This window comes from Leguminivora glycinivorella, chromosome 4, assembly GCF_023078275.1.
Source record: "Leguminivora glycinivorella isolate SPB_JAAS2020 chromosome 4, LegGlyc_1.1, whole genome shotgun sequence".
Lineage (NCBI taxonomy): Eukaryota > Metazoa > Arthropoda > Insecta > Lepidoptera > Tortricidae > Leguminivora > Leguminivora glycinivorella.
In genome coordinates this window covers 21,401,535-21,978,250 of record NC_062974.1, presented here as the reverse complement: position 1 = coordinate 21,978,250, position 576,716 = coordinate 21,401,535, and the positions used below count along the sequence as shown (strand labels likewise).

General features: G+C 36.4%; 8 protein-coding genes, 2 long non-coding RNA genes and 6 other non-coding genes across 33 annotated transcripts; 6 read left to right on the top strand and 10 right to left on the bottom strand.

Moving 5' to 3' along the window:
- Positions 1 to 38,410: 38,410 nt before the first annotated feature.
- On the top strand, positions 38,411 to 56,343 carry LOC125225716 (peptidylglycine alpha-hydroxylating monooxygenase). Its single transcript, XM_048129550.1, has 9 exons — positions 38,411 to 38,697; positions 40,851 to 40,908; positions 42,416 to 42,503; positions 43,184 to 43,259; positions 44,859 to 44,985; positions 48,069 to 48,117; positions 50,797 to 50,942; positions 54,052 to 54,241; positions 55,090 to 56,343. Exons 1-9 carry the CDS (start codon positions 38,590 to 38,592, stop codon positions 55,259 to 55,261), a joined length of 1,014 nt encoding a protein of 337 aa, XP_047985507.1. The 5' UTR covers positions 38,411 to 38,589; the 3' UTR covers positions 55,262 to 56,343.
- Positions 56,344 to 138,249: 81,906 nt separating this feature from the next.
- LOC125225770 lies at positions 138,250 to 139,649 on the top strand. The gene is made up of 2 exons (XM_048129616.1): positions 138,250 to 139,202; positions 139,577 to 139,649. The coding sequence occupies exons 1-2, from the start codon at positions 138,252 to 138,254 to the stop codon at positions 139,580 to 139,582; spliced, it is 957 nt and encodes a 318-aa protein (XP_047985573.1). The 5' UTR covers positions 138,250 to 138,251; the 3' UTR covers positions 139,583 to 139,649.
- A 29,908-nt stretch (positions 139,650 to 169,557) lies between these two features.
- LOC125225250 lies at positions 169,558 to 184,122 on the bottom strand. The gene is made up of 3 exons (XM_048128858.1): positions 183,939 to 184,122; positions 182,948 to 183,808; positions 169,558 to 169,730 (listed from the first exon to the last, which is right to left on the bottom strand). Exons 1-3 carry the CDS (start codon positions 184,120 to 184,122, stop codon positions 169,558 to 169,560), a joined length of 1,218 nt encoding a protein of 405 aa, XP_047984815.1.
- Positions 184,123 to 210,045: 25,923 nt separating this feature from the next.
- On the bottom strand, positions 210,046 to 212,817 carry LOC125225708 (venom carboxylesterase-6-like). The gene is made up of 3 exons (XM_048129538.1): positions 212,591 to 212,817; positions 210,938 to 212,193; positions 210,046 to 210,760 (listed from the first exon to the last, which is right to left on the bottom strand). The coding sequence occupies exons 1-3, from the start codon at positions 212,768 to 212,770 to the stop codon at positions 210,316 to 210,318; spliced, it is 1,881 nt and encodes a 626-aa protein (XP_047985495.1). The 5' UTR covers positions 212,771 to 212,817; the 3' UTR covers positions 210,046 to 210,315.
- Positions 212,818 to 240,158: 27,341 nt separating this feature from the next.
- Positions 240,159 to 323,105, top strand: LOC125225041 (myocyte-specific enhancer factor 2). Of its 11 annotated transcripts, XM_048128533.1 has the most exons (10): positions 240,166 to 240,308; positions 258,830 to 258,973; positions 302,168 to 302,297; positions 304,559 to 304,696; positions 309,705 to 309,770; positions 310,448 to 310,751; positions 311,194 to 311,432; positions 312,039 to 312,163; positions 318,237 to 318,427; positions 319,025 to 323,105. In XM_048128533.1, the coding sequence occupies exons 3-10, from the start codon at positions 302,244 to 302,246 to the stop codon at positions 319,153 to 319,155; spliced, it is 1,248 nt and encodes a 415-aa protein (XP_047984490.1). In that variant the 5' UTR covers positions 240,166 to 240,308; positions 258,830 to 258,973; positions 302,168 to 302,243; the 3' UTR covers positions 319,156 to 323,105. The 11 variants fall into 11 exon arrangements, with proteins under 11 accessions (XP_047984493.1, XP_047984491.1, XP_047984494.1 ...); XM_048128536.1 differs by lacking the exon at positions 258,830 to 258,973 and having other exon boundaries at positions 240,159 to 240,308; positions 312,039 to 312,157; positions 318,240 to 318,427; XM_048128534.1 differs by lacking the exon at positions 258,830 to 258,973 and having other exon boundaries at positions 240,159 to 240,308; positions 318,240 to 318,427.
- Positions 313,375 to 313,446, bottom strand: Trnah-gug. Its single transcript has one exon. It is a non-coding gene; the product is annotated as a tRNA-His (tRNA).
- On the bottom strand, positions 314,277 to 314,348 carry Trnah-gug. Its single transcript has one exon. It is a non-coding gene; the product is annotated as a tRNA-His (tRNA).
- Trnah-gug lies at positions 314,799 to 314,870 on the bottom strand. The gene has a single exon. It is a non-coding gene; the product is annotated as a tRNA-His (tRNA).
- Positions 315,341 to 315,412, bottom strand: Trnah-gug. The gene has a single exon. It is a non-coding gene; the product is annotated as a tRNA-His (tRNA).
- Trnah-gug lies at positions 315,850 to 315,921 on the bottom strand. The gene has a single exon. It is a non-coding gene; the product is annotated as a tRNA-His (tRNA).
- Trnah-gug lies at positions 317,251 to 317,322 on the bottom strand. Its single transcript has one exon. It is a non-coding gene; the product is annotated as a tRNA-His (tRNA).
- A 163-nt stretch (positions 323,106 to 323,268) lies between the features above and the next one.
- On the bottom strand, positions 323,269 to 331,658 carry LOC125225495 (ionotropic receptor 21a). The gene is made up of 9 exons (XM_048129237.1): positions 330,933 to 331,658; positions 330,280 to 330,476; positions 329,832 to 329,963; positions 329,213 to 329,374; positions 328,740 to 328,981; positions 327,606 to 327,746; positions 326,970 to 327,171; positions 324,879 to 325,077; positions 323,269 to 323,829 (listed from the first exon to the last, which is right to left on the bottom strand). The coding sequence occupies exons 1-9, from the start codon at positions 331,656 to 331,658 to the stop codon at positions 323,269 to 323,271; spliced, it is 2,562 nt and encodes an 853-aa protein (XP_047985194.1).
- A 377-nt stretch (positions 331,659 to 332,035) lies between these two features.
- LOC125225771 (mucin-5AC) lies at positions 332,036 to 513,934 on the bottom strand. Of its 6 annotated transcripts, XM_048129621.1 has the most exons (16): positions 513,794 to 513,934; positions 348,447 to 348,663; positions 347,843 to 348,065; positions 347,104 to 347,387; positions 343,759 to 343,910; positions 341,184 to 341,335; positions 340,893 to 340,939; positions 340,618 to 340,788; positions 338,143 to 340,131; positions 337,387 to 337,485; positions 336,887 to 337,080; positions 335,687 to 335,912; positions 335,127 to 335,419; positions 334,874 to 335,018; positions 334,400 to 334,598; positions 332,036 to 334,063 (listed from the first exon to the last, which is right to left on the bottom strand). In XM_048129621.1, the coding sequence occupies exons 1-16, from the start codon at positions 513,834 to 513,836 to the stop codon at positions 333,905 to 333,907; spliced, it is 4,593 nt and encodes a 1,530-aa protein (XP_047985578.1). In that variant the 5' UTR covers positions 513,837 to 513,934; the 3' UTR covers positions 332,036 to 333,904. The 6 variants fall into 6 exon arrangements, with proteins under 6 accessions (XP_047985578.1, XP_047985576.1, XP_047985577.1 ...); XM_048129619.1 differs by lacking the exons at positions 335,687 to 335,912; positions 347,104 to 347,387; positions 347,843 to 348,065; positions 348,447 to 348,663; positions 513,794 to 513,934 and adding exons at positions 336,197 to 336,422; positions 344,259 to 347,061; XM_048129620.1 differs by lacking the exons at positions 347,104 to 347,387; positions 347,843 to 348,065; positions 348,447 to 348,663; positions 513,794 to 513,934 and adding an exon at positions 344,259 to 347,059 and having other exon boundaries at positions 341,184 to 341,293.
- On the top strand, positions 350,097 to 354,297 carry LOC125225773. Its single transcript, XR_007177013.1, has 2 exons — positions 350,097 to 351,382; positions 351,482 to 354,297. It is a non-coding gene; the product is annotated as an uncharacterized LOC125225773 (long non-coding RNA).
- On the top strand, positions 401,556 to 402,972 carry LOC125225772. The gene is made up of 3 exons (XR_007177012.1): positions 401,556 to 402,003; positions 402,192 to 402,312; positions 402,875 to 402,972. It is a non-coding gene; the product is annotated as an uncharacterized LOC125225772 (long non-coding RNA).
- A 3,686-nt stretch (positions 513,935 to 517,620) lies between the features above and the next one.
- Positions 517,621 to 521,835, top strand: LOC125225036. Of its 3 annotated transcripts, none has more exons than XM_048128523.1 (3): positions 517,621 to 518,065; positions 518,749 to 519,910; positions 521,711 to 521,835. In XM_048128523.1, the coding sequence occupies exons 1-2, from the start codon at positions 517,855 to 517,857 to the stop codon at positions 519,882 to 519,884; spliced, it is 1,347 nt and encodes a 448-aa protein (XP_047984480.1). In that variant the 5' UTR covers positions 517,621 to 517,854; the 3' UTR covers positions 519,885 to 519,910; positions 521,711 to 521,835. The 3 variants fall into 3 exon arrangements, with proteins under 3 accessions (XP_047984480.1, XP_047984481.1, XP_047984479.1); XM_048128524.1 differs by having other exon boundaries at positions 518,749 to 519,914; positions 521,711 to 521,793; XM_048128522.1 differs by lacking the exon at positions 521,711 to 521,835 and having other exon boundaries at positions 518,749 to 520,116.
- Positions 521,836 to 576,716: the final 54,881 nt, after the last annotated feature.

Sequence of the window (576,716 nt, the reverse complement as noted above, 5' to 3'; positions counted from 1 at the left end):
ACCTAAATATGTAGATAACGTTCCTTACTCAGTTGATTGTTTATCTAGGTGTATTTGAAATTACTTTGCACTTCATTTTGCGTTACTTTTCTATACTTAGATTAAAAATCGTCAGCCTGCCTATCCCCGCAAACATTATTCAAAGTCGTGTGTGAAGGCCGATACCTCCAGGCAGACAATTATGGTCGCGTGATAAATGATAAAACATTCAGCCCTAATGCACTATTTGTAAGTGCAATAGGGACGGTCCGATGTTTTATCATTTATCGCGCGACTACACAGAGAACCTCCTATAGAGTGGCAGTCTTGTATATTTGGTTCGCGATCATCGATTTAAACTTCCCTAGATAGGTACACTATCGCCTACAAATTCGACACTCAAAAGTGTCCGATCGCTTAGTTGCAAATGTGTGCGTCTAGTTGACAAACGAAAACTTCGCAATGTAGTAAAAACTACTTTAATTTTTTTTACAAAAACAACGTTATTTCTTAGTACTTAGAGTTCAATTTCAAATGCAAGCAATTGGCGGTTATGACATTAATGAATGTGATCATCGCGAAAGCCATAAAATTTTATGACCGCAGATCGCAGGTGTGCATATTTTTAAACAAATCTACGTCTTATTGCAACCAACATAAGTTTAATTTCGTTCGCGCTGCAACAATCTAAACGCCATTTTTAAATTGGGAACGAGGATGGACAGAGGCATCATGGGAGTCGCGCTATGAGATGAAAGGCGAGAATGAGGATATTTGCGGTATTTTTGCGAAAAACTGTTAAAAATATATATATATATATATACATATATATATATATATATATATATATATATATATGTGTGTGTGTGTGTGTGCGTGTAGTGAGTGTATGTGTAGCGATTATGTGAAGGTAAACAGTTGAGGGATTGTATGTGGTGTGTGTGAGGGATGGTGCACTTGGAGAATATGAATTAAGTAGCTATTAAAACAAAGAAGAATTGAATGATGACATTAATTTATTATTCTACGTAATTTCTTTCAAAGCTTTGTGTGGGTAAATCTTCTCTCCGCTCCCCAGCTATAATCTTGCGCCATTTTTCCCTTTCAACGTCTTGTTTTGGGAATCTGGAATAAAAACCTTTTTTATTACTTAAAAACGAATTTGCTATTCCCGGGTTGTTTCTTTTTATAATTAAAGTAATTTATAAGATATGTATTAATATTATTGAATTGAAATCATTTATTTCAGACTTATTGGTCCATAATAATAAATAAATACATACACTAATAATATGAAATAGGCTTCTTTTACAAAAAAATATAAATAAGCGACTCCATCATTCCATTTTTAACTATGTTCCACTTCATCCATCTTTTGTCGCCGTCCGCTCATTACTAGTATAGCGCGAGAGAAAGAGACAAACTGCGTAAGACCAAATCAAGGAATTTACTTTAATTATTCTAGAAAATAAATGTTTTTAGTAAGTTAGGAAGTCATTTTGGCCACAAATGCATAACATTATAAAATTATTAACAATTACTTACCGGAAATACGATACGTCATCCTTTTTTAACGTATATAAGGTGTTATTTTTGCACTTTTTTACGGAGCACTTAGGCATGTTGCCGACACGGCGGATGAAGCGCTACTGACCGCCCAATTGTGCTTAGAACATTTTCAAGCACAATTTGCTGCGGACACATTCTAAGCCATGATGGTGCATCTAGGTAGTTTAGATCGATGTTCGCGATACGAGTCACCACTGTTTGGGGTGCGAGGAGCGGGCGGGGAATGTGTTAAGCGCGCTGTGATTGGCCGTTTCAAGGACGGCGGGCAGTCGCGCCAGATGAAAAGGGACAGAAGTATGACTGTCCCTCTACTGACGCGTAAGTGGCCAATGTAAGTTGACCTATGCCGGCTCTGAATAAATTATAAATATGACTTATTTGTGGAATGTAATGCCGTCTGTTTTTAAATTTGAGCTTCTTGTTACCTTTCCACACCATTTCACACTACAGGTGGACATCTTTAAGGCATCAAAATACCCTTTTCCAATTTTTTTGTGCGAAAAACACGCGCTGCTTTCGGGTCTGTTACTTGGTCGATACTGATCGGGCACGGCGAGCGCCCGCGCTTATATCAGTGCAAATACTAGGAAGGCTGGCCACCGCGAGTCGTCTTGTAATAGAATGATGTCTATAGGGGTTGGTCTGTGCGCGACTATGATTGCCCTGCAGGTCTTCAGTGGCCTGTGCTGTGCATTACGTATATGCGGGTTGTATTAAAGACTATAAGATATTTTCTTTATTCTTTTTGGTCGTTAGGTTTTTTTATCATTTAGTTTGATACAAAATAAAGTATGTGTATAAAATAAAAACCTAATGAATAGAGTACAGCTAGCAGCAGTCAAGTCAGAGACACAAAGAAAGACAGGGAATATCGACGCATATCTTATCTATCCCAATACCGCCATCGCCATCTTCATCAGACTCTTTATCTTACCCAATTTCCGAGTCTCCTCTAAATTTCAGTTTCTTGAGTTGAAAATGTTGAAACTCATACTTGGTAATAAATAAAACACAAAAAAACATATAAAAATCACAATATAATTTTAAATTATAGCTTAGGCCCTGTACCAGTTGCAGTCGCCACGTCTGTAAAGACCCTTGTAGTTTCTTTTAAATGGCTAAATACCTAGATGTTATGTCATAAACATCTGTGACGTGACTGAAAATTAAAAAACATCGCTCAGAGATAAGGTTCAAATTAGCATGGCAAAAAATACAACAGTGCAGTCAAAATACGAAAAAGCAAATGTCAATGTCAATATCACTGCCGTATTTCAGGCAATAAGGGCTGTTTTGGGCTGTTTTCTCAAATATGAAAAAATCTCAAAAGCAGGACTTTATAAAGACTTTCTAGGAAAATTATTTTGAACTTGATAGGTAGACCAATTTAATAAAAGTTGTACGAAAAAAAATTCTGAACTAAATTTGTAACTATATATGAAAAGCATTTTTATCTTAGATTGCATAATTATTTTAGTATCGTAACATCGTAACGATTTTTCTTTCAAAAAAAAAGAGAATTATTAGAATAGATTCACGGTGTCTACCGTAAACTGGGGTTACATTGACCAATTTGGGAATTTAAACTTCTCTAGCTTCTACATGTAATGGGTAGCTATAGCTAGCTTCTACATTTAATGGGTATTTTTATCCATTAAATGTAAAGAATGAAAAAAAATGGGACCATCAACTTTTTTAGTCTTTTCCTGCTAAAAATCTAGAAAAGTAACAAAATAATGTACGCAGAAAAATAACTATGAGATCAAACTTAAACTGACATTGGGGTTACTTTGATACCCTATGTTTTTTTAAATGGTAATCGAATGTAACCCCTTGCAAAAGTATTTTATCTCAAGAAAAGATGAAAAAACGGTTCGCACAGTCAAATATTACAACTCTTTAACGCTTTTTTCGGGTTACTTTGATCAAAAATAAAAATTACCTACCATCTTCGAAAAACCAACTTTATTTGCAATTGTTTCAATATTTATCACACGAAGAGATTAAATTATCTGCCTCAACTTAACAAGTACCGTGACATAATCAGACAATAATCAACTATGTGTCATTATGGTCAATGTTACCCCATGCAAGTGATCAAAGGCACCCCACAGAGTAAATCATTAGTAATAAATGCCTAGTTTGACTTTATGATACAAAACTCAATACTTACAATTGTAGGTATAGCTAAGCAGAAACACATTTCTGGCAAGCTACTTAATATTCACTGTGAACCGTTTACTTGAATACCACTACGTTAGTTTAGAAGTTATTTAAACATGAAAAATAGCAACAAACTATGCTTATATTTTAACACGTTATCCGCACTGCCCACGACCATACTTACTTGTTCACTGCGTCAGAGCACCATTTATAAAGGTTGGTTTAAGGTTATCATATGTGTAGATTTCGATAAATTTATTTTATTAATACATAACCGACTACTCATAACCAGGCCTCGGATTATTTTTCGCATGGTAAGATGAAAGAAAACTATGGAGTCGATATTAAAACTAAACTTTAATTCATATTCATACTCATACTCACTAATTTTCTTAGTCCCGTAATACTTTTATCCCTTGTGCAGGTTGACAGATCGAAAATGTTAATCGAAAATTAATCTTACTGAATGTAATTAAAATTATTTATGTGGTGTGATTTGGGAAGCCTTTTGCTTGGTAAAGGGTTACATTTACCCTGTAACTATATCAAATTAAGTTACTATTTTGTTTGGTTCAGACTACTTTGTTGCGGTAAACGTAATGCTTGTACTATCTCTATTTATCAAAAATCATTTGCATGTCAATCATTCACGACGCGATGTGTCACTTAATTATTTATTGCAGTCGGTGCGTGCAATAATTACGTAAACAATTATGTCTGATCCGCAAGTTTCTGCAATTTTATACTGGATAGAACCTTACAAAGATCTAAAATACGATCATGAGAAATGTGTTACTAGTACTTAGCATTACGTATACCGCAACAAAGTAGTCTGAACCAAACAAAATAGTAACTAATTTGATATAGTAACAGGGTAAATGTAACCCTTTACCAAGCAAAAGGCTTCCCAAATCACACCACATAAATAATTTTAATTACATTCAGTAAGATTAATTTTCGATTAACATTTTCGATCTGTCAACCTGCACAAGGGACAAAAGTATTACGGGACTAAGAAAATTAGTGAGTATGAGTATGAATATGAATTAAAGTTTAGTTTTAATATCGACTCCATAGTTTTCTTTCATCTTACCATGCGAAAAATAATCCGAGGCCTGCTCATAACATATTAGTTAGTCAGGTTTTGTTCGTAGTCCAAAAGGGTCAACCCTAGCACTTTTCCCTATTCACCCCAACGTTAGGGTGAGCGAAAATTACTAAATAAAACGACATATTTTCAAAGACAAACCGAAGTTCTCACCGCTGGAAGATTTTTTGTGTAAAAAATTAGCATGGAACATATAAAAAAAGTGCTATCGACGTTCAAAAGTCGGTTTTGGTCCTATTCAGCACAAATTACGGTAGTTCATAACTGTTCCGACCCCATGAACCCAAAATCTTCAGAAAACGATGTACTAAGTAGCCCAAAGTGCAGCGCCGTCTCTAGGTGAATTGGGTTACTAATTTATGCAAACTACTTAAGTCGCAATAGATGTCATTTCATTTAGTATTTTAGAGGTAACTAGTAAAGATAATTTAGTTTTACAATTGTGCGAAAAAAGATTCTCATTTGGCCAGATTTTTTAACCGACTTCCAAAATTCAAAAGGTTATAAATGTATAGTTTTTCTTTAATATCACTTCTGGTCCAATTTCAAACCCCAAAAATATTAACGGCAAACTGATAATGACATTAAGTTTTCTTGAAATAAATTTGTGACATATGTGGGTAGTTTAGTAATTATAGGCACCGACTGATTGTGGGTAGGTTTATATTTTCGCTCTCTGCTAATAAATATTGTATGGAACGGACGTGTTTTCTTTGGTGCCTCTTCATCAGCGCTGATCTTCGGCTGGGAGCATACCTTACAAAATTAAATGCCAAAAAAAAAAGTTTATCAGTAAAAATTACTTATTTGAAAATAAAGTCATAACCATTAAATAATTAAATAAATGTCATATACAAAGAAAAAGTGACCAAGGCCTCCAAGTGTTCCGAGCTGGAATCGAATCAGCGTACTCCGTTAACCGGACGGATGCCTGTAAAACCACTCGGCCATCGGATCACGAAAGCAAGGGTCGAAATTTCCAAGTATATGACACAATTACCGAAGGCTTGGCGCCCCCCCGCCATCTTTGAAAGTCATAACCGTTTTCATGCTTATATATTGAAATAGATATCACGCACGAAAGTAAGAACGACAAGGCCCCCTGGTGGCTGAGCCGGGAATCGAACCCGCCATGTCTCTCGCTATACCGTAATCCTCTAAGTACCACTTGCACCAACGAAGATGGAGGATTAACCTGAGGGTTAACCCACTATTTTACATGGAATTTGACAGTTGACAGCCCACTAACCCTGAGTTAAGTGGTTGGTGCAAATGGGCCTTATAAGATTCATATACGAGGTGGTCAAAATGTGCCTATCAGAGATAACATACACTAGAGAAATTTCGTTGGGTACCACACGGCGGGCGGGTGGCCTAGTGGTAATGACGTTAGCTGCGTAAGCTGAAGACCCGGGTTCGATTCCCGGCTCGGCCATCAGTAGGCCTTGTCGTTTTTTCTTTCATGTATGATATCTATTTCAATTTATGTATGTATGTATGTGAACACTTTATTGTACATAAGACAAGTTAGGACATATAAATACAGTATAGTTATGGTGTACAAAGGCGAACTTATCCCTATAAATTGAAAATTTATTATTTATATAAACTTGAAAAAGAACAAATCAAAAATTATTCAATAAAATAATTTTATTTCTTCTCTAGTTGTATAGTTTCATATTTATGATTTTTATTTTAAAGTAATCCATTTATATTATATCAATCATGGGTGGAACGTGGGGGTTGACAGAAGTGTAATTAACATTTCTAAATGTTGATTTCTTGTATCTAGTCTAACTACGAATCAATACATTGACGTATAAATTGCGTCCATATACAGAGAAGTCATTCATAAAAACATCACTTTAGGTAAGTTATATATCTTTTATACAATTTGACAACCATTGACCACACATCCCAATTCACCCCTCTTCCGACCCTAATCACCCCCTTCGTAAACCTATTCACCCCCTTTGCGACCCGATTCCCCCATTCCTGATCCTATTCACCCCTCAGGCCGCGGATATTTATCCATCAAATTGAAATTGAAAATTGAAATTGAAATCGTCTGTCAATGAAAAGAAAATTGTAGTAAGTATGTATGGAACATAAACTTTAGAAGTGTAGGTATACACTACATTCAAAAGGATAACGAACAAATTCTGAGCAAAATTTCACACAAAAATAAAGTTAAAATGAGTAAATAATACAATAAATTTAAATGCCAACTTTGACAGACATTTTCATGCCCCTAAATATATTATTTTCCCTGGAACTACGGAACCCTACACTGACCGTGACCCGACGCGCTCTTGGCCGGTTTTTCTTCTCAATGAAATGCAGAGATAATAAAAAATTACACCTCCCAATTTATAATAAAAATTTTTTGCAAAAATTTCCTTTTTGGCACAAGCTTTACCTTAGCCGACTGTACCTTTCTTTCAACAATCATCTATTGCTCTCCGAGATGTTTCTAAAAACCCCTTACTCAATGGGGATACGACGTTTCATAACAGAGTTCCTCTGACCACCTTTCTGCTCCATCATCAGATCACCTCCATGATACCATAATATTGCATTGTCACGTGATTTACATATGTGTGCAAAATTTCAGCTCAATCGGAAACCGGAAAGTGGGTTAAATTTAGCTTCTACGTTTTGACCCAAACTAACAAGGCAAGTTGAATAAAAGCTTGTAAAAAGGCTTCTGATATCAGATTTGTAATAAGTTTAGTTGTCATAGTTTAAGAACAGATGAGACAGACATATGCAATGACAATATAATACTGCACGTGTTTCGTGAGATGTCAAATCACCTCATACAATTTACCGCTCTAAGGCAACTAAGGTAGGGTTTGTTATTGCACTTTAATTACATATTAATGATTTCTAGCCCGTAAGATATATATTTGCTTTAACAATGGATAGATAATTATGCGAGTGAGAGTGTAATTTAGATTTTTATAAGGAAACAAATATTTTTAAGTGACCCGATCAGATATTTATACGAATAAGGACCCTCCCACATCTACCGTCTCGCGATCGTAGCGTCGGGCCAACTGTATGGCTAAGCCGCGCCGACGCGACGCGGCGTCTTTTTCCATACAGTTGGCCCGACGCTACGCTCGCGAGCCGCTAGAAAGAGAGACTATGTTTTTGCCGGTCACGAAGCATCACAATTTTTTGCCGGGAATATGTCGTCATATACTTATGGCCCCTATAGAGAATCGGATATGTTGTCACGGCCGCTCATAGTCATATACGTATGCTGGTGACTGTTCCATGAACATCTGGTCTAGTTGAATGGAGAAGTGCCATTCAAAACGAGCGTTACTTTCTAAACAACGATGAACTTACGGTTACTTACGTGTTCGTGGTATGCACAGGGTAATCTTTAATGAAATTGAAACATTTTTTTATATAAAAATTTGAACCAGAAGCACACCATACGGAATAGTGTATTTAATAAATAGGTACTTATATACCCGCCCGCATTTCCCTTCTAAGTAAGAATCGATTAATAAGTATCTAAATATGTAAAAATAAATTAAATTATAATTGTTTACATTATACTTTTTAAATACTTTTTATATTTTACTTAAAGGAAAATGCATGAGAAAAATTAACATGTACAGATAGAAAAAAAAAGATCCCGACGAATTAAGAATCTCCTCCTTTTTTGAAGTCGGTTAAAGTGTTAAAACATACAAAAACAAGACAAATTATTCAGTTTCTGTCATCCCTGACCTGACATCAACGCAATTTTCGTATGAAAAATATTATTTAAATTAAGTGATTGAATATGATTTATTCACTTTTAATAATATATTCCATTTAGGCCCACTCGCACCAAACACTTAACTCTGGGTTAGTGGGCTGTCATTTGTCAAATTCTATATAAAATGCTTAATTCAACATTTTCGTTGCACACACCCTCGGGTTAACCCACCATTTCGTTGGTGCAAGTGTCCTTTAGAAGATATCTTCAAAAGGCGCATTTACCCCACCAGCCGCAAAAATCCCGGCTGCCATTGATGTATTTTAATGTACAATTGTATTATCATACGAGTACGTTAATTATGATAGTATTAATTGCACATGCGACCTTGATTAGATTAACGCTAAATTAGTATAACAAATTGGATAAATGGGTATTATGATTTTTTACTGATTCATTACAATTGTATAAATTAAATATGGAACAAATACGTTTATATGTGCCAGTCGATGTGTATTCAGTTGGATTTAAAATGAAAAATATTTTTTGCTAAGTAAAAACACAGTGCTGAACAAACATTGGGATTTTAAATAAGTATACGAACATACGAAGATTTATTACTTACTACTGTTCATGGAATCTAATGACGAAGAAGCTAAGAACAAAGAATTATCTTAATATGGTTTCTTATACCTTCAAAATCAGTTCGGATATTTTGAACAAAGGAATGAATAACACAGTTGATAATGTTTTTAACGGAGACAACCAAACAATTGACTATGATTATGAGAATCCAACATCTGATGAAGACGTTCTATGGACTACGTATATAGGAAATTTTAACATTTCATTGGCCATGAAAATGCTGGATATGTTCACTTATTTAGTAAATGTGGCTGCTTCGTTATGTACAGTGACAGTTATATTTGGAGCGATATCTTGGATAATATTACCAAAATGGCGACAATTCAAGAACTTTGCGTTTTTGAACTTTTTCCTAGCTTTTGGAATATATTCGTTATTCTACAGCAGTTTTCTTGGTGATGGTTATACAAATTCAATAACGGAATTTTTAGTTACTGTGAGTGCTGTGTCTATTCCGATTTGGCAAATTGCAATTGCTTATTCTTTTTACGTGAATATAGTTAAAATATTTAGTTTTCATTCAACACTTATATACCTCTACGCAGTTTTCTGCGCATGGGTAATTCCCGCTTTCACCACTGTGCTGATCTTTTTGTACACAAACAGCTTTGATAATTCAGATTATATCGAATATGTGGATATAGCGGTTAGCATTTTGAACTTACTGTTGTATTTAAGAGTTCTTGGTGTTTTAGTGTTGTCCAAGAAAATTCAGAGCAATGCTAGAAGTACTTTTTGCTACAGAATAAGGATCGCAACAATAATTTTCGTGATAAGTGGAATAGCAAATTACGTTCCCTTGTTTGTAGGAATGGTGGTCGAGGGGAAACCAGAACTGAGTTCTTTGCCTCTATTTTTATGCTTACTTCAAACGACTCTTATTAATGTGTTGTTTTTGATGCTCAAAGTTCACAGAGATTTGTGGATGGAGTTTATAAGAAGCCGGCGCAGAAAATTGATTCTCTTACGAACGTAACGCCTTTATAGTATCAAAAAAATAAAACCGCCTTCAAAAAAAAAGCGAGTTACAAAACACGGAGAAACTAAAAAGCCAAAAATAATAAACCTTCGAATTCAGATTTCTTATCGGATTGCAATAATCTAAACATCCAAATTATAAACAAATCAATTATTTTTGTAGTCGGTACCAGACCTGTTCGTCGCCTTGCTATTTCTTGTTTGCCCTACCCTACCATACGCAGGCTGGTCCCGACTCCAAAAATAATTGATTTGTTTATAATTTGGATGTTTAGATTATTGCAATCCGATAAGAAATCTGAATTCGAAGGTTTATTATTTTTGGCTTTTTAGTTTCTCCGTGTTTTGTAACTCGCTTTTTTTTTGAAGGCGGTTTTATTTTTTGTTAAAAAGTTAATTTATTTGTTGATTTTTAGTAGTTCCTAGTGATATTATATGTATCAGTCCGAATATATGTACAGTAGTGAAAGAATTGTCCTTTAACTCCTAACCATTGAAGAGTTGACCTTCCATCATCAGCTCAGCCACATAAAATTATTACCATCAGGCGCAAATACTGGTGCACCTTTGAAAAATACACAAAAAACATTACATGTGCCTTTAACATTTGAAGAGTTCCCTCGATTTCTCCAAGATCCCATCATCAGACCACGACTTAGTGCCAATGGGACCATCTCGGGGTTATACCCGTTCGATCAAAAAAAAATTTTGAAAATCGGTCTACGATTCTCGGAGATATCGAGTAACATACATACAAAAAAAAAAAACATTCAGTCGAATTGAGAACCTCCTCCTTTTTTGAAGTCGGTTAAAAATCGAGATTATCCTTCGTAAACATTGTATGCTACAGTCTGGACACTGGCACACAATCCAAATGTTTTAATATGGGAATAATTCTGTTTCCGATTAAATTAGGTAGATATAATACGAACTCTATTGCTTCAAATTTTCATCAACTAGTTATGGTTTCCTTTCAATATCCTATTTCAGAGTCCTGGGGCCTATTGTATAAAAATTTACAACTTGTACTACAAGTAGAACTCTCCTTCTTATAAAAGGAATTGGAAGAATGGGGACTAGCGCTTGTATAATGAGTTGTAAATAGTTATGCAATAGGCCTCTGAATGTATTTGTTTTGTTTCACAATTTGAAACCATTTTGCTACTCAAAAAAAATCCTAAAAGAATTTTGAAATATGTACATACAGAAATTTGTACACTAAGATTGAGGAGGATTTTCCTTATTTTTTAATAATAAATTTTTTAATATAGAAAGTTTATGTTTATGAATTTTGTTAACTCAATTATCCATGGCTAAAATAGTTGATGCAATGATGAAATCTACGCAGAGATTGCCATGTTAATTAATAAATAGGTATACTCTATATGTATATTGCTTCGATCATTTAATTACAGTTTTTTTTTTATGTGAATACTGTTTTCGTAAACTGCTATACCAACTTTACCTCTGTTATTTCAACATCTTAATAATTAAGTTATACATACAATATATGTAATTTTTAATAAAGAATATTAAACAAAAATCGCATAGTAGATTTATGTACAGAAAAGAGGAAATCGACACGAGTGACGATACATTAAAACACGAGCGATTTAAATCGAAACGAGTTACCTCCCTCCTCGCACGTGTACCTATCGCAAGACATTTTTCAGTACATATTATGCCCCTTAGAAGTTTCGACCTGAAATGTACCTACTACTTTGTGAAGTAGTCCCAAAAACACCATAATTATATACTGTAAACTCGTTATTCTTATTATTAAAAAACGTTCTTCGTTGATTGGGGTAAGCTCATCTCTGAGGGGCATCATCGCGTATACTTCATCAGTAATTACTCATGTTTACCGTTTTTAATTTGATTTTACCCAATTAATACCTAATTATAATGGTAAAAGCTACCGTAAAATAAGTTTACAGAAATATCAAACACGTGATTTCATTTAAAAAATGGCTTTCATTAAATCGTCGAGAACCTGGCATTGGTAATTATATCTATGTAAAATATATGCTTTCCCGATAGCTCTTCGAACAGCGGTATTTTTATGCTCTTTTCTTTTTAAGGGCACATTGTTTTTTAGTTTTTAGTAGAAACAGATGTAGTGACAGACATCTAACCTTTGTGGGCTATCTCAGCACTGCATTGTCACTTGTCACTGACAATTCTGTGCCTATTTCTGGGCTGATAAGTTAAAGCGTGAATACGTATTTCCTTGTTGAATAGGCCAATGCCTTGCCACGGCGAGGTGTCACTGGTCACTGTCGGGTGACAATTTTATTGTCACTGGTGTGAAATAGGCCACTGGTCTGACCAATCGCCAACACTGAAAATGTCTCAAAACTCTCAAATGCAAGAGCGATAAGGATGGAAAAAATTGATTTTTTATTTGCTACTACACTTTTCATACTACATTCGACCTGTCGATCATTCACATGGAGTTAGATACATGTTCCATCCAAGCTAAACTCGGTCACTCAGATATTAACAAATATAAACTAATCACTCGTATAAACCTGTGTGGTGACGGGTTACGAATTTCACCACCCCCTTTCTTCCCGTGGGTGTCGTAGAAGTCGACTGTGGGATACCTACGGGTTAAATTGTGGCGTAGGCGAGGGGCTGGCAATTAACCTGTCACTGCAGTGTCACAACTTGTGAGACAGAGACAATCTTGGCTTGTGACTCACAAGCCAAGATTGTCTCTGTCTACCCCTTTATGGGATACAGGCGTGATTGTATGTATGTATGCATGTATGTATGTATGTATGCATGTATGTATGTATGTATGTATGTGCAAAGAGAATCGAGTATTAGAGAGTTACTGTCAAAGTAAAATATGTAATCACAGTGCATAGACTGCCATCTCTCGACGCAGGCCTAAAACTTTTGAACTTCAGTTTTGACAATTTGGGCCATATTGTTAGCTTGATATGTATGAAAATGTCAAATATTAATATTAGCGCCATCTAGCCGAGCGTTCCCCAAAGGTGTAACACCATCTAGGCCATCGTACCTTTTTCTCTATGGATTTGAGGTACGTTACGGAGTCTATACGGAGTTACATAATTATGTCTTTGGTATGTGTAAACTAATCATCCTAATGTCAACAAAACAGACCCATGAAGCCTATTCCCAAAAGTTCAAAACAATACACAAGTCAATCAGGCGGGAACACAAACAAATTTCAAATTAGGAAACCAACTGGTTTCCGGTAGAAGGCACAGTATGGAAAATCTACCCAGCCGGAAGGGATCGCTCTCTGTCGACGGATATTCAATAACCGACTCCTAACTTTGAAACAAATCAAAATAAACTGGGCCCCGTTCATAACAAGGCCCATATTAGTACTACTTTGGAACGAGGACAGACTTATCATGAAGTACCAAAGCCGTAGTTAAGGTTAAGAGAGAGGAATGGAGCTATATAACTGCTATAGCTGTGTCTCTTTCTCTCGACATAAAACGAAGGGTAGTACTTCATGGTGAGCCCCCTGAGCTGAGCTGTTTATTTTTTTAATGGTACATTTAACTTTGAAATAACCTTGACGCATATATGCGTCAATGTTTAGATATGGATTGGATCGTGCCTGGAATTCGTTACGGGAAATTATAATTACTTTATGTAATGGATTGTTTGTGTGCTAATTGACTTTAGGAGTGCTTTAATGGTCTACCAATATACGCTTCTGCAATCGTTTATGTCATGAACTATTATTGTATTAGTATCAATAGTTTAATAACCTTTCAGTATCATCATAAGGCTTTTAACATCTTGACAGTTAATTTCAGTGTTACCCTCCCTCGGCTTCAGTAGTACTTTTTCTTCTGAAAAAAAAAGTAAAGGTGATTTCTCTCATACTTGGGACACTTGGCTATCACGTACAGATAGACCTGTTCGAAAAAACGTATAAAATAATAAAGAACTGTGGGGTATTGCATTGTCTTATTTATATATGGTGTCCTATTGCCTGATAAAATTTAAAAAAAAATGCCTTTTTGTCATTAATTCGGTTGCGTATAGTTCCAGATCACTGAAAAACATCCATCAATTTGATTAACCAGATTTATCATAGGTATGTTTTTCCTAACTCTTTAGACTGCTCGGCTTAACACATTCACTACCTACCAGACAAAAAAAGGCGCAATAATACGTCAGAAACCGGTCGTAATTTATAACCGCCCGCTTGTGAGGCGAGAACTCGCATAGCGGGGTCTTCGGCTTCTGAGAAAAGATTACGAGTGCCCACCAGGCGGGTTCTTGGTGTCAAACCTGCTGGTATAACCCTGACGATACATAACCTACAACAAGGTGCAAGATATTCCCGAAATAAAGCAGTTAACCCACTAACCTGCGCGCCAGTTAAGTCACATGACAGATGTTTTCAAAAATGGCGGTCTGACACGCAAACCTACCGTAAATTTTATCCGCCGTACATTATCACAGAATAAATAATAGCAGTAGTGTGCAGAAAGGACACTTCCTATGAAAACGAAGTTTGACAGTAATTAAGGGGTTGAATCATGATATTCTTCGGAATATCAAAATTCTTAGGATTAGGAATATCTATGGTAGCGCACGCAAAGGGACGTCAATTATAAATAAATAAATAAATAAATATATTATAGGACTTTTTTTTACACAGATTGACTTTGAATTTGTGCCAACCCTAATAATTGCTACGTAGCAATGAAAGCCGAACGGTGATCCATATCGGGACAATGTCTGACCACTGCTGATGACTAATGTGACAACTGACTATGCCGTAAATGGCGAGGCAAAAAGTAGATACTGGATTCAGGCCCCGTAGCCGAATGGCATTTCTCCGACGCCAAACGAAAGCGATTAGGTAAATTTTGGTTTTCAATGTAATTTACACTCGGGCGGTTGTAGTTGTAATTACCTCGATACATGCTACGCGAGTAACGATTACCCCGGTGCATGTGTCCTCGATAGAGCGGGCGCCCGCGGCTGCCCGTACTATAAGTCGCAGTCGAATCATTTCGAGTTGCGTGTGAGTAGGCGTGTTGACCCCTACTACTTTGGTTGTACCATGTGTTCCTGCCTCGGCCTGTAAATGGACGGGTGTTATACTCACCTGAGGGTCTTCCTCGGGATCCCGTAAACATCTCCTCTTGCGACTGCTGCTCCCTTGAAGAAAGTTCTTCGTCTTTAGCAGCTCTTATGACGTCCTTTAAGGATTTGTAGTCACGCGCTGTTAATATAATGCTTAAGTTACGTGATCTCAGGCCGTCAGTGAAATTTCTAATTGCTAATTTTTCATTAATCGGTTTTAACACGTCGAATGCTTTTTGTCACCGTCGGCCTGCGATATCGTTAAGTCTACGAAAAGTTTTTCTAATCTTTTACCATACTCATCGATAGTGCTAGTGCCTTGTTTTTCTTGAATTAGTTGAGCGTGAAGCGCGGTAGGGGATTTTTTTGTTAATAAATGCAATTTTAGGTCGTCTATCAGGTTTTTACAGGACGTATAAGAAGATGATAGGCGTAATTTTGCGCTTTCTGTCAACCTAGTTTTTAAAATAAATTTTATTAAATTCGGTTGACTGTCCGAGTCAATCATGTCACTGTACAATTCTATGGCGTCAATCAATTTCTTGACGCTGTCTTCATCGCTCGTTATTTCAGGTAATAAAGACACCGCCGTTTTAAGGTTAAACTTTTCCATGGTGTTTTTGCTTTCAATGCCCTGTGCCGTACAAAATTCTTGTAACTGTACGTACAAGTTTTCTATTCGAATACAAATTTCTTTAATAGGAATTATGTCACTACCCTTAATAAGATTTTTTGATATATCTGCATCTAATGTCTCTGAACACTTTAGGTATTGTGTATACAATTGAGTAGCTTTTAACAAGGTATTTTGCAACACATTAGGAGTTCTTTTAATTTTTGCAAATTTTTGTGTATTGTCTTTAAGTTTTTTTAAACTGTCGAAGACACTAGAAAGTTCTTCCACCATTACATACTATAACTAGGACACATTGCACTATGTAGCACACTGTTTTTTTTTTCTTACGTGAATTTAACACTCACTATTACGACACCGTTGTTTAACACTGCTCCTGCATTTCCTCCTGCACTAGACGTCGTCGTCTGCTGGCCGCTTATCCCTTCTAAACGATCTTTTGAACATGACGTGATGGTTGATTTCTCGTTGAATCCGCTTCTTGTGGCACTTATGGTATATTTTATATATTCCGTAAAGTATCGTCAGCAAAACAATGAATAATATAATGGCTAGGATGATGTTGGTGGTGGAGGCATGAAATTTCAATTGTTGCAAGTCGACATTGTTGCTGCCCCCTGCTGCAGTTTGCGCGATTATCACTTCTTCTTTTTTCTCAGTGGAAGTTGAAGAACCCATTTGGAATTTTCGTTGCACTGGTGTTATTAGACACTAAAACTTTTCCTGCTAACGGTTGGACTGCGATGATGCAAATTATCGGCTGGAATACTGTCTGTTCTAGTAAGGCCGCAAACAGTCTCGGTTTCGAATCACTCGCGACGCACATATTTGGTCTGATCACTGACTTATTAGGCAAACACGCGCGGCGCGTGGCGACTGGCCAAGGGTCGCCATGTACGGTTGGCGGAATATCAATAAAATACGGAGCTCGATTACATGTGTTTATTGTTCAAACTCAACTTACAGACTACTCAATACATGGATGATACATGACATATATAACTATAGATACACATACACCACACGCCGCTGGCTCTGTCGCGCCAATACGCAAGCGCGATAGAGATAGATATCTACTAGCGCTTCGTTTCGTGAGCGTTTCGTGAGCGATTGTGCCATTCGGCTAGCCACCCTGAGCTTTAGGGTTTTCTCAAATCTATAGACGCAGAATCGGCTCTGGCCGACCAAAGATCACTCGTTAGTATGAAGACACGTAATCCGCTTGACTGTCAATTTGACACAAAAGTCGTCATGGGTGTCGTCAAATAGGTTTTCAGGGGTGCTGATTTCAAAATCAATGACTAATATCCTTAATTTTTTTCCGTTTTCACATTATCCGATCTGAATATCGGAAGGATTTTAATCGGTAAAAACCAAAATGGCGCCTGTAATGTATGGGATATCGGTCCTACATCCGATATCGGATCGGATGTGAAAACGCACTTAAGCGTCGTCGTCGCTGAATGCATGCGTATGGCCTGTACGGCTTTGCCTTCAGCATTTGTGTTTCCACCATTATGAAAAGTTTCAAAAAACTTAATCGACTAAAACCTCAGTTATTATACAAGGTGCGGTCCAAAACTTTTCGGCCTAATAAAGAAAGGGCTTACATATCGTTACAACTTTATTTTTTATTTTTCGGTATGGTCTTCCTCTGTTACAACGCACTTTTCAAATCTCTTTAAAAGCTTCTCCATCACCTAATAAAAATAATAAAGATTTTTGTCCTCAAAATCGGCCTAAACCGCGTGGGTCACTTCGTCAACCGAAGATTTTTTTTGGCTCCTTCGGTCTACCTTAAGTTTTTAGAACACATAATAGTCACTTGGGGTCTCAACGGTTTACAAATTATGCCGTATGCGGCGTGTAGAGGAGAATGACGAGATATACGAAAAAGTTTTGCCTAAAGAGACCTTCCCTTTAAAATCTCATAAGTAATATTTTATTATAAAAAAAAGTAATTATTATAAATTATAGCATACCATTAGGTACCTTTAAGTTGTACTAAAAAACATAAATAGTAAAAATTTATCAGTCAATTTCAACCACAGCTTTCCCAATCGCATGGAATTACATTACATTACATTACAACTCCGCATATCCTACGAGTTCTATTTATCGGGGGATTTTCCCCAAAATAGCCTTGACCTTTCCCTAAACGACCAGAAAATGGGTTGTTTATTTGTGTGACAGGCTTTATTTACCTAGTACATTAAGAGACAGTTGGCAATGACATTGAAAAAAAAAAAGCAAGCCATTCGCAAAATATACCTATGTCTGCAGTCGAAATTCCAGGATCCATAAATATTTTTTCAAATCAAAGTAAAGAAACTGTCGTAACAATTGATTTAAGGGCATTTTCAAAATTTGGGACCCCCCAATTAGCCGAACTGGGGGGTTACCATGACGTGCTAAAGCCGTTCAGTTTAGGTTTAGAGAGAGGGACAGAGCTATGTAACTGCTATAGCTGTGTCCGTTTCTCTCAACCTAAACTGAACGTCTTTAGTACGTCATGGTACCCCCCCTGAGCTAACAATAACCTAACCATAAAATTAAAATTTTGAAAAAACCCCCGACCGCGACATAGTAGACCGATTTTCATGAAACATGGCTAAGAACACTCCTGACTAACTCAGCTTTCAGACGAAAAAAAACTAAATCTAAATCGGTTCATCCGTCCGGGAGCTACGATGGCATCATGCCACAGACAGACACACACAGACAGACGGACAAACAGACAGACAAACAAACAGACAGACAGACACGTCAAACTTATAACACCCCGTCGTTTTTGTGTCGGGGCCCCGACTCGGGGGTTAAAAATTGACTCATTGTCAGTTTTGTGACGATAATTAAGCAAGAAATTTCAATGAAAATATTGTTTTTGTGTTAAGCGATAATTTACATTCAGAATGTAAAAAAAAGTAAATTTTTAGACAGATTCTGAAAATGCCCTTAAGCATCAACGCAGGAATATTCTCAGAGAATTTACCAAAAGAGCACTTAGGTGTTCATCGGATTATTAGAGTTCCATGCCGATAATGCATGACATCATTTAACCATAAATTAAATATAACAAGATCATACCATCCCATACATTAAAATGCGACCGCCTACGAACGCGCTTACACTCCACCACACATAGATGGCGCCACAAAAAAATGCCTTGTTGCCACCGATTATTTGTAGATTGGCATTAAGTGTCAATTCCGAGCCGTAAATCTATGTCAAAAGTGACACTTAACGCCATCTACAAGTATAATAGAAAGCTACAAGACATTTTTTTGTGGCGCCATCTATGTGTGGTGGAGTGTAAGCGCGTTCGTAGGCGATCGCATTTTAATGTATGGGATGGTATGATCTTGTTATATTTAATTTATGATTAAACTAACTAACTAATTATTTTGGCTCAGTGATCCAAAGTGAATCTTGGCCTCTGAAACGAGAGATCGCCACCTGTCCCGATCCTGCGCAGCCTCTTGCCGGTAACTGACTTGAAGCCGACGCAGATCCGCCACCACACTGTCCTCCCAGCGATACCTGGGTCGACCCGCCGGACGGCCACCAGGCGGTCCACCCAAAAACGCTCTCTTGACAGCCCGATCGTTTCCCATTCTAAGTAAGTTACCGAACCAGCGAAGTCTGTGGGCTTTCATTTCGTCGATGACATTGGGTTCGGCCACTAACTCCTCGATCTCGTTATTTTTCCGGATCCTCCAGGTGCCATCGTCTCTCTAAATAGGTCCCAGGATCTTGCGAAAAATCTTCTCTCCCCTACCAGGGGCTGACTGCATGACATCATTAGGATGTCAAAATGAAATAACAGAGGACACCAATTTAAATTGATTCAACTGGTGTTCTGTAGCTAGATAATTTTTAAGAAAAAAAACCGCCGCCGTTGGGGTCCTGGTGAAAACTACTTGCGAATGTTGGAGTACATAGAAATGTGTAGGTATTTTTTAAAACTGCCTTTAATACTTTAATTATTTGATGGCAACACAAATGAATATACGTATACCGTTAAGGTTTGAGGAGTTTCCTCAATTCCTCATGAATTCGATTATAAGAAATCGAAGCTTGGCCAAATTTAACTTGAAAACTCAATATAATATTCATAACAAACATAACTAAATAAATGTCACTGTTCTGAACTTGAAAACTCAATATTCATAACAAACATAACTAAATAAATGTCACTGTTCTGAACTTAAATGCATGCTATTCTTATAAAAATACCAAAGTTACTATAAGTGTGCCGTTCAGATTTGAGGAGTTCGGTTCTGACCGTCATCAGCAGTTCCACTGCATCAAAATGTCACTGTTCTGGACGTAAGTGCATGCTGTTCTTATAAAAATACCAAAGTCACTGTAAGTGTGCCGTTCAAGTTTGAGGAGTTCGCTTCTGACCGTCATCAGCAGTTACACTGCACGTAATGTCACTGTTCTGACCGTAAGTGCATGCCGTTCTTATAAAAATACCAAAGTCACTATAAGCGTGCCGTTCAGATTTGAGGAGTTCCGTTCTGACCATCATCAGCAGTTCCACTGCACCAAATGTCACTGTTCCGTACGTAAATGCATGCTGTTCCTGAAAAAACACAAAAATCACCATATGTGTGCCTTTCAGATTTGAGGAGTTCCCTCGATTCCTCCAGGATCCCATCACCAGAACTGGGTTCTGAGAAAAATGGGACCAATCTGTATGCATATACATTCAATCAAAAAAAAATAATTTTAAAATCGGTCCAGTAACGACGGAGATAACGAGGAAGAAACATTAAAAAAAAAATACAGACGAATTGAGAACCACCTTCCTTTGAGATATTTGAGGCGGCGGTTAAAAAACTGCTTCATCACTTTATATAATAGGCGACGCTAGGCGGTATGGTGCGCTGACTATTATCTAGTTTGGCAGATTAATTTGTTATGAGTATGAGCATTTTGCTTCCTTGTTCAGCGTCAGTAACCATACTAATATTATAAATGGGAAAGTGTGTGTGTCTGTTTGTTTGTCTGTCATTCACGGCAAAACAAAGCGACTAATTGTCATGACTTTTTAAGTGGAGATACGTGAAGGGATGGAGACTGACATAGGCTACTTTTTGTCTCTTTCTAACGCGAGCGAAGCCGCGGGCAACAGCTAGTGTAGTAATAAAGCTACATGTGGCCCTAGTGGTGTGTTCACCTGAAATATACCCGGAAAGCGGAAACCTTGCCGCCCTAAACCGACTTGGCGACGCTCGATTCAGCAAGAGCTCAGGGTGGGAGGAGGTTACCCAAACTGCCCAAGACCGGAGTAAATGGAGAAATATGATTCGAGCCCTGCACCCTAGCAGAAGGTAACAAGATGTAAAGAAGAGAAGAAGATGAGAGATGGCAAGATGTATGGTGAAGGCAAGAGGAGAGATGGCGGACCCACCGCAAGGTGGTCGGACGACCTATGCCAAATAGCCACCGACTGTGGCAAAAACCAGAGACAGATTTCATTTCATTTCATTTCATTTATTATGAACCAACTTACACTAACAGATAAACCAAACATGTAAGTTATAGGTTACAGGTAAAGATTACAACACAGGACTATACAACTATACATAAAATTGAATTTACAATCTAGACAGTACTACGGAACATAATACACTGCTTGGCTAGAGCTGAAGGAGGCCTTTACCTGAAAGGGGCCAAACCAAACTAGTATTGAAGCATTTTTAGTTTTTTATTTGACCAATGAGTTTTTCGGAACTTATGTGCGAAATTTCATTTGATATTTGCCACTCGTTTTTCGGTGAAGGAAAACATCATGAGGAAACCGGATTATTTCCAGTAAGGTCTAGTTACCTACCCTTCGAATTGGAATGGAAGGTCGTCAAAATGGCAATCACTTTCGTAAAACTACTGCTTACGCCAAATCTTGGGATTCGTTGTCAAAGCCATGACAATATACCGAGATAACGCAAGGCGGATTTAAGGCATATAATTATACTTTGGTTTGGAAGCGTTGAAAAAATCGGAAAAAATCAAATGTTTTTTTCAGAAATTTATGAAATTTTGGTTTTTTTCGGTTTTTTTCGGGTTTTTTTTTTGGAAAAAAACGAGCACATTATTAAAATAAGTATTTATTTAGTCACTCAAATCACTGTCACTCTCATCATATACTTCAGTCATTTCTTCTTCCATGTGGTCGGTGTAGTCCGTTTGTAGGTGCAAATTCGCCCGAATAAAGATTAATTTATTAAGACGCTCTGGCAATAGCCGATTTCGGCGATTTCTATCTCTGGTATGTGTCCGTCCAAACAATCACCAATTCCTCTCAGCTGCGGCGGACGATGGAGGAATACTGAGCAATCTAACCGCAATATTTGTGAGCGTCAGAATGGCGGGTGTACATCAAGCAATCCTGGTGTGGTATACGTCAGGAGTTAGGCAGTACTTTCACCCTCGAGTAAGCAGCCATTAGCTAGAACTGGAAGTACACCCGCCAACCTGACGTCAGAATGGCGGGTGTCATTAATTTCTTAAATATCTCTGGAGTTCAAAGAGCACATTGCTCGAATTTTGGCGCACATTTGGCACATTGCTAGCACTAACTCCTGACGTATACCACACCAGGATTGCTTGATGTACACCCACCATTCTGACGCTCACCAATATTTGCCAGCAGTTTGGTAGAACATAACCCTTTCCACCAACTCAGTGGGGTTATGATCATGACAGGCCGCCAAATAACTTCATTTGCCCAAAAACCTTCTTTTGCAAGCAATGTGTAAAGGTTTCAAAACCATTAAAAAGTCAAGTACGTATACTTTTTACTTGAAATTTTTAAATTGAAAACTACATTAGCTTTTTTCAATTCGTTTTTTTCGGTTTAAATAGTTTTTTTCCGAAAAATACGAGCCGAAAGTTTCGCGGTTTCTTTCTATAAATTTCTGAAAAAAACAAGTGAAATGGAAAAAAACCGGGAATTTTCCGGCTTTTTTCATCGCTAGTTCGGAATAAACAGGCTTTTTTTTAGTTTTATTTATTTTACTGTCTGTATTTAGGTAATCTATGTCTATGGTGACGTCATCAAGTCTATGGGATCAGCTCGCGTGACAAGAAAGTGTAAAGCGTCTCCAAAACGGCTTAATTAAAAGGTAACTAAATAGGGCTGCGGTTATGGCGGCGAGTGCCGAGTTTACTATTTGCTAACCACTTGCTAACCTTTATAGTTTTGGGCTTTTCAAAACTATTTTACCACAGAACATAAGGGTCCTTATTATAGTTATGCTTAAGTGAACTAGCGACGTATTTGCCTGAAATTACCAGCGAAACACATACGTTGCTACTGTAAAGATAGCGCTACTGTATATAAGCGGAGCTGACTGTTTCCTAGTAGTTTTATAGGCACCGCATGTTCATGGTACATGGTCTTAAAAAGTACACTAAGTACAGACAACTAATCTGAATCCTAGGCCACTGTAGGACCCTTTCACAGTAAAAGTCAAACTGACTTCTATAGCAAATAAAGCACTACGACAGTGTTCTAGAGTGGCCTAGGATTTTAATGAAAATGAAATGAAAATGAAAATGAAATATTTATTTTTCAAGTAGGCATATTACAATGCGCATATGAACGTCAAAGAAAGCTACGCCGGCACTAACCCTACACCTCAGCCTCGAGAAGATTTCAGTCCCCCCTCAGTTGGGAGGGGGGTATCCACTATGGGACCGGCAAGAAACTCGGCGGGCAACTTCTTTTCAAAACATTACATCTTATAATTAACATGCATTAAATAACAAGATACAATTTAACATGCAAAAGTATTCATCAAAGAATATGAACAGACTAGGTACTCTATGGAAATTAATTTCAATAAATTATATTATTGCTTAATAATACGTCGTTCTTCTTCAGAGAAAACATATCAAATTGTCACAGAAGAAAAAAGATAATATGAATCTCAATATCATTAAATATGTAATTTACCTACACATTACACAACATAAAATATAAAATATTTGATGTGCTTTCTCATCTGAACTGTGTCCTCTATACATAATTGGTTGACTCTACATCCGTGGACCCTATTATAGCGTACATGCATTTAGTAACAGAAGGTAGTATTACCTACTTTTTAACCGACTTCAAAAAAGGAGGAGGTTCTCAATTCGACTGAATTATTATTTTTTGGGGCCAGCCTGCGTATGGTTGGGTGGGGCAAACAGGTAATAGCAAGGCGACGAACAGGTCTGGTACCGACTACAAAAATAATTGATTTGTTTATAATTTGGATGTTTAGATTATTGCAATCCGATAAGAAATCGGAATTCGAAGGTTTATTATTTTTGGCTTTTTAGTTTCTCCGTGTTTTGTAACACGCTTTTTTTGAAGGCGGTTTTATTTTTTGTTAAAAAGTTATACTTTTGGCGCTCTCGTTCGTCGTCGTCGTCGTCGATTTTTAACTTTTATCATTTTATGTCTCATTTACTTTATCTGCCTCTCTATCTACCTACGCAAGAATGATAGAGAAACAGATATATTTCGATTTTCCCGGAAACTTTTCACTGAAATCCAAATTGCCAAATGGTGTTTTATTTCTTATCTCGTTGTTTCGAAGCAAGGCTAGAACCACCAAGCACCGTAAGAACGCGTTGTGACTATCGTAAAGACCTTCCCGTATCATAAAACATCACACATACACATCCCTCCAACTTTTCACTACAAGAAATAAAAGAAAACCAATATCGTGACAGATAACGCCGCCCTTTACGGGCTAAAAACACGAACGAAAAACGTCACAAGTCACTAACACACTCAAACATTTAAGCCAGTATTATACGCAGAAATGCTTAGATATGTGAGGGTCCGGTGCAACGATTGCAAGTTGCCGATAAAATGTATGTATCGGTTGGTATTTTGATTTCTTTTCACTTGAGTTGAAGGGGAGACGGCTTAGGCGCAAGTTATGGGAAGACGCGGGATGGTAAAGTTCAATAGTTATTTGTTTTACAAGGGGGCAAAGTTGTTATTTAACCGCACGTGCCAATATTGATACCCGAGCAAGCGGAAGATTCCAATATTGAACCGCAAGCGTAGCGAGTGGTTCAAAAAGTGGAATCAGGAGCGTTGCGAGGGTTTTAAGGCACGAAGGTTAAACAAACTGCCACCTGCCATCAAGTTAAACACAATATTTTTCAGCCAGCTTAAGACATCAAGTTAAAATTTGTATGAAATTACTCTGCACTCTTGTGGATAAAATTCAATTTTGTTACTTATCTGTTTTCGAATAGCAAAGTAAGCCTTTACCAGTTGGTGTGGTGAAAATATATTTAATTTTGCATTAACTAGTTTTCCTGACTGATAAATTCAGTGAATAATATTTTATTGTATCTGATGAAAAAAATGTGACGGATATAATACAGCGTTAAAATTTTAATGTGACATACATAGGTCATTGCTATCTAGATAAAATACCAAAAATATTTTATTGGGAAAACAGCGGTACAAAATATGCAATTAAAAGCTTACTCAAAATATAACATTTAGACTCAAAAGAAATTGTTTTGACACAACTTAATTTATTGGCAACATTATGTTTATGAATTTCTCAGCTCAATCAATGAACACTAATGCCAGATAAAAATAAAACCGGCCAAGAGCGTGTCGGGCCACGCTCAGTGTAGGGTTCCGTAGTTTTCCGTATTTTTCTCAAAAACTACTGAACCTATCAAGTTAAAAACAATTTTCCTAGAAATTCTTTATAAAGTTCTACTTTTGTGATTTTTTTCATATTTTTTAAACATATGGTTCAAAAGTTAGAAGGGGGGACGCACTTTTTTTTCCTTTAGGAGCGATTATTTCCGAAAATATTAATATTATCAAAAAACGATCTGAGTAAACCCTTATTCATTTTTAAATACCTATCCAACAATATATCACACGTTGGGGTTGGAATGAAAAAAAATATCAGCCCCCACTTTACATGTAGGGGGGGTACCCTAATAAAACATTTTTTCCATTTTTTATTTTTGCACTTTGTTGGCGTGATTGATATACATATTGGTACCAAATTTCAGCTTTCTAGTGCTTACGGTTACTGAGATTATCTGCGGACGGACGGACGGACGGACGGACAGACAGACATGGCGAAACTATAAGGGTTCCTAGTTGACTACGGAACCCTAATTATGATGTAGGTACTCGTACCTACACGCATTGTACGCCCGTCGCTTATAACTCATACCACCCACAGCATTTTCATAGTCAGAAGGGAAACGAACAAGAATTCTGTGTTCAATTCGAGTCCAATAAATACCTTGTTAGGCACCGTCCCGTCCTGTTTATCGAGGGATGAAAATATTTGAGAGAAAAAATTGAAATTGGCTGAATATTTTGTAATGCTTATTACAAGTGGAAATTGCGGGACGCAGAACGATATATTTCGGGTGAAATATTTTCGAATTTAATGAAGCAGTTATGTATTTTTAAATGTTTTAACCCCCGACGCAAAAACGACGGGGTGTTATAAGTTGGACGTGTCTGTCTGCCTGTCTGTCTGTCTGTTTGTCTGTCTGTCTGCGTGTGTGTCTGACTGTGGCATCGTAGCTCCCGAACGGATGAACCGATTTAGATTTAGTTTATTTTGTCTGAAAGCTGAGTTAGTCGGGAGTGTTCTTCGGGAGTGTTCTTAGCCATGTTTCATGAAAATCGGTCTACTATGTCGCGGTCGGGGGTTTTTTCAAAATTTTAATTTTGTTATTCAGATGGTTGGTCTGGTTTATTTTAACACTAATGCCTGGACGCCTCTGCCACTCGCGCTGAACGCCGCGTCATACGCCACTACCAACGCCAGGACGCCAGGACAGTAACGCTCAGCTACGCTGCGATCCATTTGCCATCACCACCGTAGGCCTACGACCCACGTCCCTAAATAGACCTAATAAATAGATTTAACATTTTGTAGTGTTTATGAACGGACAAGAGGGGGCAAAATAGAAATACAAAAAATCTGTCAAGGTGGTCAAAGACATGCACTAACCTTCTCTCCGGGAGTCAGGAACTGCAGGCAGGATTGGCTGGCGGGGTCCACAATTCATCACGGAAGCACAACCGTTTTCGCACATGTCTTATAACAGTCTGTCATAGGTGTCAACCACTAATTAGAGGGCCGCGCGGGCGGAGCGAGGCGCGAGGGGAGGGGAAACATATCTTTTAAATATATATGGTTAGGTAGGTAGAATTATAGGTAGAATTTTGAACATGTAGCCTGGACTTCTTTCTCAGAACTGCCCTAGATACCTATCGCTACAAGTGGTTTATTTTAATATCATTTAACAGAATTGTTGGAGTGCTCGAATCTATATATATTAATGGAGGCAACATTCGGAGGTTTGCATAGATGGCGCCATGATAGCTTGCCCCTATCTCTAGCTTTGTTCTATGAGATTTTTAACCCCCGACGCAAAAACGACGGAGTATTATAAGTTCGACGTGTCTGTCTGTCTGTCTGCTTGTGTGTGTGTCTATCTGTGGTGGCATCGTAGCTCCCGAATGGATAAACCAATTTAGATTTATTTTTTATTTTAAAGACATGAATTGAAACAAAGACCCACAATCCATAACATCTCCAATATCAATAAAGGGGAGATCAAATGGCCCATTCACCTATAAAAGTAGATGTGTTCCCAACGCCTTATCACTTATCTTTGAACCAGTGAAAACCTGAGACATTATTCACCTGTATACAGGGTGTAATAATTTTTATAACAAGCATTATTTAAGGAGGTGATCAATGATGGTATGGGTGAAACAAAACCCAAATTAACAAAAAGTGCAGCTTTCTTTTAATCAATATTTTCAAAATTTCGATAAATTCAATTTTTTTATTAGCACCAAGCGCTGTGCGGTGCAATAAACTAGATATAAAATCACCCGAACCGCTCGATCAACTCGCCTAGCACGTACTGTTTGGCGTTTATGACTCGGGAATAAAAGTGGTAAAGTCTATGTAAAATTAAACAACATAATTATGACACTTCATGAACTTTTATTTTTTTTACAGCTATCCCATCATATCCAAAAAATATTGCTGGTTATAAAAATTACACACTGTTTTTTTTACTACGCGGCAGTTGTCATGGGCTGTGTTGCCAGCACAACAACGCCTGCTAGGAAACGTGGCCACGTAAATCTACGTCAAGGTCGGACGTGATTCCTTGACGCATCGATACATGGCACGTGATTTGTGTACTAACCCTAGTGGAACGAAAACTGAAGTTTTTTTGTGTTTTATGGCATTTCAGCCAGTTGTTATGGAACGTTAGAGTGGTTTCCCAATATCCGATCCGGTATCGGATGTCAAAGGCACCCCTATGTCAATATTGGCGCCTTTAATACATAATTACACAGGATATCGGTCCTACTCCTACGACATCTAATATCGGATCGGATAGTGTGAAAACGCACTTATGGAAAAATCCCAACAGGAGTAGGCAGAGTTGATGAAACTGCAAAAAAGTAACGGGGAGAACAATTTTGAAAAAAAAAATGGCCCATAAGTCTGCCCAGCCCATGTCTGTCTGTTTGTCTGTGTAGCATCGTAGCTCCCGCGCGACTGGATGAACCGATTTAGATTTAGTTTTTTTTTTGAAAGCTGGATTAATCGGGAGTGTTCTTAGCCAATGTTTCATGAAAATTGGTCCACTATGTCGGTTATTTTTTCCTAAATTTTAATTTTGTGGTTAGCTTATTAACCTCCAACGAAAAAACGACGGGCTTTTATAAGTTTGACGTGCCTGTCTGTCTGTGACATCGTAGCTCCCGAATGGATGAACCGATTTAGATTTCGTTATTTTTTTGTTTGAAAGCTGAATTAGTCAGGAGTTCTTAGACATGTTTTATGAAAATCGGTCCAATATACTTATGTCAGTTTTTTTTTTCAAAATTTAAATTATGTTTATTTATTGAGGTTGAGATGCACACGGTTGGAGTAAATTAGACCTTAAACTAAAAAAAAAACCGGCCAAGAGCGTGTCGGGCCACGCTCAGTGTAGGGTTCCGTAGTTTTCCGTATTTTTCTCAAAAACTACTGAACCTATAAAGTTCAAAAAAAATTTCCTAGAAAGTCTTTATAAAGTTCTACTTTTGTGATTTTTTTCATATTTTTTAAACATATGGTTCAAAAGTTAGAGGGGGGGGGACGCACTTTTTTTTCCTTTAGGAGCGATTATTTCCGAAAATATAAATATTATCAAAAAACGATCTTAGTAAACCCTTATTCATTTTTGAATACCTATCCAACAATATATCAGACGTTGGGGTTGGAATGAAAAAAAAATATCAGCCCCCACTTTACATGTAGGGGGGGTACCCTAATAAAACATTTTTTTCCATTTTTTATTTTTGCACTTTGTTGGCGTGATTGATATACATATTGGTACCAAATTTCAGCTTTCTAGTGCTTACGGTTACTGAGATTATCCGCGGACGGACGGACGGACGGACGGACGGACAGACAGACATGGCGAAACTATAAGGGTTCTTAGTTGACTACGGAACCCTAAAAATCGAAAAACTCCCGACCGACATAATAGAGGACCGATTTTCATGAAACATGGCTTAGAACACTCCCGACTAACTAAGTCCAAATCGGTTCATCCGTTCGGGAGCTAAGATGCCACAGACAGACACACACACAGTCAGATAGACAAACAGACAGACAGACACGTCAAACGTCGTTTTGTCGTGGGGGTTAATAAGTATGAGCTAAATAACATCTTGTTACCAACTACTTTCCCCTAAATAGGCACGTACAGTCAGCCAAGAAAGTGGTTTACCACTTTTCGACTCTTTTTTAAACACATAAGGTCGAAAAGTGGTAAACCACTTTTCTGGCTGACTGTACTAACAAGCAATATTCGACCGTCAACAAAACGTCCATCCGTGCCCCAGGCTAATATTTCACGACCCTTGGGCAAACTACATTCTTCTAAAATCAAATTTCGCGTCTCTGTCACACTAGCATAGAGCGATAGAGATAGCGATAGAGTTTCCAATATCGAAATACGGTCACCCCCATGCTAACTGCAGTAACGCCGTTAGCATGTAATGTCAAATGTTGCAGAAAATTATCAGTTTGATTTGATTTTATGGGCAGCGTAAGCAATTTTAGACGTAAAAGTGGGAACATTAAAAATATGCCTTGTGTGTATCTTATTTATTACTTACAGCTACACTGGCTACATTGAATATTAGGCTGGCTATTTCGTGCACGCAACAATATTACTGTAATACGCGCGACCAGCATATGTGCATTCGAGGCACACGCCACCGCTTCAAGGCCATCACCCGATGGCTCGGCTTCGACGACGGTGCTGCCCTTCCACATAGGTATACACTATACTCTGTCAACCAAGTCTGTCAGTACCTAAATAAGAACAAAGAAAACTATATGCATCCTTTTCTTTAGGGTGCTAGAGAAAAGGATGCCTATAGTTTTCTTAGTTCTTATTTACTGACAGACTTGTTTGACAGAATATAAAACAAATATTTTATAGATATTTATGTTAATATAAGTTTCTGTGTAACTTGGTCCTATAATAAATTATGGTTACTGGCTACACTGAATCGTATATCGAGAGTTTAGCAAACTGGCTTTTGAAATTCGAACTATGTGCAATTTCCACAATGTTCTTATTTCAAAGAAAAATTCAAAAAAATTATCTCGATTTATCGGGTTTCACCTATAAACCCTCGATATTTGAAAACGCTGTGGAGATATCTATAGGGGAAAGAAATTAGACCTATGGGCTATTTTATAGCTATGATTAAAATATGTAGGTACCTAGTTGCCGTCACCTGCTGTAACAACCTACATACATACATCACGCATGCATCCCATAAAAGGGTAGGCAGAGCACATGAAACCACTCAACTTTCAGTGCCAATCTTAGCAAATAAGAAAATTCTGACATTGCAGTGACAGGTTACCAGCCTCTTGCCACACCTGGGACACTGGCGATCAAAAATATATGGAAGAGGCGCGTTCCTAGCACACATTCTAAGCTCGTGTAGCTGATGACAGGTCGACTGTTCGCGTTTTTGACATGCGGTAACTGTGAGGTTACCGAGAGCGGGTGGGCGGAACTTTCAGCGGGGAGCGGGAGTGGCCATGCTGTACGATACGAATAGTACTCTTATTATACTGTGTTCTCGCCTAAGCACGCCACAATCTCACCCATATATACTACATTCGACCTCTACGACACCCGCAAAATATAATTATATTTAAAAAATACCTATGTTACCAACTCTTCAAAAACCGCAAAAATATGTGACATGCTCATTAACATATTTTGCTGCCTATGTTTTGTAACATATTTTTGCAGGTGCACTTGACTGCCTACTTCCGGTTTGGGAAGGATGAACGGGAATCGTAATACAGATGTTATCATGTTGATTTGTTATCCTGCTAAACTGAATAGGGAACTTGACTGTAGTTAAGCATCTGATAATTATAAGGAAAATATGGACAGAAGTTATTTTTAAAATCCAATTTCTATTCAATAAGTCAGGTAATAATACAAAGTAACTGAATTGATCGTGCCGTCACTCATTCGATATCATATTACAGATGTAGTGCGTAATGTAAAATACCCTATAATGGACGGCGATGCAATTGTGGACAAAAAAACACAAATCCTCAAAAATAAGTATATAAAACCTAGTTTAGTTTTCTTTCAAAACCTTATTTGCCAAGAGTGGCACTGAAGCTTTAGTAGTTTCATGTGCTCTGCCTACCCCTTTATGGGATACAGGCGTGACTGTATGTATGTATGTGTATAAGTATATAAAATTAGTTTCTAAAAACTGACGGCAATGTACCATAAACTAGAGTTATAGAGCTGTTTAATTTTGAAGTTTCAATTAATTCGGTTATTTCTGAAGGATTTGGCGGCAAGGTAAAATTCACCAGTTTACTGAAAAAAATATCAAGATGAATTCTTAGTAATGTTGCTAAGAGAGTTGAGTTCATGTACTTATAAAATATTAAATAAATAATACTCGGTGTAAACTTGAATGAGTTTTACTTACTGCATTAAGCATGAGATCAGGTATAAAACATACTAATTTGTTGCTCCAAAGATATAAAGAAATAGCGTTATTTAGCGATTGTCCATTACTGGAACCGGAAAACTGCGTACCTCCTATGTTGGACAAGGAACAATTCGCTCCTTGAAAAACATAGTGTCATTAAATGAAAAACGTCTTTTTTGGGTACAACGGTTTAAAGTTTTGAAATTTTTGAATTGTCAAAAATTGCCATTTTTACAACAAACTTGTAATTTTTTGGCAGATCTTGTTAGTTTTGTGACTAAACCTGATAGATATAATAGTAAATTGTATTTTTTTTATTTTGTTTCTAAGATAATTAAGCTTAAACAAAATGGTAGTGACACTTTTCCATTTATTTTTGTTTAGGGACACATGACAACTTTATATCTTCGTTTTACTTTGTGGAAAAATGACACTATAGCCATTTTTTTATGAAATTTACCTTTTATTTCAATGAATAATTAGCAATTAAACCACGTTTTATGTATATACATTAAAATTTATTGAATTAAATGACATTCGGTCTCAAACCCTGTAAAAAAACTAGTGTAAACACTCCTGGCTTGCCCTCTTAAACAATAAAATATAACTAAAAAAATATTAGAAACAAAAATCACTTTCAGTCTTGACATTTGCGTTAGTAATACAACATTTATTTTAATATGCATAAAATTCATAACATTTTATACAAAAAATTAAAATTGTCAGGAAAAAGTAACCTTGAAGTGCATTCAGGTTAAAATTAAAAAAAAATCAAACGCAATAAAATCAATAAATATCGAAAAAAATGACTTAAAATTAACCTTAAAACCCAGTGTTCCTCCCTCTGGCCCTTCTGGCTTCCATGCGATCAGTTATGGACCTGATCAGTGTTACGATCAGTTTTTGAGGAATATTTTCCCATTCCTCAATAACTACGGCTTCCAGCTCTTTGAGGGTGGCTGGAGCAGGATCCCGTGACCAAACAAGCCGTTTTAACTCATCCCAGAGATGTTCGATGGGGTTCAGGTCGGGGCTCGTTGCTGCCACTCCATTACGGTGCATTCCGACCTCATGCATCAGGGAGTCCCGCACTATCAAGGCAGTAGGGCAACGGGCGTAGACGTGCATGAATTGGAAATCAGGTCCAAAAACTCAGCGTACGAGACCATACGTTCTTCTAAGATCTCCATAATGTAACTGCCTGCAGTTAAGGATCCGTTTTGCCGTCGATGGAAATGCCGCCCCAGAACATGCACGAGCCGCTCCCGTAACTGACTGTTTCTTCGGTGAAGGCTGGTGTAAACTGCTCTCCTTGACTCCTGTACACCCTTTTGCGTCTATAGTTGGTGTAAATGATCTCCTTCGTCTCGTTGGGGAACAAAACTTTCCTCTATTTCTGCAACGTCCAATCCTCAAGCCTTATAGCAATTCGATTGGGGTATTGGCTCTGGCTTCAATTTATAGCCTCTGTCAGCTCTTCGGGGTAACATTTTCTTCTCCCTCAATCTTCTTCTGATCATGGATGTCTCCATTTCTCACTACATTTCTTCGAGCTGTTCTAAGCAGTATCTGCAGCTCAGGAGCGATAAGAAAGCGGTTCCGCAAAGAGGCCGATACAATGTACCGGTCGTCTCTAGCGGTGGTGCAGCGTCTTCTCTCAGATCCTGGCCCCGTAGCCGAATGGCATTTCTCCGACGCCAAACGAAAGCGATACGCCGCTGGCTCTGTCGCGCCAATACGCAAGCGCGATAGAGATAGATATCTACTAGCGCTTCGTTTCGTGAGCGTTTCGTGAGCGATTGTGCCATTCGGCTAGCCACCCAGGCCTCCTGATGTAGCTACTGGTCTCCAGAAACCGCAACAAGACTCGTCGCACCCGGAAACGGATTATGCTTAGGCGTTCAGCAACTTGCTACTGCCGTAGTCCGTTTAGGAGCAGTACCACCACTTGAGCTGCTTTTTCTGGTGTTTTACCCCTATTGCCTTCAAGGTTTTTTTTCTGCAGGCGTTCGTCCTCGGTGACTTTTGGAGTGCAAAAGATCCACATGACACCTTTACAGCTCCTTCTAAAACCGTCTGGGGTAGCACACCAAGAGTCCCATTAAAATAGCATCAATACCTTTTTTTTAAACCACGGCAGATTGGCGATTATTGGTTTTAAGAAAGTTGTACACCTTTTCTCTTAAAGGGCTTTAATTTTACTTTGAAATGATACAAATATTGATAGATTACAGTCAATAAGATTAGATATATTTTTGCCTGAAACGATTTTGCGCGAGGTGCGATTTTTTTTGACGACGTGGTATACCCTAACTTATGCGAAGTTTAGTCGGCCGCTTGAAATGTGCATGCTCGTGGCGATGTAGCAAATAGGTGATCTGTAGATGCTGGTGTGTTTATACTATTGATGATTGCTTTGAATTTTTGAGCCTTGAATATCGTTGAGCCATTTTTAGGGTTCCGTAGCCAAAATGGCAAAAACGGAACCCTTATAGTTTCGTCATGTCCGTCTGTCCGTCTGTCCGTCTGTCCGTCTGTCCGTCTGTCACAGCCGATTTACTCGGAAACTATAAGTACTACAGTGATGAAATTTGATGGGAATATGTGTTGTATGAACCGCTACAAAATTATGACACTAAATAGTAAAAAAAAGAATTGGGGGTGGGGCCCCCCATACATGTAACTGAGGGATGAAAATTTTTTTTTCGATGTACATACCCGTGTGGGGTATCAATGGAAAGGTCTTTTAAAATGATATAAAGTTTTCTAAAAAACATTTTTCTTAAAGTGAACGGTTTTTGAGATATCAGCTCTCAAAGTCGTAAAAAGTATGTCCCCCCCCCCTCTATTTTTATAACTACGGGGTATAAAATTCTAAAAAAAATAGAGGTGATGCATGCTAATTAACTCTTTCAACGATTTTTGGTTTGATCAAAGTATCTCTTATAGTTTTTGAGATAGGTTGATTTAACTGTAATTTTGATTTGCTGCTACGGAACCCTTTGTGCGCGAGCCCGACTCGCACTTGGCCGGTTTTTTTACTGTAACAAACAAATATACTTATTTATGGCTAATAATTTTGTTATATTAATGTACAAGAAATTTATCCAATAACAATCATAGTTTTTATATTGTATCTTAAATTAGTAATTGTGTCTTGTAGATCACAAAAATAGCAATTACTTCGTAAAAAATAATTATACAAAAAATAACCTTAATTTTTATTAGCGCTGTTTATAGGTATTTTACAAAAAAATAGAGTAAAATTTCATAGAATTTCATCAAAATTGTGTAGGTTTATGTGCTAAACTTAAATGGAACAATGGTATTAAACGTAATATGTCTAGAAGGTAATTAATCATTAACTGTTCTGTAATTTTAATTACCGCAAAACATGACATAAAACTTAAAGTGACAATAATCAGTCAAAGCGCTTAAAGCTACCATTACCAGTTAAAGTGGCTTTAAACTCATAACAGCGGTATTCCATTTATTTGCAAGCGTAATTATGGTAATTCATACAATCAAAAATGACACTAAACAGATAATGACGATTCATTCATGCAAATTCTTTTTAGGGAGTTAAGACCATAACGTCATTTTAAGTAAAAGTACAGTACAACTTTATTTTTAACCTGCATTAAGCCTAATAGTTTAAAGCCAAACCGTCATTACGTGCACAGTGTCACTATACCTATCTAAACACGTTTAGAATTGTTAAAGTACTAGTGTCATTATAGCAAAAATGACACTGTTACTTTAAAATGAAACTCAATATTGAATAGTTATTACAAGTTCAAAGTGACACTTTAAGGATTGATACAATGTTCCAAAAGAAAAATGTCATACTTACCATTCAATCTCGCGGAACACCGTCACTAAACACAAAATGACAACTTTCGTCTTAGAGTTCACAACATTTTGATCGGCGTCCAGGTCATTAATGCAAACATGACATTGTTCCCGTCCCCCACGCGTCTATTCCTACTATTCGCCATAGTGACATTAGCGCCCCCTGTCGCTACTAAGCGAGCTAAATCGATAGGTGTCTTTGCATTACGTTCGTTATGAACGCGCGACCTAGATGGCGTTATTAACTAAAAATCTATGTTTTTTGGATAGTGTCACTATGTTTTTCAAGGAGCGAATTTAAAAAACCAAAATTTACAAGAAACAATCCTATTTTAAGATTAGTAAACTAATTTTATTTATGGTATATAAAATTGACTCATTGAGTATCAGTTGGCTTTAAAAGTAAAATTTTAAATTTATTTCACTGTCCATAGTGGACGGGGGGGATCCATTACTACACTAAAAATACCTAGTTTTAATTTGTTAACTATGAAGACACCAGTAGGAGTATCTATTTTGCAATACGCTTGAAATGTAAAAGAAGGATAGGACGTACAATATTTAACACGCTTAGCGGTAGAATTTTTACATTTATCAGTGAAATGTCAAAAACAAACAACTTTTTTTCTTAAACTGTCCATGATTGGGTTCGTTACCTTTAACGGGCAAGACTCAAAAAAAATCGTGAGTTCAAACCTCATCGCCATCCCGTAGTCCTAAAAATTCTGTACAGGTAAAAATACAAAAAGATAGTCATACAGGGTGGTCTTTTTTGAGACCAGTGCCCTATAAAGGGTTAAAGCCTAAAGGGGTTTCGTCGGAAACGTTCGTATTTGTCATGCTAGTTGAAATAGCATGACACGTTCGTACGTTTCCGTAAAAATTCGAAGGCAAATCTTTTCACTGCATCTGTAATTTTATTAATTCTAAATTAGCAAGTCGTTCAAATTCGTTTTGACAGTTCTCAAAAGGAAGCTGATTTGACTAGGAGGCAAGTAGCTTATTGTCTAAGTTAGCCAACAAATTTTCTTGCTAAATTTTATAAGATTAGGTACCTACCCAAGTAATTTTCTTTCTAGAATTTTCTCTAAACCCAGTGTCGTCCAAGTGAACGCTTCACTTACTCAATTTCAAGTTGTCGTCTCCAATTTCGCTAAACGAAATAGCATTTTTCAAAGGGGAGCGGTAGTTTTGAAACTTGACAGATCACATTATTACTACAAGACAACTCCATTACGGTGCTCCGTGGGTTAGTTTATTATAAAGTATTGAAAATAATGGTGCAAAGTAACATAAATAGGTATTAGTTACCTACCTATTTATGTATAAGTTCGAGTAACAATAGCGTCCTCATTTAGGCCCCGCGCACACGGAGGCAACAGTTGCTCGGCGACTTTCGTATTTGTATGAAAAGTTGCGTCGCCTCGTGTGCGCACCTTCATACTAGCCCATAGACCGAGCGACGGAGACAAAACAGTTTTGTCTCCCGTCTGTGGGGGCCCATAGGTAAGTAAGTATCTTAAGAATGAAGAGGCACAGGCACACTCAAAGGTTATGACAGATGGCGCCACCTCATTAGGCCCCGCGCACACGGAGGCAACAGTTGCTCGGCGACTTTCGTATTTGTATGAAAAGTTGCGTCGCCTCGTGTGCGCACCTTCATACTAGCCCATAGACCGAGCGACGGAGACAAAACAGTTTCGTCTCCCGTCTGTGGGGGCCCTTAATCCATTACACAGATAAAGAATTTCATACGTGAGAGCGAGAAGAAGATATTATTTTCTTTATATGAATGACAGTGACATGCCTAGACACACGGCCTAGACCTAGACACTTGCACAGGCGCCGCCTGGCGGGATAAAAATGTCAGTGTGCTTCCTCATTGAAACGGAAATGAATGGTGCTGAATCATAAACAGATACAAAAGTGTATTTTTTCTTGAATTAAATTATTGGTGATGTTAGCATAAAACTTGCATTTTGCAACTTATAAAACAAAAATTAAAATGAGCTGAATAGCGCCATCTGGTTTCCTACATATACGTCACCTCACCAACATGGCGATGAACGCGTCTGAATTTATACAACAGTGACATCTATTATCTTTCATAGTAACAAGTAGACGTTTTGCTTCCGTTCAGTAATATAAAATGAAAAAAAATTGAAACCACCTACAATGAAAGTAGAATCATATGGTTTTATACTAGGAAGGAAGGATTTTTAAAAAGGGTTTATAGGCGTGCTTTAAATAAAATATTTTATTATTTATGTATTTTTTATAATTGTATTTTTTTGTTAAACATACTTCTTCCATTTCTGAACGAAAAAGTGCTGCCAGTACATATTCTATGAAATCTTGTAAAATGCTTATTCAAACTGTGTTGACGTAATTAGTAAAGTATTAAAATACATTATATAATATGTTCTGATAAGTGTTATATGGATAAGCTTTCCGGTATTTGTCAAATTCATACTTTTTTGTCCTCCCTCAAAAATTTACGATTAATTGATAATAATGATATCGATATCTCCGCAATTGTGCGGAGACTGGCAATACACAAATGACGTTCGCAGCAATTATCGATCGCGAATAAAAATAGTTCCATATAAACACTTGTAGCTTTTGCCGTGTGGACACGATTCGCTGACCAAACAACGCGCATCAAACAAAATTATCATAACAACGTTTCGCTATACACGCTTCCAATTAGTCTCAGACACACGGCGCGGCCAGCACGGCGTCCAACTTGCTTGTTTGGTTTTTAAATTACTTTTAAAATGATTAAATTAGTTGTTCTGTTATGTGCGCTTGGAAATTGCGGTAAAGTTTTCGGTCTCGAAACCACAACGTACGAGTTGTTAATGCCTAATGTCTATCCACACAGGGTAAGTTATTAAACTTATTCCTTATTTTAATAGCCAATTTTCAACAAGTTTGCATCAAGGTCGCATTAAAATTCGCATCTGCTGTTGTTAGTTTTGAATTCTCCGAAAATTGACATATTTACATACTTTTGTAATGAGTGTAAAATGTTATAATTTATTTATTATTTTATTTTAGAACTTACACACCTATACACTCAAGAAAACTTAATATCTAGCATGGTTAGGGCTTAGTAGGGCCTTAGTTTTTGAACATTACCAAAAATTAATCTAATTTCTTGCACTTGCATTCTTTGGTATAGTTTCACATTAGACTTGCTTCAATATTGTTCCGGCAATTATTATAAATTATATTTGTCCCTGCATACAGACATATACTACAATTTAAAAGTAACTTAAAATAAATATTTACAAATAAACAAACTATTAAACCCCGCTCTTTATTGTTTCTGGTGCAAAAGTACCCTTAATACTTATGGTGTTACCCCTTTGGATGGTTATGAATAACTTTAGCACCAAAAATGAAAATATCCTGACTGTGACCTATTCTTATTTATTTATTTTATTTATTTGGGTCATCAACAGCAATACAAAAACAAATTTATAACATAAGAAACCTATATAATTTTATCAATCAAATTCCACATGTTTTGACTTGCCCATCAAATCTTTAATGTATAGCAGCTTTATTAAAACCATCAACCATTATATTAGGTAGATAATGTGTGGGTGGTTATGTTATGCCACTAGCCTTGAAATGCGTGGGTGTATTGATTCAGAGTACTTGTATGACGTATTGTGACTGTCATGCTAATCTATGAAATATAGGGTAAATATACATGTATGTAGGATGATGTTTATAGTTGGTTAGTTGTTAGTACATAGAAATTTGGGAAAATACCTAAGATTTATTGTTGTGGTAACTACAATCAACTTGTAGTAATAGTAGTAATACCTTCTTATTTAGTCATTCCCTCAATGCTGAGGATCGTGACGTCATGTCATTCGGTTGAAGACTAGGTCCCTCCATAGGCGTCTGTTCCTCGCCAAGCGCATGGCCTCGTGCAGTTTTAATCGCATGCCTAATTTATTTAGTAATACCTAATTTACGTGTGATCATCTATGCTTGTAACCGATCCAAAGTTTTCCCGCGTTGACACATTTGACACAGAAAATCCGCCACTCTATGTTTTATAGGTGAAAAACTTGAGAAAGTCACCTGTTGTATGTGTGAGTGACGTGTTCGAATAGAGAACACATATTTAAAATTAGTAACACAAACAAAACAAACGCCTATTCGAACACGTCACTCACACATACAACAGGTAACTTAAGTTTTTCACCTGTAACCCATTATAGCCTAGCGGTGCCATATGGCACCCAATTTTGTACGGACAAGTAAAAATATGATAAAGCTTCAAATGAACTAAAATCCCTTCAAGAACAATATACTTGACTCTTTTCCAAATCCGAGACCTAAAAAAATTCGGGTTATAATGTGTTAATATACCAGTGGAATAAAAGTAACGTTGAGAGACCTAATAAAAAATTAAAAACTATGAAACTTTACTTTAATAAACTAATTAAAAAATACTTTTACAAAATAAAAAAACCTTTCTAGTATTGTAAAGTAAACAAGTATTTTTCAGCTTAGTGAAATCTAATTAATCTTTGTAAGAATGTCCCAGTTTCAATTCTCAAGCACTTATTAACAGCAAAGTTGCAATCAAACCCGCATCAATTTATCCACGATTATGAAACTTTACTTTTTAGTAAACAAGAACCTACTTGAGATATCGGTTCTGCACACATTTTATTAACTTATTGACTATGAGTCATATTTATGTGTGAAACATCTGTAAAATGATGCGCAATATAATTATAGGGTTTCGTACGTGAAAATGGAAAAACAAAACCGTTATCCGGTTCACTTGTAGATACGTCTGTCCACAGCCTAAAGTTTTTTGTTCAAGCACACAGTTTTCCTACAACTATGTCATGATCTACAAATAGTAGGTATTAGGTTATATATTATATAATAAAACTCAGAGAAATCGTTAGGTTCAACTCGATTATTGTCATGGATAAATAAAAAAAAATTGGTACCCACTGAAGCCCTATATGTTTGAATCCTAATTGATATTGAATGCTTACAGGATGAGCTGTACCTCTGCACTCCCATCCGGATTTCCCCGGACAGAAGCTATTACATAGGTGAGTTTTCATTTATCACACCAGAGGGCTAGCATATGATTGGCGCGATAGGCTGACCTTAAGTCATTAATATGATTAGAAAAAGATGTGTGGTCTATCTATGTGGCGGCGAGATACTGTCGCGTCAACCAATCATGTACCGTCAACCAATTAAAACCCTAGGCCACGTTATAAATCAGATTGTAAGAAATCTCTTACTGCTTGTCATTTTGATATGGTTGTAGAGTGGCCTAGAGTTCCAATTGGGTAACTGTACACTAGCAGTCAGTATTAGCTGTATTGAACCTATAGTTTGCTAGATTTTTCATCTCAATGCGATGGACAGACCAGGCTCTCGCCGGGTCACCGGGTAGTAGAAAGCCATAACAATTTAATAAGTGATTTTAATAACAACACTACCGTGAGACACTGACAACGGCATCGCGCGAGTTCAATGAAAATGCTCCTCGTTACGGAGCGAAACATGTCGAGCGTTTTTCGTTTTTTTAGACGTGAGTAGCCCGGTTTAATTTAATGAGTGGTCAACGTGTAGTAATGTACCGTACATTGCATTACGAGAAAATTGATTAATTAGGAATTTGCGGTTCAAGTTTCAAGTACATTTGGTTGACACACACTTATGCTAAGACCTGTCAAATGTAAAGGGAACCGATAACTGTTAAAGAATCAATTTCCTCGACCATTCTAATTACGCTTGCGCGATAAATTATCGTAGAAGAGTCGAATGTCATTACGCATGGAGATTCCCCATTCTGGGGAATTCCCTTAATGTTTAAACGTATTTATCTAAAATCACCCAATAAATGATAGTGGATCATTCACCGTCGCGTGTATTAAGTTAAATAATGACAAGGATTTCCTGCTTTTAACTTTTTTGCTATGGACAAATATAATTATTTACAATCAGGGTCCTCTCAGTAGGTACCTATTTTTTTTAATCATTGAAGGTCTCTTTAACTGTTGTGACAGAACTGCTATTATGAATAACTAAAAACTCATAACTGGATGTTAAAGAAAAGGATCAATCCTCAAAAACAAGGTTTATATTATATGTACTTAATATGTTTTGCAATAAATGTCTTTGTCTTTAAAAAACGCAATTGTAATGAAGGACTATTGAAAGAAAGTTATATCGACAGATTTTTGTGGATTGGATCCTTTAGCGGAGCGTCAGCGGAGCGCAATGATAGCGGTGCGCCGGACGAACGCTGGCGTTGCGCCCAGCGGACGCCGGCGGAAACTAACGAGCGCGGATTGCAAGCGGAATGCGCGCGGATTGCAAGCGGAATGCCAGCGTTCATCCGGCGCACCGCTATCATTGCGCTCCGCTAACGCTACGCCATCAAAACGCTTTATATGTGGCGGAGGCTTTAAAGTAGTTTAAGGCCCAATTGACTGTGATACGATGTTTCGAAAGACCTTAAAAACACATGCATGTTCGATCAAAACGTAGCCTTATTGACTATACTTCAATCAGTATTCTCAACAAATGGTTTTTTGCTTGTAGTGGGATTCCAACCCAACGCAAGCATGCACACAGCTCATCACATGCTTCTGTATGGCTGCTCAGAACCAGGCTCCAATGACAGCGTTTGGTAAGTCCTCTTCTTACTAGAACGTCAAGAATGTGTCTTATCTTATTTAGGCACTAGCTTTTTCCCGCGGCTTCGCCTACGTACCTACTAAAAGTAATCTTATTCAAACGTTGAACTTTGAACGCCCATTTCACCCCCTTAGGATCTGAATTTTGAAAAGTCCTTTCTTAGTGCACCTCAACACCTTATAAGGAACCTACGTGCCACATTTAGAATCTCTAGAATCAGCGGTTTCGGCTGTGCGTTGATATGTCAGTCAGTCAGCTTATTCTTCTTTTATATATTTAGATAACTATTACAATACTAAGACAAAGACAAAGAATGAAGAACTTTGGAGCAGGTTACCTGGTACTAAAGAAATTCAGAGAGCTACCCATGAGCCTCATCATCCGATACGTGGAGATGGTCGAGAAGCTCCTGAATAGCTGAAGGATCTTAGAATCGTAAGGGGTAATTGCACAAAAGATCCCGATGCGTCGAAGTGTATCCGTAAGGGCCCCCGCAGATTTAAGATAAGGTTTAAGATACCTATTACAATAGGTACCGATAACCTAAAGATACTTATTTTAATAGGTTTCCTAGTATTGTTCAATAAATCCCAAAATATAGGTCTCAAATATAGAAAGACTAATAGCAATTCCATTGTTACTTATTTACCTAATAAAATTGTATTTTTATAGGAGTTGCGGTGAGATGTCAAGTAATGAAATCGACGCTCAGTACAATACTGCAAGTCCATGCGGCTCAGGATCTCAGGTATTCTTTCAAATATATCTCTTCCTTCCTTCTTCTTTCGCTGGCTCAGTGACTTGAAGTGGATTTTGGCCTTGGAATTATAGCCTGCCAAAAAAGAGTAGAACATAATATGGGCGCCGTCACCGTTTTGCATGATGCAACTTTTCTGACACTTTTGTATGAGAACATTTAAGTGTTGCTATGGAAAAAAAGTTCAATTTCTACTCTTTTTCGCCAAGCTATAGATGTCTATACCATTTCTCGAAGTTCGTACCGATCTCACGGGGCATCATCGATCCATCGTTCAAATAGCTCTTTTTTGATAAACAAAAACTTCGGCGGAAATCGTAGGGATAGAATAAATTTAAAAGTGGAAAAATTACCGTCTTGAGTGAGACTTGAACTCTCAGTATTTTTTCCACTTAATTTTATTAGGTATTTTAAAATCGCGGTGATATCAGTTGAATTGTCAAATTTTGCAATTCAAGATCGAAGTGCCAGAAGGTTATCTCGCTACTATATCCACTATTCGTGTGATACCTAAATGTTGACTTAAGTAGCATCACGTATTTCTTTTCTCTGCTTTACTAAAGTTCAGAAATGTAGTTTAAAAATGGGACAAACTAAAATCATAAAATTAACAGTTACATAGTTAAATAATAAACGCATACCTAGTACAGTTAGCCAAGAAAGTGGTTTACCACTTTTCGACTCTATTTCAAACATAATAATGTTGAAAACTGGGAAACCACTTTTTTGGCTGACTGTACCTAAATGGGCAAATCTCGACTATAATTTAATTTAAAAGGGAAAGACAACTATTTTGTAAATAAAGTCCCTCAAGCAATTTCCAACTTCTAATACAAAAAAAAAGCGTTAAATAAAAAAAATAGCCTCGAGCAAAACTGATTATCGTCCCACAGAAAATTTTAATTTCACGCCCTTTTCTAGTGCTTACTCATTTGACCGTCTATAATAACCTTTTTTCAGTCTTTATTACATTATAATAGGGATGACGACTACATAAAAAAATGGCATTCGGTTTAGTCCATCAGTTAGATTGTCCAAAAATACTGAACTTATATTTTTCGCTCTTTCTAATTAATGAAAAAATATGAACATATAGAGCGTCAAAGTTCCGGAGTGTGGGCTTGTGACGTCACTTCTAAGTAAACATTGTACCTAGGCGTGACGTCACGCGAAACTTCAACGCACTGTACCGTCGTCATTTTTCGTTTACGAGAAAAAATAAAAAAATACAATCAATCAATCAATTATTTATTCGTGATAACTACAAAATACACAAGTAAGAAAACAGAAACAGCAAATAAAAGAAATTAAACATATAAGTTAACACGAAATGGTCCCGACTCAGCATAAAATGCTAACCCGAGGGTCAGCGCTGGTCTTCCGTCGGGACCATTTTGTTGGTCACGAACGCAGCTGTACGACGCGGACCTGTGACACAGTGAACGCAGCGCAAAGATAAAACTAAACGCAGCGGCGAGCGCCATCTTGTAGGTACGTAATACGTGTCTAAAATTCTTTGATAATCTAACTGACGGACTAATTAGTTTTTTTTGGTCGTCTCACCTATTAATTATTTTTATCATATTTCAGATCGTCTACGCATGGGCTCGTGACGCTCCGAGCCTGACGCTTCCCGAAGGCGTCGGGTTCCTAATCGGCAAAAACTCGCCCATCAAGTACTTGGTACTACAAGTGCATTACATGTCCAAGTTCCCAGGTTAGTACTAGTTATTCTTTTTTATTTTTAATATTCAAAAATTACACAGCATGACAGGTAAACTAAAGCACTGTGGAATTATACTGTAGCACACCCAGTTTGTCAGTATAAATACTTTAGAATCATGTAAGCATGAAAGACGCTTAGTAGTTTGACGCTCCCCAAGGAAGCCGGATTCCTAATCGGAAAGAACTCTCCCATCAAGTGGGTACTTGGTATTGCAAGTGCATTACATGTCCAAGTTCCCAGGTTAATACTAGTTGATATACTCTAGCACACCCAGTTTGTCAGTACAAACTTTTCGATCGTGTACGCATTAGAGACGCTTCGAGCTTTGAAAACTGGCTATAATTAAAAATTTCTATTGAAACACCCCACACAAAATTACCGCATTTTTTACTGACAAACTGAGTTAATAGAGGGACTAATGTGACGGGTTAGCGCGATAGGCTATATCTTGCGACCGTGCTGATACCGCAAGTTACCGCTAGTTCTATACCCTGGCACACCCAGTCAGTATAAAAAAGCACGTTTAAAGTTTTCTATGGGGAAACAGCCGCATGCGCCTGCATTTGTTTTCAATTTACCTCTTTTTAGTACTGACGAGTGGTTCCCCCAAACCTACCGACGTGGAATCGGCTCTAGCTGACCAAAAATCACTTGTTGCGTCGCTGATCGCATTCGTCCGTACGCGTACTAACGAGCGGTTTTTGGTCGGCATCGATAGGTTTAGGGACTTTAGGGAGACCCCAACTAGATGTCTGTTCGGATCGTGTACGCATGGTAAAAATATCGTTTTTTTATATAGTTACTTAAAACAATTTCACGGTTAATCTCAGTACGGTCATTAAAATGTATACAATACATAATCAACTTTTATGGCATACACGTCATGCGCCTTATCAAAACACGTTTAGAACATAAATCGAATTTTATTCAAACATGGTACTTAGATTAGAAAAATATGTACAAGTTGAAATTTTTCTAAGAGACTTGCTAAGATAATCAAATAAATGTCATTCATTTCAATAATGGTACATGTAGATGCGAAATGTTTTTACTTTGTACTTTTATTGAAACTCACGAACTTGTCATGTTATTTCAGACTTAGGGCCAGTTGCATCAACCACATTTGACAAACACAATCGTCACGCAGCAGATATCTAAGGAACTTCCCATACAATAAAACATTAACGAACGCTTGGTGACAGGCGCTTTGATGCAACCGGCCCTTAGTGTAAAAAGTACTAACGTTAATCGAACTAGCATAACAAATTTGTGATTTGCCATGAAAACACAAGGAAAAACTTTTCGAGCTTAAATACATCTGTTCATAGATGTTACAATAATGGTCTCATTGAAAGTCCAGCGTTGGAAATTCTATGTCAAATAAAGTACGATGTGGATAGGACAGGGTTCTAGAGTGGCCTAGGATTCAAATTGATTGACTGTACCTGGGTTAAAGTGTGGCGTAGGCGAGAGGCTGGCAACCTGTCACCTCAATGTCACACTTTCGTTTTCTATCGACCCCTTATTTGCCAAAAGTGGCACTGAAACTTGAGTAGTTTCATGTGCAATGCCTACCCCTTCATGGTATACAGGCGTGATTGTATGTATGTATGTATGACTGTACCTTATTCTGTGTGGACTATAATTCGTACAAATATACACAGTCGAAATTGAAATATTCTACAGTTATGTTGGCCTACAATTTTCACAGTATTTACCGTTGACTATGTTAAACCATTTATCATACAAATGATAATTAGTTTCCTAGAGTACAGATGAAAAGATATGCATGACAATGGTTTTGTACCTTTAATGTGCTCTGCCACCACTGATCTATAGGTATATGGGCAGTGGGCATGTTTGTAAATGGCATTATAACTCTTAATCTAATAGATAGTAACACCAATATCCCGCGTAGTGAAATTTGTACTTGGGTGGCTGACGATACAGTACAATATTCTACAGCCAAGATAATAAATATAGATGCGGACAATGTGCCAAATATATGTATCCACAACCTTACCTCATAAGCAATAAAGTCGTGTATACATGTTCTTGGCAATTTGTTTGCAACTATATTTATTATCTTGGCTGTATAATATGTGTTTACTCTATGAGCACCGTTTAGAGTTTCCTGTCATTGTTAGTGTAAACAATTTGAGCAAAATGTAAATTGTTCCCTGTCAATACAGTTTGGATCTTCTTGCATGGGTGTTGAAGTCGATATTTTGACGGCTTATCTTATACTTTTAAGCGAGCTACTCTTGTATATCATACTACCTGTTTTCCGCGGTGTCTCCCGCGTACTAATATAATCTCGTTTTCCCACACAAACTTTGCACCCCCATTTCACCCCCTTAGGAGGTGAATTTTGAAAAATCCTTTCTTAGTGCTCCTCTACACCTTCTAAGGAACCTACGTGCCAAATTTGGAATTTCTAAGACCGAGTGAAACACAAAAGTTGAAAGTGTGAAACACCACACCAACACGATCAAAATACTGACTATAAAATATCAAACTAAAACAAATCCATCAATCTATTGAATATTTATGATTCAAAATCATCAACTTTGCCCCCTTGTAAAACAAATAACTATTATCTACTTAAAAACCATGACATTTTCATTAAGGTCCACTAAGGTCATTCGCTTTATGTGACAGCTAATGAAATGTCCTATTACGCCTTTTTTGTTTTAGCGTTGGTTTTAGGGACACCCGGTAATCAAGCGCGGATCCAGCATCGTGCCCAGGGGGGGGTCACGTGGTAAAGGCCCGGGGCCCCAGGGGGGAGTCACGTGGTCTATTTGTATGGCCAACTTAGGCGCCAGGGGGGGGTCATGACCCCCATGACCACTCCTGGATCCGCGCATGCCGGTAATGTCGTGTGCGCTATTATTCTGTAATTTGATATATGTTTGTTATTGACAATGGTTACATTGTTGAAAGTCTTGCTGTTTGTTTATATCGATAGCTATGTTTAATCGTAATAAATAAGCATACGAATCACATAGGGATGCGATTGTTTTGGTCAAACAATGTAGAGTGTTGTTTACATAATTGTTTATTGTTTACAGAAGGCAAAACCGATAACTCGGGTGTCTTCCTGAAGTATACACAGGAGCAGTAAGTATTCATATTTTATAAATAATAAATACATATACGTAAGTAAGTCAGTTTTCTAAACCTGCAAGAAATACTTGTGTAGTTGAAGAAAGGGCCTACCGTGGACCACGATCGACGTGGTGCCTCCATGTTATACGTACATTGAACTGCAAAAGTGCATGGCTACGAATTTATCAATGATACATACAATTTCGCTGCCCACTGTACCCGCGTGTAGCGACAGACGGGCGCGTCAAACATGGTTCGTGATAGGCCCCCCCTCATAATGTGCTAGGCTAGAGCATACGTCCCCAAATTGTTTTGCGTCAAGGCCAGTATTATTGCCCCTCGGAAAATTTCACGTGGGCCACTATCCATTGCGCTGGCCAAATTCCTTCGCTCTAAAAACCGTGGACCGTATTGAGACGTCAAGCTGGGGTTTGGAGACCTCTGTGCTGGCCCTTTACGCAGACTTTTGCTTTATATTACGGTTAAAGATTATTTATTCCCATAAGAATTACAAATTCACTTACATGAAAATATCTTACTACTTAACTTAATTCTAGTTCAACGCACAGTGCTTAATTAAGTTATTCCTTAAATAACAATTCAATATTTAATATAAAATCGACACATATGTAGGTAATTTTAAAAAGCGACATGCGAACAAGTTTAGTTGTGCAGCGGCTCAGCGCCGAGCGCTCGGCGATAAGGCGCCGGCGTACATTAACGTATCAATCCAAGCTTATCAGTCGCATCAAGCTCACCAGGAAAAAACTGACCTAGTGCAACGCATCCAAGACCTACAGAGGACGATTGAGGAATCCAGCCGACCAGCCCCTGGACCAGTTTCATTTGCCGATGCCCTGAAGAAATCTGGAACGAGGTATGTCCAACCGTCTAATATTAGCTCAGTCGCAATATACCCTGTGGACAAATTGAAGTCGAGCGAGGAGACAAAATCCCTCGTTCAAAAGATTATTCGGCCCGACGAAATGAAACTGCACGTGAGAGGGTTACGCAAAGTAAGAAACGGCGGTGTAGTGATAAGCACTGATTCTAAAGAGGACATTGTAAAACTGAAACAATCATCACAGTTCACTACCTCTGGACTCACTGTTGACGAGCCACTAAAACGCAAGCCCAGAATTGTCATAATTGGAGTTCCCGCGGAAATGCATGAAAATGATGTCCTGAAGTGCATTTATAAACAAAACTTGGACGATAAGATACAGGACTGGACGCTCGAGAAATTTTTGACCGCTACGAGACTTAGTCACAAATCCGGGAAAAAGGATGCTGAGTCCTGTAATTACATAATTGAGGTTCCTGGAGTGATCCGCAAGGCCCTAATTAAGAATGACAGGATTTTTGTGAACTGGTCGTCGTGCCCAGTGAGAGATTTCACCCTAGTCACACGTTGCTTCAAATGCCAGCTCTACAATCATGCTGCAAAGACCTGCAAAATGGAGTGCAACATCTGCGGACATTGCGGGGAAGCGGGTCACACTTTCAAAGAATGTCCAAAAAAGGACAAACCTCCGAAGTGTGCAATCAAACAGGCGACCCCGACTGCCCAGCGAGACAAATGGCTGAGAAAAGATTCATAAATTCTGTAGACTATGAAGGCGCTTAGGAGCGCCTCTTAACATATTTTCATAGTACTTTTTATTCCCATTAGATTATCCTTCTTATGTATAATATGATCTTGCTCCACCTAGACAATTTTCTGTGTCAGAGTCTAAAGTATACGATGTCGCGGCTCTCACACAAATTTCTGGCTCTGCCGGAACCCACTGACAATTTTAGCAATTTAAATAACTCTACAGAACCTTATTTTAACATACTTAAGTCACGTAATGCATGCAATTTGTCACTAATGAAGCATAAACAAACTTGGAAATGATTTACGTAAATTTGACTTTGACCCTGTTTATTAAAATTCTGCTGATATAGGAAATATCATGTTATACTTTATTAAAAATGTGTATCAAGCTAAATTACTTAACACAAGAAAAACACGTATTACTCATATACACCTATGTAGCTATGTTTATTGTATGACGTAGGTACGATGATACAGAAATTTTGCTTATGGTTTTAAATTAATTAATTACCTAGTTGAGAATCTGCTGTAATATGTTTTTTGTTTATTTATAATTAAAATAATTAGCTTTATTATAGTGAATAATTAATAATAATTTACCAATTAAGTCCTTGTTATTGCCTGAAACACAGGAACTATCCTAGCTCAGGCATTTGTATAAATCATCCCTTGTAAAATTCTTAGTCTTTAAGAAAAACCAATGTACACTTATGTTATTCATAATAAATTATTTCTATTTCTATTTCTATTTCTATTGTGATGGATGCGGCATCGGCAGAGTGAGCGTACAAACTTTTAATTTTTTGGTTACTTATTTTAAATTGATTATGGTTACATATAAAGGTTCATTTAAAGTTTTACTTCAATTACTTATTCTGTATTGTATTAGTGTCTCCTGGGGGATACCATGAAGTACCAAAATTCGGTTTAGGTCTAGAGAAAGGGACACAGCTATACCAGTTATATAGCTGCGTCTCTCTCTCTCTCTCAACCTAAAATGAACGGCTTTAGTACTTCATAGTAACCCCACTGAATCACAATGCTGTTCTCAATTCACCCTTATTCTTCGACTTACTGCTCATTTCCTATTGCAGCATGCCCCGCCAAGCCGGCGTGTTTCTGCTCGGTACCGGCGGCGTGATTCCTCCGAAGAAGGTGGAACATATGGAGACAGCTTGCACTATGACGGAGGATAAGGTCATCCATCCTTTCGCGTTCAGAACTCACACCCACGCTCTTGGTAAGTACCTATTGTCTATGAGCAGGGCCCGTAACTTTCATACCGATGATATAAATTTGACGTCACGCTGCATATAGTATTCAAGAGTTTTATTTAATAATTAATCATTATTCATCAATCATTTTAATCATTTTTTGGGGTAAAGTGTGGTGTAGGCGAGAGGCTGGCAACCTGTCACTGCAATGCTACAGTTTTCGATTGCTTTTAACCCCTTATTTGCCAAGAGTGGCCCTGAAGCTTTAGTAGTTTCATGTGCTCTGCCTACCCCTTTATGGGATACAGGCGTGATTGTATGTATGTATGTATTTTAATCATCACTTCAAAACTAATATAATTATTCATACGTGAAACAATTAATACTTACTTGATACGTGAAAAGTAAATTAAATTATTTGTTTATTTTTTACATTCATTTTATTAATTATGTTTGTTACTATATTTTAATAAATTATTAAAACAAAACAAATTGTTTCCTTTTCGTTTCACGTATCAAGTAGGTATTAATTACTCCACGTATGAATAGCTTACTTTTGAAGTCATTTGTACATGATAAAAATTGATTAATGAATAATGATTAATTATTACAATAAAACTATTTGAATCATCCTATAAGCAGCGTGACGTCAAATTGATGTCATCGGCATGAAAGTTACGGGCCCTGTCTATGAGGCTGGTTTTAGTGTCACGCGGACCGCACGACCAATTTGTTTGAAGTTGATGTAGTCGTCCGCGCAGACCCGTCCGCGTCACTCTAAAACGCTCCCTGACTTGATACATATTACGGCTCAGCCACGACATTGGTCTAAGCGCGACAGCGGTGAGCGGCGGCCATACATTGGAGCGAGACACAGCGATGGGACTTTTCATTCGCACGTATGGCGGCCGCTCACCGCTGTCGCGCTTAGACCAATGTCGTGGCTGGGCCGTTTGTCCGGTGCGGATCGCTCCGCGCGGTCGATCCGCGTGATAATAAAACCAGCCTGAGGAACATGAGACTAGAACCTTTAAAGGTTTCGGTGGCTCGACTGTAAACCGACCGAAGGAACAGCGTTAAAGGCTGTGAAAAGAGCCTACAAGGGAAAATGTTCGGTACTGGTGGAGTGATTCCTCCAAAGAAGGTGGAACATATGGAGAAGGCCAGTACTCTCATGCTCTTGGTAAGTACTGTTTACCTATGTGTCTAGAATCTTTAAGTACCAAGAATTTTAGGCTTAAACTTTAAGGCTGTTTTAAAAAAAAACGTCAAAAAAATGTAAAATTGATAGTTTTAGTCGGTGAAATACTACACTTTCCGTTATCCAATAGATTTATTTAATTCAAGTTCCAGTTAGAGCAACTTATTATCTTGATTTTTATAAGACTGGATTTTTGAAAACTAACTTATTAAATTAATTATGAATTTTTCTCTAATGCACGTTTAGAAAAACGCACGTATAGAGCTGAATCAGTCGATCTTATTTGCAAAATTTGGACAATTTAGAATATTAATTTGATTTTTATTTTAAGTTTTTGAAAAAGAGTAAACTAGCCTAAGGCGAATTCAATTTTTTTCAGAAATTACCTAAAATTAAGTGACAATTTCTTTGAAAATCTACATCACATCGAAGTAAATTTTGTACTAAATTAATCTGCAACGTTTACTTAAATTGCTGTTATGCCTTAGTGATTATAAATTGCTATTATTGATTTTTGCCAATTTTTTGAAAACGAGCCTTCACCGGTACAATTATTACCACTTTTGGACATTTTCTCATATTTTGTTAGACCAAGTAGAAAAAGTCCTATAATGTGATATATATTTATAAACTACTCGCAAAGCCCTTTAATTTGATATCACACACGGTATGATCGAGCGCTCGGTTGCGATTTCACTATTTTTAACACGAAAGCCCTCTTAAAGGATTCAACTCTTATCTAAAGCAAGAAGGGAGCGTTTGAGCGGTGATAAAAGCCTAAAATTCTTGGCACTTGGGAGGCGTGATTCTTCTCAAGAAGGTGAAACATATGGATACGGCCTGCACTATGACGGAGGATAACGTCATCCATCCTTTCGCGTTCCGAACACACACTCATGCTCTTGGTAAGTATTATATGACTAAAAGCTTTAAAGGTTACGGTGGCTCGGCCTTATACAGTGGATTGGGCGGTAGCAAGAACCTGGGTTTCCTTCCGACATAATAGGGAACTAGACCATTCTTAAAATAAAATATTTTATACCATGCATGAAATAAAGCCTCAGATAAATATAAGAAAAACATTTTTTTATTTAAAAATACAATTTATATTTAATAAGTCAGGTAGAAATATATAAAGTAACTGAATTGATCGTGACGTCATTCAATTGGATTTCATATTAATTCCATATTAGCAAGTCGTCAAATTCGTTTTGACAGTTCTTAAAAAGAAGCTGATTTGACTAGAAGGCAAGTAGCCTATACATGTCGGTATTTAGGATATCGATCGTCGGAGGTTGTGGACGTGATAGACATGACTCATGAGTTTCACGTTGTATACGGCCAGAAACTACTTAGGGCCGGTTGCATCAAACCGTCTGTCACCGTTAAAGCGTTCGTAAAATTTTATTGGAAATTCCATAGACGTATGCTGCGTGACGATGATGTGTCTGTCAAATGTGGTTGATGCAACTGGCGCTTAGAATTGGAATCAGTGGCGAGTAGTCATCTTGGACGCGACTGTTTAGGGACGTTGCTCCAGAGAAGACAAGTCTTAGATATTGCCTACAAATATGAACTTTCACTTTTCGACTTCCAGAAAAATCCAATTGCTGTCAGTCGTGTTGTGGCAACTGCTTCGAGACCGAGATAAAAATAAATTAAATACATGATGATATATTTTAAGTATTATAACACATCTCGGACACTGGCGATCAAATATATGAAAGAGGCGCGTTCCTAGCACACATTCTAAGCTCGTGTAGGTAAACGCGTACCATGCTTGTATGAGTGAGATATGACAGGTTGACAGTTCGCGTTTTTGACAGGCGGTAACAGTGAGGTAACCGAGAGGGGGTGGGCGGCACTTTTAGCGGGGAGCGGGAGTGGCCATACTGTGGCAATAGTCATACTAATCAAATCATGTCCGTTTCCAGGGAAAGTGGTCACCGGCTACGTAGTCCGCAAGAACCAACAGGGCGACGAATGGAACCTGATCGGCGAGAAGAACCCGCAACTGCCACAGATGTTCTACCCCATACAAGACTCTTCGCCTATTGGCAAGGGAGACATCTTGGCCGCTAAGTGCGTGATGAACAATACTAACGAACACATTGTCAGGATTGGGTGAGTCTCATACAATCATTATCTTGTAGAGAAAGCTAGCTGCCTCTAATGTTCTACCCCACACAAGACTCTTCGCCTATTGGCAAAGGAGACACCTTGGCTGCTAAGCGTCTGATGAATAATACTAACGACCTAGAAGAGTTTCTTTCAGTCCATATCTGGAGAAATAATCTAAAGTTGACTCAAATGTGCTACTGCTACCCCTTATACTCTTCGCTTATTAACAAGGGAGCTCTCAATAGTTATCTTCATACAATCATTGGAGTCTGCGCGAAAAGAGAGAGAGAGAGAGAGAGAGAGAGAGAGAGGATTTCGATACGAAATAATTATTCCGCTGCCACTGTTTCTAGTGCCACAATAACAGCGGAAAAAAAGTAATGACATAGTTGGCCGCCTATTTTTAACCCCCGACGCAAAAACGAAGGGGTGTTATAAGTTTGACGTGTCTGTCTGTCTGTCTGTCCGTCTGTCTGTCTGTCTGTCTGTCTGTCTGTCTGTCTGTCTGTCTGTCTGTTTGTCTGTCTGTCTGTGTGTGTGTCTGTCTGTGGCATCGTAGTTACCGAATGGATGAACCGATTAGGATTTAGTTTTTTTTTGTCTGAAAGCTGAGTTAGTCGGGAGTGTTCTTAGCCATGTTTCATAAAAATCGGTCAACTATGTCGCAGTCGGGGTTTTTTCAAAATTTTAATTTTGTGGTTAGGTTATACCAACTAACAACTTGGCTCAATGATCCAAACGGAATCTTAGCCACCGAAACAAAAGCAAGCTACCTATCTCGATCCTGCGCAGTTTCCTATCAATTACTGCCTCTTTTGCGATTGTTTAAAATTAACTTTTACCTATTCCAGAGCGACCAACAAGGACGAGATGTGCAACTTCTACCTAATGTACTGGGTGAACAACGACACGCCTCTAGAACAGAAATATTGCTTCTCGGCCGGCCCTCCCTACTACTACTGGTCGCGCGCTCCGCAGAACTTCAATCGCATTCCCGTCAGTGACAACTCCAAATACGCGTAAACTGTTTTATTGTCTTTCTCATATTTTGCTACAAAAACTTGGAAAGTAAGTAACTTACTTGCAGCGACAGAATACCAGCCGGCGTATCATGCTTCCAATTTTATCACTTATCCACGTGGATGAAGCATCCGTCACACTTTGGCAAGTATGTCAGTGTGAGAGTTACAGTTGTCTTATCCACGTGGACAAGTGATAAAATTAGAAGCATGATACGCCGGCTGGAGCTCTTAGCACATTTTCGACGACACTTACGTAACACGTATACTGAGAGTTTCCCCATAAATCAACCCCATACGCACTTTTGAAATTAACCTATGCATACTTAGTCAGTTCTAAAGTTCTGTCACAAAGGTTTTAAGTGATAAAAACTTTATTGACAGATATTTCTTACTATGCATATGCATGGTTTGAAAGCTCGTTTCATACTGAATAAATTGCAATATTACTTAAAGTACTTTGCTGTCGCAGTTTCGCGTGGTTCCTTGTAACATCTGAAAATTTGGTAAAAAAAACAAGTCAAGAAACACGCGACCTCTTCCGGACGTTTTTATTTTTTATTTATTTTTGGTTGGCTTAATATGCTTTAATGATACTTATTATAAACGCTGGGTCTTTTATGTTTAAGTTTGTATATGATTTTTGTGAATTAAATGGACAATATTGCTACTGTACAACGTTTTGTTGCACATTCCCGTTGATGATTGTGAAATCTAAGCGTTTTACTGAAAAGTACCCAAGTTCTAAAGGTTACTAGCAGACTTAAAGATTTCTAGGAAAATGAAATACCAGTAATTCAATATGCCCAAATTCAGAGAACTCATACTAAAAAAATAATTATTTTATTTGGCTAATGTAACAATGTTTTTTTCTTCCTTTTGCGAAGTCTATTTTTCCGCGTGCTGACGTCTATCGACAAACTCAAAGTAATCAAGGATTCTTAAAAATCACGATCTACATTTTCGATCGTTTATATCACATTTTAATAAGTATAAAACAGGTTTTGATATCATGTATTTTTTATTGAATAAAAACCTTTATATACAATTTTATCAGTTAAAACATTTGTGACAGAACTTTAGGACCGACTAAGTAATATCAGGCTAGTAGCTCAGAAAGTTTTCGACACGTTACGTTCGTGGCCGTTCCTAGAGTATTATGTTAACAGAGATTAATCGCTACGTTAAATAGCTTTAGTCTGTCCCATTGAATTCCATATTCAGTTTTAAAAATAACCAATACTGGATATCCCTCTACTAAAGCTTACCCTGCCGAAAGTTTGCTAAGCGTTGCGCTCGTAGCCTATCCCAGGGTTTTCCTATTTGGAGAGAAAAGCGACTACGAAAAGAATAACACTCAAAATATGTTAAATAGCAGTTACCTACTAAAATCCACCTAACAGCCAAGAAGTCACATTATTACACACAAAATTGCACCAAATACAACTAAGTGCTGAAAAACAGATCACAATAGGCCATTTGCCTCCTAGTCAAATCAGCTTTTTAAGAACTGTCTGTGAAAATATGGAATTTATATGAAATCGAATTGAATGACGTCGCGGTCAACTCAGTTACTTTATATATTTCTAACTGACTTATTAAATAGAAATTGGATTTTAAAAATAACTTCTCTCCATGTTTTTATTTTAAGTCAAGTTCCCTATTCTATGAATAAGTTATTACTTAACCCTCTTACTGCGTAGCATAATGTGAGAAAGACTTAAAGAGCTTAACACTGCCGATTTCGGTAACAATAATACTAAAGCCATTGTCGTGTTTATGTCTTAAAAACAATCTAATGAATTTGAAAATATAAAAATGACGAGCATAGAAAATTTGTTGGAATACGGCCGATTTCAATTGCTCTTCATTTAGATTGAACATATTATTATACAATATGTAAAATCCAAGCTTTATACTTTTCGATCCTTAATTTTTTACACCTGAATATGAAATTTGGGTCTCGGTGGCTTTGGAAACTATCACAGAATTGTATACTTACATCGGTAGGTGGGCCATTTTTTTTCAAAGTTGTCCACCCCACCTTTTTTGTAACATGGGTATTTTTTACACGATTCATACTCAGAATCGCGAGCTCTTTCGATTCTGATAGGAGAAAAAAAAGTCCCAAGATTTCCATACATTTTTCAAACCTTCCGTTCCGTTACCGCCATACAAAATGTATGAAAAAATGGTAACGGAATAAGGTTTGAAAGACCTCGCGGTTCTGAGTGGAAATCACATAAAAAATTCCAAATCCAAAAAAAGTGGGGTGGACAACTTTGAAAAAAATGGCCCAGGTATATCAAAAACGTGGTGCATGAAACTTAGTTTTTAACTTTTTATATATTGCATAATGTGTTCTCTTCTATCTGTTATGTTTGTAAACTGATACAACAATTTACATGACCATTTGTATGTAAACAACATTTTCTTCAAAAAATATGTCAGAGTTTAGAAAAAGATATTGGTTGGCATCATTTTTAGTCACTGACATATTTTAGGGACGGAAAAATATCACCTAATTGTACAGTCAGCTGCAGAGAAAAGTAGACCCCCTGGCATACAAATTTGTTTTTTTTTTTTTATACTACGTCGGTGGCAAACAAGTATACGGTCCGCCTGATGTAAAGCGGTCACCGTAACCTATGGACGCCTGCAACTCAAACAGTGTCACATGCGCGTTGCCACCCCATTAGAAACTTGTACACTCCCTTTTGCTGTGTTAAGTACACAGCAAAAAGGAGTGTACAAGTTCTAAGGAGGGTTCGGGTTGCCGACGACTCAAAGGACAATAGACGGAACAAGTTAGTTCCGTAAGTCCTCCCGTCATCAGCACACCGCACCCTCGTTGAGCTCTGGCAGCCTTACTCACCGGCAGGAACACAACACTATGAGTAGGGTCTAGTGCTATTTGGCTGCGGTCTTCTGTAAGGCGGAGGTACTTCCCCAGTTGGGCTCTGCTCTAGATTCGAGCGAGACGATATCCGGTGTGCTGTGCCCTACCACACAAAGCGGAATATCATTCGCTATGCCCTACCTCCTACTAATGGCAGGGGGTCTCCTTTTCTCTGCAGCTGACTGTACGCATCGTTTCACTTAGGGTCTCTAGCACCACCATTTTATATGGAATTTGACAGAAGACAGCCTGACTAACCCTGATTTAAGTGGTTGGTGCAAGTGGGCCTTAGTGAGTTTAATTTAAAAAAAAAATCTAAAACTTCACAAATAAATGCGCCGTCCTGAATCTTGTAGGAAACATAAAATGGGCACAAACATGTTTGCCTTTAACTTATTTGCGCCCACAAATACTATTTTGATTAAAATAACAGTTGGACGTATTTATGCAAAATGGAACCAATTCACAGATGAATAATTTTGAAAATCGATCTTTATTGTTTAAACAAAGAAGTAAACATTTTAATGAAGACTGCATGTGGGTTCCATTTTGCATAAATACGTCCCGTTTAGAATACAATTTATTGAATAGGCCACTGGCTATATTTTTTTTGTGCTTAAATTTCTTGTAGTACAGTCAACAACACAGCTGTGTATACAAAGTGCCAAAAATATGTATACACACCTTTATGTACAGGTAATAAAGTTCTGTATACATATTTTTGGCACTTTGTCTGTATACACAGCTGTGTTGTTGACTGTACCTACGGAGAGACTGCCATTGAATGGTAAACTACGTCTCTTAGAATCGTTGCAAGTATGCTTTAGTGTCATAAGTATACTCTTATAAAAAGCCTAAGGTTTAAAACCAGCTATTCATAAATCTGTCGTCATCATGAGATCAGTCAGCGGGCCAGGACTTTAATAGAAATCTGAGCACAGTATTCTCTTTTATACATCATTATGAACTCCTGGTCCTCTTAAAAGCCTAATCATTTAGCATTTTCGTTGTAATATTCACAATGCATTTGTAATCATTTTTAAAAACATACGACTTCGTGAGAAAACCGGACTAATCTCAATAAGGCCTTCGGGTTGGAAGGTCAGATGGATGGCAGTCGCTTTCATAAAAACTAGTGCCTACGCCAAATCTTGAGATTAGTTGTCAGAACGGAGCCCAGGCTCCCATGAGTCGTGGGGATTGCCGAGATAACGCAAAGCGGATGATGATGATAATTTAATTAATACATTCCAATTGCAATGACCAAGAAAGAAAAGTAATCATTCCTTTGTTTGAGCTTATTTTTTAAATATAACTTATATTTTAAAACTGAATAAAGATCTGAAAAAAAAGCATATACATATAAATTAATATTTTAGCATAATAATTATATTCAGTATTTACTAACATGTCACTTAAGTCTACTTCTAGTCATTTATGAAAGACTTAACTATGCTTATTGAAAATGTATTAAAATTATTGTATCTTTTTTTAATAAGCGCACATGTTTTCTTTTAAATATATATGAATGGATATAAATAAGGTCAGTAACTCCTTAATCATATACCTACATAATACGAGTACCTACTTAAAAGTTTGACCAGAAATATAATGACTACACTACGCGCCATATTGCGGAATTTCGTTAGAAATATTTTCTTCATATTACTCGTATACTGAGCTGTCAGCGCAAACGTCAGATTAACAGCGCCCTCTTGACAGTTAATCATGTATTACTGGCCAGACTTTATTGTAGGTATTATTTAATAATGATCTGAAGTGCAAATAATCGATCTATTACTTGAAAAAAAAAGACTAAGATCGTAATTTATTATTATATTATTTTAGTGCTGTTTATTAAAATTCCATCGATAAAAATATATACCAGATGATCTACCTATTTTGTTTGGTTTCGATGTTACAAAATAAATTATCTATTATTAAATCACTATTAATTTTAGCTGATTATTAGTGTTTTAAGTGGTTATGTAAACCCTTGTAATATCTTTATAATATATGTAACTGTAAAATATGACCAACATCATTTATATGTATATTATATATAACTATAAAATCAATTTAAATAAAATTTCTCAAGCATGGAACAGTATTACATCTTAATTAATAACAAAATTTATATATACACGGTGAAATTTAATCGATAATCAGGAACCAATTTTTCATGTTCAGTGATCGATGGCGATTACATTTATATGGCACTTACACGAATTTAAGTTATTTTTATCATACCTAATTTAAAAAAGTTAAATTAATTCTTATTTGAATTTTATTGTCACCCTACCAGCGGTGTAAGTTAAATAAGTTCAAAACCTCTTTCGCAAGTAAGTCATAGCAAAAAAATGTAAACATTAATGGCTGAAAACTGACAATTTGTCATTGTCAACTTCATAAATCACACACGTCTGGTCTGTCAAATTCCCCGCCATCGCGTAGTACGCGTAAATGTAGGATGTCCAACTGTTAATGTGTCCAGTGGCTATTACCTAATTTCAATGATATCATTAACTGTTATTAATTAGATAGTGAAGTAAATTTGATGAGACCTCGCGTATTGAATTCCAATTATGTTAATAATTAATATTGTTCGACTCCTGATTACCTATTAAATTTCACCGTGTATATGACGTTATTTGGGTAAAGGGACCTTATTGTTGATGGCGCTTACGGCGTTATGAGCGATGTTCGTGTACAAATACGACGCCGCGGGACGTAAGCGCCACCGACAACAAGGTCCCTTTACCTAGATAACGCCAGTCGGCACATATTTATACCGCTTATAATTTTGTCCTTATGACTTTTGAAATAATAACTATAATAAATCTGTATGGAACTCTAAGAATGACGTCGCCTAGATATAGTCTTAATATTATAAATCATTTTATTAATTTAAAGTGGTAAAGAAACATCTCATAGTTTCTATGTTTGAGAAATTTTATTTCCCTAATTTGTACCTTTAACAGACGACTTTGGCTTGCAATCTGGACTTTGAAAATGTGTGTACATTATGTATATTTAAGTATATTAAACTTAACGCTTATTCAGGGACTTTTGGACTTTATATGTTTACGTATTTTGATTTTTCAGAAGTGTCTGAATGATTCGCTTGAAATTTGGGTTGTATATTAGTTTTGATAGGGCCTTGCAGTGACTGGGAAATACATAATCATATATTTTGCTCTGATCTGACGTTAAAAAAAAAGATAATGACAAGTTAAGTACGTTCTGGGCGAGCTCGCTGCATTGTAGGCCACGTCTTCGCCACGGCCAGTCTGTGATCATAAATAAACCCATTAAAATAAAAAAAAGATTTAATGAAGGTCTATGTCACACTTTCCTTAAATCTTATTGATTGAGCCCCGTTCACCTGTGGCAAAGGCTTCGAAAAAAGTATTACTAACATTTTAATTTTTTGTGTTATTAGAGAGTAGATAAGTGGATTTTCCTATACAAAAGTGCACGTTTTATTGTAAAATGAACTTAAAAATGTAGGGGTACGTTCAATATCGTAAAACAACAAGACTTGATACAATGTATCTGATTTTCAGTAGAGGCAGAAGAATAGTACATTACGATACAAGTGCGTAAAAAAGGAAGTTCGAAACGAGTGGCGATAAATTAAACACGACCGAAGGGAGTGTTTTAAATCGACACGAGTTTCGAATTTCCTTTTCGCACGTGTACCGTACGACGTTTTTCAGTACAGATGGCACTCCGAAGTTTTGACCTGGCATATAATGAACCACTTCTCGCACTAGTGCGTAAAAAAAACAACATCTGTACTGAAATAGTACATTACGTGTATCGTACGACGTTTTTCAGTACAGATGAGCCTCCGAAGTTTCGACCTGGCATATAATGAACCACTTCTCGCACTAGTGCGTAAAAAAAACACCATCTGTACTGAAAAGAATATTTTAACACAGGAAAAACGACTATAACGGTACTTTAAAACCTATACAAGTTAATTTGCGGAAGAATCATTCCTTTAAATCTGTATCTTAAGTATAATTTCACAATATAACGCCTGAATTTATCAATTACATGAACTGGGTAGTCAATTTCTATGACTTCATGTACGGTCTCTATTATTACGTTAACTATTATACACTAAAAGTATTTATAAGAAATGTATAGTAAAATGCTAGAGTAAGTAAATCATATTTATGCGATAACTAATATATGTATATCATTTATAATATATTTTATTCCATGGATGTTAAACTAGTATAAACGTTAGCTTTAATGTTAATGTTTTGATCATATCGATGTGCTAAGCTAAAAGCGAAACTTGTTATAAATTAGTACGTCATAATAAGTGAGTGGCAAATATGGGTAACCCATGAAAAATTATAAAAAAATGTTATATTTTCTCTAAAACTATTTTATACCACCTATCACTAACTGTATATGATTTAGCTACTGGTAACTTTGAATGCTTAGGTAACATGTTCGAATCGTTCTAGATCTAGGAAATATTAAAAATTTTGTTTTTTAGAAATTTCGCTACCTATTTTAGAAACATTCTCACGTTATATTTAAGAGCTATACGATCTTTTCTTGAAGTACATTTCATTATTGCCAAATAAAAAAATAACTCTTTAGTTTATGGTTTAAATAAAAATAATTAAATTCAATCATTGCTGAGCATACAAAGTTACCAGTATTTAATATTTAAAAAATTTAGTTCAAAAATCTAACATTCCTACCACAAATCTCATGTATGAATCGGGGAAGTGCAAAATAAATATACTATGTCTATATTTTACTGATTGTTTTATTAATTCATTATTTAGAACTACCTACCTCACCTACATCTAGAATTTTTAGTAACGCAATTTCGGTTATAAAAATAATCATTTCGGACAAAACAATCCATAGTTTGTTAGTTACATATATAAGACTATGGAAAATGTTCTAGTCCATATGAGAAGTTTAGTTTAAAACTTTTTTTTCTACTTCCGAACTGTTATATTCGTCATTTAGGTCGTGTATAGATCTTTAAACCCCTATATAAAAGTCTATTCCCCAAAGTCAGCGTCCGCCGGCTTCCGCGCATGCGCGCAGTATCGAAAAAACTGAAAACGCATTGTTTGGCTCTGTAACCATGGCAATGCATTGTTATAACGATACGGCGCGCGTGCGCGGGAAGTCTTTGGGCAGCTGAGCTGACAGTGCAAACCTTTGCGTCAGAATACGGGAACCATTGTGAATTTCACGAAAGATATTCAAGAAAACTATTAAACTAAGTGCATGGTCGTATAAAAGTATTGTATGCAACAGTGTTTAACTGAGTCAAAAAATACTCGTGGCGTCCTAATAACAATTTTCGGCTTCGCCTCAAAATTGTTACCCACGCCACTCGTCTTTTTTGACCTCCTTTAAACGCCTGTTGCATAAAATACTTTTCTTTTACTCAAGCTATAACTACTACTTCTTTTACTAACTCATTGGTTCTAGCGCGGCTATTGGCCTGCTAGTACAAATGATATAAATGTCAAACTTCAAAATTAAATCAGTGTCATCCAAGTCTATTTAGGCAACAGCCAAATACTAAATAATTTAATAAGTTAATAACAGTGTAAACCAGAAATGCAGAGCCCAAATCAGCAGAAGAAGCACCAACGCAGAGGCCTCAGCCAGCAAGCAGAGCTCATGAAAATGAAAATGAAATATTAATTTTTCAAGTAACTAGACATATTACAATGCGCATATGAACGTCAAATAAAACGACGCCGGCTCTAACCCTACGCTTCAGCCTCGAGAAGATTTCAGCTCGCTGAACCCGGGTAAGGCAACGTAGAACCTTTCATGTAGTAAAGCCTCTCTTCATACTTATTGTATTCCTACAGTCCGCTCCTTCTGGAAGCGCTGGTGGCCTTGCGGTAAGAGCGCTGGCTCGCACCAATGAGTTTTTCGGAACTTATGTGCGAAATGTCATTTCATTTTTGCCAGTCGCTTTTCAGTGAAGGAAAATATCTTGAGGAAACCGGACTAATTCCAATAAGGCCTATTTACCCTTCGGGTTGGAAGGTCAGATGGCAGTCGCTTTCGTAAAACTAGTGACTACGCCAAATGTTGGGATTAGTTGTCAAAGGGGACCCCAGGCTGATGAGTCCGCTCCTTCTGGCTTTTTGCCATATGAGAATTGTGCTACTACACCCGATGTAGCGACAAGTGTCATAGAGACAGCACAGAAGAGGTAAAGAAGTAAGAAAATATCCTTCATACAAAACAGAATTTTGGCGCCTGTTCAGGGTTGAATAAATAATTTCTGGTGTATAATCACCATTTCGAAATATTAGGTCAGTTCGGTTAAAGTTTACGATATTAACTGATTCTTTCGGAAAATAAATGGAAGAATCTAATGTACTTATACGCACTACATAATATCATTAGATGGAATCAATAGAATCTCCTCACTTCGGGCGAATCTCGCTCGCTTTGCTACCTGGAAAATATTACGGCTCAGCCACGACATTGGTCTAAGCGCGACAGTGGTGAGCGGCAGCCACAGTCCCATCGCTGTGTCTCGCTCCAATGTATGGCCGCCGCTCCCCGCTGTCGCGTTTAGACCAATGTCGTGGCTGAGCCGTAATATTTTCCAGGTAGCAAAGCGAGCGAGATTCGCCCGAAGTGAGGAGATTCTATTGATTCCATGTAGTGCGTATAAGTACATTAGATTCTTCCATTTATTTTCCGAAAGAATCAGTTAATATCGTAAACTTTAACCGAACTGACCTAAGATTTTGTTATGTACCTACTTAAAGGCCCAAGCTCGGGACCGTAGGTTCGTATCCTACCGACTTCGCCAATGTTATGTACCTACTTATAGGGTGATATAACGAAACACGATGTTACTCAATTAGCGTTTTATTCAGAACTAAAAACATGGTCAAGCGCGAGCGGCTTACAGATGTAGTGCGAAAAGATTTGCCTTCGTTTTATATTATTAAATTAAAACGGGACTTAATCGCGTAAAACTTACGTTTTATATTTAACCCGACGTTTCGGACATGACATTACGTCCGTGGTCACGGGTAGACTGGCTGGGAGTTGTATCAACATCTTCTAGCTGTACGAGTTTTTCGAACTACCCGCACTTGATTGTCATCAGTCACTTTTACGCTAGGGTTGCCACTCTGCCTACATACAACACTCACGACATCCGATGGTATGAGACGGGAAGTTTTCTCACGTTTACACTTGCTAATCACTGGATTCCACGAAGATGAAATCCCTTGCCCTTCATTTTGATTGAAATTACGATGTTTCCTGATTTCAATCGCTTCACGTAACCACGGACGTAATGTCATGTCCGAAACGTCGGGTTAAATATAAAACGTAAGTTTTACGCGATTAAGTCCCGTTTTAATTTAATAATATTAGTGAAGATCGTGTTAGTTTAAATCAATGCCTTCGTTTTGTTACGGAAACGTACGAACGTGTCATGCTATTTCAGTCAGTCTCAGTAAAAGATGTACTCACATTGCCCGAAGGAAACTCTTTTTTATACAACGTCGGTGGCAAACAAGTATACGGTCCGCCTGATGTAAAGCGGTCACCGTAACCTTATGGACGCCTGCAACTCAAACAGTGTCACATGCGCGTTGCCACCCCATTAGAAACTTGTACACTCCCTCTTGCTGTGTTAAGTACAATGTGTGTTGTGTTAAGGACACAGCAAAAAGGAGTGTACAAGTTCCAAGGAGGGTTCGGGTTGCCGACGACTCAAAGGACAATAGACGGAACAAGTTAGTTCCGTAAGTCCTCCCGTCATCAGCACACCGCACCCTCGTTGAGCTCTGGCAGCCTTACTCACCGGCAGGAACACAACACTCTTTTCGCACTACATCTGTATCCACATATTTATACTTATGATGAATTGAGCATTTCTTTTTCTTTTGCCACTTTTATGAAGTGTGATATTTTTGGAAAAAAATACGCTATTTCTACTCAGAATTACTAGCTTTTTCAATCCTAATAGTTAAAAAAATTGTCCCATACGATTTTTTCTTATTTTGTTACCATTTTCCGTACATGTTGTATGGGGTAACAAAAGAGGAAAGTAACAAAAATGTATGGAAATTCTGGGACACTTTTTGTCTCCCAGTGAGATTGAAAGTACTCGTGATTCTGAGTACAATTGACCTAAAATTCCCTAAAACAATCAAAATTTTTTTTATTGGCAAAAAAAAAGAAATGCTGAATTATGAACTATACCTACATGACTGTATTTTAATATACTTGCAGTATTGATAACAACTTAATAAAACATTAAAAATGTCCCCTTCAATACGCAGTGATTGCTAAGCATTGATGAGGAGTTATTTCTCGCACGGCGGTAGGGGGTGGGAGGGCACGTTTTCTCCAGCTGCGTTTGTCCCCCACTTTGCCCTTGCGTGGGTGCTCCGTTGGTGTTGTGTAAGTAGGGAGACGGACTTTATTGTGCCTGAGCTGTAAGTTCACATTTTTGACACATTTGTTTTGAAGTATGGTTGCGATGTGGCTAAGACGTATCGTTTGCCAAATCTAGCGATTATTTACGAATTGGTTGAATCTATTAGGCCCTATGTACAAGAGGCGCTTAAACAAATATAATATACGATTTCTATCAATTAATTGCACTAGTTTAAAAATAAAAATGAATGATAAATGACATTATAAGTAAATCCTGCGTGATAAATTAATATCGTAAAATACTCACTAACGAAGAACTGCAAAAATGTAACATATTGTGTTAGATTATGTTTAAAGTAAGCGATATATTGTTTTTAAGTACTTGATTTTTTTTTAATACTATTAAAGGATTTTATTTAAAATTTCATTAGGTCGCGCCAGTTTACGTTTTGTGGACGCTGTCATGTGTCAAAAATGTCAATTTACAGCTCCGGGACAATAGTGTTTATTCTTGCGCTGGTGTTTATTTTCACCGAAAGTGCTTGAAAATATGTTGGAGAAAAGACATAGTGGTAAACAGTTAGAGCGGTTTTGCACTACGTGTGATCCGAATCCGATCTTAGAACTATCTCTATGATAATTTACGCAGTAGATGCGATCTCCGTCATTCTTCGGACCTATTGCGTATACCTAAATAGGCTACTAGACTCTTATCGAATTTGGCACAAGAAATGATTGTTTCCTGTAGTATTTGACATAAGAAACCAATTTCTATAGATTTTGGGTATTAAAAGTGTATGGTGACTACGTATTTTCGATTAAAAATGTGTGTAATATTTTTTTTAACTTTGGCCACCGAAAACGCTGTCAGACATGTAGTGACGTCATAGAACCTAACTTAACTTCATGACGAGTCAATCACTGACATGATGAACTTTATGCCTCATACTTAAATATCAGAAATTTTTGTGTTCAATTCGATTTACGTCATGCACAGACAACATATAGATTGTCATGGCTAATGTTGTATTTCCCTGATTAAGTGAAAGTATACTTTATAAATGTTTTTTGCGATTTTCAAGTCATAATAAAATATGGTAGTATTTTTTTTTCGGTTAATTGGACAGTAATTAATAATATAAGACAGACTTTAAAAAAGGGTCAAGTAGCCTATTACCATAGAAATAGTTCTATGGTTACCTACTACGGACCATATTTTCCCAGGTACGGATTACCGAACATAATGCCAATCGCTCTCACGCTATAGTTACGAGTATATCTGGCAGGCAAGTATGGTCGCGCGATAAATGATAAGATAAAACATCCCTATCGCACTATTTGTAATTTCGATAGGGACGGCATGATGTTTTTTATCATTTATCGCGCGACCATGCTTGCCTGTCTGATTACGGTAAAATACGTAGTGCGTTTTCACATAATCCGATCCGATATCGGATGTAGGACCGATATCCCATACATTTAAGCCGCCATCTTTGATTTTTGCCTTTGAAATTCTTCCTACATCCGATATCGGATCGGATAATGTGAAAACGCACTTAGTGTAAATAATATCCAGTATGGCGATAACATATGTTAAAAGCGTTATCACATTCGGCGAGTTGCGAGCAAGAAAGAAAGGATCCGACTCCACACTAACGTAGCTCTTTCAGAGGCCGTATTGACGTACAATACAATAATTACCTGTGTATGAACCCGCCTGGCATACCGTGAAATTAATGATGTGCTACCTACGCTTTATATATACGTACAAGTAGTATTAATTAATTCAAAAATGAGCCTGAGAACTTTATCAAGTATGATTGTTTATTAAATACCTACCTTGGGAAACGATATCCAATTCCGATTTTTCAAAGGTCAAGCTAGCAACTGTTAGTGTTACACATTATGTAGGTACCTATAGTTGCCTACCTACCTATAAATGGTTCCATAAGGGGTTCGTAGCCGATCCGAATGGCACAAATGCTCACGAAACGCTAGTAGATATCTCTATCGCTTTTGCGTATTGGCGCGACAGAGCTCTACCTCTACCTTTCGCGGCGTTTCGTTTCCGTTTCGCGTCGCAGAAATGCCATTCGGCTACGGCACCAGGGGGTAACACTGCGTTTTCATCAAGGAATAGATGGGAGAAGACGTGGGAACCCAAATGCATACATAAACTTGTAACCAGCTTCGTTGGGCCTACGAGACTGCGACGTCACTACTTAATCCCTCAAGCGCCTTGTTCCAGTTCTGTCCCAGGCAATTTAAACTGTAGAGGTAATTAACAGATTGAAAGTTATTAATTCAGTAGCAAATTTTTGACAACGGCGTTCCAGGTTAAATTACTTAAATCTACGTCAAATATTAGATCTACAATCTACAGACGACATAGAACGAATAAGCAAGTGTCAAGAACGACGTGTGTTTGTCAATTTTGACATTGACAAATCGGTATCATGTCGCATTCATTTTAGAGAATGCTATACCTATTTGTTTGTTCTCGCACATTTCTTTTCGGTATTGTTACTGTTACAATACTTTTAATTAATTTATATACAAACATATATTATAATAATTAAATAAAATTATTTTGTTTTTTTTTTCTTAACCGAGGTTAGGTGTACCGTCTTTTCTACCTCGAGTAATAAATGTAAATACTTCACTATTCCGATACAGTATTTTGTTTAGGTAACGCCAATAAGTATTAGCAAGTAATAATCTATAATTAAGTATACAAATAACAATATGCGTAGGTAGCTATTAAGTGGGTAGATGTCTAGTGATTACTCGTCGGTATAATCTTCGTTCTTTCCCACTAAATTCTAACAATAAGTTTCATAGTAGGTAATTTCTAAATAAATTGATGTAACCTTCATAAATTATAACTTTTTATATATTTTTTATACCTAATATTATTAATACTTTCGAGATGTCTGAAGTGAACCTGCAGACGTGAACACGTGGCTCAAGAGCTTTGTTTACTTGAGTGTAGCTTGAGACTACTGTAGGTAATTAGTCTAAGAATGAAATCAGAGCAACACAGGACATTAACATTTAAAATAGAATGTAAATCAATCTAATGGAGATTTCAAGATAAAGTTATAGTAAATATTTTTTTATATCTTTACAAATATGACTTTGACACAGGTACTTAGGTATAAATACTATAAATTAAATAATATAATACTCACCGTACTAAATAAGTATATTTGTAATATTTAGGTAGGTAAGTAAGTAGGTTGCCATATTGAAGCTGCCACAGCTCTCACAAATATTTTTAATCCCCAACGCAAAAACGACGGTGTGTTATAAGTTTGACGTGTCTGTCTGTCTGTCTCTCTGTCTGTCTGTCTGTCTGTCGGTGTGTGTGTCTGTCTGTGGTATCGTAGCTCCCGAACGGATGAACCGATTTAAATTTAGTTTTTTTTTGTCTGAAAGCTGAGTTAGTCAGGACTGTCAGGAGTTCTTAGCCATGTTTCATGAAAATCGGTCTACTATGTCGCGGTCGGGGGTTTTTCCAAAATTTTAATTTTGTGGTTAGGTTATAGAACACGCACTCGAACGTCTGCTTGCTTATGATATGATGCTTTGATGCTTCCAATTTTATCACTTATCTACGTGGATAAAACATCCGTCACGTTCTGGCAAGTATGTCAGCGTGAGAATGATAGATGTCTTTATTTATGTCGGTTCGGGAGTAGAAAAAAATATTACAACAAGTTAAAATATTTTCTATGAAAGTAATTTAATTTGTTCTTAGAGAGAAAAAATATTTTTCACCACACCAACTGGTTAGGCTTTCTTTGCTATTCGAAAACAGATAGCAAAATTGCATTTTATCCACAAGGGGGCAAAGTAATTTCATAACAATTTTAACTCGATGTCTTAATCTGGCTGCTAGATTTTACCTATAAATGATGATTTTGGATCATGAATATTGAATAAATTGATGGATTTCATTTATTTTGATGTTTTATGTCAGTATTTTGTTCGTGTTGGTGTGGTGAAAAATTTTGTGTTTCACTCGGTGGCAAAGTTTGTTTAACCTTCGTGCCTTGATACCCTCGCAACGCTCAAGATTCCACTTTTTGAACCACTCGCTACGCTCGCGGTTCAATATTGGAATCTTTCGCTTGCTCGGATATCAATATAGGCACGTGCGGTTAAACAACTACTTTGCCCCCTTGTAAAACAAATAACTATTATTTTAACTACAGCCAAGTTCCCTATAGATACGTGTTCCGATATTTGTGAGATATTTAGCAGCTCCGATATATGTCTGATGGCAAGTAGATACTTTTGATAGAAAAAAGCAAGACGCGTGAATTAAGTGACACTGACGAATGGCACCCCTGACACCACGCTCGAATTTTACTCGGATCACTATGATTTATACTTGTGTAGCTTAACTTAAAACTTGCTTTAGGGTTGATTGTATCCTGTAGCCACGTATAGTCCGACTGCTTTGTCCGACTAGTCGCCTTACTCACCGGCAGGAACACAACACTATGAGTAGGGTCTAGTGCTATTATATATCTGTGGTCTTCTGTTGTGCTATGCCCTACCACTGTGCTACAACCTAACACAATTTTGTCAAAACCCGCTTTTGAAATCGAAATTACTTAGTAGTCTGTATTTACTATTTATTTCTAAGAAACCGTTTCTAAATGGGAGCCTTTATTATATAATTGTCACTATGAGCAAAATTATCACAGACACACCCACAGGAGCCCATAAATAGGTCTTACGCGACGTAGTAAGCCTATTTCTTGTATAACCCCCGTAAAGTACGTGTAAGTGTTTACATGAGTGTTAGCTTACCGTGACAAGGATCTATGAAGATTAACTGAAAGAAGTTACATACTCGTATTCATTTGAACTGAAATATATCATACTTATATGAATGTTAAAGGAAAAGTGATGGATGGTGAAGGCCTGACTATAACTGGGTGGCTAGCCGAATGGCACAATCGCTCACGAAACGCTCACGAAACGAAGCGCTAGTAGATATCTATCTCTATCGCGCTTGCGTATTGGCGCGACAGAGCCAGCGGCGTATCGCTTTCGTTTGGCGTCGGAGAAATGCCATTCGGCTACGGGGCCTGGCGTGTTTAGCAACCCACCCTAGTTCAACCTAAACCGGCCGGCCGGCCACTGTTGACCTAGCCGAAATGATAATATCGTAGGATTCGTAGGCGCTAGACACTGAACCGATAACCGTTGGGGTAAACGAGTTCTTGAGTGTAGACCGCGTCTCGGCAAGCGTAGTGTAGGACTAGGGTGTGCAAACCGGTTAACCGGTTAACCGAAAAACCGGTTAACCGAGACTTTTTGGCCTCTGTTAAAAACCGGTTTTTATAGTCGCTAACCGGTTAATAACCGAAACTGTACTTCTTTCTCAAAATTTGGAAAATTAGGCATTAAAAGGTTAAAAAATACGTAATTATTTAATGTTTTGTAATAATAAAGATTTATTCATTACTTTTCAACGACAACATTATTATCTGTAATGATTTTATTTTAAAAATTAGTCCCGAGTCTACTCAATTATACATTTTATACAATACAGTAGAGTCCGGTTAGTATATTACGACTCCGCATAGACCTAACGTCCAACCTCTTACAACGACATAAGCACAGGTATTTATTTGGTTTTCGTATGTGATAGTATGAAAGTACATCTGTTTATTACGACTCCGATTTTAACGGCCAGCCGCTTTTTATGACACATTTTACACAGAATCCGTCCGTCAAGTCCGGTTGCAACGACGAGCGACACGTTTTTAGTTTTACTAGTAAATTGAGGAAACAAAGCTACTTCCACCCGAGCACGGCCCCCTGTCTTGCCTACAACAAGTAGCAAGATTACATTGTGGCCATGTAACTTTTTGAAGTATTGCTTATAAGCTAAATAGAACCCAATTTGTATTTTTCGATTGCGTATAAACTAGCTTTACTTACAAATGATGAGCAAGCACGCATACTAAAAGGATTTTTCTAACTAAACAAGTCACAATAAAATAAGGTATTAATACTATGATAATAATATTATAATACCCTTTAATAAACCTATTGATTGAAATGTTGTAGTAATAGAGATGAAGATATTACTTTTAATTAAAAGAAATTAAATTCGTTTTGTACGACATCCGGTTAGTACGACGTAGGGTTTCTGATTTCTCGACCTATTAGAAGTCTCGAGTTTCGAGAAATCTCGAGCCCAAAGTCTCGAGTCTCGAGTCTTTTTTTATAAATGGTAAAATTTTGATAAAACAATAAACAACAATATGATTAGTAGTTTTTATTGCACCACACTATCATAAAAAATGCGTAAGAGCAATAAAAATCTTATTTGAAATAAACATAAATCAAATTTTTACAAGAAAACTACAATTATAGTCTTGAAAATAATACCTAATCCTTTAACTTCCCCGCCCGTGCACGGGTTAAGTAAATTAAAATGTCATGTATTAAATCATAATGTCATTCAAATTAAACGTTTAAAATAACTTCTTCTTCTTCCTCGTTTCCTCATTGCCGAGGTTCGCGACCACAAGTAGCGTGTCTCCATCTCCATTGAACGCGGTCATAAGCCATGTGGACTGCACAGTATACGCTGTCGCCACACGATTTATTCACACAGTCAGACCATCTCTTACGAGCCCCACCCCAAGAATGTTTACCATTAATTCGCCATATTATGCATTGGTGCTCTCATAATGTGTCCGAAAAATCTGAGGGTCGCTCTTGGCATATTTTAGAGAGCCGTGTGGTGATATTCAGTTCTTGCAAAATAGAGATGTTTGTTAGTTCTTCTAGCTTTTCAAGTTATACTCGTAGCAGTCTTCGCCAGCACCACATCTCAATAGCGTCAATACAATACAATACAATACAATACTCTTTATTGCACACCTCACATAGTTTACAAGTAATACACAAGAAACAAAACAAATTAAACAGAGGTAACAACAGGCGGTCTTGTCAATCTTAGCCACATCAAAACTTTTCGGGGTCCAAGTCCATAAGTACGTATAGTCCATTTCAAATACGAAGGCCCGATTGCACTCGAAACATAACAATAGGGCTCATAATGTTTGCCTTTTGTTATCTAATTAGGCCCACTTCAAATTGGCACGCGTCGGTGCAATCTTTTTGTCGGTGCAATCAGGTATCTTTTGTTATCACTAATCCTATTGTTAACGCTAATTGACCGTCTCAAGTGCAATCGGGCCTTCGTATTTGAAATGGACTATAAATATCGAGATTATTGAAATAATCGCACTTTATTTTGACGTCGGATTCCTCTGTTCTTCCAAATCTTGTCGAAGTTAGCCATAAGCACTCTTCGCAGGTTATCAATGACCCAAGATACATAAACGCGCTGACTTTTTTGTAATGACGAATTGCTTTTAAATAACATGAGGCTGTCAAAACTAGCCAAAGTCGCTGCCAGCTTACGTTGGAATGAGAGCTAGAGGTTAGATCGCTTTATCTCGTTATAATTTATGACCGCCGTTCGACACCGTCCCCACCGCCTCGCGATGAGACCGGGCAGAAGGTAAAAAGTTGCATTTCACTTCAGGTCGTACTTTACATTCGGGCCTCGAGACGTCTCGAGTACCTGTCATTTTTTTTCTCGTCTCGAATGAAGCCGAAAGTCTCGAGAAGTCTCGAGTTCGAGACTCTCGAGCAGAAACCCTAGTACGACGTAATATCAGCGGTCCCTCGAGCGTCGTTGTAACTGGAGTCTACCGTATATTTCAAATATTTTAGAAAAGAAAGGTAAAATGGAGATCTTGGTTTTCTTACATCAATTGCTTGTATTACTAGGGGGTCTGGGAGCGGTAGACCTTCGCGACATGCCTAGAAAACGCAAAACTGACGAATCACATTCAAACCACACAAGCCTTTTATAGTAATTTCCGCATTTACCAAATTTCCAAAAACTGGATAAAAATAATCTTCATCGTGCAAGTAATACCGCTCCTACGATATCATCAACATCAGAATTCTTAAAGGTAATGGTAATTAATGCGTAGTACGGCCATTTACTAAAAATCCTCAAAACCGGTTAATAACCGGTTAACCGGTTTTGAAGGAAAAGTCTCGGTTATTAACCGGTTTTTTAAGTTAACCGGTTTTTGCATACCCTATGTAGGACGCCCTCAGGCAAGGTGGAGCGACGATTTGCACAGGATGGCTGGATGCGAGCAGCCGAAGATCGGAAACGGTGGCGTGAATTGGGGAGGCCTATGTCCAGCAGTGGACTGCGATACGCTGATGATGATGATGAGACGCTGATCGAAACGCAGCCTGGCGCTGTCGATTCAGTACGGAAATAATGATATTATTATCGTAAGCGTTTGCGCCGTTGGTACGTACCCTGGTACCAATTTCTCTACCTACTTAATGTATTGGCTTTTTCCACGCTCTGATACGAAGAAAAGTAAATTAACGGATTAAATTTGAAAAACAAATAAAGTATTGGTATCTGAATGAAATCCTTCCTACACATAAATTAAAATTGAATTTCAAAGCAAAGACAGGCTATCAATTTTCAACTTTGTCTCTGAAGTCACAGTACAATACGACCGTCTATGAATATACATACCACTATATTCATTTGCGACTTTTGTTTTGCGTATTTGGTCTCTTAATCCTGTAGACAGACTGCTGACGTTGTGCCTGGGAATGTTCAGGTTCATTAACCTTCTCTTGTGTTTATTCATTTGTTTACAAAATACGTACAATATCCATAATAGGGTTATAGGTATCTTCTTCTGGAGACCTACATCAAATCTAATTTGTGACACCAATATACATGATTAAGTTTAAATAGGACACAAAGTTTTTTTCTGTGAGGTTTCATGTTCCTTGAAATGGTTAGTTATTAGGAGGCATTATTCATCTCAAAATTATTAAAACCCGATTACTGAGAGAGGCACCATAATATATTTATTAAGGACAAAGAGGATCGAGTATTATAGAGAGTTACTGTCGAAGTAAAATGTGTTAATTACACAGACTGCCATCTCATGACACAGGCTTAAAACTTTTGAACCTGAGTTTTGACAATTTGGCCCATATTCTTAGCTTGATATGTGTTAAAAAGTCAAATATTAATATTAGCGCCATCTAGTTGAGCGTACCGCAAAGGTGTAATGCCATCTAGATCACCGTACCTTTTTCTGTATGGTACTGAGGTACGTTTTTTTCTTAGACTTAATCTGTCTATACTGAGTTATATATGTCTTTGGATGACTCTTTTAAGGATGACTTGTTGTCAGAACGTCCCATACAAAATATAAAGTCGCCATGCCATCCTTTATCATCCTCCTTGCGTTATCTCGGCATTTGGTACGGCTGACAACCTATTCCGGCGTAGGCACTAGTTTTGTGAACTTCCATCTGACCTTCCAGCCCGAAGGGTAACTAAGGCCCTATTGGGATTAGTCCGGTTTCTTCACGGCGTTTTCAAAGCGACTGGTAAATATCAAAATGAAATTTCGCACATAAGTCCCGAAGAACTCATTGTTACGAGCCAGGGTTCAAACCCGCGACCTCCGGATTAAAAGTCGCACACTCTTACCGCTAGGCAACTTCCTTTTTCTGAATCATCTTTTATGTGTATTATAGGGGTAGGTACGTTGGCACTCAATGTTATCTAATCTAAAATTTTCATTGTGAATTTAACAAGTTCGACTTGTTGCGGTTTATCCGTTTGAATCAGCCAAACGTATGTTTAAAACAATATGTGTCAGGTTGTTTTTATAAAATCGACTTGTTGATTCAAATATATTGCCGATTCAAATGACAAGTAGCTTGTTGTTTGAACCAAAGAGCACGTAGGCGCTATTTTAACCAAAAAACTTGTTTAACGAACATGAAAACTGGTTGTATTTTCTCTCAGTGTAGTCTCCACTTAGTTTACTAACTCCAGGATATAAAAACGTATTGCGTGTACGCGTGTTGCACTGCGGCAGCCTTATTGGCTTAGGTGTGAAACTGTGAACTGCTGTTGTGTTGACGATTTATACAATAAACATTATGAAACCTTTCTGAGACGCATTATGCGACATTATCTACGGTGTTCTTATGGCCTCGGCTATGGGTTAGATAAGTACCTATAAATAGAGCACACCCATACATATTTTTTCACCACATCAACTGGTAAAGGCTTTCTTTGCTATTCGAAAACTGATAGCAAAATTGCATTTTATGCACAAGGGGGCAAAGTAATTTCATACAAATTTTAACTCGATGTCTTAATCTGGCTGCTAGATTTTACCTATAAATGATGATTTTGAATCATAAATATTGAATAAATTGATGGATTTTATTTATTTTGATGTTTTATAGTCAGTATTTTGTTCGTGTTGGTCTAGTGAAAAATTTTGTGTTTCACTCGGTGGCAAAGTTTGTTTAACCTTCGTGCCTTGATACCCTCGCAACGCTCAAGATTCCACTTTTTGAACCACTCGCTATGCTCGCGGTTCAATATTGGAATCTTTCGCTTGCTCAGGTATCAATATTGGTTAATTTTTAGGTAATAATTAATCGTTTTGGAGGCCAAGGCCAAGATCAACTTTGGATCACAGAGCCATACTCAGTTAGGTTTTTTAGTTAAATGTTTTAGACCGTTTTAACGGCATATTTTATGTACCTACCTATTCATATCAAAGAGGAGAGGATCGACTATTAGAATTACTGTAGTTACAGTGCATAGACTGCTATCTCGACACAGGATTAAAACTTTTAGACAATTTAGATCCTATTGTTAACTTGAATTGTGTTAAAATTGTCAAATATTAATTACCATTCAGACGACCAAACAGTTTTCTTGATGATTCCGAGGTAAGTAGGTACATTTTTAAATCCTAGACTTCGAACCCCGGCTCGTACCAATGAGTTTTCGGAACTTATGTGCGAAATGTCATTTGATATTTGCCAGTCGCTTTTCGGTGAAGGAAAACATCGTGAGGAAACCGGACTAATTCCAATAAGGCATAGTTACCCTTCGGGTTGAAAGGTCAGATGGCAATCGCTTTCGATTTTAGATTTGTTTTCGCTTTAGATTTGTCGTAGGCACTAGTTTTAGTGCCTACGACAAATCTTGGGATTAGTTGTCGAAGCGGACGCCAGGCTCCCATGAGCCGTGGCAAATGCCGGGATAACGCAAGGAAGATGAAGATGATGAGACTTTATCTGTCTATACAGAGTTATGTCTTTGATTCATATCTTTACTACATACTTCACTACATGTTATATAAAACGTCCACACTAAATAAAAGGCCCCCTATGTTACTCAATGTACCTAATACTATGAATCATAGAATTAGTAAGCTCACCTGGAAAGTTGTCTTCGAGAATCATGACTAAAGCCCCATTTAGATGGTACGAGTTTCTCTCCTCGAACGTACGATTATCGAAGTACGAGAAAAAATATCGTATCATGTAAACTATGCGTACGATATCGCGCGGGAGGAGGCGATAATCGCCTCGCCTTTGATGTTTGTATGTCTCCGTGTAAACAAAACACGTATGCGAGAATCGTATACGAGTTTATGCGCTACTCAGTCGAAATAAATTTTCTTTACCTAGAAACAGGAATCATGTAAATCATGGTATTTTTATATTTATAGCTAAGTCTCAGTAACTGCTAAGACCAAAAATAAATTAGGGTTATCATTATCAATATTATAGAGTAGATCTTATCTAGGTATATTCTATGTTCAATTATTCCTAAACCTAATCGCAAGTATCGCAACCAAGATCTTACTAGATAGGTAACGCTATACGGTCGAATTCATTATTTTCCCTATTATACAATTATTATTTCAACCGTCATAAATAATTTATAGTGTTTTTAAAGTTATTGGGTACTATTCAACTTAAATTCAAATAAATCCAAAGTAAATTGTATCCAATATTATAAAAAAGCATATAGTATATGTGTTTATAATTAATTAATTAGCAAGTAAGCACGCAAGTTGACAGGCAAAACTCGCATGAAAATCGGTTCGCTCCGATTCGTGCGATAATCGCACGTTCGAGAAGAAATGTCTTACGAGAACCGGTTTAGACGAGTCGAGAAATGTTATGGAAATATCTCCTGAAAATTCAACTCTCCGTCTAAACTATTTCGCCTGGCGATAATCGCCTGGCGAGTATCGCATACGATACTCGTATGCGAGTTTTTATTTCTCGCACGAGTGTAAACGTTTTCGTACGATAATCGCCAGGCGATTATCGCATACGATAATGTCATACGAGTTTCTCGACCAAAACGGGCGAGAAACTCGTACCATCTAAATGGGGCTTAACGTACTTAAAATACCAAGAAAATGGATGTGTTTGGATGGAACTTTACATAAATTCTAGTTCATACGAGTAGGTCCATATAGGTTGTCTCTAAAACCAACGCCGAAACCACACTGCTAGCTGTCACATTATGCGAATTTGACCGTAATGAAAATGTCATGGTTTTCGATATATTGAAACTTTGTTTTTACATTTATAAATTTAACGGCCAATATCTGAAAAACCATAACATTTTAATTTCGGTTTCGAGGTTCTTGTGTCACTTTTTCCTTGGGAATTTCCATAAAGTCTACAATGTACTTTCCAGTAATACGTATCTCGTAACAACTATACATTCCATGGCAAACACAACACAAGGTGCTTTACGAAGCCTCTGCCTCGCAAGTGATGTTTCGATCATTACAAATCTGTCAGCTCCAGAGGAAACAATCTCCTGGCCAGATCTTTGGTGTTACGTTTTCGGCTGCTTTTTTGATCTTATGTCAGCTAGATTCTGATTATCATTTCGGTGTGGTTTTCACCCTGTGTTTATGTCGCTCGTGTGGTGGCGGGTTAAGAATTTCACCACCACATTTCTTCCCGTGAGTGGCGTATAGGTATGGTACGTATAGGTTTCCTAATATATTGCGAATTATTCTTCTTCTTCCTCGGTCCCCCATGGCTGCGGTTCGCGACCACATCTTATTTTGAAAGTAAAAATAAAAAAAATTGTAGACTTCATAATTTTAAAAGTTGCTGAACAAATGTTGATCAGTTTAAGGAGTATAGTCCATCGTACAATTTAATTTTTTGCTTTTGTTTCAGGGCCCTCCCTTTATGTAATTATAATATATCGTAAGTAATACGAGACATCGCTCGCAATTATTACTACATAACTACCCGTGAGATGCCTAACGACGATTGCGTTGCGTCAAACTCGTCGTTTTTGCGTCGGGGTTTAAAAACCACAGGATATAGGATTAAGATACAGAATGAATACTTTTGCATGTTAAATTGTATCTTGTTATTCAATGCATGTTAATTATAAGATCTAATGTTTTGAAAAGAAGTGAGCCGCCGAGTTTCTTGCCGGTCCCATAGTGGATACCCCCCTCTAATTGAGGGGGGACTGAAATCTTCTCGAGGCTGAGGGAGCCAGCGTAGCTTTATTTGACGTTATGCGCATTGTAATAAGTTAGAAATATCCGTGGACACAGTAAATAAAATACTAGATAGTTTTCCAATGTATATTTGTCCGGCCCCCGACGGCACAGGCAAACGAACTGAACCAATTCAACTGACATGTTTACATTATGTGACATTGTTTACGCCGTGGCTTGCGTGGGCGACGGTCGCGCGATGGTCGCGCGACGGCGATGCGACGCATACGAAATCAAACCTTATCGATACGGAAGTATGAGACGCGACGGCGACGGTCGCGCGACCGTCGCCCACGCAAGACACGGCGTTAGAAGAGTTTATAGTGGTACACATACGAACTTCATAGTTAATAAACTTATAAGCTTGCGTAAATAAATATTTCGTTTTCATTTCATTTTCATTTAAGGAGACCGGACATTCCGGGCGATTTGTATAGAACACCTCTGACGCAAGTTCTTGAACCCACAAACACTTGGGGACGCCCCTGTGTTGGGCTATTGCGCAATACCACAGAATATATAATAGTACAAGTACAGAAGGCTCACTCCTTTGACAACCGGTCTGGCGCAGTCGGTAGTGACTAGGGTATGCAAAAACCGGTTAACTTAAAAAACCGGTTATTAACCGAGACTTTTCCTTCAAAACCGGTTAACCGGTTATTAACCGGTTTTGAGGATTTTTAGTAAATGGCCGTACTACGCAATAATTACCAGTACCTTTGAAAATTCTGATGTTTATGATATCATAGCAGGTATTACTTGCACGATGAAGATCATTTTTATCCAGTTTGTGATGGTCGTCGCCGAGGGTGAGCCACACATATCCTTCAGCCTGAGGGGCTTTGTGAAGGTTTCCAAGCTAACTCAGGGTAGGGAGGATGAGCATAACAAACACTGTTTTATAATAACCAAATGGCGTCTTACGCGCCCTTTATTATAAACACCACTTACAGACTAGGTACAATCGTCTCACTCCAGAAGGGAGCGAGCTAAATATCGATATGACTACGTATATGCGGTTTGGCAACGTGCCCTGGAAGATGCGGGATATCGAAATGTTCCCCGGGGAACAGGGTCGGGATTAAACCGTCCTGGCTAACAACGCGTGGCCCGGGTAGGTAGAAGGGTGCACTGGGGATAACTTGCCCTGGCTAACTACGCGTGACTCCGCGCGGTCCGTGAAGCTATACTACTGGGGTAAGGGGGGGAGAGTCTCCTGGCTAACTACGCGAGATCCACGCGGCCCGGAGACTTATACCTAGGGGACACCTGGGGCGAACGCGAGGTTCCACGCCGCCACACCAGGCAGAGCAGCCGTTGTGCCTTGCTCGGGCTCAGCACACCGACTGCCGGTCGGTCCGCGCTCCGCGCGGTTATATGGGCGCGCGGCGCCGGCGGGCCGCGGTGGTGTGTGTAGCCGGAGTAGTCTGTGCTCGTCGCGCGTCGCGCTACACCGCTCCGGATGCTGTCCGTTGTGACGATGTAGGGTCGTCACAAGTTTTTAGAAATTTTGTAAAATGCGGAAATTACTAAATAAGGCTTGTGTGGTTTGACTGTGATTCGTCAGTTTTGCGTTTTCTAGGCATGTCGCGAAGATCTACAGCTCCCAGAGCCCCTAGTAATACAAGCAATTGATGTAAGAAAACCAAGATCTCCATTTTACCTTTCTTTTATTTATTTATTTATTGGAAAACCAACAGCACATGAAACATGTTAACAGAAACAATAGAAAAAATATAGTTTGAAATATACGGTAGACTCCGGTTACAACGACGCTCAAGGGACCGCTGATATTACGTCGTACTAACCGGATGTCGTACAAAACGAATTTCATTTCTTTTAATTAAAAGTAATATCAACATCTCTATTACTAAAACATTTCAATCAATAGGTATATTTACAGGGTATTATTATCATAGTATTAATACCTTATTTTATTGTGAAAAAGTCATTTTTAGTATGCGTGCTTGCTCATCATTTGTAAGTAAAGCTAGTTTATACGCAAGCGAAACATACAAATTGTGTTCTATTTAGCTTATAAGATTAGACCCGAGGCGTAGTAGCTTTGTTTCCTCAATTTACTAGTAAAACTAAAAACGTTGTCGCTCGTCGTTGCAACCAGACTTGATGGATGGATTCTGTGTAAAATGTGTCGTAAAAAGCGGCTGGTCGTTAAAATCGGAGTCGTAATAAACGGATGTACTTTCATACTATCACATACGAAAACCAAATAAATACCTGTACTTATGTCATTGTAAGAGGTTGGACGTTAGGTCTATGCGGAGTCGTAATATACTAACCGGACTCTACTGTATTGTATAAATGTATACTCGATAGTATACTCGGGACTAATTTTTAAAATAAAATCATTACAGATAATAATTTTGTCAATGAAAAGTAATCAATAAATCTTTATTATTACAAAAAAATAAATAATTACGTATTTTGGAACCTTTTTATGCTTAATTTTCCAAATTTTGAGAAATAAATACAGTTTCGGTTATTAACCGGTTAGAGACTATAAAAACCGGTTTTTAACAGAGGCCAAAAAGTCTCGGTTAACCGGTTTTTCGGTTAACCGGTTAACCGGTTTGCACACCCTAGTAGTGACCCTGCCTGCTACGGCGCGGTCCCGGGTTCGAATCTCGGTAAGGGCATTTATTTGTGTGATGATTTATTTGTGTGATGATATTTGTTCCTGAGTCATGGATGTTTTCTATGTATATAAGTATTTATATATTATATATATCGTTGTCTGAGTACCCACAACACAAGCCTTCTTGAGCTTACCGTGGGCCTCAGTCAATCTGTGTAAGAATGTCCTATAATATTTATTTAATATTTATTTTATTTATTTATTTATTCACAAAATGCCGCCATTCTAAATTCTTACCTACATTAACAAAGGAACCGCACGCATGCAGCCGACATTGAATTCTATTGTGCCGCGCGAAGGTCGTCGCCACTGAATGGGCCGCGAACTCGCGGCCGCCGGCATGTACTTGTAGCGCGGCGATAGGATCGCGGAGTGAGCCGCCCCTGGCAATACACGATTACACGCACAATATTCTCATGTCAGTGTACCTGCGAACAACCTGCCGCTGAAGCGCTGGTAGCCTAGCGGTAAGTACGTGCGACTTTCGTTCCGGGGGTCGCGGGTTCGAACCCCGGCTCGCACCAATGAGTTTTTCGGAATTTATGTGCGAAATGTCATTTGATATTTGCCAGTCGCTTTTCGGTGAAGGAAAACATCGTGAGGAAACCGGACTAATTCCAATAAGGTCTAGTTTACCCTTCGGGTTGAAAGGTCAGATGGCAGGCGCTTTCGTAAAAACTAGTGCCTACGCCAAATCTTGGGATTAGTTGTCAAAGCTGACCCCAGGCTCCCATCAGCCGTGGCAGATACCGGGATAACGCAAGAAGCATGATGATGTACCTGCGAACAACCAGGGAATCGTGTCATCACGCACGCACACAACGACAACTGTGTCTCAATGAGTTAACAACTGCGACACGTACGCCGGCGGCGCGTCCGCTCTCTAGCATTTTTAATTTGGGAACTTTAGTTAAATAATAATAGTGTTATAAACTACATTTATCGAAAAAAAATTGTCCATTCAGAACAACCCAGTTAAAAGATATTGCGAAAAAATCTTTAAAATCGAGGTTCCGCTCTCGACTGTTTCCTCCTTCAAATTTTAATCAGTCGGAACGAAATTTGAGAATCTGAATAACAATGAAATAATCTGTGTGGGACTGTTTAGTATTTTTGGCTAATTGTTATCAATCTTGAGTATCACACCTTTTTTTGCGCCATAATCAATAAGGCCGTTTTTGGAAATTTTTGATGGGCTCTAGCGTCTTTAAAAACAAAAATATCAAAAAAACCAAAACGGTCCGACACAGATAAAAATAATAATCTGTGTTGAAAAAATCATTGTTCTATCTTCAAAAACCAGGGAGAAAATAGTCGAGAGCGTTTGTATGGAGAATTGACCCCTCCTGTATCGTCTTAACAACTGCGTCACGTAGGTACGCCGACGGCGCGTCCGCTCTCTAGTATTATATGCTCTACGGTTAAAATATAAATTTAGGTATGTGGAGCCCTTGTTAACCCGTTACCGTTGATGGGAAAGAATTATTCAACATACGCAAGAATGTCTAATAAGGATTACGTACTAGACCGTATGCAACTGATTTAAAGTCACGCGAATACCTTAATCAGTATAAATACGGAGTATTAATACCTTAATCAGTATAAATACGGAGTATTTTAGAACGGAAGCGAAAGAACGGTAGCCTATAATTAATTTGTCATTATAAATGTTTTATGTGGGTGCAAAGTAACGTGGGACGTGTGGTAAATGAGCTACTAAAATATGAATGAATGCCTTGTCCTTTTGTTTAAGTTTTTAATGGAGGAACTATTTCATTATTGTACTCAAAGAAAATACCCAGGAGATCCTCTGGACTTACATAAACTAAGTAAATACGCAGCCAACTGGGCGAAGAACTTAGATATTAACTTGTAAAGCGACAAAAAAAATCCAATTGATGCCATACGACTAAATAAATTATTGTAGTTACATAAGTTTAGTTCATGTTATGAATGGCGGTAGAGATCCTAAGTTTAGAATTACTGTAAATAAGCTTAAAATATAAAAAAAAATAGCTATATACATAATTACAATACATGGAACAAAAATAAACTTGCAGTGCGCCGCATACGATTGGCCAAAGTGAGGAAGTCGTTTATAGGCCAATCGATACATTTTTACAATAAGATACCTAGTCACAACACTTACCAGACCATACGTTCAAAAAAGTTGTAAAAGCACGATTAACTGAAAGACCTTATGTGTAAGACTATTTTAAGGACAAACTTGTTTGGGTGAATTTGCTAAATTGTAACTTTAGAATAAATAGGTATAAGCATTAGTGTAGGTACTAGTAATAAGTGTAGTAGATTATTAGTAAGTAATAACAGTTGTTTTAGTTATAGGGAAAAACTGACGGACATAAGTGTATCTTGCACACCTATATGGGAAATAAATAAATATATAAAGATAAGTTATAGGTAAGGGAGCGTTCAAGTATTACGTAACGCAATTTGGGGGGAGGGGGTCTCGTAAAACGTTACGATGCGTTACAGGGGCGGGAGGGGGTCTTTCTTACAACACGTTACGTAACATTGTTTTTTTTTTAATTAGGAAATTAAAACTCCCAAATTGGCAACCCTTTCCATTTTCGTTTTACGAGGAATCCCTCGATTGTATTTTAGTCTGGTCGTCACTTTTAATTTGTTCACGCAAGTTGGAAAACCTTTTCGTTTCAGTATTATTACTGTAAATGCAATTAAAACTATACCAAGGATAAAAACAATAATATAACTTTTTGCGACTTTTGGGTAAAAATGGTCACTAGAATGTTACGTAACGTTTAGAGGGGGGGGGGGGGTACAGTAACGCTCCCTTATTTAGGAACATACAATAGGGTTTACTGGTGAAACCCGATAAGTTGAGCAAACTGGTTTTTGAAATTCGAACTATGTGCAATTTCCGCAATGTTGTTATTTCAAGGACAAATTATCTCGATTTATCGAGTTTCACAAGTAAACCCTCGATATACTTAAAAAGAAAATCTTTATCGCAGCCAAACTATTCTTAAAATATACTTACTTAATGTTCATAATATAAATTTCTTGATAAAATAGTGGTACTTATGAAATCATTTTGATTCTGATCGTACTTCTAATAAGGCCAATGCGGGTAAGTGTGCCATACGGGTTTAAGTGTGTCTGGGTACGTAGCCGAATGGTAGGTACAAACGCTCACGAAACGCTCACGAAACGAAACGCTCGTAACTATCTATCTCTATCACTCTTGCGTATTGGCGCGACACAGCCAGACTACCTTTCGCGGCGTTTCTTTTTCGTATCGCGTCGCAGAAATGCCTGTAGATCTGTGGATTAACCCTGCCGGGTTGTTGCCGATATCTATGTTATCTATGTGACAATATTTCCGTCGGCCAAGAACAAAGTAAATGTATGAAAAAAGGTATGTAGCTAGCCGTTTTTTTTTTGAGTTGATACTTTCTTCAGAAACTTCCCGTCTCGCATAGGTAAAGTGCCAAAGTCAGACTTTGGAGTTACGGGTGTCCATAGTTGGCCCAATGGTCTAGTCGATTGACTCCACATAGTGTTATATGGAAGCCAAAAAAGTGACACCCCCTTTTTATTGCAAATTACTGTACTTTAGATCATTATAAATGCGAGACTAAAACTCCCACGTTTCTAATTTGTGTAGTTTTTGAGAAATAAATTTTTGAAAATCGCGTTTCAAATACCCGGATATTACGAAAAAAAATCATACACTGCAAATTATTTAACAAACTGTTCTGTGACGCGATTTTCAAAAAAATATTTCTCAAAAACTACACAAATTAGAAACGTGGGAGTTTTAGTCTCGCGTTTATATGATCTAAAGTACAGTAATTTGCAATAAAAAGGGGATGTCACTTTTTTGGCTTCCATAAAACACTGTGCTCCATAAAAAGTTGATAAAAAGCGGTCATATACTTCTAAGTAAGGCTAGGGTTGAAGGAAAATTGTTGAACTGTTACAAAATCGCAAAGTCCCATAAATGTAGACATTTATTCTTCTGGAAGTTTCAATTTCTGTGGGTTCTTCAGGAGTTTCATTGAGATTCAGTCTCGTAATGTTGTTCCGCAATATTTATAAATATCCCTTATAAACTTATTTCTGCTTTTTATTTTTAGCTGAAACTTTTCACGTTATTGAAATTTTCGTCACTGCTTTCGTCAGATGGTTTTGCAAGTAAATTATTGGTTCATCGAGTTTTCGTAAGGCATTGAACTAATAAACATAATTATTTACTTTTGTTACGAAAGAAGAATTCTCTTTGTGATTTAGTTTTCACATTATTGACAGAAATAAAACGTCTTTAGATAAAACTATCATTTCACTAGCTCTTACTCTGCTCACTGACTCCTTATATGCAATATTTTTTAAGAATAAACCGCCACTTTGTACGTCCTGGATTTTTCATAAAAATACATAAAATACTATAAGTGTGCCGTTCAGATTTGAGAGAACTCGAGCTGGCCCAAAATGTGACATGAAAACTAATACTAAACGAACATAACGAAGAGAACAAATTTCCTAACATGAGCTATGCGTCGTTGAGGAGTTCCGTTCTGATCATCATCAGCAGTTCCACTGCACCAAATGTCACTGTTCTGAACGTAAATGCATGTTGTTTATTAAAAGCTTTTATAAAAACACAAAAACTATATGTATGCCCTTAAGATTTGAGGAGTTCCCTCGATTTCTCCAGGATCCTAATATCATCAGAATAGGGTTTTGATAAAAATAGGACCAATCTGTATGTTCTTCGATTCGATTCGATTAAAAAAAATTCAAAATCGGTCCAGTGATAAGGGAGATATCGAATAACAGACATTAAAAAAAAAGAATACAGACGAATTGAGAACGCCCTTCCTTGAGATTTGAACGTCGGTTAAAAAGTACAGTTTAGGGCATAATCATAGCGATTTAGAGCAAATTTTTTTTCAATAATTTTATTTAAAGCGTATAAACATTAAATGCAAAAACTACAACTTAGCAATAGCTTAATATTATTTAATGTAAGATAAATATTCAATACCGAATGAATATTTAATTTTAATTACAATTCAATACAATTTTCTTTTCGTATAATTACTATACCTAGATATTTTTCTGGCACGAACGAAGTGAAACTAGTGACTTCCTTCCGACATTTAGTTCATCGATAACTTACATTATAATAAATGTCATTAATTATTATAATTATAATTATGCCATTAATTATTGCCATGGCACTGAATCTTGAGTAGTTTCATGTGCTCTGTCTGCCCCGTTTAGGAAATATAGGCTTGAATTCATGTGTATATAACATTAATGTTTTATACAAATGTAATGTTTGAAACTAAATGGACAATAATAATAAAACGAACTATAAAAATAAATAAATAAATATTATAAGACATTATTACACAGATTGACAGCGTCCCACGGTAAGCCCAAGAAGGCTTGTGTTGTGGGTACTCAGACAACGATATATATAATATACATATACTTATATACATAGAAAACATCCATGACTCAGGAACAAATATCTGAGCTCATCACACAAATAAATGCCCTTACCGGGATTCGAACCCGGGACCGCGGCTCAGCAGGCAGGGTCACTACCGACTGAGCCAGACCGGTCGTCATAATTTTAATAGTTTACATAATTTCTTACATGATCATTCATGAGCAATTCCCGAAAAGTTTGTACATTTCGATCACGTCTCCGATTTTGATAAAAATTGGTAGGCTGATAGAGTCCATGATGCTGAGCAAGATCCACTAGGTTTCCCAAAATGTCCTAGGTTGTTTGTATGAAACCTTCCTTTTTTGTTACCAGATTTCTATACATTTTCGGTAACAAAAAAGCAAAGTTTCATACAAACAACCTAGGACATTTTGGGAAACCTAGTGGATCTTGCTCAGCATCATCGACTCTATCAGCCTACCAATTTTTATCAAAATCGGAGACGTGATCCAAATGTACAAACTTTTCGGGAATTGCTGTCATGATTCTAGAGATTATTATTAGGGATAATTAATAACCTTATGTAAGACTATTTATCGATAAAAGGATTGTCAATGTTTTTATTTTGTCAAGCACTAACAACTTGACGTTCCTGCCAGAAAAATATCTAGGTAGGTATAATAATTACACTTCATGTTTTCTTAATGTTGTAAGTGGGCATGGTCAAACATAATAATAGCTTTGAATAACCACAATGTAATTAATCATCGATAACATTGTTTCCGTATTCTATTAATAGAAATTCAATTTATGTTGAGGTGAAGGTTGACAGCTCTCCTTAGTCTTAGAACAAGTTCAAGGAGGGAATATTTAAGATAAAAATATACATATAACATAATATAGTATATAGTAATATCGTATATTTAACCCTTTTAAACCGGAGAAATCGAGGTTTGCTAAATAAATTTTGAATTTCAATGACATGTGTTAAAATTGACAATTAAGTATATGTTTCGTTCAACCCGCTAACAACCTCACGATCGTTTCAGCTCGGGTGTAAAGGGGTATGAGTACTTAGTAGTTAACAGTTTTTACAATACACTTAAAACTTGCAACGTGACTTACGCAATTTTGAAGTAAACATTAAACTTTTCTACCCTTAACAAACCTTATATTTAAACTAGATAAAGTACTCAATTATTCTTTAAATATTGTCTTCGGTTAGCGCGATAGTTTCTAATGAAAACTATGATAAAAAAACCGTCATATTTTACCGATTTTCATGAAACATAGCTAAGACACTCCCGACTAAATCAGCTTTAAAAAAAACGAAATCTAAATCAGTCCATCCTTTCGGGAGCGACAATGCCACATACAGACACACACACACAGACAGATAGACAGACACGTCAAACTTATAACACCGTTTCCACCGTCACCGTTTTTGCGTCGTGGTTTAAAAACAGATTATAAGTATGACTACCGGTCGAGTCACCCGTTGGCCACGACCGCTGTAAAGAGTTCGAAACCGAACGTCGGGATGTACCTATTATAAATTCATTACACGCGATATAATCCGTTTTCATAGTTTTATTTCATGAGTACTCAAATCCCGAACACTACACAGCAGGAAAAAACTTTCAGCTCAAGCGAAGCTGTCAACCCCAATATATGGTTCCACTCAACCCCTACACACCTGCCAGAACAAAACTGTAACAACCCTACTTCACGTGCCATTCACGGAGACGCGCGCCTCGAGTCTTAACGCCAACTGGAGCGAAAATGCTAAAAAAGGAAAGGAGTTCCCCTTTCAATTTGGGAATTTTTGTTAAATATTAACCCCCTTATTCTACCTAAATACTCTACTCTAAAGTTATCAGGCCGATAAAGTTCGTTTGTCCTTTTCTATCACACCAATACGTCGGAAAGGGACAAATTTTATCGGCTTGATAACTTTAGAGCACGATTATGAATAAGGGGGTAAGTATATTTATCTAACTAGATTTGTAGAAAAATTATGCGTTAAGGACAACTCAGGTGAGAATATTGCGAAACAATCTTTAAAATCGAGGTGCCGCTCTCGACCGTTTCCTCCTCAAAAACATAACCAATCAGGGGGCCGATTTTTGAGTCTCACTGTCACTAAAATACCGGTTGAAAACGGTGACTTGCCTATTATTTTCAGTGACAATTTTCTGAATTCGAACGCGTGAGACTCAAAAATCGGCCCGCAGAACGGAGAATCTGAATAACAATAAAATATTATAGTCTGTGTCGGACACTTTAGTTTTTTTGGCTAATGGTGTTCAATTTTGAATATCGCACCTTTTTTCCGGCATAATTAACGTTCACCTTTTTTCCAGGAACGTTCCTGGAACATTTTGGTGGGCTAAAGCGTCTTTGGAAATAAAAAAATAAATTTAAGCAACACGGTCCGACATAGATAAAAAAATAATAATCTGTGTAAAAAAAATCATTGCTCTAGCTTTAAAAATCAGGGAGGAAATAGTTGAGAGCGTTTTGCAAGGAGAATTGACCCCTCCTTTAGCATCTTAAAGGTTGAGTTGATAAATCTACGCGCCATCACGAATGGAACACACTACACCCAATATGGAAGATAGGCCCTTTTAAAGTCCCGGCAGTGTAGGTGATGACGTCACTCGTGCGTCACGGCCCACCCACGTCAGTTGCACCTGCGTTTCTATTTTCGCTTCACGTGTTGATAAAAATTAAGTTCTTTGCGGTTAATCAAACATGTGCTACTTTTTAAAATGGAATGTCAGTCAGGAAGGTTATGTTTCAGATTTATTTTAGAATAGTCTTTTTTTTATTATTATAAATGGGTTTACTCTTGGCCACAGACTAGCCGAAGGCAAAGACGTGGCCTACGATGGAGTGAGCTCGCCCAGAAGATGCCTGTTCACTCTTGATTTGAAGGTCTATTATAATATCATTCGATTAAAGAAATAGTTATGAAATAAAAAAATCGAAACAAATTATATTGCGTATAATGAATTATGTTCTATAATATGCCAACGTTTTGAACCTTAATCAGTGTATGTGTCAAAGGGTGACTGCAAAAACAATACAATGTGGAAGACCACAAAAAAAATAACGAATCTTCTAAACTATGGAGGTTAATAAATTTTTTACCTACGTAGTAATCCGTTTTCAAGCTTTTATTTAATTAAGCCAGGAAAATGAAAAAAAAAATCATTGCAAGTCTAGCAAAGAGAAAGTTAACTTTCTGACATACATTTTAACGATAAATATATACATGAACAACCCGCTTATTTTTTTAAATGTACAACAAAATGGCGCATGATATTGTATAAAAGGTTGTATCTCCGTCGTAGCGTATTGCGTAGCTCGTAGCTGCCTACGGCGGTTTCGTAGCGGCTCGATGCTACACCCAGCTACATGAAGGTAGGGAAATTGACTTGCTATGTAGGCAGGGGCGGCTCACTCCGCGATTCTATCGCCACGCTACAAGTACATGTCGGCGGCCGCGAGTTCGCGGCCCGTTCAGTGGTGACGATTTTCGCGCAGTGCAATAGAATTCAATGACGGCTGATCGCGTGCGGGCCGTTTGTTAATGTAGCTAAGAATTTAGAATAGCGGCATTTTGTGAACATCAAAGGAGTGAGCTCTCTGTACTTGTAGGTAGGTAGATACCTACTATTATAATATTCTGTGATGAAGGTTAAAGAAAATACTATACAAGGTTAAAGTAATACAAAATTAACAACCTATTTATATGAAAGTTAAATAAAATCTATTAAGAAGTCGAGATCATTCTTAAATAATTTTGCAATGAAATGAGCTGAACTTCACATACTTAAATATATAGGGAACTTGACTGTACTTAAAATAAAATATTTTTTACCATGCACAAAATAAAGCATCACGTAAATATAAGAAAAACATGCATAGAAGTTATTTTTAAATCCAATTTCTATTTAATAAGTCACGTATAAATATATAAAGTAACTGAGTTGACTATGACGTCACTCAATTCGATTTAATATTAATTCCATATTAGCAAGACGTTGAAATTCGTTTTGACAGTTCTTAGAAAGAAGCTGATTTGACTAGGAGGCAAGTAGCCTATTATCAAAGACATAATTATGTAACTCCGTATAGACGGATAAGAAAGAAAAAAACATACCTCAAAGCCATAGAGAAAAAGGCACGGTGGCCTAGATGGCGTGACACCTTTGGGGAATGCTCGGCTAGATGGGGCTAATATTAATATTTGACATTTTAACACATATCAAGATAACAATATGGGCCAAATTGTCAAAACTGAGGTTCAAAAGGTTTAAGCTTGTATCGAGAGATGGCAGTCTATGCATGTGATTACACATTTTACTTTGACAGTAACTCTCTATAATACTCGATCTTCTTTGCTATTAATATAACGATATGAGCGAATGGTAACCGATTTTTTTTACTTGAAAGTATCGAATATCATCATATAACTTACACTTTAACATTGACTGTCGCATTTCCGCCTCTCAGAAGAATTTTTCCTTCCTGTAGTCTGTCACCGAAACCTCTCACCCCTTATACCGGTACCGGGCACGCGTGCCGATCAGCTGAGCGGGGTCAAGGCCTGCCGGGTCGCGGGCGTGGGCGCGTTGCCATGGCGACGCCCGTGCCGGCACCCCGGCCGTTCGGTTATGTGCAGTACAGTCAACACAGCTGTGAATTCAAAGTGGGAAATATGTATACACACCTTAATGTACAAACGATAAATTTCTGTATACATAGTTTTGGCACTTTGTATTCACAGCTGTGTTGTTAACTGTATCCATGCACAGCTAAAAGATTACCACAATGTGGGCTTTTATTAAAACTGATAATAATATGATCCATTAGCGTTTGCAAATCATAGTTATTTAAATAACCTGCAAAATTAATTTGACGAAGTCCGACGCATTCAATGTACTGCATGCACTTCGTAATTGTTATAAGTCGGAACAGTAATACATACATTGTCCTTACTTGACAAGTGTCCGTGTTGTACAATGTACATTGCTAGCACAATATGTATTGTTACAAATTATTTTTTTATTTATAAAATTAAAGTAGGGACATGGTTAAGTTAAATAACTGTGTTAGATAATACTAGACCCCAGTCTAGATGCCCACATTAGGGTGGGTCACTCCTGTATGGAGAAAAAAAAGTATTATATTTTTCATCACATTTGCTGTTCTCTCTCAAGTCTCATTGCGTCTACGTGTACTGAAGAATAATGTACTATTTTATTCCCAAGGGAGTAATGGATTTAGTTTTAAAAATTAATACAATCCGTACAATACTTCAGGCAAAGGATGTTTCAATCAGCCAAGGATTTTTTTGCACAACTAAAATTTGACTAATTAAGTTTGTTTTTTATCATGCAGCAACGTCTGCGAACGTTATTACATATTTTTTTAAATTAAAGGAAAAATTCACACCTCCGGCAGGACTCGAACCTGCGACCTCTGGTCTTGCCGGGGCCTTCGCGCTTCCAACTGCACCACGGAGGCCTGCTGGATGTGTGCGAATTTATCCATGCCTTCCCTCAATTCCCAACCGCCTTAGGGTGGCGTTATAGCAAACATCTACCCGTAAGAATAGATCTTAATAGGCAGGATTAACAGCCGGCTTAGGATTTTTCCTTTAATTAAAAAAAATGACTATTAAGCTATAAAAAATATTACACGGTATGAAAAATGCATTTTATTTATGTTTTACAATTATTTCAGTGTGTTTTACATTTATTTTGTAAATTTCACGTAGATAAATCGTTATAATTTAGCAACCTGGCAGGAAATTGTGACGGCCATCTCGATTTGCGCTTGACCGCGTTGCCATATCAACGGGCAGTACATGTAACAGAAAATGTCGACAAATATTTTGACGGACACGTAAAATGAGTTCAATTGTATGCTTCTTTGAACATTGCATTTAATTTATATGCGGTATTTTAGTGTTTGTTTGTACTCAAAAAGCGTTTGTCATCATGAACAATGGATATATATGAAGAATCCGAAATAGGTGAAGATAGGTTACTGGTCGCAGCGCCGCCGCCATAATATTGAAGGTTTTGCCTTATGATTTTTTTTCCTCTCAAATGTAATGAAAAATATTGTGAGTAACGCAGGAGGTAAGGATTTTGTAAACTCGTGTCTATAACTCTCTCCAGCCTACGGCTGTCGCGAGTTATAACACTCGTTGGCAAAATCCCCCTTACCTCCCTGGTTGCACATTATACTATTCATTGGGCAGTGGGCACAGTTACAAAAACTTGCAAACTGATGCAAATAAACAGTATTACAAATTATTTTGCAATTGGAATTCATCTTCTGCCTCCGGATCCACTTTGAAGTTTTCATATATACATTTTGTGTGGTGTATGGAGTGTATCTATGTATTGTCTTCCAGTTTAAAATTTTGCTAAAAAGATATATTATACTTACCATTTTGTTACATATCACAAATTATTTTTGAGTTAAAATAATACCTACACTTGTCATAATTATTTTTTTAATACAGTTGCTAAAAAAGTGCCCGTTTTTTGGCTGTTTAGCGTGCGAGAAGTTGTATTTTACGAACTAGTGCGTAAAAAGTATATACGTTCCATTTTACGACTACTTACCGAGCTGTTTTCATATTAGTCTAGTTTACTAAGACAGAATAAAACTATAAACATACTATTAAGTGATTAATATTTAAAACGTTAATATTTCATATGTAATTGTTTACTTTTAGTCATACTAAACATAATTTATAAAATGGTTTATACTTTGAAAAATCGGTCATAATGAGTCGTGTAAACAGAACATGATTGGAACGAAACGCGTCTTCTACTGTCAAAGTAGAGGCGTCTACCATGTTTTAACTTAATGCACGTTCAAAAAACCTCAATATGTTACGCGATTTGTCATAATTATTTTACGTTATTTGCAATACGTCGGGGCATAAATGGATCGATTAAATTAAAATGTAGTTGTACATTAAACAATCGTCCCAAATCGTAAATGTTTATGTTTTTATGGCACCCAATGAAATAAATTATGTTAGATGAATAGCAAACTCGAAAATATGCACGCAAGTTTAAAAGCTTCAAAAATACGCCTTTGAATTGTCAAATAATCCGTCAATGTCCATGGGAAAATTGATAGTTCGGATTGTTTTATTTCGTTGTAAGTAAGTAGTAGTGTTTTTTCGAAACTGTATTAAAAAACGTCGTTCGTCACACGTTCGAGAATGTCATTCTTCACTCCGGGACTCGTGAAATAATGACATACTTCTCGCACTTATAACGAAATGTATGTACTATTCAATCAGATATCGAATTCACAGCAAAATTTAAGCGGTGAATTGATAAATTAATTCGATGTATAGTTTATCGTGACGCATGAAATTTCTACCATTTTGCAGCTTAAATTATACCTTGTCTTTGTATTATCAGTGCTTCGCCAAAATTAATAAAATATTTGGCAATTTAATTTACGTTAGCGAATATAAAAGGATTCATACATTTAATTATTATGCCCGATTTAAGCAGTTCAAAAATATTTACGTAAGATTTCATGATATACATATTTTGTACCAATAAATTGAGTCGATATATTGATCAATAATACATATACATACAGGGTTTGTCTATAATTGGGTAGCTAAAGTTTTTTGAAGATAGGCAAATTATATATTTTTCTGATAGAATTCGTTATAAAGATCACGAAACAGTGGCTATTTTATTTTTATTTCGTATAATTTATTTGCTATCTTTTTTTGAGTGACCGTATTTGTGAAATTTAATAGCAGACGTGACAATGCTTTTGCGCGTGCTGATTTGTAATCAATCAGAAAAAAAACACCAATGACAGCTAAGTGACACTGACAGTTGACATCGCTTTTTTTCTATTTTCATATATTCATCACGCGAAATGCATTGTCACTGCATCTGCTATTAAATTTCAAGATTGTACTTTCGATTCCAGGCCAGGGTACGTAGCCGAATGGCACAATTGGCACAAATGCTCACAAATGAGCATTTCGTAAGCATTTGTGCCATTCGGCTACCAATAATGCACCGAAGAAAAGTATCCTAAATTGCTAAAGTTCTCATGGAAAGTTCTAGGTATTGTTCTTCACGCATATTTTATTGCCAAGCTTTTAGGTCAATTTCTATGGCCTTTGATGAATCTAAATATATATAACCAATACCACGTATGTTCTCAGTGGGATATGTTTAAGGAAACATCTTAATCTATTTCGTACTAGATACGTATATTTTTTCATATTTACATTCTTCACTTGTATGTTTCTGTTTTATCTCCTTGTAATAAAATAAAAAAATAAAAAGAAGAAACTGACTGACTGACTGACTTACACATCAACGCACAGCCGAAACCACTGGTCCTAGAGATTCCAAATTTGGCACGTAGGTTCCTTATAAGGTGTAGAGGAGCACTAAGAAAGGATTTTTCAAAATTCCCCTCCTAAGGGGGTGAAATGGGGGTCCAAAGTTCAACGTTTGAATAAGATTAGGTACTTTTAGTACGCGGGCGAAGCTGCGGGAAAAAGCTAGTTAATAATAAACGCCAGTGCGTAACTCAAACATCAAATGAAGCGATCGTCAACTGTTGAGAACGTTGCGCAATACATCCTAATCTTAAAGATAATGTTCTCAATGGTAACTTACCTGACAATTTTCTCTTTTTTTTTCCTTTTTCTTAACAAACATATATAAATACAAAAATACACCGATTACACACTTATAAACTAACACAAAACTACATAAACCAAAAAAAAACCCTAGTCTACTCATATAGGCCTAGTAACTTTGCGCGAGGCATTGTTCCCAGGACACTGGCCGCATTGCCTCTTTGCAGGGCTATACTTAACCTTTGGGCAAAGAACGCTCCTGCCCGGAGGTCGCCAGACGAACAAATAAGTTTTACGGACAGCTCTTTTACTATTTTTTTGGTGTCTGACGACCATTTCTCTTAGAAATTAAAGGAAATTTTTAATAACGTTCTGTAACTGGGCATGTTTTTATTTTTTGTCAATTTCACTTTTTTTTTATTTCTGAAATTTTTTGCACCTTTTCTACTCAGAATCATGAGTTTTTTCGATTTTAATAGAAGACAAAAAATGTCCCCAAATTTCCATATTTTTTTGTCTTCCTCTGAGTTTGGTACGAATGTTACGATCAAAGAAGTTGTATGAGAAATTGTAACTCAGTGGAAAAAAAATTGTGAGACTGTTTTTTCTCCTGCGGTACTGTAGAAAAAGTACAAAAAATCCCGCATTTGGGAGAAAAAGTCAAACAGACAAGAAAATAAAAATACCTATGCCCAACTAGTACATTGCTAGGCCCAGGCGTCATACAAAATATCGTGTCGCCTCAGCTCGGTCTAGTCTTGCACAAGCCATCCTTAATCCTCCAGAGTCTTCACGAAAAATTAGGGGAAGGTTGCTATCATTGGACCACTTAACTTCGCTGCTCTATAGTTCATAGATTTTATGTCAAGAAATGAAACTAGTTTAAGAAGTTTTAATTCTTGACATACCCTTATGGATTACCTTATGCAGAATAAAAAAATATAATTTAGAGAAAAATCGTGAAAAGGTTTTCATAAGCTGTTGCCTTCCTTGGACCAGAGTCACCTTCATTGGACCTCAAAGTCGCCATCGACTTAGGAAATTCAGACCAATGGTCCAATCAAGGAAACTTATTGAAATCGACAAAAACATTTTTTTTAATGAAATATTGTTTATACAAATTTTATAACTAAAAATATATATTATACTTATTGTTTTCATATGTACTAGACTTATATTGACCGGGATATAGACCGTGATTACCTTTTTGATTTTTGTCGAGCTCCCGATATTTCGACGCAGTTGCATGCATCATGATCACGGAAAACATGCAACTGCGTCGAAATATCGGGAGCTCGACAAAAATCAAAAAGGTAATCACGGTCTATATCCCGGTCAATATAAGTCTAATGAAAATAACCGTGAATCATTCAAAACTTTCATATGTACTAGTTTTTGCTTACGTATTGTCTATTTGCGCACGGGTGAGTAATTATAAAAAAAAGTTGCCATGATTGGACCGGTTCGATGATAGAACCCACAGGTGGTCCATTGATAGCAACTAGGTATCACATCACAAATAAAAATATTAAAAAATAAAGTAAACAAATGCCTGGAAACTGTTGTTTTGAATTTGATCAGTAATAAATGTTTAAGCATTATACGTCAACACACAAATTCAATTGCAAATGTATTTATACTTTCGTGATATTGTAATTATAATTTCGAAGGAATAAACTTCGCGTAATTTAACTTCAATAGCGTTCGAAACACACTTGGACGCGTCACTATTTTCCGGGAAGCGAGGCGCGACTGAGGTTACGGGGTGGCCCAAGGTGAGGCCTAAGGTCACCTTGTACCTTACTGGATTCCATCTAGCACGATTAGATTTTGAAATATTTAAGTGGTCCAATCAAAGCGCTGGTCCAATGTTCGCAACCTTCCCCTACATTTCAGCGCAGCGCAACAATTTAATTTAGGGAAGTAATGTAACACTTACTCGTTACAAATATTTCAGAGTTCTTTTATAACATTTATTTTTGTACAAGACTTACAAGAGCTACGTGGGCGAGGAACGCGGAGGAAGTGTTCCAGCGACCTGGGAGGTAGCTGAGGCCATAAGGGTACATTGATCGAACAAACGAAGAGGATTTGGGTAAACTTGAGTTTTTGAGAATATTGAGTAACTTTTTAAATTTAATAAAATAAGAGAATCGCGTTGCAGATGTAGGTATTAAATGCTAGTGTATAGCGCTTAACTGGAACTGGGTTGGACATGTCTGCCGTATTACAGTATAATAAAGAGTACTATCGTACAGTATGACCACTCCCGCTACCCGCTGAAAGTGCCGCCCACCCCTCTTAGTTACCTCAACGTTATCGCCTGTCAACAACGCGAACAGGGACCTGTCATATTTCACTCATGCAAGCATAGTACGCGTTCACCTACACGAGCTTTGACTGTATGCTATTAGGAACGCGCCTCTTTCATATATTTGATCGCTAGTGTCAGAGGTATGGCCGTATGCATCCTGAACGGTGGGCTACAATATTCACTGACTAGGGCCGCGGTTCAGGCTAACCAAAAAAAAAGATGGCGGATACAATCATATGATCAAGGTTTCGTGCCCGCCTTTATAAACCTTCACGTATAACCTGCGAGTCTTTGAGACATATTTGACTTTATTTTTGTAAAAACGTGACAAGTCTTAATAAAATATTACTCATTCTACACTTAGCTAGCCCCGTAGCCGAATGGCATTTCTGCGACGCGAAACGCCACCGAAACGCCGCAGAAATGTAGTCTGGCTCTGTCGCGCCAATACGCAAGGGCGATAGAGATAGATAGCTAAGAAAGAGATATTATCGTGAGCGTTTCGTGAGCGTTTGTGCATTCGGCTACGCACACAGGTTAGAACACCTACGACCGGGGCCCATTTCTCGAACATTATTAGGCTATAATATTAGTCCACGAACTGTCAAATCGTATGGGTCGCCATGACAACACACAAATATTATGACTAATAACAGTAATAACTTTCGAGAAATGGGCCCCAGCTTCCTCAGAGCAACCCGTTTTAAAACGCTTGTAAATTTTCGCTAAAGCCTATAAAATCAATCTTCGCTCAACCCATGCACGGCATGAAAGGCCGCATGGGTCAGTGCGTGTGCTCACTGCACGTGAGCAGCCCACGCCTGACCACGTGCGCACCCAGCTCTATTGTGTTACAAGGGTTTCAAGTTTTTATATTGTGGCTGTGTGGAATTTTGATAAAAGTGGACCGATTTTTGAATTTCGAATGCACGAATTCGCCGGCAGTCTCTGGAACAACTTAAGCACAAAATTTAAAGTTTAAAAAAAATCTCGACCGATTTTCATGAAACATGGCTAAATTGGCTAAGAACACTCCCGACAAAATCAGCTTTCAAACAACAAAAAAAACTAAGTCTAAATCGGTTAATCCGTTCGGGAGCTACGATGCCACAGACAGACACACACAAACAGACATAGACAGATAGACAGACAGACAGATAGACAGATAAACAGACAGACAGAGACGTCAAACTTATAACACCCCGTTGTTTTTGCGTCGGGGATTAAAAAGACGAAATGCTATTTTTGAAAAAGGACGGCTAGTAATTTTAAATTTTTACCACTAGGTAATGACCACTCGTTACTCGAAATTGAGATCCTCAGAGCCTGTATTTTGAGTTTTTTACTACATTACTACTCGTAGATAGCGACGTAGCAGAAACGGCAAATGACATTGCACAATAAAAAAATACAGTTAGTTACTAAAACTGGACTTAATGCTACATGGCATTCTCTATCAGTCAACCGTTAGGCCAAACAGAGAAGACCAAAAACATTCATCGTATGGAGCAATGAACAGCGCCCCTTCACGGATACTTAATAGAACTAAAAAACATATGCATTTTCGGTCACTTATATTTTTATTTCACCACTTTGTCGGCGGCGTGATTGATATTGGAACCTACTACCTACCAAATTTCAGCTTTCTAGTGCTACTGTTCACATTATCCGCGAACGGACAGACAGGGCGAAAGTATAAGGGTTCCTAGTGACTACGGAACCCTAAAAATGAGTTTAAGACCTTATACATCTCTAATCAACTGTAGTAGAGTTATACTTTAGTTAGAACTTAGAATTAGTATTATCAATTGCAACTTCAATTCTATTTTAAATATTTTGTAAATATGTACGTGACGTGTAAAAGTGCCCTTGTGGCCGATTTGCTGAATAAAGTTTTTATCACCACACCAACTGTTAAAGGCTTACTTTGCTATTCGAATATAGATAGCAAAATTGCATTTTATCCACAAGGGGGCAAAGTAATTTCATACAAATTTTAACTCGATGTCTTAATCTGGCTGCTAGATTTTACCTATAAATGATGATTTTCAATCATAAATATTGAATAAATTGATGGATTTGATTTATTTTGATGTTTTATAGTCAGTATTTTGTTCGTGTTGGTGTGGTGAAAAATTTTGTGTTTCACTCGGTGGCAAAGTTTGTTTAACCTTCGTGCCTATACCCTCGCAACGCTCAAGATTCCACTTTTTGGAATCTTTCGCTTGCTCAGGTATCAATATTGGCACGTGCGGTTAAACAACTACTTTGCCCCCTTGTAAAACAAATAACTATTGATTTTGAGACTGCATTTCTGTCGGCGTCTGGCCTCAACGATTGCCATTCGGATACGCCGGCTGTGCCGCCACTAGAAAGCCAGTAATACAGTAACTGAGAAGCTCATAAACGTAATGCGCACTTGACCACTTGAAGCACTCTGGCGGCGTCACAAAGCCGGCGGCGCCTGCGCAAGCTGCTCTTTAGCGTACTAATCCAACGTCACACAATCGCTTAGCGTATCGTAGCTAGTTCTCCTCATCGTTCTTTAAGTTCAGTTCAGTTTGGCGGAATTGAGTCTTGTGAAATAGTTGTAAGTTTCTTGTTATAAAAAAATTAAAAAAAAAAAAGTGAAGCGACGTAGTCAGACTTCTTTTCGATCGCCAGTTTCGCCACGTAACGTCAAAAAATATCACCTCGGTTAGGCCGGTAGATCATTGCTGTGTATCTCAGTTATCTGTTACTTTGAGAGATATTATTTAAGTATCTTATGAGAGGTAACTATGGCGTAGAACTTCTCTAGAATTTAGTATGCACTAGATAGCTGAAAGAGTATCCTCAATATTGAGCTAGAGATAATATACATTTTTAATTCGTTGACAATGGGAAATATTGTTTTTTTTTTTTAATACTACGTCGGTGGCAAATAATACATTTTTAATTCGTTGGAGATAATATACATTTTTAATTCGTTGACAATGGAAAATATTGTTTTTTTTAATACTACCACAGAATATATAATAGTACAAGTACAGAAGGCCCACTGCTTTGAAGTTCACGAAATGCCGCCTTTTTAAATGCCTACAGAATGATTACAAAGAAACGAGCCGCACGTGCGCAGCGTCGGACGCTAGGGTTGCCTATGGATTAAAAAAATTAATACTCAGATAAAATGTTATACTATTATATTCAAGTCTTGGGTACTTTCTAGGTATTTATATATACAATATTTATATATTTTTGTTTAAGTCCAACGTCTCAAGCTTGACTGAACCTTTCCGTGGGGCATAAATGACATAATCAATAGTAGATCTGTGTAAGATTGTCCTATTTCATTCATGATGTTTATTTAACTAAGCATTATTAGCCATTCCACACGCGGATATCCCATATGAACCTTTAAAAAAACTCGCGACGTATAGTAACAATAGAAAGTGCGAACGTGCGTTCCGTGAGAATGCGAGCCACCCCTGGGTGGCTAGCCGAATGGCACAATCGCTCACGAAACGCTCACGAAACGAAGCGCTAGTAGATATCTATCTCTATCGCGCTTGCGTATTGGCGCGACAGAGCCAGCGGCGTATCGCTTTCGTTTGGCGTCGGAGAAATGCCATTCGGCTACGGGGCCAGATTAGGCCGCGAACTCGCGGCCGCCCGCATGTACTTGTAGCGCGGCGATGGAATCGCGGAGTGAGCCGCCCCTGATACTACGTCGGTGGCAAACAAGCATACGGCCCGCCTGATGTAAAGCGGTGTCTGGTGTTTCACAATTATGTTCCTTTTTTATGCCGCGATTACTTTGGTGTATAGAACAAAGTTTTTTTTCACCACCCCAACTGGTAAAGGCTTTCTTTGCTATTCGAAAACAGATAGCAAAATTGCATTTTATCCACAAGAGTACAAAGTAATTTCATACAAATTTTAACTTCAAAAAATAAAATGATGATTTTGAATCATAAATATTGAATTATTTGATGGATTTGATTTACAATAGTCAGTATTTTGTTCGTGTTGGTGTGGTGAAAAAGTTTGTGTTTCACTCGGTGGCAAAGTTTGTTTAACCTTCGTGCCTTGAAACCCTCGCAACGCTAAAAGTTCCACTTTTTGAACGTTCAATATTGGAATCTTTCGCTTGCTCAGGTATCAATATTGGCACGTGCGGTTAAACAACTACTTTGCCCCTTGTAAAACAAATAACTATTAGTATTAACCCTCATGCCGTGAAACTTTACAAGATTACACTTTTCCAAACATTCGCTTCGCTCGATTTTAGTGTAATTTACTTGCTCGAGTATTATCAGTATCTGTATCACTAACACATGGATTTAGCTAGTATGTGATGATAAGGTAGAATGAAAATTAAAGACATTTTGCATACCTACAAGGTTTGTTTACATTCTCGCAAATTCTATCGACGGCAAACTTTAACTACCACTATGTATTTAATAATAAATACCTAAACTACCTACAGGGATTCGGGTTATATTAATGGCCCGTAAAAGCGAAACTTACCTTATGTACTGACCTCGTCGAGTTCCACGTGTTGAGAAGTCGAAAGTTTTATAGGTATTAAGCTCAAACTTGTGTATCTTAGTTACCTTAAAATTGGGGTTGATTAAGTACTTAGTTAATAATTAGTTTATTGGGCGTTTTACGCAAGTTAATCAATTTGACTATTTTCATCTGTGTGCGTGTTACAACGAGGCAGCTCAGGCCCCGTAGCCGAATGGCATTTCTGCGATGCGAAACGCCGCAGAAATGTAGTCTGGCTCTGTCGCGCCAATACGCAAGAGCGATAGAGATAGATTGCATTTCTGCGGGGTTTCGCATCGCAAAAATGTCACTCGGCTACGGGGCCTGCTCTCCTCAAGCCATCCTGGCTCCTCTGCATAATCTAGCCGTATTTTTAGGTTGCCAAATATCTCTTTTAGTATGTATATCTAATAGTGCGGTATCATTTATAGTGTTTAAGGTAACTATTCTGTTATAATGTACCTATATTTCGGTTTTAAAAATACAAATTGGGATCAAAATGGTATACCTCTAATTTATACGTGTTTCCTAACGAGACTCAATTGCCTAAGTGTAAGTATGCAATATGCATAATTATTATTTGGGTCAAGTTGTGTAAGATTTTTACAAGTTCTACAACATACTTATTGATTTATCTTATTACTTGCTTGGTAATTCCCATTTCAATATGAAACAAACATAGAAAGAATTTTTTAAAACAGTAATATTATAAAAATAAAGATGTTTACATATTTTCAGGGATAATTGGGGTATTTTTGTCCTCCGTAGAAGGACGGTGAGACGCCACGAAAGTAAATACTATCGTAATGTAGAGAAAATAGGTTTATTTTTCTTTAAGTTTGAAAGCGAGTAATGACTCTGTGTGGGCGATACTTATAACCATTTCAAGCTGAGTATTATGTTACTCGCAGAGGCCACTGATGCTGGTGCTTAATTTCAATCTCAAGTTTTGAAACAGGCAGTGAGTTGAGTTTAATTGAAAGTAACGGAATTCATTTTTTCAAAATGACTACCTTTTTAGGGTTCCGTAGTCAACTAGGAACCCTTATAGTTTCGCCATGTCTGTATGTCCGTCCGTCCGTCCGCGGATACTCTCAGTAACCGTAAGCACTAGGAAGCTGAAATTTGGTACCAATATGTGTATCAATCACGCCAACAAAGTGCAAAAATAAAAAATGGAAAAAATGTTTCATTAGGGTACCCCCCCTACATGTAAAGAGGGGGCTGATTTTTTTTTTCATTCCAACCCCAAACGTGTGATATATTTTTGGATAGTTATTTACAAATGAACAAAGGTTTACTAAGATCGTTTTTTGATAATATTAATATTTTCGGAAATAAGGAAAATTGTTTTGAACTTGATAGGTTCAGTAGTTTTTGAGAAAAATACGGAAAACTACGGAACCCTACACTGAGCGTGGCCCGACACGCTCTTGGCCGGTTTTTTACTTTTAGATAAGCAGCAGAATTTGCAATTTAGCAAGGTTTGCCCATATTAACTACGAATCCTTTAATTAAACAGAAACGTTTTCTAATGATTCTCCACATTTTTATATTAAAGAAAACATTGACTTTCCAATATAGTTCCCATTTAAGAAATGTAATAATTTTACGGTGTAGAAGTCACTACAGATCCCATCGACCTATATGATGGAAAATTTCGCTGACTATGGTTGACGATAGTTACCTACTCTTTATTATACTGTGGTTGGGGTCTTGGTGGCTCAGAAATGGCAGAGCACTGTATCGATCCAAAGGCCGTAAGTTCAAACAAAGGCAGTAGGTACTTTTCCTTTTTTAAATTTGACTTCCTTATAAGTAGCATTTTTGTGCCTAATAACAAAAAAAAACATATTCCATCACAGAACTATATTTAGATAGAAGAAACAAGTTCATCTATTTGTATAGGGGCCGAGCGTGTCAAATTTTGTACTGAAGTTGTTTCTTGCCTGTAATTTTAAATATGTCTCAGGCTCTTGATTGTTCATAATTTTTGTGTTGTTGCAATCACTTTATTGTGTGTACAACAGATTTATATACAGTTTACAGGAACAGAGGTACAAAGGCGAACTTATCCCTATAAAGGATCTCTTGCAGCTAACCTTAGATTATATCAGAGGCATTAAAGTAGGTAAGATTTTTCTTGTAAAAACCTGGGAATGAGAGAAATATCAAAAAATGTTAGGTAGCAATCTACCAATGATTTTACACTTTACTCCCACGTACGCTTGACCTATACCCAATCATGATTTGTAGATATTTCCTTGTCTGTTTTAATATGAAAATGATGTGGCATTTTACTAGTTGTCTTTGAAGCGGGTGCATGTCATTTATAATTCCGCATTTGTAAAGAATCCAAGCAAGAAATAACACGAGGTTCGGTGAAAATGGTTGCAATTATTTTAATAAAGCTATTATAGCTGAAGTTGTTTACAAAATTAGCGATATTTGATTAGAAAAGAGAATATTTATACAAATATTGATCAAGTTTGTTTCTATTTTCCAGTTTCTCTTTAGTGTTTGAACTTCGTAACTTGTCGTTTATTGCTTCACTCCAATGATTCTCATTCACTGACTGCTCATGAATAGAAAGAGTTGAATTTTTCATCCTAGAAACGGTTTTTTTTTAAATTACTGGTTGATTTTTATTTCGATATTAGGCTCTCTGACACTATTGGTCGATCGAGTGAGACTTGCATGTTCTTGGTATTTTTATTATGAAGTTCATATAGAACTCTAATTTGCGTCTCATACTCGTACCTATATGTACCTACAGTATAAACATTTATATTTGACCGAAGTGACATCGTACGTATCGTCGATTTGATTTTCGTATGTCCGGATGTTCTCGTCTACGGGTCACAATTCTCAACTGATTCTCGTAAAAAAATAATTCCAAGGTCATAATGGACTTATGTCACAGTATGATAAAGAGTACTATCGTACAGTATGGCCACTCCCGCTCCCCGCTGAAAGTGCCGCCTACCCGTCTCGGTTACCTCACAGTTACCGCCTGTCAAAAACGCGAACAGTCGACCTTTCATACTTCACTCATACAAGCATAGTACGCGTTCACCTACATAACACGAGCATAGACTGCGTGCTAGGAACGCGCCTCTTTCATATATTTGATCGCCAGTGTCCGAGGTGTGCTTATGACTGTGCCAATAGCGTTTACAGCGTATGAGACTACCTTGAATTGACTGTGATAATGACATCGATAACTACTCTCATTCTCATTCATTCATTCATTCCTGTGTCTACCACTCAACTTCAGTGCCACTCTTGAAAATTAAGGGGTAGAAAGAAAACAAAATTGTGACATTGCAGTGAAAAGTTGCAAGTTTCTCGCCTACTTCACAATTTAGTCCATATCCCACAGTCGACTTCTACGACACCTACGGGAAGAAAAGGGGTGGCAAAATTCTTAACCTGTCACCACACGGGCAATTGGAAGGAAACCTGAGTATCCATACTGGTATTATAAATGGGAAAGTGTGTGTATCTGTTTGTTTGTTCGTTTTTCACGGCAAAACGGAATGATCGTCGATACCGCTTGCGCAAGGTAGTCCTGTTATCGAGTGCTCCTTAGAAAATAATTCATAAAGTGGTTTAAAAGTGTCTTTCCGCGGAAAAAAACATTACGTTATGTTAGCTGAAGGACCAAGTTATATAAGTGTGATAACAAAATGACTAAAAGTTATAAATCAAAGTATAAATAAGTGAAAACAATAATAAGTGAACGTTAAATTATTTTAAACGGCCATCACGCATATCTGGTTCGTGAGTGCTGAGTGTCAACTTCGGCAATCTTCGGAGTAGATAACATAATGACATTAATGCGAACGCTATAACTGGCGCATATTTTCGTTGCATGACGTACGTGCCGCGATAGCGCAGGCGATCATAGAGTTGATCTTGCGCAGCGTCTTCATACGAGTCGTGAGTTCGAACCCCACCTAGTGAAAAACTTTTTTGTTTTTTATTTTATTTTTTTAGACTTTTTTATTGGTTTCACAGTATGCCTCCTAAAGTGAAAAAACCTACCTGCAATAAATGTGAAAAAAACATTATAACTAAACATTATTTAAAATGTCAGACTTGTTCAAAAATATTTCACTTAGCGTGCGTTAGTGTCACCCACAAACGTTACGATTTAATGGAAAACAAAGCTAAGTGGAAGTGTAAAGACTGCAACAAGCCAAAAAAACCTTCTAAACCGAGCAGGAGCGACTTACCCAGTACATCTAGAGCCTCAACCGATGCCTATAGTACTCCTGCTAAAACTGCCAGACCCCAAGTAGAGAAGGAAAAAACTATACAAAACCAACTTCATCATACAGCACAGGAACTTTCGGACACAGATTTCTCAACAGATGTCTCCTTAGAGTCAACGCCATCTGAAATATGTAATTTGAATAGAAGCTGTCCCGATCTTCGGACTGTCGACGAAGAAACATTAAAGGAATATGAAAATAGAATTAATAACTTAGAAATAAAGTTACAATCGTCCGAAAATGAGATCCAGGAACTACTTATGCAAAATAGTGCGTTAAAGAAGCGAATCGATGAACACGAACAAACGATTAAGAAGCTTACCCGTATATGTTCATCAACTCCGAAAAAAGTAGGCGGAAAAACGCCACGTAAAAGCTCTATCAGAACATTGAACCAATTGGAACGTGTAGAAACCCAAAATACGGCTCCGGTAATCGCACAGAAATCAACGAGTGAAAATGAAGAACTCTCTGTCCCGAGTGAGAATGATAGTAGCATGTTGACATCAGACAAGTTTGAACTATCGCTACATGAGCCAGTAGAATTGCATAAAAATAGCTCAAATACAAGTAAGCTATGTATTTTCAGCACTAAGAGCAGCCGAAAAAACAAAAAAATATTAAACATGATGTTACAATGTTACGACCAATGGGAATGTTTTCACTTCTCAACCCCTGGGGGAAGAATTCAGGAGCTTATGAAAAACCTACCTAAAACCCTTCAAGATTATTCGAGAAATGATTTTTGCCTCATCTTGATAGGGGAGGAGGATTTTAAAATTAGAGAAGACTACGATCACCGCACGCTCGTACAAGAGATAAACACAATGTTATCAACAATATCACACACCAATATAATTGTATGCACACCAACCTACATTTGCGGGGCTCCGATATACAATTACCGAGTGGAATTATTTAATACACTGCTCAATCAAGATATAAATACACACAAGTACGCACACTTCTTCGACTCGAACCTCGATTTATCCTTCGAAATGTTTTCCTATAGCTCGGGAAAATTGACACATTTTGGGCTTAAAACCATTTTACAAAACTTAAAACTCTTCATGGAGAGCTTCGAGATACCACCTGATAAAGAAATCGCAGAAGAAAATGATACGATGCATTCCTTTCGTGAATAAAGTTCAAAAACTAACTATATTCCACCAAAATATAGCCGGAATGCTTGGTAAAAGGGATATAATAGAGACTGCAATTTGTGATTTACAGAAGTGTGTAGGAAACATAGACGTATTGTGTATGTGTGAAACTTTCATTAAAGCTGGATCAATAAAAAATTTAAATCTAAATAATTATAACGTTGCTACTTCTTATTGTAGAGATGGAGAAAAAAGAGGAGGCACATGTATTCTTGTAAAAACTGATATTGAATTTGTACCATTAACCTATGTCAACTCATGGTCTCAGAAATATGATTTCGAGGCATGTGGCCTAGAAATTCCTATGTACAATTTAATTATCTTATGTGTTTACAGAACACCAACCTCAGATATTAAAAACTTTTTTTATTTACTAAATCAATTATTGCAAAAAGTTACCTCTAGAAAAGACAAGCACATAGTGATTTGCGGAGACTGGAATATTGACTATTTGAAAGAAAACTATATTAAAAAAGAATTAGTATGTACACTGTCTAACTATAACCTTCAAAATCACATAACTTCTCCGACAAGAAAAAAGTCCTGCATAGATTTAATTGCAAGCAATATAAGTGACTGTATGCCTCAAACTCATTTCTTAGCTTTGTCTGATCACGAAACTTGTCAAACATTAACATTCCATATAAAAGTAAAAAAACTGGTTAAAAGAAAGCCGCAAGTATGGTACGAAACAATCAGAGACTACAGTCAGGACAATTTGAAAAAGTTTGCAGAGTGTATGTCAGCGTTAACATTTACACAAGTACTTTGCGAAAGCGACACGAATGTAGCTTTTAATGAATTTCATGATTTGGTCACTATGTTTTATGATTTATGTTTTCCTTTAATTAGAGTGAAAAAAATAAGTAAACCTATTTTGAACAAATGGCTGTCCAAAGGTATAAAAATCTCTTGTAAAAAGAAGAGAAGAATGTTTAAAATGACAATACAATGCACAGAAAACACAGAGCATTTAAGAAAATATAAAATGTATACAAAACTTTTAAAAAAATGTTTATGTAATGCTAGACAAATATCAAATAGTCGTTTTATCAAAAGTTCTAGAAATCCAGGTAGAGCGGCTTGGCAAGTAATAAAAAATAACTGCGACGTTCAGCTCAATACTAATGAAATCACTAAAATTATGGCGGATGGCAAAGTGATAGACGATCCTAAAAGTATAGCTGAAAAATTTAATGACTTTTTTATTAATATTACCAACAGAGCTCAAAAACAGAAGAAACGATGTTATAGTATCGATCAATGTAGAGATAGTATATTCTTATATTCAGTTAGTCCAGTAGATGTAGTCACAGCAATAAAGGCTCTAAACAACACGAGAGCCACTGGGTACGATGGAATATCAACTAAGGTCCTAAAATTATCAGCTATTTCATTATCAATACCTCTTAGTCACATAATAAATTTGTCTTTTTTGCAAGGTGTTTTTCCTGAACGTCTAAAATTATCATTAGTTAAACCACTTTACAAAAAGGGGCCAAAAACGGATTTAAATAATTACCGTCCTGTCACGCTAATACCGGTCATATCCAAGATACTAGAGAAAATTATGTATGATAGACTAACAAGTTTTATAAATAAACACAAAATTTTAAGTGAATATCAATTCGGTTTTAGGAAAAATAGTTCAACGGCCTTAGCATGTTTTCACTTAATAAAAGCCGTAACTGAAAGTCTGGACTGTAAAACTCCTATAGTAGCTATATTACTAGATATGAGCAAGGCTTTTGATTTTGTGGAACATGAATTATTAAAGAGCAAGCTCTATAGATATGGCATAAGAGGCCCAGCTTTAGAGTGGCTAGGTAGTTACCTTAAAGACAGAAAACAGTGTGTGGAAACTATAAATTTTGATGATAGAGTTAGAGTCACCAACAGATCGAGCTACCAAACTAATTTTTACGGTGTACCACAGGGTAGTATATTAGGCCCATTGATGTTTCTGATATATATAAATGACCTTCCAAAGGTCATTAAACATAGGTGTTTACTTTTTGCAGACGATGTCACAATACTCGTAAAATGTGATAATGTCGAGTCATTTGAAGAAAATATTAATAGCGCAATTAGGGATGTTGTAAATTGGCTTGATAGTAATAATTTGAATATCAATCTAAGTAAAACTAAAATGATTCAATTTCAGACATACAAAAGTAATCATATAGCGATGGACATTAACTATCAGGAGTCTCATATAGAGGAAGTAAAGTCAACAGTATTTTTAGGTTTGACCATTGATTGTTTTTGTAATTGGAAGGCTCACGTCGACGTTCTACGGCTTAAATTAGACCGTTTTGTATATGTTTTGCATCGTCTTCACAATGTAGTTTCGGAATCCACAGCGATGACAGCCTATCACGGCTATGTTGCATCGCAATTAAGATATTGTATCATTTTGTGGGGGAATTCTGTGGATTCAGACATTATTTTTAAGGTCCAAAAAAAATGTATAAGAGCAGCATGTGGTGCCGACTTTCGCGAACCTTGTAGACCATTGTTCAAAAAGAAAAACGTATTGACATTACCTGCTATGTACATATACGAAATCTGTATTTTTGTTCGGAAAAACCTGTCTTGCTTTAGAACAATTACTATGACATCAAAGCGAAGTGATTATAGAAACAAACTTTTTATGCCGCTGACAAATATATCTCTTCCTAAGAAGAATGTTTATGGAATGGCAATACAAATATTTAATTGTCTCACTGATCATTTTAAGGAACTCCCATTTAATTTATTTAAAAGAAAATTGTATAGACATTTAATGGAATGTACCTATTATTCTGTTAATGAGTTTTTAGAAAAGTGTGATTTATAATTAGGGAATTAGCCATTGATTATAGTATTTAAAATGTATTATTAAATTAATTAATTTGAATATAATTGCAAAATCATTTATATTGTATTTAATTTATTTTGATAATTTTTAGTTATTAGTGCTAGACATTTAATTAATTTGTGCCATTTAAATTATACCTAAGAGCGCATGCTTGTACATATTAATGTACCTATGTATAAAAGCTAAGTTAGTTATAAGAATTAAATATTTGAACGCCAAACTGTGGTAAAATAAGGATTGAAATGAAAATGTATTGCCCATCTATTATGTACCCTTATTTATACAAATAAATATTTTTGATTGATTGATTGATTGATTGATTGATGAATTGACGTGATTTTTTAAGTAGATATAGTTGAAGGGATGGAGAGTGACAGGGATGGAGATGGAGAGAGGCTACTTTTTGTCTCTTTCTAACCCCCCACTTCCCTAAAATGGGGGGAGGACGTTTGTGTGGATCATTCTGCAATTTACGAATTTAACACGAGCGAAGCCACGGAAAAAAGCTAGTTACCTATAAGAGTATCGTCAAAGAGCCATCAACGGCGTCATTACTTCAGCTTATATATATTTCATTTCATATTCATTTATTTGTATTAATTATACATCGTCAGTCTTACAATTAGGTACATAGGTATATTATTTACAAAGGAATAATACAAAATGTCAAAAATGATGGGTGTCATAATAAATATAGCAATGACTAAATTAGCATTTGATCTCAATTAAAACATTGAAACAATTTTTGTGTTCTATTGTTCTATTCATCCAAGAATTCAGCTACTGAATAATAGGCCTTTTGGATTAAATGGGATTTTAGTTTTAGAACAAACCCTAAGTTGGTGCGTGCAGCTTTAATACATTCCCTGAATAAGCGATGGATGAATTATTAGTCAGTGTTTACACGAACGATCGATACTGGTACTTAACTTTTTGTCCTATGTTTACAAGGAAAAAACTCAGAGGTTTTAACGGTTTAAAGCAATGTTTTCATATCACCAAAATTTTAGATAAAGGGACTTTTTCTCCCGCTAACTGAGAGGGATCAAAGTGACCTTCCCTGAAAGCAGGGAAGTAATTTATTTATTAGTAAAACTCGTTTACATGACATAATAGTAAAGCTAATGCGTCACAAAACTAAGACTGACATAACAAAAAAAAATAAAGAGCAAAATATGCATAAAATGAATGTAATATGCATCTTTTCTATTCTGTGATACATTTTTTAATACAAAATTTAGTGCACGCAAGATAATCTCCACCGTGGGCGTCATACTTTGGTTCGTTCAGCATATGCCGTAATTCTGCCTCCTGTTTATTCTTCTATATTTATTTAAATAAAAGTAAAAAAGTGTATAAATCATATTATTATTAATAGCCTACACGGTGTCCCACAGCTGGGAAAAGGCCTCCCCCATGGATCTCCATCCGTCACGGTCTTGAGCAATCTCTGGCCAGTCGCTAAGACATATCTTACGCACGCATACGTCTAGGTCATCCCGCCATCGCCGCCATCCATGGCGTACATACATGGCGGTTTTTTAATATTATTGCGTCGTATAAATAATAATATAAAAAAAAAACGGTCAAGTGCGAGTCGGACTCGCTCACCGAGGGTTCCGTACAAACTTTCAATAGTTGAATCATCAAAATGTTATTCATAGAACTCTACAGATTTTACTAAATCCCTCAAGACTCAATTTCCCACATAACAAGTAATATTTTAATATACAATTTTATTGGTAGACAACGTCCAAATAAAATCAAGACTATTAGGCTTCAATAGTTTACGACTTACGACATGTCGCAACGACGCTCCTGAACCAACCTCATTATATCAGGAAAAACGCGATGTAGGAAATGAGCGTTTAACGTACAGCGACATCTATCGGCAAATTGAGTAAACTAATGCGCGCGAGCTAGTATGGAAGATGATTTTTATGAAATAATTGTTTATTGCGTGAACCGATTTTAACCATTTTGCCTCTATTTGAAAGCAGGTAATTTCATTGTTATTTTGTTAAAAAATACAGGTAGGGTAAGGTGGTTGACAGTGGATCGCTGGTGCACAATAGGTCACGCACACTACGACGAATTCAAATACACTATTATTAATTTATTACGCGCCGTGGATACCTCTGGCCAACACGTACCTACTAGCTCAGTGCCCAGGGGACCGCGCGAACAGAACGTTGTGTGCAGGTGTGAACGTGATATCATTCCGCGGGTAGCATATTTACGTAAGTTGGAATTTATCGTATAATTTCGAATTATATGCCATTGAATGTCTTGTTATCGTTTTTATTACTACCTTGATTAAAAAGCTATTGTGTGTTTTAACATTTTCCGCTATAAATATTTTTTTTGTATTTGTTTTTAATTATTTAATTTTTTTGGCGTGTAGGTTGACATTGGGTCATATGGGTCAAGTACACAGTGGGTCAGATTTAGTACACATTCCTATGTTACAGACTGCCTCGAAAAAGGGTCACACCTGTAGAAATGAAGGAGGAATACCAAACGAACGAGTGGAAAAAGCATAGGCTGCCATAAAAAAATCTTGGAAGACTATTTTTATGTGGCTCTTACTTATGTTGTATGGTCAGAAATGTTCATTTCAGAAATATTGATCCCATAAAAGCATTTTGAGTAGTTAATTATTTATATACGCATAATAATTATTGTTCTAATTTTCTTACATTATAAAGTTTAAGTTAGATAACAAGAAATATTTATTTTTGTTTTATTGTATGGCTGTTTACTAAGCTTGTATAGCCGAAAGTGGAAATTCTTACAAATTGGATCTTTTAGTTACATGATCAGTACACCTATGTTACTAGGTTTTGATATTTAGTATTGAATATTTTAATAAAAATTAATACATGTTCTGTTTCATTCTTTTTCCCCTTATCTTTCTGATATGATTCTCTTTGGTTCACTGTGGACCACTGGTATATCCATTGTTCACACCCCCTGTTGCACAGTGGATCAAATTCCATTTTTTTTTAAAAGCCCCATACAACCATTTCAGTCGCAAAATCTTCAAATCAGTAACTAACTGTCAAATGTGACATAACGCGTGGTAACGTCATGCAAACAATGCGACCGTATTGATACAATAACAAAATGTAGTCGTCGTGTGCACTCGTTACGTTAACAAAATGTGTAATAATTTGTGGCTGTCAATGTCACTGTCAGAATGACTTTTAACGACACTTTATTAGTCGACGTTTGCACACATAATGGTAACAACATGTGGACGAATTTGTGGCTGTCATTGTCACTGTCAGAACGGTTTCTGACAGTGACATTGACAGAATTTGTACACACATGTCGCTCCTTGAAAAACATAGTGACACTATCCAAAAAACATAGGTTTTTAGTTAACAACGCCATCTAGGTCGCGCGTTCATAACGAACGCAATGCAAAGACACCTATCGATTTAGCTCGCTTAGAAGCGACAGGGGGCGCTAATGTCACTATGGCGAATAGTGGGAATAGACGCGTGGCGGACGGGAACAATGTCATGTTTGCATTAATGACCTGGACGCCGATCAAAATGTAGTGAACTCTAAGACGAAAGTTGTCATTTTGTGTTTAGTGACGGTGTTCCGCGAGATTGAATGGTAAGTATGACAATTTTCTTATGGAACATTGTATCAATCCTTAAAGTGTCACTTTGAACTTGTAAAAACTATTCAATATTGAGTTTCATTTTAAAGTAACAGTGTCATTTTTGCTATAATGACACTAATACTTTAACAATTCTAAACGTTTTGAGATAGGTATAGTGACACTGTGCACGTAATGACGGTTTGGCTTTAAACTATTAGGCTTAATGCAGGTTAAAAATAAAGTTGTACTGTACTTTTACTTAAAATGACGTTATGGTCTTAACTCGCTAAAAAGAATTTGCATGAATGAATCGTCATTATCTGTTTAGTGTCATTTTTGATTGTATGAATTACCATAATTACGCTTGTAAAGAAATGGAATACCGCTGTTATGAGTTTAAAGCCACTTTAACTGGTAATGGTAGCTTTAAGCGCGTTGACTGATTATTGTCACTTTAAGTTTTATGTCATGCTTTGCGGTAATTAAAATTACAAAACAGTTAATGATGAATTACCTTCTAGACATATTACGTTTAATACCATTGTTCCATTTAAGTTTAACACATAAACCTACACAATTTTGATGAAATTCTATGAAAAAGACATTTTACTCTATTTTTTTGTAAAATAGTTTTAAAAACAGCGCTAATAAAAATGAAGGTTATTTTTTGTATAATTATTTTTTACGAAGTAATTGCTATTTTTGTGATCTACAAGACAGAATTACTAATTTAAGATACCTATACAATATAAAAACTATGATTGCTAGTGGATAAATTTCTTGTGCATTAATATAACTAAATTATTAGCCATAAATAAGTATATTTGTTTGTTACAGTAAAAAATGGCTCAACGATATTCAAGGCTCAAAAATTCAAAGCAATCATCAATAGTATAAACACACCAGCATCTACAGATCACCTATTTGCTACATCGCCACGAGCATGCACATTTCAAGCGGCCGACTAAACTTCGTATAAGTTAGGGTATACCACGTCGTCAAAAAAAAATCGCACCTCGCGCAAAATCGTTTCAAGCAAAAATATCTCTAATCTTATTGACTGTAATCTATCAATATTTGTATCATTTCAAAGTACAATTAAAGCCCTTTAAGAAATAAAAAGTTGTACAACTTTCTTAAAAACAATAATCGCCAATCCGCCGTGGTTTAAAACAAAAGGTATTGATGCGATTTTAATGGGACTCTAGGTGTGCTACCCCAGACGGTTTTAGAAGGAGCTGAAAAGGTGTCATGTGGATCTTTTGCACTCCAAAAGTCACCGAGGACGAACGCCTGCAGAAAAAAAGCCTTGAAGGCAATAGGGGTAAAACACCAGAAAAAGCAGCTCAAGTGGTGGTACTGCTCCTAAACGGACTACGGCAGTAGCAAGTTGCTGAACGCCTAAGCATAATCCGTTTCCGGGTGCGACGAGTCTTGTTGTGGTTTCTGGAAACCAGTAGCTACATCAGGAGGCCAGGATCTGAGAGAAGACGCTACACCACCGCTAGAGACGACCGGTACATTGTATCTGCCTCTTTGCGGAACCGCTTTCTTATCGCTCCTGAGCTGCAGATACTGCTTAGAACAGCTCGAAGAACTGTAGTGAGTGTCTCCATGATCAGAAGAAGATTGAGGGAGAAGAAAATGTTACCCCGAAGAGCTGACAGAGGCTACCAATTGAAGCCAGAGCCAATACCCCAATCGAATTGCTATAAGGCTTAAGGATTGGACGTTGCAGCAATAGAGGAAAGTCTTGTTCCCCAACGAGACGAAGGAGATCATTTACACCATCTATAGACGCAAAAGGGTTCCTGTACACCCTTTGGCTTTGGCTCAAGGAGAGCAGTTTACACCAGTCTTCACCGAAGAAACAGTCAGTTACGGGAGCGGCTCGTGCATGTTCTGGGGCGGCATTTCTATCGACGGCAAAACGGATCCTTAACTGCAGGCAGTTATATTATGGAGATCTTAGAAGAACGTATGGTCTCGTACGCTGAGTTTTTTGGACCTGATTTCCAATTCATGCACGTCTACGCCCGTTGCCATACTGCCTTGATAGTGCGGGACTCCCTGATGCATGAGATCGGAATGCACCGTAATGGAGTGGCCAGCAACAAGCCCTGACCCCATCGAACATCTCTGGGATGAGTTAAAACGGCTTGTTTGGTCACGGGATCCTGTTCCAGCCACCCTCAACGAGCTGGAAGCCGTAGTTATTGAGGAATGGGAAAATATTCCTCAAAAACTGATCGTAACACTGATCAGGTCCATAACTGATCGCGTGGAAGCTACAGGAAGGGCCAGAGGGAGGAACACTGGGTTTTAAGGTTAATTATAAGTCATTTTTTTCGATATTTGTTGATTTTATTGCGTTTGTTTTTTTTTTTTAATTTTAACCTGAATGCACTTTGGTTACTTTTTCCTGACAATTTTAATTTTTTGTATAAAATGTCATGAATTTTGTGGATATTAAAATAAATGTTGTATTACTAACGCAAATGTAAAGACTGAAAGTGATTTGTGTTTCTAATATATTTTTATTTATATTTTTTTGTTTAAGAGGGCAAGCCAGGAGTGTTTACACTAGTTTTTAAGGGCAGTAATGCTAAATAGATACAGGGTTTGAGACCGAATGTCATTTAATTCAATAAATTTTAATGTATATACATAAAATGAGGTTTGATTGCTAATTATTCATTGAAATAAAAGGTAAATTTCATAAAAAAATGGCTATAGTGTCATTTTTCCACAAAGTAAAACGAAAATATAAAATTGTCATGTGTCCCTAAACAAAAATAAATGGAAAAGTGTCACTACCATTTTGTTTAAGCTTAATTATCTTAGAAACAAAATAAAAAAAATACAATTTACTATTATATCTATCAGGTTTAGTCACAAAACTAACAAGATCTGCCAAAAAATTACAAGTTTGTTGTAAAAATGGCAATTTTTGACAATTCAAAAATTTCAAAACTTTAAACCACTGTACCCAAAAAAGACGTTTTTCATTTAATGACACTATGTTTTTCAAGGAGCGATGTGTAGGTCTGATTACCGAACTGCTCCTAAACCACTGTATCCGCAAATGACAATCTGAAATACGAAGGTTTCTCAAACTGTCTTGTGAAGTTGTGGACTGGTTGCTTTGAATCATTTAAATATGAGCGAATTAAATAATAATAAACGACGACGACCATTTAAGCACTCTTCGACATTTTATAGAAATGTGGGAAAGTTAAGGAAAGTGCAGAATGATAATACAAATAGATAAGCACTTTATAGTTACTTAATGTACTAAATATATATTTTTTAATTCTTATTGATAAAAATGAAGTGTAGTGTTGCTTTACACAATAAAAGTAGGAATCAAATGAAATAGAGTATTTACTGTGATATTAATAGAATTTCTGTTGCGCAATGATAGTTTTTTTTTCAGTACAGATGCTGCTTTTTCTAACGCAGTAGTGCGAGCAAATCAAGCAATGATTCATTTCTTGTCTGGTCGAAACTCTTAGCTTAGATTTAGGTACTGAAAATCGTCGTACGATACACGTGCGAAAAGGACATTCACAACTCGTGTCGAAGTAAAACACTCCCTTCGTTCGTGTATTAATTTATCGCTACTCGTATCGATTTTCCTCTTTTCCGCACTCGTATCTACAAGTATTTTGTTTGGGTTACAAAAAAATAGTTATTTGTTATACAAGGGGGCAAAGTTGTATTTTAACGCCGAGTGTGGAATTGAAAAACGAGCAAGTGAAAGGATTCTATAGTTGAACCACGAGCGAAGCGAGTGGTTCGAGAATAGAATCCTGAACTTGCGAGTTTTTCAACACACGAGAAGTAAAATACATTTGCACCCGAGTGTAACACAAAACTTTTCGCCTCACTATAGCGAGGAAACTACAATGCAAAAAAATGCGTTTATCACTGCTTCCAGTAGTTCCACAGGTGGTAAATCATCTTTTTCAGTAGATTCACCTACTTTTATCAATTTTAAAGCAGTTAATTTGATTATATTCAAGGTCAAATTACTTTACCCACTAGTGGATAAAATGCGTTTTTACCCGCTGGTATTAAAGGGCAAAACACGTGTTTCCGAGCTAGTGAGGGGAAAAACACATTATTTACTCTACTACGTTTTATTTATGTCTCTTTAACATTACAAATTTGTAGACACTTATCTATACAAAAATCTTGACTTAAGAAGTACAGATCGCTGAAATTAATGTTGATAGTAATATTAATGACGACTACTTCAACAAGTGTCAATTGTGAAATGCCGCAAAATACTAGTTGCTCTATAGAAGACCATAATGATATGATCCCCGATCCTTTACAACCCAGCAGCTCGATACGCACGTTACAATTTTTTTTTAATCTTCTTTAGTGAGGGCAACTGAGTACGACGGCATATTTAATTGTTTATAAAGTTTGAGGATACCTGGAAAAAATTAATACATGAAGCCATTTTGAAAATATAATAAATATTCACTGCTTTCGGTCACGCGTGTACGCTGCGACCATTTTGCGACCGTTTGTCGACCGTTTGGTGACCGTTTGGCGACTGTTTTTTACATGGAATATTACCGTCTTAATCCATATTTTAACAACTTTATTGGTTTTCTAGGCATTATTTTTATTATTTCAGTATAGTATATGCACCGGAGCACTAAAACTTCACCAATCAATATACATAACACGCAAACACCGAGTAGTCAATAATATTATTACTGGTTAAACTGAGGTAAATTGATGGCGCGTTGATAAATTTAGACTTATTTTATGAAATCACTCGAGCAATTTAATTGGCCATGGTAATTAGCCCACATTATATTACAAATGCAAACAATATTTTATCTTTAACAAATTCTTACGCCATTACATTTTAATGTCAAATGATTTTATTTCTTTTTTACTTTGACGTCTCTGACAGTCGCCATTTGAAAAGAATGAAATGAACGAATGATTTTGGGAAAGTAGTCGCCAAACGGTAACAATGTGTGCACGCGTAGTGCACACTTCTGTCACTTCTGTGACCATTCGTGCCTGTTACCAATCGTCCCCATTTGGGTCGCCGCGACTAAACGTCGACCGTACTGCGACTAAGCATTGAGACCCGAAGACCTGTGTGTACACAAAATAGGAGGTTTTGCGTAGGAACGGCGACCGATTATGGTTATATGGGGCGTTAGTGACCATACATGTCTCATAATATAGCTTTTAAACCACAACACAATAAATCTTAAATAAATGATGTATATAAGAGTCCAAACAAAATGTAAATATGTCAAACCTTTCCTGAGATATGGCCTCCGAAAAATTTAGTGATCCACTGTCAACCATCTTACCCTACAATAAACATCCGCAAGGGTGTTGAAATTGAAAATGTAAATCTGAAAGGTTTTTTATAAATAAATAAAAAAGTTTTCAAGATACGCGTACGATTTTATTTTTCCTGTAATATTTATTATAATACCCATGTTTGGTGAAAATTTCATACATTTATGTTGGTAAACTTCGGAGATAAGGGGGGGAACGGTATTTTTTTTTACATTTTCCTTCAAAAAACATTATTTTTCCACAATCAAAAAATTATAAAAAATAGTTTTGATATGTACAATTTGAGCTCTTTCTAACGATACCCCACTTGACCTAGTTACTTGAAATTTTCAGTTTGCCCCCCTTTCATTTTGGCCATTTTCTATCATTTATATTAATTAATTTAAAAAAGAAATACTTTCAACTTGTAGAGGTTCACAATGTTTATAACTATTCCAAATTTCATATTGATAGCATAAGTAGTTCTCGAGATATTTAACAATGTGACAGACGGACAGACAGACGGACAGAGTCGCACCATAAGGGTTCCTGTTGTACCTTTTTGGTACGGAACCCTAAAAACCACCATGTATGTACTATGTTCAATATGTACCCCAAAAAATATGATTAAAAGTTGTGAATGGATGAGTGAAACTTTATAAATAACACTAAAAGCAAACCTAATATGTTCTACCTACCTACGGAATAAGCGTAGCCATGTTAGTAAAACTTTCCATTCACCAACAGGACAATTCACATACGCAGACATCAGAACAATATCTAAAAGATGTCATTCAGTGTTCATACGTCTCGCTCGCGCCAGTACAACTAAGAGCAAGCGCGAGCAAAATGCACGATAAGTATTTTATTTATATCGTTTAGTCCTAAAGATATTAGCGTAAGTTAGAATTGGCTGAAACTCACTGTGACCTGTACAACCTTCAAGAGTCCTCACTAATATAATCTCAAACAAGACCCAAACATAATAAACCCTCTGACCTTCCTTATCTTAAATATTACTGAATACAAAAGCTAGGAAGCAAAACGAGTACGGTATTCAATATTTCGATTTGTGTTTTAGTGCTAATTTAATAATGCTAAAATATTTACAGCGTCAGAGTTCCGACTAGGTAATTACGTTAACTATAGATGTAGGTACAAAACGAAGAAATAGATATCATTTAATATAACTATTTACTTAATAATTTTTCCTCGTGTGGTGACGGGTTAAGAATTTCACCACCCCCTTTCTTCCCGTGGGTGTCGTAGAAATGGACTGTGGGATATGGGTTAAATTATTGCGTAGGCGAGAGGCTGGCAACCTGTCACTGCAATGTCACAATTTGGATTTCTTTCAACCCCTTTTTGCCAAGAGTGGCACTGAAACGTAGTATTTCATGTGCTCTGCCTACCCCTTTATGGGATACAGGCGTGATTATATGTATATGTATGTATGTACTTAATAACTGACTTACAGTCTGACCAAAATGAATAGAAATTAGAAAGTGGCAACATCGTATTGTCGTCCCGTTTTACCACACAAATTGATTTGAAATCCACTTTTTCATTTCTACTTCTTTTGGTCAGACGTACGGTTTGATTCGAACAAAAATTACAAAATATCACGTCGGGGAGTATAAATCTGTCAGTGACAGCAACGTAATTTTTTAACAAAAAATGTTACCTACTTTTTTTTTCTATTTTAGTCATTGTTGAGAGTCAATCGGTCCTCGCTAGAGATACGGGCGGCCGGTTGCTCTTTCATTGATAACGGCTGGTTTTATTGTGTTTTGTAGTGGTGTTTTATATAAGTTAGATCTGATAAGGTGGTCAGGTCAGGTAGGTAATAAGGGATTTGGTTATGAGACACTGAAAGATCAGTATAGTATCGCTGAGACGTTTTATGAGCACAGTATTGATGTGTGAGAGGCTGGCAACCTGTCACTGCAATGCCACAGTTTCGTTTTCTTTCAACCCCTTATTTGCCCAGAGTGGCACTGAAGCTTTAGTAGTTTCATGTGCTCTGCCTACCCCTTTATAGGACACAGGTGTGATTGTATGTATGTATGTATATAGTATTGATGTTCTCATCTCAGTTTTACGTAGGTACAGGGGCGGCTCACTCCGCAATTCTATCGCCGCGCTGCAAGTACATGTCGGCGGCCGCGAGTTCGCGGCCCATTCAGTGGTGACGACTTTCGCGCGGCGCAATAAAATTCAATGTCGGCTGCTCGCGTGCGGCCCGTTTGTTAATGTAGGTAAGAATTTAGAATGGCGGCATTTTGTGAACATCAAAGGAGTGAGCCTTCTGTACTTGTACTATATATTATATTATTCTGTGGTAGGTATATATAAATGATTTGCCATGTATAGTGAAAAACTTTTGTGAAATAGTACTTTTTGCTGATGATACATCACTGCTTTTTAATGTTGACCGAAAATCTACGGATTACAATGTAATTAATAGCACGTTAGCTGATGTACTGCAGTGGTTTACTGTCAACAATTTACTTCTTAATTCTAAGAAAACCAAATGTATTCGATTTTCTCTGCCGAATGTTAAACCAATCGATACAAAAATACTTTTGAATGATGAATGCTTAGAGATGGTAGATACAACACTGTTTCTTGGTTTAACATTGGACAAAAATCTACAATGGAGTCCTCATATAAAGAAACTAGCAAGCAAATTAAGTTCAGCCGCATACGCCGTTAGGAGAATCAGGCAACTGACTAATGTTGAGACAGCTCGCCTAGTGTATCATAGTTATTTTCACAGTGTAATGTCATACGGTATTCTGGTTTGGGGCAAAGCAGCTGACATACAGACTATCTTTGTATTACAAAAGAGAGCCATTCGTTCTATTTACAACTTAGGAACACGTGAATCAGTAAGAGAACTCTTCAAAGAAATTAATATCTTAACTGTAGCTTCCCAATACATTTATGATAGTATAATTTATGTTGTTAAGAATTTAGACTGTTTCACTAAGAATTCTGATATCCATAATTATAACACTAGAAACAAAAATAAGCTTGCCATAAAGAAGTTTCGTGTCCGTAAAGTACAGAAGTCATTTGTTGGGCAATGCATTCATTTTTATAATAAGTTACCTGACACTGCTTTGAGATTACCCCTCCCAGCTCTTAAGAACTACTTAAAAAAATCATTGATGTTAAAGGCTTATTACAGAGTCGAGGACTATTTGACAGACAAACATGCATGGCCCGAACCAGAAACTACAAAAAACGAATAGCAATTAAAATAATGGTATTATGTATAGAGGACACAGTTCAGATAAGAAAGCACATCAAATATTTTATATTTTATGTTGTGTAGGTAAATTACATATTTAATGATATTGAGATCCATATTATCTTTTTCTTCTATGACAATTTGATATGTTTTCTCTGAAGAAGAACGACGTATTATTAAGCAATAATATAATTTATTGAAATTGATTTCCATAGAGTACCTAGTCTGTTCATATTCTTTGATGAATATTTTTGCATGTTAAATTGTATGTTGTTATTTAATGCATGTTAATTATAAGATGTAATGTTTTGAAAAGAAGTTGCCCGCCGAGTTTCTTGCCGGTCCCATAGTGGATACCCCCCTCCCAACTGAGGGGGGACTGAAATCTTCTCGAGGCTGAGGCGTAGGGTTAGAGCCGGCGTAGCTTTATTTGACGTTCATATGCGCATTGTAATATGCCTACTTGAAAAATAAATATTTCATTTTCATTTCATTTTCATTTATAAGAATACTTCATTCACCGCCCGGCTTACTCAACAAGTGGTTTATCCTGGACACGTGTCCGACCCTCGCTACTTTCTCAAGGACGAAAGTAAATTATACAAACCTTTATAGAGGACCTCTTTTATTTTCATCATCCCTTTATTAGTTAGTAAATAGTACATAGGCCCCCCACAAGGTGGACTGATGACCTGGTGAAGGTCGCAGGAGTCCGCTGGATGCGGGTGGCGCAGGACAGGTCATTGTGGCAATCTTTGGGGGAGGCCTATGTCCTGCAGTGGACGTCTTTCGGCTGATATGATGATGATGATGATGAAATAGAACATGAAGTATGGCGCCAAAGATGGCATTTCTTAACCCCCGACGCAAAAACGACGGGGTGTAATAAGTTTGACGTATCTGTCTGTCTGTCTGTCTGTGTGTGTGTGTGTGTGTCTGTCTGTGGCATCGTAGCTCCCGAACGGATGAACCGATTTAGATTTAGTTTTTTTTTGTTTGAAAGCTTAGTCTCCCGACTAGGGGGTGTTATTAGCCATGTTTCACTGTGTCAGAGGTTTTTTCAAATTTAGTGGTTGGGTTATCTTAAGCTTACTCACTTTCAAATACCATACAAAGTGTTTTTATTGATTTCCGCTAACTTTCGGGGAAGGTTCTTCACATGATTTTTTTTTTTTAATTTCTCTAAGAAACTAGTGTCTTAACTCCATCTGATATTGAGTTATTCAAAAAATAAATTTAACGGCTCAATAAGTGTAGTAGGTAAGGCCTTTATAACTTCTTAGTATTTTTCTTCTTAGTATTATGATAATATTATGTGACGTCAATTAAGTACTTGACATCAACTTTAATGTTATTTATTATGTATGAAATAGATTAAAACATTTTTTTTCGAATTTTATATGTACCGGGTGCTTCCTGATAAGTAACCTAACGAATTGACGAATTTAACGGATGAAAAAAAAAAAACACGGTGTATTTTTTATTTCCAGAACATAGCATTACGCAATAGGCCGTGTACAAAATGATTATCCTATCAATCTATATACTCACAATTAGCTCCTAGTAAATCTAGGCATAATGAACATGCTCCACAATCATTAAACACCGCTGGGCGGGCCTTGCTCTGATTGGTCGGCGGCGCCCATTACCACCGTATAAGGAATGCGCGTGCGCGTATCATGTTTCTCGGCGTTAGATCATTCGACGCGGCGTGGTCACGCGCGAGTGAGACAAAAATCAGGCACCGTAAACTGCACAACCTATAGTCCAATACTACAACTATGGTCCTTCAATCTTTTATCTCTATTCGTAAGAGCCATATTTAAAAAAAAAACTTGTTTTTATGATTTTTTTAAACATGGGCAAAAAAACACTTATCGGAATTTGATTATAGTGAAGGAACGCCCTTGACTATCGTTACCAATGGCTTACTTATTATGTTCATCAAAAAGGCAGATCAACTAAATATTTATAGAATAGAATTCAATGTCGGCTGCTCGCGTGTGGTTCCTTCATTAATTTAGGTGTTGTAGGTAAGAATTTAGAATGGCGGCATTTTGTGAACATAAAAGGAGTGAGCCTTCAGTACTTGTACTATTATATATTCTGTGCTTCTACCTAAATGATTTCAGTTTGTTCTCATTCGCCATGACTAAATTAAGCTATCGTTTATGTCAATAAGTGACCGTTCAAATTGGCCCCATACAAACTTAACCTTTACTAGTAAACGCTCATTACAATCATATTTACATGATTACATAAACTGTTTGTTTTAGCTGACCACCCACGGTCACGTGGTGCAGTTAACGATGTTTGGTAAACCCGATAATGGTCGGGTTGCTTCCGCTGCGTTACTTTATCCGATTACCTTATATTGGGTAAACTGGGTTCAGATGGCTTTTAACCTGCTATCGCAGGAAGGTTAGAATGTAACCCTAATTTAAAAAAAAGGTTTCTAAATTTCAGTATGAGATATAAACTGCCGTGAAATATTGTTCGTATACAATGTAGGTAAAGGCACGAAAGGCAACGTATACACGAAATATTATTATTTCCTTCTAACTTTTGTGCCTTTCAAATGATGAAAATACGGTGAAGAAAACTTGGATAAAAATTAAATAGCAAATATATACTTATGTGAAAATTTCGCCCCAAATTGAGGAATAATGCTTAATATTAAGGTTTGACTGAAACTCGTACGCTACGAAGCGCAAGTAATAGGCATCTTGATCAGATATAAATTTAAAATGTTCAAATTTTTTATTTTATTGAGTATCTATTTATAATTCTACATTTAGATAGGTACTATAAATATCTGATTACTTAAAATAGCTGTATGCTGTAGTAACAATTCATATTATACGAGTATATTTTAATTCCGTTTTCTGCAGGAATCAACAACGAATGAATGAATGACAGCCGCATGCTCTTACGCCGTGGCTTGCGTGGGCGATGGTCGCGTGATGGTCGCGCGACGGCGATGCGACGCATACGAAATCAAACCTTATCGATATGGAAGTAGACGATGCGATGAGACGCGACGGCGACGGTCGCGCGACGGTCGCGTGACCGTCGCCCACGCAAGACACGGCGTTACCGCCATGATGAGTGTGCTAGTATATATTAAATATAAGAAGATTATAGTTACCATCCCATACATTAAAATGCGACCGCCTAAGAACGCGCATACACTACACCACACAGATGGCGCCACAAAAAAATGTTTGTAGCTTTTGATCTTACTTGTGGATGGCGTTAAGTGTCACTTTTGACATAGATTTGGCTCGAAAGTGACATTTAACGCCAATCTACAAATAATCGATGGCAACAAGGCATTTTTTGTGGCGCCATCTATGTGTGGTGTGGTGTATGCGCGTTCTCAGGCGGTCGCATTTTAATGTATGGGATGGTATGATTTTCTTATATTTTATCTATGGTGCTAGGAACGCGTCTCTTTCATATATTTGATCGCCAGTGTCACGAGATGTGGTACGGTACACACATTTTGTAAATGTTTGAAGCGCTGATGGCCATGCAGTGTACTTTCCAAAATGGACGAAGTTGCCAATGATGTTAATGATCTTAGAACAAATTAAATTATTCTCATTTGAAAATATTTTAATTTGTATTTTTTTTAAAGTAGTAACACTACTATTATACTATAAACATTAAATAAATGTCATATACAAAGACGCGCGTATAGGGGGCGCTAAGCCTTCGGTAATTGTGTCATATACTTGGAAATTTCGACCCTTGCTTTCGTGATCCGATGGCCGAGTGGTTTTACAGGCATAATAATAATAATAATAATAATAAAATACTTTATTGCACTACTACAACGACAACAGCTAAACAAACAAATAAAGAACTTAAATAGTAGGTAACAACAGGCGGTCTTAGGCATCCGTCCGGTTAACGGAGTACGCTGGTTCGATTCCAGCTCGGAACACTTGGAGGCCTTGGTCACTTTTTCTTTGTATATAACATTTATTTAATGATGTTAATGATGTAAAAAATTCCAAATATCAAGCGTAACCTTTAGCCGGCTGGCCACCAGTGACTAATCTGGCACCGCGCCAGTAGCTCGACCTATTTACTGTCTTCCTACTAGGATCGCGACTGTCGCACTAATTAGGTTGATTGTCAATGTGCCTAGAATCATTATTTAAGATGACAATTTTTAGGGTTCCGTAGTCAACTAGGAACCCTTATAGTTTCGCCATGTCTGTCTGTCCGTCCGTCCGTCCGTCCGCGGATAATCTCAGTAACTGTAAGTACTAGAAAGCTGAAATTTGGTACCAATATGTATATCAATCACGCCAACAAAGTGCAAAAATAAAAAATGGAAAAAAATGTTTTATTAGGGTACCCCCCCTACATGTAAAGTGGGGGCTGATTTTTTTTTTCATTTCAACCCCAACGTGTGATATATTGTTGGATAGGTATTTAAAAATGAATAAGGGTTTACTAAGATCGTTTTTTGATAATATTAATATTTTCGGAAATAATCGCTCCTAAAGGAAAAAAAGTGCGTCCCCCCTCTAACTTTTGAACCATATGTTTAAAAATATGAAAAAAATCACAAAAGTAGAACTTTATAAAGACTTTCTAGGAAAATTGTTTTGAACTTGATAGGTTCAGTAGTTTTTGAGAAAAATACGAAAAACTACGGAACCCTACACTGAGCGTGGCCCGACACGCTCTTGGCCGGTTTTTTAATTATTACTTTGACACTGGTGACGAAAAAAGTATGCTCTTACAACCTCTTTTAGATGTTTTGAATAAGTGCGTGTAAGTTTATTTGACGTAGATGTGTGTCCGACTTTTCTTATAAATTGTGTAAAGAATTGGACATAATTATGCTGGCTACGTTTCGTAGTTTCATTTTGGCATTATGACTGACTGAATAGGCACAGTAAAAACTGTACATACGTCACCTCTTAGTGCAAACGGGTAATACAGAACATATCATTAGTTATACGAATTAATAAAAGTGATTTTCATTTCAAACAACACGTTCGATGCAGACCAAATGGGCCATTTTTTTTCAAGTTGTCCACCCCACTTTTTTTGTAACATGGGTAGTTTTTACGCGATTTATACTTAGAATCGCGAAGTCTTTCAATCCTGAAAGGAGAAAAAACATGTCCCAAGATTTCCATACATTTTCCATTCCGTTACCGCCATACAAAATTTGTGAAAAAATGGTAGCGGAATGGGAAAAAAAACCTTGGGACACTTTTTTTCTCCTATTAGGATTGAAAGAGCTCACGATTCTGAGTGGAAACCACATAAAATTTCCAAATCCAAAAATAAGTGGGGTGGACAACTTTAAAAAAAATAACCCAAATGATTCTCTACAAGTGTAGGTACCGATCTTGATCAATATAGCCTATGAATAATATTTTTAAAATATACCTATAGTTTATTTCTAGTCATTCGATTTTGAACTGTAGGTAATTCTGATGGAAAACATTTTTCCGCTACCCATTAAAGTGTTCATATTTGTGTGGGTATGAGTTTGCCTCTTTCAATTTATCCGTTTCGAAAATTGACAGATAATTTTTTATGGATAGCTCAAGCTGCGGTCTTCTGTAAGGCGGAGGTACTTCCCCAGTTGGGCTCTGCTCTAGATTCGAGCGAGATGATATCCACTGTGCTGTGCCCTGCCACACAAAGCGGAATATCATTCGCTATGCCCTACAAATTAACAATGAGCCTCACGAGTTTAAGGCCAGATATAGGCTATTATTTACTTTAAAAAATCTTCCATAGTACAGTGATGCGTATGCGTCCGCGCGCCATATACGTGCATAAGAGTATGCGCGCACGCCGCCCGCCCTCCGCGCGTTTGGCTCACGTTTCGGCAAAGACTAACGAGAGTGGCTACCGCAGAGTGGATACTTTACTAAACGTGTCCCTCGGTGCGGCAAGTATTTCAATATTAATGCCAGCTGCTGTATGCGCGGAGGATAATACTTATGTTTATTTATTTTACACTTCTCCTGAGTGAATTTATTGGGATTCTCGACCTTAAATATTAAAAATAGTGTAAAAAAATATCTTGTTACTTATCCGGATACACACTAAAACACACTAAAAACTGTTAGTGTCTTCCGTTCAATTATTTTAGAGTTGTTTAAAATAATATAGGAATAAACAATACCTTGTGTAATAAAACTATGGAAATGGATTATATCGTGTTTTATTAATTTACAATCCACCCCGAAGTTTCTTTGTAAATCCAATATGTTCGCGATATTATCCGTTTCCATAGTTAGACATATTAAATACCTCGTGCGTTTAAACAAAACTAAATGGTCTTCAAGGATAGTGTAACGTTATTTTCATTTCTTTTATTATGTTATAATTGATAACGACACTGATTTATAACAATTTCAGATCAATTTGTAAGCATTAGAATAAAATCATAAATGATTTTAGGTACACCCTTTGAATTCGAATATGAAGTGACCAGTCTACGAGGCGGCATAGTCGCTGATCTCACCTGCGTCAGTGTTTGCTTACACAGGCGTCCGTGATGCATTTGTTTTTTTCTCAACGCATGCTGTACGTACTTACTCATACGGCGCGGCGCTGATTTCTGGCTCACTCTGAAACAGATGGACTGCAAGACAACTGCACATTTAAGGACTGCCCGGCGTGCAGTGCAATTTGCAATTTGGTCTTTAGACTCAAGTTTCATAAAATATTGTGTATGTCTCTCGAATTTTAGTTTATTATCTTAACCGTCTTTTAATCTACAACAACAAAGCTCTTTCTCTCTATCTATTCTATCGTACTTATATGGATTGGACAGGTTTGTTGTCATAATGCAAACGATTGACACCTTGGCTTGCCCCGCTGGTGTTTATTTACTTCAACTCCTACAGTATTTCTTATACAATGTCCCATTAGGCATTGATATTTCTAAAATTAAATTATCAAAATTTTGTGATGTAAAACGGCAACTTAAAATCCTGAAGTGTTTTGATATTGTAGGTAGATTGAATTTAAGCGCCTGTTTTAATAATCCAGAAACCTAACTGTCGGTACCTAGAAACTAACTTTTTTTAGTAGGTCCAAAATGGTTAGTGTATCAAATATTTCTGTCGAACTAGAAACTATAAGGGAACATTTAAAAGTAGGGAGTCAAACTTGGATTCGATAATGTTTTGTTAGAATATTGGCAAACTTGGTTTAAATTAATTAGTTGAAATTTGAAGACCGTTTGCGTTCTGCTTTCGTATACCTGTTTCCTACCGACGTGATATAAAAAAAAAAGGATCAACGACAGAAGAGAGAATAATTAATAGAAGAGAGAATTTGCATTAAATTTAAATTAATTATAACTATAGAATTATTTTTTATTATTCGATAGTGAAAGATACTTTCGTAAGACATTTGACGTTTCGAATACCTTACGAAGATAAAATAGAATAGAATATTTTTTATATAACATCAGTTTGGACAAATATAACAAAGATAAATACAACACAATCTAGATGTTAAATTGGGAGCCCACTCAGCATATTGCCACGGCATGCCGAAGCGCAAGATACCTACTTCAGGTTTTATAGAACGTAGCGACTGTTGCAAACTAGTTAATGATGGTTTGTAACTGATTTTTATTTCGAAAAACATATTCACCATATAGGTATGTATACTTACCTACACGTGTGTGTTTTCAACCACATCCTTGAGCAGACATGTCGCCACCGCCGGCCGATATTTCACGTCTCCGAGACATTTAGTTGCATATTAATTTTCTTTCGCTTTTGCCTATGTCTGCTTTCGTCAGACAGTAGTGTGTCCATGGAGTCGGGAATATGGGGAAGTCTAAATTTTGCTTTAGATTGTTCTTATGGAAACTTCCAACTTTCTGGCCTACGAGATAGGAAACGGTACTTAACATATTCACAACCAGACAAAAAGTGGCGCGCTACATTAGAAAACGGTCGTAATCTAGAACCGCGCGCTCGCTTGTATGGACGCAACCCGCCCAGCGGGTTGTCCGGCACCGAGTAAAGTTCACGAGTGCCCACCAGGCGGGTTCTTGTTAAATGTTCATTCGGATTCAGACATTTGAGACTTAACCAACGTTACTGAAATACTGATGAAGCTGTGCTTTTTTATACCACACGGTGGAAAACTGTCCTCCTAGTGGTAAGCACGTCATCGTCACCATAACCCATTGACACCTAGAAGTGGAACATGCGCATGATTGAATCTAGAAGTGGTACATGCGCCTTGACGGCCGTTTAGGAACTCGTACCTACACGCATTTTTTAAAGAACGCCATACTGTTGATTGTATACTCTAAGAAAAGCCTTATTCCAAAGTTGGAGCGTTGGCGGGAGGAAATTGCTCTTAAACCTGCAAAAAAAATAAGTAAGACTATGAATAATGTTATAACCGGGTAAGCTAAGAAAAAAAAAAATCTTCGTAGAAAACTGCATAAAATAATGGTTTTCTTTGAGAAAAAAAATCAAGAAGAAGAAAAGTTCTTCATAGAAAACTGCAAAAAATAATGGTTTTCTACGAGGAAAGAAAATCCCATTTCATAACCGGGTAAGCAAAGAAGAAAAAATATTCTTCGTAGAAAACTGCATAAATAATGGTTTTCTATGAAGAAAAAAAATCCTATTTCATAACCCAGTTAGCTAAGAAGAATTATTTTTCCTCACACAAAACCAGTTATCAAACTTGGTTATCTACGAGGAACAAGGGGAATTGTCGAACTAATAAAGTTAAGGATGTGTGAGAATTTGACTCATGTAAAAAAAAAAAAAAACATTCTCCCCGTTAACCAAAATCATAGAAACCCTATCGGACCGCCTACTAGTATCTTGGCAGAGGAAACATAAATATTGTTGATACTCCGATAGGTGTTCAGATTATTGGCTTACAGTATTGTTGCAATAAAACTGATGTTATAGTAGGCAGCAATTTGGCTGAAACTGAAGTTTTATAGTAACATTCACAGCTTGTAACCGACAAAATAACAGTTTCTTCTTTCGGCTGTAAAATATTTTTGATTCGTACTTTGGATACCAAACTTACCTACATTTTTACCTGTCAGCTGCTTCTATTTTCCCATAGTGGATACCCAACTGAGGGGGCTCTTCTCGAGGCTGAGGCGTAGGGTTAGCGCCGGCGTAGGTATATTTTCACGCTGAGATATTCACCCATTTGACGTTCATATGCGCATTGTAATATGCCTACTTGAAAAATAAATATTTCATTTTCATTTTTATTTAGATTCTATCTTATCTAAAAAACCTTGTTTGTGTTTGTAATGATTTATGTTCACCATATCACTAATATTTAGTGTTATACAAAACGCGAGAGTTTCCTTAGGTCCCTATCTAGCGAGTAGTGTGTCCATATAAATACTTAACTAGTTTTAATACGTTCTTAGTTAAATCAGTTTTTTGTTACCAGCGTGGAGATACTGGTACGAGTAACACGTATATAGTCTAGACGTTTTATAGTAGACTAACACTTTATTACCACACACAAATGAACAGAAAATCAAATAAACTAAAATACTTAGTTCTTAAGGCCATGCATCGATAAATATTAGGATTTTAGATTCACTGGTGTGCTTAGCCCCGGAAACCTAGAGATCTGATTTTTGGATATGTATATCTTGACTATATGATTGAAATTTTTGTACAGCTCGAAACACGAATGTTTACAATTTTCTCGATAGAAATTTAATCCAAAGTAAGGCCTTAATTTTTCGTTTAACTAACATTGTGAAAAAAATATGCAACTTTAATAAGTCTAACCTACTTTAAAGTGAAGGTTTCCAAATTATCTAGTCTCTCGTAGAAGGAAATATTTTTTATTATCGTATATACAAAGATTTATCATCATTTACGATATCATGAATTCAACAGAAAACGGCCATTTTATGCGGTTTCGTTTCTCTTTCTTTCATACGTCAATCGTATACATGTGTCCTTATTGTCAAAAATGTCAGACGGCCGGCGGGCCTTGAGGAGGCAAGACCTATGTCAAATCGCGCAGCGTTTTTGACAATTTATAATTACGAAAATTTGGACGTAGTTTAGCGAAAAGGATTTATCTCCATAAAATTGCCATTGAAATGAATGACTATTGTTATTGTCAGAAAGTTTAAATTCTATTGGCAATGTTTGTGGGTTAGATCCTTTTCCATAAACTACGTTCATTTTGTATATTTATTATATATACGCATGTGTGCGTATTGCCAAAGCTACGTCAAACTCTATACTATTTGAGTTACAAGATGCTATGAAATTTCGACAGGAACGATAATGTGTCCGTGGCCCTGTGGTACCAGCCATCAGCTAAATATGCTAACTTCTAGGTGATTTTTTTCCATTTTATTTCGAAATTTCTACTTTTTGTTTTTTTTTTCTTTCTTATTATACCAAATAAATTATAAAATAAAGAAGTTAATATTAATTCATCTTCAAAAGAAGAAAAACTTTTCTAAGGGAGCCTAACCTAATGTATACAATGTTGTTTTGTGTGTTGTACATAATTTACACAATTATAAGTGAAATAAAATAAAACAAAAATAAAAAAATACATTCATTGAAAAATAAGAATAGATATTGCAATAAAAAAAATTACAATGTTTAAGTTGGTTGGCCACGCAACGGGATTTGAACCCACAACTCTGGAGTGAAATCCTTGTACATATTGGATTGGACTGGCCCTGCCGGCCTGCTAAAGCTGATGTCCCTTGTTCGAATCCCGCCAAGGGTATTTATTAGTGTGAGGAGTACTTACAGATATTTATTTGGCTCATTTTCTCATTTCATCATCTCCAAGGCCATTTACATAAACGACTCATGGTTTTATACGTACTGATAAGTTGGATGTGTTTCAGTACAATTTTAAAATGTTAAATCTGCCGTTTCGGCTTGGCTATTAAAACATAAGTAATTATGTCGTTCTCTGCTATAATTCTTTGATATTTTCTACTTAGTACGTACTTCGCTATCAAACAACCTGTATGGTCTGTGCAGTGATCTTTCTGTTATGCGGTTGTCTGTGATTAAAACTCGTTGACGTTGGTATGTCAAAATATTTTCTGTAGCTTATGCTAAAAATACAAAAGATACAAAAACAATGGTATAAGAAAGGGAAAAGACAGACTCCAGGTACATGGTTATTTTTTAAATACATCCAGCAGCGGGGCAGGCAGGGCCCAAGGTGACCGACCTACGCGCCGTGTACAGGAGTACCGCCTTCTGCATCTCACCCCTAGCGAGTGTCGCTCACTTTTGCCTATGAGATCGTTCGCCGAAACGACGATGATCGTCGAATCAACCAAGTATCTCGACCATTTTCGAGAACTGGCGCAGGTAAGTACCTACTTGTAGTACGGTACTTCGCGGTCCACAAGATTGTATGGAAAATACTAACTGCTGGTGAATTATCCTAGTTATGAGGTCATGTCTGTGCAATGTGCCCGAGTGACTCACCGGGATAGTGTCCGACAAATGTTATTATTATTTTGTTTATATATAGCTAAACTCAAGCTTAATCCAGAACTGTAAAATAAACCTAAGAATTGGCTTTCTCTTTTTTAGGGTTTCATACCAAACATAGGCACAAAAGGAACCTTTCTGGTGCGGTTCGGCCCGTCTATTTTCTGCGTGTTCGGCAAAATACTCGATGACTCTATGTCTCTTACATAGTTTCTCTTAGTGCGTTTTCACATCATCCGTTCCGATATCGGATGTCGGACCCATCCCATGTCCCGTATATTTACGCCACCATCTTTGATTTTTTTATTTTGAAATCTTTCCTACATCCGATATCGGATCGGATAATGTGAAAACGCACTTACACACTACTTTACTTTTTAAGTAAGTAAATAAGTTAATCTTCTTTATTGCCCCACAAAGATAACAGGTTTACAAATTTAATAACAGAATTACATTGAAAATAAAAGCAGCAACAGGCGGTCTTATCGATGTATGCGATCACTACCAGAATTCCTTATTAGGGTAGCACAAAATAAAGCATAGTTTTGGTATTTCCGATGAACTACAGTATGGATTCTTCAAAAAAGGAGTGTACTTAGTTTCTATTGGGTCGGCAACGCGCATGTGACACCCCTTGAGTTGCAGGTGTCCATAGTTTCCGGTGACCTCTTTTCCTCTTACCTGCCGCCGACGTGGTATAAAAAAAATTGTAAAAGGTAATTTAAATAATATAAGGTACCTAGTTTTAATTATCAATTTTAAAAACTTGTGTTTTTAACCAACTTCCAAATTTCGAGGAGGTTATCATTTATCAATTCGTGTGTAATGTTTGATGTTTGTTACTAAGTAGACAGGTTTCGATTTTTTTTTAGTGTATGTACATATTATTGAAAGCCAGTTCTGATAATTGGATTCTGGAGAAATCGAGAAAACTCCTAAAGTCTGAAAGGCGCATAATATATAGTGATTTTTGTGTTTTATTAGAACATCATGCATTTTCATTCAAAACAGTCACATATGGTGAAGTGGAACAGTTTATGATGATCAGAGCGGAACTCTTCAACGACGAATTTAACGAGTTAAGTTTTTTAAGCACTTTGAGGTTTCAAGTCAGATTTCGATCATGCTGGAGTTTTGGTGATCTCTTTTGGATACCAATCCATGAAAGATCAAGGGAACTTCTCAAATTTGAACGGCACACTTGTAGTGACTTTTGTATTATCACCAAAGTCTCTCTAATGTTTTGGATTATGAATAAGGACAAGGACTTACATTTGACGAAGTGGAACTGATGATGATCAGAACGGAACTCCTCAAAAACGCATAGCTCGTGTTAAGAGATTGATGAAAGAACTGCTGATGATGATCCGATTAGGAGCCCTTCAGTGACACATAGCTCATGTTAGGGATTTGCTCATTTATGCGTTTGTGTGTATGTAAATAAATAAATAAATAATAAATATTGGGGGATACCTTACACAGATCAACCTGGCCCCAAACTAAGCAAAGCTTGTACTATGGGTGCTAGGCGACGACGATATACTTAATTATATAAATATATACATAGAAAACATCCATGACTCAGGAACAAATATCTGTGTTCATTACACAAATAAATGCCCTTATCGGGATTCGAACCCGGGACCGCGGCGTAGCAGGGTCACTACGCGCTAGGCCAGACCGGTCGTCATCATTTCATGTGTCTCTAAACAACACTTTCGCTACCAAGAACCCGACTGTCGGGCACACCGCTCGTAGAAGCGTAGCCGATTACATGGGTTTCCCCGTATGTAGCGAAAATGTCGTAGCGCCGCGTAGAGCCCGGTTTCGAAAGTGTTAAAGTTTATTATTTCTTCAGTATCGATCGCAGTCGCATGTGCGTTTCGTGTATGAGGTGCCTGGCTCGCTTTTCTGTAGTGTTATATAAATCCGGATTTGTGGCTAGGTCCGTGTTATCAAGGTCCGGGTACCCAAGTTTAATATGTCCGGATTCACGGATTCTAAGTACAGTCCAGTTTGCTTTCTACGTACAGTAGAATGGATGCGTTTTTAATTTTATAACAGTGAGGAATGTAAATCATTCTGTAAAGGACGGGTTCGGTACCTCGGCAACTTAGCACTGCCGGGACTACACGAATACACAAGCAGAGATTTAGAACGGGTACCTTTTTCTTTTGACAGAGAACAGGTCTTGGTAATCATAACTATCTAGGAGGCAAACGTTAATTAGTTTTCTTACTTTCATTTGATAATCCGGTAATTTTTTTTTGCAAGGTTCAGGTGTTCCGAAATAGAATATTCATTTATTTTCGAACAATACTATAAGGCCCAGAAACTTCAAGGTACTACGTCTTTTAATATACACATAGTTTTAAGTAGAGGAGTTGAGTAGTTTTATGTGCTCTGCCTACCCCTTCATGGGATACAGGCGTGATTGTATGTATGTTGTATGTGTTATGTGGGTACTCATAATATTGTAGATATACCTTCAGTCTGGAATAAAGCATCAGCTGTGTTAACGTACTCCCGTTGTTTTAATCAAATATCTCATTGGCGACGAGGATGAACAAGTGAAAAGGCTATTTATCGCAATAATAGCTAGTGAAACGCGTGCAAAACAATATAAAATATGTCTATCGGCAAAATTCGCGAGTTCGACATTGAGAATGGCAATTGGGACTTGTACTGTGAACGACTCGAAATGTACTTTAAAGCTAATTCTGTGGACAGTGATAAACAATTATCGACGTTAATTGCTGTGGTTGGTGATCGGTGTTACGAGTTAATGACAAATTTAGCGAGTCCTAAAAAACCGTCGGAGTTATCTTTCACGGAGTTAGTAGCGTTAGTGCAAGGTCATTTAAAACCGAAGCCGTCCATAATGGCGGAGCGATATCGTTTTCGGCTTAGAAGGCAGGCGGCGGGCGAGTCTATATCGCAATATATGGCGGAGCTGAAGAAGTTGGCGCGAACTTGTGATTTTAAAGACAATTTAGCGGACAACCTTAGGGACCAATTTGTATGCGGCGTGAGTGGGGACGTTATACGGCAACGGCTGTTTGCGGAAGAAGATTTAACGTATGCCAAGGCGGTGACCTTGGCGTGTTCGTTGGAGGCGGCAGAGCGTGATGCTGCAATCATGACGGGCGGCGGCGGCGGTCGAGCCTCCGGGGAGCCCGCGGGAGCGGTGCATCGCGTGGCCAGCGCGGGGGGCGGCGCGGGGCGCGGGGCCGGCCGGCGGCCGCCAGCGCAGCGCCAGCAGAAGGAAACAGGTTTTAGTGCGCGGGAAACATCTGGAAGTATAGGCGGTGCAACGCATTGTACTGCCTGTGGCGCCACAGATCATTGTTTTTCTACGTGCAAATTTAAGGAATACATATGTAGTATGTGTCGGGTGCAGGGGCATTTGCGCCGGGTGTGCCCCAAAAGGCTGTCTTACAATGAAAAAGCGGCCCGAGGGCGCAATGGCGGCCGACCACGGGCCTATTTTGTTACCGGAGGAAATAGCGAAGAGGAAACAGACGAGTCAGAGGAAGAGGAGGAAGCGTTATACAGAGTTTCGTTAAGCCAGTACAAGCCGGTGAGTGTACCTATTTGTGTTAATGGACAACAATTAATGATGGAAATTGATACGGGCGCGGCTGGCTCATTTATTAGTAAAGAAACGTACGATTTATATTTTAAAAATGAGACATTAAAAAAACCTAAAAGTGTATTTAGATTTCTGGACCGTACTAAAATGAAAACATATGGTGTAATAACAGTTTCCGTAGCCTATGGTACAATAACAAAGAATTTAGATTTATATGTTGTAAAAAATGGCGAAACCAGTTTACTAGGCAGAGAGTGGTTAGCCGAGTTACGGGTGGAGATACCTATAATGAAGCGTAGCCCTGTCAGCAATGTCAATTCCGTTAGCAGTATTAATAGCGATTTAAATGTAATTCTCGACAGATATAAAGAAGTTTTCGATGGGGGGCTCGGGTGCTACAACGGTGGGACGGCGACGCTGCGCGTGCGCGAGGGGGTAACAATCACGTGACGCTAACTTGTGACGCCAGCCCGCGCGGGGTCGCTGGCGTGCTCAGCCAGCCCGACGGGCGGGGGCGGGAGCGGCCAGTGGCATATATATCAAGGAAACTCAATGCCGCTGAACAAAATTATTCGCAGATACATCGAGAGGCGCTCGCGATTGTTTATTCGACTCAAAAATTTCATCAGTATTTATATGGCAAGAGGTTTACCTTAGTAACTGACCATAAGCCCTTAATAAGTATTTTTGGTCCGCAAACTGGCGTACCCAGCATGACTTCGAGTCGAATGCAGCGATGGGCATTATTGTTAATGGCTTATGATTTTGACATTCAGTATGTAAACTCAGCGGAAAATTGCGCAGACGCGCTGTCGCGTCTACCAATAGGGCAAAGTAGGGAATTCGATCCCCCGGAGCAGTCTTACTTGCATTTTGCGTCCGATATGTTCTTTTTAGACTGTAATGATATTCGTTTGAAGACAGCAAAAGATCCATTGTTAGGTAGAGTAGTCAATTACATAAAAAACGGTTGGCCGGACAGTTCGGACATTAAGGAAATGCAACCTTATTTCAATAGGCAGAAAGAACTATATTTAGAACTCGATTGTGTCATGTGGGGTCATCGTGTTGTAATTCCGGAAGCGTGCCGCGAGATAGTGGTGCGGGAGCTACACGAGCCTCACATGGGCGTCGTGAAGACCAAGGCCATGGCGCGGAGCTACGTGTGGTGGCCCGGAGTGGACGAGGCCGTGGAGGCGCGGTGTCGCGCGTGCGAGGCGTGCGCGGCGGTGGCCGCGGCGCCGCCGGCGAGCGCGCCGGTGCCATGGCATTGGCCGTCGCGGGCTTATGAAAGAGTTCACATTGACTTTTTAGGTCCTTTAGATGGTCGTACCTACATGGTATCAATTGATGCACGATCAAAATGGATTGAGGTGTCGTGCATGGCACGTACGACCGCCGATAGTGTAATAAACAAGCTATTGGAATCTTGGTCAAGGTGGGGTATTCCAAAACAAATAGTCTCTGATAATGGCCCGCCATTTTCCAGTAAGCAATTTAATGACTTTTTAGAAAAAAATTGTGTACGTCATACCTTTTCGGCTCCTTATCATCCAGCGTCTAATGGGGCGGTGGAGGGGCGGTAAAATTGATAAAACGTGTAATTAAAAAAGCCAAGCACGAGAGGGTTAACATTGACAAAGCCATACTGAAATTTCTATTGCACTATCATAATACTCCTCATTGTACCACCGGTGAGACGCCAGCTCGGTTGTTGCAGGGTCGCGACTTACGTATTCGTTTAGATGCCATTAAGCCAGATAGATCCGCTAAAGTCATCAACGAACAATCGAAAGTGGTAGAAAAATCACATAGACCATCTAGGCATTTAGAAATAGGTGAGCCCGTGCAGTACCGAACATTCGGACAGGATGCAAAATGGGCGGATGGTTACGTAGCCAATAGGTTTGGGAAGTCTGATTATACGGTTGCGACAGGTGACGGAACTACACACCATCGACATATAGATCAAATGAAGCGCCGATACTTAAGAAACTCGAACGCTTGTCCTCCATCCAAGAGTGAAACCGAACCAGGGTGTGTCGTGCAGAACGGCCGGCCAGCTAGTGTTGATGGCGCCGTGCCCAGCGTTGACATTATGGCGAAGAGCTCTGGCGTCGACGTAAGGTCTACCGCGGGGCAACCGGCGTCGCCGCCAGCGCCCGCGACGCCTGCGGGGGTCTCGCAGCACGCGGGGGACGGGGAGCTCAAGGTAGTCGAGGGGGGTGATCCTACACGAGTAAAACGTGTCGACCCACCGTTACCAGTATTAGAAAAAAGAATACCTAAACAAGTTAAACGCTACGGATTTGAAATTGATTAAAATGTAATAATAGTCAACAGGTACATCCGTAATGTCATGAATCGTGTCATCATTACCTGAATTGTTCCCTGCCTAATTGTTAATTATTATGTAAATACCTAAACCTATTAAACTAGGTAAGTCCTGGCTTGTCACACATTAGTAGTAGATATTAAAATTTGTTGTTATTTTCTGTTAACCACATAACTCTTTACCCAATGTAATATGCGTTCTAATGTAGGAGCATTACGGTGCATGATATTGTTATGTGCATAACTGTTTACTACTTTTAACTAGCCTAGCCTTGTTACGAACACCGATAATGTGAATATGATTAGGGCACACAACAATGTACAATTTCATACACCTACCTAGCTTAAGTTATTTTTATCATTAGTAAAAAACTAGCGCCGTTTAGACTTAGTGTATGTAGTCGCATTTTTTTAAATGTATAATCTTACTATGTAATATTAGAATAAGTGTTGGGGTGTTATGTGGGTACTCATAATATTGTAGATATACCTTCAGTCTGGAATAAAGCATCAGCTGTGTTAACGTACTCCCGTTGTTTTAATCAAATATCTCAGTATGTATGTATGTATAGTTTTAAGTTTATAGTTTTAAGCACAATGTTAAAAGCATGGAGTAGAAGAAGCTCATGTGTTAAAGAATGGTACTTATGTGGTAGCTTTTACATGTGATTAGAAGACTGTAATCAGGTCCGACTAAACAGGTTCGTCCTTGCCACTAAAAAGCGCCGTGATGTCATCGGATAGTGACGGATGAGAGAGTGTTTAGAAAAATGCAATAAAAAGTGTAGAGACTTGAATATCGACCTGTGGTATACTGACGTATGTGATATCTGCTGATTCCCGAACCGTTACCACTTTTTATTTATTTGTTAGGTAGATAAGCGACCAATTATATATACCTACTCCATTTTTTTCTATATAGAGGTATATAGAAATAGGAATCGAAGATGGTATGGAAAATATCCTTGTACTGCATTAACCGTCATCTTCATAACTAAAACATAAATCATGTCTGTAAAAGTAAGTAAGTAAGTACAAGGAATCTCTGGGCAACTTGCCCGGTGAAAAACCAAAAAGCTATTTATTCTATAGTGCGTTTTTAAATAGTTAAGAGACAAATATTTACATGTTAATAAATATTTTTAAGAAATTTCACAAACAACGAATGGGTTTGTTTCTACAGGACGACGTGTAACCATCATCATTTCTTAGCATAAGGAGTATACGATAAGGCATAACATCGCTTCTGGTATTTGATAGGTACTAGTACTACTTAGAAGGATTGATCATTACTAATATGTAGTAGACTGGACTGGTATGGTGAAGTTAGAGAGTTACTTCAGATAATATATAAAGAAGGTCCTCTTCGATAGTACTAGGAAACCCTAGGCTTGGTCCATTCCTTGGCCAAAGAATTTAGCGAGTAATATTGATGTAATAGGCATAGTTGACTAATTACTCGTACTTCCCGTGGGAATTCATTTTGGTGGATTATTTGGTTATTTTTAAGTTAGTCTATATTTACTGTGTACCTAAGTTTTTATTTCAGATACCATCAGTTAAAGGATTTTATACAAATAATGCATAATATTTATTAGTTCATTATATCCAGTACACGACATGCTAAACGAGCATAAGGTACAAAGTAAGCGTAGGTATATACCTAAGTCTGTATTATGATAAACTTTTATTTCATATATTAATTTCCACTAATTTTTAGCCACTATTTATAAAACTGAACAGTGTAGTTCCTCTAGGTTATGATACACATCTCACAATATAAAAAAAAACTAAACAAAATTTGTACCTTGGTTATCAATTTAACTAAATAATTTAGGTTTTTTTATTTATTTTTTTATACTATGTCGGTGGCAAACAAGCATACGGTCCGCCTGATGGAAAGCGGTTACCGTAACCTATGGACGCCTGCAACTCAAAGAGTGTCACATGCGCGTTGCCACCCCATTACAAACTTGTACACTCCCCTAAATCATACTATACTAAAGATTAAAAAATAACTTTGCTAAAAAAACCTTAGTTAACGTTCTATATTTCAAAAACTTTAATTTTGTTTTATATTACATCAGTTTTATTCTAAATATGATGGTTTTGTTAGGTTGTTTTTACAGCTTCAGGTTTTTAACTGATCTATCACATAAAACTTGTCAGTAAATAAGTTCGAATTTTGTACTTTTTTAATGAATTGTGCAATAAAGTTTACATAAAATAATATTTACAAATATACATACAATCAGCCTGTATCCCATAAAGAGGTAGGCAGAGCGCATGAAACTACTCATGTTTCTATGCCAGACTTGGCAAATAAGGGGTTGAAAGGAAACGAAACTCTGACAAAATGTAAAATAAAATAATCATCAGTTGATTTACCTTGTACGTTAGTTTGAGCTAGCCAGTGCGTTTATGTTTAATTTACAGTTTTAAATTAGTCTTGACTAAACTGAGCTTGGCTTAAAATAATAAATAAAATTAATACCTTTCTGATGGATTGGACTTTGACTAAGGGGATTCTAATGTCAGCAGAGATAGGTACTCTATACGTACTAGATAGGTACTACCTAGCTGTGAAAATTGATGAAGATAATATGTTAATGACTAAGGATCTGTCTACAGCTTCAACTACGGACAGTTTTTGAGTAAAAGGGTTCCTAATACCTAGATTTTTTACTATGTTTATGGGACAACATACGTATTGTCTGAAACCAGTTCTGGTAACAATTAGCATTCATAAGTCATAAATACTTATTATTAATTTGGGCCTCAATCCTCTGTTCTTGAAATTATCGTCCAGTCGTATCGAATTCCTCAATAATTTCACACCCTATTTTTGTTGTTATAAAGCCTCTCTCTCTTTCAGTTCGATTAAAGAGATTTTTTTATGTTCAGCTGTTTACCTGATTTGACATCTTTGTTTTAAAAACGTTATTTTACTACCTACTAAATTTCTTTAAACTTTCAGTTAAATGTCAACAATCAGGACAAGGTTTCGCTTTCATCTTGGCTGCAGAAAGAGGAACCGCCGGACTACCCGAGACGTGTTGAAGATCCACCTTCTGAGTGAGAAAAACTGAGAGAGATACAGATTCTCTAAAGACATATGAATATTCTACACGGTGTTTTCTTAGTTACGTTAATTTTAAGGATGCATTCCTATTATTCCTAATCTTATAATATCATTTACTTGGCACCCGAGCTTGCCTACGATTTTAATTGGATTCCAGACCATTGAGGTCAAATGGATTCTTGCAATTAAAAATCATCAAAAAAGAAATTTGCACATAGCATACCTGTATTCTTCATCTCCTTGAATACATATAAAATAAAACAACATAACTACCAAATTGTTTATTTCAATCACTTATTTTCAGAATTACATCCTTATTTGGTTATGCTTGGCATAGTTTGTATTATACATTATACACAGTAGTATATTTTATCTTATACAGGTACTGTATGTATACCTCCAACGACTGAGACCATACCGCCATTTAATCGTTATTCTTTATTTAAAATGTATATTGATTCACGGTGTCCTCATAAGTGTACACAATCAAGATACTTAGCCCCATTGAGTGAGTGTTTTTTGTTAAATCCAATGTTTGTAGTTCTTTTAATATATCTATGGTTTATTTGACTAAAGGTAACAATATTTGAGTAAAAAAATGTGTGACCTTCGGTTTTTGGAATGATTGCTGGTACCATATGAGACCGCTAGCCTCGCACAGAGGTAAAAGCACAGAATATAATTATAATAGTACAAGTACAGAAGGCTCACTCCTTTGATGTCCACAAAATGCCGCCATTCTAATTTTTTACCTACATTAACAAACGGACCGCACGCGAGCAGGCGACATTGAATTTTATTGCGCGGCGCGAAAGTCGTCACCACTGAATGGGCCGCGAATTCGCGGCCGCCGACATGTACTTGTAGCGCGGCGATAAAAGCGCGGAGTGAGCCGCCCCTGGTAAAAGTAAGAAAATACTATAAAAATCTGTTATAATTATTTATTAACAAACAGACCTTTTCAACATAATAATATGTAATAGGTAGACATGTTAGACTACATTTAATAAAAACCGGCCAAGAGCGTGTCGGGCCACGCTCAGTGTAGGGTTCCGTAGTTTTTCGTATTTTTCTCAAAAACTACTGAACCTATCAAGTTCAAAATAATTTTCCTAGAAAGTCTTTATAAAGTTGTACTTTTGTGATTTTTTTCATATTTTTTAAACATATGGTTCAAAAGTTAGAGGGGGGGGGGACGCACTTTTTTTTCCTTTAGGAGCGATTATTTCCGAAAATATTAATATTTTCAAAAAACGATCTTAGTAAACCCTAATTTATTTTTAAATACCTATCCAACAATATATCACACGTTGGGGTTGGAATGAAAAAAATATCAGCCCCCACTTTACATGTAGGGGGGGTACCCTAATAAAACATTTTTTTTCCATTTTTTATTTTTGCACTTTGTTGGCGTGATTGATATACACATTGGTACCAAATTTCAGCTTTCTAGTGCTAACGGTTGCTGAGATTATCCGCGGACGGACGGACGGACGGACGGACAGACAGACATGGCGAAACTATAAGGGTTCCTAGTTGACTACGGAACCCTAAAAAGTAGGTTAGGGGAGACCGGGGATAGTTGACTAACTTTTGGCTTCAGCTCATGTATCTTTGATGTTTGAATCAATTTAATGAAAATAATTGTTGTTACAGATAGAAGAACTATTCGGGTCTCTAAACCCTTTATTTTTGACGCAAGTATTTATTTGCAATTATAACACGTATCTATTCGATTTTCTAAACTCCAGACTCTTAGTTAACCTACCCCATCTTCGGAGTAAATTGGCTAGGCGATAATTAATGTGGTCTAGTGGTAAGGACGTTAGCCGCGTAAGCTGAAGACCCGGGTTCGATTCCCGGCTCAGCCACCAGTGGCCCCTGGTGGTCCCTGTCGTTTTTTCTTTCGTGTATGATATCTATTGAAATTTATAATTTATATATAGTAGTGTGAACTAGTGTGACTACCTGAAAAAAAAAAAAACAAATCGAAAAATATTCAATAAAATAATTTGATTTGTTCCCTAATTGTAATGTAAATACAGAAAATTAATAATTTACAATAAAACAAAGTGTACGTAATGTTAGTAGCTTTTATCGAATTACAAGACACACAAACTTCAATCAATTCAATCAAATGAATTTACGTGATACCATACGGGACCGCTAGTCTAAAATGGGTATATCTGTTATAATCATAGTACCAGGTAAGGTACAGAGAGGCAAATCTTGACTGGGGGAAATTGTAACTGATCCATTTTATATTATGATAAAAAAAAACCTGTTTATTTCTAAGAAACGTTTATTTATTACATACATGATGATGAGTTCTACATAGATCCACTGCACACGCCTACCATATATAAGCAGCGGGCCGGCTTTTGAGTCTCACGGGTTCGAATTCAGAAAATTTTTATTTTCAACCGGTATTTTAGTGACAAAATCCCGTATCGCCCCCAGTGGACACTCTAATTAATAATTCAAGCATTGTAAAACATGAAAAAAATGGACCAGTTACATTTGCCCCCAGTCGAGATTTGCCCCGCTGTACCTTACATTAAAAAATCATAACAATAAGCGCATGATTGCATAATTAATTAATTATACAAGCTACTTCTTCTTCCTGCCAAGTTCCATCCCTGCCATATTTATTGTTAATAATAAGCAATTATCATCTTTTTTTTTTTTTAATATTACAGCAATTTATTGTTGTGATTAGCAATATTCATTTCAAAATTAAATTCCATGAATTTGGACATACGACGTAACACGGGTACACGGACGTTCATTACATGGACCCTAATTCGGATCCGTGTAACAATGAAGGGACCGCAAACTCAACGTTCTTTCTAAGAATGAAAAGAGATTAAATCGCGTATAATTAATTTACTTATAAATATATCCTGATGTTTTCCGACGACGACATTAAAAGCTAGTTTTATTTCATGAGTAATAAATAACTATCGTCCTAACCGAAGACAATATAATTATAATCTAATGTAAGTCTATGTTGATTGGTCTTCGCGTAGTATCTGAGGTGCCAGTGAGTTGAGGTGGTGTCCAGCCAGAAGTTGAATTTCTGAAATGTTGCATTTGCAAAAAAAAGTATTTGCAGCATGTTGTGTTAAAATGACGAATTTGCATACCTAAAGATGAATTTTCTTAAATTTCAATTGGCATGAAGTGGAATTTGCAGCATGTTGAATTTGCAAAAAAAACTTAATTTTTCCCACTTCGTTACCATTTTTCAAACACTTTGTGCTGCGGTTACAAAGTGAAAAGTATGCGAAATAACAGAAAATTTCGGGACCATTTTTTTATCTCTTGTTTTTTGCCCCAGATCGAAAGGGCTCGTGATTCTGAGTAGGAAAACCATAAATTTTACCTACCTTAGAAAAAATATTTTTGGTGATTATTCTCGCGAAAATGCCAAATGTTAATAATGTACCTACTATTTCAGTTCTTACATGTATGGTGTTTTTCAGAACAAGTTCGCATACCAGGCTATTCCTGTCAGGTCGAAATTTCAAAGGGTCATATGTAGGGTAGGCACTGAAAAACATCGTACGATACACGTGCGAAGAGGAAATCCTAAACAAGCTGTCAAAAAATCGACACGAGTTTCTGCACTTGTATCGTAATGTAGGTACTATATACCATTCAGAAATAAAACATAAGGGACAACTGTTCGAGAAACATGAACATTTTGAATTAAAATTTTATTAAGTCTGATAAAAATATGTAAAGTAAATAAATGAGTTGGCCGTGGCGTCAGTAGCTACTCAGTTGCTTTTGGCAACTCTAGTTACTAGCTGTCACCTTTAATTTAACAATAGAGTCCATTGATCATTTTAGAACAATTGAGTGAGACTCAATTTCATATTAATTCCGTATCAGCAAAAAGTTCAGAAAATTAATTTTGACAGTTATTAAAATGAAGTGTTTTTTTCTTGCAAAATCTGTAAATTACGCCAATTTTCATTAATTTCAAATCTAGAGGTTTCCTTAGACCGTTTCCGTATAGCATCACCTGTATTCGCATAGTGGCATAGCAAGATCTGGTAGCTGCTGCGCCACGGGTGTGAAAAATAGAACTAAAAAATGGTGAAGAGGCCGGCTGTGCAATTCCCATTAAGTTTGTACAGTTGGATCACGTCTCCGATTTGGATAAAAATTGGTAGGCTGATAGAGTCCATGATGCTGAGCAAGAACCTTCCTTTGTTGTTACCAGATTTCTATGCATTTTCGGTAAAAAAAAAGGAAAGTTTCATACAATCAATCTAGGACATTTTGGGAAACCTAGTGAATCTTGCTCAGCATCATGGACTATCAGCCTATCAATTTTTATCCAAATCAGAGACGTGATCCAAAATGTACAAACTAAACGGGAATTGCGGGGCTAGTGACTCGCTGTAGGTACGTAGTGCGTTTTCACATTATCCAATCTGACATCGGATATATGTAGGAAAGAAGTACAAGGAAAAATTTAAAGATGACGGCGTAAATATATGGGATATCGGTCCTACATGTGATATCGGATAGGATAATGTGAAAACGCACTTACCTACATCACGGGGCTAGCAGTGTTGCAGAACGTATGGTATATTCCAAAGGGTAAGTAAAGTAAGTATTGCAAAACAATAAAAAAATACAACGCGATTTAGATACCTAGGTAGCAAGGAAATGTTATTTGTAAGAGGGGTTAAATAAACTACTTAAACCTATACCCAAGAATAATTCGTTAATATAGATATTATAGCTGTCTCTATAAATCTCCTAAGGCGCATAATATGGAGTGTAGAAAAAACTCCATAAGCTATAGTAACGTATAGTAGCTTTGATAGAAACATTAAGAACCATTCGTTTTGTTATTTGACATTGGGCGAATGAATTGAATACAATATTAGTTACAACGCCATCTGTGAAGCGTGAAATTGTCAATGTCATTTTGCCGAAATATTTTTCTTTGGCTGACTGCCGATAGTTGTAGTTTACATTTATGAAGCTAGATGGAGCTTTAGCTGGGCTATTGCTCCGCGGAACGCATTTCGGCGCTTCTATGTGTGCGTGCTTGCGGGGGCTGAGGAAATTGACAAGCGTGGCCTATGAGCTGTCAGTCGCTCCTTTAGTAGCCCCTTAATTGTTTGTGTGCAGCAGTATCCCAATCTTTTACTCGTAATTGCCTGTAACTTCACACAAAATCTACACAAGCTTTTAGGTACTTATAGTTATCAGTATTCTAAGCTTTTAATTGTCTGTAACTTCACACAAAATCTACACAAACTGTTAGGTATACCTAAGCATCGTGACCTAGAAATGTGTAAAATGCTAGCACGCGACACGGAAGCTCTTGGCAATGCTTTTCAGCGCACACATGTTTATTATCTTTCGCGTTGGCCTAGTTAATGAACAGATTGCTATGGTAGAATTTTTGTGTATGCACAATGGGCTAGATAGCCAGTATATCTATGTACGGAAACCCGTGACGTCTCCCCAAAAGGTAAAAAAAATTACCACCCCATTTCTAAACGTGGGTATCGTATAATCAAAGACATATATTATGTAACTCCATCCATATAGACTGATAAATTCTAAGAAAGAACGTACCTACCTCGGAAGCTCGGAACCATAGAGAAAAAGGTACGGTGGCCTAGATGGCATTACACCTTTGGGGGACTCTCGGCTAGATGGCGCTAATATTCATATTTGACATTTTAACACATATCAAGCTAAGAGTATAGGCCAAATTAGATGGCAGTCTACGCACTGTGACTACACATTTTTCTTTGACGTAACTCTCTAGAAACTATATCCTCTTTGGTAGAATACAACCGAGGGATATAATTTTCTTTCAATCCCTTAATTGCTAAGAGCGGCAATGAAACTTGAAAAGTTTCATGTACTCTGTTTATTCTTTACGCGGTTATTATGAACAATATAATTTAAATGCACTTCATCCGCTAACATTACTCGTCTATTACATACCTATTGTAGATGCAAATTGTAGATAGAAATCTTGTTTATCTGAGACGCACCGCCAACATTTGGCTAGACGTCCAGTCGAGGTCATCGCCACATAGCATCTACGTCGCTGTACACTCAATTATATAAACATATGTATATTAACTATCCAAGTCGTCCCTAGACAATGAGACATGAAGGGAAATTATTTTAAATATCGTAGGATATTTTTAAGAAAGGAAACTTTATGTTATTTTGGAATAGGTACCTACAAGTACATAATACTGCATTTAAAGACATTCTCAAAATTACTTTCTTCATCGGGGAGTTGAACCAACAAATGTGAAAATTAAACCGTACTATTTTTTTGTTGACTGACTAATTGTTAAAGGGCCTCAAAGTGACAAACAGTTAATAAAGATACCCTTTCACTGACAACTACCCGCTAGACGGGTTTTCCTTTTGTAGGTGATATTCGCTAGGTCTAAATCTATGCGATTTGTAACGGTTTTTCATCAGCTACCCTCGTAGTGCGTCAACTCGCGCTGCCATTGAAACTGGTAACATCATTATTTTCGTCTAAAGTCACAAAAATAAAATAGATACTCATTGATAACATTTGTTAATTACTAACACCTGACAAAAACAAAATAAAAACAACAGATAAACCTAAATCATCAAACGAATATTTACTAAGTCATTATTGAAGTGGAGAATTGAATTCTCCCCGCACCTGCCAAATGATTAACAATAATGTCGTCGACTGTATCTGTGTGCACGCATCTTTCTAGAATAATCAAACTAGAATGTCTTAAAATCATTGTACTAGTCGAACCGTTTCAGTTCTTATGCCAACTTCGGTAAGGTTGAAAGAGGGTTAAAGGCATTTTGGACTAAATATTTTTTAATTTGAAGATACAAAATGGCGAGTACTTTGGCTTGCTTCCAGCTCTGCAATAACGGCGGATTACTTGGATGGTGATAAGCAATAATGTGTCAACCCACACGCCAACCATTTTGAGAAAATGGCGTCTAAAGATTTTTTCTCATTTTTTTGTGTTTCTCTTAAAAAAAATTGTTTTTATATAGATTGTTGTGTTTTTCAGCTATAATACGTTCAGTAGTAGTGATTATTGTAGCTTAATTTCAAAACAAACTTCAATTTGACGAAATAATGCCCTTTTCTTTTATTGCGAATTGTTCGACGACGTCAAACTTTTTCAAGACTGTGTTATGATACTTAACCCACTTTTGCTAATTGTTTAAAAATATCTATGAGTCTTAAATAAACATGTTAAAGCACATAAATTGTTATTGTAAAATACTCTACCTATGCATATTTTTAACTTTATAAGTGTTAAGTAACATATCAGTCATGGTCACTTATGTTATTAGGTATAAATAATAAAATAATAATAAATATTATAGGACATTCTTACACAGATTGACTGAGACCCACGGTAAGCTCAAGAAGGCTTGTGTTGTGGGTACTTAGGCAACGATATATATAATATATAAATACTTATATACATAGAAAACATCCATGACTCAGGAACAAATATCTGTGCTCATCACACAAATAAATGCCCTTACCGGGATTCGAACCCGGGACCGCGGCGTAGCAGGCAGGGTCACTACCGACTGCGCCAGACCGGTCGTCATGTAGGAATCAATACATTATTTATTAATCAAACCTTTTAATGATTTTTCTACTCCCGAACTGTTATTCGTCATTTACAGGATTGTGCGTATCGAAAAAACTGAAAACGCATTGTTTGGTTCTGTAATCATGGCAACGCATTGCATTAACGATACTGCGTGCGTGCGCGGGAAGGCTTTGGGCAGCTGAGCTGACAGTGCAAACCTTTGCAATACAGGAAACAGTGTGAATTTCGCGAGAATTATTTAAAAAAACTATTAAAAACTAAGTGCATGGTCGTTGTAAAAGTATTGTATGCAATGGTGTTTAACTGACTCCAAAATACTCGTGGAAAGTACGCCACTCATATTTCTTGACCTCCTTTAAACGCCTGTTGAATAAAATACTATAAATTAACTATTAGAGTAATGATCATTTCTAGACACATATTTAAATTATCTGTGCTTTTTCAACAAAAAATCGTTACAAAAACCAAATAATCATCTTTAAAAAAAACAATAAACAATAAACAAACTTATCTAAAATATACAACAAAATATTTTTTTACGCTAAGAAATAGACTAAGTCATTTAAATTATGAATAACTCATGACTTGTACAAGAACAAAACATAAAATATCTTTAACAAAATAATAAACTACCATTCAGTAAGTATTCAAAAATCAAACAATATTTTTATGCATACATTAACACGTCTTAATGTAATTAGTAATTATAAAAAAATAGTAGCTTATATTAGATTTTTATATAAACACGTACTTGTAAAAAATGTTTGCAAATTATAATAACGAATATGTATATTCATGACTTAAAATGTTCAATTTCGTACTGAATTTACCATTCATGTGCAAAAATATACTAATGGACTAAGTCATAACTTATTCAAACATAAATTAATATGAACAGTTATATTTTACAATATAGTGTCATGGTACTTACACCAAAAACGAACAATTTATGACCCGAATATAATTTAACAATAATGACTTATGTTTTATAACACGGGTCGTAGCATAAAACAACGAATAAAATATCATTTTGCAATAATCATTCAAGTCTCATAGTGGGTAACTATGTCATTTTTTGCGTTTTGCAAGAATGAGTCAAGTGTAAAAAAATCGTTGAGTCAACCCTCATAACACATTATTGTAATTTAAATATGTCTTCTGCCAATTACTATAATAAGTTAAGGTTCTTGACACATTAATGCAAAACAGGCAACACACGATATAGGATTTGTGTTAACCTATTTTTTTACTTTTGGGATAGTAAATATTTTCAAAATAAAAAGGTCATTTTTGCAAATAGAAGTTTAAAAATCCAGCTATAACATGGCATTAAAATCTCATTTTTTTAGTTTTTGTGGGTTGACACATTATTGCTTATCACCATCCACTTACGAAATTCGCTTGTTATTAGGATTAATTAACCATAAATCAGATTGAATAATTTTTATTCAATATTAGGAGGCACAATAAATGTATTTCAGACGATTTTTGTAGTCAAAAAGAGACCGAAATACTTGAAAACGCCAATAAAGTGCCTTTAACGGATTAACTAAGAGCAAGATGTATGTAGGTACGAAACGACCAACGACCAAGAAACCAAGATATACACGACGAAAGACTTCTTTATATTGTAGGTACATCCATATCCATACTAATATTATAAATGGGAAAGTGTGTCTGTTTGTTTGTCCGTCTTTCACGGCAAAACGGAGCGACGAATTTTCTGGTCTGGAATGGAAGAATCTGGTCAAATTTTTTGAGCATTGCACGATCCAATCTAAACTTTAAGTACCTACTTATAACGTTTTCACACAGTTATCGTGGGCAGATGACAACATTTGATTACTCATTGACAAAGCTATAAATAATAAAGTTTACCGCTTTTCTAGTTTTGTTATGAAAATTCTTTATTCATTTACCTCGGAGCCGTTATTTCTCATTAAAATTGCAATATTTCATTTAAATTCCTAGTGGACTATATTATTGCTTTTCTGTGTATTCTTTTTTTTTTTCGTTTTATAATAAACATACGTCGCTTAGACACAGTAAGAAAATATGAGATTAACTTTTTCTTATCTTTCAACCATCACTAGACCCACGACCGGTGCTGCCCTCCATTTAGCGTATACTTTTCTACACTTTCTTAGACATGATAACGCAAATTATGAAGTAAATTCGTAGTACTAGTTGTAGACTTATCCAATCTTACTACGCTTACGTATTCAATGAAGAAGTAAAAAATATTAGTAGAACTTGTAGACTTTTCCGCGCTTATTGACTCGTAACTACGCTGACGCATGTTATTAACTAGAATTACCTACTTCAAAAGGCTGTCGCTAGCAGGAATTTGCTACATTTCATAAAATTACGTGTGTTTGTGATCATCAGTCATCACCAGTTCTTCCACCTCGCCCCTTGCCAATACCAAACACATGTAAGGAAATAATCCCCCAGCGATCGAGTATCTCTAGCGTCATTCGGCAATAAAGCGTAGACGCCTGTTGCTCGCTGGCCAAGAGCGCAAACGCTGACGCTGTTTAGCGTAGTCCACTCTATCACTCTTCCATATTGGTGCGACAAAGACAGTGGTGCATCTTTCGCCGAGGAGATTCAATGATTGTACGTTTGGCTAGAGGCCCTGTTGCTCGCTGGACCGATGCCAGCACTCTGACTGCGGTTGGATTTTCATAACAATATCGAGTGTTCGAAAATCAACGCCGTAAATTGTGGGCAAATGTTAGTGATGCAAGATTGAGATAGGTGCGAGGATTTTTTTTTTAAACTATGATGTTGTTTTTAAGATTGCGTCCGTTTGACACTGGTTTGCTCCTGATAACATGAATAAGAAAGGCTACGCGCCCCGCATCAAATAAGGCAAAACTTATTCAGATCTACGTTTTATGTACTGTCACATCAGACACATTACATACATACATACATACAATCACGCCTGTGTCCCATAAAGGGGTAGGCAGAGCACATGAAACTACTAAAGCTTCAGTGCCACTCTTGGCAAATAAGGGGTTGAAAGAAAACGAAACACATTAGTTTCTTTTAATTTAAGTTTAATTTGTTTGGTTTCTACTCAGTAGCCATAACACATAATATTGGATTCTATATTAAATTAAACAAGAAAACACATATACTTTACTTATTCGCTCTTTATGTTTTTGATTAATATTTTACTTCTCTGATATTCAAAGATTATAATTTATTGAATTATAATATGTGTGTTGCCAAAATGTGGCTTTGACGTCATGACGACACGTTCGTCATGAAATGGAAAACATGGAAAACATTTTGGCTATCAACATTTTCATTTTCATTCAACGACAGTCGGTAAAGATTTTTATAGGTAAAATCATGAAGACTAAATACATAACAAACATAAAAGAATTAAAATACATACATTTAGATGATTCCAATTTCTGAAAAATCTCAATTATCTGAATTAAATATAGAAAACTTACATAATAAGTTTCATCAGTAAGCAGATAAGCTAACGTTTTATACATAGTTTTCCATGCTCATACCACCATAATTAAGACTAATAAAATTTACAGAAACTCCCCCTAAATTTGTCAATAATAATCGATATTTTTGAGTCATGTTGCATTGTTGAAAAATGTATGTTTGTATATCAATTAAAGGTTGATAATTTGTCCACTACAAAGCTAACCAAGAAAATTTCACTAAAATCTACAATAGAAAACCTGTCCATCTATCTCATCTAACAAAAAAACTACTTAACAGAAAAAAATGTTTCTCCGATGGTTGCGCGCGCGCCTCTGACGCATATCAAAGATGCGCGACGCCCGTTTTTTTTCAATGCGCGCTCCCGATTTGGCCGCTCGCCAGAGACGCCGTTTGGCACGCGGCCAACCCACCAAATCACCCCCTCTTTGGGCTGAGCGGGTTCTCGAAACGCCTTGAAAACGATAGTCGAACGTTGGGCAGAGATTTTGAGATTAGTCAACGGCTTGACTCATAAATTGTAAACCAAACCAATATGAGGAAATTGGTAATAGTAATGAAGATTATCATTATACCTAGCCAGTAAACCTTTACATATTTTAAAACAAAATCCCCCTCCACATTTGCCTCCATGCATGGTTGTACGATGAAGTCCTAGCTACTGAATTGATTCTTGCGGTGTCACCCATCGGTAGTACCTATGATATTCTTGAGACAGACGCATTGAGGGACTTTGTAATACTTATAATATTGTCTTCTTGAATTATTGTACCTTAAGAAAGGACATGGTTAAAATAAAATAGCATAATAAGGAAAATACATATCAACTATAGAGATAAGTGAACTTATAAATAATAAGCTAGTTTAGGAAATTGAATTATAAAATTAAACTTTAGGCCAATGCAAACACAATTTTGCCTGCCTTCACATTTATCACAAGCCCTGGGAATTGACATGTATCGATATTGCCAACCTCATTCGACATTCACCCCGCTAAGCCCAAAGCTTACACGATCAACGAACTAAGGACATAGTCGAAACGCATTCTTAGCTTATTGCCGTAGATACGATTGAGATCAACTACACTATCGACTAACTTCAATTATCATAACCGATTTTATTACTAACCAATCGATTGTACAAACCTATCGATTTTAGCTGCATTCTCTATGTAAATAAGGTTGAATTTTGGACGAGAGATGTGAATTTATTTGTTGGTTGGTTAAGCGATTTCGGACTTTATGTTGTGAAAGAGCTACCTGTTGCATTTGGAGAGTTTTCAAGTACGTCTGTTTAACAAGTGGGTATCAGTTATCACTTGTAGGATTGCGATTTTATTTAGTTCATGTCAGTAGCTATGCAGTACCACATCTCGGACACTGGCGATCAAATATATGAAAGAGGAGCGTTCCCAGCACACAGTCTATGCTCATGTAGGTGAACGCGTACCATGCTTGTGTGAGTGAGATATGACAGGTCGACTGTTCGCGTTTTTGACAGGCGGTAACTGTGAGGTAACCGAGAGGGGGTGGGCGGCACTTTCAGTGGGGAGCGGGAGTGGTCATACTGTACGATAGTACTCTTTATTATACTGTGGCAGTACCGTACCATGCGTAAAGTAAAGGTACTAAAAGTACCAGTGTTCGAGTGTACCAGTAGATGCCTTTAATCTTCAGTCACTGTCAATGAGTGCGATAAATCTCTATTGGGTTCTATTCTAGTGTGTCGATCACTATTAAATAACTTTACCAAATATATTTAAACTCACTCTGAGACCAAATTAAATTATTTCATAGGAGGCGCCGTAAACCTTCGGTAATTGTGTCATATACTTGAAAATTTCGACCCTTGCCGCCGTGACCAGTTGGCCGAGTGGTTCAGGCATCCGTGGCTATAACGGAGTACGCTGGTTCGAATCTAGCATTGGACACTTGGAGGCCTTGGTCATTTATTCTTTGTATATGACATTTATTTCAGTTTATATTTAAACTCATACCTCTATTCCCGAAAGGGGTTGGCAGGGGACATTAAACTGTACACAATTCAGTGTCCCTTCTAGCAAGTAAGGGAATAAGAAATTGTGATATTGCGATACGGTAAAACTTTGATAAGTAATTCAGTTTTCGAACCATACCTACTATAATTGAATGCGGGATTTTATGTACTAATGTTTAGTAATCTAACTAGTTACACAAACAGTTTTAGTAAATAATGTATAATGGTTTTGCAATTTCGTTTTCTTTTAACCGCTTAGTTGCCAGGAGTGGCACTGAAACTAGAGTAGTTTCATGTGCTCTGCCTACCATAGGATACAGGCATGATTGTACGTTTGTATGTATGTATAACCGTAAATCGAAATATTCCTAAAGTCACCCTGGTTTACGGTACAGTCACCGGCATAAATATGTGATGATTTCTGTACCTTGTCACATTACTAACGTCTTGTTCGAAATGCCGTACGAAATTGTCAAACTGTTAAAAGCGACAAGGTACAGAAATCACCACTTACTTATGCCGGTGACTGTACAGGGCTTCTGATTGAATCGTGTCCTACAGTAAATTGAAATCAAATATTTGATCAAGTTTGAGGATGAAACCTGTAAGGACTAAGTCTGTCTGATTTTCTGATCTGGTAAAATTTCGTTTCAGCTGTAATATCGACTTGGCTAAAGATTCAGCCCTACAACAATATTTTTCTGTGAGTACCTACACCAACAAACATAATACATGAATTTTTGGTTAATTTCACAAGATGTGCATATAGTCTTAGTCATACTAGTTATGAAAAAAAAGCTGCACTTTTAGATGGAAGCAAGCCGCTTTGCATGGTGATAGTAGACATCATAGTAAACGATTTTTTCCGAGGATATCGAAATTTCATCCCTTAGGAAGCCGAGCGCAGCGAGGTGTTTTATGAAAATGAAAAAAATTCTATCTTTTTATCATATGGTCCGATTTTGACAAATCGTATCTCAAATGAAAGATATTGACTAGTGCAACTTAAAAAAAATTAAAAAAAAAATATTGTTCAGAAAAAGAAACAAAAAAATTGAAAAATGTAAATTTACGTATCGCATTAAACAACTTCAAAGAATGAATGACAAAATGTAGAATATCGATATACGAGTTTTTTTATATCAAAGACAGATAAATTCATAATTGAAAACTAAAAACCGCATCGAAATCGGATCAGTAGTTTTTAAGGTACATGTTGCCAAAGTTGGAAAAGTTTAGTTTATATGATCACTTTGCAATTCCTTTGCCATAAAGTCAGAAATAATCTATTTTTCTTAGACATAAAAGTACACAGTGACAGTACACATCAAAATAAAAGTTTTTTTCCTGAGGATATCATAATTTAAGCCCTTGGAAGGACGAGCGTAGTGAGGACTATTAAAAACTGTTAAAAAAAATTCTATTATTTTTGTGCTTTGTCTGATTTTGACAAAAATGTGTCAATTGAAAGGTATTGTTTAATGTAATCGAAAAAAAAATAAAAAAAAAATTGCTAAAAACGTGTAAGAAAAAATTAAAAAAAAAACTTAAATTTTCGTATCACGCTGAATAACTGCTAAGAACGACAGATATGATATACAATGTCGATACATGAGTTTTTAAAATCAAAGACAAATAAATTCATAATTATAAACTGAAAACCGAATCGAAATCGGATCAGTAGTTTTTAAGAGACAAGTTGCCAAAGTTGGCTTAGTTTGTTTATATGGTCGCTTTTAAATTATTCAGCCAAAAAGTCAGAAATAATATATTTTTCTTACAGCTAAGAGTATGCATTGATAGAAGACATAATAAATGATTTTCGCTGAGAATATAAAAATTTCATCCCTTAGGAATCCGAGCGTAGCGAGGTCTGCAACAAAAAACTAACAAAAAAACAAAGTTTTTTTTTTGGTGGTCTGATTTTTACAAAACGTGTGTCAGTTGAAAGAAATTAATTTATGTAACATAAAAAAAAAACTTGGTTTTTTGTTGTTTTTCGTTGCAGACCTCGCTACGCTCGGATTCCTAAGGGATGAAATTTTTATATCCTCAGCGAAAATCATTTATTATGATGTTTTCTATCAATGCATACTCTTAGCTGTAAGAAAAATATATTATTTCTGACTTTTTGGCTGAATAATTTAAAAGCGACCATATAAACAAACTAAGCCAACTTTGGCAACTTGTATCTTAAAAACTACTGATCCGATTTCGATTCGGTTTTCAGTTTATAATTATGAATTTATTTGTCTTTGATTTTAAAAACTCATATATCGACATTGTATATCTTATCTGTCGTTCTTAGCAGTTATTCAGCGTGATACGAAAATTTAAGGTTTTTTTAATTTTTTCTTACACGTTTTTAGCAATTTTTTTTTTATTTTTTTTTTCGATTACATTTAACAATACCTTTCAATTGACACATTTTTTGTCAAAATCGGACAAAGCATAATCATAATAATAATCATAATATCGTTTATTGCACCATGGTAAAAAGTTGACACAAAAAATTATAAAGCATCTCATGGACCCCAGTAGGGTGTTGCAAACAAGTTCCCAGACTTACGCTAAGGATAATCAAATTTACTTACATGCTATAATTGAAAAATAACTGTAATAATTATCTTTTAACAAAGTTATGGTTACTTAAAATTATCTTCAAAGAATTCTGTAACTGAGTAAAATAATAGAATTTTTTTTAACAGTTTTTAATAGTCCTCACTACGCTCGTCCTTCTAAGGGCTTAAATTATGACATCATCGAGAAAAAACTTTTATTTTGATGTGTACTGTCACTGTGTACTTTTATGTCTAAGAAAAATAGATTATTTCTGACTTTCTGGCAAAACTAAACTTTTCCAACTTTGGCAACTTGTACCTTAAAAACTACTGATGCGATTTCGATGCCGGATGCGGTTTTTAGTTTTCAATTATTATTATTATTATTATTATTTATTTATTTCGTGTAACAGAGACACATATTTTGTTAGTACATACATGAATGAAAGTGACAATTAATTAAGGGTTAGTAGGAGCCTAAATCTAAAATATTTACATATAAAGTTAACCTACAGAGCTACCACTGTATGGTGGTCCAAGTATTAGTAGTATTATGTATTTATCTGTCTTTGATATAAAAAAACTCGTATATCGATATTCTACATTTTGTCATTCATTCTTTGAAGTTGTTTAATGCGATACGTAAATTTACATTTTTCAATTTTTTGTTACTTTTTCTGAACAATATTTTTTTTTAAATTTTTTTTAAGTTGCACTAATCAATATCTTTCATTTGAGATACGATTTGTCAAAATCGGACGATATGATAAAAAGATAGAATTTTTTTCATTTTCATAAAACATCTCGCTGCGCTCGGCTTCCTAAGGGATGAAATTTCGATATCCTCGGAAAAAATTGTTTACTATGATGTTTACTATCACCATGCAAAGCGGCTTGCTTCCATCTAAAAGTGCAGCTTTTGGTCAAAAATTCTCCATAACAAGTATGACTAATAGGCACATTTTATAATATTCTTAAGAATTTCGTTAAGATAATGAAATATTCTAACAATCTTCAGAGTCTCTAGATATATAAACTCATTTAAAAACTTTGAACTAAAGGTTAGTAACATGAGACACTAAAAATAAGTTTGATAGTCCGTCGTATCATTCAGCTATGTAGGTAAACTTTTATACAGAGATAGACATTTCAATATACAGAAATAATGTTAAATAGGTATAAGCTTCATTGCCCTCATTGCAACCAACATGCAAATGTTTGAAATTTCTTTTTTCCATGCTTGTATCGTAATGTACTATCACAGAATATATAATAGTACAAGTACAGAAGGCTCACTCCTTTGATATTCAAAAAATGCCGCCATTCTAAATTCTTACCTTCATTAAGAAACGGACCACACGCGAGCAGCCGACATGAATTCTATTGCGTCGCGAGAAGGTCGTCACCACTGAATGGGCCGTGAACTCGCGGCCCCCGGCATGTACTTTTAGCGCGGCGATAGAGTCGCGGAGTGAGCCACCCCTGGTACTATATTAGCATACCATACCATCCGCCACGCCGTGCCACGTTTCCTGCAAAGCTTCGCCGCAGTTTACCCGAATACGTACAGGAACTGACTCAGCCGAGGCGTCATAATCACACCGCAGCTGCCAAACGGGCTCAGTTTACTTTGCGCACGGCCGCACGTGTCGTTCCCAAACAAAACAACACAGAACGACTTAAAAACCCCATTTTAACCACCCCAATCTCACCCATAGTAAACATACTAATAAGAAGCTTATTGGAAAACGGAAAAAGTCGGTTTCCGATTTCTTCAAGGATTGTAGTTAATGTTTTGGTTAGATTTTGTTTTCGTTCTTGGTTTAAAGGACTTAATTTTTGATGGGTGTTTTGAACGCTAATGTTTTTTTTATTAGTTGAAAATTTCCGTGATGGAATTTTCGCATACATATAAATAAAGGCAATATACTTACTTAAACTTAAACCCAGAACCAAGGGAATTTAAGATTAAAATGCCAAAAGGGTTGTTTCCACCATCGATGTACAGAATAATCATAAAGATACATACAAACACGCCTGTATCCCATAAAGGGGTAGGCAGAGCACATGAAACTACTCAATTTTAAGTTCAGTACACTAAAACTTGATCACAGAATGTACAATCATTAGTTAGATTATGAATACCGCCACCTAAAGGTTGTCTGGAAGAGATCGCTCTTATTGACCGCAGCGACCACGTAGGTCTTTGATTTAATTGTGTATGAGTATGTCCGGATGTTCTCCTCTACAGGTATCAATTCTCAACCGATTCTCATGAAATTTCGTAACCAAATTCTATGACTAACCAAAACTTTTTGTCGATCCAGTTTTTGGAAATTTTGTCGAGTGCGGAAATTGCCATAAAGGGCTCAAATGCCAATAGCGTCTATGGCGTTTAAGACTAACGTGACTTGACTATGATAATGACTTAATGAGATAAGTATTTTTCACTTTTGTGTGTGATTTTTTTTTTAATTCATTTATTACAGAAAACACATAACACAAATCACGATTTAAATCTTCGCCAAACTGCACAGCAGTTTGTTGGCGTTATTTTAGATGCATGTTGCGAAGCTCCCAGAGCCACTAGTGACTCCTTGATTTATCTTTCTTTAGCCACTTCACTCGTTTTCCACACAGAAAGCATCGATTTCCTTATACAAAATTTCCCGAGGCATGCCATATTGTTTATCCCTCGACGTCCATCACAAGCCGCCCACGCTCAACGGCCATGAGACTTGTGATTCGTCATACGTGATTTGATCACTCCATTCATTGTTAGTTCAAAGTTATTGGATTTCAGATAATAATCACGGACAGAAGACGCTTACCGCAATTTAAATGCCTAATTAATGAAAATATGTAGGAATTTTCACAGCAGCAATCATAGCAATTCATTGTAGTTCGGCATTTTTTGATACTTGTGGTCGTTTGTATGTGTAAGTGCTCACTCCTAAATTAAGTTGTTATGCGAAGTTTAATTTATAATTGCATATTTTAAGACATAGCAGAAATATTAAGCAAAGCTCAAAAAGAAATTGTGCCAATGCTTTCAGGCCATTATAACTAAGGGAAATTAAAGTATAATTACCACAAAATTAAAATTTGAAAAAACCCCCGACTGCGACATAGTAGACCGATTTTCATGAAACATGGCTAAGAACACTCCCGACTAACTCAGCTTTCAGACAAAAAAAAACTAAATCTAAATCGGTTTATCCGTTCGGGAGCTACGATGCCGCAGACAGACACACACACACACACAGACAGACAGACAAACAGACAGACAGACAGATAAACAGATAGACAGATAGACAGACACGTCAAACTTATAACACCCCTTCGTTTTTGCGTCGGGGGTTAAAACAATTGTGAGGACACCTTATAAAGATCAACCTAGCCCTAAACCAAATAAGTATATGCCACGACTAGTGTTTAGGATCAGGTGGGCTGTATCTTTGTTAACTACCAACGTAAGTAAGTACATGTACAAAATATCCCCAATATTTACAAAATACCTACCATTTTATACGACGACATGTGTCATCATACAAATAATATAGTAGGTACCTATTAGCTCTGTGCCAATTCCCAAGGTGAACGTCGAAAAAAAAACATTAATTCCCTCACCGAGTAAAATATTTGTTGCCTTGCCTCAACCAGCTGCATGTCGTCTGTCTCGCTCGCTCGTGACAGCTGCTTTCACCTTTCAAGGAAGCTTTCAAAAAAAAGGAAATTAAATTGGTCTCGGTTTTCAATACTTATCCGTATTCTACAGAGGGGAATGACGAGCTACGAGAAGATTTCAAAAGGGAATGTACAAGTTTCTAATGGGGTGGCAACGCGCATGTGACACTGTTTGAGTTGCAGGCGTCCATAGGTTACGGTGACCGCTTTACATCAGGCGGGCCGTATACTTGTTTGCCACCGACGTAGTATAAAAAAAAAAAAAAAAAGATTTAGTATTTTATTTCGTATAAGTACAATTTCTTTATTTTTACCTATGTTTATGACAAACATTTTTGGTTCAGTTTTTTTCCAACAGATATCAATTCGTAGTACATAGATAGGACATTGACTGATATATATTTTATTTATTTATTTGATTTTATTTATTCGGGGCATCAACAGCAATACAAAAAGAAATGGAAAACACAAGAAACCATAAACATAGACATTAACAGATGTCCACAAATATACAACAAACATGCAAAAACTAAGTGGTAACAAAAGAAATAGAAATTCAGAAGGGAATAAAAACAAAAATAATGATGCTTATGAATTAGGTAAGTAAGTAATTAAGTATGTATGTAGGTATGGCTAGCATAATGTAATAAATATAAAATACATCCATTCATCCATCCCACCATCATCATCTATTCAGCCAGTGTGTGTTAAGTGTATGTGCGGTTGTGTATATATAATATAATTTAATATGCCCTATGCTTCTCTCCTAACTGGTGATCACGTACGTAATCGGTGACTGAAAAGTTAGCGACTTGGAACCAAGACCTATTAATTTTTATTTTATTTTAGCCAGCTAATAAGTTGTATGCTCATTTCTAGTTTTGATATGTACATTTTCTAATGCAAATAAATGATTATTACCACGTACCTACCTCATCAATTTGGATATCAATTGATATTCAATTGCTCAATGAGATTAGACGACTGGGGTTGCAAAATTGGCTAGATTTTCTCAATACGAGTAATACGCAACGTCGCCATTTCAATTGCAAAGGTCAAAATAATTTTCAATCAACATCTCTTTTATTCTGTTAATTTTTTTAAATATTAAATAAATATATTACAGGACATTTTTTACATTTTAAGAAGGTAGTAAGGGTATAAGAAAATTAAATTAAATTATTTGTCAATCTTTTTCATGAAGGAAAATATCGTTTAATAATTGTTTGTAATCTTGTAGGAATAAATTGACAACGAATAAATTCAAAAGTGAAACTTTTCGATCAATAAATCCAGCACAGCAGATCATAATATAATATATTTGTATTCATTTAACTGACAACAGAAAAGTCAGCAACATCCATTGAAAAAAAAATGGAAGTGCTCACTTTATTTCTGCATGATTCCTAACTATGCAAACTCTACCCTGTTTTCAAGACTTCAAGTGTTCTTGGTAGGTACAAAGCATAGAAAAACAATAATGTAGAATGTTGGAAATCTCCAGCCGTCTCGAGCTCGCCGGGAGGCGGCTAAATATAGTTGCGCTCGCGCCGCTACCCGCGCATGCGTGTGTGCGTGAACCGTACCTGCCGGCGTAGCCGTATGGCAATCGTTGACGCTAAACGCCGAGCGTAACGCAGTCTGGCTCTGTCGCGCCAATACGGAGGAGCGATAGAGAAAGCTAGCTACGAAACAGATATTATCGTGAGCGTTTGTGCATCTGTCTACGTACCCTGAGGCTGAAGAGATCACTGAACTTACTGAAATCTAATGCTAGTTGAGTGCGGTAGATAAGGGACGGTGCGAGGTGTGTTGAGGTATGAGTGTAGGCAGCGTTATAATATGTTCAACTTGTAGCGGTAAACTTATGTTGGCAGGGAGGGTATTCGATGTTTAGCATGTCACTCATGAAATGCATGTAGCTAACTCGTCGAAATATTAGGTGCTCGATAATCAAAAAGGTAATCATGGTTTCTATTCCCGGACATATAAGTCTAGTGATACTAGAGTAACCGTGAATCATTAAAAATTCAAACTAACTGCGAACTGTAGAGGAATGTTGAGACTTGCTTTCCTCTAGACCATATGTGTTTAAGTAGTATGTAGATATTCATATGACGATATAATTATGTAATAATTAATAAAATACCGATCATTACTGTTTTACAGTCGAATCAAATTTAGTTATGTCTTATGTCGTAGTTGAAATCAGTTATGCCGTAGTGTAAATGAAATAAAATTTCATTCAAGCTAACATATTATATTGATTTAAACTAACATGATCTTCACTCATATTATTAAATTAAAATGGGTCTTAATCGCGTAAAACTTACGTTTATATTTAAGATATTATACTTAAGGTGTTTAAGGTAGACTTTACTAATAATATAAATATAAGCTAACATATTTCTTTTAAATTGTCTGAAGATTCAATCTCTTGTTTATTCGTGTTTTTCTACAACGCCTAAACAGTCGAGAGTATTCTTTTAGGCATCCACAGACATTTTTTTGCTTCAGTTACCTACAAAAAAAAATTTTTTACATTTAGCAAAAAATATTAAATATGATCTAAAAAATTAACCTTTTTGTATAAATAAACTCCCAAACACACCCTTTGACTTTTACTGTCTGGATCTAAATATATTTGCCTGACTAATCTCAACTAGACGAGTCTACAGCGCAACGGAAATAATAACTAGACAAAAATGTTCCCTTTGATCGGCACTTTTTATTCTTCCAACGTTTTTCGTGAATCACCATTTTCCAGTAACTGACAACAAATGTCTGGGAGAGTGCCCCACATGTGACTTGGAATCCGGAACACCTTCAGTAAAAATTATTTCAGATATAATTCGCAAAAAATATCTATTAAATTTTGGATCTTCATTACTAAACTTTAAGAGCGGTATTCAGAGTACATGTCTTAGCTTGATGCATCATCTCAGATAATTTCAATAATAATTATACGGTATTAAAACAGCTTAAGTTTGTAACAATCTATATTGTATATAATCTTTTTTAAATTAAGACAGTTGATTCATTCTTTAGAAGATTAATTCTCCGCACATGGCGATGTTGAATGATTCGTCATTAATGAAGGTATACTTAAGTTACTTCAGTAGCTCTAAGATAGTCTCAAGTGTTGCCACTTATAAAAGGGCTACTGTAAAACTTATCTTAAGCTCAGGTGGCTTCACTGTTCCTTTTAAGTTTTATGCCCGGATTAAGAAAGTTTTCCTTGCTCTGCTATTCATATAATGTGTTATTGTGTCATGAAAAATAATTACCGTAAACATAAAAATTCAAACGTATATAATACTGGTTTGCTGTCTCTAGGCCGCAACGTTCGCACACTTATTTCTAAGTCATTTCTAGCAGGAGTGAAAAAAAATAATAACTAATAAAAATAAAAATAATAAAAATAAAATTTTCACAATAAATTGTATAAACTACTGCATGACCTGATTGAATAGCTAATATTTACACAGCTTTACAACTTATATGTAGGTAAACACGCGATTGTATTAGCCGTATTGGAACCTATCTGCCTATCTGTTTCACGCCAACGTGGTATGTTCAAATGTCCGGCATCCTCTAATCTCTATCGCAGGTCAATTTGAACGTACACTGACATAGTAATAATATATCATTCATTGATATATTATTATTATGTCAGTCATTAAAATATTAAAATCATGTCATTTGTCACAGAAAAGTATGAGCGAAGTACAAGATAACTAAATGACATCAGTTGAATGTACTAGTATCAAAAAAATAGATGTGGAGTAGCATGTCAATTGAATTATGGTATGTAATTCAGAGAAAGTCTGTTAATGAGGTGGTAATGTAACTACTTGCCAAAGTACTTAGGTGTCATCGGGTCATCACTCTTAGACATATTTAGGACACAACACACTCCTTGCGGTCTTCTTACATAATGCTAGAAAAATACAGTGGAGTTTCTGAATTTTGTTGAAGAGTTGTCGATTTTTCGGCATTCAGCTACAAACGCCAGATTACTTGGTTAGATTAGTCAGTGTTGTTAACTTCACCTGCCATGGTTCTCGCACTCAGGTAAGTCAATAATAGGTAATCGAAATTTTAACCATGAACCAACATAAAAACGTAAAAAGTACAAAGAGAATAAATTCAAGATTGATTCAAAGTAAATAATTATAATTTTCGCTGATCTCCTCATTAAAACAAGTGAAAAACATGATCTTGACTCTGACGACGAAATTGAGGAAATGCTAAAAGGAAAGAAATTTAGAATGGGATAAATAAACGAAATCGGTTACTACCAATTTTCTACTTACCCAATATTGCAATCAATTAGTTCTACAATTTTCTTAAGCTTTCGTCCATCAACCACTACATTCTTAATGTCGCAGGCCAACATACAACAAACAATTCAAACGAGCCAATCACGACCGCCTATACGTACCACAATTACGTAGATATCAATTACACTCACACAAGCAAACGAAACTATAATGTACACTCACACAAGATCATGACGTGCATGTACCTAGAAACGAGCTATCGTATTCTCTTATAAGGTGTACCCGTGTAAGATTGGATAAAGGTTAAAATACATAGGTACGCAATTGTTACAAAATTTAATTGTTATTGTACATCACTAGCAACCACATATGGTATGGTGCCAATATTGCCCCTAATACCTAGCAACCGATTGAGAACATTTACAAAAGTTGGGGAAAAGTTCACTTTTCATGAAAAAGAAAAAAATATTTTCAACTGCACACGTTGAAAATATATTGTAAGCTTTTATAAGCGAAAGATTTTTTTTTTTTGTTTTTGAAGTTTCAGAAAGATGAAATTAATTATTGTAGTCCGATCTTAGTCCAAGAAGGTTTTTGATTTGATCTCTGGAAAAAAATTATGAATCTTACACTACCTTATTACAGGACAGCAAGTAGATTGGTAATTACAGTTCGTCTTCGTTTTTTTTATTTGCATCAAACATATATTCCATCTTGGCACACATCGTCCAGCCTTACCCTGCTACACCGCATGTTGTTAGTACTCATACACGCGTGCGCTTGTACTCGTGCAAACACTTGGGCGCGAAAGTTTGCAGATTTAGTGCCCATTTAGACGATACGAGAACTCGCATACGAGTTTTATTACATTGCGGTATTTGATGGCTGTGCAAAATTGTAGGTTACCTTAACAGCCCGCAATGTAGCTAAAATCGCATGCGAGTTCGCACGCCGTCTAAATCAGGCCTTAATCTCTCTAAGAAAAAATATATTAACACTATATTTTGTAAAAAAAAAAAACAGTAAGTGTATTGAGATTTTTTTATTTTATTTGCATTAAACATTCCATCCTCGCACAGTCCAGTCTTACCCGCACATACCCTAATGGTCTTAGTACTCAGTTACACACACGCGTGCGCATGTGCTCATGCACACATGATTTTGCTAAATGCCAGCAAATGGATTGATAATTAAAGTGAAATTTTGTTGTTTTTTATTGGCATCAAACATTCCATTCTCTCACACATATTCCAGTACCTTGCTACACGACACCACTGCTACACCTTATGTTGTTGGTACTCACACACGCGTGCGCATGTACTCGTGCGCACACTCGGGCGGCCGCCATCTTGGCTGCGCGTGGGCAGCCGGCGGCGAGCGGCACGTGCGAGCTATTTTGGGCGGCGCCCGCCCTGCCCTGCGCCCCTCCGGGCCGCGCGCACAATGATCTGGGAGGTAGAAGCGACTTTGTACTGAATTTTAAAGTGTATTAAGTAAATTTAATTTTTGATTACATCGGATTTATAATTGATCTCGTATCTTTTAAGCGCACACTTATAAAAGTACCAATTAAATTACAAACGAACATTACGTCGTTTAGGTACTCTACAGGTACATGGGCAAAGAAAAAGTCATAAATATTATATATTATTGACAGATAGGTACTTTTTTCTCCTATAAACTCCTATTTAAGCTTCAGAAACACATGTAGTGTACACATTCATATACATGTACAAGTAATTGGACTGCACCTGAGCAAAATTTACTAAAGCATTCTTTATTATCATTACTAAAGCAAGCAAAGCATGATTTTAGCTATAAATATGTAGGGAGCATGTAGGTAATTACGAAGCTATAGAATTATTTTCTAGCAATGATCATGTAAATTTTCACTTACACTTAGGAACTAGCCAGATCATATTTTTTTAGATATTTACATGCTTCGCCCGTTGTAAACATTTCTTCAAGGAAAACCGTCGTCTTTCTTTAATAAAAACAGTTTATGTGTATCTTCTATCTGATAAATGTTAAAAATGAAGCAAGAAGAATAGTACTGTAGAGATACATATCTGCGTTACATACTCCTTATGTACTTCCATACTCTTTGGCAGCCCCGATCGCCGGCGACCCGCCACATTTCCCATTTTGATGGCGTCTTTAATGACCCGTTTACTACGACGAGAGATTAGTCGCGCCGGTGTGCACGGCTTTTTTCTTCGTTCTGTCAGGTCCTTTATAAACAACCATAATTATACACTGCGGGCCTGAATAACCCGATAGATTTAAACCACGTTTTTTGATGTAAAAAAAAAAGCAAAAACTGTTACCTAAGTAAATGACTTTCAGATATTTTTTGTTTTTATTTTATTTTTGAATAGTTTTTACATTACATGGCCTTTAATTAGTCAGTTTATTTTTCATTATTTTTTTGAGCAGTTTGAGTTTTTTTGTATTTTTTTTTCAGTATCAGTTAACCATTATGACAAGACTAGAAATACATAATGGTATTCAGTCAAAAATGCGTTTTTGCCAGAGTTATGATGAAAAACCGTTTTAGAGAAAGATGTAATTATAATTATCTCTAAATCTAAGCCAAATTCAGATGTTTTATAATGACATTACTTATAGTCTCTAAATGTGGTTAGGAATACACTGTTAAAATCTTTCGGGTTGTTCAGGCCCACGGTGTATGTGCACGGCTGATAAGTATCTGCTTTTAAATGATCTTAAATGTACCTTGTGGAAGGATAAAGTTGAAAATGCTTTGCAACTAGGGAATATTTATTAGGCATATTAACCGTGATATCTATGGTTATAACTGTTGTAATAAATGGCCTTACAGAAAGATAAATCAACGTAATGTGTTATATACTACTACAGTAAGTATTTTGAATAAGCTATATTTAAAAATATGATAAAATTGAATCCACAAAAAGTAGAAGAGAACTATTCGAATAGACTTATATGATAGGTAAAACATACCAAATAAACATCACAAATATCACAAAATTTTACGATTAGGTACCGTTTTTTTTGTATGTTTCTGTGTGTCGTCCTTATTATTGACTCAATTTTATAATAAATTCTTAACGCCATTAACTATTTTTGCTTTATCCATAAGGTACAGCGGTGCAAATCTCGACTGGGGGGCAATTGTAACTGATCCATTTTTTTTTTTCAATTTTTACACTATTGAGTTCTACATGTATCCACTGAACACGCCTACCATATATGACCGGTGGACAATCTATTTAATAATGCAAACATTGTAAAACATGGAAAAAATGGACCAGTTACATATGCCCCCAGTCGAGATTTGCCCCGCTGTACATTACTAATATTATAAATTGCGCAATTTATAGAATCTGGGTCCCCTCAATTAACATAAGTTGTTAACAAAAATTAACTCGCTGTCAGTTTTGTGATAGCTAATTAAACTAATAATACATAGGTCTCTTAAAGTAAACGTATCTACTCTCACGTAATTATAGGTAAGTTATTAATTACTATCCCTTAACATATCACTATCAACCACCCAGTTCACAACAGCTATGGATTTATCAGTAACGTATTGGCATATTAAATTAATATATTTAGACACATTTGTACAAAATTAAACAAAAGTGATTACCTATACAAAGCTTTGTGATCTCATGGTCTGACAAATAAACACAACAGCAACAACAACTATTTGTGGACATCTGTTATTGGTTATGTTTATGGTTCTATATGTTCTACATTTCTTTTTCTACTTGTCAACAGTAATCTGTCAATTAGGACACCACAGACTAAACTATAAGTGCTAACTTTTCAGTGTTGGATACTCTATGGCAGTTCCGACTCAATTATAATAAGCTCATTATAGTTGACTTTAGTTAACTGTAATAATTTCAAAATTAGAACTTCATACAATTTCTATACTAATTTGCGATACCTGGCAAATTTTCCTGCATCTGAAACATATTTTTTTTATCTGTCGCGTTATCGGCCAATCAGAGACGGTTATTACAAACAATTGGTTGCTAGGTAATTCGATGTTGATACAACGGTGAACGACTCTATTAACATTAATTTTTAACTTGCATGAATGATGATATTTCCGTCCATTGATGATGAAGATGATGACTCGTAGAAAAAGTATTGTATACAATAGTGATATAATTAAGCTTTTCACTCTCGTACCGTACTATTAGGCCACTCAGCAAGCTTCGTGGCCTAAACATGGTACTCGACTGAAAAGCTTTGTATTATATCACGATTGTATAAAATACTATTTTGTATTGCTGTATATGTATTATAAAACAGCAAAGTTTAAGTACTTACCTAACAAATCCAATAAAATATCATCCAACGTTCGAAAATCAAAAACACAGAGTATCAAAACAGAGAGAACACGAGCCGACACTCGTTCGGCGGCAGACAGCACTCGGCATGAATAACTGATGCCGCTGTTCTTAGTCTGGAGACAGGGACGCTTTGACAGCTGCGAGAAGTTGTAGTTTAAATTTTGAACGATTATGGGAGTGGGCTTTCTGTTTGCGATGTGCGGTGTGTAGTTTTGATGCTTTGTTTTAAGACGTAAAGCTACAACGATGCTTTTTTATACAAACAAATAAATATTGGGGATACCTTAAACAAATCAACCTAGCCCCAAACTTATCAAAGACTGTATTTTGGGTGCTAGGACGAAATACAAACTCGTACGTAGATAAGTACAGTATTCATTTTTTATCTGGATGTTGATTTTTATTTTTACACCATTGGGTATGATATTAATCATATGTACACTTTGATCATTGTTGATGTGGACTTAGAATGATTTTTTCAACACATACAACACACACGATTTTTTTGATATTCTTATTTTTAAAGACGCTAAGAGCCCATCAAAAATTTATAAAACAGGCCTTATTGATTATGGCGCAAAAAAAGGTGTGGTATTCAAAATTGGTAACAATTAGCCAAAAAACCTAAACGTTCCGTCACAAATTATTTCATTGTTATTCAGATTCTTAAATTTCGTTACGATTGATTAAGTTTTGAAGGAGGAAACAGTCGAGAGCGGAACCTCGATTTTAAAGGTTTTTTCGCAATAAGTATCTTTTAACCGAGTTGTTCTGAATGGACAATTTTTTCGATAAATCTAGTTAATAACACTAGTATATTTAAATATAATTCCCTAATTGAAGGGGGGGTTCCTTTGCATTTTAGCATTTTCGCTCCTGTAGCGTCTTAAAGTTTTTAAAGTTTTAGTTTTCTACTGCTGCAGGTAATCGATCATTTATAGTAAGACTTTTTTAACAAAATGTGTTGGTTTTTTTGCGTAATTACTTCAGTAATTTCACTTTCAGACAAAATTATACTACACATTTACTTTTTAGTTAAGATTTTACCTTCTCAATACCATTTCTAAGGCAAGGGATAAACTAATAAGGTATCTGTACATTAATTTTACAAACTTATTTACCTCCTAAATATAAATCTAAGTTTAGTACACTGTACAAGTACTAAATAATTCCTTACACTCAAACTGAATGTTACATATAAGACTCCCTTTCTTAAATAGGCTTATTCTTACACGGTTTTCATATAAAAATAAGCCCTTTTTAAGACACCTGCTCATCCATAATAATAAATGGGAAAATGTTGGTTTTTTCGTCTTTCACGGCAAAACGGAGCTACGAATCGACGTGATTTTTTTAAGTGGAGATAGTTGAAGAGATGGAGGGACATAGGCTACTTTTTTCTAACTAACCACTTCCCTAAAATAGGGGGTGGAAGTTTGTAGGGCGCATTCCGCAATTTTCAAATTTAACGCGAGTGAAGACGTGGGCTAAATCTAGTATATTTTAAATACGAGGAGTATATTTTCAAATTGGCTTATTTTAGCATGATTTTCATAGACATATAAGCCCTTTTTTTAATAGATTCACCTCAGTTCTCATACATATATTATACATAAAGGCGTAATTTCGGAACCTTCACGAAGCAAATTCAGTCGACGGTTCTAATTTACTTACGAGACATGAGGAACGTATTGTTGTCAATACCGGCTTGAGGCACCCTTGAACTTGGGAGGAAACACAATTTCCCCGTTAATTGCCTCTTAACCTTTTGTAAATATGCCCAGTTTTGATTTTATTTAAGTGGGAACTTCATGGAAAATTCTTGATACATATTTAAAGGCACTTGTTACTTATTAAAGTTACGGGTTTAAGCGATTAACCACTCGCATGTGGCCTCTCAATTTGATCATTGAAATAGTGACCTTGACATTTAAAAAATATATTCAAATTCCCACGCACGGATTCGTGTCTAAGCATACGAGGGGTTAAGTAACGATTTCGTTAAGAAAATAATTTTTAGTCGATTAGAAACTTGTTGTCTGTATTGAAGCTCTTTGTAGGCTAGCTGTTTTTCCAATGCCTAAAAATAAATCCAGTTCTGTAAGAACAAAACATATCATAAACATAGCTTTCCATAACTAAATTTGATTTATCAACTCTCAACTAGCAACACCTTAAGTTACTTGGCATGATTTCCGGGTAGTCGTACTACAACATGCACTCAACTTATCCCGCCAATAGCAAGTTATAAATATAATCCTGCAAACAAAGACAACATCAGTAGACAAAAATAATACGTCAGCTAACTCAAGCCTGTCCCCGTAGCCGAATGGCATTTCTCCGGCGCGAAACGAAAACTAAACGCCGCTAAAGGTAGTCTGGCTCAGTTACGCATCGCAATAGCGATAGAGATGGATATCTACGAGCGTTTCGTTTCGTGAGCGTTTGTGCCATTCGGCTACGGCAAGAAAGAGTAGAAATTAAAAAGTGGCAACATCGATTTTATCGCCGAACAAAGGGTAGGTCAATTTACAAATTCTGTTTTTACTGGTCAACAAGAGCCCTCAAAAACCCTTTGATTTGCCGCCTCATTTCATTTTCCGGGGACGAATATTCGAAACTCAATAGGGCCTGAAAATTCCTGAAGCGCTTGAGCCTTGCCTTGACGTGGAATGAGATCCCTTTTATGTAACATTATCGAAAAAAAACAGCTCATTAATTTTTACATACAAAAGTATGCGTCCATGGACACATCGGCCACGTGTATAAGTTACTTTAAATCGATATTTTAAAGAAACCATAGCTAACTATAGGTAATTATATAAATGTATATAGAAGCAAAACAAATCCATACGTTAAAAAATATGTTTAGTATTATTTTACTAGCAAAGTCTGCGCTAAGCGGTTTTCAATCAACTCAAAAGTGTCAAAGATAATCAGGCACACGGCGTTAATTTTCCCTTAAGTCAATTTTCCTAATTTTATAGATTAATTAAGACATCACAGGCATGATAGAAATGGCATATACGCTGACAAATCTGACATGATTTAGTAGTAGTGCATGGCCGATCGGTGATCTCATAGTGAACACTGCGCATGCAGTCATAATCGCATTAGCGCGAAGGCAACGATCGCGTACGCAAAATACCCTGGCAAGACCGCTATGTCACCTGGGCCATACCGAGGAATGTCACAAGATTGGCAGTTACTGAGGCTCGTCACCGTGGCTGGCGCAGTGAATGGACGCGAACAGCGTCATCACCAGCAGACGCCGTCTCGGAGACTCAGCACTAATTTTACATACTATCTGGCTCACACGCACCACTAAGTTTAGCCTCCCCAAGATAGCAGCGGTCCACGACCCATCGCGCATAAACTTTTCACAATTAGACTATTATTTTTGGTAGCAAAGTCAGTCGGTCGATTATTAATAGAGGCTTTTCCGAGTTTATATTCGTTACGTGTGTTGTGGTGTTAACTTTTAGTGAATTTATACATAGACGCTTATAAATAGGATGTGCTGAAGTTGCGTCTGACGAACGGGGGAATACCTTCCTGAAATATCGTACTACGGCCGGTGGTTTGCGTGTTTTCGGACGCATTGGTAAACGATTATTTATACTTTGATTACGAGGATTTGACTGTGGACTCGTGGAGGCGCGAGCGCGGCGTTGCAGCGCCATTCAGTACTTATATCCATCTTTACTCAGAACGACCATGGATTTTTCTTTTTGTTGAACTGGTACATTATTTGAGAGTTTAGTTTTCTTTCTAGTATACATTGAAGTCTTGTGCAATGTGCATCTACGCTATTATTATTTCACACCACATCACAGATTCGCCTCAAAAAAGACAGAAAATGTTAAAGAAAAATTCCCTCAGTAGGTACATTAAACTGAAGTAAAGCTAAGTCGTCATTGATGTACCTGTCGTAACAATATCGCGGCCGCTAAGTTGGCACATTCACATTACTTATGTGCGAACTCATACTGGATTGATTAGGTAAGGGAAATATTGATCGAGTGTAATGGTGGCTATAAATAGTGTTGATCGATGGCCGCTTCAGAAAGGATAAAGCTTTGATTTGTACAAGTAACATAAAAAACACACTTTATTGCAATATGGATATCATCATCATCATCATTTCAGCCATTAAATGCCCACTGCTGAGCATAGGCCTCCCTTCGATATACTTATATAAAAGTTATAGTTAGTTTAGAAGTTAAAAAATAAAAATGATCAGTAAGAGTACGTACTTGTTTGTAGCCCTCGTTAAAAAAATCAGAACTTTTAAATACCTTTTCCAAAATGATATATATTTTTAACTTATTTTTTTTATAGTTACTTTTTTAGTTGATAGTTTTCGAAAAAAATCTAATTTGAGCAGTTTTTTTTTATAAAACCTTTGACATAATGTATTTACTATTTGCAATAATTATTCTAATATTTTTCGTTATTTTAGGGACTCCTTTTATTTAGCGTGTCATTTCAAAATGCTTTATTATATGGCGATAATATTTCTATATCTCCATCAGTTTAACGAGTGCATTTGAAAATTATTAAATCACGTCTTAATTTGAAGTAAGTACGGATACTACACATTCCCACTTTAGTTACGTACATTCGTTTTTAGAGAAAAAAAATAATGAACTATTTGTTATGCAGCAATTTTACTCCAACAATCATCTCAAAAATATCACAAAACTGCAACAACATTTAAAAATGTACGAGTTGTATGAGTTTCCTACTGTCAAAAAGCATTATGACGACAGTTCGCCGAAGGGGCCGCCCCCACCGCCAGACGGGGTATTTCGGTCTGGCCTGATGTGTCAATTTGAATTAGCGGATGCAGAATGGGTAATCGCGACATGGCGAAGCGACCGGGCGGCCATTGTGGTAGGTCGGTAAGTTCTATTGGTATATATTTAGTATGAAGACGAGGAATTTCTTTTGGATTTTTACTTGAATGATGTTCGTCTATTATGCCAAAATTTCTTGGTTTTTTTTTCAGATGTTCCTTCGTTTGGTGGATTGATGTAGAAGTTTTAATTAGCGGATCGAATGCAGAATAGGGTCCGTGCACAGATACGTAATACACAGCTCTCCTCCACCCAAAGATTACATTTTTTAAAGCCCCTTTTGCTTTAAATGTGGTATTCCTAACAATATCATATTTTCGGTACCATTGATTGTTTCCAATTTAATTTTCTTTTTACATAACGTACTGTCAAATTAATTTAAAAATAATGACAGCAAACTTCAATGGTAACAAATGTATTTATGTACCTACCAATACTTATAAACAGCAAGAAGACAAGATACTTCCCAAATTACTAGTTATAATAGAATTAAGAAGTAAAGAACATTTTAGATCAACAATGTAACGAGAAATTTACCCTTGAGTAGTCATCTAATTCATTTCAAATATATTACTTTCTTTTTAATCCACATCTCTTATTTTCAGTTACATAATTATTTAGTACTTAATCAATTAAACATGGCACATAAGAAGTAGCACCGTACAATTCCTTAATGAAATGAAATGAAATGATTTATTTATGCATGTGGAGAATGGGTTATATATTAGGTTCTATTTGCTACTCAAGTAGTCTCACCAAACTCTACCTTAACAGGCGTACATACATACATTTTAAGACGATACACAAAATTCACACTATAATTATAATTATAATTATATGAACCACCTTTTCACAAAATATAATCGCAAAGTTTTGTGTTCATAACTGTATTATTTTACTCTATTTAATAAAGATTACTAATTGTTGTGAAGATTACTAAATGAGTATGCAATTTAACAAACGAACATCAAACTCTCGAAGGTAATCGCGTCACGACTGAAATATGTAGCCATCATTCGAATCTGCTGAACATATTATTCAGGCCAACTGAAACTAACAAAAACATTCATCATTAGCTCACACACGTTAACGGATAACAAAAAAACAATTCCTGCTCACAAAAACAGACAAATTGTCACAGGAAGTACCTTCTTTTAAACACAAAAAGGGCCTATGTGCTACTGACTTGGATATAAAGTTACATCTATTTAAATAAACGTGGTTGAGTGTTCCCAGCCGGTGTTAAAACCGGTCATTGACCTTGTACATATTTAAACGAGATTTTGAGGTACACTAAACCTCAATTAAAGGGTTAATGTGAACGTGCATTTTTTAAATGTGTCCTTCGGTTAATATTGTATGTGGGTAAATGGTCATTTGGGCAGTAGGTTTAATTAGGGTTGAAATGGTAAAAATGGAACCAAAACTTTGCCATCAATCTGTACAAATAATGACATTAAAATGGGCATATTTATGACATCTAAAGTCACACGAGTTTCACTCATAATTAATAGTTAGTGTTTAGTATATAACCTTTTTCTAAGGTACCTACCTCATTAGTTGAGCGCGGCTACTGGTCTGGCTAAGTAGAAATTATATAAATGTCAAACTTAAAATCAGTGTCATCCGAAAGTCTGTTTAAGCAACAGCCAAATACTATTGTGAAGAATTTAATAACAACGTTATCCGAAAATACAGTGCCTAAATCAGCAGAAGAACTACTTACTAAATACCGACGCAGAGGCCTCTGCCAGCAAGCTTAACTCGCAGCACCCGGTAAGCGCGCGAACTTAGAACTTCTGACGTAGTATAGGTACCCTCCCCCTCCCTCCCTCCCTCCCTCATACTTATATATATTTATTTACAATCCACATTTTCTGGCTTTCCGGCTTTAAGGGCATTTTCAGAATTTGGGACCCCCCAATTAGCGTAAGTTCATAACAAAAATTAACTCGCTGTCAGTTTTGTGACGACAATTAAGCATAGAATCTGTCTAAAAATTCACTTTTTTCACATTCCGAATGTAAGTAGATTATCGCTGAGAGTTTATGTAATTAACACAAAAACAATATTTTTATTGAAATTTCATGCTTGATTATCGTCACAAAACAGACAGTGAGTTAATTTTTGTTAACAACTTACGCTAATTGGGGGGTCCCAAATTCTGAAAATGCCCTTAAGATACGTGCGGGTAGGTAGACTGACAATAACATAAATCTGGAGCAGGTCGAATTTGCTGCAATCAGGACGAATCTACTAGATTGAGCAAAATCCCAAAATACAGCAGAACCACTATCATTGTCCCAAAAATAGGCATAACGAATTTATAGGAACATAACTGACATTCAGGAACCTTGAAAAACTTTAGGGGCGTAGCGTAAAATCGAGTTACCGTTACTAAGTTCATTATTTCATCATCCCTTATTGCCCGCGTCTCCCCGCGATGTGACGTATCTTTGGGGAGGAGAAATTGATATATTACGTTTTAAAGAAGCTTGCGTGGGCATTTCTAATGTAGATACGACATCACCTTTACCAAAGAGGATCGAGTATTAAATAATACTCTATAGAGAGTTACTGTCGAAGTAAAATGTGTAATCACAGTGCCATCCTACCATCCTTTGACACAGGCTTAAAACTTTTGAACCTCAGTTTTGACAATTTGGCTCATATTCTTAGCTTGATATGTGTTAAAATGTCAAATATTAATATTAGCGCCATCTAGCTGAGCGTCCCCCAAAGGTGTAACGCCATCTAGGCCACCGTACTTTTTTCTGTATGGTACTGAGGTACGTTTTTTTCTTAGAATTTATCTGTTTATACGAAGTTATATATGTCTTTGCCCTTACGTAACTTAAATTTGAAGATATGTGAAATGTTGTATTTTATGTTTAATACCATTAATAATTATTTTTAAGTATCTTATCTTATCTTATCTTAAATCTGCGGGGGCCCTTACGGATACACTTCGACCCATCGGGATCTTTTGTGCAATTACCCCCTACGATCCTAAGATCCTTCAGCTATTCAGGAGCTTCTCGACCATCTCCACGTATCGGATGATGAGGCTCATGGGTAGCTCTCTGAAGTCCTTCGGTGCCAGGTAGCCTGCTCCAAAGTTCTTCATTCTTTGTCTGGCGAGGGCGTGACATTCACACATTAAATGTCTGACGGTCTCTTCCTCTTCGCCACACATGCGACAATCAGTGTTGTCGGCGTGTCCCATCTTGGCCAAAATTCCTTTGACCCCGTAATGGCCTGTGAACACCCCCGTTATAATTTGGAGTTGTCTTTTGCCTAGCTTCCCTAGCTTTTTGCTCCATCCAGAGTCTACCCTCTGCATAAAGAGCTTTGAATGCTTCAGACCAACCAGGGCATCCCACTCTTTTTGGTGACTAGCCTTTGTTTGGTCTTTCATAGCCATTCTGATGGTTCCTTGTGAAAGGCCCACATAAGGTTCCGGACCTATGAAGTTGTCTTCAGATCCGGCCTTGGCAAGTTCATCAGCGTTTTCATTGCCAATGAAGCCTTCGTGCCCCGGTATCCATACCAGTTGCACCTTGTTTTGCCTTCCAAGCTTGTTAAGAGCTTGGATGCCGTTTAATACCAGTCTAGAGGTAACTCTGGGCGATGTGAAGGCTTTGAGTGCCGCTTGACTGTCGCTGAGTATATAGATAGTCTTACCTTGGATTTGTCTAACTATATTCTCATGTACACAGGCAATTATTGCATATGTCTCGGCTTGGAAGACCGTGGCATAATTGCCCATGCTGATACTACCACTGTAGTCATTTGCATAAATGCCTGCGCCCGTACCAGATGCCATCTTGGACCCGTCTGTATACCAGATGATGGTGTTGTCATCAGGGGTGGGTGTCTCCAGACCCTCCTTCCATTCGGCTCTAGTATGGACTTTGGTTTTGAAGTTTTTGTGGAAGATGAATTTCGGTTGCATTTTGTCGCAGCCCATACTCATCAGCCTTCCCATAGAATTGTTGTATTCCATGCTTGTGTGTTTAGTCTTCGGCATGCTATCGCTCCAGAGGCCTGTTAAAGCCAGCCGGTGTAGCGATTTCAGTGCCTCAGACTGTATCACTAGATGTAGCGGCGGGAGATCCAATAGTACCTCCAATGCTGCTGTTGGCGTCGTTCTGAACGCACCCGTTATAGCCATGCATGCTGTCCTTTGTACCTTCATGAGGACATCCTTGCATGTGCTCAGTAATGTCCTTGGCCACCAGGCCAGGCTTCCGTACAGGATTATAGGTCTCACCATCATGGTGTAGATCCACCTTAGTACCTTTGGGTTTAAACCCCATGTTTTGCCGTAAGCTGACCTACACATTCCAAACACTCTAAGTGCCTTGGCTGTGGTCAGTTCGACGTGTCTTTTCCAGTTCAGTTCTTTGTCTAGTGTTACCCCTAGATATTTCACTTCATTGGAAAGTTCAAGTACCCTTCCATAGAGCCTTAGTTGCTCCATGCCAGTAAGGGCCCTTTTCCTGGTAAACGGTACTACCACTGTTTTGCCTGGATTGATGGAGAGTTGTTGGTGGTTACACCACCTCTCCACTTGCCTCAGTGCTGTATTCATGATTTCTGACACCGTTCCCGGGAATTTCCCCTTTATGAGTATCACTAAATCATCTGCATAACCCACTGTATATACTGGGCCCCTATTTAGTTCTTCCAAAAGTGAGTTCACTACCAGGCTCCATAGAGTCGGAGAGAGAACCCCACCTTGTGGACAACCTTTTGTTGCTGTGGCTAGTAATTCTTCCCCCATGAGGGAGGACTTAATTAGCCGGCTGTTCAACATATTACCTATCCAGCGGCAGATGGTAGGTTCTATGCCATTTTTGAGTGCAGCATTATTGATTGCACCATATGTGGTGCGATCAAAGGCACCTTCGACATCCAGAAATGCAGCAAGACATAGTTCTTTGTTTTCTATGGCCTGCTCCGCTCTAGTTGTCACCAGGTGTAGTGCTGTCTCCGTGGACTTGCCCGGCTGGTATGCACATTGCAAGCGGTGTAGTGGATGTCTCTTGAGCGGACCATCCCTGATGTGTCTGTCCACCAGTTTCTCCAAAGTTTTAAGGAGAAATGATGATAGACTTATGGGCCTATATGATTTGGCTTCTGTGTAATCCTCTTTGCCTGGTTTGGGCAAGTATGTTACCTTTACTAACCTCCATGCACGTGGTACATGTCCGAAGGCAATACACGCTTTGTACAGTCTACTCAAGTGGGGTATAAGTACGTTAGCGCCTTCTCGTAGTAGTATGGGGTAGATTCCATCTGGCCCCGGGGCTTTATATGGCTGAAATGTCGATAATGCCCATTGTATTTTGTTGTGGTCTACTACCTTTTTCGACGTGTCCCAATTATGCCTGGTCGTGCGAGTGCACTGTTCCGTAACACTAATTGGTTCATCGTCTGGTACACTCTGATTTATTATCGAGCCTGGAAAATGTGTGGCACACATCACCTTGAGGGTCTCTAGCCCCGTTTCAGTCATTCCACCATCACTCCTTCTAATAGAGGTGAGTGGGACTGACTTCGTTGTGGCTAGTGCCTTCGTGAGTCTCATGCCTTCCGGAATGGAACCGATTTGATCGCAGTGGTTTTTCCACGCTTTCCTTTTCGCTTTCCTCACTGCCTTGCTATACTCTGTGAGTTTTCGCGCGTAGAGCTCAAAATCATTACTTCTTTTGGCATCGTTGAAGACAGCCCTAGTTTCTTTCCTGAGTTTTTCTATCTCCGGATTCCACCAGGGTACCTTCTTCGCCAGGATTTTCTTTTCCGGGCAGTTATTTGTCCAAGCCGTATGGACGGCTTGCCCTATTTTGTCAGCTTCAAGTTCTATGTCAATAATAGAGTTTAGCTTACCATTGGGGTTTCCCAGGTCCGCCTTAAGGTCATCCTTGAACGATAACCAGTTGGTATTCCTGGGATTCCGTTTTAGTATAACTTCTACTTTGATTTTAGTGGTATACCTAAAGCATATATATCTATGGTCCGATAAAGAAATCTCCCCAGAGACATGCCATGAACTAACTTTATTACTTGCGTTGTTGGACGCTAGCGTTATATCAATGACCTCACCTCGCCTAGCATTGACGAATGTCGGCTCATTGCCTTTATTTAAGAGTTGTAGTGAAGAGCTTACCAGGAATTCCAGTACCTTCTCTCCTCTTCTGTTGACATCCGAGCTTCCCCAGATGACGTGGTGTGCGTTCGCATCGCAGCCGATGATCAGGTCAGTGTTCGCCCGGCTGCCGTAGTCAGCAAGATCCCGCAGTTGTGTGGTGATGGGATCCGCCGCCTCGTAGGGAAGGTAGGCTGATGAGATGACTAGTGCCTTACCCCCCTTTATTCAGGATCTTGACCGTGGTCAGATCCCTGGAACAGAAAGCATTTAGAAGCATAGCATCAATGCCGGTTTTAACATAAATACATGTCCTCATATTACTCTCGGGGCAGATATACAGTATCGTCCCGCCAGTACCATTTAAGCCTCTTATCTCTCCCTTGTAAATATATGGTTCTTGAATAAGAGCAATGTCGAACTTGTCGCTTTTTAGCTGCCTAGCCAGAAGGGCAGTGGCGGCCTTATTGTGTTGTAAGTTTATTTGTACACACCTTAGCCCCTCCATTACGGCGGTTAGTGTTTGGCGGTGCTGAGATCAGCGGCCGCCTCCTGGACCGTGTTGTCGCAGGACATGGGCGAAGTGGTGCCCTCCAGGTAGAGTTCCTCCAGACCGCGCAGGTCCTCCGAGCCCGCCACCGATAGGATCGGTGACGACTCTCGGGTCCAGCGCAGCCCGGCGAAACTCTCCCCGACTAGCACCACTTCCCCCGCCTCTGACCGGTCCCGAGCCACCTCCGCAGGAGCGCCAGGCGGCGCGTCCCGCTCCGGGGCCTCCCCGTCGCCGCCCCCGCGGCGCCCGCAGCCTCATTGGCCACCGAGTCCCCCTCCCCCCGTCCGCGCCGGGCTCCACCCCAGCCTCTTCATGCTCACGCTCCTTCCCCGTCTCCAGGAGCTTGAAGTGGCTGGTGTCGAGCCCCGAGTGAAGAACGTAGCCGGCCTCCCTGATGACGTCAGCTGACACCTGGTCCATCAGAACGATGCGCCTGGTGTTCAGCTCCGACATCACGGTGTCGACCACCTTCCACTCGTCGGTGCGGAGTTTAGGGTTGCGCCTCTGCATCACCCGCAGAGCCACCGACACGTCCTGGCTGCCATCGATCGCCGTACGCCAGGCCATCTTGACCGGCTTCGGCAGATCTTTAGCAGCCACGACTTTCAGGCGCCGCCCGCCGATCTCTCCTCTTCCGATCACCGAGCGGAGCCATCCCACTGCGTCGCTTCCTCCGCAGGTGATGTGAAGCGCACCCCCCGTGACAGCACCTAGTGTGATGTCGGGCATAGGATCGGCCGCCTCGTCCAAAGCTACGAGCAGGACGCTCACTATGGCCGACCTATGCTCCAACATCACCTTTTCCCCAGGAAAGGCCACTGGGACGATAGCCATCTTCTCGCTCACCGCTACCTCAGCAAACGTCCCCCCCACCCTCATTCGCTTGTGGTCGCCAGCGAGCAGAGAAGAGTCGCCACTGGCCCCCAGTGACCTCTTGTTAGGCTGCCTCCCCGCCCCACTAGTGGAGGGTCCGGCCCCCACTTGCGCGTCCCTATTCTCCCGCGCCTTCGCACGCCTCTTCTGCCTCCTGGTTGGGGCTACTCCTCCACCCGACTGCGCATCCGCACCCTGGGGTGCAGTAGCGTCGTCTATGGCGCCCGGAGCCGCCCCACCAGAATTTGGAAGCGGTGCGTCCCTCCCGCAGTTGGCCGTTGCTCCGCGGCCAATCCCCCAGCACCAGCGCTAGTCGGCTCCCCGAGGGGTGCTTGCTTTGCCCCCCACTCTTCAACCCTAAGGGAAGAGACGGGTTGGTGCTGTTGGGATGGCCAGCTCCGCCGTGGCCCCTACGCTTCGCCCCCGTCCTTGCGGACGTCCACGTGTTGCCGCTGCCAACGCTCGTGGATCTGTCACAGACAGCCCCACTATTCGCTGGTGCAGCAACCTTTGCGCTATGCGCCTTCGCCTCATCCCGTACGGGTACGGCGTCCCCTCCCCCCGTCGTTATAGGTACATTAGTATCCATACAAACATTGAAAAATTTCAGCAAACTGGCTCCCCACCCACCACGGAGCCACACATTTGGAATGCATTGAAGCATTAGGGCTACCAAGTCTGCTATAGTAATCCAGGATGCGTTGTCTGTGAATCCGCACGGTGCCAAAACCCTGGTCAGCTCCTCAGCCGACGCAGTGAATCGTGCGTATTTTTAAGTAACTTATTATGTTCTAACCCAACTACGTACGTACCATGGCACGCAAAAACAATGTTTTCGAATATGATATCAAGCCTACCACTTTCATTAGTTATTATTTTTTTACATCCAACATACCGTCTGTTTAGATATCATGGAAAACGATTAAAGTTTAAATGTCTATTTTTTATATATTATAGGACATTTTTACACAGATTGAGCCCCACGGTAAGCTAAGGTACCCAGACAACGATATATATAATATACAGTTATATACATTGAAAATATCCATGACTAAGGAACAAATAAGTATCTGTGCTCATTACACAAATAAATGCCCTTACCGGGACCGCGGCGTCGCAGGCAGGGCTACTACGCACTAAGGAGGCCAGACCGGTCGTCAAATGATTACTCCCTTAAAGGGAACTTATCCCTTAAAGGGATAAGTTCGCCTTTGTACTTGTAATAAGCTCTTTTTCCTGTGTATTGTATTATTTTCTGGTACAATAAAGTGTTTTACTACTACTACTATTACTCTATTTTAATTTGTTTCAACCGAATCCTTAAACACTTTCAAATGGAACCTTTTGAATCATTCCCCGTAACCGTCAAAATAAATAAATAAATAAATAAATATTATAGGACATTCTTACACAGATTGACTGAGGCCCACGGTAAGCTCAAGAAGGCTTGTGTTGTGGGCACTCAGACAACGATGTATATAATATATAAATACTTATATACATAGAAAACATCCATGACTCAGGAACAAATATCTGTGCTCATCACACTAATAAATGCCCTTACCGGGATTCGAACCCGCTAAAATAAGCTTCCCTAATACGGAGGATAGTAAAACATCACGTAACACCATACCCTGAAACATGACGGAAGTAAAGAGGGTGCTCCCCTTTTCCCCTCCCTCCCGCACTTCTCCCCGTTTCAGTATCCGGGCCACCTGCGCATACGCCGCCCTGCCGCGAGTTATTGCTTTTAAATGCACTCAGAAACGGAAAGTAATGAACTTTTTTGTTTCACTGTTGATAGTTTTGAAATATGTGATTTTGACGACCATTTTGTGTTGTGTTGAAAGTTGCGCGTGTAAGCGTAATTAGTCTTTGTGACAAATTCAGTAAAGCGACAAAAAATTAAGTTTAAGACTAATTCGAAACCGATACTCTGTACTTTTAGGTATTTAAAAAATACGTAAACTGTCACTGAGTGACCTGTTTTTAACCTCCTCATTTAATTTTGGTCGTGTAATCTAAAGGACCTTTAAAAGGGTAGATTTTATTCTAAATAAATGTTTTAACATTTATTTAAATAACTAAGATACAGACTATAGCTCAGGACAAAAACTAAATAATTCGCATTTTAAATTAGCAACTTTCATCCAAACGTTAGAAAAAATAGAAAAAAAATACTTCGCCTAAACGTGGACGTTCACTACTTTGAAAAGCGAACAAATTTAACGTACGGTCGGCATTTTATCTTCTAACCTAGATAAAATGCGAAAAAATAGTAATTTATAAGTATGGTTAAGTAAAAATGTTCTTATTTTAACAGTGCTAAGTGCTAAACTTAATTGATCACATACAATCCTGAATCTAGGTTTTATCTCCATTCAGTGCAATGAAAGTCGCGAATAATTTAATTATATATTTAACGGTATTTCACATTGCCTTTATCAATTTGGGGTTCCTTTGCGAATATTTATTTTACACATTAATTTTTTTTAACTATCAAGTGTACTTATACGCGTTAGTGAAACGGTCTCAAATTGTATTCATACAGTTACTGTATTGCGATGAACATATGTAATGTAACATCCTATGGTTAAAAATTATTGCGGTTGCCAATACTAATGACGTCAGCGCCGACCACCATAAGGTAACTTTTCCATTGAACGTCACGTGTAAACCGTACGTTTTGGCTTCAAGTTAGTTATTTTCACTAGTTACCTAAACAATCAAGCGTAGCATTCTCAGCAAATGCCGGATTGTTCTGATTTAAACTACAAAATTTAGGAGTTCGATTGTGTTAACCCTTCACATCTAAGCAAAATGGCTTCACCAGCCATCATAAAACAGCTCTCACGCTAACGAATCCAACAACTCATTAGCCAAAGCTACGCATTTCCCAACTGCATCCGAGACCAGCAAACAATGCGACTGCTCACTGCTGGCGTATACATTATTCAGCCCCCGCTAAGTGGCAGAGCCATCCGCTTCCTCTGTCCATATATTATTCACCTACCGACTTGACACGTCGACGCTGCCACCCCCGGTGGGGGGAGGCGTCAGTCCCACTCCCAATTATGCACACGCTGAAATGTCACCCGCACTTAGGGTAGGATGACCCTCAGACCTATTGGCCTTTTATACCCTTACTGGTAATAGAAAATAAGGAAATCGATAGAGGGCCGATCGATAGTTCATCTTGAACTCGGTGTCAGAAGATTTAGATTTTTTTTTTCTAAAATATCCAGATTTTTACGGTGGAGGATATGGACACCCTACAGAGGTGGTAAGAGCAATGATGAAATTGTAAGTTAATTGAAATATTCAGTCACCTGTTTATCACACGTAATTACTTACACAAACATAACACCGATGATGAATCTCTCAGATGCATAATAGAGACCTTTGAAATCGGGATGCAAATCAACATAAGGTAAAAAAGGTCAGCTAGATAGATACAAAAATATGAACAAAGTAGTAAACGTCAAACAATAAAAAATCAGGCACTATCCAGGCACTGACTTTTAATAAATTCCGCTTCCATTTACATTAATGCAGTTAAAATTCAAAAGGCTAGCAATTATTTTTGGAACCGGCAACACAGAAAACCGCTTAACCCCGTCCAGGAATTAATGAGAATTGAGCGACAATCGCTGTAACCGCTGGCTTGATTTAGCTTACCTGAGCTGGACCGAATCTAGGACAGATATTTTGGTGGCCCGACAGAGTTCTTTGTATTGGTGACGTAATGACCTATCCGGCGTTTTTGGGAATTGTCATTGTAGCCGCTCTTGAAATGCAATTTGAAAGTTTATGTTAAACCTTTTTGCTATTTGTATTTCGAACACTCTGTAACATGTTTTTTTTTTATAATTGTCTATAGTGTCTATTTTTTATATTCAATTGTTCTGTCATTACCTTCCTTGACTTCCTTCATTTCTCAAACTGAACTAGATCAATGAGGTCGCATATTTTCTATAAATATATTTATTTCCTTTACTTTGCATCTTCCTCTACTAAATAACTAAAATAATTATGGCTCTGCGATCCAAAGAGAATCTTGGCCTCCAAAACGAGAGCACGCCACCTATCTCGATCCTGCGCAGCTTCCTGCCACTTTTATTTTCCTCTACTATCTAGAGTTTATATTATAGTATAATTATGTTATTGTGGCTGTTTTAAGATGAAAGGAGTGGCGCCCATTGCACGTTGACCCGTTGATTGGGTGACATTCAGAAGATTGGATAAGATTATCCATTTCTGTACAACATTTCTGTTCATGGCTGAAATTATGTCGTTTGCATAAGAATGTATAACTCACTTTGTTTTGTCCAAATCATTGCCAAATTAATTTGCTAAAAAAATCATTCAGAAAATGGCACCTGTTCAGACGCATATCGATCTATCTTACCGTACTATCAAATCACATGAAGGGCCTTTTGTAGTGAAATTAATAATCGAACTGCAAACTGTCGTTGATTACACTTACAATAAATTACTACCCTCTTTATAGCAATTGTCGGCGTGCAACAAAAGAACACATAATGGCTCATGTGATTCCGTAAAATCGATGTGGTAGTGATGTGACGAATGATTCAATTTAATACACCGGTGTCCCTAAAACCAACTCCAAAACGAAAAGGGTTGATTGATACATCTTATTTATTAGCTATTTACAAACATTCAGCGAATTTAACCTTAATGAAAATGTCATGGATTTCGAGATATTGGCACTTTTTAGGGTTCCTTAGCTCAAAAAGGTAAAACGGTACCCTTATAATAGGATCACTGGTGCGTCTGTCTGTCCGTCTGTCACAGCCAATTTTCTCCAAAACTACTGAACAGATTCACTTAAAATTTGGCACACATATGTTAACCTGTGACCCAAAGACGGACATGTTATTTAAATTAAGAACATTTAATTATAGGGGCCACTTTTGGGGGGTAAAAGTGAAAATTAAATATCAAAGTTTTTTGAACTATATTGTGTTACATTATCAAATGAAAGAGAAATCTACAGTCAAGCGTAAGTCGGACTTAAAAGAAAATAACTCAAATTACAAATTTCACTCACTGCCGCTGCAAGGAGTTACTAAATCTCTTGTAATTATGTGAATGCGTTTGAATATTACATATACATTCATTTTTTTTCGAAATTGTTAAAAATACCCTTCTTGTGGCGTACGGAACCCTTGCAACGCGAGTACAACTCGCACTTGGCCCTTTTATTTTACTTTATATCTTTACGTTTTATTAAACGCCTAATATCTCAAAAATGCTACTGAGATGTCTTAACCCTACGACGAGTATCACCCCTTTTCATTTTGGCATTGGTTTTAGAGACACCCGGTATAAGTACCTTCCACCTGCTTTTTGCCGTTATACGGAGTAATATTTTTCTCTAGGCAGCTTTAATCTTATCTTTGTTCTTTGTCGAGTTTGTCATTTCATTTTTACCAGAATAATCGTGGTCATCATGCGAGATGGTCATGGATTCTTCTCTACCTGCACGAAAGAAGGTTTACCATGTCTAAAGATCGTTATCAAGGTGCACTTTTCGTGGCAAATGGTACGGTTGGCAAAAAAAACAAATACATTTAAATACATATCACTTTGTTCTTAACTACAAAATAAATGCTTTCCTTCTTAGGATTACACCTTCCAACCAACTATTTTTTTTTTAAATATACGTCAAATTATGTCCTAAAAATATATTACGCGAAGTGTATAGGTATTATTTAAATCCAAATAATCAAATGCACTCTAGATACGACTATCTAGAATTGTTATTCAAGTAGTTCAAGTCAAAAGTAATGCACGAAGCCAAATCTGTTGAACAAATTTTAGTTATTTATTCAATGTAATTTAGATAAGTAATTATAAATGTAGGACGGACGGGTGGACAACTTTGAAAAAAATGGTCCATATAATGTTTTAAATACTTGTGTATTTGTTTTTTTGTCAACCATACTCTGCCACCAACACAGCACGCTGATAACGATCTTTAACCATGTCTTTCTTCATTTTTTTCATCCATCGGTCCTTTTTTAAAAGTATTCATGGACAGACCTTTTCTGGCGACATCATTTTTCCGGTCTTTGCATGAAGTACATGAAACATGACTTCTATTAAATACCGAAAAGCAAAGGAAACTAAGTAAACGCGCTAGGAATAATTTAAACAATATTTTATTTAATAAATTGACTCACAAACAGAAGTTTCTCGTAAAATTTTAAATCGGGAATTATTTTATAATGGTACCGACAAGGTACAACACTAGTGTACCGGTATAATCGATGACGTGACAGCGATTTTATTGACAAAAGCATTCTTTCTTCACAAAATTAACGTGAACATTGAAAAAGCGCTGTTTCCAACTGTTTCCTTATAAAATGATTGGTAGCTTGCTCGTTCCAATGTTTGATGTATGAATTTAAAAAAGTAAAAAGGTGAACTTGTAGCTTTCTATCAGAAAATTTATTCTTTAAGGATTACTTAGGTAGTACAGTAAAACAGCATATCAGTTATAAATTATATTGGACAGGAAAAAAATATGTATAGCAACTGGATGGATAAAAAAGGTGGAACAAAAAAGCGGTAAGAGCGTGCGGTCGCGGGTTCGAACCCCGGCTCATAAGGTACCAATGTTTTTTTTCGGAACTTGCGTGCGACATGTCATTTGATAATTGCCAGTCGCTTTTCGGTGAAGGAAAACATCGTGAGGAAACCGGACTAATTCCAATAAGGACTAGTCACCCTTCGGGTTGAAAGGACAGATGGCAGTCGCTTTCGTAAAACTAGTGCCTAAGCCAAATCTTGGGATTAGTTGTCAAAGCGGACCCCAGGCTCCCATAAGCCGTGGGAAATGCCGGGATAACGCAAGGAGGATGATGATGGAGTTAAACCAGCTAAACTTAAACAAATTTTATAAAATCCGCACTCCACACTCAATGAATTATAGAAGCATGGAATCGGGGAGGCTTAAATCAGCTCGTAAAGAAAATTGTTAAAAAGGAAATATTTATATTTTAGCATGCATGTATCATGCCCAAGTAAGACATTGTTATAAATGACTAGCTTTTGCCCGCGCTTTCGCTCGCTTTAGAAAGAGACAAAAAGTAGCCTATGTGTCTCTCCATCCCTTCAACTATCTCGTCTTAAAAAATCACGTCAATTCGTCGCTCCGTTTAGCCGTGAAAGACGGACAAACAAACAGATACACCTCAGAGGAAAAAGATACACACACTTTCCCATTTATAATATTAGTATGGATATTGGATTCCTATTGCTGATAAAATAAAATGAACGCACTTTTTTTAATAAAATGGTACAAGTTTTCCAGACTACCCCGTACTGTTCAGAGAACCTTTAGGTTGGCTAGGTATTTCGTCCTGATATCAAGACTGGCCTACACAAACGTTATAGCACGGTCATTATTTCTATCATCTAATATTCAAACGATCAAACGGCACTTTCATATTTGCATTGATTTCAATTTAATATTTTATTACCTTTGAAACGGATGGCAGAAAAATGCCATTTCCTTTTAACAACAATCTTGGAGACATAGCAGTCTGACTTTTGACCAGAGATAGTACATTACATCAGAGGCCGGGAAAATGAGGATTTCCGGCCAAGTGGGTATATACGGCCGAGCGAGCTTGCGAGCGAGGCCGGATAGGGATACGAGGCCGGAAATCCGTTTTCACGCCGAGGCATGTATAGTGCTTTTCTCAAACATACAATGAAATAAAAAAAAATGCTCTAAAGGACAATATTTTATAAAAAAAAAGTTACTTTGCAGGCGAGTCTCTCGAGTTGTTGCGCCCATAAAGCGATACTTCCCAGCCCATTTTAAGGAACGTAAAGACAATATTTCATTGCATGTTTGAGATAAAATATTTTATTTAATCTATGCTTTTGACGAAATTCAATTCAGATTTTCATTGAGCCATATTTACCTACTACATATATTTTCCGGAGTACTACGCTCTAAACACCTTTAAATAAAAATCAAAATTACCTGGTTATATTTTTTTTATAGCAATCAAGTATTTTACACGACCCGCTGTCAGGTAAGCAGTCACAGTATCCTATAGATGTATTGCCGTACCTCTCTCTCATTGAGCTGTGGCATTCTTATTTTTATTAAAAAAAAACACACACAATTATATTATATGTTAGTATGGTCTAACGTTTTTAATTAGTACTTCGTTGTTACTAAAAAATAGTACGGAAACATTATATTTTTAGGGTTCCGTACCAAAAAGGTATAAAAGGAACCCTTATGGCGACGCTCTGTCCCTCTGTCTGTCACATTTCTAAATATCTTGAGAACTATTATTTATGCTATCGACTTTAAATTTGGAATATTTATGAACATGGTGAACCTCTACAATCTGAAAGAATGTTTTATTTTAATTTATTAATATTAATTATTGAAAGTTCCTAGGTCAAGTGGGGTATCGTTAGAAAGAGTTCAAACTGTACATATCAAAACTATTTTTTATCATTGTTTTTTTGTTGTGAAACAAAATCGTTTTTTGAAGGAAAATAAAAAAAAAATACCGCTTCCCGTCCCCCCTCCTATCTCCGAAGTTTACCAACGAAAATTTATGAATTTTTTACCAAATATGGCTATTATAAAAAAATATTACAGGAAAAATAAAATCGTACACGTATCTTGAAAACTTTTTTTTTAATTTCAAAAAACTTTTCAGATTTTCATCTTCAATTTCACCACCCTTGCGGGTGTTTATTGTACCTGTAATGTTTACAGAATAATAATAAAAGTACCTGCTTTCAAATAGAGGAAAAATGATTAAAATCGGTTCATGCAATAAATAATTATCTCATAAAAATCATCTTCCATACTTTAAGCTCGCGCACAATAGTTTACTTAATTTGCCGGTAGATGTCGCTGTACGTTGAGCGCTAATTTCCTACATCGCGTTTTTCCTGATACATTATAATGGGATTGGGTCAGGATCAGGAGCGTCCTGACGACAATGTTGTAACATAAACTATATTGAAGTCGAATTTTCTTGATTTTCTTTGGACGTTGTTTAGTAATATTCTAAGGTTAAATTGAAATTTAAACTTATATATTAGGAGAGTCAGACCTCGGTGGATTTTCTGGGATCAAATCGTGAAAATAAATATACTATTTAAATAGGAGTACCTAGTTGTTGCCTAAAATTTAACTCAATTCTGTATGTGTCTAGTTCGAAGAAAGATTCTTTTGTTAGTGCTAATTTTAGTATTAAATTAAATTTTGAATCGGTCAAAGTTCAAATCTTTCTTTTCAGAAAAAGAATGTAATTTTAAAGGCTGCGTGGGCCTCATTTTAATAGGCTTTGACGATGGAAATAAAGGAACACAATTTGTCAATTTCTTATTATAAAGTTAAAAGGAAATAGTGTACAGAAATACTTTATGTCACTTTACACAAAACTGACGAACTATGTAGTAACTATGAGCTACGTTTAAAAAAAACTGCACAACAAAATAACCTAAGCATTACCATAGCAAATATAAATATGTAGAATATAGTATGTAGATACAATGTAGGTACAACTGTACATATTACAGTTTCAATAAAATTTAATGATCCTGAGCCCATATACATTTATTTAAGTTAATTCTTATACAACCCAATTTTTAGTTTATCTTAAATAATGTACCCACATTATATAAGATAAACTAAAAACTATTAAGATACCGCCATCTTAAATAATCAAAAATCTCAAAATGGAAGCAAAAGTCCTCCTTGTTCATAATTAATTTCAAACTCGTGTTCAACCATACCATATCTTTTACGCTGCAACTAAGCTACCTGGCTTCAGAGCCTTTACCATGTTTTTGCTTTTGACGTTTTAAAAAACATTGCTCGATAGTGTACGTCACCAAAAATTACATACAATTTCCATGAAAAAAAAAAAAGAATCCTAATGATTTCGTAATCATGCAAATGATTCATATAGGATGTGCAAGCATAAATTGCTCGCCCTTCGAGTTGGTCAAAGCGCCTAGCTTTCAGAGATAACATAAGTACACTAGAGTTTAGAGGTAGCTGGAGACTTGGATTCGATTCCCGGCTTCGCCACCAGTAGGCTTGATCGGTTTGTCTTTAGTGTATGGTATCTATTTCAGCTTATTTTCCATGACATTCACATTGCAGAGTCATTCGTCTGCCCTTATTTCAGTCATTTGGGACGGCACATCATGCGTTCCTCTTCCATACTTCTCTATCTCCCTTAATCTCATCATTCACTTGTTTTGGTTTCGTATCATCTCTCATACATCCACATTTTCCGTCTTCCTTCCAGATGTGTGTAAAGCAGAATTGATTTACCCAAGTTTGATGTTAAGCGACACTTTGATACTGAGTAGTTAACTTATTATTATACACAAAACAGACGTCGTACATTATTCAAGCAATTTTGGTTCAGCGTTGTCGTGTTAGATAAGTATGTATGTCCTAATCTAGCTGGAATGAATCAGATTCGTAACAGTGATATGAACCCTTATATAAACTTAATTTCTACCATGTTCCATCAAAATTGCTAGAAATCATACGATGTTTCATTATAAATCGTCAAAATTTCTACCATGCTGTACAGAAATTGCCAGAAATTTTACAATGTCTGATTACAAATCGTTAAAATTTCTACCGTGGTGCACCAAAATTGCTAGAAATTGTCAATGTCTGATTACAAATCGTCAAAATTTCTACCATGGTGGACTAAAATTGCTAGAAATTGTCAATGTCTGATTACAAATCATCAAAATTTCTACCATGGTGCACCAAAATTGCTACAAAATATACGATGACTACATATCGTCAAAATTTCTACCATGCTGCACCGAAATTGCTAGAAATTTTACAATGTCTGATTACAAATCGGCAAAATTTCTACCATGGTGTACCGAAATTCTCTAAAAAATTACGATGTCAGATTACAAAACATCAAAAACATAGTAGTGGCTAAGGTACTCCCAAAATAGCTGCCATTACTCAGTGCAAGACGATCAGACAGCCCGTTCATTTCTCGGAGAGCTTGTCGAACCAGCTACCAGTTCTATAATTCAGGCCTCCATTTTTCAATTGCATTGTTGCACTGAAGTTGGAGGTAATGGATTGCATTGAATGACGCAAAAAGTTGTGCTGCACGTATGTCTTGTATAAATAGGATTTGATGTCTAGAACATATTAAGGTGGCATATGTCACAATGTAAGGCAATAATTTTAGGAATTGTTAATTACATTTTCACCATACCGACAGGTAAAGGCTCTCTTCGTATGAGAAAATTGCATTTTATCCATAAGAGTGCAAATTTCATACAAATTTTAACTTGATGCCCAAAGCTGACTTGTATAATTGATGATTTTGAATCATGAATGTTAAAAAAAATATAATTTTGATTTAGTTTGATGTTTTACTTAGTTTCATCGATTTGGTGTGGTGAAAAGTTTTGTGTTTCACTCGGTTATCGGCAAAATTTGTTTAGCTTACGTACCTTGAAACCATTCTGAACTACTCCCTACGCTTGCAATATAAGAATCTTTTGCTTGCTCGGGTATCAATTGGCAAGTGCGGTTAAACAACAACTTTGTACCCTTGTAAAACAAATATAACTAAGTACATATTACTAACTATCGTCATAAAGGTTCCAAAAAAATGCGCCACAAATTATTGCTTAAGCAACAAACGCCAGCTTGTTTACCAATAACATCTAATTCTAAAAAAGAAGGTAGGTTAACGGCCTAGACACTGAACGGGTTAATTTTACTTCATACTATTTCAGTACTGTTTTCAATGCAGGATATTTCGGATTGTCGGTCAAGGATTAGAAGCTATTCACAGAAATAAGTGTCTGATCAATAACCGATTGTATAGACACAACTAGCTTTTGCCTGCGGCTTCGCTCGCGTTAAATTCTAAAATTGCGGAATGCTTCATACAAATTTCCACCCCCCATTTTAGGGAAGTGGTGGGTTAGAAAGAGACAAAAAGTAGCCTATGTTACTCTCCATCCCTTCAACTATGTCCACTTAAAAAATCACGTCAATTCGTCGCTCCGTTTTGCCGTGAAAGGCGGACACACAAACAGACACACACTTTCCCATTTATAATATTAGTATGGATGAAACATGCGGTTTTAAAGTTTGTTGATAATACTTGAGTAAACAGTATGTAGCTCGTAGACTGGGAAATACTAAGTTTAATGACTCGATTAGATCAGATACGATATATGTTAAATTGATTATCATTGTTCAAGGCTTGTGTTTAGGGGAATCATTATTTCATAACTGCATGTCAGCTGACCATAGGTACGGCAGGTTAATTCAAACTAAGGTAACAAAATAAACAAAGGGTTTCTTATCATTATAACATGTGTAGATGACGAAACTACCAACCTCCGTGCTACGCGCTTGCTGACGGCCAGTATTTTGTTAATGTATATATTATCCCCTGTATGTATTATCGTCGCCTGTGTGGTGACGGGTTAAGCGCCTGTGTGGTGACGGGTTAAGAATTTCACCACCCCCTTTCTTCCCGTGGGTGTCGTAGAAGGCGACTGTGGGATATGGGTTAAATTGTGGCGTAGGCGAGAGGCTGGCAACCTGTCACTGCAATGTACGATTGACATGTTTAGCTAGGCTGTTAATGTTAATTTAAGGAATAAATAAAGAATAAAGAATGTCACAGTTTCATTTTCTTTCAACCCCTTACTTGCCAAGAGTGGCACTGAAGCTTTAGTAGTTTCATGTGCTCTGCCTACCCCTTTATGGGATACAGGCGTGATTGTATGTATGTATGTATGTATGTATACAGGGTGGCCCATTCAAATCGGTCAGTATGGGAAAGTCTGAAACTATAAGACATACGAAGATTTGTTCTTAGGAACCATGTCACCGATTTTGATAAAAAGAAAAACTGCATTCATACAATTAAAAAAAAAGTGTACCCGGCTGGGGAATCGAACCCGGTTGTTTTGAAAAAATAAACTTACACTATTTCTATTCAGATATCGTTTGTGTAGGTCTTAAGCAGTAAATATCTCTAAGAAACATAATGTCTAAAATGAATAAAATGCATTTTTTTCACATACTTTAATTTATCATAGTAGGTGTTCAAAGTGACCACCGTCTTTTTCAATACAATATTCAACACGTCTAGGTAACGATCTTACTATTGCATTTTGTATCTTCATGTGGTGAATCTGCGTTAAAGTTGACTCTATGGCTACTTTTAGGTCTTCAACGGTGTTATAGCTATTTTTGTACACTGTTGTAAAGATGAAGTGAACTTGCTGAATATTGTAATGGTGGTCACTTTTAACACCTACTATGATAAATTAAAGTATGTGAAAAAAATGCATTTTATTCATTTTAGACATTATGTTTCTTAGAGATATTTACTGCTTAAGACGATATCTGAATAGAAATAGTGTAAGTTTATTTTTTCAAAACAACCGGGTTCGATTCCCCAGCTGGGTACACTTTTTTTTTTAATTGTATGAATGCAGTTTTTCTTTTTATCAAAATCGGTGACATGGTTCCTAAGAACAAATCTTCGTATGTCTTACAGTTTCAGACTTTCCCATACTGACCGATTTGAATGGGCCACCCTGTATATTATACACGGTGCTCGTCATATACACTTTTCTAGATTTCGCCTAGTTTCAGAGTTATGACCAATTGAAAAAAAAAAAAAAAATTCTTATTGTTACTCAGTACAAAAGGTTTTTTTAACGATGTTGATGCCATTATGGAGAATTAGTCTCATCTCACTATCCTCATTGATAGATGTCCAAAAGTACGAAATAAAAGTTTTTCAAAAATGTGGTTTTCAGAAAAAAAAAACGTCAAAATTCATTTGAAGTGCTAGTTTTATGAATAACATTTACTTTTTATGTAAAAATACATTCGAAAACAGTAAAAAATTTTTTTTTTTTGGCAAAATTTCTTTATGTGAATTTAAATCTTTCCTTTAGCCTCAGAAATACGTGGTTAAAATCTCTCGCAATGCTCACGAGCACCGTGTATTTTCATTGTCTAGACCTGTCAATGTTATCAATAGGTGTCGAATGTATGGTTTTGCACAAATCATGTAAATTTGTATTCAATTTACATGTTACCTGACTTAGCGTAGAAAGCAAACCTATGTAACTCGTTTATTATGCGTATGCCAATATATGACATTTGACGCTGATCTTTGGTAATTATAATTAGGTACCTAAGTAATAATGATCGAAAGGTATCAATACGCGGCTTTGCAGTTTTTATTCTCAAGAAAACTAAATTAAGATTACACGAAAAAATTAAATATAGGTTAAAGGCTTAGCTTGACAATCCAGCGAGGAAATGCTGCCAGCGTCTTCGGTACTATGCCACAGGGGCCGTTTTTAGATTTACTTTAGTTTAATTTTAGTTTTATTTAGTTTAATTTAATTTTTATTTTATTTTATTTTAAGTTTAATTTTAGATTTAATAGTTAGTTTTATTGTAAGATAATTTTATGTCCCTAATGTTTTATTATGTTATATATTAAAGTATTAAAGTTCAAATATAGGTTAATATTAAATAAATTACTAGTTTTATGCACTATAAAGCAAGGAAACATATGAGGTAATTTCATTTATTTTATCCTCAAATATAATTTTTGTACCAAATTAAAAAGATCCTTATGAATCCAAAGATGCCACAACTCTCAACATAATTTTGAGCTATTTTTTTTATTTTTTTCATCGAATGTTTTTTCCCAAATTCTGGGAGAGAGCAAATTCTTATTACATTGCATACAAAATCTAATTGTCTTATTATTATTATTTGACAATTCGTTTTAATCAATAAGCTCTAAATATTCCTTCAGCTTAGGTATTTCATTCTAATATGTACGAACAATGATGTTATATAGCACCAGTGTATTCTCATACGGGAAGTTAAATCCATTTTATTTACATGTAAATTAGCCGAGGGAATACCTCCAAACACAATCCTAGTTTTGCAAGGACGAAGGAAAAGTGTGCGGCATCAATGCCAGATATAATTACGTTGATTCCTTTGAGACGAGTGTTTCAGAACCTATGTATACCGTCCGGCCTAGTCAAAATGAGTATCGTTGTCGCTAGGCGCCGATCGAAACGTAGTCTGTCTCCGTCGCACCAATATGAAAGAGCGATAGAAATAGAGCTATGATAACAAAATTATCGAAAGCGTTTGTGTATCTGGATACGTACCCGGATGTGTCTATGACAGGAGTAATAAAATGGAACGGTAGGCTTAATTTATAAAACTGACCAACATTTAAGTGTTTTCTGATAAACACTTTTTTAAAATATACCTCTATATTTTGTTTTATATCTGATCTATTTGAAAAAGTAGTAGAAAAAGCGTATGACTAAATAGTTCATAGAAAACTATGTGAATACTTTTCAAGACTAGAGAAATATGATTAATTGTTATTTCTTACCACAATCGAAGACAAAATTCGTAAAAAACGAATTATAATACGATTCTAATATGATTCCAATAAGTTACAGTTCCAACAAACGACTAAGTTCAGGGCAGCCTTAAATAATTTCTCCAAAACAAATATTTTCAGTAAAAGCTCTTAATAACCCTTCAAAACCAATCAAAGTATTTCCTATAAACAAGGGGTCGAACTCGTCCCAGAGTAAGGTAAGTCCAAATTAAATTCTACCTCTCATTTTGTATCAAACTAACATAAAACTTTAGAATCACTTTCCAAATCAATTGAACTCAGTCTAAACAATAAGTTTATTACTCTAGAAGCTGTAAAGTTTATGTTAGTAACTTTATAAACGTCAAAACTTTAAGGAGGAGTGTTTTATATTGTCATAAAACTAGCTTGGTGTCAAATCGTTAAAATTTAGTTTAGATCGTTAACACATCGTTGAATGAAATCGGTCGTCGTATTTAGGAAACGAACAATGTTGGTTTGAAGGGACTTGTTTCTAACGCCGTGGGCGACGGTCGCGCGATGGTCGCGCGACGGCGATGCGACGCATGCGAAATCAAACCTTATCGATATGGAAGTATGAGACGCGACGGCGACGGTCGCGCGACGGTCGCGCAACCACGCAAGACACAGCGTCAGCGGATGGACAAAACCTAATAGCCTCAGTAGTCATTATTTCAAGTCAAAATTTAGCTAAGGTACCTACAACATAACAGGGAGGATCTCGATTGGGGTGGGTAATTCCAAGTAATCGAAATATATTTAATGTTTTAGATTATTAACGCGTATTTAGTGGACAAATAATGGTACTCTGGTTAAAAATGTAGAATTTATTTCAATAATTTGAAATTATCCGCCGATAGTAAATTGGCCCCCGTATCTTAACATACAGTTCTCATAGGAATATTGCACTGACGTGCAAAGTTTTGTTCCCCTCTTGTGTTTGGTCCAACTTTTTCAGTAGGGATAATTCCTTTTAAAAAGTAAACATAAGCTTTATGAAACATTGAAGTAACATGTAGGAAGCTATGTACCTCATACCAATGGCGTGGAGAATTAATTGTTGTTAGAGACAATATACAAATAATTTCAAAATATACATTTTGTATATTAATAAAACATTGCAATTCAATCAAAACTGACCGAATAGTCCAAATTGTGACAATAAATCGATCATCTCACAACCAAACTTTGTTTTAATACAAGTAACAGTTTGTTTTCGGAATATCCCATTCGAGTAAACTTCAAGTAGATATCATCCCCAGTGTAAATTAACTATAGTTGAGCCCTACTCCATAAGTTTTAAGGTTTTTAAATACTTAAATGTGATAGACGGCGGGCAAAGGTGGCGCAGGCGCGAACAGCGGATGTTGCGCACATGGCCTGCGCACGAGTGCTTCGGCGGATTTATATGGATCAGCTTTTTTTTTTATTACTGAAGTTTGGGCTAGTAGCCCATAACACAAAACTACTTATGTATGCCATCCCTACTATACTATACTATATATTATTATGTATTACACTTATTTCTTCCCGTGGGTGTCGTAGAAGTCGACTGCGGGATATGGATTAAATTGTGGCGTAGGCGAGAGGCTGGCAACCTGTCACTGCAATGTCACAATTTGGATTTCTTTCAACCCCTATTTGCCGTAAATTTAATATTTTATCACTCAAATCTATATCTAATATGTTTACAAAGTGAAAATTCATCCGCAACGCAGGCTTCGTCATGTGGCCACAAATCCAAATCAACAACATGCTTCGTCAAACAAACCAATGATGATATCCGCAACAGGCTTCGTCACACATAAAATATTTACTTTAAGCTAAATAAAACCGTCCCGAATCGTACCCGGTTCAAATGTCCCCATCACACCGGCAGCGTTACCACGCTGAATAGCCAATGAGATCTGTTGGACCAGGTACGATCCGGACCGAGGGTCACATCCCTTGTCCCTTAGCCGCCGGCCCAAATCCCTTATGAACTCCTTCGCCTCCAGAGCCCAAGGTCCCGCAGTTTCGACTGCGACTGGCACAAAGTCGTACATTGGTTCCAGGGCAGAGTATTTGGCATGCTTCATTTTGGCCGCATACTCCGCGGCTGACCCTGCAGACCTAACCGTAAGGTTCAAGTGGGACGGCGCAAACGTGCTGACGCACGTCGCGTCCCATAAGAGACACCGACCCTTCTGCCATGGAACCAATGTCAGACCGTCAGGCCTCTTTCCATCCGTGCGGCACAACCCTGGAGGTTCCAAAACGCAAGGAACGTTGGCCGACACCAAAGCCCGGCGGATTGCATCATTGATAGCATGATGCCTCGAGAAACGTCCCGCGCACTTCAAGCAGCTGAGACCATGGTGACCGTCTTCCTCAACCATGACCCCGCAAACGCACCGATGCGCCTCGCACACCTTACACCCCAATCGCAAGGCCACCGCGATCCTTAAGGAGTCATTGTCCAAAAGCGTGCCCAGTGACGGGGAAGGTAATGCGTGCAGCCACGCCCCTGACTCAACCCTAGAAGCGGCTTTAAGGCGGGCCAAGTTGGATCCCACCGCTCCCTCTAGCATGTTTGCAACAGTCTTCTTGCACAACATGTCGTCCCAGCCCCTCTGCACAATGGGATTTTCGGGCTGATCCCCGCCACCGTAGAAAGTAGTCCACTTGGCTAACGCCTCCGAAGCAAACGGTACCTGGGTAATGTCACCATTGTTAGATAAGATCCGAGCAACAAGACCCAATGTCCCGTGAGCCGAAGCAAGAAATGCCACCACTCCCAACTCTCTACAGCGCCGTATTCCCAACCCACCGTGACGGACTGGAAGGGCTGCTTGACACCACTGCGTTTCATCCAAATGTACATTCAAGATGGATTCAAGCACCCCCTTGATTGTCTCGTCTAACGCTGCGACTTCAGATTGAAACAACCAGGTTGGAGCTGTTCTTAGAATGTACATTATACGCGGTGCAGCAAAACAGTTCCGCAGCAGAATAAGCGCAACATGCGCAGACAAGTTTCCCAGGTGTTCCTTGGCCCGAACCAACGCTAACCTTTTATCTTCAAGTGCAGCACCGACACCCTCAGGAAAAATTGGCGCTCCTAAAAGGCACAAAGAAGATTTCTGAAGGTACCGCAAGCCGGGCAACACCTCTTCAAAATCTGTCCGTACACCAACAGACGAGTCGCAGCAAAAAAGCTCGCACTTAGCAGGGTTCACCTCCAGACCTATCTCCCTCAACGCTGGCACGAGTTTATGAAGGTCATTCAACACTGTCTCTGGACTACCCCCAATAGTCCCATCGTCCAAGTACCAAACATTTAGGGGTGAATCCAGAGAAGAAACAACTTTCTGAATTGCCAAGCAAAATATAAGAGGTCCTAACGGATCACCCTGCTGAGCACCAACCTGCGACGAAATGGTGGTCCCATTAAAAAGTAAGTTGCTCGGTGTCGAATAGCATTGGTGCAGAAATGGAAAGAGGGAGGGCACCTGGTTCGCTACTTCATTTAGAATGACGTCTCTTTCAACGCTGTTGAACGCATTCTTAATATCTACTTTAAGAATAACCGCATCTGACCCTTCATTCGCGAGTGCATATGCCCGAGTGGCATGAATCGCTGCCTCACATCCCCGCGCGGTCCCAAAACCTATCTGAACAGGCCGAAAATAAGTTGCCATTCGGTCCCTAACAGCCCGACAGCAAAGCTTGGCTGCAAGGCGTCGAATTGTGCATCCCACGGCAATGGGCCTGATACCCCCATCCTTTTTCGCAAGGGCACACAGTGACGCGCCATACATATATGGACAAATTATAGGGTTAAGCGAGCCCCTTAACAGAAAGTTGCACAACTTCGTCAACGATTCTAGTAGACGAGGACCGTTGCTGCCCGACGTACAAGACGTTAACTCTTTTAAGTGTTGCGGACGCAAACCGTCTAACCCGGCCGCCGATCCATTATAAAAACCCGCTATTGCCTCCTTTACCTCTGGCACTGTCACTGTTATGGGATCAACCGGAACCTCTGGCGCAGGGGGCACTACGAGTGGTCTAGAAGGTGCTGGATGCTTCTCGCGGAGAGACGTCACAGTTTCCTCATTGGTAGGCGCTTTATTAAATTAGGGTCGTATAATATTTCCTTTTCCTAAACTTTAGTTTTATTCTGAAAAACTGATTTTAAACTCCCATATTAAATCCACATATTATGAATAGTATTTCTCGGGGTTACTAAAGTTGCCTTTGAAGGATTTTCTTTAAAAACTTGGCTACAGAAAAACTTATAAGTTTTGAAGAAGGTTCACACGTGTCAGAAAAGTGTACTTTACTCGACGCGTGTATATCTCAACTCAAGCTTTTTGATAGAGTACCTACCAAATTACCATGACCTATTAATTATACTGATGTTTAAAAACTAATTTCTAATTGGTTATGTAAATACCCGAATTATAGTTACCTATTATGGTATTAAGTAAGTTAAGTACTTAGTTTAGGTATTGCGTTAAATAATATTATGTTAGAGCTAGTTACAATGTTTTATTTTCAAAATTATATATTTTGTATTTAGTTTGCTAAGCCATGTTTCAACGCACTACATAATTATAATTTGAAAAACATGTAAAGTTCAACATGTCTAATGAGATTCTTATAAGAATAAAAAAAGGCATGTCCACACTATTCCCTACACACGAACCTTCAGCATGGTAAAAACGAAGCGGTAAGCACGTGTGCGGCGCCGCCGCGCGAAACACCGTAACTAAACTTTACGTAAATTCAAACCAAGTTTTACAGAAATATTGTCATGCTTTGGGTTCAAAATGAAATGAAAAAGATTTATTTTTGTTTTTTTTTTATGATAAATTTTGCTTTTAAACCAATTACATAAAATTATAGTTAATAAAAATCTTATCACGTCCATATATACTTTTATAAATAAGTAGATATCCTGCAATAATGTCGCATCACTACTACTAGTTACTTCACGCTTCGCATCACTACTGCACGTCAGTATCAGTACATCAGTAGGTACAGTCTGGCCAAAAAGAGTAGAAATTAAAAAGTGGCAAAATTGTAGTGTCATCCCTTTCAAATCAATATGACAAAACGGGACGGCACTACAATGTAGCCACTTTTTAATTCCCACTCCTTTTGGTCAACTGTACAGCTGTCTACCAAATTTGTTAAATAGTTGTCCACGTTTTGATACATATGAGCAAGCTTTTTTAAAATCCTGGTATTAATGCATTATTTTTATTTAGCCAAGGATACATATAAACTCGGGTATATCCCAAGTCAAACTATGGACTTCCAGAATAATATGCCCTACGTGTGCCCCAACATTCTACGGCACATTTATGACCAGCTGCGTTACGCTACGAAACATAAACCGTCGCTGCAAATCTGCACTTTTGCACTCTTTATTGCTTCAGCGAGCTCAGGGTTGACAATCACGAGATATTCTATTGTGTCATTTACTTTGTAGTCATGCGCGGATCCGAGGGGGGGGGGGGTCATGAGGGTCATTTATTTATTTAATCAAAAAGTAACACAGCATTACAGTTTACACCAAGGCACTGTGAAACTACAAAATACAAAACAAGACAAAAGACATACAAAAAATAAACAAATTAAACATTAGATTTGGGCGACGACGTAACAGCGTGGCTCCGTTGCGTCGTCTGACTCGGTGTAGGATTCGGCAGGTTGCCCCGGAACCGCTGAAATACCACACCCTTCGGCCAGAAGTCTGCGCACGCGATGGTGTCCTGAAGCGTGCGCGGCACAAATGAAGTGAAGTGCACGTAGTGGCGCGACTGCATGATCCCCCCCCCCCTTCGCCCCTTGGAGCCTAGTTTGGCCATACAAATCGACCACGTGACCCCCCCCCCGTCCCTCCCTGGGGCCTGGGCTTTTACCACGTAACATCCGCCACCTGGGCACTAAGCTAGATCCGCGCTTGTTTGTAGTGTTAAGGTTAAGGGTTACGCTGCCTACCCACAAGTATTTATAATATATGGTGTGTAGGACTCCATACATTTTGACTGATGCCTTTCATTTAGGAACAGCCATTCTTTTCCACGATTTCAACATTGGTCTCATAATGTTCATTATAACTTTAAAAATCACTATATTCAAAGTTTGGCTGGTACTAAAAAAACATGTATAATAGCTTCTCTAAACATTTTCCTTATTTGCAGAAGATCAAGATGGTAGATGTTAGATGATAATTGATTTTATGTAATTTAAAGTACTATAACTTCGTTGAGGATCATTCCGCCAGTCTCCTGAGCGTAGTTGCTGAGAGATCTGACAGTGGCCTCATCAAGCACTGCTCCTCTCTCCACTTATCTCTAGTACCTAAGTTAGTTATTTAAGATTATTTTTAAGTTAACCATAGTTTTATGTTTTAGGTTAAGTTATACTAACAAAATAATATTTTGTTAGTATAACTTAGTTAGTTATACTAACAACAACTGTTAGTATATTATGGACCTTGTTTGTCTGAAGTAAATGCATTTTTTTAATAATTATATTAAGCAGTGTGATGTGCATATTATTTTTGTACTTTGTGCTAGATTGTTAAATACAATTTGGACAACCCTGTAATACTTAATAGTCCGCTTTGCAGTTTGATAAACATACTTAACGGAAAACCTAATAAAGCTCCGATATTGTTCAAAATACATTTATGTGTGTTTATGGTCATAAAAGTACTTTGCTAATTTTTTGTAGCGGATGCAGGTTTTTTGAAATATTTACATTATTTGACATCTGCTTTTGGTAATATCACAGACTTCTTATTCTGAAACTAAAATATTTTCATTTTTTCTTTAAGTTTTGCCCAAACACATTGTCATGAAATTGACTTTATACTCTCCTTTAGGTATTATATTAATGTACCTACCTAGGTATAAACATGCCTGGGCCCATAACCTAATAAAACACCGTGAATATTCACAACAGACTGATTTATTTGACAAGTAACGGTACTCATTAAGTTTCATACATCGGGAGCATAGAAGGCGTTAGCAGTCAGTAATCAACAATAATTTACATTTTGATATTCATACCAATAGTTTTAATATCATCATTTCGGAAAGGCCCTTCGTTTCCTCTTTCCCTTTGGGGGTTTTGTCCTTCCCTCCTTCCTTGTAGGCGGGATCAAAGTGGTAATTTTCCATTCAAGGACACATTTTTTTCGTTTAAGTAATTTATTACATTCAAATTTCCTCAATGTGAAAAGAATGTGTCACATGGTAGTAAAATTATTTCTAGCTTCAAAAATCTCTAGCTAGAAATATGTCAGTTTGCTACCTTGTGACATTACTTATTTCTGGGCGATTCTCAGAGATGACGTTCGGTGCCTGATTTCGGTGCTGATTTTTATTTTCTACTTTTTTGATAAGTCAAATATAAAAAATATTGGTGGTGGAGGCCTCCATTAGAACCTTATAGTTTGTAAGAAATCTGACATTTTAAAATCACCGAAATTATGTATGGGCACTGTAATCAATTGGCACCACCGAATTCAATTTTTTACACATTATTCCACATTTTCATCTTTATGTATAACTTATTATTCAATTTATTGATATTTTTCATTTTAATTCGATGACAGGTGATGTACAAAGGCTCATAATCGCGCAATTTTACTAATTTTGACATGTTAATAGACTAGTAATTATCGAGTAGTGAATTTTGTACCCATAATATGGCTTAATTTGCTTACAAACATAGTTTTATGTTTTTACAAAGTATATCCTACTATTTAAGTATTAAATGTTAGAAAATAATGCACAATAAACTAGTTTACAACGTGGCAATCGAAGTCGGTGGTCACTTTTTTTGATATCGGTGGTCAAAAAATCCACCGAAACCACGGAAATCAACTCCACTGATATCAAATTTTATCGCTTTTTTGGAGATAACTGCAATAGCATGCATGATACAGAGGAGATGTCATAATGACGTAATAACATACGTTTAAGGATTTATTAGTACCTTACATAACGACAAATGCACTAAAACTGTGGGAGTAAATTGAACCACCGAATCTTAAAAAACATGGGACCAAACCCACCGAATGACTGAGAAACCTTTAAAAAGTCCCCTTTATAAAACGGTACTGCATCTCCTCTACACTGAATGGTTAAAACATAGTTAAAACTTACTATATTTGTGCCACTATGTCCCTGATCTACTAATTTGTAAGAGTACTGTCTTGTTTAGCAAATGACACCGAAATCAGTCACTAGCCCGAGACACATCGTAAATTTGTCTTTACTCGATGAGTTTAGCTAACATATTATTTTTATATAGAAAATATGATAGGTAAACTAATACTTTATGCGTGAATATCTATAACAACTGCGATCAACAACTCCATCTTGAGTTATGATTTTTTGTTTCGCAAATTCTGGGTGCGGGACACGTCCACCGAAGGTCATTTTTCGCATTTAATATTTTATTACTTATATTACACAAATAATAAATAAATAATTTGATAGTGTACCAAACAGAACAGAGGCTAAAGATTATGCCTGAATTAATTCAGATTTTTAGAACAGTCCGTTCTGCCGTTTTTTGCCCCGGACACGTAAAAACGCGCCTCCTGAGAACTGCTCTTCTAAGATAATATGAATTAAAAAACAAGTTGAAACCTACTGACCTGACTTAAACATTTCCCGAGCTAAAATTACAAACAGGTGACATTCAAGCCATAACGCATCCACGAGCATCGCGCTGCATGGCTACCCGCTGACCTTCCGACCCCGTCCACTCACCTACACCTGAACTTATACCATTACTAATCCAGTAAGGGAGTAACTACCACATACACCACTATATCATAAGACTAATGAACTTGTAGCTACTAGGAAAGAAGGGAGCAACCACCATACGCTCTGCTGTGTTATAAGACGTTATTTGGTAAACATGCTTCATCGCGTGACACGTAACGGTACGTCGACTTAAAGAACTTAAGTGCTTGCAGTTTATAACTGATATTACGAAATCCAGTGCTTTTTATAAAAGCAAATGGTACAATTTAATGTATCATATTTTTAGTAAACTGTGGTGTTTCAGAAATTAACCAGTGTCAGATTAACTTGCATTGAGTTAGCACAGAGTACGGAAGTGTTATCATGATTTCATATACACTTTCCTGGGGGGCTACCATGAAGTGCTAATAAAGCCGTTCAGTTTAGGTTGAGAGAGAGGGACGGAGCTATGGAACTGCTGTAGCTTCGTCCCTTTCTCTCAACCTAAAGTGAATGGCTTTAGCACTTCATGGTAACCCCCTTGATCTGTACCGCTGTAGAATTAGCTTGGCCTGACTCTAATCTAGTAGGTAAATATGTTAAAAGTGATCATGAATTAGAATAGAAAACTTTATTAAAATTAACCCAATAGGTCGTACCACGATTGTATGAATTAAGATAAAAATTATGGCTAAGACCTTTTTATTTTGTGTATGTCCTCCGACAGTGATGAAATATCTGAGTCAGAAAACATCTTTAAATAAGGAACGCAAATCTAGACTAATTTATTTATTTAATTCGTCTACGTACAGGGCATCTACTCGTAAACTAAAACTAAGTACTTACACTACTTACTAAAACCTGTGTAAACGTAAAAATGTTATGTTTGTACTTTATTAAAAGCGACATTTCACTAAACTATTACTTAATTGTAAAGATATCACTTAGCGTCGAATTTAAAAAATAAACCCACGAAAGTTCTAGCAAATGTTCAAAAACTAAGTCAATAGCTCACGCTAGTGACACGTTTTTCAAGAGCTAATTCTCATCATATGAAATTTATTCAACAACGCAAATACGGTAATAAACGAAAACGTGTACGCAACTGCTGTGGAAGCTGAATCAGGTTCATCATCATTATCATCATCAGGATCAACATTTACACTTGTATTTTCATCGCTTCCATCTGTTTCGCCACTGTTTCCTTGATTCTCTTTGCTGTCTCCAATATCCTCATTGCTATCTACAACGATAACATCAGGGTCCTGCCTTTCATTAAGGTCGAACTGACCCTCGGCATCCTTAAAGTATCCTTGATAGATACTGTTCCAGAAAGCAAGAGTGACGGGATGAGGGTCTTGCATTTGTACCTCAAGAGTTGAACTCTGCTGGTCAGCATTTAATATGTGGAGGTAGTTGTTGTTCTCCGGTGTGAATGGACTCCAAGTTACTTGGGAAGTGAGGCTAGTCGGGTTTCTGGAAATATTAATATTAATTAATAAGAACACTCATTTTGATTGTTGTATTAAATTATGAACGTTTTTTTTACTCGCAAGTTACGTTACGGTCGATGAAACAAGCTTCCAGACAGATTCTAATTCAAGATTTTGTAAAGATGTTATTTTATGCACAGGTAAATAATATAATTCTTACCCAGTTTTTGCGAAATTGGTCCATCGCTCGATTAGAATGTCGCTCACAGTTAGATCTATTTGAGAAGATTCCTCATTTGTAGTTTCATGGAACAAGTACGCCAGTTCTTCGCTATGAGCCGCTCCGTTAACTTCTACTGGGCCAACAAAGGGATCTCCCAAAGTTCCCTTGTAAGAAAATTGATACAAATATACAGGAGACGTCGATGAAGCCGCTCGTAGCTGTGCCTCTCGGATAGCTGATACTTTTATCATAGTGTCACCGTGGTACATAAAATATTCATCCATGTCTATACCATCATCACCAAAATAGTACTGTTTTATATTATCAACAATACGTTTTTCATCTTCTTCGTTTTCGAATTCTAAATCAGGTTGCAGAAAAGCTTCAAATGATTCATTCATTTTCTCCAACCAACTGTCTTCTATTGCCTCTTCAGCTCTTATAGTGCCTTCTTTATCAACGAAGCCTGTCATAACTGGTATTTGTAAGAATCCTCCATCAGTCAGGACTTGATATGGTGATCGAGTCATAAATGGTAAAGAGGAGACTAACGTTGCTTTCTCAAGACAAGGTGCAAATGCTAATGAATTGTCGTAAAGTTCAAGTTCATTTATGACTGCTGTCAAAGCGGCTACGGTTGTTTTTGTAAATACTTCTGATAGCGTGTTAATATCGCTGACTGTATGTCCCAGAGCTTCAGCTACTTGTATCGCATATTCTAGGTTATCTCTAGTAACTGCCCATGGAGCGATAGCGGAACCACTTTGCGCAATCACTCTGTGAACTAAGCCCTCAGACATTGGAGATAGCGACAATAAATCAACGGCTGCGGCGCCACTTCCATGACCAAAAAGCGTTACAGAATCAGGGTCGCCACCGAAGCTCTCAATGTTCTCTTGAACCCAGCGCAAACCCGCGATAATATCCTTGAGACCAGCATTACCAGGTGCAACTTCGGTTCCCAAGCATAGGAAACCAAATATCGACTCTCGGAAGTTTAATGAGACAACTATGACATCTTTTTCAAGAAAGTTTTTGAAGGATAGTTCGTGTTCATAGACCCTATCGAACTCTCTGCCTTTGATCCAGACCATGACTGGGAGTTTGCGGGTGCTGTCGAGGGTTGTGGTGTAAACGTCTGCTACCAGGCAATCTTCTACTCCCTCGTAGCCCACACCTAACGCTCGAACGCATTTAATCCCTTTTCTGTCGGCGATGAAAGGTTCTTCAAATGGAGGTGCTGGCAAGGGTGCCTACAATTTGAAGAAATATTAAAGAGTTAAGTACACCACTGTGAAACCTTCCTAATATGCAAGTATTTGGTAGCTTCGTTTGATTTTAGATACTTGTCACAGATTATAATGAAAGTTGAAAATATAATTGCTTGTCATTGTTTCTTAATAGATTTATTATTTTATTTTATTTATTATTTTAACCCTTTAAATACGGGCTGATACGACCGTGAGGGTTGTTAACATATAAATGTCAATTTTAACACATGTGACACAAGTCATTAAAATTCGAAATTAAGTTAGCAAATCTCAATTTCTCGTTTTGAAAGGGTTGTTATTTGTTAATGCACAGGCAGCTTAAAACTGATACGTGCACGTCAATGTCCTGATGCACTTGTGATACTATTAATTTACTAACCTTAAACCGGTGACTTCCTGAAGTCGAATCAGCATACGGTATCCCATGAAATTCGTAGACTCCATCATTGAGCGTACCAATAACCGTCCCTTGTTGAGTATCCACACTCGGGTTCACCACGGGTACATTCTGACCCCACACACCAAGTAAAAAACAAAAGCCAATCAATATTAATCTCATTATTGCGTCTCAATATTTAGTGATACACATGCAGTATTCTAGAAGTCCGTATTGGTAATACGTCAATAGCCTCAAATTTATCTCGATTAGATAGATATTCTCGGAAAATCTCAAGTGGTAGATAACATTGAATCTACGCATAGTGGTGTAACTTTTGCGTGGAGGTATCTATACTCACGTGACTTTTTCATACTACATAGGTGGCTAACAAACATACCGCCTGATGATGGGCAGTCACCGTATTAGCTTCTAGGCGCCCATAGGGGAACTAAGTAGGCTCCAACACTCTACACCTCCTTGAGCCCTAGCAACCTTAGTAAATGTCAAAAACACTATAAAAAGAGGATAGTAGGTATTATTTGGCTGCTGATTTTTGTAAGGTGACGGTGCTTCCCCAATTTACCTCTGATCTAGATTTAGATCTGGGATTACCTACATTCGTTGTTCAGTGCTGTACCCTAAGACACAAAGCGAGAAAATAATTATTTTATTTACATGTCATAAAGACTTTCCCCCTTATTCATAAACGTACTCTAAAGTTATCAAGCCGATAAAGTTCGTTTGTCCCTTTCCGACGTATTGGTGTGATAGAAAAGGACAAACGAACTTTATCGGCTTGATTACTTTAGAGTACGTTTATGAATAAGGGGGTTCGAAGACAGAAAGAAGAGGTCAACATTCAAATTTAACATTTAATTTTTTTCTTTAATACATGGCATCTTATTTCGATTCAAATTTAAATTTGAGCTGAGGACTATGAGTAAAATTTTTGAATGCAACTCCTTAAGTGCAGAATCGAGGTCACTGACCTTATAATATCTTTCGCAGAAAAAATGTCCCTTGTAGGAGTCACTAACTGTACTCGAAGGGATGCCACAAAACGGTCCATGTACACTCAATTGTATTGAAAAACGCTAGGGTATCTTTTTGCTTGAGCGGTATGGTACTGGTCCGTTTTTTTCAGCGGTTCCCTTAGCGGGGGTGGTGCGCGGGGGCACAAAATGTGTGCCACATGTGATGCCATCGTTGCGACGTTCGTCTTCACGAGAATTACTGATTCACTGACTTTTTTTCTTAAAAGTGAATAAATATTCTGAGCGCTGGGGGCCGATTTTTGAATCTCGGCCATTCAATTTCGTGAAATTCGTTCAATAATATCTCCACTACTAGCGATTTAAATTCTACTTACAGTAGGCCTAGCACATGATTGCCGCGAGAGTATGTCGCCGCGAGATAGACTACCCGTCCTTATGTCATTAATACAGTTAGAAGAAGACGTGTGATCTATCTCGCGGCGACATACTCCCGCGGCCATCATGTGCTAGGCCTACAGAAGCGATTACGTCGCTTTCCACAGACTTTCGAACCGCGAATGCGTGCGTTCTAAATTCAAAAATCGATCCCCTATAACCATCTAACCGGAATAGGTACTTGTACCTTAAGATGTTTGAATGCGCGTGAGTGCTGATAAATGATAACTTTATGATAAGTAGTAGGATAAGAACGCCGAAGTTTTAGAGAGTGGAAAATATTTATGGTATTGCATTACTTCGTATTTAACTAAAGTAAATGCCTAAATATTATAAGATACAGCGGGGCAATTTCGACTAGGGGGTTTAATGCAACTGGTCCATTATTTTCTATGTTTTACAATGTTTGCATTTTTAATTAGAGTGTCCACTGGTTAAGTCGTCCCAATCGAGACTTGCCCCGCTATACCTTAATATTATTGGAATGCTAAACATATGCATACTTCTAAGTTAAGAAGCAAAAAAGTTACTTAGTGTAATTTCATATTTGCTAATAGCCCCAGCGCAAGGCTGTCATAACTTAAAAATGTGTGCAATATTATTACATATTAGTGAAGACACAAATTTCATTTTTAAATAGCAAGTAATTGAGAGCATAATAATAATCATTGTAAGCTCCGAAACTAAGATCGACATACCTACCTTATAATTACTTCATTAATTATCATCATACTTCTAAGTTTAATGTTTTTTTTTTAATATATTTCAAAGTGTAACGTCTATACTAATGCTAAAGCAAAATTATTATTTGTTACGAACTTATTGTTCCTTTTTATACCGTAAAAATTGTGTTGTCCTAACACTGACCTAATTTTTACCGAACATGTAAAAACTGAAAAAAAAAACTCTCATTTACCGTAAAACCGCTATCTGAGCATCTCCCGGACAGAGCAGCGATGGTCTTTGCCACATGTTGCACTACGTTGGTCCTTATTTACACATCAAAACGTCTTATCTCACGCTACATTATCCCAAAATCATCCTAATGTTTTAAGATTTTAGACTGAAGATCTAATAGTTATATGATGAGTCTTAAGTCGTTTTGAGTAACTAGTTTACCTTGTGGGAGACGATCGGGAAGGCGAAAGGTTAAACGTTATGCGTAGCATATTGTATAATATGCATTCGGACAAAAAAAAGGTCAAGTGTGAGCTGTGTGTTTTGTTCTAGTTCTGCGTGAAACCGTGTTTTTTTTTTTAATTCAGTAGCACAATAAAACATGACCAAGGTTGAAGGGACGAGTCATACGCCGGCACTTCTACCTCAGTTTTAATTTCTGTCGGATTTCCGAGAGTGGATGCGTAATACCTACTATATTATTATATATCTCTTTCCCATCACGGAACAATGCTGTTCCGGACCTTTGGGAGGCGTGCGCGGAGTCGAAGCCAACACGTAGAAGCCCTTTTGACACTTTAATGAACTGCAAGGGGTACACCGAGCGGATGTTGCCTTTGCCCGTTATTACCTATTATCTTTTATTCTATGCAACCTATGTGAAGTGTTGTGACCCAATTCATATTTTCTGATTTTCCAAACAATAATAAAATTGCTAAAATGAATAAAGAGAATAATAAATAGCTAAAATAAATTTATCAATCACACAAATGACGAGAATTTTTAAGACGTAAAATGAATAAAGAGAATCACACAAATGTTATTTATAAGAAAGTGCTTTACGGAACCCCAGTTCAGGGTTTCTTACAAAAAGTCGTTTGCGGCCCACACGGGGATTCGTTTCAGCTTTTTGCGCGTAACGGTCCTATGGTTACCTTGCCAGTGGTTTTATGATGATTTAAGTTTTATACTTATATCCTACTACGAAATTAATGTTCCATATTAGAACAAAGACTCCGTATAGACAGATAACGGAAACGTACTAATAAAACGTACCTCGAAACCACCAAGAACTATGTACTACACATAAGCCCCATTAAAATGTCACTGTTACTGTTTGTCAAATTGACAGTAATTAATTTAAGGTAGCATATTTTGAAATCCAGTCATCAGGAGGTTAGATACATTACAATAATTATTCAAGCTACAAAAAAAATAATTACACTGCACTATATTTTGTAACATTGTTAGAATAGGCGAGACGACTAAAAAAAAACGAATTAATCCGTCAGTTAGATTATCAAAGATTTTTTTTCTCGTAAACGAAAAATGACGACGATACAGTACGTTGAAGTTTCGCGTGACGTCACGCCTAGGTACAAATTTTACTTAGAAGTGACGTCACAAGCCCCTACTCCGGAACTTTGATGCTTGTATTTTTTCATTAATTAGAAAAAGCGAAAAATATGTGTTAAGTATTTTTGGACGATCTAACTGACGGACTAAACAGAATGCCATTTTTTATGTAGTCGTCATCCCTATTGTCTGAAGGCACGAAGGCAAGCATGGTAGCGCGATAAACGATAAAACGTCAGGCCGTCCTTTACACACTATCTGTAAGTGCGAAAAGGACGGCCTGATGTTTTTCGTTTATCGCGCGACCATGCTATCGGTGCTGATTTTATTAAAATACTCGTACTAACACCGTTTTCAGCGGTATTGTACCTATTCTACATTCAACATGTAATTTTGATAGCCCTAACGGCCCAGCCACGACACTGGTCTAAGCGCGACAGCGGTGAGCGGCAGCCATACGTGCGAATGAAAAGTCCCATATGTATGGCCGCCGCTCACCGCTGTCGCGCTTAGACCAATGTTACACATCAATTTACAGTCAGCATCAAAAATAGCGGATCAAACAATGCTTCAGAAGTAATTAATACCATTCTGACACCGACACCGCTAAACACAGAGAGATGTGTCATTTTTTTGCGGTGTAGATATATAATGTAGATATTCTACATTTCGAAAAGTTATTCAGGCTGTCAGATACTTTTGGTACGTTATTTCATCCGCTACCTTACCGCTATCTACATTTCGAAAAGTTATTCAGGCTGTCAGATACTTTTGGTACGTTATTTCATCCGCTACCTTAGGGCCTGGCCACATGGGCGCGTTGCGGCGACGCACCGCAAAAATTCTGCGTTGCGTTGCCGCGCCGCCAGTTTTTGCGGCAGGAAATCTGCGGCGCGGCACCGCGACGCAAGAACTCGCGGTGCGTCGACGCACCGCAAAAACCGCGGCGCGGCACCGCAACGCAGAATTTTTGCGGCGCGTCGCCGCGCCGCCAAAACTGGCGGTGCGTCGCCGCGCCTCGATAACTATACACAGTGCAGAACTTCACGATCAGTCTTTATCCAGACATGGATCCCATTACGCGCATTCTGCTCTTGCTTGTATTACGGAGGCGCTTAAAAAAAAGGAGACGAAAAGAAGATGCTGGGTCAACCCATATATATATATAAAATGAATAATGACGGAACTCATTTTGAAAGGAAATATGCGGCATTAAAGACAAGTGAAGTGAAGTTCAAAGAATATTTCAGAATGACAATAGCAAGTTTCGAAGAACTGGTCTTTAAAATCTCACCTCGAATAAAAAAACAATATATATTTAGAAAACCTGTCGGACCTCTGGAGATGCTGAGATTAACTAAATATGCTGAATACCGAATATTTACCGAATATTCGGCCCATCTCTAATGTGGACAAAGGACGAAAGGACAGCCTTATAGACAGCAGGCAGGCAATTATGGTCGCGCAATAAATGATAAAAATATCAGGCCGTCCCTATCGCACTATTTGTAAGTGCGATAGGGACTAGGGACGGCCCGATGTTTTATCATTTATCGCGCGACCATGATTGCCCTGCAACTTCTTATTGCTATCGGTGTCGAGTACTTATCCAAGTTAGGTATCTATTTTAAATATGACGGTGTAATTGTGTGCAGTACAGTACCTACAAAAAAAATGGTACAGAAATTAAAAATAATTACAGTACGCTGAACCAAAATAATATATTACTTACAATACTATATATCATAACATTTTCCTCAGAGCATTTTTCCTGTCTTTGTGTATACTACCTACGGTTGGCAACCCTACGGCCGTTTTCACATTATCCGACCCGATATCGGATATAGGAAGGATGTAAAATGTAAGATTTATGCGCTTCCAGGTTTTTATTTATGTATTTAATAGATCATTATTACTAAAAAACGATATAAAACGCAAAAATTGCGGATTTAATGCAGATGGCACTCTCCTAGAACCGTTTTTGTCCGAGGCACCACCGAACTGCCGATATCGGCAGGACGCTTCCGACATTTTTGGCATGCCGGACCCCCCGCCAGCTGTCGGCCGATAATATTTGTGTGTGTGCGTATATAATGTAGGTATACGTAGTGATTCAATGCTCTTTGGGTATACGTTTGTAGTGTAGTGTGCGTGACAAAAATGGCGTCTATTAAACAGCTGCTGTTAATGATGAATTTCTGTTGAAAACAAAAAGATTGTAATTCATCGGTCCGAATTGCGGATACTAATTTTTTCATCTTTTAGTAGATATAGTTAAATGTAAAATTATAAGTATTTATTTTACTTGCCGCTCTTGAGTATTTTTATGCTCGTTAATCGTTTTAATTTTACAATAAAATATTTGAAATATAGTGCTTATAATTATTAAATATAAAACTTTTTAAATATATTTTTTGATACAAAATCATACTTCATTGATTTGGAACAATGCGTTTTATCGGACCGACATCCGACACTATCGGAAGCGTTTATCGGATGTAGGATGTCGGTCCGACACCCGATATCGGATCGGATAATGTGAAAACGGCCTACACCGCTCAATGTGTCATTTGCACGATACGGCAACGTGCCGCGGCGGCCGGCCGTGTCGCAGAGTTGTTAGCTAAGCTACCCTTGTGTGCGTGCGTGATGACACGATTCGCTGGTTGTTCTTTTAGGTATTTAAGTACTTTTAGGTGTTTAAGTACTTTTAGGTATTTAAGATGCTATAGGAGCGAAAATAGTGTTATTAACTAGATTTATCGAAAAAAATTGTCCATTCAGAACAACTCAGTTAATAGTCATACTTGTTATGGAGAATTTTTGGCCAAAAGCTGCACTTTTAGATGGAAGCAAGCCGCTTTGCATGGTGATAGTAGACATCATAGTAAATGATTTTTTCCGAGGATATCGAAATTTCATCCCTTAGGAAGCCGAGCGTAGCGAGGTGTTTTATGAAAATGAAAAAAATTATATCTTTTGATCATGTCGTCCGATTTTGACAAAACGTATCTCAAATAAAAGGTATTGCTTTATGAAATTGAAAAAAAAAATTGAAAAAAAAATATTATAAAAAAAGCAAGAAAAATAATAAAAAAAGTAAAGTTTACGTATCGCACTGAATAACTTCAAAAAATTACAGACAAAATGTACAATGTCGATATATGAGTTTTTTAAATCAAAGACAGATAAATTCATAGTTGAAAACTAAAGACCGCATCGAAATCGGATTAGAATTTTTTAAGATACAAGTTGCCAAAGTTGGGAAAGATCGCTTTATATGGCCACTTTGAAATTCCTTTGCCAGAAAGTCAGAAATAATATATTTTTCTGACACAGAAAAATACATAGTAACAGTAAACATCAAAATAAAATAAAAAATTCCGAGGATATCATAATTTCATCCCTTAGAACGACGAGCGTAGCGAGGTCGGTTACGAATCCCCGAAAAAAAAAATCTTATTTTTTTGTGCGTCGTCCGATTTTGACAAAACATATTTTAATTGAAAGGTATTGCTTTATGTAACTTAAAAAAATATTAAAAAAAAAATTGGAAAAAAAATTAACAATTTAAAAAAAACTTAAATTTTCGTATCACACTGAATAACTGCAAAAAACGGTACACATGATGTATAATGTCGATATATGAGTTTTCAAAGTTAAAGACAAATAAATTCATGATTATAAACTAAAAACCAAATCGAAATCGGATCAGTAGTTTTTAAGATACAAGTTACCAAATACCAAAGTTGGCTTAGTTTGTTATATGGTCGCTTATAAATTCCTTAGCTAGAAAGTCAGAAACATTAACATTTCTCTTACAGTTAAAAGTATGCATTAGTAAAAGACATCATAATAAACGATTATTTCTGAGGATATAAAAATTTCATCCCTTAGAAAGCCGAGCGTAGCGAGGTCTGTTACTAAAAACAAAAAAAAAACTGTTTTTTTTATTGGATCGTCATTATAAGGCTTTCTAAGGGATGAAATTTTTATATCCTCAGAAATAATCGTTTATTATGATGTTTTTTACCAATGCATACTTTTAGCTGTAAGAAAAATGTTAATGTTTCTGACTTTCTAGCTAAGGAATTTATAAGCGACCATATAAACAAACTAAGCCAACTTAAGTATCTTATATCTTAAAAACTACTGATCCGATTTCGATTTGGTTTTTATAGTTTCGCCATGTCTGTCTGTCCGTCCGTCCGTCCGTCCGTCCGTCCGTCCGTCCGTCCGTCCGTCCGTCCGTCCGTCCGCGGATAATCTCAGTAACCGTTAGCACTAGAAAGCTGAAATTTGGTACCAATATGTATATCAATCACGCCAACAAAGTGTAAAAATAAAAAATGGAAAAAAATGTTTTATTAAGGTACCCCCCCTACATGTAAAGTGGGGGCTGATATTTTTTTTCATTCCAACCCCAACGTGTGATATATTGTTCGATAGGTATTTAAAAATGAATAAGGGTTTACTAAGATCATTTTCTGATAATATTAATATTTTCGGAAATAATCGCTCCTAAAGGAAAAAAAAGTGCGTCCCCCCCTCTAACTTTTGAACCATTTGTTTAAAAAATATGAAAAAAATCACAAATGTAGAACTTTATAAAGACTTTCTAGGAAAATTGTTTTGAACTTGATAGGTTCAGTAGTTTTTGAGAAAAATACAAAAAACTACGGAACCCTACACTGAGCGTGGCCCGACACGCTCTTGGCCGGTTTTAGTTTATAATCATGAATTGATTTGTCTTTAACTTTAAAAACTCATATATCGACATTATACATCGTGTGTACCGTTTTTTGCACTTATTCAGTGTGATACGAAAATTTAAGTTTTTTTCAAAAAAATTGTTACATTTTTTTTCCATTTTTTTTCTCAATATTTTTTTTAAGTTACATAAAGCAATACCTTTCAACTGAAATATGTTTTGTCAAAATCGGACAACGTACAAAAAAAATTGATTTTTTTTTCGGTTTTCATCACAGAACCAAATCAAGATAGAAGGAAAAAGTGTATCTACTTCGCGTGCGGAAAAGTTAAATAGCGAGCAACATTGTTCGCCGCGCAAGTCAGTCTGCTCCCGACCGCTGCCCGCGAGTGACATACAGTGAAAAATACAAAATGGGTCGGTATTCGATAATTAACTGTTCAAACACCAACAATAAAAGCAAGAGTGTTAAACAGTGTTTCCTATCATCGGTAAGTAACATTTGTCCTAAAATATTTTTTATTAAACAAAAAACACGATTTTCCTATTTTTATCATCAAAACATTAGCTGACGTACGGCCGTCAAACTAGTTTTCCATTGCGGCTTTAATTTGACGAGTCCGACTTGGCGTGCGTTTAAAACAAGCGATATAAAAATAGGCTATTCAAACTGTCGAGACAAAGTGAAGGTAGATTTGTTATTTTGTCCGTCGAACTCACGTCGAACTTAAGAATAGTGGTGCACCACGGAACTGCGATTTCCTTATTCGATTTAAATCGATTTTGCGAAGCAGTGGAAATTATAATTATGTTTTTATTGTTATGAAACTATACATATAAAGTACGAGTGAAAAGTAAATTTAACTTTAAAATAGGTTACAGTTACGGAATTAACGTTGAATTTTTGGTCGGCAGAAAAATAAGTACAAACATAATACGCTCTATATTTATTATGAATAAAAATAACTCTAAAAATGTGTTAATGGTTAATTATATTTATATATTACTACAATATTTATATATTACTGTTATTTATAACAAATAACATGAGGATAATGAAGTGAGTACATGGTCGATTTTCTTAAAAATATTACGAAATATTAACTAGTATTAATACCTACCTACTAAAATCTTTGTTCCTGGCCTTAGGCAAATTATATACCTACTAGTGAATTGTTTGTCATCACACCAATACAGGTATATACTTACTTCATTTCACAACGAAGATGAACATCCGATATTTTTAACTTCGGCGGGCATCCCGCACGCAACCTCCACAATCAATCGAATGGGTTACGCGGCGACAACGTTCCCATCACTAAAGTACACTCGTGACGTCATAGGCTCGACACAAAACGTTACATGCTCGGTTTCGCTGTTAATCGCCGAGCATTTTCCTTCTATCTTGATTTAGTTCTGTGGTTTTCATAACCGACCTCGCTACGCTCGTCGTTCTAAGGGATGAAATTATGAAAATGAAAATGAAAATGAAATGAAAATGAAATATTTATTTTTCAAGTAGGCATATTACAATGCGCATATGAACGTCAAATAAAGCTACGCCGGCTCTAACCCTACGCCTCAGCCTCGAGAAGATTTCAGTCCCCCCTCAGTTGGGAGGGGGGTATCCACTATGGGACCGGCAAGAAACTCGGCGGGCAACTTCTTTTCAAAACATTACATCCTCGGATTTTTTTATTTTATTTTGATGTGTACTGTTACTGTGTATTTTTCTGTATCAGAAAAATATATTATTTCTGACTTTCTGGCAAAGGAATTTCAAAGTAGCCATATAAAGCGATCTTTCCCAACTTTGGCAACTTGTATCTTAAAAAATGCTAATCCGATTTCGATGCGGTCTTTAGTTTTCAACTATGAATTTATCTGTCTTTGATTTAAAAAAACTCATATATCGACATTGTACATTTTGTCTGTCATTTTTTGAAGTTATTCAGTGCGATACGTAAATTTACTTTTTTTATTATTTTTCTTGCTTTTTTTATAATTTTTTTTTTCAATTTTTTTTTCAATTTCATAAAGCAATACCTTTCATTTGAGATACGTTTTGTCAAAATCGGACGACATGATCAAAAGATATAATTTTTTTCATTTTCATAAAACACCTCGCTACGCTCGGCTTCCTAAGGGATGACATTTCGTTATCTTCGGAAAAAATTATTTACTATGATGTCTACTATCACCATGCAAAGCGGCTTGCTTCCATCTAAAAGTGCAGCTTTTTTTTCATAACTAGTATGACTATAAATTAAAGATATTGCGAAAAAATTCTTTAAAATCGAGGTTCCGCTCTCGACTGTTTCCTCCTTCAAAACTTAATGAATCGTAAGTGCGTTTTCACATTATCCGATCCGATATCGGATGTAGGACCGATATCCCATACATTACAGGCGCCATCTTGTATTTTTTCCATTGAAATCCTTATGACATCCGATATCGGATCGGATAATGTGAAAACGGCCTAACGGAATTTAATTACTAACAAAAATAATTGATTAGTCTATAATTTGGATGTTTAGATTATTGCAATACATTAAGACGCTACGGGAGCGAAAATGCTAAAATGGAAAGGAGTCCCCCTTTCAATTTGGGAATTTTAGTTAAATATACTAGTTTTATTAACTAGATTTATCGAAAAAGAAAATTCCATTAAGAACAACTCAGTTAAAAGATATTGCGAAAAAATCTTTGAAATCGAGGTTCCGCTCTCTTTTCCTCCTTCAAAACTTATTTAAACGGAACGAAATTTGAGAATCTGAATAATTTAAAATGAAATAATCTGTGTCGGACCGTTTAGATTTTTTGGACCATTGTTACCGATCTTGAGTATCCCTTTTTCGAGCCATATTGAAAAATGCCGTTTTTAGAAATTTTTGATTGGATCTAGCATCTTTTAAAATAAGAATAGCAAAAAATATCAAAACGGTCCGACTCAGAAAAAATAATAATAATCTGTGTCGAAAAAAATCATTGCTCTATCTTCAAAAACCAAGGAGGAAATAGTCGAGAGCGTTTGTATGGAGAACTGACCTGTATCGTATCGTCTTAAGAAATCTGATTTCAAAGGTTTAGGTAGGAAATCTAATCATCAATATTATTGCAATGTAAAATTATTTTTTTCTTTTTCTCCGTGTTTTCTAACGCGCTTATTTTTAGGAAGCGGTTTTTTTTTCATGGTTTGTTTAAGGTACACACCGACATGTTGTAAACATTTTTTAGTTTTTCGTAAGTTAGACTTGGACGCCTTTATGAGTGACTGCATGGCCGGAAAAATAACACCAGAGGGAGTTGAGGAAATCAAGGGGAGAGGCCTTTGCCCAGCAGTAGGGCACTATAACGGGCTAATTAAAAAAAATCTGTACCAGTTTAATTTTAATCTATTTTTAAGAAAATTTCCTACTAAAATGTAGATTCTAGCGAAAAAACGTACCTAGGTTTTTCCAGTTGAACATTTTTTTTAGCTGCCAGCCACTATTTACGATTTAATCGATTTAAATAAAACTTGCCTACTAAATTATCCATTTGCATATTGATCGTAGTGAAAACACGTACGAAAACGACGTACGTTTTTCTGTTTTACTTTTTTAAAGGCACAGGTCACACGTTTTTCATCAAATTTATATCGTACCGTTTTGGTTTTTTGGCTAATTGTTACCAATCTTGAGTATCACTTTTTTTGCGCCATAATGAAAAAGGCAGTTTTTGGAAATTTTTGATTGACTCGAGCGTCTTTAAAAATAAAAATATCAAAACGTTCCAACACAGATAAGATTAATAATTAATAACAATCTGACTGGGAACAAATCAAATTATTTTATTGAATATTTTTTTGATTTGTTATTTAATAACCTAACAATAAAATTAAAATTTTGAAAAAACTCCCGACCGCGACATAGTGGACCGATTTTCATGAAACATGGCTAAGAACACTCCCGACTAACTCAGCTTTCAGACAAAAAAACTAAATTTAAATCGGTTCATCCGTTCGGGAACTACGATGCCACAGACACACACACACACACAGACAGACAAACAGACAAATAGGCAGACAGACACGTCAAACTTATTACACCCCTTCGTTTTTGCGTCGGGGGTTAAAAATAGTCTTTCGCTATATCGTAATGCTGCAAATGGATTCATATAGGAGGTGCAAGCACTAATTGTTGCCTTGGGCCTTGTCGTTTTTTCTTTCGTGTATGATGTCTATTTCAATTTATAGAATAATCTGTGTTGAAAAAATCAGTCTACCTTCAAAAACCAGGGAGCAAATAGTCGAGAGCGTTGGTATGGAAATTGAACCGTCCTGTATCGTCTTAAAAATATAATCGATTGTCGATTTAGCCCCGATCCCCAGCTGCCAGCTTGCGGACCTGAGGTTGACTATGATAAGAGAAGCATCTTAGCAGGTTGCCTCAAGGGTCTACTCCAAAATCCTGCCAGATTTCCGTCCATAGTCCATAATAGTGCGTAATTTTATTTTCACGAATTTATCGGATTCGGTTCGGTTCGGACGTAGTTCGAAAGCGCTCTATTTTTAACGTAGGTACCTATCGTCATATTCAGATAGAACGAATATTTTCTTTACCTATGTATTTACAAATTGTCAAATCTTTTGGGAATTACATAAAAGTCATAAAATTATTTATTTAATTAAATTTTGAAAAAACCCCCGACCCCGACATAGTGGACCGATTTTCATGAAACATTGCTAAGAACAATCCCGACTAACTCAGCTTTCAGACAAAAAAAATTAATCTAAATCGGTTCATCCGTTTGGGAGCTACGATGCCACAGACAGACACACACACAGACAGACAGACAGACAGACAGACAGACAAACAGACAGACAGACAGACAGACAGATACGTCAAACTTATAACACCCCTTCGTTTTTTGCGTCGGGGGTTAAAAATGTTATTATTTAAATCTACCCATCGATGTACCCATTGCGGAAATATAAATTAGAGAGGCACTCCATTGTCAATAAACCCTTAATTGCATGATTTTACTTTTTTTAACAATTTACAGATATATGACACCATGGTGGTATATATGCTGAGCACTGGAAAAATAATGAAAAAAATCTATCACCATTTTTTTAATATGAAACAACGTAACTAAAAAGATGATTTTTAATAGCATATTGAAAAATTCGAATATTTCTTAGTATTTTATCGTGAAAAACTGTACTAAATCTACTATTGATTCAATTTTCGTGATGCTTGGAAAAAAATCCATCACCAAGTAAAGAAGGGTTAAATATAAACGACACGAAGTTTAATTCGAACACAACAGTTCACAATTGCGAGCAGCGGTAACGCACCGCCAGTTTTGGCGGCGCGGCGACGCGCCGCAAAAATTCTGCGTTGCGGTGCCGCGCCGCGAGTTTTTGCGGTGCGTCGACGCACCGCGAGTTCTTGCGTCGCGGTGCCGCGCCGCAGATTTCGTGCCGCAAAAACTGGCGGCGCGGCAACGCAACGCAGAATTTTTGCGGTGCGTCGCCGCAACGCGCCCATGTGGCCAGGCCCTTACCGCTATCTACATTTCGAAAAGTTATTCAGGCTGTCAGATACTTTTGGTACGTTATTTCATCCGCTACCTTACCGCTATCTACATTTCGAAAAGTTATTCAGGCTGTCAGATACTTTTGGTACGTTATTTCATCCGCTACCTTACCGCTATCTACATTTCGAAAAGTTATTCAGGCTGTCAGATACTTTTGGTACGTTGTTTCATCCGCTACCTTACCTGGGTCTTTATTTTGTATGTCCATGAAACCATAGAATTAGTACCTGTACTTTGCATACATTCTGGCAACCCGATTGAGTCATTAACCCAAATTCATGTTGCAACAAGCGCTGAGCTACGCACGTTGGGTGTTCCAATTAGTCTCAGTTTTCAGCTCAACTTCATACAAGAGCTCCTATCGCTGCGATCTCACGAAATTTATTAACAATATTTCTATGAGCCACATAATGGTTGAAAATGTTGAAGTTAAGACTTGAAAACACGCTAGTTTAAATTGATTCTTAGTATTTATCTGATAACAAGTAAATATTATGTTGGTACGTAAATTAAATTTCAAGGTCGAAAAAATATTGCCGATGCTGACTTGCTGACCCGGACAGTTCAAAGAATGTCCAAAAAACCCCAAAAATTATACTCATCTGCAACAACAAACTCACTTTTTCTGTTTAGATTATTTTCGCTTTCCGCCCGCGTACGATTACGCCGCGAATCGCTTACGATTTGTAAGCTATCGTATTTATAAAAGAAAATAGCTAGTGTCGCGACATAGATAGACTACGTTTCGATCTCCAAGTAGCGTCAAACGATTGTCACTTGGGCCTGCTGGGCCGAGGCTAGAAAAAATATACTAAGGAAAATTCAAACAAAATAAAATTTATCTAGTTCTCGTTGCAGGCAGTTTCTTAATTAAATTCGAAGCCAAGCGAAGGCCGAAGGCCGAGCTCCGCGTAGGGCCGAAGGCCCGGAGCGTCCCTGATCGGCTCGCCGGCGGTCCGGGAAGTTGGAGGTTACACACGACCCAATAGTAAAAGTGTCTTGAGAAGCTCACGACGGGCCTGCGGCCTGTTTATTATATATTTTAAACTAGAGACTAGTGCAACATAATACACAAATGCTACATTATTTACAAAATCGATTATGTTACAATCGTTTCCGACTAGTGGCGGATATTTTTTAAACTGAACGCTAGAGAGCACTCCGAGCACGTTCTTCGATTGTTTGTTTCAATTTGCTCGCTACAAATAATAATCGTACTATTATTGCTACATTTTTGAGAGTGTACTGTATTTTCCGATTAGTTATTTTTTTCATAAAAGGAAATTTTATGCCCATGAAATGAAATTTATGGAAACAGATTATATCGCATTATCGCGTATGACACTAACGCTGTAAGGGTTTGAAAAGTAATGTAGTATTGTAAATCCATTATAGGTACGCGATGCTATCCGTTTGCATTGTTTTATTTATTAATTTGCTACGAAGCTCCATATGCTGCCCTAAAAATATATTGTCTATTGTAAATCTTAAAATTAATAATCAACGCACAAGACACAAAAGAGAAGCTCTGATATTCTTGAAAATTATCATCATGACAAAGACTCCATGTTTCTTGGAAATCTTGGAATCCTGACATCCTACTGTCAATAATCTTTTGGAGACTGAACTGTAGGTAAAATCCATTATTGTTTTAAACACACTATTTTTTTTATTTTATTGTTTATTGAATAAGCATCTTACATAATGAACATAAGAATAAATACAATGTCCCCCAAAACTGTTTACACAGTTTGACTGTGGGATCCACGAGTCTATACAATATATAATTAATTATAACGTTAATATAATATACGGATTTACATATTACTGCTAAGGTAAGTAAAAAGTTGTTAACAAGTAGGGCATCTAAAGTTTATCTATGTAGTATTGGAACAAAGACCTTTTGAACCTATTTTTGTTTTTGATTTTATACTCCTCTTGTTTTACCTACCAAGAGACCTTAAACTGTGAAGCTACCATACGGTTTGATAAATGTACCGATCCATCAAAACACACCCAATCCAAACAGCCTACCTTCGTTCAGCACTGATTGAAACAAAACATTTGAGTCAATGCTCACGTCCAGTACATTAAACCCAGCGCGCGCGCAGGCAGGGAAGCGTTACCGAAATAGAATACTCACGGATTCCTGTCCGCGTTCATAATTTAATGAAACTAGATTGTACGCACGTGCGTTAATGATGCTGGTTTATTGGTAGAAAAACTCGAAATTTCGTCTTAACATAATATAGGTGTGTGCTTATCGCTCGAGTAACGAATCTTGGTTGGGAAATGTGCAGGGTTGAACATCGTGATTGAAAGGATTTCTTTGGGTTAACTGTTTCTCTCTGATGTAGATGGACTGAAACTCAGTTTCAACATCTATACAAAATGGCTTGTAATGCAGTTCACGTGCCTATAATATATGATGAGGTTTCATTTCTAAAGGAAAACTCAAAATTTTCTTAATTATTGGCTTTCAGGACAACTAACGAAATTGATGAAATCTTTTTCCGTAGTCAACTAGGAACCACTATAGTTTTTTTTTTAATGTACTCATAGTTTATAGGTAGATAATAGAGACAATACTGCGGGTGTCATTTCAGAGACGAAAATTAATTAGGGGGGCTACCATGACGTACCAAAGGAAGTTAATTTAGTCTGAGAGAAAATGACAGAACTATCCCTCTCTTTCTTTAATGCCTACTTCATAGTAGCCCCCCAGGTTTTCAACTTATATGTATTGCTCAGCTTTTACAGCACCACAGGGCGTCTTTAGCTTAAGTTCGAATGGGTTTTCCAGCCCATAAGCATTATGAAAGAATATTTAATGTTTTCACTGTTAAAGGGCTTTTATACTTGTGAAAGCTTGAAAGTTAGAATTATTTAGCGTCCTATTACAACATAGATGTTTATTGTCCCAAGCCCTTGTACGGAGCCTCCCGAACGTTGTGGCCGCTTTGCCGATGCGGGAGTCGATCTCCGCGTCAAGCGAAAGATTGCACGACACAAGCGAGCCAAGGTAGCAAAACTTGCTGATCACCTCTAGAGGTGCACCGTTAAGCACGATAGTTGGCTGTTCTGAACATCCTTGCGCTAGTATGACGGTCTTCTTGGCATTAACCGACATGGAAAAGAGGTCGCACGCTTTTTGAAATTTGTCTTTGAAATTTTGAAATCCTGCTGGGAGAGGTTGCAGATGCAAAGAGACCGGTCGGACGGCCAATGCTGCGCTTTAAAGATTGCGTGAAGCGTGACATGGTCACATTTGATATTCCATGCAACCAGTGGCAGCGGCTGGCCGAAGACCGACCCACGTGGCGCCGTGTTGTCCATGACGGTCAATCCAAGCACGACAACGCCTGGTTCTCCTCCTTGAATGATAAACGCATGAGGCGTCACGAGCAGGCCTCTAACCCCCGCCCATCTGGGGGAGCATACACCTGTCGTGTGTGCGGACGAGGGATCCTCTCACGAATTGGGCTATACAGCCACGAACGTAAGTGTCGCAAGGATGCTGCTTGAATCATCTGTTATAGATGCAAAGGCCTGTTAGCCTGTTAGTATTACAACATAGAAATATTCTACGTATAATACCCCTTTGAATATTTATACTAAATATTAAATAATTTTATAGAATTGAAACATAATTGTCCACGTGGGAATAAAGGACCTTTTAGGGGATCGGAACTGGGAACCGAGGAAACGCTAACCATCTACATAAATAGCGTAAAGCGGGACTATAAAGGTTCGATTTTCAATTAAATTATTTTTGATATGAAAATAAAGGATTCTTTTAATTTTCGTAACTATTTCACCATTTTTTATAGTACCTAATTTTGCCAAATAAGGTTATTTCACCATTATGTCAAGTTGTTCTGCATAGTTTATATAAGTACAATGAATTAACTACATTTCTTCCCCACAAACTATTCTTACCTCGGTTGTACTATCGGAACAACTTACCCCTGTTACTTCTAGCCCCACCATCTGCTATAATATCCTCGGAATATCGTCACTACTTTGAAAAAATCTCGTATCTCACGCTGCTCCTCAAAGTAAAAACGCAGTAAGTCTATACATACCATTCCATACATACTTACTACAATTTTCTTCATTCCATTCCATACATACCATACATACTTACTACAATTTTCTTTTCATTGACAGACGAAGATACAAGTTTTTTTAAAAGTAGTGACGATATACTAAATTGCGACATACCTTCAAGGAAAGTAGTATAATTATTATCAATCAAAAGAATTCCTCGTTCCACAAAGGCACTATCGGACGTAATAGCATGCACTTATTCTTACCTGCACTTTTTTTGCCCTATTATAAAGGTGTTGATTATAGTCTTCTTACACGGGTAATTTCGCTCCGATAAAATACCTTTAGCACCTATGTTATAAACGTGTCCCTTCACAAAATGATCAGGTACTTGCGTATTTCATTGTCTACACATTTTCGTTTTAATATTTTATGAAATGTAGTTGGAAAATATTTATTGCCAGCGTCAAAGTTGTAAGATGAGCGGGTGTTGTAAGATGACCGGTCTGTTTCAGCTTATAGGGGCTATATCGTCACTACTTTTAAAAAAACTTGTATCTTCGTCTGTCAATGAAAAGAAAATTGTAGTAAGTATGTATGGGATGCATATATACTTACTGCGTTTTAACTTTGAGAAGCAGCGTGAGGTACGAGATTTTTAACACGCTTTTATTAGGTCGTCGTGTATGTAACTATGTATGTAATGGAATCTAAGGAAGCTAATTTAACCATCTTCCAGGAGTCGTAGCGTAATGAAAATTGGCAGCTATATGTAGTTCCGATGACAATACAATAATATGGTACTGTTGAGCTGATCTGATGATGGAGTCGGAAGATATGAACTGGAACTACATGATGGAACATCGTATCATAGCCGTTTTTGGGTTTCTTAGAAAAGTCTTGTAATGAACTTTGACTACAATTAGGTTTCAAGGTCTGATGATGAAGCCGAAAGATATGAACTGGAACTACATGATGGAACATCGTATCATAGCTTTTTTTTGGGTTTCTTAGAAAAGTCTTGTAATGAACTTTGACTACGATTAGGTTTCAAGGTCTGATGATGGAGCCGGAAGATATGAACTGGAACTACATGATGGAACATCGTATCATAGCCGTTTTTGGGTTTCTTAGAAAAGTCTTGTAATGAACTTTGACTACAATTAGGTTTCAAGGTCTGATGATGAAGCCGAAAGATATGAACTGGAACTACATGATGGAACATCGTATCATAGCTGTTTTTGGGTTTCTTAGAAAAGTCTTGTAATGAACTTTGACTACGATTAGGTTTCAAGGTCTGATGATGGAGCCGGAAGATATGAACTGGAACTACATGATGGAACATCGTATCATAGCTGTTTTTGGGCTTCTTAGGAAAGTCTTGTAATGAACTTTGACTACAATTAGGTTTCAAGGTCTGATGATGGAGCCGGAAGATATGAGCTGGAACTACATGATGGAACATCGTATCATAGCTGTTTTTGGGCTTCTTAGAAAAGTCTTGTAATGAACATTGACTACGATTAGGTTTCAAGGTCTGATGATGGAGCCGGAAGATATGAACTGGAACTACATGATGGAACATCGTATCATAGCTGTTTTTGGGCTTCTTAGAAAAGTCTTGTAATGAACTTTGACTACGATTAGGTTTCAAGGTCTGATGATGGAGCCGGAAGATATGAACTGGAACTACATGATGGAACATCGTATCATAGCTGTTTTTGGGCTTCTTAGAAAAGTCTTGTAATGAACTATGACTACGATTAGGTTTCAAGGCCTGATGATGGTGCCGGAAGATATGAGCTGGAACTACATGATGGAACATCGTATCATAGCTGTTTTTGGGCTTCTTAGAAAAGTCTTGTAATGAACATTGACTACGATTAGGTTTCAAGGTCTGATGATGGAGCCGGAAGATATGAACTGGAACTACATGATGGAACATCGTATCATAGCTGTTTTTGGGCTTCTTAGAAAAGTCTTGTAATGAACTTTGACTACGATTAGGTTTCAAGGTCTGATGATGGAGCCGGAAGATATGAACTGGAACTACATGATGGAACATCGTATCATAGCTGTTTTTGGGCTTCTTAGAAAAGTCTTGTAATGAACTATGACTACGATTAGGTTTCAAGGCCTGATGATGGTGCCGGAAGATAAGAACAGAAAAAAGGGGGGGGGCTTGAGGGGGAAGCATGAAAGAAAGATCAACGTAGTATTTAAAGTTGGGTTAGCGTTTTCTTGTGACCTTTCAGAGCAATCAAAGGGGGGCTCGGGGGGCGAAGCCCCCGCATAAAAGAAAGATCAACGTTGTATTTAAAATAAGTTGGGTTAGCGTTTTCTTGTGACCTTTAAGAGCAAACAAAGGGGGGCTCGGGGGGCGAAGCCCCCCGTATGAAAGAAAGATCAACGTAGTATTTAGAATAAGTTGGGTTAGCGTTTTCTTGTGACCTTTAAGAGCAAACAAAGGGGGCTCGGGGGCGAAGCCCCCCGCATGAAAGAAAGATCAACGTAGTATTTAAGATAAGAAATAAGTTGGGTTAAGGTTTTCTTGTGATCCTTAAGAGTAAAGAAAAGGGGGGCTCGGGGGGCGAAGCCCCCCGCATGAAAGAAAGATCAACGTAGTATTTAGAATAAGTTGGGTTAGCGTTTTCTTGTGACCTTTAAGAGCAAACAAAGGGGGGCTCAGGGGGCGAAGCCCCCCGCATAAAAGAAAGATCAACGTTGTATTTAAAATAAGTTGGGTTAAGATTTTCTTGTGATCCTTAAGAGTAAAGAAAAGGGGGCTCGGGGGGCGAAGCCTCCCGCATCAAAGAAAGATCAACGTAGTATTTAGAATAAGTTGGGTTAGCGTTTTCTTGTGACCTTTAAGAGCAAACAAAGGGGCTCGGGGGCGAAGCCCCCGCATGAAAGAAAGATCAACGTAGTATTTAGAATAAGTTGGGTTAGCGTTTTCTTGTGACCTTCAAGAGCAAACAAAGGGGGCTCGGGGGCGAAGCCCCCGCATGAAAGAAAGATCAACGTAGTATTTAGAATAAGTTGGGTTAGCGTTTTCTTGTGACCTTTAAGAGCAAACAAAGGGGGCTCGGGGGCGAAGCCCCCGCATGAAAGAAAGATCAACGTAGTATTTAAGATAAGTTGGGTTAATGTTTTCTTGTGATCCTTAAGAGTTAAGAAAAGGGGGGCTCGGGGGGCGAAGCCCCCCGCATGAAAGAAAGATCAACGTAGTATTTAAGATAAGTTGGGTTAGCGTTTTCTTGTGACCTTTAAGAGCAAACAAAGGGGGGCTCGGGGGGCGAAGCCCCCGCATGAAAGAAAGATCAACGTAGTATTTAAGATAAGAAATAAGTTGGGTTAAGGTTTTCTTGTGATCCTTAAGAGTAAAGAAAAGGGGGGCTCGGGGGGCGAAGCCCCCGCATGAAAGAAAGATCAACGTAGTATTTAGAATAAGTTGGGTTAGCGTTTTCTTGTGACCTTTAAGAGCAAACAAAGGGGGGCTCGGGGGCGAAGCCCCGCATGAAAGAAAGATCAACGTAGTATTTAGAATAAGTTGGGTTAGCGTTTTCTTGTGACCTTTAAGAGCAAACAAAGGGGGCTCGGGGCGAAGCCCCCGCATGAAAGAAAGATCAACGTAGTATTTAGAATAAGTTGGGTTAGCGTTTTCTTGTGACCTTTAAGAGCAAACAAAGGGGGCTCGGGGGCGAAGCCCCCGCATGAAAGAAAGATCAACGTAGTATTTAAGATAAGTTGGGTTAATGTTTTCTTGTGATCCTTAAGAGTTAAGAAAAGGGGGCTCGGGGGCGAAGCCCCCGCATGAAAGAAAGATCAACGTAGTATTTAGAATAAGTTGGGTTAGCGTTTTCTTGTGACCTTTAAGAGCAAACAAAGGGGGCTCGGGGACGAAGCCCCCGCATGAAACAAAGATCAACGTAGCATTTAGAATAAGTTGGGTTAGCGTTTTCTTGTGACCTTTAAGAGCAAACAAAGGGGGCTCGGGGGCGAAGCCCCCGCATGAAAGAAAGATCAACGTAGTATTTAGAATAAGTTGGGTTAGCGTTTTCTTGTGACCTTTAAGAGCAAACAAAGGGGGGCTCGGGGGCGAAGCCCCCCGCATGAAAGAAAGATCAACGTAGTATTTAAGATAAGTTGGGTTAAGGTTTTCTTGTGATCCTTAAGAGTTAAGAAAAGGGGGGCTCGGGGGGCGAAGCCCCCCGCATGAAAGAAAGATCAACGTAGTATTTAAGATAAGTTGGGTTAGCGTTTTCTTGTGACCTTTAAGAGCAAACAAAGGGGGGCTCGGGGGGCGAAGCCCCCGCATGAAAGAAAGATCAACGTAGTATTTAAGATAAGAAATAAGTTAGGTTAAGGTTTTCTTGTGATCCTTAAGAGTAAAGAAAAGGGGGGCTCGGGGGGCGAAGCCCCCCGCATGAAAGAAAGATCAACGTAGTATTTAGAATAAGTTGGGTTAGCGTTTTCTTGTGACCTTTAAGAGCAAACAAAGGGGGGCTCGGGGGGCGAAGCCTCCCGCCTCCCGCATGAAAGAAAGATCAACGTAGTATTTAGAATAAGTTGGGTTAGCGTTTTCTTGTGACCTTTAAGAGCAAACAAAGGGGGGCTCGGGGGGCGAAGCCCCCGCATGAAACAAAGATCAACGTAACATTTAGAATAAGTTGGGTTAGCGTTTTCTTGTGTCCTTTAAGAGCAAACAAAGGGGCTCGGGGGCGAAGCCCCCGCATGAAAGAAAGATCAACGTAGTATTTAGAATAAGTTGGGTTAGCGTTTTCTTGTGACCTTTAAGAGCAAACAAAGGGGGCTCGGGGGCGAAGCCCCCGCATGAAAGAAAGATCAACGTAGTATTTAAGATAAGTTGGGTTAGCGTTTTCTTGTGACCTTTAAGAGCAAACAAAGGGGTGCTCGGGGGGCGAAGCCCCCCGCATTGAAGAAAAATCAGCGTAGTAATTAAGATAAGTTGGGTTAGCATGAAAGAAAGATCAACGTAGTATTTAGAATAAGTTGGGTTAGCGTTTTCTTGTGACCTTTAAGAGCAAACAAAGGGGGGCTCGGGGGGCGAAGCCCCCCGCATGAAAGAAAGATCAACGTAGTATTTAAGATAAGTTGGGTTAGCGTTTTCTTGTGACCTTTAAGAGCAAACAAAGGGGGGCTCGGGGGGCGAAGCCGGGGGGCTTTTATGCGGGGGCATAAAAGAAAGATAAACGTTGTATTTAAAATAAGTTGGGTTAGGGTTTTCTGTTGGGTTAGGGTTTTCTTGTTACCCTTAAGAGCAACGAAAAGGGGGGCTCGGGGGGCGAAGCCCCCCCATAAAAGAAAGATTAACGTAGTATTTAAAATAAGTTGGGTTAGCGTTTTCTTGTGACCTTTAAGAGCAAACAAAAAGGGGGCTCGGGGGCGAAGCCCCCGCATAAAAGAAAGATCAACGTTGTATTTAAAATAAGTTGGGTAATGGTTTTCCTGTGACCCTTAAGAGCAAATAAAGGGGGCTCGGCAAAAAGAAATACTTAAATTTTGTTTGAATTAGTTGAAAATGACAATATTTTCTAATCGAGTCAAACAAAATCCCACTAGCTGAGAGCTTCAAAACAATGTATGGCGAAAGTATGTCTCTCTAATGTCTTCAAAAAGTCCGCGATGGCACATGTCTATATTGTCTATCTATTACGGATAACTTACTAGGTATAAACATTTTTATGATAATACCGTAATAAGAAGGTAGCCGCTAGTTATTATTAAGTAGCAATTAGCAATAAGTACACGTTAAGCCACAAATGGCATGTAAAATCCGCCTACTTGAAATAAATTTATGTATAAATGTTAAAATTTCATTATTTCATTATTAATGACTAAAAAGTATAAAATAAATTAATAGTTTAAAAAACACTATAAAACACGCTTTTATAAATGCACGTAAAAGCCAAAAATAAATTATGGATCGTTCAAGTTGTCTCTATTTGTGAGCTGAAGTTTAAAAACTATGTGCTTTTAATTATAATATTTGATTGTAAAAGCGTGGGGCGCTGGAACAGGAAAGACTTTCTTGTAAACAAATACTAATCCGAACTTCCTGGCGAATGAAGTTGCATAAGAACATAACGTTTACATATGCCGCCTAAGGGTTACCAAAGAGAACCAAAGATATCTCGTCCACGAACAAGAACTCTGCATCCTGTCACTGTAGACACTTTCCCCTTTTGTACTTTGATTACCGGATAAAAGCGGCGTTCTAAGTGTCGGTGACTGTCAACTCTCCTCGCTACTAGCGCATATTTTGTCTGAGTTCGACAAACTGGTACCTACTTTGAACACTGACTTTTAATTGATTTGACTGTTTAATGTAGAACCTACTAGTCATGCTGCAACTCCAGTTAGCGCGTCAATCTGTGTAACCTCCTTCCCGTAACATAGCATAATTTGATTTATCAGCAAGTTATACAAAAAGTCTTTCCTGTTCCAGCGCCCCACGCTTTTACAATCAAATATTATAATTAAAAGCACATAGTTTTTAAACTTCAGCTCACAAATAGAGACAACTTGAACGATCCATAATTTATTTTTGGCTTTTACGTGCATTTATAAAAGCGTGTTTTATAGTGTTTTTTAAACTATTAATTTATTTAAAAGTAGTGACGATATACTACATAAATTATATCTACTAACTAGATCAATGGCCACCATGGCAGCATGGTAACTAGATCATATTATTGATGTTAGAGGCCATTGATCTACTAACCACAAAATTAAAATTTTGAAAAACCCCCGACCGCGACCTAGTGGACCGATTTTCATGAAACATGGCTAAGAACACTCCCGACTAACACAGCTTTCAAATAAAAAAAACTAAATCGAAATCGGTTCATCCGTTCGGGAGCTACGATGCCACAGACAGACACACACACAGACAGACAGACATACAGACAGACAGACACGTCAAACTTATAACACCCCGTTGTTTATGCGTCGGGGGTTAAAAAAAATGTTTAATTTAACGACGACCGGTCTGGCTCAGTCGGTAGTGACCCTGCCTGCTAAGACGCGGTCCTGGGTTCGAATCCCGGTAAGGGCATTTATTTGTGTGATGATCACAGATATTTGTTCCTGAGTCATGGATGTTTTCTATGTATATAAGTATGTATTTATCTATTTAAGTATGTATATCGTCGCTTTAGCACTCATAGTACAAGCTTTGCTTAGTTTGGGGCTAAGTTGATCTGTATTCTGTGTAAGGTGTCCCCAATATTTATTTATTATTTATTTTACTAATTGAATAACGCCAATGTCTCTTCTCTACGTAGCTCATAATCTCTACACTACCCAAAAGTAATATTTTGAATATAAATACCAAATTCTTCCAAACTGCGCTTCTCTGTCATTAGAGCTGGTTATAAACAAAACCCTTAGTGGTGCCCGAGGGACCGACAGCTGTCTCCAAGCCTCATTCGACCATTAAACACCCACTCACTGACGTAACCACCACTAAAACTACAAGAAAATTCAAACCCTGACAGAATATCTACAGAGTTCAGATTAGGAAGATGTGGGTTTGCGTATTTTCGCACTAAACTTAAACTATGCTTAATAAAATTCAGTTTTATGATCGCAAAGTAAAGTTTATTTCTCTTTGGCATTTTTATATTAGTGAACACGACAGGAAATTGTATCGTACGTCTAAGTAAGTATAAGTCGCGATTAGAAAAAGGAATTTATTGTAAGTACAGCTAAAGCTTGGTTTGAGAAGTTTGCCTTTATTAGATGACGGATGAAAACGCCGGAGCCTTGGGATATTTGCGTTGGTTACCTTAATTGAATCGTTATTAAGTATTAACCGGCGACTTCAAAAAAATGAGGAAGTTCTCAATTTGTCGGATTTTTATTTCATTTTTTTTCTCATTTCATACATTTTAGTTGTATTTATGTAAACGCAAGTACCTAATTTTTTCTTGCCTAGAGTTTGTCCTCCTTCAGAATGCCATTTTTAAAATAAACAAGGATTTTTTTCCATCTCCATCATTTAGATGGCTGGCAGTAGTGGCAGTCCTCAACTGTGCGTTTCTCAAGAAACTTCCTGCCTCACACAACTAAACTGTGGAATGAATAGTCGCCAGCGGTATTTCTGGACCGGTACGACATGCAAACTTTCAAGAATAGAGCGTACACCCATCTTAAAGGCCGGCAACGCACCTCCAACACTTCTGGTGTTTCGGGTGCCCATGGGCCGCAGTGATCGCTTACCATCAGGCGACCTGTCTGCTCGTTTGCCTCCTATCTCGGTGTTTTCATAACATTGAGGGCCGAATATTTCTGGAAAAAAATCATTTCAATTCTGAGTTATTACTCAGAATCTATCTACCTATGTAATTACATTTTCTGATGTCTTATATTGACCACCTTCTAAAAATTTGTCTGTATTAAATTTACACACTGTAGAACGTTATTATCTACTTTGAGTGTGCCATAATAATTTTCCACACTGAAGTATTATTTTATTAGAATAGGTTTGGCGTAGGAAAGTGAAAAAGAGTTTAATAAAAATTATTTCCAAACGGATATAGACTCGAATAAACGAAATAATTTTGGCTTAGGTTTTAAGGAGTCTGAAAAATCTTATTACTAGCTGTAGGTAAAAAAAAAATGGTATACCAAACATAGCAGAGACCTCTGAGACCTAACATAATAAATTAAATAATTTATTTAATTATGCTATACCTAACCAACGTGTTCATGCTTAGGTACCCGTAATAATTCAAAAAAGCTTGTCTTAAACAACGAATTAATAGAGCCAGACGAACGGACAAGGTAAAAGATTTCAAAAGATGATCTTAAGGAAACTCCGCCATAAGAAGCACCTAATTAAATATCAAGGAAGAGACAGTAAAGTTATTAAATTCCGCCTCGAGCGGAATCCACAGATTAATTCGGAATTATCAAGTTTGATTGAGATTCAACTCCCGGTTTTTTGTTAGTTTGTTTGGCTTCAAGTTTACAAATCCCAGGTTTAAAAAATGAAATGAAAGGATTACATTTTTGCTCAAAAATACAATATTAATATAATAAATAAAAATATATATCTTAATGTAAATCTATGTAGAAAACATAATTATATGGTTTATATTGTAAAAACTCCTCAAATTTGTTATCAAGTCCTCTAGTTCGATATATTATTATCTGTAACAGCTACGGCACTCGAAACTCAAGAGCTCTTTAAACTACTGATGGCAAAGATAGTCAAACAAAAACGCTAATCAAATATCGATGACAAACGACAGTTCATTATTTAGTCGGTCGTGATTTCATGCCGCCCGTGGAAGCACACGCCCTAGCTGAAGGAAGCTCGGTAGGGCGGGCGACTTCCTCGACCGCAGCGCCTCTGGCGGCGACGACGCGAAGCTCTGGCTGCGCGGCCATTGGCCGGCGCGCGTGACGTCAGCCCCCTTTCGACCAATTGAACGGGGCGCGCTCGCGCCCGTCCGCAGTCCTCCTCGCGCCTCGGTCGTGTGTCGCTCTCGGCGCCCCCCCGCCCCGCCGACGTCGCCTCGCATTCTAGTTGTGGGTGTCGCGCCGTGCAGTCATCGCGTGTGCCACAGAACTTAGTGCGCCGTTTGTGAGTGCTTCAGTTCCCGCGCTAGTGCCTCACTGTGCCAGGACCCGCTCCCGCCGCGGAGGATGTTAACAGCCCACGGTGAGTGCCCGGCTCTAAGCTATCGACACGCGGCCACGTGAACACTCTATTTATAAAATGTAAACACACCGCTAATTTAATTTGAGACAATATTACTGTATTGCTGCTCAAAAGCGAGAGTAGGCGTCCGCTGCGTGCCCCACTCGCGCTCGCAAATTGCCAAGACCGCGCGCCCGACGGCCGAGATTGACGAGTTCCTGTAAGACGTACAGCATGCTGACATCCAATTGGATTAGATAAATAATACACGAGCCGGATAATTATCGCGTGTTGTGAATTCGATGGCCTTGGGCCGGTTCAGGGCTGGCGATAGCACGATAACGTGACCTTGGAGCGAAGTCTTGCGAGCGCGGACCGGCAGAGGCGCGCGAGCGCACGGAAAATGACCAGACAAACAAGGATAATAGCTCAGAAGCATACAATGATAGTGCTGTTAATGCAGACACTTATGGAGCGAAGACATCGATAAAGAAGCAATCGACGCATACTTACGACGCGACTTGCAACGGATACGCACGTCTGAATAAATAAGTAGCAAATTCATGAACATGTTTGATAATGAACCCAGTGAAACAAGTTTTAGAATTCGTTTGACGACACGATGAGTTCATTGAATTAATTGTTTAAACAAAAGATCAGCTTCATTGTTTTAGTCCATCTCAATTGAGAACGAGTGAGACTTTAAATACCTAACAAATAAAATGATACAATGAGTAATTCTAATGAACACAGGCGTCATCGCTCCTGGCAAACGCCAGCATGTTGAGGAAACTACAAACGATTTACCTACTATTAAAAAGGCAAAGATACGTCTATTGCACCTCCGTAAATAATTGTCTTCGGAGTACAAACAGTAGTTTATACCGCCCTCTTTGTATTAATGACCGTAATGCGTCCTACAGCACCACTTTCCACTATGGTTAGTATAGTTTTTGTAAGTCTGCCGAGTCTGTCCGGTCGAGATACCTCGATTCACTCGATACGGTCAGCCGCGACGCGTTCTTGGTCCCACGCTTTGGCCCACATACACACAATTCGTACAATATCAACATAAAAAAAGAATCCAGATGTAAATACGATTATTTCCGAAGCCGGTAGCAAATATGAGGCACAACAACAAAAATGACATAGCAATTACACTCTAACGAATTTCGAACCCATAGTGGCAAGGTGTTCAAATTAGAAATTCAAATTGAAGTAATTCGGCACAAAAACAACTTCGAAAATCGAGATGATTTGGGATTCTTATTCGCATTTCGCGCCGTTAATGTTGAAAGAGTCGCCATATGTGTTGCATATGTTCTCTGTCTAGCGCGTGGAGGGCAAGATCGTGCGAGCGAGAGGGGGAAATTTCGCGTCGAGCGAACCGGCCATGCGAGATGCTCAGCCGTATCATAAATATTAATCAGGCAGTGGTGTCAACAGCCACCGCGTAACGCGACACCGCCGCGATCCGCTGCTCGCCTGGTGCTCGAGTCGCCAGAAGACTACTTCACATATATGTATTTTGTTGTTTATTGCAAAATATTAATGAGATACCTAATGAGTTATGCATTTTGTGAAATTAAGTATCGGAAATGTAATCACGAGCGAAATGTTTACTGATACAGTTTGGCAAACGCAGCTTGTTTGTAAGCCTTTCGAGATGGCACATAGAAAAAGGATGCAAATAAACATGACATGCCACTATGTCCTTTAGAAACGGAATAAAAATATCGATAACAATTGTCGTTCACACATCCGTTAATGTTTACGTTCAGCCATGACCTGCCCTACAACTCTCCGATTGGCAAATGCATTCATGACTACAACCTTATGAGAATCAAATGCTGACACTTGAAACAATTATAAATAAGACACTGATAAGTAATATTAGAAAGCATGTGTAATTGAACCTCAATAATACACAAGTTTATAAAAGTTTAAACCTAACGACACTACAATGGTAGTGAACGTAGGGAAGTATGAACTTCAATTAGGTTTTTATTGTGAAATCCGGTTTTGTCCGGCAATGTAAATGGTCTCATTTCAACTCATGGAACTTGTAACTCAAATGTTTGATGCTGTGGCACGTTTAAAGAGTATGACCGTTAGCAAAGAATCAGTAATGATAATATTCTGGAACGATATTGCGGATAATATGGAGGAATATTGATGATATCAAAATAAATTAACAAATGTTGTGTTAAACAATAAAATATTAATAGTTATAACACACAAATGACATGTACAAATCATTGTGGTTTCGTTTCTGACTCTGCAAACGCAGTCGCGATCCGTTAAAGTTAACAGTAAAATAATTTCTTTTAATTCCGCTTGGTAGAATTATAATATTTTAGTGGCTCATAACATTATGCATACGTATACCTTATAATGTTGCGGTTGGAGATAACCTATCGTCGTCTCTGTGATCTAAGTAGGTATGTACTTAAAATGTAATTAAAAACTAGTTACCATTGCTGCAATGGCGCGGGTTAGGGATAATAAAGCTTTAATAGTACTGGTTCTGGCAAACACTGTCTAAGTGAACCAGCATTCACAATGATTATGGCGAATTCCTCCTCAGCCCTACATAACTTATGATATGATATGTTTTTTTAACGCAGAGAAGAAATTTGTCTTTACTATTGGTTTACCTTTTCCAGGAACTCCTTCACTTAACAAATTTTGAAAACGAATTGCAGAAAAATAAATAATTGAAAGTAATAAACTAAATGGAGTTAAAACCAAAATGTTGTAAGTAAAGAATGAAAAATAAACAGAAACATGTAGTAACGAACCTGCTCGAGTGGTGGCAGACGCAAGATCAAGAGTCGCCCGGTCGTTTTTGCTCGACAACGATGCGTGTGAGCAACATTTGCGGAGTGTGTGTAAAAACGCTTTTAGAGTTCCGTAATTTTCGTAGAAACGCCACCAGTATCTGCTTAATTAGCGATCTTTTGACAGAAAAGATAAAAACATTATAAAAGTATTATGATACTAACTATTACCAGAATTGCGCAACATTGAAAAACTGCACACTGATAGATCTGACATAGGTCATTAAAAGTTAATTCAAGATCATGTGTCAAATGAAAGCCTGATGATAAGATCAAATAATGATCTTCGTTATTTGTCGTGATGTGACTAAACAATGTGGTGCTTGTCATGTGATTCTTGTTTAAATTGATCTGCTCTCCGATGCTCCGTGCAAGTGCTGCTATATTTGTAGGACACTACAATGTAACAACGCCTACAGAGTATAACGAATTAAAAAAAGTAGGTAATTACCAAAAACAAATATTCCTGCAGAATTCGCTCCGTCAAGCAAGATCGCGCTTGGAACTTTTTGTCAGTGTGTGTTAGCGCTTTACTCTGTGGTCTCTTCACGTTCTTGTGGATGTGCGTGCTTACCATATTTTTTATTATTTTTGCCTTCGTTAATATCGCCCGCTTTATTACTAAGTACTATTTTGTTATTTTGTAAATTACTGCTTTGAACATGGCAAGCCAGCCAGGTGGTGTGTGGCGACAGATTTCTGTTTAGATCATCGAGATAACCTGTTATACTCGCAAATAAGTTTAAACCTGAATGAACTCTTTAAGGTCACGCGTATCGCTGTGTACGTGTATGCAATAAATTTGTTAACAATAAAAAGAAACACGTGCTTCATGATACTAAATCTCATCACTTACAATACTTTTTCAGATACCTTCATGTTTCTCTACAAATTTTACAAGCGGGATATATTTTAAAACAATTGCAAGTCTTCGAGCCTAGATACGAAAAGTGCAGGAAAAAGCACGTTAGAATTCACTTCAGAGAAGGAAGCGTTTAGATTCCGCCACTGTTCAACTAACGACCTTATTGCTAACTGTTAAAAGGTCCTAAGTTATATCTCCGAGCCACCGAGACTTGCTGCCTCTATTGTTCGAGGCGATCGTAATAAGAGTCACGAGTAGTTACGTAATATCGTTGACAGCGTCGTTGTGTTCATCCCAACTACATCATCAAACGTGATTTGTCTAGTTTTTCTTAGATTTTTTCATCAAAAACAAAAAATGTGGTCCTTGGTTTACGGTGAATTAACATGGTTGATTTATTTTTCAAAAACCGAAGCTTCCTCTCTTTTGTTTTATTTAGCTTTCACTAAACGTGCGTATAAAGGATAACATTTTACTTCATAAGTTATTCTACGATTTTAAGCAAACGCTGTTAACGGTGTTTTTTTCTTTAGCAGATTACAATTTCATAACAAACACAGTTTCCTTCTAAGACACAACAGATCATTTTATGTTTCTCTCTTTCCTATTAAGTAATTAGGTGTTAGCTGCGGTAATTAAATTAGAACTGATTTCAAGGAAAAGGTATTATTGCCGTAAGTTCATGCTGAAATGTCGTTAAAATCAAGTTCGCTTTCAACACCTTCAGTCAACCCATAATCTTCCTTGTCTTTCAGTTCTATAGTGGTATAGATCGATAAGATAAAAATTATAAAAATCCAAATTTTAACTCGAGTTAAGGAGTAAACACTATTCTAATGTGCCTGGAACATTCTACACTGGTCAACATGTTAGAAAAAATACGGAAAATAAAAAATACTTTGAGTCTATACGAATACTTAAAAAGTAAAAACAACGCAACTTATGCGTATTATATATTCAAAATCTTCCGTCTGTCGTCGCTCCGAGCATTGTGCGATAGATGCGAGTGATGGATGAGCCGTTATCAACGCTGATAACCCCACGCCCCTCCCTCGTGACACACCTCACCCCTCGTCACCCTGGCGACGGGTTTTAGCGAAAGTGCAACTGTTTGTTCGAGATCACTTGCTGTATGTTGCATTTACCGTTGGGCGCCATTTTTCATTTTGCTGACCTGGATGAATCTTGAGAGCATGTTTGGCTGAATCATTAACCCGCTTTTTACCATTAATCTATCATCGGAGTTGGGCGCATGCCAAACTAGTTAGGTCTCGATGACAGAAGTGTGAAAAGATCAGTCAGGGCAGCTTAGAACCTAATCGAAATTATTGGAACCCCGGTTCTTACAATTGAGCAGGTCTCGCAGAATAACAAAATGATCAATAGATTTGCATTCCATTTCCATTGCCAAGGAGTTGTATACTTGTCACGAATCGTGGGCACGCCGAACTTGCCAGACCGGCTGCAGTATTCAGATTTCGTCGAGATTGAAATCGATTTGATTGGATAGTGTTGTCCTTTACTAACACCAGGGGTGTGAGGGGAATGGAAGTGTGGCGCTTGTGAGATTCGGACGTAGTGTGACAGTGGATAGCGAGGCAGAACTGGCACAGTGTTGCGTTGTGTCCCCTATTCATTAGTGAACTTGGCGCTTGTAGCGCGTTATCGCACGCGGCGGCTAATGGCTCCATATCAAATATTGACTGTTTCACTATCACGTTACGTCATCTAGAAGTCTATGAAGACTGCCTTTTAAAAAACTAGTAGCATTCCTCTTTTGATATAAGATCTTATTATTTATGAACAGCTAATTCCTTGATTGAATAAAGGTGTTAAAAGTATCTTTTACAACGCTACATTTTCTGAACCAAGATTGCAAGGCAGAAATTTCCTAAGGTCATAAGCAAATATTATTACAGTATGATAACGCGACCCCGCATTGTCTGTTGGCTGCCTTGCCAACCGTAGATATATGATCGGCTTGTTGATTGCATACGGATGTTATGTTGTTATTGTTAAACGTTAACGAGATAACTTAATTCTCCAATAATAATGTTTAAATATTTAAAAACTTGTACTTAGCAAACAATAACAAACTCACTACCTAAAGTTTACGGAGTTATTATAAGGAAAAATAAATAATCTATGAGGCGAAATTGAATTGGAGTTAACAATAATCTTAGTTTCAGTTTATACCAAGTTTCGAACTCCGCTTCAGGATGTTTGTGGAAATTCGAACTCTGCCCACGTTCGCCCGTGGGCGTAAGGATCCCGATGAATGAAAGGAGCTTCGTGGAATTTCGGCAGGCTTCGTGCGTCTCCGGCGCCCAAGGTCAGCGGTGGAGGGGGCGACCCCATTTCCACGGAGATCGATGGGAGCGCCCTAGAATCACCCCCGGATTTGGGTGTTTCAGTTTTGTTGAGCGTGCGTTTTCAATGTCAAGTAATTCACTGGGAGTTAGTCAACCCCGCCGGCTCGGGGTAGCTCAATTATGGACTGTTTCCGTGACACCGGCCCGCTAATGGCGCCCCAACACGATCTCACTTGAATCCAATAAAGAGCTTATGATAACATGTAAAAGACCAAATCAGGGAAACGTACATTATGTGAACAGAGCTTGCAACTGAAATTTAAGCCCTAAGTAATAAACGGGTAAAAACCCTTCAACAATGTGACGGAACCATTTCCGTCACATTGTTGAAGGGTTTTTACCCGTTTATTACTTAGGTAGTGAAACACAGCCATCTGTGTTTATTGATCGGACACGAACTAACAAAACGTGTTTTCGTACTAGGACTAAAATGCGAATGCAAAAGATTTTTAGGCATTTGCTTCGAAATATTTATTGCGTGCTTAAGTTAGGGGGCGCCGAAGGCGCCCGGCTTAGGACAGCGTGCGTCGGGCTTCGCCCGACACTTTAAGTTAGAGGGCGCCGACGGCGCCCGGCTTAGGACCGCGTGCGAGCATTTGCACAAAATATAATTCAGAAATGCCCGTCGGGCAACCGTCGAGATATATACAATTAAAAAAAAAGTAAATGTTAATTTTTAAATGTTCATACGCATAAATTATGATAAAAACTAAATCTTAAGCATTTAGCTTATGTTCTGTATCTATCTAGTCTAGCTTTTAAGCAAAGCATGCCCAATTAATTATTTTGATATCAAAAACTTTATAAAACTCTAAAGTTTTTCTTAAATTTCGAAATAACAAAGGGCAATTACTAATGATATTTTGCACTTGAACCAACTTAAACGTATGCAAATTTAAGAGCATTAAAACGTCATCCAATAAATATCAAAGAAAGTCTAATTGACGAAGTAATCATCGAGTATTTAATAATTATAAGAATAAGAAGAATAGTTTGTTTATAAAAGTTTTACAAGCTAGAGTTACCAGAGGCCCCTACATAACGTGGGATAAGGGTAGGAGGAAGAAGTTACCAGAGGCTCCCGCACTAGGTTACACCTGTATTGCGGGGAACCAATTCGTATCTGCGTTTCTTTAGGTACACACAATAATTGGATTTTTTATTAACGTCACCTATCACACAGTGATTGAAACCTATAAAATTATGAGTCCATACTTACATACTTTAATATGCCAACATAATAACGCACGTTGCCGGAAAATTGTCGGTCTCCCACGGAGGAGGTGCTTGCACTAAATTATACATTGTGCTGTGCATTCCACTAAATAATAAATACAAGGAATATCGCCTAGTACTATTAAGAGTAAAGGAAAAATGGAAAAATTCACACCTCCACAGGACGAATCTGCGACCTACTGGATTGCCGGTCCAGCCACTCTGACCAACTAAACTACGGAGACAGACGTTTCTGCATAATAAATAAAAAAGTTTCAATTACTTATACTTACTTATACATACCTACCTACGTATTACGTAAAAAATTATACTCCAAGATAAAGAACAATGAAGCATTAAATAATGTTACTGAATCGCGCAAAATTTTGCTATTTTTAGTATTTAATTTAAAAGTAATACAGATGTCTATTACGATCTCCGAGTAGTATATTGCAATTTTAACCTTGACAATTACTACTATAACCTGTGTCAGTCAACTTGAACAATCAACCGATATACTAGTCTGAAAAACACTTGTAAACACATAGCGCTGACGTACGTTACAATTGGATATGCCTTTAAGTAAGTAATCAATATTTTCCAACATCATATGGAATGTAAATCTTTTTTCTACATTTTTTTTATTATACGGGCTTAGTCATGGCCACAGACTAGCCCAGGCGTAGACGTGGCCTGCGATGAAATGAGTTCGCCCAGAAAGTGCCTGTTCACCCTTGATTTGAAGATTGCTGGGTATATGAGCTAGGAAAGGAATTCCACTCCTTTGGCAGTGCGCGTAAGAACAGGAGAAGTCAAAACACTGAAATGATAATACATTCAAACAGAAAGTCTAGTAGGAGACTCGTTGCATTAAGTAACGGTAAAGAGGCAATCTAATCTGCAATTCAGTGATATTGCTCTTACAAAAAGATATGAAATTATCAAATTTGTCAAAAAACATACTAAAGTGATTATCTCTCTTACCGCACGAGTATACCTACAGTGTCCGTTGACAGTAGATCTTACTACATACATGCGGCTCACTATATACTCACATTTACACATTTTGGCAGGTTTATCATAAAAGTAAATAAATTTTAGCACCTGCTTTCAACTAAAACAATGACAAAATAATTACGTATTACTAATAGGTATTTGCTCAAGTATCAGTAAAGACTGTAAATCAAACGAAAGTAGACAAAATGTGTTAAGTATACATACTCGTGGAAGACTACAATAATAAGACATACAATGTAAAGTAATACAATAATTTAGGTCAATTATACAACATCGCGCTATATAATTTACAGAAAAAGAAATTTCATGTACGTACATTGAATTTGTAACATTAATTACGGGTACAGACGAAGACGGCATCAAAATTGGATGAAGACCAGTCCCCCAGACATCGAATAGGCCAATTCTTATGTCACTAGAACATGCTAAAGATGTCATCCAGATATCTTGCTTACCCATAGCTGTATTGAACCGGGTGGAACGCAGGATGACTCAAATATTTTTTGGATATCATTCTTATGTCGGTGTACATTTGAATAGCCCTGTAAATTATTATGAGTTATTCAAGCTAATGTTTTACATGCCAGGCGGAGGCCGTTCCTTCGTCCTTGACCATGTCTTGAAAAATTCAAAGGGAGGCCTTCAATTTTAAGGCTTGAGGTAGAAAGGCTTCATGACCAACGTTTACAGAACGCATGGATATAGTTTATGAAGCGACGTTTATATAGATTTGTAATGTTAAATTGATTGCCTTAAGGATCTTCTGATTATCCTTTTGGCCTTGAACAAAACAGGGGAAAAAAATGTAAATTTTCTTTATTTGCTCCTGCATTTCAGGTTCTATTTTTTCGCTAAATTCTTTTGAAATTCTGTGTACAGGTTCTTCTAAAAGCCTTTTCATGAAAGTCTCTGTTCATTTAGTTTTCGTGTTTTTAATTTCGGAATTTTGAAGGTTTAGAGGTTTAGTAAAGAGCACTCATAATTTTGTTGCTTATTATTTAGTCGAAGACTATTGTAAACTCTTATAGATTTTGCATTAAGTACAACTAATTATATGGCAGTGTCGTTGCAACCAGGCACGTCATCAGAATCACAATAAATGTCACCACGCCCATATCCAAGCGTCAACTTAACATATTCACCTGCTCGCCTAATGGTTTGATTGGCCGAGCTTCCTCCTGCGCCACTTGCGAAACCGTCGCATTGTCTCGACACTTCCTCAACCTTGGCTCACTGACTACGGCAAATATAATATCATCAAAATGTTAATCGAACTTATCCGATAACTAATTTCCGCTAAACGCGACCTTAGGGGCTGACCGTGGAAAATTCACGAATCCACCATGCTTTAAAGCCGGTTGACTGGAATCGTAATGGCCTCATTAACATTTGTATCTTTTTAGTAGGTATTTATGCACAACAACATTGAAGTTACGTGTAGAATTCGCATTTTTATTTGGTTTGATAAATTACTCACCCTAATTACCCGCACATATACCCGCAACCATTGTTTACTTTGAATTTCATTGAATCTCAGAAATTTCAATGCCCGTGCACTTCATAGCTGCTGTGCATTGAAAAGATGCAGGTCATCATTCAAAAGGTCCGCAATGCACTGCTCTCCAGTGTTCCTACTTGCAGTTGATTACTTCATTTGATACACGGCACATTGAACAAAATGGTCCTTGAGATAATTCCTTGCAGTACACAGCAATCAGAGTCCCGCTCTACGCAGAGTTTTATAACGTAACTACTTGAGACTACATCTTGAATAAGGCCATTTAAGGCAAAAACATTGTCATAATGGCAAACTTCAAGTATTTCCGGGAATAACACTTTTGGTACAAAATCATGTATCCAAGACGAAATTTATTACATAAAATTAAAATTCAAAACCGGTTACAGCTTAAAGAATAAAAACAACCAGTCTGAGTATGAATTAATGCAAAATAATGAATAATCAAATGTGTTTTGGCCGGTCGAGCCCGAACAAGGTCAGGCGCTAGTTACTACGAAAGACTACAATTGTGTGTTCAGAAGCGTTGTCAACGGAATTCGTAGTTCACAAGTGAGCGTCGCTAACCATTAGATAAGAGCGAAGCGATAGCTAATTCACATTAGCATTCATTAAAAGTACAGTGGTACGAGGGTGTTACAATTACATTACGTAACCCTCATGATGCAGTGGCGCCGACTGATAGCTCTAGACAAATATCACCGTCTTTATTTTTGTTAATTAAAATGTTCTTGACGCACTTAATGCCGTCTTGTAATTGTTGGCACTATATTGAATTTTGGAATGTAGAACGGGTATTTATAACTTGAGATGAGCCGCATCGGTTCCTGGAAAGTCTGCCACCACATCATTGACATCATATATTGTTTATTTGATTCCCGGACTGTAAAGGAGAAATTGGCAGGCTTCCTACAAGGGAGATATTATATTCAGCCTTTTAATAGATTGTTTTGGGCATGTTCTTGTTCCTTTTGTCTTTATTTGCGAGTATTTCATTCCCTCAAGGTATAAATACTGCCGGTGAAATAAATTCTAAGGTCAAAGTTACCATTCATATACGTGTCGCACTTGTACTGTTTAAAGTGAAGCCTCGTCTGTGCTGATCTCTACTTATAAATTTTCTGCAACGCTTCACACGTCGAGCAAACCTACATTGTAAACAGGTGCTTTTATATTCAAAATCTTTAGTTCTATCTTTTTATCCAAAGCTAACCGATCATCACTGTTTAGTTACTTATTATGTCATGAAGGTTATTCATAGTACCAACATCATCTTTGGCCTTGGTATATCGGTCCATTTGAATACTTTTCCCAATGAACGATAACAAATTACAAGTAAATACACCAGAGTCAATTAATCCAAGACACGTCACACCAACTTTTACCGAAAATCCACTTCTCGATTTGCGGAAACGTAGTTTTTACACTTCACGGTCAATGTCGACCGGCGGCCTTGCGGCTCACTCGACCGGCGCACGGTTACCAAATGTACCTGCTTATGTAATAAACTAGAGTCACTAGATGATAGTCGCAATGTTTTGGTCAAATACAATACAATTTGACAGAGAGCTAACTTTGGTCTGCATAGTAAACTTACAGTAGATGTAGTTGACACATGTCTAGACTTAGTGGCATCGTTCGGTTTCTTGAAACTAAAGACAAAATTCAGCTTACGGAAAAATACACACACAAATATCTCGCCGGACTATTGTTAAATTCCAGTTATAATGAGACATTTTGCTCTAAATGAGTTACAAGGACTAGCAAATCCAGTAGTGTTATCCTCTGAACTGTCGTAGTACGAAATAATGACATCATCTGTTGTATTATGAGGTCAGAAACAGTCATTCGTTTTGGTCATAAGCGCTCAGTGTCGAGGTTTCCTTGTTTTGGTAAAAAAACAACAGTAGGTAAATGATTGAACGTAATTCACGAACGTCACTAACAGATTCCTATTTTGCTAAAAAAATATTTCCGCGTCTTTAGACATTCCGCTTCAATAAACGGTGTGCCTGTAATGGCTGTAATCATTGACATCGTGAAATTCTTTTTTATTATTTAAATATTATTTACTCTTCTTGCTTAAATTGCTGGCATTCGTGGATTCTTTTGTGGATTATTATTTTCTTTGATTGTTTACAAAAAATACTTAAATGTACATACGTCAATGTCAATGTCCTGTCTTTAGCAGACGTTTTTACAAAAATAACACGATTGCATATTTCTAAAACCAACGACATTATACAAAGTATCCATACTAATATTATAAATGGGAAAGTGTGTGTGTCTGTTTATTTGTCAGTCTTTCACGGCAAAACGGAGCGACTAATTGACGTGATTTTTTAAGTGGACATAGGTGAAGGGATGGAGAGTGATATAGGCTACTTTTTGTCTCTTTCTAACGCGAGCAAAAGCCGCGGGCAAAAGCTAATACCATATAGTAATTTCTCACATGATCAAGTGAAATGATATATCACTTAATAAAGGAACACAAACATCTAGAATCCAATAAAACAATACAGATAACGGTACGTCAATAATAACAATCAATTGCAAGTCAACGACACTCACGAACTAAACATTACTTATCAAGCACCATTACTCGTTGTAGTATTTTTAGCCTAGGCCAAACTAAAAATAGGACAGTTACGTATGTATTACTGAATTAATATTTCTAAAAACGGACAGACGGTCGCGATAACGGGCGATACCGCGTGACGTATGTATGTTAGATAGATCGTTCAGCAGCTATTGATTGCTTTAAATGTACTTTTAATGTTTTAATGATTATTAATAAATAATTATTATTTGCGGTGTGTTAAAAAGTAATTATGATGAGGAAAATCATTAGTTTTAACTGAGATAATAGGTTTAATTTACAAGGCTATTTTGACAACGCAAAACATTTTCTGAATTCCTCCTTATTAACTAGTCATTATTTTAAACTTAATACCTACTGAGAAAGTTAAGGATTTTTTTTTAGGTTTTGTGTAACCCTTGCGAAAAGGGGGTGAGATTCTATTATTATAATTATGTATATTGTAGATGAAAGTTATTAACACCTTTCAGTAGCTATTCAAAATTCATTTGTTTTTGTATAAATACAATTTTACGCCCACATATTTTGTGTGTGTACATGCCTACCTACGCACGTATGTAGGTACTTAATTAAACGGTAGCATGCGTTTGATGTATAAATAATTGACTCTTTTTAGGTTTATATTAAAAATAAAAGTTGTTTAAGGGGTATTTATGAGGTGGCATCAAATTATCTATCAATTTGTTTTGTAATTCTGATCTGTCACTGCTTTACAACTTCTAGTTCTTAAATTATTTTGGCAGTTTATTTTTACAAATAACTGATCTCAATTAACAATGAAACCTTTATCAGAGTTCAGTCTGTGTTCCTATGTTCCTAGTCCTCATTTCAGAATCATATAAATAACTGCAAAGCAAGTAATTAATCATAAAGATAAATTACAATTGTTATTTCCGCCACCAGCAAAAGGGTAATTAAAAATTTGAAAAAACTCCCGACCGCGACATAGTGGACCGATTTTCATGGAACATGGCTAAGAACACTCTCGACTAACAGCTTTCAGACAAAAAAAAACTAAATCCAAATCCGTTCATCCACTCGAGAGCTACGATGCCACAGACAGACACACACACCGACAGACAGACAGACAGACACGTCAAACTTATAATAGTTACCCCGTCGTTCTTGAGTCGGGGGTTAAAAACACATCGTGTCAATCTGCAAATACCGCATAACTATCTGAATGTATCGTAAATGTTTTTGATATGAGTTTCCAGTGGCTTTCCCGTCTTCGAGGTTGTAATTGCTCGGAGTTATTAAATCGACCATAAAACGGTTATCTAACGGTGTGTGCAGGTCAAGCGTACATAATCAACACTATCAGAAATCAATACCTCAAACAAAACTTACATACTCACTAGAAATTGATAATTTTGTCTTTGATTACCGGAGTAAGAGCCACTTGCTCCAGAGAGTCTAATAGGGGACTACTGCATTGACAATTATACGCATAAGTTTTTTTTTTCTATTCTAACTGTCAAAGAAAAACATTTGCGATCAGCGATATGTGATGGGGGCCATAGGCCATACACATGTTTGAAACAATTTCTCTTTAAATTGTTATGTAGGTTAGGTTTATTTATAACCCGGTCAGACATTTGTAATAATAAGGAACTTGAATGATAGAGTCAGCTTACTATTCGCTTAGCACTTTCTATGCAAAAAGGGTTATTACCTACCTAATTTCTGTGATTGACTTTACTGTCGACCAATTTCAGTCGTAAACCACTCTAGATCTCTGTCTTATTCACACCCTGCTCTGTTTAGGTACTATAGAAGTCACATTGATGTTTACTGTGCAAAGGTTCTACAGTGGCCAATATACGCCAAATTGGGACCGTAAGATTAATAGTTAAGTAAGACAATGGGTCAGAGAGCCTCACTTCAATTGAGGAGACTTACTCATAACGCTTATTTCGAGCACGATTTAGTAAGTGAGAATAAAAATAGATTCGGGATTCCAGACTATTTTAACGTTGTTGGCAAGTCATTCAGTAAGTAATTATCAAATAAGATAAGAAAACTTTTATTTAACTTTTTGACGACCAGAAACATCTGCAATCGATTCCACTAGGCTTAAAATAAATTTTTTCTACTCCCGAACTGTTATTCGTCATTTACAGGGTCGTGCACAGATCTTTAAAACCCTACATAAAGGTCTATTCTCCAAAGCCAGCAACCGCCGGCTTCCGCGCATGCGCGCAGTATCGAAAAAACTGAAAACGCATTGTTTGGCTCTGTAACCATGGCAACGACTTATAACGACACTGCGCGCGTGCGCGGGAAGATTTTGGGCAGCCGAACTGACACTGCAAACCTTTGCGTCAAAATACAGGAAACAGTGTGAATTTCACGAAAGTTATTCAAAAAAACTATTAAAAACTAAGTGCATGGTCGTAGAAAAAGTATTGTATGCAACGGTGTTTAACTGAGTCAAAAAATACTCGTGGCGTCTCAATAACAATTTTCGGCTTCGCCTCAAATTGTTACCCACGCCACTCGTCTTTTTTGACCTCCTTTAAACGCCTGTTGCATAAAATACTATAAAAGTGGAAAATTGCTGAGACCTCTGCACAAGTATGCTTCTAAGCGGTTATACATGTCTATGATTGGAATAGGTACTAAAAATACTAACGTGGAAATAAACGACTGACCTGATTTGTACCTACTTTAAGATCATATGATAGTTGCTGGCGACTTCCTTGCACAAACACGTCTGCATTGGGATACATCGAGGAAATGTCGCCAGCATCCTTGGTACAATACCGAACGGCTAATTTATATATATATATATAAATAATTTAAGCTTGTTATTCTTACTCTTATTTTCTAGTCAATATGTTCCTATAAACAAATATATTTAGCTCTAATACTAAGTACATACATACATACATATAATCACGCATGTATCCCATAAAGGGGGAGGCAGAGCACATGAACTACTAAGTTTCATTCAGTGCCACTCTTGGCAAAAAGGGGTTGAAAGAAATCCAAATTGTGACATTGCAGTGACAGGTTGCCAGCCTCTCACCTACGCCATAATTTAACCCATATCCCACAGTCGACTTCTACGACACCCACGGGAAGAAAGTCTTTCCAAATTTGCGGAATGCTCCATACAAACTTCTACCCCCCCCCCCCATTTTAGGGAAGTGGAGGGTCGAGGGAAAAAGTAGCCTATGTCCTAACTACATCTCTTTAACTATATCCTCTTAAAAAAGTACATGTCAATTCGTCGCTCCGTTTTGCCGTGAAAGACAGACAATCAAGCACACATACTTTCCCATCTAAATATTTAAAAGAAGAAACTGACTGACTGACATATCAACGCACATTCGAAACCGCTGGTTCTAGAGACTCCAAATTTGGCACGTAGGTTCCTTATAAGGTCTATAGAGGAGCACTAAGAAAAGATTTTTCAAAATCACTTCACACCTTAGGGGGTGAAATGGGGATCCAAAGTTTAACGTTTTAATAAGATTACTTTTAGAACTCGGGCGAAGCCGCGGGGAAAAGCTAGTTTATAATATTAGTATGTATGATTGTTTCTCCGCCAAAACATGAAGCTGTGCATGTCCATTATCTCAGCCTCTTACAACGAGTAAACATGACCTAACGATTATCGGACGACACCACTATCCGGGCCAGATAACTGCTCGAAACGGCACAATTATTGCACATTTTAAATAAGTATTGTTTTCACATTTATTTAGACACTCGATACTTGATTTGTTGTGTTTAAAATATCGATATAGGAACTGTCTAGGCGCTGTATACCACAGAATTATAGTTCAGCCAGAATTAGTAGTTAGGTCAAAAAGTGTGTCCACATGAGAGGGCATTGTTTGGGCTGGTGTCCCTCTCGCACTTAGTGACAATGTCAACACTATTCAGTGACGTCCTCACTGTCATACATTCGGGATACCAGTCAATATTCAAAGTTACTAAAAGGTTTTTTTTAATTAAGCAAATCTTTGATTTATTGGCATCAAAATAATTACATTGTAATTATTTGCCAATTCTTTAAAATATATCGAAACCCTAGTTTGAATATAATGCTAAAATAATGTAAGAAGTTATAAAGTCAGGTAATATACATACAAAAATACTACTACTATGGTAACCTCATTAACATTGGCTACACGTGCGAGAGGGACCAGCCCAAACAATGCCCTCTCATGTGGACCGTTTTCGCTAGTCCGATACGATCACCTTTCTGTCTCAGTGATAAGGTTGCAGGTCAAGAATTTTACTTCACGTAGGTTTAGGTTTATTAGGTTATTTCACTTCGCATTGAAGTAAAGCTAATAACGAAGTATGAAGAGAAACTAAAAATAACATGTAAGTATAAATAACAATCTGAAAATAGCAAGGTCAATAACTGTAAAGATAGTGATGATATTCGTGTGCGATGTTTAATAAGCCATCATAATTTTAAAGCATATACTTAGTAAGTAGATAAGTATAACCTAACGTTCTGTGTTGTAATGATCGAAGGTTTTTTTACTTACAAATGAATGAATATTTTTATTTCGTGTAACCATGGACACAATCTTTCTTCTTCTTCCTCCTACCCTTATACCACGTTATGTGGAGTCGGTCCTCACGTCTTCCCCTTCCATTCTCCTCTATCTTCTTTATCATATCCTCTTTCACACAATCCATCCATCGTTGTTTGGGTTTACCCCTTCCTCTCCGCGCGCCGCCCATCAACATTCATATCTAAAATTTTTTTGCCTATAATATGAGATTCATTCCTCATTACATGCCCGTACCACGCCAACCTGCCACTCCTCTTCTTTTTCGTTATATGTAGGCGCAACTTTCAAACTTCCTGGTGCCGTAGCCGAATGGCATTTTTTCGACGCGAAACGAGAACGAAACGCCACGAAAGGTAGTCTGGCTCTGTCGCGCCAATACACAAGAGCGATTGAGATATATATCTACGAGCGTTTCGTTTCGTGAGCGTTTGTGCCATTCGGCTACGCACCCAGATTCGATCCATTCTGGTCACTCCACACATCCATCTCAACATTCTCATTTCTGCTACATGCACTTTCCTTTCATCCTCCACCTTTGTCGCCCAGCATTCAGATCCATACAATGAAAACCTATGTACCTATGGTTTACATAATATACGTGTATTATTTAATAGTCGAGCTTACAAACGTATACCTTTATGCATTAATGGCAATCAGCGTATTTTTATATACTTTAACAAACTTATTTCATCTACAACTATATGTAACAAATATGGTCAGGAACTTTATTTACATATCTATACTGGGTACTGAAAGATCTCGAAAAAATCTTTTCCGTCCAAAGTTTTTCTTTCCTGTCTCAGAATTTCCCGGATGGAAAAGAAAGTTAGTGGCAACAAATCCTTTTAAAATGTAACTAGAACGAGCTCAAAAGTAAACTAAACTTCAAAGTTTGAATAAAAACACAGAACTTTCAGAAGTATTGTAGAATTTGAAGACCAGTCTGACCTAGTTGATATAGGGGGGCTCTGCCTGCTAAGCCGATGGGCATTGGGTCCAATTCCGGTACCTAAGGGCATTTATTTGAGTGATGAAGACAGATATGTGTTACTTTCTATTTATGTCACTTAGTACCCATATTGCAAGCTATGCGTAGTTAGTGGTCAGATCGATCTGTGTAAGATATCCCCAATGTGTTTATGAACCTATATGAATCTGAATAAGCAAGCGCACACGTGTACCAATAAAAGTAATAAGCCCCATTTTTCCGCCTAACCTGTTCGCAGGGTAGCGTGTCTGGTGAAACTGCCTCCTCTCACGATATATAAAGAATATGTATAAACCAAGAGATAACTCGCTCAGCCATAGTTTCTACCGCAGTATTTTGGTGGAACAAGCTTCATTTACATAAAAAACATATGTACCTACCCAGCTGCAAGGCAATCTTTTATCGTGCCTTCTTGTTTGCCTTTGTTTAGTTGTAAAGTAATCAATATTTTTTTTCATGGTGTATAAATCCATAATCTATTGATTAATTACAAATTATATGCAGTGTTTTCTTCATTGAACATACTTATATAGCTACTGGTATTTTGTTTATACTACGCACTAGATTTACAATCGAATCGTTGTTTCAGGTATGTTCTGATCCAATCCACGGAGTAACCCGACCAAAACCGCAAGCCACTTGTTGGATGCCGCTTCAGAAACAACCAAAGCCACCTATATTCAGTCGGGTTATAACAAATTTGGCAAAGTCGGTTGATGACGTCACGAGCTGCGTGAGTACCGCTTGGAACAATACTTATTTGTGCGTGTAACAATGTTCATTAAGTGACCCGTTAACACAATGTGCAAAGGTTGAAATACTTTTATGATAAACAAGGAATGTTCTTAAATTTTACACGGAATAATGCTTCAAAGCTAAAAATAATTTTGTCAATTGTGTGTGTTTCATTAACATTATTGGTAGCACGATATGATTATAAATAATGACATAGTGTATCTATGTATCTACCTAAGTATATTTCTACTGATTATGCAGTCCTAAAATGTGAAGCAAACAACAGTTTTGATAAAGAAGTAAACAAAGTAGTTAGTGTTATATAATTGTCTGCGTACACAACGATTAAAAGAAATAAAACGCAATTCGCTTTAATTATGCAAAAATACGGTTTGATTCTTTGTAATAGGTATGTACAGAACTCCTATCTTGTTAGAGCATGTTCAACATATAACAATAAATACTCAACATTTAATTTATTTAGTACAAAACTTGGTAAATTTGTTTCTATGGTAAAATCCAATACTAGTATTTAATTTCTCTAAATTATCATTTTTTTAAGTGTTAATCTGATGGATAAAATACGAGTACATCAAATCTATCTTGTTGCTTTACTTCGATGCTCATATGTTTTTGTCTCTTTATTCTTTTCATCACACTAATTGTTAATATACTTAGTAATAGTAATGATTAAAATTAAGTACCCTTTGAGCAATTCTGCTTTATTCCATTAGTGGAAACTGTTTTGGCTCATGTATTAGTCATGTAACCTATATTATGTAAAATTGTAAGTTGTTTGTTTCCCAATAAATATTAAAAAAAAAAATTAATAGTCACACACGGGTCGAACGCGATGCAATAATATTATTTTACATTTTTCTATCCTTTCGGCCAGATTGCACTGGCCGTGATGGCGGAAGACTTAAAAATGTGTACAAAACGCGAAAATTTAAAGTGTTATGTCTTTATATTAAGCTCTATTGCACCACGTTCCCATAAATATTAGAATCATAATTTCTTCATCGTCAAAAACTCCGCTCAAAAAGATTTTTATATGACCACGATTCCTTGAAATAACCTCGCGTGACTGCACTTGCCTCTGATTGATAGAATTTCAAATCAAATAAACATCAAATGTCGTATACATTGTCTCTGTCTTGAAGTATATTCGATGAATCGAATTTTGTAAATATTTCACTCCTGTCAGATCACTGAAAAGTTGTTCCGTTGTTCGTTGCGTTCGAATTTCGTTTTATTTCAACCCCTTAGGTTGTAACCACATCTATTCGCATTGATTTGCATCTTATGTATGCAAAATCGCTCGTTAGTATGATGATACCGATATAACTTCACCCTTATATCGCAATTTCGTCTTTCAACCCCTTAATTGTTAACAGTTGCACTGAAACTTAAGCAGTTTCATGTGCTCTGGTTACCCCTCTTGGGACTACAGGCGTGAGTGAAGTATGTGTTATCTTGAGTTAAAAATTTTCCATTTGTGGAAAATTACTCAAGATTTATGTTTAAGATAATGTTTCCGTACCTAACATGTTTTTAGTTTCAGTTTTTTATCGACCTTTTGCTTTGAGTATCCGTCATCCTCATACACTTGACCAACTTTAGGTATTGATCGTTTTAAAAACCTGCTGTCATTACTAATAACATTATAATTACTTGTTTGTATATCAGCAATCGAAATTATCTCATCATCGGACTACTATAGTAACGAAACGTAAACAATGTTTGTATAGATGTTACTATAGTTAAGATCCTTTAGGTAACTATGAGTTTTAGAATGTATTACTCTACAGTCACTCTATACAGTTACTCTACAGTTACTCTATAGTCTATGGGCATTTTCAGAAATTAGGACCCAAAATTAGTGACAGTTGATATCAAAAATTAACTCGATGTCAGTTTTGTGTTGTGACGACAATTAATAATAAAATTTGTCTAAAAAACAACTTTTTCATGTTCTGAATGTAGATTATTGCTTATAGTTAACACAAAAGCAATATTTTTATTGAAATTTCATGCTTAATTGTCGCCACAAAACTGACATCGAGTTAATTTTTGTTAACAACTTTCACTAATTTTCCGTAAACGTCACGGAGAACGTCAACGGTCTATCGAGTAAATTAAATAGGTATTCAAAAACATCAAAAACCTATAAAGTTTAAGAATAAAACGTACCTCGGAACTATCAAGAGAAATACGTTCGTCTAGATGCTGCTACACCTTTGGTAGATTCTTGTTAGGAACTGAGGCCAAATTGTCAAAACTGAGGTTCATAAAGCCTGTGTCGAGAGATGTCAGTCTAAGCACTGTGACGTCTGGGACTACACGTTTTACCACTGAATATGTACCTATATTAAAGTATATATTTACAAGTAAAAGTACGAGTAAGTAAGTGGTTTTATTTTGACAGTATATCTATATACTCGATCTTCTTTGCCCATGGTAGCGGCTAAGGTGATGTCAAAGCGTGTTAGCTAGTGCGTGGGTCTCCATGATATCATTAGGTATGCATTGGGTAACGTGTCTATTCGATTCCATCGTTAAATCGTCTTGCAATTCAATGCGTTTTGAACGCTGTAGATAATATTATTTATATGTGCGTTGAAATGGATTTTACGTGCAACTTTCGATAAAATATGTTTGCAATAAAACTTTAAATATTTTCTATCTAAAATAAAACTACATATTAGTTTAACTATTATTTATTTATTTATTTATTTATTAGTAAAAACATGTTTACATGACATTACAGTAAAACCAATTATAAGAGACTAGAGAGGTATAGGAAGTATAACCGAGCTGATAAGTTTCTATATTATTTAAACAAAGTAGTTATCATCTGTTGGTCTTGAGAATACAAGTTTTCGGTATTTACTAAAGTGATTTTTTTACTTCTTCAAAACTAAATTTAATTATCGTTGTATGTTAAACCTAAATTCAAAGTTGTAAAGGAGTGCATTTTATATCCTAGGACAATAAACTGGCACTTAAACGCAAGCATCAGAAACTTTATGGGAGTGAAAATGCAATTTTGCCAACTTTATTATTCTTTGAGGTGATAGGATTTAAAGTGTACTTTCTATAAAATAACTTATCTTTTGTGTAGAGGAGAATGGAAGAGGAAGACGTGTTGTACCGACCCCACATAACGTGGGATAAGGGTAGGAGGAAGAAGAAGAACTTATCTATTGTGTGTACAATCATACACACAGTCACGCCTGTATTCCATGCTGAGGTAGGCAGAGCACATGAAACTACTCAAGTTTCAGTGCCACTCTTGGCAATGAAGGGGTTGAAAACGAAATTGCGACATTGCAGTGGCAGGTTGCTACTGTTGCTAGTCCCTCGGGTACGCCACAATTTAACCCATATTCGTATCCCACAGTCTACTTCTACAACACCTACGGAAAGAAAGGGGGTGGTGAAAATCTTAACCCGTCACCACACGGGCAATCTCGTCAATCTTTCTTTATAAAATTGGTGTGACAAAGTTTCGGAAAATAGTTCTACAGATTAATTTCTACGATCTCGGTTTTAACGCTAAAATTACGATGTAAGTTATTTTATTATTTTAAATGCTTTGAAGTCATAGACTCATGTTAGTCCTAACACTCCCTTGATTACTATTTAAGCCTGCGCGCGAGTTGATTACTCGTTAATCCAACGCACTATGCAGAAGTCAGGCGCCAGCGCATCGCTTTCGCTCAACATATCCACGTATGTGCATTGAAAAACTCATTGGAGATTCCACCTAGTTGTCTTGTAATAAAGTTTATTATGTAACACATCTTCAGTGGCACGATAGGTTTTGTGAGTGTGGGAGGTCGGGACTGGTAATTTAGCGTCGTTGCTACTGTGTGGTGAACCGGGCCTAAGATCAGGGGTGGCACTGTTTTATAGGTATTTATTTATAATTAAGTTTTATGTAAATATATGCTGCTAGAATCGCGAAGCGAAGATTGAAGCGCTGCTGGCCTAGCGGTAAGAGCGTGCGACTTTCAATTCGGAAGTCGCGGGTTCGAACCCTGGCTCGTACCAATGAGTTTTTCGGAACTTATGTGCGAAATGTCATTCGATATTTGCCACTCGCTTTTCGGTGAAGGAAAACATCGTGAGGAAACCGGACTAATACCAATAAGGCCTAGTTACCCCTTGGGTTGGAAGGTCAGATGGCAGTCGCTTTCGTAAAACTAGTGCCTACGCCAAATCTTGGGATTAGTTTTCACAGCGGACCCCAGGCTCCCATGAGCCGCGGCAAACGCCGGGATAACGCAAGGAGGATGATGATGATGCTGCTAGAATACGATTAGAAATTATACGTGTATTGGGCACATGATAACATACCGCAAAAAAATGTCTGTGTGTTTTTTGTTCTTTCAGAGATTTTTTTTTTATTTTATTAATTAGGAAAACTTACAGCTTAAGTTACAAGATAGTTTATAACAAAAAAGTAAGCCAATAACAAGCTTCCGCAGGTAGAAAGTATAATGTCACATATTAATTAGTATTTACTAACTGTAGCTGTTCTTTACTCGCCTTTTGGCTCGTTTCATAAAACAACACTCGTGTTTTATGCATCTCATTATGAACCAGTCACATAAATAACCCTCAAAAGTGAAGTTATAATGTACATATTGTACATTACTTGAAAATGATATTGAATACAAAATCACCCAGTCTCCTAAGAATATTTATCCGTTTCAATGTATACACATATTAATATTATGTATGTATGTTATGAACTCCTGATTTTAATAACCCTTATCCTCCTTCCATCTCTCTAGTTGTTACTTTATAAGCACCCCTGTGGTTTTGGAAGGCAGACCATGATCTAGGCTGCAAACCTGTTCGCAGGCAATTAAGTGACACTACATACTATTAATAATATGTTATGAGGTGCGTTGGGGTTACTTAATTAAATTAAGAATATGGTGCAATAATATATAAAGCCAGAAGTGTGAAAAACTTTAGCAATCAGGGCTTTTCTTCTTAAAATTCGTCTTAATTGCTAGAGTAAAAAGTGGTTCTCGCTTTTATGAAATTTTCAATTATCAATATTACCCTAATTTCATTTTATTACTTTCTTTATAGGGTTCATTGTCATTTTATTAAGTAATCAAAATTAAAAGAGACGAGGAAAAATAATCCATTGAATATTGAAACTGAATTGAAATTTCTGAACCATAAAATCAACAGATAACTATTAGTACAAAAGAAAAATTAATGAATAAATTTGCGTAAATTATTAATGTTTAACAAAAACACCAATTAATAATTATACGTTTTTCGATAAAAGTACTTAAATGATACCAAACTTTTGCGTCTAGGATAGTGACAGGTGCAACTAAGCCGTTTATGGTATGTATCCCAATGCTTTCAAAAAACACCAAAAGGTACTTTATGATCCACGAAATAAGTCCGAATAAAACGCACTGAAACGGCGAGCTTACGTTCCCAGGATCGTCGCGTACTGCACGCCTGTTTTTTTTATTTTTTTTAAGACTCGTCTACAATGAGGCGATTCTGGTTTTGCAAGGCGACTCGCAATGTCGATATTCGATACAGCTTTTCGATTTAATCATCCGATTACACGGCGTTTATTCTGCTAGGTTTTATATTTGGCGGAAATATTGGCGTTAATTTACGCAAAACGCAGACGCTCTTACATTTTATAATTTTTAAACGTAGCCTGAGATCAGTGAGAATTTTATTTTGGTTAAGGTTTTTGTCTTAGAGGAACATCTAGCCCCACATCCTCTGACCCTAAATCAATTCCTTACTCTCAATTCGTAGTGCCAATCGCACCACTATTAATTAGGAGGTACATCTCAATTTACCTAAATTACGTTTTTAGACGAAAATTTTTGCATGTTTATTTATTTTATTGATGCATTTTTCTTTATTTTATGCATTTGCTCATTAATTGTATACGTTATTTATTTGAATTAACATTTAAGTACAATATTAACATTAAAAACCGGCCAGCACATGACCAGCTCTACATTAAACCTTATCCCTTGACAGTACTTCAACATTAAAGGGCCAATTGCCTTGGTTGTCCCAGCGAAGCTTAAACCTGCTGTTTCACAGCCTGAAGCGATGATTAAAAAGTGTAAACGCCCTCGAGACTAGGACAGCTTCTTGCGGCCTTGGCAGCGGCCATTTTTTGCCCGGTCAATGTTACCAACATGACTACATGCGAGTTTCGTTCAGTTTTTACGCAAGTCTATAAGCGGAGGTCCTTATAATTTTACAATAGGCGTAAGGACCCTTTCGCTAAGGAAAACCACATATAGCTGACAGAAATGATAATTCGTTGATTCGCGCCGAGTTTTTATCTTATTTCTGTTTGGTCTTGCAAGATAAGACGGACTCTAGATTATGGGACATGCGTGCAATAAATAGTTCGTTATCCGGAGATATCATTCTACTAACCGCGTTATACTTTATTTGATAACATTGCAATTAAAAGTATTTAAATTACGTCACTAGTTTGTACGAGTAAGAAGTCGCTTTATATTCTCAAGTTCCATTAATTCTACTAGTATAATATTGATTAAACAATAGGGAAATGTCTACGGTTTACTCATAGCTAATATATTTTATCTCTGCGAAAATATAAAAATCTGCAAGTTATCATGTTATCGATAATGATAAGGATACGTGTTCGCTCTTCCGAGGTGTTTATTAGGTATACATATTGATCTACATGGATTTGGCAGCAGCGCCGTTTCCCAATATTTGTTATCTGTATCACAGTCGAGAGGGCTCGGTAATCCGCCTCCTACTCGGGACGCCACGTAACCGATCCATAAACGAATTTCGCCAACAGAGCGTTAAGATTAAGCTAGATTTACTCGCTAGCTAATCCGGAACTGATCACTCTCTTAGCCGAAAACCGAACATGGATTGCTTGCTTCCTTATTCAACTAACTTACAATCAAAAGCCCTATTCAGTCTTTTCGTCGACACATCGTTAGCGCCATTCAAGGACAGAAACGATAACAACCACAAGGGCGTAGCCGTGCTACCCGCAAGGGACTCTCCCCAGGAAATCCCACCTTAAGATGTGGTGGTATGTGCCAGAGTTGGTCGTAGTGCGGGCGCGACTCTCACGCGGCAGATTGAATAAACTGCTTGACACAGATTCGCGTTTCGGGTCAGACGGGTGCCCGTGCCCAGTAAACAAATGCCCGTTACAACATCTCGCGATTGGGAGAAAGAATTCGGCCTTTGTTCTCCTGTCCGTGACGCAATACGTGAGATTTATTAGTTCGGATTTGCGGGCTGTTTAACTACTACAGTACTTACTGCTCTGTCATTACATTAATGTTTTAACGGTGCCTCCTTGGCATCAAAGCTTTGTTATTAATCGCAAATTAATTATACAGCTTAATACAACGACTGTTTCAATAGAACCGCAATCATTGTCATCGACAGCAAATCAATAATTTAAAAGCTCCAAAACCCATTGATCGAGCCCGGTTGGTGGCGAGGTCGAGTGAGCTATCGCTGTATGGAATTAGGAATAAATTAGTAACGAGTGGCGGTATATGAACAATGTAGGTTGTATATATACATCTACAGTCAAGGTGAGCGATGTAGCTCTGGAGAAATTTATAAAATTTAAAAGTTGAGGAATTTTACAGTTTTAAACCAGTTTAAAACTAGTGCTGCCTACCGATGCTATCGCGTTCAGCGTTGGCGCCATCTTGCGCGCCCATTAGCATGTGAAGAGGCGCTCCATCGGGTTACACTTTGCGTTGTAATCTCCAACAAAGGACTGACCTGACATCTTCTTATCTCCCACTTGCAACCGCACTCAATTCAAGCCAAAACATTTTTATTACTGAGTTATAAGATACACATTTCAATGCGGCTCGTTGACATGAATACACTTATTGGGTATTCAGAATCTGATATGTTCTTTCAATAGAGACAAAACTATAGGTTAAATGAATGAAACGTTGTTTGAAAACAATGGCTTCCCCGAAAGTTTTTGTTTGTATTGTCAGCTGTAATATTTTCCTTCTTTAGTTGACTCATTGCCAGTAAGTTTTATAATTAATGCGCAGTTTTCTTGTAGTCTAATGGAAATGGAAGCATATTTCTTTATTCGTTCCTCAGAATCTTAGTCTCAATGAATAAAATGAAGTGTACATGTAATTTGCCGAGTTGTCACATTCAGCTGTAAAGTATCAATAAAACATGTGACTGAAACGATTTCCTTTCTCAAGCTTTAAAATTCTCAAGTGTACACTGTAATTATTATATGTGAATTGTGAAGCCTGTGTGATCAAAACAGGCGAACCGTCTAAAAGAAAAATACAAATTAAAGAGCACATTGAGCTCCAAACAAAGGTATGATGTTTTATGCAAGAAGTTAAGGCATAAAACAAACGTCGCCGTCGATGTCGAAACGGGAGTCAGCAATTTCAAGTCACTACAGAAAACATAAAGCTAGCTTATTATTTTTTACAAAGGATACTGTCGATGTCACTAATAAATACTTTGTAAAATAATAAATATGGAACTTCACATTTATAACTACTTAATTTGTATTATTGCAATGTCATCAAATTGGTATTTATTGTACCTACTTATTTATTCAAATTTAAATCTGACCGCTTAAGAAAAAACTAATATGCGAGATTCGATTCCATAATAAATAATCATAATAATTAAATAAATAACCTTTCAATAAATTAGACAGATTCTATAGTATTACAGTGTACAAACTTAGTCGTTTTTACAAAGTATCCCTCGGAAGGACAGTCTTCAACAGAATGATATGATGTTGATGTCACGATCCTCAGCATTCAGAGAACGACTGAATAAGAAGAAAGTACGTTTTTTTTGAAGAAAAAAAGGCAAACTGTTAAACATTTGAAATAATTATATCTGAAGTTAAAAAACTGTTCCTTATTTACTAAATTAACAATTCCTTCCACATTAGTATTGTACCTCCATTACTGATATTATTACTGAAATTCAATTTCTCGAGCATGATTTATTACAAGTATCAAACGTAATTAAAACTTGTTAAGTATGTGTTACACGTGTTCCGACTTGTCAGAGGCAAACACACGAGATGGTACTAATTAATTAAATAATTACGGAGTTATTACTATGCTCCTTAAATTATCGCTCGGGTGCGAAAGATCACGTACACGAAATATTGGGAATCGATCTATCTATAGCAGCCTTTAAAGCTCCCGTCTTCGGACATGGCTGTCGGATCCATTACCATCTGCATCCAGTTCTCGCCAACTTGTTGGCAAATGTCATCCGTCGATCTCATTGGTGGCTTGCCACGACCGCGGGTGTTAGCGGGCTTCCACTCCGGAGTTTGAGGAATCGATAATATTAGAAAAAAAATTGGACAGTCGAATCAGTTTCTTTTGAACTCCCAAAATGTTGGATTTTAAGACATATTTTTTTAGGTAACTATTTCAGCATTTATAAAGTTTTCAGAATAATAAAAACTTGTACAATTAAAAACCTCCTGTGAAACTTTTGCTCCATGATGACCATTTTTCTTACTAAAACTTGACTTCGATAGGTTATTACAATTTCCTGTAGGTACGTTTTACCGACTTCTAGTAAACTAACCGCATTTATTTAGGTCAATAGAATAAATGGAGAACGTAAAAGCTTTGAGCTTGTATTAAATGTTATGATGTCTCCCGCCGCGTTTGTCTGTTTAAACTCGCTCGCCATAAATTTAAAAACTGCGGAACAGTTTTTCATGCGATTTTCATATTTCCATAGTAATGCTTGGGAAAGTTTTAGGTTTATAATTTGTAACGGCTTTGTGTAACTCAAAGAGCTGCAAATTTTGTTACCTGTTACGTTGTTAAAATATCAACATTATTTAAAGTACTTATATTGTGCAACGAGGGACGGATGTCAAATATTGCAAACAAGAGTAAAATACGGAGTTGAGTTTCATACAATACCAATTCAATTTCTTACGCCCCGAGTTGCACACAATATTTTTCATCACACTTGCAAAAAAATTAAAATCGATAAAAAGAGTCATGGTATGTATTAGGTACCTACTTGAAATCTCATAACTCTCTCGGGGGAACGTGTTTTTATAACTGCACATTATTTTTTCATAAAATTTCTAGCTAATTCTCTTTACCAATAATTCAAAAGAGATTATTGGATTTTTGGTGTCGGAGAAATTTTTCTTCTCGTCAGTATCTGATAATTTGATGAAGATTACTGTCAGCTTTTCAATTTCCTTGAGAAAATCAGATTATCTACAGGAATATTCCTTTCATTCTGTCTAATTATCTTTACCTTTATAATCTGTCTGATAATTGCCGTACCTACTTACAGAAATAGGATATTGTGAGTACCAGCATATAGACATCCGATACCTGACGTAAATTTGTTCTACAATTCTAACATACCTATGCTTAAAAATGGCATTTTAAAATGAAAAAAAAAAAGAAGTTGCCTCCATTTTTTTTTTACCTTGCCCGGGCAAGCAGAGTAAAGCAACATTCAACAAATTTGTGCGCCATTGTGAATGACACGACTAGACATAACCTAACCACAAAATTAAAATTAAAAAAACCTCCGACCGCGACATATAGTGGACCGAATTTCATGAAACATGGCTAAGAACACTTCTGACTAACTCAGCTTTCAAACAAAAAAACTAAATCGAAATTTGTTCATCCGTTCGGGAGCTACGATGCCACAGACAGACACACACACGGACAGACAGACAGACAAACAGACAGACAGACAGGCACGTCAAACTTATAAAGTCGTTTCTGCGTCGGTGGGTAAAAAATACAAACGAATAAAATTCAGCTTAATAATTACAATCGTACGATCGTTTTAAACGTGTGTTGAACACATGCACGTTCTGTTTGTGTTGACGGACGCACACATTTGCGGTTTTCATTATCAGCATTGAGCCGTGGCTGCCTGGATGACGTCATGCGCAATTGTCATCTCTGTCACGGCTAACAGCCGGCACTCGGTCACCGAACGCTTGACTCCTTAGAGCGTAAACCGCTTCTGTTTCAATTTATTTTGTCGTTGTCAACAGTGGATACAGTCAAGTGTAAAAATATGGGTGCGTACAACTTATCAAAAATATGTCCCATAGCACTTTATGTCGGCGGAATAAGGTCTCGGTACCTACATATTTTTGAGCGGATAAAATCGATACGTATTTTTGCACTTGACTGTACAATCTACATATACATATTTGAAATTAAGACGATACAGGAGGGGTCAATTCTCCATACAAACGCTCTCGACTTGAAGAAGCAATGATGTTTTTCATCACAGATTATTATTATTTTTATCTGTGTCGGACCGTTTTGATTTTTTTGATATTCTTATTTTTAAATACGCTAGAGTCCATCAAAATTTTCCAAAAATGGCCTTATTTATTATGGCGCAAAAAAGGTGTGGTATTCAAAATTGATAACAATTAGCCAAAAAAACTAAACGGTCCGACACAGATTATTTCATTGTTATTCAGATTCTTAAATTTTGTTACGATTGATTAAGTTTTGACGGAGGAAACAGTCGAGAGCGGAACCTCGATTTTAAAGATTTTTTCTCAATATCTTTTAACTGAGTTGTTCTGAATGGACATTTTTTTTTTCGATAAATCTAGTTAATAACACTAGTATATTTAACTAAAATTCCCAAATTGAAAGGGGGGCTCCTTTCCATTTTAACATTTTCGCTCCTGTAGCGTCTTAAAAACGAATTTTATTTATAATTCTACCTACTACTTAGTTTACGAGCATTTTTAGAATTTGGGACCCCCCAATTAACGTAAATTGTTAACAAAAATTAACTCACTGTCAGTTTTGTGACGATAATTAAGCATAAAATTTCATTAAAAATATTGTTTATGTGTTAATTATTTAAACTTTAAGCGATAGGTAATCTACATTCAGTATGTGAATAACCTAACCACAAAATTAAAATTTTGAAAAAACCCCCGACCGCGACCTAGTGGACCGATTTTCATGAAACATGGCTAAGAACACTCCCGACTAACTCAGCTTTCAGACAAAAAAAAAACTAAATCCAAATCGGTTCATCCGTTCGGGAGCTACGATGCCACAGACAGACACACACACAGACAGACAGACAAACAGACAGATAGACAAACACACACAGACAGACACGTCAAACTTATAACACTCCGTTGTTTTTGCGTCGGAGGTTAAAAAGTTTTTTATACAGATTTTATGCTTAATTGCCGTCACAAAACTGACAGCGTGTTAATTTTTGTTAACAATTTACGCTAATTGGGGAAAATAATTTCTGAAAATGCCCTTACATAACCTTTGTAGGCGTAAATTTTCTTTATTAAAAATGTTGTTAGCGCCACTTTAAAAGCAGCATGCTTCAAACTAAGAATGGCTTTGAACAAATAATGATCCACTTTTGTTTTCAATGAACTTGAAACACAACCACGCTGATGTCACGTTAGCGCGTAAAACGACTTTGAACTGTAGGTGCTTAGAGTTTTACAGACTTTTCTCAATTTTCCCGTGAAGAGCGGTTGACATTTCTGATTTCTGCGAACTCAAGGACGACACTCGATTCGAGTCTGAGGTCTTTCTCTGCGGGAAGTGACGCGGTCGTCGCTCGGCCGTGAGACCTTGCCCCCCTTCCCCCTCCCTCAGTGACGTCACGAACGCCATCTTGCTAGGACAAGAATGCGTTGCCTAGCAACGAAACGCGCTACGCAGCTCGGTGGAGTTGTTTTGCGATTTTTAAAGGAAAATTTGAATTGCGTAATACGTATGTTGAATTTTTGAATTTTAAAAGTAAGAGGTATTTTAAAGGTGTTTGCAAATATTTTATCAATAAGTAACACTTAATTAGAATTAATTTATAGTTTCATCTCCAACAAATCAAAATAATAAAATTATAAATCAGAATCAGCCTGCTCCTTATAGTTTTTTAATAATAATGTACTCGAAATTGAATTTTTGACTGAGAGGCAAAAGCGTTTGGATAAAATTATATGGGTATGTCAAAATATTTATTTATTAACATAAATTAAATATAACAAGATCATACCATCCCATACATTAATATGCGACCGCCTAAGACCGCGCTTACACTTCACCACACATAGATGGCGCCACAAAAAATATGTCTTGTAGCTTTCGATTATACTTGTAGATGGCGTTAAGTGTCACATTTGACATAGATTTACGGCTCGGAATTGACACTTAATGGCAATCTACAAATAATCGGTGGCAACAAGGCATTTTTTGTGGCGCCATCTATGTGTGGTGGAGTGTAAGCGCGTTCGTAAACGGTCGCATTTTAATGTATGGGATGGTATGATCTTGTTATATTTAATTTATGGTATTAATAATATCAATATACTTGTGACTGAAATTGGTTCAAATATTATGTATGAAAAATAACATAGGTTCACTTTCCGTATGCTCAATAAATTACAATGTAGCTGTGAGCATGTTAATAAATTTTACTCGATTTCAGTTGCAACCGAGTGTGGCGCGCCACGCCACCGCCACGCCGCCTGGGGCGCGTCTTGCGTCCTTCCTATACAAAATGTACTGAGGAGACGTTTTTTGAACTACATTCAGGCGGCGTGGCGGAGACGTCCGTTGCGCGCCCCAAGACACGCGACGCTTAAGTGGGAACGCTGCCTAAGACAGCTACTTTATCTAAACATCTCATTTCTAACAAGATATTTTTTCCAATTTGTTCTTATTTTTGCTTGCAAGCGCTTTTACGCGTTAAACACAATAGAAAAGTAAGACAGGTGTTTTAAAAACTATCTATTTGCCGAAAGTTATACTCTACCATTAGGGATAGATCAAACAAAACTGTTTCAGAACTCATGTCGTTATCCACATTAATTACAAAATGACGACAATCGGGCAATTCTAACTCGCATATTATATATTTAGGGCTAAATGATATCATTCATATATCGTACTTGCCCATGCCCGTATTGGTGCGGGCAAAACACACGATGACCAACATATTTCTTTCAGATATCATTTTCATAACAGTGTTAGTTCGAATTGGCTCATAAGTTTAAAACTAAAGTGATTACGGAACTAAATTATAGAGAACTATGGAACTAACTTATTATTTGGTTTCTGTGGCAAACGTTTTCCAATAAAAGTCTACATGGACTGTATAGCCTAAGACCGGTACGATATTTTTGAAAATAATTCTATAACAGTAGTTTTATTTCATATACAGCGCTTAATCGCAATTTAAAAAACCTATATTTTCGAATCCACCAATAGTTTGGAATGGAAGATAGTAAAAAAAACTACGCCTAGAAAATAAGCGTTTTCTTTCAGCAAAATACCTCACAGTAATTTAATGGTGGAAACATGTAGAAAAAAATCAGTTTTAAGGTTTACAACCCGAAGCCACCTAAATATATGACGGGAAATAAGACTATTTTTATTGATATAGAATTTTTGAATTTTGTCTAACGTGCTCTAGAGCTGATATAATAACAGATATTTTTAAGCAGAAATCAATAGCACATAATTTTTCAGATATTTAACATATAAAAACCACCAATATATTTATATGGAAATAAAAAAATCTAAATATTTGACCGGGAAAATTCGAAACAGATAATAGTACGAGGTTGACTTTTATTGTCCCTATTTAACAATATTAACAGCATGATAATCCACCCAATAAGTTTGACCTTTAATAAATACTTTAATTTATTTAATATATTTACATTTTTTGCGTGGTTTGGTTTGGACCTTAGTGTCTTACATTTAGGAATCCATATGGCAAACCACCACGCCGGTGGAGCTGGGCCGAGGGTAGGTGATGAGCCGTGTCGCATGCTTTTTATTCTGTTCTTCTATTACACATTAACGTAAATGAGGAGGCACACTGACATTTTACCCCGCCAGGCGGCGCCTATGCATGTCACTGTCATTCATATGTGAGAGAGAGAAAAAACATAATTATCAGCTTCTCGCTCTCACGTCTCACGGACTAATAGGGTGGCGCCATCTGTCATATCCTTTGAGTGTTCCTCCTCATTACATGCCTGTTTCTACATAAGTAATATTTTAAGTAGATTAAAAACAGACGTTTCCCACCGATAATAAAGTCCAAAGTAATTAAAAAAATTACACATTTATTTTAGGCATGCGATTTGACAGTCGTCGAAAAGAGTATATACTTGTCAGTACACACATCTATCTCACGTTTTTCTCTTCTACCATTTGACAGATCTCCGTCATCTTGTGAAATGTATTCTTCATAGTATTCTTCCATTCTTCAGAATCGTTGAAGCAACGCTTGTTACAAACACGCGAAAGCTATGCAAAGTCTAATTTCGACCCATATGTCACGGCCAGGTATAGCCCCGGCGATTATCGTTAGACTTACAAGCCACAGGTCACAAGTTCAAATCTCAGTCGTCGCATACGTTTTTACAGCTTTTTTAATTCATTTTTTAAGGTTTTATTTATGTTATAAGTTGATGAGTACAAGCTACTGCAATGACATTAAATACAAGGACGCACAATTCATAACAAAAATGTTTTAAAAATCTGGGTCTAAATTGCATTTATAACATTCTTGTTGATGCTAATAACGTTAACTTCTTATCTGCTTAGGAAAAAAATCGTTCATGCCATAACCAACATAGTGTATAAAGACCTAAGTATCAAAATTGCAAATGGAACTGCCACACACTAAAAACTCTTTATCAAAATACCTTTTGTCATAATATGCTCAAATGACTTATATGTCAAAATGAATTGCGAACGAATATTGAACGAATGGAGCCGCTACCAATATATAATAAGTATGTAGGTATTAGATATTTCCAATTTATTCCATAAATACGAGTATATAAATACCTAAAAAAGGACGCAATTTTACTTCTTCATTACATAAACTTTAAAAATACCCTACTGTATCATCTTTATCTTGGTCACTTGTACTCCGTTTATTACAATAAATGTATGTAATGTATGTATGTGTAAATTTCCTGAAATAATCGTCATATCTTGTTGTCACGAAGAAAAATTTACAAGGCTTCCAAGAATCTCGAGCTGGAAGGATACAAATTAAAATATTTTCTATGAAAATAATTAAATTCGACAGCAGACATGCCAGACCCAAAGGTTTATCGGATTTATTTATTATAGGCATTTGTTTTAAATTAAATACCAGTGGTTCTGATCTGATAGTGTGGGATATTCTTTAAAATTTATTTTCAAAAGGAGATTTAATGTTGGTAATGCCATTCAAATAATATTAGAAGTGTCTAATACGCGAGTGTTCGAATTTAATTATAGGGTAGCACATATTGAAAGTACTGTAATATGGGTACAAAAGCCTGCCTATTGAAATATAAAATACATAGCAAAAAGTATAGAAAGGACCTACTTTTCGACTTTTTATTTACAGTACGTACCGACCATACAACTGACTCTAATTAATCTTGGTATTAAAAAGAGTAAAATGTAGTACGTTTTCACATTATCCGATCCGATATCGGATGTCAGACCGATATTCCATACATTACAGGCGGAATCTTGGATTCTTCTATTGATATCCTTCCGACATCCGTTATCGGATCGGATAATGTGAAAACGGTCTAATAGCGACTCAATAGTTTTTGTTCCTTGAAAGTCATTAATTTGAACAAATAAAATTATTCATTGAAATCTATACAATTACAACGAGTATTATAATGTATAATACATTCATTTTGTAATGTAATCCAAAGAAATAACTTATAAGAAATATATTCTACCCTTTTTGCTTGTTTTTTGATTACTATTTAGCCAATTTTTCATTGACTCATACCATGGACTTTCAATAGGGACTGGGCTCACACTTTTTTTGCCATACTAAATTGAACTTTATCACCGGTGCAGAAAGGCGTTCTTATCAGACTAGTAAAAGTGTGTCCACATGAGAGGGTCAAAGTTGGGGCTGGTGTCCCTCTCGCATGTGACCAGTGTTAAAGAGATTACTACAGTAGTAGTATTTTTACCCGTATGATAACTAAGTTTATAAACTTCTTAAATTTGTTTTGTATTATATCGAGGCAAGGATATTAATACCTTGTAATGAATTGGTAAGTCATTATTATGAAGCCATAAAACCAAAGATTTGCGCAATTAAAAAAAACCTTTAATTCGGTATTAGTAGATTTTGTAGTAACTTTGAATATTGACCGGTATCCCCAAATAATGACAGTGATGACGTCATTCAAATAATTTTGACAGTGGCAATAAGTGCGAGAGGGACACCAGCCCCAACTTTACCCTCTCATGTGGACACACTTTTTGGCCTAACAACTCAATCTAGCTTAATGATATATAAATCTATGAGTCATACCGGACAACTGTCACTGTACACTTGTAATCCTTATTACAAGGGCATAACGTCTAGCGATGGTTAGCTAAGACAGAGTATTGCGGTTAGTAGGAACGACGCACGATGTTGAACCTTAGGTTACCTTCAATCAATACTAATACTGAAAGACAATTTTTAAACTTATTGCATTACATGTGTCTAACAAAATTTCAATGAAATGGGTTGTAAATCTAATACTAAAAAATCAATATTTAAAAAGAGAGGGTTGAAAAGGGCGTAAAAGATAAAAAAATAATAACAAGAAAAAAAGATTTCCACTGCCGAGGATCGAACCCACGACGTCAGGTCAGGAGCGCGCCCATCGTCTTACGCACTATAACTGAGCTATTTAAGCGACAGTGAAGGTGGCGAAATATATTATTATACCGCGATGTAATGAAAATACGAATGAATAACTAACTTTTGAAATAATGCAGAAAATGACATCGTCAATAGTAGAGTTTGTAGGTAAATGAAAAATATGAAAATACTTCTTTCAGTACAGATTTTAGCGCTTCTTGGCGTGCATTTAAAGGTGGATTATTTTTTATACTTCTTTATTTTGATCTTAACGAAAAGTCTGTTCCAATTTTTTTGCTGATATAATTTTTGCCCTGAATGTTATTCTGAGCTAGTAAAATACTGAACTCCCGTTTTGTTTTTAGGGTGGTTTCAGTAGAAATAGTGTTTCAACACATAATGTAGATACAAAACAACCATAACTTCACTTGTCCTATTATTGCTTGCGTCATAACTAATTTAATTACTCCGCTTTTTGCTACTACGAAGTATCATTCACAAAAATAGGTGGTTTCTTAATGTGTTATAAAGATCATAAATTAAAGTAGTCGAATTTAAAACAAAAGTCCTGATACCATTTTCGCCTGATTTTTAGTGAATTAAAATAATCTTTTTTTTATTATATTACACGTTTCTTGTCACAAATTTTGGTGGCTTAACTAAAAAAACTGTACCAAATTACCAAACTTAATTTTTGGTGAGATAAAAAGTACTGTTATAGAATTAAGTTATTTTCCCAGTAGTAGCAAGACCGGATAGCTCTTGGGGTAGTAGTTCAGTTCATGATTGAAAGGACGCGTAGACATGATGCCAATTGTTCACGTAGTAGCAAGAAGAGATAACTATGATACGCTACAGACGGAGTGTTAACTTCTGGCATCTTGCCTAAGCTGCCAGGTGATTTAAAGAAAAAAATTGAAAAAATATTAATTATGAGCGAAATGTTCTGAATTTACAACATATAAGTTTTTGTAACTCGTCAAGATCTACTTTTATAGGTTTTTTTTTATACCACGTCGGTGGCAAACATGTATACGATCCGCCTGATGGAAAGCGGTCACCGTAACCTGTGGACGCCTGCAACTCACGGGGTGTCACATGCGCGTTGCCAACCCATTAGAAACTTGTATGAAATTGAAGTACAGAAGACACAGTAAAACATGGCTCCATCGAAATGTCATATTATCTAATATTACAGTATCAAATTATCCACATACGACAAAACTTCTGTTTCAAGGCTTCATGGGAACGCTGGCTATATTTATAGCTTACACTGCCTCAATAAACCTTTCTTGGACATCGTGTAACACAGTAAACCTTTTTAGTTATAGCTACATACATTTTATGACACATATTCCCGGAAAATATGGAAAATATTTGAAATTCTTTCGTAGTCAGAATTGTCCCTCTGTACCATAAAGAAAGTTGTAATCAGAAAATCTATTAATGCGAACTAAATAATTTCAACATTACCATTTTTTTTCTTATTTTGAATAGCAGGTTTTGTTTATGGTTACCAAAGGAACATGGACGCAAAATGTATACTCATCATTCTCATCAAACTTACAAGTAGGAAATGTTTAAATTAAGAAAGTTTAAAAACCGGGCGATCTTAGGCGCTATTATATACCTATAATGATTTTTAACGCAAAGTATGAAAACATACCATTAATTTTCCTAACACTAATTTATAAAACTACGCGGAATCATGTACAGAAATAAATAAATGACTCCATGAGTGCACATAATGCCTGCCCGCTATAACGTAAATTCATTTACGTACACGTGAATCCATTATCTAGCTATCAGATCAGATTTTCATGTTGACATTTAGACATCAGAGAGTGAACTTTAGTCTATGAACATAATCTCTAGCGTTCTATATTTTAATATTAAATTCGCTACAGATGTAGAGCGAAAAGATTTTCCTTCGTATTTGGACGAAAACGTACGAACGCGTCATGCTATTTCAGTCAGTATTCGTACAAGACCTAGGTACTTATACCTTCAGAACTAGCATAACTAAATACGAACGTTTCCGGAAAAATACGGAGCACTACAGCTGTACCAGCTCCAAGTAACTCTTTATTAATATTTGTTTCTTCTTGTTTCAGTAGTGTTCTTTAAATGTGATAAAAATACCCCGTTATATCCGTACAATACAAGGTCTACGTATTATCTACTCAAAGCATCTAAATTTAACTTCAAATCCAGTCACCTTAATAGTTCTAAACTGAATTCATTAAATTAAACGAAGCTTCAGAACAGACTAAGCGGGAAAATGAAATCAAGTTCCAGCAAGATGAAATAAACATCAATTAGGTTCCCAGGATTTCCACGTGTTCGCACACAGCTACAGGAGGAAACAAACGCCTACGGAGCCACTACAGGCGCAGGTTACACAGACAGGAGCTGATAGACGCCTACGATATTACTACATAGGTAAAGGAGACAACCCTGGGACAGTGTTGCCAGGGGACCGAAAAATCTGGAGATCTTGAAATTTTCATGTCACTGAAAAATTTCTTCATTACCCTCGGAAGTAGTTGGCAATGTTGGCATCCTACTAAGTAAATATTAGGGTGACGTTAAGTGTTCAAGTATCAATCGACTTTGTTACTTCCTTGGCTTTAATCACTGAAAGATAAAAACAACCAATTCTATATATAATACATCGATCTAAACTGACGTATAAATATTTTGAAGGACGAGACAAAATCCCACATTTTTTAAATATTTTCTACGCGTATTGGTAACAACTTCATCTGGTAACACTGAACACTGTCTGCTGAAAATCCTCACAGACTCGCAAAGTCTGCGCCTGTGTGCCGCCCACGCAACAGGGATGGCACGCTCCGGATATATTCCGATAATTGGTAACATCTCGGTTTTGAAGTTGGTACCTAAGACCGAAAATTGTTTGGGAAATATTTGAACTAGAAGCACGAGGCGACAAAAGTTGGAAAAGTGAATTAACACGTGTAATATACGTGTGTATAGAGCCGAGAGCGTGCCTTGGTTCATATTAAAAGGTAGAATTGACAAATTTGCGCGACATCAAAGATGATACTCATAGAAAATAATTTAATTTGTATTTTTTAGTAGACACACTACTATTTATATCACTACTTTTTTTTTTCGGGGGGGCACCATAAGCCTTCGGTAATTGTGTCATTATACTTGAAAGTTTCGACCCTTGCCACCGTGTCCGAATGGCCGAGTGGTTTAGGCATCCGTCGCGATAACGGAGGACGCTGGTTCGAATCCAGCTTTGGAGGCCTTGGTCACTTTTTCTTTGTATATGACATTTATTTCAGTTTATGACACCATTTGTACGATGTTAGAGGAGATCATTGTGGTTATTTTATTTATTTATCGTATGGCATTTAAGACTACAATACACTGTATATACACTATAACTAGTTCATAATCTAAATTTACATTCCTCCAAGTGGTGAATTTCAAAAAGATAAGTCAGCGGTAAGTTAGGACAATTTTACTTAGATTTATCCAAACATTTACCAACAAAATACATGCATCAAAGTAGCTTTAGGGATAAATAAAAAATACACGTGTAGGTATATCTAAAAAAATTCTAGGTTTACTATTTACTATGTACTTAATTTATTTTTTATCTAACGCAGGCCGAGCATGGTTTGAGTTCATTAATGAGTAGGCGTTTTCATTGATGTCGTCGTTGTAAAAAATCCTTATTAACTATAATATATGAATACATATTTATATAGGTTGTCTCTCTGTCTGTACTAGTTATGTACGGTTGACAAAAACAAAGTTTTTTATCGTTACATACATACGTACACAACTCACCTACACATTTAAATATAGTAGTAAAGAATACTACACGCGTAAACTTGGTTAAACTTATAATAGATATTGTATAAATAGTATACACAGTATTGTATAAATAGTGTACACTAATAACCTTCTCAAGTACATAGTTACGTATGCACAAATCCATCAATTAACATATCTATACCCGTCATTGAAAGTGAAACGAACCCTAAACATATGATATTTGTCATACAATGCACCGTTAACTCTCACTGCAGGCAACAAGGCGGTGTGCACCCCCCTTGCCTCCCTGAGCCTCCCTCCGACGCAAGGTCACATAACTGCGAGCTCGACTAGTCGCCCGACTAGTCGACCAGTCGCTCCACTAGTCGACCAGTCGGCAAACTCGTCGACCAGTCGCAGAGTGCCGGGAATTTTCTGGAAACGCAAGTTTGTTTTCTTTACGGTTTGCGTTTGAGATGTTTTTTAGTGAGGAATATGATTGTGAGTTATTGTTTTTGCCGGTCGTAATGAATAGAATGAATTTAATTCATGATTTCGAACTTCGTCTTTTATAGGGCTTATAATATATTTTTGGTTTACAAGCTAGACTCGGAAATGGGTGTGTTTCATAATAGAACACATTAGAAGGCTCTTTTGGTGTCATTTCTTTATCCAATACAAAGTTTACTTCTCTCCTCTGGAAAACGTCACTATTCATACTGATATGTATAGTATATCCGGTCCATATACATAGTATCTATCTAGAGATAATTTTGACAAACTTTAGCATTATGTTCAAGTAAACCCATATAATACCTAAAGTATATATTTGTTATATACATATATGTTATATGCAAATATCTACCCGTTGACTCGTGTATAGTGTATTGTTTATTAAAAAAAGCACCTGCCTAAGTAAAGCTCGATACCTCATGTTATTGACACTAATTTGATCAGAAAACGCTTGATAAAATATGAAGTATTAAGGCACCGTCCCCACCTACTAGTACGCTATCAAGGAGTTTATCTCAAGATAGGCTTGCGAAAATAAACAAAACCTCAATCTGTCTTATCACGGGCCTTCGGACAAACACAATTGAGTTTCCGAATTTCCCACAATTCTGAAAAAAACAGTAACGTCCGTTTGACCTGAAGTAAACCTTATAATTTCTAATATTGTCTTCGGTTAGCATGATAGTTACTCATGAAATAAAACTATGGAAACGAAAAATATATATTATTTATGGTTCATAATATTTCTTGCATGTGGGTAGTTTTTTGGATATTGTAATTTTTCCACAGTCACCCGTTGACCACGAACCCTGTAAAGTGTTCGAAACGTCGGGATGAATTGTAAATTCATTACACGCGATATAATCCGCTTCCATAGTTTTATTTCACTTTCAATTTCTCTAAAAAGTCTAAAATATGATAGTTATATAGGTACTGTTAGTTTTTGAGTCCAAGAACATGATGAACTGATGAGCTTTGTTAAATTATTTTGCAGATGTCTTATTATTTATTAAACTCTGCGGATGGGATTGTGTAACGACCCGATGTCCTCGCCTCTTACAAATCTATGTATATAATTATTTGAATAATCTGACTTTGTTTCTTTTAGACAATTGTCTATGTTAATGTTGTGTTGTATGATTTCATAATAAGTAATATTCTAATCAAATAGTTACACTATTTGAATACAGTATTTGTAAAATTAAATATGCTTAGAAACAAAAATTCCAGGAAATTAAAAATATCGGAATTTGGGCTGCACATTTCGCACAACGATCACTGTTGCTACCCGCAGCACAAGGCCACGCTGGGGAGATCACACGATAGAAAAATAATAATTATTCCCGGAATTCAAACGTACATAATTTACAAAGATCAACATTTCTAAAACTGTTGCCAAAAGCGTTATTATCGAGGAAAGCAGTAAATCGGGATAAAAATATGAAAGTTAGCGTAATTTACAAAATCAAACATTCCTTACACTATTGCCGTAAGCGTTGTTATGGAGGAAAGCGGAACTTTGGACGAAAAACTTCAACCAATGAGACGCTAGAGAAGCGCGTCCCGGTCGTCACTAGGAACAGCGCATGCGTTAAAATCGGGACAATAAAACTCTGAGCGCAGCGTCAGATGGGGCTTTTTAGGTTCGGGAACGTTGAAGACAAAACATTATAATAATAGGTAATTCGATTCGAGAAGCTTGAAGAAGTACTTTGTGACTACGGAGGAGGCTGGAGCTAAGGTGCGCATAGTTCAGAAAAAGGAGTTTTGGTGAGTAGGCCAATAATTATGAAGAATGGAGGAGCTTGGAGCTAGTCATCGAAGGCGACATAAAGAAGACCTTCCGACATTAAGAAAACAGGTACTAATTATTCTTTAATAATTTTAGTGCGCAAGTGAACTACATAATTAATTACGTGACGGTTTTTCATTGGCATTTGTATGTGTGTTATTTAAATAATACTATAGAGTTCGTGTGTCATAAACTTAAGGAACCCGCTTTAAGTATGTAATTGCAATAAAACTATTTCAGCTAGATAAATACCTTTGTACGTTTACATTCCGTCGGGACACTAGCTTGCTTTTATAGAGAAAATATTTCACTAAACAATTCACTAAGACACAATCACAGCTTATAAACAATACTTATAGCTTTCCATTATCTTTCACTTACACAAAAAGTTAATAAAGTGTTGATAATTTAAAGGTTTAACTATACATCCCGGCTCTGTGTTGTGCCTACAAAATAAACAAGTAAGTCCGTAAGATCAGATCTTCGCGAATACAATCTTAGTTCAATTATTACACTGATAGAATACAAATATACTTTCACCACGTAGTTCGCGTTCGCGTTGTATTTGCCTATCATTATGTATCAATTACAAACAATTTAGATTAATAAGACATCGCGTTAAACCGAGCGAAAAACGACATGCGATTTATTCCTGTGACGTAATAGAACTAAACCGCTCGTGCATTTGATACCAGCCAGCGCGGGTCTTGACCTTCGAATTTCAAAAATGGCGGATGATTTTGATCGCGTATCGCGAGAGGGCGCGAATTCTGTACTTTCGATATTCTATTTAACGTACTAATATATATTCTGTGATTTAATCCAATATCGTGTTTCAATGTGATCTAGTAGTTGTTTTAATATTTACTGTGTATATGAATAGTGATTTCTTAGTGTATTCCTAAAAGTCGATAATAATTTGGATTGCACGTTCGACGCGACGCGAGGCGGACGGCCATTTTAAACTACACTGTGTGTCCAGGACTAGATAACTTAGCGCGTCGGGGTCAACTTATACTGGGCGTGTTGTTACTGTGTTTATTTGAATTTAAAAGTTATTTTATATGATATGTACATTAAATAAGTAGGTAAGTGTCATTCAATTATACGTATTTTCTATACTACGTCGGTGGCAAACAAGCATACGGCCCGCCTGATGTAAAGCGGTTGTTAAAAGAGAACGCTTATATTCCAACGCTAATAGGTAAATTATTTGATTTGATTTGATTTACAATTAAGCAGTTTTACTTTTGATTATGAATTATAGCAAGACTGAGCAATCTTGATACTGTAGTATAAATTTAAAGATGATAAATAAATAAATAAATAAATATTATTGGACATTCTTACACAAATTGACTGAGTGTAAAGTATAGAAGAGAGTGATATTTTTTGTTTAGTGTTCTGAATTACGGTTTGATAAAAGAAGTGACTTTACGATGTTTTCCTAAGGAAATAACTATATCATAATAACATGTGATTAGATGATTATTTTGCTTATTATGTATTTTGATTACTATTTGAGTATAAATAATATATTTAATGTGTACAAATGTTACTCGTCAATATAAACAACAAATACGATGAGTTAACACAGACTTATTGCATTACTCAAATATAATGAATATGGGGAATTATGTCCCAAATGATATATTTAATGTGTACAAATGTTACTCGTCAATATAAACAACAAATACGATGAGTTAACACAGACTTATTGCATTACTCAAATACAATGAATATGGGGAATTATGTCCCAAATGATATATTTAATGTGTACAAATGTTATTCGTCAATATAAACAACAAATACGATGAGTTAACACAGACTTATTGCATTACTCAAATACAATGAATATGGGGAATTATGTCCCAAATGATATATTTACTGTGTACAAATGTTACTCGTCAATATAAACAACAAATACGATGAGTTAACACAGACTTATTGCATTACTCAAATATAATGAATAAGGGGAATTATGTCCCAAATAATATATTTAATGTGTACAATTGTTACTCGTCAATATAAACAACAAATACGATGAGTTAACATAGACTTTTTGCATTACTGAAATATATTGAATATAGGGAATTATGTCACAAATAATATATTTAATGTGTACCAATGTTACTCGTCAATATTAACAACAAATTAGATGAGTTAACATAGACTTATTGCATTACTGAAATATGATGAGTACACTATGCAACATATTACTAAAAGTTCTTTATGGGGAACTATGTCCCAAATAATATATTTAATGTGAACAAATGTTACTCATCAATATTAACGAGAAGTTAGATGAGTTAACATAGAATTATTGCATTACTGAAATATAATGAATACATTATGCATCATATTCCTAAAAAGTCCATATGTGGACAATCCTCTCTCACGTATGTTGAATAACATCATTGGTATAATTTTACCATCTATATTATTTTCTTTTCTATATTATTATTAGCTGTTTCTACTTAGAAGATTTTGAATATTTGATTGAAATTAATTTTGATAATGTTTTTTAACATTTATGAAATATCAGTTCATTTTGATGGCACGAAGTAAGATCTTTATTATTTCTTCACTGCTGTTTGATATGAAATATCAGTTCATTTTGATGGCACGAAGTAAGATCTATGTTATTTCTTCGCTGTTGTTTGACATAATGTTCAGGTGGACATTTTATGGTTTAAGTGCACTAACCGAGCGGAACGCAGAGTTAGGAGTCGTACTGTATAATAGAAACAGTCGATTCGCGCAACTTATACCTAATGAATTGTATTCCTGACTAAGGTCATATTAAGGCTAAGGCCTATTACAATTATTACCTAAGGGTAAAAATGATCTACGGATCTGCCATCAAAGCTTACAGTCTGACTAAGGTCATATTAAGGCTAAGGCCTATTACAATTATTACCTAAGGGTAAAAATGATCTACGGATCTGCCATCAAAGCTTACAGTCTGACTAAGGTCATATTAAGGCTAAGGCCTATTACAATTATTACCTAAGGGTAAAAATGATCTACGGATCTGCCATCAAAGCTTACAGTCTGACTAAGGTCATATTAAGGCTAAGGCCTATTACAATTATTACCTAAGGGTAAAAATGATCTACGGATCTGCCATCAAGGCTTACAGTTTGACTAAGGTCATGTTAAGGCTAAGGCCTATTGCATTTATTACCTAAGGGTATAAATTGATCTACGGATCTGCCATCAAAGCTTACAGCTTTTGGGAATGGGTTATGGGATTAGCTTAGAGTGAAATGAAGTAGGTAGGGGTTTCTGGTGAATACTTGACGTTTCAATCATCGGAATACCATTAGGAATTGTGAAACGTTTTCTAGCCATTCGCTGAGTCTTATACTCCTAGGAATAGGGAGGTAGGGATTAGGAAGCCCAATCAAGGGACTTTCCCACAGTGATTGGTTTAGGGAGACTCCATACCCCACCTAGTATAGGAAGCGTTAGTTTTAGCATTCAGATTTTATTAGATTAAATTCCATAACTTTAGAGTCACTTCGGCTTATCCGACGCTTCTCGTGCGACAGGAGTCACAAGTAGGAGTTGGGGATTTTTACCAAAAACCTTTTTTATGTTTATGTATTTATTATCTACATCGTTGCACCTGGAAGGACTACAAGGACCATTGTTTCTACTCCAGCTGAGCTACTGCTATTGTCAACCAACTCCAACGACTGACGAGAGTTCCAGTATCCAGATTCTGCAGTATAGTACAATTACATGAATGATTACTTAACTAAATTATTGTGTTTGTTATATTACATTGATTAAAACATGTTCTTTGTTACTTTGCTTTTGTTATTTATCTACTTCTCATAATAACCTAACTTTAATATAATCTAACTTTCTAAGATCTAAAACTTTATAGTAAATTACCTTTAATTAATTATCTTAGTTTCATTAAATTCCAGTTTTGTAAGGTATGCAACTCTCCTCCTTGCTAAAGAACCAGGGGTTACTACGCACAACTACGGAGTCCTACCACTTACTAGACGATCACATCACTTTTATGGCCAAACGTTTAAATGCAAGACAGAGACAGATAGTTAAAGTAGATTTGTTTTTAGGGTTCCTTGAGATTTAGATTAGTTATTGGGTCAGTGGGTCTTTGGGTTAAAGGTAACGTTTAGGTGGGGCGAGGGGGCTTTTACAATTTGGTGGCGCCATGACCAGGATTATTATTTACTAAACTTAAATTATTACCATTAGTAGGATGTATTTAAATGTGTTTCGATTTGTTTGTGTCTCTGTTTTGCTAGTGGCACGCGAGTGTCACAATTTGTTGCCGTGTTACGGATGCAAAGAGTTGAGAGTTGCATATTTATTATTACCTTTCTAACATTGTTTTTATATTTTTAGGTCTACATTACTAACCTTGTTCTTGTGAAAAGATGGGTCAAGAGTTTACTAAAAGTGGGGGCAGGTTAATTGAAGCTATATACTGTGATGTTATTCCATTATTTTCTTCCTCATACATAGTATAGGAAAGCTAGGAGTCTCAAAATGAAGAAGATATCAGGCAAAAGATATTAAAAGTAACAACAATTGGTAAGTAGATAAATGAAGCCAGACTATAATATAGCAGTTTATATTTTATCAAGGTAAGTGAGCATGTTTGTAATATTTCTTATTCGTGTTTACTTACGTAACTTTATATATTTATCTTACCGGATTTATATTGTATTCGATTACAATGGAATTTTTCTGTGGATAATTCTACTGCATAGTTGTCGTTTTGATATTTCTACTTTTATTTGAGAAGATTACTTGTGTTAGTTTGTCGTAGCTATTCTTGAAAACGAGAGACATAAAACAATTCAGCTTTTCAATTAACAATTCTATGAAAATTATGATCTTTACATACAAGAGGACATTTATAAATAATATATTTAGAGACGAGTGATTTAGCAAAATATTTCAATTTTAAATAGTCTCTTAAACTAAAGTAATTACTTGTCGGATCATAATTATTAGTTTATTATTTTGAATCAAGTATACGTAATATTGCATTTCAAAGAAAAATATTTTTCACATTTTAGGAATTTTACGATGTGTCGACTCAGTTACGCAATAATTTCACTACTCTGTTTGACTACTATCATATCGTGTTCGATTATTTCATATTTGTATGTTTTGGTAAAATATAAAAAAAAATATGTAGAGATCGGAGGATCTAGTGGTGTCAAAGTTTAACTCATTGTACCTGTCAGTAAGACACAGATAATCAAGTCAGGTAAATGTTAATAGTGTCATTATTGTCATTCTACACCAATTTCACAAACTTAAATAAACTTTCATTAAAAGGTTAAAGAGTGAGAAAAAGAAATCAATATTAAACTTAAAAGGGTTTAATTTTCAGAGTTGGTTGTTTGTATGTATGTATGTTTGGAATCACTTTGAATTTATTTACCATCTATTCAATTTTATCAAAATCGATGACGTGAATAATTATTTAGATTTGAATACCAACTTAGCAATAACCTCTGTTTAGAAATTTACAATTGTTTCCAATTTACAATTTCAAATCTAAAACCAATCAATAACCACTGTTAAGCATTTCCTATTTTTATGGTTCCTGAATACCATCATTTTCTATTTTTATAGTCTTTTAATGTCATCAAAATCTAAAGATAGCTTGAAGGAAGAAAGTAGTGCAATAATTTCAGTTTAATTGGCATCTAATTTGGGAATTTAGGAATAGTTATTCGACGTATATGATTATTCAATGACAGATGACAAAGTTTAGTTAACAAGGGGGCAAATAGGTCAAAGTATAAAGAAATCAGTTGTATGGACAATGTAAATGTATGTGTATGTATGTTATTTTTGTTTTTGTTTGCCTCAACTGGTAAACTAAATTCAGTTAGCAGGGGGCCCATATTGCCAGCAATTATAATTGCAAGTAAATAGTTTGTGCATGCAACAGATACATTGTAAGTGTATGTGTATGTTATTCTTGTTTCTGATTAACTTAATTAAGTTAACTTCATCATCATCATCGTAAATATAATATAATGGGCTTATATCATAAAATTATTTTAAAAACAAGTCGTAGTAGTTTTATATTTTTGAATTATCATTTTATAAGAGTTAGTTAATAGTGTAAAACTTGCGATGTCATGGGGGCAAGTTTTATTACGAAGTAACTTTCATTAACATATCTTTTGAAATATTTATTAGAGAAACGTTTATCTATCAATAATTGAGAGTAGACTATAAAGTATAAAATTAATATGTTTCACAATTTTAATTCAAGTCGAACTTATACTGAAAACGTTACGCTGAAACAAAAGAATCCCGAATTAATCATAGCTACTGTTACAATTATTTGGGTACAGGAAAACACTAAAAGGAGAGCGATTCATAAATTAAAGAAAAATATAGTAGGTACCTATACTTATGATATAAGTATGTATATTATTTTAAATTTCTGATCAATTTGGAAAATTTAAATAGCAACAGGAAAAAGAGAGAGCTTTTTAATTATGATATCATACATTATTTTTACTGTCATTATCTAAGTGGACTTGCAGGTATGTCAGAAACAGTAAAATTGGGCGTATGAGGAAGGATGAAATCTGAACGAGTAGTATAGATGAAATTCGCATAATAGAAAGAAGAGAGGTTTAGCTAGATGAATGGATGAAGAGTCGTTTGAAGATATGAAGGGTTTCCTCATGTTTGCAAGTTTGAGAATAGTGACGGCAGTTATTGGAATTTTAGAATGGGGAAAGGGTTACACAAACTTGTTATCACGAGAGTTATGTGTTAGGATAAATAATTTATACCTTTTACAGGTACATTCTTTTGGTAACAACATACTCTACATGCCGCTAATAAACGAACTAAACACACACCCTGTGTCTTTATGGGATAAATCAGATAATTTTGTTTGTCATAAAATGTGACTTAACATTATCAATAAGATTGAAATATTGATTGTCTGATTACTCTTATAAATATACATAGGACATATGCCGAGAAAGGAGGAAAATTATTGACTAGTATTGAGTTGTGGACTGGTTTTTCGAACTATGGGGAGAACAATTGTCGGTGGTTACCTGAGAAATTGAAAGGCTTTTTCATTCTAGTAAAGAGATTTTTGTAGGTTCATAATATCTGGGCAATGTAGATAGCGGGTTACCTAATCGTGCAATGTGATTTAACTACCCATATGAGGATGCAAAGATTTTACCATTAGGGTACATTTGATTCACAACCAAATGCTTTATTGGAATGGGAATTCTGGCTGGTGGCAATTTGACTCATGTGTCTGGATAACCATTAAGTTCATAATTCGTGCTGGATCAGTGAGGTTCCTTTGAATATTGGTCACTTTTACTCACCACAACTACGAAAAGGGGAAATTGAAAATTTCAATAACTGAATTTATTTAGCTGGTTATTTTTGATTAATCAAATTATTTACTATATTTCTCTCTATCTAGGAGAATTATTAAATCAAAATAAGTTTTGTTCACAAAAGTTGAATCATAATTAACACTGGCCTCGAGAATGGCAGACTTTGGAATCATCATTCCATTCTTATAATACTACATACTAACATAAAAGTTACCCTGGAAGTCAAACAATTCTAGCACTGACTAGTGTAACACGATGTCAGGTGATAAATCCGCGATACTAGGAAAGTGGAGTATCACATGCATATAGAATTTATAGTTTGGAATCTCGGACAACTATCGATGGCCATGGCCAAACCATTCAACACATTTCACACCATATGGCAGTTGAATCTAAGGATTTGTCATTCAAAAGGCTAGTTCAAAAAGAATTTGTCTTAGTTTTTAAAGATAACCAAAAATGGATACCGAAATAGATATTCAGTTTCCTAGACAATTCAGGAATTAGTTGGAGCGGCTCTCATATAGAGGTTTAATTTACCGAAGTACTCATCCCAGAAACATATCATATTTTACCGGAATTAAAGGGTTAAGACAACGATATCTCATTTTGAATAAAAACATTTGTGCTCCGAGTCAGGTTTGAGAAACCATTCTCTATGCACAAATGTGGGGGCAATTGTAACGACCCGATGTCCTCGCCTCTTACAAATCTATGTATATAATTATTTGAATAATCTGACTTTGTTTCTTTTAGACAATTGTCTATGTTAATGTTGTGTTGTATGATTTCATAATAAGTAATATTCTAATCAAATAGTTACACTATTTGAATACAGTATTTGTAAAATTAAATATGCTTAGAAACAAAAATTCCAGGAAATTGAAAATAACAATTCTCGGAATTTGGGCACGCACATTTCGCACAACGATCACTGTTGCTACCCGCAGCACAAGGCCACGCTGGGGAGATCACACGATAGAAAAATAATAATTATTCCCGGAATTCAAACGTACATAATTTACAAAGATCAACATTTCTAAAACTGTTGCCAAAAGCGTTATTATCGAGGAAAGCAGTAAATCGGGATAAAAATATGAAAGTTAGCGTAATTTACAAAATCAAACATTCCTTACACTATTGCCGTAAGCGTTGTTATGGAGGAAAGCGGAACTTTGGACGAAAAACTTCAACCAATGAGACGCTAGAGAAGCGCGTCCCGGTCGTCACTAGGAACAGCGCATGCGTTAAAATCGGGACAATAAAACTCTGAGCGCAGCGTCAGATGGGGCTTTTTAGGTTCGGGAACGTTGAAGACAAAACATTATAATAATAGGTAATTCGATTCGAGAAGCTTGAAGAAGTACTTCGTGACTACGGAGGAGGCTGGAGCTAAGGTGCGCATAGTTCAGAAAAAGGAGTTTTGGTGAGTAGGCCAATAATTATGAAGAATGGAGGAGCTTGGAGCTAGTCATCGAAGGCGACATAAAGAAGACCTTCCGACATTAAGAAAACAGGTACTAATTATTCTTTAATAATTTTAGTGCGCAAGTGAACTACATAATTAATTACGTGACGGTTTTTCATTGGCATTTGTATGTGTGTTATTTAAATAATACTATAGAGTTCGTGTGTCATAAACTTAAGGAACCCGCTTTAAGTATGTAATTGCAATAAAACTATTTCAGCTAGATAAATACCTTTGTACGTTTACATTCCGTCGGGACACTAGCTTGCTTTTATAGAGAAAATATTTCACTAAACAATTCACTAAGACACAATCACAGCTTATAAACAATACTTATAGCTTTCCATTATCTTTCACTTACACAAAAAGTTAATAAAGTGTTGATAATTTAAAGGTTTAACTATACATCCCGGCTCTGTGTTGTGCCTACAAAATAAACAAGTAAGTCCGTAAGATCAGATCTTCGCGAATACAATCTTAGTTCAATTATTACACTGATAGAATACAAATATACTTTCACCACGTAGTTCGCGTTCGCGTTGTATTTGCCTATCATTATGTATCAATTACAAACAATTTAGATTAATAAGACATCGCGTTAAACCGAGCGAAAAACGACATGCGATTTATTCCTGTGACGTAATAGAACTAAACCGCTCGTGCATTTGATACCAGCCAGCGCGGGTCTTGACCTTCGAATTTCAAAAATGGCGGATGATTTTGATCGCGTATCGCGAGAGGGCGCGAATTCTGTACTTTCGATATTCTATTTAACGTACTAATATATATTCTGTGATTTAATCCAATATCGTGTTTCAATGTGATCTAGTAGTTGTTTTAATATTTACTGTGTATATGAATAGTGATTTCTTAGTGTATTCCTAAAAGTCGATAATAATTTGGATTGCACGTTCGACGCGACGCGAGGCGGACGGCCATTTTAAACTACACTGTGTGTCCAGGACTAGATAACTTAGCGCGTCGGGGTCAACTTATACTGGGCGTGTTGTTACTGTGTTTATTTGAATTTAAAAGTTATTTTATATGATATGTACATTAAATAAGTAGGTAAGTGTCATTCAATTATACGTATTTTCTATACTGCGTCGGTGGCAAACAAGCATACGGCCCGCCTGATGTAAAGCGGTTGTTAAAAGAGAACGCTTATATTCCAACGCTAATAGGTAAATTATTTGATTTGATTTGATTTACAATTAAGCAGTTTTACTTTTGATTATGAATTATAGCAAGACTGAGCAATCTTGATACTGTAGTATAAATTTAAAGATGATAAATAAATAAATAAATAAATATTATTGGACATTCTTACACAAATTGACTGAGTGTAAAGTATAGAAGAGAGTGATATTTTTTTGTTTAGTGTTCTGAATTACGGTTTGATAAAAGAAGTGACTTTACGATGTTTTCCTAAGGAAATAACTATATCATAATAACATGTGATTAGATGATTATTTTGCTTATTATGTATTTTGATTACTATTTGAGTATAAATAATATATTTAATGTGTACAAATGTTACTCGTCAATATAAACAACAAATACGATGAGTTAACACAGACTTATTGCATTACTCAAATACAATGAATATGGGGAATTATGTCCCAAATGATATATTTAATGTGTACAAATGTTACTCGTCAATATAAACAACAAATACGATGAGTTAACACAGACTTATTGCATTACTCAAATACAATGAATATGGGGAATTATGTCCCAAATGATATATTTAATGTGTACAAATGTTATTCGTCAATATAAACAACAAATACGATGAGTTAACACAGACTTATTGGATTACTCAAATACAATGAATATGGGGAATTATGTCCCAAATGATATATTTACTGTGTACAAATGTTACTCGTCAATATAAACAACAAATACGATGAGTTAACACAGACTTATTGCATTACTCAAATATAATGAATAAGGGGAATTATGTCCCAAATAATATATTTAATGTGTACAATTGTTACTCGTCAATATAAACAACAAATACGATGAGTTAACATAGACTTTTTGCATCACTGAAATATATTGAATATAGGGAATTATGTCACAAATAATATATTTAATGTGTACCAATGTTACTCGTCAATATTAACAACAAATTAGATGAGTTAACATAGACTTATTGCATTACTGAAATATGATGAGTACACTATGCAACATATTACTAAAAGTTCTTTATGGGGAACTATGTCCCAAATAATATATTTAATGTGAACAAATGTTACTCATCAATATTAACGAGAAGTTAGATGAGTTAACATAGAATTATTGCATTACTGAAATATAATGAATACATTATGCATCATATTCCTAAAAAGTCCATATGTGGACAATCCTCTCTCACGTATGTTGAATAACATCATTGGTATAATTTTACCATCTATATTATTTTCTTTTCTATATTATTATTAGCTGTTTCTACTTAGAAGATTTTGAATATTTGATTGAAATTAATTTTGATAATGTTTTTAACATTTATGAAATATCAGTTCATTTTGATGGCACGAAGTAAGATCTTTATTATTTCTTCACTGCTGTTTGATATGAAATATCAGTTCATTTTGATGGCACGAAGTAAGATCTATGTTATTTCTTCGCTGTTGTTTGACATAATGTTCAGGTGGACATTTTATGGTTTAAGTGCACTAACCGAGCGGAACGCAGAGTTAGGAGTCGTACTGTATAATAGAAACAGTCGATTCGCGCAACTTATACCTAATGAATTGTATTCCTGGCTAAGGTCATATTAAGGCTAAGGCCTATTACAATTATTACCTAAGGGTAAAAATGATCTACGGATCTGCCATCAAAGCTTACAGTCTGACTAAGGTCATATTAAGGCTAAGGCCTATTACAATTATTACCTAAGGGTAAAAATGATCTACGGATCTGCCATCAAAGCTTACAGTCTGACTAAGGTCATATTAAGGCTAAGGCCTATTACAATTATTACCTAAGGGTAAAAATGATCTACGGATCTGCCATCAAAGCTTACAGTCTGACTAAGGTCATATTAAGGCTAAGGCCTATTACAATTATTACCTAAGGGTAAAAATGATCTACGGATCTGCCATCAAGGCTTACAGTTTGACTAAGGTCATGTTAAGGCTAAGGCCTATTGCATTTATTACCTAAGGGTATAAATTGATCTACGGATCTGCCATCAAAGCTTACAGCTTTTGGGAATGGGTTATGGGATTAGCTTAGAGTGAAATGAAGTAGGTAGGGGTTTCTGGTGAATACTTGACGTTTCAATCATCGGAATACCATTAGGAATTGTGAAACGTTTTCTAGCCATTCGCTGAGTCTTATACTCCTAGGAATAGGGAGGTAGGGATTAGGAAGCCCAATCAAGGGACTTTCCCACAGTGATTGGTTTAGGGAGACTCCATACCCCACCTAGTATAGGAAGCGTTAGTTTTAGCATTCAGATTTTATTAGATTAAATTCCATAACTTTAGAGTCACTTCGGCTTATCCGACGCTTCTCGTGCGACAGGAGTCACAAGTAGGAGTTGGGGATTTTTACCAAAAACCTTTTTTTATGTTTATGTATTTATTATCTACATCGTTGCACCTGGAAGGACTACAAGGACCATTGTTTCTACTCCAGCTGAGCTACTGCTATTGTCAACCAACTCCAACGACTGACGAGAGTTCCAGTATCCAGATTCTGCAGTATAGTACAATTACATGAATGATTACTTAACTAAATTATTGTGTTTGTTATATTACATTGATTAAAACATGTTCTTTGTTACTTTGCTTTTGTTATTTATCTACTTCTCATAATAACCTAACTTTAATATAATCTAACTTTCTAAGATCTAAAACTTTATAGTAAATTACCTTTAATTAATTATCTTAGTTTCATTAAATTCCAGTTTTGTAAGGTATGCAACTCTCCTCCTTGCTAAAGAACCAGGGGTTACTACGCACAACTACGGAGTCCTACCACTTACTAGACGATCACATCACTTTTATGGCCAAACGTTTAAATGCAAGACAGAGACAGATAGTTAAAGTAGATTTGTTTTTAGGGTTCCTTGAGATTTAGATTAGTTATTGGGTCAGTGGGTCTTTGGGTTAAAGGTAACGTTTAGGTGGGGCGAGGGGGCTTTTACAATTGGCAACTTTAAGATGCGTCTAAGATACGCCAAAAATGCATCATAGTCGCGATATACGAAAAGATTAGAAACACGATGAAACTGTCAACAGTGGCGTTTTCGTTAGGTAAATTTATTTTTTTCTCAATCTTAAACCAGTAGCCATAACCGCTCCGTGAATAACCTTACAGAGCACTATAAAAACAGAGGGACTGTCAATCACCAATTGGGGCTTTATTTATACATCAACCTAAATATTTAATATTACGCACAATATTCACTGAAGCCCGTCTCAATCGACAATAATTTATGAACTCCACGAAAACTTCGGAAAATTACGTTCAAATCAAAAGGTAGCTTGTATGTGACGCTCCATGTATAAAGGATCTTAAACCCTTTTAAAACTCTTTATTGACTTGAAGCAGAAGAAGATTATGGACCCCTTTAAAACGGAAAGCCACAGTCATGGTATGAACGCGTTTATCGGTATATAGAGCGCTACCCACGCGTGGGTGAGCGTAGAGGGTTGGTGTTATTCTAAACGATTGTATGCCAACATTAGAATTGGCCAGTGTAAATTGTGATCTCAAGGTCTATACCAACTACACGGAATGGTAGAAAATATACTGGTTCATCTAAGAGAGAGCGTTTGGAATAACAGGACTACCTACGCCTCGTGTGAGGTATGATTATCGAAAAATTTACCGGACATCCCTTTTTTAATGTAATTTATTTACGGATAGAGGATTTGATTTTGTACCTCCGTTAGCGATGGACCAACGCCGTTGGTAACCAAAAGTGCATGTCAGTTTTAGGAAAACTTTTAGAGCACTCAATATAACAAATACAAGTAGGGACATTAAAGAAAGATACTCACACTCATTTATTGATGATATTCTTAAAATATTACATGTCACTATACGTAAAATAAATAAACAAGCTTGAATTATGTAAGGTACAGCGGGGCAAATCTCGACTGGGGGACAATTATAACTAATCCATTATTTCCATTATTACACTATGATGAGTTCTATATGTATCCACTGAACACGCCTACCATATATAATCAGTGGACACTCTATTTAATAATACAAACTTTGTAAAACATGGAAAAAATGGACCAGTTACATTACGCTGTACCTTAAGTTTTTATTAATCGTTTGTTTTACCGTTCATATTCACTTATGTATTTGTGAAGGGATAAAACTAATTTCGGCACGAATGTTTTTATAAGTTAGATCTTGCCAAATATTATAACCTAATAAATCTCTCTCTTCGCTATACCTTTTATTAAGAACTTCGCAATAAGTTTTTTTTTAAGTCTACACAGAACTTACAGTGGAAACTGTTTTCCAAAGAAATAGGTCAAGTAAATGTTCACCCACATCCGTACGTTGAAAACGCCTGCGTGCTTCCGCGTGCCTGAAAGTGTTAGTGCCGACTACTGCCGACGATTTGCATAAGTATGCCTGTGTGCGTAGCCGAATGCACAAACGCTCACGAAACGCTCACTATGATATCTCTTTCGTAGCTATCTATCCCTATCGCTCTTACGTATTGGCGCGACAGAGCCAGACTACATTTATGCGGCGTTTCGGTGGCGTTTCGCGTCGCAGAAATGCCATTCGGCTACGGTGCCTGTATTGGTTTGAAAGTGAATGTATAGTAAGACTGTGAGTGTAAACACCCTGTAATAAGTATATTTATTTGTGTTTATATTTATACGATACATGTTTTTATTTCGGTTTTTAGCTGTCCGTACCCAAGATGGCAAAAGCAAGCCCTTATTCGTCACGTCCGTCTGTCTTTCTGTATGTCTGTCTCTTCATTATGTCAAAATAGGATATGTATTAATAATGTCTTTAATAAAACTTACACGCGTTAGGGTATTAGTCATTAACTGTTTGTTGAAATAATTTATTGTGCAGAAATTGTGTTCATCATGTACTTAATACTGGGAAATAACACTTGCATTCACCCATAGTACATATGAATGTACCTATAATAAATTACAAATTTCTTCATTCTCTGCAAATTATTACCTCGCTTTATTACGTGCAACATTGTATACCATAAGTTTACTACTTTAAATCATTTAGATAATACTGTTTAATTATTTATCAACAATTTATCTGTCTAATTCAGCCATAATAAAAAGATACATTACGTCATTTAAAATTCACTACTACCTAGTGTTTACGGGTTCGCAGTTTATCGCAGGACAGAGTAGTCGTTACACATTGAATATAGGGTGCCAGGACATATATTCGTATTCCTTGCATAGTGCAGGCTAATTTGTGAACCAGCTTAAGCATAGCAGCAACTACCTTATATGGGTTGCTGCAGGCCTATGATGCTTGCAATTATTATCACTTACCAATGTGGATAAACAATCCGTCACGTTCGCAGTTTTGTCAGTGTGAGTGTGTGTCAGTCAACTTATATAAGGTACAGCGGGTCAAATCTCGACTGGGGGGCAAATATAACTGGTCCATTTTTTCCATGCTTTACAATGTTTGCATTATTAAATAGAGTGTCCACAGGCGTGTTCAGTGTATACATTTAGAACTCAGTGTAATAATGGAAAAAATTGATTAGTTACAACTGTCCCCCAGTCGAGATTTGCCACGCTGTACCTTACGATAAACTTTCGTGAGGCATATTCAAATATTTAATTAATAATCGGTTGTACTCACGTTATTACATGTTTGGCGGCAGCTATACTCCGAGCGCGGAGTGTTAGCCGCCGCGAGCACTCATAGTCTCAATACTGAAGACGGGCTTCCTAAATAATGGCCCGAAACATGTCGCAACAGTCGCGACATAATAACGTGTTGCAAACTTATTTTGGATAAACTTTATCACTAAAGTACGAATGAAAGGCGTCGAATGTCAACTTTGACTCGTCTAGGTATGACAATGAACCCTGCGTCCATACTCGCCATAACTCCATCGTGTCACTTACGCCAGTTACGTCTAATCACGCATCTGGTCATTACGACGTATCGTTCCGTATAAACACCGGCCGACCTGTGGTTTGCATCACTTATGGATGCGAAATTGTCTGATACGTGGTTCGTGGCACTATACTGAGTATTTTATAATGTAGGACAGATTATTATAGCTTAAGAGAAAATAATTATTTCACAAATGTTTACGTAAATTGTTATTTAATTTTATTTGCAGTTTCTTTTTATGACTGGCTACACGAATTCTAATAAATTTTAAACATAAATACTACTGGCATGATGATCTGTCTAGTGGCAGTAGACACGGCCTTTGAAACTGATAGTGTTGAGTTCCTAAACTGGCAAACGCCATTATTTTGTGTGCTGTACGAATATGACTGTGTACTGAGCTCATGTATTCATAAATATTATATTCTGCATAACACACGTGCGTAAACTCTCACCTGTATTCCCAAAAGCGGTTGGCGGATCACATAAAACGGCCCTAGTTTCAGTGCTTCTCTCAGCAATTAAGGAACTGACATCTGTGTTACAGTCCATTTCTCAAATATTATAGTTTGGCCAATGAAACCCTTAACTTGCTCGTAGTCTTAAAAAACCGAAATATGCTGTCATATATTAAAGAAAAAATTACGGACACCACCAGTAGGCCTAGCACATGCATGATGGCCGCGAGAGTATGTCGCCGCGAGATAGATCACACGTCTTCTTCTGACTGTATTAAAGACATAAGGACGGGTAGTCTATCTCGCGGCGACATACTCTCGAGGCAATCATGTGCTAACCCTGCAGTGGCGAAGGCCTGATTCCGGCTGGGATAAAAAACACAAATCAAAATATTTGTTAAAAATAATTTGATTTGTTCCCATAGTTGCCTACTTGTAGTCTTATTTTATTGGTCGTTGTTGACTGTACATAATTCTCCGTCAAACGAAGCTACCAGCATCATCCCTTTTTACCCACGGCTCATTAATTTATTTCTTGTAAGGGTAACAAAAGCGTAACGCCGTGTAAGCGAAGCTAATGAGAGTAATGAGCGAAAAAATCTTTGTGAGGACGGAGGTGTTGGCTGAAAAACGAATAGGTTAAATTAAGCGAGTCGTATTAGTATTGAAAAACGTTAAAACACAACTTATTGCCTGCAATAAGAGTGTACGCAGGGGATAAGTATTTAGGGCGGAAAAGGGGAAGAAAAATGGAAAAAAACTACTTAAACTGAACCTATTTAAAGGCCCCTATCGGAGTATACGAGGATATGAGAGTTGACGTAACTCAACATCAACATACGTATATACATATCAAGGATAATTTATATAGGATTTACAATCTTAATACTAAGAATCGTACCTCATTTTTTTAGCGCCACCGATTAAATACTATCATAACTACACTGATCATCATCATCATAAATATAAGAGCTGGGCTCTTGTCGGTGAAACTACACTGATGATGCCTACAAATTATTTTTTTTCTCAAAATGTGTATTGACGTGATATTTTGATATTAAAATAAAGAAGCATGTCATTTGTTCTTATAAAAAATAAAAACGTAAAAATATTTGGGGAAAATATGATTTTGGCCACTTCCAGGCTGCGAAACAGCGCCATCTAGTTTTAAGCCTAAAAGGCCAATTTCAGGGGTACGCTTTTTTGTATGGGATTTGTCTGTCTCGGTATTATAGAGGTATGGTCCTTGATACATATATAGATAATGTTTGTGTATATGGTGTGCGACATAAATTGCTCTTATTCTCAGCTCTTACCCGTTGGGAGCAATATGTACAATGATAATATTTGGCTTCACTTGAGGTCGAGCTGAAAAAAAAAACGATGCACAGATGCGTCTTACCACTAGTCTCCGCAAATATACTTCGTACGCAATATCAGATAAAATCATACTATTTTTGCAAGACCCAGAATATATTATTGATTGGCGCAAATAAGCTCACAAAAGCTTCACTGGTCGTTCGAGCCGGATAATAACGCCATCTCTCGAAATTTAGGAACTCACCAGTTTGTCCGGCATGCTGCGCCTGAGGTTCGGAATAGCCGGGGGCATTTGCATAATGACCCCAGTATCAGCATTTTAGTACGGCACGACCCCGTTTTTACCTAACCGCGACAGTTTTCCTACTGAAGGATGGACGCTCGGATTGTGGCGTAAACAGATGAGGTTTTTCCTAATGATATAGCCAATATGCATACCTACTTGTTATTTCCTGTCCTAAATATTTGGGTACATTGCAAAATAAATCGTAACACCAAATTGATAAAGGGCATTTTGTGACCGGCTCCAATAATACCATACCACAGATTTGATTTTACTATCTAGGTTGCAAAAATCTGACAATTTGGAAAGTCAAGTCATACTAAAAAATGTGGCAACCGGACAGACGGACAGAGTCGCACCATAAGGGTTCCTTTTGTACCTTTTTGGTACGGCACCTTAAAAACGAGAAGAAGAAATTTTTAAGCGCATTTTACTAGAAAATCTGCCAGTCTCGTAACATTTTCACATTACACATAGATACTATTTCTACTTTCATAAAATATCCATGCAAGCATACTTAATAATATGTTCTTCGGGGTATGCACTATAATTTAAATAATGTAGACTGTATAGTTTCATACAAAAATGATAAAACTTATTTATTACGGCTACTAATTTAACAAATGGCTACGTTACACTTGTTTAATGACTAAAATATGCTAATACACTTAAAATTCACTACTAAGAACGCCTTTGCTTTATTTTACCGCAAACTACATTTAAACTTAAATCCGTTCCACTTATTGTTTCTATTATTAAACGTTAATTACGAAAATAAAGTGTAAAAGAATCTTCGCTAATATTTTTAGACCTACAGGTATGTTGACCGCAAGCTAATGACATTTAAATTTATCAAACAATTACGTAATTCAAATATTGTTACATACTTATCTCTATTACATACCTATACGGCGTACAATTTTCCTGCTATTTGACGTACAGACTTTCAGCAGCTACGTATATTTCATATCTTTGCGGAAACGTCATCACCATCCAGTTCAATCATATTGAACGAAATCATCCTCATGCAACCATTACTTCACCATCCGCGGAGCATAACGAGTGTAATCCTTTTAAAAGCCTGCCACATAAAGTACGACACCATAATTAATTTTCTTGTTTAACGTGTTTGTTAGTTTGACGTGTCTGTCTGTGTGTCTGTCTGTAGCATCGTGGCTTTTAACGGATGAATCGATTTAGATGTCGATTCTTTTGTTTGAAAGCTGAATTAGTTGGAGTGTTCTTAGCCATCTTTGATGAAAATCGGTCCACTAAGTACTAAGGTTAGGTTATTTATTATGTGGTTATTTTGCGATCTACTTTATAACTCAAGACTTATGGGTTTCTTTTCGGTTGTTGCAGAAAGCTGTTGACGTCCGCATAGCCAGCCCGGTTCGTTCTCGCCCGCTCCTTCACCCCCTCCAAGATTGCTGCCACCATGGGTCGGAAGAAAATACAAATATCTCGGATCACAGATGAACGGAATCGACAGGTACCTAAGTCATTAACCTTATTATGAGTTGGTACAATTTGAACATGATTTGCATGTGGCAAGGTTGTTTTTAAATAGAATTATTTATTTTCGCAAAAAATGTGTGTTTTCACGATACAGAAATAGATGCCTTCACAAGTTCACACATGCAGTTACCAACCAACACGACAAGCAATGACAAATTACCTTACTCCAGCGCTGTGTCCAGATGTAGCGTATCAACTGCCGCTGCAAAACATTATCATACAAAACTTGCCATATTTCTCTCATTCAACGTTCAAACCTAAATCATGCAGAAAAGGATTACTTTTGCAACACCCGAGTTGAAAGATACGAGTATGCAAAAATTACTCCAGTACAAAACATTATCAGAAAGGACAATGACCGCTCGCGCTGCTAATTTATTAATTACACGGTACAGCCAGCTTAAAGTGGCCCTAGAACAAGAAAATACTGAACATGCGAAGGTTTCAGTCGAAATGGTTTGAAATAAGAGACCGGCAGCTGAGGCGAAAGTAGCCAAGGTCAATTTGCTCCATGGCAATTATTCCTTTGACATTGAATTAGAATGTCTACCTGCTAATGCTAGGTTTCGTTACCTTTTTTATTCGGTTTAACATCACTGTAGGACGTTGGCATTGGCATTGCATACCATTCAATGGATTCAAATTAGCATAAAAACAATATTCCTTTTTGATGATTAAGATAAACATAAATTGCAATACTTATTTAACAAAAATACCGAGACACCAGTCGCATCGAATAAACCATCATAAGCGACCGAGATTTGGAAATAATTGTTAGAGCGTTTTCACAAAAACCGATATTTGGATCGGATAATGTAAAAATGCTCTTCACTCGATGCGCCATATATGTAGATGCCTAAAGTAATCAAAAGTTTTTTACGCACTATTGCTTATATAGTACTACAATATACCATTATAGTAAAGCTTGAGTCAGGTCAAATGATAATGATATTGACTCAGACAGTGCAATCATATATCTACATTGTTGTCATTAACCCAAAAGGTTACATTGATTATAACGATATGAAATATTCAATAGTAAAATTGTGGACATTCATGCAATTGAAGAGAATGCATTAACGTAGATATTCATGACAATGACCTAAAACAAACTTCCATAATTTACGAGTAAGTAGGTTGTAAATTAACTACTGAGTTGATTAATTAATACTTATAAAGTTAATACTTAATAAACTTTATTAATACTTAATAAAGTTTTTTAAATTCCACTTTATTAAATGAACAGAATAATCTTTCTTTCACTTGCCTTTTTGCCAATATATATTCATTTTCAGTACAGATGTGAGAAGTGGTTCATTATTTTGTCAGGTCCAGGTCGAAACTTCAGAGACCCATCTGTACTGAAAAACGTCGTACAATACACGTGCAAAAAGGAAATGTTTTAATTTATTGTTTCGAACTGCCTTTTCTTATCGTAATGTACTGTTCTATTATTGTATTGAATATGTAATAGACATTAATTAGTGTTAATCAGTTTCACTTCATGAGAGACTCTTGCTTGTGGTTGGATCAAGGGTCAGATGCAGAAGGCACGCAATCTTTCCCGCGGTACCTTCTTTGCAGACCTACCAGCTTGGGCCCTGTCCCGCTACCGGTGGCATCAGTTTTTTTTATAATATGTTCATATGTTTTTTTGTAAAGTATAGCAGGGCAAATCTCGACTGTGGGACAATTGTAACTGATCCATTTTTTCCATTATTACACTATGATGTAGGGTTCTACATTTATCCACTGAACACGCCTAACATATACCTCTATAACCGGTGGACACTCTATTTAATAGATAATGCAAACATTGTAAAACTTGGAAAAAATGAACCAGTTACATTTGCCCCCTATTCGAGATTTGCCCCGCTGTACCTTATATGTTTTTTATTCCCATTTTTAAAAGTCGAGTCGTGCCGTCGATTTTACCTTCAAATTTTTTTTATCCTAGTCCTGGCTGGCTCATTCCTTGGCCAAAGAATTGGCATTGCTATTCAGCGAGGGAATGTAGCCAGCCTCATAGGCACACTTCCACAGGGGACGGACTTGGGGGACCTCAGATATTTTTTTATTTATTTTAGTTATTTCATTTTGTTAGTTTTAAGATTTAGTTTAATTTTTGATTTAATTGCATTCTATTTAGTGTTTTTTGCCAAAGTCTTTATTAGAGAATAAATGAAATTATTCTTGTTAAATAAAAATAGTAAGATCTACTGTATACAATTCCAGGTTACGTTCAACAAGCGCAAGTTCGGAGTGATGAAGAAGGCGTACGAGCTAAGCGTGCTCTGTGATTGCGAGATCGCTCTCATCATCTTCAGCTCCAACAACAAACTGTACCAGTATGCTAGCACGGATATGGATAAGGTAGGCTATCACTTTTTTTATATTTTACGATTGGAAAGGGTAATCCACGTAAAAGTAAAGTGAGGCACGACTTCGTTTGATGTTCATTTGAACTACAGCTGCAAATGAAAGGATCTATCGGGAAAGTAACACTTATTTAGAGATATATTATCACTTGAACTTGCATCGTCAATAAAAGGCTACTTGACCTTTTTAGGGTTCCGTAGTCAACTAGGAACCCCTTATATTTTCGCCATGTCTGTCTGTCCGTCCGTCCGTCCGCGGATAATCTCAGTAACCGTTAGGACTAGAAAGCTGAAATTTGGTACCAATATGTATATCAATCACGCCAACAAAGTGCAAAAATAAAAAATGGAAAAAATGTTTTATTAGGGTACTACCCCTACATGTAAAGTGGGGGCTGATTTTTTTTTTCATTCCAGCCCCAACGTGTGATATATTGTTGGATAGGTATTTAAAAATGAATAAGGGTTTACTAAGATCGTTTTTTGATAATATTAATATTTTCGGAAATAATCGTTCCTAAAGGAAAAATAAGTGCGCCTCCCCCCCCCCTCAAACTTTTGAACCATATATTTAAAAAATATGAAAAAAAATCACAAAAGTAGAACTTTATAAAGACTTTCTAGGAAAATTGTTTTGAACTTGATAGGTTCAGTAGTTTTTGAGAAAAATACGGAAAACTACGGAACCCTACACGAAGCGTGGCCCGACACGCTCTTGGCCGGTTTTTAAAGTCTGTCGTATATGATTAAGTACTGTCCAATTAACCTAAATAAAATATTACCATATTTTATTATAACTTCAAAACAGCAAAAGATAATTTTAAAGTATACTTTTACGTAATCAGGCGAAAACAATACTGTCATGTTAATCTATAGATTATCTGTGCATCAGGTCATTCTATTCGAAAACAATATTTTCTGACTTTTTAAGTGCTTTTTAAGTATGAAGACATATGTTCAATATGTCAGTGATTGTATTGATATGCAGTAAGGTTCGAATTCGATGACGTCACTACATTGCTGACAGCGTTTTCGGTGGCCATTTTTAATCGAAAATACGTAGTCATCATACACTTTCAATACCCAAAATCTATAAATCGTCACTACTTTTTTAAAAACTTGTATCTTCGTCTGTCAATGAAAAGAAAATTGTAGTAAATACTGTATGGAATGCATATAGACTTACTGCGTTTTAACTTTGAGGAACAGCATGAGATACGAGTTTTTTTTAAAGTAGTGACGAAATATTGTTTTTCTATGTCAAATACTACAGAAGACAATCATTTTGCTAATTTCGTCTAGTAGCCTATTGAATAAATAAATAAATATATCTCCGGATGTACTCACGTTATAAAGTCGTGTCGATTTAAAACATTCTCTACGTTCGTGTTTTAATTAATCGTGACTCGTTTCGAATTTCTTATTTATCGCACTTGTATCGTAATGTACTAATTAAAATCAGTTTAATCAATCAGGCTCTTTTCTTTATTCTTGTCATGTTTATCTTACAAGATCATACGTCTATAAAACTATAATTAAATAATCTTATAAACTGAACAATATTATTAGTCGCTTTGTTATTAGTCTAACAAATAAAAACTACCGCTCAAATTAAATTATATAACAGAATATTATACAATTTATATTTTAAATATTTTGGGCATTATAATCATACTAAATTTAAGATTTTAATGAATAAATAATGACCAACAGCAGACATTTAAGTTCTAGAATGTTCACAGACCGTAACTAGCTTAGCACCATCTAATTATATTACATTAATATAATTTAATTCCAAATTAAATATACGGTTTATCTATTTACGTAAGTCTATGTAAATATTACTTTCCTAACTCGTAGGCAACTAGATATTCAATGCCATCATAGAGATTTGCAATAGTATTATGAATAATTTAAACACCCAACAAGTCATTTAGTCAGTCTTTATTAAAAAGTGTCTAAGTTTTTAACATATATTATTTTTTCCGCAATTTAATCTGGCATTTCTGTATATTCCGAAGTTTGTCAATAAATTAAAGAAACTCTTTATGTTTTCTGTTACTAATTAGTAACTACAGTGTGACCAAAAAGATTACAAATTAAATAGTGGCAACGTCGTAGTGTCCCGTTTTCTCACACATATTGATTTGAAAGGGTAAGGGTAAGGATGGGACTAGGGTTAACTCGCCTCATTCGGTGACACGCCTAATTCGGTGATACAAGCTTTGAAGCACTATTCCAAAAGACGATTTTTGGTTGTTTCACCGAATTGGACGTGTCACCGAATGGGGAGAGTTCACCCTACAATGTTGCCACTTTTTAATTTCTGCTCTTTTTGGTGAAACTGTATTATGTTCCATAATTGGGATTAGCAAATATCATAAGAAAAACCTGATAAAACACAATAGGGTAGACGTTGTTCAGAGTGTTCAGACCCACGAATAAAATCTTTATGCACAAAATTTACAAATCTTCTATAAATTATCATCAAATAATAGCTTTGACGTAACGTAATTTCACTGGATATAAAAATAATAGCACTTTTCTACTTAATACTTCATTAAATTGCTTAAAACTAGCGACATCTATTAAAACCACGGGATTTTTTTGTCAGACTATTGAGCAGGTGCCTACATATTTATTTGCTAAAAACTAAACACGTTTCGATTTCTTGTTCTGGTTTTACTCAAGGTTGCGTTTAGGAATTGACTTCTAAATATAATTAATTCTGGGTTGAAGAAGGTCAGGGATTACTTTGCAAACTAGTATAATACCAGTCGCAATATATTTGATATTTATTATGAAAGTACTAGCTTTTTCCCGCGGCTTCGCTCGCGTTAGAAAGAGACAAAAAGTAGCCTTTGTCACTCTCCACTCCATCCCTTCAGCTATCTCCACTCAAAAAATCACGTCAATTCGTCGCTCCGTTTTGCCGTGAAAGACGGACAAACAAACAGACACACACACTTTCCCTTTTATAATATTAGTATGGATAAAGGGCATAGCATTGCACCTTTTTATTTTTAACCCCCGACGCAAAAACGACGGGGTGTTATAAGTTTGACATATCTGTCTGTCTGTCTGTCTGTTTGTCTGTCTGTCTCTCTGTCTGTCTGTTTTAAATTAAAATCGCGACATAGTAGGCCGATTTTCATGAAACATGGCTAAGAACACTCCCGACTTACTCAGCTTTCAGACAAAAAAAACTAAATCTAAATCGGTTCATCCGTTCGGGAGCTACGATGCCTCAGACAGACACACACACAGACAGACAGACAAATAGACAGACAGACAGACAGACAGACAGACAGATAGACACACACACACAGACAGACACGTCAAACTTATAACACCCCACACACACACCGGGTTAAAAATGTGTACCGACAAAATATATTATTAAGTTTTCTTTGCCTTTTAAACGGAATTATTAATTATTGTACAATAGTGATAAAAAACAACTACTCCATTGAAAACATATGTCAGGTCACGTGGCATTCACATGGTTAGCGAACAGATTGTAGGTTATATCTCAATCGACGGAAACTAAATTGTATATTCTTTAGATTGCCTGAATTACATTTAATTGCCACGGTATTGATTTCCAAGCTGTACAAACTTGGTTACGAACCTCGCGTACAGCAACACACTAGTACCTAACGAATATATTGAAATATTAATCAAAGGTAACTAACTATATTAATCTATAAGCTTTAAACATAATTAGTAGGTACCTAGATGTCGGTCGAAAATTTTCTTCTGTCTAACGACAAGACTGAGCGCGATTGGCGCCAATGAAAACATTGCTTATAATGTAGCGTGTCCTTACCAAGTAACGCATGTCTATGAATATACTTTGTGTTGATATTAATGACGATGCATTTTTTATATGCATAAAGCAATTAGTAATTCATAAATGTAGGTTGTTGGCTGTAAAATAAACTTGTATTGTGTGCTTAATAATATGAAAAATGACAAATATTTATTGATAACGTAGGTAAAGCAATTTTAAACCTTCATACTGAATACAGGCTACAAAGTATTAATCAAAACTTTTATACATATTTTTCATAATGAATAACTTTTACATCATTTTTGAGACAACTGCATTTCAATAGTGTTACTAAGAACTTTACTACATACCTATATATTTTCATTATACCAAACTAAAATCATAGTTTGAATGAACGAGCACTCCTTTGTATAGTTTTCACTTACCCTCCGTAGTAAACCGACATTAAAATTTAAAGTGATGCGTTTGCGTCACCCGCTTTCAATGGAAAATAACACCAGTCTACTCTTAATCCATAATGTCACTTGAAGTAGGTATATATTCAAAATCACCATAACATACAAAAACAAGTTTTGTTTAGGTCGCTCGTGCCGACACCATAATTTTGTGTGAATCCATTGTATTCGGCTCAACTGTTACTTTATTGATTTATTTTTAATCAACAACGCCACCAAAATAATCCCACTATTAGATAACGTAAATATTTTATGCATAATAAATAATCTGGGGGCACGGCAGTGCCCCCGCCAAGTCGAGCAAAAAGAGGCACGGCCGTACCATCCTTTTCTCGAAGCATTTATTATACTATTTCATTTATTTATATCCATTGTTTACATCCACATGTAGACATGTTTCTTACGTCAACGCTGCATAAAAAGTATTTCAATAATACCGTCCCTCCTAAAAATTGCCTAATATAAATCTGCATTTTGTTTTCAAGTTCTAGAAATATGTTCTGCAACTTACTTACCCTGATATAAGTTTACATAATTATACAGGTATAAATTGAAATAGATACCATACACTAAAGAAAAAGCAATCAAGCCCCACTGGTGGCGAAGTCTAGAATCGAACCGGGTCTCCAGATATCATGGCTGTCATGCTAAACCCCTACATCACCTCAACCGCTGTGGCACCCGTCGTAAATTCTCTAGTGTATATTATATCTGAAGAAGGCTAGGCTTTTTACTAATATTGTGTTTATTTTCAGGTCCTACTAAAATACACTGAATACAACGAGCCCCACGAATCGCTGACCAACCGCAACATCATCGAGGTACATAAAGTACGGCGTCATCTGTGTGCCAGTGATCGCAATGCAATGTCCATGCAAAATGACTTACCCCTTAACCGCGTGCTTATACTTACACAAACCTAATGCAATTAATACACCAGTAGATCCCCAGTAGACCGAGTACCGTAATATTTTAAATCCCCCCAAAGATTAAAGGTATAAGATTACAGCTAGATAAACACCGAGTCCCAACAGCATGCGCGTAACATCCTGTCAAACCCCAACCAGACACCAGTTTATACATACTAACATTTTATAACATGACTAGATACCCAAAATATTTATGTTATTTTTTCCTTGTACAGCATGGGTTTTATAAATATTTTTGTGTTTACTGGAGCTAACCGGCCGCTACCTGGCTCGAGGGTGAAGTCAGTTGCATCATTGCATTCGACACTACACACAAATGTACGCTAAAAAGTTTCACAAATTTACTTAGTAATACCGCTTTGTAGAATATTGAAGCACTTTTTGATTTTAACCCTCCACTACATACGATATTAGTAACAATATTTAAAGATTTTTTCAGATGTAACATTAATTACGAAGACTAATAGTGTGTAACGAGGGTGTCTTAATGCATGGCTTATTTAATCAGTTAGCAGAATAATACTTTTGGCTCGTCAAGCCACCTGAGCTGGTTTCGCTGACACTTGCAGGCACTAACGAAGAAAGAGCATAAGAACGGAGTGATGTCACCGGATAGTCCCGAAGTTCCCGAATCTGAATACAACCTGACGCCCCGGACCGAAGCCAAATACTCGAAAATCGATGAGGAATTCCAAATCATGATGCAAAGGAACCAGTTGAACGGGAGTCGTGTGGGCGTGGGAGTTACCGGGAGCAACTACAACCTGCCTGTGAGCGTGCCCGTCGGGAGCTACGAACAGTCTCTGTTGCAAGCTAGTCCTCAAATGCATACCTCTATCAGTCCACGGCCATCGTCTTCGGAAACCGATTCAGGTAATTATTCAACTGTATTTAAAATTGTTCCTAGTAGCTTCCATTATTTGCTTTTGACATGGATAGGCGAATGGCAGAAACTTGCAACATAAACTAATAGAGTTAATAGGTGACATTCATTTTGCCACTGACAAATGCTTTGGGAAGTACCTGGATCCCCTGGATCTGACCTGTCTCAAGACCGATATTTAAACATTGTGATATTTATTTTGGTCCTGCTTTACAACGCTCCTATTCAAACTAGCAGCAACTGATTTGTTATATTATGCATTGGTTTCTTACCATATTCCATAGAAAAAGAGAGGAGGAGGTCTTTGCCCAGCAGTGGGATACAGTGGGAGCTGTAAATATTAAATAATTCTTACCATGTGTTCAAATCAATACCTTTTGGATACTTGACTAAAACTATTCTTCATCTGACCCATTCACTTGTTTCTTCCAGTATACCCAAGCGGCGGAATGCTCGAGATGTCCAACGGCTACCCCGGCTCGGGGTCCCCGCTGGGGGCGGGCTGCACGCCCTCCCCCTCCCCCGGGCCCGCGCCGTCCCCCCACCGGCACCCGCACAAGCCGCACGCGCACGCGCCGCCGCCGCACCACTCGCCGAGGCATAACAACCTGCGCGTCGTCATACCGAACTCGATGCCGCCGCCTCAGGAAGATATATCGTATTCTGGCGAAGTGAGTACATATTTTATTTAGATGTTTATAAATCATCAGCATTCGCTTGCCCTTACCTATCCCAATTGTGGTTGGCGCAGCTTTTCCTTCCATACCTCCTTATCGGAAGTCATCTCATCCTTCACTTGCATTCATTTCATATCATCTCTCACACAGTCCATCCACCTTTTCTTCGGCTTTCCTCTCCCGCTTCCTCTTATAAGTTATAGATATAGACCTGTACTTATATGGGAATATCCATTTTACAACTTTCATATGAAGATTTTTGCCAGAATTTTTATAAAATCGTCAAAATCATTGAAACAGTTTTAGGATTAGTAAAATGAAATTTTTGTACCTACTGTACCTAGTCAAATGTTGGTTCAAATAGAACTTGTATGTTTCCAAATTTTGGTTCCTAGTTATCAAAAAAGTAACTAGCTTTTAAGTTTAGTATTAGTTTCTTATATAAGTATGTAAAAAGTTACAAATTTTACATCATATTTAGAAAATAACTCCCAAAGTGAAACGATTGAATGAGAAATTATTCGCTATCTGCGTAACTGCTGCGGCACCAAACTAGTACTATTAACAGTATGTCAACAGAATTCTTGTCCCTCTTTCCAGACACCATTAAGCTACTCAGGACTCGGCAACTTCGGACCACAGGACTTCAGCATGAGCTCGGACATGGGAATCGGACTATCGTGGGGCGCGCACCACCTACAGACACTACAGCACAACAGGTACATGTCTGTGCATAATTTTCATTCCTAATTATTCGCTTGTAAACATACAATGACCACAGAGAAATGTTGCTGCTGATTAATAATGTTGCAGATGCTTTGATGCGGTGACAGTTCAATGTAGTATGCAGAAGGGTGGGTCATTTTTAGTTTTTTTTTTTTTTTCCTAGTGGGGCACCGTCACAAAAAGGTGCCACTTTACTGCTTAAAAAAAGCGTACATTTTTTTTTTGCCTCCTGATTTCAGTTGAAGTTTTCGTATTTTGTATGGAGTAGGGTAAAGAAGGTTTAAATTTTTGAGGTTTTACCTTCATTTATTTTCTTTGAACCATGCATGCTCTTACGATGCCAATAATGGTATATATTAATAGCAAAATGTTAAATTAAAAGACAATACTTACATATACTCCGCACACCACACAAAATGTACAAAAAAATATATGAAAACTTCAAAGTGGATCCGGAGGCAGAAGATTAATTCCAATTGTAAAATTATTTGAAACACTGTTTATTTGCATCAGTTTGCAAGTTTTTGTAACTGTGCCACATGAAAATATAATACTTTTTTTTTTCTCCATACAGGAGTGACCCACCCTTTGCAGAATATAGTTTTAATGAAATTCTCGTAGTAGGCGCGTAGTCATATTTTCTGGTCAGGCTATAACTGGGGATTGGTGGAGAAGAAATTATCCTGCCACTGCAATATCATGATTTCGTTGTCGTTCAGCCCTTAATTAGTAAGAGTAACAACGAAACATGTGTTTTTACTTATGCTCTGCCTGGAAATACTGGCGTGAATTTATGTTTGTGCTGATATATAATTATGTATCTGTATATGACACGTGTGTCAGCCACCTTTTATAGTATTTTTCTTTGTGGTCCTTGTATTACCTATAAAGTTTTTCTTGAATCACTTAATCCAATAAGCTAGAATAGGTATTTAAATGCTTGCTAATCTTGCTATAAGTAGGGGCATAGTATGCGTTTTTCGTAGACGATTCCGGGGGTCTATTTTTCGAATGATAATAGACTAAGTAATATTAAGTAATAATTATTATTGCTTTACAAACTGTGAAACTGTACCTCGATGTGTGCCTGATGCCATGGCGAGTATGTTGTTATTAAGACTAATATTTTTTGAGAAACAGGCCCCAGCAGTTTTACCATTTATAACTTTATTACAAAAAAAAGTATGCTCCGCCGCGACAGTGTCACCACTGCCGTGACCAGGATTCGAACCTGGGTTACTACGGCCACAACGTAGGGTCCTAACCACTAGACGATCACGGCTACCGGAGCTGTTGCTAAACATGCGAATTTAAGGCTCGCATTTGCTACATTATTATTTTTCTTGTAAGAAAAATGTTCGAAGTGACCATAAGCAAGAAACTTATATGATCTTTTGAACCTATGACAATACGCGCCAGTATTTAATGAACTGTAAGTCTTCACCAATTCTTTTAAAACTCAGCTGAAATTGAAATGGTCAGTTGTCGAATTGCAACTAACTTTTTTATTATTATTGGTCTCGCTTGATCGCTCACAACAATCAAAGTTCATGTGGCCAAGTGCAGTTAATACTTTGAGGGAGAATTCAGAGATGGCGTTAATCAACAAACCTAATTTACCTGAAGAATAATTCTATGTTTTTACCATCACGGAAACCATAATTTATTATTATCATCGCATGACCACTCTGTTTATTTTTGCTAAAGCTAAACTAGATACAAAATTTTGCAACATTTTTAAATTTCCAATGCATGAACCATATAGATAATGTCATCAAGATATTAAACATCATACTTCTAGTTCAAATCATTATTTACTAGTATTTAAGATACTGATCAAAAGTATTGTAGAGAAGATCAGCTCTTTTACTTTAGAATTTTAATATTACATTTAGTTACTGTTTAGTATTTTGTAGTCAATAAACCCTGTGTATGTAGTTAATTGTAGATTTTATTAGTATAGAAAAGAAACAAAAAAATACCCACGGAAAATAAATCGATGCCTCAAAAAAATAGAAACCACAAATTTTAGTTAGTAACAAAGGATTTATATTGTTTGGGCAGTTTAATTTTTTTTATAAAAATAAAGCTTCGCCGAGACAGTGTTATCACTGCCGTGACCAGGATTCGAACCTGGGTTACTACGGCCACAACGTAGGGTCCTAACCACTAGACGATCACGGCTACCGGAGCTGTTGACTGTGCCAACGAAATTATTGGTTTCTTCATAAAGTGAATGGATTACACACACTTGCGCAAAAGCATTTGCATTGTTAGTATTAATTATGATTTCAAGAGGGCGTGGCAATGATTATAATATTTGCTGTGCAAATAATATCATAGCTTTTACTACCTATTTGCGTTGAATTTTATATTTGTAAAAATAGCTTAACATGAGGATTAAAAAAAAATGCTATACAAAAATGGGGTATGATGAAACTGTAGCTTCACTAGATTTGATGCTGTTTTTGTATGCCATATGAATAAAATAATTTCGTAGGATCTTTTGGTAGAATTTATGACGGAAGGGGAACTGAAAATTTAATGAAAATTCCACATTTTCTTGGTTTTACTACCCTACTGTAACTATATTTTGAAATAAAAAATAAAGCTCCGCCGCAACAGTGTCATCACTGCCGTGACCAGGATTCGAACCTGGGTTACTACGGCCACAACGTAGGGTCCTAACCACTAGACGATCACGGCTACCGGAGCTGCTGGCGGTGGCAACGAAATTATTGATATCTTTATAAAGTGAATGGATTTTTGTTGTAACCACTTGCGCAAGAGCATTGGCCACTTTACAGTAGTATAATTGTGAATAATATGATCGCCAGAGGGCGTGTCACTTTATGTTTGTTGTCCATTATATGTAAGTCCAGCTTAGCATTAGGCATTGAAAAAATACAGATACAAAAATGGAACATAATAAATCTGTTGCTTCACTTGATTTGATGCTTCATAACGCTAAACGGCTTTTCCAGTTTCCAGTTAAAAGAAATATACTTTTTAGCTTAGTTGACTCTGAATTGACTCACGCATCGAATACCATCTTGGTCTAATTTATGATGCTTTGCAAATTAAATAGAATCTTGGTCCGACTCCATTAAATTAGCGACAGCAATATTTATATTTTTATTAATAAAAAATTTGCTCCACCGAGACAGTGTCACCACTGCCGTGACCAGGATTCGAACCTGGGTTACTACGGCCACAACGTAGGGTCCTAACCACTAGACGATCACGGCTACCGGAGCTGCTGGCGGTGGCAACGAAATTATTGATATCTTTATAAAGTGAATGGATTTTGTTGTAAACACTTGCGCAAGAGCATTGGCCACTTTACAGTAGTATAATTGTGAATATTATGATCGCCAGAGGGCGTGTGACTTTGTTTGTTGTCCATTGCAAAAATACAGATACAAAAATGGAACATAATAAATCTGTTGCTTCACTAGATTTGATGCTTCATAACGCTAAACGGCTTTTCCAGTTTCCAGTTAAAAGAAATAGACTTTTTAGCTTAGTTGACTCTGAATTGACGCACGCATCGAATACCATTTTTGTCTAATTTATGATGCTTTGCAAATTAAATAGAATCTTGGTCCGACTCCATTAAATTAGCGACAGCAATATTTATATTTTTATTAATAAAAAATTTGCTCCACCGAGACAGTGTCACCACTGCCGTGACCAGGATTCTAACCTGGGTTACTACGGCCACAACGTAGGGTCCTAACCACTAGACGATCACGGCTACCGGAGCAGTTGCTTTAGTTGCAAATGTAAAGCTTGCATTCACAACATTACCATCATTGGAAGAATAATGTTATAAATAACTGAAAGGGTTAGCTACATAAGTTAAGCTACATAAGTTTTTTGTCACCTGTATAAAAAGTACCAGTAATACTGAACTGCCTCACCCCCCTCTATTCTACCAAAACTGGGTGACAAAGGGAAAGGCTGTCTTAAAGAAATTAAACTGGTCACCTGCCGAATTCCAAACCGGAGCACTTTCATTTTTATTTTATTCGTTACACTTGAATGCTCACTACGCTCGTCGCAGATGCTGATGCTGTTAGTGATATAAGTTACTATTCAGAGATGGCGTGGTTAACCAAAACAAATTTAAAATACCCATGTGTATTCAAATTTATAATTTCAATGCATTTTTTTTTCTAAATACTTTTTATAGAGGTTAACCTCTAGTAGTAATTTATCAGGCAGTAATAGAACTAAGTTGAATATTTGGCTGAATTTATCTATTTTTTAACCCAAAATTAAAGCTCCGCCGAGACAGCTGTGTTACCAACTTTACCAGGATTCGAATCTGCCACAACGTAGGGGCCTAACCATTAAACGCTCACGGCTACCGGAGCTTGTTCACTTGTACCAAAATTTGTTAGTTGTAAAAAATTATCCCGAATTATTGAGAACCTCCTCCTTTTTTGAAGTCGGTTAGAAGGACCGGTTGACCTCGCCTCTCTCACTATTAAAATATGTCGATAGAGGGGTTATAACCGCAAAAGTCTTAGTGACAATTTGGCTGCTTTGCGCTGGTTTACTCTTGTGTCAAACCAGTTTCAATAGCATGATGATTGTATCATAACACTTGTCCTTATTGAATGCCAAGATCATCTAGCGACAAGCTATGAGTACCTAATATGTCAGAAGTAAAGAATTTAAACATGGGTTGTCACAATAGTATTCTTTATCTTGTGGGAATAAACTATCACATTATTGTTTGTACCTATACAAATCTAATTTTAGACAATTTCGTTTCTCAAAAACGATAAGTACGTATAAGTCAATATAATATTCTTATTTTTGCATCATCAAAGCTAAATTACGTTCACATAATCACATAATATTCACGTCAGGCCAATCATTTGGTATCAAGCTTACAATAATAATTGTACGGCAATGTTATAAAAGTATCAACTAATTTACGTTGTTTTCATCCAAAATGGTGGTTTGCAAATTCACCTAAGTAGGTTTAGCTGTTTATTAAATGATAAAAATTGTTTTTGGACAATTTAATTTTAGTTTTCTAAAAATTATGTCTCCGCCGCGACAGTGTCACCACTGCCGTGACCAGGATTCGAACCTGGGTTACTACGGCCACAACGTAGGGTCCTAACCACTAGACGATCACGGCTACCGGAGAACTTGATACACCCGACGAAAACAACGCTTGCATTCAGACAATTATCTTTATCGGCCGACTTCGATAAAGCTACCCTGCCCCCCTCGCTCGTATAAGAACAGGGCGTCAAAGGGGGTCACGGGAGCAACTGAAGGTGTTACCAAATTGCGATGTAGATCACTTTCGCTTTAAACGGTTGCGCATGAGTGCCCTCGTGATAATTGCACGCCCACATGCAGAGGTTATCAGTAAATGCGGGCTAATTTGTATCGTTCGATTGTTCCAATTAAAAAAGACTTTACAGAAAAACGAATTGGGTCATGTGGGCACCGGAATCGTCAATGAAAACATGCAATTTATTACCTACTTTTATTAATTGATGCTTATTTATTATGCATGTCGGTAAACGCTTTTTTTACGCTTTATGGAAATCCATTTAATAAAATTAAAGTAAATGTGATAAAAGCTTGACACACTCTTTTATCAAATTGACCTACTTGAATGTACATTGAATTATATCGAAGGGAAGTTCCCTTTTTATTGTTATCTGAATGTAACTGTCACTCTATTGATTAGTACTTTTGAAAATATTTTTTATTGCATTTTATTGTTGTCACGGTTATTAATACCAATAAACTTAATACCTACTTAAAGATCCAATCACTATAATGTTACACCTATGTGGGCTACCTGTAGACTCTAAGCCTTGAGTTTTTTCTACTCTTATCGTGCCTCAGGGATGTACCCTTTTGAACCTACGATAATCGATATGAATGGTTAATATCACCAACGATTAAACAATAAGTACCTACTCATGTCACTCCTACTGAGATTCTCAAAAGTTTTTTTTTTTCAACTATAGTGTCCCTTAGTTTTAAATGTGAGTCCAACACACCATCTATAACTCCCGTCTCTTCTATCCGCAGTAGCAGCTTGCCAGTGATCGGCGGAGGGGGCACCCCGCCGCCCGCGGCGTCGCCTAGCAACGTGAAGATCAAGGCCGAGCCCGTGTCGCCCCCCCGCGCGCCCGACCACCTGCACCGCGCGCCGCCCGCGCCCGCGCCGCCCGCGCACCTCTCCGGAGTCATTGATGGTGTGTACTCTAAACCTAATAGAGGTAACTTTGAGTTAAATATTTCGATCATGGCTTTTCATCGCTTGACGCATCGGTTGGGACGTTCATTGTTGCTGTACATTCGAATGTTTTGCTAATGATATTATTGTTCGTTTATCCTTTCTTCTGGGCTTGTCAAAAATGTGTAATTAAATAGTACCTAACATTGAAGTTAAGAAATAAGTTGCTGATTGCGCTAATACCAGGGAGGCAAGCATGGTTGCGCGATAATTGATATAACATCACGCCGTCCCTTTGGCACCCCACGCAAGCCACGGCGTAAGTGCGACAGGGACGGCCTGATGTTTTATCGTTTATCACGCGACCATGCTATGTCTCGCCCCAGACGAAAGTTTAATTAATAGTTAGAAGATGGCCCAATTTAACGTCATTAAATTTAAACATGAATTGAAACTGAAATAATCCATCATAAGCGCCCCTGTTGCCTTTCAATTTTCTGTAGATTACTCATATAAATTATGTTCAACAAAATTTCGCAGAAGAATAACTCAATGTCTTAATTTTGTAACATAGGTACCATAATTTTAACATACATTGAAACTAATGCCAAATAACTAACCATGACGTTTAATTCAACAGGTCTTTCATACATTCCAGGTTCAGTAACGTCAAGTAACATGGGCTCGCCCGGGCAGGACATGCGGCATGTCCCGCTGGATTACGAGCAGCCCCACACCAAGCGGCCGCGGATCGAGGGCTGGGCCACATAGCCCGCCTACGAGGCCTTCGGGTCATACTCGAGGCCCCTGCACCCGCACTGCTAGGCCCCCGGGCCCCGCCACCGCCACCCGCCATGGTGCTCGTTGTGCTAACCATCCAAAAGTCTGGATCGCAAGGTGCAAGAATTAATGGTACTCACAATTTTGGCACGGTACGCGGTACGAACTAATCTCATATCAAACGAATTTTAACAAGTTCAAATCGTTGAGATTTCTTTGTTACGATTTCTATAGGAATCGATGTGTAATAATTAAATGTTCGATCACAACCCTTATAGTTAATGTAATTCATAATGCACGAGCGAGTACACACATAATTGTTAAGATTTGGACAGCGTTCGGAAACATCGCGACTCGCCTGTTGTAACGATAAATCTTAATGTCGTATTTTTTGTACTTAGCGACCAAAGAATTAAAGTGTAGGTCTCGGATTTGCATAATATCTTGACCGCATGTTTCCGAACGGAGCTCAAGTGTTGAAGCATAGCTGCAACCTTTCAATGTTATACCGATCAATGTTACATGTAAGTACGTAGATAGATTCTATTCCCCTGTACATAAATAACATTAAATGTGCAATCCGTGCCATTGTCTGTTTAGCTTAAAATTAGTCAATTTAAAATCAGTGACTTTGTAATAGGAACCAGAGTTGAAGAGTGGAGGAACTAAACGCGGTTTGCGGAGTGTAGTGCGCGATAAGACACTTAGTGTACTAGTGAGTGGAACACTAAATCGACTGTTGACTTTTTGTGTTAGTGTTTTAAAAAGTTTTTTGTGCCATTTTAAAATTATTATTATAGTGTGACATCCGAACTTTGAATCTTGTAAATTAAGTAAGCGTAGTGTCATCACAGAAGATAATAAATTGTATATTGTAAAATCTACTTTATCTATTGAGATATTTATACATGGAAAACATAATGATATTTACATAATATGTATACACGTCCCGTTAGGAACGAATGTTACGTAAGTAGGTAATGTTAGCTAGAGTCGAGTATATAAAGGTACCACACAAAGCTTTAAAATTTCTTATGAATACACTCGCACTTTTATGCACTTGTAATTAAACAAACACAGTAAATATATGGATATAACACAGATTTGTAACAATTCTAGTGACATACGCAATGTATTTTTTAAAGATTTTATTTCTGAACCATAAGTATTTTGTTTCTCTCGGGCAAGATTTCTAAACATTTTAATCAGAATTTTATTCTTTGTGCGGGTTTCTAATTTTCAGACCAAAATTTTATCGAGTCAATTTTATGAACTTATCATAACCATTTTAATATAATTAATATACTGTAGTTGATGTTTTGATTCCATACATAAATGATAAAAATCAATGTTAAAATTATGAACAATTCAGTGGACTTTCAGAGAATTTTATTTCAGGCAAAATTAAGACGTTGAAATGTTTTTACTCGTAGGTCTTTCCTTTTTGTGTCCATTATTCCTAAGTACCCTATGTATTTTACATGGAATCAAAATATTAACTAAATAACTTGTTATGTATATTGAAATTGTATTAGTGGGTATCGTCAGTGACTAAAGGAAACAGCAAGGTTGTTGTTAGAACATGTTTTCTTTTGTTAATGTGATCTGAAGTTTTTTATGCTACTTAATTTAATTTAACAAATTGTAGTAGTAGTAGCTATGAACAAATGGAGAAGGATAAACGGATCTTTGATGTTATAGATGCGAACACAATTATAATTAATGGATAATGTTAAGATACTTTTCACTGAACTAAATATTTTGGTACAGCACTTTATTACACAGTCCGCCCTATTGTAGATAGATGTTACTAAATGTGTCTGGTGGGTGAAGTAATCGTTGATCTTTGTAATCGTCCATCGACTCCTAGCATAGACTCATCGCCACGGTCCTCTCGCCTCTGTCCAGGGATCCTTCGCTCCTACCCTCGATCGTCTCACTGTAGATGCCTTACTCACAGTGCCTAAATGTACCACATTTTTACCATTTTGTACCAAATTTGTATGATACGATAGCATTTATGCTTCAATATTTTTCACATCCTGGTAATTGTAAGTCTTTTAAGAAAATGTTGAATTTTATGAATGTAGTGTAAAGATCGGTGTTCACTGTACCCTCTGATGTACATAGAGCTCTCGGTCGCTGTTGGACTATCGCTAACTTATTGACACAGTCAAACTGTTATGGAAGGTAAGGGACGTTGTGATTGTAACTGTATAAAATACTGTAAGTAAAGACCCAAAGCAACATTGATGTTAACGATCCTTAGAGTAATCCTTCAAATCACAATAACAAAATGTTAATGTGTAGTTGTTAAATTTGTACAGGGATGTAATCAGTTTTGGCGTTCAAAAGTCTGAACACATAAGAAATGTATTTTCGCATTGTAAATGAATATACACGATTAGTATTTAACGAAGTAATATTTTAATACCGGAGCATAATGAATGTTGACCTGTAGGTAAGGCCATTCGTGTACGCCTCGTGTAATGTTAGTGTTGTCGACGTGGTAAGAACACTGTTGCTCTCCTCTTCCGTCAGATTCTACATTATGTTCACCGAATTGATCTGGATCGTTCGTTCCTAAAACGTTCCTTTATCTGATGTTGATGTGCTTTGTTGGTTAAAATTTGCTCAATCAATTGATGGTGAAGCTAAATTTTCATTAAAAAATCTGACTGTTATCCGACCCTTGACGTAAAGTTTGTGTTGTTGTATTCCCTAGCGTGTGATTTATACATGTTACTGCAAATTTTATTGTAGTACTTAAATATTTGTTGCATTCTCGACATTCAGGAGAATTAGTTATTATCACAAGTATATACAGAAGTCACGCACTGTGGTGTTACCTAAATACCTATCATAATAATTGATGCACTGAACAAATTGTCCAATGATGATTATAACGTATATTAAAGTATGCAATACAGTCCGATGCTGACTTAGTGGTTATATTTGCACAAATAGAAATTATTACTTTGGTTAGGTCGATGGGAACGGCATATTAGTGAAGTTTTATTGGAAGTAGACCGTCGTAAGGTTTGCCCGCACGTCGCAACCTGCGGTTTCCATCGACCTGGCCGACGTGATGTTTCGAACGAAGCTGGTATTGGGAGCATTATTTCCGGGTTGTGAGGTTGCTATCGGAAATGCGTGCAAGATTATTGTTAATTAAATATTATATTATAGTATTTCTCTGAACGCACAACCTTGTTGCGCATTATTGTAAATGGTTTGCTTGGTTTGTTTTGTAGTTGTACCTACTTTTATGTATGTTTTACTTGTATATTCAACTGTGTGTCAATAGCAAAGAGCTTTCTTATCAGTTAACATATAGGATGTTCATTGCATTTAAAGAGAACGTAGTCATAAGTATAAAGTACGTATTCGAGACCAGGTTCTGGTTTCGCGGCAGTAGATATAATGGTCCTTACGTTGCCGACGTCTTTGCTATTGCTTCACAGCTAGTGACAACCCAGATAGGATATAGGAATATAATACATATCCTTAATAAATACTCAGTCGACTTCACATTAAGTCCTCCTTAACATCAGTTGTGCAATACATATGTATCAAAATGCTTAGGTAGGTATTAGGTATACTTTCGTTTGAATTTACAAAATAATGCAAACTCTGTTGTATTTTATCGATATTTTTACTGATAATGGGAGGGCGGTCCAGAGTTTCTGGACTGCCCTCGGGGATTTAAGTCATAGTTGTATAATTATTTTAAGATAAGGCCGGGCCAAATATTGCATTAATGTAGGTCTTACGGCGCCTTTATTTCTGTGTCGGGGCAGCCACCTCTGCCTTTGTATAAATCGTACGATGATAAACAACTCAGTGGAAGAATGAGATATTAATGTTTGTCGACAGTGTTAGAAAATTGTTATAAATTATTTTGATGACTGTTTGAAGGATAATAAAGAGTTGGATGTCAATTTACTGTTTAATTTATTATCACTATCCAGAGCAAGTCTTTATTTGACTTAAACAACAAGAAGTCATGAATTGTACCTTAATCATTAGTTCATTCCTACGGTGCTTAGGTACTTGTATTATTTTGATTGTTGTTCAAGTCAAATTAAGCCTAATATCTGCCACTTAATGGTCAGATAAATGATCACCAAAAGCTCCTTTGGAAGCAGTAGCCTCCCTTTGCTTATCCGTCAAAGGAATATTTCCAGATTTAATTCTTCGTCTCTTCTCATCCTTTTCAAAAATCTCTTGAACTTCTTTCTCAATATCAACAGAGCTTGACCTTCTTGAATCCCAGCCAGTAGATCCATGGAAATTGTCGTGGATTATAATGCTTTCCTTAGTAACGTTTATAATAGCTCCTTCCAAGCTGTCTCTAGAATCTTCACTATCGGGTCTCGGGTTAAGGCGGAACCTACTCTCAGCGCTATCTGAGATCACTTTTATTTCTGTATCAACGTCAGAGTTTGGTGTCTGTATCAGTTGTTCTCTGGAGTGAGCACTAGAGGGCGTGTCTTCCTTCTTTTGTGGTCGACATTTTCGGGAACAACCACCCATCCATTCGGAGATTAATGCGGTAGCTGCGAGGACGAAGCCAGCAGCCAGAAGGAGGAACATACCCTGGGTGTCTGCCAACGTTAGGCCCTTTTCTGCTATCACCCCTAGCTTCAATGAACCAGAACCTGCCTGCGGAAATAATAAAGTAAGACTAAAAGAAAACAAGTGTTACTCAGATTGTCTTACAGAGAAAATGGGGAAAAGATTAATTGAATTTTCCTCAATTATTTTCACTAATTCGTGGCAGACTGGATTAACGCGAAATCCTTCTTATTAAATTAATGATGTCTTATAAAGACTTAATTTTAGGACTTTTCATATTAAAGGTTATCGACTTATCACTTTGATATGGATGTTTTATGGATATTATCCATCAATATTATAACAATTTTGCCGCGGAGTTAAGATATAGCAAAATTAAAACATAGTTCTTTCATAAAATTCAACTGTGGTGTACATTTTCCATCGATCTAAAGAATACGAATTTACCTCCTCTAATAACAAATTAAATTATTTTCATATAAAATATTTAAATAATTATGTATTTTAAGTAACGGAGGACGCTGGTTCAATTCCAGCTCGGGACACTTGGAGGCCTCGGTCACTTTTTCTTTGTATATGACAGTTATTTCATGTTAATACGTACATATACAGAGTGCCCGGTAATTAATGGACAACATTTTAACCACCGAGAGGGCACCTTATACTGGTCCAGAAAATCGACTTTAAGGTTTAGTAAAAGTCGCCTGGTTTTCGAGATTTTCACACTTTTTAAAATTTTAATGGACAACCTTTTAACCACCAAGAGCGCACCTTATACTGGTCCAGAAAATCGACATTAAGGTTTAGCAAAAGTCCACTGGTTTTCGAGATTTTCACACTTTAAAATTTTAGGTAGTATTAAAATTTTTAAAAGTGTGAAAATGGACCAGTATAAGGTGCCCTCTTGGTGGTTAAAAGGTTTTCCATTAATTACCGAGCACCCGGTATATTTCGGTATTGGTTAAATAAATAAATAATGGATGCTGATACGCAATAATGTGTCATCCCACATGCATTTTGCAATAAGATCTCAACATAAAAATTTGACGATTAAAGTTGACATTTTATTGCAAAATTCCTGTGGGATAACACATTATTGCGTATCAGCATCCGTTTATTGTAGGTAATATACTTACAGATAAGAATTTTCCCGACGGCGTGCGCTGCATTTCCCATTTCACCTCATTCTCAATTTTATCAATAAGACCGCTCTGAAGAATTCTTGCGATATCTCCACTAAGCTTGGATGAGTACAGAGAATTATTGGGAAAGCTCAAAGATACTCCGAACGGTACAAAACATTCATTGGAGATATGAAGCTGGGCCTTTTTGCTTCTGAAAAGTGACACCGAAGTATTAATAGTTATTTGTTATACAAGGGGGCAAAGTTGTATTTTAACGCCGAGTGTGGAATTGAAAAACGAGCAAGTGAAAGGATTCTATAGTTGAACCACGAGCGAAGCGAGTGGTTCGAAAATAGAATCTTGAACTTGCGAGTTTTTTAACACACGAGAAGTAAAATACATTTGCACCCGAGTGTAACACAAAACTTTTCCCCTCACTATAGCGAGGAAACTACAACGCAAAAAATGCGTTTATCACTGCTTCCAGTAGTTCCACAGGTGGTAAATCATCTTTATTACTAGATTCACCTACTTTTATCAATTTTAAAGCAGTTAATTTGACTTTATTCAAGGTCAAATTAATTTACCCACTAGTGGATAAAATGCGTTTTTACCCGCTGTTATTAAAGGACAAAACACCTGTTTCCGAGCTAGTGAGGGGAAAAACAATATATACTTAAAACGATTTTTATCGGCTTGTCCATCCGTAGGTACAATAGTTATTTGTTATACAAGGGGGCAAAGTTGTATTTTAACGCCGAGTGTGGAATTGAAAAACGAGCAAGTGAAAGGATTCTATAGTTGAACCACGAGCGAAGCGAGTGGTTCGAGAATAGAATCCTGAACTTGCGAGTTTTTTAACACACGAGAAGTAAAATACATTTGCACCCGAGTGTAACACAAAACTTTTCCCCTTACTACAGCGAGGAAACTACAACGCAAAAAATGCGTTTATCACTGCTTTCAGTAGTTCCACAGGTGGTAAATCATCTTTATTACTAGATTCACCTACTTTTATCAATTTTAAAGCAGTTAATTTGACTTTATTCAAGGTCAAATTACTTTACCCACTAGTGGATAAAATGCGTTTTTACCCGCTGGTATTAAAGGACAAAACACGTGTTTCCGAGCGAGTGAGGGGAAAAATAAATATTGCCGGTAGCTCTTACGAGATCAATTTGGTCTTGCAAATTAGTTATTTTGTGCTATACCTATTGAGATTTTTTACAGACTGATAATTAAAGTAATACAACATTTAATATAAAATAACCTGACCACAAAATTAAAATTTTGAAAAAACCCCCGTCTGCGACATAGTAGACCGATTTTTATAAAACATGGCTAAGAACACTCCCGACTAACTCGGCTTTCAGATAAAAAAAAACTAAATCTAAATCGGTTCATCCGTTCGGGAGCTACGATGCCACAGACAGACACACACACAGACAGACAAACAGACAGACAGACAGACACGTCAAACTTATAACACCCCGTCGTTTTTGCGTCGGGGGTTGTAAAGTAATACAACACTTAATATATTATATTATAATTATAGGATACAGTCTTTCGGAACTTAAGTACCTATGTGCGAAATGTCATTTGATATTTGCCAGTCGCTTTTCGGTGAAGGAAAACATCGTGAGGGAACCAGGCTAATCCCAATATGGCCTAGTTACCCTTCGGGTTGGAAGGTCAAATGGCAGTCGATTTCGTAAAACTAGTGCCTACGCCAAATCTTGGGATTAGTTGTCAAATCGGACCCCAGGCTCCCATGAGCCGTGGCAATATGCCGAGATAACGCAAGGAGGATGATGGTGATACAGGATAGTAAATACTTTACTAGATTTTAAGTACGCTTTTGATCCCAAGTCTTATTTTTATTTACTTACTCGTACTTACTCAGAGTTCTACGAGCTGTAGGGCCCATTTAGATGGTACGAGAACTCGCATACGAGTTTTATTACATTGCGGTATTTGATGGCTGTGCAAAATTGTTTGTAACTTCAACATCCCGCAATGTTACCAAAATCGCATGCGAGTTCGCACGCCGTCTATATCAGGCCGTAACAGTCGACTCTTTTCAAATGTTCGTAGTTCACTTACTTTTTAGCTTCAGTAAAATTTGACTGTATGATGTATTCCAGTTCTGCCCTCGACCCCAAAAAGGCGAAGGGCAGCAAGAAAAACGTCTTTGTTGTATTCCTGATTCCTGAAGGGACGTCTCCTACCAGTTGCAATTTTTTGAGCAGTTTATTTGTTTTAGGATCCGAGGAGTTGAGGAACCATTTTTCCCAACCACCGTGATCTTAAATAAACATAACAAAATGACAAAATGTATAAGGAACTTAAAGACATAAATGAAGACGAGTGGTTTTTCAAAAAAGTTATTGAACACTTCAGGAAAATATCATGAAAAATAAGTTAATCAAAACATAAAAACTGTCAATTTAGAAATATTTCACAGTTCTGAAAACTTTTCAAGCCAACAAAATTACTCACAAAGTGAGGTGAACCAATCATCTGTAACCAATCTTTAATTACCTAAATAAAAATTGTGCTTTTAAAGTCTATGGAAAAATGTATATCCTGCTAGTACCACACAAAATTGTTCTAGTCCAAAGGAATAGCTAAACGACTGTGTAGCCGATAATCGTAGATATCTTAGAGACTAGACCATTTGTGGTCGTACTACAAACGTAATACGATGAAATCTACAAAAATAAATTGCTTTAAAGCTACCTAAAGTTCCAACTCGATAAAATCCATCCAATAATTGTTGAATGCTGTCAATCGTTTCCGGAAACACGGGCAAGGTGACGAAGGCTATAATAGAACCGGTGTAGCAACTTGTGATGATTATTGTGAACAACCAGTACCAACCTGAAATTAGTAACTGGTCATGTATTCGTAAACAAAAAATAGGCAATTATAAAACTCCACCGACAATTTTTTGGTACTGAGGTGCGCCACCCACATAAAAAGCAAGAAGAAAATCGATAATGTTTTTTGTACGAATGATTTCTCTCTTAAGCAGTGTACTTTCATTCTTATCCCAACTGCACATATGCACTTAACAACTGATTTAGTAGAGTCAGTAAAAGTAGCGAATCAAACAAAGCACTTCCGAAATAACTACCATTATACCGGGTGAAATAAAAAGGACCGTTTAAACTTTGCATAGTGACTTTTGAGGTCATAATGAACCACTTTTATTATGGGACTTCACTATATGCAAAGTTTGGACAGTCCTTTTTTTTTTCACCGTGTATAAAAAAAATTTAAGAAAAAAAAAACCGCCTTCCTTTGGGGTTCTGGTGATAAATACTTTCAAATGTTGGATTATGTTATCAATTCGTCTGTATATTTTTTAATGTTATGTGTGTGTGGGATATGGGTTAAATTGTGGCGTAGCCGGCGTAGGCGAGAGGCTGGCAACCTGTCACTGCAATGTCACAGTTTCGTTCGTGATTGTATGTATGTATGTATGTAAACATTAAAAAAAAATACAGACTAATTGAAAACCCCTTCCTTTGAGATTTGGAAGGCGGTTAAAAAGTAATTTAACTTTGACATTTCTGACCACGAACTGATCAGTGTGCGTAGCCGAATGTCCAAACGCTTCACGATTCGTTAACGATTCGTGAGCGTTTCGTGAAGCATTTGTGCATTCGGCTACGCACACTGATTTATCTATATTTAGAAACGTTATTCCGAACGTCAAATACTTTTCGAGCGTTGTTTCATCCGCTCCTATTGATAATGAATATATGCGCCCTACATGTGGTCTAGTGTTTGTCTTACCCCAACTAACTAACCACATACATTTTACAAAAAATTACTCCTAAACTAATTTCTTCCGCCATTCGCTCTTACCGATCAATAGCCTCGTTGTAATCTTCGTAGTTTTGCTCCAAGAGTTTTTCCCAACAAAAGTGAAACAGTTGGTAAACGTCCCAAAAACGTACCAAAACATATTCTCAACCTCACCACTGTTGTGAAGCAAGTGTTTTAATGTATGTTTATCTGAGAACGCTAAAGGGAAGATACCGAAGAGATACGTTAACGTTAGTGCCAGCCAGACAGTCCAGTGAAAAGGACCTAGAATTGCTCGATACCTGTGGAAAGTATAATATGCTGTAATTCAAATTCTTGATAAATCTGAACTTGTAACGAACGTGTAATTTAAGATTTTAATAGGTACCTTTTCAACACAGAATGTTTTAAATCACAGGCTCCTTACTCTTAATAATCACATTACCTATCTAATCCATAAAACGAACGATTAAACAATGACGTTGCCTCCTTTTAATCCAAAAATCCAAATAACTTTCTTATTTACATTTTACCTTGGTAGCGCTGTGGACATAAGAGTGACAAAGACGGCGCAATCAGATGAATGAGAGAAACTCATATCTGTATCTCTGGTTCTGTCACTTGTTAAATAAATTCCGGCAACCCCTATGTCGGCTCTGCCATTTGTGATTTCCTTCAGCACTGACTCGCCTGGTCTAAAACATTCAGAGGCAGTATTTATCTATAATTTGTAATACTTATTATTAAACCATATAATTATGGTGATGGAACTACTAATTATGTAGAGGTTGGTGATACCTCTCTGATAATGAAATATCGACTCCGTTTATCACGGCAGACCCTTCGATGCCTAAGGAAGATGCAATGACCTCACTTTTATAAGAAACTAGCATTTGCCGCGAGACAAAAAGTAGCCTATGTCACTCTCCATCCCTTGAACTGTCTCGACTTAAAAAATCACGCACATTCGTCGCTCCGTTTTGTCGTGAAAGACGGACAAACAAACAGACACACACACTTTCCCATTTATAATATTAGTATGGATATGGATAAGGGGTAGTGATGTGAGACTGAATTACTTCACGTGGGTGGGTAAAAAAGAGAAAAAGAAAGGTTTAGACTAAAATAAATTAATTAAAATGCTATTCGTACCCCAAATGTGGTTCTTGTGGTTCCTTTATTTCAATGGAAAAGTTGTTTCTTTGAGACAGCAGTGCGAGGAGCCTTATTTCAATACCATCCCACACCACTCTTGGGTTGCCGCCGTCGGCGTCCGTTTTTATACTGTATGAAACCAAATTCATTAGATTTTATTCATGAATTGGAATAAAACCGATATTTCACAAAAAAAATTACGAGTATACAACCTCGTTTTCGAACTATATGGAAACTGTCAACAAAAGAAGGAATAATAATTGTCACGTGAACTGTCAAGCAACAAAGTTTACTTAGTTAAAATTTAGATAAGTTTTACACCAAATATTTATTTTAGTTATCTTAGTTCGGGTAATTAGGAAAATTTGAGCGGCTATTTAAAAGTCATGTGTTATATCAACTTAGTCAGATTTCTTCAAAAGTTTTTGTATAAATAGTGTCTTACGTCCGGAAGACAAAAGGCGGTTGATTGGCCGCAGCCACCACAAACCGGTGCCCCGCATAGCCATCTGTCATCTTGCGAGGGAACAGGTTGACCTGTCTGGAGTATTTGCCGTGGGACCAAGAGGTAAGTACCACAGGCTGACTGGCACCAAGACCGTCGGTATACAGCTTGTGAGTGTAGAGAATGTAAGGCGCTTCCTGGATTAGAGAAGGTAAGAAAATATAATTATATTCATAGCTGCTTTTATTTTGAACACAGTTCCTTTGGTTATATATAATAGTCATGAAATGCTTTTAGGCGTATGTGACATGCTACCGAACGCCAATTTCACAAATGTTCGTTTATAATAGTAGAATAGCCAAATGCGCCAATTATAATAAGGTAACAATACCTTTACAATATCATCATCATATCTTCTATTTGTGTCCTTTAATTTAGAAAGATGAATTAGATGGATGGATGGATGGAAGGGTACGAGTATTACCCAAACAGACTATATTATAGGTAGTAGGTACTTCAGAAATAGCTACTTCTGAAGTACCTACTACCTGTAATATCTGTTTGCGTAATACCCTTTTCAATTTAAATAATTTCTGAAAGCTTTTTAAATAAACTTTAACACAATGTTACCGCCAAAAAATGTCTATACTTACTAATGTATCATCATCACCATCCTTAAAACTCTGCCCAATGACAATCAAATTAATAAACACCCTAGACTGCGGTCCAGCTAGAAACTCCTGGACAGCCCATTGCGAGGACCTGGCGACTATAACCACTTTGCTTTCCGCCTGCTTTCCCAGTATCTTAGCACTCTTAGTTACGTCAGACAAGAAAGCAATGAAATGTATACACTCTTTTGCAGCATGCACAAGTTTAGGCTCTGCTAATTCATTGTTCTCATTAATGTACCCATGGACATACGCTACTGGGAAGTCTTTAAGCAAGTTCTGAAATAAGTAGCTATCCTTTGACTTTACTTGACTGTCGTATAGAATAATAGGGATACAGTCATTTAGATACGTCATCGTTATATTGTGTATAAGACTTATCAAGGACGGGCTTTGATCGAAAGCCAAACTTTCGTTGATAAATCGTTCATTCCACATTTCTTCTCTGGTTTTTGGATGTCCATGAAATACTGGATCTATTGCTCTTTTTTGAGTTTTATTTCTTAACTCTTCATCATCGTTAATATTAAATTTCCTCCATTGGGCTTCTCTTTTATACAGATCGTGTTTATGTTTATAAGGTTTCAACTTGAATTCAGAAACTGATTTTACTGAAGAGGCTTGTGAAGGATAATATTCAATTTCTTGACTTAAAACGTAATGGAATAAAATATAATAGGTATATAACACTGTTATCAAAAACCTCATCGTGCTTAGTTGAGATGGTTCTGAAAGTAAGGGGTGTCGATGAAAGGCTTTTTATATGACTCGTTTCTGAACCTTGGTCAACAAAATGTCATCAGGCAGGTGTTATGATTGAAATTGAATTTTTGATGCCACGGGCCTTGGCAGTCACTGGCTTTGACCATGACGTAGTACCAAGTAGCTAATTAATATTTAGTCACTATCGTGTTTGACAGCCTATCGATGTTTTTTCACTCAAGGTTACTTTTTATCGATTTCATCTGATGTTTGATATTATGAACCTCTGAGCTCATAGTAAGATAATTCCTACATAATTATGTTTGTGCATTCGGTATTTACGCACAAGGTGGGTCTTAAGGGTAAAATAAAAAGACACAATATAATTATTTATTGCAGTTTATTAACCAGCACTGGTCGCAATTTTAATAGCTCAGGCACACAGCTACTTTATGTAAACACATCAAAATAATAAAAAAACTACCTTAGCTCAAACTGCACCATTAATGACCTCAGTGCCTAAAATCCTGTCCAAAACACTCTGTATAGCCGAAAATACAAAATTCTTACAATACATTTCAAAGTGAAACTACCAATTTTAAATACTACATCTATATTTACAAAATTAGGACTTAAATACTTAATAAGTACCTATCTAGATTTAAATAGATTCGTAGCAAGCGCTTCTAATTTACTTTAGTCTACAGCGGAGTGAATATGAGACCAAAGCATTAACTCTAATTTACTTTAAAGAAATTACTTCGATCAACGAAGAACAGCGTTTGTTTTATTCTGCTTCATTGTTTACCAAATATAAATTTAAATGTACATACTAATATCTACAAAACTTGGAACATGAACTAAACCTTAAATACTACTATGTAGCAATTCATGCAAGCTATTTGTTATTCATTTGTAAATTTGATTTTAATAGAGCATATCATAATAAAATATAAATCAAAACAAAGCGCATAAATTATTATCATCGTTTTAGCAAATTGCGATCTCAATCAGAAAATATAGATTGGCTAGCCATTTCTGTCAGTAGAAAACGGCAAAGATAAAAAAAATAGGCGTCAAAGTTTAGCCTCAAATTGACAATTTGAATTTCACACCTTTCGCTACTAACATAATGGAGTTGCCAGTTATGACTTATTAGAAACTCATAGGGACTTAAACCTAAATCAAGCGTTCTCAAGCAGTCGAATAGACATGTGCTTCATCACTGTACAGCGATGTAGTCAGACGTCTATCTAACAACGGAAATTTTCTATAACATCTTTTAGTTCAAATTTTGTTCGTTGTTGTAGTTCATAAGTCTGATAGTTTATTTCGTCTAAACATAAAAAATATGAATATTAGATATCAGTTACATTTGTGGTATTTTTGTAGTGGAAGAACGCTTATACCGTATCGACTAAACTAACTCTATATTTACAAATTTATATTAAAAGGCAGTGTCAACCACAAAGCTGGCAAGATTAGAAAAATGATTTTCTAAATTTTAATATGGCTCTCATATAAAAAATGAAAATGGTAATCTGTACCAGGATGACGTAAAAATACTGAAAACTAAACATTGATCACTCAATCTAATTTAAATTAAGGTACAACATAATACTCTAGGCCTCTTCTAGTCATTCAAAGAGTATTTCAGTATTATTAACTAGTACGTATGTACGAACACAAAATAGGAATATAATATTGCAATTATGATTGCACTTAAAATTGTTACAATATAAAATAAGTGTGACAATAATTATGATAAAATCGTTGATAACTTCACTCCAAATGATTGAAAACACTTAATATCACAGTTCCCAATACGACGATGGTTGTTATTATGAAGGATAAACAAAATTGAACTAATGCAATCGAATCGCATTTCGGCACGCGGCAGAAGTTTACCTAACGTTATGATTTGCTTTGTGACCATCGAAATCTAAATGGCACTCTATTGGTGACAAAACAATTTTCACTGCATTGAAGATACAGACTTTGATCCTTATCGCTACAGCATTTAAGCATACAGCAGTATTGCTTAAGAAGCGCTTAATAGTGAGACTGATCTTATTCTTGAGGATCAAGTAAGACTTGCCGCTATCTATGAGGTTTTTATTGACATATCCGGAACGTTCGATTTGAGCGTTCTGACATTCAATTCGATCTTAGATTTTTTGATCCTCATAATCCTGCGGCAAAAGTTATAGGTAGATAGTTTCGACCGCGTGACCGATTCTAGAGTAGTTTGTTTATTCCTCAATATCGTTGTCGATGCGAGAGGATTTGATGCCGGTCTTGCCAGTCCAGGGGTAGATTTCGGGGCAGGGCTGACACGTCCTCATGTACCGGACGCCGGATTTGTGCCAAAGATTGCACACTTTAGGATTGTTGCACTTCTTGGGACGGTCCTGGAAAAAGGGAAAAGAAAAATCCTTAATAGTAGAACCTCTTAGTTTATGACGCGAGCACTTTTGAATTATAGTGAAAATAAATGACAACTGACTATAACTTTCCATGGGAGATTATTCGATTATTTTAAGAGCACTAATTCCGTGTGGATTAAACTAAAAAATAAGTAATTAGGCATAATATAATATACCGTTAATTGACTAGTGTGACTGTCTGTATTGCTGAACCTTCTTTCAGCGAAATATCAAAAATCCATATAAAACATGCACAAAATTTATCATCATAATATTTCTAATAAGTACAAAATGAAATAATATAGCATCAATAATACGTACTGGGTAGTTGCATTGGAAAGGCTGGAAGTTATTCAGCCTGTTGATGGGCGTCGGGTCCCGCACCCACTGCAGCGCCTGCCAGTTGGTGACGATCCACACATCTTGCATGCGGTTTATGAAGTCCAGGAACATGATGAAGCCCTCCTTGTGGTGGGGCTGTGTGAACCACGCCGCGTGGTAAAAGAGACCGAAGGGTGCCCTAGAAATTTAAAGGTAAATTGGTTACTAAAGTCACAAGTATCATTAAAACAGCAAAGTTAAGTAATGCGCTTGACATAGGATTAAAGCTTAGGTAAACAAAGATATATACTGCCTAAAATGATAAGCTGCTAAATCATCATTATGTTTCTGGGTTTCTGTAGGTTGGTTTAGATCAATTCCTTGGGTTGATATTGTTTGTGTCATTAGCAAAATCATTCTTATTCAATACAATTATCATTTTAAGCATTTCTATTTTCATCAGAATTAACGTACCTGTTTGTAGTGTAATGTCTGTCAAAGTTTTTCAAAAGCATTTTGTAGACTCCTTCAGCTTCAGGGGGGTTGGCACAGGCGTCACCCATGGAGCAACGGCCACCGTTCAAATCTTGCCACATCACCATAGGTACTTCCCAGACTCCTATAATTTAATGCAATTAAGTAACATGATTATATAAAAAAATGCTGACACATAAATTTGGTGATCAAATATGATAATTATTTCGGTAACAACGCAAAAAAGTCTTGCCTGGATATGATTTTGTAGGGCAAGGCGGGATCATACAGTCGTGGAACAGTTTGTAATCAAGAGTATAAGGCCAGCTCGGTGGTCTGTTTTCATAGACGGGCAGCGAGGAATCGTACGTGAAGTTAGAGTCGTACAACATCTTGAACATCTTGTTTCCTCCGACTGAGAGGAACGGAGCTCTCATTCCTCGGACGTCCTCTAGTTTCACACCACCGTACGCTGCTAAAATCTCTCTTTGTCCAGCCACTTCTCTGTTCCATTTCTTTTGGGAGAACTGTTCTCCAAAACTATGACTGAAAAGTTTAAAATGTTGTATTAGTTACAGTTTTTCTTTATGAAAAAAGACATTAAATTACGTTAAAATATGTAATCGAAAGTTGATATTGAAATAAAATTTTGGAATTATAAGTTTGGAAAGTCAATTCTAAATAGTGTTATCTTAAGTTATAAGAAAATATAGAAAAAAGAGCGAAAAGAAGTTTGTAAGATTAACATAAAATCTGTTTGTTTGATGAAGTGCGCTGAATCCTGTTTATGTGCAGTAATCTTCAAAGACTTACGAAATTGTGTGAGAAGCCATTTCGTGTCCAGCAGCATAAAGGTTTTGTACTTGGCTGTAATCGGTCCACTCGTGGGACACGTAAAACGTGGCTGAGATCGGACAACCGTTGGGGTTCACGCGACCCTTCTCGAAGAGGTCTTGATAAAGAACCTTGTTGAGGTCGTTCACGGAGTCATCGAATGTCAGAAGAACGATCTGGGGCACCGTCTCCACCTCAAGGTCGCCTGTTGTTTTGGGATGTTGGTAGTGATCGTGCGTGTGGTGATTGGGTGTGTGAGTAGTGCCAGGAAGAGGAAGAATACGAAGGTATGGTAAGGATGGTCAGAATAAGAAGGAAAGAGAAGAAAACACATGTTAATAAATTGTTGAAATACTGTTGAGATTTTACATACTATAATAGAAATTGATACATAGATGGTCATGAAGATTTGAATACGTTGTTAGTGGTAGAGCCCAATAGGAAATATTGGATAGATCCACTACGGCTAATTTTCAGGTATAGACTTACGATATCGTATGGGAGGCAAATTCGTGACCATCTGCATAAAGATTCTGAACTTGACTATAATCAGTCCATTCATGGGACACGTAGAATGTGGCAGATATAGGGCAGCCGTTAGGGTTGACTCTTCCATTTTGGAAGAGTTCTTCGTAGTACATTTTATTGAGATCATTTACTGCATCGTCGAAGGTAATCAATACCATTTGCGGGGTTTCGTCGACAGGTATATTTCCTATATTATAAACATGTTTAATTTTAATACGATAGAGATATGAATCCTAGTTGAATGGACATAATGCAATTGACAATTAATCTTAAACAACAAAGTCCATTTCCAAAGTTCATTTTAGGTGACTGCTTACCATCAGGCGGGCCGTATGCTCTTTTGCCGAGATGTAGTTCAAAAAGCATTAAATGGTAAGAATCGTTTTGTCAAGAATCATTCAATACCACAAGGTATTTGACACAAGTCAAATAACATAATGTATTATGCTCGGTAAGATTATTAACTTACCGTATATGTGTTTTCATTTTATAATTTTGGCTAATGTTAAATCTACTATAGCAGCAGCTATACAGTATACTGCACTTTTGGAAGTAATGGTTGGCAAACAATGGGATTAATTGTTACAGTTACAGTGTGTTATTAACTGTACAATAATGTCAATAATATTATCTATTTTTAAAAAATCGTACCAGGAATATCCTTTCCACCGCAGTAGCAGTCAGGTAGCAGGCACACGTCCTTCCTACACTTAGCTGCGGTCTTGTCCGGAGTCGGCTGCGGGTACACGGGCGCTGGTCTCCTCGGCGGATTCGTGTAGATGTCCACGAACTGTATCTCCTTTGACACGATGGCAGTTGATGGCTTCAGAGTAGGGCGGCTGCGACTGCTCAGAAAAAGGGGATGTTAGTAAAAAGACCAATAGTTAATGTAGAATTAGTGAGATATGAAAGATGAGGTGCAGCTGACTAGTAAGTAGAGGTAAATAAGAGTGGCTACAACGTTTCTAAAAGTATGGTATACCTAGATGACATTGTTCTAGAAAATTTAGTAAACATTGTTTAATAAAACATTCAAGAATGAAGTTACTGAAGTGCATCTTGAACACAGTGAGTTTGATTATGCGATCAACTCAGAATGTGAGGATGACTAAAAGCGGAATGAATTCGATGTTTTCATTTGGCTTTCTAACGTTGGTGGGGTTCCTCTGTTGGACTGTGGCTGGTCCAAGGTGGAGTAGTGGGCGGAGCCTCTACCGCGCGTGCTGCTGGGGCTTGGGCTGGGGCTGGGTCTGAAATTCACAAAGTGTCATGTGAGAAGCTCACAGCATTAGCCTTGGTTAGTACGCGTGGTTTTAAAGATCAAGCTTTCGGTCTTAATGCTAGACCAAATCGAACGTTGACGTTGATCGGCCATCAGCTTATTTATATTGAATAATAAAACATGTTCATTATTACAACAGTTGACTGATGCTTTATATTGTTGCTTTCATAAAAAATATAAGATAGTAAAATTAAGATAAGTTCACATGCAAATACCGTATTATTTCCAGTGTCATTTGGGTGCTCTTATAAACTATATGATGGATTTGCTATGTGGTGCATGATAGTTGATAAGTAGAGGAATAAACTACATTGAGGAACTTTCTACATAATACAATTTTACTACATCTAAAAATACATATTTTATTATGGACCATGGAGGAAAGGAATGGTCGCGTCAGGAGTTAACAATTCATAAATATTTAACTCAACCGACTTTAAGTCCCCCAATGGAAGAATGTTAAGCGATAGAATTTAGCTATAGGTGCCATTAAACGGAATGTCTTCATGCTAGTTATACCGCGAGGCGGAAAGTAAGGACGTATAGATAGAAGTCGAAGCCTCCACCTTCCGTAAGTAAATTATATGAAAAAAAGGCTGTTTTGGTTACTGGCCGGCGATGGTACCTCTGGTATTTGATTTCGTTGCATTTTGGGTTCGGTTGCAGACTGTTGTCTGAAGAGCATTTCGTCGATTGGTAACTCCTGCGCCCAACTCCCGGGTTTGTCGCAGCTAACTTTATTGCGGGATTCACTCGAGAGGCGCGAGTGGGAAAGGATAAACTCTTTTTCGTCGGCGTCACGTCAACTTTGTAAGTAGTGGTCGATTTCGTACTACTTGTTGTCGAAGCTATCTCGTTTAGGACTGGAGATGGTCTGTAATGCTCTGTCTCAGTCGTTGTCTTAGTTATTTCAGTAGTTTTTGTCAGTTTTGTTAGCTCATTGTCAATGTTATTATTAAAAGTATTGTCAATTTTTGTCAACTCAGTGGAAGGTTCTTCAATAATTTTAAGGAATTTCCTGGAATCTTCCGGCTGTGGTTTAATAGTTGTTTGTGTGTTTTCTGTAACGTAATTGTTGAAGCTGCTGAACTTTGAATCCGAATACACTCTGTTAGGAATATTACGTAATACATTGTTACTTGAAGTTTGCAACATTGGGCTCGGCGTAGTTTCAGGATAGGCAAAAATCGAAGAAGCCGGCGTAGTAGTAGTAGTGGAGCTGCTTCTGGTTAAAATTGATTGACTGGTAGTTGAAAGGAAATCTCTTTGATTATAATTGGGAGTGTCAATAGCGGAAGGACTAAACCTCGTAGTCGGTTCTTCTGTTATAATATGCACACGTTGAATATGATGACGCACAGGCTTATCGTCTATGAATTTCAGCATTTTCTTTTGGAAACCTATGTTAACGACTTTTTCTTCTTGAGGCGCAATGGTGCTTACTATCTGTTTTACTCTTTCCGGACTTGAAGCTCCGCCAAAATTGCTAAGAAACGCTTTTATGACAGATTTTACTTTTCCACTGAATACTTCGGTAGTTTGATCAGGGACTTCGTCATCATCGACTTTATAACTGTAATATGCAGGTTTAGAATTATAAGATTCGTCAGGCCTGGCAGTTGAACTTGAACTTGAAATTGCTTTTTGTGTTGTAGTATATCTAGTTGATGAAGCAGTACTGCTCGTAAAGTCAATAGCATCATTTTTCTCTTCATTGTTTCTGAGATTGTTAAGTGATCTGTATGGTGAAACAACAGGTTTATTCCATTGTTCATTTGGTCTTTCGTAATGTTCCCAATCACGCAAATCTCTGTTTATGGGAGTAGTTGATTGAATTTGAGTATTTTTAACATTGCGAAGTCCGGTTTCTATCAATACTTCAGTGTCAATAGTATTTTCAGTAGAACTTTCTTTCTGGTCATTAATATTAGTAAACGGAGCTGGGGCCGGTCGTTTGATAACGGTTTTGAGATAGTATTTAGTAGTAGTAGTTGGCGGTGTCACAATATCTTCTCTAGAATACTGATATGAATTTTTTGGTCTACTTTGGGGTCTAGTATAAACAGGTATATCATCTTCAACACTAGAACGACGAAGTGAACTCTCTGATGATCCAACATTGTCCTCGTCAAGTAGCGATTCATATTCTACTGATTTATGAACGTTTTCTAGCTCACCATGTCTTGTGGCTGTTATTTCTTGCTTTGGTTTTTCTTCAGGCGTAATATGTTTTCTACTTTTTTGGTAATTATCAAAAGGCCGGGTCAGAACTGTCAATGTGTAGGGATTATTAGTATTGTTGGGGTTTCGCCTAATCGAAAACCCAGTAGTTAGGGAAACAACTTTCTTATTTTCATTAGAAGAGGTTTTCACTACTTCCACCGGAATATTATTGTTTTTGTTAGTCACTCGGGGTAAATGTCTACGGGTCAGTTTTTCAGTTGGTAAGTTTTCTTTCAACCTATGAGTATTATCAGTCTTTACAAAGGGCTTAGCAAGGGATGAAAGGTTTATTATGGGGCTTGAAGTGGGATCTGTCGTAAGGGACCCGTCAGAAGGGCTATGGTCTGAGGAATTATTAGGATTTGGGTTAAGGTTCTCATCTGTGGATGATCTGTTGAATACAAACCAAAAGAAAACTTTCTAATTTAAGCTCTTAAATATCTCCTATAAATCTTAACATAAAGTACGATATACAAGCCTAAATGACGTTTTCTTATTGGATAGTACAGTTTAGTAAAATTAAGTAGCGGAAAGAGGGTGGAAATGTTAATTAGTTTATAAAAGTCGAGGATAAAGGATAAAAGATACCACAAAAGCTTAACAAAACTGTCGCAGCCAGCTTTCATAAGCAGAATGTAGGAAGAGCCAAGATGTGGAACAAGAATGTATGTACATGTATACAAAATGTTTGTGAAACCTTTAAACTGAATTTTGTTTCAAATGTAGGTATAAATGATTAGTATATTAGTTGTTAAATAATAAAATCAGTTTAAAGATGATGATTTTGAATTTGAAACTGAATGTCGATGTTAATGAGTTTAAAAATGTATGGAACAAGCTTGGATGAGTTTATAGTTGACGATTCCTTTTGTAGTACCTTGGAGAGTATCTAGACGGGGTCATTGCTTCGGTGAAGGGTGCAGTAGTAGGGCGATATGTAGTGGTTGTGCTAGTGCTTGTCGTAGGAGTAGTGCTAATAGAGGTAGCTTCGTAAATCGTCGTCTTCACACTGCTAGGGTGTTCGTAACCCAATTCGTTACCTTCGCCCCTGAATCATTCGCAATCACGGTTAAGAATTGATGTTATTTAGTAACTACAATACTGTTAAAAATAAAGGTATGTATGTAAAAATCTTGAAATTTGATATTTTACCTTGTTGATTGACGAACCGGTGCTTGATATTGATTCTGATTGTTTATCTGAAAAATAAACAATGTCAGTGATTTCATAACTATCATTAATCATTATACTTTCTTTATTATATTCTTCGAGATCGAGATTCAATATATTCCTCTATACCCCCTGCTAGTTTTTATCTTAATCATTGCAATTATTTATGCTTTATGGGGTATCAGGCAGACTTCTTGTTACCAACTTCCGCAGAGATTATTTCTAAGCATTTAAAGAATTTAAGATTGTTTCTACAATGTCGAGGTTTCTTACCTGTCCTTGAATAAGTCTGGCATCATAGTCATCAGCTGACGGTCTCTGCGTGTACTGCACAAGCTCAGGCCTCCTGACCGGGGGTGGAGTGCCGCGGTACGTCTGTTGGACTGCAGGCCGGAGCGAGGCCGTGTTATATTGCTGAACATAATCTGCCGACACCACACCAACCGCCCGTTAGTTACCTTACCCAGTGTCCGTTGGCTTTGAGTTTGTTCGATGATCGTAATGAAAGAATTGCCGATGCCGAAGCATTTGTTAAGGTATGAAAGATTACCTGCCTGGCCCCGTAGCCGAATGGCATTTCTCCGACGCCAAACGAAAACGAAACGTAGTCCGGCTCTGTCGCGCCAATACGCAAGAGCGATAGGGATAGATATCTACTAGCGTTTCGTTTCGTGAGCGTTTCGTGAGCGTTTGTGCCATTCGGCTACGCACCCTGATGATAATCATTGAAGACTAAAGTCACAGTGACAATATCATGAAGTCACTAGAAATATTCATGTTCAATCATAAAATTCATAAGACAATCAAAAAAATTACACATAGTTCAGTTTCATTGCTTCGGCAATTCTTTATCATATATTTTAGTTTCGTGTCTCTGTTTAAGTTTTGATGTATCAAACCAGAAGTAGTTACCAGGAATTTTAATAAACCTGACGATTAATTTAATTTTAAAGTATATGAGTGATGAACACAATATGAGAAACCTTTTAATGCGTTTCCTCCAAAGCATTTATACGCTTACACGAAATGGTATTTTAGGTGTAATCGCTGTGCTCTAGGAAGAAATACGCAATTTCAAAATAGTTTAAGTACCTAAACAAATATGATGTGATAGTATCACATGGGTGGTGAAAGATGATGGATTGTCATGAAAGATGCTGTGGAAATGAGTTATAAGTATATAGTGATATGGTTGTAGTCAGGTGATGATTGATGATGATGTGATTTAATTTGATGTTACATTCGTTTATCAAGATGTCACATAATTAAAATGTGTGTGTCGATTATACAACCGAATTAGGTTTGTGGTGGCTCTTGTGCAAAAGTTGCAGTGCAAAGCACTCACTTGCCGTGAATTGCAGCAAGTGTATAATGTGCAACATATATTAGTGATAGTATAGTGAATTTACCGACTTTATTAAATTTACCGTTTTTATTCCCATCCCGAATTCATCAGTATTATTCATGTCATATCACAAGTTAACAGTATCATATTGTACAAAAACATGCAATCACATCAAGTTTCAATCAATTTTATTTATCCATACTTCCATACTTCCATATCCATCCATACTAATATTATAAATGCGAAAGTAACTCTGTCTGTCTGTCTGTTACGCTTTCCCGCTTAAACCACGCAGCCGATTTTGATGAAATTTGGAACAGACAATCTTTAGACCCTGAGACAGAACATAGGCTACTTTTTATTTCGAAAAATAGGGATGAAGGGGTTGAAAAAGAGGTTAAAAGTTTGTATGGGATTTCTTAATTTTAAAAGATAAAACCATGAAACTTTATATTTTAGCTCTTGATAAGAAATCATTAAACATATATTTAAAGTCACATACAGGTCGAACGCGATTAATTAACATTATTTTTACCTTTAAAATAAACATGGTGGGAAATAACATTAACTAAAAGCGGGTAGATTATATTTATTTGTCTACCCCGAACATTTATATAAATTAATATCGGGTAGTTTTGTGTTGTTTACATCTCCGGTGACATTTTGCTGGGACGTCAGTCTTCCGCGACCACGGCCAGTGCAACCTGGCCGAAACGTTGGGAAAAAAGGTAAAAATGATGTTAATTAATCGCGTTCGACCTGTATGTGACTTTAAATATGTGTACAAAGCGCGAGAACTTAAAGTGTTATATCATTAAACATCTTGATAAGGGATAAGGATAGGGATAGGGATAGCGATAGGGATAGCGATAGGGATAGCGATAGGGATAGCGATAGCGATAGGGATAGCGATAGCGATAGCATTAGCGTTAGCGATAGCGTTAACGTTAGCGATAGCGATAGCGATAGCGTTTGCGATAGCGATAGCGATAGCGATAAGGATACGGATACGGATACGGATAATATGGGTATCGTTAGAGGGATACGGATAATCGGTCGGCGGTCTCTTACAATCAATGTGCTCTAAGACGATCGTTGTTTGCTTGCTTGAAGATTACGTTTGCGATGAGTATAAGCAAAATGTAAAAATATGTAAGGGATAATAGAAACTTTGTACTTTTTACCCACCGATCATAGTGTCGAAATACGGGCTATGTGGGATGTTTATAAAGGTTTCCCCAGCGTATATAGAATTACCTACGCTGTGGTCGATGTGTAATATTTCTACAATAATTGCAAGCAAAAGTATTATGTGCAATCGAAATAATCGCAGATAAATATACCTACAGAGAAACCTAAGGATCCAATTGAAAATCTTAATGAATACTTTTATTACGCGGGCGAAGCCGCGGGTAAAAGCTAGTATTTTATAAAGATTACTTAAATTAAGTATATATTTATTTACTTTTAAGGAGTTCTAGGCTACATTGCTACATAACATACCTGCGTCTTTATACAATTCACCATCTTCATCGTAAACAGCGTAGAAGGGATCGAATTGATCTTGAGCGTAATTCTGAGTTCCATTATACAGCATTTTAGGACGCGGGCTGGCGGCATATGTGGCTGGAGTTACATTGTCAACAGGTTCCAAGCTAAAAATAAAAAGTTTTGCAACATCCTAATATGTCATAAAAAGTAAATCAATAAAATTTATCCGTTTAGTACTCTAAGTCCATGTTTTAGTCCACGTCCAGTCAGTGTTAGTTAAATCAGTAATCTGTGAAAGTGTGGTCAAAAATCAGTCTGTACAATTGTATACGTTTAGTGAAGAACCATGAGCAAGAGGAAAACTGTAAATTTGTTACTTATGTAGTTTAATCGTAATTTTCACTACAATAAGATTTAGCTAGAATGTTAATGAAAAGCCTAATAAACAGTGCATAAAAAATATGTACAAAGTGGTCAAGTATAGGTCAGGCGAGAGGTGTTGTCAGTCGTACCTGTTTGTCTTGTCATCATGTCTAGTCTTAGTAAATCGAGTCTCCTGGTTATGATTGTCACGCGGAGTAGTCATCTTCGTCTGGGCTACCAGGTTGTGGTGCCTTGTCCTGCCCCTATTTTGCTTGTTGTCTTCAGTTTGAGCAGTTTCCTTTACAGTAGTGGGTTTAGCTAGCCTATGCCTAACAGTGTACGGTCTTAGAGTGGTCTGATTTAAATATTTTGGAGGTCTAGCAGTAAAAGGTCCGTTATCGTGCATAGGTTTTCTTATGTGGAAGGTCTTATTTCGAGGGGCATGATGAACGATCTCGTAGTTTGATACTTCAGGGCGCATCAGTACTGTTGGTGCAGGTGAAACAAAGTCTACCATGACCGGAACGGGTATTTTAGTCCTTTGTCGCTCTTTATGCGGAGCTTTTGTGACAACGGAAACATCATTATGATTTTTAGTGGCTGATTCTGTTTTATAATTAGATGGTTGACGATAGTTTGGTCGTTGGGGAGTAATATGTACCGTTGGTTCATCTTCGTCACTTTCGTAACTCTCGTTGTCATCATATTCTTGGTAATTTTGAGCCATCGGTGGTCTTTGTGGTTTTATTTCAGAACTAGGCATGTAAATTGATTTAACTGGCGGTTCATAATAATATTGCTCATCTTCATCGTCATAGTAATAATCGGCCATTTCGGGCGATGGTTTGGGAATGGGTCTTCGCTTTGCTGGTTGTTTAGTAGTAGACGTGACAGTGTCCTTGATAGTAATTGCGGTATTTTGATTTACAGGAGATTGCGCCGTTGGTTTAAATGTTTGTGCAAATAAGTTTTCAAGCTTTGGAAGGTTTGAGAAGGCAGTTGGTCTTGGAGTTGAATGTAAATATAACTCTGTCGATGGGTGATTCCAGTAATGTTGAAGAGCAGCCAGTTGTTCATTGGCTAAGGTTGTTAATGGTTTTGATGTAGATTGTTTAAAAGATAAATATGCATTATGCGGTTTGATCGAAGATGCAAGATATGGCTTTATAGTTGAAATAAAATATGGACGACCCGTAACAGGTTTTTCTTGTTTTAAGAAATATTGTAACTTAGGTGTAGAAAGTAATATAGGCACTCCCGTTCCCGTTTGAAACAAATATGGCCTCTGTGTTATAGAATATACTTGCTGAGTTTCCCCTTTATGCTGTGTTTGGTTTAAATTAGGTCTCTGTGTAGTATTAATGGGCTGGTTGAAGTTATAATTAATTGGTAAAATTCGTTCATCTCTAAAATTCGGCGGTTTTAGTTTAGGTAACGCAGCATCTAATGGTGTACCAGCACTCTGTTGGACCTCCTGGTTTTGTTCGTAATTTAATCTAACAGGCTGCTGGTGATGTGGCACAGGTCTAAAATTCAACTGCTGTGACCGTTCAGGTTGTTTCGTTGTAGGCACGTTTGCACCAACAGATGCGCTAGGGAGATTGATTGAGCTAAATGGACGAGGCGTACTCATACCTTGATAATTTAAAGTTGATGATCTTGTACCAGAATGGCCTGATACAGAGGTAGGCCGTTCAGAAGGTCTCGTGTTTAAAGCAGCATTTTGATTTAGTTTTGGTTTCTGCGTTGTGACACCTACAGCTTCATAATGCTCATTTCTAAGTTTGTCTAAGAATGCGTCAAAATCGAAATTGGGATTTGCAAATGGATTTTCAATATCAGCATATTTATTTTTCGGATTTGTAAATTCGTAAGGTGGATCAGGAAAATCAAATTTAAAATGGTTTTTTTCGTCTTCATCATCTTTTTCTGATGAGTTTTCTTCGGACGACTCCTCGTCATCATTCTCATTTGATGTATCTTCATCATTATAATTTTCTTGTTTATTAGGTCTCTTATACATGTCGGGGCGATTAGATTCGGCATTAAATGTTTGTGATGGATTTCGTTGTGGATTGGTATGTGGTGAAATTGTTGACACTGGTTTACCAGTGACTACCGTACTTGGCAAAAGAGAAGAGTCATGTACAATATTATGACTGTTCTGATTATTAGTATAAAATGACTGAGCAGGATAGCGGTTAGCATTATTTACCTGATTATTTTGTTTTGGAGCATTATTATAAAATCCTCCAGCCAATGCTGCAAAAGGGTTTTCATTATTTTTCAGCGCGGATATAGGTGGGCTTTTGGTAATAATTTGAGTAGCAGAATTCATAGGATTATGGGGTATTCTTTGACTGAATGGATCAGAAGGACTAGCCTTAAATGGCCTCTGAGATTGTGAATTGTCATTTTGGTACACAAAAGGATTTGCGGTTGAATATATATTGTTAACGGCTGTATATGGTTTGCTGGAAGCGTCATACATATTATTTTTATGAAGTCCGTTCAAAGATGACTGGTGCCTTATATTCTGGTTACTAGCTTGATGAGGTAAATCGATAAATTTTATAGGTTTTGAATTCGGCCAGTTTTTAACTGGAGATTTGAAACCATTTTTTAAATAATATCTAATTTGTCTTTTTCCTCTTTCACTATCTTCATGTAAATATTCTTCATCATCGTCTTCCGTTGGCTCCATTTCGATGTATTCCATTATTTCATCACTATCACTCCTTTTTGAGATTTTATCTGTATTGTTCATAGTACTGCTAGAACTTTCGTCGGTAACTTCTCTTTTATTTCTTACAATAGGTTTTTCAATAACGTTATTACTGTCTATCTCGTTTGTTAAAATGTCTAACTGTTCGTCAAGAAGAGAGTCAGTAACGTTGTCACTTGTGTCCTCACTGAAATAATGTTATGTCAATTAATGTAGTTACCTAAACAGTCATATATTTCTTCTAATTTTATAACTATACAAATACTTACTGATAGGTCTGAGGTGCTTGAGTAGCGGTAGCTGTTCTTCTATCTTCAACTTGTGTGCCAAAAGAGAAGGACCCTATTTTACCATTGTTTTGTGAAATAGATGCAGGAATTATATTATTGTTAAGATTTCTTCCAGTGCTGGAGACTTGCGAAACATAACCGTCCCTGTCTTTCTGCACTTGTCCAATGGTTGATGGCTGTCCTCGGTAAACACGTTGTTGTCTATCGCTTTCGATTTCTTCAACTGGTGGTAGGTCATCTTCAACATCGGCGTATAATTGTTGCTGTAAAATTGAATAATGCTATTTTAATTCAAAATATCTCAGACGTACCTAATTTATTCATCAGCTATTTTTCAGCTGTGTGCTCACTGCACTGTATACTAAGTACCTATTGAAAAATATGTAATTCAAGTAACCTTAGGACCCAAACTTTGTTAGTTTAGATACTTGTACCTAAGTTCCTCTAAAAGCTACTACTATTGAGGCCATGGGAAGAATGTAAGTATGCTCACTGCACTGTATACTAAGTACCTATTGAAAAATATGTAATTCAAGTAACCTTAGGACCCAAACTTTGTTAGTTTAGATACTTGTACCTAAGTTCCTCTAAAAGCTACTACTATTGAGGCCATGGGAAGAATGTAAGTAGTCCAGCTGACATTAGCTGACAATCAGGCTTGTCAGAGATCATTCTCAGTGTGACCATGGTATTGACCCGCACCAGGGAAACAACTGACCTTTTCGTATTCATCTCGGTTGAACTTGGGTTGTCCTCTGGAGGTAACGACAGGGTTGGGCTGCGCCCGAGGAGGCGGCGGCGGGTTGCGGCGCGGCGGGGGCGGCGGGGGGTCCCGTTCCCGCTCGCTGATGCGTTCGAGGTCGTCAGTGACCACGGCTGCGCCGGTGCCGGTGGCGTCGCAGCCAACGTTGCGCGGCCAATCGCATGTTTGGAGCTCGTGGCTGGAATTTAAATTTATTTGATTAAATATCTGATGGCACGGGTACCGAGTGAGTACCGACGGATTGATTCAATCCAGAAAAACCTGAGATTTGACCTTCTAGAGACGTAATGACATAAGATCGTATAGGACGGGGGCGAATTGGCGAAGTCTAGAGTCAGATGAGATCCATTTCGTAGCGCTGAGTCAGCAAAGTACCATAGGTAATAAGTATACATTTCAATCCCGGAGGTAACCACATCATAAAATATTTTCACAAATTACGCGCGAAAGTTTAATACATTTAAAATTTGTAAGTTAAAGAATTATCATTAACAATGATATTAAGATTTTTCACTTATTTGAGGAACTGTATTAAATAGCTTAATGAAGATTATTTTACCTGTACATAAGGCCACCAGTGCAAGATTCGAGTAGAGCGCCGCCAAATACGCATACGTAGTACAAAGTGCAGTCTGTAGGGTGTGGGTAATATCCGAACTCTTCAGGACAGTCGAAGTCGGCATCCCGTTTGATGTCAGCGGCGACAGGAACGCTTCTGATTGGTCCAGAGCGCCTGCTGTCGTGCCGTGAGCGATCTGATTGGGCCGCTAGGCATTCTGAAAAGAAAAGGAAACAATAACTTCTGTGGTATTCCAATAAATGGCGGTGTGCTGGCAACACTCAGTTGCTGTCAAGATGGCACCAAGTGTGTGAGGTCGGACAATGCCGTACGGAGAAATAGTTGTTTTATTTATTACAGAATTCCTCCTTTGATATAATATATCAAAGGAGGACAGTACAAGTGGCGACGAGGATGAAAACGTAAGTGAATATTTCAATATTCGCAATAGAATGCGTGCAAGTTATTTCTGAAATAAAATTTGCCGCCATTACGGTTTTGTTGCAAATGCAAACAGCCGGCGATGTAAAACGAAATAGGTAAGTAATTATCATCCAAGAACTATTTCGATTGAGCAAATAAGTTGAGTAAGTACAAAACAATTAAGTCATGTGAAAGAAAAGAAATAAATTAGTGATTTACAGAACTTGAAGTTCTGTTTGTTTGTTACTAAATTGGCTCCATTGAAATGGACCTGGAAAATTGCATTTGTGTGCAATTCAACTATTGGTCAGATGACAAATGTTAAGATTTTACAGGCATAAAACAGTGGAGTGAAATAGATACATTGCTGAGTAAATAAACAAAATTAATTGTATATACTTTGTAAAGTACAAAGTTGTATTGGAACTTAAGGTTTATGTTTTTCAATTTTTATAAAGGGAAAGGATAGATAACGTTCTATTATTTATCTTCTCACTATACAGTATTCCAGTTTACAAATCAATGTATGGAATTGACATAATTTCAAAACTGTAATACCTACAAGATGTTCTAAAAAATTATACACCGTGTTTCACTTAACACTAAAAATCTGAAAACAGTTTGTTTAGAATCGAGAGTAGAATCGATTGAGCTATATCTTGATGGGGGTAATATTTTTATTTAAATTAGCATTATTAGTTATTTTTTACGTGCCCATTCTATTGTACTCGTAATACAACATTGTGTAAGTATATCGCATTGCTAGAGGTTGTTTACCTTTTTCAGTATTTAGGGGTATTAATACTGGCTGGTTACTTGGACGATTATTTTTCCGCTACGAGTTTGACGTTGTTTGTCAGTTTAATCTTAATTTTTATCATAAGTCATAACAAATTGAACTCATACCTAATTTCAACCTTGTCATTTTGAATATTGGGTTTAAATTTGCTTACTGTGATTACTTGTCCAATTTGAAGTTTACTGTGACAAAGCTTTAAAGTGTTTTAAAGTGAAATCTTAGCTGTCTATTGGTAAACCTTATGTTGTTGCAGTAACGTACACAAATAAATAGTTTTATGGTTTATGATGGTAGTTAGCAATTATTTTATTGAGTGTAGAGCTAAAAGTCAAGTAGAGCTGTACAGAAAATTAAAAATTCAAATAAAAAAAAAGTAACCACCAGATTAAAAGATAAATACTCTAGATGAGTTTAAAAAACTAAAAATCAGTTGGGGTGTCTGAGGTTTTGAGTGATACCGGAAACACGTTGTATAAAAGTATATAATGTTATTATAAGCATAGCAGAAATTGCATATCCCTCAAATGTTGGGAAAATTGTGAAAACAATAAAAAGTCAGAAATGACTGGAAGCCTCCAGCGGGCTGGACAAATTGTGAAAATCCTTAAAATTAAGGAAACGGCTTCGGGCCGGACAAGATGTCAAGTACATCATAAATCCCTTTAAAAGACGGGAAAATCCTTAAAATTAAGGAAACGGCTTCGGGCCGGATAAGATGTCAAGTACATCATAAATCCCTTTAAAAGTCGGGAAAATCCTTAAAATTTAGGAAACGGCTTCGGGCCGGATAAGATGTCAAGACATCGTAAGTCCCTTTAAAAGACAGGAAAATCCTTAAAATTAAGGAAATGGCTTCAGGTCAGGTAAGATGTTAGAAACATATAAACAACGCAACGGAGCCACGCTGTGACGTCATCGCCAAATGAATTGATTATTTTTTTTTCTTGACCTCTTTTTTGTACTTATCATTCTTTCTTTTTATTATCTGAGTTTCGTGACGTATTGGTTATACTGTAAGGTCATGTAAACATATTTTTAATAAATAAATAAATAAATCAGTGGTGAAATATTACTGGTGCAGTGGTGAGAATCTGTTTGCCTTGGTTGAACTCAGCTCTTTGGGTTAACATTGCTCTGACTATCATCAGTATATGCACAACTTATGAGTACTCATTTACTCATAAAATAAGAGTACTTGAATTTTGATAACTCTAAACAGTCCATAGAAAGTAGGAGACAAGAGTTTTTATGACATTTCATCTTCTTTTGTTCTATACTAAAGGGTTCTAATACTGAGTTACTATTATCCAGTAACAGAAAATACAGATAGTAGGTTTAAGCAAGGTCTAAATAACATTAGCTCATGCTTTATACATTGACTAGAAAGAAAGTAGCCTATTGTGTAATTGTACCATATAGGTAAGTGATGCCATGACAATATCACATTCCTGTCATCTAGGGTTTCTACCATCTATGATATTATCTATTCTGTGCTAGTGTATCTGTCATTTTGACAGATCAAAAATAGTAATAGCCATGTAATAGCATTACAAATGAAATGGAAACAATGGTGTTGGTCTAGTTAAATGTGGATATTTCAAGTTAAGAAATAAAGCAAATGTGGACAGGTGATCCATGCATGCTGTACAATGTTTAGCATGACAAATCCTGAGCAAGTTATCGCTGAGTGGTGACACATGTTCTGGATAGACAGGTCTGACAAGCAAAGGGAATATACAACAATAATAATAAAAGCTTATTAATATAAAAGTTTTGTGTGAAACATGAATTAACAATTTGTACAAGTTTTCAGATTGCTTTGGCTTACACCACTGGTGTAACACTAGTTTCCAGAAGTAGGTACTGAGAAATAATATGGATGTGGATGGTGGATGTAAGATTAAAAATGCATTTCAGCATGTTGCTTGACTGAATGTAAGCAATAAGAAAAGGAAGGTATGACTGGAAATTATAAAGTACATTCCTAAATATCTACAGAAATAAGGTTTGTAAGTAAAACACTATGAAAAACAGAATGGTGAGTGGTATTTGTAAAACAGCCTGGTAGTAAAGCCGAAAACTATGTCTGACACTACATTACAATAAAATGACACTCTTACTGTCGTATTTTTGGTTATTATGCCCAGTAATATATTTTCCTACAGGACAGAAATGAATACCCATTTTCCAAAGTGTTATATTTCAAGGCAGGTATTCGGTTAGATGCCTTACACCATGACAAAGTATTACCCTATCAGTGTCCTCATATTAAATCTGAGCTAGGCTACAAATCTGTTGGGGGTTACAAAACAAACTGTTTTTATCCACTGAGATATTCATACTAGTTCTATTTATCTTACAGGTCTCTTCCAAACAGGTCACATACCTAATATATGGTGGAATATGGCTGAAAACTGTTCATATCCTAATCAGCCATGTCAGCCACTTTGGAGACAGAGACTTGTGCTCTAGTTCGCTAACACTCTATACCTACTGTGGTGAAAGGTCTGTGCACTATTATTTAGTTTAAAAGTTAGCGAACAGAGTCTCAGTCAAGCAAATAAATATTTTGGTCTGTGTTTCAGAAACAGGTAATTAAATATTATACATTTTATGTAACTCATACCAATGTTAAACAAATATAATAAAATGTAAATTACAAGTATTTTGATATATGTGTCACATCATTATGAGAGTTGCTGTAAAAGTTTCATATACATACTGTTACTGTTATTAGTAAAGTGATTCCTTTTGTGGAATACATTTGATACAGTAGATCTCATAACAAAAGCTCATGTATAAAGTTAGAACTCTGTCTTTTGCCTATTGGCCACAAACATTCATAAGTACTTGAAAATAATGGTTATTAATTATGACTTAATTTTTTTACATAAACTAATCCATGTTAGGTCCATATCTGAAAAGTGAAGTCACTATATGTTTAATATGAATAAAATTAAAGTGAAGTCAGTATAGTTACATGGTGACCAAAGAGTAATATGTTTTACTATGCATATTGTTTAATGTTTAATAAGTACTGCTTGCTTGTATTGTATACCTAAAGATAGTAGTTATTTGAGAGTTATTTTACATACTAGAATATTAAGTCTCTAGTACTTTATAGTTTAGCCAAACTCGATGTGACTGTGATGTTGGATGCAAACTAGGTAAAACAACTTTCTTACACAACACAAATGTGCCAATGGTGGACTTAATGCTAGGATGCATTCTCTACCAACAAATTTTAAGTTAATGATACTTAGTAGTAACCGGGACTACTAACTAACTGTTGATAAATTTTATGGTATGTTTTTGACTATCGTTAAGACAATTCATTGTGTTATTTTTTGATATGAAATTGATTATAATTGACTCATAATTCATTGTAACTACTAACAATTTAGAAAACATTGTATGTAGATTTATTCATATTAATGATTAATCATAATTATATTTTAAAAGTATTGGCCAGATTATTAGTTAAGATTGCGGTATGCCTTCACTGGGCATTATGTACTGACTTACATACCTCGTTTATTCACCTGCATTTTAATGTAGGTACATAGATGTACAGTGGATTAATGAAATATAGAAAGTAAACTACACCTATACTGCATTCATGAAACATTGTATTAGGCTAGCAAATAGCAATGTAAAATTTTGGTTACTAAAAAGCTTGAATTTGTGGTGTTCAATGGTTAATTTCATCAACAATCTTCGTATGTCATAGGTATGTTTATAAAAGACGTTAACTACTGATATTAGTTATCTACAGAGTGATTCAATGTATGATGTGGGAGTACCTACTAAATATTGTATAAAATTTAAATGGAAATTAATCAATAACTGTTTTATGTATAATTGTATATGAACCCAAGAGGTAGCAAGTAAAGATTGTTATAAAATTTAATTCATTTAAAGAAAAGGAGAGGAAACGGGTAAATGTCATCGGGGATTCCTACAGCAGATCGTTATTTCCAAACCAAATATTTACTGGAAGTGGACAGTCATTGTACAGTATCTACTTAAGTGTTAGTATCTTGCGCTTAATAATATTAATAGATATAGTACACCTTGTATGTAGTTTATCTTGACTCTTTAGGGTTACTCTTAAGACTCCAGGAATCGTAGTATGTTATGCTACTAACTAGTGGTTGATATTTCTAGCTCTAAAGTCATGCACTTGTGTTAGTATAAGAACTAACTACGGAGTAGGTATAATTATAATGTGATGTGATCAGATTGTTACTCACTTAATATAAAAAATATTTGCAAAGGATAATCATTTCAAACCTATCTGGAAACTGTAACCCTATTTGTATTTGTGTATAGTAGTAGACATTGTTGATTGTATAAAATTAGAAGTTTATAAAATGTGTAGGTATCTGTGATTCAAAACTGTTGTTGTTGCTACATGCATTTATTGAATTTGGGTTGAAGCTTATTAGTGCTGATTAGTGCGCGATGCACTCTTGGTAATTTCATAAATGGTCCATACATTGTTTTAATTTAAAATTTGTTAAAAAGGAAGAGATGTGGTATTCCAATAAATGGCGGTGTGCTGGCAACACTCAGTTGCTGTCAAGATGGCACCAAGTGTGTGAGGTCGGACAATGCCGTACGGAGAAATAGTTGTTTTATTTATTACAGAATTCCTCCTTTGATATAATATATCAAAGGAGGACAGTACACATGTTTAAAAAAAATATTGAATTCGAATATTATATAGTTATATGTCTACATTTTGTGTTGTTACATTTATGATTTTTTAGTAGTGGAAAATATTGTGCTTTATTTAATTCGTTTTTAGGTCATACTCAATAAAGTTAGTAATCTAGGTAATTTAGGTATATTCGTTTTTTCTAAGATCAATTAAGCCATAATAAATATACCGTATTAAAAATATGTTGTTATAAAACGGACAAGTAATATATATTTTATCTTTAGAAATCGTACTATTACTCACTCAGTGAGATAGTTAGGTACTAAAAATGACGAAAGTAGATAGATACTTGTGGTTCTAGGAACTATAACATTTTATCGATACTAATAATGTTAATAGATTTCTATTTGGCAAAGAAATTACTACCGACGGCTCACTACTATAGCACTGCAACTACGAACTCGAAGTACGAGTATATGGCGCCTTGCGAAATCGTCCTTGTGCACTAAAGTGCAGTGTTGCATTATTGTGCTTGCTGATAAAATAATCAATGTCTGGTTTATCTAGATTTAACTAGTAAAGGCTGGGTTACTGAAGGCAGGCTTTGTTGCAATTAAATATGGTAATTTTAGGTCAGGATATTTCCATATTACAAAGTAGTAAAAATATCCGTATAGTAGTAATAGAGTAAACTAATTATGTAAGTAATCAATTAAAAAAAAATCTACATCAAATGAGGTTAAATATCAGAGATCCCTAAAATTTAGGGCCTAAATGGACAATTTGGTATTTTTATTACTTAATGAAGTGAAGTGAAGTGCTTTTTTTTTGTACTATGAAGTGTAGTGGTACTATGAACATTATCATAAAAAATTAAAATATTGAAAAAACCCAGATATAGTGGACCGATTTTCATAAAAAACATGGCTAAGGACACTCCCAACTAATTCAGCTTTGAAACAAAAAAAAAACACAATCTAAATCGGTTCATCCGTTCGTTTTCGGGAGCTACGATGCCACAGACACAGACACAGATAGACACACACACAGACAGACACCTTAAACTTATAACACCCCGTCGTTTTTGCATCGGGAACTAGAAAAAAGCGTGTCAAACATTATTGCCAAATCTTACTAAGAAATCTTGCCAAATTTGTTCATCATGGCGCAATATTAAAATTTTGGTCTGATTCCCAAAACTGTTACCATTATCTCTTTACGCATTCACGTCAAGTATCTCAGCATCAGACATTAAGAGATTTATCTCGCTAGCTCTTTCTGTCACGTTTGCATTGCCGTCACGAGCCGGTGTGGGATTTGGCACAGATACAAACGGTAAGGTCTAGTTGGAAGCTACTAGTGCCATCTTCTCAGTTTGGCGAGTTTCCATAGATAGGTCACATTAATTAATATGCATATTGCATGACAGAAGAAAATGACAGAATACATCGCCACGCCAGCCTCAGCAACGTTATCCGGAGGGCCCTTGCTAGCGCAAAAGTGTCGGCCGTCCTCGAACCCATCAACGACCTGGCCAGGGTTGATGGCAATTGGCAAGCGGCCTGATGGAATGACGCTGGTGCCTTGGAGTATGGGTCGGTCGCTGTTTGGGATTTGGGATGCTACATGTGTAGCCTAGCTCCGTCGCATATTCCAAGCACCAAAGTTGGTGCTGGTGCGTAAATAAACCGCACCGATGCACGATTGATTTATTTGTCCCGATTAACAAAAGATAACTTATCTCCGTCTATTTTTACAATTGTAAATGTAATTGCCTCAATTCGGAACAGGACTTATTTTACTTTCCATTCGTTATTTGTATGAACTGCAATCTCGTAAATCAGACAAGCAATAACTTCACTTTCTCACGTTTAATTACATTTGAGGGCTTTTACTTGTTACATCATTTTAATCATCACGGTTTTTTCAAGTTTGAAAAATGCATTATGTTTCCTAACAAGTTTTGCATTAAATGTATCACCATTGATGAAGAAAATAAAAATAGCTTTGTAATTTATATTTTGAAGTCTGAAGTCTAATAGTACATTACGATACAAGCGCGTAAAAAAGGAAGTACGAAACGAGTGGCGATAAATTAAAACACGACCGAAGGGAGTGTTTTAAATCGACACGAGTTACGAATTTCCTTTTCGCACGTGTATCGTACGACATTTTTCAGTACAGATGGCCTTCCGAAGTTTCGACCTGGCATATAATGAACCACTTCTCGCACTAGTGCGTAAAAAAAACACCATCTGTACTGAAAAAGTTATTTTGTGTGTGAGTCAATGTTAACTAAGTTCATATATTTCATATCAATGTTACTGTTGACTAAGTCCATAATAATATATTTTATATAAATATTTCTACTATTTTTACTAAGATACAGCGGGACAAATTTCGACTGGGGGGCAATTGTATTGTTCTACTCTACATGTATCCACTGAACACGCCTACCATATATAACCGATGGACACTCTATTTAATAATGCAAACATTGCAAAAAAAATTATAAAATAGATCAGTTACATTTGCCCCACTGTACCTTATCTGAATTTTACTCTCGTAACGAATCTTGTCACGTTCTGTTAATAAGTTAAATTCCAAAGTCTAACATGTCGATACCAATTTTGTACTTGTAATAAACTATAGGTTACCAACCAGTATAATATGAAACTACATATAGGATATTATATTATTTTACATTGACTAAATATATCTATACCTAGTTCTTCCTAAGATTTATAAGATCTTAAACATTTAAATAAATGCAATTATTTTTAATTACGAAACGAAATTAATTATCAATGCATATTTATCTCACAACATATTACTTGTTAAGGTCCATACGCATGTTGCAACAAAACCTTGTCGTTCTTAACATGAGAAAATTAACACCATTAAACAACAACAATGGTAACTACCGACCAAGCATGTTCCCACAACGCTCAATACGAGCTAAAAGCTATAAAGTTCGATGATGTAGGTACTTGAAATAATTGGAAATGACCTTTGACTTGATGTATTAGAGATAATAATAGGGTATGATTTATAAATTTTAAGGTGTACGTAAATAATGCAACGCGGGTCAGTGATGGAAAGTGGCAGTTTGTTTACAAATACTTAGCTGTCGGTCCACGTGAAAAATGGACTGTTCAAGTTGTGGCTTCTGTAGTGGCAGCAATGTCATAGAATTGTATGGTTAAAACATTGTGTAAATGTAAAATGTACATGAAAATAAGGAATCTGTTTGAGGTGTACATTTTTGTTTTGTAAAATTTAGGTAGTTTATTAACCTTTTTTCGAAAGTTAATTTGTTACCTCTAAAATGTTGCAATATACATATACATATTGGGGACACCTTACACAGATCAACCTGCACACACAGATCAGCCCCAAACTAAGCAAAGCTTGTACTATGGGTGCTAGGCGACGATATAAATACTTATATAGATAAATACATACTTATATACATAGAAAACATCCGTGACTCAGGAACAAATATCTGTGTTCATCACACAAATAAATGCCCTTACCGGGTTTAGAACCCGGGTCGTCGGCTTAGCAGGCAGGGTCACTACCAACTGCGCCAGACCGGTCGTCACAATGCGATGAAAATGAACCATTACGGCTCAGCCACGACATTGGTCTAAGCCACAGAACTTAATTTAGATAGAAGAAACAAATTCATATATTTGTATAGGGGCCGAGCGTGTCAAATTTTGTACTGAAGTTGATTCTTGTCTGTAATTTTAAATATGTCTCAGGCTCTTGATTGTTCATAATTTTTGTGTTGTTGCAATTGAATATCACGTAACGAGGCATTTTTTATGTTTTGGTTGACTTCAACTTACAAAAATTGACGCCGGAAAGCTGCAAGCTGCGAGTAAAGACGGACAACTCAGTGGATTTCACTGAGTTCATTTGACACGCTAAGTAGATACGTTTGCTTGATCTATGGTATATATGACATCTGTGGTCTAAGCGCAACAGCGGTGAGCGGCGGCCATACATTGGAGCGAGACACAGCGATGGGACTTTTCATTCGCACGTATGGCTGCCGCTCACCGCTGTCGCGCTTAGACCAATGTCGTGGCTGGGCCGTTAATCTTTCAACGCTAAATTCGCAACACTGCTCCACATTAAATAAGATAGATAATCGTAAATTAACCCAAGTTTTTATCGAAAGGCCAAATAATCCTCGCACCTATTTATTCCATACAGGTTGCACATGTTGAAGATTAACCGCATAAGTTTGTAGAATAACTGTAGTGCATTGTATTCGGTGAATAATTTGTGTATCTCAAACAAGCGGCCAAAAGCTTGAAATTAGTTCAAGAATCAGAATCAGAATAGTTTATTTGCTAGAATACTTAAGAAGAAAGCGAAAGCCTACATATAAGCGTGAAAGAATGTCCTGTTTATAATTATTCTGCCTCTGAAATAATACGAAAACTATAATTTAGAATCTTTGTTACATTTGGTTCATGTGTGATTTGTGTGAAAGAGTACTTGGTCAATAATTTGTCTAATAAGAACAACTGTTAATTTATCCGTACCTGAAATAAATAGAATATTACAATTAAAATCATAAGCAAAAGGTTTAGTCGATAATATGGAATGTAACGTAGAAAATTGAGATCGTGTCGACACTCGGCCGTCAAAGAACGTGCCGCTGGCTGCTCGCGCGCCGGTGGCCTAGCACCCTTGTAACTAGGGATTGCAATCCAGCAGTATTTTCAATCCAGCTGGATATTTGCTGGATCGGCGCCAATCCAGCTGGATCCAGCGCGGATCCAGCAGGTAGAAAAAATGCCAAAAAAAAATTACATTTTGCTCTACTATAGGGCTGTTATTACTAAAATTATTTGAAATAGTGAAAGGAAGGATGAAAACGCGCAATTTTGTCAGCATAATTTATAAAAAAAAACTTAAAACGGTTCTCTTATTTATCTCCGAAAATTGTATGACCGAATATCACTTCCCAACGCACGTTTCGCGGAAATTCCGCCGAATGTTCATTTCCCAAATTATCATATTGTTTTTTTTTTAATTTGCCAACCTTGCATTTATGTACCTACCAACTTGGCCGTTTTTAGTGTTTTTCTAAAGGCCTTTTTAAAAAAAAACAAACTTTCATGTTATCTAAGGTTTTACTTGACGTAATATACAACTAGTTGTTTATTGTAGTTATATACCAAATGTTTTATTGAACACCGACAATATCTATGGCGTATTTCGAAAAATATGCAATACTGAGTCTCCTATGAACTTCTAAATTTATTGACAGGGATGCAATTACGTATTTTACTTACGTATATATATTTTTTAAATAGTTACCTACTTACTCTTTTTACCAGATTATATCTGGGCGACCGAGCTTCGCTCGGTTCTATTTTAATATATCACGTCTTTAGATAAAAAAAAACTTATAAATACAAAAACAAAAAAAAAGACAAAAAACAAAAACTTAATTTCTTGCTGGGATTCGAAACCCTGACACCTACGATCTATCTGCGTACATTAGACCGACCTCGTACGACTGAGCTAAGCGGAATCGATGCACGCGCGGCGAAATTAACGACCATATTTTACGTTTACAAACGCGAAGGAAAAACTCATGAAAACTCGAAAATTCGCGTTTTCCGGGATCTAAGGCTACGCTAGATCGATTTTTCACCCCCGAAAACCCCCACATAACAAATTTCAACGAAATCGTTAGAGCGGTTTCCGAGATCGTCGGTATATATAAATAAATAAATAAATAAATAAATAAATATACAAGAATTGCTCGTTTAAAAGTATAAGATTTTTTTTATTTATTGTTATTACATTTCATTTCCTCACGGTCAACCTAACACGCCCCTCCTCGTTTCGCTCGTTGTCGCTCCTAACTGGACTCTGTCATATATGATTATACTGCCAACATAGTCCGTGAACAGAAAACTGCTACTTTGCTCCCTTCTAACAGGGAAGAAAAATTAAAATTAATTTGTAAAAAGTTGGCATTAGTTTTTGTAACCATTTTTAATCCATAAAGCAATCTACATAAATAAAAAAGTCATTAAAAGTGTAACAACGATGATGCGAAGGTACCTACTACAATAAGTAGGTACATAAATAATGCTATCAACCAGACATGGCCTGCTTTTTTGGCACAACATTTGGGCATTCACTAGTTCACATTGAAAATTACTAATTTACTTACTAGTACTTAGTTAATATTTATGAAAAAATAAACCTCTAAGTAGGTATATTATACGTAGACAAACATCAATCAATATTCTGATCTAAACATAAGTTGAAAATTAAAAGAAATTTTGCGGTAACAGTAAATAATTAAATACTATAAATATAATTTGAGATCTTCAGTAACAGTTTTAAACTACTTAAGTTTTTGAAAAAAACACACAATTGTAGCGAAATAGAATTATTTTGTGCTAAGCGGCCACGGGCTACGCGCGGGAACGCGGAACCGTTTTAAACATGACGTAAAATAAGTTTATTAAAGTTAATTACGCATTTTATTGCAGATTTTTTTATTTGCGGATCCGCAGCGCTGGATCCAGCGCTGGCTGCTGGATCCAGCATACCGAAAAATGCGCTGAATCCAGCTGGATTGCTGGATGCTGGATCCAGCAATTGCAATCCCTACTTGTAACAGTTTAACTCGACATGACATGTTTACGTATATGTTCCATATTAAGTACCCTAATTACAATAGGGTTTCTTAAGCTATTCAATGGTAATCACACGTTATAAATAGGTGCCTAGTCCTATATTGCTCACGGCTAAAAAATATTTACTAAAAATGTAACGGTCGACACCGCTTTGCAAATTACTAAATTACATTCCTCAGTTAAGTGCAAAAAATCTGTCTTAAATATGGTGCTACGCTGTTATTACACCAGACTAAGATGCTATGGGACATTTTTTTGAGTAAGATGTGTACACCCATAATTATGTTTAACTTGGCTGTACAAGATCCCGCACCCCCTACGATTTTTATATTTTTTTCACTTTGTACTAGACATGCATAATCAGCTTATTCAGACTCTAATACAGTATGAATTCTGATGAAAGGATATTAATACTTATCGAATAAACACCTATCCTTCCACGGCAGGACATGCTATCAAAGAAGCACTCATCCAAGCAAAATCGCAAGCAAAAAAGCGCTCATCCGAGCAAAATCAGTAACATCCTTCGTTGCATCGAAACCTAAAGCCGGAACACACGCCCCGAAGTTCAAGCAACCAGCCATTATCGAAATCGGCCCAGTTGCCGCAACCGCCGGTGTATCTACCTCGTTAATCAATCGACTGATTCCTTGATCGGTGTTGCAAATGGCTGTAGTACGCCAATTATTCATCACCAGGGCTTGTAGCCGACAGTACGATCGTGGCAACGCTACTCAACTGGCCCTGTCGCACCAACACAGAAGAGAATTAGAGATAACTTCGATACGCTACGGAACTTCAACGATGGTACTCTTGGCTATAAGTTTGAAACGAAGCTGTGTGGGAATACCGAGATGATTTGTGATGAAACTTTTGATGGAGAGCATAATGCACGTTATCCCATAACATAATTTATATATTTTGAACAGGTCACTTTCAAACCTTTTATCACATAGATAAAGACGACAAGCACTAAAGAAAGCACATAAAAAGCATTTGCATAAAATGCAGCTCTTATCTTTGTCCCTTCTTAAAACAATATCTATGCTGGAGTACCATTCCGTGTTGAGGAACATAAAAATAGGTCTCAAGAAATTTTATACGCAGGATATGGCGGCACTTTGCGATAAATTTGCATTCTAAACCAATTTCGAAACATACTGACGCCCACTAGGCCTATGAATTCCAATAAAACGGAGCAAAAAACAAGGTACGTGCTGTCGCGACCTTTAATTGGACCAGAAAAAGTGGGTACGGGGTTGAAATAGTACGAGTACAAAAAGATTTCTATGTTTATTTATTAGCCGACAATGTTTACTAAGTAGATAAGTGGGTAGCCGTAGCTTTGTAATTGCTAATTAGTCCATTTCGTTACACAAAATATGTTAATGTAAACCTTCTTTAAGGAAGACCAAGCAATCTTATCGTCATTTGTGTAGAAAAATACATTTGAGATTAAAATAAAACGTAGTTCTCAAACAATTGATAAATTCACCTTCAACACAAGGATTCTCCCAAGCGTTTGTAACCTCCCTGCGCGTCAAGACCATCCCACCAAAAAGAGTAAGACACTAAACATCAAGCGACAAGATATGAACAGAACATCAAACCATTACGAAGTGCAAAAAGAGAAACAGACTATTACAAGCAATTCAAGTCAATGCAATGAAGTCCATAGATGTAGATCCTTACGTGGGTAGCGGACCAGGATAGTCGTGGGTGGACCCAGGATATCGGGTAGGCGCTGGTGTACGGACAACACGGATGATTTATTGTATCTTTAATCTTACAATTGTAATGTCGCAATAAATAAGAGGACGGTGCTTTGAAAACCATCGGACATTTTCTGATGTCTAGATGGCCAATGCCGTGTAGGCTGTATTATCAATGATGCCGCTGATTGACAGCTAAGGTAACAATGCCTGACGAAATTTAAACATGCTTAATAAAATAATAAGTCATTCACGTCAAACAGTTATTCAGTTTTTATAACAGGTGTGATAATTGTGATAGGTTGCTGGAAAGCGTAATCACGGAAAGTGTGTGTAATTTTTGGTTCTAGTGCATAGGTAACCGTACGGGGGCGCTGTTCTATTATATTGAATGTCATTATTCTGTATCAAGCCACGTATTGAAAACTTATTACTCTTATTAGTTCTCACAGGTGTAAAGTTTACGTATCGTATCAAGTCATCTAATATGATCGTGATATCAAAAGCTTTACAATTAATAATTATAATACTAAATTGTTTTCTAAACAAAATTTTAGCAATCGAACGTTGCGAATTAACATTGGCAATCCAATTTAGATAACTCATTATTTCAAAACTCGTAGCAGACGTTAACAATTCGCCATACATGTTTATGGACCATGTTCTCAATTAAGCAACCATAGTTATCGTTGCTCTTAAACAATGCCAAATCGTGCCCTGCCCTTTGTGTGACCTTTCGATATACTGAGCAGAATGGCTTTACTGTATCACTTCTACAGGATGTCTTTTCATCTGGACATACTGGGCTAATGTAGGTCATACCACAGTATAAGGAATATTCAGTAGTTAATCTCCGGCAGGTAGATGCGGGCGGTCTCTACTGCGCAAGGTCACGCAGGGTTGAACAAAATTACTATAAAGTTAATCAATCAACTTCGTACAAAGTAAGTTGTTGTTATCTAATAGGTACTATTAGGTAACTGTAAGTATTAGTATAACAATACCACACCAGTCAATATTGAATACACAAAAAAATATTATTCATATATTAGTCTCATAAGCGCAATACTAGATTGTGTAACGATCCCGAGCAAAATGAGATATTCACGGGGACGGCTTTTCACATCACGTATGTGGTAATTTATATGTTATACTTAGATATTATTTAAAACAAAAACGCACTTTCTACTACGTACCATTCAAGTAGGTACGTGTTTTTTTCTTAAATACTGACGAAATAGTATTTACATAAAATGTCTGAATAGATGGTTCCACAATATTTAAGTAGGTACCAAACTTTCGAGATAAGATAGATCGCATCATCTACCTAAATAAAAAACAAGTATTTGGTTGCAAAGTAATTAATGTCGTTACAGGTAAATCCTTTTAATGCATCACTATATCTCACTTTTACCTAACGCTGCAAAAATATAAGTATAAAAACCACTTACTTTTCTGGAAGTCTAGGAATTGTGAAGAATGTTATATCCGGATTTTTAGAACTGTGCTCCATACATCCATAAACACTACAGTAACGAAATGACCTCGGCACTGACGTCATTTTCACACACACATCAAAACAGCGCGCAAACGCGGCCCCGACTGTCCAGCCCAATAATTACCAGTTTCGCATGTTTTCGCTGCATTCGAGGGGAGGGAGGGGGACACACCGCGCGGCGTGAAGTTTGTAAGAAGAGTTATTACTGGTTTATACTGTGGTCATACATAACAAGTTTTAGTACAAAGCAGGACAAATCAAAATAGTGACAAATGAAGAATTGTAGTACCTACATTTGCAATTAGGCACTAGATTTATTTCCTGGAGCAGCCAAACGTGCTCAGAAAGATTGACTTTAAACTAAATCCTGTAAAATAAAGACGTATTCAGATATTTGTAAGATTTTTGGCCGTTGAGTTCGGTTGAGACCTATCTGATGGCTACTTTTGGCATTATATAGGTAATAAACATTGTTGACAAAAATTGTAGTACAATTGTTTCATATATTGAACGCGCATCATAGCTAGAATTCAAACATCCTATATAAAGAACTGGCCAGTCGTGGCCTGAACAATCATAATGATATATCGAAGGCCTTGGACCTCTCACTAAATTCATTACGATTGTTAACGTAGGCTTTGGATCGTTACATTTGACATGCGAAAATTTGCTCCTTAATTTATTTAGAGCGATGTAATTTGTTTAGCCTGTGGTTAACTGATATGTGGCAGTCGTTTAAATTAAGTACATAGTTTATGTATAGACGACTAGAATGAGAAAACCATTTATTATCGAAGTATGAAACGCAGTTTATTCAGATTAATTGTCATTATGTGTATCAATTAACGACTGGTCTGAGATCGCTCATAACTGAGACGAGCGGAATTTGAAGGGGAAGGCCTTTGCCCAGCAGTGGGACACAGTATAAGCTCGTAATAAAATTAATCATAATAGTTACTTTGTGTAACAAATATCATTAGGAAAGATTTGACTAAAAACAAATTTAAACAAAATTACAATAGTCAGACAGAGCTATTTATTTATTATTTATTTAAACTTTATTGCACAATAATAATAAAAAGTACAAATGGCGGACTTAGCTATGAAAAAAAGCATTAGCGGTAGAAGCATTGCTTCTTCTTTTCGCAAAATTTGCGACACTTTGTGAATTTACGGGCTGTTAAATCATTTAATGATTTTTATGACTTTACAGCCTGTATATTTCTAAAGTAAATATAGTTACGTAGTTGTTCTTAGAAACTGTCCCGCAGTAGGCTATAGACTGGTACAATAAATTCGAATTATCGCTAATAAAACAGAAATGCTGTAAATTGCTCTGAATGATCGGAAAATTCTATTACGCTTACATTATGGCGATTTTGTTACGTAAAGACGTATAACACTGCATGTTTCAGATACATGGTAGATAGAAACATGCTTCATTGGGCCGTTAAATTACAAATTAATAATGTAAATTATGTAGATACAAATAAACAAATCCGTATCTCGTTGCCCGATTGATATTCCGAAATAAAATACGCCGATTTTCGATACGCCGACAACGATTCGCCGACGTCTGTTTTGGCCGAATAACGATTGGAAGATTCTCATTTCGCATAATATTCGTTCGTAAACGGAGTCAGTAGGCAGAAATTTGATACGCCGATTTACTTTTCGACGAACAATCATTTAGTAATTGTAAAAATTGGCCGACACAAAATTAGTCGAAACACAATAGGTCGAGTGATCATTTGGTATTTTTTTTTTGGTGAGTTGGCTGGAGCCTGGAACTTGCGTACAAAGTGTTCTGCGGATTCAAGAATCTAGTTGTTAGATCGTTTGTAAGAGTAATTCACGTTTATTTAATTTACTTATTTATATTAATCATCATGTTCTGATTCTAAGGATTAATTTTAGTAAATTATGTATTGTTTTCACTCACCAAATTTTTTACCGAACATAATGTTGCCAGTATATGTAAATTATTACCGCAACGAAAAGAATTTCACATTATACATTGTTCAAGACCCCCCCCCCCCCCACTTTCTTCCCGTGGGTGTCGTAGAAGTCGACTGTAGGGTATGGGTTAAATTGTGGCACTGTCACTGCAATGTCACAATCTGGATTTCTTTTAACCCTTTTTTGCCAAGAGTGGCATTGAAACTTAAGAGTTCATGTGCTCTACCTACCTCTTTATGGGCTACAGGCGTGATTATATGTATGTATGTATGTATGTAAGAAAAAAAAGTGTCTATAGCGATAAGTCATTCATTCGAAAATATTTTAGCAATGTATAAAATGTGAAACGTTATTCGACTAAACGTGGCCTAAACGAAAATATTACTTTGCTAAATGTAAAATGTCCAATAATAGTTCGGATAATTTGCACAGAAGCGAACTGAACTGTATGCGAATCAAGATTCTACGTAACGTTATTCGACCAAAAGTGACAGCGATAGTTTGATTATTCGGCTAAATGGCATTCGGCGAATCGTTGTCGGCGAATCAATAATCGGCTAAAAAATTGTCGGAGAATCATTAGGTAGCCCCGTATCTCAGATCAAACTTGGGAGGTAAGTGCCGAGAAAGCTTTTCTTTTTTATATCGAGCAAGCCTATGAGTGTTTGTTCAATGCAGAAGTTAGCCTGAATCACCTAAATTCATTATTTTATGAGTGAATAATTATTATTTCTAATGTACCTATACATTGAGAAAAAAAAACAACCAGTTTTCATGTTCGTTCTACAAGTTTTTTGGTTAAAATAGCGCCTACGTGCTCTTTGGTTCAAACAACAAGTTACATTTTGTTAAGTGTAACTAGTATATTCTACAAGTTACTCGTCATTTCATCAACAATATATTTGAATCAACAAGTCATCAAGTTATAAAAGCAACATGACACATTACACACATACATATCGTCACTAAGTCACAATGAAAAGAAAATTGTAGTAAGTATATATGGAATGCATATAGACTTACTGCGTTTTAACTTTGAGGAGCAGCGTGAGATACGAGATTTTTTTAAAGTAGTGACGATATACTACATGGTTTTAAACATATGTTTAACTGATTCAATCAAATATCTTTTAACAAGTTTGACCTTGTTTACTAAAATACTTTTGTTTCAAACGGATAAATCCGCAACAAGTCGAACTTGTTAAATTCACAATGCAAATTTCTCTCAGTGTACTTGTAAGGAATGCAAGTATTGTAAGTTTTAATTATTTATTTTAGAAACATCAAGTTATTACCAAATTTCATGTTTTTCTTTCAATACTCTTCTAACGCTATGCATTTTAATTCTACCATAACCTACTATTTGCTACACTAGATTCTCAATTCTATTATTTACTCGTATTTCAAAAATTGCATTACGTATTTTAAAAACTACACGAAATTCAAAAATGTCGTTAAGCACGAAAATCGCACGAAATTCGTAAATCTGTTAGGTATGTCATATTTGTATGGCTTAACTAAAGTAACTGAAGAAATTTTCTAAATCACGATGCAAGTTATAATTTTGAGTTTTTAAAAGTTTCGACACTAATAGTTTAGGCTATTAATTCGATCGTGTAGGATGTACAAAATTGCCGTAGGCAGGTCTACGGTGTCTAAAAACTCGGGTCTAATTGATACTATAATGGCCATTATTTTTCGACTATGATGCGCATGACCCCAGGCAAGTACTAAATGTTTTTGTAATTGACTCGCTCAATTGAATTCACAACACATTATATAATATTTATTCTTATAACATCTTATTTGGACTATCAAAAGTACTCAATAAGCAAGAGTAGGTAAGAAAGCATATTTTTTGACTTACACAGAGACAAAGATCTTAATGAACGTGGGATGACACTTGAGCCGTGATGTTATAACGTATAATCGTATATTTTGAGATTCGCATCATGTAATTATGGAGATCTCTGAGAATTTAAATATCATATTATTTTGAACAGCAATCTTTATGTAGGTGCTTAGGAGAGACGGGTTGGTTGTCACAGCGGCCATACGTGTCAAAAAATATAGGCTATAGTATAGACTATAGACTTAAATATAGACTTTAATATAGCTGGATACTTTTGGCTATAGCTTCGCGATCTTTTGACACCAGTCAATTAACTCAGTCGTTCGGTTAGTTGTCAGTTATATGGCCGCAGTGACAACCAACCCGTGTGACTTCCATACCCGGTCTCCCCTACTTCTTTATGTTTGCTTTATCTTAAAAACACTACAAGGTATTTTTCACTTTGTTTTTTTTTAATGTCTATTTGGGTCCGATTCATACCAACCGAAATTCAACCGCAACTTACAAACTTTGCAGTTGATGTGCAGTCGGCATGCTCTTGTCATAAAAATTGCAGTATCGGTCCTTAGTGGCAAAACAAAACTAAGGAGAGTAACCATTCCAATTATAGACAAACGAAATAAGACATTCGTTCATGATTATGAGTTTAGTAACAAGTAACAACTTGCAAATATACTTATCATCATTAATAATAGGCTATACTTCCGTTTGTTATACTAAACAAAGAATATATTTCGTCGATCGTTGCACTATATTACCACACGGCTTTCCCCACCACCGGCCTATAATTTAGACTTAAGTCATAAACACTAAGCGTTTTGAAAGCATGACATAAAATATTAAAAATAATTAAGCTGTAAATTAGAGTCCGTGATTATGATATTCACGACAGATTCCTCGGTTTAAGATTTATTTTATACAGCAAAATTCTGTCAAAATTATAGGTACCGTTTCTTTAAAAAAAAACATGGCTATCAATAGAATAGAATAGAATAGAATAGAATAGAATAGAATAGAAATGATTTATTGTTTACCGTGTACAATAGATTACAATTTTTACACAAACATATGTCTCAACGGTAACCCTTTTCGGGTATACAATATTACTTAAACTAATAATATACTAAAACTAATACTACATGCTATTTGGTTCACATGCTAGTTAGTCTCATACATAAAGTATTCATGCATATCATAAAAGACGTGATCAATCAACCACCCTTTTAGCTGTTGCTTGAATTTTTTCCCGCTTAACATTTTTATACATGAGGGTAGGTGATTGAAAACTTTGATTGCTGCTATAAATGTACTCTTACAATAAGCTGCATTTCTGACTGCCGGGAGCAATATGTTATATTTGTATTGTGATCTCACATTATCACGTTGTTCAGAGAAAAATGAAAAGTTACATTTATTGTCCGACACAAATAGGCAAAGCTGGTAAATATACAGTCCAGTTAATGTAAGAAAATTATTTTCTTTAAAGACGTGCCTTATGGACTCATTGTTGTACAAGCGATATATGATTCGGATGCATTTCTTTTGCAGAATGAATGTTGTTTCTACATTAACCGAATCTCCCCAATAAATCAAACCGTAGCTTAACAAGGGATACACATTTCCATAGTACGCGTTTTTTACTATATCCACTGAACATGAATTCGATAGAATGGACAAGGCATAGCACTGACTGGAAATTCTTTTATTAATTTTTTCCACGTGAGATTTCCAATTTAAATGTGGGTCTATGGAGACGCCTAGAAAATTAGTACTATCTACATCTTGTATTATGGTGTCCTCGTATTCAATATTGATGTTCAGTGGATTGGTTTTGTAGTTCCTAAACTGCATGACTTTAGTTTTACTTGTATTAACATTTAGGTTAATTGAACTGAGCCATTCTACTACAGTCTTCAGACAATTATTTATTTTCTGTTGAAAGTCACAATCTTTGTTTTCACCAGAGAACAAAATAGTTGCATCATCTGCAAACATTACACAAATGTCGTTTATGATGTTTGGAAGCTAATTCACATAAATGAGAAACAGAAGAGGGCCAAGTATGCTCCCTTGGGGAACACCGACTTTGGTTAATTCAAATTGAGACTGTATAGGCTCTATACATTTAGTTTTTTTATTATAGCTTTCTATAACAGTGGCTTGTTGCCTATTATCTAAGTAACTCTCAAGTAATTTTAGGACATTTCCTCTAATACCTACGTTGTTGAGTTGTTTTAACAATATGTTATGAACTACACAATCGAATGCCTGTGACATGTCCAGAAATAATGCAATGCAGGGTCTTTTGTAGTTGATATCATCCCATATATGTTTAAACAACTGAAATATAGCTAAAGATGTTGACTTGCCCTTCTGAAAACCAAATTGGTATGGATGAATAATATTATTGGATTCAAAAAATCTTACAATCCTGTTGTAAATACATCTTTCGATTATTTTAGAAAAACTTGGTAAGAGAGCAATAGGACGATAGTTGGACATGTCAATTCTACTGCCCTTTTTATACAATGGTTTGATCAGGGCTTTCTTTAAACATCTGGGAATATCCCCGTTTGAAATATTAAATTTACAATATGAGCAAGTGGTTCAGCTATATAGTCTAGACATGCTTTAACAAGTTGAATTGGTATGCTGTCATAACCGGAACTTTTCTTATTTTTTAGGCCTTTAGTTATCTTTTTTATTTCATATGCGTCTACAGGGGCTAAAAACATACTTTTGCAAAGAGATGTTGAAGATGGCTTGTAATTATGTGCTGACGAAAGTCCGACGTTGTTACGGGATACAAAGTAATTGTTAAATATATTCGCAATTTTTATAGGGTCTGTGATAGTCTCATCTTCTGATATAATCTTTTCTACTGTAGTTGTTATTGTATTAGTCGATGTAGTGTGTTGTTTAATTAGATTCCAAGTGGCTTTAGTCTTGTTCGTGCTACGTTTTATGTAACTATCACTACTCAACATTTTTGACGTACGTATAACCTTTTTGAGAAGTTTGCTGTACTTTTTGAAGCTAACTACATTACTCGTACTCGTTTGATTTTTTAATTGCAAGTACTTCGAACGTTTTACCCTGCTACATTTTAAAATCCCTTTGGTTTTCCACTGTGGTTTTCTTTTATAAGTGACTTTGACTCTTTCAAGTGGTATACACAGATCAAGAAGTAAAGAAAAGAATCGCTAACAACTCAGCCTCTCGGTGACCCACGTGTTACAATTAAATAATAACTTAATATAAGTGGGACACCGTACAAATGTTCGTCTATGAGGTCTATATCATAGGAAGACTTATATTGACCAGGATAAAGACCGTGATTACCTTTTTTGATTTTTGTCTAGCTTCCAATATTTCGACGCAGTTGCATGCATCATGATCACGGAAAAATATAAGTCTAATGAAAATAACCGTGAATCATTCAAAACTCTGACCAAGCTCATAGGAATTCTAAATATTATGGTATCTTGAAGTCAATTTACCCACATTCGAATCCGGAAAATTTCTTTCAGAAATGCGACATAGCGCATACCTATCGATAAGACTCATTAGTATGGGATTATGACCGGCGCGCAAAACGCAACACAGCTTATAATTTTTTTATAATAAAACACAGTAACTTACTTGAATGATTTTTAGAATAGAACCGATGTTAATTGTCGAAATTAACCCAAAGACTATACCTATAACCTGCCATAAAAACTCTGCTACTGAATTTTATATATATCAAATAGATTCAAAGTCGATCGCTCGTAACTTAAGTCCCATGTTACTTCTGTCACGGTGGGCTGCGCTACCGTAATCGTAGTATTTTCACTTTTTTTCTATACACGACTTAAGATATGCCTGCGTTACGAAATACGACCTCAAGGTTGACGGGACATTCCTGGCAGTATTAACATTACCAAATAAAGGAATACGATGCATTCTTCATACATTGCGAAAGTAAAATAAGGCTCGATGTTTCACTGCATGCCGACTTGAAAGATGTAAACAAATTGTGTGACTCTGACTCAGTCAATAACAATAATTAAAATTATTGATGTATATGTATGATTTCTTAAAAAATGTGTTAAGATTAATAGCGTCAAAGACTAATTACTTAATATGAATTATTATTAATTGCCATCTAACAAAAATGTGCCAATTAACAGAATATTTGGGAGAGTTTTGATCTAACTATGCTCGAAAAACACAAAATATAAAAACTCAAAAAGGGAAGAGAATTTCCGGAAAGAGATAAGACCTACTAAGATTAGGGTGTTTCATTTTTCCAAAATTTTGATTTATCTTTGACTTCGCTTTTCTTCTTGGTTCTACACCTATACAGAGCCCATATACCAAAAATCAGGGAAATCGGACAATATTTAGAGGTCGCGCTCTGTGGGAACTTTTGTATGAAGAAGTTACTATGGGCGCAGGAGAGGCTAGGAACAAAACTTATGTAACTTTTTGTAGGAGGTGGTTTAAAAGTGATTTTAATGAGTAGTGTTTATATTGAAGCAAGTTCTTTTTTAAAAATGAGTAGTAGTCGTGACATTTAGTTTCTAGGCATAGTTCCTTATGGTCATTTTTTGGACGCTCTAAGGAACAAGTTTTGTTGATTTTTTGTCCTGTTTTTGGCATGAAGCAGTGGTCTATCGGCCCTCTCAGGGCACTAATAACAGGATAGGTGGAAGAAATCAAGCGGCACATGGCTATCACCAGGTCCGCCATGGACCGGCTCAGGAAAATATGGAGAAAAAGAAACATCACAAATGCCACTAAAATGCGACTCGTCAGGGCATTAGTAGATATCTCCCAATTTTCCCATACTTCTTTACGGTGCTGAGACATGGACTTCAAGGGGAAAGAAGATAGATGTCCTAGAAATGTGGTGCTGCAGAAGAAAGCTAGGAGTGTCCTGGACAAGGTTCAGATGCTATGGACCGGCCAAGTCAAGGCTGCATTCAGTGGCCCACTCTACGAATGCGTAAGGAGTGGCCATGCATTGTTAAGCTTGCTACCACCCCTGATGTGACGACTACCACTCTGCCAAGAGTGTAACGACAAAGAAGAAAACAAGATCGTTCTTTGACTTAAGTAAGTATATTTACCGGGACATAGACCGTACTTACCTTTGTGATTTTTGTTTTCGAACTATTTAATGTCCAGGATGTTAGCGATTATTGTAGCCCTAACACCAGAGACTTGGTCGATAGTCTGACAATAGTCTATGATACCGCAAAGAGGAGAATATATTTAATAATAGAAATTAACGCTCCAGTCAAAGATAAAGAGCAAAACATCGGTGTCGAACATCACAGAAAATGCGTTACTACTTACCTACTACTTAAGCGAACAGAAGATAAGGTTGCGGCTTACATTTGTAAGCTAAATTATGATGATGATGACTTTCTTTTATCAAGAATGGATGTTACAACTGTTGGACTTTAAGTTTAATAAATTTAATTTTACTTTAAAATAATTTACAACTACTCTATTGTTTTATTTGGTAATAAAATTGAATTAACATTACTTTTTAGTGACTTTCTTTCAAACTGTTCATCAAGCGCGACCTCTAAACAACGTCCAAATCACTTGAAATTTGGTATATATGCGTTTAAGATAAGCTAGAACCGAAAGCCGAGCGAAGTCAGAAAAAATATCACAATTTTATTTTTCCCATACAAATATGAAACACCCTAACTAAGATCGATTTTTGCTCCGGAAAACCCCTCAGGATTGTTAGCCATACAAGAATTGTTCGTTTAAAGTAATACGTCATAAGATTATCATTAGATTATTTAGCTACATACCTAGTATACCCACGTATGTGCTGATTGATACTCTATAACATATAAATGTTAACATTTACGTAACCGTCTGACTGATCTAATACTTTTTTTATTCATTCGCGCCGTATGTAGAGCACTTACGTATGAACGACCTTGGCATTTGGCAAGTATATTTTATTATATCTATTTCCTGTGCAACTTATTTCACGGACCCTTGACAAGTTTTTTATGAGTCAATAAAAATACGACGTCAAGTGGACTGGTATCCAGGATGTAGGACAAAGAACTATATAAAGACAATGTCGTTGTAACTTGTTTCAATCAACTTGTTTCAAAGTTCAAGTTGAAAGTAAGCAACGCGTAGCCAACATGGCAACCGCTTACGATACGTAGGAAACAAATGAAACGTCACTCAATAGCGCAATGTGGAAGAATGATAGAGAGACACATTGTAGTAGTGCAAGTGATTGTCACCTTGGCCAGGCTGGCTGGCATGAGCACGAGTGCGTTGGCAGAACATTGTACCTACTAGGAGACATATTTTGCTTTTATTTTTGAAGTAATTTACCTACATTTCCATAGAAGAGTTTTGATTTCAATTTTTGGTAACTGAACAGAGTTAATATTTAGTGCAGATTAGGCTTAAGTTTGACATGCAGTGGAATACTGTGGAAGAGAAAAAAGTTGTATGTAAAATTGTATGTTTGAGATACCAAAGAAAAAAAATGTTAAGTACTACTAGTACTACTACCAAAACCTAAATCAATAACTCCTGTATTTTTAATACAAGTCTTCAAATTTTTCGCTTTTAAAATGGTTGTAGTAGGTATTCTCCGAGTATACTTCGCGACGAATAAAGCGGATACGTCTTTGTAATTGTACCCCATTTACAAAATGTCAAGAATCTTGAGATCGGTGTGGGTGCCGGATCAAAACATAGATTGTAAACTTCAATGATGCCATTATACAATCTACATGAACTTATAGAAGAACATATTGCATGTTTAATTGCAAAGAAAAATATAGGAAAAACGAAAACAGTGTTAAATAATGTGTACGTTTTTTTAGTACGCCATGTCTGTCTGTCCGTCGGTCCGTCCGTCCGTCCGCGGATAATCTCAGTAACCGTTAGCACTAGAAAGCTGAAATTTGGTACCAATATGTATATTAGTCACGCCAACAAAGTGCAAAAATAAAAAATGGAAAAAAATGTTTAATTAGGGTACCCCCCCCCCCCCTACATGTAAAGTGGGGGCTGATTTTTTTTTTCATTCCAACCCCAACGTGTGATATATTGTTGGATAGGTATTTAAAAATGAATAAGTGTTGTCAAACCAACGATATATGTATGCGGCAAAGTACGTTATGTGATAGCCTGATAGGTCAGGATAGGACAGGGTTCAGGATCAATGTTTTTCTACTCAGAATCATGAGCTCTTTCGAATCTAGTAGGAGACAAAAAATGTCCCAAAATTTCCATACCTAAATTTTTTTGTCTTCCTCTAAGTTACGATCAAAGTAAACAAGTTGTAAATGACAAAATTGTAACTCAGTGGAAAAAAATTGTGAGACATTTTTTTCTCATGCGGAATCGAAAGAACTCATGATTCTGAGTAGAAAAAGTACAAAAATTCCCACATTTGGAAGAAAAAGTAAAACAGACAAGAAAATAAAAATATGCCCAATTTATAAATGATATTAGTTTATTAGTACTGCAACAATAAACGCAAGATGCACCTGTACTCAGGTTAATTTGACCTCCTAACATTCAAATAATTATTTAATTATAACACTACTTACGAAGCAATTGTGACGTAACAAATATAGACCTGTAACCCCACGGTGACCTTCACGAAGGTTCCGTGACGAAACACCCAATAAGTAACGTAATGCGTTGCGCATGCATTTGATAACAAAGAAAGTTTCATTACATGAGGCATCTTCGCGGACAGCCGAGCGTGACCTATGGGAGTGGGTCAGACGGCTCTGCGTACGGAGATGGTGTTTTACCGAGAACTGCTACTTCCATTTGCAATAGGTAATGAGGCATCAACTATAATCCGTCCTACTATAGAAGCTTAGCTACTTTGAGAGTAGGTGGGCATTTTCAGAATTTGGGTCCCCCTAATTAGCGTAAGTTGTTAACAAAAATTAACTCGCTGTCAGTTTCGTGACGACAATTAAGCATAAAATCTGTCCAAAAATTTACTTTTTTCACATTCTGAATGTATCTGATTATCGCTCAAAGTTTATGTAATTAACACAAAAACAATATTTTTATAGAATTTTCACAAAACTGACAGTAAGTTAATTTTTGTTAACAACTTACGCTAATTGGGGGATCCCAAATTCTGAAAATGCTCAAGTACAGACAATCAATCTGAATCCTAGGCCACTGTAGACCCTTTTCGTAGTAAAAGTCAAACTGACTTCTATAGCAAATAAAGCACGGTGTCAATACGACAGGGTTCAAGAGTGACCTAGGATTGTAATTGGTTGACTGTACTTTTTTTCTAAAATTTATGGTAGGCACGATTGCCATTGGACCTCTCAGTTTTTGAGAGAGAGAGACTAAGGCCTCTTTGGGAAATGTTAGTTTCGTGAAGATGAATGAAGATTCTATTATGATAAGTTGCTATTTCGTACTATTTTAGTTCGCTTTTTGACATGCGCCTAAATGATTTTTCGTAATATAATTTCGAGAAAAATGCAGTAATAGACAAAAAGACACAATCTCGCTCAAAATTAACCTTGATACGCCAGGATTTAAAATTATTTAGAAATCTGCAGAATTCATTTAGATATCTACTTTACCCCCTTGTTCATAAACGTTCACTAAAGTTATCAAGCCGATAAATTTCCTTTGTCCCTTTCCAACGTATTGGTGTGATAGAAAAGGACAAACGAATTTTATCGGCTGCATAACTTTAGTGAATGTTTATAAAGGGGTTAAATTTTACATAGAACACCTTGAGTTTTCCTAATCGATCTTGCAGAAGTACTATTTAATTGTTACTGTAAGTCATTATCGTCTTTGTAAAGAATTAAATACCTAATTAGTTGCACGATACGAAATAATTTGTCAGCTCTCGCAACGTTTTGCGTAAGCTCCCTAAATGCCAAAATTGCTCCGCGGCGAAGATGCCCTAATGTACTTTTTCAACAGTCAATTGTTTTGTATCATCACAGACTTCTGTGAATATTGCAGACGATTTAGGCCTGATTTAGACGGCGTGCGAACTCGCATACGATTTTAGTTACATTGCGGGCTGTTGAGGTTACATACAATTTTGCAGAGCCATCAAATACCGCAATGTAATAAAACTCGTATGCGAGTTCCCGTTCCGGCTAAATGGGCCTTTATTAGCCCTGTTTAGACGACAGATTGGGTGAATGTGGAGGCCGGTGTGCGCAAAATAATCTGCCACATTTTTGACAGAGAAAACTTACGCCACCTCAAATTTCATTCCCGGTTTACATACATAACGGTATAATATATATATACAGTTTGGAGACAATATTGTGAAAGATAACAATGGAAAAATAATGTGTGTAAATTATATATCTACATGTAGATACGTTAAAGTTCTTGCAAGGGCCAAGGGTTAAACTGAAGGTTGCCGTAATTGGTTATGGTATGTAATATAATACTTCATCAAATCAACTATACAGCATGGACAACCATACTAAATTTACTAATGCTACATAAGGTAAACAATTATTATAATATTTCTACAGACCATTTACCTACAAATTGACCAGTAGAAGTAGGTATATCTAGCAGAATAATTGACCAAAATTATATGTTGTTTAAAATCCGCAGGAGTGTTATTTACGTTTAAAAGCTTTAAAATGTAGTAATGGGTCTATATTAATTCGCATAACTGAATACTCCTAATATGAATTGGCATACCGTTTATTACGCATAACGTTTAATACGCATATCATTATTTCGCATAACAGATTTCGTATAATACTAATGCGCATAATGTAAATTGTTATAACGATGAATTGGTATAAGTATAATAAGCATAAGTTTGTTTCGTAGAATGTTTAAATGGCATACAAGAAAATTATATTTTCACCACACTAACGGGTAACGGCTTACTTTTCTGTTCGAAAATAGATAGCAAAATTGCATTTTATGCAGTTCAAAGTAATTTCATACAAATTTTAACTTGATGTCTAAAGCTAGCTGATAGAATTTTACCTATAAATGATGATTTTGAATCATAAATATTGAAGAAATCGATGGATTTGATTTAGTTTGATGTTTTATAGTCAGTATTTTGTTCGTGTTGGGGTGGTGAAAAATTTGGTTTTTAAACTCGGTGGCAATGTTTATCGTGCCGTACGAAGGTTAATGTGCCTTGAAACCCTCGCAACGCTCAAGATTCCACTTTTTGAACCACTCGCTACGTTTGCGGTTCAATATAGTAATCTTCCGCTTGCTCGGATATCAGTATCGGCACGTGCGATCAGCTAAAATCTGAACGATGAAATAATATGATTTAAATACTATCCATTTTCAATTTATTTAGTAAGGTACAGCGGGGCAAATCTAGACTAAAAGGCAATTGTAACTAATCCATTTTTTCCATTATTCCATTATTACATGTACCCACTGAACACGCTTACTACATAACTGGTAGACACTCTATTTTCTGAAAAACACTTATGAAAAACGAAAAAACTTAATAAGTAATGTATAAATACAATAAAGACTCCTTAACTCATATAATCCTTTTAATTTAAGATTAGCAGATAAGTTCATAAATGCATGTATGTTTCTTAAAAATAAACAGTTTTTTTTTAATAATGCAAACATTGTAAAACATGGAAGAAATTGACCACTTACATTTGCCCCCCACTCGAGATTTGCCCCGCTGTACCTTACTTACCCCTATGTTTTTCATGCTTAATAAGTAAGACAGTATAAAATTACACACTCAAAATCGAGCGCTCGAAATTGGAAAATCAGCCTCTGATTGATCCAATCGCTTTCTCCATACAGTTAGTAAGTATGGCAATTCATTTTAGGATAATTAAAGTTATACGAAATAATAGTATGCAAATTTCAATTATGCAGATTCATTGTTATGCGAAATAAGAATTATGCATTTTTAATATTATGCTTATTCAATGTTATGAACAATTATGTTATGCCAAATCTGTTATGCGAATTCAAATTATGCGAATTAATGATAGGCGAAATAGAGGGCACCCTGTAGTAATCGCAATTATAAGATAAATTGCCAAAGTTTTCACATCGCAATGTGACAGCTCGTACAAATTTGACGGATCCCTTACGCTTTGCGAGAATATTAATTAGCCCGTTCATGTGCGTGCGTTGCGCCAGCGGCCTTCTGCTACGCCTGCGTACGTAGCCAAATGCACAAACGCTCACGATAATATCTGTTTCGTAGCTATCTATCTCTATCGTTCTTGTGTATAGGCGTGACAGAGCGCGACTGCACTTCTGTCGGGTTCTAGCGTCGACGATTGCCATTCGGCTACGCCGGCTGCCACGCCTGCGCAATGGTGGGAACTCGTACGCATCTAGATTGTGGGAAACTGTGACGGCAATGTCATGATTGACCCTTAATGGCTTTATTAAAGGTTAGTTGGCTGTCTTCATTTGAACACTTAGATGTACACTCGATGGTCATATTTTGAAGCAATGTTTTTAGTGATTGCTGGCCCTTGGATTTGAGAATAGGGCATATTGCACATCACTATCGACGATTATTTTTTTCCGAAACAGAATCGTCAATTTAACTACGGACAATGGGCATCTTTGATTTTTGAGGAGGCGAAAACTTGCAATAATCTACAATCTGAAAAGTAGTTCGTAATCGTTAACTAACCTATATTTTTTTTTTTGCATGATTAACTTAGCTCGTTCCTATAATGTTTTTAAATACATACATATTAATCAGATGGTTGACAGTAAATTATTGACTTAGGGTATTTCTTTAGCGTACATACATATCTAAAATAGCTAACAGTACCTAATCTAAGCCGACTAATTACAATGAAAACTTCTGGATGGGTACCTTAGGCAATAAACCTCTAATTATCTACGCAAGCTCTTGGTCAGCACAAGCATTCGATTAGCTTACTCCCATTACAAGTAATCCTTTATTTCCGCTCCCAACTGACACCGCACGGGACCACGCAAATTAACCTGCCACGGTTGCCGTGACGCAAAAGTCGGGCGCAGTGATTGTCATTTTAGACACGGCCGAAGAAAATGGTGGACCAGTATAACTGGGATCCTAATTTTGCTTCATAAATTACATTGAACATTGAAATTTTTAAGTGAACAGTCTGATCTACTCGTACCTATTAATAGAATAGAATAGAAATATTTTTATTCGTAAGCACTTAACAACGACGATAACAATATAATATACTTACACACAAACAAATAATCATACATCCACACAAAGGGCTAAGAGAGAAATAAGTGCCACGAAATGGTCTCATCTCAGCATGTTGCTGGCGACTTCCAGCGCTGGTCTTCCGATGAGGCCATTCGGTGAAAACAATCACGCCAGGTAACAATTTAAGAATACAATAATGATAAAAAAATAGCAAAAAAGAAAGTATAAAAAGACAACAAAGATTTATAACAGACATTACATTATTACACAGTATTTATCGGGTCAGACTCGTCATAGCTGGACATTTAAATACGACTACGTCTAGCGCCATCTAGGCCCTAGGGAAACCAAATCTTAGAACTACGATAATAAAATATGTGGTGCGCGCATCGCGTATAGTACCTTATTTTAAGCAAAAATGCGTGACAGCTACCCTGCGTTTGAGCTTTAATTTAAAAGAAAAATTGAAAAATTAACACCTCCAGCAGGACAAAACCTGTGACATCCTGCAACACCAGTCCAATTACTTCTGCCAAATGAGCAACTCAAGGCTCTTAATTTAAAAAGTATGAAGTAATATTAAAGATCTCGCGTTGCAGACTTTTATACTCGCATTAATTTCGAGTTTTTAGACGTAAGTATTTATTGGACACAACTCTAAACATTGTTACTGTATGTAGGCAACAAATAGTTGATCTGGATTAAGAGACCAAGTTATACTTGTCAGGGTAACAAACGGCAGTAGACGGACAAAGCCGACGACAGACAGTGACACCGCCGTCGTGACTGTCGCAACACCGAGCGGTGGTCTAAGGTAGGGCATGCGGAATTTGAGACATTTGGCTCACTGCTCCACTATAAATGTAGGTTGATTGAGAACAATGACATTAGGTTCGCTATACACTGGGATTTCTCAGACTTACCGTATAGGCAAAATATTCTGGTTTAATTAAGCTTACAAGGAAAACTTTTCGACAGGTTAAAAGTTTTCGTACATGTAGTCTTACTACTACTTGAATCATGAATAACACAGTAATTTAGTACTTATACGAAGATCTTCGAATATTGTGTATTTTGAAGCACATAACTATTGAAAAATTGCAAAAACCACACTACATGTTTGTCGCGTTTCTAGTTGTTATTCTGGAGCTTTAAAAAAATGTTTAGGTAGTACACGAAAAAACCGATCCATATCTATTAAGTAAGTCGTATCGTGTGATTACTGCAAACGATTACTCGATTTAAATGGAAAGCGTATTAAAATCAAGTTTTAACCAACAAATGTGATCGTCTCGATAATCAAAATCACGATATTTTGATTGCGTTACAAAAACACTTTCAGTTTCTTTGTTAAACAGTTTTTTTGGTAAGTGGTAGACTGGTAGCCTAGATCAGCTGAATGGTTGAACTTTTTCGTCGATCGCCTGGTTATGTACCTGGAATGAAAAAAAAAGTTGGTTAGCTTCTCATTTACCTAGTCAAATATGATAAGACCAAGACTAAGAGGATGTGATAATTTTTTTAGCTTTATCTTTTTACTATGTTACTTGATGACTTTGTTACTTGATGTGGCAGGTCAGGTACAGGTAGGTCTGGTGAGACCAGAGTCATATCTGATTGGAAACACTTCATTGCTGACAGCTAACAGATCATAATCTAAAATTGTTTGATTATAAGAAGACAGTGACATTTCCTAAACCAGAAATGTCATTGCAGCTGACAAAATCATATCCGATTAATAATAGGAACTCGCTATCTGAATAGGCTTCCTAGTTGCAAAACGGCGACTTATATCATAGTTTGATAACAATACGTATGTCGGCAGTTATACCAATTAGAACATCGCTCGGAGGCGGCTGCAGTCGTGACCTGCGTACGCGCAGAAATGTGTATCACTTTCAACTTATGTAAAAAGCTTAGAGCGGATGCCAACCTTTTTGTGATGTATTTTTTTTTACAGCTACTGACCGCAGGTATAGTTAGTTTCTCGTAAGCTTCATAGATAACATAAAAGCTTTTTAATTGACCACATAATCGTGTTTTATTAACACCATGTCGTTTTACTTTCATGTTTTCTATTGCTTATGATTATCATTGACATAAATATTATTGTACCTCTTATATGTTTGCATGCCTACTTATAATTATCATTATTGACGATCATAATGTAAATTCATATAGGTTAACGTAGATTAATTTATACTGTAATTTATCATTATGTAATAAATAAACTAAACTAAACTACCACGATAGATTTTAAATAAAATAAATCAAACGCTAAATGTAGCATGATATGAATGAAATTACACTTCTAAATGAATTGAATTTTATGTTTCAGTATACTATTCATACCGTCGTCATTTGAAGCACTTTATTGTCAAGGATTACATTAAAGTGCGTTTAATTTTACTTTATCACATGAAATAGATATAAATGACAATAAAATTGCTATTACCACAAATATCAATCAATCACTAAACTATTTCGTTTAACGTTTATATACGTACCTATTAATTTTATTAAAAGTAAATTAATAATAATTGAATTTTAATTTTATTACATAATATGGATGCTGATAAGCAATAATGTGTCAACCCACACGCCAACCATTTTGAGAAAATGGCGTCTAAAGATTTTTTCTCATTTTTTTGTGTTTCTCTTAAAAAAAATTGTTTTTATATAGATTGTTGTGTTTTTCAGCTATAATACGTTCAGTAGTAGTGATTATTGTAGCTTAATTTCAAAACAAACTTCAATTTGACGAAATAATGCCCTTTTCTTTTATTGCGAATTGTTCGACGACGTCAAACTTTTTCAAGACTGTGTTATGATACTTAACCCACTTTTGCTAATTGTTTAAAAATATCTATGAGTCTTAAATAAACATGTTAAAGCACATAAATTGTTGTTGTAAAATACTCTACCTATGCATATTTTTAACTTTATAAGTGTTAAGTAACATATCAGTCATGGTTCACTTATGTTATTAGGTATGTAGGAATCAATACATTATTTATTAATCAAACCTTTTAATGATTGTTCTACTCCCGAACTGTTATTCGTCATTTACAGGATTGTGCGTATCGAAAAAACTGAAAACGCATTGTTTGGTTCTGTAATCATGGCAACGCATTGCATTAACGATACTGCGTGCGTGCGCGGGAAGGCTTTGGGCAGCTGAGCTGACAGTGCAAACCTTTGCAATACAGGAAACAGTGTGAATTTCGCGAGAATTATTAAAAAAAAACTATTGAAAACTATGTGCATGGTCGTTGTAAAAGTATTGTATGCAATGGTGTTTAACTGACTCCAAAATACTCGTGGAAAGTACGCCACTCATATTTCTTGACTTCCTTTAAACGCCTGTTGAATAAAATACTATAAATTAACTATTAGAGTAATGATCATTTCTAGACACATATTTAAATTATCTGTGCTTTTTCAACAAAAAATCGTTACAAAAACCAAATAATCATCTTTAAAAAAAACAAACTACTTATCTAAAATATACAACAAAATATTTTTTTACGCTAAGAAATAGACTAAGTCATTTAAATTATGAATAACTCATGACTTGTACAAGAACACATAAAATATCTTTAACAAAATAATAAACTACCATTCAGTAAGTATTCAAAAATCAAACAATATTTTTATGCATACATTAACACGTCTTAATGTAATTAGTAATTATAAAAAAATAGTAGCTTATATTAGATTTTTATATAAACACGTACTTGTAAAAAATGTTTGCAAATTATAATAACGAATATGTATATTCATGACTTAAAATGTTCAATTTCGTACTGAATTTACCATTCATGTGCAAAAATATACTAATGGACTAAGTCATAACTTATTCAAACATAAATTAATATGAACAGTTATATTTTACAATATAGTGTCATGGTACTTACACCAAAAACGAACAATTTATGACCCGAATATAATTTAACAATAATGACTTATGTTTTATAACACGGGTCGTAGCATAAAACAACGGATAAAATATCATTTTGCAATAATCATTCAAGTCTCATAGTGGGTAACTATGTCATTTTTTGCGTTTTGCAAGAATGAGTCAAGTGTAAAAAAATCGTTGAGTCAACCCTCATAACACATTATTGTAATTTAAATATGTCTTCTGCCAATTACTATAATAAGTTAAGGTTCTTGACACATTAATGCAAAACAGGCAACACACGATAAAGGATTTGTGTTAACCTATTTTTTTACTTTTGGGATAGTGAAAATTTTCAAAATGAAAAGGTCATTTTTGCAAATAGAAGTTTAAAAATCCAGCTATAACATGGCATTAAAATCTCATTTTTTTAGTTTTTGTGGGTTGACACATTATTGCTTATCACCATCCATATCTTACTTATTCTGTACACCCATGGTTTTTTTAAAAAGTGTTTATATACCCTAAAATCCGACAAAATACATCAATTTCCATATTACCTGATATTTCTGAGTCATGCGTGTTTTCTATTTATTTAAGTAGGTATTTATCTAGGTAGGTATGTATCGTATCATCGCCTAGCACCCATAATACATGATTTGCTTAGTTTGGGGCTAGGTTGAGCTGGTGGATCTAGGTGTCCTCCAATATTTGTTTATTTATTAATTACCCACTTCAACTAGACCGACACTCACTCTAAAATGTTTAGAACGCCTGCCAGAACCTTCCTATATTTCCGCCGCTATCCACTCACGACCTTGCTCTGCTCCGGCGCAGCCGAGCGGCGAAAGGGTTTCCAAGAATACAATTTTATTTATGAATGGCACAAGCGATTGATTCAAGTTTTTATTGTTTTTAAGTGTATGCCAGCAAAATGTGCATTGGGAAACTGTTTAATTTGCTTGAATATGCCGTAGGTATTTGGCGGCAAGAGACTGACCACGATTCGATTGGTATTAATATGACCACTGACCAGGCAAGCTTGAAATCAGCATGCAGATGTTAGTTCTCTGTGTGCATCATGTCGAAAGTGGACCTTCGAAGCAATAATAGAAGACACACTCTCAATTTACAACCCATCGAACGATACTCGTATTATTTATGTCAGAAGAAATTGTGACAGGTTGGCTCTCGGCTACGCCACAATTTAACCCATATCCTACAGTCGACTTCTACGACACCCACGGGAACAAAGGGGGTGGTGAAATTCTTAACCCGTCACCACGCGGGGAAACTTTGTATAAAACTTTTAAAATAATTATACTGACGAAATAATTAATAATGTCGGATACAGCCAGTTTAACACGCTTTTTATATATAGCTACAATGTATACGTGCGATTCCAACATATCTTGAATTAACCGAACTTGCAACACAGCCTGACCTGTTACCTAAACATGTCTCCAATCTCCACGATAAGCTGGCTCTCGACACATCGACACAAGTCTGCCACCAGCCATCGTTCGTGAATAAATGCCACGTCAATCACCTAGGAAGGAAGTTGCGCCTGACCATTGTGCAACTCATCGACAGGGTATACTACTTAGGGTATACCAATCGATCACGTAGCATATCGTAGGTATATCTCTAGTTCTTCTGTGTTAGTAAGAAACAGCCGGTCTAGCCGAAATGGTAAATGGTAAATCGAAACGCAGCCTGGCTTTGTCACGCTAACACGGACGAGCAATAGAGATAGCTAGACTACAACAGTATTATCGTGAATGTTTGTGCATTTGACTACTTACCCAGGTTGCGTTTCGTTCGCCACCGATCGTTAGCGATTGATCGCTTGTCTATGGACCCGATCGGTTTAGACAGCTGATCGGTCAATCGCTGGACGTGTGGCTTTACACGGATTGGGCATTGTTAGGTTGACAGCTGATATAATGTCATTTATGTAATGTATAAGGTTCGTAGATATGTGTGCTAATGAAAATAATAGGTTACCAGATAAAACTTTGACTTCAGCAATTTTGCCAGTGTGTGTCTTGCGTCATCTTCAGTAGCGATATGGCAAAAATTGATTTGTGTTTAGAACTTAATACTAGCGTATCTGAATTCTACTTGAACTATTTTAAATTATCACTATTTCTGTTTTAAGAGAAATCATAAAGACAATTGCACTAGAATCGTTCGATGAAATTTATTTAGTCATAGAAGAAATCGTCAGTAATTTAAATTCGATATAATTACGATATAATACGATAATTGTTAATCATGTTTTTATCTGCCTACTTTAATTCGTATCATTCAGGCAAAAAATCCAAAACCTAATTAAATTCACTACTACTAACTGGAATTAGTGTAAGTAACAATCAAATGAAGATTTGAATTCGTTGCGTAGATTTGTAGGTAATCACTTTAATTATAATCAAAAAAAATTATGGCTTAGATGGGTTGTAATATAACCAAAATCACTAGTCTGGTACTCGGTATACAACTACAATACATAAGTTTTAACCCTATCAATTTATAGCCGCCATGACCCAAAAATAGGTATTTGACAATTTTTAAGGGTAATACAAACTGTATATAAATCCTTATGTCTGCCAACTATATACCTATTATGAACAATTTAGCAAAGCGTAACCAACCGGACAGAAAGACCATTCTAATTCCCTGTCAAGCTGTCATCGTGACGGGACCTGCCGTCGCGAATTGTGCAATTTATCCGACATGTTGGTTAACTTTGAGCCTTATGCTTGCTTTATGATCGTTACTAAAGATTCGAATGTACAAAATGATCTAGTTCATATTCATTGTGTACATATTGATCTTAAGGATTTTTTTTTTACTTAAAACCCTTTTAACGCTGTGCCTCTCGCGTCAAAATACCTTTACTACAAAATAAGGAAAGTAAACCTTATTAAGCAGGACAATTGCTTTGACAGCGTTTGCCATAACAACTTTAGGCGTTGTTGGCGTCGTGGGCACGAAAGCACACGACGCCTTTAGGCGTTCTTGGCGCTCACAGGGTTAGGGGAAAAAATACTCTTGACAAAATATATCGTGGCGTAGTACAGAATTAGTGTGTACCCAACCCAATAAAGATTGCAATAAAAATTAGTTAATTCCTACTTATGTCATTCAGGTAAGGCTATAGTGGTGTGACTAGTTTTTTCTTTTCATAACATTAAAACTAGTACGGTTAGTAAAAGCTTGACCAGAAATATATGACTAGTGTCAAGAGGGCGCTGTTATTCTGATGTATGCGATGACAGTTCAGTATAGTATAAAGAAAAAAGTTCTAATAAAATTCCGCAACATGGCGCTTAGTCATATATTTCTGGTCAGTTTATAAAAAAATAGTGCGTGGAGTCTTGTAAAACTTTGAAATGTGGAAATGAACATAGGAAGGGGTATTTCAAAACTCGTGTTGGCAACACTGAGCTGAGCACAAGTTAGAAGTCGCATTAGAAGTTTCAATAATCTAATGGTTTCTACTTTAAATACACACTATAGTCAGCTTAATACATTATAGTCAGCCAGTCGTAAACGATTAACTGGCGACTGTTGAGTGTTGAGCAACTTTGCCACCTGGTCGTATCCGGTAAGCCACGGCCAACATTAGCAATTCCTTAAATGGTGTTTAATATCATTACCCGAGACATTATTGGTGCAAATGTGGCTCTAATAGAGGTTATTGTCTTGTAATAGACTATTGTCACGAGTCTGGTTAAGATAAATTGAGATCGAAGAAAACAGGCTGAAGGTACCTAATAAAAGTTCTTTTTAAAACAAAACTCTTATTTTTTGTTATAATTGAAAAAGCAGGTACAAAAGTGCATCACATGGACCATGCAATTTTGAAGCTTGCTGTACATGTCCATCACAAAAGTGAGGAAAAGGGAAGCGGCTACAATGACTGTATTAGTTTAGAAAAATGTTTTTTTTTTTAATATTATGCCAGCAAAAATACAACGCCTAATGCCATGCATTTAACAAGATACACCTCATGTGTGCAGCAGGTACCACAAGAACCTATGACTAAGCTGCGAAGGTACATTACATCGGGCAGGTTCTTAATAAACACAACGCCCCATAACTTTTAGCGTGGTTAGATCTATGAAGAGTTGTATTCAAGCAGTATATAGAAATAATATTTATTAGAACATTTGTAAGCTACCTACATAATTATGTACATAATTTACACTTATAAATACTTGATAACAGGCATGAAAATATAATAAAAACCGGCCAAGAGCGTGTCGGGCCACGCTCAGTGTAGGGTTCCGTAGTTTTCCGTATTTTTCTCAAAAACTACTGAACCTATCAAGATCAAAACAATTTTCCTAGAAAGTCTTTATAAAGTTCTACTTTTGTGATTTTTTTCATATTTTTTAAACATATGATTCAAAAGTTAGAGGGGGGGACGCACTTTTTTTTCCTTTAGGAGCGATTATTTCCGAAAATATTAATATTATCAAAAAACGATCTTGGTAAACCCTTATTCATTTTTAAATACCTATCCAACAATATATCACACGTTGGGGTTGGAATGAAAAAAAAAATCAGACCCCACTTTACATTTAGGGGGGGTACCCTAATAAAACATTTTTTTCCATTTTTTATTTTTATATACATATTGATACCAAATTTCAGTTTTCTAGCGCTTACGGTTACTGAGATTATCCGCGGACGGACGGACGGAGGGACGGACGGACGGATGGACGGACAGACAGACATGGCGAAACTATAAGGGTTCCTAGTTGACTACGGAACCCTAAAAATGAATAAATCCCTCCATAGGTACTTTTCTCTATATGTAGAAATCATCATCCTGTCAGTAAATCCCTCCGAGGCGTCGGCTTGTTAAAAATCGTTTACTTTTATGTTCTTTCTTTCCTGTACAATTAAAATTAATTCCAGTAGTACTTTGATCAGACATTTTATATTAATGGACCATCATACGAATTGATGTTAATTTTATGAATGTTGCAATCAAGGTTGTCCTTATTAAGAACATCAAAAATGCGTTTCGTTTCCTGCACTATTCCGTATTTGTCGCTGTTCAAGATGTTATTTTATTAAATTGCCGTAATTACTGGCTATCCTTAAGTCTTAATGGAAACCGTGTATTTATTAATGAGAATTTATTGCCAATTTTAAAGACAGTCTATTACATATAATTTACAATGTTGGTAATTACTACAAATTGAATGGCATGGTATAATAGATTCAGGGACAAATGTATCAATTTAAGTCTTTATAAATTGATAAAATTTGGATATGGCTAATGCTCAATAATTAATTTTGAGATGAGTTGCAATTTATACCTACCTACTGAGATGACATCAGCCATTAGGTACTAATACTTGGGAAAAACCTTTTTGTTAGGCACAGATTATGAACAAAAAAGTTATTTGGTTTTATCATGTTTACAAGCTATAATACACAATATTATGCACTCCCTCTGTTTTGTTTTACCTCTTCTAAGTTACATGTTGTGTTACATGGCGTTGAGCTGTGCAATAAAGAGTATTTGTATTGTTTTGTTTTTGTGCTATTGCTAAGCAGAGGTACCGAAGTAATTCAGTCGTTTATAGTCTAAATTCAATGTATATTTCAGTATTAATTAGTAAAATAAGTGCCTATGACCCGACTCTAAATCCTACCAAAGTTCACGTGACCGAACTAGTGAAACGCTATTTTACAAATTAAAGCCTAAACGGCGAGGTAAATTACTAATAGTTCCCGTAATTTGAGAGATGCAATGACTGTGTTTTCGCTAGTTACCGAGTAGGTCAAGAACGGAGATTAGTTGCTTCGTGAGTTAACACTTAGGCTGAGCAAAGAAACTGCGGAGCGAACGGATGACAGTGAATTTGTTGACATAGTGCTCAGGATTTTTAAAATAACTCGTATAAAATAGAATAGAATGGAAAACGTTTACCTATTTGGTGAATTAAAATATACAAGTAAAAAACAATGGACTTGATCTATATACATACATCTTAAAATAAAGTCACCATAAAGGATGCCACTCAGCATATGCCTGTTGACAAAGATCATAATTCTTTTGCTAATGAAACGTAACTGAATATAATTATTTAGTTTCTACCCCAAAACACGTAAACATTACGAAAATCACTTATTTAGATAGGTATTCCGTATTAAAAGAAAATTCACATTTCTGTCACGCAGAGTACATACATAATTTGTGTACTGCTTGGTTTAATTATTTACTTATTCATAATTTCTTGTATGTTTATATATAAGTACATTATGTTTTCTAGTAACGATTATTTCAATACGCTTCGATTAGCCTTATTGGGTGTAGCAAAAACAGATACTCAATACTCAGATTTACTTAATATAGGTAGGTATATAAATGTTCTAACTACATAAATATACTACTATGTATATATTTTTTTACAAAACATGGATTTTTCTTGTATGAACTCTTCAACGTAAAATACTCGTAGAAGTTTGCGCTCCCAATTGCTAACACACAACTTTATAGGTAAGTTTAATCAAGTATAAGTCACACTACACGGATTCAGCTGAACCTTGATAGAGTTGATAGCTCGAGATAAACCTTGGTGCCCGGACCTAGTCATTGTCACCGATATTTAGGTTAGCACGAATGTGTTAGTATATGACGTCGTTAAATCAAGGCTTTATTTGCGGTTACACTGATCTCAATTATCGTAAAGTAAATTAAACCACTATGTTGTTATTGTAATCACATGTAAACATTGTGTTTCGTATGTTTTTGTGACCTGTCGTATTGTTGCCTAAATCAGACATCCATCATTGGAACGGAGGTAGTTGCAAGCTCCCAGATATGAGATATTATATTTTGGCTTTAAGTGTAACTTAACTTAAAACTAAGTTGTATAAGTATCGGTTATTGAGCAAATGTTTAATTTGTTGTAATTTTAAAATTATTTACTATCAGCTGCAAAAGTGAAAATGAATTCATTGATAAATTCGCCATGCACTTTTGCACCTGACAGTACACTTGTCAATAAAAGCTTGTTTTCTCATTTCATGACATTCTTCTTTTCTTTCTATTGCAAATAACGTCAGATAATAAACTTACTTTTATTAGAAGTGTTTATCCCTTATACATAGTTAATGTACGCAGTAAATAAAATTGATAGCTTTGTAAGCGAATTGTATAAGAAGGTATTCTTTCCGGGACATATATTTTCCGAGATCTTTCATCTCTAAGAAATGACCAATTATCACATAACTACATCCTGTATTTTACGTGTTATAAGAACATCCCAATATACCTAACAAAGTAAACATCCGTTTTCAATATTACTGCCAATAAAACAATAATGCTATGGACAATAAATACCAGGTCGATGCAGTCTATACCGATTTTGCAAAGGCGTTCGACAAAATTTCTTATAATACGCTCTTATTAAAACTATGAAATCTCGGTATGCACGGTGACCTTTTCCGTTGGGTCAAGTCATGCGTAGAAAATAGGTCCCAAGCGGTAGTACTGGGAGGGTTCTCATCTGCATTTAAACACACCACATCAGGCGTCCCTCAGGGATCACATTTAGGCCCGTTATTATTCATCTTGTACATAAATGATATTACGGAGTGTTTGTCCAATTCGGGAGCCCTTCTTTATGCAGATGATACGAAAATTTATCGTGTTATTAGAACGCACACTGACTGCTCTAAATTGCAGGAGGATTTGAAGAAATTTGAGGACTACTGTGCTCAAAACAACCTATTCTTAAATAACGACAAGTGTTCTGTAATTACATTTACACGAAAAAAACAGCCCATTTTACATAACTATATATTATGTGGAGGTATTTTAACTCGGCGTGATAGTATACGTGATCTGGGTGTATTGATGGATACAACATTAACCTTCAGTCTACATATCGATAACATCCTTAACACTTTCGCTACCAAGAACCCGACTGTCGGGTACACCGCTCGTAGAAGCGTAGCCGATTACATGGGTTTCCCCGTATGTAGCGAAAATGTCGTAGCGCCGCGTAGAGCCCGGTTTCGAAAGTGTTAATAAAGCATATAAACAATTAGGCTTTATTCTTCGCGTCGCTAAGCCCTTTCGAAGACCCCTAACGTATAAGTTACTTTATAATAGCTATGTCAGGAGCCGCCTCGAATTTGCATCTTTAGTGTGGAACCCCTGTTATGATGTTCACAAAGACAGAATAGAAAGACTGCAAAAACTATTTATAAAAGCTCTTTACTTCCGAACAGGTAACCAATACGAAAGTTACGCCTCCTCCTTAGCGAGACACCAATTTCAGTTACTCTCCATAAGACGCTCCTGCACCGATTTAAATTTCCTATAAAAAATTTTAAATAATTTAGTATATGCCCCGCAACTTCTTGAAAATATAGATTTACGCGTACCCCGCAAAACTGAACGTAGTTGCCGTCCCAAAATGTTATTTAGTATAAAAAGCAGTAGAACTAAACATGCGCAGCACTCATACATTAAACGCACATGTAGGTTGTATAATGGAAAGTGTCAAAATGTAGATATATTTAGCAATTCATTAAGAATGTTTAAGAAATTAATTTATTCTTCATTAAAATAAAAATATGTTAAATAGGTAATTTAATAGCTTGAAATTGTTATTAAGATGTTTAAAAAACTATTTTTTTTCTCTCTCTCTTCTTCTTGTATAACTGCACATGCATGTTATTTTTGTAGTAATTAGTCTATTTGTTAATATTTTGCTTACATACAGGAAACTATAGGTCTATTGCTGTTGTACCTAACTTCCGCACCCACTCACTTATTTACTTACTTGACTAAACATACTTATAACTAACCATCCTTTAAAAATACCCCGTAGATTTGGCCTTGTGATCGTCTATGGTAGTAGAAGGACCCCTCGATATGGACCATAGCAACCCAAACTCTTTAATGCGAAGTAGATACGACTATTGGACTCATATGATTAATTATAACTTAACCCACTAATTAAAACTCAGCATAATTTTGTGAAAATTACGTTAACTTGGACGAATAGGCAAAAGACGTGGAGATTATGTTAACGCTAAATAACGCCTGTGAAAGATGTGCGAGCAAAGTAACATACGAACTTGAACAGGAAAAAACCTATAGGCGCCAGACATTTTATTCATAATTTTGGTTTATAAATGGTAAATAATATAAAAAATATTTTAGTAATCATCCACTACGCCCTATTAGTAGTTTCAATTGGGCTCGAAGCTTGCGTTGTGGTTTGAAACTCCTCATCTCAACCAAACTGCTCTGTTGAGAATCCTATGCCAAACCAGAAGGGCTATCTATCTATGAACTAACCCCCCTTTTTATTTTATTTTGTTTCATTTTCCCTAGCTAAACCCCCTTTTCCCCAATACTGCTAATAGACCATAACTTCTCGACCCTTTCACTGTTTCAACGATACATCGAGTAAGAAGCTTCCAATTGAAAACCCAAGAAAAGTAAGCTTAATCACTCCTCGGAGTTTTCGGCTTTCCATCAGTGGACGGCGCCCGCATGCCACTGGTCCCTAAACAAACCCCAGCTAACACTCAATGATCGCTGTCACATGAAGAATCAGAAATTGCTACCACAATTACAAATTACACTTAGATGAATTAACCAGTAATAACTCAAAGCTTTTTCACACTTCGATAATAAATATGATATTGAAGTTTCATTATACCAAGAATAAACACACGATATTATTTATAAAATACCTTCTAACACCCAGTAATTTTGTTCACAGTAATTTTAGATCTTGAATTTAATTTACTTTTACATAATTTATTTTTAGTTATTAGATAAGATAGGTTTTTATACAGAACTTTATTTATTTCCCTACCTATCGATGTGTGTGATTCTACCCTACTAGATGAAAGTTCCCTACTCTAAAACGATAAAAACTCTGTTCGTACTCACCATGGACCCAGAGTTTTAGGACATACGCGGTGTATACCTAAACTGACTACGCTAGAGTTCAGCAGACTAGACTGAAGAAAGCAAACCCTATAAGTCTGTGTATTTATCCCCCCCGATGCAGGCGTCCGTGGACAGGGAGGCAATCGGGTAGGATAGTTCCCTATTGTGTATATGATATATACTTATGACAATAAATATACAAGGCTTTCAAATACTGCCGCTTTGAACAAGCATGGATTACTCCAAATGACACATATAATGTCCTTGCTCTCGGCTAACAGCTGGGCATTGAAGAACCAGGGAGGGAGAGATATTTTCATTTTTCTATGTTGGTAAAGAGAAAAATGCCAATTTAACCCTCTGTATTGGTAAAACTACGGACCTCCTTGCATCAATAGTTTAACAGCCGCTAGGTTAATCGATGCAAGGCTAAACAAACTGTCTGTCTGGGCAGCGATCTGGCTTTATAATTAAATATTCTTCACTTAATTTGAACTGATTAGGTATTATTTACTTTAACCATTAAATTTGATTATCACAATAACAATGAAACTTCTGACAAGAAGAACCGAATCGTTAGCGGCTCACTTCACTCATATAAACTCCAACTCAATAGCACAAGACAATAAACCTGCACCACTGAATCGGAATCTACCATCCAAAATCAAGCTCTGAAAAGAACATATGTTCCCCACAAAACCAAACGATAGACGGCATGAATAAAGTAAACACTCACTAACTTCCAATACTTCTAGTAAAACATAACTTAAACTTAGCAGAAATCACTACCCATTAGTACCAGAGCTAAACAACTCTAAGCACTTATCCCAAATGCTGACTTTACGAGAATAAAACATAGATTTTATTCACAATAAAATCAAACACTTAGAAATTTGGGCAGAGGTTCCTCACTATTTAAAACAATTTACACTTTAAACCAGAGTCGACTGTCGGTCCCTGATGCTCGAAAAATAATGAATCAAAACAATGCTCCCGGAGCTATTTAAAGGGTCCAGCCAGTGCAGCTGCGGCATCACCTGTGACGGCCACAGATGTCATACACATCATAGATCACGCAAACGCATCCACCCAGCGTGCCAAATGAACTCAGCGAAATTCACCGAGCCGTCCATCCCCACTCGCAGATTGCAGCCCTCGGCCGTCAACCCCTGCAAGCTAAAGCCAACCAAAACACAAAAAATGCCCCGTTACGTGACATTCAAGAGCCTGAGACACATTTAAAACTACAGGCAAGAATCAACTTCAGTACAAAATTTGACACGCTCGGCCCCTATAAATATATGAATTTGTTTCTTCTATCTAAATTAAGCTCTGTGGTGGCGGCTTTGTTTGTCGTCTCTTCCTGGTAATGGGCACGCACCTGGCAGGTGCAGAATCTTTGTTTACATAGCGAATCGTTCGGTTATGAATCGTAATAAAAACACTTTAAAGTTTACATTTCGTAGTAACTGAAAAACAGTCGGATACAATTTTTTCCTGGAAGTGGACAAGCCTCGAAGACGCACCTGCAGGCGCTCTTGTTTGATGTGTCGTGCTCAAAAGAGAAAGATCATAAGTGCTTTGTTTACACTCATACGCTCTACGCATTAAAGATCACGTTTTCTCAGCAAAAGATGCTTCCTATCACAGGTGTTTCCACACCTGATTTAGAGAGAGACAGATATATCATTGTTTATACCTAATTAAACTACTTATTGCATTGCGCAATAGTTGAAATACACCGTGTTCCATTCAACACCAAAAATATGAAAACCGCCCGTTCAGAATCGAGAGCAGAATCGATTGAGCTATATCTTGATGGGAGTAATATTTCTATTCAAATCAACATGATTAATTATCTTTTTACAAGCCTATTCCACTGTACTTGCAACACAACAATGTACATATCGCATCGCTAGAGGTTGTTTACCTTTTTCAATATTTAGGGTTGTTAATACTGGCCGGTTACTTGGGCAACCATTCTTTCCAGCTACGAGCTTGATGTTGTTTGTCATTCTAATCTTAATGTTTATCATAAGTCACTACAAACTAAACTCGCATCTAATCACAACCTTTGTCACTCTTAATATTGGCTCAAACCCGCCTACTACAATTGCGAAATCCACCGTGACAAAACCTCAAAGTGCTTTACAATGATATCTTAGCTGTCTATTGGTAATCCCTATGTCGCCGCAGTAACGCACATAAATAAATAGTTTTATAGTTTATGATGGTAATTAGCAATTATTTTACTAAGTGTAGTGTGAGGTTTTGAGTATTAGCAGATACACGTTGTATAAGGTGTTTTGTTGAACAAGCGCCATCTAGCGGAGTTGTTTTACAATCGCTCGCCCGTTCAATAACTTCGTTAACTATTCGCCACCCATGTACGTCTCTCAGTAGTTCTTAATGTTTAGTATTTGCTGAAAGATGGCGCTAATTTCAATAGACGATAACACGCTGATTATTTTTGTGTAATCATTTAATTCATTCGAATTCTGACATACTTTTATATGAATAAATAGATACAAAGTTACATTTAATCATCAATTTAAACCATTTGTTACTTGCAATGTTTCTTATTTATAGCTAGATGAAGTTGTTCAGTTACAGTTTCACCCCCGATTCAGTTAATTTAATGGATCACAAACGTCATCCATGAAATAAACTTAATCTATTCTATAAATCAGCTTCTTGTACTCAAAGAACCAATACCATGAATGTAAATAAAAAGAAAAATATATACCTATCTCTAGTTTGGTCGAAAATGTCCCTCCCATTTCTAAACATGTAGTGTGTTTTCCAATACTACGCGACTGCCAATGACTTAGTTTTAAAATCAGTCTATCAGAATCTCGACAATGAACCCTGAGAACCATGATCCCAGCCACTTCTCTCTGCCAGAGATAACAGGTTGTGAATCTGTTAGGTCCTATTAACCCGTTTTTGCTAGCTCATCCCCTGGTCGCGGCGAATTTTCCTTCCATCCACACTGTTGGACCAGAATTATTACCCTCCTGCTAGTAATTTCAATGAGAATCACAAAAACTTCCCATGCAGATACGAAGAAACCTTTTGATCCTTCCTTGTAAGACCAAAGCCTTCAATTTCCATTGTCGAAACTCAAACCAATTTCTCTACTTAACCACCCCCAGTCACATGTCTTGGCGCATGTCTCATTCTTGAATAAGATAAATCGACTTAAGGCTTGTTCGAGTGTGTTTTTTTTTTTATATATAAACAAACCTTAAATGACAAGCACGTACCTCAATATGGTACAATAACACTTTTGCCGAAGCTATAGAATTATTGGAACAAATGACAAAATTATTTGATGATACTAAACTTCACATCTTTGAACTCATAACAGATAAACAATTAGTAATAAGAGCCTCGTTCTCACCAGACGATTATGGCTCTTATATATGTCAGATGTCAAATGCATCCCATTCAAGATGAGGTGTGTGGATTTCGTTCGAGTTGTCATACCTTGTGAAGTAGTAACCACAAAATACTACCCTTGAAATGGGTCGAATCCATTGGATTTTAACCTAACCAATAAGAATTTTATGGCTAATGTGTTCCCAGAATTCCCCCCGTTGTATTTTCCCCTGCAAATTCCGACCAACCTAGTTTTGACCACTTTCCAGCCCTGTCTGTCTCTATCAATCCACTCATACCATAAAAATAAATTGGAGACATCCTTCTTATCTAACATCCATCAAATCTAGCCATTCACAAACACTCATACACCTGTAAGCATTCATCATCTCTAACTTATACACATACACAAAATCAATCCTCCTCTTTCACGCTTTCACACGACTTCTAAAGACAGCCAGAACTTTTAAAAGTAATCAAAATAAATAATAAGATGGAAATAAATTACTACATAATATTTTTAAAAGTTTACCTATCCCATCCTACCCCATTCTACCCTGTCATAAAATAAGAATAATCTAACTTTATGTGGTCCTTCAAACATTTTTTTTTTTTAATAATTACTAAACGCAAGTTATCTAATTACAAATTTTCGAATACCCCGCTGCTGATATTTCATTAAAACGTTAAAGTACTTTGTGCAACGTGGGACGAAAATCAAATATCGCCAACTGGTTTAAGTCAAATCGCGACGTTCCGCCAGAGTAACTAAAATACTCCAGCCCGCAACGCTCTCACGGCCCGAGTTACACACATATATAGACACACAAACATATAAAAATAAATGTAAAAGATAGAAGTAAAATATGTCACCAAAAACTCTGTTAATCCCCAGGCAGGACGATTCCTCCACATCTTCCCCTATGCCCGTGCGCAACTGTACCTAAGTGTACTGTGGAAATATTATGAAGACTACATAGTTAATTTAATATGCAAAAAAAAAGGTAATGAAAAAAACTATGAAAAATGTAATCATTATCTTGCCAAGGTGAAAGTATAGTCCCAAAGAAAAAGTATGAAATATATGAAGGTCCAATTTGGTTAACTACAAAAACACTAATTGCAAAAATATCAAATAAATATAAGTATTCCAATACACAAAGAGAATAACATAGTTCTCTACTTACTAATATCTAGACTGTTGTCTCTATTTCCCCCCCTTTTTTTAAGGCATACAAATGAATATCTAAACAGTAATTTAATGAAGGATACTTAATATTTATCATGATCTTGATTTTACGTATTCAACATAATGTCAAAAATAAGCAATAGCAATAAGCCTATAAACATTAAATAAATGTCATATACAAAGAAAAAAATACCAATGCCTACAAGTGTTCCAAGCTGGATTCGAACCAACGTACTCCGTTAACCGGACGGACGCCTCAACCAATATGAACCAATTATAATAATATGCTTAACTAAATTGTCTCTTATTCGTCAACAAATATCACAAGTCAATACTCGGTCAAATAATATTTAATACACCAAAAGACTGAATTAACATGCATACATACTTAATTATATATTTTTTTCCAATAATGTGGAAAAGATTCGAAATACAACATGAAACTATAAACATGACATGAAACTTTAAGTAAAGATAAGCGGTATGATTCGAAATTTAAGATACGTGAAATATTGCTATAAATATATTGTGAAGAGGATAGGTTTGGGTCAACATACATACATGCAATCACACCCGCACTTCACAAAAGGGGTAGGCTGAGCACACGAAACCACCCCAGTCCCAGTATCACTCCCGGCAAACAATGGATCGATGACCAAAAAAAACTAAAAATGGCAGAGATAGGTTATAAAAAACAACAGATTAATTACATATATATATTCATATCCCGTTGGTGGCAAATAGGCAAACGGTCCGCCCGTGGTCGTATGCGCATTGCCCACCCTTTAGGAACAATATTATTCTATTATTTATTAGCATAGGAAAACAATACTACTACCTAACAAAATGTACAAAATGTAAAATTCACTTATAAATTTCTTCAGATGATATCCATAGCCCAAGAAGTTGTGTAGTCCTTTTCGAAGGTATACTGTAGATTTAAATGTTACAACATGAAATCCAGTCATTTATCTTGAATAGATACAGCATGCAGCTAGGAGACCAGCTAACTTATCTTCTTACCCATTTTTTTTCTTCTTACGTTCTTGAGTAGATAATAATGATGATGATTAGATCCTGTTGTTCCTTATTAGAGGCATAGGGCTCTTAAAAAGAATTTCTAGTGCTCCTGGTTCCAGATAAGTAGGTATTTCAACTTTTTCCTATCTATTCTCTTCTCAGTCGGTGTCATAACTCAGGAAAACATGAAGTCTCTTCTTGAAGACATGCTGCAAGCTTGACCACAATTAAGATAACCGCAGAAGATCCAGTCATTTACTCTTGAACACAGCAAGCAACTTCAAACCAATCAATATTTTCTTCATCTCCAAAGTTGACTAGTCCTTATTTATCCAATCAATGGCAAGTTTTTGAGCAATACCTACTTCCAGTTTTCCAAAAATATCTCTCACTTGAATTGTAACTAATGAAATACCACATTAGTAACATTAACTACTCCCTAAAACTTGTTGTGAAAACCACCTTCCTTCAGTTTTTTAACATAATTTACAAAAAAAATCACTATCTATTTTTTTTTTTTTCAAAACAATAAACAAATCAAAGTCGTAACTATAAAAACAAAGTATTATAGAATAGGATTTCAAAATAAAAATTACAAAAAGTGAAGCAAAAGTAAGATTCGAACACCCACCCTTGCATGTACAGTCCCATACATTAGTCCGCCCCTATACTACCTGAGCTACGAACGAGTTATGAAAAGGGTCGAATTTAGCAATCAAATAGAACTAACGGACGAAAGTATTAAACTCCCAATTATTATTTTTACGTTACTAATGTTTACTCAATTTTGTTTTACTTAATTCACGAACATGAAATAATATGTAATGAATACTCATATCACGATTTAAACTTTTCTAAGATACAAAACACATTCGAAATCTAAAATAATCAATATTGTTGAAATTTGAAGTGATTTCAGCGCACTTTTCCGTAAAATTGTATGTAATAAGAAGGAATAATATGTAATAAAATGTCATATACAATCAGTTTCTAAAAACCATACCAAATCAATCACTGTTTCGACTAAATACTAGGTAATATTTGTTTGTATTTGTACTCACTTGCTTTGTTCACTTTTCTTGCAGAATTTTAAACACTGAACACCACTAATCACAATTGCACTTCACTGATGCTAAATAATAATTATTTTAAACACTTCCTTCCCACACATATCTGCATTTTTATTTAGAACAATCGTCAAACACAAGTTTTGGTTGTAAACGGGTCGTCACTTTACACTTTTTACACACACTTTTGCCTCTCGCGACAGGGAAATAACGCTACCAACCATTTGTACAGATAAAATAAACACATATTCACTGAATTTGAACTAAATTACATTACTTTCTTTTCACAAAACCGTAATTTATCCAAACTAACCTCAAATTAGCCGGCTTTTGATTGTTTTGAAAACGTCAAACTACACGAACTTATCGACATTTTTCGTGAATACTAACGTCATCCATATTTTACGATCAAAAAAGTCGAAGTAAAGAATCGTTGTTGCACGCCATCTATGTCAGAAACTCGTAGTTAAAAGGTAGTTTCGATTGCGGAAGTTAAAGATTTCAATCGAAAAAGGTAAAATAAGCAAATACTTCTCGAAATTAGGTACTTCTCGTTACGGTATGTCGATTTTAATAAGATTATGACAAAATATGATTTCTAATTTCTACAATGAATAAATATTTAATTTTTCGCCAGATTAATGGGACACAATTTGACTTATGGCAATATCAGATCGGTACTAACTTCCGTTGACTTAAATGTGTCTTAATATTATTTTCTTGGAACGACATTGCTTTTGTTCTTCTTTAAACTTGTCATTAATCGCGTGATCCTCAATTAGAATTACTTAAATAACCGCGTCATTTTTAAATCTGCTTAAACAAATGACAAATCAAAACAGCGCCGACGCCAATCTTCCGCCATTCATACAGCGTATACGCCATTTTGTCATTTTTGCAAGAAAATGCAAGAGTAGACGAAATAAGAAAATGCAAAGAAATCATTGCCCTAGATACTCGTTGCTCTCAAATGATGCTGACGACAAAGTGATTCTGTTTTATCAAACTGAAAATCCGAATTATAATGTAAATTGTGATCTTCGAAATTGAGGTTATGAAATTGACATAACTCTATTTATAAACAATATGAACGACCGCGTTGGAGGATATGAATGCATTGGAACCTTGACATGTGTTTTACTGTGTTTCTCATCACGATAATAGAAAATCTAGTGCTCAAATTCACAATCTAATGAACATACAGCCATACAAAAGATGTCTTAAAGAGGTATGCCTCCACTGACAAAGTGAATTAAGTTGCCTACTCGAAAAGCAACTTTGCAAGGAAGGTAAGATCCCAGACCTACTTGGAACTTATAATAACAGACTGTTATTTGCACTACTTTCCCCTAAGACCGATTATCTATAAAACCTGTTACTTAAACTTACTCTTTATGCTTCTAAAATAATGGATACTAAGTGAACCTACTTTGCTCAGTTTCAATGAATGATATTTACAAGTTTGTTTGTTTTTCAGCAAGTTTACTACCCACTGAAATGTTCCCTTGGTACTTGATGGGATTATGGAATGAAACTGTCAACCATTACAATGTGATAAAGATATTCCTGATGGCTATGAGTGATGACTAACTTTCAAAGTAAGTACCTACTTTTATACTACTAAACTTGTGCCTAGACCTGACCTTAATATATCACAAATCCTTATTTTAACTGTGTATATCTATATAAATTTTACTCATGTTTGCCGCTCAAGACAGACAGATATCTTCCTAAGAGTAATATTTTCAGCATTAAATATCATATTCTAATCCTGTCAGCTAACACTATTGTACTCTAAACTAGTTAAACTAAATCTAGATAACTTATTTATGACCTAATTAAACACACAGGTATACTTTAGAAGTCAAGATTACTCAGACAGACTCGGTGAAAAGTTTGGCACATACAACTTACTTGTACTCCATGAAATCTAATATTTCCTGTGTATATTTCCATAAATGTATAGTTGAAATAGTGTTGAAAATGGTGCTAAGATATTCCTTCGAGTGGATACTCAAAACCCATGTCAATATGTCACATTGACTGACCATCAATAGTTCCTCGGAAACTTCATACTAAAAAATTGAAATTCTTAAAAATCTATAACTATCTAGCCTATTCTTTCTATAATCTAATATCCTACTCTGTTTTGCTTTACAGACTACAAGATGAACCCCTTCCACTTCTAGAATGTGAAGAATGCTGCCATATTACTGGCCCATATGATCATCATGACAACTGTCTACCGTTGTCTACCCGATACAAGGAAAATTACAAATGTGTTGCTAAGCTTAATATTAGGTACCTACATACTTCCTTAGACTAAATCTACTCTTACTTAAGCTCATTCTAGCCGTAGATAAGTACATGTATAGCCTATTGTTAGAGAAATGACATAAAAATTGTATGAAAAAGCCCTAAGTCGCAGTATGACTTACTGTACATGTGTGTATGTACACATCCTGTCTTTCTTGCTTTGGGCAAAGGTAGAAATGAAGTATTATTGTGAATACTACTTAATAAATGGAACAGGACAAGTTGAAATTATGGAATATTGTCACTTCCTTATTAAATTTCCAAAATAATCTGTCGAATGATTATGGAGATGTTCACCCCCATTCAATTGTTTCCTAACTATGATAAATATGACATTAAGTATTTAAATATGAAATATAATGCCACTAGGACATTACAGCTGTCAATAGGGTAGACTTTCACCCCCATATCTTTAGACCACTAGACATATCTTGTTTACCGCTGATCTACTTGTAACCATTTCCTACTTTGGCAAATTGTACTAATGTTTTGAAATGCCTCACCCCCTGCTATTTAAAATAAGGAACTCATGTATGTACATGACTGATTTTTAGGTATATGGCATCCTACAGATATTGCTAACCTATAGTTGTACTATTGTAAATATTCTGTGCCTATACCTACTTATATCTATGCTTACTTAGATAAAATCACTCGAATTGAAATGTAAAAAGTACCTACAACCAACTAATGCATATTTATCTCTATTTTCAGGTCACTAGAAGCAATTAGTAGAATAAAGAACGGTTCCTGAGTTTTACAATGGCCAACTAACTTTTGATGACTGATGAAGATGACTATGCCAGCAAAAGACAGACAACAGATGTACTTCGAATAGCAATATGACTAAAGCACTACCTTACATTATTAAGACTAGAATATTGAATATATAACTAAAATTTAAGTTGTAAAATAATAATGTGGATTTCATATATATGTTTTTTTAATTAAAGATATGCAAGTGTTTGCTTTTTAATCAACCCTCAACTGCATGCATTAGATGATATTTGTCAGAGTTTGTACTTCAAGGCATGTCAATATTTTGTGATTGACTATCTGACAAGTATTTAATAAAGAATTAGAGTCCAATAGTCAAAGTCACTCGCACTCCGCTTCACGATCAACAAAATGTGAGTGTCCTCAGCAAAGCGTCCCACCTAACGACAACGCGAGACGCCCCACCAAACACACTCACAATTATAACTAAAAAAGCTACTGTTTAGTATTATAATGAATATGAAATATACCTCATATGTAATTAAAAGAAAACCCTATGGTAATACCTCACATCCTGGTTACGGCCTATCCAAAATTGTACCGAACTTCCGCACCCACTCACTTATTTACTTACTTACTTGACTAAACATACTTATAACTAACCATCCTTTAAAAATACCCCGTAGATTTGGCCTTGTGATCGTCTATGGTAGTAGAAGGACCCCTCGATATGGACCATAGCAACCCAAACTCTTTAATGCGAAGTAGATACGACTATTGGACTCATATGATTAATTATAACTTAACCCACTAATTAAAACTCATCATAATTTTGTGAAAATTACGTTAACTTGGACGAATAGGCAAAAGACGTGGAGATTATGTTAACGCTAAATAACGCCTGTGAAAGATGTGCGAGCAAAGTAACATACGAACTTGAACAGGAAAAAACCTATAGGCGCCAGACATTTTATTCATAATTTTGGTTTATAAATGGTAAATAATATAAAAAATATTTTAGTAATCATCCACTACGCCCTATTAGTAGTTTCAATTGGGCTCGAAGCTTGCGTTGTGGTTTGAAACTCCTCATCTCAACCAAACTGCTCTGTTGAGAATCCTATGCCAAACCAGAAGGGCTATCTATCTATGAACTAACCCCCCTTTTTATTTTATTTTGTTTCATTTTCCCTAGCTAATCCCCCCTTTTCCCCAATACTGCTAATAGACCATAACTTCTCGACCCTTTCACTGTTTCAACGATACATCGAGTAAGAAGCTTCCAATTGAAAACCCAAGAAAAGTAAGCTTAATCACTCCTCGGAGTTTTCGGCTTTCCATCAGTGGACGGCGCCCGCATGCCACTGGTCCCTAAACAAACCCCAGCTAACACTCAATGATCGCTGTCACATGAAGAATCAGAAATTGCTACCACAATTACAAATTACACTTAGATGAATTAACCAGTAATAACTCAAAGCTTTTTCACACTTCGATAATAAATATGATATTGAAGTTTCATTATACCAAGAATAAACACACGATATTATTTATAAAATACCTTCTAACACCCAGTAATTTTGTTCACAGTAATTTTAGATCTTGAATTTAATTTACTTTTACATAATTTATTTTTAGTTATTAGATAAGATAGGTTTTTATACAGAACTTTATTTATTTCCCTACCTATCGATGTGTGTGATTCTACCCTACTAGACAGAAAGTTCCCTAATCTAAAACGATAAAAACTCTGTTCGTACTCACCATGGACCCAGAGTTTTAGGACATACGCGGTGTATACCTAAACTGACTACGCTAGAGTTCAGCAGACTAGACTGAAGAAAGCAAACCCTATAAGTCTGTGTATTTATCCCCCCCCGATGCAGGCGTCCGTGGACAGGGAGGCAATCGGGTAGGATAGTTCCCTATTGTGTATATGATATATACTTATGACAATAAATATACAAGGCTTTCAAATACTGCCGCTTTGAACAAGCATGGATTACTCCAAATGACACATATAATGTCCTTGCTCTCGGCTAACAGCTGGGCATTGAAGAACCAGGGAGGGAGAGATATTTTCATTTTTCTATGTTGGTAAAGAGAAAAATGCCAATTTAACCCTCTGTATTGGTAAAACTACGGACCTCCTTGCATCAATAGTTTAACAGCCGCTAGGTTAATCGATGCAAGGCTAAACAAACTGTCTGTCTGGGCAGCGATCTGGCTTTATAATTAAATATTCTTCACTTAATTTGAACTGATTAGGTATTATTTACTTTAACCATTAAATTTGATTATCACAATAACAATGAAACTTCTGACAAGAAGAACCGAATCGTTAGCGGCTCACTTCACTCATATAAACTCCAACTCAATAGCACAAGACAATAAACCTGCACCACTGAATCGGAATCTACCATCCAAAATCAAGCTCTGAAAAGAACATATGTTCCCCACAAAACCAAACGATAGACGGCATGAATAAAGTAAACACTCACTAACTTCCAATACTTCTAGTAAAACATAACTTAAACTTAGCAGAAATCACTACCCATTAGTACCAGAGCTAAACAACTCTAAGCACTTATCCCAAATGCTGACTTTACGAGAATAAAACATAGATTTTATTCACAATAAAATCAAACACTTAGAAATTTGGGCAGAGGTTCCTCACTATTTAAAACAATTTACACTTTAAACCAGAGTCGACTGTCGGTCCCTGATGCTCGAAAAATAATGAATCAAAACAATGCTCCCGGAGCTATTTAAAGGGTCCAGCCAGTGCAGCTGCGGCATCACCTGTGACGGCCACAGATGTCATACACGCCATAGATCACGCAAACGCATCCACCCAGCGTGCCAAATGAACTCAGCGAAACTCACCGAGCCGTCCATCCCCACTCGCAGATTGCAGCCTTCGGCCGTCAACCCCCGTAAGTTAAAGTCAACCAAAACACAAAAAATGCCCCGTTACGTGACATTCAAGAGCCTGAGACACATTTAAAATTACAGGCAAGAATCAACTTCAGTACAAAATTTGACACGCTCGGCCCCTATAAATATATGAATTTGTTTCTTCTATCTAAATTAAGCTCTGTGGTGGCGGCTTTGTTTGTCGTCTCTTCCTGGTAATGGGCACGCACCTGGCAGGTGCAGAATCTTTGTTTATACCTAAATTACATAGCGAATCGTTCGGTTATGAATCGTAATAAAAACACTTTAAAGTTTACATTTCGTAGTAACTGAAAAACAGTCGGATACAATTTTCTTCCTGGAAGTGGACAAGCCTCGAAGACGCACCTGCAGGCGCTCTTGTTTGATGTGTCGTGCTCATATCGGAAAGATCATAAGTGCTTTGTTTTACTCATACGCTCTACGCATTAAAGATCACGTTTTCTCAGCAAAAGATGCTTCCTATCACAGGTGTTTCCACACCTGATTTAGAGAGAGACAGATATATCATTGTTTATACCTAATTAAACTACTTATTGCATTGCGCAATAGTTGAAATACACCGTGTTCCATTCAACACCAAAAATATGAAAACCGCCCGTTCAGAATCGAGAGCAGAATCGATTGAGCTATATCTTGATGGGAGTAATATTTCTATTCAAATCAACATGATTAATTATCTTTTTACAAGCCTATTCCACTGTACTTGCAACACAACAATGTACATATCGCATCGCTAGAGGTTGTTTACCTTTTTCAATATTTAGGGTTGTTAATACTGGCCGGTTACTTGGGCAACCATTCTTTCCAGCTACGAGCTTGATGTTGTTTGTCATTCTAATCTTAATGTTTATCATAAGTCACTACAAACTAAACTCGCATCTAATCACAACCTTTGTCACTCTTAATATTGGCTCAAACCCGCCTACTACAATTGCGAAATCCACCGTGACAAAACCTCAAAGTGCTTTACAATGATATCTTAGCTGTCTATTGGTAATCCCTATGTCGCCGCAGTAACGCACATAAATAAATAGTTTTATAGTTTATGATGGTAATTAGCAATTATTTTACTAAGTGTAGTGTGAGGTTTTGAGTATTAGCAGATACACGTTGTATAAGGTGTTTTGTTGAACAAGCGCCATCTAACGGAGTTGTTTTACAATCGCTCGCCCGTTCAATAACTTCGTTAACTATTCGTCACCCATGTACGTCTCTCAGTAGTTCTTAATGTTTAGTATTTGCTGAAAGATGGCGCTAATTTCAATAGACGATAACACGCTGATTATTTTTGTGTAACCATTTAATTCATTCGAATTCTGACATACTTTTATATGAATAAATAGATACAAAGTTACATTTAATCATCAATTTAAACCATTTGTTACTTGTAATGTTTCTTATTTATAGCTAGATGAAGTTGTTCAGTTACAGCTCATTTTACAACTATTATAAGTTAGTAACACGCTATAGAAACAAGGCTAAAAGTTTCCACTTTATTTAAGAGATCCGTTAAAAAGCATCGAAATAGCCAAATATTTTGAATTACATCTCAATCTCTGTACAAGTATAAGTATTGAATCAACACAAACACAACTAAGTATCATAAAATTCTTCCTTTAATAATAAACCAAAGAATAAAAAAGAAAATACCGATTATACGGTCACCGATCCCTTGTTTTTTGCGTTCAGTTTCCTCAATGCGTTTCAAATAGATTTATCGACGCTGATTTTGCCTCGTCGTCCTAATTCAGCTCATTAGTAAAGATTAAGTGCGCATGCTCGACGCTTGAAGTACCTCTAAATTATGGGCATTGCAAACATGCCAACAAATAGCCGAATCACGAGGGCTAGTAAATTACCGTGCGCGTACGAATCCGGAGCGAATGGGTAGTGTATACGTGTGTTCTCATAGCTTACTGAGTGAAATGGTGAAACCAAAGTAACTGTAACGTCTAGGTTGGAGACAGAAAGGTCTGTTTATAATTAGGTATAATTACGAAAATAATAAGATATCCTTACATTATTACTTATTTAGGCAATTTGTACCTGCTGTACTGTGGGGTAGGTATCTAAGATGTGATGATAATTGTTATAAAAATTGAATAAGTGAAACATCGCAGCTGATGTACCTACCTAACAGGTACAATACGTATAGATCTTCGAACATTCATTTGATGACAATTAACAACTCGCGTTTAATGCTGTTTAAGCTAAAAATAAAAAAAAATTTTGGAAAGTGCACTTTCAAAGACTAAATAATACAAAAATTCCAAAAAAATACCTACAGTATAGACTATAGAATTACCTACCAAAAAAAAAATTGTGTACTTCCAAATTTTAACACCACTTCAAATATTATCAATTATAGAATTACTAGCTTTTACCCGCGGCTTCGCCCGCGTAATAAAAGTATTCATTAAGATTTTCATTTGGATCCTTAGGTTTCTCTGGTATATTTATCTGCGATTATTTCGATTGCACATAATACTTTTGCTTGCAATGATTGTAGAAATATTACACATCGACCACAGCGTAGGTAATTCTATATACGCTGGGGAAACCTTTATAAACATCCCACATAGCCCGTATTTCGACACTATATGATCGGTGGGTAAAAAGTACTTTTTTCTATTATCCCTTACAATTTTTTACATTTTGCTTATACTTATCGCAAACGTAATCTTCAAGCAAGCAAACAACGATCGTCTTAGAGCACTTTGATTGTAAGAGACCGCCGACCGATTATCCGTATCCCTCTAACGATACCCATATTATCCGTATCCGTATCCGTATCCCTATCTCTATCCCTATCGCTATCGCTATCGCTAACGCTATGGCTATCGCTATCCCTATCGCTATCCCTATCGCTATCCCTATCCCTTATCAAGATAACACTAAGTTCTCGCGCTTTGTACACATATTTAAAGTCACATACAGGTCGAAAGCGATTAATTAACATTATTTTTACCTTTTTTCCCAACGTTTCGGCCAGGTTGCACTGGCCGTGGTCGCGGAAGACTGACGTCCCAGCAAAATGTCACCGGAGATGTAAACAACACAAAACTACCCGATATTAATTTATATAAATGTTCGGGGTAGACAAATAAATATAATCTACCCGCATGTAATTATTTACGACATCACATTAGAAACCTCAAAAATAACAATACTTCTCCACTATTTAATGGATGTTATTATACATATAAACCTTCCTCTTGAATCACTCTATCTATTAAAAAAAAACCGCATCAAAATCCGTTGCGTAGTTTCAAAGATTTAAGCATACAAAGGGACATAGGGACAGAGAAAGCGACTTTGTTTTATACTACGAGTATGTAGTGACATCGCTATCCCTATCGCTATCCCTATCATTCATTCATTCATTTATTCCTTTATCAAACATAGTTTTACATGTCAACAAAATTACATATAAATACAATTATTCTTCTTTGTTATTTTTTGTTATTAAGTGTCTACAGTCGGCACTTATAAGTTACATAGTTAATGCAAACATGCTGTCGAAGATACATTTCAATTTTATAATTCAAAATGGTTGGTATAGTGAACCAGTTCAAGAGTGCACGTCGTTGAAAAATTCGTCAACAGTGTAATACGCTTCAAGCATAAGTTTATTTTTAAGTTTATTTACGAATTTACGATTATCGCTATCCCTATCGCTATCCCTATCCCTTATCAAGATAACACTAAGTTCTCGCGCTTTGTACACATATTTAAAGTCACATACAGGTCGAATGCGATTAATTAACATTATTTTTACCTTTTTTTCCAACGTTTCGGCCAGGTTGCACTGGCCGTGGTCGCGGAAGACTGACGTCCCAGCAAAATGTCACCGGAGATGTAAACAACACAAAACTACCCGATATTAATTTATATAAATGTTCGGGGTAGACAAATAAATATAATCTACCCGCATGTATTTATTTACGACATCACATTAGAAACCTCAAAAATAACAGTACTTCTCCACTATTTAATGGATGTTATTATACATATAAACCTTCCTCTTGAATCACTCTATCTATTAAAAAAAACCGCATCAAAGTCCGTTGCGTAGTTTCAAAGATTTAAGCATACAAAGGGACATAGGGACATAGGGACATAGGGACAGAAAAAGTGACTTTGTTTTATACTATGTAGTGATAGTGATGTAGTGATAGTGATAGTGATGACAAATATCATAAATAAATAGATGTACTTATTCTACAGCGCGTAAACCTAATAAGGGCGATAAATGAAACCAGGCATATAATTCAATATTGTTATCATTAATTAAGAGGTGTTTTTGAGTTATTTTTAATTTTCACCCCATAATGAATTTTTGAAAAAAATCCCAGCAGCAATGAACTGTAAACGTGGTTACGATGACAATCAATGACAACTGTCAACGAGCGGTTAACGCGAGTGTGTTTGCATTAGGTACGTTGCGGGCCGAATTATTTTGTATGTATAAAAAAAATATTTTAATTTTAAGTAAAAGTTATCTAATTCCATTTTTTATGTCCTATACTCACCACCGTTAAGAGGTTCGCCCGTATTAGGTTTACACCCTGTATAGTTACTACCGCGAGTATTACATACGCAGCCAACACTGGCTGACCTAACGCTACCAATAATCTCACTCGCAGCAAGTAAGCTCTCAGAATAGCTCCCTAATCATTAATCATTGGATATTTCGCAGGCGCCGGAATAGGGCGGATAACTAGACACCCCGAGGCAATACATAAGGCGCCAATTAAAGAGCATTCAAACATACTTGTCACTTATTTAGTTTATTCCTTTTAAGATTTCTATTCCTGCTTGAATGTCTGACGTTGTTGAGCAAAGACATGTGATATATAGCACTATTCTGTGTTGCCTTTAAATTATGCACTAAATAAATACAGGGTGTTCCAATGAACTTCATACAAAACAGGTTTATCAAACTCGTCTTCCTATTGCTAAAACACTATGTTAGGTCGCGTGTTGTTAAACTAGTTAATAATCATTAATACCATTGTTTTCCTAAATCCTGTTATTTTGGTCACAACATGGCTTTACCTAGGTTTTTAAGAGAAAATAGTTTTGTAGTATGAACTCACCTTTGTGTTTATCTAGACTGGCATTTTATGAATAAAATGTTAACCTGTCACAATAATCAACACCTTGATAAATGATAAGACACCTACAACTGACGTATAGCAAGACATGCCATGACGACACAATGAGTGACCACACTTCGAGAATTGGATTTATTTATTTTGTTAGAAAATTAGCAAAATTTAATTACGTACAATTTTAAGACCTGAATACGTGCATTATATTCTTCGTCGTTAATAGAGCCGGAATCACTTTGTATTTACGTTCATTGAAACAGCCTTTATACAAGTAAGGCCCACTTGCACTAGCCACTTAACTCAGGATTAGTGGGCTGTCATCTGTCGAATTCCATTTTCGTTGGTGCAAGTGGCCCTACGTGGCTTATAAACCTAAGCTATAAACTTTTTATCGTGAGGAAACAGTTTTATTGTGGCGAAAACTTAAGGTAAAAGTAGTCAGTGCTCGAAATCCTAAAGCCTAATAAATGACACCCTTCTCTCACATTCACTTGCTGATACACTCTCGAGAGCTAGCACTTTTACCTCTGTAATTTACGGGAAATTTACATAAAAACGACTGTGGGATGTGGGTATTTTTTCAAATTTTGATAAGTGAAAGCGCTGCAAAAGTGCGTAAGAATGAAAGGGATAGACGCTAGACAGCCTGGATCACGCCACCTGTGCCAGAGTTCCTAGGAATCTGAGTTAGCCTATACTTTATAGGACGTCATTTAAAACGGACAAAAATAATTTAAGGGTTAATTGATGGTCTAGCAACTTATCACTTCAATATCACAATATCATTTTCTTTCAACCCTTTAATAGTTTAAATTGGCACTGAAGCGTGTTTCCATGTGCTCCGTCTACTCCTTATGGGAAAAGAGGCATGATTTTATATGTAAACATATTAACTATTTAAGTGTAACAACTCAACAAGCACTCTACATTCCACAATGATATAACAAGCATTAATATTTCCGGATCGATTTCTCCGTTTCCTGTATTTTCTTTAATAGTTTATGATTTTATTGTAATTGGCTAGTATGTGTAATTGTAATTGACCGTATCTGTAATTGTAGTTGGTATTCGTAGCACGTGCATTTTTACCTCAGGGGACATTTTAATGAAATAAGACACGGTAATATTAATGTTACTTCCGCGTGATTTTCAAAAGGAAAAGCATCGATAGAATTCGATTTCCATTTCCTATGAATTTCAGAGTTTAATGTGGGTTTGTCAGCGAGCAATGGAGCGCAGCATATTAGGTGTACGTTAGGTGGTCCAAAGCCAAAGGTCCAAAACAAAAATAGTTGACGTAGTTCGGAAAGCGGCAAAGCTGAAGTGGGACTGGGCCGGTCATGTCGGCCGGTCTGTCTATGGGCCAAGATTACCACAGAGTGGCAGCCCAGGCCAAAACGGGGACCCGGCAGACCACGTATGCGATGGCGTTCCTTTGACTCCTTTGACTCCTTTTTGAAAGAATGGCCGAGCAGTGCACAAAACTAGGAGGAATTGAAAAAGCGGGGGGAGGCCTTTGCCCAGCAGTGGGACATCGCAGGCTCTTAATAGAAATAAATAAATGTGGGTCATATTTTTGTTGAAAACATTACTATAATTAAACTATTTTCAGTGGATAAATAATCAAATCTTTTATTAGAATAGAATTCATTTATTCGCAAACATTCGCACAAAATACAAGCAAAAATACTTAATTCGCAGAACCTAACCTAAGCAAGTAAGCACGTTACTGGCAACCTCCAGGCTTTATTTTTGTGTCCACCGGGGTGCATAGTGACAATTGCTTACTACAACGAAATGCGTTATGCTTCATCTCCCATCCATATTAGTGCGATACGTTAGCGAGTGGCATGGTATCTGGCATGTTGGTTATGCATCCTTAATACTAAACTAATTTCTTCAAACACGTCCTTATTGCTACAATGAAATGCGTATAATCACTATTTATTTGGCGTTGATTGCACCATTAACAAAACTGTAATTAAATTAGGTGGTCGTGCGTAAAACCATTTCGTTCCGGTTCTGGATTAGGGTTAAATAAGACATTTATTATGAATAACCTAATACGTTGTTTACGTGGCCTAGGCCAGAAAAATACAGTGTAAATACAGTAGAGCAGCGTTTTTCAAACTGTGAGGCGCGCTTTCCAACGGGGGCGTAGCAACTTAATAAGGGGGCGCGGGATCGTGAGACAAGTGCACACATCACACATTACGGAACTAATATTAAAGGAAGGGGGTGTAGATATTTAATTTATGGTGTCAGGGGGGCGTGCTTAAAAAAAGATTGGGAACCCCTGCAGTAGAGAGTAAAGCAGAATGGACAAAAGGAAGAAAATAAATTTGGACCCCCAGAGCGAGATATACTTTTATAATTAGGAGTTTTGTCGCAATTTGCTAAACTACATTAACTCTTAGTATACTTACTTCATCTTAATTGCTTATACGAGTATCGCCATTTTATGTTCATTTAATAATGCAATGGTCTGCTGAAATGCATCTCTACAAATTTATTTGCAATTTGTGTGGTTACTTAATTATTAATAAACGCTGTTTGATTTTATTCGCGATTATCCAAGTTATCTAGACTGCCCATAGAGTTTAGGCTGTGCAAAAACTAAACAGTAAACACAAACAGGAATAACATCTTTTGTTGCTTAATTTATTGAAGTTTTTTATTATTCCTGTCGCGTAATAAGTTTGGTGCTAAGATTTTGATTTGCTCGAGTTAAAGTGAGTGACAGTGGGTACTAAAATAGGTAACAAAGTGCGATACAGTACCGATAGGTAGTTCTACAAAATACGCAATTTGCAATAAAGTTGGACTCCTTTTCAATGCAATGGGAGCATAATGTTTTTAAAACCCCATTCTTGTCCTAATGAGTCATTAAGGACTTGTTAAAAATATTATGCAGGCATGCGCGTGGGCAAGCCACCGGCGACAACAAGCGATCAACCCAATATAGAGTGCAAGGGAGTCAGTGACCTCGAAACTGTGCTACTAAACTTATCTTACTAATGCGAACTTACTACAATACTGACAGATGATAAAACAAAACTTAAAATAGTTTAGAATCACGGCACTAGAATACTAATAAGCACACATGTGAAAAGACATAATTTGGTAATATTGTCAAGATAGGTACTCAAACTTTAACAAAAACTTTCGCACGAAACAGAATTTATCAAACTATGCAAAAACGTTTTGAGTTGTACATGCGTATCTTTCCTAGTTTCGCACCTGCTAGAGATCATAATTACTGAGATTGTAATATGTAGCTAATAAAATAAAGCTAGACTTCAGAAAACATCATCAGGATATTTCACTTTCAATAAAAGCAAATTACTTATTAAGATGCTTAATATAATATACATATAATTGTCGATGCTCCAAAAGATTAAAATCATAATAATAGCGATGGAATTCGTAATAAATCGTGATTAAGTGCCGAAACAGAGGCTGTTTATTTTAATTACAGCTCCGGATGTTAACGAGATTCTACAGAACAATATTATGCAATGTTCGTGATGAGGCAGATGAAAAAAGTGTTAATATTGTGACGTAACAGTACATCAAACTTCCGAACACTTTACCATACAAAAACAGACCTTAAAAGCTGTCTAAGAACAACTGTTATAGAATGAAGAATGAACAGAATGTGAGATTCGCACAATAAAAATACGATATGATTGAAATTGAAGGCTGTATCAAATTGCATGATAATTTGATAACAAGATAAAACCTTGTTTAAGTAGGCCAAACAGTTTCAAACAAATTATAAAAATAAACTGCACACTTTATTGTTACACAGAATTAATCTGTGTAACAATAAAGTGTAGCTAGTCATTGGTATTACATATAGTTTTTTTAAATCATAGATTGGGCGGTCATTTTCTGCAGTTTCTGGGGAGGTATCCGAATCCGATACGCATGACCATTCTACCAAAACTAATCTTATGCTACGATCAATTTTCATGAGAGTTGGCATGGATGCAATGAACAAAACTTTGATTGTGTGAGTGACACCTGTATCAATGTTTCAAGGACTAAATAATACAAAAATTCCAAAAAAATACCTACAGTAGGTATAGAATTACCAAAAAAATAATTGTGTACTTACAAATTTTAACACCACTTCAAATATTATCAATTATAGAATTATGACAAATATCATAAATAAATAGATGTACTTATTCTACAGCGCGTAAACCTAATAAGGGCGATAAATGAAACCAGGCATATAATTCAATATTGTTATCATTAATTAAGAGGTGTTTTTGAGTTACTTTTAATTTTCACCCCATAATGAATTTTTGAAAAAAATTCCAGCAGCAATCGCTGTCAAGAGCTACCATTTTATTGGTTAATCTGACACACACATGCATACTTTCAATCACTCATTCGTTCTCGTGACAACTCTTGCGACCTTTCAAAGGACTTTTAAAGGACCTTTATAAAACTTACATATCGGCCACGTCAAGATATGTTGGGAATGATTTTGATAAGCCTGCCTGAGAAAGGGTTAAATAAAAGTCGTAATTTCATCGTAGATTGACGTTTAGAATATCACTAGCACCGGTAAGACTGGCAAAATCGCTATAAACTTTGCTTGTTTTGACTCTAAAATTGTGTTGTTTAACTTCAAACTTAGGTAAATCCATTCTACTTTAAGGTTGTTTATAGAGGTATAAAACAATGTATATAATGATCTGAAAGATATTCAACCTTATAGCACGCGACAGAATAGGCTACTTTCCTACTAGTCAAATCAGCTTCTTTTTATGAACTGTCAAAACGATTTTCTAATATGGAATTACTATGAAATACTGAGGAGTGGCGTCACGGTCAATTCATTTACTTTATATCTTTCTCTTTGACCTATTAAATATAAATTATGTTAAAAAATAACTACTGCAGATATTTTTCTTTTAATTTTGTGGTGCTTCATTTCGTGCACTGCATAAAAAAAAAATATTTTAAGTAAGGAAACTAGTTTATTATGGAAGCGGACAAACCATAGACATAACTAAGTCACATCTGTTACTTTGACATCTTTAACATCGACCACTTTTTGTATCTCCATTAAATTAACTAGTGACTAAGAAATATTGCATTCTTTAGACGTAAATGACACTTCGCTACTAATTAACTAGGCAGTTCTAACTTCTGTTGGTTGACTAAGATTATTTAATGACATTCTTGATATAATACTGCCTATATTTACTAGTAATATCCGGTGTTACGTGCAATGTTGCCTATTTCATACATATTCAAAATGCTGGCGCACTCTTAGCATGTAATTTTATGTAAAATTCCTGCAAAGGTAATTTATATAAAGTTTATTAATGTTACACGGTACGGAACGTGTTACAATATTAAACAGTAAAAACATAGTAAGTAACTAAGTATTTATCAGCTGAGCAGAATAATATACCTTGACAAATACCACAGAATATATAATAGTACAAGTACAGAAGGCTCACTCCTTTGATGTTCACAAAATGCCGCTATTCTAAATTCTCACCTACATTAACAATCGGAAAGCACGCGAGCAGCCGACATTGAATTTTATTGCGCCGCGCGAAGGTCGTCCCCACTGAATAGGCCGCGAACTCGCGGCCCGGCGACATGTAAGCATGTAAGGTGTGAGCCGCCCCCTTACCTCTATCGTTATCCTTGAACTTGAGCTCAAGCATACATATTTTTGAGACTCCGACCATAAAATTTCCGTCTAAGCTAACTTGGTTAGCTGGTTGGTTCCGATTTGAAAACAACATAGTAAGGAATCGTCATTACAAACGCCATATATTAATATAATAATTTACATAGGACTCTGAAATAACACTGTGCATTACGAAGTCTGTGACACTTTCATGCAAACTTAGCTTGGTCTTGGAGATCTTTACGAAATGTAATTATTGTATATTATTGCTGGCCTAGAAGAAATGTCAATCGTTAACTCTAGACGCTGAACGAAACGCAGCCTGTAGGCCTAGCACATGATTGCCGCGAGAGTATGTCGCCGCGAGATAATGACACGTCTTCTTCTAACTGTATTAATGACATAAGGACGGGGAGTCTATTTCGCGGCGGCATACTTTCGCGACAATCATGTGCTAATGTTGCTGGCTCTGTCACGCTCACGCCAATACGGAAGATCAACATAGTTAGTTAGCTACGGCAACAATATTATCGTACCTAAGCGTTTGTGCATTTGGCTACGTAGCCTCAGATACATAGACTCAGTAAAGTAAACGCTGGAGTGTGAACTAAGGACAAGCTTTCTAACAATTCATCCACTCACTTTACTACAAAATCCGCTCTAATTTCAACAACAGCTTACGACAGTTTACATAAACCCTCTCGCGATGTACGCCCTACGATAGTCCGGGTTACGTGTATTATCTCAACCCATTAAAGCCTACTGCCGTTATACGACGACGATAAAGCATTTCGACGTGTTCTGCGCACGCGCCGCTATCTGTCTTCATATGGCCCATGTTACAAGAGAACGCTGATTACAATACAATGATTTATGAGCACAAGTAAAATTTCATCCAACTGATTATTTTAAGGTACTGGGGACCGATTTTTGAGTCTCACGCGTTCGAATTCAGAAAATTGTCACTGAAAATAATAAGCAAGTCACCGTTTTCAACCAGTATTTTAGTGACAAAATCCCGTATGTGAGATTCAAAAATCGCCCCCCTGGTATAAATAATCGAAACAGTCCTTTCCAATACGTATTGTTGCCAATAAGAAAACTATTTTGATATGATATTGTTAGAAAATAGAGATTACAGTGAATTTTTGGATGTCATTTTACCATGACCGATTGATTGATACTTGCAACCTCGGGTCTCAATAAGTGTATAATTGAATAGTACTGTAACTTGTCCACATAACTGATGTATGTAGTAAAAAAAAACAAATCTGTACTAGGTTATTACGACAAGGAAAAAATGGAGAGAATGATAGAGTGTGCATGGCTTTCCTGTAGGATATGACTGTTGCTGCGAACTTTAAACAAAGTATTTCAATTCTATATTATGATCTTACTCTTATAAACTCTGTCAAACAAGTCTGTCAGTAAATAAGAACAAAGAAAACTATATGCATCCTTTTCTTTAGGGTGCCAGAGAAAAGGATACCTATAGTTTTCTTTGTTCTAATTTACTGACAGACTTGTTTGACAGAGTATAACAATCCCCGCTACCTCTTATGAATTGAACTAAAATTTTCATACTCAGTAGTTTTCTGCCTCTGGAAGGCTGTGTTTTGCCTTATTAACTAGATCAGTTTACAAAGCGGTTACGTGTGTACTTGCGTAAGGATCTAGCCCGCGACACGACGGAAACTAACTATTGTCGATATTCTAGCTGGTGCCTGTTTAAATCATGTTGCATAGCCACCGATGGTGAAGGGTTTAATAGCAATATATCAGGAAAGTCTTTGACGTTAAAATGGATGGTAGTAAATTGAGAATTGGGATCTGGAAATCAGTGTGCGTAGCCGAATGCACAAACGGTCACGATAATATCTCTTTCGTAGCTATCTATCTCTATCGCTCTTGCGTATTGGCGCGACAGAGACTACATTTCTGCGGCGTTTCGGTGGTGTTTCGCGTCTCAGAAATGCCATCCGGCTACGGGATCACACAACCTAGACAATATGCCGATCGCTTGCGTTGTAGCGAATGAAACGTTGTCTCTATCGCTTAAGGTAGTTGGATCGCTGTGGCGCCAACGATTGGCATCTTAGTTAGGCCCTCAGGAAACTTGTTTATATTACGACACTTCACATACATTGGTATGTGAAGACCATCATCATTAAATTATCTCAATCTCTCAGATCTGAGAGTCAAACCAAGATAATAATCGTCAATGTAGGTATGACAAGTGGCAAACGAAAAAAAAAATACCGAATATTGATGGTATAAAGAAGCATATAACTATTTTCATTCGTATTTTTTAAGTTTTTACTATATTTATCAACAATTATCATCATGGCTGGACTATACCAAGATTCAATCCAATCGTTGATCGCGGTGTAGCTGTCACGTTCTAAAAGTTGTATAAGGCTGATAGTGAGGTAATTAATACATGGCAGGTGATAAAGCCACGACCAAGGATGATTTATATAAGATTAGCTTTTGCCCGCGGTTTCGCTCGCGTTAAAAAGAGACAAAAAGTAGCCTATGTCCATTCCTTCAATTATCTCAACTTAAAAATCACGACAATTCGTCGCTCCGTTTTGGCGTGAAAGACGGACGAACAAACAGACACACACACTTTCCTATTTATAATATTAGTATGGATTTACAGTCTTCATACTAAGAATAGTTCCTCAATTTTTTTGCGCCACCTGTTAAATACTATCAAAACTATTATTTTTTGAACAAAAAGGGACTTAATCGCGTAAACACTTACATTTATCGGGCCAAATATAAATGTAAGTGTTTACGCGATTAAGTCCCGTTTTGTTCAAAAAACAATGAGTGCAAATCGTGATAGTCTAAATCAATATACTATCAAAACTACACTGATTATGCCCACAAATTAATTTGCATACCTAATGAGTATTGACATGATGTCATGATATTAAAATAAAGAAGCATGTCATTTCTTGTTATAAAAAAATAAAAACACGCAAAAATATTTGGGGAAAATATTATTTTGGCCACTTCCAGGCTGCGGAACAGCACCGTCTAGTTTTAAGCCTAAAAGGCCCACATTTCCGAGGTACGCTTTTTTGTATGGGCTTTGTCTGTCCTTGTCACGACCGAATTTAAATCCTGCAGGCCTACTTAAACTACAACAAACATTGTTTCTAAAACGGTGAAATTAATTTCCATTGTTATCAACTATGAGGTAAGTGATAGTTTACACTTGATTACATCACTTCGTTCTTTTGTTGATTGTCCCTAATTAAATCAAGTAACTAACAATGGGGCAGATAACAGATATTGTTTTCGATACTTTCGTTAGAAATCCGAAATTTTCTAACTATTATAAAACATCGTGACGGAAATTAGATTTTTAGAAGAATGTTAATTTCCTTGAGGAAATGATGTGTGATTTGTAGTGAATGCTCGAAACTTTTGTTTTTATTTCTTGATTAAAGTATAGTCACGGCAGAAGTAGCTAAATCATTATCATTACACCTTTGCCGTCATTTTCATCCGGATACATCTACCGTCTAAGTGTCTACCCTCTTAGCAAGATTTTGTTATTTTGAAAAAGCAGTTTTCATCTCTAACTTATGTACTGCATCTAACTATTATGTTTACCAAACATATTCCATTTTAATAAAAGCGGATGGCTTGTAGTACTGTGCTTAAAATTAAGTAATTAATTTCAAGTATGTGTTTTGTTTGTTTGAAGTTTCAAGTATAATGGCACTGAGAATAATGGCTAAGACGAGGGTAGCGTCAGGGTAGTAAAAAGAAATATTTTATTTGACTTTTACTGCACCTATATGTACCTATAGCTGTCATAACTAATAACGATTCATCATAGCTAACTCTGTACATGCAACCCCCCCCCCCCTCCTGTATGGAAAAAGACGCCCCGTCGGTCGACGCGGCGTCACGCTTTGCAGGCCATACAGTAGGCCCGTCGCTATGCTCGCGAGACGCTAGGGGAGGCCCGGGGAGGGGGGCCTACACCTATGTAGGATACAATACATGTCCTAAGACACTAACCTTATTACCATTAACCCGCCTTTTGAACTTATCACACGTAATTATGAAAGACGCCGACTAGACGCCCACAAGTGACAGTGTCACATCACAACATTTCCCAACTTCTCCGCCCCCGAGATTAAACCGTAAAAATATCGCAGATGTAGTTCAGAGATAAGGTTACAGTAAGCATATTTTAACCAGTATATCGACTTCACAATATATAATTTTCGAAAGAATTTGTACGACTTTTTGGACCAACATTTCTGGCTAATTATGATTTTATCGAATTTGGTATGTGATGTTATGTTTCGTTTACATTATATACTCGTACCTACTCGTAATGTACAGTCAACCAATTGGAACCCTAGGCCACTGTAGAACTATGTAATAGTGACGTTATAAATCAGATTGTAAGAAATCTCTTACTGCTTGTCATTTTAACATGGTTGTAGAGTGGCCTAAGGGTTCCAATTGGTTGACTGTACAATGAGCTCGAACTTTCAATTATACGGGTATATTATATTAGGTTTAATTAACAATTATCGTGATGTATGAATTTGATCATAAGTTGTCCAATGTCCATGTAATTCTGTAACTCTTAGAACAAGGAGCTGCAAAAGTGAATACCCTAGTGTATCGATTAAGGCCGGTTCACACGTATTAAGTTGTCAAGTAATTAACTAAATTTTAACTTAATTTTAAGCCACTTAAAGCGTGTAAATAATCAATTTAGTAATAAGTTACAAGTTAATATTTAGCGTGCACTTAAGCAAGTAAATTAGAATTTTGTCTATTTTTCGGTTAAGTAGGTGGGCGTGAACTACCACTTGATACGTTTGGACAGGCATGATTTAGTTAAATATTAGTTAATTGTATAAGTTTGGCGGAGCGGTTGCGATCGTATGTTCGTGAGTTATCTTTTTTGAAAAATGTCGAAGTGTTCGGAAGACACTACAGTGAAGTTTATTGAAGAATAATTATGTTAAACAAAGTTGCACTAGCGCCATATTCATTCCTTCTGCTTATCCAGTTTCTCACCCAGTCTTGTGGGTGCTCTCGTTTCCCTGTCTATTTCATCCTTCAGTTCATCTAAAACCTCGCTGAATACGAATGTAATTACTGAATGAATGACTTGAACGCGCTGTTGATCGTCCATTTCAGGATGACTAAAGAGCTTAGCTGTTTACGACGTGTAAACGCTTACTTAAAATTAAGTCGCTTAAAATTAAGTTAAAATTTAGTTAATTACTTGACAACTTAATACGTGTGAACCGGCCTTACGGTAAACATTAAATAAATGTCATATACAAAGAAAAAGTGACCAAGGCCTCCAAGTGTTCCGAGCTGGAATCGAACCAGCGTACTCCGTTAACCGTTAATACAAATTAAAATATTTTCAAATGAGAATAATTTAATTTGTTCTAAGATTACGGTAAAATCAAGAAAAATAAGATAATGGAAAAATAGTTCACTAATCTTACTCTTCTTTTTTCTTAATCTTACCGGAATATTAGGCATCAAATTTTATATTGCCAAAGAGCAGTTCGCTTTTTATTCACTATAAAATGTAGCCTCCGGTACCAAAAGAAAAATTTAAGAACTAAGGAATAAATCAAATTATTTTATTGAATATTTTTTGATTTGTTCTTTTTTCAAGTAGTCACACTACTTTAATATAAATTATAAATTGATATAGATATCATACACGAAAGAAAAAACACGTGTGGTCTAGTGGTAAAGAAGTTAGCCGCGTAAGCTGAAGACCCGGGTTCGATTCCCGGCTCGGCCACCAGTGGGCCTTGCCGTTTTTTCTTTCGTGTATGATATCTATCTCAATTTATAAACAATTAAGAAGTTAAAATACTCCACGTACCTTTTACTCATACGTTACTGTGTTGTATGTCTAGTACTCGCATTACTTGCGCAAAAGCACGCTACCTAATGAGATTATGTAAAAGCCTCAGACATGCACGTGCTTTAGTCGGATTGATTTAGTTGCTAAATCGATTCAATTTAAATTGATAAAGCTATTGGATTCGAGACCACCTGTAGTTCTTGCCGCCGTTAGCAATTTGGTTGCAATACGGTTCAATCATTCTAATGTAGCTTAATAAACTAAGTATTCCTAATACGGAGCGATGTGTGACACAATCTATACTAATATTATAAATGGGAAAGTGTGTGTCTGTTTGTTTGTCCGTCTTTCACGGCAAAACGGAGCGACAAAATGACGTAATTTTTTAGGTGAAGATAGTTGAAGGGATGGAGAGAGACATAGGCTACTTTTTGTCTCTTTTTAACGCGAGCGAAGCCGCGGGCAAAGGCTAGTATAAAGATACAAGTAAATCTCGCCTTAATGGTAACCGACAAAGTGGGACGTTTTACTAAACACACTCACCAATATTGTATAAAATACGTTACAGTTACAGCTTTGTATGATTGATATTTAAACTTAAACTAAAATAATTACAGTTATAAAATTTAATTGATTCAAATCAAATTAGAAATAAATAATTACTAGGTACTTTACAATAAAAGAGATTGAACGTAATCAAAGGCTGTTAAGTATGCCATAAATGGTCTGATGATGAATTATTGATTTTATAGTTATGTTAATGACTATAACTCAAATGTGTGAAATAATTTTTCACATTTTCTTTCATTTTCAAAGCTAAGTATTTGCGTTATTCGTGCGGTTATGGCTCTGTGTCTCCTTATAGCGTCAGAAAAAAACTAAAATGGCATATACGACAAGTATCTAATGTTTTAAATTTGTTACCTATCCAATTAAAATTATCCGATTTGGTTGTCAATGAGCAACTAGCAAAATATAAGTAGACTAGATCCTTATACGGAATGTTCGCTAACAAGCTTTTTAGAATATTATTTTTAAAACTCCTAATTAAAATAAAAAAATCTGTAAAGTGCGCAGAAGTCCAAGTTTTTCATAATCTATTCTTATCCCTTGTAAACTTTATAAAAAAGTCCCCATGTAAAACCAAAAGAATTGTTGCTAGCAATTAAATTCAAAACTATCAAGATTATTCTTGCCTGCGTTGAAACGCGCGTTCCGTTGTCGGTGCTCGCGTACCGAGCGCCAACGCCATCTGTCAATGGCCATTTCACGAAATTGATGGGCGCTCTAAGGAATGATGAAGGAAGGAGCTCTTAAATAAATAAAACTAAACAAGAAATGGACGTACAAACTGAAACTGAGTGCACTTGATGGTAACCAAAGTAGATCACATACCTACAAACGTGAAACTAGGTATGAATGATTGTGTATCTAAGGGTACAGCCTGCTTCAAAAGTGCATGGCAATTTGTTTCATTTTATTCCCAAGTGTCCATGCACATTTGAAGCCCGCTGCACACTCATACACGTCATGCGTAGATTCAGAGACACCTTGACTTGTCACATTATCTTAGCAATGTTTTAAAGACGCTAGGAACTGCCTCATTTAGTATGGAAAATGTCGCAACCTTGCAATATTAACATAAATTCTTATTACCTAAAGCCTATTGCTGGTTTTGTCTGGGTTCGCGTTAGATTTCTGAGGGTGTATTGGCTAATCAAATTTTACCAACCTCGAATTTAAATGAAGAAATTAACATTTTCCTTTTAGCTAGACTTATTCTAAATGACCAGAATAACATTATTTCACTTAAAACCGTTTAAATAGACAATATAAAATGATTATCCAAAGTATTACCTACTCTTCGTGTTAAACATATACTTAGATGGTGTTAAGTATTGGTGTTACACGATATATACTAAACTGAACGCACCTATTAGGTATTGTTTTGGCAATCACTTATTCAGTTTATTTACTAATTATATTTATTGGGAAACTACAGAAGTCTGACAAGATTCTGGTTATAAAATAGTTTAACTTGTCTAAATTACCTAAGTTGGAAATGCAGATTCGCAATATTATTAATCTAAATCGTCGAAATGTATGTACATAACTACGAGGAAAACTTGAACTTATTTTGCAACGGCAATCCACAAACTCCATATTTCCACCACAGCGTCCATTGGACTATAGGTATACATACAAACATCAATTTAATGCACAAATTGTAACACGAAATTGTTTCCTAGACAAAATTGCTCTGTCTCATACTAATGGGCACATTCGCCACATAATTTGAATAGCCCTTCAGCTTTTAGTCGCTATATTTTGAATTTTCTTGAAAGGAGCACATACTCTTTATTTCAGTGGCTATGCGGTTTTCAGTTTTGTGGGTAGGATTATAGTAGGATATTATAAAGACACTTGGACTAAGGTAATACGATCTTACCAAGTTACGCCATTTTAAAGGTAGCCATTTTGTACACCATGTAAACCTACTTAATGCACCGACCGGTGACCTAACTGTCATTACCTCAGAGGTTATGAAATGTTACAATTTTGGAGCACGCTTGATAGTTTTTGATATTTTTTGCAAGCGATTAGTTTGGTAATTCAAGGCTAAGCAAAGCTGACGTTTTTGCACATAGACTAGATCTTGTGGTGTTGATAATAAGTATAAAATGGTAAGACTGAAATGAATAACTGCTATGTGTGTCTAGCCATGAAGATTGTTTAACAATCGTGTGGAAAAATCACAGATCGACACGAATGTCACGATAGAAATAATAGTTTGCAAAATAAATCCAAACTTGGTAAACTCGAGAATACCGAAACCGATTACCGTAAACGTCGCAAATTACTCAATACAACCCTTCAACATCCTTCGCTTAACTAAATTAAGTCATTGACACACTTGCCAACTCGACTGTACACCGAACCAACAAACACTCATATCGCACTGCAAATAGACTCTAAAGTCCAACAAAAATGTAAACATTCCAATTGTTATCGTAATAGTTCTTATCGTTTAATCATTACGGTTGGTAATCGATCAGTTAAAGGCAACGATTAGTTGCGAAATCCAAATTAATTCAAACAATGTCGCATCACTATGACGCATGATCCACGTGTGACATTTTTAGGGTTCCGTAACCAAAGGAGAAAACGGGAAACTAAGACTCCGCTGCGCGCTGTCCGTCCGTTAATCCAGCCGTCTGTTCGCGTCTGTTACCAGGCTGTAACTCATAAAACGTGATAGTTACACGTTTGAAAATTTCACAGATGATGTACCTATTTATGTTGGCGCTATAATAACAAAAACAATTTAGATGGTATACAATAGGTATGATTTTTTTTGCCGTTTTTATAGATGAATTACAAAGTGGCATGGAACCCTTCGCGCTCGAGTCCGACACTTGGCCGATTTTTCTTCTGTCCGCAATCACCATTGCACTCACGTAGATGCATGCGGAGAAAGCAAATTGCGCCAAACGGAAGGACGGACCGCACCGCATACGTGTCTTGGGATAATTTGCGTATCCCAAGTTACGGGTTACGAAACCGCGTGTAAACATGCGTTGTGTTACGTGCGTATCTTTTGAGGAAATAAACGGAATGCGTAATGCTGGGAACCATAATTCTGGATGTTAAATGGAGTAAGTTACGATGAAATGTTTGATGATAGGTATGCAACCTGTATTTGCATAACTTTGCCGTTATTATCAATGTTTCATGAATACATTTCTGTGTTTTCTCTGCTCAGAAATATTGACATAACAAGAATGGCGCTAAACAAGGGCCCATAACACTGCATCTACTCTGTTTTTTTATTTGTTACATTTCTAATTTTAATTTTAAAATTATTGTTTCATATTAAAATTGTGATAGATACATTACCGTTTCGAAAGACTAGATTCTGCTTTATATAATTTTTTTACATAAAACGTATCAGTCATGATGAAGTGCCTGTAAGGTCATTATTTCTAGTAGAAACCACAAACCAAGAATCTCTTTCGCAAAAACTAGACTCGCGCGCGTTTAGTTCGATTTCGAATGAAAAACATATTTAGCAAAAGCGTCTATGCGTGTACATACTCAAATAATTTCATGCTATCACTATAAAACCTAACCGAAAATTACATAACCGGGTTACGTGTCCAAAAAAATCGTAAAAATTAATATCCAGCTGAGCGCCTAATATGAACACTAACCTTTACTTCACGCCGCTATATCCGATAATTGATTTACTCTGTATCTCTGGTTTCCGCTCCATTTACTATAGAATTCAATTCACGACGTCTTAATCAGCGACATCTAGTACGACAATAGTGAAAGTCGTGTTTCGCGCTGAATATCGATCGAGTCCTGTGCGGCGCGGATCAATAGTTGTTATGTAATGTCTTATTGTTGCTCCAGTTCTGGCTACTTAAAAGTTGTCCGCAACTATATTGAATGGCGTAGATAAGGAATTAAATAGAGATATGATCGCTAGTGTACAGGCAGTGCATAGCGATATGCGATATTGCGATTACATATTATGGGCAATTGGGCATGCTTTATGATTACACATTATAGTTCGCTGTTTTTGCTGTCCAGCGAGGTCAGCATAGTCACATTTTGCGCGTGAGTCCTTTTTGCACATACATATATCATAATGAACATGCTAACCTAACCAGAAAATTCAAATTTTGTCAAAAAAAACCCCGATATAGTGGACCGATTTTCATGAAACATGGCTAAGAACATTCCCGACTAATTCACCTTTCAAACAAATAGAATCAAATTGCAGGCGTCCATAGGTTACGGTGACCGCTTTCCATCAGGCGGCCGTATAAAAAATATCGAAATCGGTTCATCCGTTCGGGAGCTACGATGCTACAGACAGACAGACACGTCAAACTCATAACATCCCGTCGTTTTTGCATCAGGGGTTTAAAAAAAGATATGTACACAAAAAACTACACTAAATCAATGACCTATAGATTTTATCTATATCAGATATTAATGTCAACTATGCCAATTTTAGAAATATTGCTACACTAACCACTCTCGGTTTTCATCGGTTCTTTAGCAACAGCGACATGTCACGACCCTGCGCAATGAAAGCCTACGAGCCGCGCGTGTTTGCACTTATCTAATTCTGTTCTACTTTACATTTCATTCCATTTTCTTGATTTGCAAACTAGGGTTTTTATTTGGCTAAGTTAGCAGCTTGAATTGCGGCAGTGAAGCAGAAGCAGCAATTGAAGCATTGTTCACTAAATATCCCCTAAGGGCCACTTGCACCAACGAAAATGGAGGGTTAACCCGAGGTTTAACCCACCATTTTATATGGAATTTGACAGATGACAGCCCACTAACCCAGAGTTAAGTGGTTGGTGCAAGTGGGCCTTATATAGAGACATTAAAAAAATGTGATAAAGACGTGAGACGTGTGGTGACGGGTTAAGAATTTCACCACCCCCTTTCTTCCCGTGGGTGTCGTTGAAGTCGACTGTGGGATATGGGTTAAATTGTGGCGTAGGCGAGAGGCTGGCAAGCTGTCACTGCAATGTCACAATTTGTATTTCTTTCAACACCTTTTTGCCAAGAGTGGCTCTAAAACTTAGTAGTGCATGTGCTCTGCCTACGCCTTTATGGGATACAGGCGTGCTTATCTTATACTTTTAAACGAGCAATTCTTGTATATTTATTTATTTATTTATATATTTATTTACACTGACGATCTCGGAAACCGCTCTAACGATTTCGCAAAAATTTGTTATGTGGGGGTTTTTGGGGGTGAAAAATCGGTCTAACTTATCCTTAGGTCCCGGAAAACGCGAATTTTCGAGTTTTCATGCGTTTTTCTTCGCGCGCCATCTCGTGTGCAGTAGTTGTACTGTTAAGACAGAATTCTTTCGGTCGATGTAAGTACTATTTATTGCAAACACTAGATGGCGACACAGGTCAAGGCTAAAACGAATAGAAAAATACACTATTTGAGTTTTTGTGGCAAAATGCGCGCCATCTCGTGTGGGGTAGTTGTGTTGTTAAGGCTGAGAATTCTTTCGCTCGATGTAGGTACTATTCATATTTGAACTAGATGGCGACACATGTCAAGGATACGAAAGAGAACCGAGCGAAGCTCGGTTGCCCAGATATTTGTACTTATTAATGTATTATAAAGAATAAAGATCAAGTTTGTAGTTTCGTGGAGCATCAATAAACAAATAAATAAAACAAGTCAAAATATGTCCATAACTGATGACTGTGTAAGTGTGTATGTATACATATGTATATTCAGTGCGTTTTCACATTATCCGATCCGATATCGGATGTCAGACCGATATCCCATACATTACAGGCGCCATCTTGGATTTTTTCCATTGAAATCCTTCCGACATCCGATATCGGATCGGATAATGTGAAAACGGCCTTATAGTACAGAGACGGGCGTAGCACACTAGTGGGATAAACTTTATCGCATCGGGGCATACCTATTGTACTTACAGATAGTGCGAAAACGACGGCCAACGTTATATCGTCGATCAAGCGACCGTGCTTACCTGCAAGAACAAATCCTATGTTTTAGCGTTGTATAAGTAGTGACAAAAAGTTACATCTAGACATTCAATAAGTAGTTACAGCTACAACTATAAGAATATTTTAGTAACGTCATCCTTTAAGTTTAGCCACCATAAATCAGGCGTCGTTTGCGAGACAGGGGCTGCGATCCTCGTTCTGGGTCATATCTGGGTCATAACAGGTCTCCATTGCAGTTCAGCGGGGAAACGCAGCGGGAATAATGGGGACTTTTGAGCCAGGTACGATCCAGGGGCTATTTTAGGTTTAATTGTGTTTTGTATTATTTATTTATTTTTCTTATATTGTATTAATGACCCACTTGACATTTGTATACTATGTCGAAGCCTGCGCTGTGGACCATAAATTGTAAAAGTAAGATAGTCACTTCTAAACGGTCAACATCTCAGAACTGGATTGCCATGGCACTGGCCATGGGCGAAAGCTGGAAATCTTGCCAACATGACGTATCGTTGGAGACAAATTTATTGCCCTTCGTAAGGCATAATACATATTAATAACAGGGTGGCTAGCCGAATGGCACGATCGCTCACGAAACGCTCACGAAACGAAGCGCTAGTAGATATCTATCTCTATCGCGCTTGCGTATTGGCGCGACAGAGCCAGCGGCGTATCGCTTTCGTTTGGCGTCGGAGAAATGCCATTCGGCTACGGGGCCAGAACAGTATTTCCAACGGTTTAGCACTTTAAATAGGCTAGTTTCCTACACTTAAAATAAAATATTTTATGCAGTGCACGAAATAAAGCACCACACAATTAGGAAAAATATGGACAGTAGTTATGTTTAAACATAATTTCTATTTAATAAGTCAAAGAGAAAGATATAAAGTAAATGGATTGACCGTGACGTCACTCCTCAGTAATTCCATATTTTAGCAAATCGTTTTGACAGTTCATAAAAAGAATCTGATTTGACTAGTAGGAAACTAGCCTATTTTTGCGTTTTGTATAGAATAGAATAGTGTTATTTGTTCGCGTTCGACCTTTTAAGTGACTTTAAAAATGTTTCCATTGGTTATTACAGCTAAAGAAGTTACGTTTCCTACGGAAATTGAATTTCCTTGAAGAACTGGCAAAGTGCTAGTGAAGTTTCACATTTTGCAACATAATATATTATTAGTATTGTATATGTAGACGTAGATACATCAACCTACTATAACAAATAAAAAAACCGGCCAAGAGCGTGTCGGGCCACGCTCAGTGTAGGGTTCCGTAGTTTTCCGTATTTTTCTCAAAAACTACTGAACCTATCAAGTTCAAAACAATTTTCCTAGAAAGTCTTTATAAAGTTCTACTTTTGTGATTTTTTTCATATTTTTTAAACATATGGTTCAAAAGTTAGAGGGGGGGGACGCACTTTTTTTCCTTTAGGAGCGATTATTTCCGAAAATATTAATATTATCAAAAAACAATCTTAGTAAACCCTTATTCATTTTTAAATACCTATCCAACAATATATCACACGTTGGGGTTGGAATGAAAAAAAATATCAGCCCCCACTTTACATGTAGGGGGGGTACCCTAATAAAACATTTTTTTCCATTTTTTATTTTTGCACTTTGTTGGCGTGATTGATATACATATTGGTACCAAATTTCAGCTTTCTAGTGCTGACGGTTACTGAGATTATCCGCGGACGGACGGACGGACGGACGGACGGACGGACGGACAGACAGACATGGCGAAACTATAAGGGTTCCTAGTTGACTACGGAACCCTAAAAAGTCTACCTATTTCATCTTATAATGGGTGTGATAGGTAGCTGGTAGACTTATGGGTATGGTAGGTTGCTAGGGTGTGTAAATGTCACACCCTGATAGTCTGGTTATAATGAGCATAGTTATTCGCCGTGACAAAGTACGGAAATAAATGGAAAAGAAAAAAAGAGACGTACAATTTCCTTTCCATTTTCAAAATAAATGTATAGTGTACAACTTTACTCATATTCATTTGTATAAAAGTTAGCAAAAACATTAAGTACAGTCAGCCAAGAAAGTGGTTTACCACTTTTCGACTCTGTTTTAAACACACGGTCGAAAAGTGGTAAATCACTTTTTTGGCTGACTGTACCTCTCCACGAATTTTTCTGAGGTTGCGAGTAATGATAATATCAACAAAATTCTCAGATTTAAAGTGTATTTTTTCTTTGTTTATCAAACACATGTGAAAATATTCATTCTGCGTGACTCTTTAATAGTTTACTTAATCACTTCTAAAGAAAGAATGCATTCCGCATGCATACAACTTACTTGTAATAAGATTCCTAAGAAAACCAAAACTGGTCGAAAACGATCGATTACAACATAGTAATCATTTGTTACAATTAAGCACCGTTGTTTATATTAAGCAATACATAGGCCTAGAGTAGTTTGACGAAAATGGCCGCTATTATGGGTGAATAAGGCGCTTGTAATTATACGTAACAGTTGCGCACTTGCATCCTAGTAGCTCGACACGTAATATTTTATTACGTTGCACGCGTGCGTACAAATACAGTGATACAAATTTTATAGAAACATTGTTATGTTATAGGTAAAAAATACCTAATAAGTAAATGTTCCTTATTTATATATACATTTGCGTAAGGACATAAACATCCATAATCCATAATAATATTATAAATGGGAAAGTGTGTGTCTGTTTGTTTATCCGTCTTTCACGGCAAAACGGAGCGACGAATGGACGTGATTTTTTAAGTGGAGATGGTGGAATGGATGGAGAGTAACATAGGCAACTTTTGGTCTCTTTCTAACGCATGCGAAGCCGCAGGAAAAAGCTAGTACATAATAATTAGTCTTCTAATATAGAGTAGAACTGTTAGAATATGCTGTATAATAATATATATTTAATGCAATAAATTCAATGCAGGACGACCTCAACGCATTTTGCAGCAACTGGCTGGAGTGGGTGGTAAATCGTGATAGGTGGCGGAAGAATGAGGAGGACTTTGCCCAGGAGTGGGCACACAAAAATAGGCTAGAAAAAAAATTGATCATCTAGTCTCCAAAAATCGCATTATTATTGTAACTACTAAAATGATGTAGGTTAATACTTGAATAAATTAGTCCAAGAGTTGACCAACAATTAGGCCCATATTTTACGGCAAACGCGCACGGCCTTGAAACGACACCCCTGTAATCCAGTCAGTGCGGCAACCATTTTCACCGCCGTCGAAACCCGGCCAGTAGAAAAGCGGTGCGAGGCCACTATCGCTTTCACGGAATGGACTTGTACTTGTGTTAAACGCCATGTGTTGATCGTTTTTGCGTTTTCGATTTCGTTGACAGAAAGCGAGACGCTCTTGGTTTATTTTGGAAACTTGACGCTGATAACTTTTACTATTAAGAGTTTGTAGAATATAGGACCCGAATTGGTAATTTCTATGCATTGCCTCCGTCCGTCCATGAGCAAGGCAAGATAAAGACAAACGAATTCTCTCATTAAATAAAAATATGGCCATATTAAATAAATAAATAATCACTATCACTACATAGTATAAAACAAAGTCGCTTTCTCTGTCCCTATGTCCCTATGTATGCTTAAATCTTTAAAACTACGCAACGGATTTTAATGCGGTTTTTTTTTAATAGATAGAGTAATTCTAGAGGAAGGTTTACATGTAGGTATAGTACCCGTGCGAAGCCGGGGCGGGTCGCTAGTAAATAAATAAATCATGGGGACACCTTACACAGATCAACTTAGCCCCAAACTAAGCAAAGCTTGTACTATGGGTGCTAAGCGACGATATACATACTTAAATAGATAAATACATACTTATATACATAGAAAACATCCATGACTCAGGAACAAATATCTGTGCTCATCACACAAATAGATGCCCTTTCCGGGATTCGAACCCAGGATCGCGGCTCAGCAGGCAGGGTCACTACCGACTGAGCCATACCGGTCGTCAATTATATTCAAAATTACCTTCGAGTACCTAACGTTTTCTACGATAAAAACGCAATAAAAATGTCAAATTAAAGTAAATTATTCATGATTTTAGATAAAATTTACTAACTATGCATAATGCGTCGCGATGTCCAATAAGTAATAGCAACTAAATACTTCCTTACTGCATAGAAACTTAGTAGCGTTAACGCGAAAGTATTTCGCATACGATAATATGCGTTACTCAAACCTTCACACTCCAGCGGTTTATGTTGAAAGAAATAATGCAAATCAGGTCTTTAGTAGTATGTAATGTTGGTTCATTCCAATGATGTGATATTGTAAATGAACGTTATAAATAACCACAAAATTAAAATTAAAAAAAAACCAACATAGTGGACCGATTTTCATGAAACATGGTTAAGAACACTCCCGACTAACACAGCTTTCCAAAAAAACTAAATATAAATCGGTTCATTGTCTCGGACGCAACGATGCCACAGACAGACACACACACAGACAGACAGTCACATCAAACTTGTAACACCCCGTCGTTTTTGCGTCGGGGGTTAAATTAACTAGATGAACCAACTATGTGGTAATAATTTCAGGCAAAACAATAGAAATCAGCCCGTTCAACCCTATACTATTATACAGCGCGTAAACCTAATAAGGGCGATAAATGAAACCAGGCATATAATTCAATATTGTTATCATTAAATTAAGAGGTGTTTTTGAGTTACTCTTAATTTTCACCCCATAATTAATTATTGATAAAATTCCCAGCAGCAATGTACTGTAAACGTTGTTGCGATGACAATCAATGACAACTGTCAACGAGCGTTAAACGCGAGTGTGTTTGCATTACGTTGCGGGCCGAATTAATTTGTATGGATAAAAATAATATTTCAATTTTAAGTAATAGTTTATTCAATCAATTAAAAGTTAATACAATAAATCCTTAATTACTAACAATTACACATAAATCTATTACCTATTATTTTAAGTAAAAGTTATCTAATTCTATTTATTATGTCCTATACTCACCACCGTTATTAGGTTTACACCCTGTATATCATGCTGGGATATTTCAATGGTGTGATAGTTTAAATAAGCGAACCTCAATAAAATAATATGGACCAACAATGTGGTAACAATGGCAGGGAAAAATGCAAATTCCGGTACTATCGACCCTTTAAGTATTATACTAGTGATACCGATTTTTAGATAGTGTCAATAAATGAACCTCATAATTTCACGGGATCAGACAATTAAGACGCAACACAATAGGAGTTAAATTGCAAATTCGAAAGAAGGTAATCTTTTAATCTCGGAATATTACAAAAAAAAATTGAGTAATATCTAACTCTAGGTGAAAAATATTGTCAATCGTTTTTAAAATCTAGCTTTTCTGGTTTTCTAGTATTTAATGTTCATAAATTAAATTAGAAAATCTTCTCTAACGGAACCAATATAATATCCACCAACATCCTTTAGTACTTCTAAGGTAATGTGGTTACTGCAAGTAATAAATTTACTTAAAAACCACACCGTAAATACTGTCAAACAACCGCAAAGGGCCAGTGGTCAAACGAGAATCAAGATACAGTCGCCATCAAAAATATCGGAGCTTCCAAAGCTCTCATAAATAACGGAACACCAAAGCGTTTAGTGCGTGTTTCGATCTTTTTGAGCACTTTGCCCGTTTAGATATATCAGATGGCGACTGTACAGGTTAATGCGTAAAGTTGAACGACCAGATTCAGGTTGGCAAATGCACCAGAAAGGTCAACTAGGGTCATCATGCCGTTTTGAAATACTACGAGTAGATAAGAGGAAAACGTATGAGGATGTGTTTTGAATACCGGATGCCTCTACATCTAAGGTTTTAAGCAAGGAATCAACTTTACTCCTAAATGGACATCGAATGTCATGCCATTCATTTTACAACATGATACTTACTGGTATTTAATGCATTTTTTCAAAAGCTTGCCCTAAAAATCCTTTTGTTATATTTACTTCTGTAACTTCTTTTAATATATTTAAAAATATTTTAAGCGGGTTACTCACGTATTAAGTCGATATAGCGTTCGACATGTTTCGATCCAATTTTCGAGGATCTTTCTCAAGAGTAGCGACCCCGCCTTTACATGTCGAGAGCGTATGCGTCGCGCTCTCGACATGTAAAGGCGGGGTCGCTACTCTTGAGAAAAATCCTCGATTTAATATGTTTACCTGCTAACATAACTGTATGCTGCATGAAACAAAATGTATGTTTTGTAGTGTAAAAGTAGTTTCTGTTAACGACTACCTTGTTTTTTGCGATACACATCTAAAGATCGAACCAAAAGGCCTATAGATCAAAGTTCTGACGCTTAATATAAGAAAATACTTTGCCTGGCTCCAATATGCGAACTTACAACATCCCCGCAACGAAATGTAAATGACACCTCATCACCTTCTATAAACAAATGACATTCTGACACGAACCTAATCCCCTAATAATATCATCAAAACAAAAAGCCAATCGAATCATCGTTAGGTGTCAGGTTGTCGATCATGAGAACCCGGGTTCAACGATCGGTGATAAATGGTCTGCGGTGCAGTTGCATCAGCTGCGGTCGCCCATCGTGCTCGCATGGTGATTTGGCTGCGATTCTCATGGTAATAACCGTAAGATATCATTATTACAACATCCGTGGCTCTCGCTCTGACTTCGTAAAAACAAATATTTACACTAACACAATCTTTTTTTTTGTGAAGCTGTCATCTTTCGTAAGCTCTCTGGACATTGTTAAGAAATTGCACATTAACATCGTTTAAGACATGTCTTCAATCAATCGTGTTCCATGTTTGGGTGAATAGCCGCGAGGTCATTTTGTAACCGCATTATAAAATCGATGAAATCTAAACTGGCTTTTTGATAGGCTTACTCACTTTCAATTTCAAGGTTTAATGCGAAACCACTTGAAATCAAAATTGCTGATTTCTTGCAAAATTATCGTATAAACTTGAACCTATAACCGTAAAGTAATATACATTAAAATTTAAAGACTGCTTATTTATTTATTTAAACTTTATTGCACATATTTACAAAAATGAGTACAAATAGCGGACTTAACGCCTTGATGCATTCTCTACCAGTCAACCATTATTTGACGACGCTTATGAGCATTGACAGCAAAAAAAATGTTGATACTATTTACTTCATCCGGACAGTTAAATTCCTCTTTAGAGGGCCTATTTGATTTATCTATGCTTAAGGTTGCTTCATTGTGTCCATTTTACACTACCCCGAAATGGCTATATGGCGGTGACATGTCTGAGAAAACTAGGCCAGCTGATTTGCTCGACCAGTTCTCGTGAATCACTTGACCGAGACTTCAACTGAAGATGGAATGAGTCATCGACATTGTTATTCTAATTGTAGTCAAAACTAACAGGCTCTGACAGCTTGACAAGCTTGCAACAGAGTCCGACAAGGTCAAGGTAGCTCCTGCAATGACCTCTGCTTTCTTTAATCAGCAACCATTGTCTCTCCTGCCAGCTCCTATGAGACTGACATCTCGTTAACTTGATTTGTGGTTACCAATTATAAGTGGATTGAATGTTGCGACATCTGTGAAATTGGTTGGGTGTTTACCAACTGGTGATTACCTGGCATTGTCTGGTATGTGGTTGCGTTATGGCCTGTGGCTGATACCGTTTAGCTAAACTGAGTCAGATTGCAAAAAAATAAGGCTACAAATGACGATATATAAAATCTCCGAGAGTTATGAAATTTTACGCAAGTTTCCCTGATTTCTTAGTATTGCGAATCCAGTGTCTGGAGCGAGATTGAGCAATTGCATCCACAAACTTGGGCTATTTGTGACGTTATCAGGGTAAAGGGACCTTATATGACACCAAAATGAATGTTAAGACGAGGCCAGTAAGTATGTAGAGGAAAAGTAAATCAAATCCTTTTATGGAAAAAGATTTCAGAGATGTACGGCCGAGTTCACAAACAACATCTTTACAAGCCAATATGCCAAAAATATATCTAAATATACGTCTCTGTGACAAATGACAATAAGGTCGTGTATAAATATATTTGGAATGTTGGTTTGTAAAGGTTTTTGTGAACTCGATTTTACACTTATGCATGCATCGTAGATGAAATTCCAATACCACGAAGGTCCACACTGAGACCGTCATTCAAAATTTCATTAACCGTTGCATCATCGCCACTACATTAACTTGGGTAGACAGTGGAAATTTTCAATTAAGCAATTAAATCCATTCTTTAGACACGTTTCACGTGTGCAGGTGTGATAAGTGATCGGAATCTATTAGTTATGTGCAGTGGGCAATATTCCCATTTAAGGAGATCAGTCCTTTGGCAATATTACCGGCAAGAAATTAATTAGACTTGAACTCCAAATCTGTATCATTTTCATTCTTAGGAACAAAATAATAACTAGTTACCTAATCAGAAATGTAAGCTTATATTATATATTATATAGTATAGCATCTATTCTATATGCATTAGGTATTTTTTCTTCTCAACCTTTTTTTACATTTCCCGGTAAGGGCATTTATTTGTGTGATGAGCACAGATATTTCTTCCTGAGTCATGGATGTTTTCTATGTATTTGTATATTATATATATCGTATATAATATATCGTTGTCTTCGATATATTATATCGTTGTCTGAGTACCCGCAACACAAGCTTTCTTGAGCTTACCGGGACTCGGTCAATCTGTGTAAGAATGTTCTATAATATTTATTTATTTTTATTTTTACATTTAATTTATTTACAAAGCTGTGTCTTTTTCAATTTTGTCATTGTTTATTGTTGTTGTTCTACTTGTATTTATTTTTACAGCTGTTTATTTTAGGCGGTCACACCTCCATTGGTGGACTTCCTAGTGGGTGTTACGATTCAATTCAATTATAATAATAGTTAACGGGCCATGCAGCCTTCTGTACTTATTGCCATGACATGAAAATAAGTATTACTTGTTTATTTTTGGTTCTGATTTGGAATCGTTTCTGACTTATTATTGTATTTTATATATACAACTAATTAAGTACGCTCTTACCTTCAACAAATATTTTGTTAAGTTTAATTGGTTGGTAGACATTCGTAAGATTGTCCTTATAATATTAATTAGTATCTAGTATGCAGTGTCTAATTTAGGCAATATTGTTGGCAATATTAATGCACATTCCAGGCAAAAACACGATCCCGGGTGCATCACTATTAGCTATCACGACGATCTTGAAGTTGCGGTCGGTCAACCTTTGAGAGCACCGGACGCGGCGCGGGCGCATCGATGGAGTGAAAGTAACGATTACAGCAATCGACTTATTAGGTAGCCTGATGTAATGATCGATTAGTTTTTTGTATCGATCTATTGTTATGTGTAAATTTAATGCCTGGAATAATAGGGTGCGATGATTATAACAGAACATTGATTAGCTTGTAACTACTGTGTTAATTATTAAAGGTAATCGTAGCTTAAGACGATAAGAACCACTAAACTGTAACTGTTAACAAATACAAATTTTACGAATGAAGGTAATTAATAAAAATAAAATTGCACTATTGCTGCAAACGATGTGAACTATAGAAAGCACATGTGTTTAGATCCACATGATTACTCAAACATGAATTTTAGCCCGTACAATATTAGTGACGTCCAAATAGAGGATATTTAATAAAAATAATAAAAATGTACGTATAAACAAATATTACATGCGTATGCGATGAATATAAAACTATATCACATCACCAAGATAAATAACTGCCAAATTCCAAAATAAAGAATCGCAATCGCAGATAATCAGTCGTAAATTCAAGTCGAGTACCAGAACAAAAACATTCTGCATACAACATCCGTTACATTTTGCGTACGCGCACGAGGATGTTGTTAATGATATACGCAGAATACTAACTATATTTGACAACGGGATTTAACAAAAATTTCAGACCTCAAGTTAACGGCACTAAAAATTCTCCAAACACTTGTAACGGTATTGCAAAAAGAAGCAAATATGTAAAGAATATAGGTTAAATAGCGATGAATAATGCAGACTTGGATACGTAAGAAATAAAATACCTACCTTGTAACCGACCAGTATTTCTGGGATAATAATTTAAAGACTCATTGAAATTCAGAACAGAATTGCGGCAGACACGTATTAATGCTGCTTCGACGTGGGATGTGATTTCGATCGACATTTATGTAAAATTTAAATTTGAAACAGCTACTGTCTACCTACTGCCAACCTCCATAGTCTAAAACAAGAAGTTCGTAAAAAAATTATGAGTAACCAAATTCAATAATTTTGTCCATCGCTGGTTTCCTTTAATTTGCGCCAGTGTCGTCTCAAGCACAGGAGGTATGCTGGATGGATCGGCAGAATCAGATGTCATTGAGATAGAACTTGCGATTGTTCACGCTATAGACGCCGCTAACAATGGCGATGGAGGCATTGTGCTGTCCGATTGAAGAACAGGGGAAGCTAAGGCCATGCATCTAAACCTTGGACGGGTGAATAGCGACGAATGGACGCACCGTGTCCTGATCGATGCTTAACACACAATAGCAACTCAAATCGGCTGTCGGAAGAATTAATTGCTCTAAAACAAGCTAGGGTAAAATTGGAAGCGGAAACAGAGTTATTTCCTCTCGCAGACAATGGGTAGTTATCACGATGATGTTGTATAACGAGAACAGTATTCTTTTAAGACTGAATAAAAATTTGATCCGCAATTTAACGCTTCAACTGTGACTAGGCATTAGATAATCTAGCCTTTGTTTTTGGACGTTTAGCTCTCTAAAACAATAACAATTACTTTTCATGAAAAATAGAAGTCATTTTTGTAACTACTGTTGATGTCAAATTAATTACGACACAAAACCTAAAGATGGGGTAATAAAATCAACAAGACATCTCTTTTTTGGTTTCAATGATGATTTTATTATAGCAATTACTTCATTAATCTATGTAGTTGTGATTTTATTTGAAGAATTGAATTTTAATGGAAAAAGTAATACTTAATTGATACCAGTTTTTATAAATACTTGTTTCATAAATCTAGATCTTATTGTCAAGTATCTGGTATTTTATGACAAGATTAATGCACTGCAATATTTAAATGCTAAAAAACAGCCCGCACTCTTAATACAATCTAAAAACATTTCAAGGCAAGACGTCTGATATTATATTCTTATTACGACCTTCGTCCGCCTACTTTCAAGTATCTAGAATAATCGTAAGTCACTGGGTCGTAAAAATGTTGTAGGAAATATTCCATGCGCAGGCGAAGAAAAGGATTTAAAACACATTTATCTTAATTTATTAAAACCAAACTAATACCTATCCCCTAAGCGTTTCGTAATTGTGAACGACGCAATACTTTGTTTTTTTTTTGATCGAAAACATTAACTAATTTTATAAAACCTTTCTGATGAGATCTAATCAAAACAATTTATCGTTAATCAATCAGTATCCGATCAATATTAATGCAATGAATCCATCAACAAATCGTCAAGGGCCCCATAAAAATAATGCTGTAGAAAGAGAATCTACATAAGTATAAAGTTACCTTTGAGAATGAATGATCATTCTGATCCCAAGTTAAAGGTCGCAACTTGCAACAAATGGAGTTCTGATTATGAATAATGGTGTTCGCTGCAATCATTTCTTGCACTTGCATTCCTGACAAACTCACTCGTAATATCAAGTTCTTTGTTTTGTAAATATCTTGTTACTCGATGCGCTTTAAAATTACGATTACCTTCGGAATGGACCTGCCCTTGGCAAAGAACATTGGAAATGATGTTTGCTTTTAGAGGAAATTGCATGCGAAATTGTTTCTTGCGCACAATCAACTGCCATTTCAAAAGATAACTATAGGTCAGTAAAAATAGTCATTTGTTTTTTATTGTAACAAAATTGCTGATTGCATTTGCAACAAGACTATATTTTTGCAGACGTCTGTCTGCAAAAATATAGTCTCGTTGCAAATTTCCTCATTTCCTTGTCTACCTTAAAAACTTACCTTTGTCTTTTTCTCTGTTTAGCAAGATTATTTATCGATTGTAGTTAGAAAGATAATTTATCATAAATGAAAATTATATTATTTCATTCTAAAAAAAAACACTTCCAAGACAATTTTATAACAATAGTTTTGGACGTCCGTAAACTATTTTGTTTCTTGTAAAATAGAATCGTACTAGCCAAATAAACTTAACGTTCGTTTTTAAAACCCTTGTTTTTTAACTTTTTTTAAACTAACACAGCATTGATAGAATTAGGTACCTACAATCCTTTTATATCTAAGTGATCACGCAAACACATAGTACTACGAATCTGCAGCGTTCCAAAGACTTGAATCCCAAGCAGCCATTTATTCGCCCCTAGCTCAAGGTCAGCTATCTCCACAAAGGCCAATACTTATACAACCGTCAACCGCCAAGTTCAATGGCGTCGGATGTCTCGGACGAAGGTGAAAGTTCTCGGCCCCGCTTACGTCACACGTAATGCCCGCGACACACGGATGGATCGATATAAACGACACGGTAGCACAGTATTAATAATAGAGTTCTATCTAACAGTATGGCCACTCCAGCTCCCCGCTGAAAGTGCCACCCACCCGCTCACGGTTACCTCAGTTACCGCCTGTCAAAAGCGCGAGCAGTCAACCTGTCATATCTCACTCATACAAGCATGGTACGCGTTCACCGACAAGAGCGTAGACTGTGTGCGTAGGAATGTGGCTCTTTAATATATTTGATCGCCTTTTTGCGAGGTAGAAAGGATGGTTGACCTAATCGAATTCATTTCACGATGATAGCCTTGAAATCCATCGTTACACTAAATTTAGAATACTTGAGATTCTATAACCTAATATACAGTCACATATAACGCCCGCGACACACGGATGGAACAATAACGACACGGTAGTAAGGACGTAATGGTTGACCAAATCGGGTTCCTTTCACGGCATTGAATGATTACCTTGAAATCCTTTTGGTCAATACTAAATTTGCAATAATTGAGTTCAGTTTGAAGTCTATTTGAATCTAATTATAAGAATAGATTGTTTACTTTTAGGACAGGTCATGCTGAGCGGAAAAGCTAGATATTTTATCACAGCTTAGACCCTGTGTAGCTATTAACAAGAAAATTTAAGGTCATAAATGAGTGTGTTATATATCATTGTGTTTCGTAGAATCGATCATTAGCATTACTTTTCCAAATTATATTGCTTGGGATTTCCTAAAGTATATATAAGTACTATTAAATAATTAATCATAATACGGTCGAACTGGTTCAATGTCGATTAAGTCCGGCTTCGATCGTTGCATTACAAATTTACTACAATAGCGGCTTTAACAGACGAAAAGCGATCGATATTTCACCATAAGGAACCAATATATTTTTACTTTTTGTATAGAAATACTCGGAGTTTATAAAGAACCGTTAGATATTACTCATATAAACTTAGACTTTTATAGACTTTTTATAGACTTTTGCCCGCGGCTTCGCTCGCGTTAGAAAGAGACAAAAAATAGCCTATGTCACTCTCCATCCCTTCAATTATCTCCACTTAAAAATCACGTCAATTTGTCGCTCCCTTTTGCCGTGAAAGACGGACAAACAACAGACCCACACACTTTCCCATTTATAATATTAGTATGAATATCCCTCGTAAGTACTACATACTACTTACCTACACCTGAAAGTTTCCTAACATTATTGTGAATTCAATTTCGCTGCTCTTTGGTTTTTTTAATATAACACAACATAGATATTGCCGAGCTCACATAACCCGGCAGGGGCAACCTTCAAATCTAGGGTGAACTGTATAAGTAACGGGCATCTTCTAGGCGATAAAGCGGAAGTTAATAAAATTGAACCAACAAATATCCAAACTAAATTGTTGATAAAGTTTTATTAGCGTCAAAATGTATGTTTGACAAACTATAAGGGTTTGTTATTTTTTGATGAAATGGTTCCTTTCTACATAAAACCAAAGCTAGTTCCGCCTCAGAAACACTATCTCGTGTACACAGCCCGAACACGATCTCGGAGAAAGAAGCGGTCGGGTGACTTATTTGTATACGATTTTCTACGCCTGCGCCGGTCATGAACTTGTTTCACAGTATTACAGCATCGTTAGAAACGTACGCTTCATTACACGCAGATATCTTGTTTGTTCAAGAGCAATAAATCGTGTAATATGAAGCTTTAGAGATGCCGGCCACTCTCTTCTCTGACAGGTTTATGTAAACTGAACTTTCTGTAGCTCTAAAATTATCTGCAGGTTTCTCCATGTACTTTACATTAATGACTTCATAAAGCAAACAACCAAGAACCGCCCAATTTCTGACTCAACAGACGACAGAGCTTAGTATTGGTCTAATTAGTATTCTTAACAGCTAGTTGCAAAGACGTGATTCCCAAATATTTATATCCCATTTGTGGTTTTAACCGACATTCGGTTTTCCGAATGCGATGGCTTCGTATAAAAATCTAAACAATTAGGTACAGTCAAGTTCATAAATATGTGTACATTTTTTCACCTTATTGCAACGGGTTTAGCTGAAGAAATGTACACATAATTATGAACTCGACTGTAGGTACATTGCGTATTTACTTTGCATATGTCTGATTAGTCTCTGTTTGTAACCGTAGGTAAATTTTAAATACCAACTGGGTGCTCGAAAAGCTACTAAAATCTATTATATCATAGCTAAAAGAGGTAAAAGATGATTGCACACATTTTGTGCAAGATCTATTCGATAGCACATAAAAGCTTGGACTTAACCTTGTACATTTGTTATGTAAATTGAGCGTTTTGTATATGTTTATTCCATAAAGGATGTTTTGAGCTTTAGAATTAGATGTTATCTTTGTAATCTAGTAATTTATATATTCTTAAATATCAATACTGTAATAAATCAACGTCGTAGGTACTGGTTTTAATGCAAATTGATACTTTATTAAAAGAGCATAAAATACTCGTAGCAGTCTAAGTACTCAAGTGCTAATAAAAAATATATCGAAGTATTACAAGGCTGCCGTCATTAAACCAAATAGGTGTCCAGTAGAAACGAGGCGACAATTTAATGTAGAATTCGGCCGACGGAATGCGCTTACAAAAACCGGTGCGGACAAAAAATAGTTCAAAACTTATAGCAGAAATATCAATCACGCTACCTCAAATGTTCTTGAAGCATTTCGATCAACCTGTTATCTTTAATTAAATTACAGATACCTTAATTGATCTAATTTATAACTAAATGAAACCGTTTACTTCTACATTTATGTATGATAACGGCTATGATTTAAAATCTTGAAAGGTATCGTAAAAACATAGAAAATGGCATTAATTACGGCATTAACGTATTCCAGAAACTCATAGAAGAGGCTTATTCGAGATAATTACGGTCATTGTGTACAAGTATAAAAATATTGAGTCATATGAAACGCTTAGTCAGGCAAAAAAGAGTAAAAATCGTCGTCGTGTCATGTCGTCTCGTTCTCGCCCCTAAGCGACAACACGACTATGATGCCACTTTTTAAATTCTAGGTACTCTCTTTTGTCAAGCCCTAAAATCTTCTCGCTACCATCCATAAACTCATGTTACACATTAAAATTATTCTGACTTAAGCGATAAGTGGTTGAAAGACAATTATTACCTTCAATCGATTAAGAAAAAAATTGGATTTGTAAATTTCTCCGTTTACACGGAACTTTTGAATGGGTAATAATCGATCAAGTTTTGCAACCATTAATGTCTTTGTGGCTCTTTCGTCGATATACTGTTGGTAATTGCGTTAGAAAGACTAGTCATTATTAAAAAGTACCTATTGTGAAATGAATCAATATGTATAACTCTGTAATACCGTTATTTGCGGTTATTGTTAGAACTGATATAATTATAACTGTCACTGGCATGCCCACCATCATCATCATCATCATAATTTCATAGGCATTCCTTCGTGTACGCCATTTATCCCACTCCTGCGCTAGTCTCATCCAGAGGTACCCGCAGTTTTTCGAATGTCGTCTACCCAACGAGCCAACGGTATGCCCATAGGTATTCAAGAAGTCTCTTTTAATCCGACTTGGTTCAAAACAGCCCATAAAAGCAATCAAGGTAAAGCAATTAAAATTTCAGTCACATTTAAATCGTCCGTTTTATGTGCAAAAGCTAACTTTATTCTTGATATTTTTATTATGTTTTTAATCACAAGATAAATGAGTGTTTACATTTTCCTTAAGCTGATAATGAATGTGAAAAGGTTGGAATTATCGTGAGCAGCCATCGATTATTTCTTAAGAATCTGCATGTAATTTATGGACTGGAAAGTAAATTATAAAACCCCGCCAAATATACCTTAAACATAATAAATAGTTATTTGTTTTACAAGGGGGCAAAGTAGTTGTTTAACCGCACGTGCCAATATTGATACCTGAGCAAGCGAAAGATTCCAATATTGAACCGCGAGCGTAGCGAGTGGTTCAAAAAGTGGAATTTTGAGCGTTGCGAGGGTATCAAGGCACGAAGGTTACAAACTTTGCCACCGAGTGAAACACAAAATTTTTTACCACGACAACACGAACAAAATACTGACTATAAAACTTCAAAATAAATCAAATCCGTCAATTTATTCAATATTTATGATTCAAAATCATCATTTATAGGTGAAAAGCTAGACAGCCAGATTAAGACATCGAGTTAAAATTTGTATGAAATTACTTTGCCCCCTTGTGGATAAAATGCCATTTTGCTATCTCTTTAACAGTTGGTGTGGTGAAAAAATATATGTCTGCTGATACTGCAATAAAAAAAGGTGCTGGTATATACTGCATACCTTCACAAGGCACACAAGTGACCCTGCCAAATGTGTTAAGCATGCAAGCTTGAGCTTGCTAAGCCCAATTTCATGCAATTTACGTTTTATACAATTATATACAATTTATTACCAAATACACTATACTGGTTCTCATTCGCCACGGTAGCCAAGGTATATCATGACTGACAGTACGCTGCCATGGCACCTACTGAATTACGTATGTAATGTGCGTTTAGAATGAAACGTATTAGTGCTGCCCTACCTTATGTGGTGAAATGAATAGGCAAGGGGTTAAGAAATCCGGATAGACATGTCAATTATCGCGAAGGAATTGGGTTTATCTTTTCCGCCACCATGGCACACATGTGCGTTATTTGACTTATATTATGGACCGCAAGTCAGGTCGTGAGATAATAATTTGAGAGATTTTTCATCACAAAATGCCTCATTTCCAGTTGAAGCATAAGAACTTAAGGAAACTTTGAATAGAAAAGAATAGGAAACATTTATTTAACGCCACAACAAAACACAAATAAAACAGAAGACATGCAAGCAAAAAACATTAGACGCTAAAATATAATAGGAGCATAATGTCATAAATGCAACGCTGGTTTTCTGTGAGGATCTTTGGATGTATATTTATTTATCTCGGAAACAGCTCTAACGATTTCGCTAAAATTTGTTGTTTGGGGGTTTTCTGGGGTGAACAATCGATCTAGCTCATTAGTGTTAAGTTCCAGGAAACGTGAAATTTCCGAGTTTTCATGCGTTATTCTTTCACATCATTAAACGCAAAATACGATCGCTAATTTCAGAAGCCTATCCTCAAAGTGCGTAGTAACGTCGTTAAGATCATCGGCCTGACAAAAAGGTTTATATACTACGTTTACTTTAATTTCTTTAAATGGAACTGTGTTGCAGCGTTCTACGTGTTGCGTCCTGTTAAAAAAAAGTAGAACACAGCTTCCAGTAATTTCCACGCAAATGTTATCTTCGTACTCTTTATGTACGTTAATAATATACTAGGTATAATTAAAATCGGTCAACACGTTCGCTAGCTGACTACTGGGCACTGGTATTATATTAAATACGCGGAAATAACCCGCAACGGCCTTGCGTGCGAAGGTCGGTGCCTTGCACTCTCCTTTCACCAGCAGTATGCAGATTAGTGGTGCAGATACGGGTTAAGACGGCGAGCTTATGCTTTGGGAAAATCTTTTGTTTTACTGGTATTCGAAATTGAAATGTGTTAAGGATGACTCACGTTAGACCGGACCGGGCCAGATCCGGAACGGGGCTTTCGGCGTTTCGTTTTCTACGGAAAGTATCAATACACTGGTGTGCAGAAGATTAAGTGCCGGAATCTCTGGTCCAGGCACTTTGATCATATTATTTTACTGTCGACTTGTGCTTATGCAATTCTACATTTTATTTATAGTAAATTATTTAGTTCTCTCTTAAATCAACATCATTAAAATCATATCCACTAGCTGCACCAAACTTCCTCTACTTCCGTCCCAATCCTATAAGCCAAGGCACCAAGAAGAATGTGGATTAAGAATGTGGGTCTTAACACGATATTTTTCCACACCACCTTCCGCATGACTAGCGTCGATCGAAAACAGCCTAAGCGCCTAAGTAACCTTAATGCTCGTTTCGTCGGCGCGTGAAATCGCATGCGATTTGAGATCCATTGCGGACTGACGTTACATGCAATTCAGTCGGCCGATCAAATGCCGCATTGTAATGAAAGTTGCATACCACTCGTACCGTCTAAATCAGCCCTTAAGGTTGTTAGCACGTTTATAGTAAAGCTTAAGGCGTGGTCGAAGGACAACCGCTCCGTTCACTCACGGCTGGCAAACTGGATTAGCTAGATAAGCTTGTCACGCCTGGGAAATTGAACGCAGTTCGTATGATTATAATCCAGATTGGGTACTTAGGTTACCGTAATGTTCCAGTTGTGAGTCACGGGGTTGGGTTAAATGTGAAATATTTCAATTTGACATTTTGGTTTTACACTGTTTGTGAAACTCAAGCAATATTTTTCCTTTCCATCATGTAAGAAACCAAAGAATTAATGTTGAAGTTTGCAAATCTCGGACATTTTTTTCTGGCACTCTAAAATGCCTTAATTGGAGTACCTATAAGAGAATAATGTCTGAAATTCGAGAATTCTGGTATTCACGAAAGGCCCTCGCATAATCCATCGTATATAAATAGTAAAATTCTATGAGTACCTAGGTAATTTGAAAAAAATAATAATACGTAGAAACAGTGGGCTCTATTTCACCACAGTGACATCGACACTTGACAGTGACAATTTTGTGCCTATGTCTGGGATGATAAGTACCTGCATTATAAATTTAAATAGATATCATATACGAAAGAAAAAACGTGTTTTTTTTTCGTGTGACTACTTGAAAAAAAGAACAAATCAAAAATATTCAATAAAATAATTTGATTTGTTCCCTAGTTGTAAGTACCTACTGAACGTCGATATTTCCTTGTTGAACAGGCAATGAACGGCGAAATGTCACTGTCAGGCGACCCTTGTCACTATTCTGAAATAGGCTACTGACCAACGGCACTTACCTTTCTTATCCTTCAGGTAACTCATACTAGTTCAGTTTTAAACTTTCCATTAACAAATCTTACATCCTTCTCCACCTACCGCCATAAGTACTAAACCAAGGGCGCCGATCTACGCACGAATCGCCCATTCGTGACCATTGTGTCGAAACATGTCCGCGACAATTACCTGAAACCAAACGAGACGATTAACATTTCGCTGAGATATCATTCGCAAAGCTTACAGAACATGTGTGGATGAAAAGTTCAGGCAAACCAGTTTATACACGATCTTTGAAATGTTAGTAGTTTAAGCATTAAGCACCTTTCCGGTCTCATTTTTTTTTGCATATAGGACTGTCAGAAATCTGGTCTATAAACCAACAGAGATGAGAGTTAGGTCATGGGTGTTTTTATGTAGGAACTTCATATCATTCCACGGGTATCAAGTGAAAATATGTAAAAGAGAATAGGTAAGTAAATTAAAAAAATAAATTGATTCTGTTTTTGAACAGAACTTTGTGTCCGCATTTTGATGCATTGCCCTTTTAGTGATTTCCAGATCAGTTTACGTTGGTTCACCTGGAAACTGATTTCACCCAAGCTCGCGCATCTCTTACGAATATAGTCGGCGCAGACGCATGACATTTTGACGAAGTGGGCCGCGCTCTGCATGCGCCGCGCACGCCCTTGCGACAGTCACGTGTAGCTTAACGTACTAATGTTTGTTTTTAATATATACCCTCTGGTATATTCCTCTGAATATAATAATGTAGCGTCAAATATATATACTTGTATATACAGCTCTTCTAAGGTACTTAACTCGGTTACCATAATGTAATCTGTATAAGATTTTCATGGAGGAAAAACTTTATTGTAACAAAAATGAACGAATTATAGGTACAGTATATTATAAATTAATTATACCTACAATGTAATTTTATTAATTAAACAATATATTATAAATAAATTATACAATGTTATTGTATTAATGTAATTTATATTTGTAGTAAGGAAATAAGGGGCTGATGAGCTTAATGAGTTTTCTCTTTGATGCAATTTTAATATAACAAAAACTATTATTTGCAACCAATTGAAAATTATTCTGCTAATTTGAGTAGTCTAAGGATCGCAATTTTAAGCTACACATACTCATTTAAGGATTTCAACGTGCACAAAGATATTAAAGAAGAGGCACAGAAATTACTCTTTAAAATAATTCGTGACCGGTCATTGCATTAAGTTTTTAAATTAAAAATGTCACTGAAATGCCAAGCATTAAAGCTCGCCAGAACAATATTGATCTCCCCATACCAACACTTAATGACAGCCATTTAAAAATACCAGAAACCAATATGGCCGACGAAATGGCGGTAATGGCATGAAACAATGGAGAAAATTAAACGTCAACTTAATACGTCACAAGTCTCCCGTGCATGCGCACGATTTTATTTTGTTGCACAATGAAGCGAAATCGCACCTTGGGATTAGTCAAATTAGAAACGTTTTACGTTGCCTTGGTTGTTATGAAATACGCGGTAATTTGCTCCTAGTTTAAATGCACATGTTTTGGTGAAACACGAAGGTAATCGATTTTCCGCATATACGAGTAGAATAAACTAACTAGGTATGATTAATCTTTATCATTTTGACTTGAATACGACTTAAGGTTAAATCTTATAGTCACTTTTAGGAGTGGAAAGCCTAGACAACTAATCATTTATCGGTGACTGTAATAATTGATTGTTTTTATACAAAAGACAAATTATTCTAAGTCAATATCTGTCTAAAATTTAAGTATTCAAATCTATCTCCAAATACAGCGCAACGAACTTATGCATGACATAATTTTGAAACAAAAACCCACATAGCAAAGCCTAGCAACAAAAAGTCGTCATCTATCGTGACAGTCTCCGCAGCAGGCGGGCAAAACAAATAGAACCTTTTTAATTCAATAAACGTTTAAAGTCAAGTTAAAGTCTATTTAATATCAATCGTGTCTAGTCTATCATAAAGTTTATAATTAAAATAGTTAGTTTTACTTGTTGATCTTTTATTTTTGATCAAATAGAACCTAAATACGCTTGCATAACTCGGCGGTAATAGAAGTTCTAGTTAGCGAACCGGTCGCGACGACCTTGCGACGTGGGCGGCCGAGCTGTCATCCGCATTGAGGCGATAGTCGAGAAATTGATAAAAGGAACGCAAGGTTAAAGCTTCCGGACTAGTTCCGACGGATGCTGATCTCGATATTGTGCTCCTTTGTTTGGCCAATTGAAATCTAAATAAATATCCGGCCTGAGTCGTTTTTGTTCGAAGATACGTCATTTTTTACAGTGACCTATAAGCCATATCGTGTAAATTGTGTCTCTGAGCTCTAAGACCAACCATTTGAATCTGAACATCGTAAAGTTCAAATGGGGTCAATAATGCTTCCGAACATGTTAAAATCGGTATTGGACTTTATAGATCATCGGGGAAATTGGAGCCTCTATGACCTGTGTGAAAGCTCCAACGCAAGAACTATCAAAACATTTACAGTCAAACTGGGTGAATAGGGATGCTGGGGTGAATAGGGATGAGATTTACTAAATATGTATCACAATGTGTATCATAACAATCAATGATACAATTTCTGTAGTATTTTTAGAGAAATTGGAGGGTAAATCACATTTTAAGCCTCGTCCCTATTCACCTCGGCATCCCTGTTCACCCCATTTGACGTACGGACCTCCTTGTTTAAGCTGTCTCATTTTGTAATTGACCTATCATAGAATTCCTTGCGGAATGCTGTTTTTGTCAGGATATTGCACTAGTGAATGAATGTTGTTATTCGATACCTATCGTACATATTCTACCTTGCTACCTCATCTTGAGTTACAATCTCAAAAGGTTTTCCTTAGACGAATAATTCGTTAATTATTAACAAAGACGACCATGCAAGTTTATCTTTTCCGGCTTCTGTCGTAGTTTGATCTCGTTCTGACGACTGCACACCATAACATCACGTAACCTTGACATAGCTCTCATATACCCATAACTTATTCTAATGATAAACTGAAATAGATACATAAAACACACGAACGAAAAAGCGACAGTTCACTGCGCTGCGGGCGGAGCCGGGAATCGTACCCAGTCCTCTACGGTCTTTAGTCAGTCGGCGACGTCTTCATACGCGGCTAAATGCCATTACCGCTCGCTCGACCACCCAGCCGCACGGGTTCTTGAAATCTCTTAATTTTTGGTTCGACGAGATACCTGACTAAGTAACCTACTCATGTGCATAAAATTAGACGAGAAATATAGCATAATAATGATTTCCAATATTTACTTATAACAAGGAGATTCGACGCTTCGAAGAAACCTTTAAATGTTTTAAGGTCGGACGAGATTAAGATCTCTTACAAAAACGGAAATGCCAAAACTATTCTTACACATATATGGAGGTTATTGCGAAAACCTAAAAAAAATCCAAGATCGAAGCTTGGTGGCAATCAGGACTTTAGTAAATCCTTTCTGACTGAAGAACGTGCAGAGTACCTAATTCACATATTGCATATGTTTATTTAAACGGCTTTAACTAAGCGCATTGAAAAACATACACAAATCGTGAAAGTGGAAACTTTCTTAGAATTCTTTTCCACGCTGCAACAAGCCTTTTCAGCGCTTCTCTTCTTATTTGGCGTACCATTGAGGAATGTAAACATGGACGTGATTTCAACAAAACACAATAGCGCTGCCTAGACTTAAGGTTATGTCGAAACTAGGTATCGCCACTTAAATAAATAAATAAATATTGGGGACACCTTACACAGATCAACTTAGCCCCAAACTAAGCAAAGCTTGTACTATGGGTACTAAGCGACGATATACATATTTAAATAGATACTTATATACATAGAAAATACATATATACATAGAAAACATCCATGACAAAGGAACAAATATCTGTGCTCATCACACAAATAAATGCCCTTACCGGGATTCGAACCCAGGACCGCGGCTTAGCAGGCAGGGTCACTACCGACTGAGCCAGACCGGTCGCCACTTACTTTCACATACAAAAGTTATTACAAAATCGCTCTTGTTATATCGTAATTCTGCAAAGGATTCGTATAGTGCAAGCACACGTGCTCGCCCTTAGTGCATTTTCACATCATCCGATCCGATATCGTATGTAGGGCCGATCGATATCTCGTACATTTAAGCCGCCATTTTTGATTGTTGCCTTTGAATATCCTTCCTGCATCCGATATCGGATCGAATAATGTGAAAACGCACTTAAGGGTTGGACAAAGGCGCCTAGCCTAACCTTCGGAGATAACATACACTTTCGATGGGTACTACGGCGGTCAGGGTCAAACGCGTCAGCCGCGATAGCTGGAGACCCAAGTTCGATTCCTGGCTTCGCCACCAGTGGGCTTATCCACTTTTTCTTTAGAGTATGGTATCTATTTCAGGTTTTTAAGGAATCAATAGTTTTACTCACGTTATTATATCACTACTACTATATGCCGGAATACGGGCGGGCGGGATATAAACTCCAGTACAACCAGTGATTCAATAAATATTTTAATATGTCTCAGGAAAGTTTAACGTCTATTTCAGATTATTACAAAATAGCATATCCGTAGCACTATAGCAATCCCTATAAACTAGGAATGCTATAAACTTACGTAAGTCTAGTCGCCCATATCTAATCGATATCACTTTCTACCAGTTGTCTAATACCTTGAGACATTAAAGGAACTTCGTAGCATAAAATGTATGACAGTGTAATTAATCACAAATGTTATGCATAAGCGCGGCATGTAACAATTACCCACGAAAAAAGTGACATGATCATAATGATCTCGCAATCACATTGTTATGCTAATACGATCCGGATGAAGTTTTTATTGAACACCTGCTTTCCGCAGGTTGCGCTTATGTTGCAGTTTCCTATGGCTTTTTTTATAAGACTGCGTAGATAAACACATACAGAGCAAAGTTTGTGGTAAGCAAATACCGCAAAATTCCACATATCACATTTCTCCTTTTTGCAGTGTTCAAGTTCAGGTTTACTGTATATTGGAACTGGTTTATTAGGCATGATTTTAAATGTTTTTCCATGATATAGGAGGCAAACGAGCAGACAGATCGCCTGATGGTAAGCGATCACTGCTGCCCATGGACACCCGAAACATCAGAAGTGTTGGAGGTGCGTTGCCGGCCTAGGATGAGTGTACGCTCTTTTCTTGAAGGTCGTATCAGTATCCATCCGGAAATACCACAGGCGACAAACTATGGTATTTTGGAATGTCTAAATATAACATACTAGCTTTTGCCCGCGGCTACGCTCGCGTTACAAATAGACAAAAAGTAGTTTATGTCACCCTCCATCCCTTCAACTATCTCCACTTAAAAAATCACGTCTATTCGTCGCTCCGTTTTGCCGTGAAAGACGAACAAAGAAACAGACACACACACTTTCCCATTTATAATATTAGTATGAAAGTATGAATGTCTGGATTTTTATCAATCACTTTCACATCACTTTATTGTGTAAAATACGCGCACTTTGTAATAAATTTAGTTATAACTTAATTTATGTACTTGATTAATTGAACCTTCTGCTTTAGTAATTGTATTGTATTGTTAAATACTTCTTGATAACATTATAGGCGCTTTGATACCACACTGTAAGCTTATGATTGTAATTGAATAAATAAATATACCTCTAAATATATAATAAGCAGACCAGTGCACAATTGCACATTCTTTCATTATTTGTTTGATCGTATTATCGATAATATACTCATTAAGTTCAAAATGGTTTTCTATTTACGTGTGTACCTACCACCAACGCAACTGAGTTACAAGATGTATGTTAGGTGTGGTAAGTTACAAGTTCCAAAGGTTTAAATTAGTCAAGTGACATGTTTAATACGGCGTAAGCAGATTAACCGTATTTTTTCCTACTTTGTTATTCGTAAAGCCTTGCTGGTTGCAACATGGAACACGTTAGATGAAAACTGGCCCTGTCGTGATCTCTTAATGTGCTTGCCAAACACGCATGTGAACGAGTTTCTGGGTAAAATTGTGTTCATAATTTATGCAGGTATACTTACTTACAAAAGTACATACACATATGACTGTCAAAAGATTTGCAATAAAGGCATTCTTCCTTATTTCAGGTAAATAAAAAAATAGAATAGAAAAGAAATACTTTATTGACAATACATATTTATACAATTTACAGGCATCATGTATACGAGTGGTCAGTGGATCCCAAACTAGGCAATGCCTGTAACTTGGGCTTCTAGAGATCACAGAGGATCTCCACGACGAGCAACATTACTGCCGACTGCAGACTGCCTAACTTTTTTTGAGGATGGGACGAGAGAGAGAGAGAGATCTTCCATATAGTTATCTTGGACACATATCTCACATATCTGTCTTTTTCGCTCTAACGTTCTTTTTATGTAAATGTAAAAGGTCATAAACATACAACCATGTGACACCGCGGGCCACAACACACGTGATTACTGGCTCTGTGGTAATTCACCGAAAAAAAATGTGTGTCCACACTGTACTTTATCCGGTAGTTATGTTCCATTCGATCTATCTTATACAATTCAATGATAGAATGTTATCCAGCAAGTAAAAAACAAAACAAATATCTGAACCACGCCGACAGCAAGCCATGCGCGTCATGCACCAATCTAAGAATTCAACTAGTTTTTCTCCACAATTAATTTGGAGCAAGGCCTGGTGTAGCAACTCGTGTAGTAAACTGTATCGTAACGTTAATTGTTTTCAAAGGTATGCGTTTGCTAAAACTTGTTGGTATAAATACTCACGTGTTCGTAGTGTTTATAGGTAAAAGATAAACTTGTGATTTCACCACTGCAGTTGACATTTAAGTTTTATACCTGGTGGCAAAGACATATATATGTAACTCCGTATAGACAGATAAAGTCTAAGAAAAAAACGTACCTCAAAACCATACAGAAAAAGGTACGGCGACCTAGATGGCGATACACCTTTGGGGGACGCTCGGCTAGATGGCGCTATATTTGACATTTTAACACATATCAAGCTAAGAATATAGGCCAAATTGTCAAAACTGAGGTTCAAAAGTTTTAAGCATGTGTCGAGAGATGGCAGTCTATGCACTGTGATTACACATTTTCCTTTGACAGTAACTCTCTATAATACTTGATCCTCTTTGCCTGGTGGACATACTTTATGGTTTGTTTCTTTATTAAAAGGTCTGCTGTGATGGCTGTAAAAAATAGAACTTAGGTACCTTAAAACATCAAGATAATAATACACACTAATAAACCTGTGTTGACAGATTATTTGCAATACGGAACTTTTTTTCTGCTAACGAAGAATGAGGAGGCACACTCAAAGATTATGACAAATGGCGCCACCTTATTAGTCCATTGCACAGATAAAGAATTTCATACGTGAGAGCAGGAAGAAGATATTTTTTTCTCTCACACACATATGAATGACAGTGACATGCCTAGACACTAAACTTGCCGTCTGGCGGGATAAAATGTCAGTGTGCCTCCTCATTAGTAAAAATAGTCAAAAACAAAAGAAATTTCAGTACTGTCATGTTACGGTCACAATAATGTCACATCTCTATCCTCATGCTTCAAAACAAGTTCTCCCTAATCCTATTTGTGAGTGTGCACGGGAAAACGTCCCACTTTGTCGATTGCTATAAAGCCGCTTTTTCAGTTTATTCATTATAAAGATACAAGTAAATCTCGCCTTAATGGTAACGGACAAAGTGGGATGTTTTACTGATCACACTCACATTTGTAAAGCAAATATTATGACATGAAATCATCTACGACGTAGATACTGGATATAGAGCGCTGAGCGAAGTATCAAACATAATTAAAATTACATAAACACTCATTTCCTTATAAATCGCATACAAATGTCAGGCTATTTCCATTAGCAGCAGAAAATCGAAAACAACCATAAATAGTAAACTTAGTACACTACGTTTCTTTGACAGTCCTTACCTAACTTCCATGACGCAAACGCAAGGCAAATTAGTCTAATTAGGGCCCCGATGGCTTCTGCAAGACTAAATTGTGTGGAGAAGCGCCTAGGAACGGACGGTTTGGTTTTACTCCTGGTTTATGCAGAATAACAAACTTAATTACTAAAGTAAGTACCTAAGTTACTTAAGGAAACTTGTATTATCTCATCTCACTTACACATATTTTATTAATTGCGTGCTCGCACTTTAAAGCACTATGAATAATAATATTTATCGACCAATAGGCAATATCTAATTTTAAAGGGAGAAAGTATAACGTTATCTTAACAATTAAGGGGTGTCCTGTCCAAATCTTCACTGCTTAGTTACTCGTAATTATCATTCTTTTCAAGCACATTATTAGGTGCAAAGTGTAAGAAATTTATCAACCCGTTCTAAAGCAAAGCTAACTCGTGCGATTCGAACATTATTATTAGTAGAACCCGGTTAAAACGATCACGTTTAATACGATTTCCCGCATATTACGCTATTTTATGCCGGTCCCTACAATTTGAGACTTGTTTCCAGACATTTTTTCACGGTTAATACGACTCGCGTCCCCGCTTAATACACCATCTAAAACCACCCACCTTGACAATTTTATTTTTTACAACTTTATTTATGCGGGTGACAAAAATCGGAACTAATTGTACTGTACTAATTACGCGATTCTGGGCGACACCGCCACCGCCACCCGTAATGATAAACTTGTAATTTGTCGTCCTAACTGAGTGGTTAGTGCTATAGTTCGTACCTACCTACATAAACTTCGGTCATTATCACTGCTGTGGTGCTGAGTTTCTGAATTCTTTGTCCCATCTTTGGTTCAGTGATGTCAAAAATAGGAAGAAAAGCATTATCTCTCCAAGAAAAAATAACCATATTAAGTGTTTACGATTAAAAACCACAATTTTTTCACGTTTAATACGATTTCCCGTATAATACGCTTTTTTGGCTGGGTCCCCTCAGAATCGTTTTAAGCGGGTTCTACTATAATATTACGTATGTCATAGGTACATTATCAACTCTAGATACTATTATGGATCATGATGTGTCAAAAGTGGTAAAACGAAAGGGTTTGAAGAAATGTAATTTTTGAATCTGACAAACCAACACGTCGAGTCAATATCTAGAACTAATATTTGACGAAGGTTTTATCATCATCTTAAAGCTAGAAACTCTTTTTATCTTTGATTATATCATTAGATCAAAGTAATTTACTTAGTACCGGTAACACATACCGATCCCTGCGGTTATCTCGCTACGCCGACCATAAACGCTTTTCACAGCGGCACTATGCAGCGGAACCGCGGAAGTATCAGATCTGATGCAGTGAAAATGCATTCCAGACAATTATATGATCTGCTAAGATCATGTTTACTGTAGGGTGGAACGAGGCGAAACGTTAACGTTTTTAAGTAAGTATCGATTGATACTTCAAATATCTGTTACAACAGACATTGCATTCTAAGAGAAAATAATTTTACTGTGCTAGTATCAACACAAATTGGTACCTATTAAATTATTAATCTATATACCGATTTAGTGTATCCTATACGACGTAATGTTGAGCGTATTTATAGAATTCGCGATTTGTAGTCTTGATTTTATTATTTGGCTCCGTAAAATGGTTGACCTCTGTTTTCGGTATTTCATAAGCATCAAGTAAGTACATAGTTTGAATTATTCGTAAGCTTACAAATAATCTTAGTGCGTGAGAGAACAATCAGGTGTATTATTCTATTTCAGTTAGGCTGCAAGTCCACTCTAATGACGTACATGAAAATGAAACCTTAAGAAAGAATATTTTTTCTTTTTTGAACACGCGTCTATTTTGCACCATAATTTATTTTTTTGAAGATATTTTACGTAGTGTTTCATAGGGATGTGAAACCTAACCATGCGTTCTACCATCTCGCTATATTGACCATGAATAGTGTTTCTCAAGCGGCGCCACTCAGCGGAACCGCGGAAGTATCTGATGCGAGGGAAAACGCATTCCAGATGGTACAATTACAAGATTACACCTAAGATTATCATTTACTGGATACGTCTGAATCCTGAACGCAGTTTAAAGGATTGGTAAAAGTATAAACTATGGTCTAAAAAAACGAAAGGCCCTTTGTCCTTGAAGCACAGGTCTGACTGATAGGATTATTGCCTAAATTTAGGGATGCAATGCAGCATCAGGACTGAATACCACCAGTTGTCATACTCGTAACAACTGGTGGAATTCTAGGTCACCTTCACACCAGAAATCTCAGAATTATAAATTTAATTAGCTCATAAATATGCCACTTAACAGACTGGAGTGTCGTTTGTATGAGAAATCGGCCTATTTAACTGGGAGTAAAAGCAGCATTTCTTTGCTGTAAACGAGCTCTCCGTAAACTGCTGCTCATAAAGTGCTTTGCGCTGATGCGCGTACTTCAGCCCTGCTGTTTTATAGTCGTCTATAGTTCGATAAATCTGTTTAGCATTTGCTCTGTCCAGCCCTCAGCATCACACATTGCCTACAGTGGTGTGTGATACGTCCAGCAACAATAAAATTCCTTCAAATTTTGACTTCCAATGAAAAAAGTTCGCCCACTACTGGCCCAAACAATACTGTTCGAATAACCTATGTGGTAAGTTATATCAGCATGCATATTAAGCATAAATAAATAATGGCTACATTTCGTAATGAGCGAGTTTTTTAATCGATCCCGAACATCAATTAAACTATTGGGTTGGTAAGAAAGTAATGAGCGCTCGATTGAATTCCACATAAAATTTTTGAGAGAGTTCTAGAATCTTCTATGGTCGAAAGTATATAAAGGGCGAGTCGCACAGTTTCTCGTCAGTCATTCACTAGCTGTCGCCGAGCTAATATAAGGAAGAAAATGGACGAATTAAAAGTGCATGTAAGGCATTGCTTACTATATGAATTTCAGTCTGGCCATTCAGCCGCCGAAGCAGTGCGTAATATATGTCAGCGTGTTGCTCCTGAAGTTGTGTCTGAGGCCACGGCGAAACGATGGTTCCAGCGGTTTCGTAGTGGCGACTTTTCATTATCAGATCAACCTATGTCTGGTCGACCGGTGAAGATTGATGTAGCCAAATTAAAAACCTTAATTGAAGGAGATCCGAGGCTAACGAGTCGTACTCTTGCTACCGAGTTAGGCTGCTCTCATGTCACCATAGAAACACATTTACACGAGTTGAGAAAAAACTACAAATACAGTGTTTGGATACCGCACGAACTTGATAGAGATCAACTAAACCGCCGTGCCGATATCTGCATACAACTTCTGTCTTTTCGCCGCACATTAAACTGGTTGGACCATTTTATCACTGGAGATGAAAAAAGGGTCTTATATATAAATCACACACGCAAACGTCAGTGGCTAGCTCCAAACGAAAAAGGAATAGAGGCACCAAAAACAGAGCCTCACCCGAAAAAAGTTATGCTGTCCGTTTGGTGGGATATTCATGGTATTATTCACTGGGAACTCCTACCAAGTGGAATGACTGTTACCGCATCAGTATACTGTAATCAGCTTGAAAATTTAAACCAAAAAATCTGTCAGAATCGTCCACAGCATGCTAAAGTTTTTTTCTTACACGACAATGCTCGCCCACACATTGCAAAAGTGACTCGGCTAAAGCTATTGGAGCTAGGTTGGAAAGTGATACCTCATCCACCGTACTCTCCAGATTTGGCACCTACGGATTACGCATTATTCAGATCGCTAAGCAATGCCTTGAATGAAAAAAAGTTCGATGATCAAGCCCATCTACGACAGTACATAGCTGAGTTTTTTGAATCTAAACCTAAGAACTTCTTCGCCGATGCTATTCATTCTTTACCAGAACGATGGAGACAAGTAGTAGATAACGAAGGTCGTTATATTTTTGATAAATGATTAAAATAATAAATTAAATAAAAATTACAATATTGGTTATGATTCGCTCATTAATTTCTTACCAACCCAATATATTACCCAAGACAACTTGTAACCAACATAAAATTATTAAAGCATCTTAACTCAAATCATTAAGAGTTATATTTAACTGTCCAGTTAATCGATATTAGTTTATACTTTGGTAAAAAGATTTCTAACGATACTATCAAAATGTAATTGATTTTTAATACGACCATTTCCGATTTATAAAATCAAATTAAGATTTATTTTTGTCACACCTATAAATAAATGACAATGTGTCAATGTTAAGTGTAATTAAAAACTATCAAAAGACTATCGAATTCACAAAGTAGATATTGACGAGATAAATATTACGAATGAAATATGATATGAAAAACATTATTTGACTAAGATCCTAATTGGGCCATACTTATACTTGTATCCTTTGTTTGAAGTCGAATACGAGAAATCGACAGATTTTCAAACATTATTTCGCCAATGTTTACCCTAGCTAGGCGTTTTGGCTCGAGGATCGGGACTTCGGCACTAGCAAGGGCCCTACGGATGACGTCATTTATGCTGCCGTGCCAAGGGATTCTACCATCACTCCATCAGCATGAGAGATAGGGTTGGCCTAGGTTGTCTACCAGAGTTCCGCATTGGAAAGTAAATATTTTGAATAATATCAAGTACCTAACAGTAAAACTAAACATGTAAGTAAACTTAAATGTAACTTAACTTAAATAAACAGTCTAACATCTATCTTTTAAAGTATCTCTCTGTGACGATAGAGTTTGAAAAACCATTACATTTTTCACTTTATCTGCTAACTCATACGATACATTTTATTTCCTTAGAAGTTTACGTTCGATTAATGACGACCATCACACGCGAGTAAGCACCCAACTAAAACGAAACCCCATCTAGCTCTTCTCGGAATGGCTATTATTAAGTTGGTAAACAATGCGTGGCTCGCGGGACGCGGAAGAGTGGCCGCGCAGGTGAAATAGACGGGGGGAAACGCTGGAAAAGTGAAGGGGGAAAGCCTGAATTGTTTACATAGCTTCCTGTACCATTATGTTCCTTTATTTTTGATCCTAAAATTCATAAACAAATTATTGAACTGAAACTTCTGATGCGACTTAGAACGATTTAAAACGCTCAGTGTTGCGTGTTGCCAACTCGGATTTTGAAATACCCCTTCCTATTCTCATTTCCGCAGTACGAAGTTTCACTTCTTCCACGCGGTGGACTCTTGATTTTCGGAATAAATACATTATGTACCTGACAATGATAATGATCTACTACATCTAGTTAACTAAAGAAATTCCTACCCATTTATTACCGACTATTCAGTCTTGTTGTTAAATAGTCATTCTTGCTACCTCGTTAAATTTAACTTTGTATGATTTGCAACTGTTCCAATTTTATAATCACCAACACCGATTTTACATTACCCGTTATTATTGAAATAACATCTAAAGTCCAGCTGTTATGCAAACGAGACATACACAGGAAGCCTTTCATCACAGTGCGGATAAGTTGACTGCTCGGATTAAAGTATAATCTTTGTAAATGCCAATTCAAATCCTAATAACATAGCTATAAGTTTCACTGGACTGTAGGAGTTGCCGGCCCATATCAGTACAAAAGTATAAGTCTATCTTTACAGGGTGCGTAGCCAAATGCACAAACGCTCACGATAATATCGTTACCGTAGCTAAGATCATTCTCTTACGTATTGAAGTGACAGAACCAGACTGTTGTTCGATAGGCGACACGTTGGCTACGTTTGCAGATATGTCACGCCGAACCCACACAGTACAGTGTTAAACATAGATGCGGACAAACTGCCAAAAATATGTATCCACAAACTTAAAGTAGAAGCAATAAAGTCCTTTTGATACTTTGTCTTAACATTGTAACTTGACTGGACAATTTTCACTTGTATGTAGAGGCGCAGCCGGACTATTATGCTTGCAATTTTATCACTTATCAACGTATCTGTCACTCTCACACTGCCAATACTTGCCAGAACGTGACGGATGCTTTATCTACGTAGATATGTGATAAAATTGCAAGCTTCATAGGCCTGCAGTTGGTTTCAACACCCCCAGCGGAACGACAAACGTTAGGAGAATAGGGAATGTGGAGTAATGGCGGTAATGCACTGTGGTTAGCTGCAATGGATTGTGCAAGCATCGGATTGATTATGGATTGTTTATGACAGTGTAGGGTTGACTGCAGGAACAAAATCTAAACTTGCAATGCATACTTCCAAGTTTTCTTGAATGAAAAATCGAAAACGTTACATACCTCATTAGGTAAACAATCCATAATCAATCTGATACTTCCTGCATCTTAAAATTCATTAATTTTAAGATGCAGGAACCATGGCTTATTTATAAAAGTGATAAGTATCAGATTGATTATGGATTGTTTACGATAGTGTAGGGTTGACGAAAGGAACAAAATCTAATAATGCAGGGCTTACTTGTCAATAGTTTTCTTAGAAAAAACATGAAGAACGTTACATACCTAATGTTTGAACTTGCAGCTGGGCCAATTTTTTTTTAAAGTTGTCCACCCCTCTTTTTTTGTAACATGGGTATTTTTTACGCGACTCATACTCAGAATCGCGAGATCTTTCGAGCCTGATAGGAGAAAAAAAATATCCCAAGATTTCCATACATTTTTCAAACCTTCCATTCCGTTACCGCCATACAAAATGTATGAAAAAATGGTAACGGAATGGAAAAAAAACCTTGTGACACATTTTTCTCCTATTAGGATTGAAAGAGCTCGCGATTCTGAGTGGAAACCACAATAATTCCCAAATCAAAAAAAAAAGTCGGGTGGACAACAAAATAGCCCAGCCACCGTATAAAAATGATAAAATCAATGATCTTGAAAAGCACCACTTTTCTTCAGTTTGTTGGAAATATTTATGCAGAAAAAAAGCTTATTTTATTATATCTTGATCAGAAAAGAACTTTTTTAATTAATATCATTAAAGCAAGATTCAAACATTTTTGCAACCTAACAAGGCTCTTAAAACGACGCTAAAAAAGTTTATTGATACCCAAATAAAACTAAAACCGCGAAGCTATTGAACGCGATCTGATTGCTATCAAGCCATCTGCCCGCGAAGTCATTGTGTTGTAATCAATTAAAAAAAAAAAAAAAATACATTGTGTATTGATACTAGCTTTTGCCCGCGGCTTCGCTCGCGTTAAATTCGAAAATTGCGGAATGGTCCATACAAACTTCCAGCCTCCATTTTAGGAAAGTTGGGGATTAGAAAGAGACAAAAGTAGCATATGACACTTTCCATCTATTCTCTTCCACTATTTCCACTAAAAAAACCCAGCCAAGAGCGTGTCGGACCACGCTCAGTGTAGGTTTCCGTATTTTTCTTGAAAACTATTGAACCTATCAAGTTCAAAACAATTTTCCTAGAAAGTGTTTATAAAGTCCTACTTTTGTGATTTTTTTCATATTTTTTAAACATATGGTTCAAAAGTTAGAGGGGGGGGGACACACACTTATTTTTCCTTTAGCAGTGATTATTTCCGAAAATATTAATATTATCATAAAACGATTTTAGTAAACTCTTATTTTCAATACCTATCCAACAATATATCACACGTTGGGGTTGAAATGAAAAAAAAAAACGGTCCTCACTTTACATGTAGGGGGGGGGTACCCTAACAAAGCATTTTTTTCCACTTTTTATTATGCCACTTTATCGGCGTGATTGATATACATATTGGTACCAAATTTCAGCTTTCTAGTGCCAACGGTGACTGAGATTATCCGCGGACGGACGGACAGACAGACATGGCGAAACTCAATCACGTCAATTTGTCACTCCGTTTTGCTGTGAAAGACGGACAAACATGTTCATGTTGCTGCATTTGTCACCCTCTTCTCTTTTATCCTCTCATTCACTCAAAGGTTAACTGAAAGATATCCCTGAAAGGGATAAGTTCGCCTTTATACTATTCTTTACTGTAATTACTGTGATTTTTGTACAATAAAGAGTTTACCATACTACTACTACAAACAGACACACACACTTTCCCATTTATAATATAAGTTTTGATACTAAAAGACCAAATCATGTTCTCCGGTGTAGCTTTAGGTATACAACCTCCATGGAATTTATTAAGGTTAGTGACCGATATATTATTTTTAAGGAAAGTTAAAAATGTTTATTCTTTCTTATAGGTTTTCGTGTTTTACATGTTTTACGACACCAATTTAATTTTATTTAGTTTTCTTTTTTACGAGATACTAAAAGTTTTTTTTTTATTATTTTATGATTGCATATATGCCATTAATAAACTGCATTTATTTAATAAAATATTATTAAAATTTATATATGATTTAGAGATTATATTTTAGATTTTCTACCATTTGATAAAATCATCATCCGATGGAGTAACTTGGTGCTGACCGAAGCGCTGGTGACTTCCTCACAATCAGCATAGGGATCGCTGTATCCCCATATGAAAATACCCCGTATACTTGGTACAATACGTCTAGGTTCTATATTATATTTAATCCAGCCATTAAATTGTATATTATACTCTTTATTGAAAGTGGTGCCCCTGTTGAAAATCGTCAAAAGCGTTAAAGCTCAACACAATCTCTAGTCAGGTTATTTAATACGACAGGTGGCAGTGAACGCAACCACCTGATATAGTAGTTATATTATTTATTACATAAAGTACCTAAGTATCTTATATTGCTCAAGCACTTGAAGTTACTCATAAAAGTCATAACTAAAGTTACGAGCCCGTTTAAGCTATCTTAGCACTGACGTCGATTGATCAAATTATACCTAAACGTCATATTTTCATAGTTTGACATTTTATGATTTATATTTCCGCACTTGATCATGTATATTGACTTATGTATTTGCGAGAAAGAGACACAATACTTTTTAACACGTTCACTGCGTTACGGGGGTTTTTGAACCCCGTACGCTGTCATCACTCAGTGCGGGTGAGAAAAATCGTGTTCACTCCGCTGGTGCGGAAGCTGTATTTTGGTCATTTTTACAACTACGAAAATGACAAATATACATTTGGATTTCTGTTCAAAAGTATTATTTATTGATATATTAATTATATACGGGGTCTCAGAAACCCCGTACCGACCAGGGGACAAAAATTACCTTCTAGTGCGATACGGGTCTCCGTGAACCCCGTAAAAGAATTTTCTGGCCCGTACGGGGTTGTGGGCACAGTATCGCTAGTGCAGTGCTTACTGAAATACTTGTTATCGGCAAATTAAAAATGAAGCGTTCGAACCACACGTTAGAACTACTATATTCCAAAAACAAAGGTTATCCCACACAATAAACGTCAAAATCACCACAAATTGACATCTAATTGCAGGCAGGTAATTAAATATATGTTTTTAATATGTAAAAACGGTGGTGGTTTATCTTATTTTATTTCACTTTGTTACTTAATTATATTAACTACTTTCACAAAAATACAAGAGTGCGAAGTATCATATTTTTGATGTGTAATTTTTTTATTAATACAGCATATACATCGATTATTTTATTTCCCATCACTACTAATTTATCGACCTTAATATATTACATGCGTTACGGGGTGTACTAAGCCCCGTATTTTTTCAATTTTAGTGCGATACGGGGATAAAATAACCCCGTATTTTCTTTTCTATATAATTTTGTGAGTTTTTATCGTATCCACGTGCGGGGATAATGAGACGTAGGAAATTTCATACTCTTACAGTTAGTCGAAAAAAATATTGGAAAATCCAATATTTCAGGAACTTACAGCACTTTTAACAGACTTAGGCGTACGGGGCACTTTTATACCCGTAACGCACTACGATGTAAACTATTACGGGGCGGATTGGGCCTCGTAACGCACTAGATTTTGGGTTAAGGTTTTGGCTTGCCGCAGCGAACGTGTTAATTAATCGATTCAGTGACTATTTTATTAATAAGGGGGAAAGCATATAAAAACCAGTAGTTTCGATAATAGTGTGTACTTAGGTAGTCAGCCAAAAAAGTGGTTTACTACTTTTCGACCTTATGTGTTTGAAATAGAGTCGAAAAGTGGTAAACCACTTTCTTGGCTGACTGTACCTAATTAACGAATAGTTATGAATCTCTGAAGTAAGAGAAAATGTTGCTGTAAAAGAATATCATAATATTTCTTGGCTTTTAAAATAAGTGTACTTCTATAATTGTAGTCTGTAGTCTATTCCTATTATATTTTAAAGGGCAGTGCAAAATTAAACAGGTTTCAAAACTATTTCGAACAGGAATGTATATTTGAGGAAGTACATTAGGACGTCGACAACTTGACATACCTACGTAAATGTTCCTTGCAATGTTATCGACATGGACAAGCTAGTCCGTTGGTGCTCGACTACAGGTGACAAGAATTTCAGCGTGTCCCAGTATTACATAAATGTATCCATTGCCTAAGTAGATCGCTATCTGACTGCAAAGCATAGGGCAGTATCACACTGGCGAGTTGCGACTTTTGCAATCGAGTTGAAAGCGAGGCGAGCACGCAGCGACTGCACCGCGAGCATGCAGCGACGTCGCTGCAGCCGTGTAGCAACTTCACCACGAGCGCGCAACGAACTCGTCCCGAACTCCCGAATACGCAACGACCATCTGTGACCGCACCATAATTATTTTCAAGCGAGATTTTTTATGAAAGGCCCACTCTCGCGCACTCTCGGCAAACTCTTGCTTTCAACTCGTTCGCAACTCGCCAGTGTGATAGCGCCCTAACGCTTGGCCGCTCGATTAATTATACAGTAAAATAACCTTTTGTCAGTGTTGCAATATGAAGTTGCACTGATTTGGGTGCAACAAAGGCCAGTCAGTGCTTTAAGGTCTTAAGTTGCCGGTGGCTATTATTTCAGAATATGCAATGGTCAGCAGCATATAATGTCACTTGCTCAGTTTTTGATCATAACATAACATCGCATAAAACTATAAAGATACTACGGAGAAAATGACAGGTTCACAAAATTCCTAAAAAATGTAGACGAACTTATTACTTGCTTATTTGCATTGTTTTAAATATTTTTGGCAATTAGCAAATGAAGTGTGAATCAAAATCTATCCAAGATAAGCCTGTTAGGGTTTTCAACCTATATTTCTTTGCTGGTAATTCATAATATTCAACAAATACAAAGTTGCAAGCAATGTTGAAAGAAAACGCTATCTCAAAAAGTATATTCAGGATATGTCTAAAACATCCACCGGTGGAAACAGTAACAAAAACCGTACATAGTAAAAAATATCCGCCGCTACTCATGTCTTAAACACGATCCTTGAAACCGCAGAAATCCGCGTGAACCAACAAATGCAACGAGCCAGGAAATGGTCAGCGGGATGCAGTTTCGCAATGGCTGTTCTATTCAACAATTCTCGATAACCGATAGTTTGTTGTGACATAACTGGGGTGAAATAGCGAGAACATTGGCGAAATACTCGTACCTACTACAATGTGGGCCTTTTCGAGCAAGTTAAAGACAATATTATATTGTGGTGAATCGGTTCAGGAAATGGAATTTTGAAAAGCGATAATAGCGCTTCTTGATCACAAGACGGCTGTCGAAAAATATGTGTAACAAAACTTAGTTTTAATCGCAGCTCGGAAAAAACATGGATATAGGTACAGTTGGTTCAGAAAACTGAATTTTGAAGCCGTCACTCGTAGGTTTACAATATGGCTCCCATAAGACATATTTTATTTTGGGCTTACTTAATGTATGCAAAATTAGATAACAAATATCTAGAGCTAGTTTCAATAGGTATTTAAAAAGGCAAACATTCATTTAAAAAAAAAAGAAATTTAACAATTTTTATTTAACTATTAAGGTGGTTTTAAAATTTACGATATCAAGGCCGTACCTATTCGTATGTTAGCAAAGAAACTAAAAAGTAATATTCCTTATCTAAATTGTCTTACTTCAACACCAATGTCTTACTGCAACAGCAAATTTACATGAACTGTTTTAAGTAATAATATAACATGTCAAGATAAATTACTTATGTAATTCCATATTTCTTATTTTACATACAAAACTCGAGGACATTTCTAGCCATCTAAAATTACCCCACCGAAACAAAATAGGCCTAGCTTTTCCATATTTCACAAGCATCTTTCTCAATTCAAGCCGATATATCAGGTGTCACCAACCGATACCATACTCGTTTAAACTGGAGCAAGTGCAATACGGGAACGGGTTTTACGTTCACAATCTCTGAAACTGGCTTGATAAGGCTTGCATAATACCTGCCTATAATTCTTGATTTAATCATCTAATAGTTCAATTGGTAGTTTATTGTGTCGTGTACCTGGATTTACCGTTATTGTGTATTCATAAAGTCAACACATTGGTTTTAGTTTGTAAGAATAAAGTATCAAATTAAGTGCTAAATAGTTACCCCCTTAGAATAAATTTAAAAGTGGAAAATGTCTGCCTTGGGTGAGACTTGAACTCACGGCCTCTGGATCGATACTCCAGCGCTCTGCCAACTGAGCCACCAAGACTTCAACCAAGCCAGCGAAATTTTCCACTACTAAGGTCAATGGGACCCGTAGCGACACCTAACTATCTAACGGCATCGATTGCAGACGTTTCTGCTAATCAGAAGTTAAAGTTACCCCCTTCTTCATAAACGTTCACTAAAGTTATGAATCTGATAAAGTTCGTCTGTCCCTTTCTATCACACCAATACGTTGGAAAGGAACAAACGAACTGTATCGGCTTGATAACTTTAATGAATTTTTATGAATAAGGGAGTTAGTGTATAAGGTAACGGACCCAATCATGGACAGTTTAAGAAAAATTTTCGCCTCTTTTTGATATTTCTTTTTTTCTGTGTAATTTCCTGTTTTCCAATTTGCTTATTATGTATTCTAATTCTTTTTTGTAACTTATTTCTTTTGTGTATTCTGTGTGTATTGTGACAAACAAATAAACGTATATCTATCTATCTATCTATCTATTTCACTCATAAATGTAAAAATTCTAACGCTAAGCGTGTTAAATCTTGAATGTCCAATCCTTCTTTTACATTTCAAGCGTATTGCAGTATGGATACTCCTATTGGTTTCTTCATAGTTAACAAATTAAAAATAGGTGTTTTTTCTCCAATTATGGACGGCAGTTCTCCAGTAATGGATCCCCCATTATGGACAGTGAAATAAGTTTAAAATTTTACTTTTAAAGCCAACTGATACTCAATGAGTCAATATTATATACCATAAATGCAATTAGTTTGAGTTATTTTAACATAGGATTGTTTCTTGTAAATTTTGGTTTTGTAAATTGTTCCTTGTCCATCATAGGAGGTAGGCAGTTTTTCGGTTCCAGTAATGGACACTCGCAAAATAACGCCATTTCTTTATGTCTTTGGAGCAACAAACTAGTATGTTTTATACCTTGTCTCATGCCTAATGCAGGAAGTAAAACGCATTCAAGTTTACACCGAGTATTATTTTTTTATTATTTTTTACATGAACTCAACTCTCTTAGCAACATTACTAAGGATTCGTCTTGATATTTTTTTCAGTAAACTGATGAATTTTATCTTGTCGCCAAATCCTTCAGAAATAACCGAATTAATTGAAACTTCAAAATGAAACAGCTCTACAACTCTAGTTTATGCTACATAGCCGTCAGTTTTTAGAAACTAATTTTAGATACTTATTTTTAAGGATTTGTGTTTTTTTGTCCATAATGGCATCACCGTCCATTATGGGGTATTTCACCTTAGCGCAAACAAAGACAATTGCCAGGTTTATTATATTCTACCCTAGGTAGTCCAGTCAGTGAAAATAAAAGTAGAGTCAAACCGAACTACCCCTCAGTTAAGATTTTGCATTTTGATCTTGCAGAAACAAAGCGCAGAGGTATCACGGTGTACCATAAAATTTTGAGCCGAGAATCTACTGGAGAAAAAAATATTTCAACTTAAGTATTTATTACATTTAGTATTTTTACTTGTAATGCAATACATGTAATGCACTTTTAATCAAATAATTTATTACATATGGACTTAGATATATCCTATTGAACTCTAATCCAAGGCATGCAATAAATGCAGTAATAATAATAAAAGTAAAGGTTATGTAACATTTTCTCGTCAAAAAACACCATCAAACTCTTGAATAGGAAGTGATAAGTGTCAAAATGCCTCAGCAATGCGATGAAACGATAGATTTATTACCCTAATATTCCGAGTGATCGTTCGCTACAATAATTTGAAAGCGTTAAGTACGAATATTGTTTAAAGCCCATTGTTCTCATTGGATGTTATAATGATGATTGATTAGTTGATGAGTCTTTGTATCGTGGCTTTTATTTGCAAATAGCATTATTAATATTGAGTACTTTACAAGAAAGAGAAAAGAAAGCTTTTTCACTTAACATTGATGTAGTTTGATTAAATTTAAACCACATGACAAAGGTAGATAATCGGAATAGCCATATTGACTTAGCTATATACTTATTTATCTTTTTATCTCGCATTAGGCGCTGCCTTTATTATATGTACATTCAACCAATTGGAACCCTAGGCCACTGTAGAACTATGTAATAGTGACGTTATAAATCAGAATGCAAGGAATCTCTTACTGCTTGTCATTTTGACATGGTTGTAGAGTGGCCTAGGGTTCCAACTGGTTCACTGTAGGTACATACAGTCGCAATCTAATATACCGGAGACGCCAGAGCGCCCACAAATGGGGACTGTAGGTACTGCACGAAAAATGAGCTCTTGGTGCGTTTGAGACACTTGATGTTTCTAAGAAGTCATTCTGTTACCCTTACAAATACTTAAAACTGTGTCACATCGTTGACTTGACATTATAGTGATGTCATGACCTGAGATTAATACTCTTCTCATCATAAATATATGAGTCCACACTACACAATTGAATATAAATTGACACATTATTGATACCCAGCTATCGTCGATTATGTTATGCCAAACCTCAAAGGAGATTTAAAATGCAAATGCGGTTCAAGCTCATGCATTGTTCGGTCATCAGTACCTGTAACCAAATAAACACATCAATTATATCGCAATGTTATCAAAGTTGTTATAAATATGATATGCAAGGTGGTCGGTATACTTGTAGTACGCTATTCAATCAGGTTCAGATTGAAATAGTATTTGCATTGAATCAGGGTATTAAATTGAATAATTTAATATTAACTTCTTCATCTTGTCGTCATCTTTTCAAGATTTCTGCCATCAAACTGTTATACAGTTTGGAGGAAGATGTTTAACCTGTGTAATGTTTTTCATGAAAACTTTTTTTAAATCATTAAATAAAGTTTTCCAACATGCTGCTCTACGTATGTTGTTAAGAAGCGATAGTTGTCGTCAGGGAGGTGTGGTATGATTTACTTATGTCCTAACCTGAATTAGTCGGGAGTGTTCTTAGCCATGTTGGATGAAAATCGGTCTACTATGTTTGGGATTTTTTCAAAATTAAAATTGTATATCGTAGTTACATCAATCTTATCAACATCTGTCCAATGATCTAAGTATCGTTTACAAGTGAAGTGTGTCGCCAAAACCGCGGCCAGAACTCGTTTGGGCGCCATTTTGCGCGGGTCAAGGGCCCGAGAATTTACATTTTATGTAACCACAATTAACACTTATATTGTAGATTGATTCGACTTTGACATTGTGGACACGTGGAAGAACTCTTGTTTTGAAGAGATGTGTAACTTATAATAGACAAATTATAGTACAAGAGTATATTTTAACTAAAATAAGTGCAATAGTATTAGGTCTAGCGTCAACGATTTGTCATTTCGCCTAGGCTGGCAGAATGGTATCAAGACAAAAGTACAAAGACCTGCGCCTGCCCGAAATCGTCCGATGAAGAAACGAATGTCCCCTTATCTTAATTAAGTATACCATCAACTTTATCAACAACGCTATTTCACAATTTTTCTGACATCCTTTTATTCGCATGTCCATTGTGCAAACCCCATTGGTCAACGCATCACACCCAGTTTCGAGCACTGACACACATCGCCGGCCCAATTCACGGTCCAAATCGATTACACCCTCAATCTCGACTCGATTCGTTCCCCTAGCCATCGACAATCGACTCCCAGAGTTACGTCACTGGCCCTCTTGCCAAGAGTGCAATCGTTGACTTTATCGTTGGATTCTCTGTCTATTGCTGTTCTGTATTGGCGCGGCGCGACAGAGCTAGTTGCGTTTCGATACCCGTGAAACGTGATAGACTGTCATTTCGGCTAGGCCGGCTGGCCGTTGAACTACTTTTGACCATTTCGCTCGCAGGTGAATGAGACAATTCCGTGACCTCGATTTTGTAATATTTAATCGATTAATTAATTACGATCTAGTTACGTTTGTGATCTAATTGAAGGGTAATAGGTGGTTTTTTGATATTAATCACAGTAATTGCGCGGCGTTACTGTCGGATGGCATTTATATTCATTTACTTAATTTCGAAATTGTTTATGGGCTTGCTAATTGATAATATTTAGAAGTAGAAACATTACCAAACATTCCAATTAATTATGTAGGTATGTACGAAAATATTGTAGAGGCAATGTAGCTATTTAATTTATGATGCTTGATATCAATAAACTAAAACTAAATTTGAAACAAACTACGTTATATGTATATGTATAAAAAAACCACTAGCCATAATTGTCCACCCACGATTGTTAAATATGGACGCTGGACGTACAGCGGGCTTCGAAATTTCATTGAGAAATTATGAATAAATTCATTGATTTATTCGCCATGCACTTTTACAGCTTAGAGTACAAATGCAAATGGAATCAAATCAACATTTTGTCATTCTTATTGTAACTAGGTCTTCGTATCATCTTCAATCATTTGACTGATAACTAACCAATCAACACAGGTATTATATAATGTTGATACACATTCCAATTTATTTGTTCAACAAACTAGCAAATCTACAGGCGGTCTAATAAAATGATTCCAATCAATCATTTAAAATAGATTAAAGTAATTCTTCAAACCTCGTATCTTGCAACACCATGTTTCTGCCAAAGTAATCTTACGAAATAGAAAATAGTGTTCATATTTTAAAGCATCGTGATCATCTTTCTATGGTTGGGAAAGCGAATAATGAGATATGATCGATCTTGATACTTGACGCGGAAGTGCGCATCGTTATGCGCTAAACAAGATCGTGACTCGGACATTCGGAGTTCGAAATGAATGTGTAAACATACCAGTTCTGAAGTGTTAAATTGTTTAGGGCTATTAAAAATAGAATACTACTACTTATTGGCTTATTGCATAACACAAAATAATTAAGCACTTTTACATATGCTTACGCCAATTTTCTTCAAATGCCTTATATCAAATAAATAGTTACTACGTCTTATATGGTGACATCATATAATAAGATATATGTAGCTTTTTGTGAAACAACATTTCAACAATATCTGGGTAGGTAATCATAAAAATATTTCACAGGCACAAATATTTCATACTTAATTATAAAGTACCAAAAATATACAATACAATACAAATACTCTTTATTGCACTCCTCAATACAGGAAACAACAGTAAGTATAAACAACAACTTAAGAGGTAAAACAAGATCGCTAAATAACGATCTCTTCCAGATAACCTAGGTAGCGATAGCGATAATAAAAAAATAAAAAGTTTTTTTAAGAAGTAAATCATAACGAAGATTTCGGTACGTACGAAACTATTAAGTACCTATTTAAAAAAAAAGTAGTTAGTAATATTTGAATAAATGACGATAAAATCGTGACTAAATAGTAAGATTGAATTATACATTTTAATATAGTGCAATTTTCTACAATTAAAGGTTATTTGATTGTATTTAGATAAGAGCAGAGAGAGCAATTTGCGAGAAAGCTCAGGATCAGCCTCGGAGCAGGTTTTTACTTGAACAGGTGGATTTATTGGACACGAACACACCTTGCCTCTTCTACATTCAAAACAAGAAACTATATTAGTCAGGTATTGATGAATTCTAGGGCTTCCAATACCGGGATCCCGGTATCTCGGGATCCCGGGATCCCGCCTTTTTTTGGGCACTTTTCAATACCGGTATTTAATTTAGCAATACCGGGATCCCGGTATTTTTAGAAACTAACAAATTATGCCAAATGAACGAAAATTACTCATCAAAAACGTTAAATTTCTGCATCTCGATGGTCACTACACGCGTAAATCTTGCTTCTTGCTCTCGTTTTTCGATTTGACACATTCTTTGTTTGGTGTTTTTGCAATATTTGTAAGAAAATAATATTTTTTTTCGATGATTACCTAGATAAAGAATTACAGATACGTGTCAAAAGCATTCATTGAGGAGGGTCTGTCGCGAACATTTTTGACACATTGGTCGCACTAGTGAATTCGCACGTAAGTGTGACAGAGAAGCAACATGTCAAACGTAGTTACAACAGGTCACAGATCCTCTGTAAACAAATCGCCTTGATGCATTTATATCATTGATATAACTTTTCAAAAAATTGGTTGTTGCATATGAACTAACGTATACCGTAGCCTACTCTATTTTTACTGTACGTGTGCGTTAGTGTGTTGAACTCTAGCTCAAAACTTTGCCGTAACATTTCCTATAGTAACGAAATTGGGAACTCACTACTCAACTATCAAAATGATGAAAATTACTTTTCTTATCCGTAAATTAAGTGTTCCTTTTTGATTTTGATTATCATGGATTTCCACAAAGTAATGTGTGATTCCATAGATTATTTCTTAATGTGATTTTTAATAATCTGTCGGACAATTTAGCTTTCTTGGCTAATTGTTCAATGATTTGGCGGATTTATTTTATTACTGCTTTAGCGCCTCTAGCGCCACGAAAAACAAAAATACCACTAAATTGTACCGTAGATATTGATCACAATGTGTTTCCAAAGACAAAATTTAGGTAATCATCTCATGTTCTAATTTCAAAAGTCAATGATGAAACTATAGAGTGTGTGTAATAGAGAAATGCTCTTAATGCTTGTCATTTAATAAAGTGATATTAAAGTTAAATTTACAGTACAATTACACCATTAACACTGACTATAAAATGTAACACAGCATGAATGAGACACAGCTTCCTAGTATCACAGCCATACTAAATAAGAGGCGACTGAGGTGGCTCGGGCATGTGTATCGAATGGAGCGGACTCATTTGCCACATTAAATCCTGCTGGGAGAGGTTGCAGATGCAAAGAGACCGGTCGGACGGCCAATGCTGCGCTTTAAAGATTGTGTGAAGCGTGACATGGTCACATTTGATATGCCATGCAACCAGTGGCATCGACTGACCGGAGACCGACCCACGTGGCGCCGTATTGTTCATGATGGTCAATCCAAGCACGCCAATGCCTCGTTCTCCTCCTTGAATGATAAACGCATGAGGCTCCACGAGCAGGCCTCTAATCCCCGCCCATCTGGGGGAGCATATACCTGCCGTGTGTGCGGACGAGGGATCCTCTCTCGAATTGGGCTATACAGCCACGAACGTAAGTGTCGCAAGGATGCTGCTTGAATCGTCTGTTATAGTTGCAAAGGCCTGTTATTATTAAAATGTAAAAGGTTCTATTCCGCACGCGCTTAAAGAGATCGATTTGGCAGAAAACATGGTTTGCTATGGCCGCGTCTTCTTGCAAAATGTCCGATCTGGCGGCGATATCTAACTTACAGAATCACCTGAGTAGATCTGGCGCTCTTTCCCGCTTGTTTTTATACTGCGTCCTCAGTCCCACTTATAACAAAAATAAAGAGCACAGGGCGTAGCCTTTTGAACTATGTATACTTAAAAACAATAAAAGTTGAACCGACTTAGCCACATTTGCGAACCGTTTTGGGTTGAAATTTGAAATCGAAACTTTTAAAGTTGGAAATTTAATCGATTTGACCCATTTGTAAGTCGGATTGGCAAGATTCCGCTGTAGTATAACATCCGGTGTATTCGGCTGTAGTATAAGGTCCGGTATTTGGAAGCCCTAATGAATTCATAATATACAACTGCATGTATCGGAAAAACAAAAGTATCGACATCCGACACCGACAAAAACTTTTCTAAATACACATAGATAAATATTCACAGTTCGCGATCAGAAATATCGTAGTCTATCCATTTTTTTTTTGTATGTATAAAGACATAATATAATACGTGAGTAACCGGCTTAAAACTATTTTTAAATATGTCTGAGTCTCACGTGAGTTTTAGTTACACTCATATCAGTCATATATTTTTGTTGAGCGGTTACGGAGTGGTAGAAACTTCTGTAGCGTTGTTTGATCCATTTCATTTCATTTCATTTATTTCATGCAAAACCATGGTTACAAGAGGTGTTACATAATATAAATTAGGTACATGGTCACCCTGCAAGGGCGTAGCACTGTCTTATAGAAAACTAGCTTAAAACTAAAAACTTTACATGTACAATAAATAAAAGAATATTATCAAGCTGTGAAAGTATTACATTACGCGTACATTTTTATTTTCCGTCAATAATTAATAATATTTGTTTACAATTTTCCACTTTCAGATTAAAATTATGACTTTAAAAAAACAATAATAAAAATAAGTTAAAAATAAGTTAAATGTCAATATTTATAAAAAAAAAAGTCAATTAATTAGTGCTAGAGCGAGGAAGTTAGATTGTCATCAAAGAACTCAGTAATTGTATAATATCATTTTGAAATAAGTAATTCTTTTAAGAGCCTTATGAAAGTAGAGTCTAGTTCTTCATTTCTAAGATCGTCTGGAAGTTTGTTAAAAATTTTTATTGCCATAACATATGTACTTTTTGAATGTATTTTTAATTTTGATGATGGCAGCATAAGCATATTTCTAAGTCTGACTGAGTGGGCCCTAGATAAAACTTCTTCCCGTTTTTTAAACATGCCAATATTTTTCCTGATGAATTTACATATTTCTAGAATGTACAATCCCGATAGAGTAAGTAAATTATGTTTTTGGAAATGTGGTTTGCATGTCTCTGGTTCATAGATATTTGCTAGTATACGAACGAGCTTTTTTTGTAGTATGAAGAGATCTGGTGCATCCGTACTATTTCCCCACAGGATGATGCCGTAGCTTAGCCATGCATAGGCGTAAGCGTAATACATCATAAGTGCGGTTTGTAAATCTGTGGTTCGTTTGATTTCTCCAAGCGCATACACATAACTTGACATTTTTCCTCTGATTTTGTTTATGTGCGCTTTCCAATTTAAATTCGTGTCTAAAACTATACCTAGCAATGAAAATTCCTGTACTGACTCTATCTGTATGTCGTTATATCGGAAATCAATTTCTAAAGGTTGCTTTTGGTGTGGTTGGAAAGTCATGATTTTTGTTTTACTAAGATTAAGTTCTAAATTGTGATCGTTCATCCAGTTCGTGATATTATCAAATGCATATTTAATTTGTTCATTTATATTTGTAGTAGAGTCACATGTTATTAAAAGGGATATGTCGTCTGCAAATAGAGTACAAGGTATGTCCATAATTTTTGGCAGGTCATTAATATAAATTATAAATAGGAGACACCCTATGACGCTTCCTTGTGGAATTGACGCGTAAATGTTTTTTTTGGTTGATCTCATGTTGCAGATTTCGTAAGTATTTGGGTCAATATACTCTATTGCTACGTATTGCTCTCGGTTTTCTAGGTACGATGAAAACCATTTATGGGCTTGTCCGCGTATTCCAATGCTGTATAACTTATCGAGTAGTATTTTGTAGTTGACTTTGTCGTACGCCTTAGTCATGTCTAATAAAATCCCGATCGCATGTTTCTTTGAATTTATTGCGTTTAAGGCTTCCTGGACAAATTTGTAAACGGCGAGAGTGGTAGATTTGTTTTTCCTAAAACCGTTTTGACTATCGTCAAAAATTTTATATTTTTCACACACGGTCGCACATTGCTTTTTCGAACAATTTAGATGCAGTGGGGAGAAGAGCTATGGGTCGGTAGTTGCTTGGGTCCGTTTTAGAGTTTTTTTATGTACAGGTTTAATAATAGCTTTTTTTAGTAAGTCTGGAAATGACCCCTCATGGAATGATTGGTTTATTAAACTACAAAAAGGCGGTGTAAGTTCGTTCGCACATTGTCTTATTAATGCAGGAGGTATTTCATCGATACCGCAGCTAAATTTGTCCTTAAGATTTTTTATAAGTTTGAAAAACTTCACGATAATCGGTGGGCTTTAGGAACATTGTGTTTTCTAAGAAGTTTTTCACGGGTCGGTTATCCGAAAGGGTGTCTGGAAAAGGTCGCTTTTTAGTGATAAGACCGTCGCTTTTGTTTGTGTTGCTATTCGCCTTTGTATTGTTGCTTTCTACTGAGGTGTACAACAAAGTGTATTATGTTTTGTATTGTAATTTACTAAGTAGACCATTTTTATGCACGGAAGACCAAATAACCCGAAAAAACGCTAATTTGTCTACCTGCTAAGTTTATTCGTAATTTTTAGTCATAATAGCAAAAACGGGGATTGCCCGCCGCAAAATGCAAATCGTCTAACTTTGGCACACAACACGTAACACGCATATCAACAGTGGCATTGGCAAAGAAGTTTCAAAACCACGTTGTTGGCACAAGTTTAGATTCTATGTCAACCGCTGACAGTTGTAATTTATCTGATATGTTGTGGTATTTATTTAAATTATGTGTACTAAGTGATTAATGTGGTGATAGGGTCACGGTTGAATGATAACACGGGTATTACTTAAAATGTGTATATTAGAGTAACACTACAAGTTTGATAGCTGATATAAACCCATATGACGTTTTAGTTCTAAGAGTTAATACTCGTATTAAGTTTCTTACCCGACATATATTTCAAATAGTTATCAATCACATCATATGAATAACATGTTAAACTTGTTTATTTTTACCTATTTTGTGCCATGTCGACCACACTTTGGATATCTTTTAGTTTCCATTCTATTGACGATTCAAATAAAAAATAAACTTTTGAAAAAAAAACCCCGACCGCGACATAGTTGACAGATTTTGATGAAACATGGCTAAGAACACTCCCGACTAACTCAGCTTTCAAACAAAAAAAAAACTAAATTTAAATCGGTTCATCCGTTCGGGAGCTACGATGCCACAGACAGACACACACACACAGACAGACAACAAACAGACAGACAGACACGTCAGACGTATAACACCCCGTCGTTTTTGCGTCGGGGGTTAAAAAAGGAACTGGACTGTGCTGTTCTTTAGTGTTTTCCTTTGATATAGTTCCTTTAGTCCGATTATTTGGTCCAATCGAATACATCTATAGGTATGTTTTTATATTTCATGCATGACAGTCATGTTACTATGCTTAGCACGTAACTATTTCAAAATGTTGATGCTTGATAAGTAACTTCATCAACCTTAACAATATAACATAATAACTAAAAAATAAATAGCTCCAGTTGAGCACACAGCCAAACAATCCAGTCTAGTCAACAATGCCTCGATCATAATCTTTTACGCAACAGTTTTCACTGCACAGCGCACTGTCAACTAAGAAAGCGATGTGAGATGTAACGACTATTAATACGGAACATGAATGAATATCCTGCAACAATTTTACTGTGACAAATTAAGAGGAAATAGGACGATCTATTATCCTTAGAAACATCCTCTTCCTCCTTCAGTCCTTATTGTTCTCCCTAGATTGAAATTATGGAAAATATGTTTACATTACCTGGTGTATTTATTTACACCGTATAGATATGTCACTAACTTTAACTTTAAAAGAAGCGCGAATTAACAGCTTTCAGCCTTTCATATTAATATAATATTTAAATTTCATACCAACTCGTAACACAGCATCCAAATAGTTTTAACAATGTCAATATATAGTGAGTAATAAGTGAACTACGTTTGTATGAAGGCGACTTCGCGCATCCTCTATATTCGTCTTAAGACGCTACGTCACTTGGTTGTCAGAAAGACTAAGTTACTAGGTAAGTTTCAAGGATCTTAACACATCGATATAGACACTATTCTAGCTTGAGACGTAAAGCTAAGTTGGCATGTCATGTCATCATGAATAAATTGTGGTCGGGTGCGACAGCTGATGGCTGTGAGAAGATGGAAGAAGCTCTAATTTCTTCCGCTGTGTGGAACTTGAAAGTTAATTATTATTATGTACGCAAACCGCTATTGTTCAGTTTTGCCGTGCGTATTAATAAAAAGTTAGATATTTGAGTATATTAACTATATTATGTAACAAAAATATGTGTGTTAGGCTGTGCATTTAAGACCGATTCGATCCGATATCGGATGTAGGAAGTATCTCATAGGTCGATGTCAAAGATGGCGCCTTTGATATGCAGGATATCGGTCCTACACCCGATAACGGATTGAACGAATGTCTATAGACATTAATTGTGAAACGCTGTAGCGCTGAATGTGAATCAATGATGGGACTCATGCCTATGATGTCAAAGAAGTATGAAAGTACAAACCTATTTTGATTTTGGAACTTTTTTAATAAAATTTTTCGTGTTTTAGGGCGCTTTCGATAACTCTAAAACTATTAACATAAAATATTCTATTAAAGTTCCTTTTTTTAGGGCTTTAAAAAGGTATAAAACAGGATTCATGGAAAGTAACATGCTAATGTTACTCTCTAGATGTAAAATTCTTTAGGCAGTAAAGGGTTCCCACATAGGTGGGGCTCGCCTAGATCGCTGAGCGCTGCGCAATGAATTTACATACACGAATGCCCTCGCCTCAGGCTATTAAGACGATACAGGAGGGGTCAATTCTCCATACGAACGCTCTCGACTATTTCCTCCCCGGTTTTTGAAGATAGAGCAATGATTTTTTCAACACAGATTGTTATTATTTTTATCTGTGTCGGACCGTTTTGGTTTTTTTGATATTTTTATTAAAGACGCTAGAGCCAATCAAAAATTTCCAAAAACGACCTTTTTCATTCTGGTGCAAAATAAGGTGTGATACTCAAGATTGGTAACAATTAACCAAAAAAGCTTGGTCCGACACAGATTATTTCATTGTTATTCAGATTCTCAAATTTCGTTCCGATTTATTAAGCTTTGAAGGAGGAAACAGTCGAGAGCGGAACCTCGATTTTAAAGATTTTTTTGAAATATTCTTTAACCGAGTTGTTCTTAATGTTAAACTAACTTAACATTATGTAACAAAAAATACTTGTTATTTTTTTTAAAACAGGCCAATGCTTTTAAGCAGCTGTCCACTAACAAGACATGTAAATCTATACCTATGTTTATCTCTCGCCTCTTTAAATATGCTAAATTGAATGAATGTACTTAAATGCAATTTGATAGAAGGGGTAAGGCGCACGTAGAGATGGGTAGGGGTGAGTAAATACTGAGTATTTACCCGTAATTTACTCAAAGCACCGAGTAAATACTCGTATTTACTCATTTGGGTGAGTAGAAACTGTTACCTAAAAATAATTTAAAAAATGAGATTTAAGTACTTAGTCGTGTTTATTTTAACTGTGTGGACATGTTTAAATGATATTTATATTACTAGAAGCTTATGGGAGTCTTAGTTTGTCGAAAAAGAGGTAATCATTGTGAGAAAAAAATAGTGATAATGTTTAGTTAGCAGTTTTGTTTTAAAAAAGCAGGTATTTACAGTAAAAGTATGAGACTTAAATTAAATTGATGTTCTAGATAACGGCATGACGTTCGGAAGTGATAGTTAATGTGGCACTTACGACCTTTTATTAAGGGTTTTCTAAAGAAAACTCAAAAATGATTCAGCTGATGACATTTAAAGTACTAGTTTTGTGTTTTGTATTATATGGGCAATCATTTGACGGTTTCTGGATATTTTTCCATCAACGAATTCAAAAGTTATAAAGGTATAAACATTATTTCGGCCTTAATTATCGTTTTATTCCAAAACTGTTCATATTATTAAAAAACTTTTTTAGAAACATTCAATTAATTTTTAAAGACCTATCAGATGATGTATAACACACTGGTAATTTCTGAATTTTATTTTTGTGAAAAATAGTTACATGTATGGAGAGCACGTCTTTAAAATAAAATTCATATAAATTTGATTACTTAACTTAGTAGCCGATATTAAAATACACCAATATTTCTAATTTGTATTTCCATTTCAGCACGCTAAATAGTTTATACCCACCAATTTGAGTAAAAACGAGTAAATACGGGTATTTTGAGTAAATACTGAGTATTTACTCGATATTTACTCTTGAGTATTTACTCACTACCCATCTCTAGGCGCACGGCCAGTTTTGTCATTAAACTCATACTTTGACTTAAACGAATTTAAATCGCCGGCAGAAGCGAGTCTATTATTCACATAGCTATTTTTATTCTCCGTACAGCTACGCCACCCACCACCCTTCAGTTTGTTTGCAAACATGCGCGTATTTCAACATCACACGTCTGATTCAGCATTCAGCGCGCATGTGAATTAGACAGGTATAAATTGCTTCATTAGCTCTCGGTGCAGCGGGCGTGAAGGTTCTCGTTGGAGAAAAAACAGCACATCCTGTGATTTCTCTTGTTTACTTAAAGAGTGAGAGAATGCGATTATAGGCTACTTAATCCTGTTTTAAAGTCTGTCTTATATGATTAAGTACTGTCCAATTAACGGAAATAAAATATTACCATATTTTATTATGACTTAAAAACAGCAAAAAATATTTTTAAAGTATACTTTTATGTAATCAGGTGAAAACAACACAGTCATGTTAATCTATAGATTATCTGTGAATCAGATCATTCTATTCGAAAACAACGTCTTCTGACTTTTTAAGTGTGAAGGCATGAAGTTCAATATATGTATCAGTGATTGCTTTCACTTGCAGTATGGTTCGAATTCGATGACGTCACTACATTCGCTGACAGCGTTTCGGTGGCCAAAATAAATAAATTAATTGCACACATTTTTAATCGAAAATACGTAGTCATCATACACTTTTAATACCCGAAATCTATAAATATTATAACACTTTAAGTTCTCGCGCTTTGTACACATATTTAAAGTCACACACAGGTCGAACGCGATTAATTAACATTATTTTTACCTTTTTTCCCAACGTTTCGGCCAGGTTGCACTGGCCGTGGTCGCGGAAGACTGACGTCCCGTAAACGTGACGTGACGTAAAAATAATGTTAATTAATCGCGTTCGACCTGTGTGTGACTTTAAATATCTATAAATACTGTTTTTTTTTTTTACGTCAAATACTATAGAACACATCATTTGTTGTGCCAAATTCGATATGAGTCTAGTAGCCTATTGAACAACCTGCTTCTTAGGTGGTTTTATTCTGGGTTTATGAGTTTCATGTACCTATAACGAAACTATACCTTGATTTACTATTTAAAAAACGTGACGCTTACGGCGTTATGAACGGTGTTCGTATACAAATACAACGCCGCGGGACGTAAGCGCCAATGACAATAAGGTCCCCTTTCCCAGCCGTCAAATAGAGTTGACAAGCGAGCATGTTGCTTCATTCATTCTCGGTGCAGCGGGCGTGAAGGTTTATCCGTTAGGAGAAAAACAAACCCTCAATACATCCTGCAGTTTCACCTGTTTCCGTTTAAAGAATGAGAGAACGCGATTATTAAAAGTTCGTTCGTTCTGAGCAGATTGGTTGAGATTTTATGATTTGCACGCAACTTATATGACTGGTCTATTTATTAATAAAATAAAACTAAAATTGGTTTTTAGTGAAAAGTTTAGTGAAAACCCAATTGAAATCTAAAATGTTCCATTGTAAAAACTTTTTTTTTTAGATAAGATAACATTAAACTCTGAGTAACGAAGAAACAAAATAATGATTCTCTTATAAACACCTACCTAAATATAAATCTCAGCTCATATGGAAGTACCTATGTGCTTATCTAAAAGTACTTGTTTAGGCACTGGGCCCACTGCGAGCTAGTAAAGTATGAGCTATCGGCTATAAAAACGAACAAAAGATAATTACTGCCGTGTAAATAAAAGATACATGGCGATGTTTATAGTTACTCGCCCAGTGGCAGCGGTGAGCTGGTGGTGGGACCAGTGCCTTAATTGCCTAGTATAATTAAAAAGTTTTAGTAGTTTATCCTATCACTAACACCAAATAACTAACTACCAACCCTGAAGACATACTTACATAATATAACACGTAATCCTCAATGAAACTGTAATTCGATTGTCTTAAGTGTAGTATCAAAAACAAGATGATAATTACCCTTTTGTTTAAGGTTACACAATCTTCTTAATATTGTATAATGCCATTCATTTTCACGCGTACAAGGCAAATGTTCTACAGTGTTGGACAACATTGAGGAAGTTCATGAACGAATGTTTTTTTTTTTGCAAAAACTTCATTTTTGGCACAAGCTTTCATCGCCGACTGTACCTTTTTTCACTCTCCGAGACGTTTCTAAAAACCCCTAACTCGATGGGGATACGATGTTTCATAACATAGTTCCTATGACCACCACCTTTCTGCTCCATCATCAGATCAGCTCTATGATACCATATGCATTGTCACGTGATTTACATATGTGTGCAAAGTTTCAGCTCAATCGGAAACCGGGAAGTAAGTCAAATTTAGATTCTACGTTTTGACTTACAAGCTTTTATTCAACTTGCCTTGTTAGTATGTTAGTTTGGGTCAAAACTTTTGACCCAAACTAACATACTAACAAGGCAAGTTGAATAAAAGCTTGTAAAAATTGTTTGAATTTACATTCATTATTTTTAAATTGAATCGTCGTCGATTGTGTACAACGCGCTGCAGAAGTGCACACTCACTAAATAAATGGAATTTTATAATTCATGGGTTATGCACATTTAGGGCATTTATTTGCAGTTGTGTGCACATTGCGGTCTAGACAGACACAATGTCAGTAAGATATACACAGCGTATATTTTTACTTCGATTGTTGTATGACAATAAACGATTTCTGTATACCTCATTCAATTTCTCAGGTCTACTAAAGTGAAGCTATTAATAGAATAGCTAAATGACAAAGACCAAAATAATGAAAGGTAGACACAATTCAACCATTTATGTAAATGACGCTTGACTAGATGATGAATGCTAATTTCAATGCGCACACGCTCCTCTAATCCGAAATGTAGCAACCGACAACATGACGAAAAGACTTCCTTTAACACTGTGATGACAAAGTATTTAAATATCATAATTGACGTTGTTTCCAAAAAAATATAAGTAATAAATGAATAACCGTCTCATTTAATCAAGCCAATGCAAATATAGCTGAGACTGACTCTGCAAAGCATTTATCTTATTCAAATATGAATAATATATTATTATTTCTAATACCTATATATTCTGGACTAAATAATCTTGTTTTATTCACGTACAAACTATTATTTTATTCGCTCTAAAGCTATACAACAATAATCATATAAATTGTTTGTTTTAAATGTAAAATTCCGGACATATAGGTAGCCCTAGCCAACCCGTTATTTCAATCTTGATTTGACAAAAAAATTTTGAATTCATTTCAATGATGATCATTTGTATCAACCTCATACAACTGTCTTTGTTTCTCTGTTTATACTACTTAATACATACAAGCTTTCAATAAACCTCAGATATTGTAGATGCAAGAATGATGCCGGTTAAGTCTTTTCAATCGAGAAAGGTAGTAATATCATGCACAGATAAACAACTTTGAAGCAACCTACGTGGCCTTTACGCCCACTCGCACTTAATTTAGTAATCAGCTGTGCGCTAACTATAGAGGTGACACAAATTAAAGTACGTCCAAATTAGTCCTAATTATTTAGTGAAATATTATGAGAATAATGGAGACAAGACGAATTGGATACCTAATACGTGTAAAACTATATACACTTTTTGGCCGACGGAATTGTAGTTAAACTTGTTAATAGTATGAGTAGGTATTTCCGAATACTTAATAAAATAATAATACAATATTATGGAAAAGGTTTGTTCTTTCTGTTTAATAGAAAATAAATATTAATTGAAGTGGACTGATCAGTTGATCTACGTAATGTTACAAAGCAAATTGAAGATAAACAAACTGCGTTGATGTCTAATAAAAGGTAGAAGTGAAACGATTTAATAGACTGAAATAAAACGTTATACATAAATACATTTTTACGACGTGGGTTTTTACGAACAAATGATCTAAGTTTTATGTTACTAATTTCACTTAATAATAAAGTACAAATTAGAAAAGTAGGTAGGTACAAAATGTGTCGCCGGTACACTATTGAAATATTTGCATTTGATTTGCGGGCGTAGCACACTAGTTCGATAAACTTTATCGCATCGCTGCGTCCCTACCGCACTTACAAAGGCGGCGCGTTGCAGTGTGAAAAGGACGGCCTGACGTTATATCGTTTATCACGCGACCATGCTTGCCAGCTTGGTTTAAATCTAATTTATTCTCACGAAAACGAGGTAGTACCTATCCCAAGAAAATGTGACGGAGACCATTTCCCAGCGAACATATCAATTAACACAAGGAAGCTCGAAGGGAAACTTGCTTTCGCTTCTAATATTACACATTTAAAGTAATGTGCACCTCTCACGGTCTTGGGTAAGATTAAATGATACTGGCTACCTGTCCTTTGCTGATTATGAGTTTATAAACAAGGAAAGGATACTGATGAAGTAATAGTATGTATAGAAATAGTAGACAGTCGTAGTGACTACAAGAACCAAGTAAAATTAACATTTTGATAAAATGCACTCATATTATTATTTTTTTCTACGTAGTCAAAAGGCTTGATTCAACTGTTGATAATGACAGTTCATTCCTATACAAGTCTCGTTTTTGGGGTACCTATATTAAAACTAGAATGAGACCGAAGTCATGAAAATCCATATAGTCTATTTTTTTTTATTGGGACCCTGTTAACTATATCTGAAAGACCTCCATTTACTTTTTCCAGTCTTCCCGATCCTGGGCAGGCTCGAGTCAATTATTTAAGAACCAATCTGAGTCGTCTCGCCATCGCCGGCGGTCTGCGAGATCCTCGCTTATCTGTTAATAATTAAATATTAAAAAAAATATATAAATATTATAGGACATTTTTACACAGATTGACTGAGGCCCACGGTAAGCTCAAGAAGGCTTGTGTTGTGGGTACTCAGACAACGATATATATAATATATCAATATGTACTTATATACGTAGAAAACATCCATGACTCAGGAACAAATATCTGTGCTCATCACACAAATAAATGCCCTTACCGGGATTCGAACCCAGGACCGCGGCGTAGCAGGCAGGGTCACTGCCGACTGCGCCAGACCGGTCGTCAAAATAATAAAATAATTAAATATGAAAACGATGCATTGGCTACATAACAGGGGGACACCTATCTACTTTCTCGTACCCATACCCAAAACTCAGAGAACTAACCATAGAACAAACCATAACCCCACTTTTAAATTAATTTAGATTAAATTTTGTGGTTCAGTCAAACCGCTAACTTTTTAGCAACCTGCTTCTCTTGACACTACCTAACGTAATTTTAGGTACAAATAAGGCAGGGATGATTAAGTCTGAAGGTCGTTCACCTGTCCCTTACCGGTTCTTGTTGGGTTTCCTTTCCCGCTATAAATTTGAGGTCTGACAGAATCGCAATCCTACATGCCATCTCAGTTCGTGAACTTAGGGGTAAATACTATATAAACTGCTTGTATGGATAGGAATCGGAACGGGAAATCAGAGGCATGCGTTTGTCTAAAATTGCCTATAAATATTAAAGCTGCATAAATTTAATGAGTGCAAATATTTTAAGAAGCAGAAGAATTTACGCAATACTAAATAGAAGTCACTAGAAAACGATTTATTGTATGTACATATATTTTTGTAAAAAAAACGCTGGTGGCTAACGGTAAGAGCGTGCGACTTTCAATCCGGAGGTCGCGGGTTCGAACCCCGGCTCGTACCAATGAGTTTTTCGGAACTTATGTGCGAAATGTCATTTGATATTTGCCAGTCGCTTTTCGGTGAAGGAAAACATCGTGAGGAAACTGGACTAATTCCAATAAGGCCTAGTTACCCTTTGGGTAGTAAGGTCAGATGGCAGTCGCTTTCGTAAAACTAGTGCCTACGCCAAATCTTGGGATTAGTTGCCACAGCGGACCCCAGGCCCATGAGCCGTGCCAAATGCCGGGATAACGCAAGGACGATGATGATGATGATATTTTTGTAAGAATACAAAGTTAAGTGTTCTTAGGATGTTTTCAACCAGAATAAGAGGCTCTTTGTAAACATTTGGTGACAGCTTAAGGTTATATTAACATTGAAATAGCTAACTGTTAATAAGTGCCTAACCATAACTTCCTTAAGCTTGTCTTGTTTTTATTTGAACACATTTGTTTTAATGTAAATATAGGAACAAATCATTTTAACAAATATTTGATGACATTTGTTTTAATTTATCAGTATTTAATAGTAGTTGAAATCCTGCTCGCGTTCTGTCTCCTGGATGTACATACATACATACATATAATCAAGCCTGTATCCCATAAAGGGGTAGGCAGAGCACATGAACTACTAAGGTTTTAGTGCCACTCTTGGCAAAGAGGGGTTGAAAGAAATCCAAATTGTGATCCTCCTGGATGTCCCTGTATTTATTAAACTTCTGAAGCTGGGATAAACTTAATTTATATTCATTTATCTTTTTTTTGTTAGTATATTTGAGTATCTCACTGCTGGGCACAGGCCTCTCCCCTGACTCTTTGACTCCCGATTCTCCGTTTCCTACGGCCAGTTCTTCAGAAAGGCGTCAAGATCGTTTCACCATCTTTGCCTGGGCCTGCCCGGCCCACGCTTCTTCGTCGGCATCCAGTCGATAGCTATGTTAGCCCACCTATCCGGATGCATGCGATAGACATGGCCGGCCCAGTCCCATTTAAGCCTGAATTAATTATTTCTCTTGAATAAAATTATTCTTGTTCTTTTTTTCTGTTAATTGATCTAATAGTCTTAGTTGTCTAATAATGTAGAGATACATAGCGACTGGCACTAGATAATACTACATTAAAGTACGTTCACACCACCGTGGCGTGACTATGACGCGGAGCGGCACACGCACCTGTCAACTAGAAACATCCGTAAAACTTTTAGATCCATCATGAATATCATGATTCGAATCCTGTGATATACGGCGGAATTTGAAGTTTAAGATTATGTCGAGATAAGACAAAATTTAGTTTTAGATATGGATCGGATCTGTCTCTGTCTCTGTCAAAAATTACATTTCTTCGACAAAAACGTCACTTTGAATATCACCGATAGTTATAATATACATTTATTATATTGATGTTATAGCACAATCGAATGCAAATATAATAATATAAACAAATGAAGTATAAAACATCTCCTCTTTCCCTGTTATTATGGCTGTTTATAAATACGTATAGGTATATAGGTACTCAACGACCCTGTCAGCAGAATAAAATAGTAGATACGAAGCGTTCACTTGTCATACAAAATGCGACTACTGTGTTTTGTATACATGTCATCGACTTTTTGTTTAATGCAAAGGCCACGTAAACAAGTTAAGATCAATAATGCATTAGTGACAATCGTCAAATCTGATGACTAAACAAATGAAATGCGTATCTCATCTATAGCCATAAATAGAATCCTTCTATGATGATTAAACACTTAAATAGCCAAAGTTTTTTTTTGGTTTATCAATTATTATAAAATGAGGTAATACATTACATTGTCAAGTTCATACAAGGTTACCAAATGTTTGTTTACAGCAAAAACTAATTAATACATGTTTAGCAATAACTCACAACTCCAAAGATTGATTGCATTTTTCTCAACAAAAATTCTATAAAACATAGGAAACTATAGCTATTTTAAAGTAAAAAGTTACAAATTGACTACTTTAAGTTTGTTGATGATGTCAAATAGTGATAAATGGTAACCCTAGTGTTTAATTCTAAAATGGCGTCTACGTGTGCAAGTAAAGATTATATTGAAGATCTTTTAGAATAAGATAACAAGTATACATAAAGTTAGTAGATGGTAAAGGACAGAGTTCAGGTGCTACCGCTCATCTCAGTGTGCTTGCATCAATAGTTATTTTTGATTAATGACTGTGTTGAAAAACTTGCTTTCCGGGTACTCTTTTATATGTTTTTTGTCAAGTGTGTTATTAAAGTTAAGTAGCTAATGTGTTGAATCAATAAACATTATTAACTTTTTATTAGGTATAACCGTTTAGCGGTAATTTAACGGGCATCAATACAATATAATTTTCTATAATTTTGTTGTAGATACTTCAGTTTTGCATGTGCTAAATTTAAATTGTTACAATGTCAACTTCTGAGCAACATAACTGTTATTATTCATTAGTGGAAACTGTGTGGCTTGTGAATGTGTAATCTGATTTTACTATATGTATTGTTTTGCCTGTTTTTTTCCCAAAGGTTTAAATAAATAATTAAACACGATTTATTTGGTAGTTTGTATATGATTTATTTGATGTGAAGAAATGCAACTGCGTAAAACATACCTAATATTTAAATGCTATTGGGAACAACAGTATCATTTTTATTTTATTGATTAATTTTATTGTCCGTGTAAAATCCCAGTTAATTTTTACGCATAACTTTGGCGACAAAAAAATTTTTCTGCTTTTTTGCCCGAGTGTGTTCAGCCATCACTATTATTAACATAATATATATCAAAATACCTATTCCTATAAAATACTAAACATAATTAGAATAGAATATTCGTTTATTTCATTCACCACAAAAACTGTAATTTGCATTATTTTTATATTAGCTAAAACTAATCAAATACATAATTAAATTTGATTTGTGGTGAAGTCTGGTGCCCGAACTAGGATAAACCTGTGTGTCAGGTCACCAGGCCTCACACCCTCGTATGTCAGTATTTAGTTGGTAATTGCTTTTAAACACAGTGAGACACAATTTAAAACCTTGAATGGAGAAAAACGAGATCATCTGAGAGAAACATGCGTGGTGATATAAAAATAATCATATATTATCGAATTGATTAAATACTAAGACGTTTTTCAATTTCATAATATCGAGGATATATCAAATTATTTGGCGGATAATCGGATATGAGTTGCATATTGACATGCAAAGATAATCGAACCTGTCGCAGCGATTCGTATGAATATGTATGACAAGTGATATTCAGCGCTCCGCTTCAGTGACTACACGGAAATTCATTCGAGCTGACTCAATAGTTCGTAAGAAAATCTAATTTGTCGATGAAAGCATTTCAATTTTCTTTCACCTAGAAATTGTAAGTAATATATGTATTTATATCATCAATTTTTCATCCTCCTTGCGTTATCCAGGCATTGCCACAGCTCATGGAAGCCTGAGGTCCGCTTTGACAAATAATCCCAAGGTTTGGCGCAGGCATTCGTTTTAAGATAGCGACTGCCATCTGACCTTCCAACCCGAAGGGTAACTAGACCTTATTAGAATTAGTCCGTTTTCCTCACGGATCTTTCCTTCACCGGAAAGCGGAAAAATATATGTATTTATATAGGTATCGTTATTATTTCATGTAAGTATCGTTATCTCAGACCTACCCACAGCACAAACCTTCTCTTCTTGAGCTTACTGAGGGACTCAGTCAATCTGTATCAGAATGTCTTATATGTATTTATTTATAAATCATCATTATGTAATTTCAAGTTGTTTTTTGTCTCAAACAGTGTCAAGTGCATCTCTATTGATACCTGACAATACGACCAACCTTCTACCCGCCCCACTTTTACTATTTAGGGCTGGCCTTGCGAAAATATAGATCAGATAGTTTGATTAATAGAACCATACTAAAAGGCAACCGGTTACTTTGTCTTTGATATAAACGTTATGAAAGGTTAGCATTTACTGTACCGATTTATTTAGTCTAAGTACAGCGGGGCAAATCTCGAAAAATAGACCAGTTACATTTGCTCCCCAGTCGAGATTTGCCCCGCTGTACCTTGTAGAGCTTTATAGAGTCAAACTAAGTTAATTGACAGCGAATTTGAAGGACTTTGCAGTTGCACGTGTTAACCTAAATGTTATGATTTAGTAGAAGTTGAACCCTTGTGCATTCTGTGGAATCTAAAATTAGGATTAGTTTAGAAAATACACTATACATAATAAATTGAGAGTTATCTTTTATGTGCTATTGTTTTGTACTAGAGACGTCACAAAAAAAACAATCATCACAAGGTCACTGCATCAAAAGCAATATTTAAAAAACTTGAATATATTTGAAAACATCTTTTCAGCATAATCTTTTATTTTGGACGAGACATGCACTGTACAGTTCTGCCGGCGTATTATGATTCCAATTTTATCACTTATTGACGTGGATAAGACATCTCTGTCACTCTCACACTGACATACTTGCTAAAGCGTGACGGATGCTTTATCCACATAGATAAGTGATAAAATTGGAAGCATAATACGCCGGCTGGTCATTGAATAAATTACACACTCATTTATATCAAAGAATAAAGAGAAAAACTGCTTTGTGCGTGCCAATACATAATAACCATTTTCACACCTTGTTTTATTGCAGCTCTCACAAATCTAGAAATAAGTGTGCTAATAACGTTTAAAAATTTCGCCAGTGTTGCCAATACAATGCAATGACCTATTCTTGCGTGGTTCAGTTTAAATGACAATTGTTTCATTTCAACAGCCGTTTCTACCGGCGTTACGTCAGAGAGGTAAATTGTGTTATTGTATTAAATAAGTCGTGAATGGTGATAGTACTTTGACTACCTCCTATAGACTACGTTTTATAATCCGTTTACTAAAACTAGCGCTGTGCTAATAGGCTTAGGTTGGTCCGTTGATCACATCACCTTTATAGAGTTTTAAGTGAAAATATTTAAGTTTCAGTACCAAAGTGATTATTGTAATTTTTTGAGAAATAAATATCTGACATCTAAACCTGCTGATTTTGAATTTTTTTTTTTTGTTAGGTACTCGTATTTTACAAGCGAGACTGAACTGAACACTGAACAGATCGAAGTTACTTAGACACTTTTATTATAAGATGAATCTTGTAACCACAGACGATAAACATGCCACCGTTTCTACACAATGTGTAGAAACCGAAACCAACCGAAAATAGTAGTTACTCCGCAATAGTAGTTCTGTAATCTTCATATGTAAGTCGATTTCTCTGGTTTGTCCTGGAGGCAAGTTATCTGTCATCAATTAGTTGTGATAGTTATTACCCGGACTAGCGTAGGCGACAAGTTGGTAGCATTATTCATGTGAATTCTGAAGGCTTGTTATGTTTATCTTAGTTCATTTATTGTATAAGGAAGTCTTAGGAATTGAATAGTGAGATTGTAAAATATTGCGGCATTTGCAATCTTGTCGCCTATGGTAGCTTTGTAGGGTATTAACTATTATACTTGGTATCCGTCGTTTAATTATTTACTTTTTCTGACGATATTTATATAATTTTCTAATTTATTTTCTTTTTGGTCAGTTCTGCTTTTAGTATCTGAACCTACTCAATGGCACACGAAAAGGATGAAAGAAAATAGAGCTGGAGAGAAAAGCGTATATATATAGTGGGCGCGTGCGGGTGGAAAACGTCCGTCCGGTCCGAGCGTCCTGTCGGGTGGAAAAGCCCTAAACGACCTACCCAACTCAATTGAAGTGTCACAGTATAGGGCAAAGTGGCGTTCTCTAACGTCGAAAGTTGATATTATTTTTGGATCACTGATGCCAGGAAGTAAGTACCTTATTCGTTAGTGCCGTTACCAAGATAGCTTTAAGTTATCAAATCACCAAGTAAAAGCATGGGACTGCTTGTTACAGAATAACCATGAATAAGTTACGTGAGTAAAGTATAACATTGTCGTTCTTTGTCTGCGCTCTACCGCTTTCTCAGAGGAAGCGGGTTATCTCACTAGTGCAGTTTTTTAACCGTATATATAGATGCAGTATCGGAAGGAACAGCAACCATTACCTCACTAGGGAAACATTAATTAATATTAATAGTTTGTTGTCTAACAGTGTATTTGTCAATATTACCTAATATAACAGCCTCTTGTGGTGACGGGATAAGAATTTCACCACCTCTTTTGTAGGAGTTGACTATAAGATTTGAGTTATGGTGTTACCAATGGGCTAAGCTATTTAATTATGTCACTGCAATCTCATAATTTCGGTTTCTTTCGATCCAACGATTGCTTAGAGTACCACCGAAACTTGAGCGGTTTATTGTCATATTCCTACTTATTTTTAGAATACAGATCTTGACGTACCACTTCAGGCATATCTTATACTTTTAAACGAGCAATTCTTGTATATTTATTTATTTATATATATATTTATTTACACTGACGATCTCGGAAACCGCTCTAACGATTTCGCAGAAATTTGTTATGTGGGGGTTTTTGGGGGTGAAAAATCGGTCTAACTTATCCTTAGGTCCCGGAAAACGCGAATTTTCGAGTTTTCATGCGTTTTTCTTCGCGCGCCATCTCGTGTGCAGTAGTTGTACTGTTAAGACAGAATTCTTTCGGTCGATGTAAGTACTATTTATTGCAAACACTAGATGGCGACACAGGTCAAGGCTAAAACGAATAGAAAATACACTATTTGAGTTTTTGTGGCGAAATGCGCGCCATCTCGTGTGGAGTAGTTGTGTTGTTAAGGCTGAGAATTCTTTCGCTCGATGTAGGTACTATTCATTTTTGAACTAGATGGCGACACATGTCAAGGATACGAAACAGAACCGAGCGAAGCTCGGTTGCCCAGATATTTACCTTAAAGCATGCACAGATTACTTGTGAAATTCGCATAGCATAAACTATAAAATTTTGACATGTGCATAGACATATTATATTAGACATCCTAAACAAGCAAATACTATTTGCAAATCATTTTAAGTCCTTGGTACCATCGTGAACTCAAACTATCGTGACAGAGTAACCGGTTAGTACTTGTGACTCAAACGTTGCATAAACTGATGAACGATTCCTTTGAGCGTTCGATAAAAGATACATCGAATTAACACTTGCTCGTAATAAGCTATGAATGCCAATTGACACGAAGATGTCGCAAGCGCTAAGTAGGAACATATATCAGAGAGTTATTGAAGAGTTGTAAACTAAGCATCTTGGCCTGAGTTTGACATCCGATATTTAATTTGTTGGGATGGAATTGCCGACTGTTAACTTTTTATATATTACAGTTTAACAAAAAATATGTACAGATCGCTATTTAGAGCAGTAGTCAAATTTAAAGATTTTTTATAATCATTTTTTTTATTAGCCAATTTCAGTGTCCCACTGCTGGGCAAAGGTCCCTGGCTCTCCATGACTCCCGATTCTCTGCGGCCAGTTCTTTAGAAAGGCGTCAAGATCGTTTCGCCATCTTTGCCATAATCATTTATTTATGTAACAAGAGAATTATTTTGGGATATTTTACTTATAAAAGAATCGTGTTCTAATATATAATATATAAGAAAAAAAAATTAAATTTTATTCTCGTTCATTAAGGCCGATTGTGAACTACTTTATTGATGTGGTAGTTGTTTGAGATGTACGTGTGATGTGAATGTTTAACCTTAAGCAACATCATACAACCTTCTCGTATTATTTTAGTATAAATTTTACGAGTGTAACAATTATAATATCGGCAAGCACTTATTCAAACGTGTATCAAATCGAATACAATATTGTTTTAGCAAATATTCATTAATATTAATAGAGATGACTATCTATTTTTCAAGGCAAGTCATTATCATTACATGAACATCGATGATTTAAAACTAAGTAATACCTATGATGGTAATGGTCATTAACGCGTTAATTGCAACATTTTTGGTTAATGAAATTGTCGATCTGTTATAATATTGTTCCGTATTAATAAAAATATTCAGCTTTATATCTCTCACTTGTCATAGGCGATTGAATCTAGTTGAAGGCCTGGCGGCTAAATTAAAATTCTATACATATATATTACTATATATGTATAAAACTTAAGGTTAGACTAATTAGCAAACATCGACTATATACTTAGGCATACGTCACTGCATATGCGCAGCACTGATTGAGGCCAAAACTATTTTTTGACATTATAAAATTAAAAAAATTCCGATATAAGATCAACTGCAAAGAAGGCACCATAGCTCTATTAAAATGCATGATAATGACCGGATTGATACTAAGTTATAATTAATGAATTACTTATATACGCATCACATAGACATACACTTAGATAACGAAAATAATAACTTTGCAAGTAACAAAATCTTAGAAATACCGGTTAGGGAGACCGATTGTAAATGCAGTCTATTTTGTTATTTATATAATAATACAACCGTCACACAATAGTAAATACTTAAATATCGCGAAATGATTAAAATCACTGTGATTGGACAGAGGGCTTTTTTTTTGTTTTTAGTATGCTCAAATTAATCCGTGTATTTAAACCCATTTTTTAAGTTTAAAAATGTAATTAACTTTCTTATTTAAAACCTATCTACCGAAGTTAAAATGTCACCTCCACGGTATGCTGTAACCGCACAACGGATCTGCGCAAGTGGTTATGCGCAGGCCTCGCCTTATTTGGTTAAGCAAGTTATCTAGTCCACTAAGTGAGTTATGTACTGTGTAGATTTCTTTGGAGAACCTTTTCAAACACTTGACATGAACCTTTAAGTAGGCGTAGAATGATTGGTAATTTATTTTGAACGACAGTATTTTAATTTTAGATAGACTTACAAACATGAATACCTTTCATACCTCTAGTGTACCATAGCATATCATACCTCTACATAATATGTATAATAAATTTTAGTCCCCATGTGAACCTTAATATCCGGTAAAAATGTATTTCAATAAGATATGGATCGTTTACATAGATCAAAGAAATTTGAGATTATTTAGCCCAGGGCCGGGATAAGTGGCGTACACGAAGGGAGGCCTATGCTCAGCAGTGGGCGATTAATGGCTGAAATGATGATGATGAAATGTGAGACTTATATTTTTTGAAAATCTACACCGACACATCACCTGTGACCATGAATACCGTGATGAATGTAAAATTAGTCAAAAAACAAAAAAGTAATCACGATAAATCCCGGTCAAAATCATTCAAATCAAACGGGAATTATTCTAAATTCAAAATTTTCTAGTGTGTTAAAGTTCGAATGAGATCGTAGTTAAATATCTACATTAATTACGGTCATTAATTTGAACCCTAGACACACTAGAACCCTGTCTTATTTACACCGTGTAAACCGTGTTCTATTTGCCGTAGAAGTCACATTGTTGTTCACTGTGCAAAGGTTTTACAGTGGCCTAGGACTCAAATCGCTTGACTGTTCATAGGCATGTTAAGTGTTGATTGACTTGTACGTAGCACAGGGTTCATTGCACAACCTAAGGTTAACTTGGATTGGTATCTCGTGTCAATTGCATTCAAATTTATGGGTACTTTGGTAATAAATCGCACAGATGCATATCAAAAACCTGAGTCATATTTGCGTCATTTTAGCTAATACCTAGTAAAATATTTTGACACCGACCGGTTCTTCGTTTCGCACCTAAATGCAAAATTTTATGGATAACATAATGATTTCCTTATGCCTTGAAACGACACAATAGTGCAAGCAAAATGATGACTCAATTAGCAATGAATTTATGTGTTACGTTATAATAAGCAAATATAAGCTTTGGTACACCCAAGTACATCAACCTTTCCCTATATGTGCAATTGTACATTAATATGGTAAAAACAAAAGGTCACTGAAATTGTATTAATGAAATTGTTAATTATAACTGAATTGAATGTACACAGTAAGTGGTTAATATGGTACCACACATACCTACTTATACTAATTATTATTGTTTATTTAATACCTAAGTACTATGAATGTATGAAACCATGACAATGTATGATCAATACAAATAAAGAATATGAATATGAATATGTTTATGGACTATATTTTTTTATTACACTTTCAAAACCAATCTAATTGAGAACTAGTAATTTTCTAGTCTGATAGTTTGTAGTATACCTCGAATAAATATCGTTAAAAGGTTTTCAAGTACTTAGACCGCGCAGCGTAAACTCAGAATTTGATAAAAGTATACCTATTGTACTTGTACGTATACATTTTTAGGTTATCCAGTAACCTTTTGAAAAGCATTTTATATGACAATACGATTAAAATCGAACGTTAGCTCATGAACCTTGCAAAACTATCGGAGATGCAGCGTTACAACACCGAAGAGTTAATGACAGTGTGCTGTGCTATTAAGTGATATCTAAAGACAAATTAATATGTTCACCTCTGCATGAGAAAATTGATGGTACATGTTACTTAATGATTTTTGCAACATGAAATATCTTTGGAGAAATTATAATCATAATTAGATATGACATTATGTTTGTTTAATACAAATAATATTTCCAGAATACAGTTTTCCGTCTAGTTACCTTCCTTTAGCCTTCTCGTCTAAGGGATACAAGACTCTTGATAGAAGCAATGCAAAGCATTAAGTGTAATAATTACTTTGCTTTTTTATACTTCGTAATATTGTGTAATATGAATATAAATCATAAATCATAAATCATTATTTATTAATAATATAAAATTATATATATTGATATATAAGTAATGTAATTAAGACTGATCGACACCTCCATAAAATGGTGACAATGCAAATGTTATGTCTGCTGCTGATGCAACAAGATATTAATTCATCATTCTCTGTCACGTCTACCTCAAGTTACCTCAAGTAAGTACATGTTAAAAACCCCACCAGATGACGATGAAATCAGCCACCAGTAAATGTAGTTATTGATAATATTACCTGAAACAAAAATAACAATAATTAAACATCAGTTTCTTAAATAATATAAATACATAAGCACTGTGGGAACTGCAAAGCATTTGCTGTCAATCCCATGGTTATTGCGGGGGCGGATACATCACAAATATTATAGTGAGAAATCATTAATGCTACATATTATGCATGCAAACAGATGTTAACTTTGATGACTAACAATGCCTTCAATAAAATACCCTAGCGTAATCTACAGAGCTAAATCCATCAGTATATTTCTACAGTCTTTACTGCACTGTCGATAAGTTTCTTTTTAGTTTAAGCCTCAAGACAAGTCAGTGATGACCACATTTCTTATGGGAAACGGTTGGCTGCAACTGGCTAAATCATAGACAGGGGTCTGTGAGAAGAGTCGCAACGGCGTGAGATAATGAAACAAAGACCACACTTAGCACAATCGCTTGCGCATGCGGTGCAACATCTAATTGAAGACTCGCTTTCGGTCCACGTAACCCACTTTTGTGGTAATTAAAAAGGTTGCCAACTTCTAACTTGGTGACGATTTTATATTCAAACTTTGCTGATGCTATTTTTGACTGTAGTTTCTACGAAATATAATAATTAAATATTATAGCACTATTAATTATTTACATAGATTGAATGAGTCCCACGGTAAGCTCAAGACGGCTTTTGTTGTGAGTACTTAAACAACGATATACATACACATTTAATAATTATTATGTAAACACTTTAAATTGTGGCGTAGGCGAGAGGCTGCCAACCTATCACTGCAATGTCACAATTTTGGATTTCTTTCAACCCCTTTTTGCCAAGAGTGGCACTGAAACTTAGTTGTTAATGTGCTCTGCCTACCCCTTTATGGGATACAGTCACGCCTATATCCCGTGAAGGGGTAGGCAGAGCACATGAAACTACCCAAGTTTCAGTGCCACTCTTGGCAAATAAGGGGTTGACAGAAAAACGAAACTGTGACATTGCAGTGACAGGTTGCCAGCCTCTCGCCTACGCCACAATTTAACCCATATCCCACAGTCGCCTTCTACGACACCCACGGGAAGAAAGGGGGTGGTGAAAATCTTAACCCGTCACCACCGTAAACACTTTAATGCATAGAAAACATCCATGACTCAGGAACAAATAGATATATGACACAAAATGCCTATACCTACGTGATTCGAACCCAGGGCAATCGGTTTAGCAGGCGGGAACACTACAAGCCAACATAGATTCTTATTGGTATACGATGAAAACTGTCTAATTATAAGAAAACCGGATCTAACAGTAAGTGTTAATTTTCAACGAGTACAGAAATGAAACATCCATATCATAAATTAGAGTCCAATTCGTAGTAAAATCGTAACTGAGAACCAATTTTTACATTTTGTTGAAAGCCTTCGACAGTTCTAAGGTGATCAAGTTATTTAGTGCGGCGCGTGCTACGGTAGTGAGTATTCAAAATTATATCTCCGCTGCACATTCCGAGTTAAAAAGCATATCATGATATGTATAGATATCTCGCTTACACTTATAGATAGTTGAGAAACGGACTGATACCGCTGTCATGTTGTTGTCACATTTATTTTAATCTAATTATGCTTCACGGATATATGGAATTATTTTTATGAATATATTTGAATTACTTGTAGAAAAATTATAGCCGAGGTGAAAGTGAAAATAAATAAGATTTGTACCCCTAATACGAAAATACACAATTTTACACGGTAGGTATATACTCTTGTTATTAGGTACTTGATTTTCCGGTAAAATATTTATCTTTCCACCATTTTTTTTGCATAATCTGTATTTGACGTAAAAATGTAATAGTGCATAGGTATTCAGGTGTAATATAATACTTTTGACCATAAAAGTTGAAGCCTTCTTAAACTACCTGTCGGATTGGAGAAACGCAAACACACACATTGATACACAAACGTAAAGTTATTATTAGTGAGTATGTGTGAGTGACTCTCGTTTCTTGCATAGCGATAGATATCGAGTGTTATGTTATATAAAAGCCTTATGTTATTTTTACCTTATTTATATCTTGATGATAATTTGCTCTGAATGTTATTTAGTGGTTCTGGAAGTACTTGACCTACTACTTGATTTTTTATAAGTACCTACATTATATAAGACGTTTTGTTAAAATTATGTTTGAAAGCTTGAATGAAAGCTTTTTAAAAAATCTGATTGGACTAATACCATAAAAGCTTGTAAAAAGTGATTTTTCAATAATCCAAGCACTAAGTATGACTTTCAACTAATCCAAACGAGCAATTGCAACGACATTAATCAACAACTTGAACTTTCTTTCCGATGCTCAAAATGAAATTTTGAAAGCACCAAACTCAATTACAGATGATATTAAAAACGCTGAGGATTATCATTAACCGATATGAGTAGATGAGATTTATTAGTGGGTGGGACTAATAAGGTTTCTTAAATGTCGATGCTGCTATAAAGTTATGTGAAATATTTTAATAGACTGAGTGGCACCGTGGTAGGTAAGTTTGGAAGATCTCAGTGTGAGTAAGTACGAGTACTTATATGTTATAGTTGGTACTATATAATTGTATTGCCTTTAACGTACTCATAATGTAAGTTTATCTAGGTATAATAACATACATAGCATAAATATTTTGACTAGGTAATTTAAGTCATCAATCGACTCTAAATGATGGCTATAAAATTCACATATTATACCTGTACTTACGTCATATTTTTAAGAATTACATTTTAAATGTTCAAAGTCATATGACATTTAATATACAAACAAATATAATGAATACATGGGTGTCCGGTAATTACCTAATGTATAAACTTGTAACCAGCAATATGTAGAGCAACTAGTATCCAAAAATAGACCTTTACGTGTAGTAAAATACAAAATATTCGCAGTATTTGTAATTTTTTTAAGGTGACCATTGGTGATCAAAAATTTAATAGGGTCAAATGTCGTTTAGTTTTTACTATTCTTTAAATCAATCAAGTAACTAAAAGTTAACAGAAATATAAAAATCTCAGTGGAAAGGCACTGACACTGACAGTAGTGACAGTGAAAGGTATCCATTAGCCTATCTTTTTGAGGGCAATATGCAAATATGTGAGTGTGTTTAGTAAAACGTCCCACTTTGTCGGCTATTTACCATTAAGGCGAGATTTACTTGTATCTTTATATGAATAAACTGACAAAGCGGCTTTATAGTTTATAGCAATCGACAAAGTGGGACTTTTTCCCGTGCACATTCACATATGTCTTACCACCTTTTTATGAACTGTAGTTAAAGACGGTCAAAGTAGTTATAATTTAAATAATGTTAAATAATATAAAGTATACAAATGTTATAATCATTTTATACTCTCATTTCCAAAATGTTTTTTGCATCAATTCAATACTTGCTTGTAAAATTATAATGAAGTCTAATTACATACATTGATCGGTTTTCAATAAGAATCGAATCGAATTCAATACGATTACCAGTATATTGATTTTTGATCGTGCTACAGTGGTATTTTGATGGTAAAACAACGCAGTATTTTAGGTCATTTTGTAAAAAAAATCGTATCAATTTTATTTTACTAGGTACACATACCTACTATATTTTAATACACATATTTTAGCTACCCAGCATTGCATCGTTTTATTCGTAATAAATTCAATTGTAACTATTTGCATTGCGAGTTAAGTAAAAACTAAAGTAGGTAATTTCCCCCTCAAAATGTCACCATATCATCACAGATCGGCAAAACGGTGCGTTATGAGATATGATATAATTAGAATTCGGGTTGCGCAAGCGGCGAGAAATGCGAAAGTTACCGCCATTTCTCCGATACACACGAAACACGCGACGATTTCTCGCTGACTTTGCATAAAGGTTGTAGAAGATCGGTCGCGTTTGAGCGAATCACTAATACGTACGACGCGATTCGAACTTTAAGATGAGATTTATCAGACATTTCAGTGTCAATAACGTTTCCTCAAACAAAAGTGGCTCATTTTTAATCTAATCCCATCGATTTAATTAGATCGATGTCTAATCCATATCGTAAATAGAACCTTGGTTCGAATCGGGCCGATAGTTGTTTTAGAAGTTCTATAGCACATTACAATCTTTCAAATTGTTCAAATGGTTTTTATATGGCTTTATTTTTTCATTCCTATTTCAAGCGCATCAACAATAAATATGTATTGGCCCGAAAACAAACAGAATTGAAATATACAAAAGGGCCAAAGTGATCAATTGACTGTATCAGATTAGTGGTTTCTAGCCTCATAATTGGAAAGAATCAGCGCACGAGACGCTGTGAACACCTGATAACAAAGCTAATAAGTACACATAACACCCGCTAATGAGCAGTGACGCGTTGTGAGAACCGACCAGATTGTTTAATCGGTAAACCACTTTCGTGTAGTTTAAGTAGATAAGTTTAGAAGTAGTCTTCAAAGGTTTGAATTAGTACTATATTATTCGATTGGTACTCTCCGACGTATACTCTTGTGCTAGATATAATTCAACACAATTGCAGATATATTTACTTACTTTTTTTTTATTTAAGAGTCAGAAATTTGTTCTCAATTATTTTTTATGCCTCAATTTGTATGTACACATTTGTATGCAAGGGGGTCTACTTTTCTCTGCAGCTGACTGTACATACCTCTATTTAATATACATTATAATAGTAAAACTATTAAGTACACATAAAGTTGGCTAATGAGCAATGACTCTTTATGAGAACCGACGAGTTGTTTAAACGCTAAACCACTTTCGTTTAGTTATTGGAAATAAATATGTTTTTCCTTGTGATGTCATTGCCAATATTGAATACTTACTTTGAAGAAATATGGAAATATACTGTAATAAATGTGATCAGGAAAATTAGGAATCGTTTATTTTGTTGTTTTGACTTCCATTACTCATAATTTATAAAATAATTATGAGCGAAAAATTATTAAGGATAATTTACTGATTTGTAAACAAAGTTGCTCGTCAAACCTGTTGGTTAAGATATAAGAATAAGATTTAAGAAGATAAGAAGATATAAGATTTTAGGCGATTGAGTCCACCATGAATTCTATCCTTCAATTACTAGATGACATGCCATATTTAGCACTTTTGTGAATTGGCTACAAAGTTAGAAGTAAACACAGGATACTTAAAATCAAGGCTGTTTAATCCAATGACAACTTAAATTCACAATCCTAAGTATCAATTAAAAATTGTGCAATGCAACGAGCCCAATACACCTGTCAGCGAACAATGCAAAGAAAGTACGCGTGACCGTGAAAGCGCTCGGATTCGCCAACAATAAAAACAATAAAAAGTTCCGTGACTCGGTTTACGTCGGACGATGTAAGTGCGGTGATGTAACGGACAAATTATAACTTTGTGCATAACAATGTGTTTAGAACTGGCTGGCTGCGTTTGGTGAAAAAAAAAGCAAATGAAGCAATTTTTGAACATGATACTGGCCATCGTGTTGTCGATGCAAGGAACACGTAATCAGTTCCAAATTTAAATTAAAGCTACGAGTAAATGCAACGCAACAGATCAATTATCTAATTGAAGAAGACGGTTGGGGTAGGTCAAGACTTCAAGAGCCAGAGCTAGAGTAATGAAAGTAGAAATAATAAAACGTTAAGTATATACTTTAAAGTTAGGTTATTGAAATGAATATCAGGCTACATTATTTTGTAGTTCACAAAGCAAGCAAATCAAACAAACATATGCTATTGACAAAAAATATTACTAAGTATTGTTATTTTGACAGCCGAAACTTTGAACTGAAAATTATTAATAAAATTATTACATAGATAGCGGAAAATGTTCTCTATGAAAAGCAAGATATTTGGCACATTACTTCAAAACTAAATCCAATGTTTACAACAATATCTCGAGCCCTCACAAAAATTATCATTGCCTCACCCGATCACCTTGCGAATAAGTAAATTAGCTAACACTGCAGAAGTTGAGCAAAACTCTGACCTCTTACATAATGAAGTTAAAGACGATGACCCGAGGTTTTTTTTTTTTTTCAGATATGCCAATGAATGGGATTATTTTTTGAGTGTATTCACAGGATTATTATATAATTGTGGTGTAGGTACCATCTAAAACACTGTTAGCTGTACATTTGTAATCCTCATTAAAGGGCATAAAGTCTAGCGAGGGTTAGCTAAAAGTGTTGCTGTTAGTACTTACTTGTACTTTTTTAATTATATTTTATTGTCTATCTACAAATACAAATCTAATCAATCCATCCATACTAATTATTATAAATGGGAAAGTATGTGTCTGTTTGTTTGTCCGTCTTTCACGGCATAACGGAGCGACAAATTAACGTGTTTTTTTAAGTGGAGACAGTTAAAGGGATGGAGAGTGACATAGGCTACTTTTTGTCTCTTTCTAACCCCCCACTTCCCTAAAATAGGGGGTGGAAGTTTGTATGGAGCATTCCGCAATTTTCGAATTTATCGCGAGCGTAGCCGCGGGCAAAAGCTAGTTAATCATATAATTCTAAAAATGTTATTTTTACTTCTCATGCTCGAGAATCGTTATTGTTCTGTTAGTATATTGTTCTATGAAATAATTTTTTAAACCAGAGCAATTTTCCAAGAAAGTTTATTTATTTATTTTTCTACAAACAATTCATGTTTGGTTTTAAATCCTCTTTTATACGATTTCCAATTTGATACTGAATTCTTCATTTTATAAATAGCGACACTGAGGTTTATATTCATTTCTCTGCTTAAAGTACTTAGCACTGAAACTTTTGGGAATTTGTTTAAACTTTATGTACAGTAAAAATGTACAGTTACAATAGACGGACTTAATGCTATATGGCATTCTCTACCAGTCAACCTTTAGGCCAAACAGAGAAGAACAAAATAGGTGCGGGATGTATAATAGCTATATTATTAATAGGTAACAATAGTGTTAGCAATCCGTGTCATTTTATTGTTAGATATTAAAAATCAAGGCTTAACTACACCTACAGAAACACTATGACACAATCCTAGTTGCGAAAGAAAAAATAAAAATCGTCGATTATGTTCGTATTGTGTAAGCAATTAGGTTTTTTGGGAATTATGCACCAAAGCCGTTCTGAAATAAACGGTTCGTTTATTGTCAGTAATGATTTTGCATCGTAAGCAAGTTTTAACATACATACATACAATCACGCCTGTGTCCCATGAAGGGGTAGGCAGAGCATATGAAACTCAGGTTTCAGTTCCACTCTTGGCAAATAAGGGGTTGAAAGAAAACGAAACTGTGACATTGCAGTGACAGGTTGCCAGCCTCTCGCCTACGCCACAAATTAACCCATATCCCACAGTCGCCTTCTACGACACCCACGGGAAGAAAGGGGGTGGTGAAATTCTTAACCCGTCACCACACGGGCATTAACCCGTCACCACACGGGCAAGTTGCAAGTTTTAAGTACAAGAGAAGTCAAACAAATATTATTTAGAATAAGATTACTTACTTCTTTACTACAGAAGATAATTTTTACGGTATCCTAAAATGGAACTCATAAACACCTATTCAAACTATTTACTAGAAACAGAGTTATCCTACTCCAACAGTATTATAACTTGTAGAAAGTTTATACTTATTTGGCAATTTTTAAAGAACGTGAACCATAAAAATATATATTTAGATTATTTTACATCAGGTATTATGCATATTTTAATAAAAAATAGATTTTATTACATTGAAATAACGTTTCATTTTCTTTCAACCCCTTACTTGCCAAGAGTGGCACTGAAGCTTTAGTAGTTTCATGTGCTCTGCCTACCCCTTTATGGGATACAGGCGTGATTGTATGTTGTATGTTGTTGTTGTTGAAATAACGTGAAGGTTTATGACCGCGACTACATTTACATGTACAAGGATGTTGTAAATGGGTGTGTAATGATTGGTATAACTTTTTTGGTATAGTAACAGTTGATATAACAACATTTGGTATATATATATTTAAAGGATATAATCACTCATTTGACATAATTAACATTTGGTATAACCACAAAAGATCTACTTTTATTTTGTATAATCATTATTTCGTATAACACTTAGTAATAATAACCGTTATGGGATACGGGCAAGGGCAACATCCGCTCGGTGTACCCCTTACATTTCATTAAAGTGTCGAAAGGGCCTCTACGCGTTGGCTTCGGCCCCGCGCACGCCTCCCAAAGGTCCGGAACACCATTGTTCCGTGATGGGAAAGACCGTTATGTGGTATAACTATCTATTGATATACGACTAGCATAATATAACTAGCAAACAGTATAAAACATACCATGAATTAATTTTCTTTTTTGAAGGGATCACAGTTCTAACCTAACCTAACCTCTGCTATTTTTCTGGTAGCAGCGCGTTGTGTGTACGGGTCACAGTTCTAACCTAAACTACTTTTCTGGTAAATGATGGATCTAGTACATTGTGTTCCTATGATGGTTAAGAATTTCACCACCCCTTTTCTTCCCGTGGGTGTCGTAGAAGTCCACTGTGGAATCAGATAAGAGGCAACAAATAGTGTGGACAATAGGCTAACAACCTGTCAGTGCAAAGTCACGATTTCGTTTCCTTTCAACTCTTTAATATCTAAGAATGGCACTGAAACCTGAGCAGTTTTATGTGCTCTGTCTACCCATTTTAGGAATACAGGCGTGAATTTATGTGTATGTATTGTAATGTAAATGTGGTGTGATAATTTGCCATTTATATGTTTACCTGTCGAATTATACTAATCTGGTCATAACGCGACAAAATCAATCGTACTTTATGACCGCCTTGACCCAGTGATCACCTCAACTTCATTGGTTTTATAGACTTTTGTGATTGGTTAAAATAAACAATACATTTTAATTTAGTGGAAAGAAGGTAAAACCGTCGTAGGTTCACAATTGAAATACTGTTGAGTGCATTAAACTATGAGTTGCATTTAAATAATTTGATTCCTAACCTCTCTGTCACAAACAAACCCAAGGACTTCATTAAAGCTAACTTTTCTTGCCAAATTAGTACTCTGGCACCACTTATTTACACTTAAGTATTAGACACTAAATATTCCGTTCCGTACATTTCCTATATTAAGAGACCTAACCTCTAAGTCTACTCACTAAACAAAGTACTCCAGGCACTCCAGCGTTGTCAGCACTAACTCATGGACCTCATTAAAGCTAACTTTTGTTGCCAAAATAGTATTCTAGCACTAACTTTTTTTAAAGTCATTAGTCACTAAATATTCCATACATTCCTAAGTTCCCTTTCTTCCCGTGGGTGTCGTAGAAGGCGACTGTGGGATATGGGTTGAATTGTGGCGTAGGCGAGAGGCTGGCAACCTGTCACTGCAATGTCACAGTTTCGTCAACCCCTTATTTTCCAAGAGTGGCACTGAAACTTGAGTAGTTTCATGTGCTCTGCCTACCCTTTCATGGGATACAGGCGTGATTGTATGTATGTACATTCCTAAGTCTCATGAGAGACCTAGCATCTAAGTCTGCTCACTAAAGTACCTACTCAAGCACTGTCCGCACTAACTCAAGGACGTCATTAAAGCTAATTTTTCTCACCAAAATAGTATTCTAGCAGTAAATACTATTTTGAAACTCATTAGGCACTAAATATTCCATACATTCCTAAGTTTCATAAGAGACCTAGCCTTTTGTTCCTAGACGCCGTGCGGAATACCTAATCAGCCCAACTTCAACCTTGGCCCACATTTGGCTCAATGGCTGAGACACTTTTGTAAGATGCTTTGAGATTCTCATGGGAATTGTCTATGGAATTATGATCTGTAGACATCTTGTAACCTTTGTTAGTACAGTTGTTATGAAGATTTTAAAAGAGCATGTTTTTGATTAATTATCTGGCATAAGAAGCGTAGTTTTCACAATCGAAAACGATTAAGCAAGTTTATTAAAAAGCTAATGCAGATAGAATTTTAGGAAACTATAGGTAGGTACATGATAACTTGATATTAGGGATCATCCACATATTACGTCACACCAAATTTCAAGTTTTTGGACCCCTCCCCCCTCCTATGTCACGCTTTTTTGTATCCCTTTAACATGGATTGTCACATTTAGTATGACCCCCCCCCTTACCCTGTGACGTAATATATGGATGACGCATAAGGTAATTTTTTTTTATTTTTAACCTCCGACGCAAAAACGACGGGGTGTTATAAGTTTGACGTGTCTGTCTGTCTGTCTGTGTCTGTATGTCTGTCTGAGTGTGTGTCTGTCTGTGCCATCGTAGCTCCCGAACGGGTGAACCGATTTAGATTTAGTTTTTTTTTGTCTGAAAGCTGAGTTAGTCGGGAGTGTTCTTAGCCATGTTTTATGAAAATCGATCCACTATGTCGGGGTTTTTTTCAAAATTTTAATTCTGTGGTAAGGTTAGTTATATAAAAAACTTTTAAGTAGTTTTATTAACATTGGTTAAAGTTATGGATTTATGTACCAGTATATGTTACGAGAAATGCGTATTAGTTTTAGACAACGTACTTATACAGCGTATTTTTCAGCCTTGCACAATATGCAATTCGTTAAAGCAATGAAAGAGATATATGTGTATGGTTACTCAACATATTGTACCTAATACTGTGAAGTAGAATCTTAAACTTAATTTATGTTAAGCATACCAAGAAACTTCCTGTCGTTGTACAGAGTGGAAAGTGACTGGCTATGCAACAGTTGTCATTGATATAAACATTCATTGGAATAAAGGTACGCACTGTATGTATATACATATAATTACGTTTTATTGACATTACGTGAGTACAAACTAGTAACGACAAACTACCTAGCTGTCATTTTTTACACGACTGTCTAAAAAAGAGTGCAAACGGTGCCACCTCGGTATTCAATATAAATTAATTACGAAGTAATTTAAGTGTACTTTATTTTATTAACAAAAAATATTGAAACTTGACACCCGTCAAATCCAAGACAAAAAAGGCTACCTACCAAGTATTAGTAAGCTTTGAGCATTAAACTTAAACTAAAAATCTAATCTAATTATGTGTAACAAACTTTAATAGCGAAAGGCTCAACAAGATATTTGCCCATGACGTCCAGGCTCCTGTGAGCAAATCAGCATTGTTCATGAGATGCCACAGGCAGGTATAGCGGCAGGGGTTTACAATGCCTTACCGATAGAAATAAAGTCTCTTCCATCCACTAAATTCTTCAATCGTCTAAAAAATATCTTATCGAACTATGTCCATATAGTCTTAAAGAGTACTTTCAGCTTGTAAAATAAAATAAAATGTATTGCATGCTAGTTTTACTTTTGTAAACATTGTTTAAATAATGCTACACCAATCTGGTAAAATTGTATTGAAACTTATTAAACATGTACATGTACCATCTTATGTAAACATACAATTTTTGGCAAATAAATGAAATGTCTGTGCTTTAGCTACATCGTCATTTTTAACATTATTTATTTCCATAAGACAAGTTACCTATGTACATAGTTTTTCACATTGACACAATATATAATATAGAGAATAGCACAAGTTCTAAAGAACGTAAAAGCGGAACATTCATACACACGATCTCACCCACAAATATGATTAACAAATACAAATAATGCATAAAATCCCTATTCACTACACTCACGAATCACACATACAGTCCGTGCCAATCACAATGTCGCACAGGTTTGCCATATCTCTCATATAATAACATGACAATACGAGTCCATGCACGCGTCTTCGTGAATGGCACGATGTAGAGAAGTTTATCATGACAATATCCTTACTGAATTGTTACTCGTTTTGCATAACAGTACCGTGACAATCGTTGCATAGTGTGAAGTAACTCCTTTTGTAGTTTTTCGACAAATACTACTTTAAAACGTGGCTATTTTACGGATTGCGTGTATACTCGTATTATTCTATTGTGGTAAAAAAATGCGAAATGTTTATGCTATTGTATGTTTGGTTTGTAATGTGTCACCTTATTGAGTCGAAAATGATGTTATTACGGGTCAAAGTGTTTATACATTTAACGTGGTAGATTTATAGGTGCTTTTAAGTGTGAGAATTTACAAATAAATATTCAATGGCAAGTTGATACAAGAGAAAATGGCGATTACCTTTAAAGAAGCGGTTTTCCTGTTCTCTACAGTTACTGTATTGTATTATTTATAGCTGAAAAAAATCCTTATTTTTGACTTACAAACGTGCCATCTTATTACTATAGATCTCAAAGTTTTATTTTAGTAATTACCTAACCAAACAGCAGAAATATTTAATAATAACTACGGTAGAACTTCATCAAAAAATTTTGCGATACTTCGCGTTTGCGGTATAGACTGAATGAAAGTGGCATGTGTATTTTTCACCCATGCTGTTTCAAGAACATTAATTTAATAGGATATATTGCATATTCAGACTTCGTTAAAAAATATCTGCCCAGATTTCCCGCTAATATTTCAGCGAACCATTAAAAAATACATTTCCAATAGTAAATAACTGGCACATAACACGACGTATCGCAAGAAGGAAAAGGCATGATTAATTTTCACCGACGCGTCGCGCCGCACGCGACTGCGTACGGTAAAAACGAAAGAGTGGGATTGCGAAAAAACTTCGACGGCCAGGGTACCTAGCCAACTTCACCATCACTTACGTTTCGTAAGCGACACTCCCTATTGCTCGTCTGAAGGGGCGCGATAGAGCCAGACTGCCTTTCGATCGACACGTAGCGTCAAGGATTGTCACTTCGGCTAGACCGGCAGTTGCGACGTTCGAATTTTAAATTAAGGATACCGTTTGGAAATGGTATTGTTAACCAATGTTTACTTGGGTTATGTAAAGAAGATTATTTTGGGTGCAGAAAAGTCGATTGGTTGATGTTTTGAATGAAATGGAGCGGGGGCGAAAATGCGAGTAAATGAAACTTTTACACGTCTCTTCTTAATTGCAAAATAGTTTATATGTGACATATTTTGCCTTGTGAATGAGCTTAGCCCATAATTAATATAGCATTACACGTGATTGAGTAAAAACTACGTTTTTCCCAGAACATTCAATGAGGTCCGCACTATTGGTAAGATCTTGTTAGTATTGTTCGTAGCAATGAAAGTGAGTGATTATGCGCAATTAATGGTTATCTTTGAACTGTGGATTTACTCTTTATTTTATTTAATGATAGTGTTTTGATTGGTAATTGATTGATGTGTAAATATATGGTAAATAGAAAAATTGCATAAAAATTCAATTCATATATATGAATCAACTTACATAATCCGAAGAAAGTTATGAATATTTATGTAGAAGTAATTTGTCATATTTAATTTTTATTTGCGTATTAGAGTAGTTGTTTGAATAAATCATAATTAGCATATTAATTTATGTGTAAGAACTATTTTTATGAAGTGTATTATTGCAGAGTACACTTTCATTCTAATATTTGTTTTATTAAACTAGTCTTAAAAATATTTAGATATTTTTTAATCTGTGCTGTGTAAACTTTGAGAAATATATTTAATTAAATTTAATTTACAGCACTAACAATGATATTTATTAATTTCCTATAAATAAAAATATTTACAAACTCTCAGTACATAACATAACACGCGAAAATAAAATCACACCACAATTTCCACTAGAAAAATCCAATTTTCCGAGCGCACGTTTCACGATAATATCGAAGCACATTTTACCTGAAGCGACAGCGAGTATAAACACAACAGCTGGGAGCATCATTTTGTTCACTAAACTTTATTAATTTTACTTTTTAATTCACTACACTTCACGACCGACGCATGGTACGGCGCGCGGGCTCAGCGCGCGAGTGACGGTCGGCGCGCGCGCCGGTGGGGCGGAAGCGAAATGTCAGGGATTTAGGGGGGAATTGGACTGATACGGTTTGCTATTGTTTTTAGGTTTTGGATATTGGACCTTAAATGTTGAGACTTAGTAACAGGCTCGTGCAAAACTGAAGTGCCAATCATTTTATTTTTTGCAAATTGGTTGAAGTGTAAGGATTTAAGGGGGGATTATGACCTAGATTGATTGTTTGAGCTATTGTTTTTATGGGTGTCATGAATTTGAGTATTCAATATGAATACGAATCCTTGAAAATGTAACCTTAAATATGCTCGTGCAAAACTACGTATTAAGGTGCCTATATTTTTTGCAAATTGATATTAGTGTACTAAGAAGGATTTAAGGCGGGACGTTGATGTTTTCTCTATTGTTTTCATGGGTACTCTACATTTTTATCTATATTGAGTTAAAATATATGCAAGAAACGTACTTTTAGGCACTTGTATTTTGAAAATTGATATAAGTCCCCTTACACATATCAATTTCCAAAATACAAGTGCCTAAAAGTACGTTTGTTGCATATAGTTTAACTCAGAGTAGAGTAAAAATGTAAATAGTAGAATTTTGACCCAGTTTATTTATGTATTTATTTCACCTTTATTGCCCAACATAAAGTACAAATGGCAAACTTAATGCCTTAAGGCATTTTGACTGTACGAGCTATTTTCATTCGTGGCGTGCATTCAAAATTCAAAGTCAAGTCCATATATTATTAAATAAAGAGGGCCCTTGTCTGATACGAAACCGTCACTAAGTTGCGAGCATTGTCATATAAAAAAAATACAATTTTATAATTTTAATGACTTTCTGGAAACTGAATACTTACGTACTTTGTCGAATGCGATCTTTTTAGTTCAGTGACCCATGAAAGCATTGAAGGCATCACTATATCCTTTACCAAAACATCCCTTGACATTTAAACATCTCACATTTGTACACGTATATTGACAGTTTTATCTACAATACCATAATACCACCAGCATGACTGTGGTATTTCCTTGTTATTTTAAGTATGGAATAAATGTTGATCTTAATTTTTTTTCTGTGGTCTGACTCATTATAATTGAACATAGGGATCGCAAAGTCCATTGAAAGATTCCTATACGATTTTTATGTTTACTTTCATTCTTAACATTTCCTTCATAAAAGCAGTACTTTTATTTTTATACGTATGCGTACAATAACCGCATTTATCTATATCATATATTAACAAGCTCTTGAGTTGCTTAGTATTTTGATATTTAAGAAATTTTTTTTTTTTTTTTGAAATTTTACTAAAAATGATCCTACTTTTTTGGTTTATTTATTGGGCTTGTGACAGCAAATGGAACTTCTCATTGCAAAGATATACAAACGTTGAGTTTCGGTTCTTTAAAAAATGTCCATAAATTGATGAATGAGAAAGTATCTAGCAGTATTTTTTGTATGGTTTGTCCTATTATGATTTGTGATAAACACAATGGTTTATTGTGAAAATATAATAGCAATATCTCCGCATCGCGCAGCGCGCGTTGATATCTAAAACGAGCGCAGTTCGAAGCAACTTCAAGCTATGTGTTAATAAATATAGAATGCTAGAACGCTACTGATCTTAATAATCAAAATAAAACTTAGATTTTATACTATTTATTTCATTCTACACTTAAGCTGTAATGTAAAGTCGTATAACATAGTCGTTGCCGGCCTATAACATGAACATGGGCGTACGCTGTACGCTCTTTTCTTGAAGGTCTGTTTATCACTCTGCATAAATATCGCTCCAAATAAATTGGCAGGTATCATTAAAACAGTTTTACTCAGCTACTATTTACCTTATCTTTTTAATTGTTTTCTAAATGAACCACTCATTACCCGCTCCGCTGCCGGTGCAGCCTGCATCATTGCATAACTGCCCAAAACCGAACTAGGTTAGCACTTTCCATTTCGCACGGCGGTCCACTGCCCGAATTACTGACCCTCGATCAAACGCTTACATTCACTACTTTATCTTCATAAACGGAGAACTTACTTTCCATTGGTAGAAAAACCGCTGACCCTCAATTGAAATAAATACCTGTACTTTAAATCGTGTTACTATATTTGTAACCTTCACTAGTTCATATTATAAAACTGTCTATATCTATTTTGAACTATAATAACTCACAGTTAGTTCAGTTTTTGATTTCATGATTGTTTAGATAGGAGTTTTTTAAGGTTGTGTTATTCGCATTAAATTATGTAATACTGATAACGTTATTAGGCGATAATGAAGTTATGGTAGGTCGTGTGTTATCTTAATAGATGTTTGGTAACTGATGAAAATTACGTGTCACAATTTCTATAGCCCTGTAAGGAAGTAATTTAAGTACAATTATAGCAAGTATTTTTAATATTTAGAGCTAGTGTGTAACAGCCTATTAGCTTAGTAAGATTTAAAAAAATATGATTCTTTAAGTACATATTCCGACATGTTTAAACTAAGTATGATAGCTCGCTGTAGTTGCGGTCAAAACTATTACTATGATTAATTTTCATACCTACTTATTTAGTTGGTACGTGGTCACAACCGCCTTTTTCAATTGCTTACTCACGCTAAAACGAAAAATGTATTTAAATTATTAATTATAAAGCTCCAATAATTATATATTTAATTAACTGTTCAATTAGAAATAAATAAAAAGCTATAGATGCAGGTCTTTTGAAATAACAGTCAACATCTTTACACCAATCCATCAGCTAAATTTAATAAGTGGTAAGTAACACTAACTTTTTAATATTTCCCGAGATTACACGTAAAATTGGCAAACAGCGCGCAACCAACCATTTATTATTTCAGTATTTAGAACCACGTTACGATATTTATTACACATTTCGCGATAAACTGCAATGTTATATTTCTATAGGAATGAAGGCGCTTAAGATATTTCTAATAAGGATATGCTATTGCGCACGCGTCTCAAATTAATTACCGCCATAATATATTATCACGGTAACCAAGTTCCGGCTTCAGGGCTCTGGCTCTGACACAATATCGATTTATCAGTCATTAATAATGACACCAATGAGTTTTTCGAAACTTATGTGCGAAATATCATTTGATATTTGCCAGTCGCTTTTCGGTGAAGGAAAACATCGTGAGAAAACAGGACTAATTCCAATAAGGCCTAGTTACCCTTCGGGTTGGAAGGTCAGGTGGCAGTAGCTTTCGTAAATATAGTGCCTACGCCAAATCTTGGGATTAGTTGTCAAAGCGGACCCCAGGCTCCCATGAGCCGTGGCAAAATGCCGGGATAAAAGAGCCCATAGAAGAGTGGCAAATCGCTAACGCTCTACATAGAAGGTAAGAAGGTTTGGATAACAAAAATACTTTCAATATTGATACGATATACGATTTAGCTATTTTAATTTCGTTAAATTACTATGCATACTTTATACATACCTTTCAATTCAACTTGGTAACTAGGAAGTGCTACAAAGTGCAAATTCTTACGGTTACATATTACGGTTTAGGGACACGAAAACTTGTATAGTTCAAGAACGAGATAATCCATTTGAACCGTAATTTATGCAAGGAGTGTTTGATTACAATGATTTAATAGTACAGTGGCGGTGATTTGCATGTAAACACTCACGTGAACAAAAATATCTGAACACGAGGTTTATGTTACAAGCATATATTAAACTTCTGTGATTCGCCCTTCGTGATTACACTATACTTTACATGTAGTAGCACGCGAATGTGCTGCCATCGTACACAATTTTAGAGTAACATTTTTAACAAAAAAATATCTCGCCTAAATTGGGGGTATTTCATACACGTTTTGTGTGGCGGCCATCGTGCACGTACTTTTCCTTTGTTAGTGAAATAATTGTGTTTTTACTAAGTTTAGTGTAGTGTTTTGTGTTTGCGGATAAAATGGGAAAACGCAAACATCGTGAGGAAGATGAGGAAGATTACTTGGAAAGAAAAATCCGAAGTCTCGAGAGGAAAAGATTGAAGATTCGTCGCAGGCGCCGTCATCGTAGTTATAGCCCTAGTACGTCCTCATATACAGATAATGAATATGAGTATGCGGACCAAGATATCGGTGAGCCCGATCCCTTGCTAGAGGATTCGCAATATGAAGGTAAGATTTTCAATTATCTTCGTCTAATCATTTGATAGAATGTGTCCTATGTACATGCCAGCTTTGTTTTATTAAATAGATACATTGTGCAATGAGTATAGTCTGTAAGGCTATTACCGACCCTAATTTATACCTTCAGTTCAATCCGAGAGGTTGATCGCTGTGTAAAAGGGAAGCACATATATTCCTAGAGCATCAGTCCGTGAGGCTATGCCGGAATACTATAGGTAAAATACCTGGTTGCGGCAAATTGTCAATGCTTGATAGCATACTTTGATAGTTATGAATGCGCGGACTGTAGTCTAGACTGATGTCTAGACTACAGTCCGCGAGACTGTAGCACGACTGCCTATGTCTAAGAACATTAATTACGTTAATTACAACGGCTTATATGTGTACTATACGTAGGTATATAGATATGTAGATACGTATGTAGATACGTACGTAGTTATAGTATAACATCCAACATCGAGGAAGTAGGCGGTAGAAACACTACCTATTACCCTACCAAATGGGCAATTCACAAAGATCACCGAGCCGCTTATGATGTCTGACCAGTATAAGCGTTGGTCTCTGATTGAAAACATTATGTCTAGAGATAAGGGTCAAAGATAATGGACACTTATTTTTTGTTGCTGAAATTAGAGCAGCATTGTGAAGGGTATTTGACCGTATTGTTACAGAATCCCCATTGACCAACAATACTGTATACGACTTAACCGATGATGAGGTCGGTGCTTCAACGTCGGGTGCGCTGCCTGCTGCTGGCGGGCTGCGATCGGTGGTCATACAGAATAGAAGCGCCGCCGGGCCCCGCGCGGTGGACGCGCCGGCCCCCGCGCCCCCTCCCGCACCCGCCGCCGCCGCCGCGCCGGCGTGCGCGCCCGCGGCCGCGACCACCACGCCGGCTGCGCCCGCTCCCGCGCCTACATCCGCAGCTACCACCACACAGGTGACCGGTGAACAAATTGGTTTACAAGAATCTACGCCGATTGTGACCGCGCTTGATCCCGGTTTATTATGTTTGTTGGGCGATGAGCCCGTAAAAGAAGAAACATTTGGTCCTTGCATTCACGACGATATCTCGACGAGATGGTCCGACATTCTAGTTAATGGTATGAAGGACGATATTAAGAATGATATTTTAAAACGTTACGAAATACCAGAAAATTTAAAATTAGCGCAAGCTCCTATACTCAATCCCGAGATTAAGGTGGCGTGTAATGATAATGTTTTAAAACGGGATAATATTCTAAGTGACAAACAAAAGTTGCTCTCGACTATTATAACAGGAGTTGCCAATACATTGTCGAATATCTTGACAACAGATTCAACTTTAGACAACAACAAACAGGGGATCATAAAGTCACTGAGCGATACAGGTAGACTATTATGTCACTTACATTTTTCAGAGACTCAGAGCAGGCGTAATTTCTTGGTGCCTAGTTTAAATAAGGAGATCAAGGATAATATTAAGGACTTAAAGCGCGATAGTTTGCTTTTTGGTAAAGAATTACAAGAAAGTCTGAAGTCAATAAAAGCAATGACTAAAACCGGAGCAGAATTGAGACCGACTGTCACAAAGCCTAAATGGACGCCCAAGCACCAACAGGCAGGAGCAGGACCGTCGACATCGAGGGCTTTAAACTGGAGGGGGCAACCGTCGTCGGCGTCGCGGCCGCCGCCTCGCCAGAGTCGCCAGACGCCAGCGAGGACGAGCTACACGCGTGGCGGGCGCAGACCGCCGCCGCCGTCCCGCCGCGCGAGCGACCGCCGAGCGCCGCCGCCGCGGCCGCACACCCGGACCTCGCGCCGCTAGCATCGGATGCTGATACACAACCTCAGGCTGGTAGACTTCAATTTTTTTATAAAGTATGGTTAGGCATTACCAAGGATCCCACCGTATTGTCTTGGGTCCGTGGTGTGCGTATTCCAATATCGGATTGTATATCTCAATCGAATATTCCTGTTAACAAACCCGAGTCGGTTGCACACGAGACGAGTATGAACGAGGAAGTCAAAAAACTTATTAGTGCTGGTGCCATACAAGAATGTGATCCGTGTCAGGATCAATTCTTGTCCAGTATTTTTTCTTATTAAAAAGAGTAATGGAAAAAATAGATTCATTCTAAATTTAAAATCATTGAATAAGTTTATATGTACCCCGCACTTCAAACTCGAAGATTATAGGACAGCAATGAGACTTTTATCAAAAAACGCTTACATGTGTTCAATAGATTTGAAAGACGCCTATTTTGCGATAAATATTGATCCTGATTACAGAAAATATTTACGATTTCTTTGGAAAAATAAAACATACGAATTCTTGGTATGTCCATTCGGCCTAAATATTGCTCCGTACATATTCACGAAGTTAATGCGTCCTGTTGTGCAGTTTTTGCGCAATCAAGGTTTTTTATCAGTCGTTTACTTAGACGACTTGTTACTCTTCGGTGACACGTATTCTAACTGCTTACATAACTTTAATGTAACGAAAGACTTGTTAGAATCATTAGGATTTACAATAAATGTTGATAAATCAATAGGTACACCAAGTCGAACGGCAAATTTTCTTGGGTTTAGTTTCAATTCTGCAAATTTGACAATTAATATTCCATGCGAAAAACGAGAGAGGATTAAAGACGAACTTTTATACTTTAAATCCATTCGAAGATGTAAACTTCGTAATTTCGCACACTTGATAGGATTATTAATTTCTGTTTGTCCGGCAGTACCATACGGCTGGTTGTATACTAAGAGATTGGAAAGAATCAAATTTCTTTATTTAAGTAAAAATGATGACTATGATCAATACATTAGCATTCCGGGTAGCTTAGATGATGATCTAGATTGGTGGATATATAATATAGAAACATGTAGTAATCCGATCAAGACAGGAAATTATCAATTAGAGATATTTTCTGATGCGTCGCTAACAGGCTGGGGAGCAAGTTGCTCAGATATGACAGCCAGTGGTCAGTGGTCCAGTCATGAGCTTGGGCAACACATTAATTGTCTAGAGTTAACTGCCGCGTTTTTTGGTTTAAAAATATTTGCTAAAGATTACAAAAATTGTGAGATTTTGCTAAGGATAGACAATACCACTGCGATTTCATATATCAATCACATGGGTGGTGTTCGATTCCCACATCTGAGTGAATTAAGCCGACAGATATGGCAATGGTGCGAGGAACGCGATATACATATATTTGCTTCGTACGTTCGTTCAGAAAACAACGATATAGCAGATGCAGAATCACGCCGGAAACATGCAGACATTGAGTGGGAGCTAGCCGACAGTGCCTTTCGGAAAATTTGTAATTTTTTAAACAAAAGTCCAGAGATTGACCTCTTTGCGAGTCGAATAAACAAAAAATGTACTAGATTTGTTTCGTGGCATCGTGATCCTGACGCGTACAATATCGACGCGTTTACCATATCTTGGTCGTCGTATTTCTTTTACGCCTTTCCACCATTTTGTCTAATACTTAGGATGTTGCAAAAGATAATAACAGATAAAGCGGAGGGCATTGTTGTTGTGCCACTATGGCCTACACAACCCTGGTTTCCTCTTTTTGAGAGATTATTGATTTCTGAACGAATAGAACTCCCACCTAAACCAAATTTATTGTCCTCCCCTTACAGTGTCGAACACAAGCTGCACAGGAGCCTTACCCTGGTTGCCGGAGTGTTGTCCGGGCGGCGTTCATGAGGCAAGGCACTCCTGCAGAAGCGGCAGACATCATGCTAGCGTCACTTACAGAAACCACACTTAAGCAATATAATTGTTATTTAAAGAAATGGTATATATTTTGTAAGGAAAAATGTTATGATATTTTTGATGTCGGCGTAGCAGAAGTATTAGATTATTTCACATTACTTTTTAATCAAGGTTGTCAATTTGGATCAATTAATACTGCGAAAGCAGTTTTGTCATTAATATTGAATAATAATGTTATAAATAATCCAACTGTGAAACGTTTTATGACGGGAGTATACAAACTGCGGTCTCCAAATCCACGATATGATTTTACTTGGGACCCTTCAATCGTTCTTAATCATTTAAGAGCGCTATGACAAAAAAAGGCGATATATTGTAAAATGCACAATATTTATCGACAAAATTGTACACTTTACTCATACTAAAAGACAGTGAAAGTACTTGTTTCAGTTAGAACATCTTATTAACTGTCGGTTAAATAAAAAACATATGAAAAAAAAAGCTTTTTCAATTAGTAATGATTGTTTTTCTGATGCTCGTTTAGGAAAAACCGCGTGAAGCACAGAATTCGGAGCTCTTATTATGTACAATTTGATAAGATCACTCTCATAAATGAGGTAAATTTAAGTTCCAAATATCTTGTACTTAAGGCCCATTAAACAATATTTATCATTTAATCCTTTGAAATTGAGAAATTGAAAGTAAAACGAACTCAATTTTGTCTTGAAAATACATCGAAACAAGTGATCATTTCTCCGAAAATCTACATGTTATCGAAGTTATTTTAGTATATAAATAATCTGCACAATGTGCTTAAACTGCTGTTATCCATTTGTCGTTATAATATTTTATCATGATTTTTTGCCAATTTTTTGAAAACTAGCCTTCCTGTCGCTATTTTACCGGCGACGGACGCCTGCGATTTCAGTGCCGCGCCGGAGCTCGAGGAGGTAAGACGTATGTCGCTTTGGTCTCCGAGTTTTCATCGCAAACGTCGAGAATATTTATTGTTGTGTGGGTCGGACGCCTTGTTTCTACACGGGCTATCCTCGCATTGTGTGTGTGTAAACAGCGACCAACGAATTTGATCCTAGATCCGTAAATATTTGCTTTGCTTTTGTAATACTTTGTTATGTTTAAATGTTAAAGTATTACAACGTTGTGATGATAAAAATGTGAAAATTACAATACGGTCAAGATGATAAGACACATCAAGATGGTACTCGGGATCTGATGATGGAGCCAGAAGGTGGTCACCAGTACCAGTGAACCATGTAAGTAAACGACTTCGTGTTTAGGCTCGTTGGGTTCGTCTCAACAAGACCTTTGACAAGAGGTGGTACTCAGGGTCTGATGATGGAGCCAGATGGTGGTCACCAGTACCAATGAACCATATAACTAAACCCAGAGATGGGGAAATCGTAATCGATTCCGGATTACACGATTACTTGATTTTACTTTGTAATCTGACACTACTGGGTGTCAGATTACTTGTAATGTAATCAAGTGAAACGGTAAATTACCATTACATGTAAAGGAATCACTAATCATCTATACAATCATTACTATTACCAATAATTCGGAATCATAGTCGATTCAAAATAACTGAAATTATTGACTTGATTACTTTCAGATTACGAATATGTAGTACCTCAGATTGCTGACTGTCACTTTGACACAAAAGTCGTCATGGGTGTCGTAAAATAGGTTTTAGGAGGTGCTGATTCCAAAATTAATGACTAATGTTCAATCTGACATTGCTGACTGTCACTCTGACACAAAAGTCGTCATGGGTGTCGTAAAATAGGTTTTAGGGGTGCTGATTCCAAAATGAATGACCAATTTGGAATCTGACATTGCTGACTGTCACTTTGACACAAAAGTCGTCATGGGTGTCGTAAAATAGGTTTTAGGGGTGCTGATTCCAAAATTAATGACCAATGTGGAATCTGACATTGCTGACTGTCACTTTGACACAAAAGTCGTCATGGGTGTCGTAAAATAGGTTTTAGGAGGTGCTGATTCCAAAATTAATGACTAATGTTCAATCTGACATTGCTGACTGTCACTCTGACACAAAAGTCGTTATGGGTGTCGTAAAATAGGTTTTAGGGGTGCTGATTCCAAAATTAATGACCAATTTGAATCTGACATTGCTGACTGTCACTTTGACACAAAAGTCGTCATGGGTGTCGTAAAATAGGTTTTAGGGGTGCTGATTCCAAAATTAATGACCAATGTGGAATCTGACATTGCTGACTGTCACTTTGACACAAAAGTCGTCATGGGTGTCGTAAAATAGGTTTTAGGGGTGCTGATTCCAAAATTAATGACCAATGTTCAATCTGATATTGCTGACTGTCACTCTGACACAAAAGTCGTCATGGGTGTCGTAAAATAGGTTTTAGGGGGTGCTGATTCCAAAATTAATGACCAATGTTCAATCTGACATTGCTGACTGTCACTCTGACACAAAAGTCGTCATGGGTGTCGTAAAATAGGTTTTAGGGGTGCTGATTCCAAAATTAATGACCAATGTTCAATCTGACATTGCTGACTGTCACTTTGACACAAAAGTCGTCATGGGTGTCGTAAAATAGGTTTTAGGGGGTGCTGATTCCAAAATTAGTGACCAATTTGGAATCTGACATTGCTGACTGTCACTTTGACACAAAAGTCGTCATGGGCGTCGTCAAATAGGTATCCGGAGGTGTTTGAAAACTAATGACCAATTTGGAATCTGACACTGTTGACTGTCACTTTGACACAAAAGTGATCATGGGTGTCTTCAAATAGGTTTTCATGGGTACTGATCTCAATATTAATGATCAATTTGGAATCTGACATTGCTGACTGTCACTTTGACATAAAAGTCGTTATGGGTGTCGTCAAATAGGTTTCCTTTCCAGGGGTACTGTGCAATGTCAGGTTCCAAATCGGTCATTACTTTTTAAATCATTTCATTAATTTTGGAATCAGTGCCCCCTAAAAACTATTTGACAACATCCATGATTCCTTTTGTGTCAAAATTACAATTAGCACTGTGAGATTCCAAAATAGTCGTTAATTTTGGAATCAGCACCCCCGGAAACCTTTTTGAAGACACCCATGACGACTTTTGTGTCAAAGTGACAGTCAGCAATGTCAAGATTCCAAATCGGTCATTAATTTTCAAATCAGCACCTCCGGAAACCTATTTGACGACACCCATGACGACTTTTGTGTCAAAGTGACAGTCAGCAATGTCAGATTCCACATTGGTCATTAATTTTGGAATCAGCACCCCCTAAAACCTATTTTACGACACCCATGACGAAATTTGTGTCAAAGTGACAGTCAGCAATGTCAGATTCCAAATTGGTCATTCATTTTGGAATCAGCACCCCCTAAAACCTATTTTACGACACCCATGATGACTTTTGTGTCAAAGTGGCAGTCAGCAATGTTAGATTCCACATTGGTCATTAATTTTGGAATCAGCACCCCCTAAAACCAATTTTACGACACCCATGACGACTTTTGTGTCAAAGTGACAGTCAGCAATGTCAGATTCCACATTGTTCATTTATTTTGGAATCAGCACCCCCGCAAACCTATTTGACGACACCCATGACGACTTTTGTGTCAAAGTGACAGTCATCAATGTCAGATTCCACATTGGTCATTAATTTTGGAATCAGCACCACCTAAAACCTATTTTACGACACCCATGACGACTTTTGTGTCAAAGTGACAGTCAGCAATGTCAGATTCCACATTGGCCATTAATTTTGGAATCAGCACCCCCTAAAACCTATTTTACGACACCCATGACGACTTTTGTGTCAAAGTGCCAGTCAGCAATGTCAGATTCCAAATCGGTCATTAATTTTTAAATCAGCACACCCGAAAACCTATACTCGTGGTATATGCACTTGAAATGTGAAAGTGAAAATGCTAGAATGACATGTAAACCACGAAGTTGTATAGTCATATTGTTCATTGGTATTGGTGACCACCATCTGGCTCCATCATCAGACCCTGAGCACCACCTTGAAGTAATTAGAATTGTATTTGTCTTATTTTATCATCATATTAATATAATTATACTTTACTCTAATACTTATCATATAACAAAAGCAAATATTTGGGATGGGATCTACTTTTATAATTATTACTTTAATTTTTTTAAATAAATTTTAACAAAATAATGTTTATTAGAAACCAAAAGTTTATATCGAGATAGTAGATTGTGGTTGTTATCAAAATTCCATAGAAAGGATCAAGATTGTTTTGTCCATTATTGTAGTGCGAGCGAGTGATAAGACGTGCTAGAAAGGGTCGGCATATTGGGCTCGCGCGGCGGGTAAAATACCTAATTTCGCCCGACGCCGAAATGTTATAACGCTCTTAAGTTGTTGGTATCCAAATGAAAGCCTTTCTTACGAGCATCTTTCTAGGAAGTTAATAACTATTTTGGCATTAGTTACGGCACACCGTGTGCAAACCTTATCGTTAATCAAGCTAAGTAATATTCATAAATGTAATAAGAAATATATTATTAACATTAGAGATAAGATTAAGACATCCGCAGTTAATCGCATTCAGCCAAAACTGATTCTGCCTTATTTCGATGAAAATCAGTCAATTTGTCCTGCAAGGACTTTAGAACGTTATTTGGTTGTCTCATCTACCAATCGCCCAAGCGATTGTGATTTTCTTTTTACAAGTTTTAAAAAACCATTTAGAAAAGTGTGTTCACAGACCTTGAGTCGATGGATCAAAACCACTTTGCTCGAGAGTGGTATTGATACATCGATCTTCAAATCGCATAGTACGAGACACGCAAGTACGTCAGCAGCCAACCGGCTCGGGGTTAATATAGAACTGATTAAGAAGACCGCCGGTTGGTCAGATAATTCCTTGACGTTCGCTAGGTTCTATAATAGAGATGTTCTGGCGGACTCGTCCGAAGTATTTGCTCGTACAATATTACATGGTAATAATAATTGAAGTGTCTGTTGATTACAGTTAAACTGACGTAAACGTTTGTTTTATTTATATTTTTTAAAACATACATGTTTCATTTAATCTGCTATTTCGTGTAACTCTAAACATCTACATGTAAAGTATAGTGTAATCACGAAGGGCGAATCACAGAAGTTTAATAGATAATCAAACGAACTTACCTGTAAGTGATGTTCGATGACTATTAAACGATGTGATTCGCCCGAGTGATTACAACCCTCCCTGACCTGAACTGGTCAAGCTCCAGATTCTACCCAATTGGTCACGAAATAGCACACGTATTTGATGGCCTTTTTTATAAGAAACGTGTATGAAATACCCCCAATTTAGGCGAGATATTTTTTTGTTAAAAATGTTACTCTAAAATTGTGTACGATGGCAGCACATTCGCGTGCTACTACATGTAAAGTATAGTGTAATCACTCGGGCGAATCACATCGTTTAATAGTCATCGAACATCACTTACAGGTAAGTTCGTTTGATTATCTATTATTAAAAGCATGTTTAGCATTTTTTTTAATGTTATGTTGATGTATGTAGTAAACGCGACTTATGTTGACTGGAACAAAAAATTCTTGCCTTGTGGTTTTTTCAATCACCGCAAAATATTATATGTTGCGGTGATTGAAAAAACCATTAGGCAATAATTACATCCTGGCAGGATATCCTGAATTGCTAGAAATTATCAAATTACTAGATTCATAAAACAAAATAAAGAAATACATCATCCTCCTTGCGTTATCCCGGCATTCGCAACGGCTCATGGGAGCCTGGGGTCCGCTTTGACAACTAATCCCAAGATGGCCTTCCAATTCGTAGGGTAACTAGGCCTTATTGCGATTAGTCCGGTTTCCTCACAATGTTTTCCTTCGCCGAAAAGCGGCTGACAAATATCAAAGGACATTTCGCACATAAGTTCCGAAAAACTCATTGGTACGGCCGGGGTTCGAATCCGCGACGTCCGGATTGAAAGTCGCATGCTCTTACCGCTAGGCCAAAGAAATAGAAAATAAAGATGTACAAAATGAACATTCATAAACAATTTAATATATATATATATATATATTTATTTATTTATTTCATAAAGATAACATTGATCTCATTATTGTTAGTAATCGCTTATAAAATAATGTTAGTACTTAAAAACTAGATTCGATTTCACATTTAATATTATTTTGTTAAATACAGGACAGCACACATGATTTGCAATCATCTTTAGGATGGATCTTTAATGAGGTTAGAGATTACATGAACAACTTAAATACAGAAACAAATACTATGCATAAATCTAGCTAGCTTAAAATTAACTTTAATTTATTATTGTTTAACTACCTAGGATCATGACGATGCATTTCTGCATTATACTCCCTCATGCAACTACACATGTACTATTATCAACACAATCATCTCAACTCAGGGCCAGAGTCTCACACATTAGCTGGCTATTAGCGAACTTAGTTAAGCAATCCTTATCACCCGGCCTCATCTAAAAATACCCATTCAACCAACATTACAGACCTCACACACTCTTTAGAAAAAATATGAATATATAGTTCATGTTACAGTGGTTGACTGAGTATGTTTCCTATTATTTCTTCAGTACGTTAATCATTTAATATAATTTACAATGTTACAAATAATAATATTATAATTGAAATCTTTTGTCGGGATTTCGAAAATGCTGTTGCGTTCGCGCAGGCACGAGTCTGGGTTTCGTGCTGCGACAGAAGGGCTGTAATTAATGAAAGTTTTTGCTCAATGCAAATTAAGTGAAATATAATTTATGCAATATAGTCTTATTCATTTAATGGGTTCAAGGATGAAAATTTCTCAAAGTGCAACTCACGATTGGGCATCGACAAAAGGTTAATCTACTAATAGTTTAGTTACAAACCATCACGAGAAACTGATAAATAAAACAAAATATTGATGTTATTTTAACACTTCTTCTGCCTGCCTTCCCAGCCTATTATCACCAATGCATACCAATATTATCCGTCTTTCACGGCAAAACGGAGCGACGAATTGACGTGATTTTTTAAGTGGAGATAGTAGAAGGGATGGCGAGTGACATAGGCTACTTTTTGCCTCTTTCTAACATACATACATACATTCATACACAAATAAACTCACTCCCGCATTCCCAAAAGGTGTAGGCAGAGCACATGAAACCTCCAGTGCCATAAGAGTGAAGTACATACACCTGTATCTGACCATCTGCTTCAACACTATTACAGAACTTATGATAACCATTTTGTTAAACACCAACACAACTGCTATCCTTACTACTTCGTATACTCATTCGTAATCGTAGCATGCCCACCGCTCATTCATCACCCTAGTAAATGCATCACACTTGCCAGAAACGCTATCTTGCAGCTAACATCAGTCATACTTGACCAGCACCTAGATACGGATGCCAACACCAGATAGCCTTCAATACCAAAGGCCGCCTGGGAACTCATAATTGTTACCCACAGTACGCTCGGCAACACACCTTATGTACATTTTCAACACTATAGGAATACAAATATGAGTAAGCTACTTTTGGTGCAAGCTGTACTTGCCACCTGTTCTGATTTAGATATGAATAAATTATCATTGATAATTTGTATCACTTGCGGCCAGTCTAATGGTTGTATAACGACTATCCTGATATATATCTAGATGAATGTAGGACTATGTTGTGAGGCAATTGTTTCTTAATTATTGTTCAGCGTTGTAGATAGAATATATCACGTTGATATATTACAGAGTATAAATGTTCAAGGCATGACGAAGTAGCTAATTACCTACTTAATTATTCTGAAATTAGGTAAGTATTTGAGATTTCATGTAACGTTTATTACCATACCCAATTTTCAGAGCACTTTGTTACACTAATTCAACATAAAAGATAACTGTACTTTCTAAAGAAACAACACTCTATGGAGGAACTAACTTTTGATGAATTCATAATTTAGTACCTTCTGTGGTCACAAAAGTATTCTATACACACATTTACAAAAGATATCACGGCTCGCGAAATGTGAACTGCTCATTTCAGATGTCGGTGGTAACTTCAAAATCGTAGTAATCAATGAGAGATAGATGCCTTTCTACCACCGCTGAAATAAATAAAAAAACAATGGCATGCGAGCGAGTAATCCAATTCTCTCAATATCAAGACCACACGCCCGCAAAAATGCGGATATGCAAGGTGTTCGCAAAAAATACGCCGAGTTCGTGACTTTAGATTGCTATCAATCGGATCTCTCGTCACTCACACTGTGACCCGTGAAAGAGCGTGCTTGAATTTGACATGGATACGATTTCAGAGCAACACGTGTATGAAATGCCAAATCAAATAACACTTAAATACCTCTACTTGTCTCTGTGAATTTTATTTTAGACAGTAAACTTATAGGATAATTTATTTTTACGAGATAGGGGACAAACAGGCCTCCTAATGGTAAGTCATTACCGCCGCGCATGGACAACCGATACACCTGAAGAGTTGGAAGGGCGTCGCCAGCCTTTAAGATGGGACTAGGCCTTTTCTACAAGGTTTGAAGGTCATATCTATACGGAAATACCTTAAACGACATTTTCCCCTCACTAGCTCGGAAACACGTGTTTTGTCCTTTAATACCAGCAGGTAAAAACGCATTTTATCCACTAGTGGGTAAAGTAATTTGACCTTGAATAAAGTCAAATTAACTGCTTTAAAATTGAAAAAAGTAGGTGAATCTAGTAATGACTTACCACCTGTGGAACTACTGGAAGCAGTGAAAACGCATTTTTTGCGTTGTAGTTTCCTCGCTATAGTGAGGGGAAAAGTTTTGTGTTACACTCGGGTGCAAATATTTTACTTCTCGTGTATTAAAAACTCGCAAGTTTAGGATTCTATTCTCGAACCACTCGCTTTGCTCGTGGTTCAACTATATAATCCTTTCACTTGCTCGTTTTTCAATTCCACACTCGGCGTTAAAATACAACTTTGCCCCCTTGTATAACAAATAACTATTTTCATTCCACAGTTTAGCTATAAATGTAATGTAATAAAGTCTGCGACAATATAACATACTCTAGTTTGCTTAGTGATTTGCATTTTTAATTCAATTTTTGTTAAAAATGTCATTATCATTAGCATATTCTTTTCGCTATCTTACTTCCTTTTCGCATTGACGTCTACTACTTTTTAACCCCCGACGTAAAAACGAAGGGGTGTTATAAGTTTGACGTGTCTGTCTGTCTGTCTGTCTGTCTGTCTGTCTGTCTGTCTGTCTGTCTGTCTGTCTGTCTGTCTGTTTGTCTGTGTGTGTGTCTGTCTGTGGCATCGTAGCTCCCGAACGGATGAACCGATTTCGATTTAGTTTTTTTTATTTGCAAGCTGTGTTAGTCGGGAGTGTTCTTAGCCATATTTCATGAAAATCGGTCCACTAGGTCGCGGTCGGGGGTTTTTTCAAAATTTTAATTTTGTGGTTATACTGTACGAAGAAAGGTCAATTGGGGCGGTAGTAGGAAGTAGTGTAAGGCGATACAAACTCGACCTTCAGAGATTTGGCAGTGGAAAGATCTACTAGGTACTTTGCGATATGAGAAATTGATAGATCAAGTTTTTTTCGTTATTATATTGTGCATAGAACAAATTGTTTACTAATATAAAAGTTTTAATATCTTTAATACAATATCAGATTATATTTCGGAAATACTTATGTAATTTATGACCGTATTTTTTTTTATGGGATAGGAGGCAAACGAGCAGACAGAGCAGGCAGCAGCATAAAATTTGAGTAGTTGAGAGTTTGGTGTTTTTTCCCGCACATATTTTTTTTCAGGTCGTAACTTCAAAGGGCCATATTTATGTAATTATGTCAAAAATGAAAAGTGAAAAATGTCGTACGGTCGGTACGGTATATGAAAAATCTGATGGGAGAAACGATACATTTAAGGCTAGCTAGTAACATCGGGTACCTTAGGCACTGGTCCCACCGAGAGCTAGTAAACTATCAGCTATCGGCTATAAAAACGAACAAAAGATAATCAACCCCATGTAAATAAAAGAGACACGGCGATGTTTATAGACACTCGTCCAGCGGTGAGCTATCAATATCGCCGTGTCTCTTTTATTTGCACGACGAGGTGCTTATCTTTTGTTTGTTTTTATAGCCGATAGCTCATAGCTTACTAGCTCGCGGTGAGACCAGTGCCTTAGAGAAATCAAATATCAAATGAAAGATAACTTTTATCATTATCGATCCTTCTAGACAGGTGTAGGTCAGTCAGAATCGATACCTAATTGTAATTGACAGTCAAGAGTCATAACTTCATGACATGTCAACGGGCGGCCATGTCAATTTTGACTCCTTATCGCATTAACTTGTATCACGTTTGCACGCACAATATTGTCATAGCATTAGATAGGTATGTGAATTATGTCATGTCCACTTATAAGAGAATAATGTTTTATGTGACAGTTTATTATCAGATCGCCCTTGGAGGTCGCCCTTATCATAAAACCGAAGCAGAACATCTATACCTAACTACATTTAACCCTTCGTCTGTGTCTGTCAAAAAAATGTCATAAAACAATTAACTTTGATATATTATTTTAAAGTCCAACGCCTTATGTTAGGATCCTTATCAAACACAGACGAAGGGTTAAGTATGGAAATAGGGTTAAAAGAATCAATACTAATATTATAAATGGGAAAGTGTGTGTGTGTCTGTTTGTTTGTCCGTCTTTCACGGCAAAACGGAGCGACGAATTGACGTGATTTTTTAAGTGGAGATAGTTGAAGGGATGGAGAGTGACATAGGCTACTTTTTGTCTCTTTCTAACGCGAGCGAAGCCGCGGGCAAAAGCTAGTTTACTTTTATTGGATTTACAATTGTAACAACTACTTCAAATGACATTTCAGAACTAATTTTAAGCAGTAAAATAATTACTTTAAACGACCATGCCTACATCAACATTGTAGCAAACGTCGAGATGTATGTACAATCAGCAAAAGTAGTGGAACAAACAACGGTTCAGAAGTAACTACCGTTATGTTACTGCTAAACAAAAAGGACTACACATGGAAAGAATAAGTAAACTTCTAACTTGAACTTGGCTTGACACGCTACCGCGTTTCTATATATTTCTGACCTTGCGGTCAGAACTGTATACAGATTTGTCTAAATATCAGGATATCAAATACTTTTTTTGCTGCACTATTTCATCCGCTATTGAGTGCCGCATGCCGAGTGTACCTTGTACCTACACCTCTCAGTTACATATGCCTCAATCATTACCTACAGTATAATTATTTTAAATCCATACCAAGAATGCTAAAAATAGCAAAGTTTTTTCCTGACACGTTTATATTAGCCCAGTTACCGTGATACTACACCCCGCGGCAAACGGCCTTGCCTCCAGCCTTGCCAACCGTTGAACTTATCAACTATCACTCACTGCAACTTACAAACTTATACTTAGGTACTGTTATACTTTAAAAGTGATCCGTAATACTTTGAATAAATGACTTTTAACAGTGCATAACAAAGTTTGTTTATTTTATATCTGAACCTTTAAATGTGGACAGTACCTATACATACAATGTATTGATTGTATTTAGACTGATATACGTTTTAGCTTTTTGTACACACTATCCTAATAAATTTTTGATACGACATTAGTTGTTAATCGCGAAGCCTTTTTTCTTAATTGACAAAAATTGTGAATAGCTATTTTTATTGCGTCTATAATTAAGTTTCTAATAATAAAATCTAATTCCGCTATGTTTGGCTCAAGCTAACGCTAACGCTAAATCATAACGAAATAATTTTGGTGAAAAACTTACAAATGGATTACAGATAATAACGTATTTTATACTATTAACTCGTTAATTTCCCCTTTTTAACAATTTGGAAAAATTGATTTAAATAGCTGGCAAATTATCTTAACTATTCCCAGTTATTTAACGGAACCTGCCTCTCATTAACTGTACTTAGTTAGATTGCATAACAAAATTTGCAAATGACGTCAAAGGAAATGAGTTCTACTAGGTAATTTGTTAAGAATATTCGCAAGCACAAATAGGGATTTGTAATTGTTTTTTAGCCATATTTCTGACATTTTTATAGCTTATTGTAATATTTATGGTAATCTAGAGCCCGATTTAAATTTTACAATTTGACGTGGGGATTGGATTGGTTTTAACACGACTCAAATGTTCGTCTTGATTCTCACGCATCTATCGCACGATTTTTCCCGAATTTAAGACGATACAGGAGCGAAAATGCTAAAATGTAAAGGATCCTTTAGATTTGGGAATTTCAGTTAAATATACTAGTGTTATTCACTAGATTTATCGAAAAAAATTGTCCATTAAGAACAACTCAGTTAAAAGATATTGCGAAAAAATTTTTAAAATCGAAATTCCGCTCTCGACTGATTTCTCGACAATTTGATTTTAAAGGGTGTTTGTAACTGCCCTGCATCGTAACACACAGATATCAAAGATAAACTGTAGTTGTTGTTGTTACCTAATGGAGAACGATGGCTGATTGCGGTTGCCTTTACCAGCTTGAGCTCACCCTTTGTTGGCAGTAATGGACGCTAAATAAGGGTAACTGAACGTAATTACTAGTACAGTTACTTTATATTTAGACTTGTGTGCAGAGATATCACTGGGCCAAAGCTAGGTTTTTACCAGATTTTATTTCCCACACAGTCCATTAGCCCATGTTTGGATCAAACCCACAAGTCTGTGCGTTTATATATGTGTTACACCTATGTAAGGTATAATTTTTAAGAAAAAAAAACCGTCGCCTTTCGGGTTCTGGTGAAAGTTACTTGCGAATGTTGGATTATGTAGAAATGTGTAGGTATTTTTTAAAACTGATTTAATGCTTTAATTATTAGATGGCAACACAAATGAATATACGTATAACGAGGTTTGAGGTTTGAGGAGTTTCCTCAATTCCTCATGAATCCGATTATATTATAAGAAATCGAAGCTTGACAAACTTTGACTTGAAAACTCAATATGCTTAACCAACATAACTAAATAAATGTCACTGTTCTGAACTTAAATGCATGCTTTTCTTACAAAAATACCAAAGTCACTTATGAGTGTGCCGTTCAGATTTGAGGAGTACGGTTCTGACTATCATCAGCAGTTCCACTGTACCAAATGTCACTGTTCTAGACGTAAGCGCATGCTGTTCTTATAAAAATGGCAAAGTCACTATAAGCGTGCCGTTCAGATTTGAGGAGTTTGGTTCTGGCCATCATCAGCAGTTCCACTGCACCAAATGTCACTGTTCTGGACGAAAGTGCATGCTGTTCTTATAAAAATACCAAAGTCACTATAAGCGTGCCGTTCAGATTTGAGGAGTTCGGTTCTGACCATCATCAGCAGTTCCACTGTACCAAATGTCACTGTTCTAGACGTAAGCGCATGCTGTTCTTATAAAAATGGCAAAGTCACTATAAGCGTGCCGTTCAGATTTGAGGAGTTTGGTTCTGGCCATCATCAGCAGTTCCACTGCACCAAATGTCACTGTTCTGGACGAAAGTGCATGCTGTTCTTATAAAAATACCAAAGTCACTATAAGCGTGCCGTTCAGATTTGAGGAGTTCGGTTCAGACCATCATCAGCAATTCCACTGCACCAAATGTCACTGTTCTGGACGAAAGTGCATGCTATTCTTATAAAAATACCAAAGTCACTATAAGGGTGCCGTTCAGATTTGAAGAGTTCCGTTCTGGCCATCATCAGCAGTTCCACTGCACCAAATGTCACTGTTCCGTACCTAAATGCATGCCATCACCATATGTATGCCTTTCAGATTCGAGGAGTTCCCTCGATTTCCCCAGGATCCCATCATCAGAACTGGGTTCTGAGAAAAATGGGACCAATCTGTATGCATATACATTCAATCAAAAAAAAATTTTTCAAAATCGGTCCAGTAACGACGGAGATATCGAGGAACAAACATTAAAAAAAAACATACAGACGACTTGATAACCGTCCTTCTTGAGAGATATGAGGCGACGGTTAATAAAAAGTATCAGAGCTCGACACATGGTATATACCTACATTTGTCGATCACTAGTTCTTTTACTTTAATTATACACCAAATAGATCTATTATTAATTAAAGTATCTACATAATGTAGGAACGAGTCACTTGTTAGACTTAATATTTCGTATGGGGTTGAAATAGAATGTCAAGTTGTAGTATATTTAAACAAATTTAATACTTATGTTTAGTATACTTGAATGAAATCGGCGCACTGTCGGCGAAGGGGTTAAAAAGCGAATAAATATTTTTTTTCCAAATTGATAACTTGAAGCAAGAAGTTCACTTTCTTTCATCCCGTCTTCTCTACTTAAGTATATGATAAATCCCAGGCGCTACTTAAAGCATAATTGGCTAATCTCGCAGATTTCTTTTTGGGTAAAACGTCTATTTCTTCTTACCGCAGGGGCGTGTAATTAAGTCCCGACTTTGCTGTCGACTGTCATAATGTGACAGCTTCTCTAGGCGAGCTTTCATAATCCAGACTCATGCGCAGAATTCATTCCAATAGAAACGCAGACCACTATTTTTGGGAACTCCAGCGTAATGTAAACATGAATTAGGGTAAACAATTGACATAAAAAATGTGGTGTGACAAATGAAATCTTTAGAGAAATGGAATGCCAAGGTGTTGGCAGAGATCGCCTGTACAAATGTTATTTTTAACGTCAAACTTGTATTTAATTATAACATCTATTCTACTTAATCCTTGCACAGACGAGGCTGTAAAATCGCTAGCACTATTTAGGTACTTGTATTTTGTTTCTGGCGGTGACAGACTGTTGGACATTGTGTGTCACTTTTTTACATTCATTTATTATTTTATACTTAAATAAATAAGTAACGAGATCAAGTTTTTAACAAATAAACGGCTACAGAGGCGATGCACATCGTGCGCAATAGCAATAATATCCCATGCTTTAATACCCGATAGTTAATTCATCTCAAGATGCAAAATCGCCTCATGATGACGTAAAATATCTGTAATTCATACCTACTTTTACCATTCATCCACATTAAAACTTGGTTAAATAACCATATCACTTTAACCTTTATGTCAAAGGAAATGCCGCATACTCCGACATACATACATTATAAATTTGACACATGAACGAATGTCACATGTTTGTACGCAACCGCGTTGGGCAAGAATTTGTATGTATTATTGACATCCATTGTACACGGCTCGTTACGGTGCATCTATGTATATTTGCGGACAAAAGATGTACGAAATCATTATATTTTTGTATGAAAAAGTAATTGGGCATGTGACTTTGAGCAGTATTTGACAGAATTTGGTAATGGATTAAAACATGAAACATCAAGAAAGGGTTAGGGCACTTATGCCGAAAAGTATTAAGTCATAAATAAATGTAACTTTATAAATATTGTGCAATAAAAAGGTTGTTAATGATTAATTCAAAGGTTATAATAACAATTACTACCAGTACACTGTACATAACAATATAGGTACTAATTGGGTAGGTATCCCAATTCTACCATTAGATATTGCATACTGTATACGTCAATTTCACTGGGCCAGGTTCATGTAAAAACAAGAACGTTGAGGAATATTGTGAACAGACTGGTTGTGAAGTTCCCCGAACCATTTTCAATAGTCGACCAGCTAATGATGATATAGGTTATGCACTCAACGAAACAGTATCTACCGTCGGGAAATAACCCTGTTAATTCTGCTAATAACATTACTATTAACTAATCTATCAATCTAAAAACACGATTAATCTAATTAATCCAAAGTTTAACCTTTAAATCTCACCACAAAGGCGACCTTGCATTTATCCATTTAAATACAATGATGTCCTTTTTATTGTCCATTACATTTAGATATGCCTACGCTGACCAATTACCATTAGACGATCGAAATCTTATATTAAATAACAAGCTAAAAATAACCCATTATACAATAGGTTAGAACTCAACAGGAAAATAAACAATAATAGAGGAAATGAACGATTTTCATTTATTTCTATTAGCTCCATTTATTTCCTGAAATATTTATGGCTAGGTAGCAATTAATATACTTATAGATTATGAATTAATTGTACCTAATTTTGGGGCTTTATTTCCTGTTCGTGTATATGGCAGTTGCGAATTATTGAATGCATTTAATAATGCTAAAACGTGACCAAAATATACACAAGGACTGAATTCAATAATCAGTCTTGCAAGAAGCTTAAAATTAGATAAAAATAATATTCTAACTGTGATTCTAACGATATTTGTCACCATACTTAAGGGCTATCTGAGTTTTAGTTAATACATATGAATCATTTATGTTTACGAAGGTAATCACAATCAGAATACGAAATGAAGAAAAAGATGACCAATAATGTCAAAATCTGATTTATTCTGATAGAATCTGTTCGGACAGAGAAGAGTCGTGAAATGTATGGGATCCAATATATTCTACGATCCTTGACTTTTCGAACAGACTCTAGTCTCGTAGTGAATCAATAAATTAAACCTCTAATAATAATTAGTCCGACCAATATTTCTTTTTTCCGTCAGATTTTGTATTTCTTTAATTAGCGAAATTTCTTTTTTCCGAAAATCTCCGACGCTCAACATTTTCATGCATTTTTTATTTCTTGTTTCATAGACCGCATAGATTATTAAATTCTTACCCCCTTATTCATAAACGTACTCTAAAGTTATCAAGCTGATAAAGTTCGTTTGTCCCTTTCCGACGTATTGGTGTGATAGTAAAGGACAAACAAACTTTATCGGCTTGATAACTTTAGAGTACGTTTATGAATAAGGGGGTTATTATTTTAAAAGAACTTGTGAATTCTATTCTGAATAAGAGTAATATACACTGTAAGGGTTCTTTTTGTACCTTTTGATTCGACACACTTTCAACAGCCTAAAACTAAAGTGTATTGTACGACTTAAAAAAGGTCCAAGTACAAAGTACAAATTAAAGTGTCAATAATAAAAGTTTCCCTAACCGGATGTTTTGAAACAAACACAATGGCGAATATTGTGATATTGACGTTATTGTTTGAACCCCAACAAGTTGCATTTTATCCCAACTCGTTGCGTTTCGGACTAGTTTTGTAACCATTCGCAATGCCGGCGGTGCGTTAACGTGAGGTGTTGAAACAAAAGTTACTTTTACTACTATTCAGATATTGAAGTAACTACAGGATTTATTTTTAACTCTAAGCCCTAGATATAGGTCGTAATAAAGTTGTACAATCACCTGCAGGCTTATGTCGCCGCGAGATAAACTACCCGCGTGCGTTGCCGAACGCACGAACGCTTTCAAAACGCTCACAAATAGATATCTATCTCTATCGCTCTTGCGTATTAGTGCGACAGAGCCAGACTACCTTTCGCGGCGTTTCGTTTTCGTTTCGCGTCGTAGAAATACCATTCGGCTACAGGGCCCGTCCTTTTGTCATTGGATACGAATAGAATAAGACGTGTGATCTATCTCGCGGCGACATACTCTCGCGCCAATCATGTGCTAAACCTGCAAAATCACCAAGATCATGTCACAAAAATATCTGACACGATAATATTAGTAGAGGTATATAGGCACTGGTCCCATCGCGAGCTAGTAAGCTATGAGCTATCGGCTATAAAAACGAACAAAAGATAATCACTCCCGTGTAAATAAAAGAGACACGGCGATGTTTATAGTTACTCGCCCAGCGGTGAGCTATCAATATCGCCGTGTCTCTTTTATTTACACGGGAGTGATTATCTTTTGTTCGTTTTTGTAGCCGATAGCTCATAGCTTACTAGCTCGCGGTGGGACCAGTGCCATAAGGAGAACAATTTTGGAAGCCTCAGTGGTACAAAAGTCATTTCAAAACTTTAGACTTCGATGAAATTATGATGTTTACTTAACCTTGCCACATCACTACGCTGAGCCAGCGCCTTTTGTACCACGACACATGTTTCTTTATAACTTTGTTTCTTTTTTCTTTGGTTATAGTTAAGTTAAGCGGTATACTCACATTTCTTTTTTCCTGTTTATTGTAACCCTTTATATGTTGTGTTGTGGATACAAATAAAGTTATTTATCTATCTATCTATCTATCTAACCTTTACGCTGTCTGGGGCTATCAAAATTGTGGTCAACTTAGCTTGTATGACTATATTCGCATGCAAAATTGTATGCACACAAAATGAAGTTAATAAGGCGCGAATTGATAAACAAGCGAAACAAAACAAGTAATTTCACGGAACCTTTAATATTTTTACATAACATATATTTCGTAAAATTAGCACAACAAAGGTACTTAATGATCATAATAACCAAACAGCGCTAATGTTGTTAGCTACGGCAACTTACAACTTAGTTTTTGATAGCTATGGAAATTGATTAGTTGATTCGATTTGTTTATTAGCAGAGAATTGATTAGAAATAATAAGCATTTACTGACAGCTTTTGGAAGAAATATGAGTAATTTGTTGAGTATTAGACGCTGGCGAAATGCCAATCGATACATTATATTTACTATGCATACTTATAGAGACAAAAAAATCCAAATTTTTTTAAACACAATGTTAGACAGTAGCAGAGTTACGGTTCTTATTTACCCACTAACAAGTCTAACGACACAGATGATGGACTGTGCAACTGTGTATGTGTATAGGTATACTGTGATGGATCTATAATATAATAAGTATAAATACAATGGGAATAGATAATTAAATATTGTGATTTACTTTCAAACAACAAGAATTGAAAATACCTGCAATATCCATCCATACTAATATTATAAATGGGAAAGTGTGTGTCTGTGACATAGGCTACTTTTTGTCTCTTCCTAAAGCCAGCGGAGCCGCGGGCAAAAACTAGTAATACATATTCGTTAACTTTCAGTGCAAACTTGAAATTATAACCAGTTTGTGGAAATTGTTATAGTTCCCATAACATTAAACTGGTGACCTTTGACCGCTCGAGCCAAGTGCAAATAGCCTTTTAAGCGCAAAACCATAATAGATAAATCTACGCATAGCAAAGATGTTAATTTTGCAAGAATCGACTACGTTTTCTATCATGCGAACAATACAAATATTCATGTAATTAAGAATCATCCGCATCGAAATTTTGTACGGAAGTAAAGAGCACTAAAAAAAATACAACAATCGTTGCTTATAATGTCATGAACATGACATTTCATTTAATTGTTTTTTTGTTAAGTACCACAAAAATATTAGTTTTTAAAGGTATAACTTGTAAAAAAATCAAATATACCTACTAAAGTCACAGCTGTAATCAAAAACAGGGAACGCATAACACATGATACTGCTCAAGTTGAGAGAAACCGACATTGTAATTACCTATTGCACTGACAGGTTGCTAGACTTGCTAGCTCATCGTCCACGGTCGATTTCTACGGCACCCATGGGAATAAGGATAAGTTATTAAGTTTTTTTTCTCAAGGATACGTATTTAAAAGTACCCTTTGGATTACCTAGGTCATGAGACCACCATATTATTATTATTTTTATCTGTGTCGGACCGTTTTGATTTTTTTGAAATTTTAATTTTTAAAGACGCTAGAGCCATCGAAAAATTTCCAAAAACGGCTTTTTTCATTATGGCGCAAAAAAAGGTGTGATACTCAAGATTGGTAACAATTAGCCAAAAAAACTAAACGGTCTGACACAGACTATTTCATTGTTATTCAGATTCTCAAATTTCGTTCCGATTGATTAAGTTTTGAAGGAGGAAATAGTCGACAGTGGGACCTCGATTTGAAAGATTTTTTTCGCAATGTTTTTTAACTGAGTTGTTCTTGACGGACAATTTTTTTCGATAAATCTAGTATCTAGTATCGTTTTAACATTTATCTCAAATCGAATTTGTTCAATTAAAAAAAATCTGTACTTCGCACAAAACAAATATTTGTTCACATAGGATAATATAAGATAAGATACAAAAATAACCATGTCAACATTCCTGTTAACCAAACTCATTGTTAATGTTAGACACATTGTCACTTCTCATCACACGATGATTTAGATCTAAGGTCCAATTATACGCGCACTGACCTTTACCAATCTAATTTTAATACGGCTGTGGAAACACTTTGTATCGAATTATCTGGACATTTTGTTTCCATTTGTATAATAATCGTTTTGTTAGACCTTTCAAGCAAAACGTTGCAGAAATTAGACCACCGACCGACAGTACTCATATATTTACGTAGGCATTTAGAGGCACGTGTACCTTAACGCTTCCATATTTACAATAGAAGTGACAAGTTATTTCTTCAATTTAAAACAGCTTTCAAAAATAATAAGGTACAGCGGGGCAAATCTCGACTGGGGGAAAATGTAACTGGTCCTTTTTTTCCATGTTTTACAATGTTTGCATTATTAAATAGTGTCCACCTGTTATATATGGTAGGCGTGTTCAGTGCACACATGTAGAACTCATCATAGTGTAATGTAATAATGCCCCGCTGAACCTCATAAATAAAAGTTGGTTTAAATCGTAGGTATTATTTGTTTGATAATGACGAAGTTTAGCAATTAACGCGACAACATTTCCATCATCTCCATCATTTAGATGGCTTTCAGTCCTCAACTGTACGTTTCTCCAGAAACTTCCTGGTTCGCACAGCTAAACTATGAAATTAACTGTCGCCTGCGGTATTTCCAGACCGATACGAATTTCAAACCTCCATAGAGCGTACACCCATAAATAAATACCCATAAATGCCGACAACGTACCCTAACTCCGGATTTCGTGGGAATACTTAAATAAATAAAATAAATATTGGGGACACTTTACACAGATCAACCTAGCCCCAAACTAAGCAAAGCTTGTACTATGGGTGCTAAGCGACGATACACATACTTAAAGAGATAAATACGTACTTAAATGTCTTGATGTGATATTTTAATGGATGTTCTAGCATTTGTTACTTCTAACCAATTGTCATTTTAGCCACGTTCGATGGCGGCAACAAGTCCGGATATTTTTCCCCACACTAAAATGTGGCGCCTTGGCATTTGGAGAACTAATTCAGGCACTTAATGTCCGATAGGCGATATAATCTAAGTTAAGATAAGTCTGTCCTTGACAAGACAAAGGGAAGTATGGGAACTACTCACCGTTGATTAGCAAAGGTAAAATTAATTTTGGTTCACTACCGCAAAGCATATAGAAGGTGCGGTCATAACACTTGTAAATAAACTTATAAAGGTCAAAGGTGGTTTCCTGTATTAATAGTCGTGTTATCTTTCCTTGTGTCTACGAACCTACTTAAAATAGCAGGGTATACCTATCTATAATTTTGTTAATGGTTTTTGTATACCTACCCAAGTATATCGAGTATAGCGAGACTGACAATACAGTTTCAGGAAATGCTAGGAGCAAAGCTGTAACCTAGTTTTAATAATAAGCTACTGGTTTTTATGAAGAAATAAATAAATGGTAAGAAAACTGTTTTGTGATGTAATGTTTATCAACCATTGTCAGTTTGTCATAGTGATGTGCAAGTTGCGGAAACTTTCCTAAAAAAGTCTTAAATTTCTTGAAAAATTTACGTACAACTTTCACGAAAAATAAAGGGAATTTTTAAATTAATGAAATGGAAAGTTTCCATCCATACAATTGTCCATACAAATTGTAGAAAGTTTCCGAAGTTTTCCTAAGTGAAAGTTTCAGAATTTTGGAAACTTTCCGTTGGCACATCAGTTGTCACTTACTATAAGGACGAAATTTACTCTTATCTCTTTATACAAATTTTGTGTAAGTGTAAAGTACCTGCGTATAGTACCTGCCGCTATAAATAAACCAGGGTACGTCGCCGAATGGCACAAACGCTCACGAAACGAAACGCTCGTAGATACCTATCTCTATCGCTCTTGCGTATTGGCGCGACAGAGCCAGACTACCATTCGCGGCGTTTCGTTTTCGTTACGCGTCGCAGAAATGCCATTCGGCTACAGCACCAGTTCAGAATGTAATTAAGTTTTTATCCGGCTTGACTAAAAATGTTTAAAGTAAATTAAGGTAACCTACAATGCCTGCAAAAAGTAAATACTTAAAGCTCTTAACACATTCAGCAATCATTGAGACATATCTTGTTTGTATAAGATTAAATAAAATGTGTATCGAATCTTACGCATTTTAGCGTCACAGTTGTTCAGTTTGAATATTTTGTAACTCGATTTTAACTCTGGAAAAATTGTCACGTTTTTGGCATCAAAAGCTGTTGAAATGAAACCAGTTCACACCAAAGGTTTTAAAAGTAAGGATAAAACAAATTATAGAAATAAATAATTATTTGTTTGATGTGCCGTGTGGAACGCTACAATAAGGTGATGGTTTCGCAAGACAGGCGCGATTGGGCGGACAGGCGGTGTTAGTGGCGGTGGCACTGCCGCCATTTTTAGCGCCCGTATGCCACGTCCTTACGAAGTATGTCAGTGGTCAAACCGATCGCGATCTGACAATCGTACACCTATTATTTTCACGTAATTCCTTACGTAAATTATGTCTTGATTTATATCGAGCAGTCACAATGTTATGATAGATTAACATCTAATCGGTACGGGATCTTACCTATAGTTTAAATAATTTTTTCAACACTTTGGTACACTGCAATATTTCACATCATATTAAGGGCTTTGTGTCGACTACTTTTATTTTTAGTTGGTATCCAATTGTTCTATAACAGTATTCAGTAAGCGAATTGAGTGCAGCCAAACAAATTAAAATATCAGTTGGTATGGTACCTACAATACATGTAAATCCGAAATAAACGACCTGTTTCACTTTTTAACCCTCAACGCAAAAACGACGGGGTGTTATCATGACCAGACATACCTACTATCAAGACCTTTAAGTTCTTACCATAGGCATTCGTATACTGTATCTCTGGAATTAAAATAAAAGCGAGTCACGCGTTCGAAACGTTTATGTTTAAAGTTCCATTACGCACAGGCCTTTCAACGGTATGTGTAGAATTGTGTCGTAAAAAATAAAGCGGATATAATAGTCTAGTCTGGCAATAGTCTGTGATCGAGGGCAAACCGCAATACGTGTTTAGAGTAAAACAAATTGGCTTAAGATAGGTTCTAGATATTAGTTTGAGTTTGTTTATTAAAAATATACATATTTCTCCTTCAACTGACCATGACTAGCATATTTCTTAGCATAGTTTTTGCGGATAATCTATTGATGACACAGTTCATAAAAACATTTATTTAGTAAAATCATTGGAACCCAGCTCAAGTAACAATATTTATCTTAAGCTAGCATTTCCGAGCTCATGTGACCCGGCAACCTTCAAATCTAGGGTGAACAGGCATCTTCTGGGCGAGCTCACTCCATTGTAGGCCACAACTTTGCTTTTGGCTAGTATGTGGCCAAGATTAAGGCCATTTATAATAAAAAAAACCGGCCAAGAGCGTGTCGGGCCACGCTCAGTGTAGGGTTCCGTAGTTTCCCGTATTTTTTTCAAAAACTGTTCAACAATATATCACACGTTAGGGTTGAAATGAAAAAAATTCACTCCCCACTTTACGTTTAGGCGGGGTACCCTAATAAAACATTTTTTACACTTTTTATTTTTGCACTTTGTCGGCGTGATTGATATACTCGTACATATTGGTACCAAATTTCAGCTTTCTAGTGCTAACGGTTACTGAGATTATCCGCGGACGGACGGACGGACGGACAGACAGACATGGCGAAACTATAAGGGTTCCTAGTTGACTACGGAACCCTAAAAAGAGGTACATATTAATAATATGACAACACACTGTGTCATATACCTAAAACAAACGTCAAACAAACATACCTAAAATAAAAACAAATTCCACAAAAAACCTATAAAGAAATATTAACCGTGAATTTAAGGTAAACGTATAGGAGGTTATAGGAGGTAGGGCATAGCGAATGATATTCCGCTTTGTGTGGTAGGGCACAGCACAGCGGATATCGTCTCGCTCGAATCTAGAGCAGAGCCCAACTGGGGTAGTACCTCCGCCTTACAGAAGACCACAGCCAAATAGCACTAGACCCTACTCATAGTGTTGTGTTCCTGTCGGTGAGTAAGGCTGCCAGAGCTCAACGGGGGTGCGGTGTGCTGATGACGGGAGGACTTACGGAACTAACTTGTTCCGTTTATTGTCCTTTGAGTCGTCGGCAACCCGAACCCTCCTTAGAACTTGTACACTCCTTTTTGCTGTGTACTTAACACAGCAAAAGGGAATGTACAAGTTTCTAATGGGGTGGCAACGCGCATGTGACACTGTTTGAGTTGCAGGCGTCCATAGGTTACGGTGACCGCTTTACATCAGGCGGGCCGTATACTTGTTTGCCACCGACGTAGTATTAAAAAAAAAAAAAACGTCCCAATGGATGACACTGACCCAATGTATGACTATTTCACAGTTTATTTAAAAAAATAAGAAATCGGTTAACAGTATGAACAAGATACAGGACTTAATCGATCGTCAGCGTTATCTATGAATTTTGTTTAGAATTTGTGAATGATAAGTTTAGTAATTTTTATTCTGTGGGGTAGTTTTTGCAAGGAGGTGCATCTAGCTGGTTGTGCGTCGTAATTTTTACTAAATCTGTTAAGAAACTGCTTTTGAAAAGTGGAAATAAAAACCAGGATTTTGAAGTTACTGGTAAAACATCATTATAAACTGTTAGATGATACATTAAACAATTGATTTAGTAAATTGAAAGTAGCTTATTTTCCTTACTTTAGTATTTTAAAGACATGTTATTCACTGGAACAAATTTTTAGATTTTACTAGTGTATGACACCCGCGTCATTCATTGGCACAAAATGTAATTTCACAAGTTTTTATTTTGACAATAAATTAAGGAAGTATAACATACGTATAATATACCCTGTAAAAATAAATGTTCTATCTATCACGTGAGTAGTGTCTGACATGGGTGTCATACACTGTTTTACTATGGATATAGAGTGAATGACAGGTACGTATTTACATGTCATTCATTAGGTCTAAAGTATAGTGTCATACACTGGTTACAGATATAGATAAATAAAAGTAAAAATGCCTCCAAACTCTAAAAATATAGTTTAGATGACGTATTAAAGGCATTAGACGAAGTATCGAGAGGGATAGCTGTTGCTACAGCAGCTAATAATTACGGAATTACCGTATCACACTGTCATACATTAGGACAGCCAATTTTTTTTTCCATAGTCATATATTGGGACATACGAGTTTTCGCGTGTTATCCATTGGTACAATTTCAGGTCTCAAGAGAAACTGAAATTATAAAGAAATGTTATTACTATTATACAATGTAATGTTTCACTGACATAAAGGAAGGATTGGTTCATAAATCTGCATACACCAGTAATTAAAGTAAAGTAAATTATTAAGATTAAGTATTATAGATATGAGAGACTGCTGTTCCTGCAGTCAAACTCTTTCCAGAGTTTTGCGGGGCAATATTGTAATTATAAGGTTACAGCTGTATTTAATAATAAATAATAATAATAATAAATCTGTATGGGTGACATAATAAGTAGTTTTCATAGAAAATGTCTCAAATCCCTCCTAATAGTGTCATTCATTGGGACGTTTACCTTAATATTAAACGCCTTCAATATTATTATGTCATTAAACGTGCGCTACGGGTAACATTTCCTTATTTTTCGTCCATTACTCAATAATCGGTAAATCGATAGAAAAACAAAAACAATCGCTTCATTGGGGCATCGATTACGAGCGAATTACGTAAATCAATATCACGAATCGATGGGCATTCCGATTATCATTTCACACAAAAGCTTTTTTATTTCTTTGTTTAAGTTTACTTAGATTGTCTCGGATTAGCTCTAGATTTTACGAAGCGTTTTGGAAATTTGTCTTTCGCTTGGCTACAGGCTTGGCTATAATAAGCGTTGCTAATTGAGTACAAAATGGTAGATAAGAAATTCACTACGTAGCTTTCGGAAAGTTTTGCAGTTTTAGAAGTACATATTACTGAAATAGAAAAAAAATGTGTTGAAATGTGTTAAACTACGAGTAAGAAACTTTTAAGGAGCCAACCCCGACTTTTTATGCGTTTCCGACCTTAGAGAACCCTAAATACCTACTGCTTCTTGGAGAACCCCATGTCATAGAACAAGGAAAACACGGAAAGAAAAACCTCAAAAAGTAGACAGGTCAGGTCGTACCAGGCTAAGTTGACAGTAATTTGGACAGTCTTGCCGGTGTAAATATTATTTTAATTGTCAAACTTCGATGAAATTATGATGTTTACGCAACCCTTGCGGGGCTACAAAAATCGTTGCCAACTTAAATTGGTCTAACTCTAGCTCACTCCAAAACTTGCACACTCTGTTGTTTGGGCAACATGTCGCCACCTAGTGCCTGATTTCAAATTCATACCCAATCTTTCGACAACCAACAATCCTTCAAATATTACCAACGTTTGATAATACCCCATTCTTCGCGTTACCTAACACGCGGCTCGAATTACCACGAATATGGGAAACTACTGCATAATACCAAAAAAACATATTTATTGACACAATAACAATGGCAATCGCGACTGACGTTACTTTAGCAATGCACACATGGCACGTTTCCAATGTCTAACGAAATAATATACCTAATTAATTTAAATGAATGACGGAAAAAAAATTGTTTTAATTTCTTTTTTATGAGATAGGAGGCAAACGAACAGGCGGATTATCTGATGCTAAGGGGCCACTGCCGCCTGTGGACACAATTTCAAGAAGGATTGTAGGTGCGTTGCCGGATAATTTTCCATACTAAATAACCTGTGCATTCAAACTTTCCGCATAAGTACACTATTGTACATATGGCATATTTGACTGATGACGACGAAAAGCTACACCAAATTTAAATGGCCCTACATGTTCTTGGTCGGGTATTTCATCGTGTGTGCCATCAGAATAGCTTTCCACTAACTTAATCAAGCTAGCCATCATACATGAAAAATTGACGTGTGGTGTAATGGAAACGGTGTAAATATACCTAATTACGTTCTAGTCTCATCTCACGCTGTATGGGCCATTGTTTTGGCTAATTTAACTCTACAGTCTAACGTAATGACCATGTGTGGGCCTTAATATTTTTAAAACAGCGCGCATTCCTAAAATTCTTATTTCATTCTTATATTGAATAGTATGGTATAGAGTTATCAGTCAAGATTTTCGAATGCAGCACCATCTATTATTAAGTTACGACAACTTTTCATGCGACTTTCCATGCCTAAAGGTTCCTTATAGCATATAAAGCATGTGGACCGTTTAAACGTGGAATGCCACATATTCACCAACCAATGACATAAATAACTCTTTTACACGGACTTATTTGCCAAAAAAGATGACAATTATAAAATTTCTATTTAATTACATATAATTAACCATAGAATGTCGTTCGCTAGTTTGCAGGTGGTACAGCGACATCTAGCGAAAAATTTGGACATCAAAAAATACTTATACATTTTACGACAAGTCGTTAGTCAGATTGCGGGGATAACAGTGACATCTAGCGAACAACTTGCACTACGGCATATAATTGTTTTTCACGCCCTCTATCGTTGTTTCCTAAACATATCCTAAGTACATCGGATTTACTACTTCCTTTGACTGAAAACACCGTGATAGGCGACCAAATGTCGCCGCGACATAGAGTCTTTCTAATTGTATTAATGACATGAAGGTGAGTTGTGTATGTCGCGAAGACATAATCTTGCGCCAATCGATAAGACAGAAAACATAATTATTATTACTTGTTTAGAAGTCTTAACATTGAATCAATTAATTTCAATATGTCAATCCTATCCAACAAATTATAGAGCCTTTGAAAAGTAATTCATTATATTTGTTGTTCTTGCCAATTCAAGGTTAATACAATTATACCTATGCGTGACATTGCAAGCATAACAACAGAGGCCAATTATCGACCCCGCGAAAACTGCATAACGGAGGCATAAGACAGAATAAGAATCCAACGAAAACATTTCACAATTTTCATTGAGTAGAAGGCTGGTGTCGACACCCCATTTACACTCCCTTACCATTTAACACCCAATATTGTCACTTGTCGCTTGTCGTCTAATTTTTATCATATCGCTCCTGACCTTTCTAGAATGACAATGAACGCCATTTTGTAATGCCTAGACCGAGCGACACAAGTTCAGTTGCAAAAATAACTCTAGGTTGGGCACTATGACGCATATAACCTACACACACTGATACATTTGATACGGGTTAAGCAACAAAAATAATGGGATTAATAAAAACAATATGGAAACTTTTAAACTTTTTCTATGGCCTTCTTAATCAGACACGCCCACAAAAAAAATCTTTTATCTCCGTTCTTGAACTCAAATTCGCTCGAATCCGGGGCACGCGTTGGAAAGACAATAGTCAATGTCGTTTGCAACACGACCATATCCGTCATATTTGCTATCGAATATCGACAAGCGAGCCAATAATCGATACCAAATCGATGATTTAGGCACGCTTCTATTGAAATCGAAGGTTTTGTTCAAACTATATCGTAACGAATGAATTGGAACAATGAGTGTATCATTAGTGTCTAAAAGATTGAAATAAACAATACGATACAGCTGACATGTTACAAAATATGCATTAGATTAATAGTCATCGTTGCCTGGATTGGAAATTAACGATTTCAAACTATAGCATTCTTGAGCTTTTCTTTTACTTTCAACTTTTCATTTTAAATTATTTGCGCATTTCGCATATTTTTTTACGAATACAGATGACGAATTTTTAAGAGTTGTATTTGATACTTTTAAGATTTGTAGCCCTTCCCTTGTACTTTGGTTGTTATTTTCAAAAGTTTTTCGACCCAGTTTCTAACTTATTATCACTTTCTTTAACCTTTCAGTTTAATCGCTACTATTTCACCAAGTAGGCTTGAAATTCTCTTCATACGTCCATGTCTCACGCAAGGTCAAATTACCGACCCGCACTATATCATGCCTGACCTCTGCTCTTAGGTTAATATGATTTTAATTTAACTAATTACGCCTATTATAATATAATGATCAACCAGATTAAGGCTGACGTGTGAGATAGTTCTTTTAGATATCTGAAGCATGCTTTTGTATTATGCACAATATTTTTGCGTGATCGGACCCACACCTTTGGTCAAACTCGAAACACTCAATTATATACGTAGGCTGATGTCGATCTATTTAAAACCATTACAATTATTACGCTGTGAAAGATACTTTTAACGAACTCTATACATTGTAACTTGAAAGAATATTCAAGGACGTCTGATACATTTGGAGAATTGTTTCATCGACTATTATTATTATTGCGGCCTGTTTACACTCAGCTGGCACATCATGCAGTAGTATAGTGTACTCGTATCAGTGAAATATTTTTTTTCTCCAGGTATCGGACCACAACATCGCGCTGCAATACAGCAGCAACTCTGGCGCAGTCTAAATCCGAAAGATACCTTTAAAGGAAGTGGGTTTGTCAACATGTCGATACGGTTTAAATGACCACACAATTGCTTCACCTGTACCGTACCGTGCTCTGAAACTACGAGTTACCCAGCCGGCGTAGCCGAATAAGTGACAATCGCTGACGCTGGCGATCGCAACGCAACTGGCTCTGTCGCGTCAATACGAAAGAGCGATAAAGAGAGAGAGGTATTAAAATAAGCGATTGTGTCGTTGGCTAGGTAGGTACCCTGATACAGTTTGTAAGTTACCCAACGGAGAAAGGGGAGGTTGTGCAAGCTCCTGCCTACGGCGTTGGTCGATCAAGGTGAACAATGCAGAAAAATATGGACAATTATTATTTCAGGAAGGACCCAGTTAAGTCAAAATTTATTTGGACAACCTTTTATTACTTGCAAATATTGCAATTTGCGTATGAAAGGTTTTTTATTGAGAAATTATGTTTCAAGCACTTGCGGCAGGTGCAGCTGTTCGAGGGAGTTAAAGTTTAGCATTTAGAAGTTATAGCGTAGGACAGTTTGTTAACAAACTTAAATTACTTTTTAAATTAGCGTATTCTGTTGGCTATGGATCTGATTATTTATCAGCCTATTACTACTTATTCATATAATATACCTGAAAGATGAAATGTATTGTTTGATTTAAAAATTGACTTATTTTATTCCCTCCTCCTCCTTGCGTTATCCCGACATTTGCCACGGCTGGCGACTCATGGGAGCCTGCGGTCGACTTACTTACTACATACTTATGTATACAAATTAAAGTTTGTCAAAACTCCACCGATAGTTCGGTCGCAGTATAGGCCGTAGTATAGGTCGCGCGATAAACGATAAAATATCAGGCCCCGTAGCCGAATCGCAAGCGAGTAAGATTCTTGACAACATAGCATGCACTCTTTTTGTAATGCGGCAAAATCCCTGTGGCCGTATTTCGAATAGTTTATACATAACATTACATATCCAATAAGTTTAAACGGTACATTCTTCGACGGATACAAGTTCCTTAATCCGCTTCGAACACGTCTCAAGGTTTACCAGCTGGGACAAAAGTAGATTTATTATGTCCTGCTGCCAACCACGATTTCTAAGAATAATGTACTTACTACAACCTACATCTACTAAGTACCTATTTAATTTGTAAACAGTTTAATAATTAGAACGTTGAAATAAAACTATGGAAACGGATTAAATCGCGTATAATGAATTTACAATTCATCCCGACGTTTCGAACACTTTACAGCGTTAGTAGTCAACGGGTGACTGAGGAAAAATTACAATGTGCAAAAGCTACCCACATACAAGAAATATTAACGAACCATGACCATAAATAATATAGATTTCTAAGGCAGGTTCACATACTATAAATAAAGCTAGTTATACAATATTAAAAAAAATACCATTACTATTTTAAAAAACAATTAATCAATTAATCTACACAAAATTGACAAAAACAAACTGCAAATGTCCAACACCATACAACACAAATGCCTCAGTCTTCGTCGTGCTTGTTCCATTATTAGATGTACTACTGGATCCCAAGCCGGTGGTAAAGTAAAGCCATCCTCTCTATTAAAGTTTGGATATTTCTTGATCTCAATTAATGGTCTCGCGCAACATTCTGGGTAAGTATATATATACCGCTTCTCCTTAGCAAGAACCAGAGGCTTATCAAACTTTATAGCATGATTGAACGTTGATTTTAGGTCGCTACGGGAGCGAAAATGCTAAAATGGAAAGGAGCCCCCTTCCAATTTGGGAATTTCAGTTAAATACCTCTATACTAGTGTTAATAACTAGATCTATCGAAAAAAACATTAAGAACAACTCAGCTAAAACCGAGGTTCCGCTCTCGACTGTTTCCTCATTCAAAACTTATTTAAACGGAGCAAAGTTTGAGAATCTGAATAACAATGAAATAATCTGTGTCGGGCCCTTTAGTTTTTTTGGCTAATTGTTACCGATCTTGAGTATACCTTTTTTTGAGCCAAATTGAAAAAGGCCGTTTTTAGTAATTTTAGATTGGCTCTATAGCGTCTTTCAAAATAAAAATAGCAAAAAAATCAAAACGGTCCGACACAGATACAAATAATACTAGTCTGTGTTGAGAAAATCATTGCTCTATCTTCATAAACCAGGGCAGAAATAGTCGAGAGCGTTTGTATGGAGAATTAACCTGTATCGTATCGTCTTAAAATAGATATTGATTTCAGGCACAAATCGTACATCTCGTAATTGTATCGTCGTCGTAGTCGTAGTCGTAATCGTGCATGTCTACAGGGCACGAAGATTACATTAAAATTACCGAGTACATTTTCTTAACACTTTTTTAAATGATACCAACTTTATCTATTTTTATTAAGCACCTACACAGTGTCACGTCGCTTATTTCGAATTTTAAGTACGAGCCCTAAAATAAGTGCACAGGAAAGGAAGAAGATATTTTTTTATTGGCCATTAGGTACTGATCGATTAAGCATTACTGACCAAAATTAAAATGTGTCGTATTAAATGAAGCAGATAGACCAAGGGACCATTTCTCAAAACTGAAAGTTACAAGTTACAAGCGGAAGTCTTTTTCCAACTTGTCATATTAAACATTGACAACCACTTGTAAATTGTAACTTGTAGCTTCGAGAAATGGGACCCTGGTAGTGCCATCCATACCTACTAATATTGTAAATGAGAAAGTGTGTGTGACTGTTTGTTTGTCCGTCTTTCACGGCAAAACGGAGCGACGAATCGACGTGATTTTTAGGTGGAGATAGTTGAAGGGACATAGGCTACTTTTTGTCTCTTCTAACGCGAGCAAAGTCGCGGGCAAAAGCTAGTGTTTTTATAAACCATTACAAGTACTATCAGAGTTACTATCAGATGTCTTATTTATCCAGCCTTCATCAAATCTTGTTATCACACGAGTAACCAAAAACATATCATTATTTTTAAAATCGGGACTTAATCGCGTATAACTACATATTAAACTGACCTCCAACGTTTCAAGGACGGCGTTGTCCCCGTGGTCTCGGAGAAGACTGGCTTGAAATGACATCAACACCTTCTGACAGCCGCGCGAGTTTTTCGAACTACCCGCACTTGGTTTTGATTATCAACTTGAACTGTTTGCGCACTAGGGATGTTACTCTGTCGACATACAACACTGACGATATTTGATTTAACGACTGTCGATATTATTTTCGGCTTACACTTATTAATGACAGGATTCCATGTGGATGAGATCCTAAAACCTTCGTCCCGATTGAAATTGCGATGTTTTTTGATTTCAATGGCTTCACGCACTTTTCTACTGTAGAAATGGCGTTCCGTGGAAAGGACTTTAGGGTCATGTAGTTCGATCCAGTGGTTTGGCCCTGACTCTAACAAATGTTCAGCCACGGCAGACTTGTTGACCTGACGATTTTTCACAGCCGCGATGTGCTCCTTTACCCTTTCTTCTATGGTGCGCTTAGTTTCTCCAATGTAGGAGCTACCACAACTGCAATCAATTTTATAAATAATGATGTGTAATAATCGTGAAAGTTTAAATCAGTGTTTAACCAAAAACATGTTGGTTAAAAAATCAATTCCAAACGCCGAACGTAAACAATCGAAAATTTCATAAAGGTATTTTCTTTGTTAAACTACCACACAATACGCAAGTCAGCCTGCTCCAATTACTATGACCATTTCGTACATGTAATAAGTATGTAATCGTAATCGGTAATGCTATGGCCTCATTGCGGCACTTGTCTTGACAACACGTAATATGACCTTGTTCTGATAGGGTGTATCGACCCCTTTTTATCCGGTTTTTACTAGTTATATCCGGTTTTAAATATTCAGTTAAGATAATGTGAGCTTTCCATGTAGAGTATTAATGTAAGATAATAAAGTAAGTTAATGAAATCTAAATGAGGCCTCATTTTGTGTGCAAATATTATGTAGGTAAATTAAACTTACATAATATGTAAATTATGTAAAAGTGTCATTATGTATTTTATTGTGGAGCAAAAATAAGACAAATAAACAGAACCAAAAACTTACGTTTATATTTAACCCGACGTTTCGGACGTGACATTACTATTTATTATTATTTGAATAATATATGTAAGTGAAAATCGTGTTTGTTTAATCAATCAATGAATAAACATAAGTTTAAGACAATACACAGACAATACAGTAGCTGTAACAATCTGCCTGTGTGGTGACGGGTTAAGAATTTCACCACCCCCTTTCTTCCCGTGGGTGTCGTAGAAGGCGACTATGGGATATGGGTTAAATTGTGGCGTAGGCGAGAGGCTGGCAACCTGTCACTGCAATGCCACAGTTTCGTTTTCTTTCAAACCCTTATTTGCCAAGAGTGGCACTGAAGCTTTAGTAGTTTCATGTGTTCTGCCTACCCCTTTATGGGATACAGGCGTGATTGTATGTATGTATGTATAACGGTCAGTGAGAGGTGCAAGATGTTTTAAAGCCATGCCTAAAATCGTGTGTAAATATGCAGATAAATATTAATATCTCTCTATAAGAACCGACATATTTTTAAGTTCCTTATTGAGTTGTTTGTCAACTTTAATTACAATAAAATCCCTTCATCTTCATAAAAATGTCACCCATGTCTTTTTATATTACAAGGGAAATAAATATTGCAATTATGAAGATACAATGGGGAAGTAGTTTTAAAGAATCTTGTTGAGAAAACATACATATCCTATTCCAAAAAGTAGCAATGTATACGGTAAAAGAGTAACAGACTTTCTGCTCCCATTTATATTAAATACCTTACCTAGCAATATACTAAATGAGTTAACCAACACTACTGAAAACAGCAACAAATGTATAACTACAATAAAAAAATACTATTTAAGTCTAGATAAATGCACATACCTATAGAAACAGATATAAGTATAATAAATGTGTTTAGACTTATATTGACCGGGATATGGACCGTGATTACTTTTTTGATTTCTATGTCTAATGAAAATAACCGTGAATCATTCAAAACTCTTAAATGTGTTTAGTATAGATTATTACAAGTTTATCATGCACCTGTAAGAGCCGTCATTGTAAATTGATCTTTAATATCTGGGCGACCGAGCTTCGCTCGGTTCTGTTTCGTATCCTTGACCTGTGTCGCCATCTAGTTGGAAAATAAATAGTACCTACATCGATCAATCGAAAGAACTCTCAGTCTTAACAACACAACTACTCCACACGAGATGGCGCGCGTTTCGTCACAAAAGCTCAGAGTGTATTTTTCTATTCGTGTTAGCCTTGACCTGTGTCGCCATCTAGTCTTTGAAGTAAATAATACTTACATCGACCGAAAGACTTCTGTCTCAACAATACAACTACTCCACACGAGATGGCGCGCGAAGAAAAACGCGTGAAAACTCGAAAATTCGCGTTTTCCGGGACCTAAGGATATGTTAGATCGATTTTTCACCCACGAAAACCCCCACATAACAAATTTCAGCGAAATCGTTAGAGCAGTTTCCGATATCGTCGGTATAAATAAATAAATAGATAAATAAATAAATAAATAAATATACAAGAATTGCTCGTTTAATAGTATAAGATACATAACACTTAAGACCGTTTTTAAATAAATTAACAACAGTGAAGAATACAATGACGGCTTCAACAGGAAAATAACGTAACTACCTAACAATTGTTTTAAGTTTTAAGCAAACGCGTGTTATGTGTGTGCGCGTGCTGATTAAGTAGTGTAGCTTTTAAGCCATCGACGCGACCGTCGACAGTTCGTTCCCAACTTCGGACGCGCTCGGTACCGATCAATCGGTAATTATTGTCGGGACAATTTGTAATTTTAACTGATTAAACAAGTAAACCTTGCGATTAAGTTTTATTAAAGAAGAATTACCCAAGAACTATTATTGGCGCAGTCTAAAAGGATAGCTAGAGCTTTTCCACCTCAAAAGCCTAGTCACCGGACCTCCGGAGCCGAAAATGCTGTTTGCCGTCGCCATACTGTGAGTCCTTTCCATTTTCCTTAGTGTTTTTGTACTTTACAGAAATTTATTAATTTTCTTTCGAACTGCTTAATTGTATATCCACAAGTTTTGTCCAATTTTCCCGTATTCGATTTCCTTTAATTGTTATAATGGCGGAAGCAAATAATAATAATATTAATCAATTTAAGATAGCTCTTAGTGTTATACCAGAATACAATGGAAGTCCAAATCAGTTACACAGATTTATAACTACGTGTGAAACCGTCTTGACCCAATACTATGACGTAGCACAACCCAATAATTTTAACAATCAAATATTGCTGCATAGCGTTCTTAATAAGCTGAAAGGAAAAGCCGAAGAGGTCGTTACTATAAATGGTGTTGCATCGTGGGTGGAAGTAAAACAGGTGTTACTAAAAAATTTCGCCGACCAACGGGACGAAAACTGCCTTAATAGAGACCTTGTTAATTTGCGCCAAGAGAGCGAGACCCCCAAGAATTTTATAACCGCTGCATGCATTTACTCAGTACTATTATAAATTACGTTAACTTGCACGAAACTGACGAAAACAAGAAAGCTTGCAAGCGAGATTTCTTTACATCTCAAACCTTGAAAGCTTTCCTGACTGGCCTTAAGGACCCTCTGGGTGTAACGATCAGAACCATGCGTCCTTCGGACATGCCAACGGCCTTGCAATTTATCAAAGAGGAACAAAATATACATTATCTCCAAAAAAGGCAAGCACCTCAAACTAATTTCCAAAAACCATTAGACTTAAACAAGTTTGCTCCTCACAATTTACCCCCAAGACCGGTGCCCTTCGCCAACTTAAATAAACCGTCATTTTCACAACGACAAAACGTCTCATCTCATCAAAATAATTACAGACCTTTCTATCCCAATCCATACAAAAATAATCCGTGGAACAGGCCTCAATATCCCTACAACCCATCAAGGCAATTTTCTGGACAACAAACCAACAAAAATGTAGAACAACCTAAACCTATGAGTGGAATTTCATATCGATCAGCTCAGGTACCATTGAGACCATACATGCCAGCTATAAATAACCCTTTAAATAATCATACCTGCCAAACTATGTATCAACAACAATGTCCGGCGCCTGAAATGCTTATCGCGGACCCACGCGAATACGCCGCTATCACTGGCGGCCACGGTTCCGAGAACGCGCAGTGCGACAATGTATGCACAGACTATTTAGACTACCAGCAGTACCACGATAATTATGAACTAAATTTTAATGAACAGGAAATTAATCAGGATTTTCCTCAGGATTCGGATACGACCAAAGACCCCTAGCATTAGAAATACACGCTCACTTAAAAAGACGGCTACCCTATATCGAAATTAAAGAGCCTCCCCTGAAATTACTGATTGATACCGGAGCTAATCAATCATTCTTGTCACCAGAAGTTTTCGAAAAGCATTTCAACAAGCATCAGCTATTGTTCGAACCATTCACTGTAAACTCAGATTATACTACTGTTTTTAACTACGCTGTGGAGATACCTTCGTTCGCCGAACTAAAAGAGAAATCTTTGTTTAAATACTACATTTATAGGTTTCATAACGTATTTGACGGATTAATTGGTTTCGAAATGCTGGAACATTTAAAAGCTAAAGTTGACCTGGAAAATAAATTACTTATTACACCAAACGCTAATATACCAATAAAGGTTTTGACTTCTGAAACAAAATCTCTATTCGAAGCCCTTATAAAATCAAACTCAACAAAGGATTTGATGGTACCAGTCAACATCCGCAACGGTGATATCTACATCCCACGCACTAATGTAAACAATTGTTACATTCCCGACACTGTAACCCGAGCAGAGGCAGGTAAGGCCCACCTGCAAATAACAAACCCGACTAATAATGACATCATTGTTATGTTATCGTCGCCCCTTAGAGCCCAGACGCTGAATAATGATTATGAAATTTATAACTTAGAAACGACTTGCGAGAAAAATGATAGTGCTCTATCATTTCTTAGAATGGATCATCTTAACATAGAAGAGAAATGGAACCTCTCAAATTTATGCGAAGCATATAGCGATGTTTTTTATACTGAAAACACTCCGCTTACGTTCACGAATCAGATTAAACACCGGATAAATACAACGGACGAGATCCCAATCTATACGCGTTCTTACAGATATCCCCAAATACATAAAGCAGAAGTAGACAAGCAAATTGAATCGATGCTTCAACAAAACATAATACGTCCATCCAATAGCCCATGGTCATCCCCAATCTGGATTGTCCCAAAGAAACAAGACGCAACAGGCCAAACTAAATGGAGATTAGTGGTAGATTATAGAAAGTTAAACGAAAAAACAATAAGTGATAAGTATCCGATCCCTAACATCAATGATATTTTAGACAAACTTGGTCGATGCCAATATTTCACGACATTGGACCTTGCCTCAGGGTTTCATCAAATAGAAATGCACCCCGATGATATAGAAAAAACTGCATTCAGCGTAGATACTAACAATGACGGATACCGCGGTGTTTACGCCTATTTGCGCATGCCTTTTGGTTTAAAAAATGCACCGTCAACATTCCAACGTGTCATGGACAACGTGTTACGCGGCTTAAAGAATATAATGGTGTACATGGATGATATAATCGTTTACAGCACTTCCCTCCAAGAACACATCCAAAATTTAGAAGACGTCTTCCAAAGACTCCGCGAATCCAATTTCAAGATACAGATAAACAAATCAGAGTTCATGAAACGTGAGACTCCTTTCTTAGGACATATAATTACCACAGAAGGTATTAAGCCCGACCCTAATAAAATCAAAGCAGTCCAGCAGTTTCCTATTCCAAAAACCAGCAAAGAAATAAAATCGTTCTTGGGATTACTCGGCTATTATCGAAAATTTATTCCCCAATTTGCGAAATTGACTAAACCATTGACTTCATGTTTAAAAAAAGGTGCAAAGATTGAACTTACCCCCGAATATATAAATTGCTTTAAACACTGTCAAAATTTGCTTACAAACGACCCGCTTTTACAGTATCCGGATTTCGAAAAACCTTTTAACTTGCGCACGGATGCTTCGAATTACGCTATAGGTGCCGTACTTTCACAAGGGCCGATCGGATCTGACCTTCCGATTGCCTATGCTTCCCGGACGCTTAACGAAAGTGAAGTAAAATATAGCACGATTGAGAAAGAACTTCTTTCAATTAAACCAATAAACCAATTAATCCGTCAAATACGTTATGAAACCTATAAATGTAGTATTTAAACAAAGATTTCTCTTTTAGTTCGGCGAACGAAGGTATCTCCACAGCGTAGTTAAAAACAGTAGTATAATCTGAGTTTACAGTGAATGGTTCGAACAATAGCTGATGCTTGTTGAAATGCTTTTCGAAAACTTCTGGTGACAAGAATGATTGATTAGCTCCGGTATCAATCAGTAATTTCAGGGGAGGCTCTTTAATTTCGATATAGGGTAGCCGTCTTTTTAAGTGAGCGTGTATTTCTAATGCTAGGGGTCTTTGGTCGTATCCGAATCCTGAGGAAAATCCTGATTAATTTCCTGTTCATTAAAATTTAGTTCATAATTATCGTGGTACTGCTGGTAGTCTAAATAGTCTGTGCATACATTGTCGCACTGCGCGTTCTCGGAACCGTGGCCGCCAGTGATAGCGGCGTATTCGCGTGGGTCCGCGATAAGCATTTCAGGCGCCGGACATTGTTGTTGATACATAGTTTGGCAGGTATGATTATTTAAAGGGTTATTTATAGCTGGCATGTATGGTCTCAATGGTACCTGAGCTGATCGATATGAAATTCCACTCATAGGTTTAGGTTGTTCTACATTTTTGTTGGTTTGTTGTCCAGAAAATTGCCTTGATGGGTTGTAGGGATATTGAGGCCTGTTCCACGGATTATTTTTGTATGGATTGGGATAGAAAGGTCTGTAATTATTTTGATGAGATGAGACGTTTTGTCGTTGTGAAAATGACGGTTTATTTAAGTTGGCGAAGGGCACCGGTCTTGGGGGTAAATTGTGAGGAGCAAACTTGTTTAAGTCTAATGGTTTTTGGAAATTAGTTTGAGGTGCTTGCCTTTTTTGGAGATAATGTATATTTTGTTCCTCTTTGATAAATTGCAAGGCCGTTGGCATGTCCGAAGGACGCATGGTTCTGATCGTTACACCCAGAGGGTCCTTAAGGCCAGTCAGGAAAGCTTTCAAGGTTTGAGATGTAAAGAAATCTCGCTTGCAAGCTTTCTTGTTTTCGTCAGTTTCGTGCAAGTTAACGTAATTTATAATAGTACTGAGTAAATGCATGCAGCGGTTATAAAATTCTTGGGGGTCTCGCTCTCTTGGCGCAAATTAACAAGGTCTCTATTAAGGCAGTTTTCGTCCCGTTGGTCGGCGAAATTTTTAGTAACACCTGTTTTACTTCCACCCACGATGCAACACCATTTATAGTAACGACCTCTTCGGCTTTTCCTTTCAGCTTATTAAGAACGCTATGCAGCAATATTTGATTGTTAAAATTATTGGGTTGTGCTACGTCATAGTATTGGGTCAAGACGGTTTCACACGTAGTTATAAATCTGTGTAACTGATTTGGACTTCCATTGTATTCTGGTATAACACTAAGAGCTATCTTAAATTGATTAATATTATTATTATTTGCTTCCGCCATTATAACAATTAAAGGAAATCGAATACGGGAAAATTGGACAAAACTTGTGGATATACAATTAAGCAGTTCGAAAGAAAATTAATAAATTTCTGTAAAGTACAAAAACACTAAGGAAAATGGAAAGGACTCACAGTATGGCGACGGCAAACAGCATTTTCGGCTCCGGAGGTCCGGTGACTAGGCTTTTGCTTGCTTCATGTATTTATACCAAAATTACCAAATAAATATTTTTTCTTTCTTCTTCTTTCTTTCAGTTGGAGTGCAGTCGGCGTGCCACAATGCTAACATATATCTTCCCAGGTATATGTATTTTTTACAAATCATAAGCAGAGGGCGGAATTGCTCATGGCAAAAATCAAACGTCAATAGAGTTGGAACGGTAAATTTTATCGACATTTTCAGCTATCGATAAAAACAGTCACCTTTTAAATTCTGCCTTTATTTGATCTCTGATTAGCTATTCGACCATTTGATTTTGACCTCTTTGACTAGATTAAAAGTAAATTGTATAACATTTGATTACCATTTTTGTCACTAGTCCTCTTGCAAAATCGTTTGAAAAAAAAATGGTTAATCTAAAACGAAAAACAGTCAACAAATGGATAAAGAAGTATCCTCGTCTTACTTACGACGAAAACAACTCAATATACTGATAATTTCAGTTCAATCGATAGTCAATAAAATTTAACGTTCCAACTCGATTGACGTTTGATTTTTGCCATGAGCAATTCCGCCCTCTAATCATAAGTTTTCAGGCTATTTCATACTTAGTACTTCCAGGGTTCCAGGGTTAGGGGTAGGTAGGTACATATCCCAAGCATTTGCTACCAATACCTACATTATCATGCTGACTCGATCGTATAGTTCTAAACGCTCATCATCATCATTTACCACATTATCTTTTTCTTTGTAGATGATAGTTGCAGTGTCGAAAGAGGTATATTGAGGAGGCTATACTCTAGACAGCCTACATCGACGGTTTCTTTATATACTACTTTTTCTATAACCCTTACGCAATATTGACAATAGAAAACAATAAAATAGCGTAATCGTATTACCATTAAATCATAATCCTGTCACCATTAGGCTGAGCTGGGATTAACGCCAATCTTTTATCGAACAGACCAGTATAATGTGAACTCTAATCATGGGTAATATTAAGAGGAAATGAGCCGATTAATTACTCCATACAAAAATCATTGTTTCCCTTTCTTGAAAATATTTTTACCTTTTTCATAGCCACGCAAGATTGTGAAAGGTAAGGATAGGTATTTTTTCGAATTTTTAATTATATTGTGTTTGAGCCGGTACTCAAGTTTCTTTAAATAAAACAGGTATAAAAATATTACCATTTCTTTTAATGGATTTAGTTACAGATCTTCATCTTTTTATGATAAAATCAGTTTCTTGTTCCTTATTTTTGGGTTTATGTAAAAAAAAAACCAAAAAAAAAAACCTATCATTCGTACCGTATCTAAATCTGATTAAAATATAACAAGAATTTTCATGTCCAGGAAGTAAAATCAAGACCACTTTTGTCCGAAAAATCTTATTATTCTAAAGTCTACCCAAATAATCGGAGCAACTTAAGAACCTGGACGGATGTGTCCTTCAAGTCAAGTCCAACGTTTTCTGGTTGCTGCGAGTAGTTGGTAGTTCCGACTGGAATGGCTGCGCTGCACAGATTAGCGAAAGCGTTCGTATTCGGTCGGCAAGTGGGTCGAATTTGACTTTTACTACACATAAGAAGATTAATTGTACTGTTAATAACTTAGCAAGTTTAGCAACCTACTTAGCGGTTCGAAAGAGGCTTGTTCATCAACCGTGCGATTAGTAGGCCTCTAGACTTATGTTGGTCTTTATGTTGATTCTTTTTTTTAATTATACTACGTCGGTGACAAACAAGAATACGGTCCGCCTGATGGAAAGCGGTCACCGTAACCTATGGACGCCTGCAACTCAAGGAGTGTCACATGCGCGTTGCCAACCCATTAGAAACTTGTACACTCCTTTTTGCTGTGTTAAGTACACAGCAAAAAGGAGTGTACACGTTCTAAGGAGGGTTCGGGTTGCCGACGACGACTCAAAGGACAATAGACGGAACAAATTAGTTCCTTACGTAGGTCCTTCCGTGATTCATTTTTTCATTTGATTAAGTATAGAATAGAATGGAATAGAATATTTGTTTATTTCATTCACCACAAAAAATTTAATTTACATTAATTTTATCATAGCTAAAACTAAAACAGGTAGTATACAGGTAAAATATAAAATTAGTTATTGCAGGAATAATTTTAAAGCCAAAGGGTTGTCGTGTTGACAATGTGTAAAAGAAGTGTCTATGAAGTGTCAAGGCTCTTTTAAAGAGGTAATTCATTGCTTTTTAAATATGTTTATTTTTATTATCTATCAAAAATGAAATTTGAATGGAATTCCGAGGATCACTACATTCACTACTGCAGCAAAAATGTGTAAACTGCCTACTATTTATTTATAAGCACATCTTTATAACATAAATTCTCTTGCATGTTCATGCAACAGAGATGCTGATAAAGAAAATTCAATTTTGTTTAGGTATGCGGTAGGCCCTCTCAACAGGATCTAGCTGAGGTCACATTCGTTAGTAAAAAAAACGAATTCAATCGAAATATCATAAATATCATGTTACTTACTTGAATTGGTCGATCATTATTTGCTTTTTATTGGTATTGACGCTTAACGAATGGCCTGTAATGTACATATCCCAATCAAAAAAAATCTTCCATTAGTTATGCCAACATTTTCATACATAACTTTCCAGAAGCAACGGACTATATAGCGAGGAAACTACAACGCAAAAAATGCGTTTATCACTGCTTCCAGTAGTTCCACAGGTGGTAAATTATCTTTATTACTAGATTCACCTACTTTTATCAATTTTTAAGCAGTTAATTTGACTTTATTCAAGGTCAAATTACTTTACCCACTAGTGGATAAAATGCGTTTTTACCCGCTGGTATTAAAGGACAAAACACGTGTTTCCGAGCTAGTGAGGGGAAAACAAAATTTTGAACGCATTAGACTAGCTACACCTAAAGGTGCAAAATAAAATATCCTAAAAATAGGCAAGACACCTAAGCATGTGTTTGACAGGAGAACTAACCGTAGCCAAGGTGACATTCGTTAAGCGTCAATACCAATAAAAAGCAAATAATGATCGACCAATTCAAGTAAGTAACATGATATTTATGATATTTCGATTGAATTCGTTTTTTTTACTAACGAATGTGACCTCAGCTAGATCCTGTTGAGAGGGCCTACCGCATACCTAAACAAAATTGAATTTTCTTTATCAGCATCTCTGTTGCATGAACATGCAAGAGAATTTATGTTATAAAGATGTGCTTATAAATAAATAGTAGGCAGTTTACACATTTTTGCTGCAGTAGTGAATGTAGTGATCCTCGGAATTCCATTCAAATTTCATTTTTGATAGATAATAAAAATAAACATATTTAAAAAGCAATGAATTACCTCTTTAAAAGAGCCTTGACACTTCATAGACACTTCTTTTACACATTGTCAACACGACAACCCTTTGGCTTTAAAATTATTCCTGCAATAACTAATTTTATATTTTACCTGTATACTACCTGTTTTAGTTTTAGCTATGATAAAATTAATGTAAATTAAATTTTTTGTGGTGAATGAAATAAACAAATATTCTATTCCATTCTATTCTATACTTAATCAAATGAAAAAATGAATCACGGAAGGACCTACGTAAGGAACTAATTTGTTCCGTCTATTGTCCTTTGAGTCGTCGTCGGCAACCCGAACCCTCCTTAGAACGTGTACACTCCTTTTTGCTGTGTACTTAACACAGCAAAAAGGAGTGTACAAGTTTCTAATGGGTTGGCAACGCGCATGTGACACTCCTTGAGTTGCAGGCGTCCATAGGTTACGGTGACCGCTTTCCATCAGGCGGACCGTATTCTTGTTTGTCACCGACGTAGTATAATTAAAAAAAAGAATCAACATAAAGACCAACATAAGTCTAGAGGCCTACTAATCGCACGGTTGATGAACAAGCCTCTTTCGAACCGCTAAGTAGGTTGCTAAACTTGCTAAGTTATTAACAGTACAATTAATCTTCTTATGTGTAGTAAAAGTCAAATTCGACCCACTTGCCGACCGAATACGAACGCTTTCGCTAATCCTGTGCAGCGCAGCCATTCCAGTCGGAACTACCAACTACTCGCAGCAACCAGAAAACGTTGGACTTGACTTGAAGGACACATCCGTCCAGGTTCTTAAGTTGCTCCGATTATTTGGGTAGACTTTAGAATAATAAGATTTTTCGGACAAAAGTGGTCTTGATTTTACTTCCTGGACATGAAAATTCTTGTTATATTTTAATCAGATTTAGATACGGTACGAATGATAGGTTTTTTTTTTTGGTTTTTTTTTTACATAAACCCAAAAATAAGGAACAAGAAACTGATTTTATCATAAAAAGATGAAGATCTGTAACTAAATCCATTAAAAGAAATGGTAATATTTTTATACCTGTTTTATTTAAAGAAACTTGAGTACCGGCTCAAACACAATATAATTAAAAATTCGAAAAAATACCTATCCTTACCTTTCACAATCTTGCGTGGCTATGAAAAAGGTAAAAATATTTTCAAGAAAGGGAAACAATGATTTTTGTATGGAGTAATTAATCGGCTCATTTCCTCTTAATATTACCCATGATTAGAGTTCACATTATACTGGTCTGTTCGATAAAAGATTGGCGTTAATCCCAGCTCAGCCTAATGGTGACAGGATTATGATTTAATGGTAATACGATTACGCTATTTTATTGTTTTCTATTGTCAATATTGCGTAAGGGTTATAGAAAAAGTAGTATATAAAGAAACCGTCGATGTAGGCTGTCTAGAGTATAGCCTCCTCAATATACCTCTTTCGACACTGCAACTATCATCTACAAAGAAAAAGATAATGTGGTAAATGATGATGATGAGCGTTTAGAACTATACGATCGAGTCAGCATGATAATGTAGGTATTGGTAGCAAATGCTTGGGATATGTACCTACCTACCCCCTAACCCTGGAACCCTGGAAGTACTAAGTATGAAATAGCCTGAAAACTTATGATTAGAGGGCGGAATTGCTCATGGCAAAAATCAAACGTCAATCGAGTTGGAACGTTAAATTTTATTGACTATCGATTGAACTGAAATTATCAGTATATTGAGTTGTTTTCGTCGTAAGTAAGACGAGGATACTTCTTTATCCATTTGTTGACTGTTTTTCGTTTTAGATTAACCATTTTTTTTTCAAACGATTTTGCAAGAGGACTAGTGACAAAAATGGTAATCAAATGTTATACAATTTACTTTTAATCTAGTCAAAGAGGTCAAAATCAAATGGTCGAATAGCTAATCAGAGATCAAATAAAGGCAGAATTTAAAAGGTGACTGTTTTTATCGATAGCTGAAAATGTCGATAAAATTTACCGTTCCAACTCTATTGACGTTTGATTTTTGCCATGAGCAATTCCGCCCTCTGCTTATGATTTGTAAAAAATACATATACCTGGGAAGATATATGTTAGCATTGTGGCACGCCGACTGCACTCCAACTGAAAGAAAGAAGAAGAAAGAAAAAATATTTATTTGGTAATTTTGGTATAAATACATGAAGCAAGTGAATCATTAGGTAGGTAAGACGCTTTTGTCGGAAGGATTTCAAAGGCAAAAATCAAAGACGTCGGCTTAAATTTATGGGATATCGGTCGTACATCCGATATCGGATCGGATAATGTGAAAATGCTCTTATACCAAATAGGATGCCGCTCAGCGTAGACCGTATCTAGGAAATACGGCACTGATTTTCAGGGCACGTAGCTAAATTGCAAAGTAGCCAAACTAATTCCAGCCGGGAAACAGTCTAAACCGAGCCTTATTACATTAGACTCGTACGAATGCTCTCAAATTTGCTAGACCTAGACAATGGTTTAACTTTCGAATGTTATTTACAATCTCATTCATAAATAAAGAGACGATAAATAAACCTAATGAAGCACCTACGCGTGCCGTCTGCAAACATACGTATGTCATTGCAAAAATACTAGTACACTAGGCACTACAGAGTATGCATAACAGAGAGCCTTTCGCAGACCAAGTTGGCACAAAAACTTTTTTTTTATTTCTCATAGCAACACTTACTATCATCAAAAACTGACTCAATAGTTGCCACATGCAAAACGGTTTACTTACATAAACGGTAGCGCCCCTATTAAATTAACTATTCTTTTTTGCCAGGTGTCAAACATAATTATTAATGTGGTAATTCCCACAGGAGGTCCTTGGAACAATAGGAAGGCACTTTGGATTATCCGAACGTTATTTATTTATAATTTATTAATATATATTTACACAAACATGTTTACATCATCAGTCCTGTCAAAAGAGTGTCGTTTGAAAACTCAAAAGTCTGCACATAGACAACTGAGATTCCAAACTTGAACTTGGTCAAGCATGAGTCGATTGCATATTTAACCTTCACAATAACACACCCCCTCAATCGACTCTGCTTGAAGCGTTAGTACATATTTTACAACTTTTATCTAATTCTAATACTTTACAACTTTTATTAAAAAAAGGCCACAATCTCATTTCCAGAACAATATTTCAAAACTTTCATCACATTACCAAAAAACAAAAGGTTTCAACAAACGTTATCATCAAATATTAATTAGTACATATCTACATGTACTCTCATATAATATAAACTCCCACTAATCGACACATCACTACTAATATATAAATAAGTAGTTAATTATTCAGCTTCTCGCCTCATATTATTCTTTATTCTCCCACTCGATACATCGCTACAAATATATAAATAAACAGTTAATTATTCTACTTCTCGCTTCATATTTATCTTTATTCTCCACCGCTCGATACATCATTACTAATTGCCAAATACATATTCGATTATAAAATTTACGTATCTTCCCTTCTCTAAACAAATACTAAAATACTAAAAATTATAATAATATTTGGAATAAATAAAATTTAGAAAAAATACTTAAGGATAACTTCAGAACACTGTGTAAATAATGACTAAATGAATGTGTGGTTTTACTCTTTTTTCAAGTTCGTTTGTTGGTTGCTTTTATATTGATTCACTTACCATTAGTACACTAATACACTTACACCCCCTTAAGTGAATCATTATTAAGCACCCCCTTAATTCTAACTTTATTTCATGTTTCCAGAATCCTCAAGTTTTCTTTCAATACACATTCCTGTATTATTTTTTACACACCCTATAAAAACTTACATACTACGATAATTATAAACAAACCCCGACATGAGCCGAAAAAATAATTAACGTTCACTTTAGCCCGCACTTATACTACACTCAATGACTCATTTTAGCCACAATATCACTAAAACACTAATCTTCGTTGACATTTTTCAAACTTTACAGCCGGTAAACTTTTAGTTAGTATATCAGCCAGCTGTGATCCCGTCGGACAGTATTTAACTGTAATCTGATTTTCGTCAATTTTCTCTTTTAGGTAATAGTATTTTACGTCTATGTGTTTGCTTCTTCTCCCCATGATTCCTTTTTTCATAAGCCAAATTGCAGATTGATTATCTACTCTCATCTCAACTTCTAGTTTTTCCTTGGTTATCTCAAAAATCAGATCCCTTATGAATAGTAGTTCTTTACAACATTCTGCTGCTGCTATGAATTCTGCTTCTGTGCTGCTCAGTGCGACTACTGATTGTTTTCTTGAGCTCCATGCCACTGGTCCACCATTCAGCCAAATCACAAAACCAGAAGTGCTGCGCCTAGTGTCTGGATCTCCCGCGAAATCCGAATCACAATAACCCCTGAGTACTTTATCATCTTTATTAAAGTGAATCCCTTTTTCTGTTGAGCCTTTCAGGAATCGCAAAATTGTCTTAGCATTATTCAAATCATTTAAATTTGGAGAATTTTGATGCCTCGAACAATAACCCACTTGAAAACTAATGTCTGGTCGCGTTTTATTCGAAAGATATAACAATGACCCTATCATCTCTCGGTAAAGCTCATGAGACTTAGTATCAACCTTTACTGACGGATGCTGTTCTATCAGAATTGTTGGACATTTACATTCTTTGGCATTGTTTAGGTTAAATTTCTTAATGATTTTCTCACTGTATGTTTTCTGAAAAATTTTAATCCCATTTTCATCTTGCTTAATGTCCAAACCAATGTAATTGGTGACTTCATCTAAGACTCTTAGTTCAAAAGCCTTTCTAATTCTTTCTATTATGTACACTAGATCTTCTTCTTTCTCTCCAAGAACTAATCCATCATCGACATATACCGCAAGAATAATCTTTCTTTCACCCTCCATAACAAAAATGCATTGATCAAGTTTCATCTGCTTGAACCCCATCTTTATTAAGAACTCTGTAAACTTAATATTCCACATTAGTGGAGCTTGTTTCAGACCGTATAAGCTCTTGTTTAGTTTGCATACTTTGCCTTCTTTGTTGCTATAGCCTTTGGGTACCTTCATGTATATACATTCTTTCAAGTCTCCATGTAAAAAGGCTGTCTTCACATCAAACTGTTTTATTTTTAACCCTTTTGCCGCTGCAATAGAAAGTAAGATTCTTAAAGACGTACTATTAACTACCGGACTGTACGTCTCGTCATAATCTATTTTGTACTTTTGTTGAAAGCCTCTTGCAACTAGTCTGGCTTTATATCTGCCATCAGACTTTACTGTAAAAATCCACTTGCTAGTAACTAATTTTCTTCCTTTTGCTTCCTGTTCATCCACAAATGACCACGTCTTATTTTCTTCAAGTGATTTAATTTCTTCTTTTATTGCCTTTTTCCATTTATCCTTTTCTTTTGATTCTATTGCCTCCTCGTAAGTTAACATTGAAGCTTCAGTATCATAATTCATTAAATAATCTTTATATCTATCAGGTAATCTGCGGTCTCTAGCAGGTTGAACTCTTCTATTTTGATTAACATCACTATCAATATTTTGATTTTCAATACTTCCAACTCGATTTTCAACTTCTTCATTATCAAAAAATTCTTCATTCCCATCATAAAATACTTCATTATTTTCTTCTTCTTCAATTGTTTCTATTTCATTTGTTTCATTATTGTCTTTTGTTTTATCTTCATTTGTTTCGCCTTCATTTATTTCACCTTCATTTGTTTCGCCATCATTTATTTCGCCTTCATTTGTTTCGCTTTCATTTGTTTCATCTTCTTTTGTTTCACCTTCTTTTGTTTCATCTTCTTTTGTTTCATCTTCTTTTGTTTCATCTACTTTTGTTTCATCTTCTTTTGTTTCATCTTCTTTTGTTTCATCTTCACTTGTTTCGCTTCCTAATCTTCTTAAATGAATAACACCTTCTCGAACATTCTCTGCATTTCTACTTCTTACTTTTCTTTTTAACATATCACCTTCTCGACTCTTCTCTATATTACTACTTCCTCCAACTCTTCTTGATGTACCTCCTTCTCGACCCTCCTCTCCATTGCTACTTGTTTCAATTCTTCTTAATGTATCTCCTTCTCGACCTTCATTACTGTTGACTCTTCTGACCTGATTTTCTTCCTGCCTGTTTATTTGATCTTCATTTTGTGTTGTGCCTTCCCTAACTGTCTCTTCAGTTTCTTCGTTGATTGTCCAAAGACCTCTAATAGTTTCATCATTTTCTTCATTTGTATATATACCTTGCTCATCTTCATTTATTCTTACATCCCTCGCTCTTACAATTGTTTTTGTTTCATCCACCCATATTTTGTAACCATTCCTGATATAGCCAATCAGGATTCCCTTTTTGCATCTGACATCTAGCTTTCGTACACCAGAGTTTATTTTATAAAAAGTTGTTGAACCAAAACGTCTTACATGTGATACATCAGGTTTGATGCCAAACCACATCTCTGCTGGAGTTTTGTCTTTGCCTTCGGTAGGACTTCTATTGATTAAGAAACTTGCAGTTATAAGAGCTTCACCCCATAGATAATTTGGAACTCGACCATCGAATATTAATGCTCTCGTTCGTTCTAACAAGGTTCTATTTAATCGCTCTGCTTTTCCATTTAATTGAGGAGTGTAGGGTATTGTTAGATCCATAATTATGCCCTTAGAGCTGCACCAAGACATTAGGTTATTGTTCGAGTATTCTTTTCCGTTGTCGCATCTGATTTTCTTAACTTTTGTATTGAAATGGTTCTCCGCTAAAGTCACAAACTGTTTTATTTTATCAAAGGCTTCACTTTTAAAAGTAATTAAGTAGACAACACAAAAATGTGTAAAGTCATCCAAAAAAGTAATAAAATATTTTTTATTATCCCAAGTGGGAATTTCTATCGGACCGCAAATGTCCGTATGGATAATTTCTAAAGGAAATTTTGCTTTAATTCTATTATTTTTGAAAGGTTTTCTAGTCATTTTTGCTTTAATGCATATTTCACAAAAGTTTTCTTTATGTTCCCCCCAATTTTGATACCGTTCACCAGTTTAGCTAGACGCGGCACATCCGATACGTGACCTAGCCGACGATGCCAAATATCGGCGTTCTCAGAAAGCAAAACCTCGCGAACAGTGTTAGCAGAAAATTCTGTTTCATAAAGACCGTTTCTAGTTTTATATCCCGTAAGAATAATGCGATTATATTTCTTTACAGTTACCTTGTTTCCAACGAAGAGTACAGAAGCTGCATGATCAGTGATTGAACTTACAGATATCAGGTTTCTAGAAATTGCAGGAACATGTAGTACATCTTCCAGTTCAAAACCATTTGTTTTTACTGTACCTATGGCTTGTGCGACGAGGTTCTCTGCATTAGCACATCTTATTTCTACATTTACATTTTCTGTGGAGTTAATGACATCATTATTATAGAACATGTGAGAGGATGCACCCGAATCAATAATGGCTCTAATACTAGTTGTATGCTTCAGTTGTTCACTCACCAGACTAAAAGTGCGACAAAATTTTTCAATGTGTCCCTTCCTGTTACATTTCCTACATACCTTTGTAGAAAAACATTCACTGGAAGTGTGGCCACTTTTATTGCATATAGTGCATTTTTTATTATTACAGAATCTCGCAATATGCCCTCGTTGGTTACAATTAAAACAAATTCTTTCATTGCTTTTCATTGCTTCCTCTGTTTGGTGATTTATATCTGAATTGACTACTATTGAATAATTATTTTCAACAAGCTTAAGTTCTTTTTGAATTCGTTCGATCAAAGTATGTATGGTTTGGTCAGACTTCGGAGTTACCTCCCATACAGTCCTGAAGTAATTTAATGTTGAAGGTAAAATGGTCAAAATCTTTTGTATAAGCATGTCATCATTTATTTTATTTGCGGTAGATTCTAGTTCAAAACACATATTTTGCAATTTGCTAATATCTTGAAGTATATCTCCAGTAAATTTGTAGTTATAAAATTCTATAACTCTGAGGTGACTGTCTTTTTCCACTTTGTAATTGAAGACAATATCTAATTTTTCAAAAATATCCTTTGTGGTTGAGCAATTAATCACATAATGTAAAATATTTTCATCTATTGAATTTAAAATATAGTATTTAGCTTTTGCGTCTTTACCTTTATCATCGGCTCCAATTCCTTTTGCATCCAGAAATAATTTAGCTAGTTTTCTCCAATTAGAATAATTCGTATTTAATTTCAAAGTCTTTATGTTGTCCTTGCTGTCCATGATGTAGTTTACTTACGGTTTTTCTTTAACTATGATGTTACTCTCGTTGCTAAGGTTATGTTGTCAACAACTGTGGTTGCTAACGTTATTCTCGCCGTACGAAAGCTGACTAAATAATGCTGAAAAAATACAAACACTTCCTAGCTTTAAACACAATGTTCCTTAATGTTGCGTATGGGCCATAACCTGTGGTAATTCCCACAGGAGGTCCTTGGAACAATAGGAAGGCACTTTGGTTTATCCGAACGTTATTTATTTATAATTTATTAATATATATTTACACAAACATGTTTACATCATGAGTCCTGTCAAAAGAGTGTCGTTTGAAAACTCAAAAGTCTGCACATAGACAACTGAGATTCCAAACTTGAACATATTAAGGTTTGTCAAGCATGAGTCGATTGCATATTTAACCTTCACAATAACACGTGTTTTGTACTTTAATCGGGTAAAAACGCATTTTATCCACTAGTGGGTAAAGTAATTTGACCTTGAATAAAGTCAAATTAACTGCTTTAAAATTGATAAAAGTAGGTGAATCTAATAATAAAGATGATTTACCACCTGTGGAACTACTGGAAGCAGTGATAAGCGCATTTTTTGCATTGTAGTTTCCTCGCTGTAGTGAGGGGAAAAGTTTTGTGTTATACAAGGGGGCAAAGTTGTATTTTAACGCCGAGTGTGGAATTGAAAAACGAGCAAGTGAAAGGATTCTATAGTTGAACCACGAGCGAAGCGAGTGGTTCGAGAATAGAATCCTGAACTTGCGAGTTTTTTAACACACGAGAAGTAAAATACATTTGCACCCGAGCACCCGAGTCGGCAAATAACTATTAGCCGACTCAAAAGCCTCCGTCAAGTTATAAAAACCCGTCAAGTAAACAACACAACTACTTCGTACGAAGGTTTAAAATTAAACAGCAAAAATATAAGAATATACATTTTTTTGCTATCATGACTAGCATAATTAGATAGTAGGCGTAAGCGTAACAAACACTGAAGACTTGAGTTAAGCAAGAATACACGATATGTCCTAAGCCAAAAGAGCGTCTACTTTTTGTAGTGGTATCAAGTTTTGTAGGTGTAAAAAGTAAGTTTGTGAGTAGGTGCAGACTTTCTGCAGTTATCTAGAGTCTAGACTATTAGATACATTTGTGTTAACAATGGCTAATGGAACCGGAGCTCGGAGATACTTAGCACATATTGGAAAGAGACAATGAGCTTCAGTGGAAAGCTCATACAGTTTCAGATTTAAATACTTAATGCTAAGAAAATAGTATTGTTGAATTTGCTAAATATTTACTAAGTTAGATTCCCCGAACAGCATTGGGTAAAGAATTTGACTTGACCCCCTTTCCTTCCATAGGTATTGTAGAATTTGACTGCGGGATGTTCAATGTTGTGAGGGATGGTCTAGCAAGCTATTGCTGGCTCGCTGCAATATCATAAACTGGAGTTAGCTTGGATAGTTGCATGTACTCTACCTACCTCTTTTGGGAATACAGTCTCACTACTGTATCAGTCTCATACAAATATACATAAACGTATAAAGTCACGTGTATTTATGCCCGTGTGGTGACGGGTTAAGAATTTCACCACCCCCTTTCTTCCCGTGGGTGTCGTAGAAGTCGACTGTGGGATATGGGTTAAATTGTGGCGTAGGCGAGGGGCTGGCAACCTGTCACTGCACTGTCACAATTTTGTTTTCTTTCAACCCCTTTTTGCCAAGAGTGGCACTGTAACTTGAGTAGTTCATGCTGTGCCTACCCCTTTATGGGATACAGGCGTGATTGTATGTATGTGTGTATGTATTTATGTTTGTATGTGAATAGGTTAGAGACCTGAGGGACTGGAAAAACAGTAAAGTTAGCCTTCATTAAGAAAATTTATGGGAATTTTTATTGGACCTATTTTAAGCCCAAGGCTAGTAAACCACCAAGGCTGTACCTAGATAAAACGTGTATATGTGTGTGTATGCCTTAATTATATAGTATCAAATTAGATAGTCTAAATAACAGATTCCGATCGGGTCACAGGATCCTTGAACTGTCCCTTACGCTTTGCCGCGTGGACATGAATGACGATTGGCGCCGTTGTCTAAACCGTTAATTAGACCTAATGGTACAGCTTACCTTGTCAATTATCGTCTAGTTCTATTATTTAGACAAAGCAGAAACCACGATAAGGTACTTTAGATAGGTACATAAGTTTAACAATACATAGAGATTGTACTCGTTAAATTTTTAGGCCACACAATGGCAAACAAGCATAGATACCGCCCGCCTAATGCTAAGCAATCATAGCAGCCTATGGACGCCTAAAGCGGTGACGACCCTTTTGAAACATGTAGGTAAGGTACACACCTACGTGCGTTTATCGAGAATGAAGAATGAAACATGTGGGTTTCCCAAATCTCTCCTAAAAGCCTTCTGTAGCTGATTTCCTCAAAAATTTGCTGGTGCTTTATTATTTAACATTAAAGATATTGTATCTGTTCTAATTACAGTTGCTAAATAGTACCTATAATTAATCTTATTGTAAGCACGACTTAATTCAATAACAACTTTGGATACTAATAAAATTACCCACGGTAAGTTGTTACTTGTAGAAAAGACAAAGCCATTAATCTATTCAAAACAACCTTCAGTTAGCAATAATCACAAATCAGTCCCATATCCGTGAACAATACCGCCCTGCAACACGCAATCAAAATCAAATATAATTGTCTATGTGGATAATGTCCGTCAAATATAATCAACATTAACTTTAAAACCGTACCTATGTTTCATTTGTGATTCTACACTTACAAACAAAACCTACCTATAGGTAGACTTTAGTAAATACAGCGCCGGCCCGCGCACTCGATTAGGGTAGAGCGAGATATAGTTTTGGCGCCCCCTTGTTTAAATTTTTTTGGGGTCCGAAGCCAAAACACTATCCTTATAGATTTGCTGTGTCCGTCTGACACGTCACA

Excerpts from the sequence above, each read along its gene's own strand:
- LOC125225716 (XM_048129550.1), top strand. The coding sequence starts at position 38,590 with ATGATTAAATTAGTTGTTCTGTTATGTGCGCTTGGAAATTGCGGTAAA. Across the intron at positions 42,504-43,183 it reads GGCTCCAATGACAGCGTTTG|GAGTTGCGGTGAGATGTCAA; the intron begins GTAAGTCCTCTT and ends GTATTTTTATAG. Across the intron at positions 43,260-44,858 it reads CATGCGGCTCAGGATCTCAG|ATCGTCTACGCATGGGCTCG; the intron begins GTATTCTTTCAA and ends ATCATATTTCAG.
- LOC125225770 (XM_048129616.1), top strand. The coding sequence starts at position 138,252 with ATGTCTATCGGCAAAATTCGCGAGTTCGACATTGAGAATGGCAATTGG.
- LOC125225250 (XM_048128858.1), bottom strand. The coding sequence starts at position 184,122 with ATGGAGGGGCTAAGGTGTGTACAAATAAACTTACAACACAATAAGGCC. Across the intron at positions 183,809-183,938 it reads ACTGTATATCTGCCCCGAGA|CCTACCTTCCCTACGAGGCG; the intron begins GTAATATGAGGA and ends TCATCTCATCAG. Across the intron at positions 169,731-182,947 it reads AGAGACCCTCAAGGTGATGT|TACAAAGTCGCTTCTACCTC; the intron begins GTGCCACACATT and ends TTTAAAATTCAG.
- LOC125225708 (XM_048129538.1), bottom strand. The coding sequence starts at position 212,770 with ATGAGATTAATATTGATTGGCTTTTGTTTTTTACTTGGTGTGTGGGGT. Across the intron at positions 212,194-212,590 it reads CAGGAAGTCACCGGTTTAAG|GCACCCTTGCCAGCACCTCC; the intron begins GTTAGTAAATTA and ends TTCAAATTGTAG. Across the intron at positions 210,761-210,937 it reads ACCAATTTCGCAAAAACTGG|AAACCCGACTAGCCTCACTT; the intron begins GTAAGAATTATA and ends TAATATTTCCAG.
- LOC125225041 (XM_048128532.1), top strand. The coding sequence starts at position 302,244 with ATGGGTCGGAAGAAAATACAAATATCTCGGATCACAGATGAACGGAAT. Across the intron at positions 309,771-310,447 it reads CCAACCGCAACATCATCGAG|GCACTAACGAAGAAAGAGCA; the intron begins GTACATAAAGTA and ends TGACACTTGCAG. Across the intron at positions 312,164-318,236 it reads CTACAGCACAACAGGTACAT|TAGCAGCTTGCCAGTGATCG; the intron begins GTCTGTGCATAA and ends TTCTATCCGCAG.
- LOC125225495 (XM_048129237.1), bottom strand. The coding sequence starts at position 331,658 with ATGAGGTTTTTGATAACAGTGTTATATACCTATTATATTTTATTCCAT. Across the intron at positions 329,964-330,279 it reads CCGCCTTTTGTCTTCCGGAC|TATAAAAACGGACGCCGACG; the intron begins GTAAGACACTAT and ends GGTTTCATACAG. Across the intron at positions 323,830-324,878 it reads CGTCGGGAAAATTCTTATCT|GCAGGTTCTGGTTCATTGAA; the intron begins GTAAGTATATTA and ends TTATTTCCGCAG.
- LOC125225771 (XM_048129619.1), bottom strand. The coding sequence starts at position 346,876 with ATGAACAATACAGATAAAATCTCAAAAAGGAGTGATAGTGATGAAATA. Across the intron at positions 337,081-337,386 it reads AACAGAGGAACCCCACCAAC|TCGCAGCCGCCCTACTCTGA; the intron begins GTTAGAAAGCCA and ends TTTTCTGAGCAG. Across the intron at positions 335,420-336,196 it reads TTTGCCTCCCATACGATATC|TCATAGTTTTGGAGAACAGT; the intron begins GTAAGTCTATAC and ends TAAACTTTTCAG.
- LOC125225036 (XM_048128523.1), top strand. The coding sequence starts at position 517,855 with ATGGGAAAACGCAAACATCGTGAGGAAGATGAGGAAGATTACTTGGAA. Across the intron at positions 518,066-518,748 it reads AGAGGATTCGCAATATGAAG|AATCCCCATTGACCAACAAT; the intron begins GTAAGATTTTCA and ends GTATTGTTACAG.